We start from the raw sequence: 557575 nt of genomic DNA on the forward strand, positions 1-557575 counted from the left end.
TTATGTTTGCAGGAGGGATTGTGCGGACTGAAGATTTTCACACCAAGGGGCGGCCAGCAACTCCCTGAAGTGTGCTGGGCTGTAGTGGCAATGCAATGTCCTAGAAGGGGGCAGGTGTTGGGGAGGGTGGGTTTGGGGGGTATAGTACCCTGCCAATCAAACATTATGTGCCAGGTTATACCATGGAAGCCCAGCTCTTTGGAGTCTGGCTACTTGCCTGGAGGAAGGTGGCAAAATCTGGAAGTTCCACCAGGCATCTATCCTCAACTATGAGACCGCCAATGCCCCATGACATTCATGCTGGCCCTTATCCACCCATCATCTGTCCCTCATCATTGCTAAATCTGCTATCCCCTCCAGGCGCTAAACCTAATCAAGGCTCAGGAGAAGAGACAGCCACAGGCAGGGACATGAGGCTCACAGCCATGGCAGTGAAGCGGTTGAGGCTACCTCATTGAATGTTTTTACGGCAAAGATAGATAAATTTTTGAACAGCAAAGGAATTAAGGGTTATGGTGAGCAGGTGGGTAAGTGGAGCTTACGAAAAGATCAGCCATGATCTTATTGATTGGCGGAGCAGGCTCGAGGAGCCAAATGGCCTACTCTTGCTCCTAACTTTTAAGTTCTTATAACCGAGAGGCATCCAATATCACCAGAACATGATGCTTACCATAACACATGAACTGTTGAACTTTCCCACCTTACTGCCAGGAGTATTGCAGGTAAAATGGATGAATTTAGGTTGATGATTGACACATGGAATTGTGATATAGTGACCATTACAGAGACATGGTTGAGGGAGGGGCAGGATTGGCAACTCAACATTCCGGGATATAGAATCTTCAGGCAAGACAAAGGTGGGAGTAAAAGAGGAGGAGACATTGCATTATTAGTTAAGGAGTCAGTTACTGCAGTAAGGAGAGATGATATCTTGGAGAGGACATCAAATTAAGCTTTGTGGGTAGAGGTTAGGAATAAAAGGGGCAGCCATATTTCTAGGTGTTTATTATAGACTCCTAGATCATCAATGGGAATTTGAGGAGCAAATATGTGCGCAATTCACAGAAGTGTGTAAAAATATTAACAATAGGATAATTATAGTAGGTGATTTCAACTTTCCCAGCATTAACTGGAATAGACAAAGTGTTAAGGATTTGGATAGAGTGGATTTCTTGAAATATGTACAGGAGAATGTTTTAGGTCAATATGTAGAGGGTCCAACAAGAGAAGGAGCTGTGCTGGAAATAATTCTAGGCAATGAATCTGGACGGTTGGTTGCGGTAGTGGTGGGTGAACATTTTAGTGATAGCGATCACATCATGGACAAACAAATAGACAAGTTGCAAAAAACATTTTGGATTGGAGAGAGCAGTGTTTAGCAAAATAAGGCAGGATCTGGCCAAGGAAGACTGGGCACAGCTACTAGTGAGGAAATCTACAGAACAGCAGTGGGGGAGCTTTCAAAAAGGAAATGGGGAGGGTACAAGCCCATCATGTTCCCTCTAGGGTAATAGGAAGGAATAAGCTCAGGGAACCATGGATGACCAGAGATATTAAGGATACAATGAGAAGGACAAGAAAGGCTTTCAGCAGGTACAAGGGGAGCAAATCAGCAGAGACATTAGTGAAGTACAGAAAGTGCAGGGTGCAGCTTAAGAAAACAATTAGGAAAGCAAGGAGGGGATATGGCTGCTGGTAAAAGTAGGGAAAAGATATTCGATAAGTATATCAACAGGAAGAAGATAACCAGGGAAAGATTAGGGCTCATTAGGGACCAAGGGGCCAATCTGTGCGTGTAGCCAGGGAACATTGGTAGACTGTTGAATGAATACTTCACATCTGTCTTCACCCAAGAGAATGAGGATGAAGGTATGAAACTCAGGGAGGGAGACTGTGAGGTTCCTGAGCAAATTAACATAGGGAGGAACAAAGCATTGGAGGTGTTGGCAGCCTTAGAAGTGGATAACTCTCCAGGTCCAGATGAATTGTGCCCTAGGCTGCTGTAGGAAGTAAGAGAGGAGATTGCTGAGGCTTTGACCCAAATTTCAACTCCTCTCTGGCCACGGGGGACATGCCAGATGACTGGAGAACAGCTAATACGGTTCCATTATTCAAGAAGGGTTTTAGAGATAAACCAAGGGACTACAGACCACTGAGTCTCACGTCAGTGGTAGGGAAACTAATAGATAAACTTCTGAAGGAGAGCATCTATCTCCACTTGGAGAGGCAAAGCTTGCTCAGGGATAGTCAGCATAGCTTCGTCAGATGGAGGCGAAATTTTTATTGAATTTTTTGAGGAGGTGACCAGGTGTGTAGGTAAGAGTAGTGCAGTTGATGTAGTTTATGTGAATTCCATCAAAGCCTTTGACAAGGTCCCACATAGAAGACTTATAAAGATGGCAAATGTGCATAAATACAGAGTAATTTGATAAAGTGGATTCAAAAATGACTCAGTTATAGAAGACAGAGGGTGATGACAGAAGGCTGCTTTTGTGGCTGGAAGCCAGTTTCCAGTGTCGTACCACAGGAATCTGTGTTGGGTCCCCTATTATTTCTCATTTATATAAATGACATAGATGACTATGAAGGGGCTAGGATTACTAAATTTGAGGATGATACACAGATTGGCTGAGTGGTTAACAGTGAGGTTGTGTGTCTTGGGCTATAGGAATATATAGACGGGATGGTCAAATGGACAGATAAGTTGCAGATGGAATTTAACCCTGAAAAGTGATACACTTTGGAAGGAGCAATTTGACAAGGAAGTATTCAATAAATTGCATGACACTAGGAAGTTCTGTGGAACAAAGAGACCTTGGTGTGTTTGTCCATAGATCTCTGAGGATGGAAGGCATGTTATTAGGGTTGTGACAAAGGGACACTTGCCTTTATCAATCAAGGCATAGATTACAAAAGCAGGGAAGTCATATTGGAGTTGTAAAGTATTTTGGTGAAGCCACAGCTAGAATACTGTGTGCAATTCTGGTCGCCACATTATAGGAAGGATGTGATTGTACTGGAGGGGGTGCAGAGGCGGTTCACCAGGTGCTGCCTGGGATGGAACATTTAAATTATGAGAAGAGATTGGATAGACTTTGGTTATTTTTGATGGAGCAGAGAAGATTGAAGGTGACCTGATCGAGGTGTACAAGATTATGAGGGACCTGGACAGGGTGGATAGACAGCAGCTGTTCCCATGAGTTGAAGGGTCAGTCATGAGGGGACACAAGTTCAAGGTGAGAGGCAGGAGGTTTAGGGGGGATGTGAGGAATTTTTTTATTCAGAGGGTAGTGATGGTCTGGAATGCGCTGCCTGGGAGGATGGTAGAGACGTGTTGCCTCACATCCTCTAAAAAGTACCTGGATGAGCCCTTGGCACGTCATAATATTCAAGGCTATGGGCCAAGTGTTGGTAAGTGAGTTTAGATAGGTAGGATAGTTGTTTCTCACATGTCAGTGCAGATTCAATGGACTGTAATGCCTCGTCTGCACCGTGTGATTCTGATTCTGTGAATCAGGCGCCATGCAGGTGGAAAATCAGCATGATTCACGTGGAGGAGTGGGCTGGCCCATTAGAATAAGTTGAATGGGGCTGCTCAGCCTTCCAGTGCCAATGAGAAACACCTTGGGTTTCCCATTGGTTTGGGTACTTGGTGCTGGTTCAGGTGAATCGTACCCATCATTAATTGGGGCAAGGTTGCTCCAAGTTTGATTTTGCTAGATTTGTCAGAGCAGTGTTTTTGCTTGTCATTCAAAATGGATGCTTCTGTTGAAAGCCACAAGTGTTCTCTCAGTGTATACATTGTAGAAGATTCTCTGTTTAAAGCTTTTCAGCATGGATACATGTTTAGCTTGATCAGAGGGAAGCTCAAGGAAAGGTGTTCACCTTCCTGCACCTCACTCATTCTTCCACCGTCTTCACCACTTTGAGCTCAGTAAATGGCCGAGCAAAGATCAGCTGAATATAAGCCACGTAGAATCCATGTCGGCAAACAGTGGGAACAAAATGTATGGAAGGTGTCCCAAGGGCCAGGCATCATGAAAGAGCTGCACTTTGTGAAGCACAGCTTATTTTGCAACATCATTTTTTCACACTTTTTCATTTGTTATACTCTGGAGGAGAAAGATAAAAGTCAGTGCATTAATTATTAAAGATACATTTTCAAGACCAAACAAGAAGATTTTATTGACTATTCTGTTTAAAATAAAATCTTCTGTCATCTTTGAGATTATGTTATATTGTGCAAAGGTGCTTAATCATCAAATCATAGATTCATAAATCTTACAGTGCAGAAGAAGTCCTTTGGCCCATCGATTCTGCACCGACACATTAGAAACACTTAATCCCATTTATCAGCAGTTGACCCATAGCCTTGAGTGTTATGATGTGCCAAATGCTCATCCAGGTACTTTTTAAAGGATGTGAAGTAATCTGCCTCTACCATCCTCCCAGGCAGCACATTCCAGACCGTCACCACCCTCTGGGTAAAAAACACTTTTTCCTCATATCCCTCCTTGGTCAGGAGAGTCTAACCAAAAATCCAAAGATTGATATTTCTTTTTTAACCTCTTAAAATTGAATTGCATGACATTCAATGATGATTATGTTACTGTCGCTGAATCCCCCAATATCAACATCCTGGAGGTTGCCGTTGACCAGAAACTGAACTGGACTCGCCGTATAAATATGCTGTTTACTAGAGCAAATCACGGGCTGGGAATCCTGCGGCAAGTAACTCACCTGTTGACTCCCCAAAGCCTGTCCACCATCTACAACGCACAATTTGGAGTGTAATGGAATACTTTCCACTTGCCTGGATGAGTGTGTATCGAATAACACTCAAGAGTTTTGACACCATCCAGGACAAATCAACCTGCTTGATTGCTATCCCTCCCACAAACATTAAATTATTCCACCATCGATCAATAGTGGCAGCTGTGTGTACCATCTACAAGGTGCATTGCAGGAACTCACTGCGGTTCCTTGGACAGCACCTTCCAAACCCACAATCACTACCAACTAGAAAGACAAGAGCAGCAGCTACCTGGGAACACCACCACCTAAATCACCCACCATCTTGACTTGGAAATATATTTCCGTTCCTTCACTGTCGCTGAGTCAAACTCCTGGAACTCCCTCTCTAACAGCACTGTGGGTGTACCTACACCTCAGGGACTGCAGGCGTTCAAGAAGGCATCTCACCACCATCTTCTCAAGGATCATAAAATCCCTACAGTGCAGAAGGAGCCCATAGAGTCTGCACCGACCGCAATCCCGCCCAAGCCTTATCCCCATAACCCTACTTATTTACCCTAGGGATACTAAGGGGCAATTTAGCATAGCCAAACAACCTAACCCACACATCTTTGGAATGTGGGAGGAAACTGGAGCACCCGGAGGAAACCCACGCAGACAAAGGGAGAATGTGCAAACTCTACAGAGACAGTGACCCAAGTCAGGAATCAAACCCGAGTCCCTGGCGCTGTGAGGCAGCAGTGCTAATTACTGTGCCACCGTGCCTCCCCAGCAAGGGCAGCTACAGTTGGCTAATAAATGTTGATCCAGCCAGCGACACCCACATCGCATAAAAAAATTAATAAAACAAAAAAATACTTGAAAGAATTCCAAAAGATCAAAACTATAGGGCCAAATCGTCCAGTTTCTATATTATTGGAAGATTGACTGAAGATGTATGTCGCGACCCTGTGGATGTCCGAGTGTTCGGACCTACATGGAAATATATGGGAATTTTAAACTTCGGATGTGAAATTCCGCTGCTCCCCAGAGCCCTCTGTAAAAGTTTCTGACTCCGAGCTGGATTTTAGACAGTTCTGAGATACTTATCTGGGTAGTGACCCAGGAAATGTCAGATAGATTAAAACCTGGTCTTACACTGCCCCTGTGAATGTTCAGCAACCTGCCCAGCCCAATCAACTACCTCCTTGACTACACAATTACCCTCCCAACCAGACTTGACTATTCCTAACCACATGGCAACCCCAAACAAACCTGACAACCCCCAACCAAACAACTAACCACCCCGACTACCTAACTTACCCCCAACCACCCTTAGACACCCTGACCAAACCCAACTATCCTGCCAACCTCCCGACTATCCCCAACCCAACCCGACTACACCCCACCTTCCTGACTACCCCAACCACATCCTGACCTTCTGAATACTCCCCCTCCAACTAAGCCTCCTATTCCCTGAAACTGACACAACTACACTCCCTCACCAAATCAAGCTATCCCTCTGTCTAATCCAATCCTACTATCCCTCCGACTACCCCAGTACACCCGACAACTCTGCCCAGACCTGACTAACTCCCCACCCTTCAACTTCCCTGCTGACATAATCTGAACAATCCCTAAAACTCTAAACTCACCAACCAACCCAGTTACCACTTACATAATTACCACCCTTCCCACACACTCAACTATGCATCCTACCCACGTCACCCACCCTACCCACTCACCCACCAATTCCCTCATGCACCGAATAACCTACCCACCTACCACTCACCCACCTACTCACCTCATCCACCAAACAACCTACCCACCTACCACTCACTCACCTACTCACCTCACTCACCATACACATCTCACTCACCAACCTACTCATTATCTCACTCGCCTATTCACCCATTCACTAACATTCAAACACTCGGGTGGGCGGGCGGAATTTTCCCATCCTGCCTGCCATATGAATCGTAGGAAGCTGGGGGAGGGGGGGGTGGTGTGGGTGGGGGGGTGGTGGTGGTGGAACATGCAAAGGTCTGTTGACCTCAGGTGGGATTTTCCAGTTTTGGGGCGTGCGCGACTGGAAAATCCCACCCCGGATCTTTAAACTTATCATAAGGAGCTGGTGCTGTAAAAAAATGGGGATGTTGTGTCTTCCCCCAACTCTACTTTGCTCCAACAGAATTCCCTGAGGGATGTTACACCCTGTATTTCTGCAAAAACTGGGATTTGAAGGCCCCTGATGAAGCACACTGCAAAATTGAGCTGGGGGAATTTTCGCTCACAGAGCAATCCACTCATCATTGCTGCTGCTTGGAAGACTTAGGTCAATATTTTTGGACATGTTTTATATGTAGCTTCTCAGCAAGAATGCCAAGTTCTTAAGTTACATAAAGCATTTACCACTCAATTTCCTCATACTGGTAACAGATGTGAACATGTGTGCACATACAGAGGACATACAATCCTAGGATATTTCAGAAGAACATGTAACAGAATTCCACACTGAGTCTATTAAAATTAATAGACAGAAAGTGATGTACATTTGCTGGCATATGCTATAGGTGTGTGTCCAGAGGAACAGTTGTTCCTTTGTTTAAGAAGGGTAGCAAGAATAATCCAGGTAATTACAGGCCGGTGAGCCTTATGTCAGTGGTAGGAAAATTATTGGAGAGGATTCTTCGAGACAGGATTTATTCCCACTTGGAAATAAGTGGACGTATTAGTGAGAGGCAACATGGTTTTGTGAAGGGGAGGTCGTGTCTCACGAACTTGATTGAGTTTTTTGAGGAAGTGACCAAAATGATTGATGAGGGTAGGGGAGTGGATGTTGTCTACATGGACTTCAGTAAGGCCTTTGACAAGGTCCCTCATGGCAGACTGGTGCAGCAGGTGAAGTCGCATGGGATCAGAGGTGAGCTGGCAAGGTGGATACAAAACTGGCTCGGTCAAAGAAGACAGAGGGTAGCAGTGGAAGGGTGCGTTTCTGAATGGAGGGTTGTGACAAGTGGTGTTCCTCAGGGATCAGTGCTGGGACCTTTGCTGTTTGTAATATATATATAAATGATTTGGAGGAAAATGTAACTGGATTGATTAGTAAGTTTGTGGACGACACAAAGGTTGGTGGATTTGCAGATAGCGATGAGGACCATCAGAGGATACAGTAGGATATAGATCAGTTGGAGACTTGGGCGGAGAGATGGCAGATGGAGTTTAATCCGGACAAGTGCGAGGTAATGCATTTTGGAAGGTCGAATACAGATAGGAAATATACAGTCAATGGCAGAACCCTTAAGAGTATTGATAGGCAAAGGGATCTGGGTGTACAGGTACACAGTTCACTGAAAGTGGCAATGCAGGTGGAGAAGGTAGTCAAGAAGGCATACGGCATGCTTGCCTTCATTGGCCGGGGTATTGAGTTTAAAAATTGGCAAGTCATGTTGCAGCTTTATAGAACCTTAGTTAGGCCGCACTTGGAATATAGTGTTCAATTCTGGTCGCCACACAACCAGAAGGATGTGGAGGTTTTGGAGAGGGTACAGAAAAGATCTACCAGGATGTTGCCTGGCATTAGCTATGAGGAGAGGTTGGAGAAACTTGGTTTATTCTCACTGGAGCGACGGAGATTGAGGGGAGACCTGATAGAAGTCTAGAAGATTATGAGAGGCATGGACAGAGTGGATAATCAGAAGCTTTTTCCCAGGGTGGAAGAGTCAGTTAAGGTGCGAGGGGCAAGGTTTAAAGGAGATGTACGAGGCATATTTTTTACACAGAGAGTGGTGGGTGCCTGGAACTGGTTGCCGGGGGAGGGAGTGGAAGCAGATACGGTAGTGACTTTTAAGGGGCGTCTTGACAAGTACATAAATGAGATGGGAATAGAGGGATATGGTCCCCGGTTTTAGTTAAGTCGGGCAGCATGGATGGCCGAAGGGCCTGTTCCTGTGCTATAATTTTCTTCTTTGTGCTTTGACTGTAACAGCAAATCGTCCCCTAATGTTATTGTCGGTAATTTCTTCATTTTGATTGATTAAACATCAACGGTCTCTAATTTATTCTGGTTAATAAAATTGTAATTTCTTCTTTACTATGCTGAAAAAAGAGACATGCTCTTGAAACTTTTTGGCTTGCACTCATCAGGACTGATTCACAAGAATACCAAATCTCAAAGGGAACAATTGATACTGCAGAAGACAAGGGTCCTGATTGGTTGGCAAGTGGAATCTGATTGGTGGAGGTGTTACATGGAGAATCTACCACGAAGCAGTTAATTGCCAAGCTTTTGTTTCAATTCAAACTAGGCAAAATGACTGTGATTGGTTAAGGCATTGCCATGGGGAATGGCTGTCCCCCAAGCTTATGTTTAGTTAAAAAAGGCAAAATGCATGGATATGTTCTTTCTGTCTGCAAAGCACAAGATCCTTTGTGTATATATATATATGTAACTTTAAAGTTTAAAAATTGATTTATTATTGTCACAAGTAGGCTTACATTAACACTGCAATGACATTACCATGGAAATCCCCTAGTTGCCACACTCTGGCACCTGTTCAGGTATACTGAGGGAGAATTTAGCATGGCTAATGCATCTAACCAGCACGTCTCTCAGACTGTGGGAGGAAACCGAAGCACCCGGAGGAAACCCACGCAACATGGGGAGAAAGTGCAGACTCCGCACAGACTCTGACCCAAGCCAGGATTCAAACCCGGGTCCATGGTATTGTGATGCAGCAATGCTAACCACTGTGCCACCGTGCCGCTCTGGGTTCTAACAACTGCACAGATTATCCATCATCTTACATTATTAATACTTTTCTAATTAATCACAGTAATTCACTGAAATTGATGTCTGAGACCTCAAGTCAGGTCCACAATTTCATGAAGTACAATTATTTGAGTGATGGATCGATGCAATGATGCATGCATGCTTAACTAATCCAAGCTTTCATTAAATTCAACAAAGGGGAAAGGTTAATCCCAGCACCAAAATTGCAGGAGTAATTTTATTTTGTACCTACACTAATCATCTACCAAAGCAAATTATTTTCAGCAGGGTCTCTCCCAGGCTTCTAGGACATGCAGTTAAGCACTGAACTGTTCGTCTGCATCTTGACCTGCCTGTAGTCATTTTGCTGGTTCCTCTCCTCCAAGTGCCTGAGGTAGAGAAATGCTGAATGTGAAAACTGTTGCTGCAGTGACAATGCTGGGCCAGAACCAAAAATCAGTATAAAGGCTCATAAACAAAGTATAAATGCCAGATAGAAAAAAGAAAAACAGTTAAATAAATGGCTGAAATGTTATGATGCTCTTTCTGTGACCTTCTATATGCTCATGAACCAGTGGACTGCCAATTCACATGATTGTGATTAACATCTGACGCCTGCAATACTTAAATAAGTGCACTGTCCCAGGAAAATGACACCGTGGGACAAAGTAAGCTGATTTCCTGTGATAAAGACAAAAAGTGCCAGAAAATCTCAGCAGGTCTGGCAGCTTATGTCAAGAGTGAAAGCATTAACGCTTTGAGTCCAATATGACTCTTCTATGAGGAGCTCTAGAGAATATCATAAAGGGCTCAAAATGTGCTGCAGAGTTACCTGAAAGAATGTGCTGTGTTGTTAAGACCATAATAAAAAGGGACAGAAATAGGCCATTCGGCTCATTTAATCTGCTCTGCCATTCAATGAGATTATGACTGATCTGATAATCCTCAACTCCACTTTCCTGCCTTATCCCTATAACCCTCGATTCCCTTATTGATTAAAAATCTGTCTATCTCAGACTTGAACATAGCTAGCATCCACAGCTCTCTGTGGCAAAAAAATTCCACAGATCCACTACCCTCTGAGTGAAGAAATTCCTCCTCATCTTTGTTTCAAATGGACGACCCCTTATCCTGAGATTACGCCCTCTGGCGCTAGAATCTCCCACAAGAGGAAACATTCTCTCAGCATCCACCCTGTCAAGCCCTCTGAGAATCCTATATGTCTCAATAAGGTTGCCTCTCATGCTTCTGAGCTCCAATGACTACAGGCCCAAACTACTTAACCTCTGCTCATAAGAATGTTGGAAGAGTTGTAAGACTCTCTTTCAGTCATGGGGGAGTAGCGATGTATCTTTGGAACTATTAGTGTGAATTTGTAGGATATAAGTGGTGGTTCAATACTCCTGGTTACAAGGTTTTCTGATAGGATAGAGAAGGGGGTAAAAAGGGATGGGGGTTGCGGGGGAGGCTTCAAAATTGGTTTTTAAAAAATCACACCTGTGAGGAGGGATCGGATACCAGAAGTAGCACCAAACGAGCCATATGAGTTGAACTGAAGAACAAAAAGTGGTCAATCACATTGCTGGATGCGTACAATAGACCCACAGAGATTAAAGTGCAAACAGAGACAAATTTCTGAAAGTGCAGACACAATAGGGCAATATTTTTTTAAACAGATTTCAACAGCCCTAATATTAACTTGGATAAAAATAATGTAAAAGATATACAGGTTACACAATTCTTATAATGGATTCAGGAGAACACTTCAGCCAGTACATAGCAGGCCTGACAAGAGAAGGAACAATTCAAGATTCATGGGCAGGTGAAAGGGAGATCAAAAGAGGGCATTTTATTTATGGTCATGATTCAATTAGGCTTAGCATGGTTATGGAAAATGATAAAGATAGACCAAATGTAAACATTTTAAATAAGAGGAATTTTACAAAACTTAGATGTGATTTTGCAAAAGTGGACTGAAAACAACTACCTGAGTGTAAATTAACATTAGAAGATAAGAGTGTTCAGAAGAAATATGTTCCATTTAGGCAAAGGCAAACTTCCAAATCCTGACTTCCCTGGATGTCAAAGGGTAAGCACAGTAAGAAGTCTCACAACACCAGGTTAAAGTCCAACAGGTTTATTTGGTAGCTAATACCACAAGCTTTCGGAGCGCTGCCCCTTCGTCAGATGGAGTGGATATCTGTTCTCCAACAGTGCACAGAGACACAGAAATCAAGTTACAAGATCCATCTGACGAAGGGGCAGCACTCCGAAAGCTTATGGTATTAGCTACCAAATAAAGCTGTTGGACTTTAACCTGGTGTTGTGAGACTTCTTACTGTGCTTACCCCAGTCCAACGCCGGCATCTCCACGTCAAAGGGTACACAGAGTAGGATATTGCAAAAAGGGAAGAGCAGATATTAAAATATGTTAATTGCAGAAAGCCTAGAAAGGAATAGATGGCTCAGTGATGAAATTGTTAAAAATAAATTAGGAACGCAAAGAGATTTTTAGGGTCCTGAACTCCTGTTGTCTCTTGCTGCTTTTATCATCCTGAACTCTGCTGTTTAACTCTGCGTTTATGGCAGGATCAGACGAACAGGCTCTGTCTCTTTTCTAACCTGCACATTTTTGTGGAGTGTGAGAGGAAACTGGAGCACCCGGAGGAAACCCACGCAGAAACGGGGAGAAAGTGCAAACTCCACACAGTCATCCAAGGTCAGAATCAAACCCAGGTCCATAACATTGTGAGGCAGCAGTGCTAATCATTGTGCCATCATGCTATTCTCTTGCTCCTCAGCGAGGTTCAAGCAGAGCTGCAAAAGCGGCTCCCATGTCATGGTAAAGGCTGAAAACAGGGAAATGCAGATCAAGGTGAGTGAAGTGCAAGACAGGCGAGGTGACTTCCAATAAGTTATCTGTTGAGGAAATTTCCTATCAAGCAGTTAGGGTACACCCATAGAAATGCTGTGATCATCAGACTCCCATCTAGGCAGAGCTGGAGATTATCAGTTTGTTTGAAGGCTTCCCAACCTGCCAGTTTCACAGGAGAAGCAATCCCCTTTGTTCTCCCACCAGGTTGGCTCTGGTGAGTTCCAGATGGCTCAGAAAATCAGTGCACTTGTGACTAAAGACAGAATGCTAGATTCAATTGAAAGGTAATTGCTTGTTTGAATATTGTGATGACTTACCAACAGCTCCATGGGGTTCCCTGCCCACTTTCATATTCACCCAGAAGTGTACGGGCTTCTGATGTGATGCCATTTTTCCAGAAGTTTAACTCCCTGCTTGCACTGGACCTCACTCTCTTTAGCGGTTAAAATTCAGTCCATGTTTTCACTTGTGGGGGACAACATATTAAAGGCCAACAATATGATAGTCACCAGTAAATTAAATGGGAAAATTAGCAAAGAAACTCACTATCCAGAGAGTGATGAAAATGTGGAACTCACTACCACAGGGAATGGTTGAGATCCATGTAAGATAAACATATGAAGGAGAAGGAAATCATGGATAATGCTGATAGAATTAGATGAGTAAAGATGTGAGGAGCCTGAAGAGGGACATAAAGGTCAGTCTGGAGTGGTTGGGCTGAATGGCCTGTTTCTCTTCTGTTTATCCTATGTGACCCAAATTTGCTGATGACACAAATATAGAAAGCCATGTAAAATTACAAAGAGATAGTGACAGTCTAAGTGAATGAGCAAAACGGTGACAAATGGATTTCGATTTTGATAAATGTAAGGCTATCTACTTTGGACTTAAAACGATTGAACAAACTACTTTCTAAATCGTGAAAAGCTAGAAACAATGAAGATTTAAGTAGACTGTCTATCCAGTTATATCGGCCCTTACAACATTATGAATAGGTACATAAAGTAATCAGAAAGACTAATGGAATGATTCTTTTACATCTGGTGGGAGTAGAAGTCATATTTCACCTATACAAAGCCTGAGTTAGGCCACACATTAACACAGTACTGTTGGCAATTCTAGGCATCACACCTTGGGAAAGATATAATGGTCTTGAAGGGAATGCAATGTAAATTTACCAAAATGATGCCTGGAATCCCAGTGTTAAACTATCAGGTGTGATTAAACAAACTAAGGTGGTATTCCCTTGAATTTAAAATGTTAGAAATGATTTTATTAAGTTTCAAGATATTAAGGAGAACAAGGAAACTATTTCTATTTGATGCATAGTCTAAAAATTGGAGCCAGACATTTCAGGAGTGAAATTAGGAAACACTTCTTCACACTTCAAGTGGAGAAGTTTACAACTTTTTTCTGTGAATGGCACTGATACCAGATCAATTGTTAATTTTAAAATTGAGATTAATCCCAGCTTTCAAGTCCTATTCATGTCCCATTCCAGAAAATTGAGCACATATTGTAAACTGCTACTTCACTGCAGTAGTTGAGGGAATTCTATGCTGCTGGGTGCGATCTTACTGGCCGTTCATGCCACGGTCCTGCTGCAGCGAGGTCGGAGAACCTGGCAGCCAGCCAAAGCTCCTTTCACTGCGACGGAATGGGAAAATCCCGCCAGCGTGAATTGTGGTAAGATTCTGGCCGTTGTCTTTTGGATGAGAAATTGAAACTAAAGTCTGACCTGCTTTCTCGGTGGATATAAATGGTTCTGCAACACTAACGAAGTAGGGAGTTCTCTTCAATGACCCAGCCAATATTTATCCCTCAAACAACACCAGTAAAATAGATTGCTTCGTCATAATGGATCCTTGTTGGGAGCTATGTTTCTTACAATGCATCTCCTAAATGAAATCAGTTTGAAATGCCCCAAGTTTTTTGTTTTCTTTGCAGATTAAACACACAACAGGTTTTTTGTTTGCTTTGAACATTCATTGTGGAGACTGACCTGCCCCACTTTTGAACTATTGTACAGACTAAGTCTCTATCTCATCTAGTGAGTACATTTAATTGAGTAATCTCTTGTGGCTGTTCCTGGCCTCTGCCTCTTTGCCATGAGTTTCTCTGAGAGATTGCCTATTTTCGAAAGAACGAAGTAAAGCTGGCGTTGATGTAATGCCTTTCATGATCTCAGGATGTCTGACAAGCCTTCATAGCCACTGAGTGTGGTGAACCATCGTTGGTTCCCACTAGATAGTACTGAGCCAGGGTCTGGCCAGTACTACAAGTATGTATATATGTTGCTGTTGGGGTTAGGGATGGGTTGTTCTACTTGTTGCTGTTGGGGTTAGGGTTGGGCTGTTACACCTTGTATTATAGTTATTGTGGTACATCCCAGTCGGGCTCCGCCTCCTGGGAGAGGTATAAAGGTCACTGCTCTGTCTGGAACCCCTCAGTCTGGGATCGTGTATATAATTAGTAGCTTCGTTGTAACAGCAAATAAAAGCCTTTATTTCCTGAGCATCTCAAACCTCGTGTGTGATAACGCGCATCACTGAGTACTTTTTAAAGTGTTCTCTTTCCCATTGTTGTCATGTGGGAAGCACAAATGCCAATTAGTGATCAGCGGGTTCCTTCAGAGAGCAATGTGATAGTGACTCAATTATCTGTTTTAGTTATATTGCTTGAGGGGTAAATATTGGCCAGGAAACTGAGACTAATCCCCTGCTCTTCATCAAATGGTGCCAAGGGATCTTTTCTATCCTGCAAGACAGGAGACAGACCTCAATAGTAAAGATAGCCTCAGTACTGCCCTGAATGTATCAGCCGAGATATTTGTGCTCAAGTGTCTGGAATGGATCCATGAAATCACAACCTTCTGTCTCTGAGACGAGTGGTAGCCACTGTACCACTGCTGAAACATTTAGCGACAGTGCCTCTAGCTCTTTGTCAGTGCTTAGTTTTTACATTGTATTTATGTGACTCACTTTCAAGAGCACAATTATTAATAGAAATAAAATCTGATAACGAGAATGTGTAAAACTGCAAAAAGAATGGGACATGAATTTGAAGTTATATGGAACAATTTGTTGTCTGGGTCTCTGTATTTTATACAGAGTGAGTTTTGCCATCGTGGCAGGGGTCCTGATGACAGGTCAGAAAGCCTGAGATGATCCCACCTCTCAGGGGTCACACACATAATTAACTGCTGCCAGGGTAACCAACCCTTTAAAATTTGGTTTCCCATCCTCCAGGAGGCACCATTCAATCAGAGGGCTGGCAGTTCAGTGGTTTTAGTAATGCTACCAGGAGTCACAGGTATTGCTGGGACTGCGTTTGGAAATAGCGTACGCTACTTTTAAAAATTAATTTTCGGGATGTGTGTGTCACTGGCTAGGCCAGCATTTATAGCCCATCCCTAATTGCCTTTGAACCACTACAGTCCTGTGGTGTAGGTAAACCCATAGTACTGTTAGGGAGGGAGTTCCAGGATTTTGATCCTCCAACAGTGAAGGAATGGCGACATATTTCCAAGTTCAAAACAGATAAATGAGGTCTGGAGGCACAGGTAACAGTCAGGCAGGCTCTGGGAGGCAAGAGGGTTGGTGAGGGCAAGGTGATTACTGGAGAGTGGTCATTGACATTGGGAAGGCCCTGCTCTTTAGGCACAGAATGGCCAAATTGGAGCCCTCCCTGAGGTAGTAGGAAGCGGTCAGGGTTCACCAGGCAGTCTCCTTGAGGAACCTTGGTGTGCATGTAACTAGTCCCTTAAGGTAGCAGTACAGGTGATTAAGTGGTTAAGAAGGCATATGCTATACTTGCCTTTATAAGCCAAGGCATGGAGTTTAAAAGCAGGGAGGTTATGCTGGAACTATATAAAATGTTGGTTAGGCTACTGCTGGAGCACTGTGTGCAGTTCTGAAATCCACATTTTAGGAGGGATGTGATAGCACAGGAAAGGGTGCAGAGATTTACCAAGATGTTGGCTGGGCTGGAGAGTTTCAGTTATGAAAAGGGATTGGATAGATTAGGGTTGTTTTCCTTGGAATAGAGGAGACTGAGAAACAATTGAGATGTATAAAAATTATGAGGGGCATAGACAGGAAGAAACTGTTCCTCTTGGTGGAGGTCAATGACTAAAGGACATAGAGCTAAGGTAAGGGCAGGAGATTTAGAGGGAATGTGAGGAAAATCTTTTTCACCCAAAGGGTGGTGGGAGTCTGGAACTCACTGCCTGAAATTTTGGCGGAGACAGAGGCCCCATAACATTTAAAAAGTATTTAGACTTGTGATGCCAAGGCATACAAGGCTATGGACCAAGTGCTGGAAAATGGGATAGTTAGGTGGTTTGTCTTTGACCAGCGCAGACGTGATGGGCATAAGGGCCTTTTCAGTGCTCTATGACTCTATGAGTGCAGGCCAGCCACTGGCAACAGGAAGAGGCTCTTAATCGTACACTTAAGTGGCCTGGAGTGGTTGAGCCAATGACACCTTCCACAATACTGGTAAAATGGTGTGACATGTTGGAAAGACAACAAGCACTTCACTCTCTGCCTTGAGTCACAATTTTACGGCTACTGCCTCTTCCTCTTGCTCCACTTCAAATCGTTACTCCTCCCTGTGTTTAGTCCTTGTTATTACTTGTTTTGACTTTGTGCAGTTGTTTCTGTGGCCGGAATTCTCCGCCCGTTCACGTTGCCAATGAGGATGGAAAATTTGGTGCTCAGCCAAATCTCCATTCACTGCAGCGGGATGGAAGAATCCCGGTTGTGGGCCAAATTGGATAATCCAATCTTGTATGTTTCTGGAGCTAAGTCCCTGATTAAAAGTCACAAATATTTGGACTTTATTTTCCTCTTTTTACCTTTCGAAGTTTTATATGTTCACAGAGTTTCAGTTTAGCACTGGTTGCAGTATTCCATATCACCTCATATTTTCACATTTTACTCCAGATTCTGTCATATTCTCCGAAAAGAAATCTGTTGGAAAACTAAAAGAAATTGAGATCTTAATTGATGTCTGGTTTCTATTAAAAGAAAACAGGCAGCCTACTCAACAAATGATCCCTCTGGTCAAGGAAACAGATGGTTGACAACAAAAATATTCCATGACCCACTAACTGACATGACTCACTTTCACAAGCATAACTGTTAATCCAAATCAAAAAGTGTAAAAACTAATGAGCATTTGAAACACTACAATAAAAATGTGACATTAATAAGGAGTTATGGGACACAATTGGTCATTTTGGAATTCTGCTGTTGATTGATAGCAGCACTTTTTGAAATGTATTTTATTCACCCTGTGCTTTTTCCTGCTCCAGTTGCACCAATTTAACATGTCACATTCCATGTACTTCTATTGGTGTCGCAGGTAGCACTGTAGCTGTCATTAACATGCTAGATTTGGCAAGCTGGAAACATGTCATGCAATTCCAGTTTCTTTTAGTCAGAGAGTCATACAGTACAGAAGATGCCCTTCAGCCCATCGAGTGTATACTGATAAAACTATGCTAAATCTACGCTAATCTCGCTTCCCAGCACTTGGCCCATAGCCTTGAATGCTATGAAATTTTAAGAGCTCCTCGACAACCAAAGATGTGCAGGTTAGGTGGATTGGCCACGGTAAATTGCCCCTTAGTGTCCCAAGATATATAGGTTAGATGGATTAGCCATGGGAAATGTGTGCGGTCAGAATCATAGAAATCATAGAAACCCTACAGTGCAGAAGGAGGCCATTTGGCCCATCGAGTCTGCACTGACCACAATCCCACCCAGGCCCTACCCCCACATATTTACCCGCTAATCCCTCTAACCTATGCATCCCAAGACTCTAAGGGGCAATTTTTAACCTGGCCAATCAACCTAACCCGCACATCTTTGGACTGTGGGAGGAAACCGGAGCACCCGGAGGAAACCCACGCAGACACGAGGAGAATGTGCAAACTCCACACAGACAGTGACCCGAGCCGGGAATCGAACCCGGGACCCTGGAGCTGTGAAGCAGCAGTGCTAACCACTGTGCTACCATGCCGCCCAGCGGTTATGGGGATAGGGCAGAGGAGAAGGCCTGTGTAAGTAACTTTGCCAGAGAGAGAGTGCAGATTTGATGGGCTGAATAGCCTCTTCTGCACTGTGGAGATTCTATGGGTGGAATTTTATGAGAAAAATTCTAAGTGTCCAGCTTGCGTGAAAATGGAAAGTTGCAGACCTGTGTTTTGGGTGAGTTTTTCTCCCAATCTTATGCACTTGGTTCTTAGAAAAAGTGGGCTAGACTGTTTCTAGCTAGTCATAGAGTCATAGAGGTGTACAGCATGGAAACAGGACCTTCGACCCAACTTGTCCATGCCCTTTTTTTTAAACCCCTAAGCTAGTCCCAATTGCCCGCATTTGGCCCATAATCCCTCTATACCCATCTTACCCATGTAACTGTCTAAATGCTTTTTAAAAGACAAAATTGCACCCGCCTCTAGTACTCCCTCTGGAAGCTTGTTCCAGACACTCACCACACTCTGCATGAAAAAATTGCCCCTCTGGACACTTTTGTATCTCTCCCCTCTCACCTTGAACCTATGCCCTCTAGTTTTAGACTCCCCAACTTTTGGGAAAAGATACAGTGGAACCCCGATTTTACACGCCCCGATTTAGCACAAAATTGGATATGACGCGATGGACCCTTTTTTTTGCTATTTCTAGTTTAGTGATTTAGCGCGACCCCGATAACATTCGCGATAACATTTTATGGACCCCAACCATCGTGTTACAATGGGGCTGCACTGTATTGACTTTCTAGTTTATCTATGCCCCTCATTATTTTATAGACCTCTATAAGATCATCCCTCAACCTTCTAGTCCCAGTCTATCAAGTCTCTCCTTATAACTCAAACCATCAAGTCCCGGTAGCATCCTAGTAAATCTCTTCTGCACTCTTTCTAGTTTAATAAAATCCTTTCTGTAATAGAGTGACCAGAACTGTACACAATATTCCAAGTGTGGCCTTACCAATGTCTTGTACAACTTCAACAAGACGTCCCAACTCCTGTATTCAATGTTCTGACCAATGAAACCAAGCATGCTGATTGGCCCCTTGATTCTCAATGAACCCTACTCTTTCCCTGGTTTTCCTGTTCCTATTGATATACTTATAGAATATACTTATCTTGGAATTTTCCCTACTTCTACCAGCCAGAGCTTTTTCCCCCCCCCCCCTTTGCTCTCCTAATTGCTTTCATAATCCCCACCCTGCACTTATCTTACTCCCCCATGTCTCTGCTGATTTGCTCCCCTCATACCTGCTAAAAATCTCTCTATTCCAAAGAAGCTTTGAGATCTTCAAACTCTTTACTTAGATGGCCAGCTAGTGCCATAAAAATGGGGCATGGCTTGTTTTCTTCTGATGTTCCAGTGCTGAGACAAAAGTAGCTCCATCTCAGGTGTGCTCCGCATTTCTGGAACAGCTGGGAGCAGAGCTCTAGCACGGTGCAATCCAATGGTGATTGCCACCGCCCCTGGAAGATTTGGGCCAAAGAATTATAAAACACACTACTGTTATCCTCATGCAACAATTCTGCCATCCGGATTACACTGAAAGAACTCTGCAATACTCAGCAGAAAATGCACAATCCAATCAAGTTGAATAAATTAAATCATTACAAAACAAACAATCCAACCTTGTTCATTCCCTATTCCCTGTTTTCCATAGGCTTTCACCAATGATAGTGGTCCAGTGAGTTGCTTCTCCATTTATGAATGTCAGAAGGTTACGAAACTTTAATTGAAGACATTACAGATAACTTTGGTTCATGGTCCCGAGTATCTCTGGGCCTAAAGTGCCTGGATTCCGACTGTATCATCTCCTTCTGGACTGCAGCAGTCTACGCTGATTGACTGCCAAGCAACAGTAAAGGCACAAGGATGGGAGCAGAAAGCTGTCATTCTGAAAGGACTGCAAGATTATATTCAATGCAGCCACTGACATTCTCCTGGGAATGATTCCTCAACAATCCTAATGATATTTTGGAGAACAGATTGATAGACTGCTGGGATATCTTGGAAGCTTATAGGAATATTGGTATCAAGAGTAAGAGTGGTAATGGACTGGACTGGTAAAGTTGCAGTCTGAGTTTCCTCTGAAGCATTTAAAGCTGTGATAGAAACAGTTTGTGCTGTCACATTGGCCAGATCCTTCATCATGGTGGTTCCTAGAGGTTTGATGGAGGTTTTCTTTTATTATTCATTTGTGGGACCTCGAGTGAGGTGGCACTGACATTACCCTTTCTCCTGCCTGATCATCTACTATGGTTCCTGCTGCTGGCTGCAGCCACACAAAAACCTTTAGATTGGTGACATCACCTGGGGCCCTGATGCGCTTCTCAAACACGAGGCCAGATGCTCGGGAAATAAAAGGCTTTTATTTACTGTAATGAAGCAGCCAATAATTATATACACTATCCCAGACTGAAGGGGTCCCAGCCAGAGCAGGGACTTTTATACCTCTCCCAGGAGGCGGAGCCCGACTGGGATGTACCACAACACTACAGTACAAAGGTGTAACAACCCCACCCTAACCCCAACAGCAACAAGTAGCACAACCCAACAGTAACATATGTACATCCTTGTAGTACTGGCCAGACCCTGGCTCAGTACTATCCAGTGGGAACCAACGATGGTTCACCACAGGCCCCAAGAAATGTTACCATTCAGCTGAATTTAGGAAGATGTTCCAATGAGAAGTTCCCCAAACACTGAATGACAGCAGTCCATCAATCTGTTAGAAACATTGAAAACTACAGCACAAAACAGGCCCTTCGGCCCCACAAGTTGTGCCGAACATATCCCTATCTTTTAGGCCTGCCTATAACCCTCCATCCTACTAAGTCTTAAAAGACCCTATTGAGTTTGCCTCCACCACCACTGACGGCTGCCGATTCCACTCGCCCACCACCCTCTGTGTGAAAAACTTCCCCCTAACATTTCCCCTGTACCTACACCCCAGCACCTTAAACCTGTGTGCTCTCGTAGCAGCCATTTCCACCCTGGGAAAAAGCCTCTGAGTGTCGACCCGATCTATGCCTCTCAACATCTTATATACCTCTATTAGGTCTCCTCTCATCCTACGTCTCTCCAAGGAGAAAAGACCAAGCTCCCTCAGCCTATCCTCATAATGCATGCCACTCAATCCAGGCAACATCCTTGTAAATTGCCTCTGCACCCTTTCAATCTTTTCCACATCCTTCCTGTAATGAGGCGACCAGAACTGAGCACAGTACTCCAAGTGGAGTCTGACGAGGGTCTTATATAGCTGCATCATTATCCCCGGACTCCTAAACTCAATCCCTCGATTGATAAAGGCCAGCACACCATACGCCTTCTTAACCACCTCCTCCACCTGCGGGGCCGATTTTAGAGTCCTATGGACCCGGACCCCGAGGTCCTTCTGATCCTCTACAGTACTAAGAGTCTTTCCCTTTATATTGTACTCCTATCTGTTCTCCAAAGTATCATTAGGATTGTTGAGGAATCATTCCCAGGAGAATGTCAATGGCTGCATTGAATATAATCCTGCAGTCCTTTCAGAATGGCAACTTTTTGCTCCCATTGTGGTGCCTTTGCTGTTGCTCGTCAGTCAGTCAGTGTAGACTGTTGCAGTCCAGAAGGAGATGATACAGTCTGAATCCAGGCATTTTAGGGGTGCCTTAAAGGGCCACTGCCCTTTGCATGACCCCTCGGTTTGGTTCAGGTTAGTACCGCTTGCTTTTGATCTGTGAAGCCTAAATACGATAAGTTCTGACTTGGACTTCCACTTTGTTGGTGTTACCTTTACATAGATCCTGAATCAAGGAACCAGGGAGATCAAGTAAGCCTGTAGGTGACAACGGCTAGGAGTTCTGTGCAGTGGAGGGAGATTCTGGCTTTTGTTTCCAGAGGAATATCAGCATATCTGAGAGTTAGGGAATCGCTATGGGCTACAAAAAGATATTGGGGCATTACACATTTATTATTACCATTTGCATATGTACTATCCATAAGTTATTACATTTGTTTGTTTATGAGCAGATTCTGATTGCTATCATTGGTACAATTTAAGTGAGTTGGTTTCAGTTATTGGTCAAACAAAAGCTCCACCTGTCAGCAAATCTTTTTACCTTCAGTTTCTCCGCTTCCTCGCTCTCAGTTTTTCCTCAACCATTGTTTATGGGCATCCTTCTCATTCCAAAGCATTCCAAAGTTACAAAATATTTACAGCACAGATATAGACCATTTGGCCCAACAGGTCCATACCAGTATTTATGCTGTTCATGAGCCTCACAAACATTTCTATACTTTTGTCTTTCACTTTGACTCAAGTTCAACATAGAAATCATAGAAACCCTACAGTGCAGAAAGCGGCCATTTGGCCCATCGAGTCTGCACCGACCACAATCCCACCCAGGCCCGATCCCCATATCCTTGCATATTTTACCTGCTACTCCCTCTAATCTACGCATCTCAGGACACTAAGGGGCAATTTTAGCATGGCCAATCAATCTAACCCGCACATCTTTGGACTGTGGGAGGAAACCGGAGCACTCGGAGGAAACCCACGCAGACACGAGGAGAATGTGCAAACTCCACACAGACAGTGACCCAAGCCGGGAATCGAACCCAGGTCCCTGGAGCTGTGAAGTAGCAGTGCTAACCACTGTGCTACCGTGCCGCCCTTGTACTAAAAGGAAATCCTGTTTAACAAATTTATTAGAGATTTCTTGAGCGTGTAACTAGAAAGCTAGATAAAGGGGAACCAGTAAATGTAGTGTAGCTGGATTTCCAAAAGCCTTTGATAAGGCAAAATAAGTGCGGATGGAGTTGGAGGTAATATATTATCATGGGTAGAGGATTGGTTAACTGATAGAATGAATATGAATAAGACTTTTTCAAGTTGACAGGTAGTGAATAGGGAAATACCACAAGGGTCAGTGTTGGGGCCTCAGCTATTTACAATCTATATTAATAATTAAGAGACAGAATGTAATGTATCTAAATTGATACAAAGCTAGGTGGAAATGTAATCTGTGGGGAGGATGGAGAAAGGCTACAAAGAAGTATAGCAAAGTAGGCAACAAGATGGCAGTTGGATTGTAATTTTATTTGAATTTGATTTTATTTGATTTATTAATGTAGGGAAGTGTGAAGTTATTCACTTTGATCAAAAAAAGAAGAGCTGAGTATTTTTTAAAAGGTGAGGAACATGTAAATATTGATGTTCAAAACAGTAAGTTAACATACAGGTACGGCAAGCAATTAGGAAAGTATGTTGACCTTTGTTGGAAGGGGATGGATTGGAGTAAGGAAGAAAAGTGCCTTGCTAGAGTTGTACTGGGCTTTGGCCAGACCACATCTGGAGTACTGTGCACAGTCTTGGCCTCCACATTTAAGACAAGATACTAGCATTGGAGGCGGCACAGCAAAAGTTCACTAAATTGGCCCTGGGAGGAGGGGGTTGGTCTTTGATGAGAGACTGAACAAGCTGGGTTTGTTTTCTTTGGAGTTTAGAAGAGTGATCTAATTGAAACATAATGCTTTGATAGAGTAGATGCTGAGAGATTGTTTGTTCTGGTCACGGAATATAAAGCGCAGGGACCGATCATTTAGGACCGGGATGAGGATAAATTTCTTCACTCAGAGGGTTGTGGATGCTCCATCATTAAATACATTTAAGGCTGGGATAGACAGGTAATATATTATTTCTCAGCGAATCAAGGGATATGGGGAAGGAAGTGCAGCTGAAGTCCAAGGTCAGCCATGATTATACTGATTAATGGAGCAGGCTGAAATGGTCTACTCCAGTTCTATTTCTTGGTGTTCATCTTCTTTCTAGCTTTACCATGAACACATCTACAATATTTAATTCCATGAATGACTTTACAAAAGCCTTTCTTAAGATATATTCCAGTTGTGTTTCTTAGTATATCATAGATTAGAATCATAGAATCCCTACAGTGCAGAAGGCGGCCATTTGGCCCATTGACCTGCACCAACAACAATCCCAGCCCCTATCCTCATAACCCAACGTATTTACCCTACTAATCCCCCGACACTAAGGGGCAATTTAGCATGGCCAATCAAACTAACCTGCACATCTTTGGATTATGGGAGAAAACTAGAGCATCTGGAGAAAGCTCATGCAGACATGCAGAGAATGTGCAAACTCCGCACAGTCACCCAAAGCCAGAATTGAACCTGTGTCACTGGTGCTGCGAGGCAGCAGTGCAAACCACTGTGTCACCGTGAAACCCAACTTTTTCTTTAGTTTGCTATGTCAGTTGCCTGTTCATTAATGCTTGATCTATGTTGATTTTAGCTTGTTTGTTACATTAAAAATTCAAGTATCCCCACCTAATATCCTAAATTTCTCTACGTATGGTTAGTGACAGATTCAACAAAACTGTCTCACCTCAGAAAGACAATATAAAATTATTTTTTTTATTTAAATATAGCTGATAGAATATAGATTATAATATTACAATTATAATAATAAAAACATGACAGGTTCATTTGAAATTAGCATCAAGACTAAACCAATTTTGCTTGAAAAAAGTTGAGTGTTAACACAACATAGACACTGTGGTCAGAGAACAGACACCCTGAGAAAACAGTTTTGAGAATCATTTTCCCTTATCAGAACCTAAATCCTATTTGCTAATGTCTGTATAGCTACTGTTGGTTGAAGTGTACTTTTGGCATCAGCACCAACTATTGATGAGATGGGAATGCATGACAGCTTGATGCCAAATACAGGAAGCCTTTGAAAAACATTCTGCCTTTCAACTACAAATCACAGTAACAAATAAATATGTTAGTCTAATTGCTTGTATGTATTTATGCCTACACAAACTTAGTTCCCTTCGCTGGCAATCATCCATAATGCATTGACTGCCAGAAACTGCTGGAAGAATGCAGTCAGGTCGTTCATGGAATCATACAGCATGGAAAGTGATCATTCAGACCATCTATGCCAGTTAGTCCCACTCCCCAGTTTCACAGTCTATACTTTTTCCTTTTCAAATATTTATCCAATTAATTTTTGAAAGTTCAATAAAATTTGCTTAGTGCACTCTTTCAGGCAGTGCATTCCAGATCATAACAATGTAACAGTTTAGGGATATACTTCCATCTTAATGGGTTTAAGCAGAGTGTTGAAGAAAATTCTGCTGGGGATGGAAATCATGTGCGGGATTTTATGACCTCACTCCAGCGAGACCGGAAATTCCTGCCCAAGGTCAACAGACATTTCTGTTGTCTGTCCCTCGCCCGCTCCGATTCCGTGACTGGCGAGGCATTAGAATTCTGACGCATAAGCCTGTTACAGACCAGCATGATTTTAACTTTAATGGAATCAAAGACAGGTGGGTTCTATTCGAAACACCGTTTTCATTTATACTGTTCTCACATCCTACAAAGTGCAGGTCTTAAAGAGATAAATGTACACTCTTTTCTTTCAGAAAATGTTAGGGTCTGCCCTAAACATTAACCTTGTCAGAACAGTGTCCAATGAAGAGAACCACCTATTTTGGAAAACATACATGTTCATGGGATGTGGGCTAGGCCAGCATTTATTGCCCACCCCGAACTGCTCGAGAAGATAGTGGTGAGCTGCCTTCTTGAATTGCTACAGTTCATGCGATGTAAATACACCTACAATGCTATAGGGAGGGAGTTGCAAGTCTTTGACTCAGACAATGAAGGAACTGTGATGTATTTCCAAGTTAGGACTGAGAGTGGTTTGATGGGGAATTTGCAGGTAGTGGTATTCCCATGCATCTGCTACTCTTGTCCGCCTAAATGGCAGTGGTTGTGAGTTGGAGAGTGTTATCTGTGGAGTCTTGGTGAGTTCCTGCAGTGCATCTTGTAGATGGCACACATTGTTGCCACTGTGTGTCGGTGGTGGAGGGATTGAATGTTTGTGGAAGAGGTGCTTTGTCCTGGATGATGTTGAGCTTCGAGTGTTGTTGGAGCTGCACTCAACCAGGCAAGGGGAGAGCATTGCATCACACCTGACTTGTGCCTTGTAGGTGGTGTACAGGCTTTTCACAGCAGTTGGTGGAATTTAAATTCAATTAATAAAATCAAGAATTGAAAGCTAGTCTTAGGAATAGTGATCATTAAACTGTCATTGATTGCTGTGAAATCCATCTGGTTCACTAATATCCTTTAGGGAAGGAAATCTGCCATCTCCACCTGGTCTGGCCTACAAGTGACTCCAGATCCCACAACAATGGCAAGCCACTCAGTTCAAGGGCAATTAGGAATGAGAAACAAATGCTGCCCTTGCCAGCAATGTTCACATCCCATGAAGGAATAAGGACTGTTTATGACCCCTTCCATCACTTTATCGATGATTGAGAGCTGACTGATGGGGCTTTAACTGCCCAAGTTGGATTTTCTGTTTTTTGTGTACATGACGTATGTGGGAAATTTTCCTAATTGGCGGGTAGACAACAGTGTTGTAGATGTACTGGAACAGCTTGTCTAGGAGTGCGGAAAGTTCTGGAGCACAAGTCTTCGGTACGATTGCTGGAATATTGACAAGATCCTTTAACCATTTGTTGATATCACCTAGAGTGATTGCAATTTGCTGAAGACTAGCATTAGTGATGCTGCATAACATTGGAGTCAATTAAGATTGATCATCCACTCAGCACTTTTGCCTGAAGATAGTTACAAATTGTTAACAGACTATCATTTTAAGTGCTATCTGCTGTGTTTTTCATTTTCCATTCATAACAAAGCTCTGGATAGGATGAGAAATGTTTCATCATTGTGTTTCCTGTTCCTCTGAATGCTTTACATTAACTATTAAACACATTTGTTAACAGACATTAAACAAGCTATCGTAGCTTGATTTCCAAATGCCAACAGCTTAGAAATCAGAAATCTGTGACATGATATGAACACTTTTCAGATTCAGAATGAATAAAACAAGTTTCTTTTTAGGTTTAAAATATACCATTGTTATCTATAAGATTAGGTCTTAAGTAGGTGAATATATCCACTTACAATTTGGGTACTGATTGAATTTTATGACCTTGGAGGGTGCAATCAATATATTGAAATGTAATTAAAATTATTGCATCATATGCATACGGTTGCATTACATAGCACAATAAGTCTATTTATCCCTAATGAGTAAATTTATTTCATTTTAAGTTTATTTTCTTTCCTTTAAATGCAAGGTGTGATTCTGTGATCTAATCCTTGTGCAACCAAAAGCTTGCATTGTCAAACTGTGTGCTTCTCGCAACATCTGGTTTACTGTTTATTAAAATTAATACACAAAACATAACATGCTGCACACCCAAAAGTTTCCAAGATGCAGTCCCTTTGAATAGGGCCCCCTAGTGTTGAGTGTAGATTATGGAATCACCCTCCAGTGTCCAGTAATAGCGAAGCTCACGGAGTTAAGCAATAATGAGTTATTCTTACATATATTATAAATATGAATGTGTAAAAGTAAGGTTGTGATGGAGATTTGAGAAACATAACTTCCTGATGCATTTAGTTCAAAATAGATGAAATGGTGCCTTTCACAAAATTACTACTTCATTGAACATCTGCAGAGTACTACATTAAATGCTATTCAGAAATGTAAGGGATTCTATTACATATTTCAGTTACTGCAGAAATTACTTTAAAGGATTCCATTTAAATGGCATATGTTACCAGAATGGAAAGGTGTAATTACTATTTGCAGGTGATCAAAGCCAATGTTGCCTTATTATAGCAGGTAAATACATAGTGCATAGAATAGAACCTAAGAATTAAGTCTAATGTTGATTTAAAACTCAGTGGTGTGGTGAAACAAACAAATATTATAGAATATCACAAATTTCTTGAAATCATAATAAAAATGTCCTACTTTTTGCTGCTTCCTTGGAACCAATGGAAATTAATAGTGACACATTCTTACTGGTTTCATTCTGTCCTGTCCCTTCAATGTGATTTTATAGAGTTTTTCTTTTCAATGTTGTCCCACAGCAAATGTGCCAATAGCTCTTGGGATTAGACACTCTTTATGAAAATAAGAACAATTACGACCAATCATTAACAGTTTGAAGTTTGCTTTTAAGTTTATTTTCCTTCCTTCCTTTGACTTTCTTCCTTGATAGAGAATGGAACGCTGGGAATCAGATCTTGGACAAGTAGTTATAATTCAATAGTAGTCATTTTGATTTTCCTTTCAAATAGAAAGACGCATAGAATGGCTGTGGTGCTCTGATAAATGGACCAGTCTTAAATAGATGATATTCCCCAATTGAGAAAAGTCAGGCAGAATTGCCTTCCAGGTGAACTCAAGACCTCATGTCCTTTGAACTCTCGAAGTTCTACAGGGTCAGATATGCAGCCACCAAATGAATTGCAATGCATATGTGAAAGATACAAGAGCCTTGAAGAGGGTGCGGATGAAATTTTGGTTTTAGAGATAGAATTACAGTGCTGTGGATAGACTGGAGATGTTGGGGCTTTTTTCATAGAGCAGGGAAGATAATGAGGAAATGTGATAGAGATGTTTAAAATTATGAAGAGTTTAGTTGGAGTGTCAACAGTGATTCGGTTGGTAGTACATTCACCTCTGTAATAGAAGGTTTTGTCTCAAGTCCCACTCCAGAATGTAAGCACAAATCAAGACCAACACTCAGTACAGCAGCGGTAAAGCCATTGTATTTAAGTTGAGATGTTAAGTTGAGGACGAGGATTTATCTGCCCCCTGATGTGAATGTAACATATCACATGGGACTATTTTAAAGAAAAGCAGTTGAATCTTTCCAGTGTTCAACAAAGAACAATACAGCACAGGAACAGGCCCTTCGGCCTTCCAAGCCTGTGCCGATCACATTTACCGACCTAGACCAAGCGCTTATATCCCTCTTTTCCCTGTTTGTTCATATGTCTATCAAGATAAGTCTTAAATGTGGCTAACATAACTGCCTCAACCATCTCACTTGGCAGTGCATTCCAGGACCCCACCACCATCTGTGTAAAAAATGTCTCCTGCACATCTCCACTGAACCTTTCCCTCCTTATGTCGAACTTGTGTCTCCTTGTAATTGTCATCTCTGCCCTGGGAAAAAGCTTCCAACTGTTCACCCTATTTAAACCTCTCATAATTTTATAAACTTCTATCAGGTCGCCCCTCAGGCTCCATCTTTCCAGGGAGAACAATCCCAATTTATTCAATCTCTTCTCATAGTTAATATCCTCCCTACCAGGCAACATCCTGGTAAACCTTTTCTGTACTTTCGCCAAAGCCTCCACATCCTTCTGGTAGTGTGGTGACCAGAATTGGACACAGTATTCCAAATGTGGCCTAACCAATGTTTTATATAACTGTAACATAATTTGCCAACTTTATCCCTTGTTTAACATTACAAAAACACAATTTGTGGCCATTATCACATCACTGTTTGTGAGAGCTTGCTAAGCAGTAATCGGCTACTGCATTTCCCAAATTACAACAGTTACCACATTTCAAAAGTGTACTTGGTTGGTTGTAATGCAATTTAAGAAGTTCAGTGGTTGTGAAATGCGCTATATAAAAGTGCATTTGAAGTGAAACTGTTTCCTATGGCTGAATGGTCAATAACAAGAGGACATAAAGTATGATTAACAAAAGGATCAGGGGCAACATGAAGAAAACAATTTTACACAAGTGTTTAGGATTAGGAATACACTGCCAATATGGTGATGAATATTGATTAAATAGCAACCTACAAAAAAGACATTGGATAAATACTTGAAAGAATAAAATTTCAGAGATACGAGCAGAGGAATGAGACCAACTGGCTACCAAATGAGCCAACAGAGATTCAGTATACTGAATAACCTCCTGCTATGATGTTATGATTATATTTGATGGATAACAGAGGTTCAACATTAATGTGTATAAGTCTCAATAAATTACAAGTGGTGTCCAAATTGTTGTGATAGTGTGTGTGTGCGCACGTGCGTGCATGTGTGCATGCGTGGTCCGATGACATATCTTTCCTATAACAACAGTAATATTACTAGATTTTTTATAGATTAAGTATCTACAGGGGCTGTTGCCTAAAAAGGTATTTATTTGTGAGTCAAATCAAGTAGAATATTTTTGGGGGGGTGAGGAAATGACCAATTTTAATTGTGTAAATGTAATCTTATGTGTTAAGTTTTCTTTTCTTAATAAATGTTTAATTTACTATTTAGAATCTCCAAAAATGTTATTACAATTTGTGATTCCTGACTTCAGCACACACATCTTCTTGTATATATTGCAAATTGTTGTGATAGCTTGCTAAGTTTTCCTTTGGGATTTGGTTAGCACGGCAATTACCACCTGCCACATCATAATAGTACTCCACACAAAATCATAGAAGCATAGAATCACAGAATTGTTAAAATGCAGAAGGAGGGCATTCAGCTTAATATGTCTGTGCTGGCTCTCGGGATCAACTCAACAAGTTCTACTACGACACGATTTCCCTATAGTCCCTCAGTTTCTTTTCTCTTTTAATAATGATCCAATTTCATTTCAAAGAACACAGCTGAACCTGTCTCCACCACACTCTCAGATAATGCATTCCAGATCCTAATCATTCATGTAAAAAGGAATTTTCACCATTGTTTCTTTTGCCAATCACCTTAAATGGGTTTGATGCTTTGTGCCACAGGAAGCATTTCTCACTATCTGCACTGTCTAGACATCTCATAATTATCAACAGTCCTATCAAATCTCTTCTCAACTTTTTCTTTTCCAAAGAGACAAATTTGTCATCTTAACTGAAACCTTTTATCCCAGCGCCATTCTTGTAAGTCTTTTCTGATGCCTCTCCAAGATATTTGCACCCTTCCTAAAGTGTGAGGTCCATAAATGAACTAAATACTCCAGTTGTGACTGAACCATTTTTCTAAACTATAACTTCCATACTTTTGTTCTTCTCTTGTAAAAAGAAATGTACGTCCCACCTGATACAAACTCACTGGTTCTTTTGGATTAAAATTACCCAATAATTTTTTTTTCATTGGAAGGTTTTTTTTTTCAGATTCCTCCCTGGCTTGCCCCTACCCACCTCTAACCCCCTTCACCCTACAATCCTCCATGATTTCCACATTCCCCCAATTTTGGTCTTCTGTGCATCCCTGAAACTATTCAGTCAATTAGAAGCTGCATTTTCAGCTGCCTCGGCCCCACGTGCTGAAAGGGTCTCTCTAAACCTCTGCCTCTTTTCTCATCTTCCTGGATTAAAATTGTCATTTGGTCACCTGTTCTAATATCTCCTTGTGAAAGTACTCCTAACCCTTGATCATGCTCCCTGAGGCTTGCAATCTCCTCCTCACTGCACCACTGAATCCCAGTCATGAGTCTTATCCATTACTCCTCTATTTTTTCCTTCCAACCTTAGCACTATCTATATTATGCTGAGGTTCAAAGCCCAAAATCATGTGCTTCTCCATTCTCATGATTTGAGTTCAGACTGTTAACACCGCTCAGGCATTCTGCACCCATAAATAGTACTCCTATATTTAGGCCCTGTCCATTTTACAATCCTTGAGCATTCTCTTTACTAAAGAAAATTAAGTCTGTCTTGCCTAAATGAGTACAAAGTAGTGTTTGAACATGGACACATATTTAATATGTTCTCTTGGTAAATGTCACATTTGATTTAGAAAAACTTCAAACTGTTAATTATTGCCATGATGTTTACATTATGATTAGTTATGATAATCTGAAACCCTTCCATCTAACTGAAGGAACACACTTCCATATATTCTGGCACAGTTTCATTAAGATTCATGCAATGACCAGCAAGAATGGACAAAGAAATATAAAAAGTGTATTGGTGCACTTCCAAATATTGTAAATAAATATTACAGCACTACAATATGTACACATTGATCCCAATGTGAATATTCTTGTATTTATTAACGAACGGAGCACATGTAGTAATGTGGCTTTCCCCGCTTGCAATTTTTAACCTGCCACTTCCCTCTTCTCCTCACAAGAACACAGTTCTTGCCTTTCTTCCTCGAAGCCGGAGGAGGGCCTCGCTTCCAATTTGTGAAGGACACATGTTCACCTCCAGCCCAATCCCATTTACCAGGACTGATCCTATCGTTGAGACCTGAGAGTTTGAACAAAAATAAGTAACTCACAATGAAAAGTTGACAGATTTTACAGATCCCAATCGACCAATTGCTATTAAATTCATAAATTATACAGATATACTGAAAGAAATATATATTTTTTATAGCTTATCACATTGTCACAATGCTTCATGTAATGAGATGCTTTTAGAATTCTAGTGACAGCAACAAACTACAAGACCCGAAAAGCTGACAAACACTTTTTAAAAAGCTGTTAGCCAAAAGGAAACACAATTAACAACCATGATTTAGAACCTATAATAAGATTAAATTACTTTTTGCTCGGTAAATACATGGGGTTGCGCGAATACAGCAGTGGGATGGGCCTGAGTAAGATGCTCTTTCAGGGAGTCAGTGCAGACTTTATGGGCTGAATGGCCTCCTTCTGCATTGCAGGAACAAGGAAGAATCACTGTGAAATTTCAAAGCTGCTATATTCCAAGAGACTTTTCTATTTCATTAGTTATATAAAAATGAAGAAATAAATCATCAAGTTAGTATCAGGTAGTTTTTGTGTTATCAGGTAGCATATTGATGTTATTTCACTGCCCACCACATCATTGCTCCCTGTCTCCGACCCTATCCCATTAACACCCATACCCCTCCAGCTTTTTAAACTGATGATTGAATGGTGGGGTGCTGGAGGTGGACGATGGACTGGGGTTGATTCTGTAATCAATTGCAATAATTGTGCCATTAGCAATCACCCAATTGCTCCAACATACGGTAAAGTAGCAAAGCTATTAGCCCACATCACCTTATCTGAGTTAGCTGATAATGAGGAAATATGCAGTTAGGTTTCATACAAGAAATTAGGAAATGTTAACACCCATTTGTTGTCAAATTCACTCAGAAAATAAATGTACGTACCAATCCAGAAGGGACGCCTTCCGCTGAAATCCCACAGCCACTCCATGTCCTGTTTTGAAACGACACTCACAAGGTTGCCATGGTGCCTGTGGAGACATTTAAGGCTCAGATCAAACATGGACCATGTATGGATTAAAATTCAAAAGAAGGGCAAAATCTCCTGATGGTAGTGATCGCAGTAAAATGTGTGGACTGGAAAGTTGGTTATCTTTGCCATAGTGAGGGGGAGTGAAATCAGACAACAAAAAGAATTGCACTGAGGTTAGGAATTAGTTTACTGTCACTGGGAGCATTACTCTGATCATCAATAAAAAGCATTTCTCGGAGTAAAGTGCAGGTACGATTTAATTTCCCAGACAAATATAGCTGTAGATTGTAACATAAAAAGTGTGTAAAAATTAGACTTTGGTGGCATGTCTTTCCAGATTGAATCTGTCGCTTTTGCTGCTGTGTCTCCAACTGGATACAACAGGTGACCTGCTGCCCAGATCAGAAAATTAATGCAGTGATCTGATAAATGGGTGGACACAACGACACTGTTATTTCACAATCCAGAGTCTTCCCGAGATGAAATGATCCAAATGAATATTTTCCAAATATATCCTTGCTGATTTATTATTGAGCTTGATGCTCAAATAATTCCATCAAGTGCTAATTTCTGCTGAACATAATGATCCAGGAATTGCAATCAAGCTAATAAGGAGCATTCACACAAAGTCTTACATTTCCTTGCAGGCCCGGGCCGCTCCAGCCCAGGTTGCCTTGTGTTTAGTGTTCAGATAATAACATTGATTGTCATGGTAGGTCCATCCAAAGGGACATTTTCTGGCACTTATCTCCTGAAATTAAAGAAAAAAGCAAAATGTCCCTTCATTTCATGCAGGAGAGATGTCTGTTCATCAAATACATTCCACAATATCAAATCGCCTACATCGTCAAATCAAATACTATGCCTGCTGACCATATTGACTTGAGAAAGCATCTTCAAATAAAAAACGTGAGAAAGGATGGAGATGGTCAGAGTTTGGGTACCAATTTAGTGTTCCTGCAAGTGAGTGATTAGAGGGGTGAGAGTGAACATTTTTCATCTTAGCAACTGGTAAAGGCACCAAGAGTTCTGAGAGCACCATCATTCTATTATTTGGATAGATTTATTGCAGCTGTAGATGCTGATACCATTAGTAAGATAATTGGGCCCTTCTACAGAAGCTGCAGCTGTGCAACTATGAAACTGGATGGGAGATCATGAATATTGACAACCTGTATCCTTCCTTGCAAGATAATGCTTCCTTCTTCATAGACTTCATAGAACAGTACAGCACAGAACAGGCCCTTCGGCCCACAATGTTGTGCCGAGCTTCATCTGAAACCAAGATCAAGCTATCCCGCTCCCTATCATCCTGGTGTGCTCCATGTGCCTATCCAATAACCGCTTAAATGTTCCTAAAGTGCCTGACTCCACTATCACTGCAGGCAGTCCATTCCACACCCCAACCACTCTCTGCATAAAGAACCTACCTCTGATATCCTTCCTATATCTCCCACCACGAACCCTATAGTTATGCCCCCTTGTAATAGCTCCATCCACCCGAGGAAATAGTCTTTGAACGTTCACTCTATCTATCCCCTTCATCATTTTATAAACGTCTATTAAGTCTCCCATCAGCCTCCTCCGCTCCAGAGAGAACAGCCCCAGCTCCCTCAACCTTTCCTCATAAGACCTACCCTCCAAACCAGACAGCATCCTGGTAAATCTCCTCTGCACTCTTTCCAGTGCTTCCACATCCTTCTTATAGTGAGGTGACCAGAACTGCACACAATATTCCAAATGTGGTCTCACCAAGGTCCTGTACAGTTGCAGCATAACCCCACGGCTCTTAAACTCCAACCCCCTGTTAATAAAAGCTAACACCCTATAGGCCTTCTTCACAGCTCTATCCACTTGAGTGACAACCTTTAGAGATCTGTGGATATGGACCCCAAGATCTCTCTGTTCCTCCACAGTCTTCAGAACCCTACCTTTGACCCTGTAATCCACATTTAAATTAGTCCTACCAAAATGAATCACCTCACATTTATCAGGGTTAAACTCCATTTGCCATTTTTCAGCCCGGCTTTGCATCCTATCTATGTCTCTTTGCAGCCTACAACAGCCCTACACCTCACCCACTACTCCACCAATCTTGGTGTCATCAGCAAATTTACTGATCCACCCTTCAGCTCCCTCCTCTAAGTCATTAATAAAAATCACAAAGAGCAGAGGACCAAGCACTGATCCCTGTGGCACTCTGCTAGCAACCTGCCTCCAATCTGAAAATTTTCCATCAACCACCACCCTCTGTCTTCGATCAGACAGCCAGTTACCTATCCAATCAGCCAACTTTCCCTCTATCCCACACCTCCTCACTTTCATCATAAGCCGACCATGGGGGACCTTATCAAACGCCTTACTAAAATCCATGTATATGACATCAACCGCCCTACCTTCATCAACACACCTAGTTACCTCCTCAAAAAATTCAATCAAATTTGTGAGGCACGATTTGCCCTTCACGAATCCGTGCTGACTATCCCGGATTAATCCGCATCTTTCTAAATGGTCGTAAATCCCATCCCTAAGGACCTTTTCCATCAATTTACCAACCACCGAAGTAAGACTAACTGGTCTATAATTACCAGGGTCATTTCTATTCCCTTTCTTAAACAGAGGAACAACATTCGCCATTCTCCAGTCCTCTGGCACCATCCCCGTGGACAGCGAGGACCCAAAGATCAAAGCCAAAGGCTCTGCAATCTCATCCCTTGCCTCCCAAAGAATCCTAGGATACATTTCATCAGGCCCAGGGGACTTATCGACCTTCAGTTTATTCAAAACTGCCAGGAAATCCTCCCTCCGAACATCTATTTCCTCCAGCTTATTAGCCTGTAACACCTTCTCTTCCTCAAAAACATGGCCCCTCTCCTTGGTGAACACTAAAGAAAAGTATTCATTCATCACCTCGCCTATCTCTACTGACTCCATACACAAGTTCCCACTACTGTCCTTGACCGGCCCTAACCTCACCCTGGTCATTCTTTTATTCCTCACATAAGAGTAAAAAGCCTTGGGGTTTTCCTTGATCCGACCCGCCAAGGACTTCTCATGTCCCCTCCTAGCTCACCTAAGCCCCTTTTTCAGCTCATTCCTTGCTAACTTGTAACCCTCAATCGAGCCATCTGAACCTTGTTTCCTCATCCCTACATAAGCTTCCCTCTTCCTTTTCACAAGACATTCCACCTCTTTCGTGAACCATGGTTCCCTCACTCGGCCATTTCCTCCCTGCCTGACAGGGACATACCTATCAAGGACACCCAGTATTTGTTCCTTGAAAAAGTTTCACTTTTCATTAGTTCCTTTCCCTGACAGTTTCTGTTCCCAACTTATGCCTCCTAATTCTTGCCTAATCGCATCATAATTACCTCTCCCCCAATTGTAAACCTTGCCCTGCCGTACGGCCCTATCCCTCTCCATTGCAATAACAAAATACACCGAATTGTGGTCACTATCTCCAAAGTGCTCTCCCACAACCAAATCTAACACTTGACCCGGTTCATTTCCCAGTACCAAATCCAATGTGGCCTCACCTCCTGTCGGCCTATCCACATATTGTGTCAGGAAACCCTCCTGCACACACTGCACAAAAACTGCCCCATCCGAACTATTTGATCTACAAAGGTTCCACTCAATATTTGGAAAGTTAAAGTCCCCCATGACAACTATCCTGTGACCCCCACACATATCCATAATCTGCTTAGCAATTTCTTCCTCCACATCTCTATTACTATTTGGGGGCCTATAGTAAACTCCTAACAACGTGACCGCTCCTTTCCTATTTCTAACCTCAGCCCATATTACCTCAGTGTGCAGATCCCCCTCGAAGTGCCTTTCTGCAGCCGTTAGACTATCCTTGATTAACAATGCCACTCCTCCACCTCTTTTACCAGCTTCCCTACACTTACTGAAACATCTATACCCCGGAACGCCCAACAACCATTCCTGTCCTTGTTCTACCCACGTCTCCGTAATGGCCACAACATCGTAGTCCCAAGTACCAATCCACGCCCCAAGTTCATCTACCTTGTTCCGGATGCTCCTTGCATTGAAGTAGACACACTTCAACCCACCTTCCTGTCTACCCACCCTTGACCCTGATACCTTCCCCAATACCTCACCACCCTCACTGACTTCTGGACTACAACTCCTTTTCCCAAATGCTCCTTCTAAAAAATCTGGCAGTAACCTCACCAAACCCCGCTCATCCCAGATCAAGGAAGCAAATTGGAAGCTTGGTCACAACTCAAATGATCATTATCCCCAATACATTATCAGCGCCACTCAATGGAAATCAAGGTGCCACTGGCAGTAATGCTCTCCCAAATACAGAGATTCTGACATTTCAAAGAAAACTGGACAGAATGGTGATGATGGCAAGGACATGACTAATTGAGAAGCTTCACATTGTTGTTTATTATAGGTTGCTTCTAAAATACACTTTAAAGCCCTCATGAAAATAGTTGACTTCTTTAATCCAATCTTAATTTTTTTGAAGAATTTTCTCCAGCATTCAACAGCAATTCATTGTCACAGAATTGAATTCCTATTATTCCAGAAACATTGAAATGTTGTTCAAAATGAGAAAAGAAGAGAAAATTAAAGCTGAACAAGAAGTTAGCAAAGTAAATATAAAATATTTTAGACAGCTTAATATTCTACGTACGTAAGTACCGCCCCAGACCAGGTAAAGTAAAATCTTTGATGTACAGGGAATCTGGGAGCACATCCAGCAAGAAAGTTAGAAATATATGTCTGTTCGCATAACAGAAGTTTAAAGACAAGAAACATAAATTTAATCAAGAACCTAAGGATAGACTCGGTTGCTTTCAGATGATGTGATTTCAAATCATTTAAATGTAATTTAGTTAGAGGTAATCTATAAGACCAGCTTGCTTTCATTTTTTGACAGGGGCCTATTGGAACAATAACCAGCATCCATTGAAATTGTAGGAGGTAACTTTCTTTTTATTCATTCAAAGGATGTGGGCATCACTGGGCCAGACCAGCTTTTAATGCCCATCCCTAATTGCCCTCGAGAAGGTGGTGATGAGCTGCCTTCTTGACTGGCTGCAGTCCAAGTGGTGTAGGTACTTCCACAGGAGGGAGTTCCATGATTTTCATCCAGCGACAGTGAAAGAACAATTATATATTTCCAACTTAGGATAGTGTGTGGCTCGGTGGGGAACTTGCAGGTGCTAGTGTTCTCAGGTATCCGCTGCCCTTGTCCTTCTCGATGCTAAGGTTGTGGATTTGGAAGGTGCTGTCTAAGGGATCCTGTGCGAGTTCCTGCAGTGCGTCTTGTGGATGGTGCACACTGCTGCTACTGTACATTGTTGGTGGAGGGGTGCTAATCAAGCGGGCTGCTTTGTCCTGGATGGTGTCAAGCTTCTTGAGTGTTGTTGGAGCTGCACCCATGCAGGCAACTGGAGAATATTCCATTATATTCCTGGTTTGTGCCTTGTAAATGGTGGGCAGTCTTTGGGGAGTCAGGAAGTGAGTTACGTGCGGCAGGATTTCTAGCCTCTGCATGAATGTTACTTGCCACTTGGCAGCCCAAGCCTGAATATTGCCCAAGTCTTGATGCATTTGGACAGGGACTGCCCCAGAATCTGAGCATTCACAAACAGTGCTGCACATTCTACAATCATCAGCGAAAACCCCCACTTATGACTTCATGATGGAGGAAAGGTCATTGATAAAGCAGCTGAAGGTGGTTGGGCCTAGGGCACCATCCTGAAGAATTCCTGCAGTGATGTCCTGGAGATGAAGTGACTGACCACTAACAACCACTACCATTTCTTTTGTGCAAGATATGACTCCAACCAGTGGAGAATTTTCCCGTGATTCTACTTGACTTCGTTTTGCTAGAGCTCCTTGATGCCACACTTGATCAACTGCAGCTTTGATATCAAGAGCAGTCACTCTCACCTCTTGAATTCAGCTCTTCTGTCCATGTTTGAACCAAGGCTGTAATAGGTCAGGAGCTGAATGGCCCTGGCAGAACCCAAACTGAGTTTCAGTGAGCAGACTAACCAAATGCCATTGATAGTATTTTTGATGACCCCTTCCATCACTTTATTGATAATCAAGAGTAGATTGATGGGTGGCTAATAGCTTGAGCTATTTCCACTTACTTGCAGCATATCAGAGAGGTTAAATCAGACAATAATGGGTGCTGATCCAAAGATACAATATTAGAAGATATCGTTAAAGAGATGGGTTTAAGAAGGGTCAAAAGGAGAGAGTGAAGTTCACCTATATAGTTTGTGGATGACACCAAGCTTGGAAGTACTGTAAACTGTGAAGAGGACCGTGCAGAACTTTAAAAGGACATAGACAAGTTGGTGGAGTGGGCAGATAGGTGGCAGATTAAGTTCTATGTGAAGAAATGTAAGGTGATGCATTTTGGTAAGAACATGGAGAGACAATATAAAATAAGGAGTAAAATTCTTATTGGGTTGCAGGAGCAGAGAGACCTGTGTGTACATGTGCACAAATCATTAAAGGTAGCAGGATAGGTGGAGAGATCAGCTAATAAAGCATATAGTATCCTGGGCTTTATTAATAGGGGCACAGAGTACAATAGCAAGGAGATTATACTGAATTTATACAAGACACTAGTTAGATCTCAGCTGGAATATTGTGCACAATTCTGGGTACCACACTAAAGGAAGGATGTGAACTCATTGGAGAGAGTGCAGAAGAGGTTTACAAGCATGATTCCAGGGATGAGAAACTTCAATTATGAGGATAGAGTGGAGAGGTTGGGACTGTTCTCCTTGGAGAGGAGAAAGCTAAGAGGAGATTTGATAGAGGTGTCCACAATCATAACGGACTGGACAAAGTAGATAGGGAGAAACTGTTCCCATCGTAAAAAGGTCGAGAACGAGAAGGCAGAGATTCAAAGTGATGTGCAAAAGAAGAAAATCTAATGTGAGAAACACCAGCGAGTGGTTTGGGTCTGGAATGCACTGCCTGGAAGTGTGGTAGAGGCAGGTTCAATCGAGTCATTCAAGAGGGCATTACTTGAATAAAAACAATGTGCAAGAAAATGGCACTAAGTAATGGTGCTCATTAGGAGAACCGGTGCAGACACAATGGGCCAGATGTCCTGCTTCTGTACCGTAACAGTTCTGTGATTCAGTGAAGTCTGAATCCAAAGATTCAGTGAAGCTCTGAGTTCAAAGAGCTTCTACAAATACATAAAGGGCAAAAGAGTAACAAGGGAGAGAGTTGGGCCTCTGAAGGATCAACAAGGTCATCTATGTGCGGATCCACAAGAGATGGGCGAGATCCTAAATGAATATTTCTCATCAGTATTTACTGTTGAGGAAAGCATGGATGTTAGGGAACTTGGGGAAATAAATAGTGATGTCTTGAGGAGTGCACATGTTACAGAGAAGGAGGTGCTGGAAGTTTTAAAGCGCATCAAGTAGATAAATCCCCGGGACCTGATGAAGTGTATCCCAGGACATTGTGGGAGGCTAGGGAGGAAATTGCGGGTCCCCTAGCCGAGATATTTGAGTCATCGATAGTCACGGGTGAGGTGCCTGAAGATTGGAGTGTGGCAAATGTTGTGCCTTTGTTTAAAGAGGGCTGCAGGCCAGTGAGCCTCACATCTGTGGTGGGTAAATTGTTGGAAGGTATTTTGAGAGACAGGATCTACAGGCATTTAGAGACGCAAGGACTGGGGTGGCAGAGATCACCAATCACAGCCAGGACTCAATCCTAACCACATGCATGGCTTTGTGAGTGGAAAATCATGTCTCACAAATTTGATTGAGTTTTTTGAAGGGGGAACCAAGAAGGTAGATGAGGACAGTGCAGTTGATGTTGTCTACATGGACTTTAGCAAGGTGTTTGACAAGGTACCTCATGGTAGGTTGTTGCATAAGGTTAAATCTTACGGGATCCAGGGTGAGGTATCTAAATGGATACAAAATTGGCTTCTTGATAGAAGCCAGAGGGTGGTTGTGGAGAATTGTTTTTCAAACTGGAGGCCTGTGACCAGTGGTGCGCCTCAGGGATCAGTGCTGGGTCCACTGTTATTTGTCATTTATATTAATGATTTGGATGGGAGTATAGGAGGCATGGTTAGTAAGTTTGCAGATGACATTAAGATTGGTGGCATAGTGGAAAGTGAAGAAAGTTATCTCCAATTGAAACGGGATCTTGATCAATTGGGCCAGTGGACTGACGAATGGCAAATGGAGTTTAATTTAGACAAATGCGAGGTGATGCATTTTGGTAGATTGAACCAGGGCAGGACTTACTCAGTTAATGGTAGGGCGTTGGGGAGAGTTACAGAACAAAGAGATCTAGGGGTACATGTTCATAGCTCCTTGAAAGTGGAGTCACAGGTGGACAGAGTGGTGAAGAAGGCATTCGGCATGCTTGGTTTCACTGGTCAGAACATTGAATATAGGAGTTGGAATGTCTTGTTGAAGTTGTACAAGACATTGGTAAGGCCACACTTGGAATACTGTGTGCAATTCTGGTCACCCTATTATAGAAAGGATATTATTAAACTAGAAAGAACATAGAACATAGAACAGTACAGCACAGAACAGGCCCTTCGGCCCACAATGTTGTGCCGAGCTTCATCTGAAACCAAGATCAAGCTATCCCACTCCCTACCATCCTGGTGTGCTCCATGTGCCTATCCAATAACCGCTTAAATGTTCCTAAAGTGTCTGACTCCACTATCACTGCAGGCAGTCCATTCCACACCCCAACCACTCTCTGCGTGAAGAACCTACCTCTGATATCCTTCCTATATCTCCCACCATGAACCCTATAGTTATGCCCCCTTGTAATAGCTCCATCCACCCGAGGAAATAGTCTTTGAACGTTCACTCGATCTATCCCCTTCATCATTTTATAAACCTCTATTAAGTCTCCCCTCAATCTCCTCCGCTCCAGAGAGAACAGCCCCAGCTCCCTCAACCTTTCCTCATAAGACCGACACTCCAAACCAGGCAGCATCCTGGTAAATCTCCTCTGCACTCTATCCAGCGCTTCCACATCCTTCTTATAGTGAGGTGACCAGAACTGCACGCAATATTCCAAATGCGGTCTCACCAAGGTCCTTTACAGTTGCAGCATAACCCCACGGCTCTTAAACTCCAACGCCCTGTTAATAAAAGCTAACACACTATATGCCTTCTTCACAGCTCTCTCCACTTGAGTGGCAACCTTTAGAGATCTGTGGATATGGACCCCAAGATCTCTCTGTTCCTCCACAGTCTTCAGAACCCTACCTTTGACCCTGTAATCCACATTTAAATTTGTCCTACCAAAATGAATCACCTCACATTTATCAGGGTTAAACTCCATTTGCCATTTTTCAGCCCAGCTTTGCATCCTATCTATGTCTCTTTGCAGCCTACAACACCCCTCCACCTCATCCACTACTCCACCAATCTTGGTGTCATCAGCAAATTTACTGATCCACCCTTCAGCCCCCTCCTCTAAGTCATTAATAAAAATCACAAAGAGCAGAGGACCAAGCACTGATCCCTGCGGCACTCCGCTAGCAACCTGCCTCCAGTCCGAAAATTTTCCATCCACCACCACCCTCTGTCTTCGATCAGATAGCCAGTTACCTATCCAATCGGCCAACTTTCCCTCTATCCCACACCTCCTTACTTTCATCATAAGCCGACCATGGGGGACCTTATCAAACGCCTTACTAAAATCCATGTATATGACATCAACCGCCCTACCTTCATCAACACACCTAGTTACCTCCTCAAAGAATTCTATCAAATTTGTGAGGCACGATTTGCCCTTCACAAATCCGTGCTGACTATCCCGGATTAATCCGCATCTTTCTAAATGGTCGTAAATCCCATCCCTAAGGACCTTTTCCATCAATTTACCAACCACCGAAGTCAGACTAACCGGTCTATAATTACCAGGGTCATTTCTATTCCCTTTCTTAAACAGAGGAACAACATTTGCCATTCTCCAGTCCTCCGGCACCATCCCCATGGACAGCGAGGACCCAATGATCAAAGCCAAAGGCTCTGCAATCTCATCCCTCGCCTCCCAAAGAATCCTAGGATACATTTCATCAGGCCCAGGGGACTTATCGACCTTCAGTTTATTCAAAACTGCCAATACATACTCCCTCCGAACATCTATTTCCTCCAGCCTATTAGCCTGTAACACCTTCTCTTCCTGAAAAACATGGCCCCTCTCCTTGGTGAACACTAAAGAAAAGTATTCATTCATCACCTCGCCTATCTCTACTGATTCCATACACAAGTTCCCACCACTGTCCTTGACCGGCCCTAACCTCACCCTGGTCATTCTTTTATTCCTCACATAAGAGTAAAAAGCCTTGGGGTTTTCCTTGATCCGACCCACCAAGGACTTCTCATGTCCCCTCCTAGCTCTCCTAAGCCCCTTTTTCAGCTCATTCCTTGCTAACTTGTAACCCTCAATCGAGCCATCTGAACCTTGTTTCCTCATCCCTACATAAGCTTCCCTCTTCCTTTTCACAAGACATTCCACCTCTTTTGTGAACCACGGTTCCCTCACTCGGCCATTTCCTCCCTGCCTGACAGGGACATACCTATCAAGGACACCCAGTATTTGTTCCTTGAAAAAGTTCCACTTTTCATCAGTGCCTTTCCCTGACAGTTTCTGTTCCCATCTTATGCCCCCTAATTCTTGCCTAATCGCATCATAATTACCTCTCCCCCAATTGTAAGCCTTGCCCTGCCGTCCAGCCCTATCCCTCTCCATTGCAATAACAAAAGACACCGAATTGTGGTCACTATCTCCAAAGTTCTCTCCCACAACCAAATCTAACACTTGGCCCGGTTCATTTCCCAGTACCAAATCCAATGTGGCCTCACCCCTTGTCGGCCTATCCACATATTGTGTCAGGAAACCCTCCTGCACACACTGCACAAAAAGTGCCCCATCCAAACTATTCGACCTACAAAGGTTCCAATCAATATTTGGAAAGTTAAAGTCCCCCATGACAACTACCCTGTGACCCCCACACGTATCCATAATCTGCTTAGCAATTTCTTCCTCCACATCTCTATTACTATTTGGGGGCCTATAGTAAACTCCTAACAACGTGACCGCTCCTTTCCTGTTTCTAACTGCAGCCCATATTACCTCAGTGTGCATATCCCCCTCAAAGTGCTTTTCCGCAGCCGTTAAACTATCCTTGATTAACAATGCTACTCCTCCACCTCTTTTACCAGCTTCCCTACACTTACTGAAACATCTATACCCCGGAACGTCCAACAACCATTCCTGTCTTTGTTCTACCCACGTCTCCGTAATGGCCACAACATCGTAGTCCCAAGTAGCAATCCACGCCCCAAGTTCATCCACCTTGTTCCGGATGCTCCTTGTATTGAAGTAGACACACTTCAACCCACCTTCCTGTCTACCAGTACCCACCCTTGACCTTGATACCTTCCCCAATATCTCACCACCCTCAACACTGACTTCCGGACTACAACTCCTTTTCCCACTCCCCTGACAAATTAGTTTAAATCCCCCTGAAGAGCCGTAGCAAATTTCCCTCCCAGGATATTGGTGCCCCTCTGGTTCAGGTGCACCCCGTCCTGTTTGTAGAGGTCCCACCTTCCCCAGAACGTGTTCCAATTATCCACGTATCTGAAACCCTCCCTCCTGCACCATCCCTGCAACCACATGTTTAAGTGCACTCTCTCCCTGTTCCTCAACTCGCTATCACGTGGCTCCGGTAGCGTACCAGAGATGACCACATGTTTTGTCTTTGCTCTCAGCTTCCAGCCCAGCTCCCGAAATTCCTGTTTTAAATCCCCGTCCCTTCTCCTACCTATGTCGTTGGTACCAATGTGTACCACGACTTGTGACTGTTTCCCCTCCCCCTTAAGAATCCGGAAAACACGGTCCGAGACGTCACGGACCCTGGCATCCGGTAGGCAACAAACCATCCTCGAGTCTCTTTTGCTGCCACAGAACCTCCTATCTATCCCTCTAACTAACGAGTCCCCAATAACTATTGCCCTCCCGCTCTCCTCCTTACCCTCCTGAGCCACAGGGACGGACTCAGTGCCGGAGATCCTCTCACTGCGGCTCACCACTGGTATGTCGTCCCCCTCAACCGTATCCAAAGCGGAATACTTATTGCTAAGGGGAACGACCACAGGGGATCCCTGCACCGACTGCTTCTTCCCAGCCCCTCTCACCGTCACCCATCTATTTTCATTCCGCGGAGTAACTGTATCCCTGAAGCTTCTGTCTATGGCCATCTCTGCATCCCTAATGATCCTAAGTTCCTCCAACTCCAGCTCCAGTTCCCTTACACGGTTTTGGAGGAGCTGCAGATGGATGCACTTCTCACAGGTATAATCAGCAGGGACACTGACGTCGTCCCTCACCTCGAACATAGTGCAAGAGGAACATTGCACTGCCTTCACACCCATCCTCTCTAGATACCTTGCCAGTACCAGGTAGAAACAGCAAAAAATGAATTAACTCACCCCTGCTCGCCCTTTCTGCCTAAGCCCTGTGAGCCAAAGCCCTACAGCTTTCACTCTGCCTCCTGCTCACTCTGCTGCAGAAAAGATTTACTAAGATTTACTAAGCTGCTACCAATACTTGATGGATTGAGTTATAAGGAGAGGCTGGATAGACTGGAACTTCTTTCTCTGGAGCGTAGGAGGCTGAGGGGTGACCTTATAGAAGTCTATAATATAATGAGGGCACAGATCAGCTAGATAGTCAATATCTTTTCCCAAAGGTAGGGGAGTCTAAAACTAGAGGGCATAGGTTTAAGGTGAGAGGGGAGAGATACAAAAGTGTCCAGAGGAGCAATTTTTTCACACAGAGGGTGGTGAGTGTCTGGACCAAGCTGCCAGAGGTAATAGTAGAGGCGGGTACAATTTTGTCTTTTAAAAAGCATTGAGATAGTTACATGGGTACGATGGGTATAGAGGGATATGGGCCAAATGTGGGCAATTGGGATTAGCTTAGGGGTTTAAAAAAAAGGGCGGCATGGACAAGTTGGGCCAAAAGGCCTGTTTCCATGCTGTAAACCTCTATGACTCTAGATTGTGGATTCTGCCAATCGTGGGGTAAAAGGATTGGGAGGGTCAATGGAGAGACATGAGAGGCTGGAGTCAGAAGATTGCAGAGGTCTCAGAGGATTGTAGGATCAAAGGTCTTAAATGTGAGGCTGAGAATTTTAGACGTTTACCTAGAGTAGGACATTAAACATGGTGATGCTGGGGTGGCAGAGATCATCAATCACAGCCAGGACTCAACCCTAACCACATGCCTAAATCCACTGAAATTCAAGGAATTGCGATGAAGAATTCCAACAGAATGGAGAAACCTATGCCAGTTCTTATATGGCTCAATGTCCCTTAGGCTGAGATCAGCAAACTCATTCTGAACTATGGATAAAACTGTGTCAATCAATGCATATACAATCTCATGAAAGAAACCAACAATTTTAGCACAAGCACTGGTAAAAGGAAGTAATTTGTATTTCTCCTAAAATCTAACCTGTTTTCCAGGAATATGCTGCGATGCTGGCACTGTCATTACTTTGGCAGTGTGTGAAAGCTCTGTCTTGCCAGTAAAATGCTGTTGACCACGGCTGGTAACCAGTATTTTTGCTCTTTTATTGGATATTGAGGGAGTGTGGTCATCTTCTACTTTCAGTGATATTAATCCATGGTACTAAACAAGAAGAGAGGGATCAACACATTGTGGACAATATTAAAACAATGTATCAAAATCCAATGGCAACATATTTGAAAAGCAAACACTCATCAAATTCCTCTTAGAGAACAAACCACTGTATTTCTGGATAGGAAAATGTCAAATGTCACTCCAGGGGAGGAGGAGGAAAGCAGGTAATTATAGACCCATTAGGTTAAATCAATTGTGGGGCGGTTACTCAAAAGTTATTACTAGAGACAGAGACTAACCATGTGGACAAGCATGAGTTGATCAAATAAATCACAGGGATGTGTCAAAGGTTGGCCATGTCAGGCCAATTCAAGTGTTTGTTTTTAGAAGTTCACTAACATGGTAGGTGGGGCAGTGCCTATGGGTGTCAATCTGTAATGACTCACAAAAGATTCTGCAGCAGAGAGGATGTGCAATTGGAGCTAACATTAAGACGTGGGCCTGAATTTTGACTGCTCGGGTTGTGCCGGATCAGCCAAAAGTCTTTTGGTGTGACTGGAAGATCCTGGCAGTGGGTGGGGCCGGAAAATCCCAGCCATTGATGGTCAATAGTTGGCAGTTACATTCCCTCATTGGTGGAATTTGGCTGGTGGTATTCGTGATGATCTGTACTGGGGCCCACGTTTTTATATAATAAATATATAATAGGGGAGGCAGTGGCGTAGTGGTATTATCACTGGACTAATAATCCAGAGACCCAGGGCAAGATCTAGGGATTTGGGTTCAAATCCCACCAGGTCAGATGGGGGAAGACAGTGGTGTAGTGATGTTGTCACTGGACTAGTAGTTCAGAGATTATGGGTAATGTTCTGAGAACTGGGTTCAAATCCCACCATGTCAGATATTGGAATTTGAATTCAATAAAAAATCTGGAATTAAAAGTCTAACGATGATCGTGAAACCATTGCCGATTATAGTAAAAAACCATCTGGTTCACTACTGTCCTTTGGGGAAGGAAATCTGCCATCCTTACCCGGTCTGGCCCTACATGTATCTCCAGAGCCACAGCAATGTGGTTGACTCTCAAATACCCTGAGGGATGGGGAATAAATGCTGGCTCAAGCAATGGTCAAATCCCGTAAGTGAATAAAAATACATAAATGACTGATGAAAGAACAGAAAGCTCTATATACAGGTTTTCAAGATGACGCTGTAAGCCCAGTAAATTATGCAGATGTGAGCAAATTACAAACGGACTGTTCAAGTTAGAGAAAAACTAGAGCAGGTAGAACTCATTATGAGGAAAGTGTGAGGTTACACATTTTAGACCAAAGAAAGATAAATTATAATATTTTCTTAGTAGTAAAGGATTAGGAACTGTGGAGGGGCAACTATGGATGTCCATGGGCTGAGATCAATTGTGGGTCCTACTCCCACACCATATCGGGAACAGTCACCTGAGGTGATTTGGCCTATTAATGGGTATGCTTGTCATCCAGTTAAGTGCAGCAAGTGAGCTCATGACTTTGGAGTCATCTGAGTTGGGAGCCACCATGTCTGCAGAGAAAGAGAGAAGGAACCTCACAATGGAAGTGTCCCCAACTTGTTGGTCTTCCTGACGGGTTACAAAAAAGGGGCGGCATGGACAAGTTGGGTCGAAGGGCCTGTTTCCATGCTGTGAACCTCTATGACTCTATGTAAACCTCTACCTCCATGACCAGATACAAAATAATCTTGATTTAAAAATGGCCTACAGTTACTAGGCCAGGATCCCAGGTGGGTGTGCCATGGGAGGGATGAAGTGGGGAGTGGGAGGGTGGGGGGGGGGGGGGTGGCCCCGTCTCCCAAGATTTGACCACAGTCCGGTGCTGCAGAGGGATCACAATAGGCTGCTGAATTGCCTACCTACCACTTGCAGGCAGATAGCTGTCCTGACCTTGACTGGGCCTTCTCAAAAATGGTTCAGGGTGGGATGGTGCTGACAATACTGATATACTGAGCTTGGGTGATGTATGGTACAGATTCACCTGAATGATATCAGAGCTTAAAGGGTTAATTACGCGGGCACAAGTTTAGTATTTCCTTGATCTCAAAGTTTGAGAGGTGATCATATCAGGATGTTTAAAGTGATGAAGGAATTCATCATTGCTGTGGGTCTAAAGTAAATTCAAAGCATTTAATTCCAGAACCAAAGGGTTCTGAACCTTGAAATGAGTAGTTCTGTCCTGGAAGTGAAATCAGGATGCACTTGTTCCACACAAAGGGCAGTGGAAATCTCGAAGTTTGCTTCCAAATGGATGTTGGATTGAAGTTTATTTATTATTTATTAGTCACACTGCAATGAAGTTACCGTGAAAATCCCCTAGTCGCCACACTCTGGCGCCTGTTCGGGTACACTGAGGGAGAATTTAGCATGGCCAATGCACCTAACCAGCACATCTTCTGGACTGTGGGAGGAAACCGGAGCACCCGGAGGAAACCCCCACAGACACAGGGAGAATATGCAAACTCCGCACAGACAGTGACCCAAGTCGGGAATCGAACTCGGCTCCCTGCCGCTGTGAGGCAGCAGCGCTAACCACTGTGCCACCCCATTAATCGGAAATTTTAAAACAGAGGTTGATAGATTTTAACATTTTCGGATCAATGACGTATCGTCAGAATTGTTCTGGCTCAGGGTGATCAACCAGAAATGTTTGCTTCATTTCTCTCTCGAGCTGCTGAGTATTTCTAATATTTTCTGTTCTAATTTAGATTTGCAGCATATGTAGTGTTTTGCCATTGTGTAGATTTTTGGTAGGTAAGTGTAGCAAAGGATATGGAGCACAGGCTTCTAAATGGAGTTGCAGGACAGATCTCCAATTCGCTAACTGAATGGCAGGACAGGATTGAAGGGCTGAATAACTGGCTCGTATTTCTATTTTTATATGTTCCCCAATGTTAAAGTACTTTTATCTTTATTCTTTCATAGGATATGGGCATTGTTGGCAAGGCCAGCATTTGTTGTTCATTCCTAATCGCCCTTGAACTGAATAGTTTGCTGGAATATTTTAGAGGGCAGTTGAGAGTCAACCACATTGCTGTGGGTCTAGACTCACATGTAGGCCAGACCAGGTAAGGGTGGCAACTTTCCTTCCCTAAGGGACATCAGTGAACCAGATGGGTTTTTACAATAAATGACAATGGTTACATGGTCACCAAATGTTGAAATAAATTCAAATTCCAACATCTGACATGGTGGGATTTGACCCCAATTCTCAGAACATTACCCAGAGTTTCTGAACTACTAGTCTAGTGACAACATCACTACACCACTGTCTCCCCAAACTTACTAATCTTCTACACATTGCTCACTGGCAATATAATGCTGTTCAAATAATGGTGAGGCTGATCAAAATCTGGTTATTTATCTGAAAACAAAATAGCAATTCCTGACAAGCACAAATATGAATCTAAATGAAGAATTCAAAAGTTGCTATCCACAATGCAACAATCCATATTTAGCATCTTGCTGTCTGGCTCATCACGGGAATGTATTGAATGTTGTGAAGTTGCACTATTTGTGTGGTGAATACATACACAGAAAACATGTCTTCGCCACTATGATCTATCATTACTTTAAGGACATGCTGAGTGTTAATTACTGGAAGTTAATATTTCTGGTACTGAACATTAAACTAATACTGTGGAGTCTCATTCCTTCTGTTTTATTGTTGTTGGAGGATTTAAAAATGTGGAGCCACACTGCCATTCCCTCTGGTCGCAACCACGCTGCCCCTCCCCTCCGACAGGAGACACACTGCCGCTCCCCTCCGACAGGAGCCACTCTGCCCCTCCCCTCCGATCGGAGCCACGCTGCCCCTCCCCTCCGACAGGAGACACGCTGCCCCACCCCTCCGACAGGAGACACGCTGCCCCTCCCCTCCGACAGGAGACACGTTGCCCCTCCCCTCCGACAGGAGCCACGCTGCCGCTCCCCTCCGACAGGAGCCACGCTGCCCCTCCCCTCCGACAGGAGACACGCTGCCGCTCCCCTCCGACAGGAGACACGTTGCCCCTCCCCTCCGACAGGAGACACGTTGCCCCTCCCCTCCGACAGCAGCCACGCTGCCCCACCCCTCTGACAGGAGCCCCGCTGCCCCTCCCCTCCGACAGGAGCCACGCTGCCCCACCCCTCTGACAGGAGCCACGCTGCCCCACCCCTCTGACAGGAGCCACGCTGCCCCTCCCCTCCGACAGGAGCCACGCTGCCCCACCCCTCTGACAGGAGCCACGCTGCCCCTCCCCTCTGACAGGAGCCACGCTGCCCCTCCCCTCCGACAGGAGACACGCTACGACTCTCTCCGACAGGCGCCGCGCTGCCCCTCCCCTCTGACAGGAGACGTGCTGCCACTCCTTTCGACAGGAGTCACACTGCCACTCCCCTCTGACAGGGGCCGCACTGCCACTCCCTCCAACAGGAGCCACGCTGCTACTCCCTCCAACAGGGAACGTGCGGCCACTCCCCTCTGACAGGAGACATGCTGCCACTCCCTCCAACAGAAGTCACGCTGCCACTCCCTCCGATAGGGGCCACACTGGCCTTCCCCTCCGACAGAGAACGTGCTGCCACTCCCCTCTGACAGGGGCCGTGCTGCCCCTCCCCTCCGACAGGGAACACGCTGCCCCTCCCCTCAAGGAGGAGGAAGCACACTCAGTGGATGTGGCATTTCATCCTTACTCAGCACCGAGCACCATCGCAGATACTGCGACTTGGGCCTGCACTAGCGTGGTGAAGGGGGATCACGCACACACTGGTGAGGGTACTTCACACGTGCAGCTGATACAGAGTACAGTGCTGCCGGCCTCAGGCAGTTGACTGAGTGTCCAGAGATTGATTCCGAGTTGACGATGGGCCTCTGTAGTAATACTTTAGGTGGCAGATGCTGGATGTCCTGCTAGAGGTCTCTGAAGACTTGATGGATATACCAGAGATTGTATGCTCAGACCTGCTCTGTGGAGGCATCTATCCACTGCAATCACTCATGGACAGTTTGGTGACTTCGCCCTGGAGGGGCAAACCAAATGCATTACAGATGCAATCATCAGGATGCTCTCCACCCTTCAGACGATCACCCTGGTTCTGAGCTCAGGGATATAGGGGAACTGTGAACATGGGCACAGAACAAGCTTTGGATTTAAATGATCCCTGAAGTCAGTGACACAGAGAGAGGACACTGGACTGCAAATATCTGGTGTAGCCAATAGTTGCAGAATATATACCTTGACATTTTTGTTTTAGTTTCTCAGTATTCAAGCGATGTGGATAACACAAGGATAATTGGATAATGTTGTGTCGGATATTTGTAACAGGCCAAAAATGATAAAATTACACACACAAAGGTATTTTTCTTTTAAGACAAACCAACAAACAAATACACAAGTTGATTTGTGAAGATATTATGGGGAAAACAACGATTTACTCACTGTAAATATGAGGTCAGTTCCATTTCTGAATGTAGATGATGGGTGTATCTAAAAATAGACATGCAACAAATGGTTACTGACTCATAAACTGATTAGATATGGTGGGAGAAATTTCTGCTGCTAAAAAGGAATATTAAGATTTTTGATGATGGTTTGGGAATCAAAGTGTGACAAAGAAAACATTAAGATCTTTCTCTCATACATTAATAGCAAAAGATAAAATCTAAAATGCAGAAACTCATCATTTAGTTCAATTGTTCCACGTCGATATAATTTCTCCCTCCACTGGGAGTGGAAGTGGATTTGTTAACTTCACAAATCCCCGTGTAAAGATTTTTCTCCAGTTCCCTATTCTTTTGGGGGATTTTCACAGTAACTTCATTGCAGAGTTAATGTAAGTCTATTTAATGTGTTAAGTTTAATATTGGGCGGCACAGTGGCTAGCACTGCCTCACAGCACCAGGGACCCAGGTTCAATTCCAGTGTTGGGTGAGCGTGTGGAGTTTACTCATTCTCCACGTGTCTACGTGGGTTTCCTCCGGGTGCTGTGAGTGTTTCCTCCTACAGTCCAATGACGTACAGGTTAGGTTGACTGGCCATGCTAAATTGCCCATTAGTGTCAGGAGAATTAGCAGGGTAAATACATGGGGTTGCCATGACAGGGCCTCAGTAAAATTATTGTCGGTGCAGGCTGAATGGCCTCTTCCTGCACTGTAGGATTCTTTGATTCTATGATCTTTGGCTCATCATTCTTGACTGCTCAGTTGCTGGAAGCATCTGCTCCTATTGATCCTGTCTCATTCTTTCACAATTTTAAACATATCTATCATGTCATATATATGCATTATATCGTATCTACCTGAGATCTTCAAACAAAATCTCCCAGCATGGCTCAAAGAAGGGTTGCGGGGGGGGGGGGGGGGGGAGTTGTGGTGGGATTGTGAACTTCATGGGCTGGAGTTTACACTATGCTGGAGTGGGTTAGAGAAGGCAGAGAGATGGATTTGGCATAATACAAGGATCAGGTCGAGTTGAATGTGCCACTATACTCTCATTTCCTGCCCTGCTTAGTTCATTAACCCACTTTCAAAAAGGACTTCACAAGCATTCCTGCTGCTGACCTCCTGAGCAACCTGTATACCCTTGCTGCTTCACCGCAAGGCTTTTTACCTTCTTTTAAGAGGGAATGTATTCCCTGCAGACCCTTTCAGCCCTCGGCATCACATCCATGTAGGCATCAGTAAAACAGGGTGCAGCCTCTGAATGTGTACATCCCATTCTGTCAATTCATTCTATTGTGCCCTCATTTCCACAATCCATCAAATTTTATGCTTAGAATTCCCCCTTTAAATACCAGACTTGAAATTGGTATGTTGGTCATCATCGCATCCAATCAATCTAATTGGTAGGGAAACTGGGAAATAATATGTTTATGTAGCAGCTGGGTTAAAGAGCCCCTGACAGATGTGCAGCACTCATTTACAGGTTTCCTGTGAGCTACAGGACTCCCCATGCTCTCAGTGCATTGTGAGATTAAAATTCACGCTTATGTCCCTGTGAAACACTTCCGAATGTTTCCTATTTGAAAAGCATTATGTAAATGACAGGCTGTTTTTTAGTATCTACGTGTTTGGCTGTTAATAATGCAACCATAATTTCCCAACTCCAGTGTAAATTCAGTAAAGTATATACAGTGTCATTCGAGGTAGTCCACATTGCACCTGAGAATCACACACAAAAAAGGCCATTTGACACATCGGCTGGAATTTTACCACCCTGCCTGCCATGGGAATCGGAGCGGGTGAGGGGCGGAACATGGAAAGGTCCATTGACCTCGGGTGGGATTTTACCATTTTGGGACGAGGCTGTAAAATCCCAGCCATCATGCCTGCGTCAGCTTCTTGAATGAGCTATTCAAGAATTCCACTCCCTTGCTTGTTCCCCATACTTATTCACTTTTTTTCCATTTTAAGTATTTATCAAATTTCCTTTTGAAAGTTATTATTGAATCTGTTTCCACCAGTCTTTCAGACAGTGCATTTCAAATCAAAATAATTTGCCATGCAAAGAAACAATTCTCCTCGTCTCTGCTTTGATTGTTCTGCCTTAAAGACCGAGTATATTGACAGGCTGTTCAATGTGGACATTTTGAAATCCATTGGCAGAGTCTCCTTGGCATTTTGGGATCTTGGTTGATACTGATCTGACTGGATCTAATTTAGATGGAAAACCATTTTTAAAATGTACAAGATGTTATGACGACAATGAAGGACACGGGGATCATCAATTGATTTACCCGAGGGCTTCATGGAATATGAGCTGCGGAGGCTCGCCCAATTGGAAGCAGCCAACCGGGGTCTTTAAGCTGTAACTTTACCTGATCTGGAGTTCTGGGTCCCAAGGTGAAGACTACCTGACTGTAAGCCACAGTCGCGGCCTTTTCCTTTGGTGCACAATAAAGGTGACAGGAAACTGGCATTTGGCCGAATTACGACACAAGACTAAATTAAATATGGAGGGTTGCAGACATTTCCTGAATCATTAGATCATAGAAACATAGAATGTTACAGTTAAAAAGTAGGCCTTTCACCTCATCAAGGCTATACTGGCGCTTTGGTAGAGTTATCCAATTAATCCCTGTGGTGAACCATCGTTGGTTCCCACTGGATAGTACTGAGCCAGGGTCTGGCCAGTACTACAAGTATGTACATATGTTGCTGTTGGGTTAGGGATGGGTTGTGCTACTTGTTGCTGTTGGGGTTAGGGTGGGGTTGTTACACCTTTGTACTGTAGTGTTGTGGTACATCCCAGTCGGGCTCCGCCTCCTGGGAGAGGTATAAAGGTCCCTGCTCTGGCTGGGACCCCTCAGTCTGGGATCATGTATATAATTGTTAGCTGCTTTGTTACAGCAAATAGAAGCCTTTATTTACTGAGCATCAAGCCTCGTGTATGATAACGCGCATCAATTTTATTTGCTGTTGTTAAACTCTCGTCGAAGAGAAAAAAAAAAGTGTATGGAGCAGATACTGAAGCCGGAACGCCTTACACTAGATCCACGTGCGGTGGGCGCCTCTAACACCTTCGACCACTGGCTGAAGTGCTTCGAAGACTACCTGGCAGCCTCCGCAGCGGTCACCACAGATGATGACAGACTCCGGGTCCTCCATGCGAGGGTAAGCGACACTGTCTACCTCGCGATCCATGCGGCCACCGATTACACAAAGGCCCTCGAGCTTCTGAAGAAGCGTTATATCAAACCGCCCAATGAAATACACGCTCGTTACCTCTTAGCCACTCGACAACGGCAGTCTGGCGAAACGATGGAGGAATACGCGAACGAACTCCTACAGCTAGCCAGGGGCTGTAACTGCAAAGCTGTGTCGGCTGAGCAGAGTATGAACGACCTCGCCCGAGATGCGTTTGTGGCGGGAGTCGGATCGTCGTACATTCGACTTAAACTACTGGAGAAAGGTAACCTTGACCTTACCCAGGCAATAGAGCTAGCGGAGATGCTGGAGATGGCCTCCAAAAGCCTAGTATTGTATCCTGAAGACCACGTGGAGACAACGTGGCAGGAGCAGTCGCCAATCCCTCCTCGTCCCTCCGGTTCGAAATGCTGCGTAATGGCGTGCTCACACTCGGGCCAGACGACGGCAGCAGCTCCGGGCAGCCCGTGGTGTTACTTCTGTGGGGGAGCGAAGCATATTCGGCAACGGTGTCCCGCTAAGGCTGTGTTGTGCTCCGCCTGCGGTAAGAAGGAGCACTATTCGAAAGTGTGCCGATCTAAATCTAGGAATGGCAGTGCGGCCTGCGATTCCTCAGAGCCCGGTTCTTCGTCGTCGAAATCATCGAGGGTTTCGTCCACGTGCGAGGCCAGGACGACGCCATTACGGTCGACGGAGTTGGAGATGTGTGACCACCAGGGGTCGCTGAGTTTGGCGCCATCACCCACGTGCGACCTATGGGAGCGGCGATTTTGGTCGGCACCGACCGCGAACGACCAGCAGGGGTCATCCTCGTCGATTTCAGCTGCCTGCAGTGGCGCTCATGAACCAACGGTGGCGTCGATCATCCTGGATCAGGCCAAGCCTCATAGACTTGACAAATCTATGATGAACATCCAGGTAAATGACCACTTGATTTATTGTCTGTTTGACAGCGGGAGCACAGAGAGCTTTATCCACCCAGACACTGTGAAGCGGTGTGGACTCCGGATTCAACCTGCCAAACAGACAATTTCTATGGCATTGAGGTCCCAGTCTGTCACCGTGCTAGGGAGTTGCGTGGTAACTTTAACGGTGCAAGGCACAGTTTACGAGCGTTTCAAGCTCCTAGTGTTGCCGTACCTTTGCGCGCCAATACTTCTCGGACTAAACTTCATGGTCCACTTGAGGAGTGTAACCCTACAGTACGGTGGGCCACTCCCTTCACTTTCAGTGGGAGAACAGCAGCCTCCAAATTGCCCAACGCGCCCCGCCTGTAGCCTCTCGACGCTGAAGATCACCACACCCTCCCTGTTCCAGAATCTTGTGCCAGGCTGCAAGCCCATTGCGACTAAAAGTAGGCGTTACAGCGCTGAGGATCGGATCTTCATTCGATCTGAGGTTCAGCGGCTCCTCAAAGAAAGGATCATACAACCCAGCGCTAGTCCGTGGAGGGCGCAGGTCGTGGTGGTCAAGAGCGGGAACAAACCCCGGATGGTCATTGACTATAGTCAGACCATTAATCGATACACGCAGCTGGATGCGTATTCCCTCCCGCGCATATCTGATATGGTCAATCAGATTCTGCAGTACCATAGACCTCAAGTCTGCCTACCATCAACTCCCCATTCGCCCAGAGGACCGACAATACACGGCTTTTGAGGCGGATGGTCGCTTGTATCACTTTCTCAGGGTTCCCTTTGGTGTCACCAATGGGGTCTCGGTCTTCCAGCGTGCTATGGACCGAATGGTGGACCAGAACGGGCTGCGGGCTACCTTCCCATACCTGGATAATGTCACCATCTGCGGCCATGACCAGCAGGACCACGACACGAATCTCCTGAATTTCCTACGCACTGCATCTTGCCTGAACCTGACCTACAACAGGGAGAAGTGTGTGTTCCGTACGCGCCGTTTAGCCATCCTAGGATACGTGGTGGAAAACGGGGTCATTGGCCCTGATCCAGACCGTATGCGCCCCCTTTCTGAACTTCCCTTGCCCACTAGTGCAAAAGCACTGAGAAGATGCTTAGGCTTCTTCTCTTATTATGCGCAGTGGGTTCCCAATTACGCGGACAAAGCCCGTCCGCTCATTAAGTCCACTACTTTTCCCCTAACGCCAGAGGCCCGATTGGCCTTCGATAAATTAAAAGCCGACATCACGAAAGCTACGATGCATGCTGCTGATGAGTCCATCCCCTTTCAGGTGGAGAGTGATGCATCTGATTTCGCCCTGGCCGCCACACTTAACCAGGCGGGCAGGCCCTTCGCATTTTTTTCCCGCACCCTCCAAGGCCCCGAAATCCGGCATTCAGCGGTGGAAAAGGAGGCCCAGGCCATTGTGGAGGCCGTCAGGCACTGGCGCCATTACTTGGCGGGAAAACGGTTCACCCTGATCACGGACCAGCGGTCCGTGGCGTTCATGTTTAATAACACGCAGAGGGGCAAGATTAAGAATGACAAGATCTTGCGGTGGAGAATTGAACTCTCCACCTATAACTATGATATCATGTATCGTCCAGGGAAACTCAATGAGCCCTCGGATGCCCTCTCGCGTGGAACATGCGCCAGTATACAGGAGGACCGTTTGCAGGCTCTCCATAATGACCTATGCCATCCTGGGGTCACTCGGCTCTACCACTTTATAAAAGCCTGAAATCTGCCCTACTCGGTGGAGGACGTCAGGTCCGTAACAAGAAGCTGTCGGGTATGCGCGGAATGCAAACCGCACTTTTACCGACCTGACCGGGCACATTTAGTCAAGGCCACTCGTCCCTTCGAGAGACTGAGTGTCGATTTTAAGGGCCCCCTTCCCTCAACAGATCGGAATGTGTACTTCCTCAACATCATTGACGAGTACTCTAGGTTCCCTTTTGTTGTTCCCTGCTCTGATACATCCGCTGCCACAGTTATCAAGGCATTCCGTGATCTCTTTACCCTGTTCGGGTACCCCGGCTACATTCACAGCGACAGGGACTCGTCGTTCATGAGCGATGACTTGAGGCAATACCTGCTCTCATACGGGATTGCCTCTAGTAGGACCACGAGCTACAACCCTAGGGGTAACGGACAGGTGGAACGTGAGAATGCTACAGTCTGGAAGACTGTCTTACTGGCGTTGAAGTCAAAAAGCCTTCCAGTCTCCCATTGGCAAGAGGTGCTCCCTGATGCGCTCCATTCTATTCGCTCACTCCTGTGTACGGCAACCAATGCTACTCCCCATGAGAGGATGTTTTCATTCCCTCGGAAGTCTTCCTCGGGGACCTCATTACCGTCTTGGTTGACGTACTCAGGACCCGTCCTCCTGCGGCGACATGTAAGGGCCCGCAAGTCCGACCCGTTGGTCGAACAGGTCCATCTCCTCCACGCCAACCCTCATAATGCCTATGTGGCATACCCTGACGGGCGAGAGGACACGGTCTCGATCCGAGACCTGGCGCCAGCAGGGGACGTAGCAACCCCTGTCGCTCCCATACCCCCTGTTACAAACCCCTTAACTCTTGTTTCTCCCCCGGACACGGCGCAGGCAGCATCGGGACCATTGCTTAACCCTTTTACTCCCGTGTACAGCTTGCCTGAGTCCAGAGGATGGTCGCCACTTCAGGGCGTGTCGGGACTCCATGGACTACCGTCACCTCAGGGTCAACCGGCCTGTGAGTCTGTGGAGGAACAGCTGGACATCGCCTTGGGGAGAACGCCAGCGCAAGTGCCTACTCCGGTGTCACCGCCGGTATTGAGGATGTCACAACGACGGTGCGGTCCCCCTGACCGTCTGAACTTATAGACTGATGACAAATTATTCTGTTTTTGTACCCCGCCGGCCTTTGTTCTCAAAGGAGGGGTGAATGTGGTGAACCATCGTTGGTTCCCACTGGATAGTACTGAGCCAGGGTCTGGCCAGTACTACAAGTATGTACATATGTTGCTGTTGGGTTAGGGATGGGTTGTGCTACTTGTTGCTGTTGGGGTTAGGGTGGGGTTGTTACACCTTTGTATTGTGGTGTTGTGGTACATCCCAGTCGGGCTCCGCCTCCTGGGAGAGGTATAAAGGTCCCTGCTCTAGCTGGGACCCCTCAGTCTGGGATCGTATATATAATTGTTAGCTGCTTTGTTACAGCAAATAAAAGCCTTTATTTCCTGAGCATCAAGCCTCGTGTATGATAACGCGCATCAGTCCCACTCCTCTGTTCTTTTCCATATCCTTACACATATTCTCAAGTATTTATTCAATCATCATCAATGAGGCAGAGCAGCAGTGGAGAAGGAAATAAAAGAAATAAATCTTGCACTATCTCATGGACATAATAACTCATGTGCCCAGAGGCCTGTGGATCAAGACATGAAGACTCATGCACAAACCTATCAGTCTGAGCAGACACCATCCTTGAATCACGGTCATAAAGGCATAATAAATGTCAACTTATCCCTTTTCAAATTGGTTGTTGAATCTGTTTTCACTATCCCTTTAGGCATAACAACTTGTGTGAAAAAATGTTTCCTCATGTTTTGTTATGCCAATTACCTTAAATCTGTGTCTTCAAATTACTGTTCCTTCTATCACTGGAAACTGCTGCTCCTTATTTATACTATCAAAGCCATTCATAATTTTGGAAATCTTTTAAAAATCTCCTCTTAAACATTCTTGCTGAGAAGAGAACTTTCTCAGTCTCTTGACATACCTCTCATCTCTCATTTTTGCTATCAATCTGATAAACCTCATGCTATGGCTTTGACATCTTTTCTAAAGTGTGGTGCCCAGAACTGAGCCCATTACTCCAGCTGAGGCCTATTAAGTGCCTTATAAAAGTCTAGAATAACTTGTTTGATTTTATACTTTGTTCTCCTATTAGTAAATGCAAGGATCCCTCTTGCTCAATCTGTCCTGCCACATTCAAAGATTGGTTTTATTCATCCACAGGTGTCTCTGTTCCTGTACCCTCATTAAAATAGTACCATTTACTTCATATTGCCTTTCCTCATTCGTCCTACCCATACGTATTATGTCCTCTGCACTGCAGGAACTCACTAAGGCTTGTTAGGCAATGCCTTCCAAACCCACAACCACTACTATCTAGAAGGACAAGGGTGCAGTAGACACATGGGAACACCATCACCTGGAAGTTCCCTCCAAGTCAATTACCATCCTGATTTGGACATATATTGCGGTCCCTTCACTGTTCCTGGGTTAAAATCTTGAAACTCCCTCCCAAACATCACTGTGGGTGTACCTATACCACATAGTTCAAGTAGGCAGCTTACCACCACTTTCTCAAGGGAAATTAGGGATGGGCAATGAATACTGGCCTAGCCAGTGAAGCCCACATCCTTTGAATGAATGAAAAAATTCCTCTGCCAACTAATCAGAGCGGGGTACTGATAGTCCCCTGTGGGGCTTCCCACTGCTCAGATGGAGCCCAATTTTTGAAGTCTGTGATTACAGAAGCAAAGAATGATATTTAATATGTAAACAGTTACTATAGGCAGTAACTACTGGGAAAGTACTAGCCACACAAAGGAATTTTACCCTTATCTCTGCATAGGCATAATATCTTGCATAATAAATTCTTCACTGTTGGTTAATGACTGCCTTTCTACAGAGTAGCATTTCAAAAAAGCTCATTAGGAGTAACAAATTTGCAAAAATGTATTGCTGCCTGCAGAAATAAACTGGACCTACACTGAATTCTTATTGCCTTACAATTCCCATTGTACTGTGGAACATGTTAGCAGATGGTGTAGAAATCATTAAGTAGGAGATTATATGAATGGAGTCTTAGTTTCAAAGTTAAGACTTTACGAAGGATGGGGATATGTTTACTGCCTTCTTCAGCAGGAAGTACTCAGCATCTGTCAATTGTGGCTCAGTGTGCAGCAATCTCATCTCACTGCCAGAAAGTTCCCAATCCAGAACTAAAGCACAAAAATCAAGGCAGATACGGGACTGAGAGAGTAATGCACTGTCAGAGGTGCTGTCTTTCAGACGATATGTTAAAACAAGGCCCTATCTTTGGTGGATGTGAAAGATCCCATTGCACTATTTTGAAACAGGGGAGTTATCCTCAGTGTCTTGGTCAATATTTATCTCTCGATAAACATGAAAACAAGTTATCTGGTTATTACCACATTGACAATTGTCGGTCTTTTCTGTTTGCAAATTGTCTGCAGCATTTCTTTCATTGCAACAGTGACTACATTTCAAATATCACTCCATTGGCTTTAAAGCACTTTACAATGCCCTGTGGTCATACATAAATGCACAGCTTTCTTGAGGACATCAAAATCCAATCTTGTTTTACCTTCAAGTGAAATCCTCATGTGAATTTCCCAGAAGGTGGAACAATAACGTGTGGCAATTTTTCCAGGGTTTCTAATGCCAATTATAGAACCCCATTGTCAGCCCAATTAGAATGAGCTAACAGACCACAGAAAAGCGATTGAACACAGCTCCTTCCTGGGTTGTCCTGGCTCAGTTTGGAGAATGGCATGCACCAACCGAACCCCAAATGAGAATTTCTCCTATGTTGTAGGCGCATCATCACTCTTTTTGAAAATAAATCTGAAAATTTTATCCTGACTATTTTAATACACAAAAGGTACACTGCATTTAATCACTACCTACCATTTTTCCATTTCCAGTTACCCTTAGTTTCTTCTTGGGAAGAGGTTTTAGATGGAACTCCTGAAGCACATCTCCTCGGGGCTGTTCCACTTCTTCATGCAAGTGAGTGATTGGCAATTCTTCCAGCTGGCTAGGGTCACTTTTAAGATTTGGGAAGGCTGTGGAATCTGAAGTCAGTTTCCCTCTTAAAACTTTGACTGGTGGATTCTCTTCACTTCCATCATTAGAGACTCTAAGACTGCAGTGATCTGTGATACAAGAGAAAATGTAGAAATATAATAAATGTTGATAATATGCTTGGAGAAGGAGACTTCATGCAATGTGATAATTTCTCATTTGTGCTATACCTCCTCTTGCATCAATTATTTTGATCAATGTTTTTGTCTTGGCACCAAGAACGGCATTCACTGGTGACGCAAGTAACACTTCAAATGTTTCCTCATTTTCTTCCAATCCATCACTGGTAATTACTATGTTCCAAATCTTTACTGACACACCTGTAGAAAAAAAAATAGGAGCAGAATAGTAGGAAGGGTAGTCCTTGCTATAAGGGGAATGCAGGCTGATTCCTGGGATGGCAAGCATGTCATATGAGGAGGAATTAAGTCAGTTAGGATTATATTCACTGGAGCTTAGAAGAGTGAGAAACTTATAAAATTCTAACAGGATTAGACAGGGTAGATTCAGAAAGAATGTTCCTGATGGTGGGGAAATCCAGAACTAAGGGTCATCATTCGAGGATAAGGGGTAAACCTTTTAGGACTGAGGTGAGGAGAAATTTCTTCACCCAGAGAGTGGTGAGTGTGTGGAATTCCCTACCACAGAAAGTAGTTGAGACCAAAACATTGTGCGATTTCAAGAAAAAAATAGATATAGCACTTGGGGCTAAAGGGATCAAGGGATATGGGGGGAATCAGGATATTATATTTGATGATCAGCAATGATCAAAATGAATGGTGGAGCAAGCTCAAAAGGGCCAAATTGCTTCCATTTTCTATGTTTCTATAATGATGGAGAAGTGTAACTATATTGTACTAAAATAAACACATAGGCTGCTAACGAGAACTTTTTAAAAGAAAATCTTACAATTTAGATTTTAATTGTACTGGATGGTATTGAAGATGAGGGCCAATTTTTCACATGCATTTTCCATGGCCAGAATCTCATCCGCTGAAAGCACGTGCCAAGAGATCTGACTATGAGACAACTATTCCTGGTGGGCAGAGATTTCAATGTCGGGAAAATGATGGGATATAGAACTGTGATTTCCCAATCCACTTTTCTGGTTAATGAGGTTCTGCATGAGCAGCACACAGTTATAAAATTGTCCCCTCTTGTAGAAACAATGCTGAGCTAGTCATGCCAGCAATGAAGTTTCAGTGAAATTTCCTTGCCAGAAGGACCACACTAATTGATTGCAAAATCAATTCCAGGATCCTTTGATTTTGCAGCATGTCCTCATGACATATATGCTTACACCAAACTATACCTACACAGACTTATTTGTTTGCCTGAACTGAGATCAATTAATTCTGCTCCCAATACAACATCTAATGGTGCATTTCCCACTGGCAAACTCCCTCCTCCTTAATTAGACACCAGTTTGCACAAATCCCAAGGGACAATGCTTTCTCCCATTTAATGCACATGTGCTACAAGCTTTATCCCTCTGAACAGCTGCCCGCCATCTGGTGTCTCCGTGATTGGAAACTGCCATAGCAATAATATCAAACAGAAGGTGCTAGCAATTACTCCCAATCACTATGGTATCTAATGTATCATTGAGGCACCATCAACTCCATTCTTCATCTTTAATAATTATTGCCTACCTGGATCAAACTGGATAAGACTGGCAGAACTATGAGTAAAATCCTTTCCAACAGAGGCTGAAATGCTATTAACCTAAACAGAAATGAAGATAGACAGAATAATAAACAAGAGGAAAATATACCAACAAATATACAACTCTAATAGGCAGCAATTCCATATAAAATAATGAGGATCAGCTTGATCAGGTCAGCAGAGTGATGGAAATCAGCGAGCAGTTATATATCGGAAAATCAATCGATCATGAAGGTGAACGTGTACAGGTTCTGGAAATCTGGATGTTTAGCTTTTGACTGAACATTCCAGCGTATATTTGAAATATAAATCAGAAATCAAGACCCCAATATTCACTGGGGGTGGGGGGAAGAGTTGCACAGGAACATGATAGCATGCTAACCTGTCAAGGAAAGGACACAATGGGCCAAATTCTCTGACGTCATCCACGGCTCGGATTCTCCAATCCCACTGCAGCGAACAGAGATTTGGCTGAGCACCAAATTCTCCGTTCTCGCTGCAGCAGCAGCGGGGTGTTAACAGCCAGCCAATTCCAGCCAGCGTTTCAATCAAATTTTGTGGCAGATCATTGTAACTTTTTTCTTCTTTTCTACTTTCTACCCAGCAGCAGCCAAACTGAGAGTGGTAGAAGATCACAGCTGTGCAGCCTTGAGCTCAGTCCTCGACAAACGGTGGAGTGGGTGCTGGGAGGGAATAGAAATTAGGGTTTGGGATGAGGGGTGGCCATTGATTATTGGAGAGAGGACATTGGAGATCAATGTTTGAGGTAAGGGAAAGTCAGTGATTATGGGAGGGAGGTAGAAATTGAGCCTGGGGGAGATGTCACCAATTGTGGAAGCGAGAAAGCTAAACTTCAGAGCTGTATTTTATTCGTCAAGGGATGTGAGGGTAGCTGGAAAGGCCAACATTCATATGAAGGTGTTGGTGACCTGCCTTCTTCAAGTGGTACAGTCCATATGGAGCACGCAAATGCACAGTGCTGTCAGGAAGAAAGTTCTACGATTTTGGCCAAGTAATAGTGAAGGAACGGTGATATAGCTTCAAGTCAGGATGGAGTGTGATTTGGAGAAGAACTTGCAGACGGTGATTTTTCCTTGTGCCTGGTCAGGGAAACTGCTGTTGAAACAACCTTAGTGAGTTACTGCATTGTACCCAGCAGGTGGTACACATTGCTGTCACTGTGCGCCAGTGGTACAGAGAGTGAAAGTTTAAAGCGCTGGATGGAGTGCCAGTCCAGCAGACGGCTTTGTTCTTTAGTGTTAGAGATGCACTGCAAATGGAGAATATTCCATCACATTGCTGACCTGTGCCTTGTAGATGACGCACAGGCTTTGAGGAGTTAAGAGCAGAGAATTCCCAGCCTCTTGAACTGCTTCAGTAGCTCTTATGTGGCTGATCCAGTTATTTTTGGTCAATGGTAGCTCCCAGAATATTGATGGTGGATGATTCAAAAACAGTAAAGCTATTGAATATCAAGGAGTAATTGTTAGACCATCTCTTGTTTGAGGTGGTCACTTGTGAGGCGGGAATGTTACTTGTCACTTACCAGCCCCAGCCTAAATGTTAGCTAGATCTTGAAGCTTTGAGGCATGGACTGTTTATTTATCTGAAAGATTGCAAATGGGACTGAACACAATGCAATTATCAGTGAACATCCTCACTCCTAACCTCAGGATGAAGTGAAGGTCATCGATGAAGCAGCTGGAGGTGGTTGGACCTAGGACTCTGTCCTGAGGAGCTCCTGCAGCAATGTCCTGATGTTGAGATGATTGGCCTCCAAAAGCCACAGAGAATGCAACAGGAAGCCATTGTGCCTCATGCTATTGTTTATTTTTTAAAAGTTGCCATGTCTGGACATGTTCCTCTTATCTCCAGAGCACAGGTCCCTATGTATAGCTTCTGGCTACATTGCAAATGAATGAACCATATTGCAAGTCTGACTTTTTTTTAAATCCATGGGACATGGGCATCGCTAACTGACCAGCATTTGTTGCCCATCCCTAGATGCCCTTGAAACTGAATGGCTTGCTAGGCCATTTCAGAAAGCAATAGAGAGTCACACGTAAGCCAAACCAGGTAAGGATGGCAGATGCACTTCCCTAAAGAACACTAGTGAACCAGATGGGTTTTTTCGACAATCGTTTCACGGTCATCAGTAGATTCTGAATTCCAGATATTTTTTATTGAATTTAAATTCCACCATCTGCCGTGGCGAGATTCGAACCTGGGTCCCCAGAACATCAGGTGAGTTTCTAGATTAACAGTCTAGCGCTAATACAACTAGGCCATTGCCTCCCGACTGATAATCTTAAATTCGGTGCAATAAGATGCTAATACAATTCTTAGCACACTACGAATGGTTGAGCAAGTGCTGTCCATAGTGGAATCATACTTAATGTTAGACATTATGTTCTGAGTTTGGTGCAATGAGAAAGACTTACCTTTATGCCAATAAAGGAAGAATCCATTGAGTATCCAGTCCGTAGGACTTTCACAGAGAACAATCCTACATCTTCACAAACTTGGTACTCTGATTCCACCATTTCTATATGAGACCATTTGAGATCAAGTCTGAAAAATTGCAATATATACTTTAATGATAATTAGAATGTTACAAATTTATCTAGAGAACGGCACAGGCTAATTCCTCAAAATAAAATTCAATGAAAGGCACAACACTAAAAAGTTCTGTGGAACAAAGGGACCTTGGCGTGTTAGGCCATAGATCTCTGAAAATGGAAGGGCATGTTAGTAGGGTGGTGAAAAAGGCATATGGGATACTTGCATTTATCAATAAAGGCACAGATTACAAAAGCAGGGAAGTCATGTTGGAGTTGTATAGAACTTTAGTGAGGCCACAGCTAGAGTATTGTGTGCAGTTCTGGTCGCCACATTACTGGAAGGATTTGATTACACTGGATGGGATTCAGAAGAGATTGACTAGGATGCTGCCTGGAGTGGAACATTTAAGTTACGAAGAGAGGTTGGATAGGCTTGGGTTGTTTTCATTGGAGCAGGGAAGGCAGAAGGGCAACCTGATTGAGGTGTACAAGATTGAGGAGCATGGACAGAATGGATCAGGAGTAGCTCTTCCCCTTAGTTGAAGGGTCAGTCACGAGGAGACAAGTTCAAGATGAAGAGCAGGAGGTTTAGGGTGGATGTGAAGAAAAACATTTTTATCCAGAGGGTGGTGACAGTCTAGAATGTGCTGCTTGGGAGGGTGGTACCTCCCAAGCAGCACATGGATGAGCACTTAGCCTTGAATGTTATGACATGCTATGTGCCAAATGCTGGCAAATAGGATTAGGTGGGAGGTCAGATGTTTCACAAATGTCAGTGCAGAATTGATGGGCTGAATGGCCTCTTCTGTACTGTAATCTTCTATGATTCTAACTGGATAATTGAGGATCCTAAGCAAACTAATTATAATGTGTCCGTGACTTTAAAAATAAATCATTTATAGGGTTTGAATGTTGCTGGCAAGTCCAGCATTTATTTATTGTCCATCGCTATTTGCCCTTGGGAGGTACTTGATACACCACCAATTAAAGCAAAGATAAATATTGTGAATTGAATTTCTGGGCATATTAACAAATCACAGCTTTATGAAATTGCATTTACTGCACCCACCATTTCAAGAACTTCTGTTACAAGAGAGTCAAATATAAGTATGGCACACAGCAAACAGTTAATACTACAAATGGACTGAGTCAAACTTTAGAACCTATTGATAATCGACTGAGACGGTTCTAAAACACCAAGTAACAACTGGTTTTAATATTGCAATATATATCTTGTTTACTGGAAGCTCCCTTGCCTGTAGTTAGCAGCAATGTTTCACTGAAAAATACTACATCAGCACGTTTGCAAAGTGTACCACCTAGCGTGGCATTGGCTGCCTATTGGAATAGGAAAGGTTGAAGATTCTCACAGAGAGGCATGTTTGTGTGAGGAGCCAAAGTGGAGGTTAGTAATGTGACAACAGAGTGGAATCCAAACGGTGGCTGCAGTGAAGCATGGAAAGGATAATCTCAGATTAAAGGATGATGGTTGATACTGCAGGTTGTAAACATATTTTGTCTCAAGAAATATGGAACATAAAAAACAAAAGTAAAGATGTCCCAATGTGAAACTTTAATGAAATTCCTCATTTCCTATCGTGTGCACAGTTTTGGGCTCCACGCAATATGAAGCATATTGAGGCAAAAGGTGGGAGGGGCAATTCTCTGAGCTTCTCAGACTGCTGGTGGGAATCCCGATGCCCTGAATTGGGGTGTTGGTCAAAGATCGGGATTCAACTGACCTCCGCCACCAGCCCCAATCAGGTTCCAGCTCGGAGGGTGGGTTTCCTCCCAATGCTCTGGTTTCCTCCCACACTCCAAAAGTATGCAGGTTAGGTGGATTGGCCATGGTAAATTACCCCTTAGTGTCTCAGGAGGTGTAGGCTAGGGGGATTAGCCATGGTAAATGTGTGTGGTTACGGGGATAGGGTAAGATGCCCTTTTGAAGAGTTGGTGCAGATTCGATGGGCTGAATCGTCTCCTTCTGCACTGTAGGGATTCTATGATCATCCCCTCAGACTTTCTTGCCCTCGACAATCCCAGGTACCTTGGGAGTGATTGAGGATGTAGGAGTCATGGCACCTCCCTACAATGTACAATTGTGCAGGATTTGCTTTCAATGGGCACACACTAACTGCACGTTGATGGAATGGAACCATTTGCAGTTGATGAATATCAAGGGCTGCTGCCAAGGAGGCCACATAGCCACATGGGTGTAGTCTATTACTCACTGCACTCTTGGGAACACAGATAGCTGCATAGCCGGTGAATCTCTGAGACTGACTATCCTCATCAGAGCAAAGTTCTCATGATGGGCTTTCCTGTGAAGGCCATTGGTCACCTCCTGAATACACTGATGTGTTGCTGACTGAGAAATGCCCCACAGGGCCCCAGCTGCTCCCTGTAAAGATCCAGAGGCAATGAAATAGTGTGCTACCATCACCTTCAGTGCCACTGGCAGGGAGAAGCCATCAAACCTACCTGGTGTCAGGTCTTTTCAGAGCAAGTGGCAGACCAGACCTCTGGACAATCGCAGTCTTACCCTGCACTGCCTCTCACTCATTTGTAGAAAGGAGACTCATGGACGATAGACCCTCAGTGTTGTCAGTCATCTCCACAGTCTGGGTCTCTGCTCCTCAGCCTCCTGTCGATGCTGATGCCCCCCTGCCCATGTCCTCGAGGCAGTGCCTCCTGCTGGAGCTGTGCACAAAGACTCCTATCCTCTGTAATAATCTTACCTGAGTCAATCCTCTGTGACCAATCACCCTTTATTTACAGTGTGTTTGAAATCCCGTTCAGCAGCTACAGAGTACAGGCCAACCCCAAAGTCTTTCGACTGCCAGCCTGAGTGGAACCAGCTGGTCTTAAACCCTCGTTGCTCCTTTCCTATTGGGAGAGCCTCTACTTGCCTATTAGGTAAGCTTGTATTCTATGAGGCCCATGGAGAGATCTATTGATGATTCCCCATAGCCACCACAGCATTCCTCCCCCTCAAGGTTCTTCCCCCACACCGCCACCACAGGCGGGACTTTGATGATGCTAGCGATTAACCTGGGTTGACTGGAGACAGGACCAGATCAGGAGAAGCAAAGTGGATTGGAGACCTTTGGTTCAAAAGGGAGCCTGACTAAAGCCACTGACTATGGTTCTTCTTGAGATCTCGTTTCAGTGGGAGCACTGTTCCCTTCCGCTTCCATCTCGGAATCCATGTCCTCATCACCCAGAGGGGCAGGCAGAGGGTGGACTTCCATTCAAGACTCGACACTGGCAGCAATCATCCCCATGGGTGGTCAGAGGACTGAACTGACATGGTGGGTTCCTTACTCCTGAGATGGTCCATGTGCTTTGTGATAATTTTACCCTGCACTTGGACCTTATAAGGCATGTTTTCTCTGTTATGATCCTGGGTACCCAACTGGGACTTACCCAAAGTTCCTCACATGGACTGGGTCACCAGTTTTGAACATTCTTTCTGCCCTTACAGAATCATAGTTCATCTTCTGGTTCTCTTGTAGGGACTCCACCGTCCCTGCCAGGTTTGGGAACAGTAGATTTAATCTTGTCCGAAGCCTCCGTCCCATTAACAATTCCACTGGGGCGATTCCTGTCGTTGTTTGAGGTGTAGTCCTGCAGTCAAATAAAAATTGCACCAATTTGGTCTCCATGGGTGCAGCAGGTTGCTTTTTCATGCCAAAGTTAAAAGTTTGCACTGATCATTCAGCTAGCCCATTCAATGATGGGTGATTGGGTGGTGTCCTAATGTGATTGATCCCATTGGAAAGCATGAAGGTGTGAAACTCGGTGCGAGTACAGGTGGTGCCATTGTCAGAGAGAGGTATCCCATGTGTGCAGAAACTTTAGTTTCTCAATGGTAGCATGGGAAGTGGCAGAACTCTCTAACCCACATGATCTGACTAAGTCAATAATGCCTGAGTCAAGGCCAGACCACCATTCATAGCTTTTGGCTTGCAGTTTCATCTTTGAAATAGCAAGGTGACTATGGATGTCAGAGGGACAAATACATGATGTCATCCTCAATACTGAGCTTGTCTTTCTTTGTCCAGTAGTGTGTCATTTTATCTGAGGGCTGTCCTCTGAAGCCCCAATGTAATATATATGTTTTAATTTAGGTAGAACTGGGTCCCTTTTGTCTTGCAAATACTGGTAAGGTGTCCGGAAATTTGAGGATCATCACGACCTCTTCCACAGCAGGTAGCGAAGCTGGGCTTATGGGCAACAGAAGATGACTTTGTGCATCAGAGTTAGCTATCTAGGTCCCAGAGCAGTGCTTTAGGAAGTATTCGAAAGCCACCAATAACAAGGCCCAACGCTGTATCTGGGCAGAGACAATGTATTGCCTTGTCTTCTTTAAAAAGTCCGAGCAATGGTTTTTGATCAGTTACTATGATGAAACATGGGTATTGATGGAATTTTCTAATGCTGAAGACAACTTCCAACTCTTCTTTCTCAATCTGGGAATACCTCCAAAGGGGTCCGAGATGCATATGCAATACGCTCCTTTGTTCCATTTCTCCAGTAAATGTGCCAGTACCGCCCCAATCCCATAGTGGGAGGCATTGCATGTCAAGAGAAGGTCCATTTTGAGGTCAAAATGGGTCAATAACTTAAAGGACAAAAGTTATTGTTTAATGCTGTTGGAAGTCTCCAGCTGTGGCACCCTCCAAGACCACTTCCGTAGGAGGACATGCAAGGGGGACAGCATAGAAACTGAATTAGGAATAAACTTCCATAATAATCCACTAAACCCAGGAAGGATTTCAATTCCTTGGAGTTGTCATCTCCTGAATGGTCCTCACCTTGTCTTCCACCCAATAGTCCAAATAAGTCACAGCACTTGTTTAGAAAACATATCCCTTTTCAGGGAAAATGGTGCCCCATCGTACCCATTCCCTGACCTCTGATAATCATATCAAGACCTCTTCCAGCTTTGCTAGGTGTCCGTGTTCCAAAATTCCTGTGACCAAGACATCATTTAGGTACATCGCTACCTGAGGCAACCCTTGGAGTATGTTCTCCATGACCCATTGAAAAATGAAGCATGCAGATGAGAACCAAAAAGTGAACGTTTTTGTGTCGGCCTTTGGGCATATTAATTATCATGCACTTTCGGGAAGGCTTGTCCAATTCAAGTTGGAGATACGCGTAGCTCATGGCCAACTTCAAAAATGTTTAGTCCCCAGTTAACCTGACATACAGGTTTTCAATCCAGAGCATGGGGTATCTGTCAAGTTTAAAAACCCTATTGACAGTAAGCTTATAGTCTTCACAAAGTCAAACTGACTTATCCAGCTTCAGGTCAGGAAGAACAGGTGAGACCCACTCTGCGAATTGTACGGGTCTTATTACATCCACCTTTCCAGGCATTCCAGTTCTGAGTCTACTTTGGAACTGGTGTCAGTCTAAAATACTCAAGTGTAGCATTGGAGTCAATGTAGATCTTAGCTTTGGCTCCCCTTCGTGGAAGATTTTGGGGTACTTATTGATGACTTCGTACAGTCCCCTGCACCCAGCCTGAAGATCTCCAGTCAGTTCAGTCTGATGTGTTGGAGCCAATCTCTCCCATAAGGCTAGGCTGAGTCAGAGTTGAGCTGACTGCTGCCTGTAAGTCACTAGGGTCACCATTGTACCCTTTATCTGCAATGGTACCCCCCTGTAGGTGGCCAGCCCGGCCTTTGTGCTTTCTATGTTCAGGAGTTGAATACAAGCCCAAAGGCAATTATAAGTCTGCTTGCCAATAACGGAGACCGCAGCCCCTGTATCCACTTCCATTTTTGATGGGTGGCCATTTAATAAGAACTTTAGTATTATGGCAGCAGCCTTTGTCGTGGAGATGCAGTTTAATTGCATTGCCCCTGTTCCTGGTTCTGGACGTACCTGCAAGGTATGGTCCGGTACTGGCCTTGGCCATTTTTCGAAATAGCATGTGTTTTTAATGTCCCCATATCTTTGCCTCATTTGTGTTCTCCTGGAGCATTTGTGATATACCACAGTCAAGCATCTATGGCCTTCTGGAATATACTCCCTAGCAGTCTGAAGGCTGTCCCTGACCTTCCTTGATTACCTGGTGATGCAGCTTGCTCCACTGCTGTAAGGGATTCTGAGATATTTTACCAATACCATCACTCTCAGTTGAAGGTTAGATGTTGTGAGAGACCCATTCCTTCCCAATCAGAGGACGCTACTATGTGACATCCCTGATAGTTCCTGACCTCCTTTCTTTGCATTCTCCAACGATAGAGCTATATCAATGGCCTACTTCAGATCCAAATTGGGTTCTGCCAATAGTTTTTTGGACTGTCCGTAACATGTCATTCAGAGGTGGCCTGAATTCACAGTGCTCTGGCAATTTTATTACCTGGTCAAACAGATTCCCCAGGTGTTCGCCCTGCCGGGTTCAAGCGGTATCGTTGAAATATTATGGAAAGTTCCGAATCATAATAGCCTGTAATCAAGTCCACCAATTCATTAAAGGTTTTGGAGTTAGTGGCATCCAGATAGGTCAGGCTTTTTATTATACTGAAGGTTGGAACCCCCCACATGCCGTCAACAGGATCACTTCCTGCTAGTAGTCACCCTCAATATTGTTAACCCGAAAAAAATAACACATGCGCTCTACATATCGAGCCCAGTCTTCTGTGCTTGCATCGTAGGCTTCAAGTCTATCAAAAAAAGGCATTTTTCTTACCGGAGGATTACTGTCTTGACAGTAAAGATGGTCCGGAGGGAAGAAAAAAACTCATTTTACTCCTCATCGCCAATGTAATAATCTTACCATGACCATCGCCCTTTATTTACAGTGTGTTCAAAATGCTGTTCAGTGGTTAGAGTGCAGATCAGCCCTGAGTCTTTCAAACGCTGGGCTGAGTGGAGCCAACTGCTTTATATGGCCCAGTGCTCCTTCTCTCTTGCCGATCCTTTGCTCACCTAATCAGGGACCTTGTATTCTCTGAAGCCCACAGGGAGACCTATTGATGATCCCTCATGTCCATCATAACACCCTCCTTTGTCTCCAATGAGGACTCATAGAAAAGCTCCCTGGACCACTGGATCCATTTCACTTTTGCCTCCTCTCTGAACAGATGTATTGAAGACCAGAATGATTAAAGAGTGCTTAAAACAATGGTGTGAATAGGAGACCTATAGGAGAGGTTGGGAGCTAAGCTTTGGCATCTTAGATCGCATTGTTCCATGTGTGATCTTACACTGGCACTCTAGTACACACATAGAAGTTAGTAGCAATTAATTCAACAGATATGACATCTAAAGCTCTGTATGGGGTGAGAACTTGTGAATTATATCATTGAAACAATCTGGCTCAGAACTCCACTCATTGACTTGTTTTCGCATGATGAATCAATGGGATCCATTTGGCCACTGATGGATGAATGGCATTAATTGTTAACTTGCGACTCCCCTTCAATGATGAGATGGCCCAACTGATGCAGTTGTGCCCCCTTCACCCCCCAAGGCTGCATTACTGTCATCCACGATGTAGCATTTTCAGTTTTGAATGAAACTTTTTAGTTGTGCTTATCCCTCTAGAAATTCAAATTTAAAAATATGGCTTGCTGTTACTTCCAGGGCAATGGGGTGTCTGTCCTGTGTAATTAACCTGGGTTCTGTAGCAGCACCAATAAATGAGTATGTTTTCCAAGAAGAAGCCCCAGAGTCCAGCTTAATAGTTTTCCCATAGTTCTGAATTCTGACTGTGAGGTCCTAATAGCCCCTGGACACTCTATCACATGCGACTCCTTTCCATTTCACAGCAGGAATGTTTGCAAGCTGTGACTCTTGCCCTATTATTTCTGCACTCAGAAATGTTCTTACAGATTTGCTCTTCGAACTCCCATCCACTATTTGGATGTCTATGTTACACTCCTAGGAGTATGGCTGCTCCTTTTTATCTGAGTTCAGCCCATATGGACTAATTTGATGCTTCATTTAGTATAACATCCCATAGAATTTCTACAGTGCAGAAGGAAGCCATTCGGTCCATCAAGTCTGCACCAACTCTCCGAAAGAGCATCTTACCGAGGAGCACCTTCCCCCACACCTATCCACCCAACCCCATCCCTGCAACTCCACGCATTTACCATAGCCAATCCACCTAACCTGCTCATCTTTGGACTCCCTCCTCATTGCTGCAATTCATTCTTTAATCATTAATTCGACAATCCCCACCATCTTTATCCCTCTTTCTTTCCTGCCTGAAAGCTCTAAATCCAGAAATGTTGAGCTGCCATTTTTTTTCCTCTTCAAGCCAAGTTTCCATTATATCGATGATATCATCCTTCCATGTGTCTGATGTACCCTCAGCTAATAGATATTATTTACCATGCTCTTTGTGTTTACATATATACCTTTCAACACTACCAAATTCCTGTACAATACATTCTTTAACCTGTGCTTCTGTCTTTCACAGGGCACTCACTAATTTCCCATGTTCTGTTCCCTGCTCGGAATTTACCTCCAGGTTCCCATTCACTCATCAATCCAATTAAAATCTCCCCTCCAACAGCACTAGCAAATCTCCCTGTGAGGATATTCATCCCGGTCCTGTTCAGGTATAGTCTGTCTGACCTATACAAGTCCCACCTTCCCCAGAACGGACCCCAATACCTCAGAAGTCTTGTGTCCTCCCAACACCAGCTTTCCAGCCACATGTTTAATTGCTCAATTCACATTCTCAGCAGAAAATTCACAAGTTCACTCACTGTTGGTTAAATTGAGCCAGAAAGTTACTGAAATTTACACATATCTTACATCTGAGGAACAGCGAAGTTTCCTGTAGAATCTGCAACTTGAAACTCCAAACTGTCTGATGTTACTTCTGAAGAAGGTCTTATGATGTAAATGATGCGTCTGCTGTTCAGGTCTTTCTGCGTGAACTTATTGTGAATGAATCCCCCTAGGCAGCAACAAATCACAAGATCAGTGCATCTTTTAAAAGTACATGAGAACAGCATGTCAGTCAGTGTTTCATCAGTTAATGTGATACCTTGTGATTGAAAATAAATAGAAGATTGCGAGTAATGCATTGCTAGCGTGTTTTCATTTTACATTCATTGGGGCGAATTTTCCCATTCCACCCCCCACGGGAATCGGAGCAGGCGAGGGACGGACCCCGGAAAGGTCCGGTGACCTCGGATGGGATTTTCCAGTTTTGGGGCGAGCGAGGCAAGAAAACCCCGCCCATTCAAATGTAGGATGTAGACTGACAGTTGCCTGTCCCTCACTGCCTTGAGAAGACAGTCCATGGAGACTTCAATGAATTAATCCCTGCAATGAGAGGATTCTCCAATGAGGAGCATGGACCGAGACTCTCTGGAGTGAGAAGAATGAGAAGTGATCCATTGAAACGTATAAGATTCCCAGAGAGTTTGACAGAATTGATGCTGACGGGCTTTCTTCCCCCTTGGCTGGAGAGTGTCGAACTAAGAGCAGAGTCTCAGAACAAGGGGACAATTGTTTTGGCCTGAAATAGGACATATTTCCTCACACAAATACAAGGTAATATTTGCATCACATAATTGCAAGGAATTGACCATTTACAAGAAGAAAAGACAAGGCTACCCCGTTGACCTTCACAGCATCATCATCACGTGCCTCCCTATTGTTGGATAGTTTTATAATGGCCACGGGGGATCATTAATAGATCTCCCTCATAGAATATGAGCACCCCTATTAGGCAAGTGGAGGCTTGCCCAATAGAGAGGAAGCAGTGAGGTTTAAAACCAGCTGGCTACATGCAGGTTGGCAGTTGAAAGATTTTGGGGCTCATCTGTACCCTGTGGCCGCTAAGTGGGACTTTGAGCACATTGTAAATAAAGGGTGATGGTCACGGAAGACTGGCCTTGGTACCATTGACGATGAGGAGTAAAGCGAGTCTTTTTCTTCTCTCCGAACCATCTTTACTATCGAGACAAGTAATCCTCCAGTCAGAAAATTCCCCTTTTTGGTAAACTTGAAGCCTACAATGCAAGTATAGAAGACTGGGCCCAATATGCAGAGTGCAAGCATTACTTTATTCAGGCCAACAATATTGAAGGGGACGAGAAGCAGAAAGTGGTCCTGTTGACGGCATAAGGGGTCCTATCCTACAGTATAATAAAAAGCCTGACCTATCCGGATGCCCCTGACTCCAAATTCATAGTGCTCTGGCAATTTTATTACCTGGTCAAACAGATTCCCCAGGGGTTCGCCTTTACAAGCACCAAGTTTCAGACCTTCATCCTTTCCAATGGAATCAAACACATTAGGACAGCACCCTATCACCTGTCATCGAATTGATTGGCTGAACTGGAGCAGTTTTTCTTCAACTATAGGACGACCCTCACATAACGACAGGAATCACCCAAGTGGAATTGTTAATGTGATGGAGGCTTCGGACAAGATTAAGCTTACTGTCCCCAAACCTGGCAGGGAGTGTTGTGTCCCAGCAAGGGAACCAGAAGAAGAAATATGATTCTGCAAGGATAGAAAGAGCATTCAAAACCAGTAACGCAGTCCACGTGAGAATCCTCGGAGATAGCCTCAGTTGGGTCCCTGGGATCAAAACGGGGCCCGTGTCTTATAAGGTCCAAATTCCAGGCAAAATTGTCAGGAAGCACCTGGACCATCTCTGGAGTAAGGAGCCCATGCCAGTGCAGACTTCATTACGAGCTATGGTGACGACCATTGCCAGCATTGAGCCACGACTAGAATTTGACACTGCACCTGCCCTCTGGGTAACAAGGGCAGATTCCAAAGCAGACGTGACTGGTGCCCTAACTGAAGCATGACCTCAAGAAGATCCAGAGTCAGTGACTTTACGATGGTCCCTTCGGAAGTGAGGGTGTCCAATCTGTTTTGCACCCCCTGATCCAGTCCTGCCTCCAATCGACCCCAGGCTGATCGCTAAGCAGCAGAAAAGGCCCTCCTGTGGCAGAGGTGTTGGGGAACAAATGGACTTGAGGTGGGAGGGATGTTATGATGGCCATGGCGGATCATCAATAGACTGCCCCATGGTCACCATAGATTATGAGCTCCCCTATGAGGGAAGTGGAGGCTCACTCAATAGGGAAGGAGCAACAAGGGTCTCAGGCGGGCTGTCAGAAGACCTCTGAGCTGACCTGTTGTCTGCAGCTGCTGAGCAGCCCTTTGAGCATGTTGTAAATAAAGGATGATGGTGACTGGCCTCATAAGCTTGTTACAGTTAGTCTATAATATAATGGAAAAAGTAGCTTAACAAAACAGAAGTTGATATGATGAGAATGTATTCTGTAATGGAGTCTATCACATGGCTTTGATTAAGGTCACTGGGATTTTGTCAGGCAGTGGTCAGAAAGAAGCATATCAAATTAATACTCTTTCAGAAGCATCAAAATGTTTGTATAAGAATTATAGCCGGCTTAGAAGAAACATGTCTACATTTTAGATGTTATCATTGTGTTTAGATGTGATTTTATTACCATGAACAGACAAAACACATATTCCAGTGAGAATGGAGTGCATTTGCTGCTATGTTGCCATCTATTGGTGTAGCAGTGTATGGCACAGAGATCACATGCCAGTAATTACAAAATTGATAGGTTTAGAGTAAATCATTTGACATTGTCCATCCAAGTACATGAATGCTTGGTGCTCAGTGTGTACATTGTGTTCAGGTGCACAGTGAGTTAGCATGGGACTGGAGTTCATTTGAGGATAATAAGGAAATTTAACCCAAACAAAGTCACTAAACCAAGGTTGCACATTTGGCTGAAAACAAATAAATTCGGAGATGAGGATAAATAAATTGTTTTCTTCATCATGCTTGGGCCTGATGCCTTTGAGATAAAATCAAACCAGTTTTGTCTGTGACACTCCAGTACGATGGAATAGGCTGAAATTCTGGACTTATATTGTGGCATGATGAAGACTGAGCATTGCATTCTTTGAAATAGCACGTTGTCAAGCCAGATCACATTGTCAAATCAAAGAAAACCCCACCGCAGTGAGCATGGCTTGAACTTAGAAATCAAATTCAGAGAAACTTTCTTGGGGAAGGGAGCTGAAGAACAGTAAAATCATAGAATATGTTCACAGAATCCCTACAGTGCAGAAGGAGGCCATTCGGTCCATCGAGTCTACACCAAACACAATCCCACCTCAGTCCTATTCCTGTAACCCCACATATTTACCCTGCTAATCCCCCTGACACTAGGGTCAATTTAGCATGGCCAATCAACTTAATCCGCACATCTTTGGACTGTGGGAGGAAACCGGAGCACCCGAGGAAACCCACACAGACACGGGGAGAATGTGCAAACTCCACACAGTCACCCAAGGCTGGAATTGAACCCGGGTCCCAGGTGCTGCGAGGCAGCAGTGCTAACCACTGTGCCACCATGTCGCTCCAGGCCAAGCTTTTGTTGACATGGAAGGATGCGTGGGATGAGACCATGGCCTTGGAAATGCCACAACAGAATGATTGCAAATTGCAAGGAAGAAATTAATAAACTCAACCTGACTTTAATAGAAAATTGTAGAGTAGAATGCAACATGTTGTAATTATTTGCATACCTAAATGAGCAGAAACTTTATATTTGATTTTTATCTTAATGATAGTTTACAACTGTTATGAATTATGGTTACTTGTTTTATTTGTATCGTCATCACAACTTGGCACCTGCCACCATGATGATATTCCAATAAATTAATTAACCATCTATCTGTGTAAGTTATTTTCCTGAACTGTACTAGATATCAGCAGGAATCAGGCCATGGCTGTCTAGTTTGCAACCTCAGAGTCAAACATTTGGATGCTACAATTGCCATGGTAACCACTAAACATTTAAATGTCCCTATTTCTAGTTAGAGTTCTATTGCCGTAGGAAGGTTGGTCATATCCAGATGGCATAAAGGATTTAGAAGAAACAGTAATGCTCCAGGTTGTGGTAAAGTTTCAGGTTACAGCAATGCACAGAGTCAATGTCATGGTGGGCCTAAAGTTAGTTCAGGAGTCTGAAAATGTTCAAATACACATATAACAGACATGGGAACAGAAGTTGTTGTTACTGAGCAGGAAGGTCAAAGGTTATCCTCAAACAGCACATGGAACATAGGACTAAAAGGGTTGAAGATGTTATTCCAGCACCCACAGTAAAGATTAAAGTTGAAGATTCACAACTGACTTTCATTGTTGCTACAGTTGCAACAATGTCTGTGATCTCGGAAAGAGAGTTCAAGAAATCCCTAAGCCACATTTCTTATGCACAACTGGTGTGAACCTGATTAGTTAATAATAACAATATTCCAGTTCGATGAAGTTAATGTTAGACTGGAGTATGATGATACATCCTACTGTTTGCCGTTGATAGGAGGGAACAAAGTCTCACTGGACCTATCACAACTTGGTATGGCTCCTGCTCTGACCAAGACTGCAAAAAACTACAAAGGAAACGTAGCCCAGTCCATCACACAAACCAGCCTCCCTTCCACTGATTCTGTCTACACTTCCCGCTGCCTCGAAAAAACTGCCAGCATAATTAAGCACCCCACACGCTCCGGACGTACTCTCTTCCACGTTCTTCCATCAGGTAAAAGATACAAAAGTCTGAAGTCACGTACCAACCGACTCGAGAACAACTTCTCCCCTGCTGCCATCAGACTTCTGAATGGATCTACCATATATTAAGTTGATCTTTCTCTATACCTTAGCTATGACTGTAACACTGCATTCTGCACCCTCTCCTTTCCTTCTACCCTATGTACGCTATGAACAGTATGCTTTATCCATATAGCACATAAGAAACAATACTTTTCACTGTATACTAATATATGTGACAATAAAAAATCAAATCAAAAATGGGAAGAACTTGATTTAAGAAGATCAGGTTAAACTGGGTCAAGTTATTTACAGTAGGGGTTCAGTAAGAGCATGCCTGATGTTGGGGAAGTGCTGAGAGAGCAGAAAGTGGTCTTTGAACAAAGAGGACCAAATGATAAAATTAGGAATCACAAAACTGAAGACAAGATAAACGGCATTAATAAATCAAATAAATGAATGTAATTTTGCAATGTCAGACCAGTGCCTTATGCACAGTTGGAAGCAGTAAGGACAGAGTTGAATAGATTAGAAAGAATAGGGGCAAAGAAGACTGTGAAGAGCAGGGAATGGATTCCACCCATTGTGTTCATTCAAAAAGCAAACAGGTCCATTTGGATTAGTGAAAATTCAGTAAATAAGATGATTGAGAATAGTATTTCACACTGTCTACCACTGAAGATCTAGTTTTTTAATTTAGCCAATGAAAAGGTGGTCAATAACATAGATTTCTCAAAAGCATATGTGGAATTAGAATTAACTGACAAGAACAAGAAATTGCTTATCATCCAGACACACAAAGAGATGTACCATTATGAAATGTCACAATCTGGCTTGTTTACTGCTCCTGCAATGTTCTAGAGCAGGGTTTTCCAAACTGGGTTCTGTGGGACTCACCTAGTAGTAGCTCTGGCAGTTTAATTTTTTTTAAAAGCTGTCCTTGCAGCTTGACCAATCAAAGGCAATTTTTCACTTTGTTGGCTACTGATAGGCACATTAGTCAGCCTTTCAGCAGCCAAATAACTAAGAAGCCAGCTTCTGATTGGATGACCTAAATATGCCAACAAAGTTGGTAATACTTCAATTTAAACGCATAGGCAAGGCTGAGAGCAAAGGCAACCAGTTGACAAGGCACATTATGTCGCATCCATGGTGGGGGAGGCCAGAGCCCCGGGGGCCTTGAGGGCTGAGATAGGCAGGGGTTGACGCCAAGATGGGCCATGAGGATCTTACAGAGGTGAATTTCCAGTGTGACAGAGATATATGTGTGGGAGAAGTGAGTGTGCGAGAGAGGCGAGCGCGTGCGAGAGAGGCGAGCGCGTGCGAGAGAGGCGAGCGCGTGCGAGAGAGGCGAGCGCGTGCGAGAGAGGCGAGCGCGTGCGAGAGAGGCGAGCGCGTGCGAGAGAGGCGAGCGCGTGCGAGAGAGGCGAGCGCGTGCGAGAGAGGCGAGCGCGTGCGAGAGAGGCGAGCGCGTGCGAGAGAGGCGAGCGCGTGCGAGAGAGGCGAGCGCGTGCGAGAGAGGCGAGCGCGTGCGAGAGAGGCGAGCGCGTGCGAGAGAGGCGAGCGCGTGCGAGAGAGGCGAGCGCGTGCGAGAGAGGCGAGCGCGTGCGAGAGAGGCGAGCGCGTGCGAGAGAGGCGAGCGCGTGCGAGAGAGGCGAGCGCGTGCGAGAGAGGCGAGCGCGTGCGAGAGAGGCGAGCGCGTGCGAGAGAGGCGAGCGCGTGAGATAGAGGCGAGCGCGTGAGATAGAGGCGAGCGCGTGCGAGAGAGGCGAGCGCGTGCGAGAGAGGCGAGCGCGTGCGAGAGAGGCGAGCGCGTGCGATAGAGGCGAGCGCGTGAGAGAGAGGCGAGCGCGTGCGAGAGAGGCGAGCGCGTGCGAGAGAGGCGAGCGCGTGCGAGAGAGGCGTGCGCGTGAGATCGAGGCGTGCGCGTGAGATCGAGGCGAGCGCGTGAGATCGAGGCGAGCGCGTGAGATCGAGGCGAGCGCGTGAGATCGAGGCGAGCGCGTGAGATCGAGGCGAGCGCGTGAGATCGAGGCGAGCGCGTGAGATCGAGGCGAGCGCGTGAGATCGAGGCGAGCGCGTGAGATCGAGGCGAGCGCGTGAGATCGAGGCGAGCGCGTGAGATCGAGGCGAGCGCGTGAGAGAGAGGCGAGCGCGTGAGAGAGAGGCGAGCGCGTGAGAGAGAGGCGAGCGCGTGAGAGAGAGGCGAGCGCGTGAGAGAGAGGCGAGCGCGTGAGAGAGGCGAGCGCGTGAGAGAGAGGCGAGCGCGTGAGAGAGAGGCGAGCGCGTGAGAGAGAGGCGAGCGCGTGAGAGAGAGGCGAGCGCGTGAGAGAGAGGCGAGCGCGTGAGAGAGAGGCGAGCGCGTGAGAGAGAGGCGAGCGCGTGAGAGAGAGGCGAGCGCGTGCGATAGAGGCGAGCGCGTGAGAGAGAGGCGAGCGCGTGAGAGAGAGGCGAGCGCGTGAGATAGAGGCGAGCGCGTGAGATAGAGGCGAGCGCGTGAGATAGAGGGGAGCGCGTGTGAGAGAGGCGAGCGCGTGTGAGAGAGGCGAGCGCGTGAGATAGAGGCGAGCGCGGGAGATAGAGGGGAGCGCGTGCGAGAGAGGCGAGCGCGTGAGATAGAGGCGAGCGCGTGAGATAGAGGCGAGCGCGTGAGATCGAGGCGAGCGCGTGAGATAGAGGGGAGCGCGTGAGATAAAGGGGAGCGCGTGAGATAGAGGCGAGCGCGTGAGATAGAGGCGAGCGCGTGAGATAGAGGGGAGCGCGTGCGAGAGAGGGGTGCGCGTGAGATAGAGGCGAGCGCGTGAGATAGAGGCGAGCGCGTGAGATAGAGGGGAGCGCGTGCGAGAGAGGCGAGCGCGTGCGAGAGAGGCGAGCGCGTGAGATAGAGGCGAGCGCGTGAGATAGAGGCGAGCGCGTGAGATAGAGGCGAGCGCGTGAGATCGAGGCGAGCGCGTGAGATAGAGGCGAGCGCGTGAGATCGAGGCGAGCACGTGAGATCGAGGCGAGCACTTGAGATAGAGGGGAGCGCGTGAGATAAAGGGGAGCGCGTGAGATAAAGGGGAGCGCGTGAGATAGAGGCGAGCGCGTGAGATAGAGGCGAGCGCGTGAGATAGAGGCGAGCGCGTGAGATAGAGGCGAGCGCGTGAGATAGAGGCGAGCGCGTGAGATAGAGGCGAGTGCGTGAGATAGAGGGGAGCGCGTGAGATAGAGGGGAGCGCGTGCGAGAGAGGCGAGCGCGTGCAAGAGAGGCGAGCGCGTGCAAGAGAGGCGAGCGCGTGCAAGAGAGGCGAGACACTATAGTTAAGAAAGCCCGCCAACGTCTCTACTTTCTCTGAAGACTAAGGAAATTTGGCATGTCAGCTACGACTCTCACCAACCTTTACAGATGCATTATAGAAAGCATTCTTTCTGGTTGTATCACAGCTTGGTATGGCTCCTGCTCTGCTCAAGACTGCAAGGAACTACAATAGGTCATGATTGTAGCCCAATCCATCACTCAAACCAGCCTCCCATCCATTGACTCTGTCTATACTTCCCGCTGCCTCGGCAAAGCAGCCAGCATAATTAAGGACCCCACGCACCCCGGACATTCTCTCTTCCACCTTCTTCCTTCGGGAAAAAGATACAAAAGTCTGAGGTCACGTACCAACCAACTCAAGAACAGCTTCTTCCTTGCTGCTGTCAGACTTTTGAATGGACCTACTTTGCATTAAGTTGATCTTTCTCTACACCCTCGCTATGACTGTAACAGTACATTCTGCAATCTCTCGTTTCCTTCTCTATGAATGGTATGCTTTGTCTGTATAGTGTTCAAGAAACAATACTTTTCACTGTATGTTAATACACGTGACAATAATAAATCAAATCAAAATCGCGGGCGAGAGGGAGGCCAGCGGGCGAGAGGGAGGCCAGCGGGCGAGAGGGAGGCCAGCGGGCGAGAGGGAGGCCAGCGGGCGAGAGGGAGGCCAGCGGGCGAGAGGGAGGCCAGCGGGCGAGAGGGAGGCCAGCGGGCGAGAGGGAGGCCAGCGGGCGAGAGGGAGGCCAGCGGGCGAGAGGGAGGCCAGCGGGCGAGAGGGAGGCCAGCGGGCGAGAGGGAGGCCAGCGGGCGAGAGGGAGGCGAGCCGGCGAGAGGGAGGCCAGCGGGCGAGAGGGAGGCCAGCGGGCGAGAGGGAGGCCAGCGGGCGAGAGGGAGGCGAGCCGGCGAGAGGGAGGCGAGCCGGCGAGAGGGAGGCGAGCGGGCGAGAGGGAGGCGAGCCGGCGAGAGGGAGGCGAGCCGGCGAGAGGGAGGCGAGCCGGCGAGAGGGAGGCGAGCCGGCGAGAGGGAGGCGAGCCGGCGAGAGGGAGGCGAGCCGGCGAGAGGGAGGCGAGCCGGCGAGAGGGAGGCGAGCCGGCGAGAGGGAGGCGAGCCGGCGAGAGGGAGGCGAGCCGGCGAGAGGGAGGCGAGCGGGCGAGAGGGAGGCGAGCGGGCGAGAGGGAGGGGAGCCGGCGAGAGGGAGGCGAGCCGGCGAGAGGGAGGCGAGCCGGCGAGAGGGAGGCGAGCCGGCGAGAGGGAGGCGAGCCGGCGAGAGGGAGGCGAGCCGGCGAGAGGGAGGCGAGCCGGCGAGAGGGAGGCGAGCCGGCGAGAGGGAGGCGAGTGGGCGAGGGAGGCGAGCGGGGCAGGCAAGCAGGCGAGGGAGGCGAGCGGGCGAGAGGGAGGTGAGCGGGCGAGAGGGAGGCGAGCGGGCGAGGGAGGCAAGCGGGCGAGGGAGGCAAGCGGGCGAGGGAGGCAAGCGAACATGTGTGAGAGTGAGATGAGTCAAAGTTCAGGGCTGACACAGTCACAGATGTTGAGAAAGCAAAATTAAGTTCATGGAGATGGCAGGAAATACCTGGATAGAAAGAGAAATAAGCCAGATGGATTTGTTGCAAGTATGAAAGAATGAAGACAAGAGTGAGTATTTTCATCATTTCAAATACTGGTATTTTTTTATGTAAATTGTTCTGCTAGTAATAACAGTTATGCATGTTTACCGATGTGATATATGTGATTACAGTGAAAACAAGTATGCAACCCAACCTGTTAAATACAAGTTTTAGTTACTATTAGTTTAGTTAGATTGTATCTATGAAATTATGTACATATACTGTTTTACATTTTAATGTACCTTATTTTTTTGAAGTGGGGATGGGATGCAATATATTGTAGGAGCTGAACATTTTGATATATCATCCTCACAGCTGCCCTCCCTGTTGGGGCAGCATAAATCAATCCAGTTCAATAATGGCTGCCTGCTTTGAGTCCACATGTTAATCTTTTCTCAGTGAAATGTACGACATTTAGTTCGATATATATGAAGAAAGTAAGGATGTGTGGGATAGAGGGAAGTTTGGCCGATTGGATAGGTAACTGGCTATCTAACAGAAGACAGAGGGTGGTGGTGGATGGAAAATTTTCAGACTGGAAACCGGTTACCAGTGGAGTGCCACAGGGATCAGTGCTTGGTCCTCTGCTATTTGTAATTTTTATAAATGACTTGGAGGAGGGGGCTGAAGGGTGGATCAGTAAATTTGCTGATGACACCAAGATTGGTGGAGTAGTGGATGAGGTGGAGGGCTGTTGTAGGCTGCAAAGAGATATAGATAGGATGCAGAGCTGGGCTGAAAAATGGCAAATGGAGTTTAACCCTGACAAATGCGAGGTGATTCATTTTGGTAGGACAAATTTAAATGTGGATTACAGGGTCAAAGGTAGGGTTCTGAAGAATGTGGAGGAACAGAGAGATCTTGGGGTTCATATCCATAGATCTCTGAAGGTTGCCACTCAAGTGGATAGAGCTGTGAAGAAGGCCTATAGTGTGTTGGCGTTCATTAACAGGGGGTTTGAGTTTAAGAGCCGTGGGGTTATGCTGCAACTGTACTGGACCTTGGTGAGACCACATTTGGAATATTGTGTGTAGTTCTGGTCACCTCACTACAAGAAGGATGTGGAGACACTGGAAAGAGTGCAAAGGAGATTTACCAGGATGCTGCCTGGTTTGGAGGGTAGGTCTTATGAGGAAAGGTTGAGGGAACTTGGGCTTTTCTCTTTGGAGCGGAGGAGGTTGAGAGGAGACTTGATAGAGGTTTATAAGATGATGAGGGGGATAGATAGAGTGAACGTTCAAAGACTATTTCCTCGGGTGGATGGAGCGGTAACTAGGGGGCATAACTATAGGGTTCATGGTGGGAGATATAGGAAGGATGTCCGAGGTAGGTTTTTTACTCAGAGAGTGGTTGGGGTGTGGAATGGACTGCCTGCAGGGATAGTGGAGTCAGAAACTTTAGGAACATTTAAGAAGCTATTGGATAGGCACATGGAGTACTTCGGGATGATAGGGAGGAAATAGCTTGATCTGGGTTTTAGACAAAGCTCGGCACAGCATCGTGGGCCGAAGGGCCTGTTCTGTGCTGTACTGTTCTATGTTCTATATATTGCCATTCCTTCATCATGGTTAGGTCAAAGTTCCTACCTAACACCATTGTAAAGGTGCCGTTACTACGAGGGCTGTCACTGTTCAAGAAGAAGACACCCCACTACCTTCTCAGGACAATTTTGGATGAATAATAAACGTGGTTTTGGCAGTGTCAAACACATCAAGAACAAATAACAAAAACTAAGTCCAGAAAGAGAGAGGGAGAGCAATAATCAGAAATGAATGCAGAGGACATGAAGAATGAAAGTGACAGAGTGATACAAAAGTGGAGGAAATGGAGCAGAAGACAAAAACACCCGAAGAAGTTCAGCAATTCCAAGAAGCACAAAAGTGATTATTGAATTAGATGTTTAACTCTAACTCTACCGGACTCAAAGGCAATTTAATCATACAATCACCAGATCATTTATACTTGCCCATAAAGCAAGTGCAGCAAAGGTTCACCAGACTGATTCCTGGGGTGGCAGGATTGTCATATGAGGAAAGATTCGGTCGAATGGGCCTGTATTCACTGGAATTTAGAAAAATGAGAGGGGATCTCATTGAAACATATGAAATTCTGACAGGGCTGGACAGACTAGATGCAGGGATATTGTTTCCTCTGGCTGGAGGGTCTAGAACAAGGGGTCACAGTCTCGGGATATGGGGTAAGCCATTTAGAACTGAGATAAGGATAAACATCTCCACTCAGAGGGTGGTGAACCTGTGGAATTCTCTACCACAGAAGACTGGAGGCCAAGTCACTGAATATACTTGAAAAAGATAGATTTCTAGATTCAAGGGGTATGGGGAGAGCACAGGAATATGAAGTTGAGAAAGAGGATCAGCCATGATCATATTGAATGGTGGAGCAGGCTCGAAAGGCCAACTCTTATTTTCTATGCTGCGTATATAGTGCGGCCTACTGTCATAAAAAAGGACACTCCTATAATAAAGCCTCACTATAACATGTTCTCTGCATTCTAGCGTAGTTTCTCCATTCTGTTCTTTGAATCTACTATCTGTTATGTTCACATGAGCTCACAGATTTATCTTAACATCTCATCTGAAAGACCACACTTCCAAACATGTGAACTTCCCTCACTAATGTACTGAGTGACAGCGTAGACCAAATGCTTACACTTGTACTAGGACTTGAACCCATCAACCAAGAAAAAAAAGTGTCACAAACTGAACTAAGCAGATACTTACACTGACAGTGTAAGGATATAAATCCTTAACAAATTCACTACAATATAAAAAAAAGTCATATCATTATGAGCAAAAACCAGTCATATCTGGAAACATATAATCTGTTCAATTTGCTTATTCAACCTAATACAAATATTAGGGTATACAAAGCAAAGAACAAAAAACAGTACAGCACAGGAACAGGCCCTTCGGTCCTCCAAGCCTGCGCCAATCACGTTGTCCTATCTAGGCCAACCGCTTATATCCCTCTATTTCCCTGTCTGTTCATGTGTCTATCCAGATGAGTCTTAAATTCGCTAATGTGTCTGCCTCAACCATCTCACTTGGCAGTGCATTCCAGGCTCCCACCAACCTCTGTGTAAAAAAACTTCCCCCACACATCTCCACTGAACCTTTCCCCCCTTATCTTGAACTTGTGCCCCCTTGTAATTGTCATTTCTGCCCTGTGAGAAAGCTTCCAACTGTTCACCCTATCTATACTCCTCATAATTTAATAAACTGCTATCAGGTCGCCCCTCAGCCTTCGTCTTTCCAGGGAGAACAATCCAAGTTTATTCAATCCCTCCTCATAGCTAATGTCCTCCATACAAGGCAAATGGTAAACTTTTTCTGTATTCTCTCCGATGCCTCCAAGTTCTTTTGGTCATGTGGTGACCAGAATTGGACACAGTATTCTAAATGTGGCCTAACCATTTTATATAACGGTAACATAATTTGCCAACTTTTATACTCCGTCCGATGAAGGCAAGCATGCTATATGCTTTCTTCACTATCTTTTCCATCTGTGCTTCCACTTTTAAGGATCTGTGGACTTGCACTCCCAGATCTCTCTGTGTGTCGATGCTCCTGATGGTTCTGCCATTTATTTTATAGCTCCTACCTGAATTGGATCTATCAAATGCATCACCTTGCATTTGTCTGGATTAAATTCCATCTGCCATTTCTCCGCCCAATTTTCCAGCCTATCTATATCCTGCCGTATTCTCTGACAATCTTCATCAATATCCGCAACTCCGCCAATCTTAGTATCATCTGCAAACTGATTGCTCAGACCAGCTACATTTTCTTCCAAGTCATTTATATGTATTACAAACAGCAGAGGTCCCAGCACTGATCCCTGCAGAACACCACTAGTTACAGACCTCCATTCAGAAAAACACCCTTCCACTGCTACTCTGTCTTCTATGGCCAAGCCGATTTTGAATCCATCTAGATAGTTCACCCCTGATCCCGTGAGATTTAATCTTTGCACCAGCCTGCCATGAGGGACCTTGTCAAATGCTTTACTAAAGTCCATGTCAACAACATCCACAGCCCTTCCCTCGTAAATCATTTTTGTCACCTCCTCAAAAAACTCAATTAAATTAGTGAGACATGACCTCCGACATACAGAACCATGCTATTTGTCACTAACAAGACAATTCAGTTCCAAAGGTGTACAACTCCTGTCTCTAAGAATCTTCTCCAACAATTTCACTATCACTGACATCAAGCTCACTGGCCTATAATTACCTGGGTTATCCTATTTATTTATGTATTACTGTCACAAGTAGGCTTACATTAACACTGTAATGAAGTAACTGTGAAAATCCCCTAGTCGCCACACTCTGGCACCTGTTTGGGTACACCGAGAGAAAACTTAGCATGGCCAATGCACCTAACCAGCACATCTTTTGGACTGAGAGGGGAAACCGGAGCAAATCCATGCAGACATAGGGAGAACATGCAGACTCCGCACAGACAGTGACCCAACCCAGGAATCGAGCCCAGGTCCCTGGCGCTGTGATGCATCAGTGCTAACCACTGTGCCACCCTTGCTACCTTCTTAAATATTCTTTAATAAATCTATTAATATTAGTGAAATGAGAGTAGAGATTATTGAAAAAATATTGATAAAAATTTTAGTGTAAAGTACTATACCAGTGGTGACGTTTTCCAAGTAACCAAAATGAGGAGCACGTAAAATGTGGAAAATGAGTTCTTCGTCCTTGCTATTGCTATCTGATGCTTTCAAGTCGAGAGAAGAGATGTAGATTCCATACTTCCCGCTTTTTAGCAGTTCAACTTTTGAGGGGCACTGCAGATAAACTATTCGTGGGGCAGCCTTGTCCACATGGTCCACCTGAGCAAAGGTAATAAATTATTCCAAAGAATCCTTCCCTTTACCATTCATCTCTTTATGTTACTGAAGCTCGACATCTTCTACAACCACTAACATTACTGAGAAAAAAAGTTTTCGCTTTCTTTTTAGTGAGACTCCCAAAAGCAAAGCAACAAATAAGGAAATGTGTCCAATCTTTTCTCTTTAGTCTCTGTCAAGTGTTCAACTTTAGCACGTAACTTAAACAATACATGTGTGTATTAATTCCTATTAGCACTTCTCAATTAAAAGTACTACTCATAATTCACTGCATCTAGTCAATGGGATAGTTCCAACATTACATTAATCCCTTTTCAACTTAAGTACAATTATTTGCCTATTTCTAAATCTGTAAATCAAGTCCCAACTTTCATTGACATAGTAACAGCAGGTTAGCACAGTTGGCAAAAATCTTTACCCACAGGGTTCTTATGGAACTCTATACCAGGAGGCAGAATTCAGGGCTATCAGTTTCTGGTTCTGATGTGGAGATGCCGGCATTGGGCTGGGGTGGGCACAGTAAGAAGTCTCACAACACCATGGTAAAGTGCAACAGGTTTATATGGAACCACAAGCTTTCGGGGCACAGCTCCTTCACTCATTTGATGAAGGAGCAGTGCTTCGAAAGCTCGTGATTCCAAATAAACCTGTTGGACTTTAACCTGGTGTTGTGAGACTTCTTACTGAGTCTCTAGTTCCACCAGTTTAAGCTTCCGTGCTTCTTTATAAAGAAGCTAGAATCTTAACCTCAGCCATGTTGGAATGTCAGTAAAGAGTGAAGCTTTAATTTATATATTACACTCTGGAATCTGTTGCTCTGCTAACATAGTTACTCACTAGGTTATATTTTCAATTTGAGATAAGGTTTATATCTAAAGCCACTGATAATCCTAAGCCACTTGCCTCAATTGTGAACACAGAGGGTTCACTCTGCAATTTGTCATTGATCAGAAAGCCACGATTGCTCAGATCAGTGACAATAAAGGTGAACCTGTCAATCTGTGAATCTCCTCCATCATGTTTGTATGCTATGTCCACGTTGTCAATGTCCAACTGCGTGAAGTTGTGCTGATGAAGAACAATCCCTCTGTGGTAGAGTTGGCCGAACTGTGGATGCTGTGCAATGATGTAGGTCAGGTTCTGCGGGGCAGTATCAGGGTCAGATATCTGCAGCACCTCGGGAGAAATGGACTTCATGGAGCCTTCAACCAATCGAATGCCTTTGTTGTTCGACAATGTGGGCAGGATGCGATCAATGTTCTCAATGATGATGTCTAGACTTCCATTTCTTGTGGACAGCCCATTGCTGACAATGAATCTAACAAAGAGAGTTAGAGGCAAGGCAGCCTTCAGCAAGTTTTCCTGATTCACCATCTCTAGAAATGAAATAACAAAATAATACACACCTTTAACAGGGATTCGGGTCCTATTGCCTCTGTAACAAAGTTCAGAAACAAGCCTCTATGTCATGTGGAATGACATTATACTTAATACTGGCAAACTGTTGCCATCTTACATGGAAGGCTGGATTTTATGGGGTCTTGTGGTCACCAATCCCCTGCTAAAAGGTCACATGGAGCCTGTCCACAATCCTGATGGCTGCCCCACAGCAGTTTAACATCAGGAGCAACATTAATTGTCTGAAGATGTCACATCCACCCATTTCTCACAGGAAGTTGCACCTTAGAGAGCTGCAAGCGAATCAGATGGCTGACAGCTCTGTAGTCACAGCAGCACCAGCCAGGAGCAGTGGCCACTGCTAGGACTACACCTGGTCTCACCAAGCCCAGGGGCGCAGGTAAGTCCAGGATCTGACTTTAGTAGGTGGGTGACAGAGGTGGAGGACAAAGTTCAAAGTTCAAGAGACTTGGGAAGGGTTAAAGGGCAGGGGGGTTGCATCCAATGGGCCATGGGACTCGCAAAGGAGGTGTCACCCTTGCCCAACACCAGCTACAACTAAAACTGCAAGCTTCCAACATAGGTAAAATACCAGCAGGGGCGGATGAAACCATTAAGTGGCCATTAATTGTTCACTTAAGGCCCTCAATAGATCCAAGGGTGGGCAGGCCTCCTGACACTGACCATGCCCCCTGTGAGAAGGCCAGCTGCTGGATTTTATGTGCAACCCCAACCTTCAAACATGCCGGTCGGGGAAGGTAAAATCTAGCCCAATATTTAATCTCATTGGATACTTTCAATAGGTATGACAACAGCCATTTATTATTAGTACGGACATCATGAGCAAAGGAATCTCTGAACAAAATTTTCTTATTTGGCAGTTACCATTAGTGTAAAGGTGTGACAAATGAACAGCACATACATGACTTAAAACTACTGTAGTTACATTTTTAAAAATAATACAATCCTCCAGATGCCGGAAATCTGAAATAGATAAAAGGAAATGATTGGAATGATCATCAGGTCTGTTGATAAGTCACTCTGAAAGATCGGGTCTACAGTTGCCAGCAGCAGGATCAGCTGAGTGATATTCTTCATAGAAACCCTACAGTGCAGAAGGAGGCCATTCGGCCCATCGAGTCTGCACCGACCACAATCCCACCCAGGCCCTACCCCCACATATTTTACCCGCTAATCCCACTAACCTACACATTCCAGGACTCTAAGGGGCAATTTTTTAACCTGGCCAATGAACCTAACCTGCACATCTTAGAGGCAGTCTCCTTTTTTCAAATACATTTATAGGATGTGGGCCTCACTAGCTAGACCAGCATTTATTGCCCATCCCTAATAGCCCTTGAGAAGGTGGTGTGGAGCTGCCGTCTTGAACTGCTGCAGTCCCTGAGGTGCAGTTACACCTACAGTGTTGTGAGGGAGGGAGTTGCAGGATTTTGACCCAATGACAGTGAAGAATGCTGATACATTTCCAAGTCAGGGTGGTGAGTGGCTTGGAGGGGAAGCTACAGGTGATGGTGTTCCCAGGTATATGCTGCTTTTGTCTTTCTAGATGATAGTAGTCATGGGTTTGGAAGGTGCTGCCTAAGGAGCCTTGGTGAGTTGCTATAGTTGATCCTGTGGATGGTACTGCTGCCACTGTTCGTCAGTGGTTGAGGAATGTATTATTTTTTATTCATTCGTGGGACATGGATGTCGCTGGCTGGCCAGCATTTATTGCCCTTTCCTAGTTGCCCTTGAGAAGGTGGTGGTGAGCTGCCTTCTTGAATCGCTGCAGTCCATGTTCTGTGGGTTGACCCACAATACCATTAGGGAGGGAATTCCAGGTTTTTGATCCAGCAACTGCGAAGGAATGGCAATATATTTCCAAGTCAAGATGGTGAGTGGCTTGGAGGGGAACTTGCAGGTGGAGGTGTTCCCAGTTATCTGCTGCCCTTGTCCTTCTAGATGGAAGTGGTCATGGGTTCGGAAGGGGCTGTCCAAGGATCTTTGATGAATTGCTGCAGTGCATCTTGTAGATAGTACACACTGCTGCTACTGAGCGCTGGTGGTGGAGGGATTGAATGTTTGTAGATGTGGTGCCAATCAAGCGGGCTGCTTTGTCCTGGATGGTGTCAAGCTTCTTGAGTATTGTTGGAGCTGCACCCACCAGGCAAGTGAGTATTCCATCACACTCCTCATTTGTGCCTTGTAGATGGTGGATAGGCTCTGGGGATCAGGAGGTGAGTTACTCACCGCAGTATTCCTAGTCTCTGACCTGCTCTTATAGCCACTGTGTTTATGTGGTGAATCCAGTTGAGTTTCTGGTCATTGGTAACCCCCAGTTGACAGTGGGGGATTCAATGATGGTTACACCATTGAATGTTAAGGGGCGGCGGTTAGAGTGTCTCTTATTAGTGATGGTCATTGCCTGGCATTTGTGTGGCACGAATGTTATTTGCCACTTGTCAGCCCAAGCCTGGATATTGTCCAGATCTTGTTGCATTTGAACATGGACTGCTTCAGTATCTGAGGAGTCATGGATAGTGCTGAACATTGTGCAATCATCGGTGAACATCCCCAGTTCTAACCTTATGATGGAAGGAAGGTCATTGATGAAGCAGCTGAAGATTGTTGGGCCTAGGACACTCTCCTGAGGGACTCTTGCAGAGATGTCGTGGAGCTGAGACGACTGACACTCCACAACCATCTTCCTATGTACCAGATATGACTCCAACCAGTGGAGAGTTTTCCCCCTGATACCCATTGATTCCAGTTTCACTCCTTGATGCCACACTCGGTCAAATGCGGCCTTGATGTCAAGGGCTGTCACTTTCACCTCACGTCTGGAATTCAGCTCTTTTGTCCATGTTTGAACCAAGGCTGTAATGGGGTCAGGAGCTGAGTGACCCTGGCGAAACCCAAACTGGGTGTCACTGAGCAGGTTATTGCTGAACAAGTGCTGCTTAATAGCACTGTTGATAACCCCTTACATCATTTTATTGATGATGGAGAGTAGACTGATTGGGCGATAATTGACCGGGTTGGATTTGTCCTGCTTTTTATGTACAGGACATACCTGGGTAATTTTCCACATTGTTGGGTAGATGCCAGTGTTGTAACTGTACTGGAAGAGCTTGGCTAGGGGAGCGGCAAGTTCTGGTGCACAAGTCTTCAGTATTATTGCCGGAATGTTATCAGGGCCCATTGCCTTTGCAGTATCCAGTGCCTCCAACCGTTTCTTGATATCACGTAGAGTGAATCGAATTGGCTGAAGACTGGCATCTGAGATGCTGGGGACCACTAGAGGAGGCCGAGATGGATCATCCACTCAGCACTTCTGGCTGAAGATTGCTGCGAATACTTGTGTATTGAGAAAGGAATAATTAACAATCCAGTTGTGATCATCCCTTGGGAATGAGCGACCATAATATGATAGAATTTTTCATCAAAATGGAGAGTGATGCAGTTGATTCTGAGACTAGGGCCCTGAGTCTTAATAAAGGAACCTACAATGGTATGAACTGCAAGTTGATGATGGATTGGGGAATTTGACATAAAGGGATGATAGTGGATAGGCAATGGAAAACATTCAAAAAGCACGTAGGTGAACTGCAACAATTGTTTATTCCTGTTTGGCACAAAAGTAAATGGGAAAGGTGGCTAAACTATGGCTTACAAGGGCAATTAGGAATAGTATCAGATCCAAGGAAGAGACATACAAATTGGCCAGAAAAAACAACTTTCCTGAGGATTGGGAATGGTTTAGAATTCAGCAAAGGAGGAAAAAAGGATTAAGAAGGGGGAAATAGAGTACGAGAATATGCTTGTGGGGAATTTATAAAATTGACTGTAAAAGTTTCTATCGGTATGTGAAGAGAAAAAGATTAGTGAAGACAAATGTAGGTCCTTTACAGTCAGAAACAGGGAAATTTATAATGGAGAACAGAGAAATGGCTGATCAACTGAATACATACTTTGGTTTAGTCTTCAGAAAGGAGGACACAAATAACGTACCAAAAATGTTTGGGAACATAGGATTTAGTGAGTGGGAGGAACTGAAGGAAATCAGTATTGATAGAGAAACAGTATTGGGAAAACCAATGGGATTGAAGGTCGATAAATCCTCAGGGCCTGATAATCTACATCCCAAAGTATTCGAGGAAGAGGCCTAGAAATAGTGGATGTATGGGTGGTCAGTTTCCAAGATTCTATACACTCCAGAGCAGTTCCTACAGATTGGAGTATAGTTAATATAACCCCACTATTTAAAAAAGGGAGAAAGAGAGAAAACAAGGAATTATAGACTAGTCAGCCTGACATCAGTACTGGGGAAAATTCTTCCCCCACCCCAGGATGGGGAAGCTTTGGCAAGAACACTTTCATTCAGTTTCCGAGGTGTGGTAGATAACCCTATCCATGTTAGTTTCAGGAACTGTACACTTCTCTGTGTGTCTTCTCTCAGCTCAAAACTCAATATAAATCTCTGCACCAAGGCCATCAGCACCCCTGTATACTTGTACCAATTATACACCCACAATCTGGCCTTGTCTTGACCATGTATAGGCCTCACAGAGAAACACTAAACTCAGGCCGGGCCTCTCTAACTCACCCCAACACACAGCAAGGGCCTCTCCCCCTAGAAAGCTTACATTAGTGCAGGCAGTTGGAGCAACTCATGGAAATCCCCTCACTGACAGTCCCACACCAGATGAGGGAAAGAATTTGGAAAAGTTATAACACACAGGATCAGGTGGCCCAATGGCAGGTGAACGATGTGCTGCCAGGTAGTCCATTTCACATAAAAAAAACACATCGCTGAGACAGTCAGGGGATACTCCTCGAAGGATGCTGCTCTTCACCCCTCCCTTGCAGCTGCTCCCTCTGGTCTCCTCTGTATCCCACTGGCTAAAATTAACACGGCAAGAACCTTGTTGGATTTTGGGCAAGCTTTCGAACAGCACTCACATTTAAGGCAGTGACTGTATCACTCACTGCAGCCCAACTTCCACCATAGATTCGCATCTCTTATCAGGCTGTAGTGTCTTCTCTAGTTCCTGGAAGGGGCAGATATTTCAGGACCACGGGTGGAGTGGTGGGGGCGCTGAAGGAACAGAGTACAACAAATGGAACATTAATTTCCAGGTCATACAGTTGAGTGCCACTTCCAGGCAATCAATCAAACTGCCTCAGATAAGATGGAGTGATGTGAAGCCAAGAGGTTTCAGCAGGCATCCTTCCTTGCCTGTCAGAACAAGATGTGCCCTCTCTCATTCATCCTATCACTCATCCTCCTGGACCTGTCCCTCAGCTTTGAGGAGAGGCAATGCCCCAGGGGCCACACCAGGTCAAGGGTCAGGGCTACAGGCAGTCATAGGCGGGGGGGGGGGGGGGGGGGGGGGGCCATGAGGCGGACAGGCATAGGGCAACCGAGTGTCCCCCCCTTCCACCAGATCATGAAGCATTCCATTAGTGTTATAAAGGGAGGAATATTAGGGACATGAGGCTTGAAGCAGGATGAGGGGATATGGAGGATTGGCCTCAACGTGCAAGCTCGCTGGTGTGCCCAGCAGCTGCTATAAAGCATCGCCATGCAGGGGGAACACACAGCGTTGATCAGCCTCCAGCTGCTGCACCAGACAGGGATGAGGGAGGACACTGCAGTAAAAAGACAAGACAACATTGCTGACTCTCTCTCTCTCTCTCACACACACCCATTCCCTGCCATTGCCTTTTCCATGCCCTTACAGCTAGAAGATGAATGTTGGTTTGGAGCCAGGCCAACTTGTCTTATTGTTGTTGACTGGCACCGAGGCAAACAGAAGGTGGTGGACAGCACCAGGGCCAGTCCAGGCAGGATCCTGCATCACAGGAGGCAGACCCTGTGGCTTAATTTCAGATATGAATGAAACATTCTGGCTGGAATTTTACCTCCCCCCTGTATTCCTGGTAGGAAGTTTCCATGTCCTAACAACCCATCAATTCATATCAATAGTCTTCATATTCATTTGGTTGAGAAAATTATTATTGCAGACAACTTGGTACCTGCTGTAAGAATGGGTTCAATTTTCATGGATAAACAGAGACAGGGAGAGAGAGAGAGAGAGTCAACAATATTGTCTTATCTTTTTACTATGCAGGAATGCATTTTTCCCACCATTTTTTGGGCGAGCTTAGTGGAATAAAATTTACGGAACTCTGTGCACTACAGAGTTCGTCAACAGATTTATGCCAGTAGTGGTTGGGTGGGGTCTAATCACGCCAGAGAGGCTGGCATCAGGCTGCAGAGGGGGCTAGTGCACATGCGCCGATCTCCCAATACAATGGGAGAACGGTTGACAAGCACTTCCCAGCCCTGATATTGCCAGCCTCCCGATTGCTGCCCCAATGCCCCCGGCCCCCCCAGTCCCCCCTTACCCCCCTGTTAGCCAGCTCTAGCCTCCAAATGGCCAGTCCCGGTATCCTGATGACCAGCCCTGGCTTACTGATGGACACTGTCCACAATCCCCCATGGCCGACCTCCAATTCCACCCCCCAATTCACTTCCCCCCACCGATGGCCAGTCCCGGAAGCAGCCCCCACCCCTCCATTGCAGAGTTCTCCCCATTCCCTGCCACCCTACTTCCTACCCCGGGTCTGGCTCCACCCCATCTGGCCTGATTCCCTCTGGCACCGCCATCTTTGCAGTGCTGGCTATGACAGGGTGCGCATTGGGCAGTGCCATGGTGCCAGGCTGGCACTGCCAAAATGGCACACCTCTGACCCCAACACTTCACGGGGCCTCAATGACCTCTGCTCCCACCAGCAAGGCCATCACCTGGTTCCCATTGATGGGGACCATATGTGATGCCCATTGATGTAGACTCCAGCAGCAAGGGCAGAAACTTCAGTGAGCTCAGACAATTAAGTCCTGGGCTTGCTAAAGAGACAAAAATGAGTATTTGCATGGTGTAATCAGCCTTGCGCCATTCCCAGCACGAGGCTTATTATCCTATAAAAAATGGACCAGGAAGATCTCCACCGGCTGGTCCCAAATCCCATTTATTCCCCCCCCCCTCCACTTAAATTTCCAGGCCGCTGCATTACTCGAGCAGCGCAATCGTTGATATCTAAATACAAACATATGAACAAGAGTAGACCCCTTGAGCTTGTTCTGCCATTATGGTTGATCACTATCTTAACTCTATTTACCCACAAGTTATTTATTCCATATTTTGTAAGTAAAGCTCTGCACATCATGTTTTTAGCAAGTTGAATTACATAATTGAACCGTTGCATAATGAATTTCTAGCTGTGCTAAAGTCTAATAAATCAATGATTCACGGTTTGAAATAAAATACTCACTGACATTATTATTTTTCACTTAAAAAAGCATTGTTTTACTGACATTTGGGAGGTCAAACATAGGAAAACAACATAATCAAAGATTGAAAGATTATACGGCCAACACATTTTCTTAGAACTCCTGCACCTCAAAATTTCCCACTACAGTATCAGTGGTGGCAGTGTGGAGAGAATGAGTATGAGGTCGGATGAGGCGAGAGAGAGTGTGTGCAAGAGGTGGGGGAAGATATACTGTGTGGAAGGGGTGGGGGAAACAGAGTGTGAGGGAGGGATGGGGGACGATATAGTGTGTGTGAGGGTGGTGGAACCAGAGTGTGTGTGCAACGGGTGGGCTACGGCATTCAGGTCCTGGGCTGGGCTTTGCTGGGCTGGGCTGGGCAGGAGGACAAAAAGTGAAGCTGAGCTCAGGAGCTCACTGACTATAAAACCACCACTGGTCATAATCAGTCCTGTTACATAACGCTCTTCACACAGGCACTATATATTCACAAAGACGCTCGATGTGCTGCTTCTACATCTGCCAGCCAACGTTACAGCAATTAATTTTAATGGACGAAAAATTGCATTTTTGCAGAGGCACATCTCAATCAGAGTGTATCCGTTTGGGAATCATAAATATATCAACAAATCAGCTGTACAAACTTTTAGCTGATACATATATTGCGAACTATAGGGCGGTTCAGTGGTTAGCACTGCTGTTTCACAGCGCCGGGGACCTGGGTTCGATTCTCGGCTTTGGTCACTGTCTCTACAGAGTCTGCATGTTCTCCCCGCATCTGCGTGGGTTTCCTCCGGGTGCTCTGGTTTCCTCCCACAGTCCGAAAGACGTGCTGGTTAGGTGCATTGAACATGCTAAATTCTCTCTGTATACCCAAACAGACACCAGAATGTGGCGACTAGGGGATTTTCACAGTAACTTCATTGCAGTGTTAATGTAAGCCTACTTGTGGCTAATAAATAAACTTTAACTTTACTTTATGATTAAAAGAATGCTAATATCCCCAAGTTCTTAACAAAGAAATAATCAACAATGCATACAGAAAGTGTGATCATGAGACAAACAATAGTTTGATTTAATGGATTCTGTTATTTATGAATATTGTTTTAAAACCTTCATTTAAAAGCACATTCTTACCTCAGTGAATCTCTTGTAGCTGCTGCCTTGCTTTTGTGAGTATAAGAAACTGTCTGAGCTGCCACATCCATCTGGCTAAAACTGGTTATCGCCACTCCAGGGTAGTTGATATATTCCATTTGTCCATATGTTGGTGGCACTGTTATGACATAAAGCAGCTCCTCAGGTTTGTTTGTGCCATCAGAGGCAAGAAGGATAGCCGTTGTCAAAGTGCCCCTGTCTCCCTTGACGATGGTGAGTGGTTTTATTAAAATGGCAATTTCACCTGGACACATATTAGAAAGATTGTATTAAAAACTTTCAGATGAGCAAGTACGTCAAAATTGCAAAAACTGAACAGTCACATTTGCAGCAGTTAACTCACAGAAGGGCTGAAGGTGTAGTAGCTCGATGTTGAAGACCAGCAAAGAAAGATTAATATCAATAAATAGGAAGTACAAGTAAATAAATATACCCTTATAAAAAGATTTGAGAGAAAGAAATAGCTTTCAACTGTATTTGCATTAAGTTCCTCTTTGTGTTATCTTGGTGCATTCATTAAACCATTTATTGCTTCATTTATTACAAATACCCTTGAAAGTAAATTTACCATCTTAATAAATCCTTAGAAAAAAAATAATCTAAAGGAATAGGATATTTTGCTGAGAAGAGTCTTGGACTCATCAGGACAAATGCAAGATTGCCAAATTTCAAACCATCACAAAAATTTACACTACATGAGTTAGGGGTGCTGATTGGTTGGCAAGTTTACTCTGATTGGCCTCAGCATTGCCATGGAGAAAGCAATGGAGAACATACAGGCTTCCCAAGCTCCCTGGTGAGTATATAAAGGTGCAAGGCTTGAACGTCCTTTGCTTGTAGGCTGTGTACAGATCAGATTCAAACAGCCCACGCTTGCAAAATCTAATTCAAAATGTCTACTGTTAGATGTGGTTCTGCAATTGGGCAGTACTTGAACAATCCTGAGTGTGCTAATAGCTACACTAACAACCAATTTAAGTGAATCTGTCAAACTTGTAACAAGACTCATTTATGCCTGCTAGAAGCGATATACGATCACAGACAATGACCCCATTCTCTGCAAATAAGAAGAATAGTTTCAAGCTTTGCACCTTTCATCAATTATCTAGGATTTTTAGGAGCAAGAAATTCTGGCCCAGGACTTGGGCTCTGGTCCATAACATGTGCATATATGTTGATCTTCAACCTGCAGATCTTTCCAACTTTTCTATGGCTGATGGTATGAACATCCAAGCTTGATGCGGAGTAGTATCCATCAGTCTGTAGCAGTGGATAGCAGAAGCAAGTGAGTGCTTTGTCTGTCTCATGTCCCACCTGCCACAGGAAGTTTTCTCAGTCTCACTATCAAAAGTGTTAATCTCAGTTTGATTCTGAGCGAGAGTGGAGTATCTGCTCTTCTGAGTTTTGATTCTTTCGCATTGTAAATTTTTTGGATGACAGGAACAGGATTTCTTTGACAGGATTTGCGAATGACTGATATACAAAATAAATAATCAGAAAGCAGAAAAAAAGATAACCAACTAGGAAAAGGGAAAAAGGAAACTGAATGCTAAGTACACCAGGGACTTTTGTTACAAATTCACTAGAAATGAAGTTTTCAACGAAAAAATAAATATAGATGTCTAAGTTGGAAATCCGATCCCTCAAGAGTTCTATGCATTTCCATTCTTTTCAAAAGCACATTCCCTAATCTAAATTATAATTTGAACTTGCAAATTAAGAAATCAGATATTTTGCGTAAAATAAGCATCACTAAATAATTTCAGAAGTTTATATTATCATATTGTCCCAGTAGTTTTCGGTTCTCTTTAATCTGTGGGTGTCACTGGCAAAAGTAGCATTTGTTGCTCATCCATAATTGCCCTTGAACTGAATAGTCCAGAGGACAGTTAAAAGTCCACCATATTGCTGTGGGTATGGAGCTGCATTTGGCTAGGCCAGACCAGGGTGAGGAGAAGGTTTCCTTCTCTAAAGGACATTAGCGAACCAAATGGATCTTTATAACAATTGGTGGTAGTTTTCTGGTTACCATTACTGAGACCAGTTGAATACTTCCAAATTTAATGAGCTGAATTTAAATTTCATAAGATGTTCTGTGGGATTTGAACCCATGCCCCCAGAGAATTAGCCTGGGCCTATGCATCACTAGTCCAACAATAATACCACAATGCCACCATCTGTAATGATAAGCTCATTAGAATCCTATTATATGTTCACCTTGGGAAAAAATCCATGCCATAAAACAAGAGCAAGTTAATTTGGACAATAAGCTCGGCACAACATCGTGGGCCGAAGGGCCTGTTCTGTGCTGTACTGTTCTATGTTCTAATAAGTTAAGATGCAAAATATTGAATGGTGAATTTTAATAAGGACCGTGGCTGTTCAGAACCTAAGCGCATACATGGCTGTGTGTTTCAAAAAAGTAATAGTTGTTTGTCTATTGAGATATCTCATATCCTTTCATGCATCAAAATTTCAATGGCTAGGTCCAATTCCCATCTAAAATGGTTAGGTGGTAATATGCACAAAGGTAGGCCAGGGAAGCTGGAAAAGTGGCTACTTAGCCTTCGTGAACACATAAAATCATAGAATCCTAGAATCCCTACAGTGCAGAGGGGAGCCATTCGGCCCATCAACCCTGCACCAACAACAATCCCACCCAGGCCCTATCCCCGTAACCTCACGTATATACCCTGCTAATCCCCCTGACACTAAGGGGCAATTTAGCATGGCCAATCAACCTAACCCACACATCTTTGGACTATGGGAGAAAACTCAAGCACCCAGAGGAAACCCACTCAGACAAAGGGAGAAAGTGCAAATTCCACACAGACAGTGACTCAAGGCTGGAATTGAACCTGGGTCCCTGGCGCTGTGAGGCAGCAGTGCTAACCACTGTACACCCCCAGGCAATACATAGCTGTAATTTCTATAAGCTCTGTGCATTCATTGCATACCCTAGTTCATTTATTTTACAAAATAACAAGGTATTGATGTTAATTACAGTATTATTTATGTATTTTGAAGTTATCTGTTCTTTGTTCCTTTGAACTGTAAATTATCTTTGTGGTTACTATTAATACTGTACCCTTTTCAATGTTCTGAATGGAGATTTGGAAGCGATGCACTGAAGATCTGTTATCACCATCTGATAAACGGAAATGAAAACTGTCTTGACCCTTTGACCCAATTGCTCCAGTGTGCACATATCTCAGTCGGTTCATATCGATGTCATCCTGACTGCAGTTCATGCCAGGGTGCAGGGGCAGCCAGTCCCTGCCTTCCTGATTGAAACAAAGCATGTCATGAATATGGTGGAGAAAACCTTCCATTATAGAACAGAAACTCAGAGGATAAGACACTAGCACAGAGAAAGAAAATCAGGGTCACGCAGAAGTTCAGATTTCCATTACTGATCACTAAAACACACTAATACAATAACCATTTCAATGTAAATTATGTCTAGAATAGGATTAAAATAGCATTGTCTCTGAATGTTGAGACAAGTATTGTGTGGCCTTCATTTTGCCGCTTAAATGTTAAGCAATATTATATTGCTGACTGTATTCATAATCACAACAATTTCATTTTAACTATACATGAAAAGAAATGTGAACAATGATAAACAAACATATTATAGAATTTCACTGAAACAGTTCTAAACTAGTCACAGATGCCAAATTGACAATTCTCAGTGTCGGCTGTAACTTACTATATTGCCAACATGGTACATTTCTCAGAGAAGCCTGTTGCAATATGATATACACTGTCACTATACAGGTAACATGACATGTTTACAGTGCAGACTATCACAAAGCAACACCCAAACATAACACATGTTTCAGTGCATGCTATAGTCTTCAATTGCACTGTGAGGCAGCAGTGCTAACCACTATGCTACCGTGCCGATGCATGATGAATGATCTTCTCTGTTCCACCAAGGTAAGTCACCCTTCTCATCACTCTCAACTCACACACTCACAAATCCATCACATTCCACAGGGAGCTCACTCACTGCCAGCTCAGGGGACAGCACCACTCATTGTCTCACAAACACCAACTCCTCTGTGGATAGTGTCCATAGTCCCATTCACTTGCCTGTGACTGCCCCTGAATCTGCGGCACCACTTCCTTGAATTCCTAAAGGGATCCTCACAAGCGCTGTGCTACTTTATGTGCACTCACCTCCGACTTCACCTTGAAGTTCAGGTCACCAGATGCACAGCTTTTAAAGGCACTTGTAAATGATGCCATTCTGAAGTCACGCCAATGTTTAAATTTGACGTGGGGAGATGTTTCCGGCGTGTCACCACAATAAGGAAATGCTCATTTCATTAAAATTAAGTTCCCGACGTTTGACAGTGAAATGCCATCAATGGGAGCAGGGGGCAATCGCGTGCTGGATTTACATCATCTGGCAACATGATTCAGCCCTTCTTATGAGATTCTCAAATCTCACCACCGAACATGCCCGTCACCATTGGGCGTGGAACATCCCAGACACAATGTGAAATTAGCCACTTACCTTGAGCTGGAGCACTCCCTGTTTAGGGGCTCTGTCCACCTCATAATAAACATGCTGTCTTGGAGTGTCTTTATCTTCAGCTTCCAGGACTACACTAGAAATTATTCTGCTGTCGCCAATTTCCACCGTCAGCCCATTGTTCCTGGAATAGGTTGCAACATTTCAGGCAGTGAAGAAACTTCAATGAGGAGGACATTTTGTTTATCTCTAAGGGGCTCACTGCATCATCATCCACAGGTCTATTCTGTCCATCTGCAATATCTCATCATATTTGTGATTTATCTCACTGTTATGGTACTTCAAGAAAACCCCCATGAATGTGAACAATTCTATTACACAGAGACCATCACTAAGATGAACGGCAAGTGTTTAACTGATTGTAAAGCTCCTATTGAGTGATGATTGTGATTTGTGCCTCGGAGATGTGCAGAGGTGACACACATCATTTTCTATGTCTAAACAGGAGTTTTGATCAATGCCTTAAAATATCTCCAGCTTGTTGCTTCTGATTGATTTTCTCTTTCTCTATGTCAAAAGCACACTATGAGAGCTAACATGTCAAGAGAGGAAAATGTTTGAACAATCCACTCATACCCTATCTTGTCCAGATCATTCCATTCCATTCTCATCACCAGGTATCAGCGGGAATTTTATATCACCCCCCCTTACCCACACTTCCCCACACACACAACTACCAGTTTTTGGCTGGTAAGATATGTGAAACAATATGGGTGACTAGCACATGGCCTTCCCATTCACCCCCAAGCTTTCAACCTTACCTGGTGAGGCATCAGCCAGCCAGCCAGCCCTGCGTCCAGGCCACTTCTTCCAAGATGCTGCCCCCTCACCCTTTGTGACTCAAAAACCCTTGTCATTCAAAACCCTTCGCCTCATCCTTTCTGCTTCTCCTTTAGGGCACCTAATTATCATTTTCTTGGAGACTCCTTGTAGCCCCAGCAATAGCCACCACTGAGGTCTGGTGCTCCAGGCCTGTCAGCCAATCAGATTAGCTGGCAGCTGTCCTGGGGGGCGCAAGTCCCACACTTACCTATGGTAAGGCTGCCCTCAGCATGTCATCACTGCAGAGCAGCCTTCTTTAAAGCTGGTCAGCTCATGCTCATTTTCCAGACTTCAGCAGCTGTCTAGAATCAGGCCAGTCATGTGAAAGCAAGAACGGAGATGGGAAGTGTTTCAAAGCTGAGTAAAATTGTTTTCTTAAAGTTGAAATGTCTTGCCCCTTTGTAGTTAAAGTTCCACTGCAGGTCAGGGAATGGGCAGAATTAAAAACTTTGTCAGTTACAGAGGTCATCATCCTTCTGGCAATGCATGGGCATCGGAGCATTAGGCACAGTCCTGAACGCAAGGAAGGGTGAAAATGGGAATGCGTGCTGCACCCTCAGAAATTGAGGCAACTGGATGTGAGGAACAGCAGCCTACACAGGAAGGGGAAGCTGAATGCATCAGAAATATAGACAAGTGGAAGGAAAGCCACCCAGGAGAAGGAGAGTGTTTCATCATGTGTTTGGAGTCTGAATGGAGTTATTTAAGGTTGCCTAATCTTCAAATTAAGCTGTTTGAGAGTGTAGTTTGTCAAAACTATTACCCTTTATTTACAGCAGACATTACTCCTGCTTTTCCTTTCCATTAGGAAAGCCCTATGTCCTATCCTTGAATTTATCATCTTAACTGAGCAGCATCTTGCAAAGATACAGAAAGAAAGCAATGTTGATGAATTTTACACAGAATATGTGCCATGTACTCACTTCCCTTAATCAAGCACTTAATTTAATAATTTAACTTAAAGAGCAGCACTTTCTATTATAATAAAAACAGAAAACCTGCTGGATAAACTCAGCGGGCCTGGCATCATCTGTGGACAGAAACAGAGTTAATGTTTCAGGTTTAAATGATCCCTCTACAGAACTGAAGTAAGGTAAAAATGCACAGAATTATATTGTTGGAAAGGGGGCAGAGAGGTGGGGCAGCATATAAGACCAGGGACAAGTCAGGTAGAAGGAGATGTGGACAAATTACTTCCTAAGTAATAACATAAAAATAGGGTAGGAGTAGACCATACAGCCCCTCGAACCTGCTCCACCATCCAATATGATCATGGCTGATCTTCTGCCTAAACTCCTCTTCCCACCTGCTCTTCATATCCCTTGATTCACTGAGAGTCACTATTCTAGTCTTAAATATACTCAGCAATGGAACATCCATATCTGCTTGGGGTAGAGAATTTAAGGATTCATGGGTCACTGGGAGTTAATAAATATGTCCTCACCTCGATTCCAAATGATCAACCTCTTATCTTGAGATAGTGCCAAAGAAATAGCCTCAGTTTTTCATAGAATCATACAGTGCAGAATTTGATTTGAAGAGGCTCTTCAGCCCATCGAGTCTGCACCGATACATGTGAAGCACTTGACTTTCCACCTAATCCCATTTACCAGCACTTGGCCCATAGTCTTGAATGTTATGACACGCCAAGTACTCATCCAGGTAGTTTTTAAAGATTGTGAGACAACTGCTCCTACCACCCTCCCAGGCAGCACAGTCCAGACCGTCTGACAAACCCTTTCCGAAACTTCCAGGTTTCAATTAAATCACCTCTTCTAAACTCTGAAGAGTATGGGGAAAACTTACTGAACATAGGGTAATCATCTCATTTCAGTAACCAATCACTGTGCCACCTCCAATGCAATTAAATCCTTCCTTAAATATGGAGGCCACACTGCATACAGTGTTTCAGGTTTGGCCTCACCAATGCCATATACAATCCTTACAATACTTCATCTTTCCTATACTCCAATCCACTTGCAACAAAGACCAATATGCTATTAGTTTTGTGTGAGTGTGTGTGTTGTGAATTTATGTCACTACAAACATGAAATGACAGTTGTGAACATGCATGTGAATATTGGGCTTGTAAATCACAATCACAGACAAATCAAATTGCAATGCTGGCAGGACCTTCTTGTATACAATAAAACCATAAAGCGATTACAAAAATTATTTGCATCCAGGAGAAGATGAATAACTGTATACAAAATAATTTTCAGAAGAGAAAACTGAATCCTCTATATTAATTTAATCAAAATACATTTGTCCAGCCTACTTGTGATAAATCACTTGGGGCCCAAGTTGTGATGAGTGGAATCGTGAAGTTTTCTGTTGAAGCTTAGGGAAACATACCTGCTCAGTAAAGGTTGTTCATCGTTCAAGGGAAGAATTGTGACTGAAATGACTTTGCGGACTTGATGTTTACCATCTGACAGCTGAATGGTGAAACTGTCTGTCACAGTCTCAGAGTCATCATGCATATACATCAACTTCATTCCTGCAAGAGGAGAGTGGGGGACAAGAAAGGAAATTAACATATTCCTCCAGAAAGAATAAACACAGGTTGTAATATTACAGCCAAAAGTTTACATGGATCAAGCAGGAGCATGTGAAATTGTGCAAGAAAACATTGGGCGCATGTCCCAATGTTGTTACGCTGACACGAACATTATGGTTAGCAAGAGCGTGTGGGAGTCTGAAGTGTGCCCACTGACAATTAAGTCACCAATTAAGCTTATTAAGGAGGTAATTGATGGTGATTCCATGTGATTAAAAAGTGGTGATTCCACTTTTATGGGGGGGGGGGGGCCAATTGGCCAAGTGGTCTTCAGGTGGCGTGGGGGGTGGAGATGGGGGTCAGTTGGCATTTTATTTCAAACTGTGAACCATTGGCCATCACAATTTTTTCTATTCTTAGGTGAACGGTTCTAGCTGTTGCAACCTCTGTCCATAATTCATGGCCCTCATCCCTGCTAACATACTGGTAAAGCTCCTCTGCATCATTTTCACCCTCCCCGTCTCCAAATTAATATGGGGCTGATGGCATCTACTTTTTATTTTCACACATTATTCCTTTCCATTCTATAACACTGCATTTCTGATCACCGTTCTTCAGTTGATCCATTGTGAAGTCGTGCACAAGGAGCTTGTCATCATTGTGGGTTAGCCATTTGTACTGAACAGCAGTGTTCCCATACATTCCATTCATGATCATTCCATGGGTAGGTTGCTGGCTTATTGTGAACATCAGGATATCTGGTGGTACATCGAGGTCTACCACATTGATTATTGATGGATCCAATTCACGCATTTGACCTTCAGATACCTGGATAAAACAACATAATTTTTTTAAAGCCGTCCCATTGGGTCATCACCCTCGCTTTTACATGGATTTTATATAGTTGTTGGAGATACTTGCAGCCCAACTTCCACCTGTATCTCTGGGCCTCCATGTACAGTTTATCTGTAAAAGGGGAAAAAGCTGGAGACATGGGCTAGAATACCCGGCTGTTCATGCCCCACCACTGCTGCCAGTGAGGACTGAGAATCTGGTGCTCAGCCAGATCTCTGTTAGATGCAGCGGCACAGGAGAATCTGCGAGCGAGGTCAGAGAATCCAGCCCACGGTAGAGAAAACAAAGCGTTATAAAGCATATGAAAAACACACGATATTAACCTCCCATGAAGGACAGCAGAAGCTGGAGGAGAGGAGCGGGAGTGTTAAAATTTCAAATTTAAGTAACCTAGTGCCACATACATAGCAATCACCATTTTTATGACAGCAATTTAATGACAGCAGCGCCCAGAAGAGAGTTCGAGAAGAGGACACTGGGACACAGGCACAGACAGCAAGCAGCACCTAGAGGAGAGTGCAAAGGAGGACACTCGAACAGACAGACAGACAGTCAACAGCAGCTAGAGGAGAGTGTGAAAGGAGGACACCGGGCCATAAAAGCTAGAAGCAGGAGCAGGCCATTCAGCCCTTCAAACCTGCTCCAACATTTATTTTGATCATGGTTGATCATCAAATTCCATATCCTGATCCCGCCTTCCCCCCATATCCTTTGATCCCTTTAGCCCCAATAGCTATATCTAATTTCTTCTTGAAATCACAAAATGTTTTGGCCTCAACTGCTTCTGTGATAGCAAATTTAACATATTCACCACTTGCTGGTGAAGAAATTTCTCCTACCTCAGTCCTAAATGGTTTACCCCCTTATCTTCAAACTATGTTCTTTGTTCTATGACCCCTAGTTCTGGACTCCCCCATCATCAGGAACATTCTTTCTGAATCTAACCTGTCCAATCCTGTTAGAATTTTATAAGTTTCTATGCGATCCCCTCTCACTCTTCTAAACTCCAGTGAATATAATCATAATGAACTTAGTCTCTCCTCGAATGACAGACCTGCCATCCCAGGAATCAGCCTGGTAAACCTTCGCTGTACTCCCTCTTTAGCAAGGACATCCTTCCTCAGATAAGGACACCAGAACTGCACACAATACTCCAGGTACAGCCTCACCAACGCCCTATACAAATGCAGTAAAATATCCCTATCCCTATACTCAAATACTCTCGCTATGAAGGCCAACATATCATTTGCCTTCTTTACTGCCTGCTGTTCCTGCATGCTTACTTTCAGCGACTGATGTACGAGGCACCAAAGTCTCGCTGAGTATCCAGCTCTCTCAATTTGCACCCATTCAAGTAATAATCTGTCTTCCTATTATTGCTGCCAAAGTGGATAAGCTTTGGAAGTAAGCAGAAGTAATCACGGTATTTAAAAATGCGCAGCATCCTGATTCACAAAACTACAGGCCAATTTAACACAAATCAGGAAGATAATAATGGAAATCATAAAGAGCTGGAGGCACACATATAGCAATAGCTTAACAGGACTTCCCTTCCTAATAGCACTGTAGGCGTACCATCATCACATGGATTCAATTTCAAGAAGATGGCTCACCAACTTCTCAAGGGCAATTAGAGATGGTCTTGCCAGTGATGCTAACATCATGAAAGACTTTTTTGAAAAGGACACAGCTAGCTTAGACTTAGTTGTGCAAAATCCTGTGTGACAAACTTCCTCAATTTCTTTGAAGTCATTGTAACTAAAATACTAATGGAATTCCCCAAAACGCAATCTATTTGAATTTGTGAAATGCATTATTGACTTACATGAGAGACAAGTAATAAAGTTAAAATCTATAGGAATTCAACTCAGAAAGTGGACTGAATAAGAAGCTACAAAAGATAAGGAGCAGTGAATTCTTAGAATATAGATGTATTGAGTGAAGTATCACAGCAATCAGTACCCGGAAGGGTAGGGGGTTTTAGTTCAGTCGGGCAGCATGGTCAGTGCAGGCTTGGCGGGCCGAAAGGCCTGTTCCTGTGCTGTAATTTTCTTTGCTCTTTTCTTTGTTCTTTGACAGTGGGAGGCGTGGCTGGGGCCTGAATTTGCTGCAGTCGCATTGATCTGTGAAATCTTTTGCTGCTTAGATCTTGGTACTTTTCTCAGTGTTTTGCTTTGTAATTACCTTCAATAGTAATTGATAGTGTTGCAGATTGCACCTTTAATCATTAATAATAGTAATTCATAGTAGTGATCCTGGAAATCAATCTTTCTGCTTAAGTTGTGGATTGACTCCTATCAAAATAGTCCAACTATTCGAAAGCCACAAATCACTACTGTGATTAAAGCAAAAATCAATCCAGAATCCACTGATTCGTAGCACTACAAATTGTTGACACAAATATCTACAAAGGGTTACTGTTGGGGCTAACATGCAACCACTCTGAATTCTCACAGTCTCAAAATGCTTTTGCATCTTCCCACCTGGGCATAATCATGTAGAAGGACTGATGCCTAATGTTAAACTTGCTCCAGATGTAAATTGGGCCATATTTCCATATTCATTCATAACTGATCACAGCTTGCAACAACAGTACCATGGAGTCATGCTGAAGATAAATATGACATTATTTTTTGGCCCCAAAAATGGGACCAAAATAATAATCTGGGCTGCTGCCACCCCAACGTTCCCACCCTCTGTAAACATAACCTTCTCCAAACAACTTATTCTGTTGGTGGCCACCCTGATTCAGCTTTGAAGAGAACTTGCCTTTTTTGTTTGTATACAGAAATTAAGTGCGGTTGAGGCCTTTAAATCACATGGTCCTTTTGACCGCTGGCTACTGTTATCCAAAAGTGAAACAGATTCCGATATCTTTTTGAATATGGCTTATGGAGCAATCAGAAACAGGCTAATTTAAGCATAGAGTGTGGTAGCATAGTCCCTTTAAGGGCCACATGACTTGACCAGACCCTATGAAGTGTTGAGGTGGGAAGCTGAGCCAATCGAGTGCGAGGGCACATATCCCAGGTTGGGGGGATCCTTAGTTAGAGCCAGGAAGAAGTGGTGTATAGTCACTTGGTTTTTCTGTCTGAACCTACTGGTGTAATTGCTTATTTATTCATTGGCAATAAGGCCTTTTGTTACTTAAGCCTCATCAAGTCACCCTCGATTTATTATACTAGCGATAAGAATGGGATGCATCACTGTATGGAGTGGGAGCAATTTTGCCCACAGAATGCAGTAGAAAGACCAATTACCTTTGCATATAGAACATTATCAGACACAGAAAATAGGTGTTCCCAGATTGATAAAGAAAGTCTAGGGGGTCATATATGCAGTCAAAAAGTTTCATCAGTACATTTATGGTCTGCATTTCACAATAGTTTTGGACCACAAGCCATTGCTGGGCTTATTCAGAGAAGATAAGCCAGTGCCACCAATAGGTTCAGTAAGGATGCAGAGGTGGGCTCTCTAATTCACTGCATACCTTTATACTTTTCAGCATCACCCAGGGAGACAGATCAAATGCAGATAAGCTCAGCAGGTTGCCTTTGCCACAGACAGTGGCATCACCATTGATCCCACAAGAGATAGTGCTGGCACTGCATATGATAGAGACTTTGCCGGTCTTAGATAAACACATAAGGATGTGAACAGAAAGAGATCCAGTGTTACCGAAAGTTAAGAAGATGGTGAAGCAAGGGTGGCAATATGAGAAATCTGAGCTGTTTAAACCCCATCAACAAAGGAGGTTGGAGATAACCTGTGAATTTGGGGTATTGTCCTGGGGACTCGGGTTATTGTCCCACCCTTAGGGAGATAAATTTTGTTGCAAGAATTGCATGACCCACATCCGGGACAAAGCAGGATGAAATCATTAGCCAGAAGTTATGTTTGGTGGCTGGGCATCGATAAATAAACAGAAATAATGCTTAGTCAATGCCTTAGTTGTGAAGCTCAACAGGCCTTCTGCTGCCAGCTAATATGAATCCTTGGGAGTGTCCAGGGAGACTCTGAGCAAGAATACATATCAACGTTGCAGGACCATTAATGGCCTATGTGTTACTTAGATTAGTGGACACAACTCTATTTGGTTGGATGTCCAGTTGATTAAGTCCACAATGGCCACTACCACCATTCACAAATTGAGAAAATATTTTGCCACTCATGGCATCCCAGCAGTCTTAGTGTAAGACAATGGCACATCACAGCACATTGGCACAGTGGTTAGCACTGCTGCCTCACAGCACCAGGGACATGGGTTCAATTCTGGCTTCGAGTGACTGTCCGTGCGGAGTCTGCACATTCTCCCTGTATCTGCGTGGGTTTCCTCCAGGTGCTCCAAAGATGTGCCGGTTAGGTTGATTGGCCATGCTAAATTGCATCATAGTGTCAGGGGGATTAGCAGGGTAAATACATGGGGTTAAGGGGATAGGGCCTGGGTGGGATTGTGGTCGGTGCAGACTCGATAGGCTGAATGGCCTCCTTCTGCACTGTAGGGATTCTATGATCATTCACAGCAGAGGAGTTTCTAAGATTTGTAAAATCAAATGGTAATCGTCATGTTTGGTCAACACATTACCACCCAACCTCAGATAAGTTGGCAAACTTTCAAGGCTTCAATGAAGAAACAAGTCAATAGGCCTCTACCCTTGTGTATAACCAGCTTTTTGTTGTCTTACAACACCACACCAAATATGACCATGGGGATCACGCCAGCAGAGCTACTAATGGGACACCGTGTAAGGGCATGTTTGGATTTCATATTTCCAGATTTGGCAGGCAGGGTGGAGATTAGGTAAGCTTCTCAGAAAGAAAATTGCAAATCAAAAGACAGACTACAGAGTTTCCAAGTTGGGGATTTAGTCATGGTCAGAAATTTCACAGCAGGGCTGGCATGGGTGGCTGGTAAGATAGTGAAAAGAACAGGACCGATCTCCGATGTCGTAGGAGGGGTACAAGGTTGTCCAGAAACATGTGGACCAACTGAGGAGGGAAGCATTGTCTGATACAAGGGATCAAATAGGGGACTGACACAGTAAATTTGGATCCATCAGGATTGGTTACAGGGATTCCCGTTGTAAATGTGGAACAGGAGCAACCAGTGGTTTCTTAAATAAGAATACAGCAGATATGAGGAAGATCTCAACCCTGGGTTGATGAGCCTAGCTCAGAATTGAGATGTTCTACCAGAATTCGGAAGTTGCTGGATTGACTAAACTTATGACAAGCTGCCTTGGGGTATTCCTGATATTCCTCTAAAAATTGTTGCTTATGTTAATGGTGTTTTATTTTTGTTTCGTCCTTGGGTGATTTCAGGAGTTGGGGGAATGGAGGAAGGATTGTGGTAGTATGGGCTCTTTAAGGGGGTGTTTCCTAAAGGCCACGTGATCGGGCAAGACCCTATGGAGTGTTGAGATGGGAAGCTGAGTGAATCAAGTGTAAGGGCGCGTATTCTGGATCGGGGAGGGTAGTTCAGTTGGAACCTGGGAGGAGTGTTGTACAGTTGCATAGTTATTCTGTCTGACTCGTTTATTGTAAATACTTATTTATTAATTGGCAATAAAGACTTTTGCTACTTAAGTGTCATCGAGTCACCCTTGATTTATTACAATATGAAACTCCTGGCATGAATAACATACCCTACAATGTAAGATCTATTATGATGTGAGCCCCAGCCATGCTTTTGCTCAAAATTTGAGTTGTACGTGATCCTGCACCAGAACACAAAACAATAGAAGCATCATGAAACGTGGAATGGAGCAGCAGAAAATAATCATTAAGCTGAAAATTAAAGTTTGAGTCAGTGTGAACAGGTGTAATGTTCTGACTTCATGCACTCATCCACTGGGAACACATATTAAAAATCTGGTACAGATTACACAATGTTCCAGTAGTTAATAATAACGATTGGAAAATAATGTACAGTGTGTGCCTGAATTTGTCAGTTGGCAAGGTCAGGATTATAAATCCAGAAATAAATCCAAAAAGGTGAATTTCAGCATCAAATTGCTTCTTGTTCAATACTTTAACTAAGTTAAAGTTGTAGCAATCTTTGAGGAAAATGGAAGAAACTTCTTGTGGTAAACCACTGTCGTGCCTTCGGCACGGTTGAGCTGTATATATTGTTGCCACTGCTGCTCAGGGAGACGAGAGATGAAATTGCTGGGCCTCTGACGGAAATCTTTGTCACTTCTTTGGACACGGGTGAGGTCCCTGAGGATTGGAGGATAGCGAATGTGGTCCCGTTGTTTAAGAAGGGTAGCAGGGATAACCCAGGAAATTATAGGCCGGTGAGCTTGACGTCCGTGGTAGGGAAGTTGTTGGAGAGGATTCTTAGAGACAGGATGTATGTGCATTTAGAACGGAACAATCTCATTAGTGACAGACAGCATGGTTTTGTAAGAGGGAGGTCGTGCCTTACAAATTTGGTGGAGTTTTTTGAGGAAGTGACAAAAACGGTTGATGAAGGAAGGGCCGTGGATGTCGTCTATATGGATTTCAGTAAGGCATTTGACAAAGTCCCACATGGCAGGTTGGTTAAGAAGGTTAAGGCTCATGGGATACTAGGAGAAGTGGCTAGATGGGTGGAGAACTGGCTTGGCCATAGGAGACAGAGGGTAGTGGTCGAAGGGTCTTTTTCCGGCTGGAGGTCTGTGACCAGTGGTGTTCCGCAGGGCTCTGTACTGGGACCTCTGCTATTTGTGATATATATAAATGATTTGGAAGAAGGTGTAACTGGTGTAATCAGCAAGTTTGCAGATGACACAAAGATGGCTGGAATTGCGGATAGCGAAGAGCATTGTCGGGCAATACAGCAGGATATAGATAGGCTGGAAAATTGGGCGGAGAGGTGGCAGATGGAGTTTAATCCGGATAAATGCGAAGTGATGCATTTTGGAAGAAATAATGTAGGGAGGAGTTATACAATAAATGGGAGAGTCATCAGGAGTATAGAAACACAGAGGGACCTAGGTGTGCATGTCCACAAATCCTTGAAGGTGGCAACGCAGGTGGAGAAGGTGGTGAAGAAGGCATATGGTATGCTTGCCTTTATAGGACGGGGTATAGAGTATAAAAGCTGGAGTCTGATGATGCAGCTGTATAGAACGTTGGTTAGGCCACATTTGGAGTACTGTGTCCAGTTCTGGTCGCCTCACTACCAGAAGGACGTGGAGGCATTGGAGAGAGTGCAGAGAAGGTTTACCAGGATGTTGCCTGGTATGGAGGGTCTTAGCTATGAGGAGAGATTGGGTAGACTGGGGTTGTTCTCCTTGGAAAAACGGAGAATGAGGGGAGATCTAATAGAGGTATACAAGATTATGAAGGGTATAGATAGGGTGAACAGTGGGAAGCTTTTTCCCAGGTCGGAGGTGACGATCACGAGGGGTCACGGGCTCAAGGTGAGAGGGGCGAAGTATAACTCAGATATTAGAGGGATGTTTTTTACACAGAGGGTGGTGGGGGCCTGGAATGCGCTGCCAAGTAGGGTGGTGGAGGCAGGCACGCTGACATCGTTTAAGACTTACCTGGATAGTCACATGAGCAGCCTGGGAATGGAGGGATACAAACGATTGGTCTAGTTGGACCAAGGAGCGGCACAGGCTTGGAGGGCCGAAGGGCCTGTTTCCTGTGCTGTACTGTTCTTTTTTCTTTGTACTGTTCGTATATGAGACACTCCCTGACACCTTTAATTCGGCTGCACCTTTAACTGGAGGCTCCGCCCTCAGGGTATAAAGGCTGCAGCCCTCCCCCTCCGGCCTCAGTCGGGAGATCCTCACGCCCAGTATTGTTCTGTTTATTGTCTGTTCCACACTGTTCCTTTTTAGCGAATAAAAGCCTTCTGTTCCTGGCAACATCAGCCTTGTCTATTTATCAGACGCTTCTCTCTAACAATGATTTGACTATTAAATAAAGCTCTGCCAGATCTACTGTAGGAAACTGTTGACCATCCCACCCTGTCAGCTTAATCGTTGTTGCTGCTGAGATCCCATCATATACACTAGATCCATCAGAGAGGCCCAAGGCAGCAATTTTACTCCATTTATATTATGTAGCAATGAAACTGGGTTTAATACTCATGAGGATAAATCATGAAAGCTACAATGAGGAAGACCACATTAAGCTCCAGTATGGTACCTGACAGGTTATTGTCCTCACTATCCTTGGACTGGCGAGCATGGTGATGGGCATTGGCCTGGGCTCTAAATCAGCAATGATAATTACCTTCCAGCCCCCGAAATGTGCACAAGACATCAATGTGGATAAGATCGGAATCTTTCACTATGCCCTTCAGAGTTGACTAACTTCCTGACACTCAGGAATGTATTTTAATCTGGAGGCAAGTTCTGTGTTGTGAGCAAGACCTGGGTGTCCTTATATACCAGTTGCTGAAGGTAAACATGTAGGTGCAGCAGGCAGTATTGTGAGCAATGGTTTTGCGGGGGTGACTTGAAAAAGAGTGCCTTCTGAAAGAGCAGATTTCCTTATTATCCAACTGATTGTAAGGATCAGCAGGACAGGGTGGAGGGGCAGACATGGAAACATAGAAAATGGGAGCAGGAGTAGGCCATTTGGCCAATAAACTATTTGCCTCTTTATTGCCTGCTGCACCTGCATGCTTACCTTCGGCAACTGGTATACAAGGACACCCAGGTCTCGTTGCACATTCCTCTCTCTTAATGTTTAGCCATTCAGGTGTTATTCTGTCTTCTTGTTTTTGCTACCAAAGTGGATAAGCTCACATTTATCCAAATTATACTGCATCTGTCATTTATTTGCCCACTGAAGGATCTCTGCATCCTCCTCTCAGCTTACCCTCCCACCCAGCTTTGTGGCATCTGCAAATTTGGAGATATTACATTTAGTGTCCTCATCTAAATCATTAATATATATCATGAATAGCCGGAGTCCTTGGACTGATCCCTGCGGTACCCAACTAGTCACTGCCTGCCATTTGGAAAAAGGTCCATTTATTCCGGCACTTTGTTTCCTGTCTGCCAACCAGTTTTCTATCCATCTCAATACACTACCCCAATCCCATGAGCTTTAATTTTATATGCTCATCTCCTATGAGGGACTTTTGTCAAAAGCCTTCTGAAAATCCAAATAAACCATATCCACTGGCTCCCCACAATGAACACAATGAATTACATCTTCAAAGAATTCCAGTAGGTTTATCAAGCGCGATTTCCTCTTTGTAAATCCATGTCGACTTTGTCCGATTCTACCACTGTTTACTAAGTACTCTTGCTATACAATCTTTGATAATGGATTCTAGAATGTTCCCCACTACCAATGTCAAGCTATCTGGTCTACAATTCCCTGTTTTCTCGCTACCTCCCGTTTTAAAGGTGAGGTTACATTAGTTACCCTCCAATCCGTAGGGATTGTTCCAAAGCTATTTGAATTTTGGATAACTACTGCCAATGCATCCATTATTTCTCAGGCCACTTCATTAAATACTCTGGGATATAGATTATCAGGTTCTGGGAATTTATCAACCTTCAATCCCATCAATTTCCCCACACTATTTCTCTACTAATATTGATTTCCTTCAGTTCCTCCCTCTCACTAAACCTTATATTCCCCAACATTTCTGATATGTTATTTGTATCCTCCATTGTGAAGACAGAACCAAAGTATGTATTTAGTTGGTCAGCCATTTCTTTGTTCCCCATTATAAATTCTCCTGTTTCTGACTGCAAGTAGGTTCAGAGGAGTTCCAAGTGATTCTGGGGGAAATGGGTGTACCTTCATGGTGTTGGGTGAGGTCCAATGGTGCTCAGAGGAGCAGATGATGAACGGAGGAGGTGGTCAGTGGGGGTAGTTTGATGCGTATAGGTGGGCTCCACTGGTTGTGTGGGGTGGTTTCTCCTCATCCCTGTTTTAAATCTGCTTCCTTTATCCTAAAACTATGACCTTTCATTTTAGATTGCCCCACAAGAGGAAACATCCTCTCTACATCTACACTGTCAATCCCCTTTAGCATCTTGTATAGCTCAATTAGATCTCCCCTCATTCTTCTAAACTCGAGAGAGTTTAGGCCTAAGCTGCTCAATCTCTCTTCACAAGACAAAGCCCTCACCTCTCGACTCAATCTAGTGAACTTTCTCTGAACTGCCTCCAATACAAGTACATCCCTCTTCAAGTAAAGGGACCAAAACTGTGCACAATACTCCAGGTGCGGTCTCACTAATGCCTTGCACAGTTGCAGCAACACTTCCCCATTTTTATACTCCATTCTTTTGGCAATAAATGCCACAATGCCATTTGCCTTCTTCATTATCTGAATACCAGTTTTTATGCACGAGGACAAAACCCCATGCGCTAATGCACTCTGAAGTTTCTCTCCATTTAGATAATAAGTTGCCTTTCTATTTTTCTAACCAAAATGGATAACCTCACACTTATCCACATTAAACTCCATCTGCCAAATTTTGGCCCACTCACCTAACCTATGCATATCAATATGTAAATTGCTTATTTCTTTATCGCAGCTGACTATGCCACCTATTTTAATGTCATTTGCAAATTTGGCTATAGCACCTACTATCCCTCCTTCCAACTCTTTAATAGAGATTGTAAATACTTGGGGCCCGAGGACCGAACCCACTAGTTACATCTTGCCAACCAGAAAAAGACCAATTTATCCCAACTCTCGGTTTTCTGTCAGCTAGCCAGTCCCCTAACCAAGTTAATAAATTACCCCCAATCCTCCTAGCCCACATACAATGCTGCAAAGTAATTTAGATCATGGGGGCGCGTTTGGGTTAGATTGGGTCCCTATTTTGAATTTTTTGCATTTTACTCTCTGATACAATACTGAGCTGCCCATTTTCGAAGGATACAGGCCAGACTTGGATCAAATACAAGAGGGTTTCTGCTACCTATGGGACTATACTGTCAGCATGTGTATTTGTGAGAAGAGACTATGGATAAAGAGGTCTGTTTTTCACTTGAGCGTATAATCTAACCTAGTTGGAACTGAATTATTGGTAGCAAATTAATCTAGGACTGATCTGCCTTGATCCTATTATCACTTACGAACTGACTGGTCTATCATTATGCTAAACAATTAAACGAATCCTCTCCTACATACTCCTTAACACTGTGGTGACAATCCCTTTCATGCAAAGCTGGTATTGTGTTCATCTACTTACAGTGATATTCCTGGCAAGGAAATTTGGAATCTCATCATTTGTAGGTTGGATTATAACATAAAATGGCACCTCCATGGACTGATGCTCCCCATCAGTAACGTACAGCATGAACTGATCTACTGTTGGTTCAATCTGCTGATGTCGAGACTGAACATAGTTGATGTGCAAATCTTTCATGTGCTTCAGGTCAAAGGAATCTAGGAGTAGACAGTGAGAGGAAATGGTTGAACAAGAGTGTTTGTGTACATACATATTATAGACATGGGATATATGTGCATATATAAAACTGATTTCTTAGTCCACTTTTACTAAATGCACAAACTTGATTTTGTTTGCATCTCATGAAGGAGCTACAGTTTGTCTGGATTTTTTTTTGTAACCATGTTCGCCAAAACATTCTCAGATGTGAAGAAAAGTTCATCCTTATTTTGTCATGAGAATGTGCCGGCTCCAATCCAATTTCCCACACCATCCAAGCTTATGGCCTTTTTGAACGAGTTACAATATCTGACTTACCTTCACACCATAATCGAGAAAGATCCCAGGCAGGGTACAAGTAGAGGGTCCTAGAATTCCTTTCGGATTCCCAGCAGGGAGCGGGGGGACAGGGAGAGGTCCCAGTTAAGAGAAAAGAGAGAAGGGAATAGAAAAAAAGGTTCCAAGCAAAAGATGGGGCTTCAGTTGCCAGACTTTTAGAAATCGGGGTTTGAAAGAAGCCCTCATCATCTGAGAAGACAGCACAAGGTTGGTGGCTACAGGTCTTTGTGCCAAAGCTAACTCTTTGGAGTAGTAGTATTCTGCTCAGTATGGCTGAAGCGCTGAGATTGTTCTCGTGAGTCGGTACTTGAGTGCAGATTTGGGAATGCAGGCGAAACAGAATTTTGGAAGATGAAATTGAAATCCTACAAGGTGGGCCACATTGAGGCCCAAGTTAAGTTGGATTGACTCCTGGAGAGAACTCCAAGGTTAGATCTTTGTGGTGTAGTGTGGAATCCCTCATGAGGGAGAGAGAGTTCCTACGAGATTGATTGACTCACAGGCTGGACTTTTACCAGCACGCCCGCCCCGATTCTGGGAGATGGGGAGACTCGGAGAACAGCATTCTCCATCGGCCTTGGGTGGGATCATGCGAACGTTGGGCGGACGTGCTGGTAAAATTCCGCCCACAGTGTATGCTGACATCTGGGTGGGTTGTCGAGATATTCATGGAATCTGCCTTGATCGCATCTGCCATTTATTTTGTAGTGTGGTGTGTCCAACCACAGTTTGCCTGTCAGTTCATATGCAATTCAATTTAACTCTGAATTTTAGAATATAAAATAGATGTTGTAAATTTTTTTATCTTTCTGACCTTGTATAATGAAGTCTAGTTTCGGGATCTTGTGGCTTTATTCGCTTAACGTATGTTTTCAATATCAACCTTTTTTTTAACTTTAAACAACAAGTTACTGGCCCTAACTGGATTGTACCAAACATTTGGAAGCTGGTCCATGATCACAACAAATGGGATTACCAGTTTCTCAAGTGGTCAGCAGTTTTGTGTCATGGGTTCATCAGGCACTGGGTTAGATTATGGAAACTTGGTTTATGTGGGTTCCTTGCAACCAGTAAAGCGTTTAGTGGAAGCAATAGGATAAAGCCTAAAAATGGGAGAAGGAATTGCAATGCATGATTAAACCATGCCTGTTGATTGTGACTCATGCTATTGCGAATTTTAATAATAGCAGCATGCAGCCATTCAGAATTGCATTTAGCACTACCCAGCATGACTCTGCAAGGATCCTAAGTTTGTGTGAGCACCTCTAAAAAACAACCTGCATCTCTTGAAAGGGAGGGACATTCTTACTGTGGAAATGCTTGGGAAGAGAGTCTGATTTGTAAGATGACTTGGCCCAATAGGGAAGAGAGCATTATCCAAAGCTCTCTGATGCAATACTATCTGCTGCAGAAGTTGGACAGGAAGCAAAAGGAATCTCCTATCCAAAGGGGTCTGCCTCCAGACAGACAGGGGGAGTGAATAGTTGCGCAAGCAGTCAGCACTGATTCAGTACCCAACCTCCCAACCCATCCTACTCTTCCAATGACCATTTGATCCCATCACCCACCATAACCCTCCACGATAACTCCACACTCCCATCCCACACACTTACCTTATACACTCAACTTTTCCCTGGCTTCTCAGAATGACTGGACCTTATGACTTACTTGCTCTACAGCAGTTAATGCCCTAAAAAAGCTTTCCTTTACTCCCACCGCAAGGGCAGCACAGTGGTTAGCACTGCTGCCTCACAGCACCAGGGACCCAGGTTCGGTCCCAGCCTTGGTCGCTGTCTGTGTGGAGTTTGCATTTTCTCCCCGTGTCTTGGTGGGTTTCCTCTGGGTGCTCCAGTTTTCTCCCACAGTCCAAAGATGTGCGGATTAGGTTCATTGGCCATGCTAAAATTGACCCGAGTGTGAGGGGAATTAGCAGGGTAAATGTATTGGGTTACAGGAATAGGGCTTGGGTGGGATTGTGGTCGGTACAAACTCCACGGGCTGAATGGTCTCCTTCTCTACTGTAGGGATTCTATGATTCACTGCTGCCTTAGCTAAATGTGGAATCTGGTACACTACTATTCTTAGCCAGCCGATGTGAGAAGGTCGGGCGAGGTAAGATCTGACTGTAATTACCAGTCCGTGGAGGTTCTGGCCCATTGCCTTCACTGAGAAGCAAGCCCATTTTTTTCGTTTACGGAATGGTATGATGGCACAGTGATTAGCACTGCTGCCTCACAGCTTCATGGACCCAACTTCTATTCCGGTCTTAGGTTACTGTCTGTGTGAAGTTTGCACATTCTCCTCGTGTCTGCGTGGGTTTCCTCTGGTGCGCCGGTTTCCTCCCATGGTCCAAAGATGTACAGGTTAGGTGGATTAGCCATGGTAAATGCACAGGGTTACTGGATAGGGTGGAGGGGAGGGCCTGGGTGAGATGTTCTTTTGGAGAGTCGGTGCAGAACTGATGGGCCAGATGGCCTCTTTTTGCACCATAGGGATCCTATGGTTCTTTGGAGAAAGAAGAATCATGCCATACTTTCTTTTCCTGAGCTATTTCTGGAAGTTAATGGAACTTTTGTAATGATGAGTGTTACCATCAAAGTAATGGAAAAATAGACTTTTGCTGAACATTTTTTGTCATGAATATGGCCCCCAATAAGTTCATTTAGACATTAACCTTTTGTAGTCATTGGAAATACAGAAATACGTTTATAAAATATTCCATGTAGATTGGAGAATTCAGCAAGATTTCAGTTTGATATTACCTATGCTGATGCCCATATTGCTCTTCTCATAGCCTGGTGAAGGTAATGTGTTCTCTATGTATCCAAACTGGGGTGGAGACCACAGAACAAAGGTCAGTTCATCAATGTCACTATCAGGGTCACCAGCACACAAATGGTCAACTGTGATGGCAGCTGATGAGCCCTCTTCAACAATAAATGTTTCACCTGGAATGAGACAGAATCAGATGGGAATGAATTTCATTTGAAATTAGTGAAAAACGATATCTATTATTCATTCTAAGATAACTTCAGTTTATTATTAAAGCACTGTGTGTATGAGAATGGATTTTATTTTACATAGTGAGTGAGTGAGTGAGTGAGTGAGTGAGTGAGTGAGTGGGTGGGTGGGTGAGTGGGTGAGTGAGTGAGTGAGTGGGTGAGTGAGTGAGTGGGTGAGTGGGTGAGTGAGTGGGTGAGTGAGTGGGTGAGTGAGTGGGTGAGTGAGTGGGTGAGTGAGTGGGTGAGTGAGTGGGTGAGTGAGTGGGTGAGTGAGTGGGTGAGTGAGTGGGTGAGTGAGTGGGTGAGTGAGTGGGTGAGTGAGTGGGTGAGTGAGTGGGTGAGTGAGTGGGTGAGTGAGTGGGTGAGTGAAAAAACAAAAGGGGCAGCATGGACAAGTTGGGCCAAAGGGCCTGTTTCCATGCTGTAAACCTCTATGACTCTATGACTATGTCATACAACTTGTTGAATCTCTGGTTGGAAGGAGTGTTCTGCATAATTATTCTCAAAAGTAAGAAATTCAGTTAAATATTGATCCTTCCTCTCATCCTCGTTCAAACCTGGCCATCTCACAATATTATTCCCCTTCACTATACCTCCAACCCCAACAACACTGGAACCATCAAGTCTGCAGTTTTCAAATGAACATAAGCCAGTATAAAATCATCATTGTTTGTTGTTTTCTTACCAATGATAATTCTTGGTGGCTGATTGTTGATGGGCATTACAGTAATGTTGAGATCATAAACGGGGAGAGATTCGTGCATCGGTAATGGAGGGGGTAGTGGTTCCTCTTGGCAGCAACCTTCTACTGTATGTCCATCCCAATCCGAGATAACAAACGTAATGATGTCAAAACAGGGTGCTAAACCCACCTCACCACCTGAGAAAAGGGAGAATTCAAACAACAAAAGTCATTGCTCAAATAAAATAATTCGTCAAGATTTTAGTCTTAAATTAACAGCGGTAGTTCAAATCACAATTGGTCTACAACTAATAATTGAGTGTGAGTAGTCCATTTTCCCTCATCTGTTAATTGTTTGCCCCTTGAGAAGGGATTCCGTTGGGCTGCAGTTTCATGAAAACTGAGTGCTTCCCAATATTTCAAGTGACATTAGCAACCAAGTTCATCTTGGAGCCATCACCCAATCCTATTCTTACCCAACATTTTTCTGCAAGGCTAATAATCGGGAGCTGAAAACCTGTGTGATTTTACCAAATATCAAGGGGCATCTTCTTTCTCTCTGGTGGAGACTGATTAACTCAGTGGAAAGTAATAAACCTTCTGGTCAATTTTACTTCGCCTTTTCTTTCATCCACCATTAATTTGCTTTGTCAAAGATAAATTGCGCAATTCACCCGAATCGGCTCTAAGTGCCCACACTAGCAAGAAAACTGAAGTGCTTCCCCTTGGCGGTAGCAGTGCCAGTCAGATGGAATTTACTCACCTTAGCCATTTAAATTTATGCAGAGCATGAAACATACCAGCTTGGCTGTTCAGAGATCCTTTTTAAAGGATGTCATGATCTCTGCACTGACAGATAGGGCGCTCTCACACCAAGCAGGCATGAGGGTGACCTGACCCCGCCCCTCTCCCATGCCAGAAGCCATTGCAGCCCTCATCCACCACTCTCCCAGATGGAACCCCCCTTAGGATTCCCCCTCAGGATCCTCCTTCAGGATCCCCAGTGCCATCCTTGCACTGGCTCTTGGCAGCCTGGCAGTGACGTCCTGACCTAGAACCTTATACTCAGAGGGTTGGGGTCAAAGAGGTAAGTCAAGTGCCCATGTGCCTTCTGATGCTGCTAGGCTGCAGAAGGAGATTCCCCCAAGGGTCCTGGGTTGGACGGGCTAAGGATGGGTGCAAGGTGTTGGCCTTGGCACTCTCCCCTGGGATGGGAGTGTAGTAGCTAGTCTGTCCCTTCTAGCCCTGGGAAACCTGAACATCACTCTTGGCATGCTGATTTCAGGCACCTCTTCAGCCTTCATTCTGGCCTGTGGACTGTGAAAAATTTGGTTTTGAAGTTGGAAACTTCACAAGCAGCTAAGTGCTCTCAGTTCCTGCCTGCCAGGTATCCAGGAGGCATGGAGATTAAAGCGATCAGGCCACTCTGAACTTTTCACGGTCCACAGACCAGAATGAAGACTTTGACCAGAGAGATGCCTGAAATCAGCATGTGAAGATTGATGTTCAGGTTTTCCAGGACGAGAAGGGGCAGTCTAGCCAGTAGGCCCCCATCCTGGGGTTGAGTGCCAAGGTCAACCTCTTGCCCCCAGCCTTAACCCACCCAACCCAGGACCCTTGGGGAACCTCCCTCTGCAGCCTGGCATCGTCAGAGGGGCACATGGGCATTGTACTTACCTCCTTGACCCCTTCGAGGTATAACAGGCCAGGTACATGCTGGTCATGACAAGCAGCAAAGCCTACCCGGTGCAGTACCTCCTGGTGGGAGAGTATTGACTCAGGCATAAAGCACACCAACGGCATTTAAATCAACACTTTTGCATCATCAAGTTCCAGCCCGCTATGGTTGGGAACCTGATTGGGGCCGGCCAGGCAAATCAGAAATGATTTGACACCCGGCGATAATCCCGTTTTAGTTTGGGCGTCCTATTCCACAGGCCATTGGGATTTCCACTGGCAGCGAATGGGGCTGGTGAATCCCCCGGCCCCAAAGGCTATACTACAACATGTTTTAGATAGTTTTGCAAGACAATATAAATTGAATTACTTCAGAACAAACAGATCCATAGATTTTTCTTTAAATATCTAACCCAAAGACAAGGGATCTGCAGGATCATTGGTCCAAGGAGGAACAAGACTTCAGAGGAAAACTAAAGGAAAAAAGAACCAGGGAGTAGAAGGAAGAAGTGGTTATTGAAAACAATTTAAAGGGGAGAAGGTAAATGGAGGTGGGGGGGGGGGGGGGGGGGGGGTAACCTTATGGCAGAAAAAGGGGCCTGGAACAAATCCAGAGTCTTTTACAATTAAAATTGGCTGCCTCCAGGGAGTAAATGGCTTTTATTGTTAACTTTATCAGAGCCTATTTCCTGACATCAACAATGCTGCTCTGTCAGATTTTCAAACTTGTCAACATAAGAAAGTCAGAACATATTCCTGATATGAAAGCTTTTTATTTGCAATACTAAAGAAGTGCTGAGTGTGCATTATACAAGAATCTGAAAAAAATCCACAAAAGGCAGAATGTAGCTCAGGAAGTCATTTGGAGCAGTTTCAATTTCCAAAATGTGATGTGTCATATCAAATCTATCCGTCATGATTTCCTGTAAGTTTCCATTACTTGTCAGTAATGTACAGTTCCTTACAGTATCTTGAGATATGGATTAGTGTTGACTCATGTCTGCTCCTCAGCTTGTACAAATGGATTTAAAAATATAAAACATCTGAAAGAAGCAGACATAAAAATTCATAGGTGTTCGCTAATCGGAATGAAGGGAAATTAAAAGCAGATGCAAGCTAATCAACACTTCAAATCTGCTCCACCATGTAATTAGACCATGGCTGATATGAGGATTTGCACAGTAACTTCATTGCAGTGTTAATGGAAGCCTAATTGTGACACTAATAAAAATAAATAAATTTCCTTGCCTTTAATCCATATCCTTTAATACCTTTACTCAACAAAATATACATCCATCTTAAGATAAAAGCAAAATACTACGGATGCTGGAATCTGAAACAAAAACAGAAAATACTGGAAAATCTCAGCAGGTCTGACAGCATCTGTGGGGGGAGAATAGAACCAACGTTTTGAGTCTAGATGACGAAAGATAATCTAGACTTGAAACGTCGGCTCTATTCTCTCCCCACAGATGCTGTCAAACTTGTTGAGATTTTCCAGCATTTTCTGTGTATATATCCATCCTAGTTTTGAAAACTCCAATTATCCTAATATCCACTGTCATTTGGCGGAGGGAGTTCACTTTTCTATAACCCCTTATTCAGAACAAAGTGCTTCCAGATTTCATTTATAAATGGGCTGACTTTCATTTTAGGAAATCTATGCTTGTTCTTGATTTGCTCGGCAGTTGATTTGCTCACCAGAGGAAATACCTCCTCATGTCTACAAGATCAAACACCTTTAACATTTTGAACACCTCACATCTGATCGATGCAGTCTTGATTGGCCGAAGGGGCTTTTCTGCGCTGTATGACTCTATGATCACCCCACTCTATATATAATTTTCTGTTTTGGGTTATTTAACCCTCTAAACCCTTCCAATGGTACTGTTAAAATAACTTGGAAGCACTTGACAGTTGCAGTGCTGTCATATAAAATGCAGAATTTGACAGAAACATATAAATGTAGAAAACCTATGGCACAAAAGAATGTACCCAGCCCATTGTGACTGTACTAGAGAGAAAAGAGTTATCCAACCTGAAGAAAGGTCACAGGCCTGAAACATTGGGCTGAACATCCACTCCTGAGGTGATTGGTTTGAGTCAGGAAATTTCCTGGCTTGGCTCACCCATCTCAGGATAAAGTGCCCTGATTTACGCTATGGGTAGGGCATGGGTGTTTAATGAAGCCGGGCCTGTTGTTCCTGGATGCAGATTGTTGTCGGCTACAGGAGCTGCTGAGTGACAAGGTAGGCTGAATAAAAGGCCTGCTTCTGTTCTCAAATCTCTGTCACAGGAAGGCTTTTATTAATCTTTAAAGATTTGAGGATTTAGATCACTTGACAGTTCTACATACTTACGATTCCCGTGGTGGGTGGAATAGGAAAATCCCCCCCTTCAAGAGTATTTGCATTTCCTCCATAAATAGTGACTCGCACACTGCAAGATAAGGCCCTTGCTGCAGTGAAAATAGGGTCTGTTTGAACTCAGCAGTGAGTTCAAATGGCCGCGTTGAATTTGGGTTTCCCTCACGAGTCATACCCCACTCTTTTTCACCAGTGAAAATGGAATCTGTCGGGAAGGACTCCTAGATCCTGGTCCAGTCTGCCAATTTTAAAGATCCATGGAGTTTCCAAGACCAGAATCCAGCCCCTGAGCTCTGCTTCTCTACCCATAAGGACTTAGTTCTCCAAGACCCAACTGGAAAGAGCCTTCCAGTCACAAAATCACCTGTTGACCTTTGCTTTGCCGCTTGCACTTTTCCTGACCTCAGGATGTTCCAAAATATTTTATGGTCAATTAATTACTTTTCAAGTATAGTCACCATTATCACTATAATTGAAATATCATAGAATCATAGAATCCCTACAGTGCAGAAGGAGGCCATTCAGCTCATCGAGTCTGCAACCGACCACAATCCCACCCAGCCCCTATCTCCGTAGTCCCATATATTTGCCCTGTTAGCCTCCCTGACACTAAGGGGCAATTTAGCATGGTCAATCAACCTAATCCGCACATCTTTGGACTTTGGGAGGAAACCAGACCACCCGGAGGAAACCCATGCAGACACAGGGAGAACATGCAAACTCCACACAGATGGTGACCCAAGATCAGAATCGAACTCAGGTCCCTGGCATCGAGAGGCAGCAGTGCTAACCACTGTGCCACCTTGCCGCCCGTACTTGAACTAAGTGGAAATACGGTAGCCAATTGTGAAGAGTAAGGTCCAACAAACAGCAATGAGGCAACTACGAAGTAATTTGTTTTGGTGATTATAGTCAGGGAATAAATATTAGCCAGAGCATGAGGGATTCCAAGCCCAAGGGACCTTTTATATCCACCAGAAAGAGCAAACGGGCCTTGGTTTAATGACTCATTTGAAAGACATTGAACAGTTGTAGCCATGTGTTAAGATGACACCAGCATTAAATAAGGGTCAACTGCTTACCAGTGTGTATGTATGTCACTATTCCAGCAATGATATCAGCCTGAGAAAAGTGGTCAATAATCTGGTTGTCTTTCTGTACGACCCCATGAAATGGTTGCCGTGCAATCATGAACATCAGCTTATCATCATCGCTATCAATGTCAGTGGCATAGAGATTTTCTGCTGTAATGGTGACTTTTTCTCCTTCAAGGCAATACAACATGGGGTTCAGACCAGGCTTCATTGCTGGAGGTTCATCATTCACTGGTGATATCTGAAGTAGAAACACACAAAGTTAAGAATATCTGTAATAGAAATATCTGTCTACTAATCTCTTGTGCATGACGTTGGGAACAGGATTAAAATTCACAAGGAGCCAATGTTTTTGTCAAAAAATGTCCATCACCAAATATCAAATAAGACCATAAGACATAGGGGCGGAAGTAAGGCCATTCGGCCCATCGAGTCCACTCCACCATTCAATCATGGTTGATTTCAACTCCATTTACCTGCTCTCTCCCCATAGCCCTTAATTCCTATAAGACCATAAGACATAGGGGCGGAAGTAAGGCCATTCGGCTATTGCATCCAACAAATGCTATGTTAAACACTTTGGGTAGATCTTGACTTTATTGTAAAATGACATGGAGGTGCCGGAGTTGAACTGGGGTGGGCACAGTAAGAAGTCTCACAACACCAGGTTAAAGTCCAACAGGTTTATTTGGACTCATGAGCTTTCGGAGCACTGCTCCTTCAATGATGCAGTGCTCCGAAAGCTCATGATTCCAAATAAGCCTGTTGGATTTTAACCTGGTATTGTGAGACTTCTTATTATTGTAAAATGAGGGACGAGTTGGCAGATCTTTTTACACCTTTCCAATATTTGTTCTAATTAACTTTAAAGTAATACATTCTATTGCTTTACACTAACAATCTGAGAGAACTTGCTGGTTATGTGCATTGGCCATGCTAAATTCTCCCTCAGTGTACCCAAATAGGCACCAGAGTGTGGTGACTAGAGGATTTGACAGTAACTTCATTGTAGTGTTAACAGAAGCTTACTTGTGGCACTGATAAGATAAACTTCAAACTATCATGCAAAACATGTTCAACCCCATTGAACACTCGAGATTCTAGTCTGATTGGTAATTATTTTTAATCTTAAAATTTTAAAGTTTAAAGTTTAAGTTTAAAGTTTATCTTAGTGTCACAAGTGGGATTACATTAAGACTGCCATGAAATTATTGTGAAAATCCCCTGGTTTGCACACTCTGGCATCTGTTTGGGTACACTGAGGAAGAATTTAGCATGGCCAATGCATCTAACTTGCACGCCTTTCGGATTGTGGGAGGAAACTGGAGCACCTGGAGGAAACCCATGCAGACACGGGGAGAATGTGCAGATTCCTCTCCACAGACAGTGACCCAAGCCCAGAATTGAACCGGGTCCATGGTACTGTATGGCAGCAGTCCTGACTATTGAATGACATTGAGATTTCCAGTACTATGAGATCACCATTCAAGTCAATTAGTCTGGAACAGGCCACTGCCTACAGGATCATTAGAGGGAACAGATTTTTTAAAAATTCCAATTCAATCAAATCAAGTCCAATTCAGAGTCTCAACAAGTGAGACATTCCCAATCCAAGCTGACAAGACAGGGCTCTCACCTCCTGTCTTGGGCTTGATCTACATGATCCAAGCTGATTGGAGTAGGCATTGCACCTCCTCCAAGGCTTGATCTTGTTTGCATCTTAGCCAAAAGGCCAAGATGCCGCTTTTAAAAATTGCTTCAAATGAAGCTAAAATGTAACCTAACTACTTCAACCAAGTACAGCATGTCAATACTTCACTTGATCTTAACCAGAAGGCTGAGAAGCGATGAGAGGGAACAGATTTTTTAAAATTCCAATTCAATCAAATCAAGTCCAATTCAGAGTCTCCACAAGTGAGGCATTCCCATCCAAGCTGACAAGACAGGGTTCTCACCTCCTGTCTAGGGCTTGATCTACATGATCCAAGCTGATTGGAGTAGGCCTTGCACCTCCTCCAAGGCTTGATCTCATTTGCATCTTAGCCAAAAGGCCAAGATGCCGCTTTTAAAAATTGCTTCAAATGAAGCTAAAATGTAACCTAATGACTTCAACCAAGTACAGCATGTCGATACTACACTTGACCTTAGCCAAAAGGATACTCTGGAGAATAGTACTCATCAATTATTTTGTTGTAATAATGGGGAAACATTGGCGAGAATGTGCACCTTTTCATCAATGTGAACTGTGGAAATTCCTTGTGTATTGCTACTTAAGATCCCATAAAACTTTGGAATGGAGCTCTTTGCATTTGTTTTAGTCATATACCTATATACCTATGTTTGACTTTCTCTCCCTGGATGTGGCTTGCCAGTTTACTATGCTGTGGCCCTAATTATGTCTGCCAAATTAGCATAGACGTTGTAAGGATTGTTCGCCTTAGTACAGTGAAGGTTCTGGAGAAGTTGAATAAAGGTGTTTCTGATCATGAAGAATTTTCAACGTGGAAGTAAGGAGAAAATCCTTCCATTGACAGGAGAGCTAGCAATCTGAGGACTTAAATTTAAGAACATTGGGTGGGATATTTCTCCCACTCCACTGCATGTTACGCAATGACAGGAGGCAGCACGCGCTCGCTGGTGGTGAGCTTATAGTCCTGCCATTGTCAATGGGGTTTTCTGTTGAAATCACCCCTCATCACTCAAAAACCCACAGTAGGAGTGCATCGTCAGCGGGACCAAAAACAGTGTGAACGGGAACAAGATTTTGGCATTTGCAACAGGAAACAGATGGCTGTATGTGATCGATATAGGCGGCACAGTGGCACAGTCATTAGCACTGCTGCCTCACAGTGCCATTTTCTCCGTGTCTGGCAGGACCAAAAGATCTGCCACCAGTGAGCGCGTGCTCCCTCCTGCCATTGTGTAACATGCAGTGGAGTGGGAGAAATATCCCGCCCAATGTTCTTAAATTTGAGTCCTCGGATTTCTTCCCACAGTCCGAAATCTGGTTAGGTGCATTAGCCATGCTGAATTCTCCCTCAGTGCACCCCAACAGTGTAGGCAACGAGAAGATGTTCACAGTAACTTCATTGCAGTGTTAATGTAAGCCTACTTGTGACACTAATAAATAAACGTATTTGTATTTTTGGATATTAAAAATAAGACATGGCTTTCGTTGAGTTTAATTTTTTGTTTTGATGTAAGAAACGGTAAAAACTTTAGCTAGATTCATGATTAACAAAGGTGCTTGTATGCGTGGGGATTTTAGTTTCACTTCAATTTGCACCTGCATTGTGATTAAAGGGTTTACGACATGAAAACAAAGAAATGTTAAAGAAAGATTAGTCTGTTGCTTAGCAACTGGGGCCACTTTCGGTTAGAAATCATTTCTGAGTTTAATGTTAAGTTGGACCCAGTAGTAGTTGGAACTAGGTAGTTGGAGAGAAAGCAGCTCTCACAGAATCTTCCAGAAGCAGAGAGGTAGAACAATAGAATAATGGGAATAAAGCAAGTTGCAGAAGTTAAATAATAACTTTAGAAACCATGGAACAAAAGAGATATCTCAGGAAGACTGAAGTCAAAGCAGTAAAAGGAACTGGATTTTGTACAAGGTACTGTTCACTGAAGTTAAAGAAGTAGAGAGAGTCTCCTAATTAAAGATAGAGCGGAACTATACAGACCTGGTGAATTTGGTTGAAGGGAAGCCAGATATCTGAAATAATCCTCAGGTTGGTGACCTTAGTACATCCTGTGAAACATTGGTGCTCAATCGGCATGGCTGGGTATCTGAGAGTTTGAGTGGGAGCTTGAATGCAAGTGGAACTTCAAGGCAGAGGAATAGTAAAAGGAGTGATTGAAATCCTGGAAGTGGATTATTGGTGCCTGAAGAAAGATATTGTTTGAGAGAAGATTATAAGGTGTGTTGCTCGCGAGTGGAGTTAGGAAACACCCGTGCCAAAACTGGAGTTCCAGAGAGACCATTTGGCTCACAGTGTGATAAGCATTTGGAAGGATTTAATGAGAAATCCACGGAAGTTGTATTGGGTGGCATCTGCCACTCACTTTCAGAGTGGGGTGTGTCTGACCATAGTTGGTTTATTGGTTTAAGGAACTGTGTACTTACTGAGAACAATGTAGTATAAGATATGTTCTGTAACATGTGTTCTCCTTAAAAATATGTGCATGCTTGTACAGGATACAGGAGGGATGGAAGGATATTGTATTATAGTCAGTCTTTTGAAGTTTAGTAAATGTTTTATTATTTTACAAAAAGCAGTCTTGTGACTCTGTTCATCTGTATAAAAAAAAGTTATGGCCTACTAAGCCAGGGTTCCATCCAGTTCTAATGGGATCATAACAATTGGCAAAAAAGACTGGAGAAATGAAGAGAATTTATTTCATGTACAGAGTTGTCATAATCAAGAAAGTGCTGGTGAAACTCACAAAAGGGAATTGGATATATAGGGGAGAAAACTGCAGGGCAATGCCAAAGTACAGGGATGTGGATCTGGTTGGGCAGCTCTTTCATACCTGGGTCGAATACTATTCGCCAATATAATTCAATGTGTATCCCCACAGATAAACAATTTCTACATTCTACCCATCTCCCACCCATTTTCTCATTGAGGAATTATTTTCAAATCTACACTCCAGAAGTAGATGCCAGAAGGACATACGTGTCATGGATCTGCTTAGCAACAGCAATAGCATAAATTTAACAAGACATGATAGGATCTGATCTGCCCAGCGACAGGGAGAATTCTGCCTAGTGACAGCAGCAGCCAGCATTTAAAAGGCATTGAAAAGATGTGATTTTCCCAGTACTGCGGTTTACAGGCATCTAGACAGAACTAGATGTAAATCATCCTATTAGTAGGAAACAGCTTATCTAGATGATTGGGAGATCAGCGGAGGTACAAACATGCTAATTTCTAGAGAGCAGGATTTTGAGAGGTGCAGGTAGCCAAATACACAGAATGAAGAATCAAAGAGAAAAAGGTGGTATAATTGCCTGCACTCTGAGAAACAGGCAGGCCAGTTTACATCTAGCAGCCGAGAATCAAGCGTATATCTAACGGCCTGAGATGCCAGTCCACAATTCACAGCCAGAAGGCTAGGCTTGCATCTAAGTCTTAGAGTCAAGGCTGTGCTGAAGTCTTTATAAAGACAGTTTAAATATCATCTCTGGATCAGGAAAATGCTTTTTCCAGACTTGATCCCCAGCCTTCATTGTGTGATAACTATAGGCTGGATTTAATTCATAGACTTATTTTGTTTGGATGGGAGAAGTCTTAAGTAGTTCGGCAATCTTAGATATACTTTGGAACAAGGGATAATTTCTACATAAACGGTGTGTGTTTCGTGATTCAGATACTTAATTGTCTTAAGAGTAGTGAAGTGCTATCCATGTGTATTTATCTTTCTTTAATTTAATAAATATTCTTTAATAATTGTTATAATATGACTGGACTGGTTATTCTCACTGGGGTTTCATATGACTCCTCACACCAGTTCAAAAACAAAACTATACGTCACCCACAAATTGGTGTTTCAAGTTGTGACACCCACACAGATAAGATCAGAGTGGTTCAGGACAATAGGAATGGACAAGCGATGAGCCAGGCTGGTTAGAAGGCTCTGCCTTAGAATTTCATTGTCGCTCCTTCACTGTCACTGGCTCAAAGTCCTGAAAATCCCTTTCTAATAGCACGGTGGGTGCACTTGCACCAGATGGACTACATCAGTTCAAGAAGACAGCTCATCATCACCTTCTCAAAAGGCAATTAGGGATGGACAACAAAATGCAGGTCTAGCCAGCGAGATCCACATTCCATAAAAAAAGAAATAAATGTAGGAAAGAAGGGAAAACAGTTCTTTTTATTTGATGTCAAGTCCTGATATTGCTGTTAGAGGCATTAAGAAAATAATTTTTAACATGTAAATTAACCTGACAATATCAGTCTTATATATTTTGGTCGTATTTACAGTAAAAATAAACATGCAACCCAATCTGTTATATTTTAAGGACTGTAGATATTTGTGTACATTGCACCTGTTTCAGCAAAAAAAAAATAAGTGACAGTCATTCACTGATTCATTCCTCAGGTCAGTAGCTTGACCACTCAAGCTGCTTGGTTTAAATTTCTAACAATGCTTGGCAGTTAACTGTCAGTCACCATTAACTGGTGCATTATCTATGGCGAAGCCTCTGGCAGAGTCCACTGGCCAAGCAATGAGCATTCTCTTCTTGTACAGTATAAATTTGTTGGTTTTCCTTATGTTGTATTCTTTCAAATGTCCTGATGAGTGCAAGATGAAAAGTTTTGACAAAAATGTATTTTTCAGTAAAAATAGCACAGGGGAAGAAGATTGAAACATTATGAGTAGAACCACCATTAAATACATGATCCTGACAAGGAGAGACAAGAGTTCCAGTCTCAGAATAATGAGTTAACATCGAGCAAGGCATTTGAGTCTAACAGAAGCTTCCCATCCCATCCTATTTTGCCAGTGCTCCTGGTAAGGATTTGTAAGTCAGGTTGTCAATCAGTCTTCATTGTGGAAACAAACTAAAGCACAAACTCCTTGATGCAAAGCAGTGGAAGAAATGGATTTCCTCAAAGCATGAAAAGCGAAGAAGAAAAAGAAAAATTGAACATGCAAAAGGTGAGCGAACAGAGAGTTTTGTTTATGTGCTAAGAAAGGCTGCAAGAAAGCCAATGCAGTAATTGAGGTAATTCAATACCTTGGAGATAATTATGCATCACAAAAGATTAGTAAATCTGAAATTCGACAAATAAACTTGTATCTTATACACCAGTTGCCAGAAGCTCCGATATTAAACAACATGGGAAAAGGCTGTCATAATGGTAAGTACTTGGAAGCTTTTATTTTGCTCCCACTGCCTCTTGACTATTATCATAATATTCCTACTGACCTTGATTTCTAGAATACATTCAGCTGAATTTGAACCATCCGTGGCTGAAAAGATGACTTCATCATGTATTGTCTCAGAGTCATCATGATTGTACCTGTGAACACAAATATTTTACCATGGTTAATATTGTCACAAAATAAAACCACATAATTTAACCCCACTCTTCCAAACTGTTTGATATCCCATCGAGTCTATAATGAACACTTCTGCTTACTCACCATACTCTTTAACATCCCATCTAATCCAATAACACTCTCCAATTCATTCTGTGCTCTTTAAGATCCAACATTCACACTTTTTAATAGTCCAGCTAGCTTACTCACGCTTTACCTCTTCCTGTGCCCTTTATATCCCAGGCGCTTTAATTCCAGTTTCACATTCACTCCGAGACAACTTATTGTCCCAGATAGACCAGTTCTACGAAACAATTCACTCCTGAAAGCTTTTAATATCCCAAACTAGTGATAGCTTACTGTTCGTTCACTCCTTATACTCTTTAATTTCCACCCAATCAATCATCAATCTATTAACATTTCAGCGAGTCTATTCCCATTCTGTTACTGATTCTTGAACACTACGTCACTGTGATCAGAAAAATATAAGCCAGTACGCTCATTTTGATGAAGAAAAGGAATTTGACTGGGTGAAACAGATCTTTCTACTCACATTCTTTACTTCCTTTGAAATGACCAAGCACCACGAATGCCACGATCGACTCTCCTGAGGCTCTTGTCATCTAATTAGATTTGTATCGCTGCATTATCACCGAGGCCTTTGAGTGATAATGTCCCTTGGCTAATTCCACAAGCTCATTGAAAGATTTGCAGTTGGGGTCATCTGGAGAAATCAGACACCTATCTGGCTATAGGTTGGAGTCCTGCAGGCTGTTAATAGGATTAGCAGCTGCGACTCTTCTCCCCCCCGCCAGATTTCACTGGCCTTAAGAAAATAGTCATGATGTGGAGATGGCGGCGTTGGACTGGGGTAAACACAGTAAGAAGTCTCACAACACCAGGTTAAAGTCCAACAGGTTTATTTGGTAGTAAAAGCCACTAGCTTTCGGAGCGCTGCTCCTTCGTCAGGTAAATGGGAGTTCTGTTCACAAACAGGGCATATAAAGACACAAACTCAATTTACAAAATAATGGTTGGAATGCGAGTCTTTAAAGGTAATCAAGACTTAAAGATACAGACAACGTGAGTGGAGAGAGCGTTAAGCACAGGTTAAAGAGATGTGTATTGTCTCCAGACAGGACAGTTAGTGAGATTTTGCAAGCCCAGGCAGGTTGTGGGGGTTATAGATAATGTGACATGAACCCAAGATCCCGGTTGAGGCCATCCTCGTGTGCGGAACTTGGCTATCAGTCTCTGAAATCGAAGTTCTCAGCCGAGGGCTCAATTTCTGCCCCACCACCAAAATAGACCCCATCAGTCTCGCAGCGGACACAGAGGAATTCATCAGGCGAATGAGGCTGCGGGGGTTCTTCCACAAACCCCAAGAGGCCAACAGCGAACACAATGAGACAGCCAATGAACCTGATCAGCCGACAGAGAGATCTGCAGTGTAGCAACCGAAGAGGAAAGAGTCGAATTGAACTCCTCCGGAAGGCCGCTGCCCTCGACTTGACATGTATGCCCAAGCTGTCAGGAGGTGCGTCAACACCAGATTCATCAGCCGCACCCACAAGACAGCCCCAAACATCACCCAAGCACAACGCAACGCCATCCGCGCTCTCAAGACCAACTGCAACATTGTCATCAAACCAGCAGACAAAGGAGGGGCCATCGTCATACTGAACAGAACGGATTACTGCAAAGAAGTGTACCAACAACTGAACAATGAGGAACACTACAGACAGTTACCCGCAGATCCAACCAAAGAACACACCCGTCAACTCAACACTCTGATCAAGACCTTTGATCCGGACCTTCAGAGCACCTTCCGTGCTCTCATCCCACGTACTCCCTGCGTTGGAGATCTCTACTGCCTCCCGAAGATACACAAGGGAAACACATCCGGCCATCCCATCGTATCGGGCAATGGGACCCTGTGCAAGAACCTCTCCGGCTACGTCGAGGGCATCCTGAAACCCATTGCGACACGATGGACTTCCTACAGAAACTCAGCACACATGGAGCAGTTGAACCAGGAGCACTCCTCGTCACAATGGATGTCTCGGCACTCTACACCAGCATCCCCCACAACGATGGCATTGCTGCAACTGCCTCAGTACTCAACGCCGTCAACTGCCAGTTTCCAGATGCAATTTTACAACTCATCCGCTTCATCCTGGACCACAATGTCTTCACCTTCAACAACCAGTTCTTCATCCAGACACGGAACAGCCATGGGGACCAAATTCGCACCTCAATATGCCAACATCTTCATGCACAGGTTCGAACAAGAACCTCTCCACTGCACTGGACCTTCAACCAATGCTATACACTAGATACATCAATTACATTTTCATCCTTTGGACTCATGGTGAACAATCACTGAAACAACTATATGATGACATCAACAAGTTCCATCCCACCATCAGACTCACCATGGACTACTCTCTGGAATCGGTTGCATTCTTGGACACACGCATCTCCATCAAGGAGGGTCACCTCAGCACTTCACTGTACCGCAAGCCCACGGATAACCCCACGATTCTCCACTTCTCCAGCGTCCACCTTAAACACGTTAAAGAAGCCATCCCCTATGGACAGGCCCTCTGTATACACAGGATCTGCTCAGATGAAGAGGATTGCAACAGACATCTCTAGACACTGAAAGATGCCCTCATAACAACAGGATATGGCGCTCGACTCATCGATCGACAGTTCCGACGCACCACAGCGAAAAACCGCACCGACCTCTTCAGAAGACAAACACAGGACATGGCGGACAGAGTACCCTTCGTCATCCAGTACTTCCCCTGAGCAGAGAAGCTACGACATCTTCTCCGGAGCCTTCAACATGTCATTGATGAAGACAAACATCTCGCCAAGGCCATCCCCCCACTCCCACTTCTTGCCTTCAAACAACCGCACAACCTCGAACAGACCATTGTCCGCAGCAAACTACCCAGCCTTCAGGAGAACAGTGACCACGATACCATACAACCCTACCATAGCAACCTCTGCAAGACGTGCTGGATCATCACGGATGCCATCATCTCACGTGAGAACACCATCCACCAGGTACACGGTACATACTCTTGCAACTCGGCCAACGTTGTCTACCTGATACGCTGCAAGAAAGGATTTCCCGAGGCATGGTACATTGGGGAGACCATGCAGACGCTACGACAACGGATGAATGAACACCGCTTGACAATCATCAGGCAAGAGTGTTCTCTTCCTGTTGGGGAACACTTCAGCGGTCATGGGCATTCGGCCTCTGATCTTCGGGTAAGCGTTCTCCAAGGCAGCCTTCACGACACACGACAACGCAGAGTCGCTGAGCAGAGACTGATAGCCAAGTTCCGCACACATGAGGACGGCCTCAACTGGGATCTTGGGTTCATGTCACACTATCTGTAACCCCCCACAACTTGCCTGGGCTTGCAAAGTCTCACTGGCTGACCTGTCTGGAGACAATACACATCTCTTTAACCTGTGCTTAACGCTCTCTCTACTCTCATTGTCTGTATCTTTAAGACTTGATTACCTGTAAAGACTCGCATTCCAACCATTATTTTGTAAATTGAGTTTGTGTCTTTATATGCCCTGTTTGTGAACAGAACTCCCACTTACCTGACGAAGCAGCAGTGCTCCGAAAGCTAGTGGCTTTTGCTACAAATAAACCTGTTGGACTTAAGAAAATAGTGCAGGCGTTTGACATATTGCACCCACTGCTCTGTGTTAGGGTCGAATGGGTCTAATTTCCCATGAAGGAGCATTTTGACATTCCCAGTCTACTGAATGATTTTGCTTCAAAAAGGCTTTCACATGAGGTCTCCTCATTTCTGCAGCAGTAGGAAGGCACTCCAATTGATCCTCAACGTCAAATATCATATGTTTCAAAGACAGGCAACCATCAAGTGGATTAATGAATGAACAGTTTATTAAGGTGAGTAACTAAGTACAGAGAGTGATATAAAGTCTACTGTACTCTATGACTCCAAACTGGCAAATAAATCCTGCACTAAGCACCAGGATTCACCTGCTCCGGCCTGATTGGCCAAACAAGTCACACAACCCTCCAAGAGTTTAACCCTTAAAGGGACACACAACCACATCAACACATGCATTACAATAACTGCAACTGTTATGTCCCAGCTGAGTGAGAGCATGCACAACAAAAACAACCTGACTGAGAACACCAAACAGTGAGTCTACCAAGCCTCAGTACAGTTCTCTACAATGGTGATACAAAGACAAGATATGCTAGACAGAAGAAATATCTGAGCAGTTTCCACCTTCTCTGTCTCAGATGTATCCTGGGCACCTTTTGGCAGGGCAAAGTCACCAACTGAGAGATCCTGCAGCCCATTAATTCCGTCAGCATACACTTGCTAAACCAATGACATTTCTGCTGGCTGGGCCATGTTCATTGGATGGATGACTGCCGAAAACCCCAAAGAGCTTCCATATGATGGATAGGCCATTGGGTTATTACCTCCTAGGTGTCCATATCTCCTCTACAAGGTTGCTTGCAAGTGAGATATCAGGTAGGCAAATATCGGCACTAACAACTAGGGATGGTTTTTCTGGAAGGACACAAAGAGAGAAGCAGAAAATAAAAGCTCAGCTGACTGAATAGAGAGTTCAGTGAGAAAATATGAGGCCAGTGAATCATGCATCTTCTCAACCCACTATAGTCCTTTGCACTAAACGCAGCAGCGACTGCTTATCAGAGTGGGGCTCCTGAGCCACACCAGGTGAGTTGACAGAGTTGACCATCACGGTGCAAGACATTGTCTCACAAGGTGTAAGGTTGCCATCAATAGTACAATCCAAATCAAAATTGTTCCATAATTGGAATCTGAAACAGAAACAGAAAATGCTGGAAAATCTCAGCAGCTCCAATGAAAGGTCATCCATACTCAAAACGTTGGCTCTATTCTCTCTCCACAGATGCTGTCAGACCTGCTGGGATTTTCCAGCATTTTCTGTTTTTATCTTAACTTTTCTACCTCTTTAACCAAACTTTTGGTCATCTGATTTTTGTGGTTCAGTGGCATACTTTGCTTTATAATGCGCCTGTAAAGTGCCTTGGGATGTTTCACTTCTTGAATGGTGCTATATAATTATAAGTTGTTGATAATTGAAACATTCTCATTTTACATACCAGCCATTCTTGCAATTGGAGTCACTTTTCAATTTCAATTTTATATGGTGCTGGATTATGAGTCAATTATGTGCTGTGATTCTCAGCAACTATGAACTGGGCTGAGATTTTCTTAATTCACTAAAAAGCCTCATGCCAAGCAGAGAGAGGAATATTTTATTGCATCAGTCTAGGCTAGATTCAAACTCTGGTTTCCAAAGTGAAAGGGAATTGAAAACCACTTCACCTATCAGTTTTCCTCAAAACATTTCTGCCAAATGCATCTCCGATAATTGTTGTCCAGTACAATTGAGAATGTATATAATCAGCCCCAAAGATTCCTCACCTAATTTTAAGTTGTCTGAGGTCTTCTAGGGTGAACATGTTCCCTTCAGTCATGGGAACTCCATCCATTGCTATCACTCCATGCATTGGTTTCCTTTGAAGCATAATCCTGATATGGTACTCCTTGGTGTCAACATCCGTCACCAGCATGTGGTCCACAGTAATGTGACCTATTCCCCCTTCCTCAACTTTTAATTGCTTTGTATGTACCTGAAAGGGAGAATCATTTTTTTCAAATTCATCAATTGTTTCGGGAAAAAAGAGAATCTACTGTTTTGCATTTCCCTGGCCACATGGTTGGGTTTCTGCAAGAAGGAGATAGGCACAAAAACTAAAATTTTTCTAAAAACATCTATTTGTTGGGGTGAGGGGTGTTGGTAATCATTTGTCAAAGTTATAGCAGGTAATTGGAAGAGATTCAGCGTGTATTCATCAACAGAGCAGATTCTCCAATGAGCGTAAAGAAGCTGGTTATATTTTAAACTGGAGGTTATATTACAACCCTTGGCTCTCAGTTTAACAGTTAGTTTTGCATATTTGGTGGCTATATTCTTTATCTACTGTGCTCAAAAGTCAACTGTGACTGCATAGTCCAACAATGCAGATAGTAAGCACCTTTTCCAGATGGCAGTGCTTATATGATTTTAGTGATGGTTTTTTTAAAAGTTTCAAAAAATGGGCAAGTAATACAGAGAAATGTAATAATACTGGCAAGTGCCACACTGTACTTAACCCAGTATTACATTATCATGCTGCATTATAAATACATTATCTGTATTACATGTTACAATGCCATAACCACTCATCATGATAGTTCTTGGTAGTAATGAGTCAAGTGAAAGCCTCAAAAGATACAAGTTGGTTATTTGAGGAAATTCTTAAAAAACAAATTCTCGATATTAGTTTATTTTGGGTTCAGGTTGTTTTGTCTTTCAATCATGTTCCTCAGTTCAGTCAAAAAGAAGGTAACTGCCAAGTGTTGCTGGGGACAATCGAAACAAAATTTGATGAATTATCATATTTTGTAAAAATTGACCCGACTTAATGTGACAGGGATCCTGTTTATCTTAGCATTTGTCTATATTCACTTGTCTCAGTGAATTGAGGAGGGCCCTGAACTGTGGATTTGTCCATACTAATAATTGTTCCAATTCTATAAACTGGATGAAAAGAATCATAGAATCCCTACAGTGCAGAAGGAGGCCATTCAGTCCGAGTCTTCACTGACAATAATCCATTTCCACGTATTCTCCCTGCTAGGCCCCCTGACACTAATTTTGCATTGCCAATCACACTAACCCTTTGGAGTGTGGGGGGAAACTAAAGCACCTGAAGGAAACCCACACAGAAACGGGGAGAACGTGCAAACTCCCAACAGACAGTGACCTGAGGCCGGAATTGAACCCGGGTCCCTGGCGTTATGAGGTAGCAATGCCAATCACCGTTCCGGTTTCTTGGTTTTCAGTTAGTCAGACTTTTATGAATATGCTTGGACACAAGAACAAGGTTTTTACTTTTCATTTATATATTGTTATTGCCCAGGTAACATCATAATCACCCTGAGGGCAGATCACCATTGAAATTATCCTTTGTCTAGTATTAAATCAAAGAAACAAAAAGTGGATAATAAAAGCAAAATACTGTGGATACTGGAAATCTGGAATAAAAGCAGAAATTGTTGGAAAAACTCAGCAGGAGAGAGAAACAAAGTTAATGTTTCCCTCGTGGATAAGTTGCACTGTACATTAAATTATTCACTAAAAGAAATTGTATGTGGCAAGCTTGGCCAAACCCCAACATCATAGTAGCAGCGTATCTGTTAATATTTCTGTTTGAGCTTGCTGGTGGTTGATTAGTGAGATGGTCCAATAATCGTTTGTCTTTTAGTGGGTACTGTGGTGATTGTCCCTTTAAGGATCCATCTCCAGAGTAAGGGTCACATGACCCAGGGAACCACTTGGGGAGCAGGGTGGGGGTCACACTGGTGAGCTCAAGTTTCTGTTCCAGAACTTTCAAGAGCTGACTGGCAGCCATGAGGTTATAAGCCTCTGTATTATTGTTATATGTAAACAAACATTGCAGTTGTTATTTATCTAACTGGTGAACTGGAATTATTACAGATACACAAATACTTTCTACCAGAACAGCAAACGAAACTATATTTATTCTCCAGGAAGACTTGTGTGTCTGGTCTCCAGTAGTTCATGTCTTTTCAAATCACCGATGACCATGGATAAATTTTCACTTCTATTGTCTGATGTTAACCAGATAGTAATGGTCTTAAAATGCTATTGTAGCCTTATTGGGCCTGTTGATACCAATGCAGAGGTGACCATTTGAAAGAGTCCTACTACAGGGCACCCCAAACACCAATCTGTCTCAGACCTAAGCTCCTCAGACCCTAATTTGCCAGTTTAGTTGGAATTGGTTGGTGTCTCAGCCTTAGGCCTAACATTATGCATGGGTGATGGAGCTAAGAGGCAAACAGATAACATGGGCTTTACAAATGCTTGAAAAATGTTAATCTGTGTGAAATTGAGGTGCATTACAGACTAATTTAAATATAGGATGAGTGTATCCTATATATCAAATTTAACAGCCAAATTAAGTTTGAATTTTTTTTCTGTGGGGTCCAGAGGAGCGAGTCCCTAAGGCCGACAAAAATAATCTGTGCCATCCTGGTCCCAGAGCCTCCATGATTGTGATCCATATAGTTATTTACTGACGTCTAAGTCAGCCCAATATTGGAAGCCCCAATTTGGTGAGCTGCAATGAGTTGTCTGTTTGCTATCCCACAGTGATCAACCAGAATGCTTTGTTCGACTGTCAAAATCAACCCCCAGTTACTGCAATTGAGTCTTAGCATGAAATTGCCTACCTCTGGAGCTTGATTGTCAACTGGGAGGATTGTAATATTGAAGCAGAAACCAATTAAAGTGCCACCATGTTGATTGCTGATTGAAAAGAGAAATTGAAGGTGCTGTGGGTCTGGCCCTATATCTTGCATAGGAGGCATGTAGGCCACTTTCAGATAATTCACAGCATGCTGAAACAAAATGGGACACACATGTCACAATAGTGGGGATAACGTCAGTGAGAGAAGAAAAATACAACAAGAAAATGTAAGCAATATTTCAAATCCTATGTTAACGATTTGGGTTGCCTATAAATACCTTCAAAAAACTGCAAGTGAACCAGATGGATTTTTATGACAATGGTTTAATGGTCATCATTACACTTTAATTCCAGATTGCTTTACATTTAAATTCTACTATCTGCTATGGTGGGTTTTGAACCCAGTCCCCAGAGCATTATCCTGGATCTCTGGATTGTTAGTGCAGTGTTAATACCACTACGCCACCACCTCCGACACTTGCAGCACCTGAATTTACAGGAGTTGCCCCACTGATCTGCATTTACATGCATGATAACAACACATGGATGGGACAGGAGCACCACCCTCTGATGTGGACTAAATATTCACCTCTTTCGCACATGTTTGTTAGATCTACTTAAAGGCAAACCAAGTAAAAATGTGGAGAGGTGAGGTTTGATGCGAATTGCTAAACACTTTGGGTGAACATAGAAACCCAACATTTTTGATGTGATTTGCTGTTTTCATGAATACAGCTTGTCTCTCAGTAAACATAATTTGTATTTTCACATTTTCTCGATGGAAAAATGTTCAGAACAACCTGACCTCCTAATATCTTTGTGTAAGACCAACACCTCTGATCCTTGGGGGATATTGATTTAGAATCATGGAATCCTAACAGTGCAGGAGGTCATTCGACCCATCGAGTCTGTATCAACTCTTACCCAGTCTTACCCCATGACCTCACCTATTTACTCTGCTAATCCCCCGAACCTATATATCTTGGGACACTAAGGGGCAATTTTAGCATGGCTAATCAATCTAAAGTGCACACCTTTGGACTGGGGAGGAAAGCAGAGCACTGAGAAGAAACCCACGTAGACACAGGGAGAACATGCAAACTCCACACTGTGCCACTCTTTCAGCGCTACACTCACATTTCTAGTTGTAGCTCGGAGGAAATGACTGGGAAGCCCAGCACACATTTCAGAAACTGCTTCAATGGGTAGGCTAAACCAAACCATGATAATACAGAACTAGTGCTAGTGGTGAGAAGCTGGTGAATCTTTATCCACCATCATAGCAAGCAACCCGATCCAAATCTCGACCATTGTTGCATGCATTAAAAACTATTCATTAATGTTGCCGCTGGTTCTTTTGTCAATCAATGAGGAGACATTTTTTGCATAGCAATCGATAAAATCTGGAATGTACTGCTTGAAAGGATGGTGGAAGCAGATTCAGCAATGAATCTCAAGAGTAAATGCGATAAATAGAAAATAGAACATAGAACAGTACAGCACAGAACAGGCCCTTCGGCCCACAATGTTGTGCCGAGCTTTATCTGAAACCAAGATCAAGCTATCCCACTCCCTATCATCCTGGTGTGCTCCATGTGCCTATCCAATAACCGCTTAAATGTTCCTAAAGTGTCTGACTCCACTATCACTGCAGGCAGTCCATTCCACACCCCAACCCCAAATACTTGAAGGATGTTGTTTGTTAGGGTAGAGGGAAAGAACAGTGAATGGGGACTAATTGGACAAATGCAGGCATGATGGACTGAATAAACTCATTCTGTGCTATATGGATTATATTGTAATCTTATTGAAGACCTTTAATTAGTTTTATTAATAGTCTAATACTATTTCCGTACCAAACTGATCCAAATGGATTAAATACTTTTTTCTGAGAGTATTAAATTGTAAATACCTGTGTGAATGATCTGAGCATCGGGACACTGGATTCTTTCATCAATTTCTTCATGCTGTCTGTTAGAAACAGTTTCCCAGCATCAGACAAGCTCAATAGGGAAGGAGACACATAATTAGACTTCAGGAACTGCCAGCATTGAACTTTAAACATCATCATTCAACCAGTTTTAGACTCACAGTTTGTTTCTGTTTACACAAATACCAAATTTTGGTTTTTTTTCTCCAAATGCAAACAAGAGGAGAGGAAGAGTTGCACTCTTTAAAGTTGCACAGTCAACATTTCCAGCATTTTATTTTCAGTAATGGCAGAAACTCAATTGGAATAACCACATTATTGCCATGGCAATCAGAAATGATCAGAGGCTGGGTATTCTGCATTTTCTGCAGTTCACTTCGGGAATTCCCAAAGCGTCTCCACTACCTTTAAAGGACTATGGTGGAAGACTCTCTACTTACCTGATGTGTGCAGCATGTAAACACTATCACCTCAATGTTTCCCACTGAGCCATATACCATTCCCACTTGAACATTTATCACTATTCTATCATCAACAAAATCCTGATACGCTTTACTAAATAACATTATGGGAATATTTTCACGACATGGATTACTGTAGTTCAAGAAGAAAGCTCATCACCACCTACTCAAGGACAAATCAAGATGGGCAATAATACTGATTTTGCCAGTAATGCCCATATCCCAAGAATGAATTCTATTAAAAAATCCCATTAGGTGTTGACGTTTGCAAACAGATTAACTCAACCTTTGAGATGATACAGCTCGAGGTAAAGATCAAAAACATTTTGCTAATGTGCAGTATTGCAGACATTTATGGAGGTTAACGCAAAATATTCTCAGCCGCCTTCATATACCACATCTGATTTTCTATTCTATGGAAGTCAATGACATAAAATAGAGTGCTGATTTGCTAAGAGTTTATTTTGTAACACTGACATAGATGAGTTTAATTTCCTATTTGTTCAATGAAGAGTGCAGGAGGAAATACCAGTAGCAGCACCCAGGCATACCTGAATACGAGGTGTCAACCTAGTGAAGCTACAACACAGGACTACTTGTGTGCCAAACAGCATAAGCAAGAAGTAATGGACAGAGTTAAGCAATTCTAAATTCTGCAATCTTGTCACATCCAGTCATGAATGGTGGTGGAGAATTAATCAACTCACTGGAGGAGGAGGCTTTACAAATATTACAGGAAAGAGGTAGAGAATCTGGTGAAATGGTGCAACGACAATAATCTCTCCCTCAATGTCAGTAGAACGAAGGAGATAGTCATTGACTTCAGGAAGCGTAGTGGAGGACATGCCCTTATCTACACCAATGGGGATGAAGTGGAATAAAGTTTAAAGTTTAGTTAATAGTCACAAATAAGACTTACATTAACACTGCAATAAAGCTACTGTGAAATTCCCCTAGTCACCACACTCTGACGCCTGTTCAGGGCAATGCACCTAACCAGCACATCTCACGGACTGTGGGAGGGAACCGAAGCACCCGGAGGAAGCCCACGTAGACACACGGAGAACGTGCAAACTCCACACAGACAGTGTGCTGGGAACCGAACCAGGGACCCTGGCGCTGTGAGGCAGCAGTACCAACCACTGTGCCACCGTGTGAGAGCTTCAAGTTGCTCGGTGACCAGATCACCAACAACCTGTCCTGGTCCCCTCCACGCCGACGCTATGATTAAGAAAGAAGGCTAAAGAAATTCAGCATTTCCACGACAACTCTCACCAACTTTTACAGATGCACCATAGAAAGCATCCTTTCTGGTTGTATCACAACTTAATATGGCTCCTGTTTTGTCCATGACTGCAAGAAACTACAAAGGGTCGTGAATGTAGCCCAGTCTATCATTCAAATCAGCCTCCCATCTACTGACTCCATCTACACTTCCCGCTACCTCTAAAAAGCAGCCAGCATTATTAAGCACCCCACGTACTCTGGGCATGCTCTCTTCCACCTTTTTCCATTGGGAAAAAGATACAAAAGTCTGAGGTTACGTACTAACTGACTCAAGAACAGCTTTTTCTCTGCTGTTATCAGACTTTTGAATGGACCTACCTCATTAAGTTGATCTTTCTCTACACCCTAACAATGACTAATACTACATTCTGCACTCTCTCGTTTCCTTCTCTGTGAACAGTATACTTTGTATAGTGCACAAGAAGCAATACTTTTCACTGTATATACATGTGACAATAATAAATCAAATCAAATCAAAATCAAGCTAATGATCCATCTCGACCTCCTCTGGAGCTCCCCAGGATCATAGATGTCAGTCTTCAGTCAGTTCAATTCACTCCACCTGATATCAAGAAACAGCTGAATGCACTTGATACTGCAAAGAATATGGACGCTGACAATATTCCAGCAAAGGTACTGAAGACTTGTGCTCCAGAATTTGTGGCGCCCCTAGCCAAGCTGTTATGGTACAATTACAACACTGGCATCTAACCGGCAAAATGGAAAATTGCCCAGCTAATTCCTATACACAAGGAACAGGACAAATCCAACCCGGCCAATTACCACCTTATTATTCAACTCTTGATCATCAGTAAAGTGATGGAAGTGGTCACCAATAATGCTATCAAGCAACATTTGCTTAGGAATAACTTGCTTACAGAGGATCAGTTCCGTTTCCACCAGGGTCACTCAGCTTCTGACCTCATTACAGTCCTGGTGAGAGCGATTGTCTTTGACACTGAAAGCAGTATTTGACCACTTGTGGCATCAAGGAACCCTGGCAAAACTGGAGTCAATGGGAATCAGGGGAAAACACTCCGCTGGTTGGAGTCATACCTAGCACAAGGAAAGATGATTGTGAGTTGATGGAGGTCAATCATCTCAGTTCCAGGACATCACTGCAGGTGTATCCCAAGCCCAACCATCTTCAGCTGCTTCATCAATCTGGGGAGGCAGTGGAGTACTGGTATTGTTGCTGTTGCTGGACTAGTAATTAAGAGACCCAGCGTAATTATCTGGGGTCTGAGGTTCGAATCCCACCAGGGCAGATTATGAAATTTGAATTCAATAAAAATCTAGGATTAAAAGTCTAATGATGACCATGAAACCAATAAAATCTCATCTGGTTCACTAATGTCCTTTAGGGGAAGAAATCTGCCATCCTATCCAGTCTGGCTTAAATGTGTCTCCAGATCCACAGCAATCCACAGCAAATCCGCAACAAATGCCCTCTAAAATAGCACTGCAAGGGCAATCAAAGATGAGCAGGAAATGCTGGCCAAGCCAGCAATGCCCATATCCCATGAATAAGAGGAAAAAAAACAGGCAGCAAAGTCCCTCTTCCCATACATTTTTAAAAATCCAAAGACGAGTAGCCGGGAGATTACATCAAACCAGGGTTCTTATATTTTTTACTAACAATAACAAGACTGACCTTTTTTTGTTGCTTTGTTTTGTGGGCTCGGGTGTAAAACATATGATGTTGTGGGAGGATCTGGGGACAAGCAGGCCTTAAACAGAACATAGAACAGTACAGCACAGAACAGGCCCTTCGGCCCACGATGTTGTGCCGAGCTTTATCTGAACCCAAGATCAAGCTATCCCAGTCCCTATCATCCTGGTGTGCTCCATGTGCCTATCCAATAACCGCTTAAATGTTCCTAAAGTGTCTGACTCCACTATCACTGCAGGCAGTCCATTCCACACCCCAACCACTCTCTGCGTAAAGAACCTACCTCTGATATCCTTCCTATATCTCCCACCATGAACCCTATAGTTATGCCCCCTTGTAATAGCTCCATCCACCCGAGGAAATAGTCTTTGAACGTTCACTCTATCTATCCCCTTCATCATTTTATAAACCTCTATTAAGTCTCCCCTCAGCCTCCTCTGCTCCAGAGAGAACAGCCCTCGCTCCCTCAACCTTTCCTCATAAGACCTACCCTCCAAACCAGGCAGCATCCTGGTAAATCTCCTCTGCACTCTTTCCAGCGCTTCCACATCCTTCTTATAGTGAGGTGACCAGAACTGCACACAATATTCCAAATGTGGACAAAAAGAAGGGGACAAAATTCCCCGACACTGACACTGCCCCCCTCTCTGAAGAAGAATTTAACAAACTTCCTTCCATACAAGGTCAGAAGTGGGGATGTTCGCTGATGATCGCACAATATTCAGCACCATTCGTGACTCCTCAGATACTGAAGCATTCCATGTTGTGGGCTAACAAATGGTAAGTCACATTCAGACCACACAAGTGCCAGGCAATGACCATCTCCAACAAAAGAGAATCTAACCATCCCCCTTGCCATTCAATGGCATTACCCTCACTGGGGCGGGGCGGCACGGTAGCACAGTGGTTAGCACTGCTGCTTCACAGCTCCAGGGTCCTGGGTTCGATTCCCGGCTCGGGTCACTGTCTGTGTGGAGTTTGCACATTCTCCTCGTGTCTGCGTGGGTTTCCTCCGGGTGCTCCGGTTTCCTCCCACAGTCCAAAGATGTGCGGGTTAGGTTGATTGGCCAGGTTAAAAAAATTGCCCCTTAGAGTCCTGGGATGTGTAGGTTGGAGGGATTAGCGGGTAAAATATGTGGGGGTAGGGCCTGGGTGGGATTGTGGTCGGTGCAGACTCGATGGGCCGAATGGCCTCCTTCTGCACTGTAGGGTTTCTATGTTTCTATGTGAATCTCCCACTATCAACATAGAATCATCGAATCATATAGTGCAGAAGAGGCCTTTCAGCCCATCGAGTCTACACACGAGAAACACCAGACCTCCCACCTAATCCCATTTACCAGCATTTGGTCCTTGAATGTTATGATGTGCCAAGTGCTCATCCAGGTACTTTTTAAACAATGTGAGGCATCTCACTAACTGTCCTGGCTGGAGACAATTCACACCTTTTTAACCTGTGCTTAACCCTCTCTCCACTTGCATTGTCTGCACTTGTAAAGACTTGATTATCTGTTAAGTCTTGCATTCCAACCATTATCTTGTGATTGAATGTGTTGATTTATGCCCTGTTTGTGAAACAAATCCTGCAATCACCCGATGAAGGAGCGGCGCTCTGAAAGCTCATGCTACCAAATAAACCTCTTGGACTTTAACCTGGTGTTGTGAGCTTATTTAACTGTGTCCCATGCAAGAAGATTTCTTTATTGGTCTCTATTATGTTCTATATTGGATGAGATGAGATGGTCACGTAGCTGTTGGAAGGACGTGGGGTACAAAAGATGGCATGTGGCAAGGGCGCGGGAGATCTCCCAGAGTGTGGGCAGAGGCACAGCACATAAGAGCTACTCAATTACTGTTAAAAAATAACTCCTATTGTTGGTCCCTCATTGCCACTAATTGGAAGCCACCAATCCTGTCAGGAGTTGACAGAATCGCATAGGGACTATGCCACATCAACCCGCTTGTGCTCAGCAAAAACGTCGCAGACAACTGGACAAGATTGAAAAAGAGAGTGACCTATCAACTGTGGTGTCAGCCTATTGCACAAATCAGAGAAGGTAAAGGCATAGGAGGATCCCAAAATATTTCCCAAAAGGTTTGAGCACATATGCATGCCAGTAAAGAATATCAAACTGGAGAGATGAGCACTCAATACAATCAACCAAATGTTTGATGAGCCTGTTCAGTCAAATGCTGTAACTTTAAAAATTCAAACCAAGAAATAAGCTTTTGGCACACTCACCAACAAGTTGGTGACAGATCGCACTGTGTGTGGAGTCCATAGCAATGCTGTTTGCAAGCATCGTCTTCGCGAGATTTAATGCTGGAAACTGCCTCAGCATCTGTATGCTGAACAAGCAGTCAGAAGGCAGCAGCAAAAAGTGAATGCGGGAAAGAGGTTTTTGCGGTAAAGAGCACACCCTGCTCCAACTGCAGCAACCATCACTCACAGAACAGAATTACTTGCCTGTCGTTTGGTAAACGCTATAACAAGTATGGCAAATGGAACCATTTCATCAAATACTACACATCCCAAGTCACATCAGCCTGCCCATGCCACCAGGCACACGACAGTTCTCCAGATCCCAGAGCATGAACGGGGGAAATGAATTGGAGTGTAATCGTAACATCAAAGGCATGGACCCTCCAAAAACATTTTACTGTGAGAGCATTGACACCATAATGGAGAAGGGTGAGATTTTCACCACATTAAACAGTGCCTGCAGCAAGGCAAAACTAAAAGTAAAGGTTGATGCAGAAGCAAAGTGCAATGTCCTGTCCAGGCAGTTGTTGCAGTAAATCAACCCTGTGCTGCACCAGATCTTAGCACTCAAGTGGAGCTTGTGGTATATGGCAGACAGACTATCCACACAGAAGGTATGGTTACACTCCACTGCACACCAGGCAGCTTTCAGTTTCATGTTGTTGACCAAAACGTGAAGCCGCCTTTTGGTCTTTGAGGCAGCATTACACTGGGGTTAATCCACCTTGGTCCAGACGTAGACAGTCTGCAGCACCAAGCTTGAGAAATGGTGAAATATATAGACCAATTCAACACCAACACAATTGGAAAGCTACCTGTAATAGTTCCTATAAGACTAAATATCTTGATTCCACCATGGTCTGTGCTCCAAGAAGTGTCCCCCTAGTGATGAAGCAAAAAGTAATCGATGAGCTGGACTGCATCACCGCACTGGATGTCCCAACTGTATAGACAAGGCCACGGGCTGGGTTTCAGCAATGGCTGCTGCAGTAAAGAGATGGCAGGATCTGTCAGTCAGGATCTGTATTGACACAGTCCATCTGAATAAGGCACTGATCAGACCTTAACCCCCCTATGAAGATGGTGGAACAGGTCAAAGGAGACATGTCCAATGCCAAGGTCTTCAGTATCTTGGATGTGAAGTGTGGGTTCTGGCAAATCCCGTTGGGAGAAGAATCTTCGAAAATCACCACACCCATATATCCGGTAGGCAGATATTGTTTCCTCTGTATGCAACCCTGCAAAGTCATTGTTGATGACATCCTGGTCTGTGGTTGTACAATGTAAGAATATGATGCATATCTTTGCTTAGTCCTCAACAGATTCAGGGCCATAATAGTTAAAGCTCAACCCTGCTAAATGTAGCTTCAGAGTCAACCAGGCTCCTTATGTGGGTAACTTTCTCACAGCCGATGGAGTGAAGCCAGATCCAGACAAGACAAAGGCTATACGACAGATGCCCATTCCTGAGGACAAGCATGCTTTGCAGTGAGTATGATGAATTATTTTTCCAAGTTCAGTCTTGCTACAGTACAGTCACTGAACCACTTCATCAGCTCCTCCACTAGGATGTTGAATGATGTTTGGCAAAAGCACCACACTGTTGCATTTAACAAGCTCAAGCTACCTCAGCTCCTCCAGTGGTACCATATTTTGACTTTCAAGCCCCAGTACTCTTATCAGCAGATGCCTCCCAGTATGGACCTGGTGTGGTTTGCATCCAGAATGGCAGGCCAGTAGCTTTCACACCAAGGCACTGAGACAAATTAGGCCCAAATCGAGAAGGAGCTCCTTGCCCTAGTTGTTGCATGACTTCATCTATGGTGGTCCTGTTAAGTGTTCAAACTGATTATCGGTCACTTATCACAATTCTTAAAAAGCCTCTTCAAACCACGTCTGCATGACTTCAGCGCATGGTGCTCAAGCTGCAACACTATAACCTGTGTTGTCTACAAACATGGTAAGGAGCTGTAGCTTGCTGATGCTCTTTCCAGAGACTTCCTACCCACCACTAACCAGATGGTGAGGAGGACATTGACATCATGATCATTCAGGTACTTTAGTCTCATCAAATCAAGAAACTGAAGGATGCCCACAGGTGGATCTCACATGTAGACAGCTGTACAAAGTCAGTTTGAAAGGCTAGCCCAAGTCTGCAAAAGAGCTTCCCCATGAGCTCCGCACATTCTTCTCTATTCGTGAGGAATTAATTGTACAACAGAAGCTGATACTCTGGCATCAGCAATTCATCATCTCTACCTCTTTGCAGAGGTATAACACCCAACAACTCAACCAAAGATATCCAGGAGGTAACCAGGTACAGGGCAAAGGAATCTCTGTACTGGCTTTCGATGTACGTGGACATGGAGAGGTATCTTGGTATGCGCCATGCAATACACTCAAGATACATCAAACCAGGGAACAACTGCACCTACATGAGGTCCTGGATCTCCCATGGTCATTCACAGTGGCTGATATTTTCAAATGGAATGGTAAGCAGCACTTGGTCCCAGTTGACTTATCGTCTGGTTGGTTTGAAATCGATCACCTACTAGACATGAAGAGCAACACGGTCATAAGCAAGTTCAAGAGACATTTTGCCACACATGGCATTCCACAGCGCATAATGACAGATAACACTCTTCAGCTAGTTTCCAAAGAGTCCATGGACTTTGCATATACATGGGACTCTGAGCACATCACAAGTGGTCCACTGTACCCACAGTCCAATGGCCTGGCAGAAAGGGCCAAGCACCTGCTTGAGAAATGTGCCTGAGGCTACACAGGTTTCTAGGCTGCACTCCTCAGTCTGCCACATAGGCTCTGACAGACAGGGCATGCCATTGTCTTGCAGCGCATGTTCTCTCGGTGAATCAGGATGACAATTCCTCTTGCAACCAAAGATCAAAACTAACATGAGTGGTGCCCTTGTGAAGTGGCGATGAAGGAGAAAGAGGAATTATGACTGAAATGCTCACACACTTTGTCCTGTAGAACCTGGTCAAATGGTCAGGATCCAGACCACACGTGGCCACAGTAAACTGGTGGTGGTACATGGTCATACTCCACAACTGAACAGTTATGTGATTTCCTTGGACAGTGATCAACACGTATGAAACTGGCTTCACCTGCTGCAGGTATCAGAACCAGCACCATGCCCCATGCATTCAGCCTGCAATCCAGGCCCCCTACACCAGTGGAAATGAAGGCCCCTCCAGAGGCCAATGCAGCAAACCCTGCAGCCTCTGGGTACACTGTAAGGGCACCTGATGCCATCCACACTGAGGACACCAACTGAAGGGCATCCCACGCATAGCCAACTGGCACAATCGCACACTCAGGACCTAAGTAAACCAAACACAACCAAAAACAAAATATGTTCAGTGATTTGGCCTTCTGTGATAGAGAATTCCACAGGTTTCCCACCTTCTCAGTGAAGAGGTTTCTCCTCATTTCAGTTCAAAATGCTTATCCCTTGTTCTAGATCTACCAGACAGTGGAAACAGCTTCTCTGCATCCAGTATCATAAATGTATAAATTTCAATAAGATCTCTCTCATTCTTTTAAATTCCTGTGAATACAGACCCAGTGGACCCAATCTCTCTTGATATGACAATCCTATCATCCCAGGAATCAGTCTGGTGAATGCTGCACTCCCTCTATGTCATATAGATCCTTTCTTAGGTAAGGAGACCAAAGCTGCACACAATACTCCAAGCCATGGATTTTCCTGTCCGATTGTTTCCAGACAGATTTGGTGATGAGAGTGGAAAATCTTGCAAGAGGCTCAAATCACATTTTACATCTTAAGATGCGAATCAGATGCCTAGACCGCTCAGATGGCTTTCTGCAATACACAACAGAGAGGACTTCCTGCATGATTGCACTTTGCTGTGTCCTTCATAATCTGGCTGTGCAGAGATGTGAACCCTCCACATAAGGACCAGAAGATACAGTGTGAGCAACATGACAGATGGGATGATGGTGATATGAAAGTGTCCATGAGAGAATAAATGTTGCTATGAGTCCCCCGCTAATGGATCCATGAGATCAGTGAAGAGAGTCACTGTTTGAGTGCATGATGCCATGATGAGAGTTTGATCTTGGAGGGAGCCGGAAGGGGACTTACCCTGGCAAAGCGGATGAGATCAGATGAGAGTGGATGGTTGCAAATCTTCTTCCTTGTCTTTTGCAATGAACACTCTCATGAATATATGTAGGTTTATAATTTTATTCTTTGATATGATTTGGTAAAATACTGCCTGTTCTCTGTGCCCAGGTTCATGCCAGGTGGAATATCTGATTTTATTCCTTTTCAACTTTTCTGTGACAGATTGGTAGAACTAAGTGGCTTTCTGAGCCAGACCAATTAAGGATGGCAGGTGCCTTTTCCTAAAGGGCATTCGTGAATCATATGGGTTTTCATTGAAAAAAAACCTCACTTGTCATAGAACCCCACAGTGCAGAAGGAGGCCTTTCAGCCCATCGAGTCTGCACCGACTCTCCGACAGAGCATCTTACTCAGGCCCATTCCCCGCCCTGTCCCAGTAACCGCATGTATTTGCCCCGCTAATCCACCTAACCAACACATCTTGGGACATTAAGGGGCAATTTAGCATGGCCAATCCACCTAACCTGCACAACTTGGGATTGTTCTACAACAGACAATGCTAGAATCATAGTTGCTGCTACTGACACCAGCTTTCAATTCCAGATTTTTATCAATTAATCAAATTTAAATTCTACCAACATGGGAGGATTTGAACCTGTGTCTCAAGTGGATTGGATTACTAGTCTGGGAAAATTGTCATCTGCATCAGGTAGTTTGGGGAGGACATTCCTTCCTCATATTAATTAGCTCACCACATGTCACAGGTCCAGTTTGGTAGATATGCCTTCAGTTCAGTCAGTCATCATGCCACCGAACTACTCTTGGTGATGGATACTGAAGTTCATTGCTGAACACACTGGCTTTGCTAACATAGAATCATTGAATCCCTACAGTGCAGAAGGAGGTCATTCAGTCCATTGAGCCTGCACAATCTCACCCAAGCCCTAATGTCCTTTTTCATTTTAATTTACGGTAATAGCACACATTGTGACTCAAACAGTTATTCCCTGAGGCATTACTCAATCATCTAGTGAACCAAAATAACCACAATATATTTTGCAGTGTATGATAACATCAATATTTGTCATAGTTTGACATACTTATAATGTACAAAGAAGTATGATCCACATAAACCTACCCAAATATTGAAGTAAAGAATGGCAGAGTTGTTATTGTATATATGATCTCTCTATCCGGTGACTCAGAATCTGTGAAATGCAACTGGTTCTTTGTCAGATATGCTATCTCAGTTTCCTTGACAACAAGATGGCGTACAACCCCCGGTGCTTCTTTGGGAAACTGATCATCCACTGGAGTAATATGGACAATTACAGTCTGCAATAAAATTGATTATGTGAGAAGACTGGCAGAATTTTACAGCATTAAAGAATCAAATCATTCAGATAACATGTTATTCACTGCACATAATAAATTTAAATATTCAACATCAAGCATTTTAAACACTGCAAAGGTTTACAATTTTGATATTCTTGTGACTTTGGAGAGTCAGTTTTCTAAATACAGCTGCAAGTGGGGAACATCCGCCCCAACAGCAGTAACAGGAAATCACAAGCATCATGCCCACAATTTCCCATTATATTTGGCTAGCAGATGAGGCTCATTATACAACAATGATTGGCACCACATCTACAAACATCCACTCCCTCCACCACCAACACTCAGTAGCAGCAGTGTGTACTATCTACAAGATGCACTGCCGCAATTCACCAAAGATCCTTAGACAGCACCTTCAAAACCCATGACCACTTCCATCTAGAAGACAAGGGCAGCAGATACATGGGAACACCACCACCTACAAGTTCCCCTCCGAGCCATTCACCATCCTGACTTGGAAATATATCACCGTTCCTTCGCAGTCACTGGGTAAAAATCCTGGAATTCCCTCCCTAACGGCACTGTAGGTCAACCCACAGCACATTGACTGCAGCGATTTAAGGCTGCAGCTCACCACCACCTTCTCAAGGGCAACTAGAGATGGGCAATAAATGCTGGCCAGCCAGCGATGCCCATGTCCCACGAATGAACAAAGAAAAACAGTGTGTTTTTTGTAATAAAACATCACAGGGTGTTTTACAGAGATGTTATAAAACAAAATTACACGCTGAGCCAAATTAAGTGATACTGTCACAGAGTCATATAACATCACCAATGATAGCCATTTGGCCCATCACATCCAGGCCATTTCTGTAGGGCAATCAATCAGTCCCATTCCCTTGTAGCACTGTAAGCCCATTTTGTTTAAGTACCTATCCAATTTCCTTTTGAAACCAATCATTGTCTCGATTTCCACGACAGGTAGCGAGTTCCAGGTCACTACCACTCAGTGTGTAAAAGCCTCATCCTCACATCCCCCTGTATCTCCTGCTTTTTTTCCACCCTTTCTTCAATAAAGGTATCACATTTGCCATTCTCAAATCCTCTGATATTTTCCCATTATCGAGCAATGATCTGAAGATTATGGCAAACTCTTCCACTTTCTCTGCTGTTGGGGCACCTAGCCAAAAGTTTGGTCAATCAAATACATAGGTTTTAAAGAAAGAAGAGAGATACAAAGGTGGAGGTGTTTTAGTCATCTAAAGGCATGGCAATTCATTGGTGATGCTTAGAGATCAGAATTAGATGAGCGCAGATATCACAGAGATTTGTGGGATTGAAGGAGATTACAGAAATAGGGAGGGTTGAGGTCATGGGAGTGGCATCAGAACAAGGAGGGGAATTTTAAGATTGAGCCATTGCTTAACCAGCAGCCCCATCTAGATCAGCAAACACAGGGCTGATGGGGAAATCTGACTTGGTATGACTAGAGACATGGACAGCAAAGCTTTGGGTTACCTCAAATTTATGGAAGTTAGAATGTGAGAGGCCAGGCTAAGTGTGATTGGAATAATCAAGGAAACGAAGGCATAAATGAGGGTTTCAGTGGGAGATGAGCTGAGACAGGAACAGGCCTAGGCATCGAGGGAAGTGGTCGCAAGGGGTCTCAGACCGCATTCGACGTTACAGAGAGGTACTCACCGGGAAACAGGCTGAAGGCAATGGTGGCGTGAGGACCCAGGTTACAATCGAAGGCCAGGAACAGGAGGGGGAATTCTCCAGAGGGAGCAGCGAGACAGTCACGGGGGAAGCAGTCGCAAGGGGGTCCGGGCTAAAATTTGGTGGGAAGAGTGGGAGACGGGAGTCAGTGAAGAGCGGTGGCGTGAAGAGCGGCAAAAGCGCGCGAAAAGCGGCAACAGAACACGAAGGCAGGAAAATCTCCCATCAGCGGGAACAGAAAATTGTGGGCCAGTTCGGGGCAATAGGGCCATTCAATGAAGAGATGGAGAGCTGGGTGCTATAAACAGAGCATTTTCATTCATCGTTAAAAGCTAATCAGGCAGATGGAGAACTTGTGGTAACAATCTTCTTAAGTACTATAGAGAGTTAGACGTTTGTGGCATTAAGAAGTCTCATATAACCTGAAAAGCCCACAGAGAAACCACTAGCAGAGTTGTGCAAGATACTAAGGAGCCATTATGCCCCAAAGCCCCTTATGATAGCAGAACTTTTGTGATTTTATAAAGAAATACAGTTGGAAAGAGAATCCATTGTGCAATTTGTGGCTGTGTTAAAAAGACAGGCAGAGCACTGTGAATTTGATGGATTCCTGAAAGATGCTTTGTGGGATCATTTGGTTTGTCGACTCCGCCACAAAGTGCTTCCGACAATAAAAGTTTTAGGGAGCGATCTTACCAAACAAATTCTAAGTGTTGAACGAGTATGAAAACGGGAGAGAATTGCATTCATTTTTTGTGGGTGAGCTCTCAGACGCTATCTTATGCCACATTGAGAAACAAATGAGGCAAAGTGTGATTCTCGCAAGTAGAGGGAGTGGACGAAGTCTTTTCACACTACGAAGCCAGCTGCTAACTGCTAGAGGTGCCATTTGCATGTGCCTGATCTCCCAGAGCACCGTGTAAAGAGTACACAGTGCACTGGGAATATGTGTCCCCCCCCCCCATGGATATCGCCTCGCCCCACTGCCCCAGACATCCCGTCCGATGGTGGCCCCTCCTTCCCGACGATTGCTCACCCCATCCCTCCCCTTGGCCGATCGCCAACCCCATTTCCACCCCCAGCTGATCACCTCACGGAACCCTCTTTTAACCCCCTCATGGCTGAAAGTTGCTCCAACTTGCCACTCTCCGCTGAGCATCCCCCATTCACCCTCCCCGGTTGATCGTTGCCCCTGTTCACCACCCCAACGCCAGTGGATCACCGACCCTGCAATCCCTGATTGCAGAGCACACAGCACCCCATTCTGAGCCTCCCCTTCACCCCGCCCTCCCCTTGACGCTCACCCGTTGGCACTGCCTGGTGCCCAGTGGGCAGTATCAGGCTGGTGGGCACTGCCAGGGTGCCAGTGGTCAAAGGCAACTATCTTGCCTTGTTTGGACACTCCTGGTTGCAGAAATGAAAATTAAACTGGGGCATGCTAAATAGGCTGGCAGATTCGAGAACAAGTTTACAGGATGTACTGGAGAGCTATAAGGACATTGGGTGAGATGAAAGAGTGCGAGAATAAAATTCAACTGAAGTTAGAGACTCGTTCAAGGAGTCTGAAGGCACGTCCAGTACTGTGTGCCATTCGGCTGAAGGTGGAGGCGGAATTAAGGGCACTAAACCCAGTGACCACCAGTGAATGGGCCACTTCAATTGTTCCAGTTTTTAATACAGATGCACAATTAGAATCTGCGGGGACTTCAAGCCCACTGTCAACCCAGCACTGCGTGCAGATCAATACCCACTTCCTCTTATTGAGGAGCTGTTTAATGGATTAGCAGGAGGGGTTTGTCTCAGGCCCATCCCCAAATGGGGGTCATGGAAAAGTCCCAACCACCTCTGATGATAATAATTCATTGGGTGCTTTTCCGCTACAAGCATCTTCCCTTTGGCATCATGCCAATACCAGTCCTTTTCCAGAGGGCAATAGATCAAATTCTAAGTGTTACCTGGGCTCCACCGAAGAGGAGCATTTGAAGAACCTTGAAGAGACCCTCAGAAGGTTGCAGAAAGAGAAATGCAAATTTTTTAAAGATTCAATTGAATACCTGGGCCACATCATTGATAGAGAGAGACTGCAGAAGGCACCCAAGAAAATGGATGTCATTATGAAAGCTCCCAGACCGGAGAACATTTCACAATTGTGATCATTCCTGGGATTGGTGATTACTATGGCCAGTTCATGCCAGATCTGGCCACTATGCTTAAAACGTTACATTGACTGCTTGGAAAGGCAAACCATGGAGATGGACCCAGGAGTGTGAAGAAGCTTACTGGGAAGTAAAACAAGCTTTATGAAGGTCAGAAGTGCTAGCCCATTTCGACCCGAAGTTGCCATTGTAATTAACCTGCGATGCCTCGCCCTTGGGGTTGGTGCTGTATTGTCACATGCATTGTCCAATAGAGAAGAAAGGCCCATTGCCTTTGTGTCAAGGCCTTTGACAAAATCAGCGCAAAAATATGCCCAGGTCAAGAAGGGAGGGTTGAGTATTGTCTTTGGGGTGAAAAAATTCTCACATTTCCTACATGGCTGGCATTTTGTGCTGATAACTGATCACAGGCCCCTCAGCACCATTTTTGGGCCATATACTGGAATACCATCTATGGCAGCAACACGCTTACAAAATTGGACACTACTTTTCTCAGCATACTTCTGCGACATATGGTATCGACAATCAGAAAAACATGGTACCGCTGACGCACTTTCAAGGCTGCCTCTCCCTGGAGGAATGGATGTTCCTGATTGGCACTCGAAAATGATGGGTATTTTCAACTAGACGATAAGGCCCCAGTGTCCGCTGCCCAGGTATGGAACGCCATCAGAAATGACCCAGTCTTAAGACAAGTACTAGATTTAGTCATACGAGGGAGAACTATTTGTGGAATTGCAAGTCAAGGTATTTCAGGAAGGGTGTTGATAAGGAACTACATAACATAAGAACATAAGCACTTGGAGCAGGAGTAGGCCATCAGGCTCCTTGAGCCTGCTTCGCCATTCAATAAGATCGTGGCTGATTTTTTTCGTGGACTCAGCTCCACTTACCCGCCCACTCACCATAACTCTTAATTCCTCAAAAATCTATCTATCATACAAATAGAAAGAGACAGTCTTAGTGATAGCATTGCTATGTGCTCCAAAGCTCATGTCAGTGTCAAATCTGACAGCAAGGTTGTGAACAGTCTGGTTTAGTCAGAGACCAGAAGAGACATAGGGGCCGATTTTACCAAATCGGCTCTAAGTGCCGGGTGCAGTCGTAAATCAGACCCGCGCCCGGCAGCCGCGCTCCAGCGCCCCCATACGCCTTTTTTCGGTGCGGGTCCAGTGGGCGGGGCCTAGCGCATTTGCATCTGTCAGAGCACCGAGCTGCGCATGCGCAGTTCGAAGCCGACGGTACTCAGCACGCCTGAGCGCGAAAGTCAAAAGCAGCGCTGACAGCACTGCCTTTGACTTTCCCTGGTTGGGGGGGGGGGTGAGGTGGGAAGAATCTGACGTCTCTTCCCTGAGGGGGGGGGGTTGGGGGGGGAGGATGTGATGTCTCTTCCCTGGGGGGGGGGGGGATCTGACATCTCTTCCCTGAGGGGGGAGGCAGGCGGGGTGGGGGGGGGATGTGACATCTCTTCCCTGAAAGGAGGGGGGGAAATCTGACATCTCTTCCCTGAGGGGGGGTAGGGGGGGATCTGACGTCTCTTCCCTGAGGGGAGGGGGGGGTAGGGGGATGTGATGTCTCTTCCCTGGGGGGCGGGGTAGGGGGGAATGTGACGTCTCTTCCCTGAGTGGGGGGGGGAGGGGGAGGGGATGTGACGTCTCCCCCCCCCCCCCCCCCCAGGGGCGCGCGCCGGATCGGCGCCCAGATCTGCCGTTGGTAAAGGTGCAATTGGCCTTGGGTCGGGTCCGGACCGCGTTTTAGGCCCACGCCCAACTTTACCACGATTTTGGTAAAATCGGGCCCATAGAGTCACAAACCATGGAGCAGAATTTGCCACTGGGACTGATGGCACTGACGGCACTGACATCAATCTTCCTAATATTTAACTGGGACCACAGCCCACCAAGAAGCAAAGTCGGCAGAGGGATAGACTGTTCTACACCCCACAGTCATAAAAGAACTGGGGGGTGGGTTAAATGGGCAGCTTATGGAACCTCGGCCCCCAGTAGGGAGGAAGTCCCACCCTTGGAAGCTGCCAATCAATCGGATTTGCCAGCAGCTACATCTGTCACAGCAGAGCCAAGAGTGCATTTGTAGATGCTTTTGGGACAGCAATGGGGAAGAGCAGGTTGCCCAAGGATTTCTGGAAACAGGTAAGTCTGAGATGTTGGGAAGGGACCGTTTGGACAGGGTAGAGAGGGCAGTGGAGTGGAGGTGAGTTGGAGTTGGTGGGCTTAAGGCAGCAGGCAAGTTGGAAGGAAGGAGGGCGTTTTTACTTCGGCCTACCATGTGCAAAGAGCAGCCCCCCCCCCAACTTCTTTTCAACCCTTTAAAATTGGGCTGTCCACTTCCGCATGATTTCCCACACCAAGTTTTATGGTGTGGGCAGTGAATTATGGGTGTCAGTTGGCTGGTTACAAGCCTAATTGACCATTAATTATTTACTTAAATCTGGTGGGCAGGCTACTGATTATGACATTTGTGGGGGTGAGTTGAAAGGTTATGGGGTGGGCACCTGTGGGCATCCACTCGTTTTTACATGCCTCCAGTCAAAAGCATGCCCAAAGGCAAGTAAAGAGCAGTTTCTGGGTGTATACATACAAAACTCTTAAAAGGTGACAGGACAAGTTGACAAGGCTGTTAAAAAGATATACAGGATTTTTGGATTTGGAAATACAGACAAAGTACAAAAAAGCCAATGCATTATGGTTAGGTTTCAGCTGCCCTATTGTGCTCCAATTTGACCACCACACTTTAGGCAGGATGACAGTCAAGGGGATGTGGAAAAGATTTACAAGAATGGTCCCAGGATTGAGCGACTCCAGTTATGTGGATAGACTGTTCTCCTTGGAGCAGAAGATGTGAAGGGAAAATTCAGCATCAGATATGGATTGCTTGAAAAGTTAGGAAAACCAGACTCTCAAGGAACTTGCAAAAACAAATTGAACTAATACTTGGAAGAAAGTGAGGGACCAATGGGGAAAAATCAGAGGATTGAACTGAGAACTGATTCTATGATACATGATTCCTCTGGCACATAAATGCTTAATCATCTTGAAAAGTTTATGTTTTCCATCTCAACAGCATAATATGGTTGTCCTAAAGGATTCATGTTGTTTGACACAAAGCAGTACCTGAGGATCTGAGAGGTTTGGAGGATCGTGGCTATCGGACAGGATAAATTCAAAGGAATCTTCAAACACTTCACCTCCCAAGTGACGGTAATAGATCATAGCATTGAAGAGATCTCGCTGTAAGAACTTAGTGATGGGATAACCTGTCAACAGCAAACAGATGAAGCATATTAATAGGCAATGACTGAAATTTTGAATACCACAGTTCACCAAGTGGCCTAATTGATGAATATATCATCCAGGATGAGTAATATGAAAACACTACAAAGGTCCAAATCAGGTTTAGTTTGGTACATATGGGCCAGGGCCTGAGGGGGTGGGGCATACTGGGGGGCAATTGTTGGAGGAGATGGGGGGGAACCTGCTGCCACTCTGCAATTGGGACCGGTGGGGGAGGACGATCGAAGTTGGCCATGGGGGGGTTTCGGGCCTGATCATCATGGTTGGGGGGTCAGGGCCGGCCCAGGGAGATCCTGGGGGGGGGGGGGGGGGGGGGCAGTGGTTCTGGAGGCCAGCGATCGGTGTGGTTGCAGGGCAGGCCAGCAATAGGGGAAGGCCAGCTATCAGAGGCCAGCAATGGGAGGGCCAGTGTGCAAGCGCCAATCTCTGCATTGACAGATCGTCGCATGCTCAGTGGCCCTCTCAGCACTATGCTGCCGGCCTCTCGGATGGGAGTAGGCCCCGCCCTCTACTTACCAGAGGGAATCACGCTGAGGCACTCTGTAATGCTCAAAGTGTTGGAGATTCATTCTGCTAAGTACACCCAAAATACCGGTGGGAAATACTCCCATTTTCCTGCTCCTTGGGCACTTAGTTTTATTTTGGGAGAAATCCTGCCATGGTCTGTGACACTCACAGCAAAAGGCTGGGTTAACAGTGTACTGCATTTGGCTTCAGTTGGGGTTCCCCCTCATGAACGTTATCCATATGTTTCCCATTAGAAACTATGCATCTGTCAATGCTAGTTGAGGCTTAGTCAAGACAGTCTCAGAACCAAAGAGCTGACAGTGATTGTCAAGGATCACTAAGGAGGAACGGCCATTTATAAAAACTTTCCCTCCAAAAAGAACATCAGTGAGCCATATATTGTCAATGCCTGGGGGTATGCTACCACTTTTCTCCTGGTGGTCCTTATGATATGCAGTTGCCTCACATTGCCTCCACTTCATTCATTTCCCATGACAAGGGGACATTCGCAACTCCTCCTCCAGCATTCTTTAATTACCTTAGTGCCCCCAAATATTCATCAACCCCTATCTTCAGAATTCAGAAGATTCATAATCCTTTGAGTGGAGACATTTCAACTTGTCAATCCTCAATGGCTGACCACTTATTCTAAGATGTGGCCTTATCAATATCCTGTATAATTTTAGTTGGACTTCTTTACTCTTATACTCCAATCCCTTTGTAACAAAAACTAATATACCATCTGCTTTTCTAATATTTTGCTGTACTTGCACATAACTTTCTGTAAGTCATGCACAAGAACACCCACATCCCTCTGAATGCAAGCATTTCCCAGTCTCTCACCAATCAAAAATATTCTGTTCTCTTTTTATTTTTCCAACTAAAGTGGATACCTTCACGCTTCACATGATATTCAATTTGCTATGTTCTTGCCCACTCACTCAATATGTCCATATCCCAGCTTCTTTGTGCCCTCCTGATTGCTTCCTTTCCCACCTATCAGTTGCAAACTTGGATATGTTACATTCAGTCCTTTCATCCAAGTCATTGATATAAATTGTAAAGAGCTGAGATCTAGATTCCTTGTGGTACACCACTAGTTACAGCCCACCAACCCCAAAATACCCCTTTTAATACAATATGATCCTCAACAGACATGCACTCAATTCAACAAACCAAAGAGCAGATGAATAAATTCAATCCTACAGGGCCACCTGAAAATATTGGCAAAAAAAATGTGAGTTTGGAACTCACACTGATGAACTAATCAGAGTTTGAATAGTTTGCGGATTTCATAATGATTAAGACTGCAAGCAGCTGCTGCAGGAGAAAGATCTAACGTTACAAGCAGCCATTAGTATCTGCATGTTAAATGAACATTCAGGAAAAAGCAGAAATTTAGAAGGGAAATAGAAGTATGGTTAGTATGAGATGGAATAAGTACGATAGCAAGAAATGATCAGAAGATGTAGAGTCCATATGAATAGAGGTAACAAATAACAAGGGGAAGACGACACTGGTGGGAGTAGTATATAGACCCCTGAACAGTAGCTCTACTGTCGAATGGAGAATAAATCAGGAGTTAATAAGGGCATGTAAAAAAATAAGTACTTTAATCATGGGTGGCTTTAACATTTATGTAGATTTAGAAAATAAAATTAGCAGAAGCAGCCATGAGGAAGAATTCAGAGTATATTCGGGCCAGTTTCCTCGAATAATATGTTGTGGATCCAACCAGGGATTGCTATTTTGGACGTGGTATTGTATAATGAGGCAATGAGATTTAATGGGCAATCTCAGAGTAAAAGATCCCCTAGGAAACAGTGACCATAACATTACAGAATTAAGCATTCAGTTTGAGAATGAGAAATAAGGAATAATAAGGGTAATTATGAAGGAATAAAGGCACAGTTGCCTGGAGAGGACTTGGGAAGAGTTTAACAGGAAGGTCTTTGATCAGAAATGATAGGCGTTTACGAAAATAGTCCATGACCTCACGACAAAGATATATTCCACTGAGGAAGGGGGAGTCTAGGAAGGGGATAAATCAACCATGGTTAACCAAGGAAATTAAGGAGCGTGTGAAACTTAAAGAGAAAACATATAATGTGGCAAAGATTGGCGGTAAGCCAGAGGATTGGTAAAGTTCTAAAAACCAACAGAAGATGACCAAAAAAATAGAAGCTAAACTATGAGGGTAAACTAGTGAGTAATATAAAAATGGACAGCAAGAGCTTGTTTAAATATATAAAAAGGAAGCGAGAGATCAATGTGAACATAGGTCACTTCAAGAATTAAGACCAGGGAAATAATAATGGGGAACCAGGAAATGGCAGAGGAGTTAAATATATACTTTGTGTCAGTCTTCACCATGGAAGACTCTAACAACATTCCAAAAACACAAAATAATCAAGGGGCAGAAGGGGAGGAAGGTAGTAAATTTAATAACTATTATTAGAGAAAAAGTACTGGGAAAACAAAAGGGGCTAAAGGCAATAAATCTCTGGACATGATGGGATACATCTCAGGATATTAAAGGAAGTGGCTACAGAAACAGTGGATGGACTGGTGGTGATGTTACAAGAATCCTTAAAAGTCCCAGAGGAATGGAAAACTGGCAATGTAACACCCTGAGTGAAAAAGAGAGGAGGGGATTAAAGAAAGGCCAGTTAACTTAATTTCTGACTTAATTGGGAAAATGTTAGAGTCCATTATGAAGGATGTACGAGCAGAGCATTTAGAAATACATAATATAATCAAGCAGAGTCAGCATGTCTTCATGAATGGGAAATCATGCATGACAATTTTATTAAAATTATTTTGAGGTGGTAACAAGCTGCATAGATAAAGGGGAACCAGCAGATTTAATATACTTGGATTTCCAAAAAGTGTTTGATCAGGTACCAACCAAAAGGTTACTTAATTAGATAAGAGCCCATGGTTTTAAGGGTATATTAGCATGCATAGAGGATTGACTAACTGATAGAAGACAGCGCTAGGAGGATAAGAGGGGCATTTTCAGGATGGTAACCTGTAATTAGTAGAGTGCCACAAGGGTCAGTGCTGGGGCAACAACTATTCACAATGTGTATTAATGACTTGGACAAGGAAGGTGAATGTAGTATTGCAAAGTTTGTGGATGATACAAAATTAGGTGGGATGGCAAATGGTGAGGATGACACAAAGGATTACTAACTGAAAAGTAAAATTTGAAGATGTATTCTCGGGTAGAGTAACCAACTTTCAATGCCACAAAAAGCAAAATGTTCCATTCCTCATCATCAAAATCAAAGGAAAAAAACAAACCTGTTAATTCAGGAGCTGGTCTTTTCATAATTTCTCCAGCCTGTGGGGTTTTGACAATTTTGAAAAGGATGTAATCATCGCTTGAATCCATGTCTGAGGCCTGAAGCATAAACTTCTCAATCAGTATTTCTTGGTCCTCACACAGTTCAAAGATAACATTGTTGATAAGGAACGGAGGGCTGTCATCTTTAGGCAGGATGTTGATGGGGAATTTGTGCCGGGTACTATGATAACCATCAAAAATTCGAAATACAATGAAGTCATTTGTGGAATCACTGTCGTCATGGTGGTAACGAACGACACCAGACTTGATGTCATTGACTGTAAACATAAAACCTTTTCCTCCTGCAAATTAAATAAAGGAATAAATTAGTGAACAGATTGTTGAGTTACCATTTGACCTAGTCTTGGGGAATGAAGAAGGGCAAGACTGAAGTCACAGTTGGCGACCATATCCGGGGGTATAGTGATCACAATTCAGTTAGATTTAGCATTGCAATGGAAAAGGACAGAGATAAAGCAGGAATAAAAGTTTTGAACTAGGGGAAGGCAAATTTTGCAGGAATGAGAGGGACTTGGCTGAGGTGGACTGGACAGCACTGCTAGGGATAAATCAGTGGAAAACCAGTGAGAAGCATGAAAAAACTAGATCCTAAATAAACAAAGTAGACATATCCCCTCCAAAGATAAGTGTGGTACGGCCAAATCTAGACCCGCCCCCCGCCACCACCCCGGTTGTCTAGAAGAATACAGGGGAAGATCAAACAGAAAAAGGAAGTGTACAATTGGCACAAAGAACTAAGCATTGCAGATAGCCTAGATGAATATAGGAAGTGCGGGGATGACGTAAAAAAGGAAATAAGGAAATCAAAGAGAGGGCATGAAAAATGGTTAGCGAGTAAAATTAAAGAAAATCCAAAGATGTTTTTATCAATGTATTAATGGTAAAAGGTTAGTTAAGGAAAAAGTAGGACCTATCAGAGATGAAGAAGGGACCTTGTGTGTAGATGCGGAGGCTGAGGGAAGGGTTTTAAATGAATATTTTGTCTCTGTGTTTACAAAGGAAAGGGATGATGCAGATTTTGTAGGCCAGGAGGAACATTGTGAGATATTAAATGTGATAATCATAAAGAGAGGAGAAGTATACGAAGGGTTGGAATCTTTGGAAGTTGATAAGTCGCCAGGGCCAGATGGACTGTTTCCGAGGCTGCTGAAGGAGGTCAGGAAGGAGATAGCTGATGCTCTGAGGATGATTTTCCGATCTGCACTAGATACAGGGGAGGTACCAAAGGACTGAATAAATGCAAACATAGTTCCATTGTTTAAAAAGGGATCGAAGGAAAGGCTAAACAATTATTAGGCCAGTTAGTTTTGCATTGATGGTGGGAAAATTCGTACAATCAATCCTGAGAGATAGGATTAACTGTCACATAGAAAGGCATGGACATTTCAGGAATGGTCAGCATGGGCTTGTAAAAGGAAGGCCTTGCTTCACAAACTTGATTGAATTCTTTGAGGAAGTGTCAAAAAGGGTTGATGAAGGTAGTGCAGTGGATGTTAGTACATGGATTATAGCAAGGTGTTTGACAAGGTTCCACAGGGCAGACTGGTCATAAAAGTAAAAGCCCATGGGTAGCGTGGCAAGTTCGATCAAAAGTTGGCTCAGTAACAGGAAACAACGGGTAATGGTCGATGGATTCTCTTGCAAATGGAAATTTGTTGCAATTGGTGTTCCACCCTTTGCAGCGTTCTTCCATCACAATAATTTTTTTTTACAGGTCAGCAGCTCCCTGAGACAGGTCCGCAGTGGTTATCATCCTGAAGGAGCACATCAGAAGTGTCAGCCCACACCTTCCCTTTTCTCAGCGCTCACTCTCTTCCCGCTCTAACGGGCAGCACAGAACATTTGCCAACATGCGTTTCACACTGGTGGGCTGTTAACTGGTCCAGGGCTGATCGTGGTCGGAAGTGTGTTTCACATCTGCCTCCGAGCTTGCTGAATGCGCATGCCCGATGGTTAAAAATTTAGACCCACGTGTCAGTGATACCCACACCTTGGCACTGAATTAAAAAAAGTAGATTTCAAACAAATACAATTTAACAGTTGAAAACTACAAATAGGTCGGAATTTTACCAGCCCACCCATCATGGGAATCGGAGCAGGCAAGGGGCAGAGCATTGGAAGGTCCATCAACCTCGAGCAGGATTTTACAGTTTCGGTACAAGCGAGGCCATAAAATCCCGCCCACTAAGTCCTTTTAAATAATCGGTTCGGCATCTCGCATTCTGATCTCTTCTCACCTATCAGATAATCTACCCGGATCCAGTTCACCAGCGGTAGGTGAATGCACCACATAGTGTGGAGCTCAGTAATAAAAACCAGGAAGATTCCAGATTTCACCTCGAGTCTGTGGCAAGGGTGTTTGACAGTGCCTAGACTGCTTAAAGGGAACAAAATTAGTCGTGTTTCCTACACTTGGATACTATCAGAACCATCTGTGAGATCCACCATGGTTAAATCGTCAAATGACTCAAAGCTGAGGTTTGTACAGGGAGAATATTTTGGCTCAACCCTGGAGGGTGCCTACTACTGCAATATAAGGCACCACCTCAAGAGAGGAAGGGAAACATTGGAATTTTCCTCTGTTTCCCAGGATTTTATCGTCATTGCTATTTTCATCAGAAATTTCAGCTCTGGAGAATTTAGCACATCCATCAATTTTCATATACTAGATAGCATTTTGTTATTAATAACTGTTCCCATTGCACATAATCTCAAATTCATTACTCTGAAGAGGGAGTTCATTAAAAAATGAATGTATAGCAATAAAATATGACTGATCATTTTCCTAGACCTTCGTCATTTACCCGAACGACACTTGGTAGAATAACCCTAACCCATGTTGGCATATATGGTCAGTAACTCAGGTTTACTTCAAGTTATTTTCTCATCTCTTGCCAATACTTACAATAAACTCTTTGGCAAGTTCTACTTTAAAATAGGAATTGCCAAACCACATCTCATGATTTAAACAGTTCATATCAATTCCATAGATCAGGAAGTATCATGGTGCTAGATCCTGCCTTGGTTATTAGAGTTCATCCTCTTTGTTAAATGGACATTAACCTCTTACTGTAAGTCGCCCATGTTGTAAGCCATCCACAGTCACCAAACGAACTGCAGAGAGGTCATCATTATCCACTACCTGAAACTGTTCCCAGGTGATAGGTCGAGATTGGCCTTCCAATAGATCAAGACCTGCCGAATAAAAATCAACAAATGCAAAGAAAACACAAACTGAGGTTTAGCTTCTCTTTGTCCTTGGTATAAGTGAATGACCAAATGATTTTTTGTGATGACTTGAGACTGGAAGACTCAGTGGCTTTTCAGTTCATCCCTCACCATGAAAATTGTATTGAACCTCAGAGCCAGGAGCTTGAGTAGGCCAGTGAGTCCTTCCAGCTTGCTCCTCCATTCAATAAGACCAAAGCTGATCTGAGTTTAACCTCCCCTCCACATTCCTGCCACCTACCCCCCTCAACACTTTCACCCCTGCTCTTCAAGAATCAATCTACGTGTCTTAAAAATGTTCAAAAACTCTGCTTCCTTTCGAGAAAGAGAGTTCCAAGAACTTAACCTTGAGAGACAAGAAGTTCTCTTTGAACCATGCAGGTTCAGGGAGTAGCAGTTACCCAGCTCAGTAGAAGGAAAGGAAACCCTTGGGGTCTAAGAGTCACTTTGGACTGGTTCTTGAGTAAAGTATAACCTGAAAAGAGATTTCCATTCTTTTAAATGATAAATTGGGGATCTTTTCTGTAGCCGCACACTGAAATGTTTTTAGTTATAGTTGTGATTAGTTTATAGGTTACAGTAAAAAATTCTAAAACGTGAGATCTTGTCATGTGATCCTTTCAGCCATCCACTTGTGATGAAACTGTGTCATTGATATATTTTATGTTTCTGTAGCGTGTTTAAAGTGCAGTGATTTTATTTTCTCAAAGCAGTCAGTATGTCCGATGGGAATGCAGAAGATGCTGGAAAAAAAGGATAATTATTCATTTTAGCCCTGTAGTGTTTACTTAGAATGAAGTTAATTGGACCCCTGGGGATTTCTTGTTTAACGCAATGGAAGGCGAGTTAGGTATACAGAGTGATGTAATATAGTTAATGGGAGGACCTAAGATTGTAGCTGAGAAAACAGCTTTCTGTATTCAGTTGCTGGAGGGGGCTCTTAAAAGATAGAAGCCTACAAGCTACGCTCTCTCTCTCTCTCTGCAAGTCTCTTTTCACAGCGTTTACTCAAGTCAGAACAAGTATATCATAGAATCATAGGATCCCTACAGTCCAGAAGCAGGCCATTTGGCCCATCGAGCCTGTGCTGACAACAATCCCACCCAGGCCGTATCCCTGTAACCCCCCCCCATATTTACCCTGCAAGTCCACTTGATACTAAGGGGCAATTTAGCATGGCCAATGAACTTAACCCACATATCTTTGGAGTGTCGGAGGAAGCCGGAGCACCCAGAGGAAACTCACACAGACATGGAGAGAAAGTGCAAACTCCACACAGACAGTGACCCAGGGCCAGAATTGAGCCTGGGTCCCTGGATCTGTGAGACAGCAGTGCTAACCACTGTACCACCATGCTGCCCCAATCTGTGATTGCCAATTATATTTAATGTGTGTTTAAGTCTATAAGAGAAATATTGCTTCATTGGAACTGAAATAGTGATAAGTTAGAAATTAGAATGGTTTCCTTCCATTTTAAGCATTGACTGTTAAAAACTGTAAAAACTGTTAAGCTACTTCATTTGTTTGAGCTATATGTAAACTGCATTATGAATGAAGCTTGTTTTGATAAAAAGATAATTTGCATAACTTGTCAGTAGAATCACACCTGGATCCTCACATTTATGCTAAAAATAAAAAACTGAGGGGTTCAATCTGACTTCAAAATATACCTTGGGATTTGGGTCCAGCACCCTAACATACTAGAAGTTCAATTTTTTTTTAATGTAATCGAACTCCATGGGGATCATACGGTTTAGATGATTAAAATCAGCTTATTCTGGTTTGCAGCAATTCTTTGGCTGGTTAAAAACTGAGAAAAAGGTAGGAAAACCTTTTTCACACAGCAGGTAGTTAAGACCTGAAATGCTCTGCCTGGGTGAGAGATGGAGGCAGGTTCAGCTGAAGCATTCAAAAAAGTATTACATTGTCACCTGAAAAGGAAGAATTTTCAATGTTACGGGCAGAAGGTGGGAGAAAGGCTCATTTACAGACCAGGTGTAGTCATGATGGGCCGAATGGCCTCCTTCTGCATGGTAACAATTCTGTGCAGAGGCATACACATCACAACTGTCGTGTCAACGCAGACAGTGCTGATATATTTGTGCGACTTTGTGGGAAAATCGTCAACAGGAGAAATGTAGCAGATGTCAGTTGTTCATTCTTGGTTAGAAATGGAGTAAAGGTGTTAATGTAGTGACAGTTCAGAGAAAACTGAGATAATCAGTCAAAGGCTTATTCAAGTCACCAACCAAGATAATGCTCCCTAAATGCAAAGTTGTAAGCGTGTATGCATAATCACCAACACGTTTTATTAATCCACAATCAGAGAAGCGGGTAGGTGGACAGAAGCAGTTCTAAAGAGATTCAATTTTAAATTTTAAAAATCTAACCAGGGATTAAGTGAGACCCCATCCCCGCACTTAGCTTGCCTCCGCTTCAGGGGCCCTCCTCAGCCCCCTCTCCCCTCAGCCCCCCCCCCCACTCAGTCACCTCCCCCCTCAGAGCCCCTCCCTCCTCAGACCACCCCTCAGCCCTCTTCCTCCTCAGACCCACATTCAAGCCCACTTTCTGGCCACGTGCTTTGGCACTGCCAGGGGTGTATTTCCCCTTGGCACTGACACCCTGGCCTGACATCTTTGTCCAGTAGCCATTTGCCCCTCTGATGCTGCCAGGCTGCAGAGAGAAGGTCCCTCAAGGTCGGGTGGGCTTAGGCTGAGTCAAGTGGTTGACTCACCATTCCCGCCAGGATGGAGGTGTCATGGCTGGACTGCCCTTTCTAGCCCTGAGGCCTGAAGATCACCCCTGGCATGGTGATTTCACAGTAAGAAGTTTAACAACACCAGGTTAAAGTCCAACAGGTTTATTTGGTAGCAAAAGCCACACAAGCTTTCGAGGCTCTGAGCCCCTTCTTCAGGTGAGTGGGAATTCTGTTCACAAACAGAACTTATAAAGACACAAACTCAATTTACATGAATAATGGTTGGAATGTGAATACTTACAACTAATCCAGTCTTTAAGAAACAAAACAATGGGAGTGGAGAGAGCATCAAGACAGGCTAAAAAGATGTGTATTGTCTCCAGACAAGACAGCCAGTGAAACTCTGCAGGTCCACGCAACTGTGGGAGTTACAAATAGTGTGACATAAACCCAATATCCCTTTCATCTGATATTGATATATCTGAAAGGGATATTGGGTTTATGACCTGCAGAGTTTCACTGGCTGTCTTGTCTGGAGACAATACACATCTTTTTAGCCTGTCTTGATGCTCTCTCCACTCCCATTGTTTTGTTTCTTAAAGACTGGATTAGTTGTAAGTATTCGCATTCCAACCATTATTCATGTAAATTGAGTTTGTGTCTTTATAAGTTCTGTTTGTGAACAGAATTCCTACTCACCTGAAGAAGGGGCTCAGAGCCTCGAAAGCTTGTGTGGCTTTTGCTACCAAATAAACCTGTTGGACTTTAACCTGGTGTTGTTAAACTTCTTACTGTGTTTACCCCAGTCCAACGCCGGCATCTCCACATCATGGTGATTTCAGACAGTCCCAAGATCAACATCTTCAAAATGCTTGCAGCTGCCAGGCAGAAATAAAGTGTAATTTGGACAGGTTCAATTGTGACATTCAAGAGGGCATTAGATGATTATTTCAATAGAAACAATGTACAGGGAAAAGGCAGGGGTATGACACTAAATCATGAAGATGGCAGAGTGGCACATTGGTTAGTACTGCTGTCTCATAGTGCCAGGCACCCAGGTTCAATTCTGGCCTCGGGCGACTGTGTGGAGTTTGCATGTTCTCCCCGTGTCTGATCCAGTTTTCTCCGGGTGTTCTGGTTTCCTTCCTCAATCCAAAGATGTGCAGGTTAGATTGATTTGCCAAACTAAATTGCTCCTTAGTGTCGGGGATTAGCAGGGTAAACACATGGAGTGATGGGGATAGGGCCTGGGTGGGATTGTTGTTGGTGCAGGCTCAATGGCCGAATGGCCTCCTTCTGCACTGTTGGGATTCTCTGATGTTGCTCGCTTGGAGAACTAGTGCAAACATAATGGGCCAAATGGCCTCTTTGTGGGCCATAACAATTCTGTGATTCTGTAGTATCAGATGAAAGGGGATTCAAGTCCAAATAGTCAACAGAGAAGTGGAAGACCAAAGGGCTGAATGCACTCTCTGGGTTAGAGCTTAATGCTAATAGTGCTCAGGCCACACAAACTATTAATACATGTTAAAAAGATTAGCTCTTGTGCGAAAGCACTTCTAAACAGCCTGTTGCGCTAATTGAATCTAAATTGGCAAAAGAGACCTCCTTTCCATGCACCCTTTGTGGACTAAATTCTTCAGTCAGGAACCACAGTTTTACTCAGTTCACCAGATAGAAACTCACCCATGTTCCAGGAAATTCTGGGAGCATTGGTATCAGCTGTCCTTATTGAGATATGCACCATGATCGGTGCACTGTTGCTGAAGTAGGGGTCGTGAACTTCAAATTCTACCTGTTACAGAAATATAATCAAGATCAAAGCTGCCATTAAAATGGGAAGAACTTCAAAAACTATGAAAAGCCAGCACTACTAGTACTAGTGGACTAGTAAAATATGAAAATGTATATGGACCTCACATAAATACACCCCACACAGGAAGCCTGAAAGATTGTGAAAAGAAACAAAGCACGAAACCGTCATATCCAAAACTGAAACTATCCGTATTAAAACAAAAGTAGTCTTTTTCTGTGCTTACTCTATTTAACAGCATGTTTTACGTCAGTGCATCTAAATTTATAAAGTTAAAATGGAAAATGGCAGTGGCTCCCTGATATTAGGTATCAGCAGCTAAGGCTCTATGTTAGCAGGGATCACATGTAAAATTTACTCTTTTATAGGCTTGGAAATCATTTGCAGGGGATAAACGCAATGCTTCTTGGACAATTTTCTATGCTTAGCAATAGAAGTAGAGCAGTTTATATCGTGTTTGCATCCAGGGAACACTCCGTTTCTGGTGCAAAATTGAAAAATGGCAAGAGATTGGACGTAATGGGTAGAACCGCCCTCCCACCAGCAAAATGAACCATGGCAGACCAGGCCCTGGACCTGGGCAGGGGCAGAAGATTTGGCAAGGGTCAAAAAATCAGTTTCCCGACATTCGGAAATTAGGGAAGAATCTCATTCCCTGGGGGGTATTTTACTGTTCCATCTGCCACAGGAATCGTAGTGAGCGAGGGGGCGAACCATGGAAAGGTTTTGTTGACCTCGGGCAGGATTTTCTGGTTATGGGGCAAATGCGGCCAGAAAATCCACCCCCCCGCCCCCCATTGGGAACCCATTTTGCATCTCAGGAATGCTCATTTTCAGGCTATGAGACTGGAATCTTGTTTTCCTCATCAAGTCTTCTGCCCCACCTACAGGACTTTAGACCATTCTGTTTTGCAACTGAACAGTGCTCCCAGTGAGAGAGTCCTCCAGGACTTACCAGGAGCTCGATGCTACCTTCTCCATTGTCAAAACTATTCTTGGAAGACAAGAGGTGCCAGCTTAGAAGATGGTACACACAGAAAGGAGTGAGGGGGACACAAAGGAGTGTGGAAGGCTGCAAAGCAGTGGTCGGGATGGGTAGGGGGGCATTCAGGGAAGGGGTGCATATATGTTTTATAGTGTAGGGTCTGTAGAATCTATGGCAGAATCCAGGAGGCAAACGGGGGGGGAGGGGGGGGGGGGGGGGTGGTGGCAGGGGGTGCAAAGAGGGAATAGTCACAATGAGAATGGGAAGTATGATGTGCTAGAGTGTGTTTTTTGTGGGTGCCGTGCTCATTAGAAAGGTCACTGAAGATGACAAGAAAGGTGGTATGGATAATGGGAATGGGCAGTGTTTGAGTGAGAATGCGCACGGGAACAGATGTGAGCTCCAAGGGGATGGAAGGCATGGAAGTTGACTGTGATGGGGTCCAAGATGATGGGGGATGTTCAAGGGTAGCATAGGGGGAGAGCAAAGGTCACATTGGGTAGGTCAATGATGATGGGAGGAAGTTGGTAGGTTAAAGGGGAGGGTAAAGGTGACAGAGCAATATCCAACTGTGATGCATCAAGGTGGGAGCTGGCTCTTCTCAGGTGGTGGAGTTTAAACACAACTGGACAACTATGGAAACCTAATAATCATGGGAAAATTGTATTTGAGATATGCTCATTTGAAATCCTCACTCTATGGTAAAGCCCACATGGCAGCAAGCTTGGGCTGGAGGGTTCTCATAGCAGCAAGATGTTAAACTGCTGTTCATTTTGAGCCATTTGTCATTAGCTGCAGTCAGTTAGGAATGAAGGGAGGGAGAGAAGTGCATGCCTACAAGGGGCATGGTGGTGAATGGCAACCAACTCAGGATTGCAAACCTCTATCCTCCTAGTTGAATAGTCATACCTGACATGGGCTCATGTGATTATTCTTTTTATATGACAAGGCAAAGTTCCCTTTATAGTGTCTAGCATGCAGCGCAAGCAAGTGGAACAGTATGAGAGGAAGGCTTCTGACACAAGACTTTAAGCACCCTTGTCAAAAACCAATGTCTCCCTGCATAGGTATGTAATAAGAATTATATAATCCCTGCAGTGCAGAAGGAGGCCATTTGGCCCATTGTGTCTGCACCGACTCTCTGACAGAGTGGCTTACCCAAGCCCTATCCCCATAACCCCACGAATTTACCCTGCTAATCCCCCAACCTACACATCTTTGATCACCAAGGGGCAATTTAGCATGGCCAATCAACCTAACCTGCACATTAAGGAGAAGATTCTTCTTAGGGAGAATTAAGGAGAAGATTGGTTCACCAGAATTACATAATTTTAAAAATTAACAGCAAGATAGAACCCAGAGACTTACAAACAAGTGCACTTATATTTACAAGGGCCAAAACTATATACAAAGATTCTACACCTGTGCCACCATTGTGCATTCAAAACTTCTTAATTTTTCTTACTCTACCACGAGGTCTAGGTGCATCCACAACCATCATAGCAGAGGGTAAGGCAGCCGACTGACTGCTATATGCCCTGTTGTCTCAGATAACTTTGGCAAGTGTCCTCTGGGTGTCCAAGGGATGCTAAGTATGTCCTGCCATGGGGCAGGTGCACCCTCCTCGGCCTAACTAGCTGGAGTTGATGGGGTTAGAGGCAGAGGGGATCTGGAGCGGTGGGTAGATGGCCCCGGGTGTCTGGCTAAAGCTCCTCTGCCCCTAGAGTGCCCAAGGGCACCTCCCTGACTCCTTCAGAGGAAGAGCACCAGGACGAAGGTCAAAATGCCCTGTGCCTCCTCGCCTAGCCATTGCTGAACTACACCCAAGGCTACAGGGATATCCTAAATGCATATCCCACAAAACCTTCTGCACCTGGGTCTCCAAGGTGGTCACCAAAGGAGACTTTGACGTGATCATATGCCAGAACCATGACATCAAAAAGCATGCAAGTGGACTCCTCTCCTGAGAGAGGGTCTCTGAAACTTCTGTCTGATGTCCCCCTGCGTCTCTTTGCATCTCCAGCATGTGTTCTGGGTCCAATTGCAGAGGCTCATCATCTGACTCGGACTTTGCAGGGGCCTGTTCTTCAGCAGTACCCCATGTGCCAAAGACCTTGGCTGTCACTGTCCCTGCCTGCTGTGGACACATGTCAGTGAAGTGACCACCAGTAAGTCAGGATGAGTTTACTCGAGAAATATGTGTCTCTGCACTGATGGAGGGTGCAGGTGAATGCTGTGACATCTGTGCAGGTGTAAAATCCTTTTCTTCTTATTCCAAGCAGGCCTGAGGGCTGGGCCTTCATCTGCTGAGGACACTGGTCTTCCCCTTTTCCTATTGGCACCTGGAATGGAAGGAAGAGGGGATGAGTGATTGCTCAAACATTACGCACATCACTCACATTCATGGAGATTAAAGTGACCTGGCCACTTTGGAATTTGCACAACTGACAGGCAGGAATACTGATCACAGGGCTGCCTGAAATCACCATGCTGGGGTGGTCTTCAGGCCTGCCAGGGCTAGAAGGGGCAGTCCAGATCAACCCCTTGCCCCCAGCCGAAGCTCATCCAACACTCAGGACCCTTGAGGGACCCTTTCTCTGCAGCCTGGTAGCAGCAAACGGGTGAATGGCCACTGGACCTACCTCTTTGAGCCCCCACAGGGTCCAAAGTGCCAGGCCAGGATGTCAGTGCTAGGATGCCAGGGGCAGTGAACTGTTGGCAGTGCGAAGATGCATGGCCAGAAAAGAGGCTGACTGGGGGAACTGAGGGAAAAAGGAGCCAGAGTAAGGAGTCTGAAGGGGAGGCGGTGCTGAGTCAGGGTCTGGGAGGCAACGGGGTCTGTGGGGGGGGGGGGGGGGGGGAGCATGAGTGGGGGTCTGAGGGTGGGAGGGGCCTAAATGGTGTTCAGATTAGATAAATCTCATGTCTGCATGGTGTGGTATGGTGTGGTAGGGAGGGGTTGGTGATGCTTCCTCGAGCCTCAGGATCCAACATACCAGGTCCTCACTTGTGGGGACCTGTATGAAAGCCTGCCCCCTGCTGGCAAGGCAGGTGAATAGCGAATGCTATTTGAATCGGGCTTCAAGCCCATTAATTACATTTAAAGTAGTGAATTTTTAATATGTATTGGGTTCCTGCCCTCTATGAGGCGGGCTGGGAGCTTCACAGCAGGTTTGCCCATTTTTGTGGCAATGCCCAGTTCTCCAGGCCATCACAATTCATGATTGGAGCTAACAGTCCCGGTGAATCGCCCCTACATCTTTACATGTGGGCTATCTTCTCCTGCTTAAAGACAGATGGATTAAGTATGTGCACATTGGCTGAAAAAGCTGGTCAGAAATTGGTAATTTTGCAAAAAGGTAACTCACCTCGTGACTCCCCAAAGCCTATCCACAATCTGTAAAGCATAAGTCAGAAATGTGATGGAATACTCTCCACTTGAATGGATGAGTGCAGCTCCAACACAACTCAAGAAGCTTGACACAATCCAGGACAAAGCAGCTTGCTTGATTAGCATCCCAGCCACCACATTAAACATCCGTTACCTCCACTACAGATGCATAGTAACAACTCAACAAGACTCCTTAGATAGCACTTTCCTAACACACGAGCTCTACAATTTAGATGGAAAATGGCTGCCAGCACATGGGACACCACCACCTGACTTGGAAATATATCACTGTCCCTTCACTCAAAATCTCTAACAATACCAAGGGTGTACCTACATCACAAGGACTGCAGCAGTTCAAGAAGGCAGCTCACCGTCACTTCCTCAAGGATAATTAGGGATAATCAACAAAAATGATGGTGTAGCCAGCAAGACCCACATCCCCAAAGAAAAGCTACTAATATCCTATCTGCTGACCATATTTTGATTTCATTTGATTTAATATTGTCACATGTATTAACATACAGTGAAAAGTATTGTTTCTTGCGTGCTGTACAGACAAAACAGACCGTTCATAGTGAAGGAAACGAGAGAGTGCAGAATGTAGTGTTGCAGTCATAGCTAGGGTGTAGAGAAAGATCAACTTAATACAAGGTAAGTCCATTCAAAAGTCTGACAGCAACAGGGAAGAAGCTGTTCTCGAGTCGGTTGGTACGTGACTTCAGACTTTTGTATCTTTTTCCCGAAGGAAGAAGAGAGAATGTCCGGGGTGCGTGGGGTCCTTAATTATGCTGGCTGCTTTGCCGAGGCAGTGGGAAGTGTAGACAGAGTCAATGGATGGGAGGCTGGTTTGATTGATTAGGCTAAATTCACGGCCTTTTGTAGTTTCTTGCGGTCTTGGCCAGAGCAGGAGCCATACCAAGCTGTGATACAACCAGAAAGAAAGCTTAATATGGTGCATCTGTAAAAACTGGTGAGAGTCGTAGCTGACATGCCAAATTTCCTTAATCTTTTGAGAAAGTAGAGGCGTTGGCGGGCTTTCTTAACGAGAGTGTCGGCATGGGGGGACCAGGACAGGTTGGTGGTGATCCAGACACCTAAAAACTTGAAGCTCTCGACCCTTTCTACTTCATCCCCATTGATGTAGACAGGGGCATGTTCTCCTTTACGCTCCCTGAAGTTGATGACAATCTCCTTCATTTTGTTGACATTGAGGGAGAGACTATCGTTGCTGCACCAGTTCACCAGATTCTCTGTCTCATTCCTGTGCTCTGTCTCGTCATGGTTTTAGATCCGACCCACCATGGTGGTGTCGTCAGCAAACTTGAAAATTGAACTGGAGGGGAATTTGGCTGCACAGTCATGGGTGTATAAGGAGTATAGTAGGAGGCCGAGAACTCAGACATATGGGGCACGGTGTTGAGGATGATCGTGGTGGAGGTTGTGATTGTGGTCTGAGTTAGGAAGTTCAGGATCCAGTCACAGAGGGAGGTGCCGAGGCCCAGGCCGCGGAGTTTGGAGATGAGTTTTATGGGAATAATAGTGTTGAAGGCTGAGCTGTAGTCAATAACTAGGAGTCTGGCATAGGTGTCCTTGTTATCTAGGTGTTGCATGGTTGAGTGGAGAGCCAGGGAATTGGCGTCTACTGTGGACCTGTTGCAGTGGTAGGCAAACTATAGTGGATCCAGGTAGTCCGGGAGGCTGGAATTGTTTCGTGCCATGACTAATCTTTCGAAGCACTTCATAATGATGGATGTCACAGCCACTGGCCGATAGTCATTAAGGCACGCTGCTTGGTTTTTCTTAGGTACTGGGATGATGGTCGTCTTCTTGAAGCAGATAGGGACCTCAGATGTGTGAAATCCCTCTGGACTCTAATCCCTATACTTATAAGGGTGTGGGTTAGCAGTGTGTAAATTTTTAAGTCTTACCCTTGCAGGACAGATGAGATTATTTATCTGTTTTCTCCACCTAGGGTTGTCCTGCCTGGTCAGACAGGAAGGTCTTTTGCTCCCATCCATTGGAGAGTGGACAGCCTTCCTTTCCTCCATGGCCTGGAGGAGAATCTCCAGGGAGACATTGCTGAATTGTGGGGCTGGAGGTTGTTGCTTTCTCATAGACATTCTGTGCTAGAATCTGAAGATCCTGGTCTGGTGATTGGATGGCTGTCTGGGTACCTTTTAAATATGATACCTAGACCTGAAGGTCGGGAGAGCAACTTCCTGCCCACCTCACCATGCGATTCAATATGATCCTGTGGCTACATAATTAACCAGCTAAGCAGCGCAAGATTTGTCATTATCACCCACCTGCTCTCCAGTGGAGGTCACTTGATTTCCCACCCCTCCCACCAAACTTAGTCCTGAAGCAGAAAATTCCACTTAAGTATGTTCCATTGGGATCTCCCAAGCTAGGTGGTTGCACTCCAAATAGGTGCCTAACAAGACCTTTTTCTGCATTTCCCAGGAGGTACTCATTCCGTTTGGCACACAGAAGAACTTTGCATTGTTGTTATTTGCCTGATGCAGTAAGAAGTTTAACAACACCAGGTTAAAGTCCAACAGGTTTATTTGGTAGCACAAGCCACAAGATTTCAGAGCCCCAAGCCCCTTCTTCAGGTGAGTGGGAATTCTGTTCACAAACAGGGCATATAAAGACACAGACTCAATTTACATGAATAATGGTTGGAATGTGAATACTTACAGCTAATCAAGTCTTTAAGATACAAACAATGTGAGTGGAGAGAGCATCAAGACAGACTAAAGAGATGTGTATTTTCTCCTGACAGGACAGCCAGTGAGACTCTGCAGGTCCAGGCAAGCTGTGGGGATTACAAATAGTGTGACATGAACCCAATATCCCGGTTGAGGCTGTCCTCATGTGTGCGGAAGTTGGCTATCAGTTTCTGTTCAGTGACTCTGCGCCATCGTGTGTCGTGAAGGCCGCCTTGGAGAACGCTTACCCGAATATCAGAGGCTGAATGCCCGTGACCGCTGAAGTGCTCCCCAACAGGAAGAGAACAGTCTTGCCTGGTGATTGTCGAGTGGTGTTCATTCATCCATTGTCACAGCGTCTGCATGGTTTCCCCAATGTACCATGCCTTGGGACATCCTTTCCTGCAGCGTATCAGGTAGACAACGTTGGCCGAGTTGCAAGAGTATGTACCGTGTACCTGGTGGATGGTGTTCTCACGTGAGATGATGGCATTTGTGTCGATGATCCGGCATGTCTTGCAGAGGTTGCTGTGGCAGGGTTGTGTGGTGTCGTGGTCACTGTTCTCCTGAAGGCTGGGTAGTTTGCTATGGATAATGGTACATACTCTTGCAACTCGGCCAATGTTGTCTACCTGATACGCTGCAGGAAAGGATGTCTCGAGGCATGGTACATTGGGGAAACCATGCAGACGCTGTGACAATGGATGAATGAACACCACTCGACAATCACCAGGCAAGACTGTTCTCTTCCTGTTGGGGAGCACTTCAGTGGTCACAGGCATTCGGCCTATGATATTTGGGTAAGCGTTCTCCAAGGCGGCCTTCACGACACACGACAGCGCAGAGTCGCTGAGCAGAAACTGATAGCCAAGTTCCGCACACATGAGGACGGCCTCAACCTGGATATTGGGTTCATGTCACACTATTTGTAATCCCCACAGCTTGCCTGGACCTGCAGAGTCTCACTGGCTGTCCTGTCTGGAGACAATACACATCTCTTTTGCCTGTCGTGATGCTCTATCCACTCATATTGTTTGTATCTTAAAGACTTGATTAGCTGTAAGTATTTGCATTCCAACCATTATTCATGTAAATTGAGTTTGTGTCTTTATATGCCCTGTTTGTGAACAGAATTCCCACTCACCTGAAGAAGGGGCTTGGGGCTCTGAAAGCTTGTGTGGCTTTTGCTACCAAATAACCCTGTTGGATTTTAACCTGGTGTTGTTAAACTTCTTACTGTGTTTACCACAGTCCAACGCCGGCATCTCCACATCATTTGCCTGATAGCCAGATGGCGAAGGAAGAAATGAGACCCAGGCACAACTTGCAATAGATTAATTCACAAAGTGAAACAGTACAGGTATATGTTCTCCTGACTCCCTTCTACTCCCGTGCCATAAGTATCTCACTATACGTGCTTATGTAACCACACAATCAATGCCCTCCAACTGTAGCTACTTCCCAATGGATACAATTAACGATTGTCTCAGTAAGTAGGGGTTCAGGAAAAATAGAGAAGGAAAGCAAGAAAGAGAATCGATAGCATTGATTTAGGGGAATATTAGGATGCTGCACAGTGAGGATGCCCAGATGAGTCAAGGACAGAATATATTTGATTCAAGTTAAGAAACAATAGAAGTACCATTCCTCTACTCAGCCCATTCTATAGGCCACCAACTAGTGGGGAAAATATAAAAGAACGAAATAACAAAATTAGAAATAACCATAGTTACAATGGGAGGAAGGAGGGTTTAATTATCCTAATATAGACTGGGATGGCAATGGTGTAAATGACAGATAGGGAGGAAGAAGAATTTCCAAAGTGTGTTCAGGAGAATTTTTCAGAGCTGTATGTTTTCAGCCCAATCCCCGATCCATGCCAGGATATTTGTCCAACTTGCTGTTAATGAAGGAGGAAGCATTGTTGAGTCTATTTCTGGGGAACAAGGCAGGGAAGTTCAAACAAGTGTCAGTGGGGGAACATTCAATGGGCAGTGATTGTTGTAACATGAGGAATAAATTAGTTAAGGAAATAGACAAGGATCTATCCAGAATAAAAGTAATTAATTGGCTCTGATCTAGAGAAATTGGGATCAACAATTAGCAGGCAAAACTATAAGGGAACAATGAACTGTCTTTAAAGAGGAGATGGTTCGGGTATCGACATGGTGTGTTTCCATGACAGAGAAAAGGCAAGAGAAACAAAGTCAGAACTCCTTAGATGCCAGAAAAATAGTAAGATGAAGCAGAAAAGGCTGCGTGTGATAGAATCAGTTTGGCAATCCAGAAGTGAGCCTGAACAAATAAATATAAAAAATCCAGACTAGAAGCAAAAGTGAAGAAAGAAATAAAGAAACAAAGAAAGAGTACGGGAAGGGACTGGCCATGAACATAAAATCTTTTTTTGGTATATATATATAATAAAATGGCCATAAAATTAGGGGTCAGGACTACTTGGGACTAAAAAGGAGATTCACACATGGCGGCAGAAGGGATGGCTGAGATCATAATGAGTACTTTCCATCTGTCTTTACCAAGGAAGATAATGCCAAAGTCATGTTGATAAAGAAGTTAGTTGAGATACTCCTGGGTTGAAAATTGATAAAGAGTAGTTGTGGAGAGGCTGATGTACTCAAAGGTTGAATCAGTCACTAGGACCAGATGAGAGGCAACCAAGATACTGAGAGAAGTAATGGTGGGTATTAGTATAGCACTCATATAATCCTCAAATCCTCCTTTGGGCAGTGCCAAAGGACTTAAGAAAATTGCTAATGTTACACTTTGTTCAAAAATGGGTGCAAGGATGAAATTAGCAAAGCTTTTAGAAATGATAATCTGGAACAAAATTAACAGCAAGTTGGACAAATATGGATAAATTAAGAAAAGCCAGCATTGATTTGTTAAAAGCAAATCATGTATAGCAAACCAAGCTGATTAACTTTTTTGATGAGATAACAACGATGTTAATAAGGTTAATGTGGTTAAGATGAGGTGCATGCTCTTCCAAAAGGCATTTAAAGTGGCGCATAATAGGTGCATTAGCACATTTCAATAAAAGGGATAGTGACTGCTTAGATATGAGGGACAAGATGAGATCGCAGAGTACTTGGAAGTGCATGATAAAGTAGGACTGAGTCAGCACGGCTTTGTCAAGGGGAGGTCATGTCTGACAAATCTGTAAAAGTTATTTGAGGAGGTAACAAGGAAGTTAGATAAGGGAGAGCCAGTGAACGTAATTTATTTGGATTTCCAGAAGGCCTTTGACAAGATGCTGCATAGGAGACTGTTAAATGAGTTAAGTGCCCATGGTGTTAAGGGTAAGATCCTGGCATGGATAGAGGATTGGTTGACTGGCAGAAGGCAGAGAGTGGGGATAAAGGGGTCTTTTTCAGGATGGCAGCCGGTGATTAGTGATGTGCCTCAGGGGTCAGTGCTGGGACAACTTTTCACAATATACATTAACGAATTGGAGGAAGGAACTGAAGGCACTGTTGCTAAGTTTGCAGATGATACAAAGATATGTAGAGGGACAGGTAGTATTGAGGAAGCAGAGAAGCTGCAGAAGGACTTGGACAGGTTAGGAGAGTGGGCAAAGAAGTGGCAGATGGAATACAATGTGGGAAGAGTGTGAGGTTATGCACTTTGGAAGGAGGAATGAAGGCATAGACTATTTTATAAATGGGAAAATGCTTAAGAAATCAGAAGCAGAAAGGGACTTGGGAGTCCTTGGTCAAGATTCTCTTAAGGTTAACGTGCAGGTTCAGTTGGCAGTTAGGAAGGCGAATGCAATGTTAGCATTCATGGCGAGAGGGCTAGAATACAAGAGCAGGGATGTACTTCTGAGGCTGTATAAGGCTCTGGTCAGACCCCATTTGGAGTATTGTGAGCAGTTTTGGGCCCCATATCTAAGGAAGGATGTGCTGGCTTTGGAAAGGGTCCAGAGGAGGTTCACAAGAATGATCCCTGGAATGAAGAGCTTGTCGTATGAGGAACGGTTGAGGACTCTGGGTCTGTGCTAGTTGGAGTTTAGAAGGATGAGGGGGGATCTTATTGAAACTTCCAGGATACTGCGAGGCCTGGATAGAGTGGACATGGAGAGGATGTTTCTACTAGTAGGAAAAACTAGAACCAGAGGGCAGAACCTCAGACTAAAGAGACGATCGTTTAAAACAGAGATGAGGAGGAATTTCTTCAGCCAGAGAGTGGTGAATCTGTGGAACTCTCTGCCGCAGAAGGCTGTGGAGGCCAGGTCATTGAGTGTCTTTAAGACAGAGATAGATAGGTTTGTGATTAATAAGGGGATCAGGGGTTATGGGGAAAAGGCAGGAGATGGGGATGAGAAAAAAAATCAGTCATGATTGAATGGCGGAACAGACTCGATGGACCGAGTGACCTAACTCTGCTCCTATGTCTTATGGTCTTATGGTGGACAACATCCACCCCCGCACCCACCACCCCCCTCTCCTCCACCCCCTCATTGTTGTGGACCAGCTGTGAACCCCACTGGTGGGAACCTTCACCGGTGAGGTTGGAGAGCCAAGTGAGCCTGGACAATGGCATCTGGAGCTCACTAAACAGATTTAAATGAACTCAAGAATATTAAAACCAGCCTTGCACCATTCCCCGGCTGCCAGGAAGATCACGACCTGCCAGCTGCTGGCGGGAATCAGATTTTTTTGTCTCCCACTTACATTTCCCACCCCATTACACTGGTCGAGTAATGTAGCGGGATGGGAAAATCGGACCCATGAAGTTGGCCGAGTTACAGGATACAGAGTGGTGGTCAATCATTGTAGTGAACTCAACGAGATATGAAGAAAAACCTGAAGACACTGGATATTGCACTGGATAATGGGCCAAGACAGTATTCCAGGAATAGAACTGAAGGCTTTTGCCCCAGAACTAGATGTGCCCTTAACCAAGCTATATCAGTGTACAGCTACAGCTCTGGCATTTACCCGGCAATGTGTAAAATTGCCCAAGCATTGCTTGTCCACAAAAAGCAGGATCAATCCATCCCAACCCTTCTCTATTGTCAATTGTCAGCATAGAGATGAAAGGTGTCAGTGACAGTGCTAGCAAGCAGCACTTCCACAATACTAATCTGCTCACCAATGCTCAGTATAGGATCCATTATAGATACTTGACACCTGACCTTGGTCCAAACATAGAAAAATGAGCTGAGGTGAGAGTGATTGCCCTGTCAAGGCAGCATTTGACCAAGTGCAGCATCAAGCAAAACTGAAGTTAATGAAAATCAGTGGCTGATTGGTAGGAGATAGAGGGTGATGACAGACAGCTGCTTTAATGACTGGGGGCCAGTGTCCAGTGGCATACCACAGGGATCCGTGCTGGGCCCCTTATTGTTTGTCATTTATATAAATGACATAGATGACTATGTGGGGTGTAGGATCAGTAAGTTTGCCGATGAGACAAAGATTAGCCGGGTGGTTAACGAGATGGTCAAATGGGCGGATAAGTGGCAGATGGAATTTCACCCTGAAAAGTGATACACTTTGGAAGGAGTAATTTGACAAGGAAATATACTGTGAAAGGTCTGACACTAGGAAGTTCTAAAGAACAAAGGGACCTTGGCGTGTTTGCCCATAGATCTCTGAAGGCAGAAAGGCAGGTTAACAGGGTGACGGAAAGGCAGGTTAACAGGCTGGTGAAAAAAGCATATGGCACACTGACCTTTATCAATTGGGGCATAGATTATAAAAGCAGAGGTCATGATGGAATTGTATAGAACTTTAAAAGGCCACAGCTGGAGTACTGTGTGCAGTTCTGGTCGCCTCATTGTAGGAAGAATGGGAATGCACTGGATGGGATGCAGAGGAGATTCACCAGGATGTTGCCTGGGATGGAACATTTAAGTTATAAAGGGAGGTTACATAGGCTTGGGTTGTTTTCTCTGGAGCAGAGAAGACTGAGGGGAGACCTGATTAAGGTGTTCAAGATTATGAGGGACATGGACAGGGTGGATAGGGAGCAGCTGTTCCCCTTAGTTGAAGGGTCAGTTATGAGGGGACACAGGTTATAAGTGAGGGATGGGAAGCTTAGGGGGATTTGAGGAAAAACTTTTTTACCCAGAGGGCGATGATGGTCTGGAATGCACTGCCTAGGAGGGTGGTGGAGGCGGGATGCCTCACATCCTTTAAAAAGTACTGGATGAGTACTTGGCACGCCAAAGCATTCAAAACTATAGACCAAGTTCTGGCAAGTGGGATTAGGTGGGCAGTCGGTGCAGACTCGATGGGCCAAAGGGCCTCTTCTGCACTGTAGTATTCTGTGATTCTGTGATCAGTGGGGAAAACTATCCACTGGGTGGAGTCACAACTGGCACAAAAGAAGGTTAATCATCTCAGTTCCAGGACATCTCTGCAAGAGTTCCTCAGGGTACCTAAGCCCCACCATCTTCACCCGTTTCCTCAATGACCTTCCCTCAATCATAAGTTCAGAAGTAGTGGTGTTTGTTGATGATTGCACAATGTTAAGTAGCATTTGTGATGACTCAGATACTGAAACAGTCTGTGTCCACGTGCAACATTCAGGCTTGGGCTGGGCTGATACGTGGCAAGTAACATTCACACCACACAAGTGCCAGGCAATGACCATCTCCAAAAGAGAATCTAACCATCTCCCCTCGACATGGCATTATCATTTCTGAATCCCCCCACTATCAAAACTCTGGGGATTAGCCCAGCCATATAAATAACACTGCTACAAGAAAAGATCTGAGGCAGAGAATTCTGTGATGAATGTCCTGACTCCTCAAAGCCTGTCCACCATCTACAAGGCATACGTTAAGAGTGTGGCAGAATACTTTCTACTTGCCTGGATGACTGCAGCTCCAACAACACTCAAGAAGCTTGACACCCCCCCACCCCCACCCACCTCTGCCCTATACCCATAGCCACATATTTACCACACTAATCCCTGTAAACTGCACATCTTTGGACACTAAGGTGCAATTTAGCATGGCCAATCCACCTAACCTGCACATCTTCGAACTGTGGGAGGAAACAAGAGCACCTGAAGGAAACCCACGTAGACACGGGGAGAATGTGCAAACGCCACACAAACAAGCAATCACACAAGGCTGGAATCAAACCCAGGTCCCTGGTGCTGTAAGGCAGCAGTGCTCGCCACTGTGCCACCATGCTGCCCTATCTGATGGATTCATCAATCTCAACAAACAGATACTTATGCCATCATGGTAGTTACCAGTGAATCTGTTCTTCAAAATGTTATTATTAAATCAGAAGACAATTTTTTCAAAAATTGCATACTCATGTGCTTACAGGATCACGACTTCAATTGCAATATGATTGGCTTGTTTTTCTTCATTTGCATTAATTAGATCATATTCTGAGGAGTTTTAAATTTCTAAATGTCATGGGTTCATGTCTTATTAATGAGCAATGAATTTAAATCAAAAGAAATTAATTCTCTCTTTTCCTCAAACAGAGGAAAACGTGGCCAGAAATGTTTTTAACCATTAAAACTTCAATATTCTAACCTTACAGTAGATTGTAGTTAGACCTATTTACATAACTAGCTCGTGTTTACAGCTCAATTTGGCCCAACAGCTCTTTGCCAGTATTTATATTCCACTCAATTTTCCTTCCAGTCTCCTTCATCTAAGCCTATTAAAATATCCTTCTATCCATTTCTTTGTTGTGTCTACCTAGCTTCCACTTAAATTCATCTCTGCTCTGTGCGTCAACTACTTCATCTGGCCATGAGTTCCAAATTCTAGTGCATCAACTATTTCATCTGGTCTTGAGTTCCAAATTCTAGATGTATGTACTGAATTTCCTCTTGGATCTAATAGTTACTATCATATTAGCTGTGGTTTCACCCACATCTGGCACCATCCTTTCCTTGCCTACCCTTTCAGAAACTTAAAGACCTCTATCAGGTCACCTCCTTGGTCTTTTATAGGTTTTAATCTCTGATAAAGTTTAGTTGTGTAGGAATAAATCAATTCATAGCAGAATAGGCAGAGAGTGAACAGGTGCATGATGGACTCAAGATGCAGAAGGAATGATCTTCATGCCTCAGTCCCTGTTGGAACAGAGCTGAAGGCTTCAAAAATGGCAGAGTCGATTACAGGAATCCTGCCCCATTCCCATTTCCAGGACCTTTTGCTTGCAATGAGATAAGGGTGTGGGTAGCACACAGCTCCATTTTGAGGGTGAAATTTCAGCCCTCCTCCAATTTTTATGGAGTAGGACAAACCTTTGGAGAAGACATGAACTATGGGAGAACCCTATTGTGGAATCTGACAAGTTTAAAAGGTGTTTCGATAGTTTATTCTAATAATTTGTATTAAGTATTTAAGTGTATATTTCAGGTTATCGAATGGTTTAAGTTCAATTTCAATGCAGTGATTGATAAAAGGTAGAGACCATTAAATTGACCAGCACTGGGTGAGGGTTCTGATGCATTTGAGTCCTTTCTCCAGTAGATATTATTGTTTTTATTAGTTTATTAATGTCACAAGTTGGTTTACATTAACACTGCAATTACGTTTCTGTGAAAATCCTCTAGTTGCCACACTCTGGGGCCCGTTAAGGTACACTGAGGAATAATTTAGCATAACGTTCTACAGTATGGGGATTCAAATATGAATACATGTAGGGTACCTTGTGGTTTGATTTTCACATTAATTGTAGTTAGACCTATTTACATAACTAGCTCGTGTATATATTGCACATTTCCAGTATGCAATATATACACAATCAATGAGCTATATGATAACACCGACAAGTCCTTCAAATTCTCATGAAATAAAATAAAATCAACCATTCAGAAACCCCTGTGAGAAGCATTATGCTCTTACAATACCATAAAATTGTCAAACAAACACAGGCAGTGACAGTCCCATTGAAGAATCTAATAAAACTATTAATAAAACATAGTCAGGAGTCCCCTTCAAGTTGTGAAAAGAACACCCCTGTATCAACACCCTTGTGTCAAAAGAATCAGACTGAAGAGATTGCCAAGCATCAGTTTTGTCAGATTTATTAGCTTGTAATACTTTCATTTATCTTGCTTTGAAGTGTTTTTTCAATGTTTGTTTGATTATGAGGACAATATTAAAATATGTCAAGAGGATTAAATATTCCTGCAAGCACTGCTTGTGTTCAATTAACTGTTTTATAATAATGCAAGAGGGCAATGCTTTTCAAAGGGAAATTTGAGTGTCTGGTTTAAAAAATAGATCCTGAGCATTCCAAAGACTTGCCAGTGTTAGTAAAGGCTCATTGGCTCTGTACTTAATGCACACTAGGTGAGTAGGCATGGAGGGAGCATTGAAGTCATGGAAGGGGGCATGGAAAAAAAATGACAGAGCGTGGAGTTAGCATGGGAAATATGAGAGTCATGGTGTAAGAATGGGGAATGGGTTGGAGGTAAGGGCTAGAAGACTTAACTATGAAAAGAACCAGGCTGATGTCCAAATGAACAGAGGAAGGCTTTCAAACCCGCCGGCCTTCCTGTCCACCTGGACTTGCCATGGGAATGAAAATAAAGGAGGCAGGAACTGCCAGGATGGAGGCGGGATCACATAGTTGGAAAGATTCCTGACTCAAAGATGGAAGTCCAGTCCAGAATGTCTTTGTCACTGTATAACTCTTCCATTTCCCTGCTAAAATTATGGAAAGGATTATGTATTAATAAGTTTATTTTGATCTAACAAGTTTTTCAACAAAGTACAGTTCTGACTGAATTGATTGTAGAACACAAAATATAAGATGCAAGGAAATAGTTCCATGAAAAGCTCTAATACTTTCATGGACCTCATAAAAAAGCATGAGGCATTTGATCTAAAAATACAAGCGAGATTCACAGAGATAGTAGTTTTTATTGAAAATTTTCTTTCTTCTTTCAATCCCTTTTGTAACTCTTTCCCATGACAAAATATTGTACCACGTACCTCATAGTTCCTCCTCTCAGTATGACTGCAGTTTGGAGGTTGAAATGCAATGAGCAGCTCATTGAGATCAGTCCAGGTAAATGATGTGATTGACTTGGTGTGATCAGATAAGTGAGTAATAAAACCCTCTGGAGGTGACTTGGTGATATTGAACACAAGTTGAGCTTTGGGACTCTCGCTGTCTTCGCCATCCAAGGTACGTGTGGTTAAAGGTGTCAGAATAAACTGATCCACTTCCAGAATAAACATAGCTATAAAACTTGCTTTAGGAGGCTGGTTGGAAAAAGCATTCTTGATTCTGACTGGAATCCAAGCATTTTCTGTCTGAAAGAGGAAATCAGAGGAATTTATAAAGGTATTGTTTATATAAAATTCTACATTTTGTGATTTTATGAAAATGTAAAGACAACTTGAGATTCACATCACAATTTGAAAAGATTGCATTTGATCAATCACTGCACACCAACATTCTTTTACAAAGTTTCTTGAACCATGCTTACTTCTAATTCCAGATTTGTGCACTTATTTTCATGCAAAGATTCAACTTACCGCTGAGGTCAGAGTGTGTTTTCCAATTAAAAAAATACCTGACTGGAACAAAGGTGGGGACATAAAGTCGGCGGGGATATAAAGTAGAAATTACCAAAGCTCAGGAACAGCGGCAGCAATAGCAAGAATAGAATCAAAGCCTGGAAAGTGGAGATTTGAAGGAGAAGCCATTAACTGCAGTGGTGGCCAGAGCGAGATCTGAGGAAGGAAGGCAACATTTACAGATGAGGCCACCCAGGACCCTAGACCAACAGCTACAGTGATGACCAGAGCAAGTTCAGAGGCATAACTCTGGGCCATAACTTCGGGGCTCCTCAGCATGAGATTTGGGGGGAACACAAAGATGAAGTATAGAAAGTTCAGGGACAGAGTGGATAGGGAGCAGCTGTTCCCCTTAGTTGAAGGGTTAGTCACGGGGGGACATAGGTTCAAGGTGAGGGGCAGGAGGTTCAGGGGAGATGTGAGGAAAAACTTTTATACTGAGAGGGTGGTGATGGTCTGGAATGCACTGCCTGGAAGTGCAAGTTGCCTCACATCCTTTATAAAGTACCTGGATGAGCACTTGGCAGATCATAACATTCAAGGCTATGGGCCAAGTGCTGGTAAATGGGATTAAGTGGGAGTTCAGGTGTTTCTTGCATGCCAGTGCAGACTCGATGGGTTGAAGGGCCTCTTCTGCACTGTATGATTCTATGATAGGTGCTGGGGAATCCCCCTTAGAAGTTCCCAGGTAAGTATTTGCATGGCAATTGTCTAGAAGTGCTCACTTCCCCTGGACAATTGCATTGTGCTGGGAACAGTCAACCAAGTGATTTTAAATTGCTGACTTAAGATGGTTCCATCAGTGTTACGCCAAATCTCTTCTAACCTCTGCATAGTTATTTTAAGCGTCCAGACTAATCCCCAAATGGGACTTCTTCCCACTCCCCTAACCCCACAGTACCTCCCCCACCGCTCCACCTGACTAACCATCCCTCATGGTATTCCCCAGCCCCAATCCCTCATCAGATTCCTCCCAACCCTCAAATGCCCACCCAGATAGGACTTTCCCCCCCCACCCAACCAACCCCTGCCAAAATGCGGTTCAATTCCCTTTTGAAGGTTACTACTGGATCTGTATTTCCCACACTAACAGGCTGTGCACTCTGCATTCTAAACACCTGTTTAACATTAAAACAATTTTTCTCATGATTTCTTTGCTTCATCTGGCAATCACCTTCGACCTGTGCCTTCTGGTTATTGACCCTTCAGCCACTAGAAACATCTTCTCTTTATTTACTGTAGTCATCATTTAGTTATTGATTACTCTATCAAACCTCTTCTTAGGCCTTCCTGCTCTCAGGACGATAATTCTAGCTTCTGTCTATTCATATAACAGTAAGAGGCAGAGAATTGGAATAATGGTTGAATGCTCAATTTGGATATAGCGAATAATGCCTCCCCAAGGACCTGTACTGGAGTCTCAGCTTTTAGTTTATTTGAACTCCTGGGTTTGCAGCACTCCCAACTGGAGAGCAGAGGAGTCGGTGACCTGTCCACACAAACTGCAACAGGTGGAAAGCAGCAGTAAGGTCTTTCAGATATTCAGGTCTTCAGGGATGGAGCAGAATTGTGGGAAAGGCAAGGTCTACACCTACCGTCTTGTGGTAGCATGGCCTCTTCAAGGGAACGTTCCCTGAGGGCCACGTGATCAGGCCAGACCCTATGGAGTGTCAAGGCAGGAAGCTGAGCCAATCAAGCACTAGGACACATATCCCTGGTCGGCAGGAATCAGCCGTTGGAACCAGGGAGGAATAGCGTACAGTCGCATAGTTATTCTGTTGGACTCTATTTGTATATATCATTATTCATTGCTTTAGCAATAAAGCCTTTTTGTTCTGAAGCCTCATCAAGTTGCCCTCAATTTATAACACTGGAGAAGAGGAAAATCTTTCCAAGTTCCGGGGAAATCAAGGTGTATGTTAAAATGCTATAATCAGAAAATTAGAACAATTCAACCCCGAAGTAGAAAACTGGAGCCAGAATATTGAGAGTACGTTACTTTTTTGTGGCGAATGAGATAACAACTGAAGAAAAGTGGAAGGTTATTCTGCTCACAGTTTGTGGCCCACAGATTTACAGCTTTATCAGAAGTTTAACATCACCTGATGTTTCAGATACCCAATCTTTTGACCAGTTGAACTGGTTAAGAATTATTTCAATCCCCAACCCTCAATCATTATGCTAAGGTACAAATTTCACTCAGCAGTTTGAGAGCCTGGGGAGACAATCTCAGGCTTCATGGCCAGATTGAGAGGATTAGCGGAGTATTGCAAATTTGGCCCAGCTTTAAGAGAAATGTTGAGAGTCTGATTGGTCTGTGGTATAAAAAGCCTAATTATACAAGAAAAGGTATTAGTAGAGACCAAAGTTTCTCTAGAAAAAGCAGTGGAGCTGGCCCAGGAGCCTGAATGTGCAGAACAAGGTATAAGCAAGTTGCAAAGCGTGACAAACGAGGTAAACCACTTGTGGCGGGAAACAGCTGCTGCGAAGGCCATTCCGAATGCAGGTACTGAAGAGTCCAATAAAAGGGATACAGCATCGAGGGCAGAATCTTGCTTTCAGTGCGGAGGAGAACACTCTTAAGAAGGTGGCCTATGTAGAAATAATGTGTGTTTCTGATACAAGAAAAAGGGTCAATCAAGGAAAGAATGCACAAAAAACCCCCACGATGGTTAGTTTAACTCCTTTGAAGAAACTAGCTGAGGAATATGTCAAAAGACCTGAGTTGTTCACCCTCAACCAGGTCCAAGTAAATAAAGTGCCCTCTAAAGAAAGAGCCTTGATGGTAAATGGCAGATCTCTTAAAATGGAAGGCGACACTGGGCTGCGGCCACAGTCATAGGGGAGCAGGCATTTTGTTAAAGCGCATAGAATTGTGGGTAGTGTCTCGCGATGGATAGAAAGCTGGTTAGCAGACAAGAAGGAAAGAACTGGAATAAATGAGTCTTTTTCCGATTGGCAGGTAGTGACTAGCGAGGTACCCCAGGGATCTGTGCTAGCACCCCAACTGTTCACGTGATATATTAATGATTTGGACGAGTGAACTAAATATATTATCTCTAAATCTCCAGTTGATACAAAGTTTGGTGGAGATAAGCTATGAGAGGGATACAGAGATGCTTCAGTGTGATTTGGACAGACTGAGTGAGTGGAAATATTCATGGCAGATGCTGTATAATGAAGTACAAGTGTGAAGTTACCCACTTCGATAGCAAAAATAGGAAGGATATTATTATTTGAATGGGCGTATATTGAGAGAGGTGGATATCCAGCGAGACCTTGGTATCCTTGTGCATCAATCACTGAAAGTACACATGCAGGTACAACAGATAGTAAAGAAGGCAAATGATATGTTGGTCTTTGTTGCAAGAGGATTTGAGTATAGGAATAGGGATGTGTTACGTCAAATGCATAGGGCATTGGTGAACTCCTTGGAGTATTGTGTGCAGTTTTGGTGTCCTTATCTGAGGAAATACGTCCTTGCTCGAGAGGGAGTACAGCACTTCGGTAGCAAAATAGGAAGACAGATTATTATTTGAATGAGCGAAAATTGAGAGAGGTGGATACTCAGCAAGACCTTGGTGTCCTTGTGCATCAGTTGCTGAAAGTAAGAGCACCGGTACAGCAGGCAGTAAAGAAGGCTAATAGTACTCTGGCCTTCATAGCGAGATGATTTGATTATAGGAAGAGATGGTTTTCTGCAATTGTATAGGGCATTGATGAGGCCACATATGGAATATTGTGTGCAGTTTTGGTGTCCTTATCGGAGGAGGGATGTCCTTGCTATAGAGGGAGTACAGTGAAGGTTTACCAGGTTAATTCCTGGGATGAGAGATCTGTCATATGAGGAGAAACTAAGTCCATTATGATTAATTGGAGTTCAGAAGAGTGACAGGAGATCTCATAGAAATTTTTTAATTCTAACAGGATTAGACAGAGTAAATTCAGAAAGAATTCAGAAAGAGTCCAGAATTAGGGGGTCATGATTTGAGGACAAGGAGTAAACCTTTTAGCACTGAGGTGAGGAGAAATTTCTTCACCCAGTGGTGAATCTGTGGAATTCATTACCACAGAATGTAGTTGAGGCCAAAATGTTCTGTGATTTCAAGAAGGAATTAGATATAGCTCTTGGAGCTAAATGGATCAAGGGATAAAGGGGGAAGGCGGGGTCAGGGTACGGAATTTGATGATCAGCCATGATCATAATGAATGGCAGAGTAGACACAAAGGGCTCCTGCTTCTATTTTCTATGTATGTTTCTATGTACAGCCCTGATCATTCAAAAAGGCCCAGACCATTGAGAATAAATGAGTCTAGAGCTATATTGTTTACCTATACCGGAGATACACTGCAGACATTAGGGGCAACAACAGTCACAGTGTCCTACAAGGATCAGATGGCACTGTTACCTGTTGTGGTAATTAAGTGGCATCGGCTTTGTTTAATGGGGTGTGATTGGCTTAAGCAGATTAGAATCATAGAAGCCCTACAGTGCAGAAGGAGACCATTCGACCCATCGAGTCTGCACTGACCACAGTCCCACCCAGGCCCTATTCCCCTAACCCCACATATTTACCCTGCTAATCTCCTGACACTAGGGTCAATTTTAGCATGGCCAATCAACCTAACCCGCACATCTTTGGACTATGGGAGGAAACCGGAGCACCCAAAGGAAAACCATGGAGACACAGGGAGAATGTGTAAACTCCACACAGACAGTGACCGAGGCCGGAATTGAACGCTGTGAGGCAGCAGTGCTAACCACTGTGCCACCGTGCTGCCCTTAATTAAGATTAAGCTAAATTGATTAGAGATATTGGGAGTGATCCTGAGCCCACTCCCGCCATCTGCAGGAACTCCAGCAGGGGCTCAAGACATGATAGTCACAGATCACACACGTGATCGCAAAAAGGATCTTCCCCATCCCTCACTGGTGACATCGTCAGGCTCACATCCATAACAGGCCAATGAACCTTGGGGCAGGGGGAGCTGGTCGATCATCGGGGTCAGGGGGGGGGGGGGAGGGGGGGGGGGGAGGGGGGGGGGTGCCTGCTGGTTCTGATGAGGGGGGAGGCACTGAGACTTCCAAAGGTGGGCTGGGGTGGTGCGGCTTATTGCTCTTCTGATCGGGGTGGTCTTTAAACATGGCATCCCGGTCTCAGTGCAGACAGGCTTTGCTGGCATATATGGGTCCCACCCCTCTGCTAGATAGCGTGAAACATGCCCCCTTGATTTTCTTTGTCAGTGTTTCTGCAGGGAAACACTGCAGTTTTCTCATCGGAAACAACACTCATTTCACCCATTAAATCTGCGAGGTAGAGGTTCTCAGGAGCTGCTATATAAGTACTTCAAGTTCTTTCAAAATATATTAGAATGCATCAGGGGAGCTAAAGCTAAAATATATTTGAATCCAGAGGCTACACCAACATTTTACAGGGCTCGTATGTGCCTTATGCGCTTCATCATAAGGTCAAAGTTGAACTCAAGAGATTGGGAGATTTGGGTATCATAAAGTCTGTTCAATTCTCAGAATGGGCACCACTCACAGTCCCTAACCTAAAATCAGATCGGCCTGTACGAATTTGTGGGGACGATAAATTGACCGTTAATAAAGGAACTCAAATAGACATTTACCTTATTCCAAACATTGAAGACCTCTATGCAAAACTATCTGGAAGTTTTAAAATATACCAAATTAGACCTCAGTCATGCCTACCAGCAGCTGGAATTGGACAAGGACTAACAGAGACTGGTAACCATCAACACTCACAAGGGTTTATACCAATATACAAGCCTGCCTTTCAGACTTTCATCAGCCTGAACTATTTTCCAATGTACAATGGAAAGTCATCAAAAATGTAATGGTTTATCACAACAATGTTTTGAATACAGGAACCTCACGTGAAGAACACAGGGTTAACTTGGAGGAAGTTTTGAAGTGATTTAAAGAAGCAGGGGTTAGGCTTAAACAGGAGAAATGTACTTTCTAAACTGACAAAGTTACCTATTTAGGTTTTAGGGTGGATGCAAAAGGTTTTCTCCCTTTGGAAGACAAAGTAAATGCCACCAACTTATGGTGCCTAAAGAATCATGAGGTTGGCTTGATAATTTGAACACTGTGGGAGCTCTTTATTGTAGGTATGCACTGTTCCACAGTCAGACTTACGACTGCACAACCGGGTCCCATGCATTGCTGCCAGGTCCTGAATCCAATAATTGACTGACCTGCTCATATTCCCTTCTGAGAGTTACCCTTGAGGGCTCCTGGTCTCCTGTGGAACCATGGCACCCCTCCTCCTGCTCATCTGCACCAATACTTCCTTCAGCATTAGAACCATTAGTCTGAAACCCACTCTCTGTCCTGGTGTTCAATTATCTGGTCTTTTACATTGCATCAATTTTATTCAGAGGAGCTACCCTTTCTGACAGAGACAAACACAGGAAGCTGGGAAAAAACCAGGCAAGTCTATCAGCATCTATCAGGAGCGAAACATTTTAATTCATGGACCCTTCAGGGGAGAGTCTAGCTTTAAGCAATTGAGGCTGGCTGCATTATATGGTGTCCAAACAACACTGCCTGAAGGCTCAGAAGTGGAGAGAAATGCAGGATCCTTTTGACTCAAAGCCAGAATTGCTCAGATGGTGCAGGTCCGATATTGTTGATTGCAAATTGTCAACCCCACTCCGAAAAACTGGGCTCATCAATTGTTAGTTCCCAGAATATAATATACAGATCTGAGCACTGTGAGCTGAATTCTATAAGGGAGGTTATAATCACTCACCACCCCACTCCTTCCCAGCCTCTGCCCTTGCAAAAGTCACTTCCAAACAACCAACTTCAAACTTCTAATGCACTGCTGATGGCCTTAACAAAAAAAAAATGTGGATTCCATCCTTTATTAGGAGGAAGTTCCACCCTCAAAAACCAGCATGTTTCTCTTTGCCAATTTTTGGTAAGACTTCATCCTCGGTCTTTTTGAGACCGAAAAGGTAATTTGTGCGTAGAGTTGGAAATTTGGGCATGATTCTTAAAAATACTCTGGGCCAGATTTTCATCTTCAAGGCAGGAATTGGTAGTTGAAGCTCTTGCTGATCCATGATCCTGCCGCTGACCTGGCAAAAGTGGGCACCGGTTGGCGATGGGCCCACTGCTTCCCAAATCAGGCCTGAGGCAGCGACATAGTGGATGAATGTTGAGGTGGACCATTTAAAAGACCCACTTCTATCCACTGGGATATCAGCCAATTCTCAAAGTGGTTGCTAAGCCCCCAAGCCCTCACTCTCCCATCCATGTCCATGTCCTGCCATTACCACCCATGCCCCTTCCAAACCCTCTCCATGCATCGTCCCATATCCATTCTTCCAGTATCCACGGAGTACAGAACCAATGACCCCGATAATAACACGAGTGGCGGGTTTTACATCCTTGATCATTCTGAAACTGTAAAATCCCACCCAAGGTCAACAGGCCTTTGCATGTTCCGCCCCTTGCCCGCTCTGATCCCTGTGGTGGGCGGGGGGGGTAAAATTCCGGCCTAGAGGTTTTTGGAATGGTCAGTGAGCAGTGAAATCTGTTGGAGTAGGCAATTCATGTAAAAATTAACAAATTTATAATGTAGTATAAATTGCAAATATTTTTCTGCTTACAAAATGCAAAGTTTGCAGAGGTACTGATAATATAAGTAGTGACCTTATAGAAAACTAAATGTACCTTGTGGACGTTTTTGCTTCTGCTGTCAACAAGTTCCAAGCTAATAGAGATGTAGTCAACATCAGGAGAAGGAGGACTGAGATGATGGTAGCGAAGACCCATTATAAGGAATTCTTCACAATTCACTTTAAAAGTGTGAACATCTTTCAAATTGTCCTGACCTGAGTCCATTCCCCATTCTAAAGGAAAACACAGTGATCGATAAATATAATGATTAATGCAATAAAGATTCAGGCTGCAGAATCTGGCTCCATAGAGCCCACTTTCCTCATACTACAAAAGTTGTTTTGGTTCAAAAACGGCACCCATGACGAACATGCAAACGTTTCCCTGGCAAGCAACATTTTGCTGAGATCATGACCACACATGCAAGGTGCAACTGCAAGGGGTATGCTGAATAGGTGAAAGGGTTAATAATCGCAGAAGTTTACAAATCACATTAGCTACTATGAGAAAAAAAAGGTCTTTATAAAAGTCTTCACAGATAAGAACCAAGGCCTTTAGTCTGAGAGAATTTATTAAATCAGACATCTGGAACTGGAAGAAGGGAGTGATATCCACAGACACTGACACAAACTGGGATATCACTGATAAGTTGTAACAATGATGAACTGGGTCAGCAAACATGATTAAGTCTTCCTGCTGATTGGACATTATAATTAAGCAAGTGTGAGGTGACTCTGATTGGTTTTAATATCTGTACCTTATGAATGATGTAACTTTAATCAATAACTGAGAGTGGAGAGAGATAACTTCTATGCCTTGTTTGGTGTATGCTAATTACTTGTAATCAAAATTGAAACTATAACTGCTAGTGTATTCCTGAATTCTGGGCTCTGGCTGGTTACCGGCACTGACCTGTGACTTTCCAGGGACCTCGCTATAGCTTGCATTAAACAGCTGTTTAAAAGAACTCCGTGACTTGTTCTGGTTACTTGAAGAGTAAGGTTGTGATCAATTAAAAGGCTGACATCAAAGCCCACAACAATAGGCAAATCAGTGTGTCAACTAATGCTGCTATTTTGGAGATCAATACTCCAGCTAATGTCATCTCTTAAGCATGGCACAACAGCAGTGTTCAGCAGCAACAGCACAGCAATAGCCAGTGCTATTTAAGGGGATCATCAATAGATTTGTGATTGACAATGAGATGGCAGTTGTGACTGCTGCGGGTTCAGATTTCAATGTGAATGTCTTTTTTTGAAGGGCAGATGTCTGACATCCTGTTTCTCGCTGAGTTTCAGTAAGGGAATTGCTTGCTGAAGACCCTGGGAGGATGTATCCAGCCTATAGCCCTTCTCCCCAATCCTGCTCCTTCTTCTTACAGCAGCTTGTTCTGCACTCTATTACATCTACTCATTCTGCCCAACGTGCTGTTGGCCAAGGGAAATGCATATGAATTGATCCATGTCTGGGATCAAGTGGTTTGTGCAGAATTATTGAATGCCAGTACCATCCTTCAGCAAGTGCCACACTACTACCTGTAATCTTTAGCAAGCTTAAAGGACACTGGAAACCACCAAAAATGTAAGCAATTGCAGTTGAAGTCAGTAAACAACCAGTGACTATTAATGTGGTTGTGGCCATGACCCTTCTTCCAGGCCATAACAAACAATGCTTGCAACACCTTACACTGGTACTCTGTATTCCTAAGAGAAACAGGCAGGGCAAGCACTATGTGTCACAAAGATGGTTTAGGGTGGCTTTGCAGGCATTCCATCTCAACTCTGAGATATAGCAGAATGGCAAGGGTTTCCACTCCTTCAACACACAGCTGGTGTGACACCATGTCTTACAGGTAAATGCTGGGAACCTGGAAGAAGCCATGATGCCTTTCTTCTATGCCACCTGCATTTGAACCATCACACTAAACCACAGGGTGCTCACCAGGCACCAAGAGTTCATGGCTGCAGTGCACAAGTGGACCACATTAGAATTTAGGCATCATGGCTTCTTCCAGATTCCCAGCATTTACCTGTAAAACATGGTGTCACACCAGCTGTGTGTTGAAGGAGTGGAAACCCTTGCCATTCTGCTACATCTCAGAGTTGAGATGGAATGCCTGCAAAGCCACCCTAAACCATCTTTGTGACACATAGTGCTTGCTCTGCCTGTTTCTCTTAGGAATTGTTCTGATTGAAGTTTATTGACCTGAGTAAATATGTTTCTCTCTCCATTGATGCTGCCTGGCCTGTTGAGTATTTCCATCATTTTCTGTTTTGTTGCATATTTCCAGTATCTGCAGTATTTTGCTTTTGGTGCTGACCTTGCACAAACTTGGGTCCCTGCTGAAGTATCCAAGCGCCCACTCATTCTAACTGGTATCATCTGTGGCAAAGTGCACATAGTTGCCTGTCCTAGAAAATAACTCATCGGTCATCTGCGCAATGCATTTATGGGCAGCCCAAAGCTGGTACTACTCCCCTTGGTGTTTGTTGATGCTGCTGGTCAGCTGGGTCCTCATTGGAGGTTCAAGCTGAAACAGCATAAGTGAAGCCTATATCTGAGAGATCCATAGAACCTCTACAAAAGGAGGCCATTCAGCCTATCGAGTCTGCATTAACTCTCTGAAAGAGCATCTTGCCAGCCCGCCTCTCCTGTGAGGGTTGTTTGCACGCAGTCTCATGTTAGAGTGCATGCATTTAACTCCTGCAGTCAAAAGCAGGATTCATTGGGGCAGAACTTCCTGACACACTGACAATTTCAAAGTTTTTAACCAGCTCTAGCCCTTCTCTCTCCACCTTCCCACATTGCCCTGTACTCTTCCACCTAGCTCGTCTGATGGTGGAAGCTAAGCAGACACAGGCCTGGTAAGTACTTGGATGGGTGACTGCCTAGGAATATCAGGTGCAGTAGACTTTCTCCACAGGCACTCTCACAACATTTAAGAAGCATCTGGACGAGCACTTAAATCACCAAGGCATAGTAGGCTATGGACCAGGTGTTGGCAAATGAGATTAGTGTAGTTGATAGTTAGCATAGGACATGTTGCACCGAAGGGCCTGTTTCTGTGTTGTATGGCTTTATAACTGGAAATTTCAACCATGCTTGATTTGGTGCTGAAGACTCTTGAGTAAGACACATCATCACTGAAGTAGCTGCCTACCTGGAGAACACAGACAAGTCATGTCAACCATAAAAGGCAGGTTTTGGGGTATTAAGCTACTTAAAGTGATGAAAATGAAGCAACAGAAAAGCATCTGTAGTTTATTTGGCTGATCCAAAAAAGGAATTCCCTTCAATTTGAAGGATATGATATTTGGGTTAAATGAAAAGGCTCATGAGGAGTTTCAGAGTTGGCTGAATAACCAGCTTCTGTGTTGTAATTCTACATAATTCTATGTAATCATTCTCACTTCTAAAGAACTCAAGTCAATATCATGTTTTAAACAAAAATTCTCAAATTCTTTCTCTCCTTTAAAGAAAAATCTTTCATTATAATAATTCGCCATTAGCTAAAAGACAATCTGTAATTCAGCTGACATGTAAGCTTACTGGATTTCTTCCTGATCCGTAAAAAGCTGTGTGGCTGGTCGCCCCGAGCCTCTTCCTTCGGAAGGTCCCCCATGACAAGTTGGCCAAACGCTGGGAGTAAAGTTTCCTGAGTGGCTACCCGCACAGTACAATCAAGATTCATTGCTGTATCATAGACAAATGTGAGCACATTCTTGTCGATTGCATTCGATAACCCATAAAACTCAGGAACTTCCAATGGTGTTGAGCCCAACTGGATGATGTTACAGTCTGACTCAAGTAACCGAACCTTAAGAATGAACGTTTCTGTGAAAGTTTCTGTCTCTGTAAACCTGCAAACACACAAGCGGGGAGTTAAAAATCGAAACTGAAAAGAGCAGATTTAGAACTGATTGTTAGGACTTTTTGGAACAATTAATCGAGAATTTAACACACCAATGTGAATTAAAAAGATATTTTTAAATCAGTGACATGGAACTTTGCCAACAACCTACATGTTTTTAGGAAACCTTTCCCCCAGTGAGAAGCATGGTAGATCAAAGTTCTTTACCTCCAATACCCACACGCCAGTCCCATTTAATCAACCTTGCAGCATCAAAGAATTATAGAATTCCTACAGTGCAGAAGGAGGCCATTCAGCCCATTACATCTACACTGACTCTTACCCAAGCCCTATCCCCGCAACCACAAATATTTTACCTTGCTAATCCCCCTAATCTATATATATATCTTGAGACACTAAGGGGCAATTTTAGCATGGCCAATCCACCTAACCTGCACATTCTTGGACTGTGGGAGGAAACCGGAGTACCTGGAGAACCCCACACAGACATGGGGAGAACGTGCAAACTCCACACAGTCACCCAAGGATGGAATTGAACCTAGATCCCTGGTGTTGTGAGGCAGCACTGCTAACCACTGTGCCACCGTCTGCCAGATGTTGAATCAGATGGCAGTCTGGCATTAATGCAGAAAGGTGTAGAAAGTCAAAGGAGAAATTTTCCTCATCTCCATTTTCAGAGTTGCAATGACACATCGAAGGGAACAGCTCACTTGCCCACTCTCTCATGGTGAGGCAATAATATGCTGTACAAGTAGATTAATTGAGAGAGAAAGCAAAACAACTTTCTTTTTTTTATAAAATATCTTTACTACAGTTCCAGGTTTGGTTGTCCTTTTTATTTTGCCTACTATCTATCACGAAAAAGATTCAGTGACACTTTTTGTTATGAACCCAGCTGAAGTTACAACTGCACAAGTCAAATTCTAGGATGGAACCCGACTTGATAGATCCTAACCTAGATTTTTACAGATATATGGATGGTGGCTACAGGGCTGCGATGAACTTCTAACAAAAGAATAAAACATTTATTGAACAAGAAAAGATCAATTATAATACACTACTTCACCTCTTTAGCTTTACAGATATATACAAATTTGTAAGAATAACACAAGTTACAAAATCCATCTTATACTCTAATGTTCTCTGTAAGCACGCAGTCCAAGTAAACTAATAGGCACCTTGCGGTCAGACACACCACACTCTGAAACCAGGTGACATATGCCATTTAATACAACTTGTGGATTTTTAAAAATTAATTTATGGTAAGTGGGTTTCACTGGTTAGGCCAGCATTAATTCCTCCTCCCTAACTTCCCAGGAGAAGGTGGTGATAAGCTGCCTTCTTGAACTACTGTAAGTGCATCTTCAGTGCTGTTAGGGAGGGGTTCCAGGATTTTGACCCAGCGACAGTGCAGGAATGATCCAAGTCAGGATGATGAGTGATGTAGAAGGAAACTTGTAAGTGGTGGCATTACCAGATATCTGATGCCTTTGCCCTTCTAGATGGTAGGTGTCATGGATTCTAGGTGCTGTCTAAGGAGCCTTGGTGAATTCTTGCAGTGCATCTTGTAGATAGTACACACAGTTGTCACTGTTTGTTGGTGGCGGAGGGAGTGAATGTTTGTGGAAAGATGACAATAAAGAAGGCTGTTTTGTCCTGGATGGTGTCAAGTTTTTTGAGTGTTGTTGGAGCTTCACTCATCCAGACAAGTGGAGAGTATTCCAGCACATCCTTGATGTGTGCCTTGTATGGTGGACAGTATTTGCGGAGCCAGTAAGTGAGTTACTCACTGTAGGATTCCTAGCTCCTGATCTGCTCTGGTAGCCACAGTATTTATATGGCTAGGTCAGTTGAGTTTCTGGTCAATGGTAACCACCAGGATGTTGATAGTGGGGAATTAAGTGATGGTAATGCCATTGACTGTCAAGGGGCAACGTTTAGATCCTCTCTTTTTGGTGGTGATCAGTGCCTGGCACTGTGTGGCATGAATGCTATTTGCCATTTGACAGCCCAGACATTGATATTGTCCAAGTCTTGCTACAATTTGACATGGACTCGTTCAGTATCTGAGGAATCACGAGTGGTGTTGAACATTGTGCAGTGATCAGTGAACATCCCCACTTCTGACATTATGATGGAAGGAAGGTCATTGACGAAGCAGTTGAAGATGGCTGGGCCTAGGACACTGCCCTGAGGAACTCCTGCAGTGATGTGCTTCAGCTGAAATGTCTGACCTCCAACAACAACAACAACCATCATCCTTTTTTGCTAGATATGACTCTAGACAGCAGAAGGTTCCCCCCCACCACCCACCACCCCTCCCTACCCCCTGATGCACACTGACTCTAGTTTTGCCAGAGCTCCTTGATGCCATATTCAGTAAAAGCTGCCCTAGTGTCCAGGGCAGTCACTCTCATCTCACTCTGGAACTCAGTTCAAAAAAATTCCAAAGGTTGTAATGAGGTCAGAAGCTGAGTGATCCTAGCAGAACTCAAACTGAGTGTCAGTGAGGAGGTTGTTGCTAAGCAAGTTCTGCTTGATTGCTAGACAAGTGCTGCTTGATAGCACTGCTGGTGACCCCTTCCATCACTTTACTGATGGTCAAGAGTAGACTGATAGGGCGGTAATTGGCTGGGTTGGATCTGTCCTGTCTGTTGTGTATGAGATTATTAATCCAGAAACCCAGATAATGTTCTGGGGACCTGGGTCCGAATCCCACAATGGCAGATGGTGGAATTTGAATTCATAGATCATAGAACATAACAGCGCAGTACAGGCCCTTCGGCCCTCGATGTTGCGCCGACCAGTGGTACCAATCTAAAGCCCCTCTAATCTACACTATTCCAATATCATCCATATGTTTATCCAATAAACACTTGAACGCTCTCAACGTTGACGAGTCCACCACTGCTGCAGGCAGGGCATTCCACGCCCTTACTACTCTCTGAGTAAAAAACCTACCTCTAACATCTGTCCTATATCTCTCACCCCTCAATTTAAAGCTATGTCCCCTCGTGCTAGCCAACACCATCCGAGGAAAAAGGCTCTCACTATCCACCCTATCTAATCCTCTGATCATCTTGTATGCCTCTATTAAGTCACCTCTTAACCTTCTTCTCTCTAACGAAAACAACCTCAAGCCCCTCAGCCTTTCCTCATACGATTTTCCCACCATACCGGGCAACATCCTGGTAAATCTCCTCTGCACCCTTTCCAACATTTCCACATCTTTCCTATAATACGGCAACCAGAACTGTACGCAATACTCCAAATGCAGCCGCACCAGAGTTTTGTACAGTTGCAGCATGACCTCCTGGCTCCGAAACTCAATCCCTCTACCAATAAAAGCTAACACACCATACGCCTTCTTAACAACCCTATCAACCTGGGTGCCAACTTTCAGGGATCTATGCACATGGGCACCCAGATCCCTCTGTTCATCCACACTACCAAGTATCTTACCATTAGCCCAGTACTCTGTATTCCTGTTACTCCTTCCAAAGTGAATCACCTCACACTTTTCCGCATTAAACTCCATTTGCCACCTCTCAGCCCAGCTCTGCAGCTTATCTATGTCCCTCTGTAACCTGCCACTTCCCTCCGCACTGTCTACAACTCCACCGACTTTAGTGTCATCCGCAAATTTACTAATCCATCCTTCCACGCCCTCATCCAAGTCATTAATAAAAATGACAAACAGCAGTGGCCCCAAAACAGATCCTTGCGGTACACCACTAGTAACAGATCCTTGCGGTACACCACTAGTAACAGATCCTTGCAGTACACCACTAGTAACAGATCCTTGCGGTACACCACTAGTAAATTCAATAAATAACATCTGGAATTAAGAGTCTACTGATGACCATGAAACCATTGTCGATTGTCAGAAAAACCCATCTGGTTTAGGGAAGGAAATCTGCCATCCTTACCTGGTCTGGCCTACATGTGACTCCAGAGCCACAGCAATGTGGTTGACTCTCAAATACCCTCTGAAATGGCCTAGCAAGCCACTCAGCTGTAACAATCGCGACAAAGTCTCAACAAAGAAATGAAACCAGACGGACCACCTGGCATCGACCTAGGCACCGGAAAAGACAACGGCAAAACAAACAGCTCTGTCGGCCCTGCAAAATCCTCCTTACTAACATCTGGGAGCTCGTGCCAAAATTGGAAGAGCTGTCTCACAGATGAGTCAAGCAACAGCCTGACATAGTCAGTCATTCTCACGAAATCATACCTTACAGATAACACCCCAGACACCACCCTGGATATGTTCGGTCCCACCGGCAGGACAGACCCAGCAGAGGTAGCGGCACATTGGTATACAGTCGGGAGGGAGTTGCCCTGGAAGTCCTTAACATTGACTCCGGACCCCATGACGTCTCGTGGCTTCAGGTTAAACATGGGCAAGGAAACCTCCTTCCGGTTACCACGTACCGTCCTCCTTTGGCTGATGAATCAGTATTCTTCCATGTTGAACAACACTTGAAGGAAGCACTGAGGGTGGCAAGGGTGCAAAATGTACTCTGGATGGGCGATTTCAATGTCCACCACCAAGAGTGGCTCAATAGCAGCACTACTGATCGAGCTGGTCGGGTTTTAAAGGATATAACTGCTAGGTTGGGTCTGCAGCAGGTGGTGAAGGAACCAACAAGAGGAAATAACATACTTGACCTCATCCTTACCAATCTGCCAGCTGCAGATGCATCTGTCCATGACAGTATCAGTAAGAGTGACTACTGCATCGTCCTTGTGGAGACGAGGTCCCGCCTTCACATTGAGAATAACCTCCATCGTGTTGTGTGGCACTATCACCATGCTAAATGGGAGAGACTTCGAACAGATCTCGCAGCTCAAGACTGGGCATCCATGAGGCGCAACAGAACTGTACTCCAGCACAATCTGCAACCTCATGACCCGAATATCCCCCACTCAATCATTATCATCAAGCCAGGGGATCAACCTTGGTTCAATGGAGAATGTAGGAGGGCATGCCAGGAGCAGCACCAGGCATACTTAAAAATGAGGTGTCAACCTGGTGAAGCTACCAAACAGGACTACTTGCATGACAAATGACAAAAACAGCAAGTGATAGACAGAGCTAAGCGATTCCACAACCAACGGATCAGATCTAAGATTTGCAGTCTTTCCACATCCAGTTGAGAATGGTGGTGGACAATTAAACAACTCACTGGAGAAGGAGGTTCCACAAATGTCCCCATCCTCGATGATGGAGGAATCTGACACACCAGTGCAAAAGATAAGGCTGAAGTATTCGCAGCAATCTTCAGCCAGAAGTGCCGAGTGGATGATCCATCTCGGCCTCCTCCAGTGGTCCCAGCATCTCAGATGCCAGTCTCCAGCCAATTCAATTCACTCCATGTGATATCAAGAAACGGTTGGAGGCACTGGATACTGCAAAGGCAATGGGTCCTGATAACATTCCGGCAATAGTACTGAAGACTTGTGCTCCAGAACTTGCCGCTTCCCTAGCCAAGCTCTTCCAGTACAGTTACAACACTGGCATCTACCCAACAATGTGGAAAATTACCCAGGTACGTCCTGTACACAAAAAGCAGGACAAATTCAACCCGGCCAATTAACGCCCAATCAGTCTCTCGATCATCAGTAAAGTGATGGAAGGGGTCATCAACAGTGCTATCAAGCAGCACCTGCTCAGCGACGCCCAGTTTGGGTTTCATCAGGGTCACTCAGCTCCTGCCCTCATTACAGCCTTGGTTCAAACATGGACAAAAGAGCTGAATTCTGGAGGTGGGGTAAGAGTGACAACCCTTGACATCAAGGCAACATTCGACCGAGTGTGGCATCAAGGAGCCATAGCGAAACTGGAATCAATGGGTATCAGGGGGCAAACTCTCCGCTGATTAGAGTCATACCTGATACACAGGAAGATGGTTGTGGAGGCTCAGTCATCTCAGCTCCAGGACATCTCTGCAGGGGTCCCTCAGGGGAGTGTCCTAGGCCCAACAATCTTCAGCTGCTTCATCAATGACCTTCCCTCCGTCATAAGGTTAGAAGTGGGGATGTTCGCCAATGATTGCACAATGTTCAGCACCATTCGCGATTCCTCAGATACTGAAGCAGTCCATGTTCAAATGCAACAAGATCTGGACAATATCCAGGCTTGGGCTGACAAGTGGCAAATAACATTCGCGCCACACAAATACCAGGCAATGACCACCACCAATAAGAGACACTCTAACCACCGCCCCTTGACATTCAATGGTGTAATCATCACTGAATCCCCCACTGTCAACATCCTTGGAGTTACCATTGACCAGAAACTCAACTGGACTCACCACTTAAACATAGTGGCTACAAGAGCAGGTCAGAGGCTAGGAATACTGCGGAGGGTAACTCACCTCCTGACTCCCCAAAGCCTATCCACCATCTACAAGGTACAAATCAGGAGTATGATGGAATACTCCCCACTTGCCTGGATGGGTGCAGCTCCAACCACACTCTAGAAACTTGACACCATCCAGGACAAAGCAGCCTGTTTGATTTGCACCATATCGACAAACATTCAATTCCTCCACCACCGACGCTCAGTGGCAGCAGTGTATATTATCTACGAGATGCACTGCAGGAATTCGCTAAAGATCCTTAGACAGCACCTTCCAAACCCACGACTACTTCCATCTAGAAGGACAAGGGCAGCAGATAAATGGCAACACGACCACCTGCAAGTTCCCCTCCAAGCCACTCACCATCCTGACTTGGAAATATATCGCCATTTCTTCGCAGTATCTGGGTCAAAATCCTGGAACCACAAACAGCATTGTGGGTCAACCCACAAAACATGGACTGCAGTGATTCAAGAAGGCAGCTCACCAGCACCTTCTCAAGGCCAACTAGGGATGGGCAATAAATGCTGGCCAGCCAGCGACGCTCATGTCCAATGAATGAATTTTTAAAAAACAAGTATTCAGTGCTATTACCGGAACTGGACAGCACGGTAGCACAGTGGTTAGCACTGCTGCCTCACAGCTCCAGGGACCTGGGTCGATTCCCGGCTTGGGTCACTGTCTGTGTGGAGTTTGCACATTCTCATGTCTGCGTGGGTTTCCTCCGGGTGTTCCAGTTTCTTTCCACAGTCCAAAGATGTGCCGGTTAGGTGCATTGGCAATGCTAAATTGCCCCTTAGTGTCCCAAGATGCGTAGGTTAGAGGGATTAGCGGGGTAAATATGTGGGGTTATGGGGATAGGGCCTAGGTGAAGACTCGATGGGCAAATGACCTCCTTCTGCACTGTAGGGTTTCTATGATTTTTATGAATATTGCCATCGCCTTTGCAGTAATCAGTGCCTTCAGCCATTTCCTGATATCACATGATGGGGACCTCCAGAAGAGGCTGAAGTGAACCATCCACTGGGTGCTTCTGGCTGAAGATTGTTATAAACGCTTCAGCCTTATCTTTTACATTGATGTGCAGGGTTCCTCCACTATTGATAAAAGCAAAATACAGTGGATGCTGGAAATCTGAAATTATAACAGGACATGCTTGATAAACCCAGCAGGCCTGGCAGCATCTGTGAAGAGGGAAACAGAGTTAATGTTTCAGATCTAATTGACCCTTCTACAGAAGGTCAGGAGATGAATGGTGCTGGTGGAACACAAACTGAGTAACAGCGAAGAGGTTATTGTGAAGCAGGTGCAGCTTAATAGCACTGTTGATGATGCCTCAATCTACAGAAGGAAATGAGCTATTGAAATGAAATTAGCTATGAGGAGAGATTGGGTAAACTGGGGTTGTTCTCCCTGGAAAGACGGAGAATGAGGGGAGATCTAATAGAGGTGTACAAGATTATGAAGGGTATAGATAGGGTGAACAGTGGGAAGCTTTTTCCCAGGTCGGAGGTGACGATCACGAGGGGTCACGGGCTCAAGGTGAGAGGGGCGAAGTATAACTCAGATATCAGAGGGACGTTTTTTACACAGAGGGTGGTGGGGGCCTGGAATGCGCTGCCAAGTAGGGTGGTGGAGGCAGGCACGCTGACATCGTTTAAGACTTACCTGGATAGTCACATGAGCAGCCTGGGAATGGAGGGATACAAACGATTGGTCTAGTTGGACCAAGGAGCGGCACAGGCTTGGAGGGCCGAAGGGCCTGTTTCCTGTGCTGTACTGTTCTTTGTCTTTGGATCATTTAGATCTGAAATGTTAACTCTATTTCTCTGCATTGGTGCTGTCAGACCTGCTGAATTCATCCAGGATTTTCTATCATTGAGGATGGGAATATTTGTGGAGCCTCCTCCTCCAGTGATGTGTATTCGTCTACCACCATTCTTCACTGGATGTGGTAGGTCTGCAGAGATCCATTGGTTGTGGAATTATTACCAGTCCAGTGACAATACCACTAAGTCATTGACTCGCCTCAGTTCCACCACGAACCCCTGTCCCCAAATGTTTGTCACACTATGAACCAACTGGTCTCACTGGAATTCTGATTTCCAAGTGAGGTTTCTCATCCCAGCTCTCAAGTCCATTACTTGCGGCTTATGCTGTTTGGCACACAAGTGCTCCTGTGTTGTAGCTTCACCAGGTTGACCTCCCACTTTTAGGTATGCCTAATGTTGCTCCTGGCATGCTCTCCTGCAGTCTTCAACCAGCATTGATTCTCTGCCTTGGTGGTAATGATATACCGGGGCTTGAGGTTACAAATTGTGGTTGAATACAATTCTTCTGTTCCTCATGGCTCATAGTGTCTCATGAATGCCCAGTCTTGAGTTCCTAGATCTGTTTGAAGTCTATACCATTTAGCACAGTGGTAGTGTCATCCAACACGATGGAGAGTGTCCTCAATGTGAAGACGGGACTTGGACTCCACAAAGAATCCTACTGATGCTGCGATGGACAGATACATTTGTGGCAGGCAGATATGTTTTTCTTTCATTTTGGTTCCCTCACTAGCTGCCGCAGTCCCAGTCTAGCGGTTATTCCTTTAGGACCTGAGCAGCTCACTCTATGGTGGTGCTACTGAACCACTCTTAGTGATAAAGATTGAAGTCCTCCACCCAGAGTACACTCTGTGCCCTTGTGACTCTCAGTGCTTCCGCCAAGTAGTATTCAACATGGAGGAGTACTGATTCATCAGCTGAGACGACGGTACATGGTAGTCAGGAGCATATTTCCTTGACCATGTTTGACCTGGTGCCATGAGAAGTTGAGGTCTCCCAGAGAAACTGCCCCCACTCCCCCGAATGTATACTACTGTTCTGCTGCCACATCTGCTGAGTCTTTCCTGACAGTTGGACAGATTAGTTGGGACAAGTTGTCCTTAACTAGTATGAGACAGATCTCCCCGTTTTGGCACAAGCCGCCATATGTTAGTAAGGAGGTCTTTGGAGGGATTGGGCTGCGTTTGAGGTCTTAATTTCCTGTGCCTAGGTCAATGCCTTGTGGTTTCATTGTTTTTTATTGTCTTTGTAGCAGTTGGATACAACTGAGTGGCTTGCTAGTCGATTTCAGAGGGCAGTTGAGAGTCAACCACGTTGCTGTGGTTCACCCACGTGAAGGCTAGACCAGGTAAGGATGACAGATTTTCTTCCCTAGTGAACCAGATCAGTGTTTACAACAGTTGACAGAGGTTTCATGGTCATCATTAGATGACCATTATTAAAAATTCCAGAATTTTATTGAATTCAAATTCCACTACCTACTATGGTGGGAGTTGAACCACAGCATTACCCTGGGTCTCTGGATTGCCAACCCAAGAACAAGGTCATTGCCTTTCATTAATTCCCCTCAAGACACCGGTCACACTATGAGCAAATTAGTTTCACTGGAATTCTGACTTCCACACAAGGGTTTCAATCTCCATACTCAAAGAACATGCCTTGGAATCTTCTGCCAAATGATGCTTTCATTCAGATGTGTTCACCAAGGATCCACTTCCAGTGTTTTAACCTCTCCTTCTGGTATTCCTCTTCCCTGGATTGCTATGTGTATTCAAGCTTCCATGCAATCTCTCAGATACCTAGCCACGCCAGCAGAACATCACAGCTTCACAGACTATCAAGGTGTCACCAACCTTCTCATAGGGTGACATCCCCAGGCCTGCACCTTGCAGTCCTGTTTTTATCTTGAAACTGCTGCTCTTGACTTCACTGAACAGAATCTTCCTTTCAGGTTCCTTATTTGTTCCACTGAGTTCATTGTCTTACTGGAACTCTGTTCTGTCCCATTTCCTGGTTTCTAGGGCTTTCTGTTCTTTAGCTTGGGACTGTCACTCTATCCCTTTGCATTGTATTGCCCCTTCTAGCAGTTTCTATGATAGCTGGTTCCTCCCGGGGTGTTCATTCAACTGAACTAACTCCTTTTGCTTTACTGCTTGGGCCCCTGGTTACGAAGCAACGGCCTAACTTTTTTAAAAACTATGTATTTGTTTTAATGTTGTAAAATCCTCATTACAATGCAGGCACCTACACTAACCTCCAGACTTGGGGGCACCTTCCTTTTTTGAATTTTAACCTTTTCTTAGCATGCAAATAGAGAAATGCAAAATTAAGCTGACATAAAGCTATATCTTAATTACTTAAAACTATCTCTATTTCCTAACATTGTTATCTGGCATTTAATCAGACTTTTTCCAAAGTGTTTACATTTGAACCTAGATTACATTTCATTTTATAAAACAAAATCCTAGACATTCCGATTAATGCTATTTCTAATTCTGATAACGCTTGAGACAATTCACACCTCTTTAACCTGTGCTTAACCCTCTCTCCTCTCGCATTGGCTGCACCTGTAAAGACTTGATTACCTGTTCAGGCTCGCATTCCAACTATTACCTTGTAATTGAGTTTGTGTCTATTTGTATCCTGTTTGTGAAATAAATTCTGCACTCACCTGATGAAGGAGAAGCACTCCAAAAGCTCGTGCTACCAAATAAACTTGTTGGACTTTAACCTGGTGTTGTGAGACTACTTACTGTGCCTACCCCAGTCCAATGCTGGCAACTCCACATAATGCTGATAAGTCTTCACTTAGTTTTCTTTATGAATAAGAAAATCTCTTCTTCCATTCCCATTTCACACTTGCCTGTAAAGTCTCAGCATGACTTGGTCCTCGTCCAGAATTGGGCAGCCATTGTGAGTATATTTCACTTCATTGGTTAGGAAATGGCAATCAAATACCTGAAAGATTTTGCACATAGTAAACATGAATGGATCTAAAATTACTTCATAAAGCTCAGTTTATTAAAAGAAATTCCTGCGCTTCAAAGTGTCCAACCTCTGATGAAATGTACAATGACTCATTTATTCATACACCAAACAGTTATTAATGATCTTTGCATCAATGTAAAGAATGATTAAAGCATACACTTAAAAAAATGAAAGAAAACCAATAGGTTCCCAATGATTTGGCTGTATTACCTAACACAACATTTCATAGAATCCCTACAGTGCAGAAGGGGCCATTCGCCCATTGGGTCTACACCAACTCTCTGACAGAGTATCTTACCTAGGTTCTCTCCCCATAATCCTACATACTTCCCATGGCCAATCCATCAAAGCTGCACATCCTTGGACTTTGGGGGAAACCAGAGTACCTGTAGGAAACCCACGCAGACGCGGGGAGAACGTGCAAACTCCACACAGTCACCCTAGGCTGGAATTGGGCCTTGGAACTGTGAAACAGCAGTGCTGACCACTGTGATACCATACTGCCCCTTGCACATCAGTGCAATCTTTAAACACTATATTAAAAGCATATATATTAATTAATGCTTAGAAATTGCAGAAGGTCACTCAGCTGATAGAATGCATGTTGTGACTCTGAAAGAACGATCGCAATCCAGTTCCTGTGCCCTTTCTCTTTATTTTCAATATTTTCTTTCAAATATTTATCCACTTTCCCTTCAAAACCTGTTACAGACTCCATTTCTCCCACTCTTCCTTATGACAACAGCAGCAACTTGAATTTAAATATATATATTTATTTAACGTAGTAAAAATGTCCCAAGGAGCTTCACAGAAGATGCTGACATAAAGAGATATTTGGACAGGTGGTAAAACACTTGGTCATAGAACCAAGTTTTAAGGAGTATCTTAAGGAGCAGTGTGATTCAAGAGATTGAGGATGGGAATTCCAGTGGTTAGGGCACTGGCAGGTGAAAGCAAAACCACCAGTGGTGGAGCAATGAAAATCGGGGATGTACAAGTGGCTCGAATTTGAAAAATGCAAAGATCTCAAGGGGTGGAGTGCTGATCCAGCATTCGCAGACAAGGTAGGAGTGCTGATCCAGCAGGATCCACTCCAGTAGGAGTGATCAAGGTAGGAGTGCTGATCCAGCATTCGCAGACAGCTCACTTGTTTTAAGATGGCAAGAAATCTGGCAGCTCCAGCATGGAGCCAAGTTGTTTTTCCCTCTGAAGTGGATAACCACATTCATCTGCCATGTATTTTCCCATTTACTCAACTTGTCTGAATTACTTTGAAGCCTTATTATTTTCTCCACACCACTCACAATTCCACCTAGTTTTGTGTTGTCAGTAAACTTGGAAATATTATTTTAGATTCCCTCATCCAAATCGTTGATAAATATTGTGAATAGCAGGGACCCAAGCACTGATCACTATGGTACTCCACTAGTCACTGCCACTCTGAGAAAGACCCATTTACTCCTACTCTGTTTCCTGACTGCTAACCAATTCACAATCCATGCCACATTACACCCAATTCTATGTGTTATGATTTTGCACATCAACCTCTTATGTGGGATTTTATCAAAAGCTTTCTGAAAATCTAAGTGCACCACATCCACTGGTTCTCCCCAAGTTATTCTGGGAAAACCAGTGGATGTTGTGCACTTAGATTTGTTATGTCCCCAAAAAAATCTAGTCGATTTGTCAAACATGATTTCCTTTTCACAAGTCCATTGACTTTGTCTAATCCTGTTGATATCTTCTAAATGCTCTGTTATCATACCCTTTATTCCTGACTGTAGCATTTTATTACAAGGTTATTAATTAACCCCTTTTTATTGCACAAAACCAAATTTAGGACAGCCTGTTCCCTGGTTGGTTCTTCAATACACTGGTCTAATAATCCATCCTGTACACACTACTATGAATTCATCCACCACAGTATTATTGCTAATATGGTTTGCCCATTCAATATGTAGATTAAAATTACCATGGTTACAGTAACACCATTGTTATGGGCATCTCTAATTTCCTGTTAGTGCCATTCCCTACCTTCCCAGTCCTGTTTCTGGTCAATATGCAACTTCCAGTAATGTTTTCCACCCAGGTTGCTGCTGAGCTCTACCCAGACTGATTCTACATCTAGATTTCTGAGCCAACATCTTTTCTCACTATTGCATTGATTTCATCCTTCAATGACAATGCCATCCAACTTATTTTCCTTTTCACTTACTTAAATATTGAATCGCCTTGGATATTTAATTCCCAGTCTTGGTCACCCCGCAGCCGTGTCTCTGTAATCGCAATCACATCGTGCCCATTTACAAACACATGCGCTGTTAATTCACCTACCTTATTGTGAATGCTCCATGCATTTAAATACAGTGCTTTTTAATACTTTTACACATATTTTGTTCTATGGCTCTACTTGCTGCGAGCCCTTGTTTCCTCCACCTTTCGACGTTAAATCTTTCATTTCTTTGTTTTCATCTCGTGTGTCTCCTCACTTAGGTTCCTGTCACTCTAGTTTAAACCCTTCCCCACATTATTAGAAAATACCCCCGCAAGGATCTTGGTCCTGGTCCTGTTGGTGTGCAACCCATCCAGCTTGTGCAGGTCCCTTCTTCCCAAGAATCAGTCCCAATGCCTCAGGAACCTTAGTCCCTCCCACCTATACCATCTCTCCAGCCATGCATTTGTCTGGTCTATTCTCCTCTTCTTGCTCTCACTAGCATGTGGCACTGGGGGTAATCCTGAGATTAATACCTTTGAGGTCCTGCTTTTTAATTAATTTCCTAGTTCCCTACATTCTGCTTGCAGGACCTCATCCCTTCTTTTACCTATGTGGTTGGTACTGATATGGACCACAATCTGTGGTTGTTCATCCTCCTCCTTCCCTTCAGAATGTCCTGCAGCTGCTCAGTGACATCCTTGACCCTTGCACCAAGGACACAGCATAATATCATGTTGTCACGTCTGCAGCTGTAGAAACTTCTATCTGTTCCCATTATGATAGAATTCTCTATCACTATTGCTCTCCAACTATTTTTTCTGTCTCATGCATCTGAACCACCAGAGTCTTAGCTCTTGCTGCATCCATCTGAATATCCAGCTCCCCCAGAATCCAAATGGAAATTTGTTAGAGATGGAGATGGACCCAGTTGACTCCTGCTCTACCTGCATAGTGCTTTTGCTTTGTCTGGCTATCATCCTTTCCCTCCTGCCTATGTACTCTTTACCTGCAGTGCAATCACCTCTGTCCGCACTATCCATGAAGGTCTGAGCCTTGCAGTTGGTCCTCAGTGACTCCAGCCACAGTTCCAGATCTGAAATGTGGATTTTTCGGTAGCTACTGCTGAAGACGGCACCACAAGCCCAGGCCATGTCGAAGGAGGAGGAGACTCAGGGAGAACCATCACTGTGCTCACCTGCAGCCCCCCCCCCCCCCACCCCCCCACCCCACCAGCACAAAGACACACATCTGATTGGGACGTAGCTCAAGGTTAGAATTGGGGTCCCTTTCTGGAGAACAGCTCACTGACAGGTCCCTGCAGCAGTCAGAGGCAGAGACAGCTCAGGTCTCAGGCCCTCAGGAGTTGCTGAAAACCAGCACCCACTCAGTAGCAGTCAGATGATGAGTTGCTGCAAGTGATTGCCAGCTCACTGGTGGAGGTGAGGAGGCAGAGCTCTGAGAGTCTCGAGGAGTCTGACAGCATTCTATCGAGTCTGTCACCATGTGAAGGTTGGCGACAACCATGGAGAACAGGTCCTGTCAGAATTGTGCTTGCTCCTGCACTCCAGAGCCATACATCCTGCTGGGCATACATCCAGGTGTCCCATCGCCTGCAAGAGTCAGGTCGGGACCCTCTAGCACCCACAGGGAGGAAAAGCATCAGCCAGACACCCAGGGGACCTCTACTCAGGACACTCCAAGGATATGAAGCCACTCACAATCCCCTCTGTGTGTGCCCACACCAGCTCCAGCAGCGCAAACTGCCAAACATGCTTCTGCCCTGGAGCAGGAAACCTTTATGATTCCAGGCCCCTCCAGGTCTCAGGTCTCTAGAGGACATCTGTCAATGTCATCACAGGCATCAGTCAGCAGACTGCCTCCACTCCTGTTGCAGATGTTGAGGCTGCACCAAGGAGTATTAGTAGAGTGAGGAAAGTTAAAAAGTTTGTCACCTCAGGGTCACGGGTGCTCTATCACTGAATAAGTTGCACTTACTGAAAACCAATGCATGAGCATGTGAATGTAATGGTCAGATAAAAGCTTTTTGGTTTTGATCTTTGCAATCCTCTTATTCTGGTATCCAACCTTCCTCATGCTCAGAGTATCCCCTATGGGAGGAGTGCAGCAGCTAATCTTTGGCAACTTAAATCGCATTGTTCCTTATGCAACCTTACCCCTGAGACTCTAGCAAACACATAGGAGGTGAGCAACTTTCCATTCCACAGATGTTATATCTGGAGCATTCGGTTGTTTCTGGTCACTGAATGGAATCTTTACGGCCAATGATGAATGACCTTAATTGATAACCCATGACTCCCCTTCACTGATGGGATGACAGAATTGATGCAGCTCTGCCCCCTTCACTATAGCCTTCACTTCCCAAGACTGCATTCCTGTCTTCCACTATGTAGCTTTTGAAACTTTGAGGTGAGGCTATTCAGTTGTGTCGGTCCCTTTCAAAGCGCTAAATTAGAAATCTGGCTTGCGTTTGCTTCCTGGGCAACGGGTTCTGAGCCCTGTGTAATTGACCTGACCCTATCCATTGTAGTGGCACCAACAAGTGAGCCTGCATTGCAAGAACAGAGCTTATATTTGATCATGGAAGCTACCATTTCGTATGTAAAGATGGCGGTCCTGTACCTGTATTACAGGACAGAGCTTGGGTTCTCTCCCTCACTCTCTGCATGCCTCTGGTTTACCTGGACCCTCTCAGAGTGCAAGTAGAGATGCCACCTGTTGTTCTCCAGCCTCCCCCACTAACATGGTCGTTGTGGTGGTGGGCATTGACACACTCTCTCCTGAGCCCATGCCATGTGGACCTGTATCCACCCCATCTTCAGGCTGTATGCACAATAACTTACAACAGTCCTCACCCCAACCCCCCACCCAGCCTTGCCAGCTTCACATCACAGGATGCAGATGCCTCCTGTGACCATTACCATTCCCCCTGCAACCCAGTACAGAGCCCACCACACCCAGGGACATTGACTGTAGGACAGCCCTGAACACCAGACTGTGCATTTTTCCTGTGGAGCAGACAACCCTTGCCCCTTTCTGTGGCTCAGGGTAGACCATGCATTCAATGATTGCTCCTGCTGCATGGCTACTGCTCTTCTGCACTGTCTCCTTTCTCTGCCTTCTGACTGAGGTCCACATAACCGATCATCTAGAACGCCTTTCCATTTCACAGCAGGAATGTCTACACACTATGAATACTGTCTACCTGCCCCTGAACTTAAATAGAAGTCTTGAATAGTTCCCCTTTGCAAAGAGGACTATGGACAACAGTAACCTTGACAAAGCACTGCAGCCCCAAACTGTTTAGTGTTTGTGCAAACCAATCGTAATGTGTCACACTAACAGGCACCCACCTCATCATCTGCTGAGTGCATGCATACCGTTCCAGTAATACCCTTAGTCCCCTGTGTTTGTCAGTGTTTCTTGCAGCCTTGTCAGGATCTAGCTTCCCTCCCTTTGGTCATCCCATCAGCCTTCCATTGTTTGTCTTTTTCATCCAGCTCCTTGTCTCTCTGCCTGCCATTATGAGTCCTCATCCTCCCCACCCTTCACAGCCCTCCTTCCATATTGCCACTCCCGTGTTTGCCCTTCCCCCACCCCCATGTTGGCATAGCCCTCCTTCCACATATCTCCTTTTCTTTGTCAAACTACACTGAGGGAATGGACCTTCAACGGCCACTGCTTATTACAACTCAGCAAAACGTGGAGAGGCTGAGAAGAATTTTGGACTGGTTAATGTAGGGGGTGTAATTTGCTTGAGTGCACATTGTAGATTATAAATGCGGCGAGTGTGTTAAACTGCTAATTGAAATGTCTTTTCTCGAGTTTACAGAGTATTAGTTGCTGACTAAGCAATGTTTGATCAATGCTGATTTTATTTCATATGTTAACATAAATGTTTTAAATTTGAAATCTTATTGTGCAATTCCTTTGAGTTGGTCACTGGGAATTCAAATCTCTCTTTAAAAGGTTTTGGTCGCTAAAGTGATTGTAACAATTTGCAGGGTTATAGGGATCGTGTGGAGGAGTGGGGTTGACTGGTTGCTCTGTGGGAACCAGCATTGACCTCCAGTAGTGGAAATGCGTCTATAACTTTGTAAGATATTAAAATCTCTACCATCTGTAAGGGTCCTGTGTAAAATAAAATTAGCTTTGGTCTGGTTCCTAAAAGATGGAACATAAAACTGCGCATCATTTGGCACAAATTGGAGCTAAATGAGCAATGTCATCCAGAAAGACTAGAAGAGAAATGAAAAAAAAATTGCCTAATATACTAGGTTAGTATAGATACAATTAGTTGAAACCATTAAACAAGAATATCTAATCAAGAGAGTATTGTGTCCTTGTCACTACAGCCAGAGTTCCATGAAATCTGGAAAGGTGCAATCATTTTGCAATTTTGCCAGAATGGCATGAATTCATAAAACGTATTGAAAGATGATAATTCACAATGCACTTGGACTGTATTCCTTTAAACACCTTATTTATGTGCCTAAAAAGTAGCACAGACAGGAATACAATACATGCATAGAAGAGATGAAAGTTCCACGAACTCAAATAGTACGTTTGATGGAAATGTCCATTTTCACTGTTGTACCAAAGATTCAGCCAATCTCGCAATGAGATTTATGAGAAACCTTGTTGTGGTGATTGCCCCTTTAAGGGTAACACAACAGAAGAGGGACCTGGCTTGAGGGACCAATTGGGACTGAGAATGCATAATCACCCCAGGGAGTGGAATTCTCTCTTGTCTGAAGACACGTAGGAACTGTAGCAACCAGAGGGACTGCCAACTCTGTACAGTTTTTCCTCATTAATAAATGCCTTTTGTGTTCCTAACAAAGTCAGTGAGCATGCAAGATTACACTTGTAGAAAATACATGCATAAATGTTTGTGAATTTTGCTACTCAACCTTTGCAACAATTTTGTAGTAAAGTGTGCTGTTGAATTCTCAAGTTAAAAGCAAATCAAAAGTTTTACTTTGGACCAAATGAGCTCATACGAATCATTCAGAAATTGATAGAGAATTGAAATTTAGCAGACCACTGGTGTGTTTTCTGTGAGCTACATCCTTTGACTAACAAAATCCCCCATCTTACACAGGACTGTAATGATGTATCGATAGAAAGAAATGTTCAGTTGTTGATATATCTCACCTGGGGAGTAAGCTTCCCAGCTCTTTGTGTGATTGGCTCATTCATGATTACTTCCACTTTGCAGCTGTCCTTCTCCTTTGGGATGTTGAACTGTAAGTCCCCATCAGAGAGAAACACAGATTGTCCCTTGGAAACTCTTATGCCATTATTCACTTGGACAAAGGAAGGTGCAATGTATCTCCAAAGGCACAGATGCAGGAGGAATGCAGAATGTTCCCAGTAATGTTTCATTTTAGCTCAGCCAGTCTTAAATAGCAAAACATTCACACTTCTCAGCTCTTCACAAACTGCTGTTCAATTTGCTTCCCATCAAAGCAGGGCACAGTGTGACAAAGCTTGCTCTGGGCAAGAGAGGTATAATCCAAGGTTTCAGGTGAATCTTGTAGAGTCAACCCCCAAAAACTAAACTCAGAAGCATCAACAGCTGAGGGGAATCAGAGTAGTTCACGTTTCTGCAGCCCTAAAAAAATAAAGAAAATAATTTTTTGTCATTTGTTTTGAAAGCCGAGGCATTGTTTTTCCTCCTGCTGGTCTCAGGCTATAGGCCATAGCCTGTTCACTCTGAACATATGACCTTAAAGTCTAATTTTTAAAATTTCATTTGAGATTTTGTTGCCATCAACATAAGTGAAATGAAAGAAACATCTCTCCCACGTGATATGTGAATAGCTGTTGTAAGCAGTCATTTATGACACAGAAGGAGTCCATTTGGTCCATCAGATCCATGCCAGTCCCACATGGAGCAGTTCAGTCAGTCCTACCTCCTCTCCTGCCCTCACCCTGCAGCGTAGCCCTGCAAGTTTTCTTTCACAAATGTTTATCCAATTTCCTTTTTGACATCCACCTGCCCTTACTCCCCCACTCCCCGACGCCCCCCCACCCCCCTCCTCCTCCCCCGGCCTCCAATCATTGGCACCGACCTCTGCTGGCTGGTTCCAGCGTCCAATGATTGACCCAGCCTCCCGATGGCCAGACCTAACCTCCGATGGCCGGCCCCAGCCTCCGATCACTGGTCCCACATCAGCCCCTAACCCCCGATGCAGACTTCCCCTTCCTTCCCCTTCTACCTCCACCGCCCCCCTGCCCCCGGTCTGCCACACCCCACTCAAGCCCTGTCCCCTCAGGCTCCACCCCCTTGGCACTGCCTCATGCCCGGTGGACACTGCCAGAATGCCAGGTTGACAGTGCCAATTTGCCAGGCTGGCACTGCCAGGGTGGTACTGAGGTGTACTGACCCCTCCTTGCCCCCAATCTCCCGGGGGGAGCCTTAACAGCCTCCAGTACCACCAGCAAGGCCATCACATCAGTTCCCAATTGCAAAGGACAATACATGATTCATGCTGGTGTAGCCCTCCAGCAGCAAGGTCGGAAACCTAAGTGAGCCCAGACAATACCATCCCGGGCTCGCTAAACAGATTTAAATAGGGTTATGAATCACGTCATAAATAATGGCCCGGGAGATTCCCGAACAGCTGGATGCCGGTCGCGGTTCCTGTTTTTGGCCTCCCACTTAAATTTCCCGGCCGAGTACACTACTCAACCAGTGCAGCGGGCCAGGAAAATCATGCCCACATGATTGCTATGCAGAATTATTCAGTAGATTCTAGCCTGGCTCAACCAATTTTGGAGATTTTTTTACATTATATTCACTGTAGTAAGTCAACAAGGTCAAAACACCAATTTATGCAAATACTGGGCTTTCGACGCCAGTTTGTATTCTGTACTTAATCACTCATCTATAAATTGAGAATAAGGGTCACATGACCAGGGAAAACAATCAGGGAGCAGAGTGGGGGATCATCCTGGTAAGTGTGGGCTTTTGGACTCAGTCATCTCGGGAGCTGATTGCAGCCACGAGGCTGGAAGGCTGTGTATAATTCTAACCTGTTAATAAACAACTTGTGTTTTCTTTAAACTGGTGAATGAGCATCTTTGCATTTGGCAACAAAGATAAAAACAATCCTTTTATCCAGGTTACATTGAAGTTGAATGAAGTTGAGAAAAGAAAAAAGTACTTGCCAAATTCCACCCCCCCCCCCCCCCCCCTTCCCACCGCCGCCCTTTGGATGGATAGATTCATTTGACTGGACGCAATATGCAGAATGCCTTGGATATTACTTCCAAGTGAATGAAATAGAAGAGGAGGTGAAGCACAAGGCAGTTCTCCTGACTGGGTGTGGAACCCAAACTTAAAACATGATTCACAGTCTCAAACATGACCAACTCCAAACCATTCACTGCGCTTGTGGAATTGGTGAAGTCATATTTCTAGCCTAAACCATCTGTCATACTCCAGAGATTCAAGTTGAATTCAAGAAGAGCCACTGGCAAAACAATTATGACTTATATCACTACATTGAAACAGATATCAGAGTGTTGCAATTTTGAAGTTACCTTGAATGAAATATTATGGGACAGATTAGTCTGGGAGTGACTAATGAGGCAATTCAATGGAGATTACTTGCAGAGATTGATATCAATTATAAATAAGCAATGGGGTGCAATGGTGACACAGTGGTCAGCACTGCTGCCTCACAGCACCAGGGACCCATGTTCGATTTCCGGCTTGGGTCACTGTCTGTGTGGTGTCTGCGTGGGTTTCCTTCAGGTGCTCTGGTTTCCTCCCACAGTCTGAAAGACGTGCTGGTTAGGTGCATTGACCCAAACAGGCGCCGGAGTGTGGCGACTGGGGGAATTTCACAGTAACTTCATTGCAGTGTTAATGCAAGCCTTATTTGTGACTAATAAATAAACTTTTTTTAAAAAGAGATAGCACAGGCAATGGAAAGCACTGAAAAAGGTGCACAAGAGTTACAGAGTGTGCAAAAAGGCAGCTTTCAGCAGTTTAGGGTGGGAACCTGCAGTCAGCAGCGGCGCCAAAACTGAAGAGGTAGCCACAAGGCAGAAAACAAATTCAGCCACATATAAGACAAGGAGATTTAGAAGAGATCCCCTTGATCCCTGTGCTCGTTACCCATTGGGCAACAGGTCTTATGCCCCTTCTGATGCATACTCCTTAAAGGGGCTAGTTATTACATCCCTCCCCCTTTAAGTCCCTTATTATATAGTACATGGATAACTTACGTAAAATTTCAAAACATTAGAAATAATGAATATTTTTAACACAGTTTATCAGAAGTTCAGTCTATCATGGTGCATCCTCTTTCTCTAGGAGCAACGCTGCTCAACTGGGTGAGGTTTAACTGTAGAGGAGGTTTGGTTTGGACTCGCTTCACTCAGACTCTCTCCAGGTGCCAGCACATCACTTTCCACTACTTCCTCATGTTTCACTGGGAGCAGCACATTGGCCTGCTACTGGCTGATCAGCCACTTCATTCCTTGGACAAACAATAACACTACTTGATGACACAATTGGATCAGGCAGTATCACTGGCTCTTGAGATGACTCCCGTCTCTATAAGTGATCTATATGTTTCTTCAAAAACTTGTCCTACAATTTCACTTCATTAGGCCAGTGGCCCCACCCCTGGCCACAACAACTCTTGGGATTCAAGGTGGTCTGCTTCCAAAATCCTTTACAAAAACTGGATCTCAAATGCTCTAACAATTCTGCCCAACTTTGCCAGAGAGGGTCAAGGCCAGCCAAAGCAGTAAGAAGGTTAGTCATGATTCATGTCAGTCAACAGTTTCAGTCAACACTTCATTTATTTGATTTGATTTATTATTGTCACATGTATTAACATACAGTGGAAAGTATCTTTTCTTGCGCGCTATACAAACAAAACACACCATTCATAGAGAAGGAAATGAGAGAGTGCAGAATGTAGTGTTACAGTCATAGCTAGGGTGTAGAGAAAGATCAACTTAATGCAAGATAAATCCATTCAAAAGTCTGACAGCAGCAGGGAAGAAGCTGTTCTTGAGTCGGTTGGTACGTGACTTCAGGCTTTTGTATCTTTTTCCCGAAGGAAGAAGGTGAAGAGAGAATGTCCAGGGTGCATGGGCTCCTTAGTTATGCTGGCTCTTTGCCAAGGCAGCAGGAAGTGTAGACAGAGTCAATGGATGGAAGGCTGATTTGCATCATGGATTGGGCTACATTCACGACCTTTTGTAGTTCCTTGCAGTCTTGGGCAGAGCAGAAGCCATACCAAGCTGTGATACAACCAGAAAGAATGCTTTCTATGATGCATCTGTAAAAGTTGGTGAGAGTCGTAGCTGACGTGCCAAATTTCCTTGGTCTCCTGAGAAAGTAGAGACATTGGTGGGCTTTCTTAACTAGAGTGTCGGCATAGGGGGACCAGGACAGGTTATTGGTGACCTGGACACCTAAAAACTTGAAGCTCTCGATCCTTTCTACTTCATCCCCGTTGATGTAGACTAGGGCATGTTCCCCTTTATGCTTCCTGAAGTTGATGACAATCTCCTTCATTTTGTTGACATTGAGGGAGATTATTGTTGCTGCACCAGTTCACCAGATTCTCTATCTCATTCCTGTACTCTGTCTCATCATTGCTTAAGATCCAACCCACTATGGTAGTGTTGTCAGCAAACTTTAAAATCGAATTGGAGAGGAATTTGGCTGCACAGTCATAGGTTTATAAGGAGTATAGTAGGGGGCTGAGAACACAGCGTTGTGGGGCACCGGTGTTGAGGATGATCGTGGAGGAGGTGTTGTTGCCTATCTTTACTGATTGTGGTCTGTGAGTTAGGAAGTTCAGGATCCAGTCGCAGAGGGAGGTACCAAGGGCCAGGCCACGGAGTTTGGAGAGGAGTTTCGTGGAAATAATAGTGTTGAAGGTTGAGCTGTAGTCGATAAATAGGAGTATGACATAGGTGTCCTTGTTATTTAGGCGTTCCAGGGTTGAGTGCAGGGCCAGGGAAATGGCATCTGCTGTGGACCTGTTGCGGTGGTAGGCAAACTGTAGTGGATCCAGGTAGGCCGGGAGACTGGAGCCATGAGTAACCTTTCGAAGCACTTCATAATGATGGATGTCAGAGCCACCGGCCATAGACATTAAGGCACGCTGCTTGGTTTTTCTTAGGTACCGGGATGATGGTCGTCTTCTTGAAGCAGATAGGGACCTCAGATTGTTGTAAAGAGAGGTTGAAGATGTCTTTGAATACCCCCGGCCTGCTGATCCGCGCTGGATCTGAGCGCACGTCCAGGTACCCCATCCGGGTCAGTTGCTTTCCGTGGATTGACATTCAAGAAAGCTGCTCTGACATCTGCAATGATGACCCCAGGTACAGGTTCATCCAGGGCTTCCAGGGTGGAGGGCATACTCTCGCTGACGTTTTGCTCAAAACGGGCATAGGATGCATTGAACTTCATCTTGTAGCCTGTTATGTCTTGCCATAGTCGGCGGAGATCGGTGTGGCTAGCCTGGGACTCTAGCTTGTTACGGTATTGTCTTTTGGCATCTTTTATGGATCTCCTTAGACTGTATCTGACTTTCTTGTATAGGTCAGTGTCGCCTGACGTGAATGCCTCAGACCTGGACTTCAGCAAGCAGTGGATATCCCTGTTCATCCATGGTTTCCGGTTGGGGAACACACGGATTTGCTTCTTTGGCACATAGTCTTCTACATATTTACTAATAAAGTCAGTTACTGTCGTGGTGCACTCGTTCAGGCTAGTCGCAGAGTTTTTAAATACTGACCAGTCCACTGACTACATTTCCCAATGTTTATGTTGGATGATGCCATGTACGTGAGGAGTTTTGGTCGTGGGCGAGATTGGTCCCTAGAATTGTTGTCTGAAAACCTGGACTCGTGTCTTATCAGGTGGAGGTAGAAGGAAGGATCGTCCAAAACACATAGACTATTTGAGAAAGAGAGAGATGCCTCAGCAGTCAGTTTTGCCATTGGGAAATGTTGCCAATTGTTTTAACATTGAAGTACCTGGTTGTCCTGTGACAGGCACAACTGATGTCCCCATGGAAACAAATAGAACTAAACTGCATGTACTTGGAGGTACCTGTCATTGTGGTTTCAGCTGATAGCAAACATGTGGAGGCACCCCAGACAGAGGAGTCACACCACTTCACAAGGATTCGGAAAGCCCCTGAAAGATTTGATTTACAATTAACTAAATTCATGTACTTATTTGGGACTGTGTTAATTGAGTATTGATGTTTGTATAGAAGGTATTAGAGGGAAGTAGTGATTGTCCCTTTAAGAATCAATCTGCAAAGTAAGGGTTATATGACCTGAGGAAACAATCGGGAAGCAGTGTGGGGGATCACTCTAGTGAGTCATCTCAGAGCTGATTGTAACCACGAGGTACAAGCCTCTTCTAGTTTTAATCTGTAAATAACAGAGCTGTGTTTTCCCTAAACTCATGAACAAGCATCTCTTCCAGAAACAAATGATTAAATAAAAAGTGAGCCTAATGTACAAGTGATGGATAAATAATTAATCAAGTAGTTATTAAGACTGGATAATATATTAATATTTGCAAAAAAGCATTGATTTGCTAAGCCATATGCCTAAACTTGCTGCCATTGTCCATGGGAACATAGTGGTCCCCCCATGCCGACAGTATAGTTAAGAAAGCCCACCAACGCCTCTACTTTTCTACTTTCTCAGAAGACCAAGGAAATTTGGCATGTCAGCTACGACTCTCACCAACTTTTACAGATGCACCACAGGAAGCGTTCTTTCTGGTTGTATCACAGCTTGGTATAACTCCTCCTCTATCCAGGACCGCAAGGAACTACAAAAGGTTGTGAATGTAGCCCAATCCAGCAAACCAGCCTCCCATCCATCAACTCTGTCTACACTTCCTGCTGCCTCGGCAAAGAGGCCAGCATAATTAAGGACCCCACACATTCCAGACATTCTCTCTTTCACCTTCTTCCATCAGGAAAAAGATACAAAAGTCTGAGGTCATGTACTAACCGACTCAAGAACAGCTTCTTTCCTGCGGCCATCAGCCTTTTGAATGGACCTTCCTTGCGTTAAGTTGATCTTTCTCTACACCCCAGCCATGACTGTAACACTACATTCTGCACTCTCTCATTTTCTTCTCTATGAATGGTATGCTTTGTCTGTATAGCGCGCAAGAAACATTAGTTTTCACTATTGTGGTGGACCTCAGATGTGCCTTTGTCCTATATGGACCACCGTTGTGTGTGTTTGTCATACCTGGACACACCCCCTTCCAGTTTGGTTCCTCCCCTTGGCACCTAGTATAAAGGTGGCTGTCTCCTCCCCCTTGTTCAGTCCAGTTCGGTTATTTGTTGGGATCTGCTCCTGATTCTGTTGTGAATAAAAGCCTACACTTGTATTGGCACACCGGTAGTCTTTCGCCTTATTGATAGCGCATCAACTATATGCTAATATATGTGACAATAATAAATCAAATCAAATACATTCAGGTACCATATGGAGCATTTTGTTTTGGTAATCTACAGCAGATACAGGAGAATGAATGAAAACTTAGAGTCATAGAGGTTTACAGCATGGAAACAGGCCCTTAGCCCAACTTGTCCATGCCGCCCTTTTTTTTGTTAAACCCCTAAGCTAGTCCCAATTGCCTGCATTTGGCCCATATCCCTCTACACCCATCTTACCCTTGTAACTGTCTAAATGCTTTTTAAAAGACTTGTCAAACTAAGACCAAAGATTATAGAACAATGTACGTAAATGGCTAAATCCAACCTTTTTTTCTTTCATGGGATCTTGGTGTCGCTGGCAAGGCCAGCATTTTTTGCCTATCCCTAATTGCTCTTGAAGTGAAGCTTGTTAGGCCATTTCAGAAGGTCGTTAAGAGTGAACCACACTGCAGTTTTTCTTGAAGTCAGATGTAGGCCAGGCCATGTAGTATGGCAGATTTCCTTCCTGAAGGACATCAGTGAATCAAATGGATTTTACAACAATTGCTGGTATTAACTCACCATATTGAGTTTTCAATTCCTGAACATTTTCATTCGTTGAATTTAAATTCCACCAGTTGCTATGGCTGGAATTCAACCCATGTCACCAGAGCTTTATTCTGGGCTTCTGGATTACCAATACATTGACGTTACAACTAAACCACCATCTACCCCAAAATTAATCCAAATAACAAAGAATGGCCAATTGGCTAATTACAACAAACCTCAGTTGGACAAGATGTGGGAGGTACTGAATGCTCTCTCAGGCAGGATTTCAGGAAATCACTGTCCCTTCAGGAAACTAAGGAAGATTGAGGCCTCTACTTGGAGTGATCCCAAATTGAAGTTGTAAAACGTGGTTGCATATTTCATAAATGTAACTTTTTCATTCAAATAAACCTTGATACTATTTGCTTTCTCAAGAGACCCGTCATGTCTTCCCGTCAAGTCTTGTTCAAACTAAAGCATTTTAGGGGGTCAATTTGGAACAGAGAAATTAGATTCTGGCAACCAAATTAAAGTGAAACTAACTTTAATCGGATTCCCTTTTAAAATTCAGTTATTGGGAACCAGGAAAGACTAAAATGTTGGGTATCTGATTAGTAAGAGTATCAAAAATGGAATTTAAGTCTGGCAAGGTTAAAAGTTCATGCTAGGAAAGGTAATGCAGGGAAGACACAGGACAGTGGTCATGTAAAAAATATCCACACAGTACACAGAGAAGCTTATTGCATCTCCAGTAAAGGCCAAAACATTACCGGCCAAATGTTTGGCAAAAGAAAGCAACTTTTGCTTTCACATTGCTTCTGCCGTTATCAAGAAAGAAGTAGACAAAAAAGGTGTAGAAGCCAGCGAAAGGTAACAACCTTACAGTGTACAGTATACTTTAGTGCACTGTGTGATGGTGAGAACACCTGGGAGAGAAATCAACAGATCGGAGAGTTAAAGCAGCTGTGAAGGAAAGAGAAGGAGCTCTGTGTTAAGGAAATGGCCAATCTGCATCTCCAAATCAGAGATCTTGAGTGGGATGCTGATCAAACAACATCGCAGTAGCATCAGGAAATTTATGCAAGCTCATATAAATGTAGGTTTATAGCTCTGTCTCTACTGATACTAGCAGTTAATTTGATAGAAGTACCTTCTTATATGACATTAACATGCATTCTATTGTCCACAGATTTGCAAAATCTCCTGAATAATTCACAAATTACTTTCCCATACAAACCTTCTAACTTATACTCTAATGTTCTCATTAAAAAGTGACATTAAGTACAATTTTATGCATATTGCAGACTTCTAAAAAGGCATTGAAAGTAGGCGTGCTACATATTGTGTTTCGTCTGTTTTCTAAAACACTGAATTTTCGTCCCCCTCCACTGGGTGGCATTTCATAACAAACATTCCATAGTATTGAACATAAGAATTTTCAGTTTAAGTCGTTTGACATTTCATTCTAATCACTGTTCAAACTGTGTGAATCAACAATTAGTTCCAACTGAGATGATTGTAGAACAGACAGCCTAATCCAGAAGTTTAAACAAAACTTCCTAAATACTCACAAGAATATGCCAGTGAACTCCAGCTTTCAGTTCACCCAATAGTTTTGGTGAAACCCATAGGAGTATGAGCAGGAGAGCTCTAAAAGATACTTCTATTGTCTTACATTACACAGTGATTGCCACAAGCACAGCCTGTCTCTATAGTAATTACATTCTTGACGTCAGTTCTGCCCAGCATTTCGAGAGCTTCATGGAAATGAGCCAAACCATTGGTTTACTTCATAAATCTGAGCAATGTTCTCTGCACTGCTTAGGCTCACTAAACTACAAGGCAGGAAACTACTATTATTGAACAACAGAAAAGACTTGTACAAGCTCGGCACTGTTTATTTACAATCCAAGCATCTTCGCTTGTGGCAATTATTTTATAAAAATTACTAAAATTCTTTTAAGTCTTCATGAAGAAGTGTTTGGCAAAGCTACAAATACAACAGCCCTGCTGAAGCACATCATCACATCACCTGCATTTAACTTCATTTTAAAAGTATTTAAGCAGTTTTTTTCCATTTTTTCACCCTGCATAAATGAAAAAAAAAGGTTTGCCATCCACTTTTCATGAAGACATTGGTTCAGATTTTACAGTTAAGATGGTCGCGTTTGACATTATTACTCCTGTTAAACTGACAGCAACTTCTGGTGACCATACATAGGTAGTTATATGTGAACATGCATACTGTGGCAGTGGTGTCCCTTTAAGGGACAATCCTTTGTGGGCCATGTGAATTGGGCTGGACCCTATGGAAGCACGGGAAGCCGGGCCAATCGGGAGCGATGGCATGAGTCCTGCTGGCTGGGAAGAGTTCAGTTGGAGGCGAAATTGTGCAATTGTTTCGGTCAGACCCTTAGGGCACGATCTTACTGACCGTTCATGCCACGTTCCTGCTGCAGCGGGGTCGGAAAATTTGGCGCCCAGCCAAATCTCCATTCACTGCAGCGGGATGGGAAAATCCCTCTGGCATGACCGGTGGTAACATTCTGGCCTTAGAGTGTACATTGTTATCGTAGTTTAATAAAAAAAACCTTCTTGTTTTTGGAGCTACATTGAGTCACCTTCAGTTATTATACATCGCATGCAGAGGTAACTTTGGGCTGAAGTGACTAGCACTCCCACTCTCTTAAAAGCCTCTTTTACTGCCAGGTAAGCCTCCTCACATGTCCACTTCCATGGCGGTCCTTTCCCCAGCAACCGGTGCATCAACACCATCGCCAGATCTGGGCCGAACTTGCCGTAGTAATTAATGAGTCCAAAAAACAACCTCAGTTGGGACACATTGTCTGGTCTTGGGAGCCTGCATGATGGCCTCCATTTCTTGGACACCTTCTGTAACTCATGGCCATTAATTACATCACCCAGATATTCAACGGAGTCCTTGAAGAAACAACATTGCTCTCTCTTGACTTGTAAGCCATGTTCCTGCAAATTCTTTAAGGTATTCTTCAGGTTCTTCAACTGCTCCTTCTCTGTCGAACCAGTGACCAAGATATCGTTCAAGTAACACTGGACTCCTGTCAATCCACTGAAGATTTGGTCCATGGTCCGCTGGAATGTGATACCAAAGAGAAACCGCTTATAGTAGAACAGGTCCCTGTGTCTGACTATTATTAGTCACAAGTAGACTTTCATTCAACAGTACTGAAGTTGCTGTGAAAATCCCCTAGTCGCCATGCTCCAGCGCCTGTTCAGGTACACTGAGGGGGAACTTAGCCTGGCCAATTCACCTAACCTGCACATCTTTGGACTGTGGAAGGAAACCAGAGCACCCAGAGGAAACCCACACAGACACAGGAGAACGTGCAAACTCCACATAGTCAGTGACCCAAGCCGGGAATCGAACCCGGGTCCCTGGCACTGTGAGGCAGCAGTGCTAACCACCGTGCCACAGCGGTGGCTGGGAATCTTTCACTGCTCCCAACTGCAAACAGGCCTGATATAGGTCTATTTTGGAAAATTTCTTTCCCCTTGCCAGATCACTGAATAGGACCTCTATGAGAAGTGGGTATTGGTCCACTGTGCTGCTTCTCTGGCGGCTAATTCCATGGAAGTTGTGATCTCTAATGCAAATTTAAATTGTAAATTATTTTCAGCCAATAATGTTTGCTGTTCATACTAGAGGCCACAAACCACTGGTCCTGTCAAGCATCCCGAAGCACATTTCCGAATTCACAGTGCTCAACCAGTCTTTTCAGATTTGCCACAAATTGTGCAATGGACTCCTCTTCAAATTGATTTCGTTTGAAGAATTGAAAATGGCATTGGAGCAAAATGAGTCGTTAGTACATCACACAATTCCTGGTAAGTCTTATCAGCCGCTTTGTCCATTGTACCAAACTCCTCAAAATAGCGAAGGTCTTCCTCCCTATGGTAGTCAAGAAAACTGGCACTACCAGGTCCATGCCCACATTATTTGCCGCCAGATAAGCATTGAACTGCACTGTCTATGGTGTCCAGCTCTCTGCCTCTTCATCGAAGGGGCCTATGACCCCGAATCCGGCCACCATTTTGTTTTTCTGTTGCTGGGAATTTTTCCTGCCAAATGAGAGTAGGCACAAAGCTGCCTCCCGCCGTCGCCAGCAGCTACCCACTTCTCGACTCCCTCGGTGTCTGCTTCCCAAATCCCCTCATGTCAATTTTTTGTGATGGCCACTCCCTTGATGATCGTGGTTAACACTCCTTCCCCCTCTTCGACTGCAGCACAAGTCCCCTTGGCGCCCACTTCGACATGAGTCGAGGCCAAAAGCATCCTTCTGCCATTGCCCATTGCCGTCCGCAGCCCGTGTCACCTCAGTGCCCACTTCCCATGACTTTTTTGGTCGACTCCCAGGCAAATCATACCTTCCCCCTAAACAGACTGTTCAATTTGAAGTAAGGCTTTCGGAACACTCCTAACCGTTCTTCACGGGGTTGCCACACCGTGGTTCTTTTCCAGTGCTGTTCTTCAAAGTCCCAGCGCAATGCTTGATCTCCTTCTCCTACTCCAGAACAGAAAGCTAGCAGGATGCATAAGCTGTGAAGCAGCCTCATCGCCAGTTATTTTGTATGTTCCTTTGGACTCAGGGTGCATGAAGAATCACAAGGTATGCTTGATAACGTGAACAGTGGAGCTCTTAATTTGAGGTGTGCACTGATTCACAGTCAGGTCTCAGACTGCCCAACAGGGTTCCAGGCTCGGAGATGCTAATTACCCAGGGATCAGCTGATCTACACTCTTAAAGTGGTAGTCCGCACCCCGAACCCCAACATGCAATATATAACATATATAACATATATCACAAACCCAGCAATGCTCAGGGTGCAAATGGCAGAAAAGAAAATCATGTGACATTTCCCTAATCTCCTGCACATCGATCCTGTCAGAGATGGAGTGGGAACTCACGCCACTGACCACGTTTAAAATTACCCCCTTATCCATTGGAGCCTCAGCAGCTTCCCAGTCCCTGCTGCAGCATGGCTCCACTGGCAAGGTGAGTGGAAGAAACATAATTCTATCAAAGTCATATTGCATTTTCATTGTGATCTGAAACACACCCCTTAAGGGTGTGTGTGTGTGTGAGAGAGGAGAGGGGGAGGGGAGGGGAAGGTGGGTGGACCTTAAGGTCTGTTTTTGGTTCATTGACGAATAGAGTGGGACATGGACCTGTCTTTATTTCGGTTGGTCTTCCCCTCAACACACCTCAACACCTTAACAAGGCTCAGCTGTCCAGGTCATGTTCTTTCACCTGACACAGCTCACCCCCATCCTGACAGTACTCACCCACCCACACACTGACACACCACCCCCCACATCCTGACATACTAACCCCCCAAATGCTGACACACCAACACCCTCACACCATGACACACCAACCCTCCCACACCCTGACACAACCCCCCAACACCCTGACACACCAAACCCCCCACACCATGACATGCCATCCCCCCCCGACACTCTGACACACCAACACTCCACATCCTGACACACTACACTCCCCAAAAGCTGACACACCAACACTCCCACATCATGACACACCAACCCTCCCCATACACTGACACACCATCCCCCCAACACACCAACCCCCCACACCTTGGTACACCATCACCCCCCCCGACACTCTGACACACCATCCCCCCCACACACTGACACACCATCCCCCCCCACACACTGACACACCATCCCCCCCGACACTCTGACACACCATTCTCCCCCGACACACTGACACACCATTCTCCCCACACACTGACACACCATTCTCCCCACACACTGACACACCATCCCCCCCACACACTGACACACCATCCCCCCCACACACTGACACACCATTCCCCCCGACACTCTGACACAACATCCCCCCCCGACACTCTGACACACCATCCCCCACACACTGACACACCATTTCCCCCACCCACACACTGACACAGCTCAATTCAGATACAGCTTACCATCCCCCTCCACATCGCATCCCTGATATAGCGAAAAGTCAATCTTTTACAATCTTCTGGATGCTCCTCTGCAGAATAATGAGAGACTGAATTACCTGCACAACCCTTCACATTTCCTCTCCCAGTTTTTGGGGTCATGTCCTCAGCAAGGCTGGGGCCTGTAACCAAGGGAGTCACTTCAATATCCATTTTACAACTATCCAGGCACACTGGCCTGAAACTAAATAAGTCATGATCCGAAATCCATTACTATCAAGAAAGAACTTATCTGGCAAATTTCTTTGGTTATTTTCAAATCCAGAGTTGAGTCACATATGTGATTTTGATCTTCACTTAGCATGTGAAAAAAATTACAGATGCCTCAGTTAGCAAGTGTCCTTGCCAAATTTAATAGGATGTTTGACAAATAATTTTATTGCAGTAGTTCACTTCAAAACTAGGAAAATAGCACACAGCCTTTGAACTTTCCTAGAGCAACAGGAAGATAAATGAAAACATGTCAACTTTAGCACAACTTATCACATTGAAGGAACCTCCCACATACTGAACTGTTGCAATAACCCTAACTGGCTTGCTCTCAGATTCACTAATGGATTAGTTTGTTAGCTTGTCTGCCTGCTTGTATGTTTTGCACTTAAATGTTACAAGTTATACTCCAAAGTACAATGGTCTTTCGCATGCATTTATGAAATCGTGAGACAAAGTGGGCTCTTACATATTTCACTTAGACGTAGGAGGTACAAAATCAACATTTCCAGTCTTGCTGTCTACAACATTTACCTCTGACATAAAAAAGTGATTCAATACAGCTTCCAGTCTAATCCAGCCAGCTACAACAGAACATTCTTTAACTTCAAACACTGAAGCGTGGGTTTGTTTCTTTTTTGATTGAAATAGTTGAGAATGCTGGAAAGTCCTGAGGTGAAACAAGAACCCATTTCAGATTTTCCATTCACTATTAAGGAGCTGGATTCCAATTGACGTGTGTGTGTGTTTTTTTTGTCATGTCCCATTCAAGCTGATCCATGATTTAAAGTCTCATCACAATTGTTCCCGAGAATTTTGGCCCCTTGAGGTTTACTAATTTGAAAAGTGCCAGGATATTCCTTAAAGCGATTAATTCCATCCGCTAAGCTAATTTTTCTAATTGCAGCAAGCTAGAAATTATTGGGCAAAAAGATGGTTAAGTGTCAATCTCCAGCAGGAGAATTCCATTGGGTGGGTCAGCACAATACAGATTACAAGGCAGGCCCCACTGCCTTCAGCCACCTTCTTCAGGCCCCTCCCACTTCACCCACCCCCTTCAGGCCCCTTTAGACACCACCTCAGTCCCTTTCCCTTCAGGTAGTCCCTTATGGCCCCACCCCCTTCAGTCACCTACTTCAAGCCCCACTCCCTTCAGACTCTGGCCCTTTTCGTACCCCCTTTATATGCTGCCCATTTCGGGCAACCCTTAAAACCCCATCTCCTTCAGCCATTCCCTTCAGGTCCCACCCTCTTCAGGCAACCATTTAGGCCCCATCCCCTTCAGTAAAATCTTCAGCCCCAACCGCTGAAGGACTCCCCGATTCAGTCACCCCTTTCAGGACCCATACCTTCAGCCACCTCCTTCAGGCCTGCCCCCTTCCCGGCGCCAATCAGGCAGTGCCAACCTGGGACTCCTAGGTTGCCAATGGAAAGGTCCATGGACCTCGGGGGAGATTTTCTGGTTTTGGGACAACCTAGGCCATAAAGTCCTGCCCCATGAATGGACAAGACTTGGATGACTTTGGAAAAGGGTAACATAGTTTTGGGTGACCTCAAGTATATGGTGAATCAAACTCGGGAGGCTATCCTGGAGCGTATTGGAATAGTCAAGCCTAGAGAAAACAATGGCATGGATGAGGGTTTCAGCAGCAATTGAGCTGAAGTTGGGGTGGATTGCGCAAATAGGTGGTCTTAGTTATGACATGGAGATGTGTTCGGAAGATCAAAGTTGTGAAACTTCAGATTCAGCTTCAGACAGTGGCCAGGCAGAAATGTATTTCAAACATTGGGGGTGGGATTTTACAGCCTTGCTCAGGCAAGACCAGAAATTCCTGCCAGAGGTCAAAGGAGATTTCCATTGTCGGACCCTCGCCCGCTTCGATTCCATGGCGGGCAAGGTGGTAGATTTCCAGCGTGGGTATCAGTGAAGTTCAGATAGCAGAATTGTTTCGTAAACAAGCTGGGAGAATTGACCTCCATTTGAGAGCCCTACTCCCCTCCTTCCTCCCTCTTTCAACAATTTACTCTGCTCTGTACGCTCAGTGCTCATTCACCCATTCATGTCAATACCAAATGGAGAGCCTAATCATTTAACCATTTATGGAAGCAACTGGTTTGTGGAGAAGTTATGAAGTCAGCAACAGTTAAATACTGTAGCACTTAACAGTCCCCTCCCTATAGCTTTTTGAAAATTTAGAAAGCACTCAAATGCAGTGTTTATGAACAGTGAGAAGAAATAAACCAGCAAATAGCTTATAGGTAGTTGATGTGCCCTATAAATAGCACCAGTAGGGGGTGTCCGATATGTTATTGAATGCATGTTCAGCTGTCCAAGGTTAAGAAGGTACATTGGCAAGAACGCGTGGTTCAAAATAGCAACACTGGCATCAAATCAGCAATACACGTCATGATTTGCCTGCTCTGTCTGCTGCTGGAAAACATTTCATGTGCACAGCCTAACCACTTTACTGATATCATATCAGGTTTGCTTGCCATAAACTGCATATGTCACTTTGAAACCTGAAGGAGTCTTGTAGCACCCAGAAACAGTTGTTACTGAGCCCAGTTTCCTTCCTCCCCTTCAAATTATTTTTACTCAGTCTGAACTGACCAAACAGACAGCATGCATATGGTTTTAGATCCCATTACAAAGCAGCGCAGCTGTGACAGGAAAATAATGGACACTTATGTTATCTGACCTTTAACACAGGTGTTCCATGTCTATTATAAGGACAAAAGAGACAACACAGAAATAAGATTGAAAACAGTGCAAATAGCAGGTAAAAATGATGATTAAAAAATGGCAAGTTGATCTTGTTTGATTTTTATTTGGCGGGTGAGGGGAGAAGAAAATGCTTTATTTTGGCTGCATTCACCTTATTTGCAAGTGACAATGATGCATTTGACACAAAGTACAACAAATGTTTCTCAAGAAGGCTGTGCCTTAAGAGAATGCCAATCTTGTACCCTTGTAAACTTTAAAGCCATGAAACACATGGTTTCACATTGTGTCTGGAAGGTTTTAAATGTGCAAAGAAATTATACAATATTGCTCATCCTCAATTCAATAAAGTTACTGGAAAACATACAAAAGTAGTCAGGTGTCTCAGTTTTAGTTGGCAATCCACTGATACTCCTACCTACATCTTTGAAATTCAGAAAAATGAAAAATTTAACTCTATTGTAAAGCAAAGCAATGTGGGAATGTTCAGTTAGGTGGGTTTGAGGAGGCTGGCAAAAGGTGGGGGGTGGGCGAGGGGGATGATACCCAAATGAAATCAGGTGACTTTGCAATGGAAGCGATTTACATCTCCTGTTTCATATTCAGGTCAATGGAATTAAATATGAGGCAAAATGAACCTATAAGTTGACGACTTTTTTTTTACAGCCTTCTTGGCACTTTTCCTTAAGATTTGCAAGCTGCTTATGAGTCAGCAAGGGACTGTGGAAGTGCTGCTGTCAAATTAATTTTCTTCAACTTAAAATGTCAGGTTCAAAGTGAACTTCAAATGAACTTGATATATAAAATACGGAGATAAATAGGGGAGGAGTATTTTTTCAGAAATAAAGATGATTTTAGGATATCAATGAATCTGCAAAAAGTTCACAAGAATCACATATAAATATGGTGCTGCTGTAAGACTTGTGAAATATTTTTTTAAAATGGGTGGGTAGATTTGAACAGTGATTGAACCATTTAAAATGATAAACAAATAACACCTTTCCTTTTAAAAAAATAGTGAACAGACTGACAATTCATCCAATTGCCATTAATCGTTCCAGCTAATGCAAGATGGCAAAGTGAATGCTGACTAATCATTGGATGACTCAAACTTCTGCACCCTCTTCACCAAGGTAACATTGTCGAAATTCTTTTTAGATGATGGAAGTAAATCCCATTTTCTAAAATCTCAGTTGTCAAATTGTGGAAGCATCAGTAAATATATTTCACCTTCATAAGGGCAGTTGCCCTATCTCTAGCATCCCCACCTCCCCCATTCTCATTTGGCCGACCACAGTTCATTATGCTGCACAGTGAAACTCACAACAAGGAGAAGTAACCAAAAGCTTGATCAAAACATTTTAAGGATCATCTTGAAGGAAGATAGAGAGGTAGGGAAGTGTAAAGGTTGAGGGAGTGAATTCCAGAGCTCAGGACCTAGACAGCTCGAGGTACAGCTACCAATGGTACACAGAAGAAAACCAGGAATGTACTTTTGATTTGATTTATTGTTGTTACATGTATTAGTATACAGTGAAAAGTATTGTTTCTTGCGTGCTATACAGAGAAAGCATACCATTCATAAAGAAGGAAACGAGAGAGTGCAGAATGTAATTTTACAGTCATAGCTAGGGTGTTGAGAAAGATCAACTTAATGCAAGGTAAGTCCATTCAAAAGTCTGACAGCAGCAGGGAAGAAGCTGTTCTTGAGTCAGTTGGTACGTGACCTCAGACTTTTGTATCTTTTTCCCAATGGAAGAAGGCGAAAGAGAGTATGTCCGGGGTGTGTGGGGTCCTTAATTATACTGGCTGCTTTGCCGAAGCAGCGGGAAATGTAGACAGAGTCAATGGATGGGAGGCTGGTTTGCGTGATGGATTGGGCTACATTTATGACCTTTTGTAGTTCCTTGAGAAACAGAGTTCTCAAAAGATTGTAAATGTAAAGTCACCACAGTCCCAGATGACCATACACTGCTCTCCCCTTTTAGGGCAAGGTTGAGGAAGCGGAGCCTACATGAATAATCTCAGTCAGTACGGGAATTGAATTCAAGCTGTTGGCATTCCTCTGCATCACTAACCAGCTGTCCAGCCAACTGAGCTGAACCAACCCTCTCAAAGGGTAGGATTGAAGGGGTAACAGAGATTTGGAGAGGTGAAGTTATGATTTGAACACTAGTAGCAGATTTATTGTGAGGTGTTTCTGGATCCAGAGTCAATAGGTCAGTGAACACAGGATGAATGAGAATGAGGATCTTAGGCTACAAATATAATTCAGTTTATAAAAACTATCTCCATGATGCTTTAAGGTGAATAACTCACCTCCTGACTCCCCAAAACCTGTCCACCATCTACAAGGCATAAATCAGGAGTGTGATAGAATACTTTCCACTTGTGTAGATGAATGCAGCTCCAACAACACTCAAGAAACACAACACCATCCAGAACAAAGCAGCCTGCTTGATTGGCACCCTATCCACCACCTTCAACATCTACACCTTCCACCATCAATGCAGTGGTAGCAGTGTATAGCATCTACAAGATGCACTGCAGGAACTCACCAGAATCCTTTGTCAGAATCTTCCAAACCCACAATCTCTACCACCTACAAGTTCAGCAAATGCATGCGAACATCACCACCTACAAGTTCCCCTCCAGGTCATACACAATCCTACTTGGAAATATATGCTGTCCCTTCACTGTCGCTGGGACAAAATCTTGGAACTTCCTTCCCAACAACACTGTGGGTATAAGCATGGACTGCAGGGGTTTAAGAAGTTGGCTTATCACCAACCTCTCAAAGTAAATTAGTAATGGGCAATAAATGCTGGCCTGGCCAACAGCACCCACAGCAAATCATACTACTTGTCTTACATGGAGAAATTATTACGATGTTATGCTGTGGCTAATATATTTACAGCAAATTATAAAAATTTAAGTTTTATGAAAATTAGGAGTCAAATCAAGATTTAAGACACAGGAACAAACACATGGATTTGCACCTGTTGGTAGTGTGTAAATGTACACAATCCTGATCACATGCAACCAGTTCTCACCTCAACCAAAGATGTGACTCTTCTTTTAGCTTGTGTGGCACATTTTCAGTCAAGCAGTGTTTAATAGTTGTGAATAATTCTTTCTGAGGGTTTTTGCTTTGAATCAGTTCTGCCTGCCACATTTTCCATTACTGTGCACCACAGCTGCTCCTTTCAATTCTGCAAGTCCATCATGATTTTACATCAACAGTTTCTGCCCAATGTATTAGCTATAATTATTTCCGATTAACATGATAGATAGATAGACTGACAGACAAATGATTTAGCTTTCCAGCAGCTAGGGGAAACAAATTAATTCCAACAGTAGATTATATGCTTTGAAAGTGCCGGTAGTATGCTTTAGCTACAACCTTACTTACCTCTGTAATGTGTTGTACATTCTTCCTTCCAGCATATACAGGAGACTAGATCCAACACCAAAACAATAGTAATAGCAGACAAGATACTGTCACAGTTCAAAAGTTTTGAAGCACGTCGACTATTTTGTACTGGCAGAAGTAACACGACTCTGAAGACTGATGATTGTAGATGTCTCATATTTCATGACATTTACTGACAAATAATTGAAGGACCACCCAGCAAAGGGTCAGAACACGGTGGCAAAAATACTTCACAGCAAAATACAAAAGACCATACCTGCCTGCAGATCAGACAGAGGGGCCAACATCAAAAATCATCTACCACCGGCGCTCACTATGGTATGTTCAGTAGACTTGTGAATAGATCTTTTACCTGAATGTTGAGAACTCCCACTTGGAGAAATGACTAGCCCTGGGGCATTCACAGGGACCGGATACCTATGTTTAACAAGATAAATAGCCAAAGCCTCATATGTGGTTTAAGAAACGGAATTGGTTGGAGCACAGTAGAAATTCTAGTTTATCAGGTCTATTTTGCTTTCTGTTTCCTTTGTAAAAACATCCAGACATTTAACTGCTTACTTATTCTCTATCTTTTCTTGAGGTATTCCAGCAAGCAGACTGGATGGAGTCGAGGCTTTGAATTCCCATAATAACCACATTCTGAAGATGTTTTCACATGTTCGTAGCTTGGACCAGACCTGTTATTTTGGCAATCGTCTTTCATTTTTTCCCCATCCTTGCCTCTTTCAGTTAATTTGGCTGGCTTACTGTGGCCTGGGGTTCTTCAGTCTTTTAACTGATTTTTCAATATCGTGCATACTCCTTCTCCAGGAGCATTGCAAAAATCAAGCCAAATTAAAACCAACTGAAAGGGATCTAGACAGTCATGAATCACATGGCCAAATAAGGGAAGTTGGCAAAAGCAAAATTAGTCAAAATAAAGTATTTTGAATATCACTGTATCTATTTGTATCCTTATCTATTGCACACAACAGTAATTTGAAACACCATGCTGCGTGGAACATTCTACAGAATACCAACATTGCCAATTGAAATATAAGGTTTATAAGGCGCTAAATTGGATAATCCCCAACAATGACACAAGAAGCATAATATGTGATTATCCCACACCCACTAAATGCAATGCAGGCAGAAACTTCCTTTAAATAAATATTGGGAAGATGAAAGCTTGTCTTCAATCCTGTCACAAACACCGTTCTTTAGTCTAACCTCCCTGTTAACCGTCTGAGACCAAACCAAACTTTTCACAATCTTATTGAGCTTCTGACATTTCCCGGCTTCACTCAGACCATCTATTTCCATCTCCACATGGCCGAAGTCCCGCTGGGCACAATTCATCAGCCGATCCGTGTCCACTAGTTTGTTATCTCTTGACTTGGCTATTCCAATGCAGTCATTGACAGCCTCCCATTTACACCCTACATAAACTGAGATCACTGAATCTCTGCTGCTTATCACATCAAGTCCTGTTCACTTATCATCCCTGAGCATCTGTGTGTTTCCCAACCGGAAACCATGGCTAAACAGGGATACTCGCTGCTTGCTGAAGTCTGGGTCTGAGGTGTTCAAGTAAGGTGACCCTGATCTATACACGAAAGCCAGATACGATCTAAGGAGATCCTTCAAAGATGCCAAAAGACAGTACCGGAGCAACATAGAGTCCCAGGCTAGCCACACGCACCCCGTCAACTATGGCAAGGTCTGCAAGACATAACAGGCTACAAGATGAAGGCAAGTAAAATTGCCAGCACCAACGCACACCTCCCTGATGAGCTCAATGCATTCTATGCATTTTTTGAGCAAGAGGTCAGCGAGAGCATGCCCTCCACCCCGGAAGCCTCAGATGAACCTGTATCTGAGGTCACCATTTGCAGAGCAACCTTCTTGAAGTCAACCCATGGGAAGTGACTGGTCGAGAGGTGTTTATTTGACTGGAAGCCTGTGTCCAGGAGGTCCTGCACGTATCAGTGTTGGGGCCCTTGCTGTTTGTGGTTTATATAAATGATTTAGACTTGAATGTACGAGGGTTGATCCGTAAGTTCACCGATGGTAAGAAAATTGGTGGTGTGGCAAATAGAGAGGAGAATAGCCTTAGATTACAAGAGGATATAGATGGGCTGGTCAGATGGGCTGATCAGTGGCATGGAATTCAATCCAGATACATCTGAGGTGATGTACTTGGGCAGAACAAACAAGGTAAGGGAATACATGATGAACAGCAGGACACTGGGAAGCACCAGGGATCAGGACATTGGTGTGCATGTACTCCAATCCCCTTCAGGTAGGACAGGCGGGTAAAGAAGGTATTATGTATGCCCCTATAGACTAAGGGTGCATAAAAAATCATGTCGTAGGCTTGATAACTTGAAAGATAAGCAGGTTAGGTGGATTGACCATGCTAAATTGCCCCTTAGTGTCCCAAGATGTGTAGGTTAAATGGATTAACCATGGGAAATGTGTGTGAGGTCATCGGGATAGGGCATGGGCAAGATACTCTGTCAGAGAGTTGGTTCAGACTTGATGGGCTGAATGGCCTCTTCCACACTGTAGGGATTCTATGATTCCATCAGTGAAGCTCTATATTTAATATGTGCACTGATTCACAGTCAGGTCGAAGACTGCCCAACAGGGTCCCACACCAGCAGGAGCTAATTTCCCAGGGATTACCTGACCCACACTCTTAAAGAGACAGTCTACATCTCAAACCCCAACATACAATATATACACATAAATCACAGAAGGCATATGTTACACTTGCCTTTATTAGGTGAGGCATAGAGTTTAAGAGCAGCGAGACTATGCTGGAAATATGTAAAACATTTGTTAGGCCACTGCTAGAGTACTGGAATCCACATTATAGGAGGGATGTGATAGCACTGGAAAGGTTGCAGAGGAAATTTACCTGGATGTTACTGGGCTGGAGAGTTTCAGTTAAGAAGGGAAATTAGATAGACAGGCATTGTTTTCCTTGGAGCAGAGGAGACTGAGCGGGGGGAGGGGAGACATGATTGAGATGTATAAAATTATGAGGGGCATAGATAGAGTAGACAGGAAGAAACTTTTCCCCTTGGTGGAGGGAGAGATCAATGACCAGGGGGCATTGATTCAAGGTAAGGGACAGGAAGTCAGAGGGGATGTGAGGAAAAATGTTTTAACCCTAAGGATGTGGAAATCTGGAACTCACTGCCTGAAAGGGAGGTGGAGGCAGAGACCCTTATAACATTTAAGAAGTATTTAGATGTGCACTTGTGATTCCAAGGCATACAAGGCTATGGGCAAGTGCTAGAAAAAGAGATTAGATTATTTGGGTGGGTTTTTTTGACCGATGCAGACACGATGGACCAAAGGGCCATTTCTGTGTTGTCGATCATCATGATTCTATGGCCGCGATCTTATCTTTTCATCCCGTTGGCTGATATGCAAGGTGAGCTGGTAAGATCACGAGAGAACCGAGAAATCAGGTTCACGCCCAGTTTCTCGCCTCTCATGAACTTACTAGCACCGGATATCTGGGGCGATCAGCTTTGCGCCCTAAAATAGAATTTAAGTATTACACGTGAGCCCAGGACAGAATCATCTGGGCTTACTTGCCTTTGTGGGCTTGCCTGTGAATGTTCTCTCTGGCGAGGATCATGTATGGTTCCCATCAAAGTGGACATATCATGATGGCCTCGCAGATAAAACCGGAGGCCCTTGAGGGGATCAGAAGCAGAGGGAGATTCCCCTTGGGCAATACCAGCTTGGCATCGGAGAGTGCCAAAGGAGAGGCTTGAGGGGTCAGAGCCAACTTGAGGGTTGGGGCCAGATGGAGGGGGCGCCAATCAGGTGGGGGCACACTGCCACTCTGCAACAATGACTGACAGGGTGGGAGGGGGGGTTCAGCCACGGAGACCCGCAATAGTGGGAAACAGCTTGGATCGCAACCCTGCATGCGTATCCATTGGCATTCATGTCGCCATTGTAAGAAGCATAACACATCTGTGCCCATAGCACAGACTTGGCATGACAAGTGACAGGGTGGCAAGCCATGTTCCACCTTGCCAACGCAGCTAGGGCTCAAAGTCTTTGATGTGTTTTCATGGATTGTTTTGCAGTATTTCTGAGGATAAGCATGGGGGTGCTCAGTTGTTGTCTTGCCTGAAGGTGAATATATTGGGATAGGTATTATGGGTGTCAGAGGGCCGCAGTTGTGAATAAGGGGTACAGTTGAGACATGCTACTGTGGAAGTTGTGGAGCTCTGTGAGCAGCTGAATGAGATTTTCTTAAAAGTGAGTGACTTTCAGGGATGTACAGCAAAGGATTTGTGCAATTGGATGCTCAGAAGAAAGGGTAGATCGTCAACCCTGGTGTGGAACAATGTAGTGGAGATGCCGGCGTTGGACTGGGGTAAACACAGTAAGAAGTTTAACAACACCAGGTTAAAGTCCAACAGGTTTATTTGGTAGCAAAAGCCACACAATGTACACAGCAATAGTTCTTGGCTACACTAAGGGAATGCAGTTAATGGGGCAGCGCACAAAGGGCAACAATGTTTCAATGATCAGTTACATCTGCAATACTTACAGTACAGTGGTCAGAGTTCTTTTCCCAGTCCTCTCAGTGTCTTTGCCAGGGACAACATTGATTAGTGCCCTTTTATTGGGCCTAGCACAGGAACCACCCATATCTACACCTGACCTCCTCCAGGCCGGAATCTGAAAGAGGGGGAAAGGCCCAAAGCGAATATCAGGCCTTCTACATGTACATCCAATTGTCTTTTGATTCTACATATACATCCAATTTAAAACCTACTCCTAAGTCTCATTTCACCATCTTTTCAGATAATGCCTTTCAGATCATAACACCTTATTGCATATAAAAAATATTCCATCTTCCAATCTTCCTCTTTTGGACAAATTATCATAAACTTATATTTTGATTACCAATCCTGCCAGTGAAAGCAAGTTCTTCAGTCTCAAAACTGCTCATGATTTTGAATCTCCCCTAACCTACTCCATTCGAAGGAGAACAATCCCAGCTTCTCTAGACTTTCCTCATAACTGCATTCCCTCATGCCTGGTATTATTCTAGGTATGAATTATATATAAACTGTGTTTAATTATATGCAGGTTGTGAGCATTACCTGGGGATTCACTGATGCCCCTATAGTAAACATATAGGCAAACTGGAGTTTTTGATTTGATTTGATTTATTATTGTCACATGTATTAACATACAGTGAAAAGTATTGTTTCTTGCCCACTATACAGCCAAAGCATACTGTTCATAGAGAAGGAAAGGAAAGAGTGCAGAATGTAGTGTTACAGTCATAGCTAGGGTGTAGAGAAAGATCAACTTAATGCAAGGTAAGTCCATTCAAAAGTCTGATGGCAGCAGGGAAGAAACTGTTCTTGAGTCATTGGTACGTGACCTCAGACTTTTATATCTTTTTCTCGATGGAAGAGAGTATGTCCAGGGTGCTTGGGGTCCTTAATTATGCTGGCTGCTTTGTCGAGACAGCAGAAAGTGTAGACAGAGTCAATGGATAGGAGGTTGGTTAGCATGATGGATTGAGCTACATTCACGACTTTTGTAGTTCCTTGCGGTCTTGGGCAACCAGAAAGAATGCTTTCTACGGTGCATCTATAAAAGTTGATGAGAGTTGTAGCTGACATGCCAAATTTCCTCAGTCTTGTGAGAAAGTAGAGGCATTGGTGGGCTTTCTTAACTATAGTGTCGGCATGGTGGAACCAGGACAGGTTGTTGGTGAACTGGACACCTAAAAACTTGAAGCTCTCAACCCTTTCTACTTCATCCCTGTTGATGTAGACAGGGGCATGTTCTCCTTTACGCTTCCTGAAGTCGATGACAATCTCCTTCATTTTGTTGACATTGAGGAAGAGATTATTGTTGACGCACCAGTTCATCAGATTCTCTATCTCATTCCTGTACTCTGCCTCGTCGTTGTTTGAGATCCGACCCACTACGGTGGTGTCTTCAGCAAACTTGAAAATCGAATTGGAGGGGAATTTGGCCACACAGTCATAGGTGTACAAGGAGTATAGTAGGGGGCTGAGAACACAGCCTTGTGGGGCACCGGTGTTGAGGATGATCGTGGAGAAGGTGTTGTTGCCTATTCTGACTGATTGTGGTCTGTGGGTTAGGAAGTTCAGGATCCAGTCACAGAGGGAGGTGCCGAGGCCCAGGCCACGGGGTGAGTTTCGTGGGAATAATAGTGTTGAAGGCTGAACTGTAATCAATAAATAGGAGTCTGACATCGGTTATTTAGGGTTATTCCAGGGTTGAGTGCAGTTGTTGGGTTAGGAGACAATTGCTCATAATATGTAATTCTGCTAATAAATGCAAAAGTGTTTAAAGATTGACTACAGCTCTATCCTTCACCAACTGGCGTTGTAGTAAATGTCCTCTGCACCCTCGCCGAGACCTTGACATCCTTATTAAAGTGTGCTACCCAGAACTGAACACATTTTACTAACTTAGTACTGAGCAATAATCTATGAAAGCTCATCATGATTTCCTGCTTTTGTACCAATGACCATGACTACAGCTCAGCCTTCAATACCATTATCTCAACAAAACCCATCTCCAAACTCCATGGCCTAGGGCTCGGCTCCTCCCTCTGCCACTGGATCCTAGATTTCCTAACCCACAGACTGAAATCAGTAAGGATAGGCTCCTCCTTCTCCACGATTATCCTCAACAGCAGTGTCCCTCAAGGCGGTATCCTCAACCCCTCATTATACTCCTTATACACTGATGACTGTATGGCCAAATTCCGCTCGAACTCAATTTTCAAGTTTCTAATGACACCACTCTAGTCGGTCAGATCTCAAACAATGACAAGGCATAGCACAGGAAAGAGATAGAGAATCTGGTAAAATGGGGCGATGATAATAATCTCTCCCTCAATGTCAGTAAAACAAAGGAGATAGTCATTGAATTCTGGAAGCATAGTGGAGGACATGCCCCTGTCTACATAAACAGTGATGAAGTGGAAATGGTTGAGAGCTTTGAGTTTCTAGGTATCCAGATCACCAACAACCTATCCTGATCCCTCCATGCTGACAGTATAGTTAAGAAAGCCACCAACTCCTCAACTTTCTCAGGAAGTGAAGGAAGTTTGGCACATCTGCTACGATTCTCACCAATTTTTACAGATGCACCATAGAAAGCATCTTTTCCAGATGTATCACAGCTTGGTCTGGCCTGCTTTGACAAAGACCATAAGAAACAACGTAGCCCAGTCCATCACGCAAACCAGCCTCCCATCCATTGACTCCGTCTACACTGACCACTGCCAGCAAACTGCCAGGACCCCACGCACCCCAGATATACTCTCTTCCACTTTCATCTATTGGGAAAATGATACAAATGCCTGACCCAATGACTCAAGAAGAGCTTCTTCCCTGCTGCCATCAAACTTTTGAATGGACCGACCATATATTAAGCTGATCTTTTTCTGCACCCGAGCTATGACTGTAACATTATATTCTGCACCCTCTCCTTTCCTTCTTCCCTATGTACTCGATGAATGGTATGTTTTGTCTGTACGGCACGCAAGAATCAATACATGAATACCAATACATTTGACTGTAAATCAAATCAAATAAGGAGAATGTGGGTTACACTGAAAAGAATTGAAGAACCCAGAGAGGCCAAGAATGTGGAAGGATCTGCTGAAAGTAACAGCAGATTAACTTTTTTGATCCATTTGCCATCTGGCCAAATTGACAGGTTGCCCAGAGGCTGAAATAGAAAACTAGCAGGAGGCCACAGTTGGAAAGTCTTGGGTCATTCCCCCCAATCAGAAGGGATAGGTTGGCCATCGCGCTTGAGGAGAAAGAAGGTTAGCTCTTGTGACTCAACAGGGTGAACATTGACCAGGATGGCTTGTGGGAACATTTCAGACATCAGAGCTAGAGGCAGAAGGAGACTGTTAGAGGACTTCAAAATACTCTGGGATTGAAAATAGTAATAAAGAATATTAGAACAGAGTGCTTTAGCTTAGGATAAGAATCACAGACTGCCTTATATATATTTTACAGAAGTACTGTCTGCATAGAAACACATATAACCACAATTAGAAAATTTAAACATCATAGAATCATAGAAACCCTACAGTGCAGAAAGAGGCCATTTGGCCCATCGAGTCTGCACTGACCACAATCCCACCCAGGCCCTACATATTTACCAGCTAATCCCTCTAACCTACGCATCTCAGGACTCTAAGGGGTAATTTTTAGCATGGCCAATCAACCTAACCTGCACATCTTTGGACTGTGGGAGGAAACCAGAGCACCCGGAGGAAACCCACGCAGACATGAGGAGAATGTGCAAACTCCACACAGACAGTGACCCAAGCTGGGAATCGAACCCAGGTCCCTGGAGCTGTGAAGCAGCAGTGCTAACCACTGTGCTACCGTGCCGCCCATGTATTTTTGAAAGTCTATTATTGAACAGGCATACATCTTGGCTAATGGCATAGGGTTCTAAGGCATCATGGGGAATGGGCCAGGAAAGTGAATCACATGCCTTATAACAATATAATTCAATAACAAAATATTCCTCCTGGACTTGCGGGCTATCCTGTCTGGAGACAAGACACATCTCTTTAACCTGTGCTTAATGCTCCCTCCACCCACATTGTCTGTATCTTTAAGATCTGGTTGGCTGTAGGGATTCGCATTCTAATCAGTATTCTGTAACTTGATTTTGTGTCTCTGTGCCCTGTTTGAGAGTACATTTCCACTCCATCTGACGAAGGAGCAGCGCTCCGAAAGCTAATGGTATTTGCTACCAAATAAACCTGTTGGACTTTAACCTGGTGTTGTTAAAACTCTTACTGTTATAACAATATACCCATAGAAACATAGTTCTTATCAGCATGGGTACCAGCCAGCTCAGTGGGAAGGAGACATTCACTGAGCAAGGACAAGCTAGTGGTTCTAGACAGCTTAATGAATAGACAGAGTATTAAACTAGATATGAGTTCAGAACAGGTGGCCATGGGAAAGTCAGGCAGAAACCACTAGAACTTATTGTTTCCATGCTGTCAGAGAATATTAGTAATTGCCCAAGGTATATGACATTTACTCATGATGATTGACTTGTACTAATGATGATTGGCTCATGATGAGCCAGAAGGCAGGTAAAATGTCTTTTGGAAATTGTATAATTGGATTGCCGATGTGATGTAACTCCAGAGAAGTGTTGGATCTCTCCCAACATGTGTTGGTCAATAAAGAACATCTTTCACCAGGATACTGTAGTTGCGGGTCTTTGCATTAGCTAAAGTTAAGCTCAATACTTAGCTTCTGAAAAAAACTCCAACATAAACCATTGAAACTAAAGGGGAGACAGTGAATGCAGAGGGAAGCAGTGAGCTCACATTCGGCAGACTGAAACTCGGTGATATACTTAAGTGCCAGAGGAACCCACAGCAATGAATGGAGCCAGCAACTCCCACTTGCTTTTCAATCTAGTGTTTCCCAACCCCTTGGAAAGCAATGAATTTTAAAACAGACTCTATCCCCATTGCACTGTTGAAGCCAGATTTATATATTTTTGTTTCCTACTTCATCACGATAGAGCACTTGACAATATTCATCACTGTTAAAAAGGCATGCTCTTTACAATTCACTGAAACCATTTAGCTTGCGCTAAATTACAGAGAGAAACAGTAGCCAGAATCTTACATTTTCCTTTTCAACTATTTAGTGTCTCACTTAAATAACTAGAATGCCATTGAAATGAAGGAGTAGAGAAAAGGGAAGATTACAATTTAAATATTGTAAATAGTCTCACAAGATAAGAAAAGGGAGTTCACAAATTTATTCATCTTTGCAATAGCATGTGTTTGGGTATTAATTTATCTGAAATTAGCCAACAGACTAATCTCACAATTAATCTAAACCAATTAAAGTGGTGTTCTGAGGACCATGGAGTTGGGCTGTAAATACTGACTTGTCTCATGCCAAAGCCTTATCTGATAAAATTGACTAAAATCTGATAAAAAGCCTTGTATGATAAATACATGAATGATAATTAACCAGGGATGATCAAAAAAAACTGCATGAATCACCTAATTGCACTTTTTTGTTACATTGACAGGCTCTGACTATTTTAGAGGTTTTTATTGGGCACAGAACCTGCTCAGTTTTATTTCCTCTCTGATTTGTGTGTCAGAAATATGAACCAGAGTGTCTATTCAGAGACAAAGTTCAAAGTGTCATTATTTTCTTAGTTTCTTTACAATTGAATACTACAAGACAAACATTTTTGTGGTGGTTTATTTGAACAAAAAAAGAAAGGCCAAGACCTTACAGTTCAGTCAATTCAGTAAGGAAAACAATTTCACCCACAGCACTCTGCATTCCTGACAAAGAAAGTCATCCAAGATACAAGATATCTTCCAACCCTGAAATTGCTGCAAGTTTTAGTAGTCCAAGTGCGATGGATTCCTTTGCTATCTGTATGCCATAATAAGCAAGAAGAAAATAAAGGGAGCAGGAAAGGCTGGTCTCCAGGAATGTTGTTTACACAGTGGTTGGATAAACCCTTAAACTATCTTCCTGTCATCTTTTGAGATTGTCCATTGAGGGAAATACAAAGGTATTAAACTGGTGGTGAATCACTTAGATTCAGGAAAATTGCATTTGTTTCTATTTATGCTTTGTTTATATTAAAGACAAAGTGTTTTAAAATAAATAAAGCCACAATGAACAAATTAATTCAACTTACAAAATAGGAGAGTAGAGTGAGCTTTTTCAAATGCAAACCAGAGTGAAGTTCTCGTAAAAGGAGTAAGCAAGTAGTGATTTAGCAACCACTTAGAACAAGCATAGATTACAAAAGCAGGGAAGTTAGTATTTTCAACATAGAAACATAGGAACAAGAGAAGGTCATTCAGTCCTTCGCGCCTGCACCACAATTCAATATGATCATTGCTGATCATGCACTTTCAGCATCCCACTCCTGCTTTCTCATCATACCCTTTGATCCCTTTAGCCACAAGAGCCATGTCCAGCTCCCGCTTGAACATATCTAATGAACTGGTTTCTGTGGTAGAGAATTCCACAGGTTCACAACTCTCTGAGTGAAGAAGTTCTTCCTCATGTCAGTCTTGAATGGCTTACCCTTTATTCTTAGACTGTGACCCCTAGTTCTGGACTTCCCCAACATCGAGAACATTCTTCCCTCATCTAGCCTGACCAGTCACATCAGGATTTTATATATTTCTATGAGATCCCCTCTCATTCATCTAAATTCCAGTGAGTAAAAATCCAGTCAATCCAGTCTCTCTTCATATGTCAGTCCTGCCATTCCAGGAATCAGTCTGGTGGACCTTCGCTGGACTCTCTCAATAGCAAGATGTCCTTCCTTAGACTCGGAGGCCAAAACTCCACACAATACTCAAGGTGTGGCCTCACCAAGGCCCTGTATAATTGCAGCAAGACATCCTTACTCTTATACTCAAATCCTCTTGCTATGAAAGTCAGCATGCCATTAGCTTTCTTCACCGCCTGCTGTACTTGCATGCCAACCTTCAGTGATTGTTCCACCATAACACCCAGGTCATGTTGCACTTCCCCTTTTCTTAAACTGCCGCCATTCAGATAATAATCTTCCTTCCTGGTTTTGCCACCAAAGTGATTAACCTCACATTTATCCACATTGTATTGTATTTGCCCATTCAGTCAGCCTGTCCAAGTCACCTCACAGCCTCTTAACATCCTCCTCACAACACACACTGCCACCTAGCTTAGTGTCATCTGCAAATTTGGAGATATTGCATTCAATTCCTTTGTCCAAATCATTAATATATATTGTGAATAGGATCCCAGCACTGAACCTTGCGGTATCCCACGAGTCACTGCCTGCGACTCTGAAAAGGACTAGTTTATTCCCACTCTCTGCTTCCTCTCTGCCAACCAGTTCTCTATCCATGTCAATACATTACCCCCCAATACCATGAGCTTTAATTTTGCTCACTAATCTCTTGTGTGGGTCCTTGTCAAAAGCCTTCTGGAAGTCCAGATACACAACATCCACTGGTTCACCCTTGTCCACTCTACTGGTCACATCCTCAAAAAATTCCAGAAGGTTTGTCAAGCACGGTTTCCCTTTAGTAAATCCATGCTGACTTGAACTGATCCTGTCACTGCTTTCCAAATGCTCAGTTATGATATCCTTAATAGTTGACTCCAGCATCTTCCCCAACACCGATGTTAGGCTAACTGGTCTATAATTTGCTGTTTTCTTCCTCCTTTTTTAAAAAGTGGGGTTATATTAGTTACCCTCCAATCCTTTGGAACTCTTCCAGAGTCTATAGAATGCTGGAAAATGATCACCAGTGCATCCATTATTTCTAGGGCCACTTCCTTAAGTACTCTGGGATGCAGAGCATCAGGCCATGGGGACTTATCAGGCTTTAATCCCAACAATTTCCACAATACAATTTCTTGAATAATAAGGATTTTCTTCAGTTCCTCCTTCATGCTAGACTTCTTAGAAATCTTAGAAACCCTACAGCACAGAAAGAGGCCATTCGCCCCATTGAGTCTGCACCAACCACAATCCCACCCAGGCCCTACCCCCATATCCCTACATATTTACCCATATAATCCCTCTAACCTACGCATCCCAGGACACTAAGGGGCAATTTTAGTATGGCCAATCAACCTAATCCGCACATCTTTGGACCGATCTTTTGACTCTCTGTCCCCTAGTATTTCTGGAAGGTTATTTGTGTCCTTCTTAGTGAAGACAAATCCAAAGTAGTTGTTTAACTGCCATTTCATGTTGGAGTTATAAAGAACTTTGGCTTGAGCACTGGTCTCCACATATTAGCAAGGATGTGAGTGCACTGGAGGGGGTGCAGAGGAGATTCACCAAAATGCTGCCTGGGATGGAACATTTAAGTTATGAAGAGGAGTTGGATAGGCTTGGGTTGGTTTTGTTATGGCAGGGTAGACTGAGGGGGCGACCTGATCGAGGTGTACAAGATTATGAGGGGCATGGACAGGGTGGATAAAGTGCAGCTGTTCCCTTAGTTGAAGGGCCAGTTGCAAGGGGACACACGTTCAAGGGGAGGGGCAGGAGATTTAGGGGGGATGTGAGCAAAAACATTTTTATCCAAAGGGTGATGGAATGTGCTGCCTGAGAGTGTGGTAGAGGAGAGTTGCCTCACATCCTTTTAAAAGTACATGGATGAGCACTTGGCACATCATAACATTCAAGGCTATGGGCCAAGTGCTGGTAAGTGGGATTAGGTGGGAGGTCAGGTGTTTCTCACATGTCAGTGCAGACTCAATGGGCTGAAGGGCCTCTTCTGCACTGTGAGATTCTGTGATTCTATGAAAACTATTAGCATATGAAAGTTTATCACAAGAGTTTTCTTTCTCAGTTAACTTCCTTTGAAATCTATTACCTGGAGTTTATTGGGTGGCAGTGACCCAATCCACAAAGAGTCAGGAGAAAACCCTGCCTCAGCCGCTACTGGGAAACGCAAATGGATTTTACTTCCATCAAGCAATTAAATGCCTCGTGCCAGTGTTCCCATCCCTTTGAACATTGAGATCCTGGCTCCAGGTGTTGCTGCCAATCAGAGGGCTGGCTGCTCTTCAGTCCCAGCTGCACAACTGGAAGTGGTGGCCACTGCTGGAACTGCACCCTGAGCACGATTATGGATGGCACCCTGCGACCAGGTATGTGGGGTCTGGGTCACCAGGCCTAGTCAGGCAGGTACCAGCATCTGGGAGTTGGTGAGGTTAGTCAAGGGAGGGTGGTCCTTTCCACTGGAGAGCTCTATCAAAAGGTTTTCTAACAGTTAGGAGAGTTCTACATTACCACTCCCCACCCCTCCCCCTTCACACCTCCACAATCAGACACAATCAGCTCCACAAACCCATATGCTGCACCTGGTGGTCTTCCCATGTGATGTAAGGCTCACTCACTAGCAATAGGCTGCGGCAGAACGAAAGGCCACATTCGCCATTTAAGGGTCTCAGTTGGCCTCTGGACAGGAAGACTATCTGCCACCTCCCCTACCGCTGATAAAATGTCAGTGGCAGAGGAAAGCTAACTCGCATACCAACCGATTTTTCATCCCCCAACCCACCTTCCAACACTCTCCCTGAGGCCCCGTAAAATCCCAAACCCCTATCATTTAAAGTAGTGAGTCATTCTGAGGAATGGTTTAATCAGCACCAGCAAACACAAGACCTCACCCGCAGCTGAGGTTCTCCAGTCCTGCTGCAGTGAACGGAGATTTGGCTGAGTGCCAAATTCTCCGCTCTTGCTGGCAGCGGTGGTGAAGCATGACAAATCGGAGAATTCCGACCCTTAAGTAAAAGGCCAATATCTATGTGTGTGAATCAGTCAGCAGACAACTTGACTGTGGGAGGCTTCACAGTTGGCAAGTTCCCAACTTCAAACAGTACTTTCCAGAAAGCATAATTTGACTACACTCAGGAGAGAAACACTTACATGGAATTAGATTGAAATTTATAGCACAAAAATAAACCAGTCAAACCAACAGCTCCGCGTTGGTGTGAATGGTCCACATGAACCTTCTCCCACTCCATTTTTTCTCATTCTATTGACATATCCTGCTGCCACTTTTGCTCTCATATACGTTTTGAACTTCCCGTTCAATATTAATCACTTCAACAATGTCTTACAGTGACACAATCCCTGGCTGATTCTTTTCCCTCTCATTTTGCCAGGCCATCTAAATTGCAACATCAGCTAGAAATAACTAAAAACAGTGGAAATACAAGTGGTGACTATTTCCTGCGTTGCACCTGATTTCATTGCATTTTTTTCAAGACTTCTTCTGTAGTAGTTTTAAGCACAAGTACACCTCTTTTGTCATATCTTTCCAAAATGCAACATTTTTGGCATGTTGATTTATAACCGTAACATTACTGTAGAAAACCTATGAAAGCTGTATTTATTTTGTAAAGCGTTAACACATTCTCAAATTTGCAACTTTTCATTATTACCAACCAATGGGTAAAATTCTCCTTCAGTTTTGAAATCTGTTCCCAGTGGATAAAATCAGAAATATATATAAACCCTTTGCTAATTTTAATGCTGCACAAAATAGGCAGAAAGAACATGGAAAGTAAATCCAAATTTTCCTGGCATCTAATTTGGAAAATGTTAAGTGTTGGTATTGATTCTGGGTCGCTGCTCTAAGCACTATGTATTAATATACCAAAAGAGAAAATGCTGGAAAATCTCAGCAGGTCTGGCAGCATCTGTAAGGAGAGAAAAAAAATGTATTAATATATTCATGTGTTCACTGGAAGTGACATCACAAGTCGCTCGTGTGGGAAACTGTCAGAGTCAAGAAGCAGTCATGAAGAGAAGACCACCGTACAATTAAAGCTCCATTATTTTTAATCCCCCATGCTTCCAAGTGTCAATTCTCTAATATATAACATAAAAACTGGCGACGAGGATTTTGAATGGTGCTTGGTAGCCACCCAGGAGGAGGGAAATTAATGAAAATGTCAGGAAAAGAAGATTTACTGGAGAAGTTCTTTGCATGTGCTCCAAACATAATGGACAAGGTGAGTAATTATTCTCCGCAGAGCAATTAGAGAGCTGGTTGTGTTTATTAAAAAAAAGAGGCTGAAATTCAGGTTGTTGCCTTGTTTAAAAGAGAAAAAAATCAAGGCAGCTGCTAGAAATGTGTTGCAAAGTGTGCACACGGGGAATCTCTGTTAGTAAGAAAATAATAGGAGTTTTCAGCATTGTGGGACCCTTTGATGAAAATGTGGAGTGATGGAGCTCCTCTACTGAATGCTTTGACTATTTTGCACAGGCAAACAAAATAGCAATGATATTAGAATATTCCTGAGCGGGATGGTGGAAAAACCTTTAATCTCCTTGGCAGTTTAGTGCAACCTGAGAAGCCAGGCACTAAAACAAATGAACAAATCGTAGCTATTTAGCAAGCACATTTTTCGCCGAAGCCTTTGGTGATTGCAGAGAACTTCAAATTCCACAAAAGAAATTAAGAAGAGGGGAAATCAATTATGCAATTCATGGTTGCATTAAAAAGACTTGCAGAATATTGTGAGTTTAGTGATGTATTGAATGACACAATTCGGGACAGATTTGCTAACCGAGAGTAACCTTACTCTGCAAAAGACCATGAAAACTGCTATTTCAATGGAACGGTTGCAAAAGAAGCTCAGCAACTACGTTTGTGTACTCGAATACACAAATGTCAGCTGAATTGACACCTCAGAGTTTTGAATCTTGTAAGTGTCACCCATGTGCAAAGCCAGGGCATTCATCTATGGAATGCTGGTATAGCGACATAGTACGCAGAAGCTGTGCCAGAAGAAAAAGCAAGCCATGAATAAAAACAATAAAAAGCCAGAACAAACCGAAACAGCTTGTAAACAGAATAATAGCAGAAATGTTCATGCTGTGCAAAAGGGTCAAGAGAAATTAGGCAACTCACAGTCTGAGGATGAATTACCACTGAATGAGCTACTCATTTCTGGTGCTCTGAATAGATACTGGGTCACTCCACTGCTGGATGGACAGCCAGTCAGAATGGAGTTCAACACTGGGGCAGCAGTTTCACTGTGCCAGAGGTTCTATATAAGGAAAAACTCAGAAATATCCCCTTGAAAGCTTCAAGAATAGTGTCGAAAACATGAACAGGTGAAGAGGTTCCACTGAAGGGCTACATTGAAGTAGCTGTGTAATTTAACGGACAAATGGCAGATTTGTCTCTACATGTAGGAAAGGGCAACTATCCAGTGTTGATGGGCTGAACATAGCTGAAGAAGATTCGACTGAACTGGGCCAAAGTCAACCTGATGACTAATGGAGAATCAGGCCTCACAAAAATTCTGAAGAACACATGGTTGTATTTGATGGAGAATTAGGAAATATGAAAGACATCACAGTTCAATTGAAGATTAAGGAAGGAAGCCAAGCAAAATGCTTGAAGGCAAGATCTGTACCCTATGCTACCAGTTCAAAAGTGGAGACTGACTTGGAATGATTTGTGAGTCTCAGAACCTGTCAGCATCAGTGAATTGGCCACACCAATAGTATCAGTCATCAAGAAGGATGGGTCTATAAGGATTTGGCAGGATTTCAAAGTCACCCTAAATCCAGTGTTATGTGCAGAACTGATTACTGCACATCAGTGGCCTGTTTGCGGGATTGGTAGGAAGCCAACATTTTAGCAAAATCGACCTAAGGCAGGCTTACAGATGATTGTAGACCAGAAGTCACAGGAACTTTTGACAAGCTTGTTCCAGTTACAAAGATTGCTGTTTAATATCAGATCTGCTCCTGCATTGTTTCAAAGAGCAATGGATCAGATCCTGAGTGGACTGAGCAAAGTTCATTGCTATCTGGATGACATCCTAGTCACTGGAAGAGGCAATGATGAATATGTTCAGAATTTGGATGCCAGTCTTCAGAGATTGGAAGACTATGGACTGAGAGTCTGCAAAGAAAAGTGAGTTCTTCCAATTTTCCGGTGAGTATTTGTGAGATGTGATTGATCCAAGCGCCTTCACAAATCTTCTTCGAAGGTCAAGGCCAGAGCAGAGGCTCCTGCACCTCAGAATGTTCACCAGTTATGATCCTAGGATTCTTCTGTGATCCAAGACTGCTCTCAAAGGCATGCTAATTTGAGAAACAGAAGAGTGGCAGGAATGAAAGCCATTTAGTTTCAGGAAACTTTCTGGGTTTGTGTTGCTTTTTTCTCCTCATCGATCATAGAATCCCTACAGTGCAGAAGAGGCCATTAAGCCCATTGCACTGACTCTCTGACAAAGTATCCTACCCAGGCCTCTCCCTTGCCCTATCCGTGTAACCCGACACATTATGTGGAGATGCCGGGGTTGGACTGGGGTAAACACAGTAAGAAGTCTCACAACACCAGGTTAAAGTCCAACAGGTTTATTTGGTAGCACAAGCCACTAGCTTTCGGAGCGCCGCTCCTTCATCAGGTGAGTGGGATTTCAAACCTACACATTTCCCATGGCTAATCCATTCAACCCACACATCGTGGGACACTAAGGGGTAATTTAGCATGGCCAATCCACCTAACCTGAATATCAATGTTAGTGTGCGTAAGGGATGCACCACATTGAAGGATGTGGGACACTAAGGGGAGCACTTTCCATTTTTGAAACTAAGTGCCGTGGCGGGCGGGAACAGCACGTTACCTGCTGGGTGGCGTGACGTGAAATCACACCCGATTTTGTGTTCAGAAGCTCATTAATTATGCACAGATGGTTTCTCTGAGTCATGTGGTGGATTGGGAATTGATTTGTCCACCTCTTCATCAGTTAACGGGCTAAAAGATCCAGCCGCTGTATTTAAATGCCACCATCATTCTCTCCAACCCAGCTTTCAGAAGGTGATGTATGGAAATGGCTGCAAAGAAGAAAAGCATTCTGAGATTTTTCAATGGCTCCCTGGAGGAGTCATGTATAGTATGTGGCGACACAGAACACAGCTCTAGCCCACAGATGGCTCCAAAAGCCCACCAGCCTCACCTTGCTACTGCATGGGAGGAGAGTGCATCAGGCAACAGCCCTTGAAATGCAATCCAATACAAGAAGAATGATCTCATTGGCTCTACAAGGTTAAGTCAACCTTCTCCTCACTCCAATCTCACGCTGTCATTATGGCATCATGCAATCTAAGGATTACACTTTTCAGGGATCCTACACAATATTAGCCGAGGACACATCGCCCCTGATTATCTTACTGGAGCATCACCAACATCTCATCTATTATGTTGCACAAGCTCCATCCTCAGCCCTTACTGGAAAGAGTTCAAGCACACGCTGCAGGTATGCATGCTCCCTACCTATTCTCATCTCTCCTCATCAGGTTCCATCTACTTGTCTTCATCCAAGCCAACCTTACACATAACAAATGAAAGAGATCTTAGACCAAAGGGGGGAGGACTGATGGTGTGGACCTCACTAAACTCAAGAAGGATGCTGCCAAGTTGGTAGGGGAGAAGCTCCGGTGGGGAAGGCAAGAATGGCCTCCTCCAGCAAGCCAATATTGATGAACCCTCCATGAGTTAATCACATCCTGACCTTCTCAGTAAGTGACTTGCAATGTTTTATTCAGAGTGTTCCTGAACTAAATCTATCTTCTCTCTCTTACAGGAACCAGCAGGTCCAGACACACATCAAGACCCAACATAAGACTCAACAAAGGCACATGCTGAGTCCAAGTCTGATGATGATGCACCTCAGGAAATGACCATGTCAAAGATGCTGGGGATGTAACAAGAATTGGTGGAAAATCAGATACAGTTGCGAGAGACAGCAGACTAGAGAGAAGGATAGAGGAGTCTGTCTGCGTTTTCTCTGATGTTGTGGCTCTGACATGTGAGCATCTCGAGGTCTCCATGGGAAGGGTGGCGGCTGCCTTAAGAACCTTGGTCCAACAGATCCTGCAGGATTTGTACTTGGACCTGTACTCCATCACTATAGACATTAGTGGGATCCGTCATGGATAGGCGAAAGGGGGACAGGAACCTTGACCTCCCTCCAAGTGTTCCTTCTCCTCAGGGACTCAGGCAATGGCCTTTGGCCACCTATACTTAGAGGCACACTGTGGGGGCCATCCACCCAAGTCACTCGAAGCAAGTTCAGCTGAATCCAATCCCCCCTGCCTCTGACTGCATCACCTCCAACTGTACAGGCTGAGGAGGAGGCACCCCCCACCCTCAAAGCAGGCCAGGGCCCTTCAGTTCCTGACCCTCAAAAGTGTGTGAACCAATGTCATCAAAAACAATAGCGCATGTTAGCCAGAGGTTGCCTCCACCTCCCCTGTGGATATTGGGGATGCTCTGAAGCAGTAGGGTTAGAAAAATTAAGAAGCTTTGAATCATTTCTGGGTCATAGGTGTTCTCTCTCTGAACCCTGGACATTCTCTCTTCCACCTTCTTCCATTGGGAAAATGATACAAAAGTCTGAGGTCACGTACCAACTGACACAAGAACAACTTCTTCCCTGCTGCCATCAGACTTTTGAATGGACTTACCTTGCATCAAGTTGATCTTTTTCTACACCCTCGCTATAACTGTAACATTACATTCTGCAATCTCTCATTTCCTTCTCTATGAACAGTATGCTTTCATAGAAACCCTACAGTGCAGAAAGAGGCCATCTGGCCCATCGAGTCTGCACTGACCACAATCCCACCCAGGCCCAACCCCCTTATCCCTACACATTTATCAGCTAATCCCTCAAACCTCTGCATCTCAGGACACTAAGGGGCAATTTTAGCATGGCCAATCAACCTAACCTGCACATCTTTAGACTGTGGGAGGAAACCAGAGCACCCGGAGGAAACCCACGAAGACACAGGAAGAATGTGCAAACTCCACACAGACAGTGACCCGAGCCGGGATTTGAACCCAGGTCCCTGGAGCTGTGAAGCAGCAGTGCTAACCACTGTGCCGCCCCTTTGTCTGTACAGCACGCAAGAAACAATACTTTTCACTGTATGTTAATACATGTGACAATAAATTCAATCAAATCAAATATCTTGCAACTTTTAAAATATATTTGCTGTTCATGAACATGGTGTGTATTCATTTGAAAGCCTCATGCAGATGCATCTATGTGCCCTCTTGTTATGAGGGTGAGCCATGCTCCTACTCAGTGTTCACTTTCCTTTGTGATTCTCACATTCATCTGATACGTAACTGACTCGAAAATGTTTTGCTACCCTTGTGTTATGTCAAGAAGATGTGTGAAAGTCTTCACTGAAGCATCAGCAAATTGTGCCAGTGAGCATACTCCTGCATCAAGTCCTTTTTAAAATTCTTTTTGAGTTTTCAGAAAGCGATAAGCAGATAAACAAGGTATAATACAATGCAGCTCCCCCCACCTTCACAGTAAGCAAATAACAAATAAAAACTGTGCAAAAACAAAAAAAAATTAAACTAACAGTCAACAGTAATTAACTCTTTAAAGGAAGAAACAAAAGGTTGCTTTCTACAGTAAAATTTCTCAGTAGATCCTATTGTGGTGTATTTAATCTTATCCAAATAAAGAAAAGACATTAAGTCTTCTAACCAGAATGAAGCAGTGGGTGGCTTGGGTAATCTCCAATCAATAGAACCTGCCTGCAGGCTATGAATGAAGTGAATGCAATGACATCTGCCTTAATCTGAGTGAAACTGCCTAGTTCAAATGGGACTCCAAATATGGCTATCAAAGTCATAGTCCAGAACTTTGGAGACAGTGTCAAAAAAGAATACCAAAAGCAGCCAGTTTCAAACACAACCAGAACATGTGGGTCTGGTCTGCAGGGCCAAGTGAACATCTGTAACATTTGTTGTTTGTGTTGAAGAAAACCTTCTGATTCTGGCCTTGGGAAAGTGAATTCTGTGCAGAACTTTAAATTGAATGAAGCTTAACCAAGCGCAGGATGATGTGGAGTTGACTCTAAGGAGGGCTTCCTCTAACCAGTCGTTCATGAGGGGACAAATTTATTCCTGTCTACTCTTATCTATGCCCCACATCATTTTATACATCGCAATCATGTCCCCACTCAATCTCCTCTGCTCCAAGGAAAACAACTACAGTCTATCCCATCTATCTTCATAACTAAAACTCTCCTGGTAACATTCTGGCAAATTTCCACTGCAGCCTTTCCAATGTTATCAGATCCATGTGGATTCCAGAACTGTGTAGAATACACAAGCTGTGGCCTAACCAACATTTTATACAGTTCCAGCATAATCTCACTGTTCTTAAATTCTATACCTTGGCTAATAAAGGCAAGAATACCATTTGCCTTCTTTACCATTTTATCCACCTGTCCTGCTACCATAAGGGACTGGTGTATGTGCACACCAAGGTCCCTTTGATCCCCGCTGCTTCCCAGGGTCTTGCTATTCATCACATATTCTCTTGCTTTGTTTGTCCTGCACAAGTGCATCACTTCACACTTATCCGGACCAAATGTCATTTGCCACTGATCTGCCCATCTGACCAGCCCGTCTAGATCCTCCTGTAATCTAAGGCTATCTCCTCACTATTTACAGCCCAACCAATTTTGGTATCACGTGTGAACTTACTGATCAACCCTCCTACATTCAAGCCTAAATCATTTACATAAACCACAAACAGCAAGGGCCCCAACACTCATCTCTGTGGGAACCTCCTGGACATAGGCTTCCAGTCAAATAAACACCCCTTGACCATCACACTCTGCTTCCTGCCACTCAACAAATTATAGGTCCAAATTGCCAAATTTCCCTGGACCCCGTGGGCTCTTACCTTCAATATCCGTCTTCCATGTGAGACCTTATCAAAAGCCTTGCTGAAGTACAAGTAGTTTACGCCAAATGCATTGCCGTCATCTACACACCTGGTCACCTCTTCCAAAAATTCAATCAAGTTTGCTCAACATGACCTCCCCTTAAAACCATGCTGACTGTTCTTGACTAATCCCTGCCACTCCAAATGCAGATTAATTCTATCTCTCAGAATTACTTCTAATAGTTTCCCCACCACGAAGGTTAGACTGACTGATCTATAGTTTCCTGGTTTATCCCTTCTTCCATACTTGAATAATCGTACCACATTGGCGGCCTACAGTCCTCCTGTCGCCAGAGGAGAATTGAAAATTATTTGCAGCGCCCCTGCTATTTCCTCCCTTGCCTATTCAACAGACTGGGATACATTTTGTCTGGCCCTAGAGATTTATGTACTTTTAAACAGGCCAGACCACTCAGAACTTCCTCTCTGTCGATGTTAATTTATTTAATTATATCACAGTCCCTCTCCCTGATTTCCATGCCTACATCAACCTCTCACGAATGAACACCAACACAAAGTATTCATTTAAAACCCTACCTATGTCCTCTAGCTCCACACACAAATGACCACTTGTCCTTGATGGGCCCTACACTTTCGCCAGTTACCTTTTTACCCTGAATGTACTTGTAAAACAATTTAGGATTTTCCATTATTCTACCTGCCAGTATCCTTTCATGTCCCCTTTCTGGTCTCCCAATTTCCATTTTAAGTTCCCTCTTGCACATTAGAAACATAGAAAAACTACAGCACAAACAGGCCCTTTGGCCCACAAGTTGTGCCAAACACATCCCTACCTTCTAGACCTACCTATAACCCTCCATCCTATTACGCTCCATGTACTCATCCAGGAGTCTCTTAAAAGACCCTATTGAGTTCGCCTCCATCACCACTGACGGCAGCCGATTCCACACGCCCACCACCCTCTGTGTGAAAAACTTACCCCTAACATCTCCCCTGTACCTACCCCCCAGCACCTTAAACCTGTGTCCTCTCGTAGCAGACATTTCTACCCTGAGAAAAAGCCTCTGAGAGTCCACCCGATCTATGCCTCTCAACATCTTATACACCTCTATTAGATATCCTCTCATCCTTCGTCTCTCCAAGGAGAAAAGACCGAGCTCCCTCAGCCTATCCTCATAAGGCATGCCACTCAATCCAGGCAACATCCTTGTAAATCTCCTCTGCACCCTTTCAATCTTTTCCACATCCTTCCTATAGTGAGGCGACCAGAACTGAGCACAGTACTCCAAGTGGGGTCTGACGAGGGTCTTATATAGCTGCATCATTAACCCCGGACTCCTAAACTCAATCCCTCGATTGAAGAAGGCCAGCACACCATACGCCTTCTTAACCACCTCCTCCACCTGCGGGGCTGATTTCAGAGTCCTATGGACCCAGATCCCAAGGTCCTTCTGATCCTCTACAGTACTAAGAGTCTTTCCCTTTATATTGTATTCCTTCATCCCATTTGACCTACTAAAATGGACCACGATGCATTTATCTGGGTTGAAGTCCATCTGCCACTTCTCCGCCCAGTCTTGCATCCTATCTATGTCCCTCTGTAACTTCTGACATCCCTCCAGACTATCCACAACCCCACCAACCTTCATGTCGTCGGCAAACTTACCAACCCATCCCTCCGCTTCCTCATCCAGGTCATTTATGAAAATGACAAACAGCAAGGGTCCCAGAACAGATCCCTGGGGCACACCACTGGTGACCGACCTCCATTTAGAAAAAGACCCATCTGTACCCACTCTCTGCCTCCTTTGGGCAAGCCAGTTCTGGATCCACCGGGCAGCAGCCCCTTGGATCCCATGCCCTCTCACTTTTTCTCGAAGCCTTGCATGGGGGAGCTTATCGAACGCCTTGCTAAAATCCATATAAACCACATCTACCGCCTTTCCTTCCATATAAAATCCATATAAACCACATCTACAGCCTTCCCTTCGTCAATGTGTTCTATACTCCTTTAGGACTTCTGCTGTTCAGCCCTCAATGTCCGCCATAGGCCTCACTTTTTCTCTTTATCCAATGAAGTATGTCCCTCAATGTCCAGGGTTCACTGGATTTGTTGGTCCCATACTTTTTCTTCCTTGGGACTTGTTGGCCCTGCACTCTTCCTATCCTCGAGTGGTCCCACTGTTCCGTCACAGATTTACCTAAAAATGTCTGCTCCGAGTCCACTCTAGCCAAATTCTATCTGATCTTATTAAAATCAGCCTTCCTCAGTTTAGAACTGTGATTTCAGGCCCATCCTTGTCCTTTCCATAAAATCTTGAATCTAATGCAGTTGTGATCACTGCAAAATGTTCCCCCTCTGATACTTCAACAACTTGCCCGCTTTGTCACCTAAAATTAAATCCAGGACCACCCACTCTCTTGTAGGATTTATTTATTTTTACACACTTGCTTAAAAGGTTCATCCCATTTCCCCTATCTGAAGTATCGCTCTAAGGGCTCTTGGAGTGCTGCCAGCCCAGATAAATGTTAATATCAGTTTGTTTACCATAACAAAATACTGATCTGGTAAAAAGATGGGGAGACTTTGTGAAAGAAACAAGAACCTAGGCAGAATTTTTTTTAAATACATTGAATCCCCCCACCCCAGCTGGAGAAAGAAGCAACTTAACCAGTGATGTAAATCCATCTTCTCTTGTTGACCAGGTATGTAAAGTTTGTTTTGTGAAAAATGTGTGTTGTGTGTGTTATGGTTATACCCAACTTGCAAAAGCCAGCTACAGATATGAAATGACAAAGCTTCTGGGGGAATAACACTGGTTGGAAAACACTCACTTTTGTTGATATTCAATATATAGCCAGAGAATGAGCCAAAGGTGTTGAAAATATTCATTATATCATCAATACAGGCAATAGCTTTGTTATAGGAGGTAATCAGCATACAAGGGACACAAGGTGTTCCACACCAGCTCAGTAGATACCCTTTAGCAGTGTTGATGACTTTAAGGCTATGGACAGGAATTCTATTGCTAGGGCAAAAAGGAGTGGGGACAAAAGGCACCCTCGTCAGGTTCCTCTGAATAGAGGGAAGTACCGTGAATATAGAGCATTTATGTGCACACTTACAGCAGGGGAGGCATAGAGAAGGTTAATCTATGAAATCAATGTAATCCAACAGGGGTTCCAATTTATAAAGGTTACAGTAAAAGGAAGCAAGAGTCAAATTAATACCAGTGGGGTCAGTAATAAGATGGAAATATATCACCCATTCCTTCACCGTCACTTTGGCAAAATCCTGGAACTCCCTCTCTAACAGCACTGTGGATGTACCTACACAGTAAGAGTTTTAACAACACCAGGTTAAAGTCCAACAGGTTTACTGGGTAGCAAATGCCATTAGCTTTCGGAGCGGTGCTCCTTCGTCAGGTGGAGTGGAAATCTGCTCTCAAACAGGGCATACAGAGACACAAAATCAAGTTACAGAATACTGATTAGAATGCGAATCTCTACAGCCTAAAGATCACGATGTACCTACACCTCAGGGACTCCAGCAGTTCAAGAAGGCAGCTCACCACCACTTTCTCCAGGGCAAGTAGAGATGGGGAATAAATACTGGTCTAGTCAGTAACACCCACATCCCCTGAATGAATTTAAAAGATTATGAGAGGAGTCATAGACTTGGACAGTAAACTGAAGAGCAGACAGGCCTGAAAAATCACACTTATCAATCCCACAGAACATGAGGGAGCTCTGGACACGTTCCTGAAATTTGTGACCTTACCAAAGAAACTCCTGCAATCTATTATCCTTAATGTTGATTAAACTGAACTTGAATATCTGCAATGGTTGGATGCCTTTTGGCCCATCATCAATTCTAATTGGATAAAGCACATCACAAGCTTTTGTTGATGAGCCTACACATATGCAGCACCTGTGCTTCCTAGACACTTGCCCTCCTTAACATCCTCACATACCTCTCTATTGGTGCTGAGCAACTGCATTGTCCAGCCAATGACTCTTGTAATCTCTGATTAAAGCACAATAGAAGCAATGGCACAATGGAATCTTCTCAAGGAAATATTCACCTTTTTTTATCAGCTCTGACTCCATTTCAATGTTTTGAGTGCAAGCAATTTAAGGCTGTCCCCTGAACTGGGCCCTGGAGTGCAGCCCTGGGCTCCTCCCACATTAATTCTGCACCATTGCCTCATCTAGCCAAAGATTTTATTATGAGACCAGTTTTGACCTTCCCTCCATGACTCTTACTGTCCCTCTAATCTTCCTGGAACATGAAGGTGCATAGGTAGAGCTCACTCTCATTATTCTCCAGCCTCCCCCAATAATCCTGGATCCAATCGTTATAGCTTCCCATATTCCAACTGCCTCCACCACTCACCTGAACCCATAACTGTAGATGTCCCCATGCCCACTATAGACCTCACCCCTCTCCATCTTGAGGCTATGTGCACGGTCAACCCCCCCACCCAGAAAAGATTCAAACACCCCCCTCTGTGTTAACTATTCCCCCTTTATAAGCTGTAGATGCCATCCCTAACCCTGACCATCCTATCTGCAGCCAAACCAGACAAGACTGGGGAACAAGATTACAACAGTGAGCACGCCTTGCATACCAAGCTGTGCATTATCCCCATTGAGCATACAGCCCTTGCCCTTCCCTGTAGCGGGACTACAATGAGCGTGTCATGTATTGCCCTGTAACATGGGCCACAAAGTCCCAGGACTTACTTCACTTTCGTACCCTGACTACTTGGCTCCATACCAGAAACTATAACTCTCTTTCTCTTTGCTCTCCCATTCTTTCTTGACTGCTGATGCCAGTGTTCCTCTCTACCACCGCTTCCATGAGTTTATGTGCAACCTGTCCCTCCTGTGCAAGCCTTTCCTGTCCGCCACCTCCATGAGTCTCTTTGCAAGTCAATCACGAGGGGGCATAGTTTTAGGGCAAGGGGCAGGAGATGCAGAGGGGATTTGAAAAAAAAACCTTTTCACTCAGAGGGTGGTGGGAATCTGGAATGCACTGCCTGGGAAGGTAGTTGAGGCCAGAAACCTTACAACCTTTAAAAAATATTTGGATGAGCACTTGAAATATCATAACATTCAAGGGTATGGGACAACTGCAGGAAAATGGGATTAGCAAGCCTTTGGTGGCAGGTATTGTTGATGCAGACTTGATGGGCCAAAGGGCCTTTTCTTCACAGTATGATTCCATGACTCTTATGCCACATTAACCATTCTTATTCTAGTCCTTATTCTTATCCTTATCCTAGTTTGCTTGTATTCACCCACCCCCTGCAATTTGTGTAGTTTTGTTCCCATTCTACCTCCGACTATATCTGCATAATGCTGGGCTCCAGCTTACCCAAACTCAGTTTCCCCTCTGCCTGACATCATTTACTGCCCCCTCTCTAACCCCACCTTTTCCCATCGATCAACATGTCTCCTTCCTCAGACTCTCCAACTCCACCTTTGCTCATTGTCCCCCACATCTCCTTCCTCCAGCCTTTCCAATCCCAACTTTGCCCATTAAGCCCCACACCTCCTGGCTGCTTCCTCCTGCATCTTCACCTTTGCTCACTGTCCCTTTATGTCTCCTTCCTCCTTCCCCCAATTCCATCTTTTCTCATTGTTCCCTTTGTCATTTTCCTCCTCCCCCCCACCCCCCCCACTCACAGCCTTGGTTTTAGTCTGATTTTCTACCCTGCCTGAGCCCCAGAGAACACCATCCTAGACACCGGAGGAAGCCAGTGAAGGGAGCAAGCCTACACCCCCACCAGTGAAGCATCTCACTGGAGCTGTGCTGGTAGAGTTGACTTTCAACGCTGCGCTCATCTCAAAGTCAGGAACAAAATGAGGGCAGACAGCTGTATGCCACATATTTTGAAATGTGTTTCAGACCAATCTAATGTCCTGCTGATGTGGTGTTCGATTGGGAAGGTTCCAGCGAGTAGCATTTTTAATGAGCATTTATGAAATGGTAATGCTTGTAAATTGATCATGATGTGGAAATGCCGGCGTTGGACTGGGGTAAACACAGTAAGAAGTCTAACAACACCAGGTTAAAGTCCTAAAGACATTGAAATAAACCTGTTGGACTTTAACTTGGTGTTGTTAGACTTCTTGCTGTGTAAATTGATCAACAGGAAATCTGCTCTGCTTTTGTTCACCATGTAAGCGGTGAGGAAAAAATTCAAAATTCTTTTCCCACAGGCAGCTTTCCAATTTTTGGCTTCTCTCTGAATTTTCCAGTGCTGCCCGCCATAAAACACGTCATGGGCAGGAAGGGAAATCTTGCCCTAATATACCTGACTCTTTGGTAGGGGGGGAGGTTGGAAGAGTGCAGGGAATTGAGAAGTCATGCTTCACCCAGCTGCTCTGGATCTTTACCCATGTCCAGTCTATCACTCTATTCCCACTTCTGCTGCTTCTTTTTTAATTTTTCTATTCACCCCTCTTAGTGCCCTCTCTTCTATTGATATGCCTCCTTTCACTTCTTCCCGCAGGTAATCTGCCCTCCCATTTTCCTACCCCAAACCTTCAATTGTCCTCAACACGCTTGCTCTTTAGCCACTATCCGAGGCTTTACTGTGTTCTGCATAAGCCGACAGCTTCCTCCTGTGTCTCACTTGGCATTCTCAAAAGGGCTCATGGAAACAATCGCCGTTCATTCATTACAAGCAGCAACTCTGATTCTACTGTTTTACCAAACTTGAGTGTGTCCAATGGGGACTAATTTTGCCAATCACCACTTCCAAAGCTGACTCAGTGGGCTCTGCTGCAAATCAGATCTTACTGCCCCATAATGCATCTCCCTCCTGAATGCGTGTACACTACGCCCACCAGTGCTTTCTATTTGCTATTCCTAATTTCCACCCATACTGATTCGGCTTCATGATCTTCAAAGGCCAGATTCTTTCTCATTTCTTGCCGTAATGTCACCGTTTACAATCAGGGCCAGCCCTCCTCTTTTGCCATTCTAACTTCCTAAGTATTATGTACCCGAGAATTTTTATTTCCCACACTTAAGCACCTTGCAACATGTCTCTGTAATAACCATTAAATCTAAATCATTTGCTTATGTTTGTGCCATTAGTCGGCTAGTTCAACTATCTTATTGTGGATCCTTCGCACATCCAGCAGAGAACCTTTAATTTCAATTTATTCTCTGCAGTGCCCTTATTTGCTGATGCACATTTTGTTAAACTCTCTGCCTCTCCTTGTCTTTATCCACATTGCTCACTGTTCTGATGCCTCAGCCCTTCTCCTTCGATTTCTAAATTTCCCCTTACCTAAACCCTCCCCTCCACCACCCCTTTGTTCAAATTGTTAGCTTAAAGCCCTAGTTATACGATTGGCCAGGACATTGGTGTTAGCCAGATTCAATGGAGCCCATCCCAAGAGAATATCTTACTGTTCATTGAGTAGTGAAGCTAGTGTCCCATGAATTGAAATGCGTTCTTCGCACACCACTCGTTGAGCTGTGTGTTTGTTCTCTAATCTGTATAACCCTGCATCAATTTGCTCATGGCTCAGGTCACAGTCCAAAGATATTGGATGTGATCTTACCGGCCGTTAACGTCACACTCCCGCTGCAGTGAAGTCAGAAAACTTGGTGGCCAGCCAAATCTCCATTCACTGTGGTGGGATGGGAATATCCTGCAGGGGTGAACAATGGTAAGATTTTGGCCATTCCCTTTAATGCCTTGCATATTAATTTGGTCCCTAGCTCCTCATTTCTCTTAACAGACGATCATTCCTGTTTCTACCTATGTCATATGGACCACTCCATATTCCCCTCCAGCAATGAGGAGATGTTCTTAAACTTGGCACCAGGCAGGCAACAAAGCCTTTTTGAGCTCTTGGTTGTGGTTATAGAGGACAGTATCCTCCATCCTCATAATTATACTGTCTCCTATCATGACAATATTCCTCTTTGCTCTGCCCACTTGAATGACATCCTTCGCCATGGCACATAGTCAGTCAGTCCATTAATCCACCTTGCAGATCTCCTCATCTATAACCACCTTCTCAATGGCAATTAGAGATGGGCAATAAATGGTAGTCTAGCCAACATGCCTTCAACCCATAACTGAATTTTAAAAATTAGCGGGTAAGGTTGGGTAAGTATTTGGTACTTTGTCACTTATAGTTTGTAAGGTCTTTTTGTGATTTGTAGTTTGTAAAGGCTAAAAAAAAAGACGTGCAGGTTCGCTGGATTGGCCTTGTTAAATTGTCCCTTAGTGTCCAAAGCTCTTGGGGTAAAGGGGATCATAATAAACGGGGGTGGGGATAAAGCTGTTGAGTTGGCTGATCAACCATTGATCATAATGAATGGCTGAGCAGACTCGAAGGGCCAAATGGCCTCCTCCCGTTCCTATTTCCTATGTCTAGTTTAAGTTTATTTATTAGTGTCACAAGTAGGTTTGCATTAATACTGCAATTAAGTTACTGTGAAAACCCCCAAGTACACTGAGGGAGAATTTAGCATGGCCAATACACCTAACCAACACGTCTTTCAGACTGTGGGAAGAAACCGAAGCACCCGGAGGAAACCCACACAGACACAGGGAGAACGTGCAAACTCCACACAGACAGTGACCGAAGCTGGGAATTGAACCTGGATCCCTGGCGCTGTGAGGCAGCAGTCTATGTTTCTATGTCCTCCAGATGTTTTGGTAGGCATTTTGGTTGGATAGTGATGACTTGTCTTTGAGGTAACTCCTGCAGAGACAATATTTCTTATCCAGTGGTTTCTTCATTGTTTTCGGTGAACCAATTTTGATGCTTATGTGGGGTAGGACCAGTGCCTCTGAAACATTGGAATACATTGTATCCCTGAATATCACCTAGTCACCTTCAATGCAGAGCGTGTTTACTTTCACTGCACACAACAACTCTCAAGTTTTTCTGTGCGAGATTCCTTCATGACTGCCTGTTTAAGCTTTGATACTTTGAAAGCTTCTAGACCTTTGTGCTCTCGGGGCACCTAGGGGATAATCTTGATGTTTAGCTTTGACATGATAAGATGGTGATTAGTCCAGCAGTAATTGTTGCATATGGCTTTTATCATATACATCCTGCCTGATCCTCTGGCATCTTGACTATGTTATCATGAAGCAATGTTGATAAACAGGAATGAGTCCTAGGTAGCTTGTTGTGAGATTAAGGAATTGGAAAACTGTGTTGCTGATTAAGATCTCATGTTCAGCACACACCTTCAACAAGGGGAGAACATTGATGTTACAATTGTTTTTTTCCCCCAATGAGCCCTTCCCACACCTGCTGACCTGCATCAACTCCTTCAATAAGATCACCAAGAATGATTAGTTTGTCTGATTTTGTCACAGCAGTAATCAAGGAGTGGAGGTCATCACAGAATTTAGCCTTGGCTTCATCAGGGTTGGTTATGGTGGGGCATACACTCAGATGAGGGTTGCTTGCCTGTTGCTGTGCAGAAGGAGTTTAAACACCATCAGGCTATCATTAACACTCTCGGGAAGGCAAGTCAATTTAGCGACAAGGTAGTTCATGACAGCAAAGTCTATGCCTGTTAGGTTGCATTATTCTTTTTCATGGCCACACCAAAAGAAAATGTAACCTGCACCAATTTCCTTGAGCTGACTCAGATAGAAGAGTCTCACTGAAGGCAGTGATCTGGATTCGTAATTAGCCGCACTTTATTGACAAGGGCAGCTGTGGCATTGTCCATGTGGGTGTGCACTTTCCACGTGTCATTGGTGACCCATATTATGGACAGGAGAGGGTTTAATTTAACCTGCCCTGATTTCTCTTTTCACGGTCTAAAAACAGAAAGATTTTTTTTTTAATTTTTGATTTTCACCTTTTTAAATAGTGGCATGTTTTCCCAAACCCTTCAGTTATGGAGTGATCAAAGCCTCTACTAATAACCCCACAGCAAACTCGAGTTAGGGTAAAATGAGATGGTTAGTTTGTTTTACACACACTCAAAACGCGGGTAGGGTATTCACAATATAGCCCCCGATACATTCACACAATAAAATCAGGATAAGGAAAGAACAAGGTTCAGGGCAAAGACTACAGACAAAATAAGAATTGTTGGTTCATGTGAGCCCTGAATCCAAAATCAAAAGTCTAATTCTGGATTCCTTCAGCAAGGTTAGCCGGCTGAAGCTGATGCAGGGTAATCCACTTTTCCAGTAGTGCTGATTTCCACAACGAGAGAAGCATGTGGTGATGAATTAATCTTGTCATAGGCACTGATATTGAATGTTGAGATGTTCCAGAAGAAACAGTGAAGATGAGAATCAGGCAGTTTATACTGCTTCGTTGATGGAAGATAACTAGACTGCCTTTGCTTAGCTCCACAAGGCATATTACAGGTTCTAGCAGCTTGGGGGGGATGGCAAAGGATTTTTATTTCTTGTCTGGATTCTTAAGATAGTGAATATTGCATCCATTAATAGAGTTTTCTGGGGCCCTTTGTCTTCACAAACTGCAGTAGAAATGTAAAGGGCCTCTGTGCATTTCTTTGGATTTTTTGCAGTCAGAGGAGGCATTAGCTAGAATTGTAGTTGTCACTATAGTGTCTCACCTCTTCTGTGTACTTGATGTTTCAGCACATGCACAGAAGAGGCAAAAAGCTCTTCTTTTTGGCAATTTCAGGCAAAAGCCATAGAAAATAAAACAAAATTAAATTATGAAGATGCATGATTTAAATCAACCAAATCACACAATTATCAATGGTTACAGCACAGAGGAGGCCATATGTCCTGTGTGTATATTATGGTTCACCAAAGGAGCAATTCACCTTGTGTCAAGCCTTCTCCTCATAGACCTGCACATTCTTGGGCAGGTCTATGAGGCGGCACGGTAGCACAGTGGTTAGCACTGCTGCTTCACAGCTCCAGGGACCTGGGTTCGATTCCCGGCTTGGGTCACTGTCTGTGTGGAGTTTGCACATTCTCCTTGTGTCCGTGTGGGTTTCCTCCGGGTGCTCTGGTTTCCTCCCACAGTCCAAAGATGTGAAGGTTAGGTTGATTGGCCATGCTAAAATTGCCCCTTAATGTCCTGAGATGCGTAGGTTAGAGGGATTAGTGGGTAAATATGTAGGGATATGGGGGTAGGGCCTGGGTGGGATTGTGGTTGGTGCAGACTCGATGGGCCAAATGGCCTCTTTCTGCACTGTAGGGTTTCTATGGTTCTTCCTTATCAGATTATAATCCAATTCCTGCTTGAAAGCCTCAATTGACCCTGTCTCCACCATAGTCTCTGACAGTGCATTCCAGTTCCTAATTATTGCTTGTGTGAAAATGTTCTCACGTCGCCATGATTCTTTTGCCTTATCACTTATAATTCTGCGTCTCTAGTTCTTAATTCTTCGAGCAATGGGAACAGTTTCACCCTGTCTATTCTCCACACACTCTCCAGACACCCCCACAATTCTTAATACCTCTATCAAATCTTCTCTCAACATTCCCTTCTCCAGTTCCAATGTCTCCAATCTGTATATTTAATAATTCTCATGAACCTTTTCTGCACCCTCACTAATGTCTTCACATCCTTCCTAAAGTGTGGTGCCCAGAGCTAGATGCAATACTCCGGCTGAGGCAAAACAAATGTTTTATGCAGGTTCAACATAGCTCCCTTGCTTTTGTACTCTATGCTACTCCTGATAAAAACTCAGGTGCCATCTAATTTTTTTAACTACTCTCTCAACCCATCCTTACACCTTCAATGCTTTGTGCACTCATATACCCAGGTCGCTCTGCTCCTGCACTCCCTTTAGAAATGTACTTCAGACCTCTGCATCGAATCTCATCTACCACTTGTCCCTTAATTCCACCAACCTGTCTATGTCCTTTTGAATTCACAGTTCACAATATTGTTGATTATATCATCCACCAGTTTTGAATTTTTGATTTTGATTTGATTTGATTTATTGTTGTCACATGTATTAACATACAGTGAAAAGTATTGTTCCTTGCGTGCTATACAGGGAAAGCATACCATTCATAAAGAAGGAAATGAGAGGGTGCAGAATGTAAGTTTACAGTCATAGCTAGGGTGTAGAGAAAGATCAACTTAATGCAAGATAAATCCATTCAAAAGTCTGACAGCAGCAGGGAAGAAGCTGATCTTGAGTCGGTTGGTACGTGACCTCAGACTTTTGTATCTTTTTCCCAAAGGAAGAAGGTGGAAGAGAGAATGTCCGGGGTGCGTGGGGTCCTTAATTATGCTGGCTGCTTTGCCGAGGCAGCGGGAAGTGTAGACAGAGTCAATGGGTGGGAGATTAATTTGCGTGATGGATTGGGCTACATTCATGACCTTTTGTAGTTACTTGTGGTCTTAGGCAAAGCAGGAGCCATACCAATCTGTGATGCAACCAGAAGGAATGCTTTCTATGGTGCATCTGTAAAAGTTGGTGAGAGTCATAGCTGACATGCCAAATTTCCTTAGTATTCTGAGAAAGTAGAGGCGTTGGTGGGCTTTCTTAACTTATAGTGTCGGCATGGGGGGACCAGGACAGGTTGTTGGTGACCTGGACACCTAAACATTTCAAGCTCTCGACCCTTTCTACTTCATCCCAATTAATGTAGACAGGGGCATGTTCTCCTTTACGCTTCCTGAAGTTTTTGACAATCTCCTTCGTTTTGTTGGCATTGAGGGAGAGATTATTGTCGCCGCACGAGTTCACCAGATTCTTTATCTCATTCCTGTACTCTGTCTCGTCATTGTTTGAGATCCTACCCACTATGGTGGTGTCATCAGCAAACTTGAAAATTGAATTGGAGGGGAATTTGGCCGCACAGTCATAGGTGTATAAGGAGTATAGTAGGGGCTGAGAGCACAGCCTTGTGGGGCACCGGTGTTGAGGATTATCATGGAGGAGGTGTTGTTGCCTAGCCTTATTGATTGTGATCTGTGAGTTAGGAAGTTCAGGATCCAGTCACAGAGGGAGGTGCCGAGGCCGAGGCCACGGAGTTTGGAGATGAGTTTCATGGGAATAATAGTGTTGAAGGCTGAGCTGTAGTTAATAAACAAGAGTCTGGCATAGGTGTCCTTGTTATCTCGGTGTTCCAGGGTTGAGTGCAGGCCAGGAAAATGGTGTCTGCTGTGGACCTGTTGCAGCGGTAGGCAAATTGTAGTGGATCCAGGTAGTCCGGGAGGCTGGAATTGATTCGTGCCATGACTAACCTTTCGAAGCACTTCGTAATGATGGATGTCAGAGCCACTGGCCGAAAGCCATTAAGGCACGTTGCTTGGTTTTTCTTAGGTACCGGGATAATGGTCATCTTCTTGAAGCAGATAGGGACCTCAGATTGTTGTAAAGAGAGGTTGAAGACGTCTGTGAATACCTCCGCCAGCTGATCCGCACAGGATCTGAGTGCTCGTCTGGGTACCCCGTCCAGGCCAGTCACTTTCCGTGGGTTGACCTTCAAGAAAGCTGCTCTGACATCTGCAATGGTGACCCCAGATACAGGTTCACCCAGAGCTTCCAGGGTAGACAGCATGCTCTCGCTGACCTCTTGCTCAAAAAGTGTACTCTCTACACGAGGGTCTATGTCATTAATTTATATTAGGAAGAGGAGACCACTGACCACTGAAGAACTGCACTATAAACCTTTCTCCAATCTGAAAAATATCCATTAGCCACTACTCCTTTTCCCTGTCAATCAGGCAATTTCATATCCATGTTGCCGCTGTGTCTTTTATTCCATGAGTTCTAACTTTGCTCACAAAATTGTCACTTTATCAAATGCTCTTTGTTCACCACAACAACAGCACTACCCTCATGAACCATCCCTGTTAAATCTTCAACAAACTCCAGCATTAACAAATTTGTGTTGGAAGGACAAGAACATGGGAAGGCCATTCAGTCTTGCAATTCAATTAGATCATGGCTGATCATCTACCTCAAAGACAATTTCCCACACTATGTGTCTTATATTTTGTTGCGAACATGCTCAATGATTGAGCTTCTACAGCCTTCTGGGATAGAGAATTAAAAAATTCACCACCCTGGATCTGGAGAGAGGGTAGGTTGGGCAGGAAATGGGAGGGCAGAGCAGTGCCTGAGGGAGGGGTCAGATCGGGTAGGGGAATCAGTCCCAAAACTGGTGAATGGAGGGGGAGGGTCGGAGCCAGAGGGAGGGGTCGAACTGGAAGCAGGGGTTGTGGGGGGGGAGGTTCGGGTTGGAGTCAGAAAGAGGTGGGTGGGCGGTCAGGTGGGAGGGGGGAGGGGTAACGCACTGAAGCCTTAGGGGGAGGCAGACCGGGGAGGGGGGGTGCGGACCTGAAGTGGCAGGTTGGGGTTCCTTGTAAGGCTGGGTCTGGGTGTTTGAATTATTACTCTGGAGTTCGAAGTGTTTTTTTTCTCCTAACTCTCTCAGAGTAACTACCAAGGTAAAACTGGCTGAACCATCCAAAGTTAGCAATTTAAATCACTTTGCCAGATTGTTCGCAGCCCAGCACAATTGTCCAGAAGAAGCTAGTGCTTCTGGATCACTGCTGGGTAAACTTTTATGTGAGAACTTCCTGGACAGATTCCCCAGTCTATCAATGAGGTGTCCCCCAAATACAACAATGGTAAACCTGGGAGTAAAGGGCCCTTATCTACATCTACCCTGTCATGCCCTGTAAGAATTTTGTAAGTTTCAATCAGGTTATCCCTCATTCTTTGAAACTCACGGAAATAAAGACTCAGTCTTCCCAATCTCTCCTCATTGAAAAAATCCTGCCATCCCAGTGATTAATCCAGTGAACGTCCGTTGCACTCCATCTGTGACAAGTATATCCCTCCCTCGAGAAGAAAACCAAAACTCTATACAACACTCCAGGTAAGGTCTCACCAAGGCTCTGTACAAGTGCAGCAAGACATCTTTACCCCTGCACTCAAATTCCATTGTGATGAATGCCAACATATCACTCACCTTCCTAATTACTTGGTGTACCTGCATGCTAACTTTTAGTGACTCATGAACAAGGATACTCGGGTCCCTTTGACACCCGCACTTCCCAACCTATTGTCATTTAAGAAATATTCTGCCTTTCTGTTTTTTCTACTGAAGTGAATAATTTCATAATGATTCATATTATATTCCAGCTGCCATGTTCTAGCCCACTTACTTAACCTATCCAAGTCCTCTTGAAGCCTCCTTGCATCCTCCTCACTATTTGTGTTCCCACCCAGCCTGGTATAATCGGCAAATTTGGAAATATTATAATTGGTTCCCAGATATATATCATTCATATAGACTGTGAACAACACTAATCCACCAGTAGCAGAGCGCCATCCGGAGAATGATCCATTTATTCCTACTCTTTGTTTTTTGTCTGTTAACCAATTCTCAACTCATACTAATATATTTCCCCCAATCCCATGCGCTCTAATTTTACTCACTAACCCCCTGAGTGGGACCGTATCAAGAGGTTAGTAAGTAAAATAAAAGGCTTTTCTTAATTAGCCTGCATTTTGCCTAAATGACTATTAATTTTGTCCCAAATTACTGTTTCTGAAAACTTCCCCACCATCAAAGTTAAACCGGCTGCCCTGTCACTACTGTGTTTATCTTTACACTTCTTTTGAAAAAGGCTACAACGGTTGCAAAACTCTGGTCCTCTGGTACCATCCCTGAGTCTAGTAAGGCTGGAAAATTATGGAAAATTTCACTCTCACTTCCTTCAGTATCCTTAAATCCATCTCATCCGATCCTAGGGGGGAATCTTCCCGTCCCGCCCGCCACAGGAATCATAGCGGATGGGGATGCGGACCATGCAAAGGTCCATTGACTTTGAGCGGGATTTTCTGGTTTTGGGGTGAGCGTGGCCAGAATATCCCACCCCTAGTCTCTTATCAACTTGAAGTACAGACAGTCTACCCAATAGCATCAACTTATCGGCCAGAATTCTCCGGCCATTCACACCCTGTCGCCGCTGCCAATGAAGAATTTGGTGCTCAGCCAAATCTCTGTTCACATCAGCAGGATGGGAGAATCCCACTGGCATGAACAGATGGAGAATTCCACCCATCACTTTTAAACCCTACGAGTGTTAGCATTAGCTCCTCTTTCACCTTGATCTGTTAAAGTTTATTTATTAGTCACAAGTAAGGCTTACATTAACACTGCAATGAAGTTATTGTTAAATTCCCCTCTTCTTCCTTGGTAAAGATAGATGCAAAAAATTTAATTTAATACCTCAGCTGTGCTCCCTGACTCCACATGTGTAATTCTCATAATCAGCCCCACTTTTCTTTTTCACCACTCTTTTGCTATTTAAATGTCTATATAAGACTTTTGGATTTTTAATTATTATTTGCCAGTCTCTTCTCATACTCTCTCTTATTTGATTCTTTTTCAATTCCATTCTGAACTTTCTATTTGCAGTCTGTTTCTTGGTTGGATTATCCACCTGATACAAGAGCACTGCTCATGTGTGAACTGATCTTGTATCATAGCTGCCAGACCACATCAACTCCATTTGTGTAGTTGTACCTCAGCCTCTGTATCTGGCTGACTGCAACTTCCTGTTACATGCATGCACACACGTGGTAAATTATGAATTGTGCAGGAGTCAACCAAGAGTTAGAAATACTGTTTAAACGATGGTGCATGAATGGAGCAGGAAATGGTTGAAAACTTGAGTTGTGAGTTAACAACATGTTAAATTATTTTTGGCTTGAAGGCAGAATTCAAACAGACACCATATACTGAAAAATACACCAAAATGTCAAATACCTAAACCTTTCTCGAAGCCATGACCCCCGTTCTGCCCAGTATGGAAAGTTAACCCCTTCCCTTCAACAATTATGTTTCTCTTCAGTAATTTCCAAAATATTTTCCAAAGCAAAACGGGAAAGAGTGAAAACTTGTACATAGACAAAAATCAGAGCTCTTTGAATCTGTTACTGAGTATAGCAATGGCATTCATAATGGCACTCTGCGAATGCTTTCATTGGGGTCATATTGAACAGCAAGTTAAGAATTTTCACAAGGTCAGGCTAATCTGGATGTTGGATTTCAAGTATGCTTTAATTATCTTACTGAATCAGAGGTGGGAATGCAAACTTAAATAATGTCTGAGCTTGTACACAATGCTTCGATTATTAATTTTAAATAATCCCTTTTTTTAAAAAATGGTGCTGGGCACTTGAAGCCCGACTGATTTTAGTGCATGTTTCACATGTGAGAACAAAATTGGAACAACTCCAAAGCTAGCTATTATGGATGGGGAAGCTCTAATTGAAGTAGATTGCTGGAGCCTAATCCATGTGTTGGTTCCTGCCCAACAATCTCCTGGTGCTTTGAAAACAGTATTCTGGGGAATTTTCCTCTAAAGATTGTCATTGTTTTCTTCTCTCAGATCCAAGGATGAAGTAACAAGTGTAATTACACAGAAGGTAATTACATGGGGGACTTCAGAGGAAACTTTTGCTGATGCTGACAGATATGGCAGGGATCAGCAGGCATAATTATAATGTACTGAGTTTCATCACTCATAGGTTTTAATAGTCTCCTTCTTTCATCCGGGAAAGATGGAGGAAAGTTCAGTGGTTTGTGAAATGCAAGCAAGTAAGGCAAAGGAATGTGAGATTACATTATTTCACTGGTTATCCCACTCAAACATTGTGCTTTCATTCAGTTGTTCACATTTATATAGCACTCATTGTCTAACATATCCTCATCACCCGAACTGCAGCTTCTCTGAATGCAGATGTTTAACATTTAAAGGGGCTTCAAAACAAACTTTATTAAAAAGGATCTAGCAAATTTCTTAGTTTTGATTTTCTGTGCTTTGCGCAAGATTAAGAATAGGTTAAACAAAGTCACTGCTGAGAAGCCTAACATAAGTTGGGGGCAGTCCATAGCAGAGGGAGAAAGGATAGAAGGATATTGGGATATATGAAGTAAATGGACTAAAAGGAGGGTAGTTAACAGTATAACACAGGCACAGTTGAATTGAAGAGCTTGTTTCTGTGTTATAAGTTCTATCATTCTATGTAATAATTCGAAATAAAATTAGAAATTGCATTGAGGATAGCCAGCGCAAATTTAAAGAAAGGTAAATTCTACTTCGCAAGTTCAATAACTGTCATGGAATAATAAAGAGAATGCTGTAATTATAGTGTAAATGGATTTATAGAAGGTGTTCAATAAGAAGCTAATAAGAGCCTTGTTCGAAAAAGTTTGGTACATTTGTAAGAAGGGCGGCATGGTGGCACAGTGGCACAGTGGTTAGCACTGCTGCCTCACAGCTCCAGGGACCTGGGTTCGATTCCCGGCTTGGGTCACTGTGCGGAGTTTGCAGGTTCTCCCCGTGTCTACATGGGTTTCCTCCTGGTGCTCTGGTTTCCTCCCACACAATGTGGAAATGCCGGCGTTGGACTGGGGTAAACACAATAAGAAGTCTCACAACACCAGGTTAAAGTCCAACAGGTTTATTTGGTAGCACAAGCCACGAGCTTTCGGAGCGCTGCCCCTTCATCAAGTGAGACTCGAGACTCACCTGATGAAGGGGCAGCGCTCCGAAAGCTCGTGGCTTGTGCTACCAAATAAACCTGTTGGACTTTAACCTGGTGTTGTGAGACTTCTTACTGTGTTCCTCCCACACACCAAAGATGTGCGGGTTAGGTGGATTGGCCATGCTATATTGCCCCTTAGTGTCCCATGATGCATAGGTTAGAGGGATTAGCAGGGTAAATATGTGGGATTACGGGAATAGGGCCTGGGTGGGATTGTTGTTGGTACAGACACGATGGGCCGAATGGCCTTCTTCTGTACTGTAGGGATTCTATGATCCTACGTATGGGAAGATTACAGATAAACAGGAAACAACGTGTGGATTTGCCCGGAAAAAGAAAAAGTTTGGCATACCTGTAAGAAGAAGGGCAGCACAGTGGTACAAAATAGGGATCAATGCTCCTGGTTTATTTCTACTACAGCAGAAATGCTTGCAGCCACATTAATATCTTTATTTTAACAATATTTGTTTAAATGTAGGATTTTTAGTTCTTCTTGAATTCACAACAGAATCAAAACTTCTCACTCCGGAAGAAGCTACATAAAGCATGTGCAAATACCTTTGTTCAGTGTTTGTCGTCATGACATGTTTATAGTCAGTAGAAAATAAAAGCCTAATTGGAAACTGTTTTCTTCAAAGCTGTGAAGGTAGCTTTATAATAAACCTTCTATACTCTTGAATCTTTTAAAAGATTTTTACAACTTTTACAGATGCACCACAGAAAGCATTCCTTCTGGTTGTATCACAGCTTGGTATGGCTCCTGCTCTGCCCAAGACTGCAAGAAACTACAGGGTCATGAATGAAGCCCAGTCCAACACGCAAACCAGCCTCCCACACATTGTCTCTGTCTACACTTCCCGCTTCCTCAACAAAGCAGCCAGCATAACTAAGGACCCCACGCACCCAGACATACTCTCTTCCACCTTCTTCCATCGGGAAAAAGATACAAAAGTCTGAGGTCACGTATGAACCGACTCAAAAACAGCTTCTTCCCTGCTGCTGTCAGACTTTTGAATGGACTTACCTTACATTAAGTTGATCTTTCTCTACACCCTAGCTATGACTGTAACACTACATTCCGCAATCTCTCCTTTCCTTCTCTATGACCAGTATGCTTTGTCTGTATAGCGTGCAAGAAACAATACATCTCGCTGTATACTAATACATGTGACAATAATAAATCAAATCAAATCAAATCTGCCTGGTATGATGTCAGTACCTATCATCAAAGAAGACAGCTTCTTGTCCACCAATCTTGTTCTTTGACAAAGGTCTTGCATAGGATTCACTCTCTCCTTCATTGGCATTGGCATGCCCATTCAAGTTAGACTACGTAGAAACTCTTGGGGGTATAGACTATTACCATTATTATTGTCTCTTTAATCATTGCTTTTAATTCACATGATAGCTTTTCTGAAACTTTCTCATTCAAATCTAGTGAATCTCCCATTTTAACACAAAGAATTGCTTTTGGATAATGAATTGTAAAACAATATTGTCCCCACATTTTGCCACACAACCAATTTCATTAGCTCATCCACAGTGAACAAATCCTGCCCATTGTCTCAGGGGTTGAAATACAAAATTACCAAAAATGGAAATCTAGGGAGATAAATCCAAAAAAATAAGGCCAATAACATTTTGATTTTTATAAATAGGCATAAAAATTAAAGAAATAATGACTTTTTTTTAGAAAACAGTAATTTAGGTTTGGGGACCCATTATATTTGGGCACCTAGAGGTCAGTGTTAGAGCCTTTGCTTCCTGATTTATAATAATGACCTAGACCTTGATGTACAAGGCAAAGATTTGCAGATGATAGGAAACTTGGAAGCAGTGTGAATTGTGAGAAGGATAGTGTAGCACTTCAAAAGGACATGGGCAGGTTGGTGGAATGAGCGGACATATGCCATATGAAGTACAATCCAGAGAAATGTGAAGTGATTCGCTTTGGTCAGAAAAACATGGCGAAACGATATAAAATAAACCGCACAACTCTTAAGCGGGTGCAGGATCAGAGGGACCTGAGTGTATATGCGCATAAGCCATTGAAGATGGCAGAACAGGTTGAGAGAATGGTTAATAAAGCAGATAGTATCATATCTTTTATTAATAAGGACATAGAGTATAAGAGCAAGTTGTGTTGAATTTATAAGACACTTTAGGGCTTATATCAAGGCAAAGAATGCAGATAATATTTATGAGAATAGTTCCAGATACAAGAAACCTCAGATATGAAGATAGATTAGAAAAGGTAGGACAATTTTCCTTGGGCAAAAAAAGGCTGTGCAGATTTGTAGTGAAAAGGTGGGAGAATGGCACAAAGTGAATTGTTTATTTGGAGAGTGGGTGCAGACAGCATGGGCCAAATGGCTTCCTTCTCGCTGTAACAATTCCATGATTCTTGGATCTCGGACATTAAAGCCAATCAACATGCATTCACCAAACATGGCTAGGATGGAAAAATATAGTTTTGAGGAAAGGCTGGAACTATTTCCACTGTGGTAGAGATGACAAAGGGAGATTTGATGTGTTTTAGTGGAATAAATTGACACTGTCTACGCTTCCCGCTGTCTTGGAAAAGCAGCCAGCATAATTAAGGACACCACGTACCCAGGACATCCTCTCTTCCACCTTCTTCCGTCGGGAAAAGATACAAAAGTCTGAGGACACGTACCAACCGACTCAAAGCCAGCTTCTTCCCTGCTGCCATCAGACTTATGAATGGACCCACCTCACATTAAGTTGATCTTTCTCTACACCCTAGCTATGACTGTAACACTATATTCTGCACTCTCTCCTTTCCTTCTCTATGTACGGTATGCTTTGTCTATATAGCACGCAAGAAACAATACTAATACACATGACAATAATAAATCAAATCAAAATTAAAGGAGTGCAACATGGCATCACTTGATAGAAACTAAACAAAGATCTTTAAAATGGCCACACTGTCTGTGACCCCTGAAGAAAAGAAGCCACATTGCAGGTTCAGAGAATTTCACACCTTGTTATCCCTGAGGAGCACCAGTGAATACCTGTGGACTTCAAGTAGCTCCCTTTGAAGTTGGGCTGTGAAGGCCATTTGTATTTGATAGCAGAATAGCAGTAATGTCTACTCAGACAATGGCCTCTCAAACATTCGCATAATGGCCGAGGTGTTATCAGCCCGGAACGGTAGTCTGCTGGGCGGCACGGCAGCACAGTGGTTAGAACTGCTGCGTCTCAGCTCCAGGGACCTGGGTTCGATTCCCGGTTTGGGTCACTGTCAGCATGGAGTTTGCACATTCTCCTCGTGTCTGCGTGGGTTTCCTCCGGGTGCTCCGGTTTCCTCCCACAGTCCAAAGATGTGCGGGTTAGGTTGATTGGCCATGTTAAAAATTGCCCTTAGTGTCCTGAGATGCTTAGGTTAGAGGGATTAGCGGGTAAATATGTGGGGGTAGGGCCTGGGTGGGATTGTGGTCGGTGCAGACTCGATGGGCCGAATGGCCTCTTTCTGTACTGTAGAGTTTCTATGATTTTCTATGAACACGAAGCCAATTTCCAGACATTGGATAAACATCCTTTGTTGAAGATATTGTGGAGAGGAAAAGGGCTCTGGCTTGTTGAACAAGTAACATTGTCTTGCTAGGCTGAATAATTCAATCTGGTGCTCCATATCTGATCAGCAGGCCACACCAAAGTAGACCTGACCCAGGTTGAACACAAGCAATTACCCTGCTTCTGTTGGAAGTCTGTACCATCTGATTCAGCTCTGTGAAGTCAACACCACCAGAAAAGTGAATTATCCAACATTGGTTTTCAACCCACTGACCTATGTGAAGAAATGCTTCATTGGATTTTGATTCAGGACTTTGGAACCCATCTGAAACAATATTTCTTTTCTCCATGATCTATGTACTGTAAATCTTTCTTTTCACTATCTCTCTCTTTACTACCTGAATACAAAATGAACGTTGCAAATTCTCTTTCACATTTTGAGTGCATGCAAATAAACTAACCCTTTGAGTTCATCCTACCTCAAGTTTGCTGTGCTGTTATTAATAGAAAATTGGACCGCATCAAAATTGATGGGTCAGGCAATACACTGCTTATAAAGAGGCACATAAATCAAACCATCTTTTGGTTAGTGGATGGATGGCGAGGGGAGATATTAAAGTCATTTAAATGACCTGTTCTACTGTCTCAGAAACGCTTCACATTTTTAAAAGCCTATTGTAAACATTGCTGACTTAATGTCACGTCAGTGAGCTATGAATATTCAGTGAGTGGGAGAATATGGTGGGAAACCCTTTAATTATATTTAAATTTATTACAATATATTAAAATTAGATTCTCGCCCTTTCTGGGTAGGAACCTCGTTAATTCACTGGCGAGGGGTGTGGAGGATCAGAAAATGAGATCTCATCGGTTTGAATCTAATTTTCTGATTCTTGCGAGATTTTCTGCCCACGTCTCTACTTGTTCTCATGGCGAATGCAGGCACAAAATCAGCCTAAATATCCAAGAACGCTAGATTGCTCTGAGCAATTAAAGACACCTCCAGACAAGGTGATCATTACAAGATATGGGAGTCATGATGTGGAGTTGCCGGCGTTGGACTGGGGTGAACACAGTAAGTAGTCTCACAGCACCAGGTTAAAGTCCAACAGGTTTATTTGGTCGCACGAGTCACAAGTGTATGTGCCGTGTACCTGGTGGATGGTGTTCTCACGTGAGATGATGGCATCCGTGTCGATGGTCCGGCATGTCTTGCAGAGGTTGCTGTGGCAGGGTTGTGTGGTGTCGTGGTCACTGTTCTCCTGAAGGCTGGGTAGTTTGCTGCGGACAATGGTCTGTTTGAGGTTGTGCAGTTGTTTGAAGGCAAGAAGTGGGGGTGTGGGGATGGCCTTGGCGAGATGTTCGTCTTCATCGATGACATGTTGAAGGCTCTGGAGAAGATGTCATAGCTTCTCCGCTCTGGGGAAGTACTGGACGACGAAAGGTACTCTGTCCGCCGTGTCCCGTGTTTGTCTTCTGAGGAGATCTGGGTGGTTTTTTACTGTGATGCGTCGGAACTGTCCGTCGATGACTTGAGCGCCAAATCCTGTTCTTACGAGGGCGTCTTTCAGCATCTGTAGATGTCTGTTGCGATCCTCCTCATCTGAGCAAATCCTGTGTATGGAGGTCTTGTCCATAGGGGATGGCTTCTTTAACGTGTTTAGGGTGAAAGCTGGAGAAGTGGAGCATCGTGAGGTTATCCGTGGGCTTGCGGTACAGTGAAGTGCTGAGGTGACCGTCCTTGATGGAGATGCGTGTGTCCAAAAATGCAACCGATTCTGGAGAGTAGTCCATGGTGAGTCTGATGGTGGGATGGTACTTGTTGATGTCATCATGTAGTTGCTTCAGTGATTGTTCGCCACGAGTCCAAAGGAAGAAAATTTCATCAATGTATCTAGTGGATAGCGTCGGTTGAAGGTCCTGTGCGGTGAAGAAGTCTTGTTCGAACCTGTGCATGAAGATGTTGGTATATTGAGGTGTGAATTTGGTCCCCATGGCTGTTCCGTGTGTCTGGATGAAGAACTGGTTGTTGAAGGTGAAGGCATTGTGATCCAGGATGAAGCGAATGAGTTGTAGAATTGTGTCTGGAGATTGGCAGTTGAGTACTGAGGCAGTTGCAGCAATGCCGTCATTGTGGGGGATGCTGGTGTCGAGTGCTGAGACATCCATTGCGACAAGGAGTGTTCCTGGTTCAACTGCTCCATGGGCGCTGAGTTTCTGTAAGAAGTCCGTAGTGTCGCGACAGAAGCTCGGGGTTCATTGTACGATGGGTTTCAGGATGCCCTCGATGTGGCTGGAGAGATTCTCACACAGGGTCCCATTGCCTGATACGATGGGACGGCCAGGTGTGTAGGCCTTGTGTATCTTCGGGAGGCAGTAGAGATCTCGAACGCGAGGAGTATGTGGGATGAGAGCACGGCGGATGCTCTGAAGGTCCGGATCAAAGGTCTTGATCAGTCTGTTGAGTTGACTGGTGTGTTCTTTGGTCGGATCTGCAGGTAACTGTCTGTACTGTTCCTCATTGTTCCATTGTCGGTATATTTCTTTGCAGTAATCCATTCTGTTCAGTATGGTGGTGGCCCCTCCTTTGTCTGCTGGTTTGATGACAATGTTGCGGTTGGTCTTGAGAACGCGGATGTCATTGCGTTGTGCTTGGGTGATATTCGGGGCTGTCTTGTGAGTGCGGTTAACGAACCTAGCATTGACGCACCTCCTGACAGCTTGGGCATATATGTTGAGTTGAGGGCAGTGGCCTTCCGGAGGAGTCCAATTCGACTCTTTCCTCTTCGGTCGCTGCACCGCGATCTCTCTGTCGGCTGTTCCGGTTCATTGGCTATCTCCAGGTTCGCTGTTGGCCTCTTGGGGTTTGTGGAAAAACTCCCGGAGCCTCATTCACCCAATGACTTCTTCTGTGTCCACTGCGAGACTGATGGGGTCCATTTGGTGGTGGGACAGAAATTGAGCCCTCGGCTGAGAACTTCGATTTCATCTGGTTGAAGTGTGTAGTCCGTCAAGTTGACAATGGACTTTCCTGCAGTGGTACTGTTTTCTACTGTGGTACCGGGGGAGGATTGGTTGCTGCTGGTGGTGATGCAAAGTTTCTTAAGTTTCCTGTTCTTGGTGTGCATATAGATGGCATCGTTCTCTTGTCTCATCTGCTTGGCAGAGTTTCACAGCTGGTCTGCGTCCTGGGCGCAAGTTGAGAATATGGACTCTATCTTTGTTTCCAGGATGCAGCGTTTGCTGTAGAGCTGGTGTGTGAGATGTTGAAGAGTGTGACAGAGGTGCGAAGGCAAAGTCTCTCAGCGTAGTCGGTGTTATAGGTTGACCTGAGTGGGTTCGTGAACTGTAGTCCTTTCGGTATCTTGTCTGCTTTCTTGCATCTTTGCAAAAACTTGATGTCTGTGTCGATATGCGCGATCTGCTTAGGGAACCTCTCCACTTTGAGCTGGCAGTTTGCAGTGTCAGTGGTGGCCGTGATATGGAAGTGCCAGCAGACTATCTAGTGCACTTTAGAAACCCGTAAATTCATCAGTTCTCCACACTTAGGTAAGGGTAACTAAACATGAAAATTGTAAATAGTCATACTTAATTGGAAGGGAAAGGTATCTTTAAAAGGGAAGGACAATGTTGTAATATGCTTTTAAGTGATTGCAGCATGGCATCACTTGAAAAGAACTATGTCAGGCAATCCAGTTTTCATTTCCCTTTTGTGTTTTCAGCACACACACAGCTCTGCCACTCTGATATCTTCAGGCTTTATGCCCTTTTATCAATATTGCAATGTACTTCATCTCAATAAATGAACCCACAACGTGTTTGCACAATCCCTTTCTAAGTAGCAGGTGGATTTATATCATGATAAAAAGATAAAATTAATATTAAGGGTGAGGTTAAGTGTTACAAAAATGTTTTCAACGGCAGGTTGGAGCCTGGAAATCTTTGTCACAAGAAACAGAAATTTGCCACCAAGCCAAATTTAAAGGAAGAAATAAATGTTTGAAGCAGAGCAAGAAACAAGACAAATGGAATCGGCAGGGAGTGGGGCTATTTTGGATTGCTCTACCACCTGCAAAGAGACAATAGGCCAAGTGTCTACCTTTTGTAATCCTATGTCGATATATAAAGAAGGAATTTGCATTAATAATTCAAGATATCCAAGAACATTTTAGCTAATGAAGTACTTTTGAAGTGTAGTCATTGTGATGTAGCAGCCAATTTGCTACCAAGCAAGATGCCTCAAAGAGCAAAAAAATAGACAATGGATTTTATAGGAGGATGATTGTTTGCCAGGGCACCAGGAAAATTAATCTAACCTTCTGAATCAGAGGAATGGTTAACTAAGTGAGCATTAATGCTGTTACACTAATTTAGCTACACTACTAGAATTTTCTTGGATGAAATGACATGCTCCTTTTTAAAAGAACATTTCATTATTTTTATATATAACGAAATATGCTCTGATATTTTCTGAAGTGTTTTTGAAGATCAGCACTTCCCCAGACATCAAATTATTTGGAACTGCCATTCCACTCAAGCGCAACAGCCTGACTGATTCACAAATTGGTTGTGCAAAATTCACAAAATGCACAAAATGTTCAATGCACAAAAATAAGCTAGAACTCCATGGATTCAGCCTCCACCCTAGGTCAAATGCCCCTACTGGCATTTGAAACATTTGGAATGCCTGCGATTATCGGGCCTCCCTTGTTCCCAGCAGCCTGTCAAATTGCACTATTTTATTTTCAATCTTTGTTCTGTGATTCAATAGTTTAGGTGAGATTAATTTTTTCACTATATACCAAATAAAACATTTTGTAAGATGACAAAACAATGTCTGTATTTCATTCAGTCGTATTTCCATTGAGGTCATGCTGCTCACAAACCAGTCACTTGAATTCATTCATGATTAGTATAAACAGCACAAACATCAACATTATCTTCAGAAGCCTAACCAAGGCTTAAAGGACGAAGGGGAAAAACAAATTAAAATGGGAATGAGATAAATCAGCAGATAAGAGTAGTGTGGAACAGGGTTAGATTCCAAACGTTCAGAAGGAATCAATGCAAATTAAAGAGCATGAACCAACAAACAAAATGACAGTGGGAAGCAGAATTGAATAGCAACCATTCCTGGTATTCACAATTTGAAATAACTAGCACTCACCTTCCACACAAAACACAATTAAGCTTTGAAACTTCAGATGTCTGAAATGCTGAAGCTTCAATTTGGATTCTGCAAAGCTTCAGAAGAGAGTTAAATTAGTGGTTTGCGACCCACAGACAAACCAGAAGTGGAAATAATTTGCTCTCTGCGGGATATGTCGCATTTACCTGAACACAGACCATTGAGAGCTGTTGATGCTATCAGGAGAGGTTAAGATCATATTCTTGATGTTCCAAACTGACCCAACTGACAGGCTGAGAATTATAAGTGTCTCGGTGTTCCCCAGCATGGCCTGTCTTGTTGTACGGGTCTGTGCCTAGAACTGGCAAGTGGCATACTGTAGGAGGAATAAATGCTGGCTGCATCTTCGAGATTAATGGAGGAAGCTGAAAAAATTGGTGAATTACTTTTTCCATATATCCCTTGAACTTACTATTCATCCTGCTCAGAACAAGGCAAGCAAATGTACCTGCAAGAAAATGAGGTAGAATTTGGTCCTTCAAAATCCAGGGGTCTCAATCCTTTATCTTTGGGCTGGAGTTTACTGGAATCGACAACTTAGCCGCAGGAGCAATAGTGCTGGCAACTCAGGAGAGGTAGCCCTTGCATCCGTGGTTTATGAGTGTGCAGCACTCTGGATGTCATGCTTGGCATTCTCATAGTCTTGGAATCACTCTATATATTGATGCTTGTGAGAAAGGCAGCATAGAAACCAAGGAAAATCTCCTGCAAATGTTGACTCTTGAGAGAAGAATACAACTGAGGGACAGAGGAAGATGGAAACTTATGGATGATGCAAAACTTGAAGGCACTGTGAAGTGTGAGGAGAATAATGTAGAGCTTCAAAAGGACATAGACCAGTTGGTTGAGTGGGCAGAACAGTGGCAGATAAAGTCCAATGCTTTCAGAAGGCTTTTGACAAAGTGCCACATAAGTGATTAGCGTGTAAAATTAAAGTGCCTGGGATTGGGGATATCGGAGTGAGATGGATAGAAAACTGGTTGGCAGACAGGAAACAAAGAGTAGGAATCAACAGTAAGACAAAGGCAAAATACTAGGGGCGCTGTCATCGGAAAGCAGTTTACCAAGATGACCAAGAGATCAATGGAGGAATCAGATGCTAATTTTCGAGAGTCAAGGAATATGAGAGAGACAAACCGCCTAATATACAGTAGGCAGAATCAAAGAGAGAACCATGGTATAATTGCCAACTCCCGCAGAAGCAGACAGGCCAGTTTAACATCTAACAGCAAGCCAGCTAACAGCAGCAGCCACCTTAAAAGTCTGGTGCAGAAACCTTCATAAAGGCAATTTCAATATCTTCACTGAACCAGGCAAAGGTGCCTCTCAAACTGGAACATCCTCCTGGTATTGAGTGGTAACTATAAGCTGGATTTAACGTGTAGATTTGTTTAAGGTCGATGTTGTTTGGGGAACGGGGGCATCTTACAGAGTTCAGGTATTGGGGATATAGTTTAAAACAATGGGTAATTTCTAGATAAAACTGTGTGTATGGTTATTACTTCTGGTGTTTACTTGTTTTATAACGTTATGACCCTATTCGTGTGTATGTCTTTTCTTTAATTTAATAAATAGTCTTTAGTAATTGTTACACTATGACTGCGTTGCTTATTCTCATAGGTGGTTTCACATGACTCCTCACATTATTCCAAAACAAAACTATACACCACCATGAACCAGTATCCCATGCTGAGACACCCTCACAGATGACATATCTCTCTTAAACATCAGACCCTTCCAAAGATGACCATTAAATGTAGAATACTATTTAAAATGTAGTTTCCTCCATTTGTTTTTTTTCCTTTAATGTTGTGAATATACTTTAGAGCGACATTCTGCAGAAATCCCACTGATCTGCTGGAACTTCAGTGGACAATCCTTTACCCTTCATACAGAAGAGGGTGGATATGGCTAGTTTCATTATTTTCCTGGGTGTTTTATTTATGGGACGTGGGCATTGCTGACGCTGCCAGCATTAATTGCCCATCCTTCGTTGCTCTTCAGAAAATGGCGGTAAGCTGCCTTCTTGAACCATTACAGTCCTTGTGGTGTGGGTACACCCACAGTGCTGTTACGAAGGGGAGTCAAGGATCTTGACCCAACAACAGTGAAGGAACAGCAATATGTGTGTGACTTGGAGGGAACCTCCAGGTGATGGTGTTCCCAGGTACCTGCTGCTCTTGTCCTTCTAGATGGTAGCAGCTGTGGGTTTGGAAGGTGCCGCCTAAGGAACATTAGTTCCTGCAGTGAATCTTGTAAATGGTACACATGGCTGCCATTGTTCACTGGTGGTGGAGGGATTGAATATTTATTGAAGGGGTAGCAATCAAGCAGGCTGCATTGGTCTGGATGGTGTCAAGCTTCAAGCATTGTTGGAGCTGCACACATCCAAGCAAGTAGAGAGTATTCCATTACATTCCTGACCTGTGACTTGTTGTGGAGATGGACAGGCTTTGGGGAGTCAGGAAGTGAATCACTCACTGCAGGATTCCTCGCTTTTGTCCTGCTCTGGTATCCAGCCATTTAAATGACTAGTCCAGTTAAGTTTCTGGTCAATGGTAAGGCCTAGAATGTTGATATTGGGGGATTCAATGATGGTAATGCCACTGAATATCAAGGAGCGATGTTTAGATCCTCCCTTGTTGGAAATGGCCATTGCTTGGCAGGGACCCGGCTTCTTGGCTTGGGTCGCTATCTGTGAGGAGTCTGCATTTTTTCCCTTGTCTGCATGGGTTTCTGTGGTGAACCACTGTAACTACATGTGAATGCCTGGACACACCCATGCTGCACCTGGCCCGAGACTCCTCCCTTTCCACCTGAGACTCCTCCCTTTCCACCAGAGCGAGATATAAAGTGATGGTTCCTCCTCCTTGCCTCAGTCGAGGCCAGGTCAGCTACAAGAGTGTGCTCCTGTTCTTTGTGAATAAAAGCCTGTTAATTCACTCACTCACTGGAGTCCTCGTATCGTGATTAATAGTGCATCAGTTTCCTCCACGGGCTCCAGTTTCCTCCCACAATCTGAAAGACGTGCTGGTTCTCCCTCGGTGTACCCGAACAGGCACCAGGGTGTGGTGACTAGGGGATTTTCACAGTAACTTCATTGCAGTGTTAATGTATGCCTACTTGTGACGCTAATAATAAATAAAGAGAAGGTGGAAGGTCATTGGGTGTTCAGAGTTTCTTTAAGAATAAACTTCTCCATGAATCGGCACGGTAGCACAGTGGTTAGCACTGCTGCTTCACAGCTCCAGGGTCCCGGGTTCGATTCCCGGCTCGGGTCACTGTCTGTGTGGAGTTTGCACATTCTCCTCGTGCCTGCGTGGGTTTCCTCCGGGTGCTCCGGTTTCCTCCCACAGTCCAAAGATGTGCGGGTTAGGTTGATTGGCCAGGTTAAAAATTGCCCCTTAGAGTCCTGGGATGTGTAGGTTAGAGGGATTAGCGGGTAAATATGTGGGGGTAGGGCCTGGGTGGGATTGTGGTCGGTGCAGACTCGATGGGCCGAATGGCCTCCTTCTGCACTGTAGGGTTTCTATGATTTCTATGATTCTATGAATCAGAAAGAATTGTGATTCCAGAAAAAGTTCAGCTTCCTACCGTGAATATATGTTCAAAAGAAAAGGAATCATTCTCCTACCATCTGTCGGGCAGAATGCTGAAATATATTCTCCACACACACTGCAAAAATAGCCTAATCCATGTTGTGAAATTTTGTCTGATTCTCTTATGAGGAAAACAGTTATCAAAAGAACATATAAATACTGCCAGCTCAAAACTGCTCCTGGGGTGGTCTGTTCCTCTGACTTCTTGTGGACTTCCAGCAGTCTCTGGAATCCCCTTCCCAGACATTTCTTTAGCTTACTCTTTCCCAGAAGACCCTCTTTATCATCCATCTCTTTGTTCAAGTCTCTAATCACACTCAATCTCTCGCGCATCTGTTTCAAACCAATTTTGTGTGAAGAGTCTTTGGATTTTTTTCCAAAATTAAATACAAGTGCAAGCTATTGTTATCACAATCCCATTTCAAAGTTCAGCTATTAAAGGAGCATGAGCTTCATTAAAAAGCAACTGGTAAACATTTTTGGTATGAGGGAGCATGAAAGGCTTGAAAAACTATGTTTGTCATGATACCCGTAGTATGTGTTCCAGTTAGACAAGATGATGTTTGTTAAATAATAGATTTTTTCTTTGTATTGTTTTGCTTTAACTATGAAACAAATTTTATTGAACCATTAGTTCACAAAAATAATTCTTCATTCTAAAGTGGCAATTTTAGTCATTGGTATTAGACTAGATGTTACCTTGGTATAAATATTTGATATTCTCAATTGACCCATATAATTGTTACTTCTAGTCTAAAATTATCAACAATCCCACCGGCAATAACATCATATCTGAATGTTTTATTCAGGGTGGCACAGTGATTAGCACTGCAACCTCACAGCTCCAGGAACCCGGATTCAATTCTGGCCTTGGGTGACCCTGTGGAGTTTACATGTTCTCCCCGTGTCTGCATGGGTTCCCTCCAAGTGCTCAGGTTTCCTCCCACAGTCCAAAGATGTGCAAGTTAGGTGGATTGGCCACGCTAAAGTACCCCTTAGTGTCCAAAGATGTGTAGGTTAGATGGATTAGCCATGGGAAATGTGTGAGGTTATGAAAATAGGGCGGGGAGAGGGCGTAGGTAAGATACTCTGTCAGAGAGTTGGTGCAGGATTGATGGGCTGAATGGCCTCTTCTGCACTATAGGGATTCTATGATTCTATGTGCTATTGCATCATAAGGGAAATTCCAAGAAATCTGTATCACAGTGGCTTTGACGCTGAATAGCATCCTCTGTAAGCATTGCTTCATGAAGTTTATCCTAGCAAACAAAGTTGGAATGTGATGCTGCGCTAAGATTCAACATTTTAACAGTTTTTGTATGAATGAGTGTGAGGGTAATCTCTGACCTTTAGTCTAGGTATCTGGTCAGGGAAGGGCAGATAAAAGAGTTGGAAACTGAGTTTTCTTTCCATGAGGAATTATTTGGACCGCAATTGAAAGATGAAAAGTGCAAGTTACATGTCATCGTTCTTCTTCAGCAAGGCTTTTATTGCATGCACTCCTTATTCTGCTTCACTGTTAGTTGGAGGGTGCTTTCTTGAGCTGATAGAATGGACAAATCCATATGATACTATGGATCCTTTAAAGTTGAGATTACAAGGTTTGGGATTCCAGGTGTTGCAATTATTTCCTTCCGCAAAATAATCAGTGCTTCAGAAGTGTGATCCTGCTGTGGCTTGACCACTATCAATCTGGACTAATAGTCTACTATGATCAAGAACATCTTCATAGAATCAGAGAATCATAGAATACCTACAGTGCAGAAGGAGGCCATTCGGCCCATCGAGTCTGCACCGACCACCTGAGTCCTATTCCCGTAACCCCACGTATTTACCCTGTTAATACCCCATGTGTTAAATTAGTGCCAAGCTAGAAGGGGGAACAGGAATTGAAGGAGCCAACACAGAAACCACAAGATAAGCGAGTGGGTCAAACAATGGTGAATAAAATTTATACCCCCCACACCCCCACTTCTTGCCTTCAAACAACCGCACAAGCTCAAACAGACCATTCTCCGCAGCAAACTACCCAGCCTCAGGAGAACAGTGACCACGACACCACACAACCCTGCCACAGCAACCTCTGCAAGACGTGCCGGATCATCGACCCGGATGCCATCATCTCACATGAGAACACCATCCACCAGGTACACGGTACATACTCTTGCAACTCGGCCAACATTGTCTACCTGATATGCTGCAGGAAAGGATGTCCTGAGGCATGGTACATCGGGGAGACCATGCAGACGCTACGACAACAGATGAATGAACACCGCTCGACAATCACCAGGCAAGTGTGTTCCCTTCCTGTTGGGGAATACTTCAGCAGTCACGGGCATTCGGCCTCTGATCTTTGGGTAAGCGTTCTCCAAGGCGGCCTCCACGACACATGACAACACAGAGTCGCTGAGCAGAGACTGATAGCCAAGTTCTGCACGCATGAGAACGGCCTCAACTGGGATCTTGGGTTCATGTCACACTATCTGTAACCCCCACGACTTGCCTGGGCTTGCAAAATCTCACTAACTGTCCCGGCTGGAGACAATACACATCTCTTTAACCTGTGCTTAATGCTCTCTCCACTCACATTGTCTGTACCTTTTAAGACTTGGTTACATGTAAAGACTCGCATTCCAACCATTATTTTGTAAATTGAGTTTGTGTCTTTATGTGCCCTGTTTGTGAACTGAAATCCCACTCACCTGATGAAGGAGCAGCGCTCCGAAAGCTAGTGGCTTGTGCTACTAAATAAACCTGTTGGACTTTAACCTAGTGTTTTTGAGACTTCTTACTGCGATTCAAGAAGGCAGCTCACCACCACCTTCTCAAGGGCAACTAGGGATAGGCAATAAATGCTGGTCAGCCAGCGACGTCCATGTTCCACAAATAAATAAAACAAAAAATTAAATTATCCCCTCCCCAACCCCTCATCAGAGAGGTATCAGGGGCTTTCCCCACACCCTCCACAATCATCTGGGGCTCTCTTCCCCCCACCACATTGCGGAAGTAGCGTTGACATTCTCCCTCCTTCCCCCCACCACACTTCCCCCCACTATGCTCCCACCATCCTTTCCGCACCCCTCGTGCCTGCAAGTTCCTTCCTTAATGGCCTTGGCATCCCCTCCTCCCCCTGTCTTGTGGCTCTCCAGAGGGCCTGCCCCAGGTATTGATCCCTGGCACTGCCCTCTGGCACAGGTTGGCACTGCCATGTTGGCACAGCCTGGGCATGTCCCTCTCGCCCTGTGGGCAATACTTATCTTTGTGCCCCTGGGAATCGCCTTGACTGATTCACGTTTTCAAATATCAGTTGTAAACCTCGTCGATGTGACTTCACGTTGGCGAGGTTTGAATATTCTCAGTGATGAGGATCATGTGGTGAGGGGACTGGATAATGATATTAAAATTTATTCAAAAACATTAAAATGAGGTTCTCACCCTTTGTGGGCATGAACCTCCTGGCATCACTGGTGAGGGGGGTGGAAAATCGAGAAACATTTCCCGATTCTTGCCATATTTTCTGCCCTCATCGCCGTTCTCTGACGGTGAATGCAGGCTGAAAATCGCCCCAATAGACTCAGACATTACACAAATCAATCAAATCAGTCTACATAACATGCACAGTTCAAGAAGCAAAATACTGCAGATGCTGGAAAGACTCAGCAGGTCTGGCAGCATCTGTAGCGAGAGAAAGCAGAGTTAATGTTTCAAGTCTATTTTGAGTTCTTCAGCAGAAGGGTCATGCGGGCTCGAAACATTAACTACGTTTTCTCTCCCTATGGATGCTGCCAGAACTACTGAGTTTTTTTGCATTCTCTGTTTTTGTTACAGTTAAAGTTGAATTCCTCAGTAAACCTATTAAGTATGGTATATTGAAAATATTTCTTGTTCCATGTCATTTCTATACACAGATATCCAAGAAAGCACTTTAAAGAAAAACAACATAAGCACTTTATACGCTAACATGTGAAGTTATTTAAATATGCCTTTGGAACAGACAACAATCAAAAATTCTGTTGAGTAGATACTTACCCCTCTGCCCATTTAGAAAGCAGCTGTAATTTATTAAACGAGGTACGCAAAGGATTTCTGCTATATTAACAAGCTAACAAGGACCATAACAATGAATCATCGAAACAATTGGTCCTGGATTTAATGTTCATTTAAGAAAACAATTTATTTTCCCATGATCTTACTCAGATTCCTTATGAACTTTAGACCCAAAAAATACCAGTGATACTGAATGCTTTTTATCAGGCAAAGTAATGGCAAACTGTTATGAGTGAATGTTACTCAACAATCTAATTACCTTTAACCACTGTCGTGTTACAGTGAAAAGTTTTCCTCGCGATCACTCAGATCTTGCAATCCACAACTTCCAGCTGGAAAATTCAAGCCCTTTTTATAGCCTCTCTTATCAGAGTGCCTTGTTCCGGAGAGCAAGAACAGTATGGGGCCTCCCTTGGAGTTTCTCAGCTTAAAAAGCTCATCAAAATGGAAAGGAGTGAAGATAAACAGCAAAACTGGAGATCAAAGCACCTCCCAGCTCTCTGTGCATTCAAGAGCTGTGACAACACCTTCATGGCTTTACAATTATGCCGGGGTGGTAGTGGGGAGTGGGGCGGGGGTTGGCACAGTGGTTGCTTTTCATCTGATTAACTTGATGCAAATGTAAACCAGGAGTTTATGGGTCAAGAGGAGCAGACAGCATAACTGAGACAGCTGTGTTTTTGTGTGTTTTGTAAAGATTGTCACTTTGTGTTGGGTCTACAGCATAGTTCCTTTGAATACAAGTTTAACCCTTTCACCAATACACAGTTCACCACGAATTTAAATGCTTTTCTATATACTTGCTTTAAAATTATATGAAAATCATGTTATGAGAGCTTGGTGCAAGAACAATAATTGATTACAATTTGGAATTACCATGGCATCTCTGCATTCCTGATCCTGACATTCTTCAGAAATATATATAAATTATAATTAGCTCTCAATTAAAGCTCCCAGCGTGTGTTATTATCAGGAAATGTCGGGCTTACATTTCTGTGGAATGGCAGAGTTGGATTGTCCTTACACTCCCTGGGTGGGATTTCCCCCCTTCCCCGCAAAATGTTTCTCGGCGGCAGGCGAGGCCTCTAAGGGGTGTCGGGGAGGGGGGTCTGCTGTTGCAGGACCTGAAGATCCCACCGGTGGGAAGAGCCAGAAAATCCCACCCGTAGTTTCTTATCTGGAAATACAGCATACTTTTTTCACCGGACCTTTCACCTCAGGCCAGACAAGAACTGGGGGTGGCACAATGGTTAGCACTGCTGCCTCAGAATGCCAGGGACCCAGGCTTGATTCCAGCCTTGGGTGATTATCTGTGTGGAGTTCATACATTCTCCCCATGGTCTGTGTGGGTTTCCTCCGGGTGCTCCGGTTTCCTCCCACACTCAATGATGTGTGGTTTAGGTGGATTGGCCATGCTAAATCACCACTTAGTGTCCCAAGATGTGTAGGCTAGGGGGATTAGCGGGGTAAATGCTGGGGTTACGGGGATAGGGCCTGGATAAGATGCTCTGTTGAAGAGTCAGTGCAGACTCGGATGTGCCAATCGGCCTACTGCACTGTAGAAATTCTATGAATTTTCCAGTATAGTGGGAAGCTGAGGCCTCTGCTGAGAGCTGGAGAGTCAGCGGTAAGAAGGCGATGACTCTTTTAAGGCATCAGCTTAATGGGGGGGAGCAGGTGTTCAGGAGTCTTGGGCAGTCATGGGGTTGTGTATCAGGTGGTAAGCATAGATGTGGATTAGTCAGAGATAATCAGCATGGATTTAGAAACATAGAAACATAGAAACCCTACAGTACAAAAAGAGGCCATTCGGCCCATCGAGTCTGCACCGACCACAATCCCACCCAGGCCCTACCCCCATATCCCTACATATTTTACCCACTAATCCCTCTAACCTATGCATCTCAGGACACTAAGGGGCAATTTTTTAGCATGGCCAATCAACCGTGCGTGTAAAGGAGCTGGAGGGGGAGGTAGAGGAACTCCGCATAATTCGGGAGGCGGAGGTGGAAGTTGATAGGAGTTATAGAGAAATAGTAACTCCTAGAAATGAGGCTTGGGTCAATGCCAGGAGGAGGGGTAAGAAGCAATCGGGAAGACAATCCCCTGGGGCGGTTCCCCTCCATAATAGGTTTTCGGTGCTGGAGGCTACAGTTGAGGAGGAATCAACTGAGCATAGAGAGCAGATCTCTGGGGGTGAGCCGAGTGAGAAAGCTCAGGTGGTTAGGGGCTGTAAAAGACTGGGCCTTGTGATTGGGGACTCCACAATTAAGGGGACAGATAGGAGGGTCGGAACTAAAGGTAGGGACTCAGGGTTGGTGTGTTGCCTACCAGGGGCTGGGGTCCGGGATGTGTCTGACAGGGTATTCAGGACTCTTAGGGGGGAGGGAGATAAACCACAAGTTATTGTACATGTGGGGACACACGACATAGGGAGGATAGGGGAAGGGGATATTAGGCAGGGATTTATGGAGTTGGGGTGGAAACTAAAGGCCAAGACTGACAGAGTGGTTATCTCTGGACTCTTGCCTGTACCACGGGATAGTTTAGAGAGGAATAGGGAGAGGGAAGGTTTGAATTCATGGCTGAGGGGATGGTGCAGGAGGGAGGGGTTCAGGTACTTAAGCAATTGGGGCTCGTACTGGGGAAGGTGTGACCTCTATGAGAAGGATGGTCTACACCTTAATCAGAAGGGGACCAATATCCTGGGGGGTAAATTTGCTAAGGCCATGCAGGGAGGTTTAAACTGATTCGGGGGGGGGGAGGGATCCTGAGTAGTGGGGCTGAAAGTGAGGGATGCATGGATGGGGACTGCAATGCACGGCATTGCAGAGGTGGGGTGGAGCAGGGTTTGAAATGTGTATACTTCAATGCCAGGAGTATTCGCAATAAAGTGGGTGAACTTGCAGCGTGGATCAGTACCTGGGACTTCGATGTTGTGGCTATTTCAGAGACATGGATAGAGCAGGGGCAGGAATGGATGCTGCAGGTCCCGGGGTTCAAATGTTTTAGTCGAAGTAGGGAAGGAGGTAGAAGAGGGGGAGGGGTAGCATTATTGGTCAGAGATTGTATCACAGTGTCAGAGAGGAGGTTTGATGAGGACTTATCTGTTGAGGTAGTATGGGCGGAGATTAGAAATAGGAGAGGAGAGGTCACCCTGTTGGGAGTCTTTTATAGACCTCCTAAAAGTTCTAGAGAGGTTGAGGAAAGGATTGCGGAGTCAATCCTGCTTAGGAGTGAAAGTAATAGGGCAATTGTTATGGGGGATTTTAACTTGACTAATATTGACTGGAATTGTTATAGCTCTAGCTCGTTAGAGGGGTCAGTTTTTGTTCAAAGCGTGCAGGAAGGTTTTTTGACTCAGTATGTAGACAGGCCAACTAGAGGTGAGGCTATATTGGATCTGGTGCTGGGAAATGAGCCAGACCAGGTGCTAGACTTGGAAGTTGGTGTGCATTTTGGTGATAGTGACCACAATTCGGTTACGTTCACCTTAGTGATGGAAAGGGATAGGCATGAACCTCGGGCCAGTGGTTTTAGCTGGGGGAAGGGTAATTATGAGGCTATTAGGAGAGAATTAGGAAACATAGGTTGGACTAGGAGATTACAGGGACTGGGAACGTCCGACATGTGGAGTTTTTTCAAGGAGCAGCTACTGCGAGTCTGTGATAGGTATGTCCCTGTCAGGCAAGGAGGAATTGGTAGGGCTAGGGAACCGTGGTGCACCAAAAAAGTTTCTTTGTTGGTTAAAAAGAAAAAGGAGGCTTATGTTCGGATGAGACGTGAGCACTCGGGTAGTGCACTAGAAAGCTTTAGATTGGCTAAGAGGGAGTTGAAGAGCGAGCTTAGAAGGGCTAAAAGGGGACATGAGAAGACTTTGGCGGATAGGGTTAAAGAGAATCCTAAGGCGTTCTATAGGTATGTCAAGAACAGAAGGTTGGTTAGGGCAAGTTTAGGGCCAGTTATAGATGGCAGAGGGAAGTTATGTGTGGAACCGGAGGAGATTGGTGAAGCATTGAACCAATATTTCTCTTCGGTGTTCACGCAAGGGGACATGAATATAGCTGAGGAGGACACTGGGTTGCAAGAGAGTAGAATAGACAGTTGATAAGGAGGATGTGCAGGATATTCTGGAGGGTCTGAAAATAGATAAATCCCCTGGTCCGGATGGGATTTATCCAAGGATTCTCTGGGAGGCAAGAGAAGTGATTGCAGAGCCTCTGGCTCTGATCTTCAGGTCGTCGTTGGCCTCTGGTATAGTACCAGAAGATTGGAGGTTAGCGAATGTTGTCCCATTGTTTAAGAAGGGGAACAGAGACTTCCCCGGGAATTATAGACCGGTGAGTCTCACTTCTGTTGTCGGCAAGATGTTGGAAAAAATTATAAGGGATAGGATTTATAGTTATTTGGAGAGTAATGAATTGATAGGTGATAGTCAGCATGGTTTTGTGGCAGGTAGGTCGTGCCTTACTAACCTTATTGAGTTTTTTGAGAAAGTGACCAAGGAGGTGGATGGGGGCAAGGCAGTGGACGTGGTATATATGGATTTTAGTAAGGCGTTTGATAAGGTTCACCATGGTAGGCTTCTGCAGAAAATGCAGATGTATGGGATTGGGGGTGATCTAGGAAATTGGATCAGGAATTGGCTAGCGGATAGGAAACAGAGGGTGGTGGTTGATAGTAAATATTCATCATGGAGTGCGGTTACAAGTGGTGTACCTCAGGGATCTGTTTTGGGGCCACTGCTGTTTGTAATATTTATTAATGATCTGGATGAGAGTATAGTTGGGTGGATTAGCAAATTTGCTGATGACACCAAAGTCGGTGGTGTGGTAGACAGTGAGGAAGGGTGTCGTAGTTTGCAGGAAGACTTAGACAGGTTGCAAAGTTGGGCCGAGAGGTGGCGGATGGAGTTTAATGCGGAGAAGTGTGAGGTAATTCACTTTGGTAGGAATAACAGATGTGTTGAGTATAGGGCTAACGGGAGGACTTTGAATAGTGTGGAGGAGCAGAGGGATCTAGGTGTATGTGTGCATAGATCCCTGAAAGTTGGGAATCAAGTAGATAAGGTTGTTAAGAAGGCATATGGTGTCTTGGCGTTTATTGGTAGGGGGATTGAATTTAGGAGTCGTAGCGTTATGTTGCAACTGTACACAACTCTGGTGCGGCCGCACTTGGAGTACTGTGTGCAGTTCTGGTCCCCACATTACAGGAAGGATGTGGAGGCTTTGGAGAGGGTGCAGAGGAGGTTTACCAGGATGTTGCCTGGTATGGAGGGGAGATCCTATGAGGAGAGGCTGAGGGATTTGGGATTGTTTTCGCTGGAAAGGCGGCGGCTAAGAGGGGATCTTATTGAAACATATAAGATGATTAGAGGTTTAGATAGGGTGGATAGTGATAGCCTTTTTCCTCTGATGGAGAAATCCAGCACGAGGGGGCATGGCTTTAAATTGAGGGGGGGTAGTTATAGAACCGATGTCAGGGGTAGGTTCTTTACCCAGAGGGTGGTGAGGGATTGGAATGCCCTGCCAGCATCAGTAGTAAATGCGCCTAGTTTGGGGGCGTTTAAGAGATCCGTAGATAGGTTCATGGACGAAAAGAAATTGGTTTAGGTTGGAGGGTCACAGTTTTTTTTTTAACTGGTCGGTGCAACATCGTGGGCCGAAGGGCCTGTTCTGCGCTGTAATGTTCTATGTTCTATGTTCTATGTTCTAACCTAACCCGCACATCTTTGGACTGTGGGAGGAAACCGGAGCACCCGGAGGAAACCCACACAGACACGAGGAGAATGTGCAAACTCCACACAGACAGTGACCCAAGCCGGGAATCGAACCCAGGTCCCTGGAGCTGTGAAGCAGCAGTGCTAACCACTGTGCTACCGTGCCGCCCCATTTGCTAAGGGAATGTTGTGTTTGACAAATTTAAACTAATTTTTTGAGAAGCTAACCAGGAGTGTTGATGTGTGTGATGCATTTCATAGCATCATAGAATCATAGAATCCCTACAGTGCAGAAGAGGTCATTTGGCCCATCAAGTCTGCACCAACCGGCTGACAGAGTATTTTACCCAACTTCTCTCCCTGCCCTATCCCCATAACCCCACACATTCACCATGGCTAATCCATCTAACCTACACATCTTTGGACGTTAAGGGGTAATCTAGCATGGCTCCTAATCCACATAACTTGCATAGCTTTGAGCTGTGGGAGGAAACCGGAGCACCCAGAGGAAAGCCACGCAGACACGGGGAGAACATGCAAATTCCACACAATTACCCAAGGCCGGAATTGAACCCAGGTTTCTGGAGCTGTGAGGCAGCAGTGCTAACCACTGCGTCACTGTGCCACCCAATTTGATATGGTCTGTATGGACTTTGCAAGATTTTTGATAATGTCCGTCATGACAGACTGACCAAGAAAGTAAAGGCCCATGAGATCCAAGGAAAAGTGGAACATTAGATCCAAAATTAGCTGAGAAGCAGGAAGCAGAGGGTGATGATAGAGGGACATTTCTATGACTAGAAGTCTGCTTCCAGTGGGGTTCGACAGGGCCCAGCACTGGCACCCTCGTGATTTCCATATTGTAATCAGCTCCATGTTGGTTTCCAGCGCAGAGCTGACTTTGTGAAAAAACTTGATCCCGGAGACGCGCGAGGCCGTGACGCCCAGCGGAAAGCCCACAAAACGGCCGCCGCTGATGTCTCCCTGCCCACTACTTGAGCAGCGCAGCAGGCTGGGAGAATAGCTCCCCCATATGTGAAACATATACATATAACCGATATACATTTGTCTACATGAAACATATACATGCAAAGTGTGTTTTGTTATTTGCCCTAAAAGCAAAAAGGGCATATTCCATTCCATGGTTTCAAGTGTTACAATTATGAGGTTTGCCAGGTTATTACATTTTGAGACTGTGTTGTTAAATTTAGTGTAAAATGAAGGCGATCATGTGACCCCCTTCTGGGGTCTTTCTGACAGTAAGCCTAGATGGTTTGCTTGTTGGAGTCTAAGGAAGATTTGGGTTCTTTTTACTGGGAAGAAGGTCCAAGGTACTTACAATTAGACAATAGCAGCTGCCTGAGTATTAACATTAGAGCCGTCGAGTGAGATTTATGACCCCGTTCTGGTGTATTTGAAGGAGGAGGCACATAAAATGAAGTGAATAGCCAGCCAACTGCCTTGCCGTACACCCCCACTTGTCCTCCATTTTATGCAGATGGGCTAGGTGTCAGACAGCCCACCTGTCCTTTGATTTATTGAGGCTCTTTAGTGGCCAATTAAGGGTCACTGAAGGACCTCATTCTTCCTCCACTGCAGCTGGAGAAGACAGCCCAGCAGATTTCCTTCTACTGGCCAAAGACAGGAAGCTCCTATGGGGGGGTTCCCTTAAACATATTGGGGGAAAGCCCACAAGATGTTACCCCACATTTTCCTCCATCTCAGCCTCAAGCCCAACCCTCCACCCCCTCTCTCCCCCTTTCTAGAATCTCTGATCCCTACAAAGAATAAAGAACAGTATAGCACAGGAACAGGCCCTTTGGCCCTCCAAGTCTGCGCCGATCATGCTGCCTGCCGAAACTAAAACCCGTATGCACTTATGGAGTCCGTATCCTTCCATTCCTATCCCATTCACGTATTTGTCCAGATGCCTCTACCTGACAAAAATCCCCAGACTTGCCTTTACATTCATCATCCATCTCCCTTCTTCATGGAAACTGCTTATAGTCCAAGTAATGACCACTACTTGCATCTGATGTTGCTGGAATTACAGTACTCCTAACTAGTCTGACTGGCCTACAGCTCGCGGGTGGGACTTCCACTTTCAGGTCGTTAAGGGGTGGCCCCTGCATCTTATCACTGCATGGCAGTCAGATTTAAAGTCGCCGCCAGCTGATTTTTCAGTGGGTTGAAGAGGGAAGAATAGCCTTTTCCATTCACCCCAGTAAATTCATCCCTGTCAGTTTCCAAAGTCAATGGGTGAGATTTTACGGCCTTGCTCATCCCGAAACAGTAAAATCCCACCCGAGGTTAATGGACCTTTCCATGGTCTGCCCCTTGCCTGTCATGGGAATCACAGTGGGCGAGGGGCGGACCATGGAATGGTCCATTGACTTTGGGTGGTATTTTACAGTTTTGTGACGAATGAGGCTGTAAACTCCCAGCCATTGAAATAGGTTTCCTATTGAAATGTGTTGAGACTGTTGGGTTGTAAACAGTTGTGCTTTAAATTGTCCTTTCAGTTGCGAGATTAAAAAGAGTTGGTCTCCCAAGAATAGTAAACTAGCATTTATACCCACATTCAAAACCCATGTAATTTACAATGCCATGGGAAGGATGCAGCAGAAACCATTATAAAGATCAGGTTGCAGGCTTTCCTGGAATATCACTAATTATCACAGACAGTATTTAGTCTGCATGGATCTGGGAGAGAGAGAGCAGCCAGAGGCCAAAAAGGTCTCTACGGTTCACCTTGCATGAGCTTGGATCCAAAAGACCAAAGTGAAGGAATTAAAACAAGGCTGGGAGAGTCGCCAAGCTTGGGCTATGGGGAGAGTCTATGAGGGAAAAAAAAACTTCACTATGAAATACAGTTCTGGTGTTGGAAGTTAAGAGACTGAGAAAAGAAAAGAATCATAGAATCCCTACAGTACAGAAGGAGGCAATTCAACCCATTGAGTCTGTACCGACCACAATCCCACCCTATTCCAATAATCCCAAACATTTACCCTTTCATCCTCCGATACTAGGGTCTATTTGGCATGGCCAATCAACCTGACTGGCACATCTTTAGGACCAGGAAAATAACAGGAATAAATCTTTTCCAGAATCATTTTGGATTAATTCTGAAAAATTACATTTCTATGCTGCATTGCACATTCTCCCTGTATTTGCGTGGGTTTCCTCCAGGCGCTCCGGTTTCCTTCCACAGTCCAAAGATGTGCAGGTTAGATGGATTGATCATGCTAAATTGCTCCTTAGTGTCCCAAGGTGTGTAGGTTAGGGCGATTGTTAGGGGAATTAGCCATGGGAAATGTGTGGGGCTATGGGGATAGGGCAGGGGAGAGGGCCTATGTTGCAGGGGGTCAAATTAAGCTAATAAAAACATTTATAATCATGAGTTTAAAATCCTAACACAATACTGACATGGAGTGAATGATTTTAGCTAAAGAATGTATTCATAAGAGACTGTCAATGTAAAAGGAAGTTTGATTAAATAACAAGTATTTCCCATTTAAACATGTATTGTAAAATGGACCCAGCTTATTTCTTAGAATGCATTTTGTAAACTTTCAGCCAACTGCAAGGTGCAGCAAGGTCTGATGGGATCCTCAGAAGGGAACCACATTTTTGTAAAACAATAGACCGTTAAATGTGGACATTTTTATCAGAAGATGTTAGAAACAAAATGGCTTCCAAGGCCAGCTCAATGAATAAGAGCTATACAAAGTCACACTGATAGCACAGGAGATCTTCCACTCACCTGACGAAGGAGCAGCGCTCCGAAAGCTAGTGGCATTTGCTACCAAATAAACCTGTTGGACTTTAACCTGGTGTTGTTAGACTCCTTACTGAGCACAGGTACAGCCAGATATGAACACTTTCTCAAGGTCTGGCTTATAGTGATGTGAATATAAATCTGTGGGAATATTAACTTTAACCTTTACTGTTGTTGTACCTGTTAATTCTCAGATACTTTCAACCAGTTTGCTTACTCTATAAGGTTTTAGCCCGGTGTCCTTATTTTTTTAAATTATTTTTTCTTTTGCAAGATGGACAAAGGACAAACACAAGTAAAGGTTCAACAAGTTTATTAATAATAACACTATTAACCCTTAAATTACCCACATAAAACAAGAGGATACCCCAGATTCAAGTATACTACCCGTAAAGATGGTTTGGTTGAACTGCAGGCCCGATTCTCTGAGTCCCTCTGGTCCGTCGTCATGAAGGTGAGTCTCGATGGCAGCTTCTTCCTTCCTTCCTTCTCTGGTCAGTCTTCCGAATGGTCACAGCCGTCTCCCTGTCAAGTCTTCGCTCCTGTGTGTCTCCAAGTGTGTCCCTTTATCCCCCAGCCTGCTTGCCTTTCCAGAAACTTCTCTGGCTTCTGGCCAATGAGGTTCCAGGAGGGGGTTCCAACACCCAGTGGGTTTCTTGATGTCTGCCTGACAGGACACCAGGGTCCGCCCTCCAGGTGTCCCATCTCCATGCTGTTGAACTTGTTATCAGATAAGGTATCTACAGGAACCCTTGGTGACAGAAAGTCTGGCCCGATCTGGGATTCTAACAATAGGCCAGTGCATTTCAATGAGGTGCAATTATCTCCTGCTGAGTCTCGATAGATTGTAACGACCTTTGATGGGTGGTTGATGGGTCAGACGCAGACACATTTGTGTATTTGTACCATTGGCCTGCCTGAGGTTTGACTGTGTTTGATTTTAATATGCCCAATTCTTTAATTTAGGATATCCAATTTTATCAGCCTTAAAACTAGGCCCTGTTTATATCACCACATTCCCTCCTCTTGATCCAATGAGCGTCAGCGAACCGGATCACACAATTCTCACCAAACCATCTCAACAAGCAAGTACCCCGAATCTGGGGTTGACAGTATCATCCCTAACCCACAATAGTACCAACAAATTTAAATTAACTAAAATAATTTTAAAAAGCAATAAGAAACAATACATCAATCGGGTATATACAAAACAAAGCAATAAACAGTACAAAATGACAAGTGACGATACATATTAAATACAGATGGGAGAGTATCAAGGGTCTTGATTGTAGAGCCTCTCCCGATGTCGGATGGCCCTTGCCGTGTCCGAGTTTTTGCAGAAATTCCTTCTACCATCGGGCGTGGGGTGAACCACATATATCCGGGGTATCGTAGGTTGGTCTTTGGTTGATGTGGTGTCTGTGGTTCGGTCTGAGACGAGGAGTCCCAGATAACAGAGAAGTATGTAGTTCATTCTGGGGAAGATCAAGGTAGTACCTGTTAATTCTTATTAATACCTGATTCTCTTTTCCTTTTCTTTACTAGAATGTCGTATGACTCCTCCTTTTTTTAAAAAAAACAAAGAAATAAGCAAAGGAATAATAAAGGCCCAATAGTGTCATACGAAGGGTTGGTCGGCAATCAGTGTTGATGGGGTTGAGTGGGGTAAGGAGTTTGCAGAGCGTGAAAATAAAATGTTGGGTATGTGGCATGTGTCCTTCTTGTTGGAGGACTATGGCACAGTATAACAATAGATCCTTCATCCCACAACCAAACTGTGGTGTGTCGGAAAATTATGACGCAGTATAACGTGGGCAGATAAACCCTTTTCAATTGGGTGATGCGTGGAGTGGATGGATAAAGCTATTTACAATCTGGACTGTGATGTCCTGATTCTTTCTTAGTGGAGGGAACCTATGTGGGCGGGCTTTGGCTGCCAGGTACCCACTGCATTACCACCTCACCGGGTCAAATGGTGCTGGGAGTCCCGGTACCAGGGGCGCCATAGGGATGACAGTATCATCCCTAACCCACAATAGTACCAACAAATTTAAATTAACTAAAATAATTTTAAAAAAGAATAAGAAACAATACATCAATCGGGTATATACAAAACAAAGCAATAAACAGTACAAAATGACAAGTGACTATACATATTAAATATAGATGGGAGAGTATCAAGGGTTCCCCATCCTTTCCGTCGGGGTCCCCTGGGCCAGGGTTTTATTCCTGAAGCCATGTAAATTCGATGGGTTTTACCTTACCATCAAAATAGGCCTTACTTTGCTGCTTCCGTCTGCCTATCTTAACGGCTGCAGCCTAGGATGGCTCTCACGGCATTTTCGTGGGTGAGGACCGTGACTTCGGGCCCGGACAGATCCAGCCCGAGTAAAGGTTCAATTTCTCGCATAGGTCGCCCAGTCATGCGGACATGGGGGGTGAATCCGGTGGAACCAGATACGGAATTGCGCACTATCATTAATATGAAGGGGAGGACTTTGTTCCAGGAGTGATTGTTCTGCTGAACGGTCTTACGGATCATATCTTTGAGGGTACGGTTCATCCTCTGTTTGCGGGTTCCCCATCCTTTCCGTCGGGGTCCCCTGGGCCAGGGTTTTATTCCTGAAGCCGTGTAAATTGGGGCGGGGTCCGAGGTTGCGTGTGCTGTTCCTGGGGATACTGGGTGGGGGTTGATAACCTGTGGTACAGATTGTGGACCGTGGTTTAGGTCCGGTGCTGTGGGGTGAGGGTTGGGACTTCCTTGTGACTCAAAGACTCCTTCCAGGGTGACATGGTATTGGTGAAAATTTTGCTGGGAGCCGAATGCCTTCATTTGGTTCACATGATACCACCCGGCTTTCTTGTGGTCTACCATGACCTTGTATACCGAGGGGCTGGCCTTATCCACCACTGGATAGGGTCCGGCATATTTGGGGGACAAGAACGTTCTAGGCTGGGTAACTCTGAGCATTATCTGTTGCCCAACCTCATATTCGATGGGTTTTACCTTACCATCAAAATAGGCCTTACTTTGCTGCTTCCGTTTGCCTACCTTAATGGCTGCAGCCTAGGATGGCTCTCACGGCATTTTCGTGGGTGAGGGCCGTGACTTCGGGCCCGAACAGATCCAGCCCGAGTAAAGGTTCAATTCCTCGCATAGGTCGCCCAGTCATGCGGACATGGGGGGTGAATCCGGTGGAACCAGATACGGAATTGCGCACTATCATTAATATGAAGGGGAGGACTTTGTTCCAGGAGTGATTGTTCTGCTGAACGGTCTTACGGATCATATCTTTGAGGGTACGGTTCATCCTCTCTACTACATCGCTAGATTGGGGGTGGTAAGCAATGTGGAACTGTTGCTTTATCCCGAACAATTCCATTATGCGTTGCATTACCTGGGCAGTGAAGTGAGTGTCCTGGTCCGAGTCGATGCTGCGGGGAAGGCCCCACCTAGTGAATATGTGCTGCACTAGGATGTCAGCCGTGACCTTGGCCGTGTTAGTGCGGGTTGGAAAAGTTTCCACTCATTTACTAAAAGTGTCTACGATGACCAGGATGTATTTGTAACCTCCCACTCCGGGCGGCAGGGGACCAATATAGTCAATCTGGAGATTTGTCCAGGGACCTTCCACAGGACGAGTATGCCTCAATTCCCCTTTGTGGGCATATTTATCAGGATTGTTCTGTGCACAGATGATACAATTATCGATGTAATGCCGCACATCCTGTTCTAGGTTTGGCCACCAACACAATGCTTTGATTCGCTCACTTGTGGTTCCTGCCCCTTGATGGCCCTGGACATGGTGGTTTTGGAAAATGATTTGGTTACGGTCCCTGGTTGGGACCACATATAGGCCGTCCTTAAGGACAAGCCCATCCTGTACCGATATTGCGTCTCGCCATTTTTCAAAGGAGGCGGGGTTAGCCCCTTCCTGAATTTGTTTCAGGTCCTGGTCACTGCTCTGGGTTTGTTTTAGGTCTTCAACCTTGGTCTGGCAACAGTCACAGCTTCAATTCGCTCTGTAACTATTGGTTGCCAAAATTTCCCCTCTCGAGCACCCTGTTTGGCTAATTCATCCGCCCTTATGTTCCCAAGTGGGGAGGTGCGGTGGTGGGCCTTTACTTTAATTATGCCATATGCAGGTCTTGGGCAGCCTGGAAAATAAATCTTAACAGTGGGGCTGATGGTAGAGGTTTCCCATCTGCAGATATGAATCCCCTTGCTTCCCATAGGGGCATGAAGTCTGTTAAACTGTTGCAGACATACATACTATCGGAGTGTATGTCCGTGGGTGTGGGGAACAGGTCAGGATGGCTGACTACGTACGCTATCGCTGCCAGTTCTGCAGCTTGTGCACTCATGTGTGCTGGAAGTTTTCAGGCTATCTCCCTCAGGGGCTTGCCTTCTTGGTCTTCCACGTATATCCCACATCCTGTCCTCCTGTTTCCCTCTTCCACCATGGATGACCCATCTACAAAAATGTTTAAACTGTCCTGAGCCTGGGTTTGGCCGATTCCCCTGGCTCCTCCCCCCCTTTGTTTTGACAAAAATGGCCCCTTGGGGTCTTTTATTGCCAGAACCTGGCATTCATGGGGCTCCCCGCCGTAGGTTAGGTTGTCTGCCAGGAATGTGGGGACCCGGGTGTGTTTGACCGCAATGTCCCGACCCTGTAACATGAGTGTCCACCGTGCAATACGATTTTGACTAATCGTCCCATCTTTAATTCGACCGTTCAGCAGTAGTTGTATGGGGGTGTGTTCTGTAAGTATAGTGAGGGGGTTCAAGCTGACTATGTAGTTAAAGCGGTGCACTGCCCAGAACACTGATAGTAAGTGGGTTTCGCACACCGAAAAACTTCATTCAACCAGAGTTAGTATGCAGGAAGCGTAAGCAATTGGGCCGAGTCGTCCGTGCCGTTCTTGGAGGAGCACAGCAGCTAGTGTGCTGTCAGTGGCCGCCACTTCAAGGGCAAAGGGAGTTCAGGGTTGGGTACCTGTAAGGCAGGGGCTTGTGCAAGGGATTGTTTGAGGTCTGAGACTGCTTGTGTGTGGTGAACCATTGTTGGTTACCACCAGGAGTGCTGAGCCATGGTTGGCCAGCACTATGGGTTTGTAGATATGTTACTGTTGGGGTTAGGGTTGGGCTGTTCTACCTGTTAATATAGTCCTATGGTACACTCCAGTTGGCTCCGCCTTCCTGGAGATGTATAAAGGCCACTGCTCTGTCTGGTGACCCTTTAGTCTGGGATTGTATATTGTATATAGTGGCTCCGTTATTGTTGGTAATAAAAGCCTTTATTTCCCGGGTACATCCAGCCTCCCGTGTGATTTATCGTGCATCATTGTGTGTGTCGCGCAGTCCAGACCCACGGGGTGTTTTTCCGTAAAAGTTCGGACAGGGGAGCGGCTTTAGTGGCGAAACCGTCTATGTGGTTGCGGCAGTACCCCACTAAGCCCAGAAAGGAGCGCAGGGAGCTCACGTCCTTTGGTAAGGGGAGGCGTGTTACAGATTCAATTCGCTTCCTTTCTATCTCATGCTTTCCCTCAGTCACTACTGTACCCAAGTAAGAGACCTGTCGCCTCATGATCTGGGCTTTTTTGGGATTTACCTTTAACCCTAATGTAGTGAGGAGGTTCAGCAGTTCATCCAATAACTTTAGATGTTCCCCTCTTGTTTCAGTCTGTAAGAGGAGATCATCTACATATTGTACCAAACATTCTGGTTTGGAGAATCCCTCCAAGCCTTTTGCTAAGCGCTGGTGAAATATGGAGGGGGAGTTATGAAAACCTTGTGGTAAACACGTCCAGGTGTACTGTTGTCCCCGGAACGTGAAGGCAAATTTGTATTGACAGTGGTGATCTAAGGGAATTGACCAGAAGCCATTACTGATGTCCAACACTGTGAAAAGTTTTGCGTGTGGGGCTTGTTTCATCATGGCTTCTGGGCTAGTCGCCACTGTGGGGGCTGTGACGGGGGTGGTCTGATTTAGGGCTCGATAATCAATTGTGAGTCTCCAGGAACCATCCGGTTTCCTTACTGGCCATATGGGGGAGTTGTTAGTGGAAGCAACAGGGCACAGGACTCCTTGTTTTAATAAACTGCTAATGACCTTGGCCACTTCCCCTTCGGCTTGCTTAGGGAAGCTGTACTGCCCTTTGGGGTTTAGGGTCAGGACCTTCTATGATTACTGTGGTAAACCACTATTATCTGCTATCTGTTACCTGTATATGAGGCACATCCCTGTCGGTTCCGCCCAAGTCTCCTCCCCCTGGTCTGGGTATAAAGGTGGCGGCTCCTCCCCCTTGCCCTCAGTTCAGACCAGATCACCGACAAGGATGGCTCCAAGTTCTTGCCAATAAAAGCCTATTTGTCTTGCTCACAACTAGTCTCGGCTCGATTGATAGTGCATCAATTATCTCCCCTGTTATTCGGCCGCAGTCATGCTTGTGACTGGCGAATGCCTGTGTGTGTTTGGCTAATATACCCTGTGCTTCAGGGTCTTCCGTCATTTCTGTGGGCCTGATCCACAATTCTCCAAAAGTAGATATTCGGTCTATGTATCTGCCGGTGGCCACCTCGACTGGGGATTGACAGGTGGTTGGCATTTGCCAAATGCAACAGTTAGCGGGGTCAAACAATAGGTTGCATTTCCTCATCAGATCGGACCCTAGAATGTGCTCTGCCTCTGGGTGGAGTTTAACCAAGATAGCTGGGTGATGACATATTATATTACCCAGTCAAAATTCTAATGGGTCTGTTTCCAAGCCTTCCTGTAAATGTCCCGTAAAGCCACTTAACATTATTGTTTTCGTGGTAGGCCAAGTGCAGCGGAGGTCACGGGATGTGTTAAGAGTGGTACGGGATCCCCCTGTGTCCCGTAGGAACTCGATGGGGCGGCCTCCTACTTTGCCTTTTACAAGGGGTCTCCCTACACTATCCCATTCAGTGTTGCAAACCCAAGTTGGGGAGGTCTGACACAGTCATGCTTCCAGTCTGGAGTCTAATTGGGGGTAGAGGCTGAAAGAGGTATCGGAGGCATCCACTGGGGTTATATCATAGAAATCATAGAAACCCTACAGTACAGAGAGAGGCCATTCGGCCCATCGAGTCTGCACCGACCACAATCCCACCCAGGCCCTACCCCCATATCCCTACATATTTTACCCGCTAATCCCTCTAATCTACGCATCCCAGGACACTAAGGGGCAATTTTAGCATGGCCAATCAACCTAACCCGCACATCTTTGGACTGTGGGAGGAAACCGGAGCACCCGGAGGAAACCCACGCAGACACGAGGAGAATGTGCAAACTCCACACAGACAGTGACCCAAGCCAGGAATCGAACCCAGGTCCCTGGAGCTGTGAAGCAGCAGTGCTAATCACTGTGCTACCATGCATTGTCTGGCAGGTCCTTCTAATGACATAGGTCGGGGTTCTCCTCTGTGAAATCGTTGGGTCGGTCGTGGGGTCTGGGTGGATGGGGCTCTACATTCCCTGGCAAAATGGCCGATCTGGCCACAGTTGTAACACTGCGCTTGTGGGGGTGGATATCTGGAAGTGGCTTTGTCTTGTTCCCTGTACCTGGGGTTGGGGATATATCGGGGTTCTGCGCGGGGCTGCGGTTTTCTGTATCGATGATTGGCAGGGGTATATGGGGGTGGGTGCCCTGAGTTTCCCTGTCCCCTGTTTCCACCTTACCCTTCGTTACGCCAAACTGGGGCTGGGTTTGTGTGGATTGGGTTCATCTTTCCGTGTTTTGTGGGTTTGGGGGTGTCCGTTTGTCTGACCTCCCATTCCCACACACGAGTCATTTTGCGGATGGCCCAGGCTTCTGTATGTGTATTATCATCAGGATCAAAATTTTCACAGGCTTTCCGACTCCCCTCAGTGGCGTGTGCTATCAGGGTCTGGATCCATGTGGGCCGGTGGTGTGCATTTATTTGGACTCGATTTAATTGGCCGAAAACTGCAACAAATTGGTTCCATAGTCGGCCAGCATAGGCTGTCGGGTGCTCCCCTCTCTTTTGTTGGCAGTTGTTTAAGCCTTGTACCGGGTCATCCCTATTGTAGCCTATGGTGGCCAGAACGGCCGTCTTCATTTCTGGTAGGGTTTCCCCGGCCACGTTCTGGGGTTCGGGTAGGGCGGAACGGATGGCAGGACTTAAACATAACAGAATAAGTTTAACCTCTTCTGCCTCGTCTAGGCTGTTTAAAACACGATATTGGGTGAGCTGGTCAAAGAGAGCATGTGGATCCCCGGAGGGTTCAAATACTCCAATCACTTTAGCTATGTCAGTGAGCTGTGTCATGGTGTATGGAGTTACATAAGTCACATTGTGGTTCTGTCCGTCCTGTCGTTGGGTGGTGAGCGGATTCATCGGTACAGGAACCGGATTAGTGACTGGCTTTCTGGGATGGTAAAAGGACCAGGAGCTGAGACTGAGTTTCCCCAGATGGGGGCCGGATTAGGTGGTGCCGTTGGTTCCACTACCGGGAAGGGAGGTGGGGGTCCCCAGTCGGCAGTGACCCTAGCTGTTGCATAATGGCAGGCATCCTCTTCTAAATCCCCCCACTCTACCCCTGGGTCACTATCCCCTGTTTCGGTCGTGTATGCACACATTACCCCCCTTTTTATGGCTAGTTGTGCTTTTAAATCTTTAATCTCATGCAGGCATTTGGAGTGGTCTGTTGCGCGGGCTGTATTTACTTTTCCTGCTTGGTGCAAAACTTTTACTGCAGCCTGTAGGTCGCTGCATTTACGTTTAACTTCCTCTACCCATTGGGCGAAATTAAATGCGAGGATGGTTTGGTACACTGCCATAAGTAGGATTCCTATTACGGCCAGTTGTGACAGAATGCAGACCCATGGGTGGTTTTGGACATTTGAACCCCAATCCCAGAGGTCCTCCCATTCAGCATGACTGGCCATAATTATGTCCTTTTAGGATTCGTCACTTGAGTATAGGTAAGGGATCGGGGTAGGGGTCCGGTTTTCACTAAATTCCCTCCCGTAGATTTTACCCAAATTCCTTAGATTGTTTTAGTTCCAACTACACAGTTTGTCCACCTTGTGTTACAGACACCAGGTTTATGGCCCAATTTACTGGTTGAATCTGTATTAGTCCGTCTCCCCTGTCGAGTCTTCGCTCCTGTGTGACTCGAAGTGTGTCCCTTTATCCCCCAGCCTGCTTGCCTTTCCAGAAACTTCTCTGGCTTCCAGCCAATGAGGTTCCAGGAGGGGGTTCCAATACCCAGTGGGTTTCTTGATGTCTGCCTGACAGGACACCAGGGTCCGCCCCCAGGTGTCCATCTCCATGTTGTTGAACTTGTTATCAGATAAGGTATCCACAGGAACTCTTGGTGACAGAAAGTCTGGCCTGATCTGGGCTTCTAACAATAGGTTAGTGCATTTCAATGAGGTGCAATGATCTCCTGCTGAGTCTCGATAGATTGTAACGACCTTTGATGGGTGGTTGATGGGTCAGGCGCAGACACGTTTGTGTATTTGTACCATTGGCCTGTCTGAGGTTTGACTGTGGTTGATTTTAATATGCCCAATTCTTTAATTTAGGATATCCAATTTTATCAGCCTTAAAACTAGGCCCTGTTTACATCACCACACTGTGTTGCTGGGCATCCAAGGGATGTAACGTCCGAAATGAAAGACACATAAGATCCCATGAGGTCTGGTTGAAAATTGTTATTGGCTGGAGTTGATGACAGGGATGATTATTAACTGATTTGTATTAATGTTTACTGGATTATGCCGACCAGAAAGATGGGAAAAAAGATTGAAAAATGTGTAATTGGCCTGACAGAGGCATTGTATTTTTAGAGTGGTATTGGGTTTGGCAGAGCCTCCTAGTGGGGTGCTGAGCCATCTAATATCATTCTCCCATTCAATCGATTTGGTCAGTAAAAGACACATTTTGGAACAGGACATTTGTTTCACGATTTTCTGTATTTAGCTTAAGTTTTAGCAATTCATAGTCTCACAGCAAAACCCCCTACAACCTAAATCAGATATTCTGTCAGACAGTGTAGGCTTGATAGCCTCTTCAAGTGTGGTTTCCCTGCAAGAGAGAGGCACAATTCCTGTTGGCAAGAGGAGTTAAGGTCATTTTAACTTCTCCACGATTGGCCATCCATTTGAAATTGTGAAGTCTGTTGTGTATTATTGATTAGTATAAATTTTGTTCTTTAGTTAATTAATTGATAAGTGTATTGTTTTATGTTATCCTTTTAATCAATAAACTTTGGTATTGTTTGGTACTTTAATATCTGTTTCTTTGCCTATACCTCTATCAAACTGAAACAATTTAAAGGGTTTATTTGGGATCCAGTAAGTAGGCTGCATTCAACTTAATGAAATGAGTCTAATTTAATCAAAATACCCTTACATTACTGACATCAGAGGTAGGACAAAGATAAAAAAACCTGAATTGTAAAGGTATCAAAGGTATAAGTAGAGCCAGCATAATCATAGAAACTGCATCTTCACAATAGTCATGCTGTGAACTGCTTCAACGCTCATTGAAGGAAGGCTGTGTCAGCCTTTGGGATGCTGTCTTTATCAATGAAAGGCTGTTGAAGTTATGATAGGTTGACACCCTCTGGTGTACAGTGGATACTTTTGGGCAACGTTGGATAATAGAACCATCGGGCGTAAACATCAAGGAAATCCTCCAATTGAAACAGCTGTTGAAAGAAAAGGGAAAAATTTCAAAACAAAACTCCAATATGCAACTTCAGACTCATGATCTGGAAGATAAGTACAAAACATACCTTGATGAACGTAAACAAGTAAATGACGTGTTGAAACCTGAGCAAAAGATAGTGGCAGACCACACACACACTCAGCTCAAAATAAATGGTTGTGAGGCGAGTTAAAAAGATAGAATGCAGTTTTTTTCTATGGTTGAAGGGAGAGCCAATCATTAATTTGCCTACATGCCCATAAATAGAATATTGCTGAGAAGAGATGTTCGAGTAGAAAATTAACACCAGAAGTACCCAATGCTGATGGGTAACTATGATGTAATGACAAATGACTAAGCAACACAAATCTGAAGGAAATAGAAGTCTGAACTCATGCAGAGTTCCCAAGATGTACGTACAGCTGCAAATAAATAATAATTCTTTTAACAAACTATAGTCTTGAGTAGCTTACTTAGAACCCCTATCATGTTGAAATGTGATGGCAATGAATAAAAGACCCAGAAAAATTCCAAGAAAAGATGACAGACATGGCAAGCCTACAGATCCTTGAAAGAAAGATGAAGGGAGTAGAGTGAAAACTTAACAATAAATGTCACAGCTTCATAGTTGCAATAGATGCAAATTGAAACACAGATATAGAGACTGTACAGCAGTGACCACAGACAGAATCAACAAGCAAACAGCAACACATCCAGAGTGTGGTACAAGCATGGAATCTACACTGCCACTCCCAGAACTTTTCCGAAATGCTGAAGGCTCACAACAAGCTCAGCACTGGGACAACTGGAGAAAGGGGTTTTCTAAGTAGAGAGCCACTTTTGGCTTTCACAAAAGAAAGAAAACTATGCTGGTACTTCAATCTATGCAGTTGGAGTTATTGCCAACATCATAATAGTGAGACAGGGAATCAATGAAACTTCAAGTTCTTATGAGGAGATGCCCCAGGCATTGAGTCACATTTCAGCATTTGTAAAAGTAAAGTTTATTTATTCGTCACAAGTATGCGTACATTAACACTTCAATTAAGTTACTGTGAAAATCCCCTAATTGCCACACTCAAGCGCCTGTTCAGTTACACTGAGGGAGAATTTGGCATGGTCAATTCGCCTAACAAACACATCTTTCGGACTGTGGAAGGAAATCGGAGCACCAGGAGGAAACCCATGCAGACACGGGGAGAATGTGCAAACTCCCTGCGGACAGTAACCCAAGCCGGGAATTGAACCTGGGTCCCTGGCACTGTGAGACAGCAGTGCTAACCACTAGGCCACCATGCAAAATGTAATTACAGAATGGCCAAAGTTTAACAAGCAAAAACAAACACCAGGCAAGAACATGGGTTCATTCATCAACAATCTATACAATTACAAATATAGAATGTTGAGGGATGAATAGATTCATGAGTGCATAGTAGTTGGGGTCCTAGATGAAGCACCTTAGGCGTGATCTTACCACCCCTCTGCACTAGTCGATTAGTGTGGCAAGCTGGGAAGGTTGCGTGCATTGCCAAAAATTAGGTTCACGCAGTTTGCCACTGTGCCTTCCCAAGGTACGAATATTTCCTCACCAATCATAGAATCACTACAGTGCAGAAGGAGGCCATTTGGCCCATCGAGTCTGCACCGACCACAATCCCACCCAGGGTCTATCCCCTAACCCCATGCATTTACGCTAGTTAGTCCCCTTGACACTACGGGACAATTTAGCATGGCCAAATCACCTAACCCGCACATCTTGGGACTGGTCATACAGGTCCTGACTTGGACAAAGATTGCTGATACATCATCACTGATTCAAATCCTGGAATTCTCTAACTAATAGTACGGAGGCAGTATTTTCATTATATGAATTGCAGAAGGTCAAGAAGGCGGCTCACTTGCGGGATAGGTAATAAATGCCATAGCTGCACCCACAGCCTGAGAACGAATTTTTAAACAATGCACATCTATAAAATAACAATTAATTCAAAATGCAATCGCTCCTGTACGTAGCTCTGTAATTGTAATTTTTTTGACACTTTGACAGCAAGAACATGGAAGAGATGCGACTTTGATCCTGAAACAGATGGTTGCCCCCCCCGCATGATCTGCTTCTTTGAACACCCTTGGCAAGGGCCTGCGAATGATTCTCTTAATAGCTTCCAGATGAGCGAAAAGGCGAAACAGCTGGAATTGCATGATATACGTCAAAGATATACATAAAAAGGGACCAATGTGGGGAGTAGAACATGGAGAAATCCAAACAGGAAATTGAAAGGTCACCAAACAAACCGTTTAATATTTCCTGTTGTTTCTGTAAAGTTTGAAGAAGCAGCTCTTGAGTAGAGCTGTTGGTCATAATCTGTTCAATTCATTAGAGTTCTTGTAATTTATTAGTTCCAGTGCATTCTATATAGTCCTGTTTAGACATCCACCGAAATGCCAAACACGAGGGAGAGTGATTTTCCCACCTCGCCGCGCCTGACACAGATTGCGTCGATCCTGGAAAAGAGTGTGCAGGGCTAACAATCAGCTTTGTACCCAGCACCAAACAGTTTGCAATCATCCCAGTCCCTTTCTAATGACACAAATCAGATCGAGCCCAGAGATGGCCCCGAGGCTAATTAGCATATTTAAAGTAGCATTTAAATATGCATCGCCCATTCAACTCCCAGTGCACAGGACTTTCTGGTCTTCAGCGTGAGAATGGCGAGAAGCAGCACTGGTCTCCACTAGCGGAGGCCTGGCACGATGGCCACGCCGGGTGCTCGGAGGCCATTGAAGCTCTTGGGTGATCGGGAGTATGGCAGTGCCCACCTGGCAGTGCTCACCGTACACCCTGGCAATTCCCATTAGACACCACTAGTGTGCCGGGGCAGTGCCAAAGGAGGTGGGGCCTGAGTGAGACTATAGCAGGGGAGGGGGGTTGCTATGCAGGGGTAGTATGACAGGGGGCATAGTAGGGAGACTAAGGCAGGGGGCTATGCAGGGGGATTGTGCTGGGTGAATCATGAATGAGGTTGTGATGGGAGGTCATGTTGGGGGTCATGATGGTGGGAAATGTTGGGCGTCAGACAGGGGGACCCATCGGTAGGGCCCAGTGCCCTGATGCCAGCCACCCATGTCAGGGTGGGGATGGGGAGCATGCTGCTGACAGGAGGGGGGGACAATTGCCCAGTGCACTGTAAGAGACTGGGGCCCCCTTGCGAAACGGTACCTCAGTGCTCTGAAGCTAGCCTCGCTGGCATGTTTAAGCTCTGCCCCCCCGCCCCCCCACCTCACACCCATGGCACAGTTCTGACAGACCACACCCGACACCCTGTCCCTTCCAGTCATCAGGCTTTCAATTCCCCCTTCTGTCCCCACAGAAGAAGATGGCCCATAACTGCCAGAGCAGGAGAAGACAGAGAGTGGGGTACCCGACTTGAGAATCCTCACTCCCTTGGAGCGAGCCCTGGATCTGGTGGGGGAGCAGCCAGACAGGTCTGTGATTGACAGCCATATGACATATACAAGTGGCACACTGCCCCCAGATGCCTGTCCCTCGCTTGCACTTAACCTTGTGTCGCTTGTTGCTGGAAATGACTCTGATGTTCCCGACCCATCTGGCATCGCTGCCTCCCCGCTGCTCCCGCCGAGATGCCACACGACACACGGAGGAAATCTCGGAGGATTCCTCCAAGACCAGCACAAGTCAACTGAGCCAGGCTTCCACCACACAGTCCTCGAGCACAGATCTTATCACCTCGGTGAGACAAGTTATTGGTGAGGCTCCTGGGTCACTGTCTGGTGCACGTGACCCAGCCTTTGATTTGCATCAGGTGGAGGTGGGAATGTCCGAGGCCGATGGCACGCGGATCTCTGCCAGAGGCATAGATTCAGCTGGCCTCAAGTCAGGTGCCGGCCCTTTGTGATTAGTTTTCCCTCAGCTGCTGGAGCAGAGCCAGGGAATGCAGGAGAGGCTGTCAGCAACTGTCAGCAACACTGCAGCAACTGTGAGGCTGACGGGAGGAGTTCCACAGCCATCAGATGCAGGAGGTGGTGCCAGCAAAGCGTGGTGCCCAGGCCAGCACTGCAAGGGTGGTGTCCACAGTGAGGGTGAAGGCTGTGGGGTGCAGCTCTGCCAAACATTCAATACAATGGTGATCCATCTACACCAGTGCCGATATTCACATGTGCCCACTAAGTGTCTACAGTTTCTTAACCTTCCTGACCCTCATGCCACATCGAGGTGTATCCCCAGGATCCACAGCTGAGGTTGAGGTGGTCTGCTGACTTCCACACCCTTTGGCCTGAGATGACCTTGGCAGGAGCTCCCTGGGCAGCTGGGTCCTGAAGAGTCCAGGCAGCATGATGTTTGACTGCTGCCCTCCTCGGTGAACAGGGCTGGAGGTGTGCCGCTCACAGGAAGGGGGACGTCAGATGGGCTGGAGAATGCTAGGGACCCGTGTCTGGGTGGCCCCCAGCTGTACTCCTGCTGATCCTCTTCCCTTTGGGTTCCTGGGGGTTTCTGCGTCCTTCGTGGGATAGAAGGGCAGCCTGGACTGAGATCCAGCAGCCCCACCAGCCTGTGGCACAGACATTTGTGGCTGTCCACCAGTGCCTGTACCTTGCAGTTGAAGCCCTGCACCATGGAGTTCCTGCCCTCAGACATTGTGGTCATAAGCTGAACCATGGAGCGGACATTTTCTGCCATAGAGTGCACGTCCTGCGCCAAGGTCTCCACTGGGGACGCCACCCTTGCCCTGAAAAGATGGCACAACCTCCTCAGACAGAAGGTGGTGGGACTCCTCCAATTGGCCTTGCAATCTGAGGAGGGGTGCTGTCATCCCTTCCTGATGTTCCCGATTTCCAGCAGCTGTGGGACGATCGGGCCCAGGGGCACATCATCAGCCAGAGGCTCAGCAAAATTCTGGGCTCCAGCATTCCTCCGAGTTCCGGTTCCTTAGGAAATCCCTGTCTCTGCCTGCAGTGGACCTTCAGCTATGAGGTGCTCACTAGTGAGCGGCCAAGAAGCCTGTCTATTTAGCGATCTCACCGATGTGCGAGTATCTGCACTGGTGTCGGGCGACAACTCTGACGCCTCTTCCATGGTGGGATTGGAGAAATCTCCCTCTGAGATTGTGCCTGGTGGGTCCATGGGTTGTGAGGATGGTTCAGCCAGTTAGCCCACAAGAGAAGGAAGATGGCATCAGTGGATTACAAGGGAGATAGAGGGAACATTGATTACTCACTTGAGACTTGACAGCTTGTCTTGGGGTTCTCACGTTTGTCTGCTGCCGCACTTCACCAGCAGTGCAGGCATGGTCTTCCTCCTCCCTGGCCAGCTTGAGGGCTTTCTGTGCTGTATTGTTCTTTGTTCTTTATTCTTTGTTCTTCTTTCTCCTCAAATCGTGCAAGGGTTCTGACTCATGGGGTGGAGCGTGAGCTCGCCAGTGAAGCCAACTGCACCTCTAGCCATTGCGCAGGTGCCCCAATCTCCCAGGGTACCTGAAAGTCAGGTGGGACGAGGTTGTACGATCGCACTGTCTATTTTTCACGCTGGAACCAACGTTCTGCATTTTTTGGTAAGATTTTACCCATGGAGAGAGACTGCAGAATTCTGGAGTTCAAAGGGATCTGGGCGTCCTGGTGCATGAATCAAAATAGGTGGTGCAGGTACAAGTGACGAGGGAGGCAAACAGAATGTTGTTGTTTACAGCAAAGGGAATGAAATATAAAAGTAGGGATGTTTTGTTACAATTGTACATGGCATTAGTGAGACAACATCTGGAATACAGTCGCCACAGTTTTGATCTCATTTAAGAGAGAAGCAGTTCCCATCTGATAATTGGGATGGGGGAAGGTTATGAGGAAAAATGGTGGAGTGTTTATAATCAGCAATGCTTCTTGGCCAGAATTAGAGGAGTGCAGATAATCTTGGAGACTTGTGACGATGGAGGAGAATAGGGAGCTTACATAAACAAGGTTGTAAAGAAGGTATATAGAATACTCTCCTTCACTTTACAACAATCGGAGGTCCCTATCTGCTTCAAGAAGACGACCATCATCCCGGTACCTAAGAAAAACCAAGCAGCGTGCCTTAATGACTATCGGCCGGTGGCTCTGACATCCATCATTATGAAGTGCTTTGAAAGGTTAGTTATGGCACGAATCAATTCCAGCCTCCCGGACTACCTAGATCCACTACAGTTTGCCTACTGCCGCAACAGGTCCACAGCAGACGCCATTTCCCTGGCCCGGCACTCAACCCTGGGACACCTAGATAACAAGGACACCTATGTCAGACTCCTATTTATTGACTACAGCTCAGCCTTCAACACTATTATTCCCACTCATCTCCAAACTCTGTGGCCTGGGCCTTGGTACCTCCCACTGCAACTGGATCCTGAACTTCCTAACTCACAGACCACAATCAGTAAGGATAGGCAACAACACCTCCTCCACGATCATCCTCAACACCGGTGCCCCACAAGGCTGTGTTCAAGCCCCCTACTATACTCCTTGTACACCTATGACTGTGTGGCCAAATTCCCCTCCAATTCGATTTTCATGTTTGCTGACAACACCACCGTAGTTGGTCAGATCTCAAACAATGACGAGACAGAGTACAGGAATGAGATAGAGAATCTGGTGAACTGGTGCGGCAACAATAATCTCTCCCTCAATGTCAACAAAGTGAAGGAGATTGTCATCGACTTCAGGAAGCGCAAAGGAGAACATGCCCCTGAATACATCAATGGGGACGAAGTAGAAAGGGTCAAGAGCTTCATGTTTTTAGGTGTGCAGATCACCAACAATCTGTCCTAGTCCCCCCATGCCGACACTATAGTTAAGAAAGCCCACCAACGCCTCTACTTTCTCAGAAGACTAAGGAAATTTGGCACATCAGCTTTAACTCTCACCAACTTTTACAAATGCACCATAGAAAGCATTATTTCTGGTTTGTATCACAGCTTGGTATGGCTCCTGCTCTGCCCAAGACCGCAAGAAACTACAAAAGGTCATGAATGTAGCCCAATCCATCACGCAAACCAGCCCCCCATCCATTGACTCTGTCTACACTTCCCGCTGCCTTGGCAAAGCAGCCAGCATAATTAAGGACCCCCGCACCCCCCCCCCCCCCCCCCCCCCCCCCCCGCACCCCCCTCCGACATTCTCTCTTCCACCTTCTTCCTTCAGGAAAAAGATACAAAAGTCTGAGGTCACGTACCAACCGATTCAAGAACAGCTTCTTCCGTGCTGCTGTCAGACTTTTGAATGAACTTACCTTGCATTAAGTTGATCTTTCTCTACACCCTAGCTATGACCATAACACTACATTCTGCACTCTCTTGTTTCCTTCTCTATGAACGGTATGTTTTGTCTGTATAGCGTGCAAGAAACAATACTTTTCACTGTATGTTAATATGTTAAATCAAATCAAACTGGCAGAGGTATAGAACATAAAAGTAAGGATATAATGTTGGAATTGTATAAAACACTGGTGAGGCTACAACTGGAGTATTGTGTGCAGTTCTGGTCACCATATTACAGGAAGGACTCAATTCCTCTGGAGAGAGTGCAGAGAAGGTTTACAAGAATGTTGCCAGGGTTAGAAAAGTGTAACGATGAGGATAGGTTTGGGGTTATTTTCCTAGGCACAAAGAAGACTGAGGGGTAACTTGATTGAGGTGTACAAAATTATGAGGGGAAGAGATAGAACGGACAGGATAAAATTGCTTCCCTTGGTGGAGAATTCTAGAACCAGGGGACATTGATTCAATATAAGTGGCAGTAGGTGTAGAGGGAACATGAGGAAGAACTGCAGCGTGCCCTAGTGTAAATCAATGGGCGAGGCCTATTCCCGCTGAAGAGACCGGAAGCATAGCGCTGAGCGGCCAGCTCAGCGACTCAATCCCCACCACCCCACTGATATTCCAACCCTTCCCACCTAGTCCCCTGTTCCTCCTCTTCCCATGATACTTTGTCTTTCCCCTTCCCACTGTTTAGAAAAGGTAGACAAAAGGCCGGTTAGCTTAACTTCTTTAGTGGGCAAAATGCTTGAATCTATCACCAAGGAAGAAATAGCAAGACATTTGGATAGAAATTGTCCCATTGGGCAGACGCAGCATGGGTTCATGAAAGACAGGTCGTGTTTAACTAATTTACTAGAATTCTTTGAGGACATTATCAGCATCGCACAATGATAAACCGGTGGATGTGATGTATCTGGATTTCCAGAAGGCATTCAACAAGGTGCCGCACAAAAAGCTGCTGCAAAAAAGTAAAGGTGCATGGCATTATGGGTAATGTATTAGCGTGGATAGAGGATTGGTTAACTAACAGAAAGCAAAGAGTGGGAATAAATGGGTGTTTTTCTGGTTGCGATCAGTGACTAGTGGTGTGCCTCAGGGATCAGTGTTGGGACTGCAATTGTTTACAATTTACATCGGTGATTTGGAGTTGGGGACCAAGTGTAGTGTGTCAAAATTCACAGATGACACTAAGATGATTGAAAGAGCAAAGCGTGCAGAGGACACTGAAAGTCTGCAGAGGGATATAGATAGTTTAAGTGAGTGGGCAAGGGTCTGGCAGGTGGCGTACAATGCTGGTAAATGTGAGGTTATCCATTTTGGTAGGAATAACAGCAAAATGGATTATTATTTAAATGGTAAAAAATTGCAGCATGCTACTGTGCAGAGGGACCTGTGTGTCCTCATACATGAATCGCAAAAAGTTGGTTTGCAGGGGCAGCAGGTAATTAAGAAGGCAAATGGAATGTTGTCCTTCATTGCTAGAGGGCTGGAGCTTAATAGGAAGGTTAAGTTGCAGCTGTATAAGGTGCTGGTGAGGCCACACCTGGAGGTACAGCTTTGGTCTCCTTACTTGAGAAAAGATATACTGGCACTGGAGGGGGTGCAGAGGAGATTCACTAGGTTGATTCCAGAGTTGAGAGGGTTGGCTTATGAGGAGAGACTGAGTAGAAGGGACTATACGCATTGGAATTTAGAAGAATGAAGGGGGATCTTGTAGAAACATAAAATTATGAAGGGAACAGATAAGATAGAAGCAGGGAAGTTGTTTCCACTGGCAGGCGAAACCAGAATTCGGGGGCATAGCTCAAAATAAGAGAAAGCAGATTTAGGACAGAGTTGAGGGGGAACTTCTGTGGAATTCTGTGGAATTCCTTGCCAAGTGAAGCGGTTGAGGCTACCTTATTGAATGTTTTTAAGGCAAAGATAGATAGATTTTTGAATGGTAAAGGAATTAAGGGTTATGGTGACTGGCAGTGTAAGTGGAGTTGAGTCCACGTAAAGATCAGCCATGATCTTATTGAATGGTGGAGCAGGCTTCAGGGGCCAGATGGCCTACTCCTGCTCCAAGTTCTTATGTTCTTATGTTCCTATTAATGTGTCCCACCGACATGAGTGTCTCTGTGCTCATGGATGGTGATGGCAAAAGCAGTGACGAGATTTCAGTGGCATCCCCAGAGTGCTGTTCTGGGGTGCTGTGTGGGTTTGGATTGGGGGGGGGGGGTAGGGTGGCTTCCACCCAGGATAGCCTGGCCTCATCTGATGGAGATCCTGTAAGACAATGGATATGGGGGTCAGCTGGTGGAGGTTCCTCTGGCATAGGAGATGAGAGACTCACTTAAAATATGTCATCTGGATCACAGTGCTTTGGGCTCTTACTTGCTCAGGGCCTGCCAACCTCGCACTCAGCGATGGATTCTTCTCGGGCCTCACCCACGATTTCCCGGGCCCTCTCCTCAATGGGAGTGAGGATGCAGAGTTCTGGCCTGTGCTCATCCACTCTGTCTCGTTGCTGGCTACTTTGGCCTATGGGGACACAAAGTGCACAGAGTGAGAGGGTGGCTTGACAGGGATGGAATGTCAATAGCAGGTGGCATGTGGGGCCTGGCCAAACAGGGGGTGTGATAGGGGTTGCTAGGGGAGGCGAAGGGGTGTTGTATGTGACAATGTTAGAAGGTAGTGCAGTGGGATAGAGATGCTGAAGGCGAGATGCCAGAGGTTAAAGACAAGAGTGATGCCAGGATCTGGGAAGTGGGCACTCACTCTTGCAGCTCGGAGGAGGCTGTTCATCTTTACGCAGCACTGGATGCCCACCCCCCCCCCGGTGAGACAACTGGAGCTGACACACTCTGCTACCGTATCCCAGCCTTCTGATATTGCGCTGAAGGCAGTCTCCTACCAACTCTCGGGAAAGAGGGTTGTTCTCCTCTCTTCATCAGCTTCCAGCATCCTGTTGCACATCTGCAATCAAAAATCTCGGCCCCCACCTTCTCCCTGGCAGGCTGAACTGACACTTGGTGCTACAGGGAGTGCTTAAGTGCTGCTCCCAGCTGATCCCCGAGTCCAGCGAATCAGCTGCCTGGTGAATGGGGAGTCAACATGAAACGGGTGGGGGGGTGGGAGAGTCGGCTCTTTAGCATAGGCTGAATGGGGCGTGCTGATCACTGCTAGTGCCAGTGGCAAATACTTCGGTTTTCCTGCTGGCGGGGGGAACTTATCAGGAGAATCACAGCTTTGATTAGTGCTTCAGTCAGAGACTGAATGCCAGGTGCTGTAGACACCTTTTGCCACCAGAGGGTGCTCTCAGCACTGTATGTTCATGCTGACTTCAATCAAGAATATTTTTTTCTCTGCACTCCTGCAGTTATCTATTTCACGTGGGGTTTTCTGGCACACTTGCCCCGAGACCGGAAAATTCTGCTGAGGTCAACAGACCTTTGCATGATCCTGTCCCGCCCGCTACGATTCCTGGAGGACAAGAAAATCCAGCCCATTGTATTTTGCCTTGTTTCTTCACTGCACATTCTCCTGCCAGTACACAAAGGCAAGGGGGCCAAGCATCACGGTGGCACAGTGGTTAGCACTGCTGCCTCACAGCTTCAGGGACCTGGTTCAATTCCCGCCTCGGGTGACTGCCTCTGTGGAACTTGCATGTTCTTCCCATGTCTGTGTGAGTTTCCGCCAGGTGTTCTGGTTTCCCCCCAGAGTCCAAAGATGTGCAGGTTAGGTGGATTGGCCATGCAAAATTAGTGTCCAAAGATGTGTAGGCTACATGGATTAGCCATGGTTATAGGGATACGGCGTGGGAGGGGGCCTGGGTAGGATACTCTGTCAGAGAGTCGCCTCTTCTATGAAAAAATTCTGCATTGTAGCGATTCTATGAAATAACATAAGCAGAACAAAATAGAGGCAGAACAGGAAATTAAGTACATTTAATGAAAATAACGTATTAAGGACTTCCATGCTGCCTTGTTTGCTCCCAAACTTGTTTGGCCTCAGAAATTAAGGATGAAATAATTCCTCCGAGGCTGGTGTCCCTTCACCAAATTTAGATGTATTTACATAGTAAACAACACTCAGACAGGTACTTCCTCGTACAGAGTATAAACCTGGAGTGCCAGTAACCTTGACACTCCACATTATATACAAGGTAGGGCTCCTGTAATTGGACAAGTCATTACTGGGTTAATCTGGGAGTTTCTATTCTGAGGTCCACATTGTGGGCCTCATTAAAGTCATTGAATCCCTCCCCTTGGCGGTTCATTCGCCTTGAGAGCTTCTTGAGGCTTTTAAGCACCGGATCTGGTTCCTCAAGATCTGTATCTGATGTAGGCGGGGTGTAGTGAACTCTTGAGTGCACTAAGGCCTGAGTTCATTCCCTTCTTCGGTTGTTAAGGGAGTAGGCTTGGCTATGTTCGCCATGTCCATTTTAGACTGAGAGATTCCAATGACTGGAAACAGAGCGGAAGCCTGCGAGTCCCAGAAGTTTTTCCAAGGCTCCCAACCTGCTGGGTATTGTTTGTCCCTGAGTGGTCTGAGAATTTAAGGCTTTCAAATGGTCCAGATATTTTCTCAGGATGGCATCCTCTACATGGACTTTGTATGAAACTGGTCCTATGCTCGAGTTAACTGTGCCTTTTACCCATGCGGGGCCATTCCTAAGATTCTTTAATAATAATTTAACATCCGCCGTTGAGTGTCTCTCATGGCTGGTGTTGTTGTGGACTTGGCATTAGACTTCTTGATGCCTTTCCACCCTCCCCCCCCATGTTCAGGAAGATCAAGCTCCACCTAATGTGGAGTCATTTGCCCATGAGCAACTCGGCTGGCACTATTCCGGTCATTACATGGGGGTTGTTCTGGAAATGAACAGTAACCTGGAAAGTTTGTTGTCCAAAGAGGCTACAGACTGTTTCTTTAAGCCCGCTGACAAGGTCTGGACCACTCTTTCTGCAAGGCTGTTAGATGATGGATAATATGGCACTGTCCTAATGTGCTGAATTCCATTTGACTGCATAAAATAGGTGAATTCCTGGCTTGTAAAGAAAGGTTCATTATCAGAAACCAACACCCCTGGGGTTCTGTGTGTCACAAAGGAGGCATGAAGTTTCTCTACCGTCATTCTCGTATTCGACAAATGCACCCTGTATACGTCCATCCATTTGGAATGGGCATCTACAATTATGAGGAACATCGAGCCATGAACGGAACAGCATAATCGACGTGTAGCCAGATCCAAGGCCTACCCGGCAATTCCCAAGGGTGTAGAGGAACTGGTGGTGGTGACTTCTGCCCTTTTTAGTATTGCTGACATTGACCCACAAGCGTGGCTACGTCCATATCAACGCCTGGCCACCAGACACAGCTCCTTGCGAGCACCTTCATTTTGGTCACTGGTGAAATGCAGCCAGGATGGGATGCAGGACGACAACAACATAGAACATAACAGTGCAGTACAGGCCCTTCGGCCGTCGATGTTGCGCCGACCAGTGAAACCAATCTAAAGCCCATCTAACCTACACTATTCCAATATAATCCATATGTTTATCCAATGACCATTTAAATGCCCTTAACGTTGGCGAGTCTACTACTGCTGCAGGCAGGGTATTCCACACTCTTACTACTCTCTGAGTGAAGAACCTATCTCTGACATCTGTCCTATATCTATCACCCCTCAATTTAAGGCTATGTCCCCTCGTGCTAGCTATCACCATCCGAGGAAAAAGGCTCTCACTATCCACCCTATCTAATCCTCTGATTATCTTGTATGCCTCTATTAAGTCACCTCTTAACCTTCTTCTCTCTAACGAAAACAACCTCAAGTCCCTCAGCCTTTCCTCATACAACCTTCCCACCATACCAGGCAACATCCTAGTAAATCTCCTCTGCACCCTTTCCAATGCTTCCATATCCTTCCTATAATGAGGCGACCAGAACTGTACACAAGACTCCAAGTGCGGCCGCACCAGAGTTTTGTACAGATGCAACATGACCTCCTGGCTCCGAAACTCAAACCTTCTACCAATAAAAGCTAACACACCGTACGCCTTCTTAACAACCCTATCAACCTGAGTGCCAACTTTCAGGGATCTATGGACATGAACACCGAGATCTCTCTGCTCATCCACACTACCAAATATCTTACCATTAGCCCAGTACGCTGTAATCTTGTTACTCCTTCCAAAGTGAATCACCTCACACTTTTCCGCATTAAACTCCATTTGCCACCTCTCAGACCAGCTCTGCAGCTTATCTATGTCCCTCTGTAACCTGCAACAACCTTCCGCACTGTCCACAACTCCACCAACTTTAGTGTCATCCGCAGATTTACTAACCCATCCTTCTACGCCCTCATCCAGGTCATTTATAAAAATGACAAACAGCAGTGGCCCCAAAACAGATCCTTGCGGTACACCACTAGTAACTGAACTCCAGGATGAACATTTCCCATCAACCACCACCCTCTGTCTTCTTACAGCTAGCCAATTCCTGATCCAAACCACTAAATCACCCTCAATCCCATGCGTCCGTATTTTCTGCAATAGCTTACCGTGGGGAACCTTATCAAACTCTTGACTCTCATAAGAGTATGCCATCTTTTATGGTAAGCTGCTCTCTCTGACTCCAACATGGGTGGAATTCGAGCTGTAACAGGCTTTTGGTTTCCCCGGTCAACACTAGCTGTTTCAATTTCGAGGGAACTGGATCTTTTTGAGTCCACAGTCAAATGTTATTTGCTCCCACTGGGAGTGTTTCCAAAACATTCATTGTCATTACAGTCTCTCCCATTGGGGGTACCACTGGTGGGGTGTCTGCTAAAAGTAGCCAACTCAAGGCATCTGAATTAGCAACTCGGCCTGCTGGACAATGTTCCAATTGGTAATTGTAGGCGGCCAGTAATTAGTAACAAAGCCAATCGCTGGATTCGGGCTGATGATATGGGTGGCACAGCCTTGTCCTCTCTTCGCAGTCCCAGTAGTGGCTTGTGGTCTGTGATAATGACAAATTTTCAGACATAAAGATACTGGTAGAATTTTTTTCACACCAAATATCACCGCCAACCCTTCTTTTTTAACGTGGGTGTATTTGTGTTCCCTGATAGCCAAGGTCATTGAAGCATATGCAATTGGTTGTTCCTCTCCATTTGGCCAATATTGTCCTGATGCCATACGAAGATGCATTGCAGGCAGTAATAGTTCTTTCCTGGGATCATAATGTGCCAGAATGTTTGACAGGGAAAGTTGTTGCTTTACTTTATTGAAAGCCAAGGAGTGACTGGGAAACCACTCCCAAGGCTGATCCTTTTTTAATTGTTGGTGTAATGAAGCCAGGATGGAGGCAAGGTTGGGTATAAATCTCCCGTAGTAGGAGAGGGGAGGGGGAGGATCTAGTTGTGGTCCATGTTGAGACCAACAACATAGGCAAGAATAGACGAATGGTCCTATTTGGGGAATATCAGGAATTAGGAACAAAATTAAATAAGAAGTCCTCAAGGGTAATAGTCTTTGGATTATTACCTGAGACACGTGCAAATCAGCATAGAGCTAAGAAAATTAGCAAAGTAAACATGTGGCTAAGGGATTGGTGTGGGAAAGAGACGTTTCATTTTGTGAGGCACTGACATCAGTATTGGGACAGGAAGCAACTGTACCGTTGGGATGGACTCCACCTGAACCGATCTGGGACCAGTGTTCTAGCGGAAAGGCTAAATTGGGTGGTCACAAGGACTGTAAACTGGCAAAAGGGAGGAGAGAGCTCGGGGGAAGTAAATATAGTTTCAAAACAAGTAACAGGACAGAGAGTAAAGAAACAATCAGGAATCCTACTTCATGGATTGATAGGACTATTAGAAGTATATTGATTAAAGCAGAAGAGAGAAATACTAAACAGGTGAAAAAAGCATCAGTGCCGAGAGACAAGTTAGAGTGTGTAGCACAATTAAGGGTTCTATACATAAATGCATGAGTGTAAGGAATATATTAAATGAGCTGCTGGTACAAATTCAAATTGGAAATTATGATATTGTCGCCACTGCTATAGGATGGTTGAGGCTGGGAACTAAATATACTGGGTTATAAGGTATATATGACAGATAGGGAGAATGGCAGAGGGGTGGAGGAGCCTTACTGATTAGAAACAAAATCACTTCAAAGGTGAGGGAGAATATAATGAGGGGAAAGTATACAGTTGAGATCTTATGGGTGGAATGGAGGAACAGTAAAGGATCTAAAGTTGTAATAGATGTTGTGTATAGACCCCTCAGTAGCAGCTCTGAAATGCTAGATTGTATAAATACAGAAATTAGGCAAATGTGTAGCAAAGGCAGAGTCGTATTAATAGGAGTTTTTAAACTTTAACATAGATTAGGAGAAGCATGCAAGCATTGGGTTTCGGCACAATGCCACACGCTGGATTTCTGCTCTATCTGCTAATTCACACTGCTTTAGGAGCTGTGATAATCTAGTGGTGAAATCCAAAGGGGGTTCCCCGCGCACTTTCAAACCCCACTCACAGTGAGTGTGATTTGAGCTGTTTACTCGGCTCCCCAGGGAAACCACTGACTCGAGAATGAACCTCAGAAAGGTAGTGAATTTCTCAAGTGTGTCCGGGATCATTTCTGACAGCAGTATGTCCTGGATGCAACAAGGGGACAAGAACTGCTGCCTCACAGCGCCAGGGACCCTGGTTCGATTCCTGGCTTGGGGTCACTGTCTGTGTGGAGTCTGCACGTTCTCCCTGTGTGTCTGCGGGTTACCTCTGAGTGCTCCTGTTTACTCCCACAGTCCGAAAGACATGCTGGTCAGGTCCATTGGCCATGCCAAAATCTCCTTCGGTGTACCCAATCAGGCGCCAGAGTGTGGCAACTAAAGCATTTTCACAGTAACTTCATTGCAGTGTTAATGTAAGCCCACTTGTGACACTAAGCTTTTATCCAGCATTTTCTATTTTTAACCTCCTTTTCATCGTTAGGATTCATGCACCTAAAAAAAACCTTGCATAGGATATTAATATCAAAAAACTACCAGAATCTCAGGAACAGAGTGTCACTTCAATGTTATAATTATGAACTCACCTCTCCAGAGAAGGTTAATTGGTTGCTCTGGAAACTGTAGTGAGTGAAAAAGGAACAAACATGTTTGTGTCAGACTGAGGTCAAGTTTTGTGAATTTGCTGATTCAATCCCCCACCTCCCCCCCCCCCCGCCCCGCCCCCGCACAATTTATCTCCTGCTCCAGTATTTATAAATTATATGTAATTTATGAATACTTCCCCTCAAGTGATTTTTTTTTAATCTCTACCCTATCAGACCTCTTCACCATTCTACAGACCTCCATTAGGTCAATCAGAAATGTGAGGAGAAAATGAAGATCATATCAGCCCCTAAAGAAAATATCCCAGCTTGTTCAGTCTTTCCTAATAGTTAGAACCTTTCAATTTTGGCAATCTTTGTTAATCTTTTTCACACCTTTGCTGGGCTTCAATAATTTTGATCCTCTAAATTAGGATGAAGGGCAAGCTAAAAGGTTGAAAAACAAGAGAGGCTTCAAAGGTTTAAGATTATATTGAAATGAAGTTTTCTTTTAGCTATTCCTAATAATGTTTGATGTATATCTTGATATACAACAGAGGCATTTCAGTTGATTGACAGTGATGTGACCAAATGCAATGCCATCTACATCCCTGAAGACATGGGGAAATTTAGTGAGGAGTATTTTAAATCCAGGAACATAGCTTATAGTCAAAGTATTTTTTTAAAATGAGTTTAAAAAAAGAGAGATATGCACCTGTGAGAATTCAATACATGCAACTATTGTTAATTTTGAAGACTGTAGAAAAAATCTTACTGGGAACTTATGCAATGCTCAAATCTCAAATATTGTTCAGAGGTGCAATCTAGTTAATAAACTGCAATTGTTGCAAAGCACATCCAAAATCTGACAGTAAAGAAAAGCCCCTCCAGATGAATTATTAATCTGTAAAAAACAGTCTTCTGCCATGCATTATCTTTGTCATCTGAGTTGATTTCCCAGAGCAATATTTGTGTAGCAGCAATGGTATTTTACCTGAACTATGACATTTTATAGGAACCAAAGCATCAGAGCTGATTAAAAATGATGCTAAATTTAAGTGACATTTGCTTTTAGATAAACCTAGAATCTTCTGTTTCAAAATATGCTCACTTTGAATATTAGTTCCAATGTTTTTCATGCTCATCGTGCTCATCTTTTGTGCACTACTTTACAAGTGTTTATTTTAAATAATTTAGTAAAGTAGCAGGCAGAGATTTATGTTAAGCTTTTATATTGTAATATATGTAACCCAAGTTGAAGCTGTAGATACCAATATTTTGGGGGTTTAATTCTTCCAGTTCTTGGTTTACTTTTCTCCCCTTCTCTGCTTTCACAAAGTCTTATAAGTAAATTTTTCTAATTCTGCCCTTCATCCCAAGAGCATCTTTTGGAAAATCAAAGACACATTTCCCCATTTTAAATCTTCCACACTGAATGATGTTCTGACATACTTCTGATGGTTATGGCCAACAGCACAGAGGGAAAAGTTGGTTGGGTTATAGTTCCACAGGCAGTAGATGCTCTTCTATACATTCTCAACTTGCTATAATTTGTTTGTGTGTTGACAATTGTGACTTCACCTATACACATACATATCTAGAGTGGTCCTTGAGTAGTGACAGAGAGAACCTTAGTGCAGTATTTTTGATCAGTCAATATAATCACTCCAGTCAAATAAAAACAATGCTAAATTAGCTAAGTTGGCAAAAATGGATTTTCTTTCATGATTCCTAAGAAATAGAAAAGATGCTACAAACATCACCATTCAGGAAACATGCTATTAAGTTCTGTATTACTGTAAGTAATGTACACAAAGTGTAGTTCTCTTGAAATATTTGTATATATGGAAAGAGATGCAAAATTCAATTATGAAATGACTGCATAATAAAGCCATCTTTCTGGATTCAATACTAAAGAATTTAGGAAAGGAGTTGAGAAACCTGCTTCAGCCATGCACAACTGAAGACCAGTTGTGATACAACTTAGATTATTTTGGGCTTTGATGACGTAAATCTGATGATAAATGTCAATAATGACAAACTGAAATCAATAACTAGGCATTTCTCGGTTGTTGCACTGATGCTTAAAACATTGTAAATAGAATAGGAACACAAGCAATTATGTCATTGAGGCAAAGCAATTTGGTCCATTAAATCTCCACACGCCATGCAAAATTTGCTCTATTAAGGATTTGAGTGCACTTTTTATAATCAGTTGCAGGAAAGTTTCTATTTTACTTGTCCTTGTCAGAGACTAACATCTGTATTTTGCCAACATTTACAGATGTGGTTAACCATGTGATGATGACCTGATGATATGTTTTTGTGATGCTGATGAGGGACAGATATTGACCAGGGCACTAGGGGGTAACACCCCTGCTTATCTTCTAGTAGAGTCGTGAGATCTTTTACATGCTCATGAATAGGCAGATGGAACCTCAGTTTTATGTCTCATCAGAAAGATGGCATCTCCAGCCACGCACTGTACTGCATTGGAGTGTCAACCTTGATTTTTATGCACTCAAGCCCTGGCATGGAACTTGAATCCAGGACCTTGGGTTCTGAGGCAAGCGTGCTACCAGCTGAGGCATAGCTTACACTGTAATTATGTAGTTCTGCATTTCTCCTGGACGCCAAAGATAATTGACTAATTTACAGCACATTGTAAGATCACAAATTAATTTGGGACAAATTCCCAAGTGCAACATTCAATTTGTCTTTAAATGATTCTGTAATTTTTATCTGTACTACTCTATTTTACCCACTTGTTGATTGGTCTGTGAGGAGAACTTATTGATTTATGCTAACATTATCTTATTTATAATTTGTCACTGAGCTCTTGGTTTTCCTCCTCCTATTTAATTTAAACTAATATTTTTGGTTTACTTTCAAAGCATGTCTTTCCACTGGTAGAGAGTACAGGACTAAGGGACTAATTTAAAAATTAGAACCAAACATTTCAGCAACGAATTAAGAAACACCTCTTCTTGCAAAGTGTGATAGATATTTGGAATTTTCTTTCACAAATGGTCATGGATGTTAGAGCAAATATTAATTTTCAAAACCAAGCTTGATGGATTTTCTTAGGCAAAGTTGATAAGATATATTTTAGGTCACAGATCAGCCACTGAATGACAGATAGGCTCGAGGGGCTAAATGGGCAACCTATGTTCCAAAGCAACCTTTCTGTTTCCATTAATATCTTGAATTCTTTGATCAAAGCATTCTTTAACCATTCAAACTTCAGGGAATATAATCCTAAATTATTTAACCTTTGCTTGTAGTTTAAGTGGGCAGCACGGAGGCACAGTGGTTAGCACTGCTGCCTCACAGTGCTAGGAACCCGGGTTCAATTCCTTGATTGGGTCACTGTCTGTGTGGAGTCTGCACGTTCTCCCCGGTGCAGCGTGGGTTTCCTCTGGGTGTCCCGGTTTCCTGCCACAGTTCAAAGATGTGCTGGTTAGGTGCATTGGCCATACTAAATTCTCCCTCAGTGTACCCGAATAGGTGCCGGAGTGTGGCGACTAGGGGATTTTAACAGTAACTTCATTGCAGTGTTAATGTAAGCCTACTTGTGATACTAATAAATGAACTTAAGTCCAGGAAATCTAAATCATATTCTTCCAAGGGCATGATATCCTTCCTTAAACATGGTGCTCAGAACTGCTCACAGTACTCCTGGTGTAGAACATAGAACATAGAACATTACAGCGCAGAACAGGCCCTTCGGCCCACGATGTTGCACCGACCAGTTAAAAAAAAAAACTGTGACCCTCCAACCTAAACCAATTTCTTTTCGTCCATGAACCTATCTACGGATCTCTTAAACGCCCCCAAACTAGGCGCATTTACAACTGATGCTGGCAGGGCATTCCAATCCCTCACCACCCTCTGGGTAAAGAACCTACCCCTGACATCGGTTCTATAACTACCCCCCCTCAATTTAAAGCCATGCCCCCTCGTGCTGGATTTCTCCATCAGAGGAAAAAGGCTATCACTATCCACCCTATCTAAACCTCTAATCATCTTATATGTTTCAATAAGATCCCCTCTCAGCCGCCGCCTTTCCAGCGAAAACAATCCCAAATCCCTCAGCCTCTCCTCATAGGATCTCCCCTCCATACCAGGCAACATCCTGGTAAACCTCCTCTGCACCCTCTCCAAAGCCTCCACATCCTTCCTGTAATGTGGGGACCAGAACTGCACACAGTACTCCAAGTGCGGCCGCACCAGAGTTGTGTACAGTTGCAACATAACGCTACGACTCCTAAATTCAATCCCCCTACCAATAAACGCCAAGACACCATATGCCTTCTTAACAACCTTATCTACTTGATTCCCAACTTTCAGGGATCTATGCACACATACACCTAGATCCCTCTGCTCCTCCACACTATTCAAAGTCCTCCCGTTAGCCCTATACTCAACACATCTGTTATTCCTACCAAAGTGAATTACCTCACACTTCTCCGCATTAAACTCTATCCGCCACCTCTCGGCCCAACTTTGCAACCTGTCTAAGTCTTCCTGCAAACTACGACACCCTTCCTCACTGTCTACCACACCACCGACTTTGGTGTCATCAGCAAATTTGCTAATCCACCCAACTATATCATCCAGATCATTAATAAATATTACAAACAGCAGTGGCCCCAAAACAGATCCCTGAGGTACACCACTTGTAACCGCACTCCATGATGAATATTTACTATCAACCACCACCCTCTGTTTCCTATCCGCTAGCCAATTCCTGATCCAATTTCCTAGATCACCCCCAATCCCATACATCTGCATTTTCTGTAGAAGCCTACCATGGTGAACCTTATCAAACGCCTTACTAAAATCCATATATACCACGTCCACTGCCTTGCCCCCATCCACCTCCTTGGTCACTTTCTCAAAAAACTCAATAAGGTTAGTAAGGCACGACCTACCTGCCACAAAACCATGCTGACTATCACCTATCAATTCATTACTCTCCAAATAACTATAAATCCTATCCCTTATAATTTTTTCCAACATCTTGCCGACAACAGAAGTGAGACTCACCGGTCTATAATTTCAGGGACTCACCGGTCTATAATTGGTCCACCAATGGTTTTGTATAGCTGAAGGGTGACTCTACTTCCCTCTGCTCTAGTCCACAAGATAAAACGACCAGAATTCCAAATATTTTCTGTCCTTGTTCATGATACTTTATGTAACTGCACTCACAATTCCAAACTTTTCCACATTTGGAAAGAATCCTGCTCTCTCCTTTTCAGATTCAAACTGGATGATGTCCCCATTTGTCTACATCAATATCCATTTGCCATAGTTTTGACAATTCACTTAATTTAGCAATAGTGAGAAAAGTTATAGCATATGAAATATGTGAGAAAAATTGCAGCTGATGGAATGAAAGGGACAATAGCAAGATGGATACAAAATTGACTGAATAATAGGAAGCAGAGAGTAATTGTCAATGGATATTTTTCAGGCTGGAGGAAGGTTTGTTGTGGTGTTCCCAGGGGGTCAGTATTGGGGTGCTTGCTTTCCCTGATATATACTAATAATCAAGATCTTGGTTTGCAGGGAACAGTTTCAGAATTTGTAGATGATACAAAACTTGGAAGTATTGTAAAATATGAAGAGGACAGGTTATGGGGGTAGAGCAGGGTGAGTGAGCCTGTGTAAGATGCTCTTTCGCAGAGTGCAGACTCAATGGGCTGAATGGCATCCTTCTGCACTGTAGGGATTCTATGATTCAGAACAGTGTAAAAATTCAGTTCTTGAATGGGTAAATAGGTGGCAGATTAGGTTTAATGCCGAGAAATATGAGGTGATGTATTTTGGTAGGAAGAACATGGAGAGACAATATAAAAATTCTGAAAGGGGTGCAGGAGCAGAGGCAACTAAGTGTATATGTACATAGATCATTGAAGGTGACAGGACAGGTGGAGAGAGCAATTAATACAGCAGATAATATTCTGGGCTTTATTAACAGGGGCATAGAGCACAAGTACCAAGAAAGTTATATTGATCTTATGCTAGGCACCAATTAGACCTCAGCTGGAATAGTATGTACAGTTCTGGTTGCCACATTTTAATTCATTTACGGGATGTGGGCATCGCTGGCTATGTTAGCATTTATTGCCCATCACTAGTTCCCCTTTAGAAGCTGCCTTCTCGAACCGCTGCAGTTCCTGAGTAATGGGTACATCCACATTGCTGTTAGGGAAGGAACCCCAGGATTTTGTCCCAGTGACAGTGAGGAATGATGATATATTTCCAAATCAAAATGGAGTGAGGAATGATGATATATTTCTGAATCAAAATGGTGAATAACTTGGAGGGGAGCTTCCGGTTGGTGATGTTCCCAGATATCTGCTGCTCTTGTCCTTCTAGATGGTACTGGTCATGAGGTTGGAAGATGCTGCCTAAGGAAACTTGGTAAATTTCTGCAGTGCATCTTGTAGATGGTACACATTGCTTCTACTGTGTGTCAGTGGTGGAGGGAGTGAATGTTTGTGAAAGGGTAGCAATCAAGTGGACTGCTTTGTCCAAGATAGTGCCATGCTTCTTCAGTGTTGTTGGAGCTACACTTGTCCAGGCAACTATTACTCTCCTGAGTCGTGCCTTGGACAGGCTTTGGGGAATCAGGAGGTGAGTTACTCACAACAAGATTCCTAGCTTTTGACCTGATCTGGTAGCCACAGTATTTAACTGGCTAGTCCAGTTCTGTTTCTGATCAATGGTAGCACCCAGGATGTTGATATTAGGGGGGAATTCAGTGATGGTAATGCCACTGAATGTCAAGGGGTAATGGTTGGATCCATTCTTATTGGGGATGGTCATTGCCTGGCATTTGTATGCTGCAAATGTTATTTGCCACTTGTCAACCCAAGTCTGGATTGTTCAGGTCTTGCTGCATTTGGAAATGGACTGCTTCAGTATCTGAGGAGTTGCGAATGGTATCGAACATTGTGCAGTCTTCAGCAAACGTCCCCACTTCTAATCTTATAAAGAACAAAGAGCAAAGAATAGTATCGCACAGGAACAGGCCCTTCAATCCACCAAGCTTGCGCCAATACATGATGCCTTTCTAAAGACCTTTTGCCTCTACATGATCTGTATCCTTCTTTTCCCTGCCTATTCATGTATCTACAATGGAAGGAAGGTCATTGATGAAGCAGCTGAAGATGCTTGGGCCCAGGAAACTACCTTAATGAACCCCTGCAGTGAGATGATCAACCTCCAATTACCACAACCATCATTTTTTGTGCCAGTTATGACTCCAAACAGCAGAAGGTTTTTCCCTCTGATCCTCATTGACTCCAGTTTTGCTAGGACTCCTTAATGCCATACCCAGTCAAATGCTGCCTTGATGTCAAAGAGTCACTCTCACTTCACCTGAGCAAAAAAACAATGTCAATCCAATAAAGTAATAATTTTAAAAGTGAGGAATAAATAAATACGACCATTGGAGGGCAAGAGTGCAGCTTTGGTTGATAAGTGGCAAGTAACATTCTTGCCACACATGTCAGGCAATGACCATTTTTGTTTGTTCATTCATGGGATGTGGGCGTCGCTGGCTGTGCCAGCATTTATTGCCCATCCCTGAGGGCAGTTAAGAGTCAACCACATTGCTGTGGGTCTGGAGTCACATGTAGGCCAGACCAGGTAAGGATGGCAGATTTCCTTCCCTAAGGGACATTCGTGAACCAGGTGGGTTTTTACAGATCAACAATGGTTTTATGGTCAACATTAGACTTTTAATTGCAGATTTTTGTTGAATTCAAATTTCTCCACCTGCGTGTTGGGATTTGAACCTGGGTCCCTAGAGCATTACCCCGGGTCTCTGGATTACTAGTCCAAACAAAACCACTATGCCACTATCTCCAACAAGACAGAATCTAACCACCTCCCCTTGATATTCAACAACATTACTATTGTTGAATTCCCCACCACCATCATAGAAACATAGAAACATAGAAAAACTACAGCACAAACAGGCCCTTCGGCCCACAAGTTGTGCCGAACACATCCCTACCTTCTAGATCTACCTATAACCCTCCATCCTATTAAGCTCCATGTACTCATCCAGGAGTCTCTTAAAAGACCCTATTGAGTTCGCCTCCACCACCACTGACGGCAGCCGATTCCACTCGCCCACCACCTTTGGAATTACCATTGACCAGTAACTGAACTGAATAAATCATATAAATACTGTCGCTACAAGGACAGGTTTGAGGCTGGGAGTTCTGCGGCAAGTAACTCACCTCCCGATTCCCCAAATCCTGTTTACCATCTACAAGGCACAAGTTAGGAGCATGATGGAATACTCCCCACTTGCCACAACACTCAAGAGGTTTGACACCATCTAGGTTAAAGCAACCAACATGATCAGCACCTCATTCTCCACCTTAATCCTTCACAATCGGTGCGTAGTAACAGCACTGTGTATCATTTATAAAATGCACTACATCAACTTGGAAAGGCTCCTTCTAATGAACCATCTAAAAGAAATCCTGGAACTCCCTCCCTAACAGTACTGTCTGCTACTTATACCACATGGACCTGCAAAGATGCAAGAAGACAACTCACCACCACTTATTTAAGGTTAATTAGGGACAGACGATAAATGTTTGCCTTGTTAGTGATGCTCACATCCCAAGAAAAAATAAAGAAAAATTGTTACATTTTTGCATCAGTATTAACTAATTTGATGCCTGCAAATTTTAAACCGCGTGTCCAATTTCTGAATGTGAATTGTATAAGCAAATTGTAAACAACAGTGGTTCCGGTAGGGGTGGCAAACTACTGCCTCACAGCGCCAGGGACCCAGGTTCGATTCTCGGCTTGGGTCACTGTCTGTGCAGAGGCTGCATATTCTCCCCGTGTCTGCATGGGTTTCCTCCGGGTGCTCCGGTTTCTTCCCACAGTGCAAGAGACGTACTGGTTAGGTGCATTGGCCGTGCTAAATTCTCCCTCAGTGTACCCAAACAGGCACCGGAGTGTGGCAACTAGAGGATTTTCACAGTAACTTCATTGCAGAATTAATATAAGCCTACTTGTAACACTAATAAATAGACTTAAACTTTAAACTTGTGGAACAGCACTTGCAACCTACGTTTAAAGTCCTATTCTCTCCTTTCAGTTTGATAAACAAATCATTATCGATTACCCGTGACTCTATATGCTCTGACCTTATTCATGACTCTATTACCTTTGTTATGATGGCCACAAAGGCCATGGGGGATCATTGATAGATCTCCCCATTGGCTTTGTGGAGTACGAGCTTCCTTACTGAGCGAGCAGAGGCTTACCCATTGAGAAACAGTCAGCGGGGGCTTTTAAACCTGTTACTCAACCCAGGCCGGTGTTGTAGGCCCCGAGGCGAAGACTATCTGACTGAAAGCTAATAGACGCTACGACAACGGATGAATGAACACCGCTCGACAATCACCAGGCAAGACTGTTCTCTTCCTGTGGGGGAGCACTTCAGCGGTCACGGGCATTCAGCCTCTGATCTTCAGGTAAGCGTTCTCCAAGGCGGCCTTCACGACACACGACAGCGCAGAGTCGCTGAGCAGAAACTGATAGCCAAGTTCCGCACACATGAGGACGGCCTAAACCGGGATGTTGGATTTATGTCACATTATCAGTCACCCCCACAGCTTGCCTCCTGGACTTGCGGGCTATCCTGTCTGGAGACAATACACATCTCTTTAACCTGTGCTTAATGCTCCCTCCACCCACATTGTCTGTATCTTTAAGATCTGGTTGGCTGTAGGGATTCGCATTCTAATCAGTATTCTGTAACTTGATTTTGTGTCTCTGTGCCCTGTTTGAGAGCACATTTCCACTCCATCTGACGAAGGAGCAGCGCTCCGAAAGCTAATGGTATTTGCTACCAAATAAACCTGTTGGACTTTAACCCGGTGTTGTTAAAACTCTTACTGAAAGCTAATGGCACAGCCCTTCTCTTTGGTGCACAATAAAGGGTATTTTATGACGGAAAATTGGCATTTGGCTGAATTACTACATGGGCCACAATGAGAACATTTTTGTTTTTCCATCTCCCCCTCCAGACAACATTCTTAAATCAAACATCTTTTCTGGTCAGAAAAAGCCATTGCCAGGAATTCTCTGAACTCGCCTGCAGCTGGGGTTCTCCAGTCATGTTGCACTGAATGGAGATTTGATTGAATTCTGGCCATTATGTCTTTTTTGGGAAACTTGAACCCTATGACACCAGTGGAGAAGGCTGATCCCAATATACAGAGCGCATGTCTTACTTCATCCATGCTAACGACATTGGGGAAGTTTTGGGGAACACTTCAGTGGTCACAGGCATTCGACCTCTGATCTTCGGTTAAGCGTTCTCCAAGGCGGCCTTCACGACACATGACAACGCAGAGTTGCTGAGCAGAAACTGATAGCCAAGTTCCACACACATGAGGACGGCCTCAACCGGGATCTTGGGTTCATGTCACACTATCTGTAATCCCCACGACTTGCCTGGGCTTGCAAAATCTCACTGACTGTCCTGTCTGGAGACAATACACATCTCTTTAACCTGTGCTTAACGCTCTCTCCACTCACATTGTCTGCATCTTTAAGACTTGATTACCTGTAAAGACTCGCGTTCCAACCATTATTTTGTAAATTGAGTTTGTGTCTTTATATGCCCTGTTTGTGAACAGAACTCCCACTCACCTGACAAAGGAGCAGCGAGCACTCCGAAAGCTAGTGGCTTTTGCTACCAAATAAACCTGTTGGACTTTAACATGGTATTGTGAGACTTCTAATTGTTCTGCCCCAGGACAGCATCCAATATTAACGGAAATACATAATGGCCACCCAGGAGTATCCAAAATGAAGATGCTGACTAAGAGTTACGTCTGATGGCCTGGTCTTGACGCTGACATCACAGACTTGATGAAACAATGTGACCTATGCCCGGAAAATCAAAAACTCCCTCTCTCAGCCTCCCATGGGAGTGGCCTGACAGGTCATGAGTGTGCGTACATGTGGGCTTTGGAGGTCCCTGTATGGGTTCCATGTTTTTAATCATGGTAAACGTACACTCCAAGCAATTGGAGGTGCACCACATGAATTTCACAACATCTCAGGCTATGATAGAGAAATTACAACAAAACTTCAGCACACACAGAATACCAGAAGTCCTGGTTTCTGATAATGGCATAGCCTTTACTAGTGGTGATTTCCAGAACTTCATGCTGTCCAAGGGTATCTGAGACATCCAAACTGCACCTTATCGCTCATAGTCAAATGGACTGGCAGAGCGGGTGGTTCAAACCTTCAAAAATAGCATGAAGAAACAACTGGTGGTATCCATGGCTTTTGTTCAATTATAGGACCACACCACGCACAACAACAGGTGTTGCCCCAGTGGAGCTGTTAATGTGACCAGAGGATTAAACCTGTTAGTCCCAGACTTGACAAGGAGGGTGGGTCCCAACAAGAAAACCAAAAAAGAAATTATGATTCTGCAAGAACAGAAAGAACTTTTGCAATAGGTGATCTGGTTCAAGTGAGAAACTTTGGGGATGGTCCTACTTGGGTTCCTGGGATCATTATGGAGAAACAGGGGGGGTCAGTATCTTACAAGGTTAAAGCCCTGGGGCAGCACAGTGGCACAATGGTTAACACTGTTGCCTCACACCACTAGGGACCCGTGTTCAATTCCAGCCATGGGTGACTGTTAGTGTGGAGTTTGCACGTTCTCCTGGTGTCTACATGGGATTTCTCCGAGTGCTCCGGTTTCCTCCCACAGTCCAAGGATGTGCAGGTTAGGTTGATTGGTATGTAAAATTGCCCCTTTTTGTCCCAAGATGTGTAGGTTGGGGGATTAGTGGGGTTAAATACATTGGGTTATGGGTAAAATGCTCGATCAGAGATTTGGTACAGACACAATGGACTGAATGCCTCCTTCTGTACTGCAGGAACTCTATGATTCTAAGTGGTCTACAGTTTGAGTTAGGTCAGTGTTTACACTCCTGATTGTTATCCATTGGGCTCTGCTGTGACAGTCAGCATTTAGACATTGAATAAGGAACGAATATGATTCTATGTGCAGCATAGGTTGATTGGCCATGCTAAATTACTCCTTAGTGTCCCAAGATGTGTAGGTTAAGGGGAATAGTAGAATAAATAGGTAGGGTTATGGGAATAGTCACTGGGTAAGATGAGCCTGTGCAGACTAGATGGGCCGAATGGTCTGCTTCAGCACTGTGGGGATTCTATGTCTAAAACCTTAAAGAAGCACTTGGACCCTTCCAAAGTCAGGGAGTCCTCACTACCGGCCATGAAGATGGCCACTGCCAGTGTCAGCATTCAACTCGAAGCTGACTCCATGTTAGCCCTTGTGAATAGTTAAGGTTCGGACTCAGAGATGGAAGCTGAGAAAGTGGGTTCCAGGCTGAAACAGAAGCTGAGGAGGAATCCTCATCGGTAACTCTGCGATGCGTCCTCTGGAAACAAAGGTCCCCTGTTCGGTTTACACCGCCTGACCCAGTGACGGACCTCAGACTGAACGATAAACAATGGAAATAACCTGCTCGCAGTGGGGGTGCTGGGAGAGACATGGACCTAGGAGGGGAGGGATGCTATAATGGTCACGAAGGTCTTGGGGGATCATCAATAGATCTCCTCGTGGGTTTTGTGGAGTATGAGCTTCCTCACTGAGCAAGAAGAGGCTCACTTAACGAGAAGTGGTCAATGGGGAATTTTGAACATGTTGCTCAACTCAGACCAGCATTGTAGCTCCCAAGGCACAGACTGTCTGGCTGTAGGCCACAAGTGCAGCCCTTCTCTTTGCATGGCAAAGGGTGTTTGGGGACAGGAAACTGGCGTTTGGCTGAATTCCTATAGCTTGAGTGAAGGCTTTTGAAAATCCAAATATATTACATTTACAATGTTAAATTTTCTGTTCTTGTGTCACAAAAGTAGGACTGAATAATTCACCTGAAAGACACTTCCATAGCTAAAAAAAACAAATAGACCGAATGGCCTACTCCTGCTTCTATTTTCTATGTTTCTATGACTGTGATGCCTGTGTTGACTGCAACATGCTTTCCTCAGAGCTTTCCTCTGAGATGTCATTGGAGCTTTCATTGGACATCATAGCAGGAGCAATGGGGGGGGGGGGGGGTGGGCACTGACCTCTGATGGTCCAGCCTCATCATGGTCGTTTCCTGCAACAAAGGACACATGGTCCAGTGCAAGGGGGTGACAAGTGTCTGGGCAAATTGCAGCTTACTTGTGATATGTCATATGAATGAAGGTTTTGTGGATTGTCACTTTGATGGTGAACCCCAACCTGGCTGTCTGTCATGGTTCTACCCTCGGCCTTCCCTGAAATCTCCAGTGCTCGCTCCTTGAATAGCGTGAGAATTCGCAGCTCAGGAACCCCACGTCTTCTCCAGCTCCCAGCAATTATGGGCTGCCTTCTCCTGCGACGATTGAAAGCTGGTGGCTGGAAGTGCCCGTGATGTCGGGGGTGTGGGCAATCAGATGGTGTATGTCGGTACTGTGCCTCGACAGGCAGGGTTTGTCAAGGGGAGGTGGCAGAGAGGTTGGCAGCAGGTGCTGGGGGGGGGAGGGGTCAGGTGTTGGAAGGCCATGGAGTGTTAGGGAGTTGATCAACATGGAAATTCCAGGTGCGACAGATAGGATCGATGCCAGGACAGGCTGGACACACCCTTCCTGTCCAAAGGAGGTTGTTCAGTTTCTCCCAACATTGGGTGCTGGTCCTTCCTGCCAGTGTATGGGCACTGACCACCGCCTCCCGGGCCGCATTGCCGACCCAGCCCTGGGTCGTCGCCTGTCTTGGGGGAAGAAAATGGCCTTCCTCTCCTCAACTGCATTCAGCAGACTGCACAGCTCTCCTTACGTGAACCTTGGGGCTGTTCTTCATGGTGCTATCTTCATGGCGTGACTGACTGTGAGCCGATCACAGTGATTAAATGCAGCTCCCCCTTGATAACGCCGCACACTGCGGACACTTTGGACAAGTCACACTCCTGGAGGGTCCATAACAGCATGAATTGCATACAGGCTCTTTAATTGAAAGATTGCAGTGAAGGGCGTGCAGAAAAGACTAGCACGTAGAACTCCCATTTTTAGACTTTTATGACACTTGGGGCACGATCTTATGACCTCTTCCTGCCCCTTGTTCGAAGAAATGAGGTGATAAGAATGTGTGCAAAGCAAAATTTCAGAAACGTGTCCAGTTTCACGCCAGTTCTGATCTTACCAGCTACTTTTCCAGGCATGAACAGCTTCCAAAATGGGTGAGACCTCAATTTGCATGATTTGAATGCATTACAATATAATTAGCGAGTGCAGCACGCAATCGAGCCCCCTTATTTACATTAACCACCTTATCGGTCAGATGTCCCACCAGTGAGAATTACAGCTGCTCCATATCAGTGATTTTCAGGTGTAGCAGTGACAAAGAGAAGCAAGGAGGTGAGTACCACTGAGCACGAACGTCCTGGGTGCAGGAGGTCTCAGCTGCAGCCATGGTGGTGTGGGGGACTTGCCTGGGTGCAAGGATTTGGGTGCTGGTCTGGGGATCCAGCGATCAGGGGTCAGCGTTGGCTTGGGATCGTGTTGCACATATTCCCCCTGCCCACTGAACAACCCCCAAGGGGTTGCATATGAGGTTGATCCGCCAACCCCACTGACATCGCCAAGGTTACCCTGCCAACTATCTGCTGGACAAGCTCTGTGGCCGACTGCTGACATCCCATCCCAGCCCCACTAACAGAAACAAGCAGCAGCTCTGTCAGCTGCTGCTTCAATCAAGGGAGCTCAGCTGGTGTCAATACAGCTCCTCACACTGCATGGACTCTGCAGTGCTGCCTTTGATGGCGACCCATCTTGTGTTAGTCACGACGTGCTGCTCTCCCTGATGTCTGAATTGCTAGCCATTCCTGGGAGCTACTGCAGCAGATATTCAGGTGGGTGCACCCATGCCTATGCTTCAAGGGTTCGCAATGGGGATCCCCGCACAGTCACCTGTATGCTCGCCATGCCCCCCCCCCCATGGTGAGGATACAGTGTCTGTCACCAATCCATTAAGGTGGCATATGGCACCGGGGATGGTGTTGAATTGTCACCGTCCACACTCATGGGGACACAAGTTGCTAGGAGGGAGTGTGGGTCCCAGGATGGATAACCTCATGGACTGTCTCTCCCCCCACCAATGGGCACTGCCAGATGGGCACTGCCCAGTCATGTGGAGGCTTCAATGGTCTCCAAACACCAGCCCCCACCTCAGCCTGGTCTCCACTGGTACCATATTTAAAGTAGCTGGGAGAATCCGGCATCGAACAGGCTATGCATATTTTAATGCTATTTCAGAGGGGAAAAGGGCTAGCTGTCTGCGACTGGTGGATAGCCAATTAGACATCTTTAAGGGCCTATTTAGGTCACTCTGCCTATGCCTACTGGGATTTCTGCTCTGCACACAGTCCCCTGCTGAAGATAAAACCAGCAATATTTTACCTGATGAAGGAGCGGTGTCCTGAAAGCTCATGCTACCAAATAAATCTGTTGGACTCTAACCTGGTGTTGTGAGACTACTTATTGTGCCTACCCAAGTCCAATACCAGCAACTCCACATCAAGATAAAACTGGCAAGAGATGGAGGTGGCCACCAGGTGGCAGAACCACGGACCATCATTTAACCATCATTAAAGTTACTTCACAGCTGCAGATCTGTGGATATATTCTCCCCTCTTCAATGATAGCCTTCAGATGTGGCTTCTTTGCAATTTAAAGTATTTAAAATGCGTGCAGAGATAGAGACATCCTTCCTCTCCGCTATCTATTTTGGCAGCTTCCACCTCTGATGGTGAGGCTGACAATCTTCCAGGGTTCAACGGCCTCCTACGGAATAGGACTCCCACAAGTGGCCACTTAATTGGTTGCCTTTTCAAAAATTGCTTGCAGGTTCCTAGTTCCAGATTCCTGTCCTCGAATTGAGCCCTGTTTCAAGGTTGGGACCCCGATCAAAACTCCAACTCTTTCAGAATGCATTGCAATTTGTCACAAATAACCTGCAATATTTCTGTCAGAAATGAGGGAAAGTCTACCCAACATCAAACCACAACTTTTATATTGTTTCAGTGCTTCCAAACATTGACTGAATAAACACTGTTAAAATGAGAAATTGTTCACTGGAATGACCCAGATAAATGGAATCAATACAAGTGAATTCAACTGCAAACAAATTAAAGCATGGAAATAACTTAAGCAGCGAACGATATCATTGCTCACATGTTTGTCATTAAATCTCAAAGGTCAACATGAAAGGACAGTCACAATCCATTTGCAAAACTTGAATTCCAACCAGTTGGTAAGTTCCAACATTTTATTTGCTTAATGCAAGTAATGTCACATCAAACAAGCCCCTGATTCACTGACAAAAGTCTAGAAATTTTCCAAAGCAATTTGCTCTTTACTTGAAGCAGAAGCTTCTGATTTATGGAGACAATTTATTATCTTCTACAGGGAGCTAATGGCTAAATTTGAATAGGAGCTTTCTTGTGTCTAAGACTGAAGTTTCTATCAATTTTGAAACATGAACATCCAATCATCGATTGGACAGTCAACCTTTCTTGTAAATTGTTACAATATCCTGCCAGTTCAGTTTGCCAAATGTTGCACTGCTCTGAACAACTGTTCAATATTGGGATGAGGGGGGCAGGAGTTTCCGGCCGCACTCACCCCGAAACAGGAGAATTCCGCCCAAGGCCAATGGACCTTTCCATGGTCCGTCACTCACCCGTTACGATTCCCGTGGTGGGCGGAACAGGAAAATTCGCCCTGGGGTGCCAGAGTCACTTTTCATCTTCTGTTATAAAATAATAACCTGTCATTGTATTTACCTATTTATCATTTATTTCATTATCCTTTTTAAGATCTTTCTGTTGGGACGTTGGGTGGATGTGCTTCTTCTCGGCTTGTGCTGTTAATTCTGTTTCTGGAACTCACCTATAAAATTATTAGTTGTTCATCTCCTGATGTTTGCAACCTTCCTATTAGGATTCCCTTGCTATTCACTCACTTCACTGGTGAGATCAGGAACTCAATTTTTAAAGAATAAATATCTTTCACTTCAGTAGTGTGTAGATGCCCTCACATATTCCAATTTCGCTGCCCTTCAGCGTGTTCATGGAATTATCCATTCCATGTTTTTAGATCTCCAATTTGCAAAACATCTTGAGCCAACTCTCTCCATGCGTGGGAATGGCGGCGTGGGTTCAAAATGCAGAAAATGTGACTCTCACATGTGAGATTGCGTTTTCCCATTTTGAACCAACCTCACTAGCAGAGTGATGTGGATCATGCCAGGGAAGGCCTGGAGCCTAATTTGAATACATCAGCATCTCATTAATGTGCACTCACTCTGGATATTGTGGCAGTACTAAATATTCAGCATGTCAGTGCCATTTACAACAGCTCTATATAAGTGTGAACCTGGTGACTTCACTTACAAGGGGGGATATCAGAGGTGTGCGCTCAGGACCCTGGCCTGCTTTCAGGCAGCACAGGTATTGCAGTGCTACCAACATTTGTGTATGGGGCTGGAGGTGTGTTGGTCAAAGGGAGGAAGGAATTAGTTGGACTGGACACCTCCTAGGTCTCCTGGGTGCAAGGCCGCAGGCTGTGACCAAAACTATTCTCATCACTTCGGGTGCATGATGGGACAAGTGGTCCCCCATTGGATAGATGGGTAGCTGGAGTGAGATCCAGAAACCCCGCTGTCCTCTGGTGTTGGCACTCGTGGATTCGCACCAATGCCTGCACCATGCAGTTGATGTCCTGCACCATGGAGCTCATGCCCCCAAGCAGAGACGTCATGACCTGAACCATGGAGTGGACATCACCCACCAGAGTGCATATCCTACAGCAAGCTCTTCACTCTGGATGCCACCCTCACAGTGTTGGCAGAGATCCCTAAAGTGTATAAGGAGGCCTATACATTTACATTCCCTTTGTCCAATTACAGAACCTCCCCACCTCCCCCACCCTCATACCTCATGGTACAAATCTCTGATGATTTTCTTTGCTTGTAGCTTTGATAAAGGGTCATCGAGACTCGAAACATTGGCTCTATTCTCTCTCCACAGATGCTGTCAGACCTGCTGAGATTTTCCAGCATTTTCTGTTGTTGAGGTAATGCAACAGCTCAGGACCTACAACACAGGTCCGAGTGAAGTAACAGGTTTAAAAAAGGCCCTGCTGAACATTTCCTATTGGGCAAGCCTCCGCCTGCTCAATAAGGTAGCTCATATTCAACAAACCTCACTGGAAGATCTATCGATGATTCCTGTGGTCTTTCTGGCCATCATAACTGGGTGTGAGCAGTGTTGACAAGTGCTGAGCTGTGTTGGCATGGGGTGAGCTCTGTTGTGAGTTAGGGAGCAGTGTTGGCAGAGTGTGAGCTGTATTGGGAGAGAGTGAGCTGTGTTGGAAGGTGGTGAGCTCTGTTGGGAGGGCGTGAGCTGTGTCACGAGGGGGTGAGCAGTATCGGGAGGGGATGAGCTGTGTTGTGAGTTGCTGAGCAATTCAATCAGATTGAGGGCAGACATTTGCGGTTTAGGAGTCTTGCATAGTGTTAGAAGATGTGAACGGTGTTGGGGTGATGGGGTTGATGCTGGCAACTGGAGCCCAGAATTAAAAGCAGTCAACAGGCCATTTAAACGGTGAAGTTCACTGAAATGAAGGCAGACTTCAAGCAGCATGTCTCCCATTTGTGACATGAAATGGAGATTGGCATCATTGGAACTTTACCTCTCCACTAGGTCTTCAAATTCACCTCATCACTGGATTCAAGCTGCTGACCTGATGTACGACGAAGGGTAACCTGGTGTTGTTAAAACTCTTACTGTGTTCAAGCTGCTGCCCAGACTGGGAGGGCCTATGACACCAACATAAAATGTTGGTGTTTCAAATGTCGTCCATTGTGGTGTGATCCAGCTCGGCCACTCACTGGAAGACCTCAGGCCAAAAGTACTCCGCATCCCTGATATCTAAGGAAGACAATGATACCAAAGCATCAATGGAAGTGGAGATGTTGGATGTAATGATGGGGTGAAAATTTGACATCATTGATGTTAGAAAAGAATAAAGTAACTAAAAATGGTGGTTAGCCACCTTCCTGAATCGCTGCAGTCCATATACACCTTCAATGCAGCTGGGGGAGTCCCAGGATTTTCACCTACTGACGATAAGGGAACGGCAATATATTTCCATGTCAAGATGGTGAATGGCTTGGTGGGGAGCTTCCAGATGATGGTGTTCCCATAAATCTGCTGTCGTTGTCCTTCTAGATGGTAGTGGTCGTGGGTTTGGAAGGAACTGCCAAAGGAGCTTGATGGTTTCCCACATTGCATCTTGTAAAATGGTACAAACTGCTGCTGCTATGTGGAAGGTGTGAATGTTTTTGAAAGGGGTGCCAATCAAACAGGTTGCTTTGTTCTGGATAGTGTTGAGCTTCTTGAGTATTGTTGGAGCTGCCTGATAAGGCATGTTTTGAACTTTCCTGCTTTTTGTGTACAGGACCAACCTGGGCAATTTTCCACATTGCCAGGTAGGTGCCAATATTGTAACTGTACTGGAACAGTACCCGGGAGGGTGTCAAGGTATGGAATACATGATCTCTGAAGGCAGAAGGGCATACCCCTCATAATCTTGTACATCTCAATCATGTTCCCCCTCAGCCTTCTCTGCTCTAAAGAAAACAATCCAAGCCCATACAGTCTCTCCTTATAGCTCAAATGCTCCAACCCAGGCAACATCCTGGTGAACCCCCTCTGTACCCCCTTTAGTGTTATCACATCCTTCCTATAGTGAGGACCAGAATTGCACACAGTACCCCAGCTGTGGCCTAACCAACATTCCGTACAACTGCAACATTACCTCTTTGATAGAGTGCAGTTTCGGTCGCCACATTATAGGAATGATGTGATTGTACAGGAGTGGATGCAGAGGAGATTCACCAGGATGTTGCCTGGAATGGGACATTTAAGTTATGAAGAGAGGTTGGATAGACCTGTGTTGTTTTCTTTGGAGCAGAGCAGACTGAAGAGGCGATCTGATCGAGGTGTACAAGATTATGAGGAGCATGGACAGAGTGGATGGGGAGCAGTTGTTCCCTTTATTTGAAGGGTCACTCACGTGGGTACACAATTTCAAGGTGAGGGGCAGAAGGTTTGCGGGGATGTGAGGAAAAACGTTTTTTACCCAGAGGGTGGTGACAGCCTGGAATGCGCTGCTGGGAGGGTGATAGAGATGAGTTGACTCGCATCCTTTAAAAAGTACCTGGATGAGCACCTGGCACATCATATGGGAAATATGATTCGGGATTAATGATTAGGGTAAATGGGATTAGGTCAGGTGTTTCTCACATGTTGGTGCAGACTCAATGGGCCGAAGGACTTCGTCTGCACTGTATGATTCTGTAATTCTGTGAAGTCTTCAGTACTATTGCCAGAATATTGTCAGGGCCCATAGCCTTTGCTATACCAAGTGCCTTCAGTCATTTCTTGAGGGGAAGCACGGTGATTAGCACTGCTGCTTCACAGCATGAGGGACCTGGGTTCTATTCCAGCCTTGGGTGATTGTGTGGAGTTTGCACGTTCTCCCTGTATCTGCATGGATTTCCTCCTAGTGCTCCAGTTTCCTCCCACAGTCCAAAGATGTGCAGATTAGGTGGATTGGCCATGATAAATACATGGGGTTACAGGGATGGAGGGGAGGTCCTGGGTGGGATGCTCTTTCAGAGAGTTGGTGCCAACTGACCTCTTTCTGCACTTTAGAGATTCTATGGTTCTATATCACATGGAATGAATCGAATTGGCTGAAGACTGGCATCTGCGATGCTAGGGACCTCCAGATGAAGCCCAGATGGTTCATCCATTCAACACTTCTGGCTGAAGATTTTTGCAAATGAATGTCCAGTCTTGATTTGCTAGATCTGTTTGAAGTCTATCCTATTTAGCACTAATGCCACAACACAATGGAGGGTTTCCTCAATGTGAAGACAGGACTTCATCTCCACAAGGACTGCATGGTGGTGAGGATGAGGTCAGGTATATTTTTTCCCTCTTATTGGTTTCCTCACCACCTGCTGCAGTCCCAGTCTAGCAGCTATGTCCTTTAGAACATGACCAGCTCAGTCTGTGGTGGTACTACCGAGCCACTCTTGGTGATGGACATTTTAGTCCCCCACCCAGAGTACATTCTGCACCCTTGCCACCCTTAGTGCTTCTTCCAAGTGATGCTCAACATGGAGGAGTACTGATTCACCAGCTGAGGAAGGGCAGCATATGGTAATGTGATGGTTTCCTTGCCCATGTTTGACCTGATGCCATGAGACTTTATGGGGTAACAACAACAGTGAACGCAACCCTGTCAAACCTGTGAAGTCCTCCTTCCTAATATCTGGAGGCTTGTGCCAAAATTGGGAGAGTGGTCTCACAGACTAGTAAAGCCTGACATAGTCTTACTCATGGATTCATACCTTACAATTATTATAGTAACAAGGACTCTGCAGGGTGGGCAGGGATGGGAATTCCATTGTTACTTCTGATGCTGAAGTCGATGCCTGGTGGTCCAGGTGTGAATCGAGGCAAGGAATGCAAAGTTCCATCCAGATAGGTTTTTACAACAATCAATAATGTTCACCATTACTGCTCCCGTGGTGAGATCAGAACCAATGTCTCTCTGTATTGTAAGTCCAATGACATCAGCATGACACCACCACCTCATCATAAAAAAGGCCATGATGTGGAGATACTGGCATTGGACTGGGGTGGGCACAGTAAGAAGTCTTACAACACCAGGTTAAAGTCCAACAGGTTTATTTGGTATCATGAGCTTTTGGAGCACTGCTCCTTCATCAGATGAGAACTCACCTGATGAAGGAGCAGCGTTCCGAAAGCTCGTGATACCAAATAAACCTGTTCGACTTTAACCTGGTGTTGTGAGACTTCTTACTGTGCTCACCATAAAAAAAGTTGGTAAACAAAACTGAACTTTGTGAAACAGAAGAGTCAATGACAGCTGATTGGGAATTTGACCGAAGGGCAGAAAACAGTGAGTCGTGGCAAATGGTTGCTTTTCAGACTGGAGGATGGCACACTTTTTCGTTCCTCAAGGGTCAGTGATAGAATTTCACCTTTTTAAAAAATATATATACAAACAAGTTGGATATTGGAATACAAAGTAAAATTTCAAAATTTGTTGATGATACCAAACTTGAAAGGCATGGCTCACATTGAGGATGATACTAGTTGACTGCACCTGGACATAGCAAGTAGATTAGCAGACAAGTGGTCAGTTCAATTGAGCACAGCGATGATGCATTCTCGCAAAAGAGATAAGGTGAGGCAACATAAACTCAATAGCACATATCTAAAGAGTGTTCAGGGACAGAGGAATCTGGGGATTCACATGCATCCATCTTTGAAGGTGTCAAGATATACATACCTTAGATCATAAGAAATAGGAGCAGAAGTAGGCTATTTAGCAAATTGAGCCTACTCCATCATTTGATAATATCATTACTATCTGATTGTGATCTTAACTCCACTTTATTGCCTGTCCCCATAACTTTTGGCTCCTTTGTCAATCAAAAGTCTGCCTAACCCAGTCTTGAATATATTCAATAACCCAGCCTCCAATGCTGTCTGAGAGAAGAAATTCCTCCTCATCTCCATCTTAAGGGAGATCCCTTATTTTTAAACTGTGGCCCAAATATTTTAGTCTTCATGACATTGCAGAAATACAGAGACTTCTACCAATTCTACCCATCTCATCCACCTACCCACTTACCCATTTACCCACTAATTTTTACTCAGCTTACAAATCCTACCCAGCTCACCCATTCATTCATTCACTAAAATTGAAAGACTGGAGTCAGATTTGCTGTACACTTAATCCTAAATTTACCAAGCGGCAGATAGTGCCATAAAAAGGGGGCATGCCCAGTGTTCTTCTGTTCCAAGGGACTAACTAAAGAATGGTGCATTGCGCATTTTTGGGACTGCGAAGCTCCGAAAATCCTCGCGGAAATGAGGAGCAGCAGCAATCAAATAATCATTGTCACTGTTCAAAAGATCCAGGCCAGTGCCTCCTAGTTCTAGATTCCCATATCAGCACATCTTCTCAGCATCAATTCTATCAAGCCTGGCAGGAGTGAAACCATGATCAAGCACGTGGTGTTCTCGGCCTTTTGACTAAGATCAAGTGCAAGCACCCAGGGTAGCCAATAAGGTTAAACCGAGGCTTCACCTGATGCAATTTTTAAAGCCAGCTCAGCCTTTTGACTAAGATGAAGCTCAGATCAAGCCCAGCAGGTCATGCAATGCCTCATCCTGTCAGCTTGGATCTTGTTTGATCAGGCCCAAGAAAGTATATCCTTGTCTTGTCAGCTTGGATCTGTTTTGTCCCTCATGTGAGGACTCTGTTGTACTTTATTCCTAATCAAAAGGCTAATTAAATACCAAAAGGTACAAAAGAATAAGAAAAAAATCTCTATCACACCCTCATTATCTTATGAAGAAGATTACCTTTCATCCTTCTCAAGTCCAATGGGTAATCTGCTTAACTTTTCTCGTAAGACAATCCTCTCATCCCAGGAATCAGCTTAGTGAACCTTCTCCGAACTATTTCCAATGCAAGTATATCCCTCCTTAAGGAAGGAGATCAAAATAGTACACAGTACTCTAGATGCCAACTCACCTGATGCCCTGTACAGCTGCATTGTCTTCCCGACTCTTATACTCCAGCCTCTTTACAATAAAGGCTAACATTGCATTTGCATTCTTAATTACTTGTTGTACCTGCATACTGATTTTTTGTGATTCATGTACAAGAACATACAGATCCCTTTTAATTGCAGATTCTGGAATTTCTCTCCATTTAAATAGTGTTCTGTTTTTCTATTCTTTGTGCCAAAGTGGACAACCTCACATTTTCCCAAATCTGACATTTTTTGTCCACTCACGTAACCTATCTTAATTGCTATGCATGTTCTTTGTATCCTCCTTACAATCTTTTTTTTATTCATTCTTAGGATGTGGGTGTTTCTGACTCAGCCAGCATTTATTGCCCATCCCTGAGGGCATTTAAGAGCCACTATAGCCCTGGTTCCCATCCAATGTTCTTTTGAAATCATTCATTATTTCCACTTGCACACCCTTGTGGGTGGAGACATCAAGGTCATTACCATTCACCACATAAAAGATTTCTTCCTCAACACCACTTGCATCGATGGCCGAAAACTTTAAATCTGAGTCCCTAGCCAGAATTTTATGGCCAATGTTCAGCTGCGTGCCCAAACAGGTAGAGCATAAAATAATAAAAAGATGTCGGGCACGCATCCCAACATTATTGCTCACTTGTGCAATATGGTTTGGTTGGCAGGCGTGCATGCTAAAGTCAGAAGTATGCCCATCAACAATCAAGAAGTCTATTCAAATAATTTAAACACAATTGACCAGAATTTTATACTGCACTCAATGCACTCAAAACAGATTAATTAATTTGACTGCTGTTAGTGGAACTTTGCTGTTTGCAAAGGTTTTCCTATGTAACAACAGTGTCTGCACTTTTCAAAGGTAACTAATTTGATTTGGAATGACTTGGGATGTTCTGGGGAATAAATGCAAGTTCTCTTTTTTTCCCGACTGCCAAGAACATTTTAAATCAATTTGATTCTATGAGACAAATGTCAATAACAATACTCCTGCGAGGGACAATATAAATGTGAGATATAAATCACACTTATAGATATGCTCATTGCTATTTCTAAAACGTTAAAACGGAAAAAGACCTTTAAAATAGTGAACATATGTTCGTCTATGACCCCCGAACAAAAGAAGCTACCGTTGCGGGAAATCTCGTACCTTGTTATCTCTGAGGAACCCTTGTGGACTGCACAGCCCAAATTCAAAGAGAGCTATACAAAGGACATCTGCATTTAATAACCCAGGATGGCCATCAGGACATGAACAATCAGTTAATACCCACAACCTTCCATTCAATTCCTAATGTTTGAAACATTTTAGTCTTTGACAAAGGATATGCATCCAATGTCTGAATTCCAAAGACCTGGTTGAGAGGTGAAAAAAATGTAACATGGGCCTTTAACTTATAGAATAAATAATAGTACCTTGCTGTACTGAAAAGTTCAATCAGCTGTCTAACTAGCAGTCTCACAGACAAGGAGCTCTGGCCAGGTGGAATACCTAGCTCCCTGCTTCTTCTGGAAATTCTATACCATCGTTCACAAGACTGATTCATCTCTGCATGCCTATCTCATCATGTGAAGTCACCATCACTGGAAAAGTGAATTATCCAGCATCAGTTTTCAACCCACTGACTTCTGTGATGGAGTATCTCATTGGACTTTGATTCTGGACTCTCGACCTCACATCAAACAATATTTATTTTCTCTGTGTCCTCTGAGCTGTAAAATCTTCTTTTCTCTAACCCTCTCTTTAGTGCTTGAGCATGGAAGCGATGTTGCCTTTCATTTTTTGTGTATGTAAACAAACCAACCCTTTGCATTTATCCTACCTTGAGTTTGCTGTGGGGTTATTAGCACAGAATTGGATCACAAAATTGTATGAAATTATTCAGTCATGCATTCTGTCCCAGTTGCTGGCTATCCATCGTTATATGAGGAAGCTTTAATGTTGATGCAGGTCCTATCAACCTCAAACAGGATGCATTAATGGCCCTCACTATTATATTCTGTCCTTTTATAATGTTTTGAGGTGTTGGGAAATCGAAAGTGGGAAACAAATGTTGTGGGAAATTTACCACCGGAGTCAGACTTGGGGGTTTCAACAATACAGTTTTATTTCGGACGCGAAGCTTCAGGAGAAAGCACTGGTACTCCGCAGTACTTGGCAGCTACCTTCTCAACTACACAATGGCAGTTGATCATTTTTATACCTTTTAGACCATAGGTAATATGGACATTAGCCGTTTAGCACATCGTTATAAGTTGAGTAGACAGATTATGGACATCGGTAGTTAACACATCATTACAAGCAGACAGGTACAGACATGGAGAGTTAACATGGCATTGTTCATAAAATGGATACATTTCCTCTATCAGTGACTGGTTTCGATCTATACATTCAGTGGCTGATGTTGTTGCATTTATGTATTTATGTTCCCATCTGTGGCTGATCTTATTATCAGACTTATTGTTCTGGGTCTGCCCTTATCTTAAAGTGCCTCAGGCTCTGACTAGCTTCCTGTAGCATTTCGGTGACTACATGTTTTAACTTTAAGTAACTGTCTGTGCTAAAAGCCAGTGCCTGTTAATGTCCCTTCCCAGGTAACCATTTTGTGTGCCAGGCAACCATTTTGTGTGTCAGCTAACCATTTCTTTAATTCCCCCACAACATTCCCCCTTTTTGGTCAGGATTATGATTTAATAATCCCCAGACCAACAGCTGCATCTTCACATGTACAGGTCGATTTTCTTCTTTGCTTCTTCATCTCTTTCGGCGTCTTCAGGGGTTCCCATCATGTATTCTTCCTCGATGGTTACACTGGCTCCTGGCACAATTCGTGTCACCATTACTTTACAACAGACATTAAGGCATCCAACAATTAGGCAACAGACAATTACATTTGAAATGAGTATGACCAGTCCAGATCCCCCCTCTAGCCATTCCAGCCAGTTACTTCCTTTCTTGTGTCCCTGTCTGAAGTTATCAAGTTGTTCTCTGATGTTATTGATGACTTGGGTAATGTTATAGGATCCATCTGTGACATGGGTTATGCATTTGTTTCCTATGATTGTACATACTCCCCCTTGTGCTAACTGGTAGTCCACTGCATATCATGTCTGCTGTGCATATAATCTCAGTTCAGCCATTTCTTGGTTGGCAGCCTCCAGTGCTTTTGAAGTGCTGTTTCCCAGGACTGTTAGTCCACAAACTATATGATTCCTATTTTTTGCACTAATTACTCCTGCTGCCGCACCCCCCCTCACCCCCCCCCCGCTCCCTCCCCCCAGAGATAGAGCTCCAAGGAACCCGTATCCCGGTGATGATCCCATTGTGCCCAGAGTTTCCCAATCAGCGCAGAATTCTTTGCTGATAGCCCGGGTTACTATTTTTTTCTGAATATGCCCCTTCTGAGGTCATGGAACAGTGAGTGTTCCTATTGTTCCTACTGCAAAAAGGATCGGGAGGGTTGGTGTTTCTGTCGTGTAAGTACCATTGAAGAGGAATACATATCCTTTCTTAGCCCGGTAGCATTTCGTGTCCCGATTATTAGTTTGTTTATACCGCCAATTGCTCAGTTTACTTGACTCCCTGTTTGATCCCAGCACCTGGTAAGTACCAAATGGGTATGTCCATTTGGCTGAGCTGACATGAGTCCCATTACACTGTCCACAAATGAGCTGCCTCCCCACGGTTACATTCAGGCATTTCTGCTCATCACAGGTGCAAGTAAACTGACCCTTATTAACCTGACAATGCTGATGGACACACTGCGTCTGTACGCAGGAATCATTCTTGGGGACCAAGGCATAGGCACATCCCCATCCCTGCCCCGTAAAACAAAGCGGATAGCTTGCATTATCCGAGCAAGCTGTTCCTCCCACCTGTTGGAGCCCCCTGCACACAGGATCTGTGGGATTTACAAGTTCCACACATCTCCCCTGTATACCTCTTTTATATTTGCCAATTTGTCCCTTACAGGGTGCATCTGATGTATCTACTGTATATAAGTCATGAGGGGTCCACCCAGGGGTGGCTACAAATAGGGCTTCTACCAATTGTGCTAACGGGTAACATACAGTTCAAGTCCCGTGTAAGTGTATATGAGCTTTGTAAAATAGGTTATCCTCTAGCCCGTCAAATTTACATTCGCGACAACAGGAAGTAATACAGTTACATACGCAATTTCCTACATGTCCGCAATGAGCAAGTATCAATCCTAATACTGTAAGTTATACAATTTTCAAAAGTTATACTGTCAACCCGAACACACCAGTTACTCTTGCTTGCATAGCGGATACGTTGGTTGTAATTTATCAAAATTCGCTGGACTCTGGGGAAGTGCCGGCTGATTGGAAAACAGCTAATGTGACGCCACTGTTTAAAAAAGGAGGTAGACAAAAGGCGGGTAACTACAGGCCGGTTAGCTTAACGTCCGTAGTTGGGAAATTGCTGGAATCCATCATTAAAGAAGAAATAGCAGGACACCTGGAAAAAAATGGTTCGATCAAGCAGACGCAGCATGGATTCATGAAGGGAAAGTCGTGTTTGACGAATTTACTGGATTTTTATGAAGATGTAACGAGTGCGGTTGACAGAGGGGAACCGGTGGATGTGGTGTTTTTGGATTTCCAGAAGGCATTCAATAAGGTGCCTCACAAAAGCTTGCTGCAGAAGATTAGGGTGCACGGAGTTGGGGGTAAAGTGTTAGCGTGGATTGAGGATTGGCTATGTAACAGGAAGCAGAGAGTTGGAATAAATGGATGCTTTTCTGGTTGGCAGTTGGTGACTAGTGGCGTGCCGCAGGGATCAGTGCTGGGGCCTCAACTGTTTACCATATACATAGACAATCTGGAGGAGGGGACCGAGTGTAGGGTAACAAAGTTTGCGGATGATACAAAGATGAGTGGGAAAGCGAATTGCGTGGAGGATGCGGAAAGTCTGCAGAGAGATTTGGATAGGCTAAGTGAGTGGGCGAGGATCTGGCAGATGGAGTATAACGTTGACAAGTGTGAGGTTATCCACTTTGGAAGGAATAATAGTAAAATGGACTATTATTTAAATGGTGAAAAATTACAACACGCTACTGTGCAGAGGGACCTGGGGGTCCTTGTGTATGAATCGCAAAAACTCAGTTTGCAGGTGCAGCAGGTGATCAAGAAGGCAAATGGAATGTTGGCCTTTATCGCGTAGGGGGTGGAGTATAAAAGCAGGGAGGTCTTGCTGCAATTGTACAAGGCACTGGTGAGGCCGCAACTAGAGTACTGTGTGCAATTTTGGTCCCCTTATTTGCGGAAGGATGTATTGGCCTTGGAAGGAGTACAGAGAAGGTTCACCAGGTTGATACCGGAGATGAGGGGGTTAGCTTATGAGGAGAGATTGAGTAGATTGGGCCTGTACTCGTTGGAGTTTAGAAGGCTGAGGGAAGATCTTATAGAGACATGAAGGGGCTCGACAGGATAGAGGCAGAGAGATTCTTTCCACTTAGAAAGGAAACAAGAACTAGAGGACACAGCCTCAAAATAAGGTGGAGTCAGTTTAGGACAGAGTTGAGGGGGAACTTCTTCTCTCAGAGGGTAGTGAATCTCTGGAATTCTCTGCCCATTGAAGCAGTGGAGGTTACCTCGTTAAATATGTTTAAGTCACAGGTAGATAGATTTCTGTTCAATAAGGGAATTAAGGGTTATGGGGAGTGGGCGGGTAAGTGGAACTAAACCACTATCAGATCAGCCATGATCTTATTGAATGGTGGGGCAGGCTCGAGGGGCTAGATGGCCTACTCCTGCTCCTATTTCTTATGTTCTTATGCAGTCTTCACCTGTGTTGGGGAAAGCAATCTGGTCATTTCAATTCATTCATTCATTTCTTTGTGTAATTTCAGCTGGGTCCAATGTTTCCAGACCCCTTTCCCTCTTATGTCTATACAGGCACAGGTGTCTCCACTAATTATAGCTTCATATGGCCATTCCATTTTGGTGCAAACCCTGGTTTGTCAGGTAATGCTTTTACTAGGACACGACTTCCCACTGTTGGGACGTCAGGGAGCATTTCAAGCCCTCTCTGTGTGTCTCTTTTTTCCTGATTGTCTTTTACCAATTTACGCATCCCTTTTAGTTGGGCGCTTAGTTCCAAAACATATCTCCTGATTTTATCTTTTAGTGGACCTACATCGCTCCCACCTGTTATGATGCTTTCTGGTAATTGCATCACCCGTCCTGTCATCAGTTCATAAGGGGTTAATCTGGTTGTCCGGTTTGTGGTAGCTCTTAGCCTCATTAATATAGTGGGCAATACTTCTGTCCACATTTTTCCCGATGTTTGTATGGCTTTAGCCAGTGCATTCTTAAGTGTTCTATTCATATGTTCCACCATTCCAGAATTCTGTGGGTGGTAAGGGATGTGGAATTTTTGTTTTATCCCCATCAGTTGGCACACGGTTTTTACCACTTCTCCAGTGAAGTACATCCCTTGGTCCGAATCGATTTGTAGGGGTACTCCCCATCTAGGGATTACCTCTTCTGCCAATATTCTAGCCACCATGGCAGCAGTACAATGTGTAGTAGGGAACGCTTCTACCCACCTGGTGAACTGGTCTATAATAACCAGACAATAGATTTTGCCATTAGATTGTGGTAGTGGCCCTGTGAAATCTATTTGCAGATGTTCCCAGGGTCCCTTTGGTCTCGGCTGGTGTCCCATCTTAATTTTTATGGGTCGACCAGGGTTGTGTTGCGCGCACATCACGCGTCGGTGACAGTGTCGGGCTATGTCTCTTCCCATTCCTTTCCACCACCATTCCTTTCCTATACTAGTTATCATGGCCTCTCTACCCACATGTGAGAGTCCATGGTGTAGTTCCAATAGGGTTTTTTGTATGCTCTCTGGTGCTATTACCTTATCTTCCCGTCTCCAAATGTTATCAGTCCCTTTGATCGCTCCCTGTGCTTCCCACTTCATAGAAGATCATAGAATCCCTACAGTGCAGAAAGAGGCCATTTGGCCCATCGAGTCTGCACCGACCACAATCCCACCCAGGCCCTACTCCCTTATCCCTACATATTTTACCCGCTAATCCCTCTAAACTACGCATCTCAGGACATTAAGGGGCAATTTTTAGCATGGCCAATCAACCTAACCCGCACATCTTTGGACTGTGGGAGGAAACCGGAGCACCCGGAGGAAACCCACGCAGACACGAGGAGAATGTGCAAACTCCACACAGACAGTGACCCAAGCCGGGAATCGAACCCAGGACCCTGGAGCCATGAAGCAGCAGTGCTAACCACTGTGCTACCGTGCCGCCCTTTTCCTCTTTCGAGGTATCCTCATGTAAGTCCCGAATATCTATTTCGTACTCTGTCTGTTCTGTTGCTGCTATTGGCAGCTCGCCAACTGTCTCCTGTTTTAAGGCTAACTGTGCTGTTCTATCTGCGGCTTGGTTCCCTTTGAAATTTAACCAGTCCGGGTTATCACTTCCTGGTTCTTTCTGGTGCGCTTTAATTTTGATTACTGCGCCTTCTCTAGGTTTCTCGCTAGCTCTCAACAATGCCTCAATTCTTTGTTGGTGTTTAATAGGAGTTCCTCCCGTGGTTATGAACCCCCTTCTACTCCATGCTGTCATATCGTCATGTATGACTCTAAACGTGTATCGACTATCTGTATATATGTTCACCGTTTTGCCTTCAGATAACTCCAGTGCCTGTGTGAGTGCCACTAGTTCTGCCACTTGCGCGGATAGACCTCCGTCAATCCTTCCTGACCTTACTGTCTCTAATTTCTCTTTTACTCCTGCCCACCCTGTCCGGGGTGATCCTTCCACATATTTGCGTGAACCATCTACAAAAAGGGTCTCCTCAGCTGTTGTTAAAGGTACATCCTTTATCCTACCCTCTTCTACGTCCATATTTATATCCCCACAATTGTGTGACTCTCCTGTATCTAAAATCCCTTCTGCTGGGTTATTCCCTGTGTCCCTTATTATTATTACTATGGATTTGCTTGGAGGTAGGAGGACAGCTTCCCACTTAGCCCTTCTCATGTTGAAACTGACCTTAGCTTTCCTGTGTTCAACATTTCCACCAAGGTGTGTTTGGTGTGAAGGATTATATTCCCTGTCATGATTACTGGCTCGCTAACCTTTACGGCCCAGGCGGCGCAATCCAGGGCGGCTATGCACCTTGGCAGTCCGGTGACTACCGGCCCTTCTACGGTTGAATAATACCCTATGGGTCTCCTTTTGTCGCCATTGTCCTGTGTTACCATTGCGGAATAGAACCCTCCCTCATTCCTACAATGGATGTGGAAGTCCTTATTAGAATCTGGTAATCCTAGTCCAGGGGCTGATATCAGTTCTGTTTTTAGTTTGTTGCAAGCCTCTTCCTGCTCGGGTCCCCATTCTACGGGATGTAAAGCTGGTTTTCCCCCTTTGACTAGTCTTTGTATAGATTCTGCCAATTTTGCGAATCCCGGGATAAAACTTCGGCTATAGTTAAATAGTCCTAGCACCTTCCTGACCCCTCTTACGGTGTCGGGTCACGGCATTTGTTGTACCACCTTCTATCGGTCTGGTGGCATTTCTTTAAGCCCTTGGGATATAAGGTGCCCTAGGTACAGGACCTGTGTTTTCTCAATTTGTGCCTTTTTGGGGCTCACCTTTAACCCTGCGGTTTTTAGTTCGTTTAATACTAGATATAGTGCTTCTTGATGTCCTGACTTAGACTCTGAAGCTAGTAAGATATCATCTACATATTGTAGGATCGTGCTACCCTCTGGCAGTTCTACCCTGTTCAGGATGTCACTCATTACTCGATGGAAGATAGCGCGGCTGTTGTGGAATCCCTGCGGTAGGCGAGTCCAAGTGTACTGTTTGTCTCCCACTGTAAAGGTGAATTTGTCTTGGAATTCGGGATCCAAGGGTAGGACCAGAATCCGTTGGCTATGTCCAATACTGTGAATATTTTGTGCTCCTGTGACAGTCCATTCAGGATTGTCGAGGGGCTTGCTACAATGGGGTGCAACTTGGACCTGACTTTATTGAGACTGGTGTAATCTATCGTGAGCGGCACGGTAGCACAATGGGTAGCACTGCTGCTTCACGGCTCCAGGGACCTGGGTTCGATTCCCGGCTTGGGTCACTGTCTGTGTGACGTTTGCACATTCTCCTCGTGTCTGCGTGGGTTTCCTCCGGGTGCTCTGGTTTCCTCCCACAGTCCAAAGATGTGCGGGTTAGGTTGATTGGCCATGCTGAAATTGCCCTTAGTGTCTTGGGATGCGTAGGTTAGAGGGATTAGTGGGTAAAATATGTAGGGATATGGGGGTAGGGTCTGGGTGGGATTGTGGTCGGTGCAAACTCGATGGGCCAAATAGCCTCTTTCTGTGCTGTAGGGTTTCTAAGATTTCTAAGTGAGCCTGTAGCTTCCATCAGGTTTGCTCACCGGCCAGGTTGGGGAGTTAGTGGTGCTCGTGGTTTCTCTCAGAGTTCCCTTTTCCACAACCCTCTAACTATCTCCACTACAGCTTTCTCTGCTTGTGGTTTTATTGGGTATTGTCAGTGGGGCTTATGCTCCAGTCCAGGTACCTTTATTGAGTCCGTTTTAGTTAAGCCGGTATCTAACTTTGTTTTAGCCCATACTCCGGGGACGGAAGCACAGATGGCTCCAAACCCTCCTGTCTCTAATTCCCAATTTCTGGTGGTGACTGTGGCCACCTTAATAGTTTCGAGGTGACTTGTGAGTTTCCCTATTCTAGTTTTCCGACCGTCCTGTTTTGGCCAGATTAATTCTCCCTTTCCACAGTCTATCAGAATCTCATATTCTTTCATTAAATCATTTCCCATTATTGTACCCTCATTATTTTTACACACATAAAGCCTCATTGGTATATACAAATTATTTATTTCTACTAACGTAGTCTCGCTCAGGTAGGTGGGTGTTTTGTTCCCTCCCGGTTAGGTAAATCATTTTACTTGTAGTGGGTAAGGGTAGGTCGGTGACAGATATGGATGCTCCTGTGTCCACCAGCATCTCACATTGCCTGCCCCCTACTAGTGCTGACCCATAAATCTTTCCCTCCTTCTTACCCTTGTGAATGGGGGCTGCAGACCGTCAATCTTGCTGACCTCGGAGGTTCCTTGTTTCCTCTGGTTCTGCTGTGGTCATGGATAGGGTCGGGGGTCTCCCATGTTTATCCCAACACACTGCTTCTGTGTGTCCATGTTTATTACAGTGGCTACAATGTTTCCCACTGCTCCCAAATCTGTTTCCTTTCCTTGGGGCCCCGCAATCCCTCGCAAAGTGCCCTTGTCGGCCACAATTGTGGCAAGTCAGTTTGGACTTAGTTCCGTTCCCATTACTGTAAGCGGCTACTCTTTCTAGCCTTGTTCATGTCTGGGATTTCTCCTCTCCACCTACCGGTACGCCACTAGCCCATTCTACCAACTCATCGTAATCTTGGGACATAATCACTCCCATTTTTAGGATGGTTTGGTGAGCACTAGAGAGCTCCTAGAGAGCCTGGATGAACGCTCGATCCCCACGACCTGGGTTTCCTTGTCCTGAGCATTCTTGATATACCTGGAACAACCATTCCCCGTATTCAGAAGCTCCTTCCCCTTTTAGCTGTTTGGTTGTGGTAATTCTGCTCCAGTTAGTAGGAGCATTCCCTAATACTCTCTGAATTTCTGTCTTAAACTGGGTGAAGGGTGCCTGTTGGGCATCTATTTCTGCTGTTAGGGCGACTACATGTGTCCACCATCCCCCACTATAATCCTGTGCTGGAGGAGCGGCGGGTCCACCTCCACTTATCCGCTGGACAGGCTGCCCTGACTGGTTGGTGTACGTCTCTCAGGTGTAATTGGTGTCCTACCCAACATATGTCTCATTCTTCCCAGAATTTAGTGTTTGCGCTTCTAGGTTATAATTTACCCAGGGAAGCCATTATCTGCTGCCTCTCACCTGGGGTGAATGGTTTATAATTCGGTTTTGGCTGCGCATCTGTTCCCCCTCGGGTTACTGGCGCTAAGTTGTGTTCTCGCGCTTCCCACTCCTCTGGAGGAGCGGTTGGTCCCTGTTGTGTGGACTCATAAGGAGGTAGAGGAACAGTTTCCCCTCTCCATTGATTCTCTTCTAACACTTGGTTTTGTTTCTCCAGTTCCCTTACTCTGGATTCTAACTCTCTAATCTTTTCTTTATCTTCACTCCACTTTTTAGTAGAGGCGACTACTTGCTCAATTAGTCCAGCTAACTGATGTACTAATAATACCCTTGTCTTCTTTGTCTTGTTGCTCTTTTCTCAATCTATCCACTTTCTCTGTTGTTCTAAGGTCTGAGAAGCATCCCAGCCATCCCTTTGCATCCTCTTTATTAACGCTTGCCTGTCTGTCATGTACACTTCAATGAGAGAACCTGCAGATCCCCTCTTAACTTCATTATCTGCCATTTCACAGACTTCACTACCCCCGGTCACTATTGCCGCCTTGGCAACGTGTTTTAGGCACCATACAGCCACGATTACTCCCTAGTAAAGTGTGCTCTCTACCGTCAGGACTTCACTACCCCCAGCCACTATTACTACTCTAGCACCGTGTTTCACTACCGTCTCAGGGTTTCAATTTATACTCACGGCTTCCAATATTACCACCTCGGCAATGTGTTTCTCCACCGGAGTCCGGCTCTAGGTCAGAGTTTATCAGCTCCTTTTCCGCCCCGCTTTTACAACATTGACAGTCCAGTACCCAACTATACAAACTTTCATGCAAATAGGTGGCAACTCTACGTTTGTTCGCCACTACAGAGTTTGATGTTAACCGACCTTTGCCACTTGGGCCCTTGGTGCCTCTGTGCCCACTTCAGGGTCTTGACCTTTGCATGGGGGATTTCCCCTCTTAACAACTGGTCTAAGGCTGCATGTTTGAGACAGGCACTTCCTTGTCCTCTGGTCGGTCAGCACAAGTAACAGTTACTTATCACTATCAGCTGTTAGTACTTATCACTATACCATATACAACCAATACTTTTCACGACAAATACCCCATAATTTTAACTCCTTTCGAACTGTATTCTTGACCTCGTCTGACTCCCACAGATTCAGTGATCTCTATCCTGGCTTTGCGATCGTGGCCAATCGATCGAAACTTACCAGCAATTAGATCCTGCTGACTACGCCAATTGTGTGGGAAATTTACCACCGGAGTCAGACTTGGAGGTTTCAACAATACAGTTTTATTTCGGACACAAAGCTTCGGGAGAAAGCACTGGTACTCCGCAGTACTTGGCAGCTACCTTCTCAATTACACAATGGCAGTTGATCATTTGTATACCTTTTAGACAATAGATAGTATGGACATTAGCCGTTTAACACATCGTTATAAGTTGAGTAGACAGATTACGGACATCGATAGTTAACACATCGTTACAGGCAGACAGGTACAGACATAGGCAGTTAACATGGCATTGTTCATAGAATGGATACATTTCCTCTATCAATGACTGGTTTCGATCTATACATTCAGTGGCTGATGTTGTTGCATCTATGTATTTATGTTCCCATCTGTGGCTGATCTTATTATCAGACTTATTGTTCTGGGTCTGCCCTTACCTTAAAGTGCATCAGGCTCTGACTAGCTTCCTGCAGCACTTCGGTTACTGCATGTTTTAACTTTAAGTAACTGTTTGTGCTAAAAGCCAGTGCCTGTTAATGTCCCTTCCCAGGTAACCATTTTGTGTGCCAGGCAACCATTTTGTGTGTCAGGTAACCATTTCTTTAATTCCCACACAACACAAATATAAACATTTTCCTGTTTATGGACGGGCATTGAGAGGAGAAATTAGTACCGTTTAAATTAATTCCTCTCCTGACCACTACACTTTTCATTTGCGCAATATGGTCCCTTTCTTGGCTGTGGGGTGATTAATTAACTTTTGCTCTGATTATCCTTTCTATCTGAAATCATTCAGTCATACATTCTGCACTCTCAGTTGATGGCCATACATCTTTATATGAGGGATCTTTAGTGTTGATCCAGGTCCTATCAATCTTTAACAGGATGCATTAATGGCCCTCACTATTATATCCTGTCCTTTTATCATGTTTTTGGCCTGTAATTGTCCAGAAATACATGCATTCACCAGTGTCTGATTCTGTTTATTTCTTTCAGCATCACCTGAAATTCAAACAGACTGGAATCTATTCATCCGAAAGATAAACATTCAGTACTCCATCCCATTCTGATCACGAAGATGAAATAGGGATATTGAAAACCTTGAGGCACCACAGAGAAAAAGTATGAGATTTATCCCTCCTGTCAGGTAATTGAATTATGAAGAAAGACTTTAGAACTTGGGTTTTTAAGACTTTTAAAGAGGAGACATTATAAAACAGCAAAAATGAAGAAAAAGTAAATCCAAAAACTTTCTTGAAAATGAATTGATAGCAGGGTTCAAATAAACTTTTTTTTTAATTCGCTTTTGATTTGATTTATTATTGTCACATGTATTAGTATATAGTGAAAAGTATTGTTTCTTGAGATTTACTCAATTTAAGATTGTTGGGAGTGATTTCTTCCCAAATAGTCACTCCTCTGGTAAAAAAAAAAGGAAAAGGCCCTGGAAATACTGAAGGGATACTTGAAATCATTGATGGACTAAAAGCCTGTAGTATTTTTCTTGTGAGCAAAAAGATGATAACATAATTTAAAATAGACAATGACAACAAATCACTGATCTGAAACATTAACTCTGTTTCTCTATCCACACGCATTGCCTGACTGATATGCTTTTCGAACATTGTCATCTTTTATTTCAGTTTCTCAGCATCTACAGTACTTTGCTGTTTTCTCTCATTTAAAATATTTTGGATAAGTGTTTGAAAAGGAAGAATATGCCAGAAGTTGGAGAAAGTGCAGGTTTTGAAGATATGGCGCCATTTGAAGATATAGCATAGATGTACAATAGACCAAATGACATCCTTCTGTGCTATAACTGCTACTTATGAGCTAAATCTTTTGTCTAAATCATAGAATCCCTATAGTATAGAAGGAGGCTATTCAACCCATCGAGTCTGCACCAACAACAATCCCACCCAGGCCCTATCCCCATAACCCCATGTATTTACCCTGCTAGTTCCCCTGATTTACCATGGCCAATCGCATCTCTGAGGTGTTTGCGAAAATGTATATAAAAGTGCTGTAATCTACTGCAATCTAATTAGAATAGAAATGGCATGTAAGTGTGATAGTTTTATGTAAATCAGATACAGTATGAAGTTTAGAATATTACTGCTCTTTAAATTAGCTTATTTTTAATGTTTCCTGTTTTATCCAATTACTGAAAATAAACTAACACAAATCTTTGTTTTAAATGGGAGTCACCTCCTCAGTGGGTATTTTTCCAGGAATCTCAACCTTGAAAGGAAAAAAGAGATAGACTTTCATGACCCCAAGATGTTCCAAAGCGTTTTGCAGCCAATTAGGTGCATTTGAAGTAAAACGCTCTCGTAATCTAGGACACATACATGTAGCCAAATTGCATGCAGCAAACTCCTACAAAGACCAAAAGATAATAGTCAAATAATCAGTTTTATTGATGCTGGTTGAGGAATATATATTGGCCAGGTTAACAGACAGAACCCCACCCTCCCCACCCCTCCCCCCACCCCCAGTTGTTCTTTGAAATAATACCATGGAATATTTTCAATCCACCTCAGAGGTTAGGAGGGGCCTCAGCTTAACGTCTCATCGGAAAGATGGCACATCTGACAACGCAATACAACCTCAGTGGTGCACTGAAATATTAGCCTAAATATTGTGTTCAAGTCATTAAAGTGGGTCACGGACTCACACCTCTTGGCTCATAAAGAAAAATAAAGACTTGGAATTACATAGTGCTTTTCACAACCACCGGACTTCTTAAAGTAATTTACAGACAATTAAGTACTTTTTGAAGTGTAGTCAGTGTTGTAATCTAGGACTCAGAGGTGAGGACGGCACCATCTTAACCACAGCTGATACATCTTAAAGTATAGGCCTTATCCTAAAATCTTTGTCATCGTGCTGCATCTAGTAAGTCAAGCGCATTCACTTGTATGTGCTCTGGTGTGAATTCAGTAAATGTGCTTTGATTCATTTCGACCTCCGTTTTTAGTAAACCTGAGTAAATTTTATTGAAGAGAGCAGGTAAGAGGGAGTGAATGGCAAAGAGAGCAAGAGGGAGCTGCAAAGGGATTTGGTGAAGTGGAAGGAAGTGAGAACGGTGCTTTGTGTTCCTTTTTCTCTTTGTTTGAGCCGCACTAGGCAGCTTGTGCTGTTAACAAAGTCGCGGGCACTGCAACTGTATGCGCAGGGTGTGCGGCCTCTGGAGTTGCAGCATCAGCAAACACAACGAATTGGCTAGCATGTAAATAATCACTGTGGATGTATTGGGTTCCCCAATCACTGACAGCAAGGACTTTCAAAGTGTACTTTATTCACTAGCTTAGCAGCTACTTCAACAATTATGCTCTGATTGTGCTTCCAAGGATAACTCAAGTGCTCCCGCCATGTGACCTCTTTTGTAGCCATTTTCTCATGTGACCATTCAGTCTACGTCTTCCCCATTTAGTTGGAACACCCAATGGCATGAGATGTAACAGTGTGCGCAATATGAAACTATGTTCGGACCACTGTGTAAAGCACACGTTATACAAGCTAACAATGCTTAATTATTTACATATATAGTGAGGCACAGGCTAAGCTGCTGCTGCAGCTGAAGCATCGTCTATCGCATGTCCTCCCCTGCCCCTAGCAACTTTCTGTTGTAGAAAGCTGAAATTCAAAAACCAGTTCTAGGCTTAGGGATAATAAAATCATGGAACCTCATACTTGGTTTGTTCAGGCATCTTGAGCATGTTGTAGTTTTTCTCTAATCGGTGTCTTTAATGTGGACAACCTGAAATGTTCCATTGGTGTGTTCTGTGGTTGCAGAGGTCTGTGTGTCCACTGTTTTAGGGGGCCTGTGCCATTGGCCTAATGACAAAAGTGCTGTGTCATCTGTTGGTGCTGGTTCCGATACTTGGAGTTGGTAACAGATATAGGGGGCTGCTCGTGGTAGGCTCAAAGTCCCATGTGTGCAAAATTCTGAAATTTAGCAGACAAATTGGTGAGTGTTGTCTGCCATGAGACTCTGTGGGATGCTATGTGTGGTCAAGTGTCTCTTGTGTTTGATGATGACAGTGTTACTCATCATGTTCGGCAGGTAGACGACCCGGAATATGAATCAACTAAGACTAAGTGTTGTTTCCCAATCCATTAAAAATTATCAGTTGCTGTGGATAACCTTGGGAAGTCCTGGACTTCATAGAACTGCAGCGGTTCTTTTGCTTGATGTGGCTTGAGTGCATTGCATGGTGAACATCTGGAAACTTCCTTTTTTATGTCTCCGTATATGGAGGGCCAGTACAGTGATTCCTTGGCCCTGTATCTAGTTACTTCCAACCTGTGGTGTCCTTGGTAAAGTTACTGGCTGTAGTATCTCTGAAGTTCAGTAAGGAATGCAAACCGCTGTGTAGTACCTGTTAATTCTCAGATACTTTCGACCAGTTTGCTTACTACAAGGTTTTACCCCGGTGTCCTTATTTGCAAGATGGGCAAAGGACAAACACAAGTAAAGGTTCAACAAGTTTATTAATAATAACACTATTAACCCTTAAATTACCCACATAAAACAAGAGGATACCCCAGATTCAAGTATACTACCTGCAAAGATGGTTTGGTTAAACTGCAGGCCCGATTCTCTGAGTCCCTCTGGTCCGGCTTCACGAAGGTGAGTCTCGATGGCAGCTTCTTCCTTCCTTCCTTCTTCGGTCAGTCTTCCGAATGGGCAAGGCCGTCTCCTTAGTCGAGTCTTCGCTCCTGTGTGTCTCCAAGTGTGTCCCTTTATTCCCCCAGCCTGCTTGCCTTGCCTCTGGCTTCCGGCCAATGAGGTTCCAGGAGGGGGTTCCAATACCCAGTGGGTTTCTTGATGTCTGCCTGACAGGACACCAGGGTCCGTCCCCAGGTGTCCCATCTCCATGCTGTTGCTCACGTATAACTTGTTATCAGATCAGGTATCTACAGGAACTCTAGGTGACAGAAAGTCTGGCCCGATCTGGGCTTCTAACAATAGGCCGGTGCATTTCAATGGGGTGCAATGATCTCCTGCTAAGTCTCGATAGATTGTAATGACCTTTGATGGGTGGTTGATGGGTCAAGCGCAGACACGTTTGTGTATTTGTACCATTGGCCTGCCTGAGGTTTGACTGTGTTTGATTTTAATATGCCCAATTCTTTAATTTAGGATATCCAATTTTATCAGCCTTAAAACTAGGCCCTATTTATATTACCACAGCTGGCAGTGCAGTATTAGTCCATCCTGTACGAATAGTTCATCTCTGCTGGCGAAGAATATGCAGATCTCATGGAGATGCTCCCTTGAGGATTCTGGCTCATACCTCATGATGACATTATACAGTTGCTTGCATGTGATGCCTGCCTATAAGGCATCATTGAGTTCTTGAATTCAATGAGAGGCACCTGTATTGTCATAGGGTGGGATTTTATGGCTTCGCTTGTCCCGAAACTATAAAAGTCTGTCCAAGGTCAACGGAACTTTCCATTGTCCGCCCCTTGCACGTTCCAATTCCATGGTGGGCGGGGCAGTAAAATACTGGCCATAATGTCTATATCACTCCTATTCCAATGCCACAAAGTACTTGTTGCCATACTGCCAACACCTGACACCATGGAGATATGTTTGGTTCCTGAGTCATTGACTGCAGAGTAGTTTATTCACTAGCTTAGCAGTCCCGGAAATAACTCGTGTCCTCCAGCCATGGGACCTCCTTTATGATGTGGAGATGCCGGCGTTGGACTGGGGTAAACACAGTAAGAAGTTTAACAACACCAGGTTAAAGTCCAACAGGTTTATTTGGTAGCAAAAGCCACACAAGCTTTCGGAGCTGCAAGCCCCTTCTTCAGGTGAGTGGGAATTCTGTTCACAAACAGAGCATATAAAGACACAAACTCAATTTACATGAATAATGGTTGGAATGCGAATACTTACAACTAATCAAGTCTTTAAGAAACAAAACAACATGAGTGGAGAGAGCATCAAGACAGGCTAAAAAGATGTGTATTGTCTCCAGACAAGACAGCCAGTGAAACTCTGTGGGGGTTACAAATAGTGGGACATGAACCCAATATCCCGGTTGAGGCCGTCCTCGTGTGTGCGGAACTTGGCTATCAGTTTCTGCTCAGCGACTCTGCGCCGTCGTGTGTCGCGAAGGCCGCCTTGGAGAACGCTTACCCGAATATCAGAGGCTGAATGCCCGTGACCGCTGAAGTGCTCCCCAACAGGAAGAGAACAGTCTTGCCTGGTGATTGTCGAGCGGTGTTCATTCATCCATTCTCGCAGCGTCTGCATAGTTTCCCCAATGTCCCATGCCTCGGGACATCCTTTCTTGCAGCGTATCAGGTAGACAACATTGGCCGAGTTGCAAGAGTATGTACCGTGTACCTGGTGGATGGTGTTCTCATGTGAGATGATGGCATCTGTGTCGATGATCCGGCACGTCTTGCAGAGGTTGCTGTGGCAGGGTTGTGTGGTGTCATGGTCACTGTTCTCCTGAAGGCTGGGTAGTTTGCTGTGGACAATGGTCTGTTTGAGGTTGTGCGGTTGTTTGAAGGCAAGAAGTGGGGGTGTGGGGATGGCCTTGGCGAGATGTTCGTCTTCATCAATGACATGTTGAAGGCTCCGGAGGAGATGCCGTAGCTTCTCCGCTCCGGGGAAGTACTGGACAACGAAGGGTACTCTGTCCACTGTGTCCCGTGTTTGTCTTCTGAGGAGGTCGGTGCGGTTTTTCGCTGTGGCGCGTTGGAACTGTTGATCAATGAGTCGAGCGCCATATCCTGTTCTTATGAGGGCATCTTTCAGCGCCTGGAGGTGTCTGTTGCGATCCTCCTCATCCGAGCAGATCCTGTGGATACGGAGGGCTTGTCCGTAGGGGATGGCTTCTTTAACGTGTTTAGGGTGGAAGCTGGAGAAGTGGAGCATCTTCTTCTCCACTTCTCCAGCTTCCACCCTAAACACGTTAAAGAAGCCATCCCCTACGGACAAGCCCTCCGTATACACAGGATCTGCTTGGATGAGGAGGATCGCAACAGACACCTCCAGACGCTGAAAGATGCCCTCATAAGAACAGGATATGGCGCTTGACTCATTGATCAACAGTTCCAACGCGCCACAGCGAAAAACCTCACCGACCTCCTCAGAAGACAAACACGGGACACAGTGGACAGAGTACCCTTCGTCGTCCAGTACTTCCCCGGAGCGGAGGAGCTACGGCATCTCCTCCGGAGCCTTCAACATGTCATTGATGAAGACGAACATCTCGCCAAGGCCATCCCCACACCCCCACTTCTTGCCTTCAAACAACCGCACAACCTCAAACAGACCATTGTCCGCAGCAAACTACCCAACCTTCAGGAGAACAGTGACCATGACACCACACAACCCTGCCACAGCAACCTCTGCAAGACGTGCCGGATCATCGACACAGATGCCATCATCTCACGTGAGAACACCATCCACCAGGTACACGGTACATACTCTTGCAACTCGGCCAACGTTGTCTACCTGATACGCTGCAAGAAAGGATGTCCCGAGGCATGGGACATTGGGGAAACTATGCAGACGCTGCGAGAACGGATGAATGAACACCGCTCGACAATCACCAGGCAAGACTGTTCTCTTCCTGTTGGGGAGCACTTCAGCGGTCACGGGCATTCGGCCTCTGATATTCGGGTAAGCGTTCTCCAAGGCGGCCTTCGCGACACACGACGGCGCAGAGTCGCTGAGCAGAAACTGATAGCCAAGTTCCGCACACACGAGGACGGCCTCAACCGGGATATTGGGTTCATGTCCCACTATTTGTAACCCCCCACAGAGTTTCACTGGCTGTCTTGTCTGGAGACAATACACATCTTTTTAGCCTGTCTTGATGCTCTCTCCACTCATGTTGTTTTGTTTCTTAAAGACTTGATTAGTTGTAAGTATTCGCATTCCAACCATTATTCATGTAAATTGAGTTTGTGTCTTTATATGCTCTGTTTGTGAACAGAATTCCCACTCACCTGAAGAAGGGGCTTGCAGCTCCGAAAGCTTGTGTGGCTTTTGCTACCAAATAAACCTGTTGCACTTTAACCTGGTGTTGTTAAACTTCTTACCTCCTTTATGGCCATGTCCCCACATTCTCGTGTGACCACTCAGGAGGGAATTTTACCATTTTGAGTCCAAGTGCCAAATCCGGGCGTCAAATAGATCTGCGCCTGGAATCCTCTTTCCAGCGCGCCCATACGCATTTTGCTGGCTCCGGTCCAATTCACGCTGTGGGCGGGGCTTAGCGCTGGCGGATCGATCGGAGCTCTGAACTGCGCATGCGCAATTCGAAAAAAATCTGACAGCGTGCCTGGGCGCAATAGAAAAAAAAGCAGAAAGCGGCTCTCTGACACAGACCATTTGGCGGGGTGGGGGGCTGGTGGGAGAAGGAGGGGGGGTGTGACGTATCATCCTCTGGGGGGGGTGGGAGAAGGGGGGGGTGTGACATATCATCCTCTTGGGGGGGGGTGCTGGGAGAAGGGGGGGTGTGACGTATCATCCTCCTCCGCACTGGAGGAACGATTCCCTCCGCTAGACTGGCCGCATACTTCAAACACCAAGACTGTCATCATTCACCTCAGTGTTCCGCTGGTCAACTGAGTGAACTTGAACAAGCAGTGGGAATTATCAATGTAAAGCTGCTTCAGCAGTGCAAAAAAAACACACCATCCTCGCCGGGGTACCAAGAGACAACTCAGATCCAAATGAATAACTCAAGATTATTTATCCTTCTATTTACTCCTTCGGGACAAACATGGCATATATCACAAATCTACTTAGTCTTTGGCATTTACCCTGGTAGTTTCATTCTGCATCAGTGCCCTGAACAGATGGTGCAAAGAAAGTGCGGCACTGTTGCGTTCCGCTGAGCTGAATGATGACAGTCTTGGTGTTTGAAGTTTGCAGCCACTCCGGCAGAAGGAATCGTTCATTCGGTGGGGAGGAGGGATCAGCCGCAGACTGGCAGCGGAACCCCCCCCAGAGGATGATACGTCACACCCCCCCTTCTCCCACCCTCCCCCCCCCACAGAGGATGATACGTCACCCCCCCCTTCTCCCACCCCCCCAGAGGATGATACGTCACATCCCCTCTTCTCCCACCCTCCCCCCCCCCCGCAGAGGATGATACGTCACCCCCCCTCCTCCCACCCTCCCCAGAGGATGATACGTCACACCCCCCTCCCTTCTCCCACCCCCCCAGAGGATGATACGTCACAGCCCCCCTTCTCCCACCCGCACCCCACCCCAGAGGATGAAACATCACAGCACCCCCCTCCCCTTCGCCCACCCGCCCCCCTGACCAGAGAATGATCTGGGTTTCCCCGCCCCCCCCAACCAGAGGATGACCTGGGTCAGAGAGCCGTTGCAGGCTCTGACCCCGCTCTTCAGAAGCTGCAGCGACGACTTCAGACTTTTATTTTGCAGTTCGCTTACAGCGCGGATGCGGATCGGACCCGAAGACGGTAAAGTGGGATTTGGCGGTAGAGTTGGGCCCGCGGTTCATTAAGTCGATTTAAATGCATGCAAATGCATTTAAATCGTCGGGCCGCCCGATTCGGGCGCGAGCCGGACCCACGCCCAAATCGGGTGTCGGTAAAGCCGCGATCTGCTCAGATTCGGGTGCAGATCGCGGTATAGGCCCGACGCCCAACTTTACCGCGATTTCATGCCTGAAAACGTGCGCGAAGTTTTGGTAAAATCGGGCCCTCAGTCCACAATCACAATTTGGATTCAGTTATAAATAAGCTTAATTGTTTCATTAACTACATGGAAGACCTGTGAGTACTCCGAAATCCTGCAATATATTTGTAAAAAGTTCCTAAAATGATATTTCAAAAATAATTCCCCAGGTTTTCCAGTCTCCAGATCATTGGACACTGGACATATACCAAAATGCCTTTGGGGAGTGGAGAGCACTGGACCTGCAAGGGACACTCTTCTGGGAGAGGAGTTCAGAAAGTGATGTGGGGCCAACCAAAGCAGCATGTTGATGAGCACCTCCTGGTGAGTATTTTCAATCTGTTAAAGTAATTCATTACTTAATACTGAGGTAGGGATGAAAAAAGGAGCAATGATAATTATTACAATTGTTATTACGATTCTTACAATTATAAGAGAAGTGTTTGATAAGAAACAAGGTTCCTAGCTAACATAAATAAGGCCCCTAGCTAATGTAATTTTTTTTAAGGGAGCAACTAGCTTAATCGAGAGGGATGCCATAGCAGGAGATCTCAGACCCGTGATATGCTCCTCTTGCACAATGTGGGAAATGAGGGACACTTTCAGTGTCCCTGATGACCATATGTGCAGAAGGTGTGTCCAAATGCAACTTCTAGCTAACTGGATTTCAGAGCTGGAGCTGCGGGTGGACTCACTATGGAGCATCCGAAATACTGAGCAATTCGTGGATAGCACATTCAGCGAGGTAGTCACATTGCAGGAGGAGATTGTACAAGCAGAAAGGGAATGGATGACCATCAGGAACAGTAAATGACTCAGGAAAATAGTGCAGGAGCCTCCTGTGATCATCCCCTTATCAAACAGATATACTGCTTTGGATACTGTTGGGGGGAATGGCCTCACAGGGGAAAACAGCAGCAACAAAGTTCACGGCACTGTGGGTGGCTCTGCTGCTCAGAGAGGTGGGAGGAAAATGAGCGGTTGGGCTATAGTGATAGGGGATTCAGTAGTTATGTGCATACACAGATGCTTCTGTGGCCAAAAACATGAATCAAGAATGGGACATTGCCTCCCTGGTGTCAGGATCCAAGATGTCACGGCGTGGTTGCAGGACATCTGGAGAGGGAAGGTGAATAGCCAATGGTCATGGCACACATTGGTACCAATGACATAGACAAACTAAGGGATGAGGACCTGCAAGCTGAGTATAGAAAGTTAGGAGATAAATTTAAGTGCAGGACCTCGAATGTAGTAATCTCAGGATTACCCCCAGTTCCACGTGTTAGTTAGAACAGGAATAAGAGGATAGACCAAATGAACACATGGCTGAAGACATGGTATAGGCAGGAGGGATTCAGCTCTTGCGGCATTACCATTTGGTTATTACTAATGGTTAGGTGCATTGACCCGAACAGGCGCCAGAGTGTGGCGACGAGAGGAATTTTACAGTAACTTCATTGCAGTGTTAATGTAAGCCTTACTTGTGACTAATAAATAAACTTTACTTTACTTTACTTTATCATGGAAAAGGACAGAGTTAAAGCAGGAATAAAAGATTTGAACTGGGGGAAGGCAAATTTTGCCGAAATGAGAAGGGATTTGGCTGAAGTGGACTGGACAGTATTGCTAGGGGATAAATCAGAGGGAAACCAGTGGGAGATCTTAAATGTATGAAGTAGACATGTCCACTCCAAAAAATAAGAGCAGCACTGCCAAATCCCCTGGTTGCCTGGAGCAATACACGGGAAGAGGAAACAGAAAAAGAAAGTGTACGAAGGGCAAAAAGAACTAAGCACTCTAGGCAGCCTTGACAAATATAGGAAATGCAGGAATGAAGTTAGCTTGCACAGGTATGAAACTTGTGAGGTAGAGAGCAGGCAGGTAGATTCCAAGGGAGGTGATGCTGCCAGGAAGTGAAAAGCGAGGTTGGATCATTTGCAGTCGAACTTTATCTCTTCCCACTCTGCATTCTTTCTCACTTTCAAAGGCCTTTCCAATGTAGCCACACCTTTGGGGCAGTGGCTTGTCAACAATACGTTGCCACAAATGTAATCCATGATTAATTGCCACTTGTTTTCTTTCTGTCTCCAATGTAAAGTATGCAGGTATTCAAACCAGCCTGGACTTGTTCCTGTTGCTATGGTGATCTATTCACTGAGGTGTAGTCTTTTACAACGTGTCGTTTAAGAGCTCTTTTTCTTCAAACATGTTGGAACCGTTTCAGTCTTTCATTAGTCTGATGAATTTTCACTGCAATATCACAAAATTTTTTGAACAGGCACAGGGAGTCCAGGCCACACTCATATAAAAAGAGATTAACTGGCCATCATTATTTGTGCTACCTTGTTATGTGCATTTGCCTCAAATCGTAAATGTAATTTGCAAACAAGTTGTAATAAATCGAGGTGACTTGACGTGGCTCAAAGTAACAAAGGATTTATTGCCAATGATAAATAGTTATTTACAATCAAGGGTCAGATAGAATGAACTATGCATCTGAACAACAGTCCTCGCTGGCTCCAACTGAGGATCCTCCTGACCTGGGCTACACGCCTTTGCACTCAATTGGCTCAGCTTCCTGCCTCAACTCCATAAGGTATGACCCAATCATGTGGCCCTCAGGGAATGCCCACTTAAAGGGGCTACGCCACCACACTCCTCTTTTATTCACATATGGATGAAAGAAAAAGAACACATTAACATAGGCAAACAAATTACAAAGGACATCGGGAATACTCCAGGGAAATTCATAAATTTTGTCGATTCAGATACTTCCGGACCCTGGTAGAACATTTCAATTCTATGCTAGGCTCTCCTGGAAATGAAAAATCAGGTCGAATGGATGTGAAAGTCAAATTCATCAATCCAGGATCGAGATCTTCTTCGGTAGCTACTGTATTCTCAGTTACAAAAACCACTGGTTGCTCCGGTTCCCCAACCCTATAACATTGTAACCAATCCTGGTGAATTTAAATTTACTGTAGTGATCATCTGTTGATCCCCTGTATCAGGCACTGTTCACTTCCTCAGATGGTCTCCATGTTTCCTGACATAACAATCGTTTATCTCTACGATATAGGAGACCGGTCCTGTCCTTTCCACAATCTTACCAGCCACCCATGCCGATCCTGCTGTAAAGTGTCTAAAGTGTCTGACCACGACTAAATCGTCAATTTGGAAAACTTTTTTTTTCCTTGAGTGGTGATTTTTCTTCTGGGAGGATTGCCTTGCCTCCACTCTCCCCTCCAAATCATGGAATTATCAGATCAAACCATGCCCATAAGTAACACAGTTGGCATGACGCCCGTGGTGGCATTTGGTGTGGTGTTCTAAGACAACAAGAAACTGGCTATGAATATAGGTAGAGGTCTATTGATTTGTTTCTTTATCAATGATTTGAATGTTCAGCACATTTCGTGAACCCATTTGAGGCTGGGTAGTGATTTGACAAATTTTTGAAACTCTTCCAGTGTGAGTGATGTGCCATTGTCTTACACTAAGACCTTCAGGATACCTTACTGGCAAAAATTTTCCTCAATTTGTCAATGTTGGCAGAGGCCATTGTGGACTTAATCAACTGGACATCCAACCACTTAGAGTTTATATCTACTAATATAAGAAACATATGACCCATAAATGGTCTGACAAAATAGATATGTATTCTTGCCCAGGATCTGGTCACTCCCAAGGATGCATATTTGTAGGCAGTGGCAAGGCCTGTTGGGCTTCACAACTGGGGCATTGATTGACCATTCTTTAGACAGCTTTATCGATATCCAGCCACCAAACATAACTTCTGGCTCGTACTTTCATCTTGCTTTTTCCCAGATGTGAATTGTGCAATTCCTGTAATAAAAATCATCTTCCATGGGGTGGGCTATAGCCCCAGCTCCCCACAACACCCTGGGGCCGATTTTACCAAATTGGCTCTAAGTGCCGGGTGCGGTCGTAAATCAGACCCGCGCCCGGCAGCCGCGCTCCAGCGCCCCCATACGCCTTTTTTCGGCGTGGGTCCAGTGGGCGGGGCCTAGCGCATTTGCATCTATCGGAGCGCCAAACTGCGCATGCACAGTTAAAAGCCATCAGCACTCAGCACACCCGAGCGTGAAAGTCAAAGGCAGCACTGCTGTCTGCGCTGCCTTTGACTTTCCCTGGTTTGGGGGGGGGGGGGGGGGGGGGGTGGGATGTGACGTCTCTTCCCTGAGGGGGGGGGGGGGATGGGGGGGGGGGGATCTGACGTCTCTTCCTGAGGGGGGGGTAGGGGGGGATGTGACATCTCTTCCCTGAGAGGGGGGCGGAATCTGACATCTCTTCCCTGAGGGGGGGTGTAGGGGGGGATGTGATGTCTCTTCCCTGAGGCGGGGGGGGGGGTGGGGGGGATCTGACATCTCTTCCCTGAGGGGGGGCAGGGGTAGGGGGGGATGTGACATCTCTTCCCTGAGGTGGGGCGGGGGGGAGGTAGTGGGAGGATCTGACATCTCTTCTCTGAGGCGGAGGGTAGGGGGGATGTGACGTCTCTTCCCTGAGGGGGGGGATGTGACGTCTCTTCTCTGAGGGGTGGGGGGGGGATGTGATGTCTCTTCCTTGGGGGAGGGGGGGGTTCAGGGGCAGAGATGTCACATCCCCCCTACCCCCCCCCTCAGGGAAGGGATGTCACATCCCCCCTACCCCCCCCCCACCCCCCCTCAGGGAAGAGATGTTACATCCCCCCTCCCCCTCCCCTTAGGGAAGAGACGACACATCCCCACCTACCCGCCCCCCCTCAGGGAAGAGATGTCACATCCCCCCCCCTACCTCCCCCTCCTCAGGGAAGAGATGTCACATCCCCCCCCACCCCCCACCCCCCCACCTCAGGGAAGAGACGTCACATCCCCCCCCCCACCCCTCAGAGAAGAGATGTCACATCCCCCCCCTACCCCCCCTCAGGGAAGAGATGTCACGTTCCCCCCCCCCCCAGTGAAGAGACATCATTCTACCCATCAGGACCCCCGGAGCAAGGCCAGGATCCAGGATCGCAAGATGCTTTCGACGGACACCAGCGATCAAGGTAGGTCGGGGGCCCAGGGGGTCTGATCCCGGGGTGGGGGGGGGGGGGGGCTGCTGGCAGGGCCTGCGTCCCAGAGTGGTCCAATCGGGGGAGGGGGGCGGTGGTGAGCTGCCGGGGTGGTTCACGGGGGCGGTCCACAAAGGGTGGTTGGGGGCGATTCGGCGGTTCAGTTGTTGAGTTGAAGCCCTATCGGACTTGAATTCAGCAACACGGTAAATGCGCGGGCGCCGATCGGATCGGAGCCTCGTAAAGTGGAAATCCTTGGGTAAGTTGGGCGCGGGCTTCATTATGCCGATTGAAATGCATGCAAATGCATTTAAATCAGCCCGCTGGCCGATTCAGGCGCGCGCCAGATCGGCGCCCAGATCGGCTGTTGGTAAAGTTGCGATTGGCCTTGGGTCGGGTCTGGACCGCGTTTTAGGCCCGACGCCCAACTTTACCACGATTTCGCGCCCGAAAATGGGCGCGAAATTTTGGTAAAATCGGGCCCCTGTCTTCACAAATTATCTCCACCCTTCTATGCTGGTGGGTTTTAAGCAGCTCTGACTTATCAAATCATCACCCTTACATTATCATATTCTTAACTTACAATAACACAGAGGGTGGAATTTTCCCAAAATATTTCTATGTGCCATAACGACAAAGAAACAGGAGTCCTCTGCCAGTCTTTTCGACACACCCCGCATCACAATCTTTCAACACTTGAATGCAATGAAAGAGCCTCCATGCAATTCACACAATTATGGATCCTCCAGGTATGTGACTCACCCAAAGTGGCCGCATCTGTGTGCCATTAACAAGGGGAAGCTGCATATAAGCACTAACGATTGATTCACAGTCATTCCCACCAGGAAGAAGGTACCGCAAAGAGCAGCCCCAAGGTTTACGGAGGAAGAGCTGAGCCATTGAGGAGAGGAGGGCCATCTTCTTCCTCTGGATGGTCGATGACCCAATACAATACGGCCTGGGAGGCTGTGACAGCAGCAGTGAGAGCCTAGGAATAAAAAAGGGACAACCACATTGCTGGGTGTTTATTATAGACCCCCAGATGGCCAACAGGAAATTGAGGGGCAAGTGTGTGCACAATTTGCGGAGATGTGTAGAAACAATAACAATGGGGTAATTATAATAGGTGATTTCAACTTTCCCAACGTTAACTGGGATAGACATAACGACAAAGAAACAGGATCTTACTGCCTCGCTGCGCCAGTCGATTGATGCCGCAAGCCAGTAAGATTGTGTGAGGCGAAAAATCAGATTCATGCCCAGTTTTTCACTACTTGCGATTTTAGCGGCCCTGTTTTACTGGCGAAATGGGTTCGCGTCCACAATGGCCAACTTGAATATTAATAACATGCTTTACATGTCATTAGTGTGTCCTGGATGCTATCGTCTGAGCTCACTTATACTTACGCCCTCGCCAGTTGGTCCACTCGCAGGTGAGGATCACAACTGGTCTCCACCAGCAGAGACCAGATGTGATGGCTCACCGGAGGGGTCGGAGGCCATTGAAGCCCTCGGGTGGTTGGGGGCATAGCCGGACAATGCCCATGGGGCAGTGCCATCTGGCATTGCCCACTTGGTATCCTGGCACTGTCCATCGGGCACCATAGCTGTGCCAGTGCAAGCCAAGGGGGTGGGCCTGGAGGGGGCGGGGGGAGGTGGAGCCTGAGTGGGGGTGGAGCTATGACATGTTCCCTCCATGGTGATAGGAAGGAGTAACAAGCCCAGAGAACAATGGATGACCAGAGATATTCAGGATATGATGAAAAGGAAAAGAAAGGCTTTTAGCAGGTACGTGGGGAGGAAGTCAATGGAGGCATTGGTGAAGTCCAGAAAGTGCAGGATGGGGTTTAAGAAAGCAATCAGGAAAGCAAAGAGGGGATATGAAAAATTTCTGGTTGGAAAAAGTAGGGAATTCCCAAGATATTCTTTAAGTATATCAATGGGAACAAGATCAGGTTAACCAGGGAAAGATTAGGGTCCAAGAGGACAATTTGTGCATTGAGCCAGAGGACATTGGTAGAATGTTGAATGAATACTTCACATCCTCTTCACCCAACAGAATGAGGGTGAAGGTATGGAATTCAGGAAAGAGACTGCGAGGTTCTTGAGCAAATTGACATAGGAAATGACAATGTATTTAAAGAAATCATAGAAACCCTACAGTGCAGAAGGAGGCCATTTGGCCCATCAAGTCTGCACCGACAACAATCTTACCTATGCCCTATCCCTGTAACCCCACATATTTACCCCACTAATCCCTCTAACCTATGCATCCCAGGACATTAAGGGGCAATTTAGCATGGCCAATGAACCTAACCCACACATCTTTGGATTGTGGGAGGAAACCGGAGCACATGGAGGAAATCCACACAGACAGGGGGGGAATGTACAAACGCCACACAGACAGTGACCCAAGCCAGGAATTGAACCTGGGTCCCGAGAGCTGTGAGGCAGCAGTGCTAACCACTGTGCCACTCTGCCACCCATTGGAGGCGTTGGCAGGCTTAAAAATTGACAAATCTCCAGGTCTGGATGGATTGGGTCTCAGGCAGGTGTGGAGGCAAGAAAGGAGGTTACAGGGGCTCAGACCCAAATTTTAATTCCCCTCTGGCCATGGGGAATGTACAGTAAGAGTTTTAACAACACCAGGTTAAAGTCCAACAGGTTTATTTGGTAGCAAATGCCATTAGCTTTCGGAGCGCTGCTCCTTCATCAGATGGAGTGGATATCCACATCATGGGGAAAGTGCCAGAGGACTGGAGAACAGCTAATGTGGTTCTGCTATTTAAGGAAGGTTGCAGAGATAAGCCAGGAAACTAGACCAGTGAATCTCATGTCAGTGGTAGGGAGAAACTTCTGAAGAAGTGCACCTATCTCCACTTGGAGAGGCAAGGCTTGATCAGGAATATTCAGCATGGCTTCATCGGAGGGAGGTCATGCCGGACAAATTTGATTGAATTTTTTGAAGAGGTGACCAGGTATAGTTATCAGTATTTCAACAAAACCTCTGACAACGTCCCATGTGGGAGACTTATAAAGAAGACAACTGCATCTGGGATATAGGCTACTTTGATATGTGAATTCAAAATTAGCTCAGTTGTAGGACACAGAGGATGATGACAGAAGTATGCTTTTGTGACTGAAAGCCAGTGTCCAGTGGCATACCACAGGGACCTGTGCTACATCCTCTATTATTTGTTATTTATATAAACAACATAGATGACCACGTGGCGGATAGGATTAGAAGTTTGCGGATGACACAAAAATTGGCCGGGTGGTTAACATTGAGGCTAAGTGTCGTGTGCTACAGAAGATATAGACGAGATAGTCAAATGGGCAGATAAGTGGCAGATAAAATTTACCCTGAAAAGTGTGGGGTAATACACGTGGAAGGAGTAATTTGATAAGGAAGTATTCAGTGAATGGCATGAACTAGGAAGTTCTGTGGAACAAAGGGACCTTGGCATGTTTGTCCATCGATGTCTGAAAGTGGAAGAGCATGCTAGTAGGATTGTGAAAAAGGCATAAGGGGCACTTGCCTTTATCAATCGAGGCATAGATTACAAAAGCAGGGAAGTCATGTTGAAGTTGGATAGAACTTTGGTGAATGAACTGCAAGAGTACTTTGTGACATTCTGGTCACAACATTATCAGAAGGATATGATTGCACTGGAAGTGGTACAGAGGAGATTCACCAGGATGCTGCCTGGGATGGAACATTTAAGATATGAAGAGAGGTTGGAGAGGCTTGAGTTGTTTTCATTGGAGCAGACAAGACTGAGTGGCAAGGCGACCTGATTGAGGTGTACAAGATTATGAGGGACATGGAAAGAGTGGCTAAGGAGCAGCTGTCATCCTTAGTTGAAGGGTCAGTCATGAGAGGACATAGGTTCAAGGTGAGGTGTAAGAGTTTAAGGGGGATGTGAGGAAAAACTTCTTTACACAGAGGGTGGTGACGATCTGGAATGCGTTGTCTGGGAGTGAGGTAGATACGAGTTGCCTCACATCCTTTAAATAGTACCTAGATGAGCACTTGGCAAGTGCTGGTAAAAAGGATTAGGTGAGAGGTCAGGTGTTCCTTGTGTGTCAGTGCAGACTCGATGGGCTGAAGGGCCTCTTCTGCACTGTATGATTCTATGATTCTACCTCCAACCCTAGTTGCACACTGTGATCCCCGACGACTTGAAAAGTTTTCCCTTGTTTCCAATGTAATAAATAAAGGGTGATTCGATGTGGCTCAGAGTAACATAGGATTTATTGACAACAATAAATAATTATTTTCAAAAAGGATCAGACAGAATTAACTGCAACTGAACAACACTCCTCCCTGGCTCCAATTGAGGATCCTCCCTGACCCAAGATACACGCCCTTGCAATCAAACAACTCAGCTTCCCAACTCAACACTCCATAGGGTCCAACCTGATCACGTGGCCCTCAGGGAAGGGCCACGTACCACACAAATGTTGAGGCAAATTTTAAGAGAGATTGATATGTATATCAACTGTGTACAGTTCTGGTCACCCTATTATAGAAAGGATACTATTAAACTAGAAAGAGTGCAGAAGAGGTTTACTAGGATGCCACCGGGACTTGATGGTTTGAGTTATAAGGAGAGGCTGGATAGTCTGGGACTTTTTTCTTTGAAGCGTAGAAGGCTGAGGGGTGATCTCATAGAGGTCTATAAAATAATGAGGGGCATAGATCAGCCAGATAATCAATATCTTTTCCCAAAGGTAGGGGAGTCTAAAACTAGAGGGCATAGGTTTAAGGTGAGAGGGGAGAGATACAAAAGTGTCCAGAGGGGCAATTTTTTCACACAGACGGGGGTGAGTGTCTGAAACAAGCTGCCAGTGGTAGTAGTAGAGGTGGGTACAATTTTGTCTTTTAAAAAGCATTTAGACAGTTACATTGGTAAGATGGGTATAGAGGGATATGGGCCAAATGCGGGCAATTGGGACTAGCTTAGGGGTTTAGAAAAAAAAAGGGTGGCGTGGACAAGTTGGGCCGAAGGGCCTGTTTCCATGCTGTAAACCTCTCTGACTCTACGACTCTAAATATAAGGATATGTTGATCATGCTAAATGATGGTACGATGTTCATGTGGAGCATAAACGTCAGCTTAGACTTTATGGGCAAATGACAGGTTTCTGTGCTGTAAATTTTATGTAATTCTAAGTAATATTAAATTCTTTTCAACTTAAATATTCTTTTCAAAGGTTTTCAATTTTTTTAGGCTCCAGGTGCAAGAACTTTTTTGCAGCCCCCTGGTGGCTGACTCAAGAATCCTGGGGTATGAAGGTATTTGAATCTAAGAATAAAATGTGAAAGAAATGGGAAATAAATGGGAAATAAATCTCCTGACAGAAAGTGAGATTCTGGATTAGAGATTTGATAGCTGTTTGGGCACTAGGATCGCAATTCACCTCATATCAAATTGGTCAGCACAAGAATTTGATGTATCTATTGCACCTGAATGATTGTAGTATTGGGTTAAGTAGGTCCTGCGCTGTTCTCCTCTCCTAAGCACTGCCTGAGATCTCTATGCTCAGCAGAGGGTACCAGGCAGCACTGGTTGAAAATCATGTGGTCCACATGACTGTCCATCTTAAAAAAGTGTTCACCGGAAGAGAATCGTTGCAATTTTAAACAACAGAAAATTGAACACTTGGGCTAGAGAGAGTTCCAGACTGATGGGTGTGATGCTGGATGCATTAGTGGTGGAAGAAGGTAGGAGGACATGTTTCACCCTTAAGGACAACCCTCAGAAGGTAGTGAGTGCTGATGGCTAAGGAGTTTACTTCCTAGATTTTATATTCGGGGACTTGGTAATCATGCTGCAAGAGGTCTAATGATCTTACGTGGGTGGCCAAGGTCAGTGAATGTATCTGTATATCACATCACATCACATTTACCACATCATCTCCTGCTTCTCAATGCACTATATCACCATCTCTAACCCAACAGCACTCCCTGGCACTCAGGACTTATACAAAATATCCAGATGCTCAAAGTCACTCTCAAACACATACTAATGCTGTCAGTCTTGGCTTCACCTCTTTCACATACATCCAGCTATTCAGTTAAAGCAGGTACGTCACCCAGGATTAACACTATTCTATCACTGACATTCTGCTATCTCTCTTGCAGATCAAGGTGTATCATAATAAAAGGAAATGGCAGTGAAGGACCAGATTAATGATTCTCCCAAACCCTGAGGAGGAGACGGCTCTCAGCATTATGTGGCGGGACCTCTGGATTCTGGCATCACTGAGAATATTCAGGGTGGCCGTTTGTTGCAGCTTTATGCCTTTTCTCAACTCCCAGCTCACCCATATCCTGCTATATTAATATATGATGTGGAGATGCTGGCGTTGGACTGGGGTAAACACAGTAAGAGTTTAAACTCTTACTATATTAATATATAACATATATTATAATAATCATGGGCAGCATGGTGGCACAGTAGTTAGAATCTTGCCTCACAATGCCTCACAGGGAACAGGTTCAATTCCAGCCTTGGGTGACTCTCCATGTGCAGTTTGCATATTCTCCCCGTGTCTGCGTGAGTTTCCTCCAGGTGCTCTGGTTTTCTACCAGAGTCCAACAATGTGCAGGTTAGATTGATTGGCCATGCTAAATTGCCCCCTAGTGTCAGGGAGATTAGTAGGGTGAACACATGGGGTTATGGGGATAGGGCCTGGGTGGTATTGTTGTGAGTGCAGGCTCAATGTGCCGAATGGTCTCTTTCTGTACTGTACGGATTCTATGATTCTATGAGTCTAATTATTGTTGTCAGACAAACCTTCCCCATCTGATTTCCAGGGCCTGAAATTTAAACATCCGAGGTCAGGCGGGCACTTGATCCCATTACATGTAAACTGAAGGAATGGCACCTCATCTTCCGATTAAGCAATTTACAGCCTTCATTGAGTTCAACTACTTCAGAACATGAACTCTCTCCTCCACCTCTATTCCATTTCCATTTATTTTGTTTTGTTTCATTTCTTCCTTTTATCTTAATTCATTTTCATCCCTTTATTTTCTTAATTTTATTATTTCTTCCATCGTTTCATTTGTGCACTTCTACAATCTTGCCTTCCATCTTGTTTCTCCGCCCCATAAACCCCTACCCCACTAGGGCCATCTGCCACATTTCTCAGGTTGTCCTTTGATGTTCTGCCATTTGCACATTCTGCTCTCTTAACGGAAGCTATTATCATAGAAATCATAGAAACCCTACAGTACAGAAAGAGGCCATTCGGCCCATCGAGTCTGCACCGACCACAATCCCACCCAGGCCCTACCCCCATATCCCTACATATTTTACCCACTAATCCCTCTAATCTACGCATCCCAGGACACTAAGGGGCAATTTTTTAGCATGGCCAATCAACCTAACCCGCACATCTTTGGACTGTGGGAGGAAACCGGAGCACCCGGAGGAAACCCACGCAGACACGAGGAGAATGTGCAAACTCCACACAGACAGTGACCCAAGCCGGGAATCGAACCCAGGTCCCTGGAGCTGTGAAGCAGCAGTGCTAACCACTGTGCTACCGTGCCGCCCCATTAGCACCATTCATCGTCTTTTTCATCACCATTTGCATTTCCTTTGCCTTTTTGTCAATGTCATCCCTCACAATTATAACCCCTCACCCTTGCATCATAAATCTTGTCCTATTTTGCTTATCTTTATCTCTGGTGAAGGGTCAACCTGACTCGAAACATTGGCTTTATTCTCTCTTCACAGATGCTGTCAGACCTGTTGAGTTTTTCCAGCACTTTCTGTTTTTGTTGCAGATTCCAGCATCTGCAGTATTTTGTTTTTATCTACATGATAGTTGCTTATGGCTATCATGATCCTTCATGGCTAGAATACAGTGGGCAGAATGTTCCAGTTGGTGAGCATTTGGTGCTCACATTTCAGAGAATCAGCATGTAACCCATTCCCACCTACTCTCAGAAGCCTACTGCCATTTTGTGCTCAATTAAGCTCTGGTTGGCATTGGGCAGGACTTCGGTCCACCTTTGGAAGGAAGTCTCGCCTTAGACAGTTGTCAGCCAGAGCTGCAGTGGCCATTAGAGGTACTGTAGCACTGTGCCTGGAACTAAGTCCTGGGACTTTCAATTCTATGAAAATTCTGACTTCTGATGAGTCATTGGGATACTGGGAGCAGGAGGGTAGGGGATGCCCGGTGGGGGGTGATGATGGCATCAGGAGGCCAGAGAGGGGGACGAGGGCCACAGCTACCAGGTCTTGGAGGGGAAGCACTCCAAATCTGAAAGGGGCTTCAGATTGAAGCAACCCACTCCACCCCTTCCTGCACAAGATTCATCCATTTCACAGTTTCCCACTCTGCTCTGACCCACATCCACCAGCCTAATCTGAAGCTTATAAGTTGAACATAGAGCAAGACAGCTCCTGTTGAAATAATCCTTATGGTGAAGGGGTGACCGTTGAACATGGAGTTTGACACAGGCGCTCCTGCCATGGTGGTGGGTGAACAGACAGTGCTTATAAGAAGAAGACCAGCCCCGAAGGTTAAGCAACATGGCTACCACATTAGTCACTTATACAGGGGGAAACCCTAGAGATATTAGGCATCACAACTGTACCAATTTCGTATCAACACCAATTCGCCCAATTACCCATGATTGTTGTGAAAGGTCAGAGGCCAAGCATCATGAAGCAGGATTAGTTGTGACAGATAAAGCTAAATTAGCCAGAAATTTTTTAAATTATGGATGGCGTCTTTCAAGAAATTTTGTGTAAGTTCAGAGATGTTTTTTAAAATGAGCGTGGTCAGAAACAAGGGTCAAGGCCAAAATGTATGTGAACCCTGAGTACGCACCTAAATATTTCAGATCGTAGGTCATTTCATACACTCTACACCAGAAAGCCGAGACTAAATTGAGATGTTTGGAGAAATTAGGATTTATAAGGCCTATACAGTTTTCCAAATGTGTGGCCCCCATTGTTCCCATACTAAAACCAGACCATACCATCAGAATTTGCGGCAATTACAAACTCACCACAAACTATGTAGCCCAGTTGATAGGTACCCAATATCTAAGATAGAAAATCTTTACACAAAGCTAGTGGGGGGGCCTCACTTATACAATGCTCAATTTAAACCATGCTTACCTACAACTTGAATTATAGGAAGACTCCACAAGATGTTCAACAATCAACTCAAACAAGGAACATTTCCAGTATACCAGGTTGCCTTTTGGCATATCGTCTGCATGTATAATTTTTCAAAGAACAATGGAGAATTTACCACAAGGAATTCCAAAGATTGTGGTTCATTTAAATGACATCCTGGTGATGGGGACTTCACAGGAAGAGTACCTAGCCAACCTAGAGGAAGTCCTTAAGATGTTTAGAGATGCTGATATAAGATTGAAAAGGGACAAATGCATCTTTCAGGCCACTGAAGTCACATATTCAGAGTTTAAATTTGACACCAAAGGCCTACACCCTTTAGAAGATAAAGTAAAAGCAATTAGAGACATTCCTACGCTGAGAAACATCGCAGAATTAAACACATTTCTGGATATGGTCAATAATCACGGCTGATTTTTGTCAAACCTAGCAACAATATGGCATTATCGCCTAAAAAAAAATCAATGATGGCATTGGGAAGACACTTCAAAATGGTTAAACTGGCTCTACAATCGCCCAATTTATGGTTTCACTTTGACCCAGATAAACAGATAATCTTAACTTGTTTTTTCTGGTAAGAAATACAATTTATTTTCCTTTTTTTTCTGACTTGGTCTTCCTACATCCTATTGATGATTTTCCCCAGCCTTCTAATATTCCCAGTGTGAGGACCCACAAACAAACCCAGTGTGAGGACCCACAAACAAACCCAATGTTTGTTTCCATTTAGGAGCTTTTCTCGATGTTCTCGATGAATCCCAACTCATCATCAATTTTCTTAGAATCTTAGAATCCCTACAGCACAGAAAGAGGCCATTTGGCCCATCGAGTCTGCACCGACCACAATCCCACCCAGGCCCTACCCCCATATCCCTACATATTTTCCCCACTAATCCCTCTAACCTACACATCCCAGGACACTAAGGACAATTTTAGCTTGGCCAATCAACCTAACCCGCACATCTTTGGACTGTGGGAGGAAACCGGAGCACCCGGAGGAAACCCACGCAGACACGAGGAGAATGTGCAAACTCCACACAGACAGTGACCCAATCCGGGAATCGAACCCAGGTCCCTGGAGCTGTGAAGCAGCAGTGCTAACCACTGTGCTACCGTGCCGCCCATCATCATCAATTTTCTTTATGTAATGTCCCAAATATGTTAGGGGTTGTGGATTTTTAACAACAAGAGAAAGATGTGATTTTACACATAGATTCAAAATAACAACAACAGGCTGACTGCAGACGCTGTTGCCTTTACAGAGTACAAAATGGAACTAAAAAGGAGCCTGTGAAACATCCCAATGACATCGCTATCAAATCATGTGACTAGCTCTTAAAATAATCATGCAAACACTTAAATATATAACAGCCTTTATGGGGAAGGAATTCCAGCATTTCGTACAGATTAATGGCATCTAATAGATTCATACAGCTCCTTATTAACTGGCCTCAAATGGCCTGTCAAAAAGAATGGTGCAAACCTTCAAATCCGCAATTAAAAGACAGCCAGATAGGCCATTATGATTCAAGCTAACCAATTTCCTCCTTTCTTACTACACCATCCCCCATATTATTACCAGGATAACTCCAACTGAGCTCTTGAAGGGGCGATGTCTCCGACTAGGTTAGAGGGATTAGCACGTAAATGTGTAGGGAAATGGGGGTAGGGCCTGGGTGGGATTGTGGTCGGTGCAGACTCGATGGGCCAGATGGCCTCTTTCTGGACTGTAGGGTTTCTGTGATTCTATGATTCTATGACTCCAGCTGAACCTGATTTTCCCTACTTTGGTGGGGAGGGTAGAGGTGAGGCAAGTTACACTAAAGAAATACCACAACTCAACCACAAGTAACAGACCTTTTAAAACAGATGATCTAGTTTTTGTCAGAAAATTTATCAGATGATTATCTGGGAGAATCGTGGTGAGGTTTGGGCCTGTATCTTATTTGGTGAACCTGCAAGGGAGAGAGATACGGATCACATAAGAAGGAGCGAGGCTGCAGCCCTGACAGCAACACAAGAGGATCAAGTGGTTACTATTAATGTTCCTTCAGAGCCAAAAAAGGGGGAACAGGTTGTTTCAGAAGAGGCTCCTCTTGCTACCTTAGAGGAAACTGGCGAGGCAGTCTGCATTAATGCACCTTCCGAGATTTCTAAACAACCATTTGTTATTAATGATACCATTACCCCATTTATGGAAGAATCTGTCAGAGAACTGAGGTGTTCCACCAGACTTCGGTAGTCACCTGGTGGACTGATGTTTGTAAAAGACTGTACCATATCACCTCCCCCCCCCACCCACCCTTGTGTCTCTGCCTTTATTGTAAATAGTAACCTGTTCTGGATATGCTACTGAGAGATGTGGAGGGGAGGGGGAGGGTTAGGCTGTGGTAGCATGGCCCCTTTAAGGGGCGATCATTTGTGGGTCTATTTGTGGGGCCTATTGCATGGAAGCCCGTGAACCTTGGCCAAAGGGGAGAAAGCGCACAGGTTGCAGGGAGTGGGAGACACTAAGTGTGAGCCAGGGAGTCACGGATTGAAGACCTGTGTTGCTATTGCTGTGCCTGTATATAGTTTTGCTTCATGTCTATTGAATAAATCACCATCATCATATCAGCAGCCTCTTCGTTGATACCTTGCGCTATTAAAAATTTGACCACAGAGCCCCAGCAGAGAGGGCATGTCACCATTGTAACATTCCCTCCTTTTCCTCCACTTTCTGCAGCATTCACACCTTGTTAACTTCCATTCCTGCCTCTTCTTTGTGCTGTTGCTCTTCAGTTTCTTACATAATATATTGTAGCAACAACTGTTCCCTGATAGTAACCAGCTTAATTTCAATATCCACTCAGCTGAATATTGCGCAGACCTTGCAGAGTGATCCTGTCAGCAGAAGCCTTGCTTGTGGAATGCTGATAGTGTCTTCTAGAATGTTCCTCACAGCACTATCACTCTCATTATAGACCTGTTTTTTCAGGTGTCCATGGGTTTCTGACCAGAGTCATGAGCCATGTCATCAGGGTGCTCACCTTTGTCATTCAGTAGACAGCCTTTAGTTAACAGACTGTTTCAAATACAGGTGAAACAGAGGACTGACATAGAATGAAAGAAATATGATTGCTGCCATGATAGCAGGCATTCACTTGCATGTGGTTGCATTTACACTTTGAGTGAGTTTTATTTTAATTCGTGGGATGTGGGCATCACTGGCTAGGCCAGCAATTATTGTCCAACCCTAATTGCCCCTGAGAAGAGGGTGGTGAGCTGCCTTCTTGAACTGCTGCCGTTCTTGTGGTGTAGGTATACCCACAGTGCTGTTCGGGAGCGAGTTTCAGCATTTTGATCCAGTGACACTGAAGGAACGGTGATAAATTTCCAAGTCAGGGAAGTGTGTGAAAGGGAACTTCCAAGTGAAGGTGTTTCCCTGCAACTGCTGTCCTTGTCTTTCTCGATTGTATCAATTGTGGATTTGGAAGGTGCTGCCTGAAAGGTGTTTTGGTGAGTTCCTGTAGCGCATCTTATAGAAGGTACACACTGCTGCCACTGTGCATCTATGGTGGAGTAAGTGAAGGTTTATGGATGGGATGCCAATCAAGCTTTGTCCTGGATAGTGCCAAGCTTCTTGAGTGTTGTTAGAACTGCACTCATCCAGGCAAGTGGGAGTATTCCATCACACTCCTGACTTGTGACTTGTCAATAGTGGACGACCTTTAGGGAGTCAGGAGATGAGTTACCTAGTTTCTGATCTGCTCTGGCAGCCACAGTATTTATATGACTAGTCCAGTTCAGTTTCTAGTCAGTAATAACTCCCAGAATGTTGATAGTGGGGGATTCAGTGAGGTAATGCCAGTGAATATCAATGATTAGATATGCTCTTATTAGAGGCAGTCATTGCCTGGCACTTGTGTGGCACAAAGATTGCTTGCCACTTGTCAGCCCTTGCTGCATTTGGACATAAACTGCTTCAGTATCTGAGGAATTGTAAATGGTGCTGAATTTTGTGAAATCATTAGCAAACATCCCCATGTTTGTCCTGATAATGTCACCATTGACATGTTCTTATGATGGCTATTGATGAAGCAACTGAAGGTGATTGGGCCTTGGACACTACCCTGAGGAACTGTGGCAGTGATGTCCTGTCTCTGAAATGATTGACCGTAAACAATGACAATCATCTTTCTTTGCTAGGTATGACTCCAACCATCAGAGAGTTTCCCCATGATTCCCAGTGACTCCAGTTTTGCTAGGGCTCCTTAATGCCATGCTCAGTCAAGGGCACTCTCACTTCTCAAGGGCAAGTAGAGTTGGACAATAAATGCTGGCCTAGCCAGTGATGCCCACATCCCATCAACAAAAAAAAATACTGACTCAAAGGGCACCTATTTTGTCAATGTTTGAACTAAGGTTGTAATGAGGCCAAGAGCTGAGTGATCCTGGTGGAACTCAAACTAAGCATCAGTGAGCAAGTTATTGCTGGGCATGTGCCACTTGATAGCATTTTTGTTTATCCCTTTCATCACTTCACTGGTGATCAAGAATAGACTGATGCTAATTAGCTGGGTTAGATTTGTCCTGCTTTTTGTGTATAGGACATTCCTGGGCAATTTTCCACATTGCTGGGTAATGCCAGTGTTATATTTGTACTGGAACAGCTCAGACTGGAGCACAGTCTGAAGACGATTGTATTATTGCCAGCTAAGCCCTTTTGGTTAATGACGATGGTTAAGTACAAATGAGGAACATGCAAGTAAATGTCTATGTAGCAAAAGTCATTCAGAACCACAGGGAAGCCTGCAACGTCATAGGAAAATAGGAACAAAAGAACTGGAGGAGGCCATTCAGGCCCTTGAACCTGATCGACCCATTCAATATGATCATGGCTGATTAGGCACTTCAATGCCTTTTACACCCACTATCCCCATGACCTATTATTGTTAATCAGAAATCTATCAATCTTTGATAGGTGCATCCAGGAGGGTTTCTTGAAGCAATATGTAAATAGTCCAGCTAGGGAAGGGGCCATACTATGCCTGGTATTGGGGAAAGAACCTGGCCAGGTTATCGATGTTTTAGTGGGGGAGCATTTCAGGAACAGTGGCCATAATTCCATAAGTTTTAAGTTACTTGTATATAAGGATAAGATTAGTTCTTGGGTGAAACTACTAAATTGGAGGAAGACTAACTATGATATATTAGGCAGGAACTGGGGAATGTAGATTGGGAGTGGCTGTTTGAGGGTAAATCCACATCTGTCATGTGGGAATCTTTTAAAAGCCAGTTGATTGGAGTTCAGGGCCAGTATGTTCCTGTGAAAATGAAGGATCAAGATGGCAAGATTTGGGAATCTTGGATGACAAGAGAAAATGGGAGTTCAGTCAAAAAGAAAAGGGGGGCATTCGTAAGGTTTAGGAAACTAAAGACGGACAGAGCTCTCAAAGGATATTTGAGGGTGGTACAGTGGCACAGACGTTAGCACTGCTGCCTCACAGTGCAGAGACCTGGATTTGATTCCCGGCTTGGGTCACTGTCTGTGTGGAGTTTACACGTTCTCACCGTGTATGCATGTGTTTCCTCCGGGTGCTCCGGTTTCCTTCCACAGTCCAAAGATGTGTGGGGTTAGCCGTATTGGCCATGCTAAATTACCCTTTACTGTCCCGGGATTTGTAGATTAGTGGGGTAAATAGGTGGGGTTACGGGGATCGGGCCTCAGTGGGATTGTTGTCGGTGCAGACTCGATGGGCTGAATAGCCTCCTTCTGAACTATAGGATTTCTATGTTCTATATTTCCATGACATAAAGAAAGCAGGAAAGAACGTGAACAAGGAGCTCGGAGGGTTAAAAGGGCTATGAAATGTCCTTGGCAAACAGGATTAAGGAAAATCCCAAGACATTTTATACATATTTAAGGAGCAAGAGGGTAGCTAGGGAAAAGGTAGGTCCACTCAAGGACAAAGGAGGGAATTTATGCATGGAGCCAGAGAAAGTCCTTAACAAATCGTCCTTTCCATCAATATTCACAAAGGAGAAGGGTATGATGAATGGTGAGTCTAGAGCGAGGTATGTTGATTTCTATGGCATGTCGTTATAAAAAGGAGGTTGGGTGTTTTGAAAAGCATTAAGGTAGACAAGTCCCCACGACCTAATGGGATCTATCCCAGAATACTGAGGGAGGCGAGGAAAGAAATTGCTGGAGCCTTGTATGAAATCTTTGTATCCTCTTTAGCCACAGGAGAGATCCCAGAGGACCCAATAACAGCCAATGTTGTTTCTTTGTTTAAGAAGGGCAACGGGGATAATCTGGGAAATTACAGGCCAGTGAGCCTCACATCAGTGGTTGGGAAATTACTGGAGAGGATTCTAAGGAATAGAATTTACTCACATTTGGAAAAATATGGACTTATTAGCGATAGCAGCATTATTTTGTGCGGAGGAGGTCATGTCTCACAAAATTGATTGAGTATTTTGAGGAAGTGATAAAGATGGTTGATGACAGCAGGGTGGTGGATGTTGTCTACATGGACTTCAGCAAGGCCTTTGACAAGGTCCCTCATGACAGACTGATACAGAAGGTGACGTCGCATGGGATCCACAGTGAGCTGGTAAGATGGATACAGGACTGGCTTGGCCATAGAGAGAAGTCTCACAACACCAGGTTATCTTGGCCATAGAAGACAGGGAGTAGTGGTGGAAGGGTCTTTTTCTGACTGGAGATCTGTGACCAGTGGTGTTCCGCAGGGATCAGTGCTGGACCCCTGTTGTTTGTAATATATATATAAATAATTTGGAAGAGAATGTAGGTGGCCCGATTACTAAGTTTGCAGCCGACATAAAGATTGGGGGAGCTGCGGATAGTGAGGAGGTTTGCCAAAAGATACAGCAGGATATAGATAGGCTGGAAATTTGGGCAGAGAAATGACAGATGGAATTTAGTACCAACAAATGAGAGGTGATGCATTTTGGAAGGTCAAATTTAGGAGGGAAGTATACAGTAAATGGCAGAACTCTTAGAAGCATTAATACCACATGACCATAAAACATAGGAGCAGAATTAGGCCACTCAGCCCGTCGAGTCTGCTCCGCCATTCAATCATGGCTGATATTTTTCTCATCCCCATTCTCCTGCCTTTTCCCCATAACCTTTGATCCCCTTATTAATCAAGAACCTATCTATCTCTGTCTTAAAGACACTCAATGACCTGGCCTCCACTGCATTCTGCGGCAAAGAGTTCCACAGATTCAACACTCTCTGGCTGAAGAAATTCCTCCTCATCTCTATTTTAAAGGATCATACCTTCAGCCTGAGGTTGTGCCCTCTGGTCCTAGTTTTTCCTACTAGTGGAAACATCCTCTCCATGTCCATTCTATCCAGACCTCGCAGTATCCTGTAAGTTTCAATAAGATCCCTCCTCATCCTTCTAAACTCCAACGAGTACAGACCCAGAGTCCTCAACTGTTCCTCATACGACAAGCTCTTCATTCCAGGGATCATTCTTGTGAACCTCCTCTGGACCCTTTCCAAGGCCAGCACATCCTTCCTTAGATATGGGGCCTAAAACTGCTTACAATACTCCAAATGGGGTCTGACCAGTGAGATCTAGGCGTACAGGTCCATAGTTCCCTGAAAGTAGCAACATCAATGGATAAGGTGGTCAAGGAGGCATATGGCATGCTTGCTTTCATCAGTCAGGGCTTAGAGTACAAAAATTGGCAAGTCATGTTGCAGCTGTATCGAACTTTAGTTTGACCACATTTGGAATATTGTGTAAAGTTCTGGTCGTCACACTGTCAGAAGGATGTATAGACTATGGAGATGGTACAGAAAAGGTTAACCAGGATGTTGCCTGGTTTGGGGGATAGTTGCTCTGAGGAGAGATTGGACAAACTTTGTTTGTTTTTGCTTGAAGTGGCAGGTGGAGGGTGCTAAGTGCTTGGAATGCATGGTCATAGTTTTTAAGTTTATTTATTAGTGTCACAAGTAGGCTTCCATTAACACTGCAATGAAGTTACTGTGAAAATACCCTAGTTGCCATACCCCAGCACCTGTTCACATACACTGAGGGAGAATTTAGCACTGCCAAACCAGCATGTCTTTCAGACTGTAGGAGAAAACCAGAGCATCCGGAGGAAATCCACGCAGACACTGGGAGAACATGCAGACTCCGCACAGACAGTGACCCAAGCTGGGAATCGAACCCGGGTCCCTACGCTGTAAGGCAACAGGTACATGAAAAGGCAGGGAATCGAGGGATACAGACCGCGTAGAGGCAAGAATTCTTTAATTTAGAAAGGTGTCATTTGTCGGTGCAGGCTTGGTAGGCCGAAGGGCCTGTTCCTGTGCTATATTGTTCTTTGTATGACTTTTACTATTTTCTTCTATTTTACCTATTCCAATATTCCTTATACTGAGAAAAAAATATTATCATGTGTAGTCTCACCTCGTGTTTGCAACTTTGTAGAAAGCAGAATACAAACACCAACCTGCAACATTACTAATTTGCAATCTTTGTTTAGCCTAAATAATTTGCTTACATCTACATTCATACTGTTCACCATTTTTAAGAGCTCCATTATGTTCCCTCATAATACACTTCTCCCAATTTAAATTTGCTTCATTACAACTCATAAGTTGAATTATTTTGATTGAACAAGAAAGTTGTCAATATTTTATAGGAGTGTATTGTACAGGAGAATTACGAAATTCAGTTTAGAGGCTAATTATCAAGTTGGACAAGTTGTAATAGTTTCATGTGTCATTTTTGTCTCCTTGTGGAGCAATTTAGTTAAAATGTAAATGTAGAGGTAATGAATTTTCTCCCTCTTGTCCAATTTTATATCAGGCTCCTCAATTTAGCCTCTAGGTTAAGAGCTATGGAATGGTTCCATTAAACATTAAATCAAATAATTCAGTGGGGAAAGGTGCTGACAGCTGTACCAACTAGGAAGATTGATCCAAAGGTTCACTTCCAAGGCTCAATGAGGACATTCTCAACTCTGTGTTATAAAGTCATGTGTTCAAGCCCCAGCCCACATTGTCACTGATGGGATACTACACGAAAGCTGATGCATTGCAACTGAGGCCCTATCTCTATCCTAAGGTGGAATTAAAGGATTGCATTGAACTATCAGGAAACGAGCAGGGGTGGTGTTCTGGGCAATATTTATTTTTCAACCAAAACCATGCTCACGGCATCTTGTCATGAGCAAATTTGCTGTATTTCCCCAGATTACAACACTTCAACAGCAATTAATTTATTGTGGCATGCTTTTGGCCTCCTGCTGTTATGAAAGGCATTATATAAATTGAAGTACTTCATTGGTGGTGCTGAGTTAAATACCATAGGTAGCCTCTGTATTCTGGCTGTGAAATTGAGAAAATTCAACCAGGTTTACTTAGAATATACAAGCAGGAATAGGCCATTCGGCCCTTTGAGCCTGCTCCACCATTTATTGTGATCATGGCTGATCATCAAATTTAATATCCCGATCCTGCCTTCCCCCCATGAATTTCACAGATTTACCACTCCCTAGGTGAAGAAATTTCTCCTCACCTCACCTTATCTTCAAGCTTTGACCCGTAGTTATGGACTCCCCCACCTTTAGGAACATTCTTTCTAAATCTACGCTGTCTAACACTCATAGAAATCATAGAAACCCTACAGTGCAGAAGGAGGCCATTCGGCCCATCGAGTCTGCACCGACCACAATCCCACCCAGGCCCTACCCCCACATATTTACCCGCTAACCTATGCATCTGAGGACTCTAAGGGGCTATTTTTAACCTGGCCAATCAACCTAACCCGCACATCTTTGGACTGTGGGAGGAAACCGGAGCACCGGTAGGAAACCCACGCAGACACGAGGAGAATGTGCAAACTCCACACAGACAGTGATCCGAGCCAGGAATCGAACCCGGGACCCTGGAGCTGTGAAGCAGCAGTGCTAATCACTGTGCTACCGTGCCGCCCATTTTATAATTTTCTAGAATTTTATAAGTTTCTATGCGATCCCCTGTCACTCTTCTAAAATAATCCTAACCGCTTTAGTCTCTCCTCATAAAACAGTCCTGCCATCCCAGAAATCAGCCTGGTAAACCTTCTCTGTACTCCCTCTATCCCAAGGTCATCCGTCCTCAGATAAGAACACCAAAACTGCACACAATACTTCAGGGTGTGGTCTCACCAACCGCCTATACAATTGCAGTAAAACATCCGATTGTTATCTAAAAAGGGAGAATGTGCAAGGAATTGGGGAGAAGGTGGGAAAATGTCACGAGGTAAATTGCTCCAATGGAGAGCATGTTCAGATATGATGGGCCGAATGGCCTGCTGTTACAATCCTATGATTTTGCAGCTTGGCAGTAATGCCATTCATCTAAACATTTACCTAAATGCTCACTGACTGTGCTCACCACTGAAGAATGTTCACTCAAACGAGGCACCACAAGTAATAATAACCAACACAAAGCAAACTATACCCCAGCAGGAGTTGGCACCTACCAATGAAAAGCAGACAGGGTAAAGAGATCAGTAAACTTTCTGATGCAGGGTCATTGACCTGAAATAGTAACTTCTGTTTCTTTCCACAGAGGCTGCCTGACTTATTGAGCGTAAGCAGCATTGTCTGTTTTTATTCCAGTAAATTTCCTGGTGTTCAATTTCTACAATCTTTACTCACTCTCCCATGCCTCGGAGAGAATACAACGGGGCCTCAAATGTTGTGTCTCTACCTGCATAATGGTGCCTACACGTATTTTCATGTATGCCTAAGCCCACACATTATTTTGCAACAAACAGTTCAATGACAAGTGATTATTTATATATTTAAGAAGATGTTTAGTGCCTCAACTTGGAGCACAATTTTGTGTACCAAAGTCTTTTATCCTGCATCTAATGCTGAGTTCAATTTATTCAATGAAGTTGTGCAGCTAATTCCATCAAATTTATAAAGATGCCTGCACTATATAATCTGAAAAGAAAATGTACTTAATTAATTAAGCACAACTAACACTGAATACAACGAACACTTATTTATTACACAATGTACCACTTTGATAATCTGCTATAAATATGTTTCTCTAATTTAGTTGCTAATTGATTTTATTTACACATTCAGATTTAACAAAATTAAATCTCAGTTAGTAAAATAATTGAATAAAATGGCTTCAGTTCATGCATTAAGAAGTTGTTTTAATGGATAACTGTAACTGAGCTGTGCAGCAGATGGTGCGATGAATACTGTCACTGAACTAGTAATCCAGAGGTCCAGGCCAATGCCCTGGGGACATGGTTTCAAATCTGATTATGGCAGCTTGTGGAATTTAAATTCAATTAATAAATCCAGAATATAAAGCTAGTCTCAATAATGGTGATCAAGAAATAATCATCGATTGTTTAAAAAATACACTTGGTTCTGTGCTGAATTTCACCAAGGCTCTTTTGGCAGCACCTTCCAAACCCACGACCACTATCACTCAGAAGGACAAGGACAGCTGACATATGGGAACACCACTCATTATCCTGACTTGGAAATATATCACCATTCCTTCACTGCCAGTGATCAAAATCCTGAAATTCCTACCCTAACAGCACTGTGTGAGTACCTACACCACAGAGCTATAGCAGTTCAAGAAGGCACCACCTTCTCAAGGGCAGTTCGGGGTGGGCAATAAATGATGGCCTAAACAAACAGTGAGGCACACACATCCTGTAAATTATTTTTTTTTAAATATGGAAGGAAATCTGCCATCCTTATCTGGTCTGGTCTATGCCTGACCCACAGCAATGTGGTTGACTCCTAACTGCTCTCTGAAGTGGCTTTTCAAGTCAATCATTTCAAGGCCAGTTCAGGATGGGTAACAAATGCTGGGCCTTGCCAGCGAAGTCCAATCCCATGAAATAAAGAAAATAAAATATGATGACTGACATTGTTATCTTCACTGCTTCCCTATATCAATGACCTACTAGATGTTGAATATGAATAAAGTGGAAATCAAATTAAATCATTACCTAATGAGATACAATTAATAAATTCTGGCAGATGCTGGTGATCTGAAATAAAACAGAGTGCTGGATAAATTCAGCAGATCAGACAGCATCTGTGGAGAGAGACAAATTAACATTTTGAGTCCAGGACTGCACGGTGGCACAGTGGTTAGCACTGCTGCCTCACAGTGTCAAGGACCCAGATTCAACTCCAGCCTTGGGTGACTGTCTGTGTGGAATTTGCACATTCTCCCCATGTCTGCGTGGGTTTCATCCGGGTGCTCTGGTTTCCTCCCGCAGTCCAAAGATGTGTGAGTTAGGTTGATTGGCCATGCTAAATTGCCCCTTAGTGTCAGGGGCAATAGCAGGGTAAATACATGGGGTTACAGGAATAGGGCCTGGGTGGGATTATGGTCGTGCAGACTCGATGGGTTGAATGGCCTCCTTCTGCACTGTAGGGATTCTATGACCTTTTTCTATGACTTCTTCGGATCAGTAACAAATGGACTCAAAACTCTTTCTCCACAAATGCTGCCAGATCTGCTGAGTTTTTCCAGCATTTTCCGTTTTTATTAGCAGGAATGTATGACTGACTAACTAAAGTAAGGCTGACATTTATTGAGCAGCACTATATCAAAGCTTAACAATTAAAAAGTCTAAACTCGCATGAACTCCAAATGCACCTAGGTGCTTTGTAGTGCAGTTAAATATGTTCATATGAGGTGCTTGCAGCCAAAGTGGAGGCAGGCTGCTGATAGTGCTTTTTCGTGGCCTAGGGCGACCCTGCCATTTGTCCTCTGGATGCGAGAGGCCTACAGGGCCCTGTAATAGTGAGCCCTTTTCAGGGGCAAAGCTTTGGAGGGTCATGTGACCTGTTTGGCAAATCAGGCTGAAGCGTACAAATCTTGGGGGATCTGGAGACTGGAGTCGAAGTAATTGGTTGCATCTTTTTCACTCTCTGTATATAGCTATTCCTGTTAATAAATAGTTCTTTAGTTACTCTACTTGAGGGTTGCCACTCTTTCCAAAATTTTACAGGCCCCACATGCAGAGGGGCTGAGGAGACATGTTCCACACTCAGAGCATCCTGAGAGGAGCCCCAGAAATGGAAGACAGTCGCTCCACCTCTTTTCAAAGGCACATTTGTACCTCCTTGCTGATGACAGGGAGATGAGAATTTGGTGGAGATTCTAGTCAGTTCTCTCAATTGGCTGCTGCTGAGTTAAGCTTACAAACAAGGCAATGGTATGCTCAATCTTCCAGCGAACGATGGAGAACATCTTACAAGGGTTACCATAGGTTACTATTTTCTGGATGACATCCTCATAACAGGAAAAACAAACAAGGAACACCTAGAAAACAATGAGGAAGTACGAAGTCGATTTTCCAAGGCAGGCATATGCTCAGAAGGGAGAAATGTGTACTCAGGGCCCGCCCCCTCTCCCCCCCCCCCCCATCCCCCCCCAGGTGATCTATCTGGGTGACAGAGCAGACAAGTCTGGTCTACATCCCTTGGAGGATAAGGTGCAGGCAATCATAGGTGCCCCAGCTCCCACATTTATTCAGGAGTTAAGATCATTTCTGAGGTTGGTTGGCCATGATAAATTGCCCCATAGTGTCATGGGGATCAGGAGGGCAAATATGTGGGGTTACGGGGATGGGACTTGAGTGGGATTGTTGTCAGTGCAGGCTTGATGGGCCAAATGGCCTCCTCTGCATTGTAGATTCAATGATCACAGACCACAATCCACTGCTGGGATTGCTAAGGGAGGACAAGGTGGTGCCACCCATAGCATCAGCCCGAATCCAGCGAGGCTTTATTACTGGCTGCCTACAATTACCAATTGGAACATTGTCCAGGAGGCTGAATCGTTAACACAGATGCCTTGAGTCAGCTACTGTTGGCAGACACCCCACCGGTGGCACCCTCAATGGAAGAGACTGGAATGACAATTAATTTTTTGGAGACTCTACCAGTGGCAGCAAATAATATTTGACTCACTAAATTAAGACAGTGCTGACAGGAGAAATCAAAAGGCCATTACAGCCTGAATTCCATCCAAATTGGAGTCAGAGAGAGCAGCTGACCATAGAAGATAGCATACTCTTATGGGGATCAAGAGTTCTCATCCTAAGCAGGGCCACTGTCCCATCCTGGCTGAACTTCACCAGCGCCATGGAGTGACCAAAACAAAGATGCTTGCAAGGAGCTATGTCTGGCAGGCACGGATACAGACATAGCATCACTTGTGGGTCAGTGTCAGCAATACCAAGAAGAACGTAAATCACCACCATCATCTCCTTTACACCCTTGGGAATTTCCGGGTAGGCCTTGTACTCAACTACATGTCGATTATGCCATTCCGTTCGTGGGCTCGATGTTTCTCATAAATTTGGATGCCCACTCCAAATGGATGGACAGGGTGCACTCGTCAAATACAAGAACGGTGGTAGAGAAACTTCTCGCCTCCTTCGCAGCACACAGGGTCCCGAAGGTGCTGGTTTCCGATAATGGACTGTCCTTTGCCAGCCTGGAATTCACCTACTTTGTGCAGTCGAGTGGAATTCAGATCACATTAGGGTGGCACCATATCATCCATTGTCTAACAGCCTTCCAGAAAGAGTGGTCCAGACCTTGTAGGCGAGCTTAAAGAAACAGTCTGTAGCCTCTTTGGACAACAAACTTTCCAGATTACTGTTCAGTTACAGAACAACCTCCCATGCGACTACCGGAATAGTGCTTGCCAAGTTGTTCATGGGCAAACGACTCCACACCAGGTGGAGCTTGATCTTCCCAAATCTCCGGGGAGGGTGGAAAGACATCAAGAAAGCTGGTGCCGAACCTACAACAACACCAGCATGAGAGAGACTTAAAGGCGGGTGTTAAATGATTAAACAATCATGGGAATGGTTACAAGGCACTGTTGGTTCAAGGACAAGGCCAGTTTCATATAAAGTCCATGTAGGGGATGCCATACTGAGAAAACATATGGACCATTTGAGAGCCTTAAATTCTTAGGCCACTCCCAAACATACGATGCCCAGTGTGGTAACATAATCAGGGTCTAGTTTTAAGGTTGATTAAATAAGATATCCTAACTTAAAGAATTGGGCATATTAAAAATCAAACACAGTCAAACCTCGGGCAGGCCAGACTTGACAAAAGTCAGACATACAAAGACACAGGAACATGTCTGCGTCTGGCCCATCAATCACCTATCAAGGATCATTGCACTCTACTGAGACCCAGCAGGAGATTATCGCACTCCATTGAAATGCACCAGCCTATTGTTAGAAGCCCAGATCGGGCCAGACTTTCTGTCACCTAGAGTTCCTGCAGTTACCTTATCTGGCAACAGATTACAAGTAAGCAACAGCATGGAGATGGACACCTGGGGGCGGGCCCCGGTGTCCCGTCAGGCAGACATCAAGAAACCCACTGGGTATTGGGACCCCCTCCTGAGACCTCATTGGTCGGAAGCCAGGGAAGTTTCTGGAAAGGCGGGGAGGGAGGGGGATAAAGGTACACGTCTCAAATCACACCAGCAGGGAAGGCTTGACGAGGGAGGTGACCTTGACCATCCAGAAGACTGACCAGAGAAGGAAGGAATGAAGGAAGAAGCTGCCATCGAGACTCACCTTCGTGATGATGGACCAGAGGGACTCAGAGAATCGGGCCTGCATTTTAGCCAAATCATCTTTGCGGGTAGTATACTTGAATCTGGGGTATCCTCTTGTTTTATGTGGGTAATTTAAGGGTTACTAGTATTATTATTAATAAACTTATTGAAACCTTTGAGTAAATAAACTGGTCGAAAGTATCTGAGAATTACAGGTACAACACCAGCATGTCAGGAGACTCGGAAAAACTTCCAGGACCCGCTGGCTCCCGCTCTCCATCGCTAGTCATTGGAATCTCTGAGTCCAAAATGGAGAAGGTGGACGTAGCTGTGTCGACTGCTTTACTACCCAAAGAAGAGAGCGAACCCAGGCCTCAGTGCTCTAAACGACAGAGTTAAGCACTAGTTTGCTGCACCCTGCCTAGATCGGACCCAGAGCCAGCACTTAAGTGCCTCAAGAGGCTCTCAAGGCAAACAAACCGCCAAAGTTCTTAGGACCTAGATGGGGAGGGATGTCATGAATTTAACGAGGTTCATGATGTAGATCTTTTGGAGTACAGGTCCCCTGATTGAGGCAGTAATGGCTTGTCTAATCAGGCAGCCTGTGTATATAATGTGGAGTGTCAGAGTTACTGGCACTCTGGGTTTATACTCAGTAAGAAGTCTCACAACACCAGGTTAAAGTCCAAAAGGTTTATTTGGTAGCACAAGCCACTAGCTTTTGGGGCTCTGCCCCTTCATCAGGTGAGTGGGAGTTCTGTTCACAAACAGGGCATATAAAGACACAAACTCAATTTACACAATAATGGTTGGAATGCGAGTCTTTACAGGTAATTAAGTCTTAAAGATATAGACAATGTGAGTGGAGAGAGGGTTAAGCACAGGTTAAAGAGATGTGTATTGTCACCAGCCAGGACAGTTAGTGAGATTTTGCAACCCCAGGCAAGTCGTGGGGGTTACAGATAGTGTGACATGAACCCAATATCCCGGTTGAGGCCGTCCTCATATGTGTGGAACTTGCTATCGGTCTCTGCTCAGCGACTCTGCGTTGTCGTGTGTCATGAAGGCCGCCTTGGAGAATGCTTACCCGAAGATCAGAAGCCGAATGCCCGTGACTGCTGAAGTGCTCCCCAACAAGAAGAGAACACTCTTGCCTGGTGATTGTTGAGTGGTGTCCATTCATCCGTTGTCATAGCGTCTGCATGGTCTCCCCAATGTACCATGCCTCAGGACATCCTTTCCTGCAGCGTATCAGGTAGACAACGTTGGCCGAGTTGCAAGTGTATGTACCGTGTACTTGGTGGATGGTGTTTTCACGTGAGATGATGGTATCCGTGTCAATGATCCAGCACGTGGATCCGCCTCCCAAAGATACACAAGGCAAATACACCCGGCCATCCCATCGTATCGGGCAATGGGACCCTGTGCGAGAACATCTCCGGCTACATCAAGAGCATCCTGAAACCCATTGTACAAAGAACCCCCAGCTTTTGTCGCGACACTACGGACTTCCTACCGAAACTCAGCACACATGGAGCAGTTGAACCAGGAGCACTCCTCATCAGAATGGATGTCTCGGCACTCTGCACCAGCATCCCCCACGACGCTGGCATTGCTGCAACTGCCGATAACTGCCAATCTCCAGATGCAATTTTACAACTCATGCGCTTCATCTTGGACCACAATGTCTTCACCTTCAACAACCAGTTCTTCATCCAGAATCGGAACAGCCATGGGGACCAAATTTGCACCTCAATATGCCAAGCACAGGTTCGAACAAGACCTCTTCACCGCACAGGACCTTCAACCGATGCTATACACTAGATGCATTGATGACATTTTCTTCCTTTGGACTCATGGTGAACAATCACTGAAACAACTATATGATCACATCAACAAGTACCATCCCACCATCAGACTCACCATGGACTACTCTCCGGAATCGGTTGCATTCTTGGACACCTGCATCTCCATCAAGGAAGGTCACCTCAGCACTTCACTGTACCGCAAGCTCACGGATAACCTCACGATGCTCCAATTTTCCAGCTTCCACCCTAAACACATTAAAGAAGCCATCCCCTATGGACAAGCCCTCCGTAAACACAGGATCTGCGCAGATGAGGAGGATTGCAACAGACACCTCCAGACGCTGAAAGATGCCCTCATAAGAACAGGATAAGGCGCTCGACTCATCGATCGACAGTTCCGACGCGCCACAGCGAAAAACCGCACCGACCTCCTCAGAAGACAAACACGGGACACGGCGGACAGAATACCCTTCGTCGTCCAGTACTTCCCCGGAATGGAGAAGCTACAACATCTTCTCCGGAGCCTTCAACATGTCATTGATGAAGACGAACATCTCGCCAAGGCCATCCCCACACCCCCACTTCTTGCCTTCAAACAACCGCACAACCTCAAACAGACCACTGTCTGCAGCAAACTATCCAGCCTACAGGAGAACAGTGACCACAACACCACACAGCCCTGCCACAGCAACCTCTGCAAGACATGCCGGATCATCGACACGGATGCCATCATCTCACGTGAGAACACCATCCACAAGGTACACGGTACATACACTTGCAACTCGGCCAACGTTGTCTACCTGATACGCTGCAGGAAAGGATGTCCCGAGGCATGGTACATTGGGGAGACCATACAGACGCTACGACAACGGATTAATGAACACCACTCGACAATCACCAGGCAAGAGTGTTCTCTTCCTATTGTGGAACACTTCAGCGGTCACGGGCATTTGGCCTCTGATCTTCGGGTAAGCGTTCTCCACAGTGGCCTTCACGACTAACGACAACGCAGAGTCGTGAGCAGAGACTGATAGCCAGGTTCCGCACACATGAGGACGGCCTCAACCGGGATCTTGGGTTCATGTCACACTATCTGTAGCCCCCACGACTTGCCTGGGCTTGCAAAATCTCACTAACTGTCCTGGCTGGAGACAATACACATCTCTTTAACCTGTGCTTAACCCTCTCTCCACTCACATTGTCTGTACCTTTAAGACTTGATTACCTGTAAAGACTCGCATTCCAACCATTATTTTGTAAATTGAGTTTGTGTCTTTATATGCCCTGTTTGTGAACAGAACTCCCACTCACCTGATGAAGGGGCAGCGCTCCGAAAGCTAGTGCTTGAGCTACCAAATAAACCTGTTGGATTTTAACCTAGTGTTGTGAGACTTCTTACTGTGCTTACCCCAGTCCAACGCCGGCATTTCCACATCATTTATACTCAGTTCCAGGAAGTACCTGGCTGAGTGTTGTTTACTATGTAAATAAATCTAAATTTGGTGAAGGGACACTCGGAGGAGTTATTCCAGTGGACAACTACTTTAGCCATCCACCACCAGATCTGGATAAAAGCAAATTACTGCGGATGTTGGAATCTGAAACCAAAAGAGAAAACACTGGAAAATCTCAGCAGGTCTGGCAGCATCTGTAAGGAGAGAAAAGAGCTGACGTTTCAAGTCCAGATGACCCTTTGTCAAAACCACCAGATCTGACTGTGGACCACTGGAAACACTATCCAGTCCTGCTTGTTTGCTAAAATTGCTCATGATTTCAGGAGCTTCTATGATATTTTGCAAGCCAACTTCTTAATCCTTTTCCCTGTCACCTCTGCTCTCACCTCTGAGAAGAGTTCATGAACTTCTTTGTTACTAAATCAAGACTATAGAATCAGCTGCCTCTGTGCCTCTTTCAACAAGCACACTGTAGTGATTGAGCCAAATGCCAGTTTCCCATCACCGAACACCCTTTATTGTGCATCAAAGAGAAGGGCTGTGCCTGCAGCTCACAGCTAGACAGTCTAAACCTCGGAACCAACAAAACAGGTCGGGATTAGCAGCAGGTTTAAACCTCCTCCTCCGACAACTGCTTCTCATTGGGCAATAATCCGCTCACTCAATAAGGAAGCTCGTATCCCATGAATCCCACGGGGAAAATCTAACGATAATCCTCCGTGGCCATCATAACGTCCCTCCCCCGCTTCGGTCGGTTTGTCTCCCGGCGCCCCCACTGCAAGAAGGTCCTGTCTACCGCTTAGAAGTCAGTGTGAGGTACCGTCGAAGGTGGGATGGGTCAGGCAGTGTAAACCGAACAGGGAACCTTCATTTCCAGAGAGAGCATGCGATGCAGGTTCTTCCTCCGGTTTGGTTTCAGCCCAGAGGCCCACTTCATCAGCCACCATCTCCAAGTCTGTACCTTCACTATCCAGAGGGACTAACACAGTCAGCTTTAAACAGAGGGCTGACACTGGCAGCTGTCACCTTATTGGCTCGTAGTGAGGCCTGCTTGGGTATAGACTCCCTGGCTCTGAAATGGTCCAAGTGCTTCTGTAAGGTTTTATCCTGGACTTTGATCTTGTAAGATACTGATTTCATCTTCTCTATAATGATGCAGGGGTCCAACTGGGACCTTCCCCGAAGTCTCTTACGTGAACCAGATCATCTCTTGTGAAAGTTCTTTCTGATCTTGCAGAACCATAATTTCTTTTTCGGTTTACTTGTTGGGACACCACCGCCGCCATGTTTGGGAATAGCAGGCTTAATCTGGTACGAAGCCATCATCACATTAACAGCTCCACTGGGCAACATGAGGTGCAGTTCAGACATGTTGGATACCATTGGAGAGCACAAAGTTATGAAAATCGCCAGTAGTGAAGACTGTGTTGTTATCAGAAACCAAGACTTCCGGTATTCTGTGTGGACTGAAGCTTTGTCATAATTTCTCAATCGTAGCCTGAGTAATCGTGGAGCTCATGCGGTGCACCTCCAACCACTTGGAGTTTGCAACGACCATGATTAAAAACATGGAACACATAAAGAGCCCCAAAGTCCATATGTATATGTACCCATGGCCTGCCAGGTCACTCCCATGGGTGTAGGGAGGCAGAGGGAGGGAGTTTTTGATTTTCCTGGCATAGATTATATCATTTCATCAAGTCTGTGACGTCAGAGTCAAAAACGGACCACCAGACGTAACTCTTAGTCAGCATTTTCACTTTTGATACTTCTAGGTGGCTATTATGTCGTTCTGTTAATATTGAATGTTGTCCTGGGAACGGAACAATTACTCAGGACCCCCAAAGAATGATCCCATCCTCAACACTAAGTTCATCTTTCTTAATAAGGTAGGGTTCCATTTCCTCGGAGGGTTGCCCTTGGAATCCACCATGTAGGATCATGTGCCTTATTTTAGATAAAGTTGGATGTTTTTGCTGATACTGGCAAAGTTTCCAAAAAATTCAGAGTCATCACAACCTTTTCCAATGCTGGTAAAGGAGCCAGGCTTGTGGTCAATGGGAGGCAACTCAGTGCATCAACATTGGCTATCCAGGTTCCAGGGCAGTGTTCTAGAAGATATTTGAAGGCCACCAATAACAAGGCCCAGCACTGGATCGGAATGGAAGTGATGGGATTGCCTTGTCTTCTTTGTAAAGTCCCAATGAGTGTTTAACTAGGTTGGTAACTATAAAAATGTCTATCATAGACATATTGATGGAATTTTTTCACACCAAATACAACTGCCAACCCTTCTTTCCCAATCTGAGAACATGTCTGCTCTGCACCCGAAAGGGTCTTTGAGACAGATGCAATGAGCTTTTCTATCCCGTCTTTCCAGCAATGTGACAGCACTGCCCCGACCCCATATGGGGAAGCATCACAAGTCAACATAAGTTCTGGTCAAAATGGGCCAAATGTTAGATGACAGTAGCTGACGTTTAACTTTAGAAAAAGCCTCTGCCTGCTGTGCTTCCCTGGACCATCTCTGGAATTTCCATACCAGGGCCTTCAAGAGGGCCAGCATAGAAGCCACATTTGGGACAAATTTTCCATAATAATTTATTAACCCCCAGGAAGGTTTTCAACTCCATGGTATTCCTTGGGATTAGTGCATCCTTGATGGCCTTTACCTTATCCACTACTGGGTATAACACCTTGTCATCTACTCAGTAGCCTAAATAGGTTACTTCAATCACTTGGAAAATGCATTTCTTCCTCTTCAAACAAATTCCTGCTTTAAAACATATCTGCAAGACTTCTTTGAAACTGGCCAGGTGTTCCTGATCTAAAGCCCCTGTGACCAAGACATCATCCAAGTATACTGCTACCTTGGATAGCCCTTGGAGGATGTTCTCCATAACTTTGGAAAATGGCACATACTGATGAGACCCGAAAGATCAAAAAAAATATTCATAGTGTCTCTTATGCATGTTGATCGTCATATATTTCCAAAAGGACTCATCCAATTTAAGCTGCAGATAGGCGTGGTTCATGTCCAACTTGGGGAACGTCTTGCCGCTTGTTAACTCAGCATAAAGATTTGTGATTCAGGGTATGGGATACGCATTGAGTTTACAGACTCGGCTGATAGTTTATAGTCCCCACAAAGACAAATTGATTTGTTGGGTTTAAGAACATGACCCACAGACACAGCCCATTCTACAAGTTCCACGGACTCTATTATATCTAAACTTGAGGGGCCTCAGTTCAATTTCCACATTTTCCAGTGTGGAGTATGGATCTAGTCTTGCTCTAAAATACCTAAATGTAGCATCAGGGTCAATGCAAATCTTGGCCTTGGGTCGCGGGACTGGCTGGTGATCGAACTGGCCAGCGATTGGGAGGCCAGCAGTGTGGGGCTACTTGTGCATGCACCGATCTCAGTGCTGACAGATCGGTGCATGTGCAGTGGCCCGCTCAGCGCTATGCTGCTGAGCTTGCCAGTGGGAATAAGCCTCGCCTACTGATTTTTGGAGTGATTTACGCGAGTGCACGCTTTAGTGCATAGTGTGTGGGAGATTCATATTACTCCAGTTTTTACATGAATGCGACACTTAAATTTTTTGGGGGGAGAATCGCCCCCATTGGCTCCATTCTCTCTACACAGATGCTGTCAAACGTGCTGAGGTTTTCCAGCATTTTCTGATTGTGTTTCAGATTCCAGCATCCGCAGTGGTTTGCCTGCAGCCTAACTTTTACCTTTATCTAAGCAGCAATTTGTATTATTGGGCTCTATGCTGAATTACCTGAATTGAAGTGGGTTAAAATTGCCTTTCCTCAACGCCCTTGGCAGCCAGTATGAGATTCCCGCCCCTTTACCTGAAGAGGCAGCTTGTGGTGCTGATTGAGTGAAGGCAGGAAGTGAGGGGAGAGGTGAACACCTGGGCAGTGAGGGAGCAGGGAGAGCGCGGCGCGGACAGGTGTGTGTGAGTGGGGAGAGTGAGCCGATGGAGGGCGCGCTTGAGGATAAGTCCCAGTGAGGAGGTGCAGAGGCAAAGTTGGGAATGAGTGAGTAAGTGAAAGGCCCGGGGACAGGCTGGCAGGACAGCAGCTGCCAGGGCTGTACTTACAGCACCGAGAGACAAAAGCAACCAGTGACTTTCTCTCCAAAAAGGGAGCGAAGATGGCGAAGTGGCTCAGGGAGTACTTTAATTTTGGGAACCACCACAAGAGCAAAAATCCCCCCCAGCCGCCCAGACCGGACTACAGCAGGAAGAAGCAGAGCGGCGAGCCGGCCTATCAGGAGAGCGATCTAATGAGAGCTTATCGGCTGCAGAAGGAGAGGGACTTTGAGGACCCTTACAGCAGCGGGCCGGGCTCCAGCCTCCGCCGGCTGAGGCACATGTGTCAGGAGCAGCCGGAGGACGGCAAGGGCGCCGAGAAGCGGCTCGCGCCCCACACCAACCCGTTCCTGTCCAGGAGCCAGAGCGAGAGGAGGGCGGGCTCCTCGCCCAGTGCCGGGTACCCCTCTCCAAAACATCGGCTCATCAAAGTGGACACCACCCCTGTGGGAGATAATAAAATCACCTGGAGCCCCGGCACCAACTCCAAGAAACTGCATACATCGGACGAGGACAGCCTGAAGAGCGAGGTGAGTGAGTAGATATTTCGCAGTAGGCTTATTGAAAACTGAGATTTTAAAATCGTTCCCCACCCATGCCAAATTCTGAATTGGGAAATGCAACAACAGCCCTGACTTCATTTAGTGCGACTTTGACAAATGGTGTGACTTCCTGTAAATCCTTTTGAGAAACGATGAATCACATCTTTAAAGTATTATTTTATTTGGCAGGTGTGAGCGACCTTTGTGCCACCCCCCCGCCATGTTGCCATGTGTTGCTGACATTACTCAGTGATTCACATAAGTGCTGTGAGTAAAAGGAAAAGTAAGGGGCCTCCTGCGGTCATATAATTACTGAGGTCCGGAATTAGCAACTCGGCTTAAGGAGTTGTAGTTTTCGAGATGCTGAACGTCTGGTGAGAGAGGTGTAGATTTTTCGCAGCAGGAATGCGTTAGTTCCTTTTGATTGTGGCGCTGAAGACTTTTTTGGATAAACTCGGATGATGTTTGTTTGGAGCATCCTGATGTTGTAGTGATCCTGCTACATGTTTGGTTTTAATGAATGACATCGACAACTGCCAACATTTCCCAAAGTACTTCAGAGGTCAAAATCACTTGACAGTCAGCAAGTTCTGAGGCTGCTGATCAGTGGGGAAGAAACAACGTGGAGTGGATTGTTGGCAGACTATTTGAATCTAGGACCGAAACTCAAGGCTCTATTGGTCGGGGGGCGGGGGTGGAAGCAAAGGAAGGCTGGGTCAGTACAGCAGTGAATATTAATCGGAGGTTCAGAGGGACAAGGCGCTGGAAATAAATAACGTTGCTCTTGTGAACGTAAAGATTTTGTTAACCACGTAGTGTAGGAGGAAAATTCTGTTTTTCCTAATTCATTTTCCTATTTATTAGTGTCGCAAGTAGGTTTACATTAACACTGCAATGAAGTTACTGTGAAAATCCCCTCGTCGCCACACTCCAGCACCTATTCAGGTACACTAAGGGAGAACTTAGGCCAATGCACCTAACCAGCACATCTTTCGGACTGTGGGAGGAAACCGGAGCACCCGGAGGAAACCCACGCAGATACAGAGAACGTGCAGACTCCACACAGACAGTGACCCAAGCCAGCAATCGAACCTGGGTCCCTGGCACTGTGATGCAGCAGTGAACTATGCCATAACATTTTAACCAGAAAAAGCTGCTTTATTTGGTGGCAATGCAAAACATCAAGGGTGCCAGTAATTCAGAGAAATTTGTTTCTTGAAACATTTTATTTAAAGGTGGACAGGAGCATTGAAATGCACAGTGATGGTCCTTCTGTTAAATGGTGGTGTCCCTGTGGGCTAGCAACACTTTATAATTTGGACTGCAGTAGTCCAAGAAGGCAGCTTACCATCATCTTCTCAAGGACAATTAGGGATGGGCAATAAAAATGCTGGTCGAGCTACTGATGCCTACATCCTGTGAAAGAATAAAATAAGCATTTTATCCACCAGTTTCAATTTGTGCCATCAGTTTAAGATGGGTAATAAAGTTCCTGGCAATTGTGAAGTTAGAGAATGATCGTTCTGATCTTCACACCACAACCCTTATTTTAACTGTGGAACATTTTGGAATAGACAGATGCCAGAGGCGAATCTCCACAGGGAGCCCAGGATCAGCACTGGGCCACATTTGAATATTCCAACACTGTCCCACCCAAGACCACTGGGACTGCCATTCGGCAGGAGTTGAAAATTGATTCCGTAGTCTTAGGATTCTGGGGTCCCAAAGGAATGGTCGTAGGCAAAATTTTAGCACTGGGTAAGGGCTTTGGCATTAATTCTATTGTATATAGAGAGTGGCAAGTGTAAGGAACCTTGAAGACTTGTTGCAGGGTCTGGTGGAAGCACTTGTGCTCCTCTTGGCTCAGTGTCCCAGTTAATGCAGTCCAGATAGGCAACCTGCCCATGTTAAATCAAGTCACATCAATGATTTCCACTTATTAAAGTAAGTTTGTCTGTAATGGGAGTTTCAGCTAGAGTCAGAGGTTTACAGCATGGAAACAGGCCCTTCAGCCCAACTTGTCCATGCCGCTTTTTTTTTTAAAACCCCGAAGCTAATCCCAATTGTCCCTCCATACCCATGTAACTATCTAAATGCTTTTTAAAAGATAGAATTGTACCTGCCTCTACTACTAGCTCTGGCAGCTTGTTGCAGACACTCACCATCCTCTGAAAAAATTGCCCCCCTGGACACTTTTGTATCTCTCCCCTCTCACCTTAAACCTATGCCCTCTAGTTTTCGACTCCCCTACCTTTGGGAAAAGATATTGACTATCTACCTTGTCTATGCCCCTCATTATTTTATAGACCTCTATAAGGTCACCCCTCAGCCTCCTACGCTCCAGAGAAAAAAGGTCCCAGTCTATTCAGCCTCTCCTTATAACTCAAACCATCAAGTCCAGGTAGCATCCTAGTAAATCTTTTCTGCACTCTTTCTAGTTTAATAATATCCTTTCTATAATAGGGTGACCAGAATTGCACACAGTATTCGAAGTGTGGCCGTACCAATGTCTTGTACAACTTCAGGACGTCCCAACTCCTGTATTCAATGTTCTGACCAATGAAACCAAGCATGCCGAATGCCTTCTTCACCACTCTGTCCACCTGTGACTCCACTTTCAAGGAGCTAAGAACATGTACCCCTAGATCTCTTTGTTCTGTAACTCTCCCCAACGCTCTAACATTAACTGAGTAAGTCCTGCCCTGGTTCAATCTACCAAAATGCATCACCTCGCATTCGTCTAAATTAAACTCCATCTGCCATTTGTCAGCCCACTGGCCCAATTGATCAAGATCCCATTGCAATTGGAGATAACTTTCTTCGCTGTCCACTATGCCACCAATCTTGGTGTCATCTGCAAATGTACTAACCATGCCTCCTATATTCTCATCCAAGCTAACTTGACATCAAGCTGATAAATCAGAATTGGTATGATGCAGAAGGAGTCAGTTCAGCCCATCGAGTCTGTACCAGCTCTCCAAATGAGCACTATGACTTGGTGCCATTTTCTTGCCTTTTCTCCATACCCTTGCGCATTGTTTCTATTCAAATAATTATTTAATTTCCACTTGAATGCCTCAATTGAACTTGCTGCCACCGAGGAATAGAGGACTATGGAGAAATAGCACAAAATAGGAGTTAAGGCCAGCATAGATCAGCCATGATCATATTGTATGGCAGGACAGACTTGAAGGGCCTGGTGGTCTACTCCTGCTTCTGTTTCTTCTTTTCTCACAGTTTACAATATTTCCAATTTGTGTGTCATCCGCAAACTGGAAAATGTCCCTTGCACACCAAGTTTTAAATCATTAATGTGTGTCAGGAAAAGCAAAGGTCCCAATACTGACCCCCGGGAACTCCTATACAAGCCTTCTTCAAGCCCAAAAAATATCAGTTGACCATTACACTCAGCCAATTTTGTATCTGTTTTGCTACTGTTCCTTTTAATCCATGAGCATTCATTTTTCCACAAATTTGTAGTGTGACTGTCGAATGGCTTGTGACTTTGACATTATCTTAAGGTTTGTTGACTTGGCCTTAGATTAACACACCAGTCAAAACACTCCTGATTGGACAAGATGGTTTAAAATTGAGCATAGTCTATTGACTATTCAGCAGATGTATGTCTATCCTTCCTCAAAATAACTCAGCCAGAATTTGATCACAGTAATGGGCTAATGTCAATGACTCTTTTTTATTAATATTGGAGTAATGTGTAGTGAATTATTTTGGGAAATGTTTAATATGTAAATTTTATTTTCTCACTGTTCATTTGTCTCTTAAGCTCGCACTCAAACTTTTCTTTCCCCCTCATTCTTTCTGTACCTGGTTTGACATTTAAATGTCACTATAACTCACTATCACAATACAAATCCTTAAATCACTGGTTAAGGAGATAGCCCTTTTGGTTTCCTCTCATTCATCCAGACAGGATGTTGTCACTTTCGGAACAAATTGGGGATGGCTCAGCTAAAGATAAGCTGCCCTGTTACAGTCAATCTGTTCAAATCTGTTTCATGCACGTCCTTTAGTTTTACATTCAAAAAGACATTCACATCAGACTTATTTTTTGACTTTCAAATGAGCACACATTGTAGGATCACATTTTAGCATATGGTCATAAAACGATTTTCTATTTGAAAAGAATCCCAAATCCCTTTCAAGGCAAGTTTCTACTTGTTGATTTTGTAAGTTTGCTATATGCAAATTGGTAGTTATGTTGTGGTAAGACTTGGAAAATAATTAATTAGATGTAAAGCAGTTTAGGAAAATCCAAGGAAATTTTATTTTTACAGAACATTTTGCAAGTGTTCAGTAAATTGGTTATAAGTGTGCTGTTTTTAAAGTTTTCAAGTAATTGAATAATCTGCTCTGACAAAGCCATCCAGTCTTGAAACGTTAGCTCTGTCCTCTCCACAGATGCTGTCAGACCTGCTGAGATTTTCCAGCATTTTCTGTTTTTGAATAGCTGGGAAGATGTTCTGAGAATCTAAGCTGTGAAATCTTAACAGCAAAGACCTTGCACATATTTTAACAATATATGTAATCACTAATGCTACAGAGAAGTCTGATTATACAGGAAAGGCTGAATAGTCTTTAAAAGAATGCAGGGGTTTGATACGATCAACATAGAGAAGATGTATCTCTTGTGGAGAAAACCAAAACCAGGGGTCAGAATATGTAATTAACAGTGATATTCAATAGATAATTCAGGAGAAACCTCTTTGTGCAAAGAACGATAAGAATGTAGAACTTGGAATAAGGAATAGTTAAAGTGAATAGCATAAATGCATTCAAGGAGAAGTAGAAGTACACAATGGAGATAGGAATAGAGGAAAGTACTGATAGTTTAAAAAAATAGGTAGCTTGTGTGAAACATATTTGCTGGCTAAGACCATTTGGGGCAAGTGGCCTTTTGCTATGCTATGCTGGCAAAATTAGGCTTTGTGATATGCTATTTTGAATGAATACTTCGCATATTTGTCAGCTACAACTGTTATCAGCAATCAATTTTTCTGTGTTAAAGTGTGCAGAGTAAACCTGTCAGATGTGTTGCAGCTTGACTTAATGACTGCATCTTCTTTTTATTATGAACCACTGCAAAGAAAAGTAATCTGTTCTGATGAACTTTTAAATAAGTATCCGTCTGTGGTATCTCATTGTGAATGGATTTCAACAAATTTCTGCACATATTCAATAAAAGCTGTGGACAATATCACAATATATCATGGGGGGGGGGGGGGGGAGGCAATTACTAATTAGTATATGAAGTAGGTGGTCCATGATTGAATGTGAAAGAGTTGTAGCATTCCTGATTATTTCTCAAACCAAAAGTGATGAGTTTCTTCTTAACTTCACTGTTGACTTCAAGCCTATAAATCAAGTGCATTATATCCATTGCTGACAGCAAAGATGAAATAACATATGGTGGGCTGTAGAAAAGCAAATTAGTTTGTCCTCACTTTACAGAGGAGCTGTAATGAAATTTCTTTAGCTCAAGATCAGCCCAACCTGTTTTGAGCCGTATTAATATTGTACCATATAGACTGTCTTGATATATGTGATCAATGGGGTGGCACAGTGGTTAGCACTACAGCCTCACAGCTCCAAGGACCTGGATTCGATTCCTGGCTTGGGTCACTGTGGATTTTGCACATTCTCCCTGTGTCTGCATGGGTTTGCTCTGGTTTCCTCCCATACTCTAAGGATGTGTAGGTTAGGTTGATTGACCATGCTAAATTGCCCCTTAGTGTCCCGGGATTGTAGGTTAGAGGGATTAGCGGGGTAAATATGTGGGTGACGGGGATAGGGCCTGGGTGGAATTGTTGCCGGTGCAGACTCTGGCCGAATGGCCTCCTTCTGACTGTAGGGTTTCTATGAAACACTGGTTTATTGACCTATTAAGCAAACCATGGAGGTTGAAAAAGGTATGCATTTAACTTTTCTCCTGTTAAGTATCAATAAAGTTTTTTAATCAGGGATAACAACACTAAACAATTCTTAATATTTTAGTAAATTAAATTCTTACGGTGTTCAGATAATATTGAAATAATATTTCAATTAATCTCTATATAAAATAAAGCAATGTCAGCATTAAAAAATCTGCTGATTACTAAGACTTTATGGATTTCAATAGTAGGTTTTATCAATTTAAAGATGAGCCTAAGCATACTTACTTCAGCGACTGGTGTAAGAAGACACCCAGGTCTCGTTGCACATTCCTCTTTCTCATTCTATCGCCATTCAGATAATTTGCCTTCCTGTTTTTGCTACCAAAATGATTTATCGACATTATACTGCATCTGCCATGCATTTGCTCAGTCAGTTTGTTCAAATCACACTGAAGGATTTCTGCATCCTCCTCACAGCTCACCCTCCCACCCAGTTTTGTGTCATCTGCAAATTTGGAGATATTCCATTTAATTCCCTCATCGAAATCATTAATATAAATTATGCATAGCTAGAGTCCCAGCACCAATCTCTACGTTACCCCACTAGTCACTGCCTGCTATTTGGAAAAATACCTGTTTATTTGTACTTTGTTTCCTGTCTGCAAATCGGTTTGCTTTATCTTATACACTACCCCCAATACCATGTGCTTTAATTTTAAAGCTAATCTCTTATGTGGGATTTTGTCGAAAGCCTTCTGACAGTCCAAATAAACCACATCCACTGGCTCCCACTCATCAAGTTACATTCTCAATTCCAGTAGATTTGTTAAGCATGATTTCCCTTTTTTGTAAATCCGTAATGTCTTTGTCTGCTTCTGCCACTGTTTTCCAAGTGCTCTGCCATTAAATCTTTTATAAGGGACTCTAGCATTTTCCTCACTACCTCCCTTTTTAAATGGTGGAGTTACATTAACTAATCTCCAATTTGTAGGAAGTGGTTACAGAAGTTTATCGAATCTTGTAAAATGACCACCATCTGGGGTCACTTCCTTAAGTACTCTGGCCTGAGATTATCAGGCCCTGGGGATTTATTGGTCTTCAATCCCATCCATTTCCTCAACACCATTTTTATACTTATCAATCCATTTGTCATTCTTTGCAGATTTCTAAACTGCACCCAATCCTCAGGTCTTTTTCTTTTTTGGCCAATTTGAATGCCTCTTCCTTGGATCTAATTTGTCTCTAATTTTCCTTGTAAGCCATGGTTTGGCCACCTTTCCCAGTTTATTTTTGCGTCATACAGGAGTGAACAATTGTTGCAGTTCACCCATGCACTTTTGAATGTTTGCCATTGCCTAGCCACCGTCATCCCTTTAAGTAATGTTTCCCAATGCATCATAAGCAACTTGAACCTCATACCATTGTTGTTTCCTTTTAAGATTCAGGGCCCTATTCTCAGTATCAACTACATCACTCTCCACTCATACATTATCGTTGCTCATCCCCAAGGGCCCTCATACATATTGGGCATTGCACAATAGCCAATCTAGGATGGCCTATTCTCTGGTTAGTTTTTCCACGTATTGGTGTAGAAAACAATTCTGTATGCACTCTAGGAATTCCTCCTCTATGGTATTGTTATCCTAACACACTGTCTTCTATCAGTTAGCCAATCCTCCATCCATGCTAATATACTACACCCAATACAATGGGCTCTTACCATATTAAATAGCCTTTTGTGCAGTACCTCATCAAATGCTTTTTGAAAATCCAAGTACAGTATTATTGCATCTCCTGGTTCCAGTTCGTTACCACCCCATTGAATTCTAACAAATTTGTCAGGCATGATTTCCCCTTCATGAAGCCATGCTGACTCTGCTTGATGATTTTATGTATTTCTAAATGCTCTGCTATTAGATCCTTTATAATGGACTCTGACATTTTTTGAATGACAGATGTTATACTAACTGGCCTGTAGAGTCATAGAGTCAAACAGTGCAGAAAGTGCTTATCAGCCCATCGAGTCTGCACAGACAATAACCACCGCTAAAGGCATGCTAATCCCATTTTCTTGCACTTGTCCCATATCCTTGGATGTTATGATATTTCAAGTGCTCATCCAAATTTTTTTAAAGATTAAGATTTCCGGCTTCCACTACCTTCCCAGGCAGTGCATGTTAGATTCCCATCACCCTCTGCATGAAATTTGTTTTGCCAAATCCCCTCTGAATCTCCTGCCTCTTACTCTGAAACTATGCACCCTCATGATTGACCCCTAAACCAAGGGGAACAGCTGCTCCCGACTCACCTTGTCCATACTCCTCATAATCTGATACATCTCAAGCATGCCCCTCCTTACCCTTCTCTGCTCTAAAAAAGACATGATGTGGAGATGCCGGCGTTGGACTGGGGTAAACACAGTAAGAAGTTTAACGACACCTGGTTAAAGTCCAACAGGTTTATTTGGTAGCAAAAGCCTTGTGTGGCTTTTGCTACCAAATAAACCTGTTGGACTTTAACCTGGTGTTGTTAAACTTCTTACTAAAAAAGACAATCCAAGCCTATCTAGTCTCTTCTTGTAGCTCAAATGCTTCATCCCAGGCCAAAATCCTGGTAAACCTCCTCTGTACCCCCTATAGTGCTATCACACCCTTTCTATAGTGAAGTGACCAGAACTGCACACAGTACTCCAGCAATGGCCTAACCAATGCTCTGTACAACTTCAACATTACCTCCTTGTTTTTATACTCTACTCCATGACTGATGAAAGCTAGTATACCATTTGCCTTCTTAACTGACTGCAGGGATCTGTGACTAGTTACCCCAAGTTCCCTCTGTTCCTCTGAGCTTCCCAGTGTTCTACCATTCATGAAATATTCCCTCATCTGTTTCTTCTTCCAAAGTGCATCATCTCGCACTTATCTGGGTTAAATATCACTGCCTTGTCCATCTGACCAACCCATCTATAATCTTCCTGTAGCCTACAACCATCTTAACCACCCTATCAATCTTGGTGTCATCTGCAAACGTACTTAACTATCATAGAATCCCTACAGTGCAGGAGGCGGCCATTTGGCCCACCGAGCCTACACCGACAACAATGCCACCCAGGCCCTATCCCCGTAATCCCACAAATTTACCTTGTTAGTCTCCCTGACACTAATCCGCGCATTTTTGGATTGTGGGAGGAAACTGGACCACCTGGAGGAAAGCCGTGCAGACTCCACACAGACAGTCACCCAAGGCCAGAACTGAATCCAGGTCCCTGGTGCTGTGAGGCAGCAGTGGTAACCACTGTGCCACCCTGCTGCCCTATTCCATTTTCATCCAAATCATTTTTGTATATGACAAACAATAAGGGTCCCAGTACTGGTCCTTGTGTACACCGCTGGACACTGGTATCCAGACATTCGAACAACCTACTACCGCTACCCTTTTAGTCCTACTACTAAGCCAGTTTCTGACCCATCTCATCAAGTTTCCCTGAATTCCATGTGCTTCAATCTTCTCAAATCAATCTCCCATGTGGGACCTTGTCAAAGGCTTTGCTAAAATCCGAATAAACTACATCAACTGAACCTCCCCCACACAGTTGATTGCATTTTCTAATCATTCTAACATTTGTTAGGTATGACCTCCCTCTGACAAAGCCAAGTTGACTATCCCTAGTTAATCCATGTCTTTCCAAGTGGATATTCTCTCCTTCAGAATTTTCTCCAATAGTTTTCCTACCACTGAAGTGACGCTTACCAGTCTGTAATTTCCTGGTTCATCTCTACCACCTTCTTGAAAAGTAGCCATCCTCCAATTGTCTGCCACTTCCCCCGTGGTCAGAGAGGAATTCAAAATTTGAGTCAGAGCCCCTGAAATTTTCTGCCTCTCCTCCCCAGCAGCCTGGGATACAGTTCACCTGGGTCTGGGAATTTGTCCATTTTTAAGTCCATCAGAGCTTTTCCAATACTTCCTCATTTCCTATGTCAAACTGTGCAAGATCCTCACAGTCCCTTTTCCTGAGTTCCGTACGTACGTTCTCCTTTTCCAGAGTGAAGACCGAAGAGAAGTATTCATTTAACATTCTTTCAATATCCTGCGGCTTCATACACACATTGCCCCCTTGATCCCTGATGGGTCCTACTCTTTCCCTAGTTAACCTCCTCTTCCCTTTAATGTTTTTATAAAATATTTCTTGATTCTCCCTGGATTCCAGTTTGCAAGTTCTTTTTCCTCTGTCCCTCTATGTCTAGCCCATGCAGCTCTCTGGTCTGGTCAGTGTTACCTAAAATATGCATGGGATTATCCCCAGGTTGAAAGGAAGTAATGGATTTGGCTATTTCTGATGGTAATTGTATGGGAAAAGGTGTAGTATGTTGCACTTTCCCTCCAATCGCTCCTGCAGCAGTGTTGGTGTCTACCTTTGTGGTGGTGAAGGAATGCATTGGTGTCGCTGATGGCTCCAGTAGTAATGCCGACAGGCCAGAATTACAATCATCCCACCCTGATGGGAGTGGAAACAAAGGTGCATCCCACTGTGTGTGAGGGGGGAGGGGTGGTGGCGGCTTGTTTGGGTCTATATCAACTCCCTCGTTCCCTAATTCTGTCTCTGTAAAAGCACATGACATGCCTCTGAACAGACAGCTGCTGTTTGAACTTCTCTATTTTCTGCATACACTTAGTATGATGTGCAGCTTTATGTCTCTGCTCTACCCAGTTCCAGTATAAAACTCTCACAGTACTCCAAGTCACTACATGTTTGCCGTAACTGTTTTACCTCATCTTCAGCTTTACTGATTTGATTTTTAGCTTGTTCCTTCTCCATATATGACTTATCCAGCAATGCGTGACACTATCCCAGATGAGTAACATGGAGCTGATTAGCAATGGCATTAAACATCACTCAATTGTTCATCTTCCTTCTAATATCACACTGGTTCTGCTTAATATCTATCTCTTTGCAACTCAATTTCAGGAAGCAATGGCTGTAACCTTATTGTTCAACAGTGATCCTGGACTCGTGTTCTTTCAGCTTAATGTATTTGGGCCATTTTCGATTTGGGTACTTTTGGATCATCTCTCAATACTCATTTTCCTTTCTGCCTTCTCGAGGGTTCCCACACAGGATCATAGATCCCTAATTTAGGCACTCCCAGAGTCCCAAGGTTCTACGAGTAGCTTTATTAACTTTCCCAATTATTTGCAATTCTGATGGTTCGAGTCCATTGGTGACTACAAGGGATCACTTGCAATCGGGCTCACCCAGAGATGCCAGAATGTTGATGGTCAGAGTCTCACTGGAATTATAGATAATCACATGCTTACTGGTCCATTAATAAATACTCATTTATAAATAACGGATTAAAATAAGATTTGCTAACTTGGACTTGAAGATACTACTGGATGAGGTGGAGCTGATCAGGCTGTTTCCTGAGTCCTGGCTCGGGATCCATCTTGCATGATGGTTCTTTCTGCAAGTTCCACTCACATCTCCGATTAAATGTTGCCTTGTGTAGCTGATACTGCTCCCCTTCTCAAATGCTCTGAGCAATCCGTGCCTCCTGACACCCCTGACCTCTGCCCAGCTTCTGATCAGCACAACCACAAGACATGCTAACTCTTGCCATTGCTTCTTTGTCATGCAAGTTCTTTAATGTGCAACATCCTTTTTTCAATTGCTTACTGATCAAGGAAATGGCTGTTCCATTGTTCTTCCTTCAATCCTTTGTTTAGGAACATTTACATATTAAATAAAACAATTCCAAATTAAATATGTCCTTATTACAAGATGATTGTTCAGCAAAATAAACATAAAATACTGTGGATGCAGGAATCTGAAACAAAAACAGAAAAATCTTGGAAAATCTCAGCAGGTCTGACAGCATCTGTGGAGGGAGAGGAGAGCCAACATTTCGAGTCTAGATAACCCTTCGTCAGAGCTCTGATGAAGGGTCATCTGGACTCGCAACATTGGCTCTACTCTCTCTCCACAGATGCTGTCAGACCTGCTGAGACTTTCCAGCATTTTCTATGATTGCTCAGCAAGCTTGCTCATTAAGCTGTAATCATGCTTCCTCCACAGCTCTTGCGCTGGTATAAAGTTGGCTTTTTTCGCATCATGCTTTAAGATGAGGAGTGCGCACAGTCTCCAAGCTTTCAGAGAGGTTTTGATTTTCAGAGCAGCTTGCAAACCTCTGTCTTTAAACAAACCTCAGCAAGAACTGAAAGCTGTTTTATCTCTGCGACTAACTTAGCTCATCCCATTAACCACATTATCATATGATCCTGTCAATCAACCTAATCAAAAACCTCGGAAATCTTCATCTATTGACAAAAACCCATTAGTTCTCTCCTAAGAAAACACAACATGGCTAAATAAATAGTTATCCTGCTCTCCCAGCATCTAAGCTGTATTCCTTCCATACATACCAACTACCTATTGGGGGGGGGGGGGGGAATTTTTAAACATTCCCCTTGAACATAAAATATATCAATAGCACATTGTTATCACACCTGATAATTTGCCCTTGGTGAGGTTTCAGTGAACTTGCCCGTAAGCCATGTTTAAAACTCATGGCTTTATGACTCTTCAGCTTTGAAATATTGGTAACTGTTCAGATATTTCTTTTTGCTTTACTTGGTTTCAGTTGGACTGGTAGCAGGTATCAAAAGTCAGCTGGAACTATAAATAATTAGTTTGATAGCACTCTGTTTCTGTCAAAATATTTTAATTTCCAAAGCAGCTTGCAAAACCTCTCTCATGAGCAACATTCTTGCAGTTATGTTTCAGATTTGACTTTTAACCTAAATAGTATTGTCAGATGTCAATTTCCTGCTGTGAATTAATCTTTGGAAAGCTGCCCTCCACAATGTACGTAGCTACTGTATAAGTGACGTACACAGCTATTATTTTCATAGGTGTGTGCATACTTGTTCCTCTGCCTCCTCTTCTCTCAGCCCCACCTTGTGTACAAATGTATGAGACATCCTGAGAATTTTTTTAAATTCACAGCATTTTATTGAGAGGAAAAAAAATCAGCTTGTTCTTTGTGGGATATTGCCCTATTTTTATACACATCTGGTGTGCTTTGCGGCTGTGCTATCATGAACTGCATTGGGACTTAATAATGGAGCTTTACTGAATGTTACTATGCAAGCCTTACACAGCTATGACCTTAAAATCTTAACATAACAAGTGATTACCATTCATCCTCTGATATTTTGACGAGATAAATATATATAGCAGTTTGGTACTTTAAAACTTTACTATTGCTGAAAAAAGTCATCTTGTCTTGCACTCACTTGGATAATTCGCAAGAATACCAAATTATAAAGGAAACAATTTATCAGAAGGAGAATATTCGGCCCATCGAGCCTGCACTGACGACAATCCCACCCAGGCCCTATATCCATAACTCCACGTATTTGCCTTGCAAGTCCCCCTGACACTAAGGGGCAATTTTGCATGGCCAATCAACCTAATTAATCTGCATGAAGTGTAGGAGGAAACCGGAATACCTGGAGGAAAACCATGCAGACATGAGGAGGACGTGCAAACAGACAGTTACCCAAGGCTGGAATTGAACCTGAGTCCCAGGCACTGTGAGGCAGCAGTGCTAACCACTGCCACCGTCCACCCCATGGCACTTATACTGCATAAGAAGAGAGTGCTGCTTGATTTGACAAGTTTGTTGTGCTCTTTACAAGAAATTGTTGTTCCCATTACAATTTGATATTCCTATGCTGATGAGTGCTTCGACAAAAATCTGCCTTTTTTTTTTTCAGCAATACTCCAAGATAAAAATAAAAATAACTTGGCGCTGGCAACATGGACTGAATGACCTGCTGTGCTAGAAGATTCTGTGATTCGAGGGTGCTGATTAGAGATGTGTTTTTAATTATCGCCTCTTTACCACACTAATACACCTAGCATTTCATAATTATTTATTTAATTGCTGATCTAAATAGCAGTTCCAGTATAACAAATGGGAATTTACCCCTCCCGTGAGTTAATGTGGCATAGTGTAGATTTTGAACCAGTTACAATTTTTATCCATTTTCTGCATGCTGAGCTACTTTGTGAAGATGTGGCATGGAAGGGGTGTGAAGTTCCTCCTTTGCAGTGAGTGCAATGTGTAAACACAAAACAATAATTGTATATATTGATTGCATTGGGCATGTTGATACTAAATGTATGCTGGATTATAGAGCATATGTTAGAATATGAAAACGTTTTGTTCTGGGTTTTGTAAACATAAACCTCAAAACTTCACATTTTTGGCAGTAAACATTTAAGCACTTAGCAAATTGTACTGGTGACAGACAAATCTTGATTTTGGTTTTTCTCTTTTTAATACGAAAAAACAATTAGAAAGTGCTGTAAGTAATGGGCGGCACGGTGCCAGAGCGGTTAAGCACTGCTGCCTCATAACACCAGAAACCTGATTCTAGCTTTGACTGACTGTCTGTCTGTGTGGAGTTTACACATTCTCTCTGTGTGGGTTTCCTCCCACAATCCAAAGATGTGCATGTTGGGTGGATTGGCCATGCTAAATTACCCTTGGTGTCCCAAGATGTATAAGTTAGATGGATTAGCTATGGTGGGGACAGGGCAGGGGGTGGACCTCGGTAAGATGTTCTATCGGAGAGTCGGTGTGATCTCGATGGGCCGCATGGCTGCCTCCTGCACTGTAGGGATTCTAGTTTAGAGTTCTATTTAGTCGTCACACTCCAGCGCCTGTTCGGGTACACAGAGAATTTTAGCACAGCCAATGTATCTAACCAGCACGTCTTTCGGAGTGTGGGAGGAAGCCGGAGCACCCAGAGGAAACCCACACAGACACTGGGAGAACATGCAGACTCCACTCCACACAGACAGTGACCCAAGCTGGGAATCGAACCCAGGTCCCTGGCTCTGAGGTGGCAGTGCCAACCACTGTGCCACCATGCCACTCACTGATTCTATAATAAGAAATCGAACCCTTATAATCAATTTTTTTAAATGTTTAAATTTTAAAACATTCTTAAATTCAAATGCAACCCATTTGTGAGAATCAAGATGGATGAAGGCAGATATATGGATATTATTTATATCAATATCCAGAAGGCAATTGAGAGACTATTAGCTTATGTTGAAGCTCTTGAAATTGAGGAATAATATTGACCAGGCTCGGAAATTGGTCAGTTACATCTTGTAAATTGGAGTGCATGCCAATTATCCCTACTCTTTGTTGCTGACCTCTACCAATTCCTGATCCATGTCAGAGGCTAGCTCTGGTTGCATGCACTTTCATTGTTCCTAATAATAGGCCCTTGTATGGAACCCTTATTGTATGTCTCTGTGCAAAGTCCATATAAATGTCATTGATAGGTGCACCTTAACCAACATGTTAGTTATCTCCTCAAAAAATGTTTGTTATGACCTACCCATTATAATTTCATATCTATTTGTACCATCATTATATTGTTGTCTCAATGCTCTGTCACTAAAGAAGATTCCAGTAACTTTTCCATAATGGGTGTTCCAGGTTTATGCCTTCTGCCCTTCTTAAGTAATGGGAATATGATTGCTATTTTCTACTCCCAAGAGGACAATTGAAGAAACAAGATCATTTCGAAAGGCCATGACTGCAGCATCTAAATGTTTTTTGGACTTATTTTAAAATCCTGGGGTGGAAACCATCCATTCTTAAAGTCAGAGGTTTGCAGCATGAAAATAGGCTCTTCAGCCCAACTTGTCCATGCTGCCCAGCTTTTACCATTAAGCTAGTCCCAATTGCCCACATTTGGCTCGTATCCCTCTATACCCATGTAACTGTCTAAATGCTTTTTAAAAGACAAAATTGTACCCACCTCTTCTACTGCCTCTGGCAGCTTGTTGCAGACACTCACCACCCTCTGAGTGGAAAAAATTGCCCCTCTGGCCACTTTTGTGTATCTCCCCTCTCACCTTAAACCTATGCCCTCTAGTTTTGGCAAAAGATGTTGACGATCTACCTTATCTATGCCCCACATTATTTTATAGACCACCAGATCTGGAGGTTTACTTATTTCCAATCTCATTATTTTCCCCATTAACATTTAAAAATAAACTTGTGTTAAATCTAGTAGCTTAGTTTTCCTCATATCTTTGTTATGTTATCCTCATTCTCTGTTGCAATAACTGATATAAAATAACCAAATATGTCCTTTCCTTATTTCCAACTACGGCATCACTTGTAGCTGTCTGTAAGGGGTCCAATCTCACTCTCACTGCAGATATAAAAACATTGTGTTGGCCTTGATATACCTTGTTGATTTTTCTCATTCATTTTTTGGGGAAGATATAAAGAGCGGCAATCTGCAGGCTCTTCATTATTGTTATGTTTGTGTAGTCCATTTTGTTTTGATGACTAGGCTTTTAATATCATAACCAGAGCCCTTGTCTTCTAAGGATATATATGAAGATCTTATATTATACCAATACTTTTCAAAAACTTCCCACTCTGTTATCTGCAATTTTATCAATTGCAGGTTCTGCTCAATCTACTGTAGTCAATTTCTGTCTCATCCTCTAAAGATCAGACTCGCCTACATTTAAATTCAATCATGTTACTTGTTAGTTACATGCTTATGCGATTCCCTTGCTATTATAGCCCATTACTCCACGCTAAATCTAATGTGGCCTGTCCTTTTGTTGGATGAAGAACATTATGTTCCAGAAAATCCAGCATTGCTGCCCCACAGCGCCAGTGACCCGGGTTCAATTCCTGACATGGGTCACTGTCTGTGTGGAGTTTGCACGTTCTCCCTGTGTCTGCATGGGTTTCCTCTGGGTGCTCCGGTTTCCTCCCACAGTCTGAAAGATGTGCTGACTAGGTGAATTGGCCATGCTAGATTCTCTCTCAGTATACCTGAGCAGGCGCTGGAGTGTGGCGACTAGGGGATTTTCACAGTAACTTCATTACAGTGTCAATGTAAGCCTATTTGTGACTAATAAGTAAACTTTAAATTATAGCATTTGAGACTTGAACTATTCTGTTTCTAGAAACTTTGGAACATAGGGTCTGGACCAGGCAATTCAGCTCTTGAGTATGTTCTGCCATTCAGTAAGGTCACACTGATTCCTCCAGATCTGGTGGCAAGAAAGGTGGACCATCAGCAGGATCCTCTTCTGAACCAATATGCACAGCATTGAGGCACTAATCACTCAAAACCGACTCCACTGGTCAGGCCAACTATTTGTATGCCTGACACCAGACCTGGGGAATAACTGCCCTGCTCGGAACTCAGTCATGAGGACAACAGAAGCTTTGACTTAAAGCATCCCTGAAGAGGCCAAAAACCCGAATTGACTTGGGGTTCCTACTTTGTGACTGACAAAATGGAGACGATTAATTCAAGAAAGTAGCGAGAACACAAAGGTGAAGTTGGAGAGAACACACAAACTTTCCAACAATTAATCTTGGACACTCGAGCAATTTAGTGTGGTCAATACACCTAACCTGCACATCTTTGGACTGTGGGAGGAAACCGGAGCACCCGAAGGAAAGCCATGTAGACACTGGGAGAACGTGCAAACTCCACACAGTCACCCAAGGCTGGAATTGAACCTGCGTCCTTGGTGCTGAGAGGTAGCAGTGCTAACCACTGTGCCACCCTTGTTCAAAAAATGTTGTAAGGATAGCCCCAGCAATTACAGACCAGTCAGTTTAAAATCAGTAATGGGTAAGCTTCTAGAAACAATTTTTCAGTAGAATTAATAGTTACATGGAAAAATGTAGTTTTATTAGAGCCAGCATGGATTTCTGAAGAAGAAATAGCATTTAACTAATTTGCTAGAATTTTTAGAGGAGGTTATAGAAAGGGTGAATGAGGGTAATGCTGTTGGCAGGCAGCATGGTGGCACAGTGGTTATAACTGCTGCTTCAAAGTGCCAGGGACCCGGGTTCAATTCTGGCCTCTGGTCACTGTCTGTGTGGAGTTTGCACATTCTCCCGTGTCTGTGTGGGTTTCTTCTGGGTGATCCAGTTTCCCCCAAGTCCAAAGATGTGTGGGTTAGGTTGATTGGCCATACTAAATTGACCCTAATGTCAGGGGGATTAGCAGGGTAAATGAGGGTAACAGGAATAGGGCCTGGGTGAGATTGTGGTCAATGCTGACTTTGATGGGCCAAATGGCCACCTTCTGTACTGTAGGGATTCTGATGTTGTGCATGTGGACTTTCAGACGGCATTCGATACAGTGCCACATAATAGACTTGTGGGAACAGTTATTGCTACTGTCCTGCACAAGCGATGTGAAAACAAAATTGGCTGAGTAATGGTCAATGGATATTTTAATTTTTGGCTGGGGGAAGGTTTGTAGTGGTGTTCTCCAGGAGTTGGCATTGGGACCCTTGCCTTTCCTGATGTTGGTGGGCTGCGGGCTGTTTCAAAGTTTGCAGATGACACAAAGCTTGGAAGTATTGTAACCTATGAAGAGGACAATGTAGAACTTCAAAAGGACATAGACAAATTGGAGCTGGCAGATAGGTTGCAGTTCAGTGCAGAGAAGTATAAGATGGTGCATTTTGGTAGGAAGCACATGGAGACAAAATATAAAATGAGGTAAAATTCTTAAACAAGTGCAGGAGCAGAGGGTAAAAGCAAATTACTGCGGATGCTGGAATCTGAAACCAGAAGAGAGAATGCTGGAAAATCTCAGCAGGCCTGGCAGCATCTGTAAAGAGAGAAAAGAGCTGACATTTCAAGTCCAGATGACCCTTTGTCAAAGCTAAAAGGCATAGAAAGTGGGAGATATTTATACTGCAGGGTGAAAGATGAGTCATAGCCACAGAAACCAGGGAAAAGACTGCTAATAGCTGTCCACAGAGAATAAAGGGTGTGATTGGCCAAATGGCAGATGAAGATGTTGGGGGAGGGGAATGGGACAGAGGTAGAATGTAGAAAAGGGGAAGCGTGGGTAGAAAAGGGAAAGGGGATGAAATAGGGGGATAGAGTGGGGAGGGAAGAAAAGTTAAGAAATTCAATAAAGAAATAAAAGGTAGAAAACAGTAAAAAATAAAATAGAATGAAAACAAAGGGGGCCAAGGTAGGGTAGAGCAAATCATCTGAAGTTGTTGAATTCAGTGTTGAGACCAGAAGGCTATAAAGTGCCTAGCCAGAAGATGAAATGTTGTTCCTCCAGTTTGCGCTGAGCTTCACTGGAACATTGCAGCAAACCAAGGACAGATATGTGGGCATGAGAGCAGGATCGTGTTAAAATGGCAAGCAACCAGAAGGTCAGGGTCCTGATTGCTCAGACCAAAGGTGCTCAGCAAAGCGATCACCCAGTCTACGCTTGATCTCTCTGATATAGAGGCGGCCATATTGGGAGCGGCGAATGCATACACCAAATTGAAAAAGATGCAAGTGAAACGGTGCTTAACCTGGAATGAATGTTTTGGATCTTGGATGGTAAGCGTAGAAGAGGTAAAGGGGCAGGTGTTACACCTTCTGCGATTGCATGGGAAGGTGCCATGAGTGACGGGAGAGGTGTTGGGTATAGTGGAGGAGTGGACTAGGTTATCCTGAAGGGAATGGTCTCTGCAGAATGCTGACAGAGGGAGTGAAGGAAAGATGTGTTTGGTGGCATCACGCTGGAGTTGGTGAAAATGACGGAGGATTATGCTTTGCATTCGGAGGCTGGCAGGGTGAAATATGAGGAGAAGGGGGACTCTATCCTTGTTCTGGGAGGGGGTGAGGGTTGTGGCGCGGGAGATGGACTGCACGCTGTTGAGGGCCCTGTCGACAACTGTAGATGGGGATCCACTGTTGAGGAAAAATAAACACATATTAGAAGCACCACTTTAGAAAGTGGCATCATCAGAACTGAGGCAAAGGAACTGAGAGAAAGGGATGGAGTCCTTACAGGATGTGGAGTGTGAAGAGCTATAGTCCAGATAGCTGTGGGAGTCAGTGGGCTTGTAATGGATATTGGTAGATAGTCTATTGCCAGAAATGGGGCCTGGGAAGGGAAGTGTCTGAGATGGACCAGGTGAAGGCAATGAAGGGGTGGAAACTGGAAGCGAAATTGATAAATTAATTTTTCGAGGTCTGGACGAGAGCATGAAGCGGCACCAAAATAGTTATCAATGTATCGGTAAAGTTGTGGGAGGGGATCTGGGTAGGCGTGGAACAAGGAATGTTCCACGTACCCCATAAAAAGACAAGCGTAGCTTGGACCTATGTGGATACCCATTGCTACTCCTTCGATTTGGAGAAAGTGGGATGAGTTAAAGGAGAAGTTGTTGAGAGAGAACGAGTTCAGCCAAGTGGAGGAGAGTGGTGGTGGATGGGAATTGTTCAAGCCTCTTTTCAAGAAGGAAGCAACGAACTCTCGGCCATCCTGGTGTGGGATGGAGGTGTAGAGAGATTGCACATACATGTGAATAGGAGTCAGTTCGGGCCTGCAAACTGGAAGCTGCCAATATGACGCAGAGCATCAGAGGAATCTGGATGTAGATGGGGAGGGAATAGACCAGAGGAGTGAGGATGGAGTCAAAGTAAGAGGAAATAAGTTCAGTGGGGCAGGAACATGCTGACACAGTTGCCTACCAGGACAGTCCTTTTTGTGGATTTTTGGAAGTAGGTAGAAGCAGGCTGTCCGGCGTTGGGAGACAGGTTGGAAACTGTGGGGATAGGCATCCGGAGGAAATGAGGTTGGTGATGGTGTTGGAGATAATGGCTTGACGTTCAGTGGTGTGGTCATGGTCCAGGGGGAGGTAGGAGGAAGTATCTGAGAGTTGGCGCTCTGCTTCTGCAAGGTAGAGGTCAGTGCGCCAGACGACCTTTTTCAGCAGGTTTGGTGACCAGTCAGGGTTCGGCCTGAGGGAGCGAAGGGCGGAAAGTTCGGAAGGAGAGAGGTTGGAATGGGTGAGGGGGGCAGAAAAATGGAGACGGCCAATATCCCGACGACAGTTCCCAATGAAAAGATTGAGGACAGGTAATTGTCCTGTGGAGATGTCCAATTAGAGACAGAATGTTGGAGGCACGTGAAAGGATCTGTGGAATGGGGGGAGGACTCTTGCCCAAAGAAGTGGGGATGGAGACACAGGCGACGAAAGAAGAGTTCAATATCATGTGAGCCCGGAATTCTTTGAGATGAGGACGCAAGGGCACAAAGCTGAGTCCTTTGCTGAGAACAGCACGGTCAGCCTCAGAGGCGAAGGTTGGAGGGTATGGTGAAGACACAGCAAGGGCTGGGGCGAGAAGAGTTGGAGTTCGAGGGATTGGGACTGGTGAAGGGCCTGGGATGGGCAGTGGTGTTGAGTTGTTGAAGCTTGTGTTCCTTTACATCTGCAAGAAACAGGAAAAGTTTTTTGTTAAGATGTCGAATGATGTGGAGAATGAAATGAAACTGGGGACATGGACAGCTTTGAGAGAGGGTAAGACTGTGTTGCTGGACAGAAATGTCAAGTGTCTTCATGTGGCGGTGCATGGAACTGAGTGGCTTTCAGGATGTGGCGAGAGTAGCAGTTCCAAGAATGTTGTATATCCTGGAGATACCTTCAATCCTGGAGGTTACACGCGGGGTAGAATTTGAGTTGAAATCCACGTGGGGTAAGTCGGAGCCAAAGGCAGTCACTGGGGAAGGAAATGTGGCTATGGAAGCGAGTCTTGGGAAATTCCTTGTCCAACACTAAGAGAGAAATGGAAAGCAGTGAAGGTGGATAGGGGGGCAGAGACATACGGAAATCTTGTCGGAGAGAAGAGCAGTACTTCAGGGTAGGCATTAACCTGCAAGAGAAGTGGCAGTGAGTTAAACACTGGATAAAAGCAAATTACTGCGGATGCTAGAATCTGAAACCAAAAGAGAAAATGCTGAAATCTCATCAGTCTGGCAGCATCTGTAAGGAGAGAAAAGAGCTGACGCTTCGACCAGATGATCCTTTGTCAAAGATAAAAGGCATAGAAAGTGGGAGATATTTATCGTGCAGGGGGAGGGGATGAAAAATGAGTCATAGCCATAGAAACCAGGGGAAAAGAGGGACATGGGTGTAAATTGCATAGATCACTGAAGGTGCAGGATAGGTGGAGAGAGCAGTTAATAAAGCATACAGTATTCTGGGCTTTATTAATAGAGGCACAGATCAAGGAAGCTGTGCTGAACTTATACAAGACACTAGTTAGACCTCAGTTGGAAGATTGTGCACAGCTCTGGGGTCAGTTCCCGGCTCTGCCTTTGCATCTCTAGCAACTCCAGGAGAACTGAACCCAGCGGCCTGGCACTTGGCTGGGGGCCAGCTGTTTCCTTGGCTCTGGGAAACTTCCGCCTGCCCGAGCCCTCGGATGTTCTTGCATTCACCTGATGTCTGGCTGTGGGACTGAAGGGGGATTAAATGTCGGATGGCTGGAAGGGTATGTGGTGTCGTGGGTGATGGTAGTGGGGCAGTCAGGTGGCATATGTCGGGGCTTTGCCTTGGCAGGCAGAGGTTTGTGATGGGTGTTGCCAGAGGGGTTGGAGGAAGATGCTAGGGGGTTGGGTACTGGAAGACCACTTGGTTTCAGGGAGTGGCTCAACATGGACGTTCCAAGCGTGATGCACGGGGCTGATGGCAGTACAGGATGGACACACTCCCTTGCTGCCTCAACAAGGTCATTCATTTTCTTTCAGCACTGGGCACTGGTCTTCCATGCCAGTGCATGGGCACTGGCAGCCGCTGCCTAGGTGGCCTGATCCCTGGGTCAATGACCGTCTCGGGAAGTAAATGGCCTTCATCTCCACAGCATCCAGCAGCCACCCTAACTTTCCCTCCATAAATCGTGAGACTGCTCTGCTTGGTGCCATCTTCCTGGTGTGACTGTGTGTGCATTGTTAGTGTTTAAATGGAGTTCCCCCTGCTTAACGCGCACAGCTGTAGCCACTTTGGATGAGTCATGTGCCTGGAGCTTCCATGAGGCAATGAATATCATGGAGACACAATGTCAGAAGATTGCGACGTGGAGTATGCCAAAAAGACTGGCGTGAAAAACTGCTGTTCACTCGCTGTTACGTCACTCAGAAATCTTTTGGCAAAATTCTGCCGATGAGAGCTCTGGATTAATTAATTCAGTCGAAACTATTCCTATTGATGGAAGGGTTCAGTCACTGAGGATACCAATTTAAAATGATTGGCAAAAGAAGCAATGTTACGTAAAGAGAACTTTTTTTTAAAAGTGAATGGTTAAGATCTCGAATACATGGAATATGGTGGAGACAAGAGTCAATCATGGCTTTCCAAAGAAAATTGGATCATTATCTGAGGAGGATGAATTGGTAAGGCTATGGGGTGAAAGGCAAGGTCGTGGCACAAGGTGAATTGCTTTACAGAGAGTCAGCACAGACATGACTGGCTGACTGCCAGCCTCTGTTATAACCAATCAGTGATTCTCTGATATCCCTTGGCTATATTAAAAAAAAAATTCTGATTTAGTTTTTAGTTGTGCTGGCACCTGATGTTCTGTCCTTGGACCACCCTCTTAGAAGTGTTTGCAACTGCTTACTGAATGCTTGGCTCAGACTTGACATCCCCTTGCCCTTGTCATGGACTTGGCTGATGGGGGAAGGCATGTAGAGTTGAATTAGACTTGAAAATACAAGTTCCAGTTGTTGTTTGCAGTTTAGATGAGGGCCAGACATTTGTAATCCTGGGCATGGGATCTTTCTGCTGTTACCCATCAGACGGTAAATGACTGAGACAAGTTGCTGTTTGAAGTCCTATTTCTCGAGGTTAAATAGTGACTGAAGATAAAATCTAATAGCTTATTAAATAAAGGAATTCGGACAGATCAAGTCTTGGTCATGTGATGGTCCTTTTGCGTTGACTATCAAAGCCCCATGTCAAAATCCATTGTGGTTGGAGCAGGTAACTGTGGGACCATTAATGCCATATTGGAGATTAGATGTCACAAAGACATCTCGACTGCTAAACCATTGTGTTCACATAGAATTCCTACAGTGCAGAAGGAGGCCATTTGACCTATCGAGTCTGTGCCAACCACAATCCCACCCAGACCCTATCCTTGTAACCCCCACATATGTACCCAGCTAATCTCCTGATACTAAGGGACAATTTAGCATGGCCAATCAACCTAACCTGCACATATTTGGAGTATGGGAGGAAACCCACGCAGACACTGGGAGAACTCCACAGATAATCACCCGGGTCCCTCGCGCTGTGAGGCAACAGTGCTAACCACTAATTAGACCTCAGTTGGAAGACTGTGCACCATTCTGGGCACAGTCCCCGGCTCCGCTTCTGCATCTCCAGCAGCTTCAAGAAAACTGATCCAAGCCACCATGCCGCCCCTTGGCTAGAATGTTCATATAATGTAAGGAGTGTTACATTCCAGGAGGTTTGTTTACTTTCAATCTGCTTAGAATCTTCCAAAAGCCAGCATATGATCATCTGCAGCCATTTTTATCAGCTCCACAATTGTCCAATTTTTGAAAGAGAAAACAATGAATTTGGAGGGGGGGTTGTTGGTGTCACATAATATGAGCACAGTATTTTCACATGCTCTGGTGCTACTCTTCTTTAAATCTTTTTTTAAATCCTGATGCACAACCCATAATGTAATTTTGGAAGATCCTGGCTGAAGTATCTGTTGGACTTTAACCTGGTGTTGTAAGACTTCTTACTGAAGTATCGGTGACAGAATGCTGAGGAGAGTCAACAAAATCCTCGTTTGACCAGGGTGATGGGAGATGGTTGGTGTAGGGCCTTGTTCGTGACGGTTTTGCTGGTGAATGGGCTCACACTCTGGCCTATGTTGTATACATTGAGATGATGGCTGCCATTGTGAGTAAAATTGTGGACAACGGGCTCCCTGGCACAAATCATCGGTGACCACATTGAACCGCAAACTATCCGAGAGAAAATGGTTAAAATGAAGAAAAGAATCCTGTCAGTCAAGAAGGCAGTTTGCTTTGTGAGGGTTCACCTTCAGTCCTTGGATATCCTACTGCATGGTATTTTGGACATCCTGGTTATATCGGGGAGTTGGGGCCTGAGTGTTTCGAGTTCATTGGAATTCCTGGTTGGATTCTGAATGTTGTCCGACAACCCTCTCATGGTTTTGGCCTTTATAAGCTGCATGGTTTGCTATGTTAACCTGCAGTTTATCATTCATCCTGGAACTTTACCCCTTGTGGTTGTACTCCTGATTTTATGTTGTCTTTTATCCTGACAAGGGTGTGTGATGTACGAGCACTGAGGTGTCTATCGCCTGTTATCCTTTGAAAATTAAGAACGTTCATTTATTTATGATGGAATTTATCCACCAGCATGCTCTGGCAGTGGATCGAAGAAGACTTTGGTTTAGACTATGATGACTTTTACCATTCAATTTTGGTCTGGATGAATGGTACCAGGCTGCTATCACACATCCAGACCAATAGCCTAACTGACCTTTCTTCCTGTCTCCTGACAAGGCACAAGTGAGAGGTTTTTCATTAACTAAGCTACCAATTCTTTCAAAATTCTAATCCAAATGGGTTAAATTTTCTATATTGCAATGATTTTAAAAGAAAAATGTAATCTTGCTCATAATTTGACCATCAAAAGTCCTGGCAGCAGTAAGGCACAGGAGGAGAGAGGAACCTTTACATACACCAGTTGTGGCACAGCAGCAATGAACAGCAGGAGGGTTGAGCACATCAAGAATTGGAGACATGTTGTAAAATGATGTCACAGGACAAGGTCATTTGTGGGAGTCCTTGAAATTTTATTTTAACAATTTTATCTATGTTGATCAACTTTAACGCAATATGTGACCAATTAATTGGTAAGCAGCAAATAACAATTTGATAATATACAGTGTTCAATTAACTAACCAAATCAAGGGGATGTCGTTCAAACTAAATGGCAAGAGGACACTGACAAGTTCATTATTTTTCAGAAAATTGAAATCTAAATGTTCTTGGATAATAGGAGTGAAGTTTAAAGAAAAAATTTTCAGTTAACCGCCCTGTAAAATAAAGTCATGTTATAGAATCATAGAATGCCTGCAGTGGAAGGAGACCATTCAGCCCATCGAGCCTGCACCTGCACCCAGGCTCTTTCCCCATATCCGCACATATTTACTCTGCTAATCTCCCTAACACTGAGTAAACTTAGCATGGCCAATTAACCTAACCCATACATGTTTGGACTGTGGGAGGAAGCCGGAGCACCCGGAAGAAACCCACACAGACACTGGGAGAACGTACAAACTCCACACAATCATTTCACAGCAACTTCATTGCAGTGTTAATGTACGCCTACTTGTGACACTAATAAGTAAGCTTAAAAATGCCTGAGGCCAGAATTGAACCCGGGTCCCTGTGCTGCGAGGCAGCAGTGCTGACCACCATGCCACAAGAGAAGCAACAGATTGGTGAGTCTTCAGATATTTAAGTCAAAAGTTTGATAATCCAATAAATAGAGGCATGAGATGGCAGCTTGGTTTTATAGAGTGCAGCAAAAGAGGACTAAGGGAGAGAAAATAAACTGAGGGCAAACTAGCAAGGAGTACAAAAACTGAGCTTTAAATACACAAAAAAGAGGTCGAAGTGAACATAGGTCCCTTGGAAAATGAATCTGAGGAGATAGTTATGGGGAACAAGGCAATGGCAGAGAGTTAAACAGATATTTTGCATCAGTCTTTACAATGGAAGATACTTCAAACATCCCATTAATAAAGAATACGGGGAAGGATTTATGTACCATCGCTGTCACTAGAGAAGTATTAGACAAATCAATGGAACTAAAGGCAAATAAATCCCCTGGCCATGATGGCTTGCATTTTAGGATTCTAAAATAAGTAGCTACACAGATATTGGATGCATTGGTTGTAATTTTCCAAAAATCCTTGATTCTGGAGAAGTACTGGAGGACTGGAAAACTGCCAATGTGACACCACTATTCAAAAACAGAGGCATGTATGATTAGGTGGTGACGTCTCCACAACTTCATGAGAAGTCATTAGATAAGTATTGTTTGTTTCAATCTATGCTGAGGAATTTGTAATGATAACAAAAGAAAGTATTTGTGTGTTTTAATCAGGCTGTAGTAGTGATGAGCATTGGGAGTTTATATTTTGTTTAATAAAGAAGTGATTTGATTAGAGATTGCAATGTTGTGTCTGTCAGTCGACTGAATTGAGAGTCTGTGAACAGAATTAATGTGCAGTTTGAGCACTCCTTAATACTTGGAAATCTTTTAACTGTCTCTTTGCAAAGCTTCATCCTCTTGCCTTACCTTCAACTTTCTGCAATTTTACTGCCAGATTCATAGTGTCGCTTCATATTGACTGATCTGTCTTGATTTCAATAAATATACATGTTCAGAAAGAGCAAGCTTCTTTATCTTCCTCAACCCTAGGGGTCAAGTTGCTGCTGCTGGCCATGCTGACCTCGCCTCACTCCTGGCTATGGTATGTCCTCGCCTGCCCAACCCTCAACCCTGGACTGGGGGTCAAGTCATCCCTGCAGCTGCTCCCTCGATGACCTAAGCTGCCAGGTGTGCTGGTGTCTCACTGGCTGCTACTTCTGGCCATCTGACCTCTGCTCTCACCCTCACCAGTCCAGTTGCCCAACCCTCCCCACTTTCAGCCCTGGCCTCTGGTCATGTCACCCTGCTGCTTCCCAAAAACCTCGCTGGTGCGTGCCTGGCCCTCACACCTCTTGGGTGGCCAGGTTTAAGCCTTGATGATCACATATGCTCCTGGATGGCTGCAAGGCTGCTGCTGCTGGCTTTACCTGGCCTGCCCTGGCCTCTGCTCTCACCCATGTCAATTCGCTCTGATCGAGCTCTCCACTGCTCCCCAAAAACCTGGCTTTATCTACCCTGCCCTGGCCTGGAATCTGTTTGTTCTTCGGTTGGTTGCCCACCCACTTGCCGCCCTCAGCCCTGGCCTGGAGGTTGAGATTGCTCCCTTCGATGGCCGTTGGCCAGCACCACCACCTCAGTCCCTGCTGACCTCGCAGGCTTGCTGCTTCACTGTTGCCTCAATCTGTCAGGCTCAAATGTCGGAAACCCCGCTGCAGAAAGTTCAGAAACTTCAGACCAGGCCAATCAGGAGATCTGTGCAAATGGCTGTCAAGCCACCACCACCTCTGTCTGGGGCAGTTTTTTTCCCCGCTCTAAGGGGACTCCACCAATCGGAGCCCAATGTTGCTCTGCGTTGCCGAGCCTCTATCTGAAAATTCAGAGCTCCCAGACTCTGATGGGTCTCCCATTGCTACCTCTCAGTATGGGGCCATTCCATTGTTTGGGACCCCATGCTACAGAGTTATGATTCATTGTGGTCTCACCAAGACCTTGTATAATTGCAGCAAGACATCTGTGTTCTGTACTCTAATCCTGTCACTATGAAGGCCAGTAAGAAGTCTCACAACACCAGGTTAAAGTCCAACAAGTTTATTTGGTAGCAAATACCATAAGCTTTCGGAGCACTGCTCCTTCGTCAGATGGAGTGGATATCTGCTCTCAAACAGTGCACAGACACAGAAATCAAGTTTCAGAATACTAATTAGAATGCGAATCTCTAAAGCCAGCCAGGTCTTAAAGGTACAGACAATGTGGGTGGAGGGAGCATTCAACACAGGTTAAATACACTCCTTACTGTGCTTACCCCAGTCCAACGCCGGCATCTCCACATCATGACTATGAAGGCCAACATATCATTTGTCGTCTTTGCTGCTCGTTGCATCTGCATGCTTGCTTTTAGCAACTGATGTACAAGTACACCCAGACCTCATTGCACGTTCCCCTTTCACCATCTATAGCCATTCAGATAATTTGACTTCCTGGCCATGACTCTCCCATCCTGCTGTACTAATATTTTACTACTTGCTGTGTTTTAAGCTTTGGAGGAATGCAGAGATAGTGCAAACAGTTTTATTTATAATTCTTGTAATTTTTATTTTAAAAGTTTATTATTATTGTCACAAGTAGGCTTGCATTAACACTGCATTGAAATTACTGTGAAAATCCCCTGGTCGCCACGCTCCGGCACCTGTTCAGGTACACTGAGGGGCAATTTAGCATAGCCAATGCACCTAACCAGCACATTCTTTTGGACTATGGGAAGAAACTGGAGTACCCAGAAGAAACCCATGCAAACTCTGCACAGACAGTGACCCAAGCCAGGAATCGAACCCACGTCCCCGGTGCTGTGAGGCAGCAATGCTCACCTCTTTCCAATATTGTTAAAATGCTTGCCGCACAAGCTTCCAGCTTACCCTTACTTCCTGTTTGTTTGTAACCACACACTGGGTTGACGAATCGCACACAGAGAATAAAGAGTCAATAGACAACAAAAAATTTACTAGTACAATAAGATTGAGAAGGAACACAATCCATGTATTAAAATGCTAAGATGCACAAATTATCATAACTACCTCTACTTCCTCTGCCGCCTCAATGATTGATTGCAAAGTGGATGATGAGCGAAAGGATAACACTTAGACTATCAGCAGATTATTAATAGAAAAGGATTATCCACAGTTCATTGTCTCGTGGATCTCCTCAGTCAGTTGTATCGTAACACTGGCAATCAGAAAACAACATTAATGCTAACTGATTTTAGCAAAGCATTTGACTGTATGGATTCTAAAACCACAATCAGCTATGTCCTTCAATTAGGAATGATCCTGGTTCTCTGACTTTAACAGTTAATAACAAATGTGTTTGATATGAATCAAATACTTCCAGTTGGATAACGGTGAAATTACCATTCACTCATCAGGGATTGGGTGAACATTTTGTTGACTTTTGTTAAATCTGGGCACATTTGAATAGATATACATAGATATAAAACTTATAAAGACATTAGGGCTGAAGACCTGTCTGGGTGCTGAGGTGAAAATAAAACTGGATACACTACCTTTACAGTGAAGTCATGCTGCAATCCCTTAGAGGCATATGCAACAAAGTCCATCTGAAAAAGTCAAACACCAACTACTCAACTGCAGAAGCCATCACAATTGCTAAACTGAACCTCAAGTTTCAACCTCTTTACTTCAGAATGAGGGACTCGAGCAATGGGACCACAACAGTATCTCCCCCAGACTGATCTGAAATCTAATCTTTAAGTATATTTTAATCTTTATATTTGCATTTTAGTTAATAACTCATCACTTTTACTTCCGTCACTTTCAGCATCAGTTTCATAATAAATTAAACTTGTTTAGCAATAAAGTTTGTCTGCTATTTTTAAATTGAATGGGGAATGAACACATTCTCAACTCGTGGGCCACTTTGAAAAAATGCTTTTTACACAACTGTGACAATAGGATTATTTAAAAAGGGAAATTTGACAGCATATTATTTTGTCAAATATTTGTGTGCATACCCTTGGTAAACTACAGTTTCTTCATCTTGCTTATGAACCTGCACCTCTGCAGCAGCAGACTTGGCCATTGTAAGACAAGACAATGTTACATACAATCAGTTGGACTGCTCCATCTTCTCTGCTATTTGAAGACTGGACTTTGTCTCCACAAGGACGGAGGTGGTCATTCCTACAAATACTGTCGTGGACAGATGAATTTGTGGCAGGCAAGTTCCTTCACCATCAGTCAAACAGCTGTGTCTTTTAGGATCTTGGTCTGTAGTGTGTTACTGAGCCACTCTTGGTGATGGACATTTGAGGTCTCCCACCCAGAGTACATTCTACGCCCTTGCCATTCTTCAGTGCTTCCTCCAAGTATTATTCACATGGAGGTGTATTGATTCATCAGCTGAGGGAGATGGTACATAATGATCAGCAAGAAGTTTCCTTGCCCATGTTTGACCTTATGCTATGAGACTTCATGCAATCCAGATTCAATATTGAAGACTCTCAGGGCAACACCTGACTATATACCGCATCTGCTGGATCTGTCTTGCCTGGACATACCCAGGGATGATGATGGGGGAGTCTGGAGCATCATCTGTAAGGTATGATTCCATGAGTATGACAATGTCAGGCTGTTGCTTGAGTAGTCTGTGAGGCAGCGCTCCGAATTTTGACACCATCCCCAGATGTTAGTAAAGAGGACTTGGCAGGGTTGAAAAGGCTGACTTCTAGTGCTGAGGTCGATGTTGGGTGGTCTGTCCAGTTTAATTCCTTATTGACTTTTGAAGCAATTTTGGTGACTAGCTTGACCATTTCAGGGGCGATTAAGAGTCAAGTTCATTGTGTCTGGAGTCACATGTAAGCCAGACCAGGTAAGGACAGTGTTGGGAAGCAGTGTTAGTTGTATGCTTGTATTGTTAAATATTAGAAACAAGTTATAGATCTTAGTGAGTTTAATTTCGTGTTTTTGTGTAAGGAAGAGTAAAACTCTAATTAGATTCATGTTAAACAAAGGTGTTTGTGGGTATGGGGCTTTTGGTTTCAATTCAAACTGTCTGTATTTTGCTAAGAGAGTTTATGACGGGTAAAGTTAACGAGACCTTGGGGAAAAGAATAAGCTGTTGTTTAGCAACCAGGTCAACTTTCAGGGAAAATCGTTGTGATTATTATGTTTAACCAAAAAAGCAGGTGGACCTGGGAAGCTAGAAAGTTAACAGCTTTTAAAGGCCTGCTAGAAGCAGGCCATAACTCCACAAAATGGAGTTATGGGCAAGAACGCTAGTCCCCGAAATTAAAAGACAGCTAGTTCTAGAAAATGGAGAATGAAGAGAAGTTTCCAGGTAGATTGAAGTAAAGAGGAACAATTGGAACAGGGTTCTGTTGATTGAAGTTAAAATCAGACCTGTAAAGAGCAAAGCTGATGAGGTTGGCTAGAGAATAGTTATATATCTGAAGTAATCGTGATGTTTAGTATCCTTATCTCCAGTCTTTGAACCAACAGTATTCTGTTGGGGACTGAGTTTGGAAAGCAGTGGTATAATCAGACAATGTCAATGTGGATTTACAAAGAGGAAATCATGTTTGATGAATCTATTGGAATTCTTTGAGGATATAACTGGTAGTGTTGACCAAGGAGAATAGTAGATATGATTTAGACTTTCAGATGGCTTTCTCATAGCAGACTACTATGTAAAGTTAAAGTGCATGGGATTGCATGTAGTGTCTTGATGAATAGAAAGTTGGTTAGCAGATAGGAAACAAAGAGTTGACTTAATGGGTCTTTTTACAATTGGCAGGCAGTGATTGGTGGGGTACCACAGGGATCTGTGCTCGGACCCCAACTGTTCACATATATTCATGATTTGGAACCAGGAACCGAATGGATTATCTCAATTTGCAGGTGATACAAAGTTGGGTGAGTTGTGAAGTGGATGCAGAGATGCTTCAGCATGATTTGAACGGCTGAGTGGGCACATGCATGGCAGATGCAGTATAATGTGGATAAATGTGACGTTATCCACTTCAGTAGCAAAAATGGGAAAGCAGATTATTGTTTGGGTGTACATTGAGAGAGGTGGATACTCAGTGAGAACTTGGTGTCCTCGTGCATCAGTCACTGAAAGTAACCGCCCTGGTACAGCAGGCAGTAAAGAAAACAGATGGTTTGTTGGCCTTCATAGCTAGAGGATTTGAGTACAGGAGTAAGGATGTTTTACAGGGCTTTGGTGAGGCCACACCTGCAGTATTGTGTGCCATTTTGGTGTCCTTATCTGAGGAAGGATGTCCTTGCTATAGAGGCAGTGCAGAGAAGGTTTACCAGGCTGATACCTGGGATGGCAGGTCTGTCATATGAAGAGTGACCAAGTCAGTTAGAATTATATTCATTGGAGTTTAGAAGAGTGAGAGTTTCTGATAAAAACCTATAAAATTCTAACAGGGTTAGACATGATAAATTCAGAAAGCTTCCACTCCATGGTGGAAGAGTCCAAAGTAAAGGTCATAGTTTGAGGATAAGGAGTAAACCTTTTAGGACAGAGGTGAGAAAATTTCTTCAGCCAGACACTGGTGAATCTGTGGAATTCACTACTACAGAAAGTAGCTGAGGCCAAAATATTTGTGTGATTTCAAGAAGAAATTAGATGTAACTCTTGGATGAAGGGATTATGGTTGGGGGGGGGGGGGAGGCAGGATCAGGATATCGAATTTGATCATTCATGATCAATTGAATGGCAGTGGAGCAGGCACGTAGGGCCGAATGAGCTACTCCTGCTTCTGGTTTCTATAAGTACCTAATGGTTTGTTTGGAAGTTTTAGATGTACATGACAATTCAAGACTAAGGAATATTGTCAGGAGAGTGGGATTTTTATTAAAACAGCTGACCGAATGCCTTGTTTGAAAGAGTTGGAAATCCCGGAGGTGGATCCTTTGTAAAACAGCTAAGAGAAATCATTGTTGGAAAGAAATAGAAAGCATTCCATTTTGAGTGGAGTTTGAAAACATTTGAGTGAGAATCAGTTTGGGGAAATTTGAGGAGAAATTTTCATCTGATTAGGGGACATCTACCATTTGATTTGAGTGGTGTGTTGTAAGACTGCAGTGAGTCTGATGGGTTACAGGAAGTGTGTATTTACTGAGAACCTTGTAGCATACAATATATAGTTTAATTTATGTTAATCTTGCAATATATGTAGATCTGTGAAGGTGATGAGTAAATTAGTAGAATCAATCCTGAGAGGATTAACTGTCACATAAAGGCGTGAGTTTGTCAAGGGATGGTCAGCATGGATTTGTTAAAGGAAGGCCTTGCCTCTCCAACTTGATTGAATTATTTGAGGAAGTGACGAGAAGGGTTGATGAAGGTGGTGCAGTGGATGTTGTGTACATGGATTTTAGCAAGACGTTTAACAGGATCCCGCATGGCAGATTGGTCAAAAAAGAAAAAGTCCAGGGATATAGGGTAATGTGGTAAACTAGATGAAATGTTGGCTCAGCAAAAGGAAACAAAGGGTAATGCTTGATGGATGTCCTTGTGAATAGAAAATTGTTTCAAGTGGTGTGCCGCAGGCTTCAGTGTTGGGACCCTTGCTGTTGTATGTATCAACTATTTGGACGTGAACATGGGGTGCACGGTTGGAAAATTTGCAGATGACACAAAGGTTGGCCGAGTACTGGATACTGTAGAAGATAGCTATAATCTACAAAACAATATAGATGGGTTGGTGGAGTGGATGGTAAAGTGGCAGATATATTTTAACATAGAGAAGTGTGAGGTACTGCATTTAGGGAGGTTATAGGGAATACACAATAAATGGAAATATACCAAGTAGGGTAAATGAAGTGAGAGATCTTGGTGTACACAGGTCCCTAAAGACAGCATTTCAAGTAGACAAGGTTATAAAGAAGACATATTTACAACAATGTTGCCAGGGTTAGAAAAATGTAGCTAAGAGGAGAGACTGGGTCGGTTGGGGTTGGTTCGGATTATTTTCCTTGGAACAAAGACTGAGGGGGTGACATGATAGAGGTGGACACAATAATGGGGGAAGAGATAAAGTTGGCAGGATAAATTTGTTTCCCTTGGAGGAGAATTCTCGAACCTCAGGACATGGATTCAAGATAAGTGGCAGTACTTGTCGAGGAAACATGAGGAATAGCTTTTTTGCACACGGTGGTGGGTGTCTGGAATTCGCTGCCCCAGTTGGTGGTGGAGACAGAGACCCTAAACTCCTTTTAAAAAGTACCTGAATCTGCACCTTAAGTGCTGTAAGCTACGGGGCTATGGGCCGAGTACAGGAAGGTGAGATTAGAAAGGGCACCTGGGTGTCCCCAGGCTGGCATGTACAAAATGGGCCAAATGGCGGCCTCCTGTGCTGTAACCTTTATGATTCTACGAAGGAGCATTTATTATAATCAAAATTATCATGTTTTTGTTTTTTTCTATTATTAAAAGCTAATCGGCAATCCTGGGGCTCTTACTCTGCGTTTTAAAATGTAAAAGTAATGGTCTTTTGAGCCAAGTTTCCATACTGGGATCTTCCCGTCCAGTAGTAACATCAACTGGGATTGTAGCAACAGCAGATTTCCTCCCCTAAATGGGCAGCACAGTGGTTAGCACTGCTGCCTCACTGCGCCAGGGACCTGTGTTCGATTCCCAGCTTGGGTGACTGTCTGTGTGGAGTTTGCACATTCTCCCTGTGTCTGCGTGGATTACCTCTGGGTGCTCCAGTTTCTTCCCAAAGGCCAAAAGATGTGCTGGTTAAGTGCATTGGTGATGCAAAATTCTCCCTCAGTGTACCCAAACTGACACCGGAGTGTTGTGACTGGGGGATTTTCACAGTAACTTCATTGCAGTGTTAATGTAAGCCAACTTGTGACACTAATTTTAAAAAAATAGTGAACTAGATGGATTTTTACATTAGTCAACAAAATTTTTATGGTCATCATTCAACTTAATTCCAGATATTTATTAAATTCGAATTGTGGGATTTGAACCCTGCTCCAAAGATCATTACTCTGGGTCTCTGGATGACTAGTCCAGTGATAATATCACAAAGCTACTGTCTCCCCCTACCTTCTGTCTGTTTGCATTCTTATGGAGCATTGCGAGAAATTTTACTTTATTGAATGCACTATATGTCAGTGCTGCCATATCACTTGCACTTATGATTAAAATCACTTTTTGACTGTTTCAGGTTGCCATTAGGGATGACTACTCTGACCCATTTGATGCCAAAAATGAATCAAAGAATAAAGTTATCAAAAAGCCAGAAGTGGGAAATAATGGTTACATGGAACCTTATGAGGCACAGAAGATGATGGCAGGTAAGGTCTGTGTGCACAACAGTGTAAATGTATTTTAACTACTTTTTGTTTTCTGCAATCTCCTGATAGCTCTTTGATAGAGCTATCCAATTAATTTTGTTCCTTCAATTGTTCATCTATTCTCTCTTTTGAATGTTATTATTGAATCTGCTTCCACCACTATTTCAAGCATTGTGTTCCAGACCAGATTAGATCACTGTGAAAAACAAAGAGAAAAGATCTTCTCACCTCTTTTGTTAGTTATCTTAAATATGTTTGTGCCTTCTGGCTAATAGCACTGAAAACAGTTTTTGTTTTCATCAAAACCCGTTTGAATTTTAAATCTCTTCATTTTACTATTCTGATTAATCTTTCTTTTGCACCTGTACTAACGTCTGTTGATGTGGAGATGCCCAGCATTGGACTGGGGTAAGCACAGTAAGAAGTCTCACAACACCAGGTTAAAGTCCAACAGGTTTATTTGGTAGCGCAAGCCGCTAGCTTTGAGCGCTGCTCCTTCATCAGGCAAGTGGGAGTTCTGTTCACAAACGGGACATATAAAGACACAAACTCAATTTACAAAATAATGGTTGGAATGTGAGTCTTTACAGGTAATCAAGTCTTAAAGGTACAGACAATGTGAGTGGAGAGAGGGTTAAGCACAGGTTAAAGAGATGTGTATTGTCTTCAGACAGGACAGTTAGTGAGATTTTGCAAGCCCAGGGGGTTACAGATAGTGTGACATGAACCCAAGATCTCTGTTGAGGCCATCCTTGTGTGCGGAACTTGGCTATCAGTCTCTGCTCAGCGACTCTGCGTTGTTGTGTGTCGTGAAGGCCGCCTTGGAGAACGCTTTTCCGAAGATCAGAGGCCGAATGACCATTCCGATGCGCCACAGTGAAAAACTGCACCAATCTCCTCAGAAGAAAAACACCGGACTTCGTCGTCCAGTACTTCCTTGGAGCGGAGAAGCTACGACATCTTCTCCGGAGCCTTCAACATGTCATCGAAGACTAACATCTCGCCATCCCCCTCACCCCCACTTCTTGCCTTCAAACAACCACACAACCTCAAACAGGCCATTGTCCGCAGCAAACTACCCAGCCTTCAGGAGAACAGTGACCACGACACCACACAACCCTGCCACAGCAACCTCTGCAACACGTGCTAGATCATTGACACGGATATCATCATCTCACGTGAGAACATCATCCACCAGGTACATGGTACATACACTTGCAACTCGGCCAACATTGTCTACCTGATGCACTGTAGGAAAGGATGTCCCGAGGCATGGTACATTGGGAAGACCATGTAGACACTACGACAACGGATGAATGAACACCGCTCGACAATCACCAGGCAAGTGTGTTCTCTTCCTGTTGGGGAACACTTCAGCGGTCACGGGCATTCGGCCTCTGATCTTCAGGTAAGCGTTCTCCAAGGCGGCCTTCACGACACACAATGCAGAGTCGCTGAGCAGTGACTGATAGCAAAGTTCCGCACACATGAGGACAGCCTCAACTGGGATCTTGGGTTCATGTCACACTATCTGTAACCCCCTGGGCTTGCAAAATCTCACTAACTGTCCTGGCTGGAGACAATACACATCTCTTTAACCTGTGCTTAACCATCTCTCCACTCCATGTCTGTACCTTCAAGACTTGATTACCTGAAAAGACTCGCATTCCAACCATTATTTTGTAAATTGGTTTGTGTCTTTATATGCCCTGTTTGTGAACAGAACTCCCACTTACCTGACTAAGGAGCAGCGCTCCGAAAGTTAGTGGCTTGTGCTACGAAATAAACCTGTTGGACTTTAACCTGGTTTTGTGAGACTTCTTAATAACTTCTGTTGTCCAGAGTTGAATACAATACTCCAGCTTTGTGACAGTTTAGTGTAACTCGTTATCTTGTGCCACTACTTAGAAGGATCTCATGTTTATTTTAAAACTTTTATCCAAACTTTTCTGCCACCTTCAAAGACCTGTGTACGACCATCCACAGGTTTTCTGTTCCAGCACACACACAACCATAGCAATAATGCTGCAACAAAAGCTAATTCAGCGCCTCATCCCTGCGCTGTACAAAAAAGAGAAAAAGGAAACTAGCCGGTCAGTTTAATCCCATTTCCCTACACTTAGTTCGTAGCCTTATAGTTTACAGCACCTCTGATGCAGATCCAGTTAACCTGAATTGAGCACTTCGGCCTCAATCACCAACTTAGGTAGTGAATTCCAGACACCCAGCACTCCATGGGTGAAAAAACTTTTACTCATGTCCCCTCTAATCCTTCTAAAAATCACCTTAAATCTGTGCCCCCGGTAATTGATCTCTCAAGAAGAAACCAGTCTTTACAGTCTATGCTGTTGAGACCCCTCATAATTTTGTGCAACTCAATTAGGTTATCCCTTTATTTTAAGGATAACAACACTAACCTATCCAATCTTTGGCAACGTTTCTGTAAATCTCCGCACTCACTCCAGAGCAATTATGTCCTTCCTGTAATGTGGTAATCAGAACTGTGTACAAAATTCTAGCTGTGACCTATCCACCATTTTACATAGTTCCATCATTGCATCCCTGCTCTTGTATGCAATGCATCATCCGATAAAGAAAAGCATTCCGTATGCTTTCTTGACCACTTTGTCTTGACACCTTCAGGGACAGTCCAAGGTCCCTCGTTTCCTCAACCCCCTTCAATTGCCCTTCCCAAATATGTTACTTTTCTGGATTGAATTCCATTTACCACTTCTCTGCCCACTCCACCAAACCATTCATATCCTTCTGGAGTCGACAGTTATGGTCTTCACTGTCAACTGCACAGCCAATTTTTGCGTAACCTACAAATTTCCCAATCATGCTATCTGTTATGGCAGCACGGTGGCACAGTGGTTAGCACTGCTGCCTCACAGCGCCAGTGACCCAGGTTCGATTCCAGGCTTGGGACACTGTCTGTATGGAGTTTGCATGTTCTCCTCGTGTCTGCATGGGTTTCCTCTAAGTGCTCCAGTTTCTGCCCACAGTCCGAAGATGTGCAGGTTAGGTGGATTGGCCATGCTAAATTGCCCCTTAGTGTCAGCGGACTAGCTAAGGTAAGTGCTTGGGGTTATGGGGATAGGGCCTGGGTGGGATTGTGGTCGGTGCAGATTTGATGGGCTGAATGGCCTCCTTCTGCTCTGTAGGGTTTCTATGATTCACTGCTGCCTCACAGTGCCAGGGTTCGATTCCGGCCTCAGGTCACTGTCTGGGTGGAGTCTGCACATGCCCCCCGTGGGCTCCCTCCGGGTGTTCAGGTTTCCTTCCGCAGTCCAAAGATGTGCAGGTTAAGTTGATTAGCCATGCTAAAATTGCCCTTTAGTGTCAGGGTAAATATGTGGAGTTAGAGCCTGGGTGGTGTTGTGCCTGCCGCATAGTCTGTTTTAACCCTTATAGAATGCTCAAAGAATTGCGAGTAGACTTCTTGTTAGTACAACAATATTTATTTAAAACACACAATCAATAATCACCCACCCAACCAACAATAAGTTATCTTGCAGAAATACTAAAGTTCAAGTCCAATACTAGACCTTGACTTGACTTTGCATGACTGGCAAGTACCCAGGCAGATATTAGCCTTTATCTATGTGCTGGTCTCTGTAGTCCTCCACGTAGTCTGGTCCTTTGGTCTGGTCTGGCACTCTGGCTCTGGTCTTCCTTCTCGGGTGTGGTGGTTCTCCTCGTGCTGGTCATTGTTGGCGATGATCACCGTTGTTGTAGCTCGTTCGTGGGGTCAGAGAGAGGGGGAGAGATTCTTGGTTGTGCAGCACCCTTTATACCCTGTTGGTTTTCGCGCCCCTTTTGGCCATTGCCAATGAATCGATCAGGACTTGATCACCCTGATTGATAAAGTCCAATCTGGTGCTGCCACACCAATCTCTGGGTGTGTCCCCAACGGCCATGTCTGTAGGTGCTGGGGGCACGTAGGACACACATCTCCCTCCCAAATAAGGGGTTAAGGCGTCCCTATGTCTGGTAAACAACCCAGTTTGACCAGAAAGTTCCCTTCGTCCTGGAGATGGCCCATATCCTGTGTATTCAGTTGTCTGAGCTGCAGCCTGTTTATCTCAGTCTTTTAGACTGTAGCCTGCTGTTTACTTCTTGCCCGATTGTTCCAGAATGCTTTATAAACCGCCATTTTAGGTGGCCCATTTAGCCACAGTCCTTCCTGTTGATCCTGAATGTAAAGTGTGATGGATCACAAACTCGGGACCAATCTGTCAGGAATTCCCCAGTCACTCAACAGTCAAGCAAGGTTCAGGCATTGGCATGCACAGTAATGATACATCCCTACAACGTATTTACATTCCAAAAGCTACTGACAGCAACACTCTACAAATACAAACAACCACGTATTCTAAACAACATTATTACAATAAGCTAATTACAAACTCAAAACATTCAAACAAATGGGTGATCTTTTTCCATCGGCTGAATTGGATTGAGGATGATTAAATATACCAGGATGAACAAAATCAGTAATACTGCCAGATATTATGCGAACAAATGGGTGGATTTGGATGTTTCAGCCCCGGTTCCAAAGATCAATCCACCAGGAGGTGACTTTAATTTCTTTAATTCCCCTTTTCACCTCGTGGGTCTGCTGTATTACTTTGGTTAAGGTTCTGTGGGCTGTAGCCAATTTTACCCAAATCAGGTTCAACTCCTCCAGCAGGGGTTTTGGGCTTGTCATATTTCTCATGGTACTCCCCTAGATCTGTCGTCAGTAGCGTTCAAATCTACCCTCTCCCTCTTATGAATGTCTGTTAGTTGAATGAGGCCCACCCTGGCTGGTATGTCTGGTTTGATGCAGAATGTATTGTTAGTAATGTCACAATGTGTCGTGCCATACTGATATTGTTTCAGGGAGGTGGTGAGACAGTATCTCCCTGCTCCCTTATAAGCCACCCGAGTTATGTCTGCGTCCAGGTCATGAACTTGTACTGAGCAATTTGGGGTAGTGTTTGTTCTGAAGCCACACAGTGCATGCTCATTCAAGTAAACTGGGTACGGGCATGCGATTATTTCATCAGTTTGCTGACAGCTGTCCAGAGTAGTATCTGAGTCTCCCTTCTTTCTCCACTGCGTATGATAAAGTGCCGTCGTACCCTATCCAGGTATCCTCATGAATAGTTCCTATATTTTCGACTTCAAAGACCCTCAGTCCGACCCGGTCGTCAGTGATTATGGGGAGCCCTAAGATCATTCCCAGGGCTTTCCCTGGAGTCCCTTTGCAGTTGTCATTGAACCAGACTTTGGTCAACTGTCGCATCTGGCAGCCAGATAACTTTGGGTGTTTTTTACCTATAAATAGGTGTTCCATCTGTTCATCACTAATCCAAGACGGAATCTGTCCATTGCGTACCTGCTCTAGGTTTTCCCTTAGCTGTTCTATCATCTACTGATCATTTGCACCACAGAAAGTCCGGTTCTGTTGTCGGCCATCAACCTCTAATTTTCCCCTGATAATTTGATTGTCTTGGCGTGTCCTTCTAATACAGCGACCATGTGGCTGCTGGCTGTGTTCCCAGTCAGTTTCCCTTCAGCATCTTGCTGATTGCCTAATTGATGGAACTTAGTGTCTGTTTAACCTCTTCAGTCAGAATCCCAAGTTTATTGTCCAGGTCGGCTAAATCAAGGGCGTTGATGGTTGCTACCCCTGCCCCGAATGCTGTGGCCATGTCATTGACTAAGTCTCTCTTGGATCATTCCTGTCTTTCGTCTATTCCTATCTTCCGTCCTAACAGTCTGCGAGTCAAGTGGAGGTATAATCTCAAGTTGGGGAGAGCACCACTCTGGAAGATGGGTCCCAGCTATATCCACCACCACAGGTACCAATTCGTGGTGGATGTTGTCATACAAGGTTTTCCTTGTGTGTTTTAGTATCAATCCATTCTGTGGTCCGGGGGTGGCTTCAGGACAAATCGAGTGGGATGGGTCTGGGGTTGGCTTCAGCCCAGTTCTTATTTCATACAATGCAAAGTTCCCCTCGGAGTGTCCTGGGGCACTGCTGCCCGAGCTCTAATCCTTTTTCTGGGCTGTTGGTCATACATCCAATTCAATTTCAGGGCACCCATTATTTGAAAATCCCCTTCTATGTTGACACTCATAACATTCAGTTGAAATGCCATTTGGTTTTTTGTATACCAGCCGCTGGTTGTTACACCCAAACATCATGCTCTTCTCGGGGTGTACCCATAACATACCCTCCTCACATTCCCCTGCGTCAGGTGGGGCAAACCATAAATAACCGGGACACCAAAAGTTCATCTTGCTTGGGGTGTCCTGCGTGCTTATCCTGATGAGGTAGATCCTAGGTTGCATCTTTGTCGTTGCCCTGAGGAGATCAATGTAATTTCTGCTGTTATCGCTTCTAATATTTGATGTATATACATGTATTTAAACTGTCCATTCTCCCCACCCTGCCCCCTTTTCTTTTGAACACTATCGACAGTGGTGTGGCCAAGAGGATCCGGATATATCGATTGTCACTTGCGTGTCGTAGTTTTTTAAATTCTAATGGTGAACCACTGCTGAGCAAATTTTTGTTCAGATCGATAAATGGACGAGTCATGGAGTGGTTGGAAAAGAGCTTATTTAACTGGCCAGCACAATCAAGGTGGCCTGTTTTATTCTAGCAGCAGTCACCATTAGCCCTCGGGATTTGAATAGCACTGGAGTCGGTCTGAAATGACCTGAAGAGGTGTCCGTTCCATGAATGTCTTGGATTTTGAAGGCGGAACGCATTTAAAATTTAGCACAAGTGCCTCGATTTTGGGCTGCACAGCCCAAAATACTGCGAGCAGGTGTCGTTCGCATCCGAAGAAGCCCTGTTCGACTGAGTCTAATACTCGTGAGGCATAGGCTCCTGGGCCTGGTCTACCATGTCTGTCTTATAGTAATACTGTTGGAAGTGTGGTTGGTGGCTGCAAACTCTAAGGCGTATGGTAGATCTGGGTCGGGAACTAGTAAAGCTGGCGCTGTGGCAAGGGTGTGCTTTAAATCGGTTACTGTAGCTATGTGCTGCACAGTCCACTTCCAGGTCACGTTTTCCTTTAGCAATTCGGACAGTTGGGCTGCTTTAGTGGCGAAGCCATCTATATGGTTCCGACAGTACCCTAGTAGACCTCGGAAAGATCAGAGGGCACTCGTATCTCGGGGTAGTGGGAGGTGCATTATGGAGTCTATTCTTTTTTGTTCGATCTCCCTCTTCCCATGGGTAATCACTGTACCTAGGTATATGACCTTGGGTTGCAAAATTTGGGTCTTTTTCAGGTTGACTTTGCATCCTAATGAGTGGAGCAGTGCGAACAATTCATCTAGCAATGTTATATGCTCCCCTTTGGTGTTAGTCTGTAACAATAAGTTGTCTCCATATTGGACCAGGCACTCTGGTCGGTAAAACTTTCCTAGTCCAGTAGCTAATCGTCTGTGGAAGATGGAATTATGTAAACCCTGTGGTAGGCAAGTCCAAGTGTATTGCTGTCCCTGGAAGGTCAAGGCGAACTTGTACTGGCAGGACCGATTTTAAAGGGATGGACCAGAAACCAGTACTGTGAAAAAGTTTGCCTGGGCTCCCTGTCTCATCATGGTGACAGGGCTTGTGGCTACTGTGGGGGCCGTGAGTGGGGTAACCTTATTTAATTCCTGATAATTGATCGTTAACCTCCATGATCCATCTGCCTTTTTTTACAGGCCACATCGGTGCATTATTTGTGGATGCCACTCGTCTCAACACCCCCTGCTGTAATAGACTATCAATTACTTTGGCCACCGCCCCCTCTGCCTGTCTGGAGAAACCGTATTGTCTCTGTAGTTTCGGATCCGGCCCTTTAATTAACACCTCCCCAGGTATCTGGCCACAATCATGTTTATGCCGCGCAAACACCCCATTGTTTCTTTGAAGCACCTTCCTGATGGCTGGATCACTGCTAATCGTTAAGGGATCAATCCAGAATTCCCCTATTGTGCTAACCCTATTAGCATATGTCCCAACTGGAATGTTTGATGACACTCTGCTAATCATAGCCATCTGCCAAATGCATCAATTAGCTGGATCAAATAGATGATGATACTTATTCATGTAATCGGGCCCAAAAATGTGTTCAGCGTTTGGGGGAAGGTCAACTAACACCACCGGATGGTCACACGCCATGCTGCCTCGGCAGACTTGTACAGGGGCTGTAATGCGTCCCTCCTGCATGTGTCCTGTGAATCCACTGAGTGTAATTGTACCCTTGGTTGGCCAAGGGATGTCTCTCTTTAATTTTGATACATTCAGGATAGTTTGGGAGCCTCAGGTATCCCAAAGGAATTCTACGAGGTGGCCTCTTACCTCACCGTTAACTATGGGTCTCTGTACACTATCCCACGTGTTGCTACAGACCCAGGTTGGCACGGCCAGACATCGTCAATCTAGGGTTCCATAGGCAGGGACAGTTGGATACAGTGGTGGGCTAGCGCTTACGGTACACATGGGGTGACCAGGACCTTCTACCGGTGGTGGGCAGTACTCTCTCATACCTAGGAGCTGGCCTAGCTGATGGTCTCGGGCCGTGCATATGGTGGTGAGGGTCTCCTACAATCTCAGGCGAAGCGTCTTGGCTGCCCGCAATTCAAAAATGTCCCTCTATCTCTCCCCGGGGCTGCTGTGTAAGGTGGGGCTATACCTCTCTGGTGTAGGTGATCCCTTCTACCCTTGTTCCTCCATACTGGACCCTGGCTAGCCCTCATCGGAAGCATTCTCGCCTCCCTATCTGACTGTGACGTTGGGGGTCCCTGAACGTCCTGTTCCCAGACTCAAGTTAAGCGTCCGAGAACCCATGCTTCATTGTGTGTGGTCTCTGTGGGGTCAAAATTAGCGCAGGCTTTCTTGCCTTCCTCTGTAGTGTGTGAGACTAATGTCCTAGCCCATTTGGATGAATCGGCCTCATTCAATCTAGCCCAATCTAATTCACCATACACGTCCGTGAAGTGGATCCATAAACAACCGGCAAAGGCAGTCGGATGTTCACCTTCCCTCTCTACATTTATTTAACCCATCTACAGGATCTCCTTTTTATTAAACCCTACCGCAGTCAATATCGCTTCCTTGATCTCGTTTAAGGTTTCTTCCCCAACATTTTGAGGGGCTGGCAAGGCAGACCGTACAGACAGACTTAAGCACCTGACTATCAATTTCACTTCTTCCCTTTCATCTAGCCCATGCATTATCTTCTGCTGCCTAACATCCTCAAAGAAACTGTGGGTCAGCTGATGGTTCAAAGGTTGTGATTTTATTTGCGATTTCAGCCAATTGTGCCACTGTAAACGAGGTCATGTATGTAACAGCTGGCCCCTGAGCCTCTCCTACCTGACGTTCAGTCATCACTGGGTGCATCAGTACTGGAGGTGAATCTGGGGACGTGGTGGGTATGACTTCCCCTGGGAAAGATGGTGATGGACCCCAAACCTCGGTTTGTCTAACGTAAAGTTTAGCATTCTCCTTTAACACTCTCCAATCTGCATTCTCTATCTCCTCTTCCTCTACTGTCCCGAAGGTAACATAAATCCGTTTTGAACTGAATAGGGATTCCAGCCGTGAAATTTCTCGCTGGCATTTGGAGTGGTCAGCGGTTGCCTGTCTCAGTTCTTTACTGGCTTGATGTAGTGCTTTTATTGCTGCCTGCAGGTCAGCGCACTTAGCTTCCAATCGTGCTACTGTCTGCTCGGCTTCACCTTTGGCCAAGACAGCGCGCTGGGCGTCTTGGTAGGCTCTCTCATACTGGATTTGAAAATTGCCCAGATGTAATAAATTTGACTGGTTGGTTCTCTTTAATTCATCTACCTCTCTGTCCTTTTCGGCTCTTATTTGTTCTATCCTCTCCGGCTGCTGTTCCTTTAGTTTCTTAATAATCTCTTCCTTTTCCTCCTGTGCCCACCTCAGTTCCTCCGGTTCTTCCAGTTCCTTATGAACTGTGTTTAATTCCTTTTCTGTTCCTAGCAGCTGTCCTAAGCAGCTCATCATAGCAGTCGCTTTCTCACATTTGCCTGCCCGTTTGCCCTGAACTTTCCTCAGATCGTCCCAATACTTCTGTCCTAGGGATTCTGGTCCCATCTCAGTATTGGTGCAAGATTCTGCCCATAGGGGCCACCCTTTCTTCTTAATGTATTCTCTGATTTTTGTTTCCCATATGGGACACTTCCCTGTCTCTTTGCTGTTTCCTGCCATTCTATATTTTTGACGACAAGGGGTAGGGAGTTGATCGGACTGCGGGTATGGCTTTGGGCTATGTTCCGGTCCTAATCCCTATGGATTCTAATGTAAACCCACGGAGCTTACCCTATCCTTCTTAGTAACAACGCATGCACAATGACAATTCCCGAAAGCAGTAATTTGTCCAATAAGGAGTTTACACCTGTTGGCTCTGAGTTTTAATAAATAATCGTTCAACATAGACCTTTCACTCCCTTCGATTTACTTGAAATCCTGGCCGTCATGTGGGGCATTTGACGTCTTAATTCAGGCTCAGGCTAAATCTCCAGGAGTATTAGGTTCTGTGGGATTCGATATCGGAGGAACAAAGTTATTTGTCGATGTTCCACCAGGGTCACCAATTTGTTGTGGCTGCCTCAGTCTGTTTTAACCCTTATACGGTGGATAAAGAATTGCAAGTAGACTTCTGGTTAGTACAACAATATTTATTTAAACACACAATCAATAATCGCCCACCCAACCAACAATAAGTTACCTTACAGAAATACTGAAGTTCAAGTCCAATACTAGACCTTGACTTGACTTTGCGTGACTGGCAAGTACACAGGCAGATTGAATACTTACAGTACAGAAGGAGGCCATTCAGCCCATCAAGTCTGCATCCAGGCCCTGTTCCTGTCACCCCGCATATTTACCCTGCTAATCCCTCTGACACGAAGGCCAATCCACCTAACCCACACATTTTTGGACATTAGGAGGAAATGGGTCGAGTGAGGTGAGGCCAGGAATCCAACCTGGCTCCCTGAGGCAGCAGCACTAACCCACTGTGCCGGCCCACTGTGATCCAACGCCCCCCCAGTCTGCAGACAGGCAGCAGGTTGAATGGAACCCCCGCCCACTGCGGCTCCCGTAACCAACAGCAGAGAACCACTGCCCCCAGAGGGTGTGGTCAACTACCATTACAGCCGATGGCAGCTCACTTACTGCTGTCATTCATCAATCAGAGCAGTTCAGCCTATCAGAGCCTGAACCCTCTGAACAAATGGTAAAAGAGCCACCAATATTGGCCTTTATCTGTGCGCTGGTCTCTGTAGTCCGCTGCGTAGTCCGGTCCTTTGCTCTGGTCTGACACACTGGCTCTGGTCTTCCTTCCTTCTCGGGTGTGGTGGTTCTCCTCATGGTGGTCATTGCTGCCGATGGTCACCGTTGTTGTAGCTCGTTCGTGGGGTCAGAGAGAGGGGGAGAGTTCTTGGTTGCGCAGCACCCTTTATACCCCGTTGGTTTTCGCGCCCCTTTTGGCCATTGCCAATGAATCGATCAGGACTTGATCACCCTGATCGATAAAGTCCAATCGGGTGCTGCCACACCAATCTCTGGGCGTGTCCCCAATGGCCATGTCTGTAGGTGCTGGGGGCACGTAGGACACACACCTCCCTCCCAAATAAGGGGCTCCTATGTCTGGTAAACAGCCCAGTTTGACCAGAAAGTTCCCTTCGTCCTGGAGATAGCCCATATCCTGTGTATTCAGTTGTCTAAGCTGCAGCCTGTTTATCTGTCTTTTAGGCTGCATCCTGCTGTTTTAGTTCTTGCCTAATTGTCCCACAATGCTTTATAAATCACCATTTTAGGTGGCCCGTTTGGCCACAGTGGTATTGTAGTCGGTGCAGACTCAGGCCAAATGACGACCTTCTGCGTTGTAAGGATTCCATTCTGTGTTTGTAGCACTTGTTACAGAATAAAAGACTAGAAAGTGTTAACGTCTGGGTTTTGGGCGTAACAACAGAACCGGTTTATTAGGTAGCTGTTTACTCCACTGTGGCTGAGTCTAGACTGAGTAAAGCTCAGTGAAGGAGCTGATGACATCATGGACTGACCACGTGACCAAACCCTGAAAGGGACATGCAACACAATAACTCCTAATCTCTTACATCCCTCTCCCTTTTACTTCTATGGTTCCAGAAGAATGAATTACTATGATATCCTTTTATAGTCATCAGAAAACATGTATATAGGCAAGTTATTATTACTCAGTAATTATAATACAGTTAATTGGAAAGACCATCTGCTGGGAGCCTATTCTGCACTGGATGCATGCACACTTCAGGAATCTGGTTGTCCTTCAACTCAGATGTGCTCTCAGGGTTTATACTAGGTGTCCACCCGTGAAAGTGCAACAGTCTGTGTAGCAGATGGAAGACTAGTATGAGCGACGTGTATGTGTGTTGGTTGGGGGAGTTGTGTGTGCGGGGGTGGGGAGGGGGTTGTATGCGTGCGTGTGTGCGTCTATCCGTCCGTTTCTATGCTATAAGAACCCATGACTCTGACTCTATGTCCTCTCCATGAAAGAAGTTTAACAACACCAGGTTAAAGTCCAACAGGTTTATTTGGTAGCAAAAGCCACACAAGCTTTCGAGGCTCTGAGCCCCTTCTTCAGGTGAGTGGGAATTCTGTTCACAAACAGAACTTATAAGACACAGACTCAATTTACATGAATAATGGTTGGAATGCGAATACTTACAACTAATCCAGTCTTTAAGAAACAAAACAATGGGAGTGGAGAGAGCATCAAGACAGGCTAAAAAGATGTGTATTGTCTCCAGACAAGACAGCCAGTGAAACTCTGCAGGTCCACGCAACTGTGGGAGTTACAAATAGTGTGACATAAATTCTGATTCTAGGATCGCATGATAAAGACTCAGGAGGAAAAAAGCAGAAATATTTATGTGAAATAGTGTGACATAAACCCAATATCCCGGTTGAGGCCGTCCTTGTGTGTGCGGAACCTGGCTATCAGTTTCTGCTCCGCGACTCTGCGCTGTCGTGTGTCGCGAAGGCCGCCTTGGAGAACGCTTACCCGAATATCAGAGGCCGAATGCCCGTGACCGCTGAAGTGCTCCCCAACAGGAAGAGAACAGTCTTGCCTGGTGATTGTCGAGCGGTGTTCATTCATCCGTTGTCGCAGCGTCTGCATAGTTTCCCCAATGTACCATGCCTCGGGACATCCTTTCTTGCAGCGTATCAGGTAGACAACGTTGGCCGAGTTGCAAGAGTATGTACCGTGTACCTGGTGGATGGTGTTCTCACGTGAGATGATGGCATCTGTGTCGATGATCCGGCACGTCTTGCAGAGGTTGCTGTGGCAGGGTTGTGTGGTGTCTTGGTCACTGTTCTCCTGAAGGCTGGGTAGTTTGCTGCGGACAATGGTCTGTTTGAGGTTGTGCGGTTGTTTGAAGGCAAGAAGTGGGGGTGTGGGGATGGCCTTGGCGAGATGTTCGTCTTCATCAATGACATGTTGAAGGCTCCGGAGGAGATGCCGTAGCTTCTCCGCTCCGGGGAAGTACTGGACAACGAAGGGTACTCTGTCCACTGTGTCCCGTGTTTGTCTTCTGAGGAGGTCGGTGCGGTTTTTCGCTGTGGTGCGTTGGAACTGTTGATCAATGAGTCTAGCGCCATATCCTGTTCTTATGAGGGCATCTTTCAGCGTCTGGAGGTGTCTGTTGCGATCCTCCTCATCCGAGCAGATCCTGTGTATACGGAGGGCTTGTCCGTAGGGGATGGCTTCTTTAACGTGTTTAGGGTGGAAGCTGGAGAAGTGGAGCATCGTGAGGTTATCCGTGGGCTTGCGGTACAGTGAGGTGCTGAGGTGACCGTCCTTAATGGAGATGCGCGTGTCCAAGAATGCAACCGATTCCGGAGAGTAGTCTATGGTGAGCCTGATGGTGGGATGGAACTTGTTGATGTCATCATATAGTTGTTTCAGTGATTGTTCACCATGAGTCCAAAGGAAGAAAATGTCATCGATGTATCTAGTGTATAGCACCGGTTGAAGGTCCCGTGCGGTGAAGAAGTCTTGTTCGAACCTGTGCATGAAGATGTTGGCATATTGAGGTGCAAATTTGGTCCCCATGGCTGTTCCGTGTGTCTGGATGAAGAACTGGTTGTTGAAGGTGAAGATATTGTGGTCCAGGATGAAGCGGATGAGATGTAAAATTGCATCTGGAAACTGGCAGTTGTTGGCGCTGAGCACTGAGGCCGTTGCAGCAATGCCATCGTCATGGGGGATGCTGGTGTAGAGTGCTGAGACATCCATTGTGACGAGGAGCGCTCCTGGTTCAACTGCTCCATGTGTGCCGAGTTTCTGTAGGAAGTCCGTCGTGTCGCGACAAAAGCTGGGGGTTCTTTGTACAATGGGTTTCAGGATGCCCTCGACATAGCCGGAGAGGTTCTCGCACAGGGTCCCATTGCCCGATACGATGGGACGGCCGGGTGTGTTTGCCTTGTGTATCTTCGGGAGGCAGTAGAGATCTCCAACGCGGGGAGTACGTGGGATGAGAGCACGGAGGGTGTTCTGAAGGTCCGGATCAAAGGTCTTGATCAGAGTGTTGAGTTGACGGGTGTGTTCTTTGGTCGGATCTGCAGGTAACTGTCTGTAGTGTTCCTCGTTGTTGAGTTGTCGGTACACTTCTTTGCAGTAATCCGTTCTGTTCAGTATGACGATGGCCCCTCCTTTGTCTGCTGGTTTGATGACAATGTTGCGGTTGGTCTTGAGAGCGTGGATGGCGTTACGTTGTGCTTGGGTGATGTTCGGGGCTGTCTTGTGAGTGCGGCTGATGAATTTGGTGTTGACGCACCTCCTGACGGCTTGGGCATACATGTCAAGTCGAGGGCAGCGGCCTTCCGGAGGAGTCCAATTCGACTCTTTCCTCTTCGGATGCACTGCGGATCTCTCTGTCGGCTGTTCCAGTTCATTGGCTGTCTCATTGTGTTCGTTGTTGGCCTCTTGGGGTTTGTGGAAGAACTCCCTCAGCCTCATTCGCCTGATGAATTCCTCTGTGTCTGCTGCGAGACTGATGGGGTCTATTTTGGTGGTGGGGCAAAAATTAAGCCCTCGGCTGAGAACTTCGATTTCATCTGGTTGAAGTGTGTAGTCGGACAAGTTGACAATGGACTTCCCTGCAGTGGGACTGTTTCCTACTGTGGTACCGGGGGAGGCTTGGTTGCTGCTGGTGGTGATGCCGAGTTTCTCAAGTTTCCTGTTCTTGGTGTGCATGTAGATGGTGTAGTTCCTTTGTCTCGTCTGCTTGGCAGAGTTTCGCAGCTGGTCTGCGTCCTGAGCGCAAGTTGAGAATATGGATTCGATCTTGGTTTCCAGGCTGCGGCGTTTGCTGTAGAGTTGGTGTATGAGGTGGTTGAGGAGGGTGAGAGAGGTGCGACGGCAAAGTCTCTCAGCGTAGTCTGTGTTATAGGTTGACCTGAGTGGGTTCGTGATCTGTAGTCCTTTCGGTATCTTGTCTGCTTTCTTGCATCTTTGTAGAAACTTGATGTCTGTGTCGATATGCGCGATCTTCTTGGCGATCCTCTCCACTTGGAGCCGGCAGTTTGCGGTGTCTATGGTAGTCATGATGTGGAGATGCCGGCGTTGGACTGGGGTAAACACAGTAAGAAGTTTAACAACACCAGGTTACAGTCCAACAGGTTTATTTGGTAGCAAAAGCCACACAAGCTTTCGAGGCTCTGAGCCCCTTCTTCAGGTGAGTGGGAATTCTGTTCACAAACAGAACTTATAAGACACAGACTCAATTTACATGAATAATGGTTGGAATGCGAATACTTACAACTAATCCAGTCTTTAAGAAACAAAACAATGGGAGTGGAGAGAGCATCAAGACAGGCTAAAAAGATGTGTATTGTCTCCAGACAAGACAGCCAGTGAAACTCTGCAGGTCCACGCAACTGTGGGAGTTACAAATAGTGTGACATAAATTCTGATTCTAGGATCGCATGATAAAGACTCAGGAGGAAAAAAGCAGAAATATTTATGTGAAATAGTGTGACATAAACCCAATATCCCGGTTGATAGCCAGGTTCCGCACACACAAGGACGGCCTCAACCGGGATATTGGGTTTATGTCACACTATTTCACATAAATATTTCTGCTTTTTTCCTCCTGAGTCTTTATCATGCGATCCTAGAATCAGAATTTATGTCACACTATTTGTAACTCCCACAGTTGCGTGGACCTGCAGAGTTTCACTGGCTGTCTTGTCTGGAGACAATACACATCTTTTTAGCCTGTCTTGATGCTCTCTCCACTCCCATTGTTTTGTTTCTTAAAGACTGGATTAGTTGTAAGTATTCGCATTCCAACCATTATTCATGTAAATTGAGTCTGTGTCTTATAAGTTCTGTTTGTGAACAGAATTCCCACTCACCTGAAGAAGGGGCTCAGAGCCTCGAAAGCTTGTGTGGCTTTTGCTACCAAATAAACCTGTTGGACTTTAACCTGGTGTTGTTAAACTTCTTACTGTGTTTACCCCAGTCCAACGCCGGCATCTCCACATCATGACTCTCCATGAAAAGCAGCACTGATCCAATTTGATCACGTAGTGGCACATTGGTTTACTTTCAATCATCAGCAAATTGGAAGGTGTTGTTAACAGTGCTATCAAGCAACATTTACACAGCAATAACCTGCTCACCAAAGCTCAGTTTGGGTTCCACCAGGGCCGTATATCTCCAGACCTCATTCCAGCCCCTTTTTGGCTTCTGAAAGCTTTCCTATATTTTATGGTTCAGGAAGGAATGAAAGAAAGACTTGCATATAGTGCCTTTCATGGCCATTGGATGTCTCAAAATGCTTTATAGTCAACGAAGAACTGTTTAAAATACAGGTCTGACAGTTTTTCCAGTTTTAGGGTCCCAGACCAGAACCCCAAGCTATATTATGAAGCCAGACTAGACCGCAATAATTTTTCTATTTTGGCATAAATGTAAGGGAAGGATGCTTTACTCCAGAGGTAATTCCAGTGACAAATTAGGGATCTTTTATCCAGCTTTATTCATAACACAATTTAAGTATAACTCTAACAAAATGAAGCAGCTTAACTCTGAACAGTTGAACAGTTTCTCCACATGAAATGAAACAACTCTAATTTCTAACTTTTCACTATTTCAGTTCCAAATCAGCAACATTCTTCTTACAGACTTAAAACCCACTTTAAATAGTTAGCTATCACAAATATACTTTATAATGAGTGTAGACAGCCTTGGAGCTGTCAGAGCAATATTCAGCTTTCAGAAGCTTGAAAAATTCTCCTAACTTCAACCAGAACAGCCAAACTCTAACTCCTACCTGCAAAAACCTGTTTCTTTTTTCTACAGAACAAGGACTGCACATAGATAAGGTCATGTGATGTGGTCTATCTCTTTAATCTGAACTCAAGAAAGCTCTAAACCACTTGCAAGATTAAAATGAGTAATTATTCTGCTCTCCCAGTATCTAAGCTATATTCCTGCTACCTGTAGAAAAAAGCTGAACTTTAAAACATTTTCCTGAAACATTAAAAATAACGCACTATATTTTTTATATCACTTGCACACTTTCATCACACTAGCATGTTCTATTTTATTCAAGATATCCTGCATGGACAGTATTTTGCTTTAATTAGAGAAGATCTTTTTCCAATGCAGTCACTATTGTCATTTAGGAAATCTGTTTTAGTATTACATGATAATGAGCAAGGAACTAACTATTAGCCAGAATTGTAAGATTTGTATAATGCAACAGAATGGTCATCCACTTTTTTGCAGGTATGTTTTTTATTGAGAAGGTTTTTTTTTGTAGGTCTCTGACAATTCTGATATGGATATTGCGTTGTTATGCTTAAATAGTAAAACTTCTGGCTTACATTACAGCTAGAGTAGCCACTGATTAGATATATAAATAACCAAAATCAGTGAACAGATGGCAATACAAATTACCTGAAGCAAAGTGCAGTCACAATCCATTAAAATGCTGTCATTGACACAACTGTTGCTGTCAGTTTGTAGTATTTACAGGTCATTAGAGAACATGGAAAGACTGTTTATTGATTTCCACTAGAATCATAGAATCCCTACAGTGCAGAAGGAGGCCATTCGGCCCATCGAGTCTGCACCGACCACAATCCCACCCAGGCCCTACCCCCACATATTTACCCACTAATCCCTCTAACCTACGCATCTCAGGACTCTAAGGGGCAATTTTTAACCTGGCCAATCAACCTAACCCGCACATCCTTGGACTGTGGGAGGAAACCAGAGCACCCAGAGGAAACCCACGCAGACACGAGGAGAATGTGCAAACTCCACTGATGAAGCAAAATAATTTTTAGCCCATATAAATTCAGGGGAGCCATGCAAGACTCACATGGGGTATTGCCTCCCTGCTGTGAGTGACAGATAGAAACTGTGGCCCACCAAGTAGATAGAAGAAGAAGGACTCAGGTCCTACAGTCAACTTGTGGAAGCAAGGGAAGACATTAAAAAACAGGAGCTTAAAGGTTGTAAATTCTAAAGAGAATAGAATCATAGAATCCCTACAGTGCACAAGGAGGCTGTTCGGTCCATCAGGCCTGCACCAACAGCAATCCCACCCAACCTGGGGCAGCATGGTGACACGGTGGTTAGCACTGCTGCCTCATCCCGCCAGGAACCCGGGTTTAATTCCCGGCCTCGAGTCACTGTCTGTGTGGAGTTTGCACGTTCTCCTCGTGTCTGCGTGGGCTTCTTCTAAGTGCTCCGGTTTCCTCCCACAGTCCAAAATGTGCCGGTTAGGTGGATTGGCCATGCTAAATTGCCCCTTAATGTCAGGGTGACCAACTAGGGTAAATGCCTAGGGGTATGGGGATAGGACCTGGGTGGGATTGTAGTCAGTGCAGACTCAATGGGCCAAATGGCCACCTTCTGCACTGTAGGATTCGATGACCTATCCCTGTAATCAAATATATTTTACCCTGACACGAACGGACGAATTAGCATGGTCAGGGAACCCAACCTGCACATCTTTGGACTGTGGGGGGGAAACCGGAGCACCCGGAGGAAATCCACTTCACCAATCTATTTTTCTTCTTGTACCTATTTGCAGTCATTTTTATATTCTCCACAAGCTTACCCTCGTACTGTATTTTCCCCTTAATCAATTCCTTGGGTCTCCTTTGTTGAATTCTAAGCTGCTCCCAATCCTCAGGTCTGTTTTTTTTTCTGGCCAACTGGCATGCCTCTTCCTTGGATCTAATATCACCTCTAATTTCCCTTGTAAACATTGGTTTGGTCATCTTGCCCATTTTATTTTTGCGCCAAACAGGAATGAACAATTGTTGAAATACATCCATGCATGCTTTGAATGTTTGCCATTGCCTATCCACTGTCATTCCTTTAAGTAATGTTCTCCAATCAATCATGGCCAACTCACACCTCATACCATTGTAGTTTCCTTTCTTTAGATTCAGGACACTAGTCTCAGAATCAATCACATCGCTCTCCACCTTGACGAAGAATTCCATCATATTATGGTCACTCATCCACAAGGGGCCTCACACAATTAGATTGCCAATTATTCCTTGCTCATTCCTCTTAGCATGCTGGACCAGAATTCCAAATTACATTAGGAAGTCAGACTAAACCCCAAAATCTCTTATTTTTTGGCATAAATATAAAGATAGGATACTTCACTCCAGGAGTAGTTTCACTGACAAATTAGGAATTCCTTGTAGTAAAACAAACCAGTTTTAATACTTTAACAAATGAAGCAGCTCAACTATCAACAATGTACAATATTTAAAAATGAAAGGAAATCACTTTGTTTTAATTAATCATTGTTTCAGTTCCAAATAAGAAGCATTCCTCTTTGATTTCTAATCACATTTAAATACAGTAAGCACCCATGAATATACTTGCTATACGGAGTGTAGAAGCTCTTCAAGAATGCATTTCAGAGCAGCTTGTAGAACTTTGTCATTAAACAAACCCCAGCCAGAACAGAGAAACTGTGTTTCTCTGCTACAAACCTAGTTCCTCCCATTAACCACATTATCACATGAACCTATTGATCAACCTAATCAAAATCTTCATCTATAAATGAAAATCTATTTGTTCCATCTTGGCAAACACTATGTGGCTGAAATGAGTAGTTATCCTCCTCTCCCAGCTTTTGAGCCGTATTCCTTCCAAACATACCAACTGCCTGTAGCATATATATGCATCCATTTCAATTGCACTACGATCATCACATTACATAACAACCATTGACCTTGAGAGAGAAAACATAGATCATTTGTTCACAACACCTCACCCCTCCCCATTCTAAATCATGTCAGCTTCTAAAGACTTAACCATATAGAAAGAAAGAACACTTTAAATGATGAAAGTTCATTAACCGTTAATAAGGTAAGAATTTAGAAAGATAAAAAGTGTCAATTAACAGCAATTAGTAATTAACAGTAAAAGAAAAGTAAGTTTAACTTTCACAATTGAGCAGACTTCTCACCAACTTGTGAAGTTGGTCAGACTTTTGAATAGACCTATCTTGCATTAGGTTGATCTTTCTCTACACCCTAGCTATGACTGTAACACCACATTCTGCATTCTCTCATTTCCTTCTCTATGAACGGTATGCTTTGTCTGTATAGCACGCAAGAAATAATACTTTTCACGGTATGCCAATACATGTGACAATAATAAATCAAATCAAATGAAGTGGCAATAGCTCTCGTGTTCTGCAAACATATCCCCCTCGCCACCCACATTTCTCTAACGCGTCTCTCTCTCTCTCCCTTAATTCCTGCCCAAAATAACTTCTTGCGACCCCTTTTACAAACTGAAAGCCCACCTTAAACCAATTGGCTCTTTTCCAATAATTGGCTATAACTTGTCAATAATAAGAATCAGCCCATTGTTTTTTTTAGCTAATTGCGCATGTTATCTCGGCTTTAAGACAATGCTTCTCAAACTATAGCTCTTGTCTTGAGATAGGCTGAGTGTCAACCCAATAATTCTTTAATGTAGCTGTCTGTCATTGAAAGTTGAGACTCTTTGGAAAGGGCCCTTTCAATCATCCTCGTCAAGTCTTGGTATCTCTTTTTACTCTGTAGCCTGAGAAGTATACAAGATTCTTATTCCAACAGCACTTTAGGAGTCTGTATTGATAATCCAGTGTTCATAATGTGTTTATAATTATAAAAGTTATAAACTTGTGTTTCAAATTGCATTTCCTGCCTTTCTGACATATCTATTAATAAATTACTTAATATTTAATTGTCTCACAATTAAGGTGTGTACTTGACTCATCTAGCTGTTTTCCAATAATACTGGTTTAGATTTTTATTAAAATGACTTCCATCAATTTTAGCAGAAAATGCTTAACATATTAATTCAGACTACAAAATTAGTCACAGCAAAACTAGTGATTTTGAAACTACCAACACTAGCCTCCCCCACAAGTAGAAACATCCTTCCAATATGTACCCAGTCAAGTCACCCCAGGATCTTAAATGCTTCAATAAAATCACCTCTCATTCTTCAATGTGTATAGTCTAACCTGTTCAACCTTTAACGTGATAATGGGGAAAATCTACTTTGGTAGAAATAATAGAAATAAATTGAGAAAGATTTCAGAACTCGGTGGTACAGAAAGATCACCGTGTCCTCGTACCTGAATCAAAGAAAATGATATACAGATATAGGAAGTGATTAGGAAGGCAAATGGAATGTTGGTATTTATTACAAGGGGAATGGAATATAAAAGTTGGGATATCTTACTGCAGTTGTACAGTGTACTGGTGGCACAAAAGCTGTATATAGCTTTGGTGTTCTTGAAAAAAATAATGGTATTAGGAGCATTACGGAGAAGGTTCATTCAACTCATTCCTGGGATGAAAGGCTTTGCCTATTTATGCAGAGTGTAGGTGCCCGGAACATGCTGCCAGAGGAGGTGGTGGAAGCAAGCACATTAGCAACATTTAAGACAAATGTGGATAGGTACATGAATAGGGAGGAAATAGAAGGATACGGACAGAGTAAAGGTAGAAGATTTTTTTTAAAAAATCTTTCAGTTCAGTTAGGGCATCATGATCAGCACAGTCTTGGAGGACGAAAGGGCCTGTTCCTGCCCTGTACTTTCCTTTGTTCTTTCTTTGTTATCATCTGCCAAATTTTTGCTTGTTAATTAAACCTGACTATATCCAAATAGTCTCTTGGTAGGACTGGAACTTGAATATTATTGAACAAATAAACATACTGTCAAGACTTTTTGTTTTAAACCCATCAGGACAATATAAGAACATAAGAAATAGGAGCAGGAGTAGGCCATCTAGCCCCTCGAGCCTGCCCCGCCATTCAATAAGATCATGGCTGATCTGAAGTGGATCAGTTCCACTTACCCGCCTGATCCCTATAACCCCTAATTCCCTTACCGATCAGGAATCCATCTATCCGTGATTTAAACATATTCAACGAGGTAGCCTCCACCACTTCAGTGGGCAGAGAATTCCAGAGATTCACCACCCTCTGAGAGAAGAACTTCCTCCTCAACTCTGTCCTAAACTGACTCCCCTTTATTTTGAGGCTGTGCCCTCTAGTTCTAGTTTCCTTTCTAAGTGGAAAGAATCTCTCCATCTCTACCCTTTCCAGCCCCTTCATTATCTTATAGGTCTCTATAAGATCCCCCCTCAGCCTTCTAAATTCCAACGAATACAAACCCAATCTGCTCAGTCTCTCCTCATAATCAACACCCCTCATCTCTGGTATCAACCTGGTGAACCTTCTCTGCACTCCCTCCACGGCCAATATATCCTTCCGCAAATAAGGGGGGGACCAATACTGCACACAGTATTCCAGCTGCGGCCTCACCAATGCCCTGTACAGATGCAGCAAGACATCTCTGCTTTTATATTCTATCCCCCTTGTGATATAGGCCAACATTCCATTTGCCTTCTTGATCACCTGTTGCACCTGCAGACTGGGTTTTTGCATCTCATGCACAAGGACCCCCAGGTCCCTCTGCACAGCAGCATGTTGTAATTTCTTTCCATTTAGATAATAATCCAATTTGCTATTATTTCTTCCAAAGTGAATAACCTCGCATTTGTTAACGTTGTACTCCATCTGCCAGATCCTCGCCCAATCACTCAGCCTGTCCAAATCTCTCTGCAGACCTTCTATGCCCTCCACACGATTCACGAATTTACCCTGCAGTTTGAGAGGGAGAAGCTGGAACCAGATGTAACGGTATTACAAGTAAATAAAGATAACTACAAAGACATGAGGGAGGAGCTGGCCAGAGTTGATTGGAAAGGGAGCTTAGCAGGGAAGATAGTGGAACAGCAATGGCGGGAGTATTTGAGAGTTATTCGGGAGGCACAACAGAAATTCATCCCAAGGAGGAGGAAACTTGCTAAGGGGAGGACGAGGCATCCATGGCTGAAGTCAAGGACCGCATAAAAGCAAAAGAAAAAGCATACAAAGTGGCGAGGATTAGTGGGAAGCTAGAGGATTGGGAAGCCTTTAAAAGTGAGCAGAGGACAACTAAAAGAGCAATAGGGGGGGGGGGGGAAGAGGAGGAGTAGAAGATGAAATGAGTGTAAGCTAGCTAGTAATATAAAAGGTGAAGAATTTAGTTCAATATATAAAATATAAGAGAGAAGCAAAAATAGCCATTGGACCACTGGAAAATGAGGCTGGAGAAGTAATAATAGGAAACAAAGCAATGGTAGAGGAACTGAATAGTTACTTTGCATCAGTTTTCATGGTGGAAGACACCAGTGGGATGCCAGAGCTCCAGGAGAATCAGAGGGCACAGGTGAGTGTAGTGGCCATCACTAAGGAGACGGCTCTGGGGAAACTCAAAGGTCTGAAGGTGGATAAATTACCTGGACCGGATGGACTACACTCCAAGGTTCTAAAAGCGACAGCTGAGGAAATTGTGGAGGCATTGGTGATGATTTTTCAGGAATACTGGAGGCCGGGAGGGCCCCAGAGGACTAGAAAGTAGCTTATCTAACACCGCTGTTTAAGGGAGGGAGGGAGGCTGCAGACGGGAAATTATAAGCTGGTTAGCCTGATTTCGGTCATTAGCAAGAGTTTAGAGTCCATTATTAAAGATGAGATCGCAGAGTACTTGGAAGTGCATGATAAAACAGGACTGAGTCAGCATGGCTTCGTCAAGGGGAAGTCATGTCTGACAAACCTGTTGGAGTTCTTTCAGGAGGTAGCAAGGAAATTTAGATAAAGGAGAACAAGTTGACATGATTTATTTAGATTTCCAGAAGGCTTTTGACAAGGTGCCACATAGGAGACTGTTAAATAAGTTAAGAGCCCATGGTGTTGAGGGTAAGATCCTAACATGGATAGAGGATTGGCTGAGTGGGGATAAAGGAGTCATTTTCAGGATGGCAGCTGATGACTGTGCCTCGGGTCGGTGCTGGGACCACAACTTTGCACAATATACATTAACGATTTGGAGGAAGGAACTGAAGGCACTGTTGCTAAGTTTGCAGATGATACAAAGATATGTAGAGGGACAGGTAGTATTGAGGAAACAGGGGGGCTGCAGAAGGACTTGGACAGGCTAGGAGAGTGGACAAAAGTGGCAGATGGAATACAATGTGGGAAAAGTGTGAGGTTATGCACTTTGGAAGGAGGAATGGAGGCATCGACTATTTTCTAAATGGGAAAATGCTTAGGAAATCAGAAGTAGAAAGGGACTTGGGGGTCATTGTTCAAGATTCTCTTAAGGTTAACGTGCGGGTTCAGTCGGCAGTTAGGAAGGCAAATGCAATGTTAGCATTCATGTCGAGAGGGCTAGAATACAAGAGCAGGGATGTACTTCTGAGGCTGTATAAGGCTCTGGTCAGACCCCATTTGGAGTATTGTGAGCAGTTTTGGGCCCCGTATCTAAGGAAGAATGTACTGGCCTTGGAAAGGGTCCAGAGGAGGTTCACAAGAATGATCCCTGGAATGAAGAGCTTGTCGTATGAGGAAGGGTTGAGAACTCTGGGTCTGTACTTGTTGGAGTTTAGAAGGATGAGGGGGGGGAATCTTATTGAAACTTACAGAATACTGCGAGGCCTGAATAGAGTGAGTATGGAGAGGATGTTTCCACTAGTCGGAAAAACTAGAACCAGAGGTCCCAGCCTCAGACTAAAGGGGCGATCCTTTAAAACAAAGATGAGGATTTTCTTCAGTCAGAGTGGTGAATCTGTGGAACTCTTTGCTGCAGAAGGCTGTGGAGGCCAGGTCATTGAGTGGCTTTAAGACAGAGATAGATAGGTTCTTGATTGATAAGGGAATCAGGGGTTATGGGGAAAAGGCAGGAGAATGGGGATGAGAAAAATATCAGCCATGATTGAATGGCAGAGCAGACTCAATGGGCTGAGTGCCCTAACTCTGCTCTTGTGTCTGATGGTCTTATGGACAAATACCAAATCTGAAGGGACCAACAATTTGGACTGCATGAGAAGGGCATGCTGATTGGTTGGTTGGCAAGATGATTCTGATTGGTAGAGGTGTTGCCATATGCAGTGAACCAGGGAATGGCTGTTCCCCAAAGCTTTTGTTTAGTTGAAAAAAGTGCAATGCATAGACATGTTTCTTTCTATTTGCGCACATCTAGCGCACAAGTGATCCACACTGAGCTCGCATTAAATTTGTTGCCAGTATAATTCTTAGCACATTCAAGATTGTTTAGCAAGTGTTGTTCAATCATGGAATCACATCTAATGTTGAACATTATTGGTGGGATTTTCCAGCCACATTCACCCCAAGACCATAAAATCGTGCCCGAGGTCAGTGGAACTTTGCATGGTCCTCCCCACCTGCTACGATTCCTGTGGCAGATGGGACAGGAAAATTCCACCCTATGTTTTGGGTTTTGCAAGTAAAGGTCGTTTGAGTATGGTCAGTGCTTTACCTGAGCAAATAGCTAAAGGGACGTGCTGTTCGATATGGTGGATTAGTCAGTGGGACATAGAACTACATACCTGGCATCACACTGACATTGAAATTCATGTACCATACTACGGATTCATGAGATAGGCAGTAGCATCCTTTTGGCTTGACAGCAGCATTCTGTCAATGGAGAGCACCATTTGTGTTACTATTATATAGTAACTTCACTGAGCAACTTTAATGTGTTTTTTAAAATGTTCACATTCAACCAAGTTTAAAACAGTCTTGGACTGTTAGACTTCATCCCTTCAATCAGCACATGAAATTCTATCATGTTATGATTGTTACATAAAGGCTACTTTACGATGATAGTGATTAATCCTGTCTCATTGCTCATTACCAGATCAGAATAGCCTGCTCCCTGATTGGCTCTAGAACATACTGCTCTAATTGTCCTGCAACCACTGAGCTCATTTTCAAGGCTACCTTTGCTAATCTGATTTGTCCAATCTACTTGTAGGTTAATGTCACTCATTATTATTGCAGTACCTTTCTTATACATCCGACTTATTTCTTCCTTGCCTTCCTTATGCATCCCATTTATTTCTTCCTGTCTGACAGTCTAACTGGGGTTAAGGGGCTTATAAAGTACTCCCACAAGTGACCTTATACCTTTCCTATTTCTTATCTCTACCCAAATTGGTTCTACATCTTTTTCATTTGAACAAAAGCCATCTCTCACTACTGTTCTAATGCCATCCTTAATTAAAACATCTACCTCACCACCTTTTCCTAGCATCTTATCATTTTGAAATGTCAAATACTCTTCAATATTCAAGTTCCAGTCCTGGTCACCCTGTAACCATGTCTCCGTGATGGCTATCAGGTCATACATATTTATTTCTATCAGTGCTGACAATCAGTCTATTTTGGTATGAATGCTGCACACATTCGGGCACAGAGCATTTAACACTAATTTTACCAGTTTTGCAATCTCTGGCCTTGCCTGCTGGTGCACTGAGTTTGTACTCTGTCTACTTCTTGCCACATTCTGGGTATCTTTATCCAAGTCGCCACTCTGTTCTAGTACTTTGTTGCTACACTTGATTTACTACTCTCACATGATTCCTACCCCTCTGCCCTCCATTATACAGTTTAATTCCTTCTCTCCAACCCTAGTCATACATTTCACCAAAAAAATTATCTCAGCTGATGTTACTACTGACGAAGTCATTTCAGAGGGGAGCCTGGCTGATGGGTCATAGAAATCATAGAAACCCTACAGTACAGAAAGAGGCCATTCGGCCCATTGAGTCTGCACCGACCACAATCCCACCCAGGCCCTAACCCCCTATCCCTACATGGTCCAAATGGCTTTTTTTTTTGAAACCTTGGAGAAAAATCACTGAACACATTCTTGGGAGTTGGCTGGTGAACATTTAATGCAGAGAATAAAACAAATATTAAGCAAAAATATGACTATATTGCACCAGACTAAAAACTTAGAAGTCTCATTGAAATGCTGTCTTTTCCATGGGGGTTTCCAGTCTCCATATTTGGAGAACTCACCTTGGAATTCTCTGTAAACATTGCTCCTATTTGAACAACTTCAACAAGGTTCCACCTCCACGGTTTCAATATTGCCTCCTGAGATTCACTTTTGCTAGATCTCTAGGTATACTCTAACTCCACCTTCCAGACACACTTTCAGATTTTTGGCCATGCAAAAAAGAGCACCACTGTTCCAAAAGGGAACCTCTTCCCTTGCAACCTGCAGCATACAGTCACTCACCTTCAGCAGACTGCTCGGATCCTTTCTGGGCTTCTCTCAGTACTCTTTTTTTTTATCTTGAGGAGGTGGCATTGTAGTATTGTCACTGGACTAGTAATCCAGAGACTTCAAACCAACCATGGCAGATGGTGAAATTCAAATTCAGTAAAAATTTGGAATTAAAAAGTCTAATGATGACCATGAAACCATTGTTGGTTGTCATTAAAAAAAAAATACATCTGGTTCACCAATTAATGTCCTTTTCGGTAAGGAAATTTGACATCTTTACTTGGTCTGATCTACATGTCTCCAGATCCACAGCAATGTGGTTGACTCTTCAATGCCCTCTAAAATACTACACAGTATCATGGGCAATGAATACTGGCCCAGCCAATGATGCCCACATCCCACGAATGAATAAAAAAAACTTTGCTTCGAGTCTGCCCACCACAGCTCCTTTTTAACTTGGAGTCTTTTTCTCTGCTCCTGTCTTGTATCTTGATTCAATGAGATATATCTCTGGATCCTTATTTTTTTTTTGTGGCTTGAACATTCATCTGGTACTGTCCCACTCCCTGGTTTGTGACCACTGTCTTGGTTTTAGATCTTCTCCTTGTCCCTCTCCCTTGTTCTGCTTCCTCTGTCACCTTTCTCAGATGGTCCATAGAACTCCTACAGTGCAGAAGAGGCCATTCGGTCCATCGAGCCTGCATTAACAACAGTCTCATCCAGGCCCTATCCCGTAACCCCACGTATTTACCCTGCTAGTCCCCCTGAATCTAAGGGGCAATTAAGCATGGCCAATCAACCTAACCTACACATCTTTGGACTGTGGGAGGAAACCAGAACAGCCGGAGGAAACCCACACAGACACTGGGAGAATGTGCAAACTCCACACAGTTGCCCAAGGCTGGAATCAAATCCAGGTGCCTGGTGCTGTGAGGCAGCAGTGCTAACCACTGTGCCACCGTGCTGCTCTTGACCCTAGCACCAGGGAAGCAATATACTATCCTGGAGTCTCATTTGCAGTCACAGAAATGCCTATCTATTCCTCTTTATTGAATCCCCTGGTAACTATTGCATTCCCACATTTTGTATTCCTCCCTTGTGCAGCAGGGCCAACCGTGGTGCAACAAATTTGGTTGTTGATGCTTTCCCCTTGGAGGCCATTCACTTCAACAATATCCAATGGAGTATATCAATTTTGCAGGGGGAAAACCACAGATTCCTGCATAGTCTGTCTTGTCCTCTTGCTCTGCCTGGTGGTCACCTATTCCCTTCCTACCTGTGGGATCTGAGCCTGCAGTGTGACCACCCCTCTGTAGGTGCTATCAACAATAATCTCTCAGACGCTCCACTGGGTCCTGAACCACCTCTCCAGCTCCAAAACCCGGGCTTTCAGGAGTGTAGATAGAGACACTTTCTGCACACGTGCAGACAAGTAGCAGATTGAGATGAATGCAGAGAAGAGAGAGGTGATTCATTTTGGCAGGAAGAATATGGAGAGACAGGATAAAATAAATTAACCAGGGGCAGCCTTGAACCTGCTACATGAAAGGGGTGATAGAGACACAAAACCTCATCAACTTTAAAAGTACTTGGCTGTGCACTTGAAGCGCAGTAGCCTATAAGGCCACAGACCAAGAACTGGGAAGTGGGATTAGGATGGATATTTTTGTCAGCACATACATGAATGAGCTGAATGGCTCCTTCTGTACCATAGGATTCTAAAGCTGTAATTGTTGGACCTCTGACCTTCTGGAAACTTGTCCCATTATTGTAACAAAGCAGGAATCAAAACTGACAAAGTTGAACTCTGGCATTCTGCATTGATGAGTCTTGAGTGGCAGACTTAATGGGCTAAATGACTACCTTCTGTTGTGGAGATGTCTCCATAACTTTCATGCCATGGCTATCGCATTCAATCTATATCATACAATCGACTGAATGGTCATGGTTAGGATCTAATCAAAGAAATGAATGGGCAGAATCGGGGGCGGGGGGGAGGGGGGAGAAAAGGCTTCCACTTTGTGCATGGACCATAAGAATCCATCAAGGTTTATAATCCATTTTTTGAGATTATTAAACAACATGCTTTCATTCTGGTATTACATCAATCCGAGATTGATAGGATGAACATCCCTGTAATGGTCCAGAGTGAAACATGTTTTTGGGGAGTTTAAGTTTGGTTCCAGTACAAACCTGGCCATAATTTGAGCTAATTTAACAATTTCCTTCTAAAATCATGGGTTTGGTGTCACAATGAAAAACTAATACTGGAGTAGAGTATTCTCTTCTGAGATTAAGATGGAGATATGTTTATTCTGCACCTTTGCTATATTGCATGCCTTGAGAATGTTTGAGCTTGAGCAAAACATTGAAGTCTTGCAAGCATTTGGGTACCTGGCAAGCCTTACGAGTGTCTTGAAAAGTTAGAATGCTGCATACTTTGTTTTGCAACAAAGATAGCCTGGGAGTATTTCATCTCAGTATGACCTTCAGTATGATCGGGAGAGGACACTGATGAGATGAAGAATGACGAGGAAGCAGAAATGGTCTAAATTTCGCCTATAGCTATAGCTGTTTGGCAGCAGTTCTTGAACAGAAGTTCAACTGAATAATCCATGTTCCCCATACATTAATAGTCATACTCAACATCTGTTCCTCAACAAACAGTGTCAGGTGAAATACCAACATTTTTATAAATGGAGCTCGTGTCACAAAACAAAATCCCCAATCAGTACAGGAATGCACACTGTAACATAGAGAAATTCATTGCTCTGGATCAATGAGGGGTCTTGAGGTTAGAGGTAACGTTTAGGAAATCAGGTCTTAGTACACCTTGCGTATGGCACAAATTTCAAGTATTTCGGCGTATATTTCTAGTTTCATTGCAATGTACCCACTGCCATGATTGCTGTCAGAGTGCCAATTATTTTTAGTACAGTATTCTCTCTTTTTCTGTACAGCAATGGCCATTTTTCTGTAAATCTAAATCAAACATAGGCAGACTATTCAATCGTAGGAGGCATTATAGCCAAGCCCAGAAGTGTCTAGGATCTACCTGATCAAGAATTCTTGCTGATTTATATATTGTTTTACCATTGCTGACTTTGAAGAACTGAAACTAATCCCAGCTCAGAGCTGTTAACTGAGCACAGACTGACATTGTGACTTTCCTGTTTTGTGAGATTATACAGCAAGCGAGGTAGTGTATGTGTTTACCCACTGAGGCAGAAACTTTCCAATATTCTTTCCAAGTTTCTCTCACTGTTGGAGAAGGGATATCATTGAATCACAGAAGCAATATTGGTCATCAACTAAGTATTAAAGGGCATTACGTCAGGCCATAAATCTCTGACTGCCAGTGGCCCAGATTTGCATGTCACATGACCAGCAAAATTTGAGTTGATCAGTTAACCTGTAACTCCAAAGTTTGTTACGAAAGAGCTTAAAATTTGTATTCGGTGGAAAGGCAAATGGGAAATTACAGCCAAAAGGACAGATCGGATAGGCTGGGTTTGTTCTCCTTGGAACAGAGGGTAGACTTGATTGGGATGTACAAAATCATGAGGGGACTTATAAGAGTCAATGGAAAGGGCCTGTTTACTTTAGCAAAGATATGAGTAACTTGTGGGTATAGATTGAAGTGATTAGAACATAGAAAAAATACAGCACAAACAGGCCCTTCGGCCCACAAGTTGCGCCGGTCATGTCCCTACCTACTAGGCTTGTATATAGGCTTACCTATAACCCTCAATCCTATTCAGTCCCATGTACTCATCCAGAAGTCTCTTAAAAGACCCTATCGAGTTTGCCTCCACCACCACAGACGGCAGCCGATTCCACTCACCCACCACCCTCTGTGTGAAAAACTTACCCCTGACATATCCTCTGTACCTACTCCCCAGCACCTTAAACCCGTGTCCTCTCGTAGCAGCCATTTCAGCCCTGGGAAAAAGCCTCCGAGAATCCACCCGATTTATACCTCTCAACATCTTGTACACCTCTATCAGGTCACCTCTCATCCTTCGTCTCTCCAAGGAGAAAAGACCGAGCTCCCTCAACCTATCCTCATAAGGCATGCCAACCAATCCAGGCAACATCCTTGTAAATCCTCAACCTATCCTCATAAGGCATGCCAACCAATCCAGGCAACATCCTTGTAAATCTTCTCTGCACCCTTTCAATCATTTCCACATCCCTCCTGTAATGAGGCGACCAGAACTGAGCACAGTACTCCAAGTGGGGTCTGACGAGGGTCTTATAAAGCTGCATCATTATCTCCCGACTCCTAAACTCAATCCCTCAATTGATGAAGGCCAGCACACCATACACCTTCTTAACCACCTCCTCCACCTGCGAGGCCGATTTTAGAGTCCTATGGACCCGGACCCCAAGGTCCTTCTGATCCTCTACAGTACTAAGAGTCTTTCCCTTTATATTGTACTCCTTCATCCCATTTGACCTACCAAAATGGGCCACTACACATTTATCCGAGTTGAAGTCCATCTGCCACTTCTCCGCCCAGTCTTGCATCCTATCTATGTCACGCTGCAGCTTCTGTCATCCCTCCAAACTATCCACAACACCACCAACCTTCGTGTCGTCGGCAAACTTACCAACCCATCCCTCCACTTCCTCATCCAGGTCATTTATGAAAATGACAAACAGCAAGGGTCCCAGAACAGATCCCTGGGGCACTCCACTGGTGACCGACCTCGATTTAGAAAAAGACCCATCTACAACCACTCTCTGCCATCTGCAGGCAAGCCAGTTCTGGATCCACAAGACAACAGCCCCTTGGATCCCATGCCCTCTCACTTTCTCGAAGTCTTGCATGGGGGACCTTATCGAATGCCTTGCTGAAGTCCATGTAAACCACATCTACCGCTTTTCTTTCCTGGCAGCGATTTGCCTACATATTTGTTCCTCTATCTCCCTTTCACTATTTGAGGGTCTGTAATAAACTCCCAATAGTGTGATTACCCTTTTTTCATTTCTAAACTCAGCCCATAAGGCCTTATTTGTTGACCCGTTCAGTATATCATCCCTTCTCACAACCGGAATTGATTCTTTAACCATTAGTGCTGCTCTCCCTCCTTTTTAATCTCCCAATCTATCATGTCTGACGACTCCATAATCGGGTATATTGAGATGCCAATTTTGCCCCCCCTCTAGCCAGGTTTCCATTATAGCAATAACATCTTGCTGCCATGATTCTACCTGTGCGCTTAGCTGATCTACCTTGTTCATAATACTCCATGCATTGAAGTATAAATAGTTTAACGCTGTCAATTTCCCTTGCTGGGCACTTTTAAACTTTCCTTTTCCTGTAATTCCAAGTCTATCACTAAATCTTCGACATCACTAGCTAATATTCTACCTCCATTTCCCTGATCAGAATCTGGCAGCCCTGCAGCCACTCCGTGACATCCTGGACCCTAGCACCAGGGAGGCAACATCCCATCCTTGATTCGCACTTGCAGTCACAGAAACGTCTGTCTGTGCCCCTAACAATTGAATCCCCAGTCACTATAGCCCTGTCATTCATTTTCCCCCTGCCCCTCTGAGCAGCAATGCCGCCCCCCCTCCCACCCGGCCAACGGTATCCAAAGCAATATACCTGTTTGAGCAGGGGATGACCACATGGGACTCCTGCACTATCTTCCTGAGTCTTTTACTGTTCCTGATGGTCACCCATTCCCTTTCTGCCTGTGCAATCCTTACCTGTGGTGTGACCAACTTGCTAAACATGCTATCCATGACTTGTTCAGCAGCATCACATGCTCCAGTGAGTCCACCCGCAACTCCAGCTCTGAAATCCAGTGAGCTAGGAGCTGCATTTGGACACACCCCTGCACACATCACCCTCCAGCATCCCTCATTTCCCATGCCGGAGGAACATATCACAGGTCTGAGGTCTCCTGTCCTGCTATCCCTCTCGATTAAGCTAAGGGCTTTATTTACGATAGTTAGGAACTTTGTTTCTTACCAAACACTATTATAATTGTACAGTACTAATCTACACTTTTAGTCCCTACCTCAATATTTAGCAATGAATTACTTTAATAGATTGAAAATACTCACTGGGGCTTACTCACCAATCAGCTGCTTGTATGTCCCTTGGCCACTACACCCATACACCGTGTCCACCAATTCAACCGATATCTACTCTGAAATCTAGATACTTGTGGATATTAAAATAGGTACTAGCTATGTTATGACAGAATCACAGAATTATTGTGATGCAGAAGGGGGCGATTGGGCCCATCGTGTCTGTACTGGCTCTCTAAATGAGCATTGTGATTTAGTGGCATTCCTCTGCCTTTTCCCTATACTCCTGCACATTGTTTTGATCTAAGTAATCATCATCTTCCCGCTCGAAAGCCTTGATTAAACTGCCTCCTCTACACTTGGAGGCAGTGCGTTCCAGACCTGAACCACTTGGTGTGTGAAGTTTTTTGTTCACATTGCAATTGCTTCTTTCGTAAATCACTTTAAAACTGTGCACTCTTGTTCTTGAACCTTTTACGAGCGGGAACAGTTTCTCCCTATCTACTCTGTCCAGCTTGCTCATAATTTTGAACATCTCTATCGAATTTCCTCTTGGCCATCCAAGAAGAACAGTCCCCATAACTGAAGTTTCTCAACCTTGGATCCATTCCTTTAAACCTATTCACCCTCTCCAGTACATTCACATCTTCCTATAATGTGGCACCCAAAACTGTAAACAATATTCCAGCTGAGGAATGAAATTTCATAGGAACAATAAGGATTTTTCCTTGAAATTATGGCTAGTTCTTTCATCTTGTTTTCCTTCAGTTCAAGAGAATTGTTATTGTACCATTTTATGAGCCTCTCAACTGAATCCTTTCATTTACTTGTTATACCTGATGAGACGTGAATATTATACTTTCAGCATATTTGATCCAACAATTATTTATACAGAAGATGAAAAGTGAAAGTACACAGCCCTGAGGGGGGATCCAGTATTTGTTGTTATGGGTTCTAAGTAAATCCCAGAAACTAACACCCGTTAGATTCTGTTGGGAATGAAATCATTCACCAACGTCGAAGAGTAGGATATCAAGGGTTTTCAATAAACTTTGTAAAAGCTGAAGAGAAATCAACAAAGGTTGCACAAACATAGTTGCCTAATCTTTTTGAGTGCTATTGGGTCAAATGGATGGAGGTCAGAACAGTGATTGTCAAACTGTAACTGATATGTGGAACAAGCTTTAAAAGAAGCTTTGACAATCTGTTAAAGAAAGTCATGCAATGTTGGTCTGAGGAATCGAATAATTGCCGATGGGACTGCTAAGTCAGTAGACAGTATTTAAAAACTCTGTGACCAACCTGAACAAGTGTGCCACTACAGTAACTGACTTCATTAGTAAGTGTGTAGAAGACTGTGTGCCAAAGAAGCAGATCCGTGTTTCCCAACTGGAAACCATGGGTGAATAAGGATATCTAATGCTTACTGGCATCCAGGCCTGAGGCATTCAAGTCAGGAGATCCTGACCTATACAAGAAAGAGTTTTAACAACACCAGGTTAAAGTCCAACAGGTTTATTTGGTAGCAAACACCATTAGTTTTCGGAGCGCTGCTCCTTCGTCAGATGGAGTGGAAATGTGCTCTCAAACAGGGCACAGAGACACAGAAATCAAGTTACAGAATACTGATTAGAATGCGAATCCCAACAGCCAGCCAGATCTTAAAGATACAGACAATGTGGGTGGAGGGAGCATTAAGCACAGGTTAGAGAGATGTGTATTGTCTCCAGACAGGACAGCCTGTAAGTCCAGGAGGCAAGCTGTGGGAGTTACTGATAATGTGACATAAATCCAACATCCCGGTTTAGGCTGTCCTCATATGTGCGGAACTTGGCTATCAGTTTCTGCTCAGCGACTCTGCGCTGTCGTGTGTCATGAAGGCCGCCTTGGAGAACGCTTACCTGAAGATCAGAGGCTGAATGCCCGTGACCGCTGAAGTGCTCCCCCACAGGAAGAGAACAGTCTTGCCTGGTGATTGTCGAGCGGTGTTCATTCATCCGTTGTCGTCCACATCATGACTATACGAGAAAGCCCGGTGTGATCTAAGGAGATCCATCAAAGATGCCAAAAGACAGTACCAGACCAAGCGAGAGCCTCAGGCTAGCCACATGGACTCCCGTCGACTATGGCAAGGTCTGCAAGACATAACGGGTTACAGGATGAAGGTATGCAAAATCACTGCACCCCTCGCCAAGGGGCTCAATACATTCTATGCCTGTTTTGAGCAAGAGGTCAGTGAGAACACGCCCTCCACCTGGAAGCCTCGTATGAACCTGTATCCAAGGTCACCATTGCAGATGTCAGAGCATCCTTCTCAAAGGTCAACCTGTGGTAAGTGACTGGCCCGGATGGGGTACCTGGACGAGCACTCCGATCCTGCATGGAGCAGCTGGTGGGGGTATTCACAGACATTTTCAACCCCCCCTTTACACTAATCTGAGGTCACTATCTGCTTCAAGAAGACGACAATCATCCCAGTACGAAAGAAAATCCAGGCAATATGTCTTAATGACTATTGTCTGGTGGCTCTGACATCTATCATTATGAAGTGCTTTGAAAGGTTAGTCATGGCACAAATCAATTCTGGTCTCCCAGATTGACTGAATCCCCTACAGTTCGCCTACTGCCGCAACAGGTCCATAGCAGATGCCATCTCCCTGGAACTGCACTCAACCCTGGAGCACCTAGATAACACAGACATATATGTCAGACTTCTATTTATCGACTATAGCTCAGCCTTCAACACCATTATTCCCATGAAATTCATTTCCAAACCCCTTGGCCTGGGGTTTGGCTCCCCCCTCTGCAACTGGATCCTGAACTTCCTAAACCATAGACCACAATCAGTAAGGATAGGCAACAATACCACCTCCATGATCATCCTCAACACCAGTGCCCCATAAGGCTGTGTCCCCATCCCCTTACTATACTCCCTATAAACCTATGATTGTGTGGCCAAATTCCCCTCCAACTTGATCTTAAAGTTTGCTGATGACACCAGCGTAGTGGGTCGACAACGACCAAACAGAATACAAGAAAGAGATAGAGAATCTGGTGAACTGGTGCGATGACAATTATCTCTCCCTCACTGTCAACAAAACAAAGGAGATAGTCATCAACTTCAGGAAGCGAAGTGGAGGACATGCCCCTGTCTACATCAACGGGGACAAAGTAGAAAGGGTCGAGAGCTTCAAGTTTTTAAGTGTCCAGAGACTCACGAAAGTCAGTATGCCGTTACAGACATTCTTTATTAACCAATATGCATTGAGAGAGAGACAGCTGGAAAATTCCAATTTTTCTCAAGTTACAGTACATATGTAAAACAGATATACTTTTTCGAAGGTTCGTTTCTCCCACCCAACCTGTCATCCAAACTGGATGATCAAATTACATTAGTAAATGCTACTTGCCTTGCCCAATAGCATTCTACCTTCTCGAAGAATTGGGAATTCATTGGTCAACCGGACCTAGAAGTCCCCCCGACCCGCCCGCACATGGCCTAGCAAACTTACCTACGCAAATCCAGTAGGTTCAAGGATCGTCCTCACCTCCTGAAAACCATGGGAACGGAGAGGGAGTCCCTCTGTCTACTAGCTACCCCTTATCAGTAAAAGCTGAATACTTATATTCACTGCAACTATAAGCTAAATATCTCTATTCATTTTAAAACCTTTGTTAGATTGTAGTTGCAGGGTCTCCTACTGATAATAGTGGATATATTCTATACCTTATTGTTTCCCAAGAATGTGGCCTGTCTAGTCCTGCTCATTTCCCATTATGCTTTGGGGTAGGCTGCTTCTTGACCACATTTAAAAATGCATTTTAAATCTACAATACTTAATGGGGAGTGAAGTTTTCTCACTCACTAGCGACTGCTGGTATGAAGAACACCTTCGGATTAAGTGGACATACATATGGCATCGACTCTGGACCCCTCAAAGTCTCATGGACCCCTCAAAGTCTCATGGCACCAGGTCAAACCTGGGTAAGGAAACTTTCTGCTGATTACCACGTACCATTCCCCCCCCTTCAGCTAATGAATCAGTACTACTCCATGTTGAACATGACATGAACATCAGTGCTCATTACCAAGAGTGGCTCGGTATTGCCAACACAGACCGCTCTGACCAGGTCCTAAAGACAATAAGAAGTCTAACAACACCAAGTTAAAGTCCAACAGGTTTATTTGGTAGCAAATGCCACCATTTGAGTGGCATTTGCTACCAAATAAACCTGTTGGACTTTAACCTGGTGTTAGACTTCATACTGTGTTTACCCCAGTCAGGTCCTAAACGACATAGCAGCGAGACTATGTTTGCGACAGAAGGGAAAAACATACTTGACCACATCCTCACCAATCTGCCTGTCACAGATGCATCTGAATATGACGATCACTAGGAGCAATCACCACACAGTCCTTATTGAGACAAAGTCCAGCCTTCACATTAAGGATGTCCTCCATTGTGTTGTGTGGCATTATCACCTTGCTAAATGGGCTTGCATCAAATCAAATAGATTTCAAACAGATCTGGCAACACAACCATGTGGGCCATGAGTAGCAGCAGAGTTATACTCGACCGCAAACTGAAACCTCATGGCTTGGCATATTCCCCCACTCTACCATTACAACCAAGGCAGAGGATCAAACCTGGTCCAGTGAAGAGTACAGGAGGGTATGCTAGGAGCATACCCAAAAATGAAGTGTCAACCTGGTGAAGCTGCAAAGTAGAATTACTTGAGTGCCAAACATCATAAGCAACAAATAATAGACACAGCTAATCAATTCCACAACCAACGGATCAGATCTTGTCACGTGAAGCTGTGAATGATGATGGACAGTTAAACTCAGTGGAGGAGGAGACTGCATAAATATCCCCATCCTCAATAATGGAGGAGCCCAGCGCATCAGTGCATAAGATCAGGCTGAAGCATTTGCAACAACATTCAACCAGAAGTGCCTCGTGGATAATCCATCTCGGCCTACTTTGGTGGTCCCCAGTATTACAGATGTCAGTCTTCCAATTCCATTCACGCCACGTGATATCAAGAAACATTTGAAGGCAGTGGATACTGCAAAGGCTGTCGGCCCTGACAATATTCTGGCAATAGTACTGAAGACTGATCCTCCTGAACTTGCCGCTCCTCTAGCCAAGCTATTTCCAGTACAGCTGCAGCACTGGCATTTACCTGGCAATGTGGAAAATTGCCCAGTTATGTCTTGTACACAAGAAACTGGACAAATCCAACCAGGCCAATTATTGCCCCATCAGTATACTGTCGATCATCAATAAAGTGATGGAAGGAGTCATCAGTAGCACTATCAATTGGCACTTGCTTACCAATAACCTGCTCATTGATGCTCAGTTTGGATTTCGCCAGGGTCACTTAGCTCCTGACCTCATTGCAGCCTTCGTTCAAACAGTGAGGTGAGAATGACTCGCCTTTATCAGTGCTGCATTTGACTGAGTATGGCATCAAGGAGTCTTAGCAAAACTGGAATCGATGGGAATCGGGGAAAATCCTCTACTAATTAGAGTCATACTAGTGCAAAGGAAAGTGGTTGGACGTCAATCATCTCAGTTCCAGGTCATCACTGCCAGAGTTCCTCAGGATAGTGTCCTAGTTTCCATCATCGTCAGCTGCTTCATCAATGACCTTCCTTCCATCATGAAGTCAGAAGTGGGAATGTTCCATGATGTCTGTACAATGTTCAGCAGCATTCTCAAATCCTCAGGTACTGAAGCAGTCCTAGTCAAAATGTAGCTAGACCTGGGCAATATCCAGATTAGGGCTGACGTGACGAGTAACTTTTGCACGACTCAAATGCCAGGCAATGCCCATCTCTTAACGAAAGGACCTATCCATTACCCCTTGACATTTAATGGCATTACCATTACTGAATACCCACTATCAACATCCTGGGAGATTACCATTAACCAGAAAATTGGCCGAGCCACAAATGTAGCTACGAAAACGATCGGAGTCTAGGAATCCTGCGGCAAGTAACTCCTCTCCTGAGTTACCAAATCCATTTAGGCATCTATCCTCTCCATAGATGAAGCCATGCTCTCAATTCCCTGAGACTTAATGGAATTCTTGCATGCTAGACACCACCATACCCCACAAAAAGCTGCTCTGAATCCCTCTGTTCCATATTTCCCTTAGACTCAATTGTATGTCCAGCAAACCTCTAGTGGTTGCAACTAGAGACCCATCATCAGCATGGGTTCTGCAACGGCCTGATCACCAGCAGTTCTCTGATCATCTGGGAACATGACTACAAATCCTGTCTAAACTATTGGGATTTTTCTGTGCTGTTCCCCCAGATTGTGTTCCAACATCTCCACACGGCCCCTCTGTGGATCCTGAGAGTGTGCTTCATTAGTCCTCAAGTTGGAGACTTCGGGCATTTGTGGAGGCAGAGGCCTGGTCCTTGGCAGGCGATGGCTTATAGTAGAGAACAAAAAGATCAAGAATCATCTATTTGAGTGCTTCACATTCCATCATTTCCATTGTGTGTGCCTATTTGCCACCAACTGGATAGTTGCCTCTTCCTCCTTACACCTGCCTGATCTATCTGTGATGGAGCGCACTCCCTTCTCACCAGTGATCTCCATCGCTAATTGCTTGGCTGCTGTGAGGAACCCAAGGTCAGGAACCCCTCGTCTTGTGCGTCTCTAGTCACAGGTGTAATCGCTGGAATTCTACCACCCTGCCCGCCACAGGAATCGGAGCGGGCGAGGGGCAGACAACGGGAAGGTCTATTTACCTCAGGTGGGATTTTCTGATCTCGGGTCAAACGAAGCTGTAAAATCCCACCCATTGTGTCTTTGGTTTGCATGACAAAGTGCAGAATTAATGACATGCCCAGCAAGAACTGTTGCATTCCTCTCTCAGGTGTAAAGATATCAATCATAGCTAAGAGTTGATGAAACAATAATGTGGGTTCTTTACTTGAAGATAAGACTTTTTACTGGGAGGCTGAGTATGGTACATCTGATCACTTACCCTGCAGAATGCAGGCATGAGACCTTACAATTCATGCGACTAGTGCATCACATCCTCTTTTTTTTTCCTAAACTTATCTTATCCAGGCCCCCTCCCCTGCTCTATCCCCGTAACCGCACACATTTACCATGGCTAATCCATCTATCCTAGACATTTTGAGACACTAAAGGGAAATTTAGCATGGCCAATCCACCTAACCTGCACATGTTTGGAGTGTGGGAGGAAATGGAGCACCCGGAGGAGACCCACACAGACACGGGGAGAACATGCAAACCCACACACAGTCACCCAAGGCCAGTATTGAGCCCAGGTGCCTGGCACTGAGACAGCAGTGCTAACCTATTTTTAACAGCTATGTTCGCAGTCAGGTGTCTTTCCAGAGGGAGAGCATGCAATGTCAATAGAACATAGAACATTACAGCGCAGAACAGGCCCTTCGGCCCACGATGTTGCACCGACCAGTTAAAAAAAAAACTGTGACCCTCCAACCTAAACCAATTTCTTTTCGTCCATGAACCTATCTACGGATCTCTTAAACGCCCCCAAACTAGGCGCATTTACTACTGATGCTGGCAGGGCATTCCAATCCCTCACCACCCTCTGGGTAAAGAACCTACCCCTGACATCGGTTCTATAACTACCCCCCCTCAATTTAAAGCCATGCCCCCTCGTGCTGGATTTCTCCATCAGAGGAAAAAGGCTATCACTATCCACCCTATCTAAACCTCTAATCATCTTATATGTTTCAATAAGATCCCCTCTTAGCCGCCGCCTTTCCAGCGAAAACAATCCCAAATCCCTCAGCCTCTCCTCATAGGATCTTCCCTCCATACCAGGCAACATCCTGGTAAACCTCCTCTGCACCCTCTCCAAAGCCTCCACATCCTTCCTGTAATGTGGGGACCAGAACTGCACACAGTACTCCAAGTGCGGCCGCACCAGAGTTGTGTACAGTTGCAACATAACGCTACGACTCCTAAATTCAATCCCCCTACCAATAAACGCCAAGACACCATATGCCTTCTTAACAACCTTATCTACTTGATTCCCAACTTTCAGGGATCTATGCACACATACACCTAGATCCCTCTGCTCCTCCACACTATTCAAAGTCCTCCCGTTAGCCCTATACTCAACACATCTGTTATTCCTACCAAAGTGAATTACCTCACACTTCTCCGCATTAAACTCCATCCGCCACCTCTCGGCCCAACTTTGCAACCTGTCTAAGTCTTCCTGCAAACTACGACACTTGCCTTTTCCAGCTTGAGACATTCCGCGACCGGTGGGCACCATGGGGGCAATGGTGCATCTTGACCTCGGGAATCACATTCTGGTTTCATTAGTTAAGTTTCCTTTCACATTGTTGTTTTAGTTACCATGTCATTCCAATTTAAACTGCTAATTTGTTAATTTACCCATTTATTTGTATATAAAGTAAGTCAACAGCCTGATCCTGAGCCTTGCCAAGCTGGCCATCACCAGGTCCAAGCAGTTGGCAATAGAGGGGGTCATCCAGCCTGATTGTCAGCCCTTTTTCTGCTGCTACATTCACACCCAAGTGTCCCTGGAGAGGGAACATATAGTCTCCACCAGTACAGTTGAGGCCTTCTGTGACCAGTGGGTCTGAGTGCATATTGGCCCCACAACTGCATTTTATTTTAAGTTGATAAGTTTCCTTTTAAGATTTTGTGTTTTGTTGCAGTGTCCATTTAAGGGGATATCACTTTTATCTAACTTGGTTATTGTTAATTAGTCTATTTAAATAATAAAGAATATAATGTGAATCTAAGAGGAGAGAGTGGTGATGTTGCTGGACTAGTAATTCGGATACTTGGGCTAATGGTGTGGGGACATGGGTTCAAATCCCACCAACGTGTAGCTGGAGGTATTTGAGTTCAATTAATATATCTGGAATTGTAAAGCTAGTCTCAATAATGGTGACTAGTAATCCACACAGTTCACTAATGCTCATAAGAGAAATAAGTTTGCTGTCCTTGCCTGGTCTGGCTTACATGTGACTCCAGGCCCACAGCAATGTGGTTGACTCTGACTCTGAAATAGCCTAGCAAGCCACTCAGTTCAAGGGCAACAAATACTGGCCTTGCTAGTGATGTCCACATCCCATGAAAGAAAAAAATGGTAGTCTGTTCCTGGGCCTGGCTAAGCTGACTATCAACAGGTCCAGGCAGGGGTTGTTGAGGGTGTCATTTGGACTGATTGTCCATGGCTATGTTCCTACTCAAGTGCCCTGGAAAGAGAGCTCATGATGTCCACTTGTACGCTTGAAGCATTCTGTGATCGTTGCATACTATTTTAATTTGATCAGAAAAGGTTCCTTTGGAATATGTATCTGTTAAAGTGCCCCTTTAAGAGGCTATCACTTTTATTTAGTAGTTTATTTCCCCTTGATAATCTGGCGAACCAAAAGCATATAAAGTCATCATAGAAACCCGACAGTACAGAAAGAGGCCATTCGGCCCATCGAGTCTGCACCGACCACATTCCCACCCAGGCACTACCCCCATATCACTATATATTTTACCCACTAATCCCTCTAACCGACACATCTCAAGACACTAAGGGGCAATTTAATCATGGCCAATCAACCTAACCCGCACATCTTTGGAATGTGGGAGGAAACCGGAGCACCCGGAGGAAACCCACGCAGACACGAGGAGAATGTGCAAACTCCGCACAGACAGTGACCTAAGCCGGGAATCGAACCCGGGTCCCTGGAGCTGTGAAGCAGCAGCACTAACTACTGTGCTACCGTGCCGCCCTGTATTGGCCGTGCAATGAGTCAGCTGGGAAAATCTTGGGTAGTAGTTGAGGCAAAGACCTGTAAGGGCTGCATCCTGTGAATAAACATACTCTCAGGGAAAGGAATTTTGTCTGTTTTTGCACTTCACCATCTAACGTGGATCCATTTAACAACAGCAATCTCAAATTGATTTTTTGAAAAATCAAAATATTTCAGATGCTAGACATTGGAAATAAAAACTGAAATGCAGAAAATGATGCGCAATTCTAAAAACGAATCTAGGAAAAGTGCACCTAACGTTTTTGTTCTGTTATGCTAGTTCTGATGTGAGTGAGGTTGTATGTCTGTCACAGGGAACTATTGTAATGCTGTCTGTGTGGATCAAGCAGCACTTTAACTGCTGGGAGGCAAAGAAATTTGACAGCTCTGGAACTGAACTAAAAAAGGGTTCCTCAAGGACTCGATGTACACATCCAGCATTTTACTCTTAAATGCAATCAGGATCAATCTTCCATGAGTTATATGATAGATAATAATTAGGGCACTCAAAATAATTGAGGCATTCAAAAATAGAGACTGCCTTCAGTAATAATGGAATTATATTAAAGTTGATGTATATATATAATTATTAATTCTGCAGTTCAGTCTCATTAATATTTTAATCCCTGATTAGCTTTATTACTTGTTTCAAGTTTTTATTAAACCTTTATCTTCATGCAATCATTATAAATGTATTCAAGAAAGAAACCAAAACTTAACAAATTTCCACAGTATAAACATATCAAGAATAGTTTCACAAGGTGAGGCACAGAGCCTTATTTCATGGACATGCTAATTGAAGAATTGGCCAAATGATTTTGTAAATTTTACACATTCTTAGTATAGCTTTTACAGGAGGCTAAATAAACTGACTGGGAAGTCCAGAACGCGGTGTCATAGTTTGAGGAGAAGGGGTAAACCTTTTAGGACTGAAGTGAGGAGAAATTCCTTCACCCAAAGAGTGGTGAATCTGTGGAATTCACTGCCACAGAAAGTAGTTGAGGCCAAAACATTGTGTAATTTCAAGAAGGAATTAGATATAGGTCTTGGGGCTGAAGGGAAATGGTGGTTGCGTGGGGTGGGTGGGGGGCGGGGGCGTGGTAGTGAAATCAGGGTATTGAATCCAATGATCAGCCAGATCATAATGAATGGTGGAGCAGGCTCGAAGGGCCGAATGGCATACTCTTGCTTCTATTTTCTATGTATGTTTTTATGTTCATTGTTCATATTGATATACTCATTTTACAAGCTTCAGGAATAGTTGGGCATAGATGTGGACTGCTTAGTTTGCCTTCTTAGAGGGATTGTTTGGTTGTGTTCATTTTCTCGTGGACCTGAGACAACGTGATTATGTAATTCAGTTTTCTTATTTAATTAACATTAATTGACCAAACTGAAGCTCTCCATACTGTAATTTAACCAGAAGGTAAATTATTGCCTGATGATGGTGTTGACATTAACTTGACTGTCTTTCAGTTGAGTTAGTTTATGATGTCATCTGCACACATTCAATCAAATGTGTCACAGTCATCAAGAATGCAAGATCCCACATTTCATAAAATTCATCCTACATTAACGAGACATTGTTCCTTTCTGCATTTATGTACTGTGTGGTGTTCAGACCATTTGCTGATTTAGCCAATGTGCCGATTTAGGACAACAAAAAGAGGATTACAGTTGGCCTCAATGTGCTCAGGATGTACAGCAGGAAAATGAATAACAATGGAATGTGACTTTTTGATTCTGTTAGAAAGTGTACTTGTATCAATGCTTAGTAAGATAGAACACATACCAACCGACTCAAGAACAGCTTTTTCCCTGCTGGCCTCAGACTTTTGAATGGATCTATCATGTATTAAGCTTATCATTCTCTTCACCCTATCTGTAACTGCAACATTACATCCTGCACCCCCTCCCTTCCTTCTCCCCTATGAACGGTATGTTTTGTCTGTATAGCACAAGAAACAATACTTTTCACTATCCCAATACATATGACAATAAATCAAATCGACGAAATACTGTTGGTTGGTCGTAATACCTTATGAGACTGAACAGCCTATTGTTGTGGTAAAAGATTGAAATTAAAGTCTGTAAGCTTCAGTAATAGAGTTTTTATTTGAGCATGCTAGGGAGGCACAGCCTGGTTGTCAGGTCATCTGTTTGATACAAAGGCCGTGTAACATATTTATATCTTTTGGTTATCGCATTTCACTAAATATGCAGCCCATACAGATTGCAGATGTTCCCTGTTTCTTACTGGAAGGATGGCTCAAGGCTGTGATCAAATCCTGAGTCTGTGCTTATTACACTTTTGCTTACCCATTCTCTGAAGGTCATTAAATGTTGTGATTGTTAGTTTCCCACACCGTGACCTTCGTGTTGACTATATTTCCCATTACCTTGAGAAAGAGCTCTAGTAACTACTCTTGTCTACTTCTAAAGCTATTAATGCTCAACTACATTTGCCCTTTAGAGCCATTAATGTTCATTTTAGTATCAATCTGAATCTTGAAATATCTTAATTTCTCCACATCGCTATCGACGCTTTCCAGACTTTCAAAGAATTGCCATTTGGGTCAGGTATACCTCGCACAACCTCAAACCTCAACCTCAAACCGCACAACCTCAAACAGACCATTGTCCGCAGCAAACTACCCAGCCTTTAGGAGAACAGTCACCACGACACCACACAACCCTGCCACAGCAACCTCTGCAAGACGTGCCGGATCATCGACACGGATGCCATCATCTCACGTGAGAACACCATCTACCAGGTACACTGTACCTACTCAGCCAAAGTTGTCTACCTGATATGCTGCAGGAAAGGATGTCCTGAGGCATGGTACATTGGGGAAACCATGCAGACGCTACGACAACGGATGAATAAACCCCGCTCGACAATCACCAGGCAAGACTGTTCTCTTCCTGTGGGGGAGCACTTCAGCGGTCACAGGCATTCAGCCTCTGATCTTCGGGGAAGCGTTCTCCAAGGCGGCCTTCACGACACTCGACAGCGCAGAGTCACTGAGCAGAAACTGATAGCCAAGTTCTGCACACATGAGGACGGACTAAACCGGGATCTTGGGTTTATGTCACACTATCAGTAACCCCCACAGCTTGCCTCCTGGACTTGCAGAATCTCACTGGCTGTCTTGTCTGGAGACAATACACATCTTTTTAACCTGTGCTTAATGCTCCCTCCACTCACATTGTCTGTATCTTTAAGACCTGGTTGGCTGTAGAGATTCGCATTCTAATCAGTATTCTGTAACTTGATTTTGTGTCTCTGTATGCCCTGTTTGAGAGCAGATATCCACTCCATCTGACGAAGGAGCAGCGCTCCGAAAGCTAATGGAATTTGCTACCAAATAAACCTGTTGGACTTTAACCTGGCATTGTTAAAACTCTTACTGTGTTCAGGTATACCTCAACAGGCATCACTGGCTTTAACGTTAAAACGGCAAGAGAAAAATATCAAATGGGGAAAAAGATATAGCAATTTATTTTCTGTTTGTGATTTTTTAAATCTCTATTTGTAGTCTCAATTTATAGCATGCTTGGCAGAAATGTTTTTTTCTCTTTTGCACTCATAAGATTCCTTTCTGTTTGCCAGAGATTCACAAGCAAGATAGCCAGAAGAAAGTAATTCAACTATATGACACACCCTATGACCCTGAAGGAAACTCTGTAGCCTCAGATACAGAGAGTAATGCTAGTTGCGTAAGTGAAAGCAAGTTACCACAAGACGATACAAGGCCTGCAGAGGAATACGACCAACCATGGGAGTGGAATAAAGTTACGGTCCCAACCTTTGCAGGTACCTCTTCTAGTTGAATTTAAGATATGCCAATCAACTGGAGGAAAGTGGTCAAATTTTCTCCCTTGCTTCTCCTGCCAAGGAGTGAACCAATGTTCGGAACTATTGTGTCTATGCAGGTGGTTTAAACTTGGAAACACAAGAAGGTTTATGTTAGTTCTAAAGAAGAGTCTCCGTTGATTTGAAATGTTAATCCTGCTTCTCTCTCCACAGATGGTCCTGAGGTCTGACTCCATATTTGCCAATATTTTAGACTGAGGTTAGGTTGGGGAGAGTTCAATCTTGTCCTCATCAGTCTCACTGGAAATTAACTGTCTTATAAATATTTATTTCTTGTATTCACCATTATAATGTACATCCAGGAGTTTCACCATAAATTAAAACACCTTCCATGTAATTTAAGCTGGGGAGTAATTCAAGTTTTTAGTTTGTGTGCCTATGTAAGTGTGTGGATATATAAGGGTTTTTTGGCAGTGTTCTGTTGAGAATGTGAATAATCACCAACAAGAAACGTGAATCAGGAATAGGAACAGGAGTAGTCCATTCATATCATCGAGCCTGATCCACCATTCAATACGATCATGGCCGATCATTCACTTTGATGTCTTTCTCCCACATATCTCCATATCCTTTATTTCATATTTAGAAATGTCAATTTTTGCTTTAAATGTGCTCTATAGAGAACTCCAAAGATTCACAACCCTCTTGAGTAAATTTTCTCCTCTTCTCAGTCCTAAGTGACTCCACCTTTATTTTGAGGTTGTGTCCCTGGGTTCTAGACTCCCCAACCAGGGGAAACATCTTGCTTGTATCTACTCTGTCTATTCCTTTAGGTATTTTACAGGTTTCAATCAGATCATCTCTTATTCTTTGAAATGAAAGAATATGCAGGCCCAGTTTCCCCAATTGCTCTTCATAGTTCTGGTGAATCTTCATTGTCTGTAGCAATGATATCTATCCTTGGGTAAGGGGACCAAAACTGCACACACTACTCCAGGTGTGACCTGACCAAGATTCAATACAATTCACTACCCCTGTCCTCTTGTGACAGAAGCCAATATTCCATTTGCCTTCCTAATTGTTTGCTGCCTCTACATATTGGCTTTTAGTGACTTACTAACAAGGATAGCCAAGTACTTTTCTACATCTAAACTTTCTAATCTCTTAACCGTTTAAGAAATGCCCTGCATATCTGTCCCTCCTACCAAAATAGATAATCTCACATTTTTTCACGTTATATTCCATCTGCTGTGGACTCACCAAGTCAGTTCAAATCCCTTGAAGCCTCTTTGCATCTTCCCACCCAGCTTTGTCATCTGCAAAATTGGAAATATTACATTTAATTCCCACAAGAAATCAGAGATATTTGCTATGATCTTACCACCTCGCCATGCCTGTCGATCAGTGTGGCGAGCTTGGAAAGTAACACGAGGCAGAAAATCCAATTCACACTTGGCTATTTGAATGGCACCAATGCTTTGTGCCCAGAAAGGGTGCAATCTCACTGAAACAGATGTGGCATTGCCATCAATAAAGCCTGACACTGAGTCATGTGAGCATCAGCCAAGACAAGATAGCCGAATGGTCTCCAAATGGAGGAGCGAGGAGCAAGGTGCAGGTCATCATGTACATGTCGCTTATGTAATTTTGGGTTTTTATCTGTGGCACAGAATCACAAAAATAGGCAGTGGAAGCTGTTTTGATACAGGCAGAGAGAATATCTGCCAGGAGCTGTAGACCAGTTGCAGAGGGCTATCAAAAACCCAGGGTGTTTTCTGATTTGGAGTCACTCAGCAAGGAAGCAGTGAAATCCATGCTTGAGCTTGATCTACAATCATGAGGTGTTGAACAGTCACCTAGTGACCTTACAGCCATTGCTAGTGGATGCATCCCAAGAAATCTCATATCTCAGAGAATAATGTGAACACTGAGGTGAAAATCAAGTGAACACTGTAAAGTAAATTCCTGAAAACTTTGGCACAGATTGGTTTGGTTCCAGGAGAAGTGAAGGAACCTGCAAGATCTAATAAAGCGTAGAGGGCACCCTTGGGTGGAAATAAAAGTGGAACATGAAGTGTGTTATTAAGATGTTTGGATGGAAAGTATAAGTGCTCACAATCATAGAATCCCTACAATGTTGGCTCTGCACCGACAACAATCCCACGCAGGCTCTAACTCCACATATTTACCCTGCTAATCCCCTGACACTAAGGGTCAATTTAGCATAACCAATCAATCTAACCCACACACCTTTTGGAGCACCCCAAAGAAATTCACGCAGACATGGGGAGAACATGCAAACTCCACAGAGTCACCTGAGGCTGGAATTAGACCCTGGTGCTGAGAGGAGACAGTGCTAGCCACTATGCGGCCCTATTAACGAGGGTTAATAGGCTTGCTTTGTTAAACTCTTGTACAGTAACAATTTTTGTGTGAAATCTTTTGACAATCTTTCAGTTCATAACTGGGAAATAGGATCTCATTTAAAAATATTTGTTTCTATTTAGATTGTAACTGAAGATATCCTGTAGTCCAGTACAATTACTAATTGTGCTGCTATCTGCTTCTCAGTTGGAGATTGTGGCCAGAATGTTACCACCGTTCAAGTCGGCGGGATTTTTCCCATCCAGCTGCAGTGAACGGAGATTTGGCTGGTCGCCAAATTCTTCACCCTCGCTGCAGCGGGAGCATGGCGTGAACGATTGGCAAGATTGCGCCCTATGTTTTTCCAGGTGGATTGATGAGGTTACATTGCTACAGGGTAAAACACCAGCTTTTTTTCATAGAAATCATAGAAACCCTACAGTGCAGAAACAGGCCATTCGGCCCATCGAGTCTGCACTGACCACAATCCCACCCAGGCCCCACCCCCACATCCCTACACATTTACCTGCTAATCCCTCTAACCTACACATCTCCGGACACTAAGGGGCAATTTTAGCATGGCCAATCAACCTAACCCGCACATCTTTGGACTGTGGGAGGAAACCGGAGCACCTGGAGGAAACCCACGCAGACACGAGGAGAATGTGCAAACTCCACACAGACAGTGACCCAAGCCGGCAATCGAACCCAGGTCCCTGGAGCTGTGAAGCAGCATTGCTAACCACTGTGCTACCGTGCCGCCCCATTTTTTCTCTTGTTAAAGGCCAGATACTACGGCATTTAGGCTTCAAGGCTGTGCCTTTTAGTTTGCTTCTATTTTCTTCCCCCATTTAAGATTTTGTTTAGTTCAAAATTGTTTTCAAGCAAATGTAACAGTTTCTTGTATTTAGCTGTTGTTGCCTTTGTGCAGAGTTAGTAAATTGAAGTGAGAAAGCTGCTAACGGAGATTTTGGAGGCACAATCAATTCTCTGAAATAAACAGAGCTGGGATTCATTGGTACAAAAGCTCCCATTTTTTAATGAGTACCATTTAAAATAAAGGAGATTTGACAGATCAATGGTGAATTCAAATCATTACAGCTCTTCAGGGGAATTTGTGGCTGTGGCACGTTGAGTCTATCTTCCTTGTCATTAAAAAATATGAAAGACATTCTCTAGGCATATTCATAGCTGCAACGAGAATGTTGACTATCATCTTCATTGAAGCCATCAGTACAGTGGAGGAATGGATGTATAAATGGCAAATTTAGTTTCAAAATTGATAACATGAAGTGGTGGATTTGCACAAGAGGAGTAAGTGAGCCTCATACCCCTGGAAATAGGAGTCTGAATGTAGAAGAGGATCAAAATAGTTTTAAGGGTAGTGATTGATCAGTCATTAAAAGTCGCAATAAAAACAAAATGCTGGAAATAGTCAGTAAGGTCTGGCAGCAACTTTGGTCCTCCACACCTAGAAGAACAAGAACAGCAGATGCATAGAACACCACTGAAAGTTTCCCCTGAAAGTTACCTTCTTGATTTGGAAATGTACCATTACTGTGCTTCATTACCACTGAGTTCAATTACAAGGTATTTGGAGATGAATTCACTGACCGTGATCACTTAAATATGACCATTAAACTCCTTGCAAAACTGCATCAAGATCCTTGGGGATGTTCTTTTTTTGTATTGGTTATATCTGCTTCCATTGCATTCTGAGTTTATTTGGCCCCCTGGGGATAGAACACACCTCTCACTCATAGAATCACAGAAGCCCTACAGTGCAGAAGAGGCCATTTAGCCCGTAGAGTTTGCACCAACTCTTTGACAGAATATCTGTCCACTTTCTGCATCAAGCCCTCCAGTGCTGCATCTACAAACCTTGGACCTTCTGTTCAGAATGTCTTCCTCAGCCACTTCCAATATATGCTCCAGCCAGAATGCACATCTCCTTTAGGAGGTGAAGGCTGGCTTCAAATAATCCAGGCTACCTTTAAGTGGTGACGTGTTCTCCTTTTAGTAAGCTGTGGGTAGCCACAGAATATGTACATATTATTATTTCCCAAATTAAGATTATGCATTTGGTATTTCATATTTATAGTTAAGAATATCCAAACTTACAATATTTAGGAAAGGATAGAAGTAGGATTAGTTATGACTTGGGAATGTTGCTGCAATGCAGGCTGCAAAGGTGGTAGATACAAAAATGAGCTACCACTGCATCATCCCTAATAATTATATTATGGCAATGTCTATATTGGCTATTTTCATCATCATTTTATGTTTCAGTGATTTGAATTGTGCCCTTATTTTGTTTTAGTTTTGATTCAGCATTCGTTTCTTGGTGATGTTGACATTTTAAAATTTAATTTGCTGCTCCAGGACAATCTTGTTTCATAAATACATCAAAAAGGCTGAAAATTTAATTAAATGTACTAATTGGTGCTGTTTGTGCCTCTGAGTCTAAAGTTCAGGGTTCAAATCCAACTTCTAGACTTAATGGCCAAGGAAGGTGTTTTCATAATGTAGCTAAACTGCATCAGTCTGTAAATCCTTCCAACACACCAATAGTAAACAATAAGATCAGGAGGGATTCCTACTTAGCCATGTTATGGAAAGCATGTTGGAGCCTCTACCATCACTATCCATAACTACAGACTACAACATGTGTTTGAAAGTTTTAAATGCATGTTGCGACAGCAACTTGGATTGCATGTTTGCACTATAACATACCACCATCAAAAATAAGAATGCCTGATTGGGTCCAATAACTTTTTCCAGATCCTGACATGTTTCATTATTTGGGAATGACTAAGTGAGACGGAGAAAGCTTTTCAAAGTTGGTTATTGTATCTTATTGTCTCCTTGTAGCTCAGTTCAATGGAATTGAGAAAAGACAATCCTCTCCCTTATGTGACAGACGCAGGCAACTGAGGCCCCCAGGTCTAATCAAACATGGCGGTCTGGAGTTCTGTGGGATTATAGGAGAGAGAGTAGATCCAAACACACCACTGGAGAAACAAGTGTAAGTCAATGTTTTCTACTTCTATGTTCTAAACAGCCCAGTGTCTGTATTAATCTTTCTGTTAAAGAGTGAATCAATGCAGTAAATTTACACTTGCCTATATCTGCAAAGTGAGAATAATCTGTACTGTGGCACAGTAAAATGTACTTGTGAAATGACCTGTACCTGTAGAAATACAGATAACATTTGACTCCATTTATATCGTGATGTGGAGATGCCGGTGTTGGACTGGGGTAAACACAGTAAGAAGCCTCACAACACCAGGTTAAAAGTCCAACAGATTTATTTGGTAGCAAAATCCACTAGCTTTTGGAGCGCTGCTCCTTCGTCAGGTAAGTGGGAGTTCTGTTCACAAACAGCATATAAAGACACAAACTCAATTTACAAAATAATGGTTGGAATGCGAATCTTTATAGGTAGTCACGGGCATTCGGCCTCTGATCCTTGGTCAAGCGTTCTCCAAGGCGGCCCCCACGATACACGACAACGCAAGAGTCGCCGATTTTGCAAGCCCAGGCAGGTCGTGGGGGTTACAGATAATGTGACGTGAACCCAAGATCCCGGTTGAGGCCGTCCTCGTGTGTGGAACTTGGCTATCAGTCTCTGCTCGGCGACTCTGCGTTGTCGTGTATCGTGGGGGCCGCCTTGGAGAAAGCTTGCCCGAGGATCAGAGGCCGAATGCCCGTGACTACCTATAAAGATTTGCATTCCAACCATTATTTTGTAAATTGAGTTTGTCTTTATATGCCCTGTTTGTGAACGGAACTCCCACTTACCTGACGAAGGAGCAGCGCTCCGAAAGCTAGTGGATTTTGCTACCAAATAAACCTGTTGGACTTTAACCTGGTGTTGTGAGACTTCTTACTCCATTTATACCGTCAGTGTTTCTACTGAATTTATAATTTCAAAATTACAAAGTAACATAAATGACTGGTTTCAGGTTCAGCAACCCGTTTAGGTTAGGTCTGTGATTGTTTTCTGTAAATGTTTCATCTTTGTCCTGAAACCATTATGGATGAACGCTGAGTGAAATTTGGATTCTGCATTTTTGCAAGAAGTAACCAAAGCTACTGCTGACTCACTTTTGGCAGCTTTTGGTCAGGAATTGAGTGAGGGTGGGTTGGAAAAATAAAATAGCTGTTAAATTAACAGAAGGAAAAAATTGAGACTTCACGACATGAAGAAATTTCAAATTCAATATTTTGTTCCTCCTGATCTGATCTCCTTGCCCATTTCCCTCGAGTCTGGAAAAACATATTGAAATATAATGACTTGGGTAACAACGGTATTCTGCCTAAAAGGTCATTGTTACTGGGTCTAGTCTAATGTTGACAGATTATTCAGCTGCAAGTAGCATCACAGTTGCACCAAGTGGTCCTCACAAGAGCACTTTGCAATAAGGATAACTGGTTAGTAATCAGGAATATTTTTCAATAGAGATATGGAGGCAAAAACTTCTAACATAACAAAAATCAGTTTTGACCTGCCTCTGACTGTATCTCTGCAATGTTATGTTCTAGGTAATCAGCAAAACATGAGTGCAGGAAGGCTCAGAAGAGCCTGCCTGAGTCAGACAATTTGTTCTAAAATGCAATGGTATTATTACCTGTGTTGCCACAGTTTATTTGCTCTCTTGATCTATGTACGATGAATCAGTTTTGAGCAAATTAGGGAAGAGTGCATGAGTTTCAGTGCAGATTGGGTTCAAACCAACAAAAATATTGGCACTTGATGTGTTCCAACTTGACGATGGCTCTCCCGAAAAGTTTATGCAGCCGAGTTACTAATCTTAACATTATTCAATTATAAGACAGACAAGTGCGACTGAGGAACTAAGTGCATACCTGAGAGTTTGGTGATTGGGAAAGTTTGAAGTGTTGATTCTGTTCTTGAAACATCCCGTCTAGTCTGTAATTAGCAATAACGGGAAAGTTCTGTGTTAAATAGACTAAGTTTCATTTTTTTACTTCCAGCTTTAGACGGGTAAAGACATTTGGCTGAGAGAGCTGACTAGTTAATGAGCTAACCGGTTGAATCTGGTTTCTCTAGCTCCAGTTCAGTTTACTATAAATTCAGAGTTCAGTAGTTCTGGCAAAGCAAGCCAGTGCAGCTGAGGAATTGAATGAATATCTGAGAGTTTGGCAAGGGAAGAAAGGAGGTAATAATTTCTGTTTGCTTGTTCTACCTTTTTTAACCCTGTAAGGTGCAGAGAGCGCACTATCTCAGAGACCTCTGAAACAGCACTCTGAGTCATAGATTTCCATTATATTTATGCATCATTAGTCAGTACAAAGGATATTGTTTAAATTCCAGTCTTATCTACCTGTAGGTTTATGTTGAACCTTTCACCTGGTGCAGGATTCGTTATTTCCTCCTAGCTAGAGACTACCTGTCTTTCTCCATCTTTCCAAATCTGTACTGACTTGATGCCTGTCTTTCTAACATTAAACAACTAAGGCCTTACTGGAGAGTTCTGCTGGTATAGGTCCTTGGAGTGTGTACGGTTCACTGTATAAGTATTTGACTAGCATGTACTTTTAAGTCAAGGATGTCAGTTTGAAATCCATTAATTTCTTCTAAATTTTTACTACAAGGAAAGGGACTGGCTGTTTGGTGAATATCTAACACGGTTAACATTGGTTCCAGACTTGGGGTTTAAAATAGTACACAAACTGGTGGTAAAGTTCATATAAAAGCTTAAAAAAAAAGAAACACAATTAAGTGAATAATATAATTAATTAATTTGAATACATTACCTGTCCAACCGTCCTTAATGTGTCATGGCTGCAGCACATGGAGCTTGTGAATGCCAGTTTCATCCAGGGCAAACATGTCTGCAGTGGCTCAAGGAGCCTCGGCTCGGTTGGAGCCACAGACTCTGACACATCAGAGAAAGAAATGTACTTGGATGCTTTGTACCAGGAGACAGTCACACCAGTTAGGGTAGGGCTTTCTGATTTGGGTCAATGACAGAGATAGGAGTTGAATATGAGTGAGTCAGGGAAGGGGACCCAGAGGGCAGAGTTTAAGAAATGTCAGCCTCTGCAGTTGTCCGGTAATTTGGGTTCTATCAGCTTGCTTGGGTGAGAGTGGGGGCCGCAAAGTTGATGTGAAAGGTAACCATAGCACCGTGGTACAAGAGACCATTCAAGTGGGGAGAGCAAAAAGGACTATAGTGGTAAAAAAGGAGAATTTATGTTGTTCTCTGTAGCAAATAACAAGAATCCAGGTGGCTGTGTTGCCTGCCTGATGCCAGGGTTCGGGACTTCTGCTCAGGGCTAGAGAGAAGCTTGTAGTGGAAGGGGGAGCATCCAGTTATGGCCCATGTAAGTACCAACAATACAAATAGAACTAGAAAAGAGGTTTTACATAAAGACCACGAGGAGCTAGGCACCAAATTAAGAAGCAAAATCCCTGGATTATTACCTGAGCAATGTGCAAATTAGCATAGGATATATAAAATTACAGAGATGAATGTGTGGCTCCATGACTGATGTGGGAGAAATGGGTTCCAATATGTGGAGCACTGGCATCAGTACTGGGGAAAGTGGGGACTGTACCATTGGGATGGTCTGAACCTGAATCATGCTGGGACCAGTGTTCCTCCAAACCACATTACTAAAGAAGTAGAGAGGGCTTAAATTAAATTTTGGGGCAAGGAATCAAATGTGGATAGATGTGATAAAACTGAAGAGTAGAGACAAGAAATGATGAGCAGACTGTGACAGGAAGAGACAGAGTAAAAATCTTAGGGTAAATCAGCAAATAAAGCTAGACATTACAAAACAATAAAAGGACAAAATTAAAGGCTCTGTAACTAAATGCACGTAGCATTAAAAAAACCCAGCATAAATGGGAATTACATTTCCTATAGAAAATTAAGCCTGAGGAGTTGATGAAAAATAAGGAGATGACAGCTGAATTTTGCATCAGTTTTCACTATAGAGGCTACAAGTAACATCCCAAAAATGGCTATAAATCAGGAATTGGAATGGAGAAGGAAGGAGCTCGAGAAAATTACAGTTGCCAGAGAAGTGGAACTGTGGGTTGACAAGTCCCTGGGTCCTAATGGATTTCATCCTAGAGTCTTAAAAGAAGTGGCTAATGCAATAGATGATGTGTGTGTTTGTTTTTGTTTGGTTTCATTTTCCAAAGTTCACAAGATTTGGAGAAAGTTCCATTAAACTAGAAAAAAGCTAATGTAATTCATTTATTCAAAGGCAGAGGAGACCGGAAGCAGGAACCTATAGGCCAGTTAGTTTAATATCTGTCATCAAGAAAATGTTAGCATTTTATTAAAGATGTGGCACAGTGGTTAGCACTGCTGCTTCACAGCTCCGGGGACCTGGGTTCGATTCCCGGCTTGGGTCACTGTCTGTGTGGAGTTTGCACATTCTCCTCGTGTCTGCGTGGGTTTCCTCCGGGTGCTCCGGTTTCCTCCCACAATCCAAAGATGTGCCGGTTAGGTTGATTGGCCATGCTAAAATTGCCCCTTAGTGTCCTAAGATGCATAGGTTAGAGGGATTAGTGGGTAAATATGTAGGGGTATGGGGGTAGGGCCTGGGTGGGATTGTGGTCGGTGCAGACTCGATGGGCCAAATGGCCTCTTTCTGCACTGTTGTGTTTCTATGATTTCTATGTTATATCTGGGTATTTGGATAAATCCAAGGTATTCTGGCAGAGTTTTGTGAAAGGGTCTTGTGAAAAAACTAATGTTTAACAAATTTATTGGAGTTCTTTGAAGAAGTAAAAGGGCTGTGGATATACTGTATTTAAATTTTCAGAAGGCATTTGATAAGGTGCCTCATCAAAGATTATTGCAGAAACTAAAAGGGTGTTCAATTTTGGCATGCATTGAAGACCGGCTGGCTAGCAGGATCCAGAGAGTAGGCATAAATTAGTCTTTTTCTGGTTGGCAGGTTGTAACTACTGGTGGTAACTAGGGATCAGTGCTGTGGCCTCAGCTCTATACAAGTTAGTTATATGAATGATTTGGATGAAGGAACCAGTGATATGGATTTGGTGATGACACGCAAAATAGGTTGTAAAGAGGACATAAGGAGGCAACAAAACAACATAGATAGGTTAGGTGAGTGAACAAAGGTCTGCAAAAGGAATATCATGTAGGAACATATGATGATTTTAATTTTAGCAGGAAAATGAAAAAGTAGCATATTATCTAAACGGTGAGAGATTGCAGAGCCCTGAGATGCAGAGGGATCTGGGTATCCTAGTTCATTAATCGCAAAGGTTAGTATGCAGGTACAGCAAATAATTAGCAAAGCTAATTGAATCATAAAACCCCTGCAGTGCAGAAGGAAGCCATTCAGCCCATCGAGCCTGCATCAGCAATTCCAGCCAAGCCTTATCCCAGTAACTCCATTTATTTATTCTACTAATTCCCCTGACACTAAGGGGCAATTTAGCATGATCAATCAACCTAACCTGCATATCTTTGGATGTTGTAACTTATTGCAAGGGGACTTGGTTAGAAGGGTAGGAGATTGTGCTTCAGTTATACAGGGCATTGGTGAGAGCACATCTGGAATAGTGTACAGAATTGGCCTGCTTATTTGAGAAAATATGTAAATGCATTGGAAGCAGAGAAGGTTTACCCAGATGACTAGGTCATGATCAACAGGGTGTGCGCTTATGAGTTAGAAGTCACGTCCAATTGATCTGACGAAGGATCACCATGCTCTATTCTCTCTCCACAGATACTGTCAGACCTGCTGAGGTTTTCCAGCATTTTTTGTTTTTGTTTGATTCCAGCATCTGCAGTAATTTGTTTTCGTTTTACTAGATTGATACCTGAAATGGGCGGGTTGTCTTATGAGGAAAAGTTGGACAGATCAATTTCTGCTGGAATTTAGAAGATTAAGAGACAACTTGAATGAAAGGACTTCACAAGGGGAATATGGAAGAGTATGGTAGAATCATTTTAGCCCTGTTAAAATGGGCTACTGTTCAAAAATAAAGGGCTGCCAATTTAAAACTGACATGGATTTTTTTTATATAGTCATAGTCATAGAGGTTTAAAGCATGGAAACGGGCCCTTTGGCCCAATTTGTCCATGCTGCCCAATTGCCCGCCTTTGGCCCATATCCCTCTATACCCATCTTACCCATGTAACTGTCTATAGAGTCATAGAGGTATCTCAGATGGTTGTGAGACTTTGGAATTCTCCTCTCCTCAAATGGTGATTTAAGCCGTGTTTGAATATCTTTTGCCTTAAAGTAAATTTTTGATCATCTTTAACCCCATTGCTTATCGGGGGTAAGCCGAAATGTGAAGTTGAGTTTAAAGTTGCATCTTACTGGATGGTGGAGAAGGTTTCTGCTCCTAATTTGTATGTCCAAAGAGTAACATAACTTTTGCAATTTAACTGTGGACCCATGAGCTTCTTGGACTTCCTGGAACTCGTCAGTAAAATAAAGGTGAGAATTCAGTGGTAAGAGGGGTCTGGAGACAGAACAGGAAAATAGACCAATAAGTAGTGCCACGCCATAGCTGTCTTCTTGCCTGCTTGCATGAGAAGCTTTGTTCACTATACTTGTACTGAGAAGCTTTTTTTTAAAACATATTTTGGAGACTACTTTTACAATTTTAAGGGTGTCGTCCAGAGTGTTGTATGTCTCATTCAGCACTTTGAAACTCTGACCTCTCAGATCAGCATGGTTGCTGCTAATGCTATGTTACTTTGAATGTCAGATGAGGAAAAAGCTGATCAGCGGTTGCAGGAGCAGTATGTTGCTCACAGATCTGATGATCCATAGAAAAGAGGAGATTGTCAGCTTGCACGAGGCCATACCTGGCCTCCAGGATCTACAAGCAGAGAATAAACTTGATCCATGTTTCAGGACACTGGCAGCAGCATGTTAGATGATGGCAGTTACGTGCAGCCTGTTGAAACAAGTCGCTACCACTCAACTCCCTTGCCTCTGGAACTTTCCAGGGCTCTGCAGAGCAGTATCACTCAGTTGGCAGCCCATATAGGTAACTGATGGCATGCTTGCCAGAGCCAATTATAGGGTGGCATGGCACAGTGGGTTAGCACTGTTGCCACACAGCACCAGAGACCTGGTTCAATTTCGGCCTTGGGTGACTGTGTGGAGTTTGCACATTCTCCCCGTGTCTGCGTGAGTCTCCTCCGGGTGCACCGGTTTCCTCCCACAGTCCAAAGATGTGCAGGTTAGGTGAATTGGCCATGCTAAACTACCGCTTAGTGTCCAAAGATGTATAAGTTAGATGGATGAGCCATGGTAAATGCACAGGGTTACGGGGATTGGGTGGGGGTGTGAGCCTGGATAAGATGCTCTTTCAAAGAGTCGACGCAGACTTGATGGGCCAAATGGTCGCCTCCTGCACTGTAGGGATTCTATGAAGCTATTATGTACATTTTTCCTGTGATGATGCCAGTCAGAATGTGGCTCTGGCTGGCTTCCCATAGGTGTAGGACATCATCAACTATTATCATAATTAAACTATCTCCAAATCACCCAGACATGTTCTTCCACTTCGATAACACTGCGTCAGTGTGCACCCACAAAAATGTTTGTTTATTATGTGCGAGATTTCTGGACAGATGAAAAGATGTTTTTCACCACCAGCAGTCCATCCTCCTACTCTGTCTGCACCTTGAAGTACACGTAAGACTGTGATGTGGCTGCACAGAGTGGAAACAGTGGAGGCTGAGTGCAAGTAGGAAGGAGAATCTGCAATTTTTGTCTTCTGCCTCCAATTAATGTTTTGAGGATTTGAGTACAGGAATAGGGATGTTAACTGCAATTGTATAGGGTGTTGGTGAGGCCACACGTGGACTATTGTGTGCAGTTTTGGTGTCCTTATGAGGAAGGATGTCCTTGCTATAGAGGCAGTACAGCAAAGGTATGCCAGGCTGATTCCTGGAATGTCACGTCTGTCATATGAGGAGAGACTAAGTTTTATAATTGTATCCAATGGAGTTTGGAAGAGTGAGAAGGGAATCTCATAGAAGCTTATAAAATTCTAACCGGATTAGATGGGGAAGATACAGAAAGAATGTTCCCGATAGTGGGGGGAATCCAGAACTAGGGGTCATAGTTTGAAGATGAGGGCTTTTAAGGCTGAGATGAGGAGAAATTTCTTTACCTAGAGAGTGGTGAATCTGTTAAATTCACTACCACAGAAAGTAGTTGAGGTCAAAACATTGTGATTTCAAGAACAAATTAGATATAGCTCTTGGGGCTAAAGGGATCAAGGGATATGCAGGGAAGGTGGGATCGGGATATTGAATTTGATCAGCCATGATCAAAATGAATGGTGGAGCAGGCTCAAAAAACCGAATGGCCGACTCCTGTTTCTAGTTTCTATGTTTCTCACGTGATGTGGGCCTCCCATTTGCGGGAGGTGAAATACTAATGGGGATGGGATGAGGCCCTTAAATGACCAATGGTTGACCATCTAACTACCTCAATAATCCAAAGTTGGGTGGACCATCCGACACCTCCCCTGCATCTTCACCTTCATAAAACTGCTAGCAGTTAGGTACGGTTGGGTAAATGAGAGGAAGGTCACCTGCTGGATTTTACGTGGGACCTGCAGCCTCCAAACTGTCCAGTAGGGACCCTAATATCCAGTACCAAACTTTTTTATAATACTTCTGTCTGAAGTAGTCTCAGAAGTGAATAAAAATGTACTTTGTGAAATGATGCTGTACTGCTCCTGAAAGATATAATAACCCTATTCCCTCGCTACATTTTCCTGAAACACCTTGCAACAAGGATTTTCCTTTGCCAGTAAGTCAGTATTTTGATTTATTTGCATATTTTCTCTCATAGATGGTACCATGGCGCCATTGGCAGAACAGATGCAGAAAATCTTCTACGGTTGTGTAAAGAGTGCAGCTATCTCATCCGAAATAGTCAAAGCAACAAAAATGATTACTCACTTTCACTGAAGTAAGTAGAATCTTGTTAAACAGTTTAATATAGTTGCAGATGAGGTTAAACACAGGTGAAAGTGACTACAGGATGACTTGCTGAAACAAGCTATGCAGTCTGGAATTGGATCAAAATTTGGTTGTCTGGTTTGGATTCATAATAAATTGGGAGCTCTTTGTAGGCTTTTGATTTCACCGATGGATACAGGTTCCAGGAATTGTTAAAAGTTAAGGCTAACAGAAGTCAACAGTGAGTTTTACTATACTTATTGAAGCCGTCAAAGCTACAATTTTTTTGGAAAGGGATGCTTTTCCCGTTTGTGACTTGCACCAATCAACCAAGGTTCATAGCATTTGCAAATAAATCGAAGTTAGGATTAAAAGCATATCGTAAATAGAATTGAAGTAATAGCACAGCATCTGAGATTGGAAAAAGAAAAGATTGATCCAAGTAGAATGCAGCTTAAGTTGGTTAGAATTCAGTCACAGATGAAGCAGCTTGAGATAGAACTCGGGAGAGAAAAGCAAGTGCTCAAATTTGAAAAAGAGGAAAACGAACATAAGAAATGCAAAGTGGAAATGCAGAGCTTCAAACTAAGCTCCAGTTAGCGAGGAAGGAGAGTACGGTGACACAGTGGTTCGCACACTGCTGCCTCACAGCTCCAGGGACCTGGCTTTGATTCCCAGAGTGTGGCAATTGTGAGGATTTTCACAGTAATTTTATTGTCGTATTAATGTAAGCCTACTTGTGACACTAACAAACTTTTTTTAAAAGAGAAAGTCTTGGGTAACAGGGTGAAAGAGATTATAATAGTTCGAGTAATGCAGCAAATTTCACCTCGAGCTTTGATATAACCAAGAATCTTTGTCTCGTACCTAAATGCATTGAACATGGAGATGAAAGTTTTACCTTGTCTGGAAAAGTGGCTACACAGCGAGGCACAGGACACAATTCTGCAGGTCCATTAGCTGCGGGCACAAATCCCACCATGGCTTCAAAATCTAATGAGGGGCCAAAAACGGGATTTATGTCTGAGATTGCCTGGTCTTGGGGCATGCGCAGTCAGAAAATCCACCCCCCTCTCCAATGTCACCCAGTGAAGGAAAAATTGAGGGCATGCAATCCGTCAGTAAATCAAGACCCTCGACTTCCGGTTGGACCACTGCTAATTTGCTATTGCTGTGTGTAAACTAATCCAAACTTTGACAGGTCTGTACTCCTATCCCGACCCCCCCCCCCCCCCCCCCCCACCAACCCGCACCACCTTTCCCTTCCCCATTCTCTGCACCGCTCACCCGAAGCGGGCTGCATTGGGGTTTCATCTCCCCAATAGCAGGGGCCTCCATGTGCACAAGGAAGCAGAAATGCTTTCAGTGCTCCTCCTCAGGATTGAGGGAGACAGGAAGCAGAGAAGAGTGAGTGAGGAGCAGAAGAGAGAATTTAATATTGAAACAATTTCCTCCTGTCAGAAACCACATGTAATAGAATCACTCAGTGTAGAATATTTAAAGAAAACACTGTCAACTGCGCACGTTCTCAAAGTCAAGGACAGAGGTGTAAAGAGTTAGAAACATAGAAAATAGGAGCTGGAGGAAGCCATTTGGCCCTTGGAGCCTGCTTCGCCATTCAATATGATCATGGCTGATCATCCATCTAAATACCCTAATCCAACCTTACTCCATATCTTTTGCTCCCTTTGTCCCAAGAGCTATAAGCTATATTTAACTCCTTCTTGAAAACAGTGTTTTGGTCTCAACTACTTTCTGTGGTAAATACTTCCATGCTCTCTGGGTGAAGAAAATACTCCTCATCACAGTGCTGAAAGGTTTACCCTTAGACTGTGACTCCTGATTCTTGACAGCCCTGACCATCAGTAACATCCTTCCTTGCATCTACCCTATCTAGTCCTGTTAGAATTTTATAGGTTTCTGAGATCCATCTTCATTCTTCTAAATTCCAGCAAACATAATCCTTGATGTCGCCTCATATATGTCAGTCCTACCATCCAAGGATTCAGTTTGGTAAACCTTCTCTGCATTCCCTCTATAGCAAGAGCACCCTTCCTCAGTTAAGGAGACCAAAACTATATGCACTATTTCAGGTGTGGCTTCACCTAGATGTTGTACAATTGCAGCAAGACATCCCTGCTTCTGTATTCAAATCTTCTTGCTATGAATGCCAATATACCATTTACCATCTTCACCGCCTCCTGCACTTGCATTCCAACTTTCAACGGCTGCTGTACGAGAACCCCCTGGTCTTGTCGCACATTCCCCTCAATTTAGAGCCATTCGGATAATCTGTCTTTCTGTTTCTGCTACTGAAGTGGATAGCATCACATTTATCCATATTATACATTTGCCCACTCATTCAGCTTGTCCAAATCACATTGAGGCATCTTTGAATCCTCCTCGCAGCTCACCCTCCCATCCAGCTTTGTCACCTGTAAATTGAGATATTTCATTTAGTTCCCTCATTTAAATCATTACAATATATATATTATATACATATATAATATATGAATGTTGGATTAAAGGTTGTGTGCAGGGGAGGGAATGTTTTGAGCATAACAGCTGCAACCCAGAGCCTGCAACAGAGGATCCAGTAGCGCTCAATGTTTACATAGGCGTTTAGTAGACCCTGCACTCAGGATCAGTGACCATTCCAACAGCCTGTCAGAATCCAGAGGCGGACTTTTGGGGCCCCTGCCTCTGTGCCAGGGCCTCTGAGGACATCATGCCACATCCCTGGTGATGTGACTTGTCTGCCCTCCTCAGCCCTGGCTCGGGGGTCAAGTTGCCCCTGTTACAACTGCTCCCTTTGACCTAAGCAGTCAGCTGTACTGGTTATCTGGCCTGGCCTCTGTCTCATCTTTTCCGGTCTGGTTGCCACCCAACCCCCTCAGTCTCAGCCCTGGCCTCTGGTCAAGTCCCCCTGCTGGTCCCTGACAACCACCTTAGCATCTGCCTGGCCCTCGCACCTCCCAGTTCCGACCACTCATCTCTTGCTCCGGCAGCCCAATCTTGAGCTTCTACGACAGCACATGTTTCCATCTGGCTGCTTGGCTCTGGTCTGTCCTGGATGCTTCCGCCACCTATCTAACCTAGTCTCTGTTCTTTCTTTGGTTGGTTGGTTGCCTGGCCACCCTCAGCACTGGCCTGGGGTTGAGAGCCTCCCCCATTGGCCAGTGCCACCTCCTCGGTCCTCACTGAAGGCCTTGCAGATTCATACCCCAATGTAAAGTCGGCAACCTCACGGTTGCCCGAGTATGTCTGCCTGAATGTCAGAAGGCTGCTGCTTTACTAACATAAAAATGTTGAGAAACGTCAGACCAGACAATCAGAGACCTGTCTGAACTATTCACCACCACTTAACTGGGGCAGTGCTTTCCACCAATCGGATGCTGATGTTGTTTTCGATTGCCTGCCAATAGGCTTAAGTGAGCCCACCAGCAAATTCAGAGCTTCCAGACTCTGGTGCCCCCACAGCCACCTCTGAGTGAGGGCCCACCCCATTCGCTAGGGCCCCCGCGCCACAGCGCTGTGTTTTTTATTCTACATCTGCCTCTGCCAGAACAGGGTAATGGTATCTCGCAGTGAGGAAAGTTCTGATGCTTTTGCTTGTGCCTGACTCCTGTCTGTCTGCTGTCAGCACGCAGACTGCCAGACTCATGTGCGAATGAGGATTGGAGCCAGATCCCTATGTCTCGGAGCTCTAGGTAGGGAAAAGGGGCCAAGTCTAGGGTTCACTGATGATGGCAGAGTCCTTTTAGGATATATGTTACTCAGTTTGCATCGAGGGCATGTGAGCAAAACTGTGACGGATGGGGTAAGAACCTATCCCAGTGGGGGAAGGGTAAAAGACAGTGAGGCCTTCAGATTGTGAACAACAATAGCTTTTAATAAGGTGACTAATGCTGATGTGACAATTGATTTTGAACCCTATCTACTGGTGCCTAACTTCATCCATTCCACTGTTCCTAAAACTCAATCTTTCGAGTCCTCCCACTACGTCTGTATGTGTTTCTGAGACGCATGTCGGAATTGGAAGCAGCTTGCTGCCTTCCATGCCCTGTTGCTGGAGATGCTCTTGGCGGGTGTCCTCTTGGGTGGCATTGATGCCGCTGTTTTAATCTCTCTTGCCCGCTGCCTCTGAGAAGCACCGCTATCAGGAAGGGGGGTGTCAGAAGAGCTGGTCACCCCCAGAGTCTCCTGGGTGGAAGACCTTGGGTTGGGCTCTAGTGCTTCCTCCTCTCTCTGGCTGCTCTTGGGCCCCTGGGTTGCTCCATGGGACAGAGTGGCAGCTGGAGTGAGCTCCAGAAGCCTCAACATCACCTGGTGCTGCCAATCCTGGAGGCCCACCAGTGTCTGCACCATGGTGTCAAAGCCCTCAGCCATGGTCTCGGAAACTGAGCCATGCTTTAGAATTCACCAGTCGTGGCTCTGATGTGTTGCCCCAGGATTTCCACTGTGGCTGCCTCCCTTGCAGTGCAACTGAAGGCTCAGGGACTCCTCCATTCAGCCTTGCAGTCTCAGGAATGTTGCTGACAACTCCTCTTGGTATTCCCGGCTCTGCCTTTGCACCTTCAGCAGCTGAGGGAGGAACGTATCCAGAGGCACGACACCTGGCTGGCTGGGTACAGCTGAGTCCTGGGATACAACAAACATCCTGATGTACATCAGAAGTAGTGCGGCGCTCACCAGATAGTGACCCCCAGAAGCCTGTGTTCTAAGTTCACCCACCAAGGTGATTGTCTCTGCAATGGTGAATGGTGTGGATGAAAACTGTGATGCACCTTCAGTGTTCTCCTCAGAGATCTCCTCTGAGGTGCTCTCGAGGGTGAAAGAGGGCACTGTTGGTTGATGGCTGAGGCTCATCGATTGACACTGCAAGGCAAGGTTTTAATACATGGCCTGGTCAATGTTTTGGGCAATAAATAACTCACTTGATGAAGGTCATCTGGATGAAGGTGCAGTAGCTCATCACTTCTCTGTCACAGGCCAATCTCGCTCTTTGTGCAGGCCCGCTCCTGGCCCTCCCTTGCGAGCTCTAGAATGGGTGTCAGAAACCTTGACTCGGGCATACCATCGCCTCGTCTTTTCTTTTGTGCCTGTTATGGGCTATTTTATGCAGGGACACAAAAGGGGATAATGTTAGATGAATGTCTTACAGGTCAGAGGTTAAGGACATTGGCACCTATGCAGGGAGTGTTCTGCTGAGGAGTGCTGGGTGATGGGGCCGGGGGGGGGGGGTTTGAGGATGATGGGAGTTCGGGATGTTGGGAACCAATGAGGTGGCATGTGGGTTCAAAGTGACATACTGGAGCAACAGACACTTGTGGATCATAGGAGGTTATTAACTGTGGCACGGTAGCACAGAAGTTAGCACTGCTGCCTCAGCGCCAGGGACCTGCGTTCAATTCCAGCCACACAAAGAAGCCTTTTTGAACTTTCTATCTCAAAACAATTTATCAAATTTGAGTTTAGGAAGTGAACTTTTTTTTTTAAATTCATTCTGGCCATGTGGATGTCACTGGCTAGGCCTGAATTTGGTATCCATTGCTAATAACTCTTGAGATGGTGATGGTGAACTGCCTTCTTGAACAGCTGCATTTCATATGGTGTAGATTCATCTACAATGCTGTTAGGAAGGGAGTTTCAGGATTTTGACCCATTGATAATGAGGGAATGGCGATACATTTCCAAGTCAGGCTGGTGAGTGGCTTGGAGTGGAACTTCTAGGTGGTCGTGTTAAAACGGGGTAATGCTGCAGCTAAATCCCAGTGAACTGTGGTTGACTATTCTTTGTAATTCTGCTTATTTACAGGAGCAGCCGAGGTTTCATGCACATGAAACTGACCAAAACCAAAGATAAATATATCTTGGGAGAGAACAGTCTTCCATTTGACAGCATTCCTGAGGTCGTACAGCACTATACAACCAGGAGGCTACCCATTAAAGGAGCGGAACATTTGTCACTTCTCTATCCTGTAACAGTGCAAACGCTATAATTTTTTTCCCCTAGTTCAGTTTCCTCCTTGTGGATGGGAGATTAATTGAATATGTATGATGAATTGGTAACTTTAAAATGCATGGACTGGGCATCACCAAGTGGCTGAATTGTGTATTTCAGTTATATTGGTAGACAGCGCGGCTTGCAAGCCACTGAAAACCCCATTGCCTTTGGTGGGAGTGGAAGATCCTGTCGGCAGCAAATACTGAGCCACTCCTGCTGCTGGAAAACCTGACCTGTGTTTTCTTGTGTGAACACTATAACACTTACTTTGTGGTCCTGTTGCATGAATACTGTTTTGTTTTTTAAAAAAGTACCTAATGTATGAATTTAACTAAATGTTTAAAGTGCAAAATTGTTACCAACATTTCGACTAAAATATTTAAATTCTTCCTTTTTTGATACAGTATATAATGGTGCATATAATTCTAAACATGGAGATCTCTGACATTTGTGATTATTTATGAGTATTGTAAATACTGTGGCTTAGTATATAAATATATTTTTTATCACTTTTGGTACAGTGTAATACCTCTGGAGTACTTTTTAGCTTTAGATACAAGAAAATATATTTAACTTCACATAAGGAATTAGTATTTTTATTAATATTTATGGATTAAAAAGAAAACAAAATCCACTTGTGACAAAGGGGGAACATTCATTTATTTAGTACCTCATTTCCTCTGAGCTGAAGAGCTTCATGCCCCAGTGAATCCCTTTCAGGGTGCAGTCACCCTTCTATTGTACACAAACGCAGCCATTAATTTGTGCACAGCAGGGTCACACTAAACAATAGACTAGGTGAAGAACCAAGATCTTTTGGTGATGTTTGAAGGCAAAATGTTGGTCAGGGCATCTTTGAAAAATGCCATGTTGTCTTTTATGGCCATCTTAAATGACAAGGCAATATCTCATCTCAACAACAACGCTTCCACCAACACACAATCCTTTCAGAACTGGATTATGTGTTGAAGTTGCTGGAATGGGAATTAGCTACAGACTCAGAGGCAAAAGTAATGCTAATTAATTTGCGATTGAAGATAGCTACTTGTGGAGAGATTAAGTAAGAGATTCTTCTACACATGGGTAAAATCATAAGTTTCCCAAATTGCATCAAGCAGTTCAGGGAAAGTCTCTAGTTTTGACGTCACTAATTTGAAATTTTAAGAGGTTCTGAATTGACAAATTTGATTAGTTTCAAGTTGAATGAAGTCTCAAGTTCAGATTTTCAATTTTTGTACATTTCGCTCAAAATGAGACGATTGCAAAGGATTACATAGCATATACAATACAGAAATGGACACAACTAGTCCATGCTGGCATTTATGTTTCACTCGAGCCTCCTCGCTTAATTATCTATCAAAATAACCCTCTTCACTTTTCCCTCAAATGTTGTCTAACTTCTCCTTAAATGCAGCTACACCTTTTGCTTAAATTAACCCGTGTGGTAGTACAAAGAAGAGTACAGTACAGGAAAGGCCCATCGGCCACCAAGCCTGCACTGACACATAATGCCTTTCCAAACTAAAGACCTTTTGCCTCTATGCAGACTGTATCCTTCTGTTCCTGTTCTGTTAAGATGCCTCTTAAACATTGCTATTTAGCACATTCCAAGCACTTACCACCCTCTGTTTAAAATAAAAACTTGCTTCTCACATCTCTTTAAACTTCCCCCTTTTAGCTTAAACCTTTGTCCCCTAGTAATTGGCATTTCTACCCTAGGAAAAAGACTCTGACTATCCATTTTATCCATGCCTCTCATAATTTTGTAAACTTCTATCAGGTTGTCACTCAGCCTCCGACGTTAAAGTGAAAACAAACCAAATTTGTCCAAACTGTCCTCATAGCTAATATCCTCAACCAGATTTCCTGGGAAACCTTTTCTGTACATTCTCCATAGCTTCCACATCCTTCTGATAGTGTGGCGACCAGAACGATATGCAATATTCCAAATGTGGCCTAACTAAAGTTCGATACAGCTGCGACATGACTTGCCAATTTTTATACTCTATGCCCCAACCAAAGAAGGCAAGCATACCATATTCCTTCTTAACTACCTTATCTACTTGTGTTGCCACTTACAGGGAACTGTGGTCCTGTACACCAAGATCCCTCTGCATGTTAATGCTTTTAAGGGTTCTGCCATTTAGTGTCTATTTCCCTTCTGCATTAGACAACAAAATACATTGTCGCATTTGTCCAGATTACGTTCCATCTGCTATTTCTCCACCCAAATCTCCAGCCAATCTATATCCTACTGTATCCTCTGGAAATCCTCCTCACAATCCGCAGCCTCTCCCAAACTTTGTAATTTGCACACTTAATTATCAGACGACCTACATTCTCCTCCAAATCATTTATATACATTGCAAATAACAAGCACTGATCCCTGTGGAACACACATGAATACAGCTCTCCAGTCAGAAAAACGCCCTTCCACCACTACTGTCTTCTATGACCAAGCCAATTCTGTATCCATCTTACCAGATCACTGCAAATCCCATGTGACTCCACCTTCTGTATCAGCCTGCCATGAGGGACCTTGTCAAAGGCCTTGCTAAAGTCCATGTAGAAAACATCCATCGCCCTGCCCTCAGCACTTCCTCAAAAAAATCAAGTTCATGAGACATAAAGTCACGCTGCCTATTGCTAATAAGTCTATATTTTTCCAAATGTGTTTAATCTTTTTCAATAGTTTCTCTACCACTGATGTAACGCTCACCAGCCTGTAATTTCCCAGATTGATGGGATTAAATGTGGATTAACTTCCAGGGCCTGATAATCTTCATCCCAGAGTACTTAATGCAGTGGCACTGGAAATATTGGTTCCACTGGTGGTCATTTTCCAAAATTCTTTGGACTCTGGACTGGTTCCTACAGATTGTTGGGTAGCTAAAGGGAGGTAGAGAGAAAACAAGGAACCCATAGATCATTGAGCCTAACATCAGTACTGGGGAAGTTGCTAGAGTCCATTATCAAGGATTTCTTAGCTCAGCATTTGGAAATGAAATGAAATGACAAAGTCAGCATGGATTTACAAAGGGGAAATCGTGCTTGACACATCTGTTGGAATTATTTGAGGATGTAAGTGGTGGAGTTGACCAAGGAGAACCAGTGGATGTGGTTTATTTAAACTTTCAGAAGGCTTTTGACAAGGTCTCACATAACAGGCTACTATGTAAAGTTAAAGCGAATGGGATTGTGGGTAGTATCTTGATATGGATAGAAAGTTGGTTAGCAGATAGGAAGCAGAGTTCGCATAAATGGGTCTTTTTCTGATTGGCAGGCAGTGACTAATGGGGTACCGCAGGGATCTGTGCTCGGACCCCAATTATATATTGATTTGGAAGAGGGAACTAAATGTATTATCTCCAAATTTGCAAATGATGCAAAGTTGGATGGGAGGGTGAGCTGTCAGGCAGATGCAGAGATGATTCAGTGTGATTTGGACAGGTTGAGTGAATGGGCATATGCATGGCAGAGGCAGTATAATATGGATAAATGTGAGATTATCCACTTCAGCAGCAAAAATAGGAAGGCAAATTATTATTTGAGTGGGCATAAATTGAGAAAGGTGGACACTCAACTAGGCCTTGGTGTCCTCATGCATCAGTTGCTGAAAGTAATCATGCAGGTACAGCGGGCAGTAAAGAAGGCAAATAGTATGTTGGCCTTCATAGCAAGAGGATTTGAATATAGGGATGTTTTACTGCAGTTGTACAGGGTGTTGGTGAGGCCACACCTGTTGCAATGTGTGCAGTTTTGGTGTTCTCATCTGAGGAAGGATGTTCTTGCTATAGAGGGAGTGCAGCAAAGGTTTACCAGGATGATTCCTGGGATGACCGGTCTGTCATATGAGGAGAGACTAAATTTTATAATTGTATTCATTGGAGTTTAGAAGAGTGAGAGGAGATCTCATATAAACTTATAAAATTCTAACAGGATTAGACAGGGTAGATTCAGAAAGAATGTTTCTCATGTTGGGGGTGTTCAGAAGTAGAGGTCATAGTTTGAGGATATGGAGTAAACATCTTAGAACTGAGGTGAGGAAAAATTTCTTAGAGTGGTGTATGTGTGTGGAATTCACAACCACAAAGTAGTTGAGGCCAAAACATTGTGTAATTTCAAGAAATTAGATATAGCACTTGGGGCTCAAGGGATATGGGGGTGGGGGTGGAGGGAAGTTGCATCAGGGTATTGAATTTGATGATCAACCATGATCAATAGGAATGGCAGAGCAGGCTTGAAAGGCCAGATAACCTCCTATTTTCAATGTTTCTGTTTCTACCCTTGTTGCCCTGGTTAAACAAAGGAACAACGTTGGCTATTCTCCAGTCCTCTGGGACCTTTCCAGTGATTGAAGAGAATACAAAAATTTTGTAAAAGGCCCCAGCAATTTCCTTCCTCAGTATTCTGGGATAGATTCCATCAAGTCCCAGGGACTCATTTGCCTTGATGCTTTTCAAAACACCTTTTTCATAGTGACATACCTTAGAGTATCAACATACCCCTCTCTAGACTCATCATCCACCATGTCCTTCTCTCTTTGTGAATTCCGATGCAAAGTATTCATTAAGGACCTTACCCACTTTCTCTGGCTGCATGCATAAATTCACTCCTTTGTCCTTGAGTGCACCTATCCTTTCCCTAGCTACCTTCTTGCTCCTTAAATATGTGTAAAATGCCTTAGGATTTTCCTCAATCCTGTTTGCCAAGGACATTTCATGACACCATTTAGACCTCCTAACTCCTTGTTTAAGTTCTTTCCTGCTTTCTTTATATTTTTCAAGGGCTCTGTTTGTCTTCAATTTCTTAAACCTTATGTATGCCTCCTTTTTCTTTTTGACTAAGCTCACAATTTCTCTTGTCGTCAAAGGTTCCCGAATCTTGCCATCCTGATCTTTCATTTTCACGGGAACATGCTGGTCCTGAACTCTAATCAACTGGCCTTTAAAAGATTCCCACACCACAGATGTGGATTTACAATCAAACAGACGCCTCCAATCTACATTGCCCAGTTCCTGCCAAAATTTGTTGTAGTTAGCCTTCCCCCAGTTTGGTACTTTCAGCCAAGGACTACCCTTATCATTGTCCATAAGTAACTTAAAGAATTATGGTCACCAGGTCTAGTATTGCCTCTTCCCTACTTGGCCTATTCACATCACTGCAAGAAACCCTCCTGGATGTACCTAACAAACTACCCCTCCCTCCCCCCACCAAAAATAATCCAAGTCCCTGGCACTAAGGGAGTCCCAGTCAATATAGGGGAAGCTAAAATCACCCATCAGAACAACCCTATTTTTACATTTTTCCATAATCTGTCCACATAATTGTTCCTCTATCTCCCTCTGGCTGTTGGGAGGTCTGTAGTACAACCCCATCAAAGTGATTGCACCCTTCCCATTCCTGATCTCTACCCATTTGGGCTCGCTGGATGAGCCCGCCGAGGTATCCTCTTGCAGTACAGCTATAATATTCTCTCATCAGTAACGCAACACTCCTGCCCCTTTTACATCCCTCTCTATCATGCCTGAAACATCTAAATCCCAGAGTATTAAGCTGCCGGTCTTGTCCCCCTCTCAATCAAGTTGTAATAGTTACAACATCATAGTTATATGTACTAATACAAGCTCTAAGTTCATCAGCCTGACCTGTCATACTCCTCGCATTAAAACAAATACACTTCAGACTGCCAGTCCCGCCGTGTTCAATAACCTCTCCGTCTGTACTTCGTCTTAGCCTCACTAACCATAGACTCTAACTCCTCCTCAGTCATTTCACTTGCTGACCTACTGTTCTGATTAACGCACCCCCCCCCCCCCTTCCACCGCCACACTAGTTTAAACCCTCCCGAGTGACACTACAAAATCTCCCTCCTAGGATATTGATGCCTTCCAGTTTAGGAGCAACCTGTTGTCCTTGTACAGGTCCCACCTGTCTTGGAAGACATCTCAATGATCTACATATCTGAATCCCTCATCCCCACACCAGCTCTTTAGCCATGTATTTAACTGTACAATTCCGAGCCTCTCTGGCACGTGGCACAGGGAGTAATCCTGAGATTACAACCCTAGAGGTCCTGCTTTACAATTTACTACTGAACTCCCTTTGCAGGACCTCTTCACTCTGCCTGCTTATGTCATTAGTACCAATGTGTACCATGATCTCTGGCTGCTCACCCTCCCTTTTTAGGAATGTCCTGTGCCTGCTCAGAGACATCCTTGACCCTGGCCCAGGGAGGCAACGCACCATCCTGGAGTTTCTTTTGCAGCCACAGAAACGCCTGTTTGTGCCTCTGACTATAGAGTCCCCTATTATTACTGCACTTTGACCCTCCCTGTAATGCCACCTCTCTGACTGTTGCTCTTGCCATCCCCTGATAGGCAATTCCACACCCCCCCTCCCCCCAACAATATCCAAAACTGTATACTTGTTAGTAAGTTCCACCTCCTCAATACTCTGTATAAAGTAATTTCTCCTGAATTTTCCATTATATATTTTGGTGACTATCTTATATCGATAGCTCCTAGTTACACTTTTCCCCACAGGGTAGATAATGTTTCCATCTCGCAGAATCATAATTTTAAAGATATTTAGAAAGTTACCCCATTCTTTTTCCAAGAGTCTGATCAAAGCCTCAAATAACTATATATATATATTGTGGTTAGTACTGCTGCCTCACAGTACCTAGGACCTGGGTCAATTCCAGCCTTAGGTCACTGTCTGCATGGAGTTGCAAGTTCTCCCCCCTGTCTGCGTGGGTTTCCTATGGATGCTGCGGTTTCCTCCCACACTCCAAAGATGTGTGGCTGTACTAAATTGCCCTTAGTGTCGGGGGATTGGCAGGGTAAATGCATGAAGTTATGGAGATAGGGCCTGGGTGGAATTGTTGTTGGTGCAGCCTTGATGGGCCAAATGACCTCCTTCTGCATTGTATGGATTCTATGATTGTATTAAAAGTAAATATTTTAGAAGGGTTATATTTTTTGCAGAATATATTTTGGAATATGACCACCTAACTGAAACCACTCACTCAACTTGTCCAAATCACACTGAAGGATCTCTGTTCCTCACAGTTCACCCTCATGTCCATCTTTGTGTCATCTGCAAATTAGGAGATATTACATTTAGTTACCTCATCTAAATCATTAATACACATTGTGAATAGCTGGGGTCCTTGCATTGATCCCTGTGGTACCCCACCAGTCACTGCCTGCCACTTGAAAAAAGACTCATTTATTCCTAATCTTTGTTTCCTGTCTGCCAACCAATTTCCTATCTATCTCAATATATCAGTCCCGTGCACTTTAATTTACAAGCTTATCTCTTAGGTGGGACCTTATCGAAAGTCTTCTGAAAGTTCAAGTAAACCACACCCATTGGCTCCCCCTCATCAATTTTACTAGTTACACCCTCGAAGAATTCTAATAGACTTGCCAAGCATGGTTTCCCTATCGTAAATCCATGCTGACTCTGTCCGATCATGTCACTATTTTCCAAGTGTTCTGCAATTAAATCTTTTATAATGGACTCTGGCATTTTCTCCACTACTTACATCAGGCCGACTGGTCTAGAATTATCTGTTTTCTCTCTGCCTCCCTTTCTAAATATTGGGGTTACGTTAGCTACCCCCCAAACAGTAGCAACTGTTCCATCGTCTATATAATCTTGGAAGATGACCACCAATGCAACTCTATTCTATGGCCACTTAACTACTCTGGGATGTAGATTATCAGACCCTTGGGATTTATCAACCTTCAATCCATACATTTCCCCATTTCCCTACTCATAATTTGCTTCAGTTTTGTCCCCTCATTGTGGTCCCCAACATTTCTGATGTTATTTGTGTCCTCCTTTGTGAATGCAGACCAAAGTATGTATTTAGTTGGTCAGCCATTTCTTTGTTCCCCATTACACATTCTCCTGTTTCTGACTCTAAGGGACCTATATTTGTCCTTACCAATCTTTCTCTTCACAGACTGAAGTCCTAAAGTTCATTATCTGAACATCCTACCATGGAATTAAAATAGATTTAAGGGAGAAGAATGCTGCTTATTCATGAATTGAGTGTTCTTGCTGATTCTTTCTCTTGCATTGATGGGATGTTATTGTAGCTAAAAAGACAATACTTTCAGTATATTTAAAATAGCATTTTGTATGGTTTGGAAATCTGATTCAGTTTTCTTGTAACTCTTACAATATATTAAAAATTGTATGACTAAATTTACTTTTCCCATTATAAACTGCTACCATATTTGTGATGGAAACTGCCAATTTTAACGTGGCTCATTGTTGAAGTGGAAGTCTTATAGCATTGATGTTGGTGGAAAGAAGTAATTGCTGTTCAAAAATGTAGTAGCTGGCCCCTTTAAGGAGCGCACACAGAGGGTCATGTGACCTGATCACCCAATGGGGAGCAAAGGCAGGGATCTTGGTGCAGAATGTGGGCTTTCGCAGCCAGAACAGGTCCTCGAAGTGTTAACATTGTGGAAGTACTCTGTGTATATCTATCTGCTTGTAAATAAACCGTTGTACTTCATTATACTAACTGGTGGTCGTCAATCCTTACAATTACTACATTGGCGCTGAGGTAAAGCAGAGCGACTTTGTTTGCAGAGAGGAATATCATAGAATCTCTACAGTTCAGAAGGAGGCCATTTGGCCCATCGAGTCTGTACTGACCACATTCCCGCCCAGGCCCTATTCCTGTAACCGTCATTTACCCTGCTAATCCCCTTGACATTAGGGTCAATTTAGCATAGCCAATCTACCTAACCCACACATCTTTGGACTGTGGGAGGAAACCACAGCACCCGGAGGAAACCCACGCAGACACGGAGAAAGCGCAAACTCCACACAGACAGTGACCCATGGCTTGAATTGAACTGCGGTCTCTGGTGCTGTGAGGCAGCAGTGCTAACCGCTGTGCCATCATGAATTCAGAAAGAACATGGTTGCAAAACTGAAGACTGCATCACATCGTTCCAAGCCTGTAAAAGAGGGAGCAGACGTGCCTCTCTTTGGGAATCTGGAAACCATTGACATGACCACTGAGAACTGGGTACAGAATGATTTGATTTATTATTGTCACATATATTAGTGTACAGTGAAAAATATTGTTTCTTGTGTGCTATACAGACAGCATACTGTACATAGAGAAGGAAAGGAGAGGGTGATGAATGTAGCGTTACAGTCATAGCTAGGGTGTAGAGAAAGATTAGCAGAATGTGGAGCAGTTTAAGTATTTTTTCAGGGCAGGGGTAATGGAATAGAGGGGGAGGATAAGAAGAAAGTCATTTTACTTAACGCATGTGGGACCCAGGTGTATAACTTGATCTGAAGTTTAACGTTCCTGGATGCTCCCGACATAAGGATATTTGCAGAGCCCATTGAGCTAGCAAAGGGACACTACCACACTAAAACAACCGTAACACTACAAAGGTATAGGTTTAACTCAACGGAGAGAGCTAGGAGAAACCATTGCAGCTTTCATTGTGAAACTGAAGCAGGTTGCAGAACATTGTGACTTTGGGTCTGTTTTAAACAAGATGTTAAGAGGTCGTTTGGTATGCAGTGTGAATACTATACAAAGGAAACAGTTGGCTGGGTCTGAGTTGCCTTTCAAGAAAGCAATCGAAATGGCGACGCTAAGAGAGAGCGCTGAGCAGGGCACCCAGGAGTTAAAAGCAAGCGAAGCATTGAGATCCACCAGTTAGTAATAATGGTGCCAGAAGCAGATAAATCTCAAGCAACGAGTTGAATGCAGAAGCAGGAAAGATTCCTAAATAGCGAGGATTTAAGCAGCCTAGGAGTCAGTGCAGATGTGTCGAAGAGCCTCCTTCTACATAGGGATTCTATGATAGACCAAATATTTCATGAAGTGAGGGAATTGAATTAGCTAAGCTTCAATTACAAATTTCAATTACTGATTCCAAAGTGACGTATAAATTAAGAAATTAGTGATGCAGGAATGAGAAATGGAGAGAGCTTCTCAAAGGAAATGCGAGGAAAGAGAAAGGGAGTTTAAAGGAGAAATGGAGCAATCCGCAAGGGAAGAAAGAGAAAAGCAGAAAGGTAGACTTCCAATTTTGCAAACCGGCCGTAGAAACCGCAAGGTCAGAGCAGGCGGTGGAGGAAAGTGGTTCTAGACAGGAAAATAGTGAGGTGATCTTTAGAAATGTACAAGCCCTCCCAAAATTCAATGAAAGGGAAGCTGAGACATTTTTTTGTGCTTTTGAGAAAATAGCCAAATGGATCAAATGACCCAAAGTTATTTGGACATTACTTTTCCAAAGTAGATTGGAAGGTAGAACTAATGAGGTGTATGCATCATTGTTGGCAGAGGCATCTGTAGATTATGCTGAAGTAAAGAAAGCTATCCTTAGTGCATATGAGTCAGTTCCTGAGGCATGCAGGGAGAAATTCTGAACTCATTGAATTTGAGAGAGTAAAACAAAATAATTTTGACCACTTGATACGAGTATTAAAGATAGAGAAAAAAATGAAGCTTTAAAGAGGTGATTCTTTTGAGGAATTTGAAGATTCAGTTCCTCTATTAGGATGCATGTTGTGGAACAAAAAGTTAAAACAGCTAGACAGGCAGCAGAACTAGGTGATGATTATTAACTGGTCCACAGAATCAAACCTTTTTTTTATTCTTTTAAATAAGAGAAGGATAGAAAATGGGAAGGGGGAAAGAAAACAGATGGTGAAGAAAGAGATGGAACAGTTGGGAAATGTCACCTCAGATCAAAAAGTTAGGTACTAAGGGTGGAAATGATATTTGGAGACCTAAATGTTTCAATTGTAACAATGTGGGACTTTTTAGGGCAGATTGTTGGAAATGAAATGGAAGACCAATTGCAGTAGTGGGAATGGAAGTTGCAGAAAAAGAAATGTTGTTAAAACTGTAGGAGTGAAATGTGCTCTTTCAGAATTGATGAGAAAACAGGATAGATCTCAAAATAGTTTGGGGAATTATATGAATACAGGGGAAGGGAAGCAGATTATTAGACGTTCTGAATGTTTTCTTTCAAAGAGTAAAGTTTCCCTTGCTCATCAAACAAAATAAGCAAACAAATTAAAATTTTGAGAGATACAGGAGCAGATCAATCCTTGCTGGTGGCTGATGATGCAATTTGTATTCCAGCATGTTTTGTGAAGGAAAAAGTTCTCATACTCACATGTATTCATTCATGGAAGGGATGGTCTGTTTCTGTGTGGAATTAATTTAAAAAGTTATTTTGTAAATGGCATTGTTACGGTGGTGTAGAAGTTATGTATAGCTACTAAAGCTAATACAAAGACTCAAAATTCAGTGTGCTGATTTTGAAGATGTGACTTTATTTAATCAAACGATCGAATGGGAGAATCATATGAGGAAGCCCTGCATTCAATGCGTTCAAGGTATGGAATGCGGGAAGCCAGTTATCAGTCTGAAGAACAACGCCCCTGTGAAGGCAATTATACATTCCCAAAATCATATTGCCCACCTATCCGGTGGGCATTATCCAGTAAACATTAATACAAATCAGTCAGTAATCATCCTGTCATTAACTCCAGCCAATAACAATACACATCATGACCTAATGGGACTTCATTTGTTATTAAATTACAGATGTTACTTCCCTTCTGTTGCCCAGCAATATGGGACGCTGGACAGTGAAATGGAAGAACGATTCCCACCGAATTGAACCCACGTGATTCTCATCCGACCCTGAGAAATTCTTCATGTCTGCTCGCCACCTGACCCTATTCATAAGACTAGCATTAGTAGCCATCTTGTTCCTGACCACTGCTGATAGCATCACTGCTCTCAGTTAATCTATTGTACCTTCCCTCTCCCTGTATTTTATCACTGACTGAAGTTTCACAAAATGTAACAAAAAGCAAAACACATCCATCTTCTAAATTCAAAGTACATGTTTTAAATGAGAAATATTTGTTAATCATTCAGAGCTGTCTTCTATGGCAACAACCCTGGCTGGCTTACGTTCCTATAGTCCAAGATCATTCATTCTAAAGTTAGTATCATGCTAGTGTTCCTAAATCTATGGTTATGTGTTTATTAGCCTAATTAGCCCCCTACTTTTGGCCATTGGCCAAGGACCAACTAAGGCCATTAAACTGATGTAGCTAAGTAACTAATCTTAGTCCTTACTAAGTATTTCGTGTTTCAGAATCTCTTCTTCCTTACCCTACCTGCCATCACTGATGCAGTTCCTCCTGTGGACTTAGAAAGTTGTGCACTCCCATATTTGATCAGGTATACAATTACTACTAACACTAGGATCGCAATGAAAATAATATAATCCCTTCCAAGGTCGATGTTTCCAGAGAGCCTATCCAGCCTGAGAGCCAACCACCGAAGGTAAATGGTTCAAGGTCTTTGAGTTTCTCCACCTCCTTCTTGATGCGTACAACCAGATTAGTTATGTTTACTGAACTGTCTGGCATGTAAGTGCAACACGCTGATCCAGTTACTGCACATGTTCCTCCCCTTGCTACGAAGATGCTATCCAATGCCATTATAATCCTTCTGTATGCATGGCAACCATCTCACCATTGATCATCACGAGGGCAGCTTCTGTATTGGCAACTTGTTCCCAATGGAGCACTCAATTATCTCTCACATTGTTCTAACCACTCCATATTGAGTAAATATTATGCCAAAAACCGTCCTCTTCTGTCATAGCTCACCGACATCTTGGCAGATGGGGGAATTTATATGTAAGCAGAAGTTTCTTTATGGTAACAAGATCCCTTCCATCCAACAGGGAGCCAAGCATAGGCTCTATCTCCATGAATCCAATGTACCATTTTTAAGTTGGATATTATGGTTCATTGAAGCAATACGATGTATTACATGACTGGTCATTACTGGGTGGATTCAGGCATAGCATACTTCTTGGGCTTACTATATAATCACTTTCACTTACCCCTAAGATTTCCCAGAACCTCCCAACTTCTCTGTGCAATAGATATCTCTCGGTGTAGGCGCTGCTTTAAATCTAGACTCGGAGCTGATCCTATTAAATTATAAACAAGTGTGTACCTCTATATACAGTTAGCCTTCCTGCACAGGCCTCACTGTTGTGAAAATACTCCCTTACCTACTAACTTAAAAATCCTAATATGTAATGTCCTGATGTGTGTGCCAAATATAAGTATTAACCTGTGTTTCCTGAGGAAGATGTTGAATGGTCTTAGATTCTGGTCCCGTTTGAGCCAATATCTGCATATTCAGTACTAGAAAAAATGGAAACAGATACATTCATTATAAGAATTGCCATGATTCTCCCTTTACACAAGTTTCAACCGTTAGTCAATGTTAAACGAACAAAATTCAATTTTATCTCGCATTACATCACGGTATACTTGATGTGGTCTTCTTGTCATCAATGTTGGGTGTAGTCCCGTTGTCCTGCCGCTGGGATGTGGACTTGGGGCTTGGTTTGTCTTCTTTTTTCAAGAGCTCTCACAACTCTATAAAACATAAATCTGATGCCTCGCAGCATTAAGTTAGTTCCTTATCAATTCAATCATTCCTATCTCCCTCTAATATTACCCTGATTATTTTGTGCTATTATCCAACTTAACCTAATTGCTCATCTACAAATTCAAATTACTCCAGCGCAAGCTACTACAAGAGCCATTATTACCCCCTGTTCAGTAGGATTATAAATCCACTGGGGCAATCTACAGATACTAACCATTGCAGGATTACTCATTGAGATAAGATTTTAACTGACTCAAGTGTCATTATCGCGGGCTGGGCTTATCATCAATGAGGGCACATGTTTGTCCTACAATGATTACATTATGAGAGCCTCCCCACCTGACCCCCAACTCTTTTCTGTCTGAAATGAGTTTCACCTTTACCTTATCCCCTGGTTTAAGTAATTTAGGAGTGTTCTCCTCTGCTAGTTTTGTCCAGTCTCTGTGCTGCCGTAGGGTAACCACCTGTATTTTAAGAGAATGGAAATGATTAATCAAATCCCTTGTGCGTTGAAACACTGCACTTCAGCTGATTTCAAGTTCTCCTCCACCCCATATTGTATCCTGTGGGAGGTGCATTGCTCTTTGCATTATCAGTTCAAAAGGGGTTAACCCTGTTCCTCGAGAAGGTGTAGCTCTTTGTTGTAACAATATTGCAGGCAAGGCCTGCACCCAATTGTTTCCTTCCTGTAGAATAACATTGGCTAGACTGTTTTTTAACATCCTGTTCATCCGCTCTACCATTCCTGAACTCTGGGGGTGGTATGTGAAATATTTGCTTTATTCTCAATATTTTACAGGTTTCTCTTAAAACTTTCCCTGTGAAGTGGATTTTCTGATCTGAATCTAACTGAAGAGGCATAGCCCACCTGGGTGTTACCTCATTTACTAATATCAAAGCCACTGTTTTGACTAACATCTCTGCATGGGAATGCCTCTACCCACCAACTAAACTGATCAATAATTACCAGGTAACAGGTCTTTCCTTGCACTCTGGGTAAGGGCACTGTAAAATCCAACTGTAACTTTCCCCATGGTCCTTTAGGCCATGGTTGATTATCCATTTTGCCTTTGCAGGGACAACCTGATTCCACTAGGGTGCACTGCAGGCACTTTTGACAAGATTGTACATGCGGTCCTGACCCGTGCATGCTAATCCATGATATGCCTCCAATAAGGTCTGTTGTATTATTCTGGGGCTATTCTACCTTCCCTCCTCCATATGTCGTCTCGACCTCTGTCCTCCATGTTTTTCCCACTCTTGTTTCTATTCCTCTGACACATATTCCTGTATCTATTTCACATCAATATCAGTGACTTCCCTAGCTTGTGCTGCTGCCACACTTGCTATTTGGATTCCTTCCAAATTCTGTTGTAACAGGTTTTTAGCTGCCTTATCTGCTCTACTGTTTTCTTCTTGGGCCTGGGTGCAAATCATCATAGAAATCATAGAAATCATAGAAACCCTACAGTGCAGAAGGAGGCCATTCGGTCCATCAAGTCTGCACCGACCACAATCCCACCCAGGCCCTACCCCCACATATTTTACCCGCTAATCCCTCTAACCTACACATCCCAGGACTCTAAGGGGCAATTTTTTAACCTGGCCAATCAACCTAACTAATCAATCATCTAATGGGCCTGTAGTTTTATTACTGCAGCTTCTAAGGAACTGTGAGCTGCCTGAGGTAAATTCCTGATTAGATGTTCATGCTGGATATGTCCCACGCTACATCTTACGAATCCCCCTCTTCCCCAAGCAGTCATGGACCATGCCAAAGGCGTATCGGCTGTCTGTGAACACATTTATTCATTTTTCTTTATCCCATTCTAAAGCATTGGTCAAAGCTAACAACTCTGCTACTTGTGCTGAATTGCCCCTTGGGATTTGTTCTCCTGCAATCACTGTTCCTTCATCATTCACCACCACCCATGCCATGTGGGTTTGGCCATTAACATACTTCCTGTGCTATAGATATTTACATACAGATTAATCACTCCCTCCCCGGTGAGTGGTTCCTTTGCTAACCCTTCGCTCGCTCCTTTTGTCACTTCCACTATACATTCATGCTCTGTTCCTTGCACTGTTAACCCTCCTGCAGGATTTCCTCTTACATCTCTGCTGTTCTCTACATGTTTGCCCCCTGGCAAAAGATTTGCCTCCCACTTTGAACATCTTCCATCAGAAACTCTTTTAACCTCCCTGCTTCTAAAAACTGAACGATTGTGTGGGCTGTAGAGAATTATTTTTCCCATCAAGGTCAGTGGCTTGGATACTCTCGCGGCCCAGGAGACATATGCTAAAGCTCTTGCACATCAATGCATTCCCCTGGCTACTGAATCTATCTATCCCCAAGCCGTTAGGTTACTACTGCAGCTTGCGCTCCGTCACACTCCTGACAAAAAATGTGAACTAGCTTGGGAAGATCCGGTGGACCCAGGCTGGGGCTCTTGCCATGGTTTGTTTTAAATCTGAAAAGGTTTGTGCTTCCGTGTCTCCCCATACTACTTCCTCACTACTAGCCTTTCCTCCCTTAATCAGATTCTGTAAAGGTTTGGCAAGTACACAAAATTCCTGCAATAATTAAAAGGCTCCAATATTTGTCCTACCCCTTCCTGATGAGAAGCCTTTGCACATAAAAAAGGTCTTGCGATCCTTGGAGTTTCTCTTTTCCTTACCGACTTCTACAACATAATAACATCTTTGAAACAGAAATCAAACCTTTAAATTTGATTCCAGGCAGTAACTTATTTTGGTTGCTCGTTCATCTTAAATAACACCATCATTTGTTAAGACTTATCCCAAGCTCAGTAAACAGTGTTGTGAGCTTTCAACTGTGCATTAGTGTCTATTTTATCTCTTTTTTAAAAGCTTGTTCCTTCATCCATAGCTATCACCTAAACTGTGTCTTACTTCTCAGAATCCCTTTAAATGTCTCTTTTTATTACCATTGTTGTTCTCTGTACTCACCAAATGAATCCCACCCTTAATCCTGTCCTATTCTGTCTAGGACATAAGAACATAAGAAATAGGAGCAGGAGTAGGCCATCTAGCCCCTCGAGCCTGCTCCGCCATTCAATAAGATCATGGCTGATCTGATAGTGGTTTAGTTCCACTTACCCGCCCGCTCCCCATAACCCTTAATTCCCTTATTGAACAGAAATCTATCTACCTGTGACTTAAACATATTTAACGAGGTAGCCTCCATTGCTTCAATGGACAGAGAATTCCAGAGATTCACTACCCTCTGAGAGAAGAAGTTCCTCCTCAACTCTGTCCTAAACTGACTCCCCCTTATTTTGAGGCAGTGTCCTCTAGTTCTTGTTTCCTTTCTAAGTGGAAAGAATCTCTCTGCCTCTACCCTGTCGAGCCCCTTCATTATCTTATATGTCTCTATAAGATCTCCCCTCAGCCTTCTAAACTCCAACGAGTACAGGCCCAATCTACTCAATCTCTCCTCATAAGCGAACCCCCTCATCTCCGGTATCAACCTGGTGAACCTTCTCTGTACTCCCTCCAAGGCCAATACATCCTTCCGCAAATAAGGGGACCAAAATTGCACACACTACTCCAGTTGCGGCCTCACCAGTGTCTTGTACAATTGCAGCAAGACCTCCCTGCTTTTATACTCCATCCCCTTCGCGATAAAGGCCAACATTCCATTTGCCTTCTTGATCACCTGCTGCACCTGCAAACTGAGTTTTTGCGATTCATGCACAAGGACCCCCAGGTCTCTCTGCACAGTAGCATGTTGTAATTTTTCACCATTTAAATAATAGTCCATTTTACTAGTATTCCTTCCAAAGTGGATAACCTCACACTTGTCAACGTTATACTCCATCTGCCAGATCCTCGCCCACTCACTTAGCCTATCCAAATCTCTCTGCAGACTTTCCGCATCCTCCACGCAATTCGCTTTCCCACTCATCTTTGTATCATCCTATCTACTATCATTCTTGGAGTAAAGTCAAATTTAAAGGATACAAGATGGTTACCTGGCACAAAATGGACTCTGGGAAAAGACATTAAGATGTGCTGACTTGGGCACAGACATTGCACAGCAAGTTAAAACCTGTTAGTGTCTAAATTGCTGCAGGAAACAGATCAGACCTTGAGGCACCTTAGCTGCTTGAGATAAAGCAGAACCAAAACAATGAGTTTTTGTAACGAGATCAGTCTTTGATGGGGGAAATAAATGCATAAATGTATCTACTCTATGTATAACGATGTGTTAACGGCTAATGTCCGTACTTGTCCATTATTTGAAAATGTATAAAAGATGCTCAACTGCCATTTTAAGGTTGAGAAGGTGACTGCACGCACTGCGGAGAGCCCAGCTCTTCTCCCAAAGTTTTGTCCAATAAAACTGCGTGTTGAATCTTTAAGTCTGACTCCGAGTGGTGATTTTCCCACAAAAATCATCTGTTCATTTCCCACATCTCATCTGTACCTCGCTTACCTGTTCCTTTCCTTTAAGTGTTCATTTATTCCACTGGATCATTTCTCTCACCTCTTTCTTATCACCAATCTACCAATCATTAAACTCACACTCCCATTCTACTTATGTAACTCTTCACTAAATGCCTGAACACTCTCTCTCCCCTCTGCTATGTTTTGATTTAAGCTAATGATTTTACTATTTGAAAGCTACCACAAAATCTTAAAACACGAAGATCCATGTGTGGGACAGAATGGATTAACACTCTACTTGCTTCAAAATGGGGCGTAGTACATTTTCTCAAATGAATGTCATCACATCAAAACCCCATACTTCTAAATAAAAGGTTATTCCCTATCTTTTCATTGTTAAGATTAATCCAGAACAAGATTTACCACCACTTTTAAATATTCCGATTCTCAACCATACCTGCTAAAGACTATCACGCTCCCTTCACCTTCCTACAACTTTTCAGATGCAACGTTTTGCCATTTTTAGACTAATGCAGACACAAAGAGCCCAAATATCTGCCAAATTCTTATCCTCGCCAAAACGTGCAAAGTGTCATTGACATCGGCGGAACCGTAAGATCCCGCCAGCAGCCAATGGCGAGCCACCTCCACTGCTGGAAAACATGTCGCGGGGGCTGAGAATCCCGCCCTTTCTGTTTTAAAATTATTTTTAGTGCAACCTCGGGTTAAATAAAGAAAGCTGCGATAACAGGATTCGGCACTATGCTCGGTGTGCTAGGATCCAGCTTGTGCCTTCCTTAAGTTTTCTTTGGCTTTAGAAGCATTCAAGAGCAATTAGGGATGGGCAATAAATGCTGGCCTAGCCAACAGCAGCCACACCCCATAAATAAAAAACAGATACCCTGGAGCTCCTGCTGTTACAGCCACTGTATTCTCCAGAGGGGGTGGAAATAGTACCTACCCAAAATCATTAAACGAGGTTGAAATTGGGGTATGGGGATGGCATTCCTCCTGCGATTTTAAAGTTTTATAAAACTAGTGGAGAGGAAAATCTAAACCAAAGTATCTTGAAGCTGGCTTACATTTGTCTTAATACTGCAACCTTTTCCATGACATTTACAAGATCTTCTTTCTTGCATATCTGTTTGCTATTTCATAGGAACATTGAGTCCAACAATACTAACTTATTACACCATGGAATAATCACCTTTTATCCTTATATACTTACATTGTAAATTAAAAATTTAATATACAGTTGAAGAGCTGAAATCTTTCCTAAAATCTCATCTAATATAAATCCCATTTCCCCCAAAATGTAGAGAAGAAATAATCCTGAATGTTTTAAGAGAGTAGATTGTTTATCCATTGGGTGAAGGTCATTGAGCTGTTCAGCTCTGACAATATAATGGCTACACATGACGGATGGGCTGGCAATTGACCACACTGTCTGTCCATAGCAGAAGCTGGGGAGAATCTGAGGGTATAGCCAAAGGAACATTGAGCTGGGAAGCCAGCAATACAGCTCCAACAGTTACTGGATCAGCAAGGATGACATGGTACTTCGATTGTCTCAGTTTTTCCATTAACTCCTCGTTCCTCAGCGCAGCATTGCAGAGTTGCCTGTTAACAGCAGCTACATCAGCCATAATGATTTTAATTATTTCAAAGAGCTTCCAGAAAGACTGTAGGGGCTTCTCATGCATCCACAACTGTAGCATGCTATCAATCATTGCCTCTATTCTGTCTTGTCCATATGGAAGCTCCATGATTTCAGTCTTCATTCTTGCTGGCTGATTATGTGGCCCAAAGACTGAAACTTTGCTCAGCAGAGCAGTCACATTGTGACCCTGTTTAATCAGTTCCTCAATAATATTTTTTGCATTCACCCACTGGTTGGTTTCCATCGGATGTTCAAATTCTTCTCTCATCTCGTAATAAAAGTCAAATTACCACAAGGCATGGCATCATTCCAGCCAACAAGTAAAAGGCAAACCAGAGCAATACCTGAAACAGATCACAGTTGAACATATTTCAAAATAATGCTGGAATAATGAATTTCATGCAAACACCAGGTTACTTTCCAGCGAGGGTAGGAAAACGGAGTAACACAACTGTTCCCAGAAGACTTTCGACAAGCTGGGCACAATTAGATAATAATAAAAAACTTACAAACAATTGTAATCTGAAATAGAAGCAGAGAATACCAGAAATATGTGAAGAGGAGAGAAGTTCAATGAGCTAATAAAGTGTTAAACCAAAATCATTATTCTGTTCTTTCTTTATATCCAGTGTTTGTCTCTTTGAGCTACGTTGGAATCTGGGCCCTCGGACTGAAATTCCAGTGTTCTAATACAGTGCAATACTCAACTTTAAGGCATTTTATTGATAATGTATGCATGCTATAACATGGGGCAAATGGCCTACTCCTGCTTCTAGTTTCTATGTTTCTATGTCTATGTTGTCTGTTGTGTACCACACTCTCAGGACAAAAGAACGTGGAGTTGTAGTACACGGGGTTGCATGCAGATGACAATACATGTTTATTGAATAGCTGTTAACTCTACAATGGCTTGATCCAGGCTGAGGCAAAGCCTGCAAGGCAGCAGATGGCATCACAAATTATACACGGGACTCTTAAGGTGAGCATGTAACAGCACAACAACAACAAATGTATAACCATAGCAAGATGACATTTACTATTCAGAAGCTCCTGTGTGGGGTTGTTCCTCAATCTTACTGAAGGGGAAACTACACAAAATTGAAAGGTAAGAATTGGAGTGGAATCAGTTGATGGCAAACATTTTACTCACAAAGAATTGATCAAAACAGAAGATGCTGGATAACCTCAACTGGCAGCATCTGTGGAGAGAGGAACAGTGTTAATGTTCCCAGTCCATAAGACCATAAGATATAGGAGCAAAATTAGGCCATTCTGCCCATTGAGTCTGCTCCACCATTCAATCATGGCTGATATGATTCTCATCCCCATTCTCATGCCTTCTCCCCGTAAGCCTTGATCCCTTTATTGATCAAGAACCTATCTATCTCCCTCTTAAAGACACTTAATGACCTGGCCTTCACAGCCCGCTGTGGCAATGAGTTCCACAGATTCACCACACTCTGGCTGAAGAAATTCCTCCTCATCTCAGTTTTAAAGGAGCATCCCTTCACTCTGAGGCTATGCCCTCGGGTTCTAGACTCTTCCATGAGAGGAAACATTCTCTCCACATCCACTCTATCTAGGCCTATCAGTATTCTGTAAGTTTCAATTAGATCCCCCCTCATCCTTCTAAAGTCAGTTGAGCACAGACCCAGACTCCTTAACGGCTCCTTATACGACAAACCCTTAATTTCTGGGATCATTCTTGTGAACCTCCTCTGGACCCCTTCCAAAGCCAGCACATCCTTCCTTAGATTTGGGGGCCAAAACTGCTCACAATATTCTAAATGGGATCTGTCCAGGTCTTTTACAGCCTCAGCAGTACACCCTGCTCTTATATTCCATATGACCCTTCTACAGAACAGTTCTTAAGCCTATTTCTCTCTCCATAGATGCTGCCAGACCTTCGGGGTGGAATTTTCTAATTTCTTGGCAAGTGTCAATGAGTCTGGGAAAACTGTTGTGTAGCCTACTTGAGGCATTGGCAGGTGATCCACAGTATTTTTAGACGCTTGGAGAAAAAACATTTTCTCAGGCTTCATGCCGCCTCTGTAGTGGGCGGGGCAGGGGGGGGGCGGTGGGGGGGGGGGAGGCGGTGCTCCTCAAGCACCCATAGGGAGGAGAAGAAGCTGGTCCATAGTGCACAGTATTCCACCCAGGAGAATCTGGGAGTGCCCGGCCCATCTGACTGCCCTCTTTCTGTGACCGTACAAGCTCCAGGCTTGCACAACAAAGAAGGTGGCACTACCACATTGCAGCACCCTGAAAGCACGCCAGGGCCCTCCAGGTCCCAGTGCTTCAGAGGATGCCCGCCAAGGTCATCATGGATAACAAGGCATAGCAGACAGGCTGCCCCCACCTCTGCTGTGGATTGTGGGCGTACACCAGAACATTGAAGTCGGGTTAGAAAGGTGATGAAAGTTTAGTTGCACAGAATGGGCACCGGTGCTGTTAAGCAATTGTAGATAGCGAGCACTTATATAAACCACTTTTGTCAATGTATTAAACCTCTGTGCACCCTACTTGTGCCTCCCTGCTCTCATCGGATCTCTCCATAAAATGCCTTTGAAACAACTGCCTATCTCTCAATGAAAATTTGGATGCTCACACAGAGAGTTTCCCCCATCACCTCTCTACAATGCAGGCTGTACAGCACATCAATAATGCCAGCGTCTCCTAGGTAATGCAGATCTCCTCCACAATGGTCAAGCCCACCACTCAACCCAGTCATAGGGAAACTCTCATCTTATCACATCGATCCCCACACCTAGACCCGTGTGAGAACCATGCCTCCGACAGTGGCCACACTGATCCTCAGGGGCAACCCTAACTGTGGAGGAGCCTGCATCAGGAGAGATGAGTCTGTACACGCAACATCACCCTGGTTCTTGGGAGTCTGCGGCTGCCTTCAGCCAGACAAGTGTCGGACATTCGCAGTAGCTCTTTGAGGAGCAATGCTCTCTCCTCACTGTAAGTCATCATCACCCTTCTGCAATGAGGGGCAAATGCGACCTTCCTATGACAGGAGCCAAATCAGGTTTCAGTGAGTGGTGCAGCAAACAGTCAGAAAGGGCCATTTCACATGATAGGGCTCAAGTGGTCAACCTCATCCTGGGCATCACTGAAGCTATCAGGGTGTCCCAAGGTCACCTCACCCTATAACCCTCGCCAACTCATGATACCTTCCTCTGCCTCCTCCAGGGCTTCCTACTCGTTACATATCTTGACATCCTCCTCATCAGAGAAGATGTGCCGCTTGTCCATCTTCTCCTCTGCCAGCTCCTCAGCCTGTTGAAGTGCCAGGCACACAACAAGGATGCCTGAGATCCTTTGGGGACTGTATTGCAGTGCTCTAACTGACCTGCCCAGATACCAGAACCGCATCTTCAACATCCCAATTGTCTGCTTCATCAAAGTGTGAGTGGCAGTATGAACCTCATTATATCACGTCAGTGTTGTACCCTGTGGCTTCCTCACAGGCCGCATCAGCCACGTCCTGAGGGGATACTTCTTTTCCCCAAGGAGCCACCCCCGTAGCTCTTCTGTTTCCTTAAATACCTTGTGTATCTGTGAGTGACCAAGGATGAAGCTGGCAACGGATGCTTCCCGGGAACCTAGCACACACCTGTAGGATGTGCTTTGTGTGCTCACATACTCGCTGCATGTTTAGGGACTCAGGGAGCTATGTGTGTGCAGTGAATGGCTCCCTGTACTTGTGGAAAGCCAGCAATATGGGAGAATCCCAAGGCTCTCGCGTCCTGGCTAGCCTGATCCCAATCAAGATTTATGAAGTTATGAACTCTTGTGAACAGTGTATCTGTAACTTCCATCATACACTTATGTGCGTAGGCCTGTGAGATGCAATAAAGATCACCAATGGAGCCCTGCAAGGAGCTACTTCCATAAAGGTTCAGGGCAGCTGTCACCTTCATGGCGACAGGTAGTGGGTGCCCATCAAGTCCATGTGGTGCCAACTCCTGGAGCAGATGGCACAGGTGAGCGATCATGTCCTTTCCTCCGACACAGGTTCTCACTCAGCTCCAAGAAAGTTAGGCTCCATCTGCAACCCTAGCCTGAAAGTGGTGCCTCCAATCAGCTGTTCTGGGTGGTCCCTTATCTGTCTGTGGAGCAGGTCCTGCCACCTTTCCTCCTCAGGTTGCTGGTGCTGTCTCCAGTGAGCCACACACCAATGTCTTTGTTGACTTTGTTGCCTCACGGAATGAAGGATCTACTGGTTCCATGTCTTTCACTGTAATCACTGCCTGGGAAGAAAGAGAAAGAATGAACATTGTGCAGTTGACATCTTGCCTTGAACCATTGCCCAGCCAACTCCAGGAACATGTTTCCCATGATTTTCAAACTCAGGTTAGATGTGCTTCTGAAGTGGCCTCCCTACCCTCTCCTCACTGATTTCTTCCACCCCCGCACCCTACCCCATTCAACAACAGTTCCCCGGTGCATGGGTATGTGCCCCACCCTTCACTGATCCCGTGCCTGGCTTCTATGGCCATCTGCAGCTCCACCCCCCCAGATCCACAAATCTCACAGCAAACAACTTTTCCCCCTCTCACAGAAGGAGACCATGGCTGGCTCCTCCACCTGCACTGCCCAGTACCCTCTCTCTCTTTGGAGTCCTTGGTGGCCAGAGCCGACCAGTGTGCTTACCTCCAAAATCCCCTTGGGAAGTGAGGTTACCAGGTTTCCATTTTTAAAGAGGTGGTGTAAAACCCGCTGGAGTGACGTCAGGAAGCCAGGGGCAGACTATTGAGCGTCAGGGAGGCGACAGCAGGACTGCCTGCTAGTGATAGAACAATGAATTCAAATGAGCTTCTTGACCTTTTTGGGTGGGAATGGCAACAAGCTAATGTCAGGGCTCGGTATAATCATTGTCATAAATCACATCTTTCAACTCCTGTGATATTTTGCTCTATTTCCACTGATGGCACCGAGATATGAAAACTCCCTTGTCATTTTCTGTTTTTACAGCATCCATAGTATTTAGTTTTTATTATTGGGGAATTGATCAAACCTACTAGTTCAATTCAGACATGCAGAGCGCAGCAAATCAGGTGTTCCCCAAAACCTGGATCCCCCTGGTATCTCCCATTTTCTTCAGCACTGCCATGATGTGGGTAAATTGGTACTTCAAAACTTGTACAATTTTATTAAAATATGTCAGAGTACAAAAACTAAGGAGATAAAATACAAAGATTACACATGTAAAACAAGAGACATACACTGTGTCAATTTCTACATGATTTCATAGTGATTAGATTCTGATACAGCCTTATGGTAACACTGGATACTGTCCAGTCTCACTCCAAGCTCATTCTAACAAAACTAGGGTTTGCATCTTCCTTGAATACATCAAATCACTCATCCTATTATGGGAATTGAGCCTGCTTTTGTTCCAGTTGGTTTATAGTTTTCAATGTTTCCCTAGGCCAAGCAGCCTCGAACCACCATCATACATCCCACGAATGACCTCATTACCAAATATCTCTTGGTTTATATGTAAAAAGAGAGTTACAACTATTGAGGACAATAACTTTGAACCTAAGGCGCCTATTCAACTGAACAGCCTGAAAAATGTACATATCCCTCAAACAGAGCATTCAGAATGTTCTATATGCTCACCCATCTACCCCAACCTCAACCCATTGCTTCAGAGGAAAATACATCCATTTACTTTTTCATTTTTTATACATTGAGAATATTAGGAAAAGCATTATGACAGACAGTGTTAGCTATACACAGCCCATGTTGGCAACAAATCTCAAAGCTTTCCCACACCATGATGTCTGATCCAGGATGACCATGCCTCATTGTCCGCACCCAGCCACTCTTGCATTGAAATCCCCCAGGAGTTAGAGATATTCTGATCTAGGGATTCTATTCTTAGCAGTGTTAAACTCCTCTTAGAACTAATTGTTTGCTTCTGTGGTGTAGCACAGTGGTAGGGCGCAGATACTCATGAGGTTAACTGTTCCTGTTTGAATTGGGAGGGAGATGGAGAGAACACGTTCTGAACAATTTGTGGCAGTGGAGGTTTTGGGAGAAGGTGAGGAGGGGAATCTGAATGTAGACAACAGCGACATGACTGTGATCAAGATCACCAACTGTGAGTCTACCAAGCCTGAGACCTCAATGCACTCCTCTGCAATGGTGAGATTTCAATAACATTTATGGGCATCTTCACTGTCTCAGGAATATCTTCAGCATCTCTCAGCAGGACAAGTTCACCAATCGAAGGTCCTGGAACTAGCTAATTCCATCAGCATATATTCAATGCTAAGGCAATGACGTCTGCGTTGGTTAGGCCATGGTGGATGACAGCTGAAGGAGGAAATTTTCCAGAAAACCATATTTGTATCATCAAACATATTTTTATTGGACTAATTGGCACCACTCATAACGGGCCAACAATGCAGAGGGGCACCCCCGGATGGATATTCGATCAGGTCTCCCCCTGCACAGCTGAGAGACTCACGAATTTCAGAAACTACGGAAGATCCCTAATCTGCCTAGCAACAGCGCATAGCTGCATTTTAAACTGGCCAAGGAAGATCAAGATCCCTATGAAACGAGACAGAGAGTGGGTTATCAAAACCAAGCTATCACTGAAATATTACCAATTCGGCCAAGGCAGACATAAAAATCTGATAAACTAAGAGATAAGGATAAAAGGTTAAGAATGAAATACCCCAGACACCCAACAGGACAGGATGACATTAACACTCAATCTCACAAGCAGGAAACACAGACACGGAACAATAGGACCAATTTAAATAAGAGGACACATAGAGATAGTAATGGGAAACGCATTTAGACACCGGGGCAGGACCAAGTAATCCCATTAACACGAACACACACCATACAAATGCTAATCCATGAAACTTCCTAGGGACTTTTGAAACTGACAGACCACTTTATACATTGTGTAAAAAAAGGCATAATCAAATGTTCCCGCGCGAATTTTGGATCCCTATAAAGATCCAGAGCTGATGTGATTTAATTGAGATCAACGTGGCCAAGCCACTGTTTCTGAGCTGGCTACGGGGGTCTCCCTGGGATCCCAGTAATTGTACAATAAAGACACGCTTTGAACCTTGATTTGTGACTCAACTTCTATTCTGCACTGGTAAGGGATATTTCCCTACAACAAAATGGCGTAGTCACGGCAGGATTTGATATCTGACTTCTGACTGATGGCCACAGTTTGAAAGTCGGGATCAAATTTAAACGAATCTGATACAAATCCAGAGCAGTCAAAGGCGAGTGCAGGTCTCCGTTCAAAGTGAGGTACCTTTAAGGGTTAGGGTTTGTCTGTTTTAAGTATTGTTGTCTTGTAGAACTGTATAATCTTGCCTAAGTTTTTAAATTGAAACAGAAGTCCGCACTAAAGAGGTACAGGTCAGAACGACCGCGTGGAAGAAGGTAAGTAACTTTTAACTTTAATAGGAGTAAAGGACCAGAGGTAAAGATAACAGGTTTTGGGCTATTTGATAACAGGAATTAAGACTAATATAAAGATAAGTACCGCATGCAGAACTAATTGGTGTAACTAACCCAGGATTGTAAATGAAACCGCTGTCTGTGCCAAGGCAATAGGACAAGGGAGTGCTTGACTCAAGGTGCCCTACCCTAAACTGGACGTTAAGAGGAGAAATCTCCCACGCTAAGGTTGGGTTTTGAAGCGGGCGCTAAGAGGCACAGGCACTCAGGGTGCAAGGCACGGACAGTGTAAATCGGGTAACAACACTGACTCTGAAGGGACGAACAACCTCAGAGTCGATACAGTTACTAACTATAACAGGGGCTTTGATAACAGAATACATGTGTGTAAGTGTTGAGGAAAAGGGGACCCGATCCATCCTGACCAAGAGACACGACGACGGAGGATCCATTAGGGACCCGGGCGGAGTTTGATAACCTTGTTCGTCTGTAGGGAACACCACAGCCCATAGCAGGATACCCGGTTTTGGGGTAACGGATCAACCCTGCTAGTGGGGGTGGTGGCCGAGCGGGAGGCGTTGTACTTAGAGGGGCTGGGAACAGGGGCGGACAAACCCACTAAACAACCAGCACACATCCCAATAAGACAACACAAAATAGTCCAAGCGTGAGGTGTCAGGAATAGTTGGGGGAGCCCAGGGGAAAGAGACCCACTGGAACCTCACTACGAGAACCTACAGCAATACAGACGGTGCTGGGGCAGTATCAGTGACAGGAGATAAGGGAGAGAGTTGAGGCACTTTTACTGTAGCAGCCAGCATACGGGGGTTGCAGGACTGCTAGACAGAAAAATGGCAGACCACGTTGTTAAGGGAGAAACTGCAGTAGCTCTCATTTTGAAGTATCTGTTAGCCAGAGAAGCGATTGTTGCAAAGATGAAACGGAATGGGTGGAACGCATCACAAACTTTAGAAGATCAAAGAAAGTGGGTAGACGGAGTTAAACGGGACAAAACAAAAGTAATGGGAGTAATATTAGTGACCCAGTTAGCTGGACTAATTGAGGAAGTAAATGCCTCTATGGAGGAGAGACACAAAGAGACAGAGCAAATTAAAGTATTACAGGAGAGAGTGAGGGAATTAGAATACAGAAACCACACTGCGGAGATAACGCAGAGATCAGAGGAAACGGACCCTCGGCGCCCATACGAGTCAGTGCAGAAACATACAGCCACTCCAGCATCAAAAGAAAACATAGACAATTATAATCTAGCGCCAGTCACGAGAGGAGGGACGTTAGCACAACCAAAGGCAACCTATAAGCCTTTTACGCCAGGGGAAAGGCAGCAGATGGATAGGAGAGATCTTAGTTTTTGTATTTCAGTGTGTTTGTGAGATCTGGTAGCTTGTCGAATGTAGGTGGTTGTTGTTGTAATTAGATTGAGAGCAGGGAGCTCTTTGTTCCTGTGGAATGTTTGCTACAGGCAGTGGGTGCAGTACATTGCACCTTGGTTTAGCCTCAGGGGGGCTGGGAGAGTGTTAAAACTGTAAAGATTCAAGTGATAGGATTTCTTGAATTTACTTCTGCTTTGAGTCAATTACAGTTTGGAAGAAAGAAGAATAAAAGCGATTGTCTTAATCAATGTTCTGTATTCTCTTTGAATGTTTTACACTCATCCCAGTCTGAAATGATAAGTTTGAATGAAAAAGGATGTACTGTGGAATGACTTTTGGAAGCTTCCATGTGTGTGTGTGTGTGTTTAAACAAAGTGGTTGCGTGGATGCTTTGTTGTTGTTTGTTTTAACGTTAAGAAAGGATTTAAACCTTGGAAGGAAGCATGTGCTCTTTCCTTTGTCTTGAAGTAGAAATTATAAGAGTTAGTTGAGGGGTTAAGAGAAGAAAATAAGTTATTTTGTGGAAAGGTAGAAAAGCAGGAACAAAAGACTGAGGTCTATGAATTAGTTTAAAGTGTATCAAGTCAGTGAAATACAGTATTAATCGCAGAATATCGCGATTTGCGAACGTCAGATAGTTTAGTATTCTGAACTAGTTTAAAATTATGTACTGCCGTCGGAATTTCATGAGCCATCAAGGTTCAAGGTTTGCCAAATATAAAAGCACTGCAAAGCTTAAAACCTAGCCAGTTAAGAAACCAAAATGTTCCTAATCAAATAACTGGTATGTATTGTACCTGCTTTGATTTTGATTCGGCGCCTGTTACTTTTCCTAGAGTGCGGGGGTTTCGATCTGGAGCTCAGTTTAAAAAAAGAAACGGCTTAAATTAAAAGGGTTTGGATATCACGGGTACGATGTGTAAAGTGGTATGATACAACTGCCGCTTGATTATTTTTATTATACAGTATAGCACTGCCATATAGACACAAGAATAACATCAAATCCTGAAAAGCCTTAACCAACTTTGTATGATATATTCATATACTATATTGAATATTGATAAAGACATAATTATTTTGTGAAGTACTGTGGTGCGGCACTTGCACGCAAACAAATGATCAAATTAGAGATAGTGTAAGAGTACATCATATAAAGATCGGAGCTGTATGGCATGTGATTTTAATGGGGAAAGCGATGTCTTTTGATAAGATTACAGACAAATGAATGGCTGTCCAATTGCAGCCAAAAAAGGCCAGTACAAAGTGTTATTTAATTCACACTAAGCTTGCTATGGATGGGGGATGCCAATTCAAGTTGATTCGGACCAGGGAACACATTTCACAGGAAAGGTTCTGAAAAACATTTGCCAACTATTAGGAATAAAACAAAAATTTCACATCCCCTATCACCCACAAAGTTCCGGGATGGTGGAGAGGATGAATCGGACTCTAAAAATAACAATGGCAAAAGCAATGCAATCCTCAGGTAGAAATTGGACAGAAGTCCTACCTGCAGTTCTGATGAGGCTTAGGGCGACCACAAATCGAATTACCGGCTTGACTCCATACGAGCTGATGACCGGGCGAGCAATGCACTTACCCGAAAACATTATTACAGGCTGGACAGATGTGGGTCCGATAAAAGATAGGATCCGACAATACATCCGAGACCTTAGCACCCAATTGAAGGGGATGCGCCGGTCCGTAATTTCTAATCAGGCACAGGTCGACGCAGAGGGGGACTCAGAAATATTACCAGAAGTCCCAAAAGCCGGGAGCCGGGTATTAACAAAAGTGCTTCCTGCAAAACCAGGATTTGCCCCAAGATGGCACGGACCTTACGAGGTCATTATTAGCGGAGATACCTGTGCCTGTATAGATATAAGGGGACAAGGGGTCTGGAAACACTGGACCCAATTAAAACTATATGAGGACAAATGAACTAAAAAATACCGTTTTGCTCATTCAACTTCCACAGGAACCAGGACCAGATTTACTATCAAGACGTCGGAACCAACTACTTTTAATTTGATTGCCTGTTTATTTTCTGTATATACTGTAATTGTAAAATACTGTTGAAAAAAAAAAGAGCGATATGGGAACAGGGACATATCTGATAATAACCCTGACCATTGTAAATACACTCCAACATATGGGGGTTAGGGGAGCAGAACCACCAATCATGGAAGGAAACCTATTCCTGAAAACACACATCCAGATCTATGGGAATAGGACCGCTTGTTACCCCTCAGCGCGATCAGTAAACTCCCTATTCATCGCAACACCAGGGTGGCTCCCACAAGAGTTATTCACTATTGACACATCGGGGGCACCCTGCAAAGAACATATTGGGTACTTTAAGCAAGGGATACAAGGAAGGTGTGTAGAGCTCACTGAGCCGGGAATTCTAAGGGGGACGGGACCCCAACCGGAGGAGACACTTGGGAACTACCCACAAGGAGATAAGGGAGAGGGATGGGGGTGCGTGCATGCCTTTGTCCCTAAAAATGATTCGTGCGCTGAGGCACATTGTGCTCTCCAGGAGTGCCGGGTCCGGGAAGGACACTTCACTTGTGACTGCAAGCAACAAAAATGCATTGCAGTCACCGCGGGTAGGCAGCTTATGTGTGGCAAGTGCAACGGCACCCACGTAAGCTCAGCCTCGGGGACATATCCATTTGATTCTCGCCAAGAGGTACAATCAAGTGGACAGTCAAGGGGGAGGGAAGGTTCCACAAGATGGGGCCATGCGGTCAAACGACCCCGGGGTAATGCATGTTATCGGGTTAAAGACGGGTACGTGTTTTTATTTAAAAATGTATATATGACGGCCACAGACAGGCCTCCAAGGTTCTTTTCCGTAGGGACAATCAGACCTCTCACGGTTCCATGCCCAAGTGAAGGGCATGTCCAGAAACGCATAGTGACCAGGGCCATCAGCGCAGAATTTTGCTCCGACTGGCAGGCCCCTGTCACACTAGGGTCTTCTTTAGGATATGGATTTCTGGGGACACTATCCCTGGGAGGCGCCGCAGGGGTGATCAGTGCCAGTAATAGGAACTTCTTCATATGTGGACTGACCATTTTAGGAAACAACACCCTACAAGCATTAGGCGCAATTGACCAAGAACTCGCAGAACTCAGACTATACACACAACAAACGAGATATGCAGTGGACTATCAGCTAGCCAGACAAGGGGGGGTATGCACCATCATCAAGGAAAAATGCATCACATACGTACACGACAAGACACTAAACATAACAGCAGCCATGTCCGGGATACAAAAGCAATTGGATAACTTTAAACAGGGGTTAACAGGGACTGATGGGTGGTTAGGATGGCTGTTTAACACAGTTTGGGGAGCATATATTATGAAGGGATTGATCCTAGTAGTAGCCATCCTGTTCACACTCTGCCTTGGCCTAACCTGTATTAAAGTGATATGTGCAAATATTACATCAAGAATGCTACCCACTGCCAGTATCCAGATGCAAGAACTTAACAACGACCCAGAAGAGGAGGAACAACGGCAAGGACAACAGCTGTACAAATCACTGTTCCTCTGAAGGTCGTCCATGGGGGGTCAGCCATGAATGGCACCCCCTGGACGAGAGGAGGGACTGAAGGAGGAAATTTTCCAGAAAACCATATTTGTATCATCAAACATATTTTTATTGGACTAATTGGCACCACTCATAACGGGCCAACAATGCAGAGGGGCACCCCCGGATGGATATTCGATCAGGTCTCCCCCTGCACAGCTGAGAGACTCACGAATTTCAGAAACTACGGAAGATCCCTAATCTGCCTAGCAACAGCGCATAGCTGCATTTTAAACTGGCCAAGGAAGATCAAGATCCCTATGAAACGAGACAGAGAGTGGGTTATCAAAACCAAGCTATCACTGAAATATTACCAATTCGGCCAAGGCAGACATAAAAATCTGATAAACTAAGAGATAAGGATAAAAGGTTAAGAATGAAATACCCCAGACACCCAACAGGACAGGATGACATTAACACTCAATCTCACAAGCAGGAAACACAGACACGGAACAATAGGACCAATTTAAATAAGAGGACACATAGAGATAGTAATGGGAAACGCATTTAGACACCGGGGCAGGACCAAGTAATCCCATTAACACGAACACACACCATACAAATGCTAATCCATGAAACTTCCTAGGGACTTTTGAAACTGACAGACCACTTTATACATTGTGTAAAAAAAGGCA

The 557575-nt window shown here is 44.2% G+C and overlaps 2 protein-coding genes and 1 non-coding gene across 3 annotated transcripts; 1 reads left to right on the plus strand and 2 right to left on the minus strand.

Annotated features, from left to right (window-relative positions):
• Positions 1-31919: 31919 nt before the first annotated feature.
• On the minus strand, positions 31920-302132 carry frem1a (Fras1 related extracellular matrix 1a). Its single transcript, XM_078214133.1, has 38 exons — positions 302047-302132; positions 224369-224828; positions 216854-216948; positions 205457-205779; positions 205041-205062; positions 203746-203747; positions 201974-202134; positions 193672-193995; positions 176515-176623; positions 171966-172097; positions 168839-169183; positions 164846-164988; positions 157643-157839; positions 146693-146783; positions 144764-144931; positions 141887-142095; positions 136282-136375; positions 129333-129585; positions 124211-124405; positions 123286-123471; positions 119987-120183; positions 108575-108794; positions 107822-107966; positions 104627-104768; positions 103190-103385; positions 100081-100345; positions 91113-91527; positions 89990-90191; positions 75623-75767; positions 66719-66848; positions 64265-64337; positions 62783-62932; positions 62436-62683; positions 52614-52661; positions 47019-47195; positions 34124-34239; positions 33401-33486; positions 31920-32508 (listed from the first exon to the last, which is right to left on the minus strand). The coding sequence occupies exons 2-38, from the start codon at positions 224597-224599 to the stop codon at positions 32309-32311; spliced, it is 6435 nt and encodes a 2144-aa protein (XP_078070259.1). The 5' UTR covers positions 224600-224828; positions 302047-302132; the 3' UTR covers positions 31920-32308.
• Positions 130995-131193, minus strand: LOC144495390 (U2 spliceosomal RNA). Its single transcript, XR_013498247.1, has one exon. It is a non-coding gene; the product is annotated as a U2 spliceosomal RNA (small nuclear RNA).
• Positions 302133-420981: 118849 nt separating the features above from the next.
• Positions 420982-525534, plus strand: LOC144494788 (SH2 domain-containing adapter protein B-like). The gene is made up of 6 exons (XM_078214134.1): positions 420982-421685; positions 457096-457225; positions 504394-504597; positions 509833-509986; positions 518806-518925; positions 524734-525534. Exons 1-6 carry the CDS (start codon positions 421218-421220, stop codon positions 524915-524917), a joined length of 1260 nt encoding a protein of 419 aa, XP_078070260.1. The 5' UTR covers positions 420982-421217; the 3' UTR covers positions 524918-525534.
• The last annotated feature ends 32041 nt before the right edge of the window (positions 525535-557575 follow it).

The sequence above is a fragment of the Mustelus asterias genome, chromosome 6 (genome assembly GCF_964213995.1).
Source record: "Mustelus asterias chromosome 6, sMusAst1.hap1.1, whole genome shotgun sequence".
Classification (NCBI taxonomy): Eukaryota; Metazoa; Chordata; class Chondrichthyes; order Carcharhiniformes; family Triakidae; genus Mustelus; species Mustelus asterias.

Excerpts from the sequence above, each read along its gene's own strand:
- frem1a (XM_078214133.1), bottom strand. The coding sequence starts at position 224,599 with ATGAAACATTACTGGGAACATTCTGCATTCCTCCTGCATCTGTGCCTT. Across the intron at positions 172,098-176,514 it reads CAGAATTTCCTGGAACATGG|GTCTTGATCTATTGGAAGGC; the intron begins GTGAGTTTCTAT and ends TTTATTCGGCAG. Across the intron at positions 34,240-47,018 it reads AGCATATTCCTGGAAAACAG|GAGATAAGTGCCAGAAAATG; the intron begins GTTAGATTTTAG and ends CTTTAATTTCAG.
- LOC144494788 (XM_078214134.1), top strand. The coding sequence starts at position 421,218 with ATGGCGAAGTGGCTCAGGGAGTACTTTAATTTTGGGAACCACCACAAG. Across the intron at positions 457,226-504,393 it reads GGCACAGAAGATGATGGCAG|AGATTCACAAGCAAGATAGC; the intron begins GTAAGGTCTGTG and ends TCTGTTTGCCAG. Across the intron at positions 504,598-509,832 it reads TACGGTCCCAACCTTTGCAG|CTCAGTTCAATGGAATTGAG; the intron begins GTACCTCTTCTA and ends GTCTCCTTGTAG.